Source organism: Saccopteryx bilineata, chromosome 7, assembly GCF_036850765.1.
Source record: "Saccopteryx bilineata isolate mSacBil1 chromosome 7, mSacBil1_pri_phased_curated, whole genome shotgun sequence".
Taxonomy (NCBI): Eukaryota; Metazoa; Chordata; class Mammalia; order Chiroptera; family Emballonuridae; genus Saccopteryx; species Saccopteryx bilineata.
This window is the reverse complement of record NC_089496.1, coordinates 39,206,959-39,747,963: the sequence shown is the minus strand read 5'-3', so window position 1 is coordinate 39,747,963 and position 541,005 is coordinate 39,206,959. Positions and strand designations below refer to the sequence as shown.

The following is a 541,005-nucleotide window of genomic DNA, read 5'->3' as shown; positions in this document are numbered from 1 at the left end:
TGCCACTGATTTGATTGTAATTGGTGAAAACTTTAGACTCTCATGCTTAGTTTTCTCTGTAAAAAAACTTGATGCTCTAGTTTCTGTTAGCCGTTTGAGGGAGTATAGCTCTCTAGTTTACCAAATAGCAAGTTAGAGTTTCTATTATATATAAATTAATAGTTTTAAAAAAATAGAATACTTTGAAAACCCATTCATCATTAAAATTATGTTAAGCACAATGTATTCTTCCTTTGGATGACACTTCAGAATCTTAGCTTGTTTTAAGATTGCAATTATTTACATAAATTATCATTTCAATACAAATACTGTAGAGATGTTTTAATTCAATCTCATTTGTTAGGCCATATAACATATTACTTATGTTGAGATGATTATACAGGGTACAAATTAAAACTCTAGAGTAAAACTACTAATTAATTATTACCTGAACATCTGGAAAAAAATACACTTTGAAATAGTAAGCTTCCCCATGAAGAAATAAATCCTAATGGGTTAGTTTTTAGTGCTTGAGAATGAAGGAATGTTCTTCCTTTTTTGTTAAACCCCTTCTTTTGTTTCTTTTTTTTAATTTTTAAATTTTACTTAGAAAATTAACTTTAACATGGTGACATTGATCAATAAGAGTACACAGGTTTCAGGTAAACATTTCTACAGCATTTGAACTATTGATTATGTTGTGTACTCATCACTCAAAGTCAAATCATTTTCTGTCACCTTGTATTTGTCCTTCTTTACACCATTCCCTCCACCCCATCCCCGTCCCCCTCCCTCACATCCCCTTCTTCAGAAATCAGTGATCATAACTCCATGTAGGAAATCTTTACAATTGCTATACTGAGTTTACAGCATTTCATTATTTTAACGAATGTGTAAAAAAAGTAATAATACACTCTATTAGTTATTTGCATTTCAGGGAAATTAACATTACATAATAAAACTCATATTCATAAAAAAATCAAAACAATTGAGGCTCACCTTGTTAAGTGCATGACCTGTTCATTTGCACCAAAATCATGTGTGGTTTCTCTTCTCAACAAATAACTAACTGTACTTTCATAAAATGTATTTTCTGATCACTCTGTAATATCTGATTACAACAATGGTTAATTTCCAGCCAAAGCACATTGTGTTCTTCATGCCATACTGCACTCAAAAAACAAGGTGGGAAAAGAAAATTCACTGAGTCATATAACACTCTTTTTAAAGATTTGTAGTGTTTACAGACCCATTGGTTAGTCCCATAAAATTTTTACTTAGCTGAATTAGTAATTATAACACCTAAAATAAATGTCTTTAATACACCAATGCCACATTTGCATAATAAACAATCACTGAGTAACACTGTATGCAAGGCAATTACCTCATTGCTGCTCTCTGAAAACAATCACCTCCTTTTGCTCTTCGTTCATATCTATATTATGTTCATTGACACATTCTGCCATGTATTACAAGTCCTAGTTACCCTATTATATGTTTATTTATTCCTTCACAAGTTCATTGAAAAAGTATTGAATTTATACAATGTGTCAGCCTTTATTTTATAAAAATAAAAAGATATGTTTCTTTCTTTTGAGGAACTCACATGCCTTATTTTTTTTCTCTATATAGCCTTGCTACTCAGTGTGTTCTCAAGACAAGCAAGATCAATAATACCTGGTACTTTGTAGAAATGCAGGATTAATTTTTTAGAATTGTGGCAAAATATACATAAAATTTAACATTTAAACCATAAAGTGCATACACACCGAACTTTGTATAACCGTCATGACTACAGAAGGTTTTCATCATCCCAAATGGAAACTCAGTAACTATTATAGAGGAACTTCCCCTTCTTTCCTCTCGCCAGTCCCTGGTAGCCACCATACTACTTTCTGTCTCTATAAATCTGCTTATTGTAGGTATCTGAGATAAGCGGAAGCATGTGATATTTGTCTTTTTTGTTCGGCTTCACTTAATGTTTTTAAGGTTCAACCACGAGGTGTGTATCAGAACTTCATTCCTTTTTAAGGCTAATACTATTTCAGTGTGGTGGTGGTGGTGGTGGTGGTGTGTGTGTGTGTGTGTGTATCACATTTTGTTTATCCAGTAGTCTGTTGATGGACATTTACATTGTTTCCACCTTTTGGCAATTGTGAATACCGCTGCTAGGAACATAGATGCACAAGTATCTGTTTGAGGCTTTGTTTTCAATTCTTTTGGATATATATCCAGAAGTGAAAATTATGGATCATGTTTAACTTTTTAGGAACTGGCACACTGTTTTTCACCGTGGCTTTATGTACCCTTTTACGTCCCTGCCCCCCGGCAAAGCACAAAGGTTCCAATTTCTCCACATCCTCACCAACGCTTGTATTTTCTGGTTTATTGATATTAGTAACCTAATAGGTGTGAAGTGTTTTTGATTTGCATTCTGTAGTGATTAATCACACTGAGCATCTCTTAATGTATTTATTGGCTATTTGTATGTCTTCTTTGCAGAAATGTCTGTTCAAATCAGTTACTCCTTTTTAAATTGCTCTTTTAAATAGTTGAATTCTTTATATATACTGGATATTAAACCCTTATCAGATATAGGATTTGCAAATATTTAACCCATTCTGTGGGTTGTTTTTCAGTCTCTTGAGAGTGTCCTTTGATGAACAAGTTCTTAATTTCAATAAAGTCCATTTCTTGTTGTTGTTGCTTGCTTAGGCTAAAAAATCATTGCCAAATTCAATGTCATAAAGTTTCCACATATTTTTCTTCTTAGGTCTAGGATATATTTTTTTAATGTAAGGTAAATAGTCTAACTTCCTTCTTTTATATGTGGATATCCAGTTTGTTGAAAGGACTGTCTTTTTAACATTGATCCCATTGAATGGTCTTGGCATCCTTGTTTAATATAATTTTGTCATATGTGCAAGGGTTTATTTCTGGGCTTTGTGTTCTATTTGATTGGACTATAGGTCTGTCTTTATGCTAGTAACACACTGTTTTGATGACTGTCACTTAGTAATATATTTAGAAACCAGGAAGTGTGAGTCTTCTAAATTTGTTCTTTTTTAAGATTGTTCTGGCCATTTGGGGTTCCTTTATTTTAATTTTTTAAAATTGATTTTTAGAGAGAGAGAGAGAGAAAGAGAGAAAGAAGGGAAGTAGGAAGCATCAACCCATAGTAGTTGCTTCCCAAATGTGCCTTGATCAAGTAAGCCTAGAGTTTCAAACCAGCGACCTCAGTGTTCCAGGTTGATGCTTTACCCACTGCGCCACCACAGATCAGGTGATGCTATAGGGATTTAAAAGTAAGTTTTCTTATTTGTGCAAGAAATTTCACTGGGATTTTAATAAGAATTGCATTGACCCTGTAGACTACTTTCAATAACATTGTTAACAATATTAAGTCTTCCAGTTCATGAATATAGTATATCTTCCCACTTATTTGTGTCATCTTTCATTGTTTTCAGCCACGTTTGTAGTTTTCAGTGTATCAGTCTTTCACATTCTTGGTTAAGTTTATCCCTAAGTATTTTACTATTTTTGATGCCATTATAAATAAAATTGTTTTCTTAATTCTTTTCCTGATCATTATTAGTGTGTAAAAAAGCGATATTTTTAAGACCCTACTTATAACTGAGATAATGTGATCCTTGTCTGTTACTGTCTGACTCATTTCACTTGGCATAATGTCCTCAAGTTTCATCCACGTTTCCACAAATGACCAGGTTTCCTTTTTTAAAATGGCTGAATAAGACTCTATTGTATAGATACAGTAATGTGCCAAATAATGACATTTCAAATAACAGTAGGTCATGTATACAGGGTGGTCCCATAAGGCTATAATGGACCTAAAAAATTTCTGTCACCTCGTGATGTTGTAACTGTCTTAATGTCATAGGGCAATGCATTATGCGTGTCTGTGATGCTACTGGTGTAAACAAACCAATTGTGCTGCCATTTGTATTAAAGTATAGCACATATAATCATGTACAGTGCATAATACTTGATAATGATAATAAATGACTATGTTACTGGTTTATATATTTACTATACTACAATTTTATTGTTGTTTCAGAGTATACTCTTCCTACTTATAAAAATAAAGTTTGCTGTGAAACAAGTAAGCCGTGTTACACCAGCAGCAGCCTCACACATCTCATGCTTACTGCACATTTCTTGATTGCATCATTTTCTTTTGTGCTTGATTTAATCTCATTTTTTTGGGTCAGCAATATGCAGAATAGGCTTGTAGCCTGGGAACAACAGGTTGTACCATATAGCTTATGCATGTGCCATTCTGCCTAGGCTGTACCCTCTAGGTTTGAGTAAGTACACTCTATCATGTTCATACAATGACAAAACCACCTAAAGATGCATTTTTCAGAGTGCTTCTCTGTTGTTAAGTGGTGCAATGCTGTACTGTCGGAAGCGGAACAACAGCTGCTGGTTGACACAGTCACAGCAAAGAAGAGGTGCAATAATACCTCCCGCTTTAACTTTTTGAATTAATTTGGTTTTTTATCCCCCTTTTTCTGGGTGTGTGTGCTATCCTGTATGGCACAGGGATAATAGCACCTTGCTTTCCCTGCAGATTCGTAGTAATTTCTCTGGAAATGAGACAGAGGGTGTGAGTTCCACAGAAAAGCCTACAAACCCCCTTGCCTGGGCCCATAGACATAGAGGCTGGCTATGATATCCCCCCAAAAGGGCTAAGTCTGTGGGAAAATTCCCTCCTATAAATCATATTAGGAAAAGTAGATTGTGACTTGTGAATAGGTAGGAAACAGTAACTATACACAAAAGCACCTTTCAGCTTTACCTCCCTAGCCTTTTGATATAATAGAATAGAAAAACTTTCCTTTCCTCTTGCATACCTGACCTGCAGGTAGTGGAACACTCTGCGAAAAATAAAGTTAGAACTTAACTAGTATATGAATATAGTAGACAAATAAAATTTGACTAGACAATAGGCCACTAGGTAAGGTAGAGTTATTAATGAATACTGGCCTTTTAGAAGCTTGCACAAAAACCACTGTTGCTGTTTTCAAGTTATTGTATAACTGTACTTAGAGTGACTTACCACCTGAGTTATAGCTTATAGAAATGTACCTACCGTTGCCTAGAAATATGTAACCATAGTGAAACAAAAATAATTATTAATCAATGCATTCTGTATACCATGTGATTGTAACTTAGTGTGTGTGTATAAAAATAAAGCTGTACTAGCCATTGGCAGAGATGCCCGGCAGTGAATGCTAAAGAATTTGGCTCTCTCACTTGTTTTGTGCCGATGCTGTCTTTTCCTGTGGGACCCCTGGATTCCCCCCGGGGCTGGACCCCAGCACTGTACACCACATTTTCTTTGTTCCTTCACCCATTGATGAACACTCAGATTGTTTCTGTGTCTTGACTTCTGTAGATAATGTTGCAATGAACATGGGGGTACAGATGTCTGTTTGAAATAGTGACTTCTTTTCCTTCATATACATATCCATAAATAGAATAGCTGGATAATATAGTAGTTCTATATTTAATATTTTAAGGAACCCCCTACTGTTTTTCATAGTAGCTGTACTGAATCATGCTTTTAAAAATCCGTTATACAAATGCAGAATTCTCGATCACACCTGGAACTACTGAATAGAATCTGCATTTTAACAAGATTCCCCAGGTGGTGTGTGTGCATATAAAATTTGAGAAACAATTATAACACCTGGCACTAAGTCTTGGCAAGTAGAAGGCACTAATTCCCTAGAGGAATTTTATTTTTCTTTAAGAATATAAAAATAAAAGTTCAAAACACAGTGTACTACTAGCAACGTTATTCTTATCTACTGTCCATATCATGGTTTAAAACTATGATCAAAGAGCCTTTTGGAATCAGAATCTCCTGGAGTGCATATTAAGAAAAGAGATTCCTAAACCATACCCCCATGTACTAACCAAGGAGACAATGTGCTGGAAAATCTATATTTGTAATAAGTTTAGATGATGCTTTTTTTCACTGCTTTATTCTTTGAATGTCTATTGTTCCAAGTATTTTTCTAAGCATTAAATGGTCTACAAGTCTCTGCTGTCATGAAGCTTATACTCTATTTTAGCGACAGTCACAATTTTAACAAAAATACATACTCAAATAAGAAAAGTGAGACAGTGGGAAGTTTCAGGCATAGAACTAAAGCAGGGCAATGTGATGAAGCATAATGTGGTAGTTATACTGTCCAGGCAGGGAAAACACCTTCCAGAAGGTGAGTTTATGGTGAAAGCTGAACTATATGAAGGAGGTTGACACGTAAAGGTTGAGGAGAGGATCCCAGGCAGAGGGAGTATGATGTATATGGTGGAGAGGAAAAGTGCATGAGACGAAGGGACACAGATGAGTGAACATGGGACACTGAGGAGGTCATCATTACATGGGAAGATATAGGTCGGCATGCTGGTTACACCCTTGTTCCTCTATATCATCCAGTGTTTTAGAAGGGATATATTTGGTTAGAAACATGTCAAATCTGAGATACTGGTGAGATAATCAGATAGTAATACCCATCAATAAGTGGGTAATGGGCAAATAGAACTCTGAATATCTTTCTTGGCTTAAGTAAAATCTGTCAGTCAGTCAGCCCTTCCTGATTAATAACTATGCAAATACAATAGAGGATGAGGATACAAAGAAACACAAAATTAGAAAGAAATATTCTATTTACAAGGGCTCTTGCTTTAAAAAGATTCTGGGTTCATGTGCCAAGATGGAAAGTCAGATGAGAAACTGTGGGAGGAAATGTTCTGAGTTGCACTTAATCCTGGAACATGGTTAATAAGAATCATATGAGGCAAAGTTAAGATAGACAGGTTGGATGGAAAGCATGGGGGGTTTTGATTAGAGGACGAAAGACAGAAATTTTATAGAAGCTCCAAGGAACAAACTAGTAGTCGGAGGTCATTGTTCAGTATGGACAAATTTTACAAAAACATTTTGTTTCTATCTTTTCTATAAAGCTATTTTTTTCCAAAATGAAGTGTTTTCTACACTTCACAAGTTCCAGTTATTTTCATATCTTCTTATATTTGACTTAAGCAATTTCTCAAATTCTATTTCCTTCTTTCTTCCACATGTCCAGCAAGATTGAAGAGTTGTGAATTATATATAAGAGCTCTAAACATATACATACCCAAAGTGATGGTTAGGCAATAGCACCAGTTGTTTGATTAAACATCAGTCTCCATGTTGTTGTGAAGGTAATTTTTAGATGTAATTAACATTTAAATCAGTAGATTTTGAGTAAGAACAATTATCCTTCATAACATGGGTAAGCCTCATCCAATTAGTTAAAGCTTTAAGAGAAAAGACTGAGGTCCTATGATGAGAAAAATATTCTGCCTCCAGACTGCTTTCAGATTCAAGACATCAACTTCTTGCCAAGATTTCCAGCCTTTTAGCCTGCCTTGAGGATTTTGGTCTGACCAGCCACCATACTAATGAGACCAAATTCCTTAAGAACAATCAAGCAATCAATAGATCTATCTATCTATCTATCTATCTATCTATCTATCTATCTATCTATCATCTATCTATCTATCCATCCATCCACCCATCTATCCTTTCTCTCTCTTATATCTGTACATAGTTATAGATATAAACAAACAGAATAGGATATCTATATATCCCTCTCTAGAGAACCTTGACTAATATACTTAAAAGGACAGGAAGTTATGTGATGAATAGTACATAGAGTGACTGACTACTCTAGCATCTGAAAAGAACATTACAACCTAAAATGGTTTCACCTCACAAATAAGGAAGGCCCTGAGGTTAGTCCCTGAAGGGTGGTTAGTATTTCAATAAAGTGGAGATGAGTGGAGGAGGAACAAGAACATAATTTCAGGAATGCAAATGTAAATTATCTGACAATAGAGAAATGAGGCCAGTCTGGTTAGAAAGGACAGTTCATGTAGAAATGGAGAAAGAGATAAAGTAGATTGTAAGACTTCAAGAAACACAAAAAAATCAAACATGACACCACTAAAAAATCACAGTACTTTACCAGTAACTGATCCTAAAGAAATGGAAATATGCAATTTGCCTTATAAAGAAGTCAAAATACCTTTTTTATTATTGTTGTTTTTAAGTTGAATTTATTGGGGTACAGGATCGGGTATGAAACTCAGTGAAATATCTGCTCACTGCATAGTGTGCCCTTTGCCCTAAGCAAAGTCTCTTTTATCTACATTGATGCAAAAGTTTTCAACAAAATACTAACAAACCAAATTCAACAGCATGTTAAAAGGATCATACACCATGATCAAGTGGGATCCATTCCTGGGATACAAAGATGGCTCAACATATGCAAATCAATAAATGTGAGACATCAGATTAATAGAATAAATAATGAAACATTATATTATCAGCTTAACAGATGCCAAAAAAAAGCATTTGACAAAATTTGCCATCTTTCATGATAAAAGTCTTCAACAAATTGGGTAGAGAAGGAATGTACTTCAACATAACAAAATCCATGTGATGATAAGCCCCTACCTAACATCATGCTTTATGGTCAAAGTTTAAAAGCTTTCCCTCGCAGGCGTCCCCAAACTACGGCCCGCTGGCCGCATGCAGCCCCCTGAGGCCATTTATCCGGCCCCCCACCGCACTTCCGGAAGGGCCACCTCTTTCATTGGTGGTCAGTGAGAGGAGCACTGTATGTGGCGGCCCTCCAACGGTCTGAGGGACAGTGAACTGGCCCTCTGTGTAAAAAGTTTGGGGACCCCTGCAAGGTATACAATGAGACAAAGGTGGAAATGTGAATTGGTTTAGACCTTCCTCAAAATACAGGCACAACTCATTTATTGCACTTCGCTTTATTGCATTTTTCAGGTATTGCATTTTCATCAACACAGAGCTAAGATCCTCTACCAGCAAAAAGATTATGACTTGCTGAAAGTTCAGATGATGTTTAGCAATTTTTAGCAATCATTTTTAATTAAGGTATTGTAATATTTTTTAGATGTAATCCTAGTGCACACTTATAGACTATAGTTTAAACATAACTTCTATATGCACGGGGAAGTAAAAATTATTTGTGTGACTCATTTTTTTGCAATGTTTGCTATATTGCAGTGGTCTGGAACTGAATCTACGCTATCTGTGAGGTATGCCTGAATTATCTATCACATAACATTACCATATGATCCTGCAATTCTACTTCTGGGTATATGTACAAAGGAATTGAAACTAATATATCAAAAAGTTATCTGCACTCCCATGTTTATTGCAGCATTGATCACAATAGCCATGATATAGAAACAATCTAATTGTCTATCAGTAAATGAGTGGATAAAGAAGATATGGTGTATGTATAAAATGGAATATTATTCAGTCATAAAAAGAAGAAAATCCTGCCATTTGTGATAATATGAATAGACCCTGAGGGTCTTATCCTAAATGAGATAAATCAGATGAAGACAAAGACAAAGGCTGTATAATCTCACTATTATGTAGACTCTAAAAACGCTATTTCTATGGAGAAACAGAGAGTTGAATAGTTGTTTCCAGGGAAGTGGGGAAATTTGGGAGATGTTGGTTAAAGAGTACAAATTTGCAGTTAGAAAATGAATAAGTTCTGGAGAGTTCATGTATAGCATTGTGATTATAGTTAACAATACTGTATTATACACTTCAAAGTTGCTAAGAGACTGAATCCTAAATATTCTTACTTAAAAATGAAATTCTAACTCTGTGATGTGATAGAGATGTTAACTAATGTTACATTGGTAATCATACTGCAATATATAAATGTATCAAACCAATATATGTACATCTTAAACTTACGAATGTTATATGTCAATTATTTCTCAATAAAAATGATTAAATAGTTAACAAAATAAGAAATCTGTTAAAAGAAGTAACTTTAGCTAGATATATTTAAGAAGATTATTTAAAATAATTACTACATGATTTAAAAGATATAGACAATAGAAATAAAGTGGTATTATTTTAAGCATCAAATTTTTGGATACTTACATCTATCATAATACCAAACAGACCTGTGGTGGCGCAGTGGATAAAGTGTTGACCTGGGACGCTGAGGTCGCTGGTTCGAAACCCTGCACTTGTCTGGTCAAGGCACATATGGGAGTTGATGCTTCCTGCTCCTCCTCCCTTTCTCTTTCTCTCTCTCTCCTCTCTAAAATGAATAAATAAATAAGTAAATAATACCAAACAATGTCACCATTATAAAATAAATTTAATTTTTAAAATTTAAATATTTCTGAGCCATGAGTTCTCTCAAAGAAAAGTCCCATTTGGAGTTCTTCACAACTTATGATAAAGAATGAAAAGCAGATTATCCATTTTGCCACCTCAAAATACTCCTGAGGATTGAAAGCTTAAGATCACATATAATTTTCAGACATAATAAAACATAGAAACTACGGAGTACAGAAAAAACTATTGTGGGGGAGTATTTTTTCTTTCATTTATCTCAGGTAAATGTTTAGTAAGACAAATGTGATGTGTAGTGACTTGTGGAAGTTGTTTGGGAAATTATGCTTTTTCACTCTCATGATAGACTTTACAATTTTCAGTAAAAATCTTAAAGTTATTCTTTTATACTGGAAGTCATTTTATGGTTCAATATTCACCAAAATATTAATTTTATCACTCAAACTTTGGCATTGTCAGAGTATATGTATGTGTGTATATGCAGATATGTATGTATTCAAAAATACCTCTACTATAATGGAAACATAACAGTAGAAAGTTTTTGTGAGAAAGTTTTTTTTAGTGACACCATGGTCTTGGCTTCTGCTTTATTGCCCACAATATCAACCAAATTCTCAGTAGGCTTGGTTACCACATTTCCCCTGAATTCTAACCCTTGTTCCTCTAAAATCCATGGGAATAGAGTGGTCAGTTTACTTTGGTAAACTGAACGCTTTAAAGTGACTCTTTAAAGAAATCCATTAAAAATCCTCCCACTCTGAAAGCGTTCTGCCAAGACTAACTCAAAGCCACAAAAGATTTAGAATTAGTTCCAAGTTGGAACCTGTAAGAACTGTGTGGGCCTTTAACTCAGCAAAAATTCCATCTTTAACAGAAACTCAGAATATTAAACATAAGAATACAAAGTGATTTTCCAAACTCAAGAGTATTTGGGATAAAACTGTGGAACTCTACAAGGAAATTTTCCAAATGGAAGCCCTTTTGACTGAAATGAGAGGATCCCAGCGATCTCTGGAGAAAAGACGAGGTCTCGGACAGAGCTGAAATCTGACCCTGCCATGGAGTCATTTGTGATTTGAGTCTAGCTACACAGTCTCTTCATGTTTACTCTGTTTCCTAATAAAGTAAGTGATTATAACGGTGATGAATAACTTGTCCATTAGTATCTCTTCAGATTGGGAAAAATTTATTACTTTACCCTTTAAGTTAACAATCGTAATAATAGCTCCCATACATGAGTAGTACTTGTGGCATGTGGTGTAGGTGGGTGGTTTCTTATATATTAACTCTATCTGAGCACTATTCTGCTATATACTGTGAAAAATACTATATGAAAGCTTCAATAAATATTACTGTTATGTGAAGAGGCAACTGAGGCTTAAAAGACTTAAATAACATCGTCAAATTGACGCAACTATTTAAGTGGCAAAGCCAAATTTGTCTACTCCTAAACCTATGCTCTTAGCCACTGTACTACTCTGCCATTCTGCTACTTACCATGAGCTCTGAAGTTTACAGGAGCATTCTAGGGTATTTTAATTCCTTGGTTTCAAAAGGCAAAAGAACCCTCACAACCTGCTTTGAGGCTTATTTTTTCCCCCACTGAGTCTCTGAGCAAATGCTCACGGTGGCAGACTGAGGTTGAACCTCATTTGTAAACTGGACAGTATCCTGCACCCTCTATCTCATATGCATATTGTAAAGATATAATGAAACGATGAAATGATGTGTGTGAAAGAGCTCTGGAAACATATAGCAATTTCCTTACAAATGGAAGGCATCAGTGGTGTGGGGTGCCTCCATGCCTATCTTTTAGTAACACTATTTCCTGAACCCTTATTCTTTGCTATGTATTGGGCTAAATGCATTATGTATAAGTGCCCCTTCCATTTTTACCATAATTCTGTAAAGGGACATTATAATACACTGTAAAGATGAGGAAACTGGGATTCAAAGTGTTTAACTTGCCCTAGCTAAGAGTCAATCAGTGACGGACCTCAAGTTTTTACCTATTATGTCTGGACCTGAAAAGGGGGGACTGATTAGTAATAATAATAATAAATCATCTATGTAGATATCTGTTGATCTAGTATATTTAAATGTATATATAACATATATATGAAATTAATATTATCAGCTCAACATTTAGAGAGAAGCTGCTACTAGGAGATACGTTAGGATGCAAGCTGACAACTGAATGCGTACATGGCTCAACAATCAGTCTTTAGAAGTAGGGAGAGTAGGACATTTGGTTATGTTTATTAAATTGTAATTCTTTTTTTTTTTTTTTACAGAGACAGAGAGAGAGTCAGAGATAGGGACAGACAGACAGGAATGGAGAGAGATGAGAAGCATCAATCATCAGTTTTTCGTTTTGACACCTTAGTTGTTCGTTGATTGCTTTCTCATATGTGCCTTGACCGCAGGCCTTCAGCAGACAGAGTAACCCCTTGCTCAAGCCAGCGACCTTGGGTCCAAGCTGGTGAGTTTTTGCTCAAACCAGATGAGCCTGCACTCAAGCTGGCGACCACAGGGTCTCAAACCTGGGACCTCCGCATCCCAGTCCGACGCTCTATCCACTGTGCCACCACCTGGTCAGGCTAAATTGTAATTCTTGAAACACCTGTGTCAGGAGGATGCAGACTGCTTAATAAAGATGCAGATTCTTGAGCCTCTTCTCAGATTACTGAGTAAGAACCTTTGGAGAGGAGGACCCAAAAATATGCATTTTTAACAAGCATTACAAGTAATTTTATTCAAATTAGAATTTGAGATCAATGGACACTGGTTATGTCCTTGGTTGATTTTATATACAGAATCTTTTGAAAGTTACTCTTTTAAATGGAGAAAAAAATTTCTCAGGGAAAATGATATTCTTATTTTATAACATTATGAAATATTATATTAATATGACTCTGATGTGTAAAACCTCCCAGTCAGGCAATGAACAGCCATAAATCTATTCTGTCCACCAACAGTCCATCAATTCCATTTTCATTTAAACATCAATTAAAAGAAAATGTATAAGTCTTCACAAGATTAATTTCCTCCAGGCAAGGAAACACCAGCCAGTCACATGTGGGAGCCACTTGATTGTTAATAATAGCTCCTTCTGTAAATAAATAACAAGATTAAATCACTAGATCTAAATGAACAATTAGACAAGTTGTTAGAAGCAATGCCTTTCCCCTTTGAATTTTATAAAGGTTTCTAAAATAATTTCTAATCCACAGAGGGAAAATTTCTTTTGATGACTCAAAGTATTTTATTTATATCAAAAACAGATTGTAGAGACTTCTGTAAACCACAAATTCATCTTTATAGACTGTATTACTGAAGTTTTCCTAAAAAATATGGAAGTGATTCATTCCAAAATAGTCCAATGTTCCTCTCTCCTAAAGTCTTGCTTAAAACAAGTATTTCAAGGAAACCTCTAAATATTGTAAAAAATATTAGATTAGTAATACATTTACTAAGAAAAGCTGTTTTGCCAAATAGTTAAAAAAAGTCAGATTAATAATATACTTACCAATAGAAGCTATTTTGATGAATAGATCTCAAAATTGCAAGTTTTTCCCCCAATTTTTTTATTGATTGATTTTTAGAGAGGGAGAGTTGTTCCACTTAGTTGTACATTCATTGGTGGCTTCTTGTATGTGCCCTGACCAGGGTTCAAACCCACAACCTTAGCATATTAGGATGATGCTCTAACCCAGGGGTCCCCAAACTTTTTACACAAGGGGCCAGTTCACTGTCCCTCAGACCATTGGAGGGCTGGACTATAAAAAAAACTATGAACAAATCCCTATGCACACTGCACATATCTTATTTTAAAGTAAAAAAACAAAACGGGAACAAATACAATATTTAAAATAAAGAACAAGTAAATTTAAATCAACAAACTGGCCAGTATTTCAATGGGAACGATGGGCCTGCTTTTGGCTAATGAGATGGTCAATGTCCGGTTTCATATTTGTCATTGCTAGGCGTAACAAGTGATGCAAGTGTGTGGCGCTGCCACATACAGTACTCCAGATGCCACATACAGATGCGGATGCATTCTGTGCTCCTCTCACTGACCGCCAATGAAAGAGGTGCCCCTTCCGGAAGTGCTGCGGGGGCCGGATAAATGGCCTCAGGGCGCTGCATGCGGCCCACGGGCCATAGTTTGGGGACCCCTGCTCTAACCAATTGAGCTACGTGGCCAGGGCCAAATTGCCAAAGTGTTAAAAGGTACCGAGGACTTGTTTTAATCAGGTATGTTAAGACATATAGATACAGAAATTACTGCCATGAAGGAAAAAGTTTATACTTTCAGGTCCCTAGAAACATGAAGTATTGCCTGACCTGTGGTGGCGCAGTGGATAAAGCGTCAACCTGGAAATGCTGAGGTCGCCGGTTCGAAACCCTGGGCTTACCTGGTCAAGGCACATATGGAAGTTGATGCTTCCAGCTCCTCCTCCTCTCTCTCTCTCTCTCTCTCTCTCTCTCTCTGTTTCTCCTTCTCCTCTCTAAAATGAATAAAAAAAAAAATAAAAAAAAAGAAACATGAAGTTTGCCACTCTATACAGGGCCACAAATGGAAGCTCAGGGTTGGTCAGGAGGTATAGAAGCAGGGAAAATTGTGTACAAAAGCCATAGGAAAGGTATAGCAATGCAGGATAAGCAAGCTTCGAATTGGCTAGTTGGAATAATCTCTGAATTGGGACAAAAGGGCTGTCTCTAGCTGTCTGGTACCGGATTTTGGACTGATTAGGGCATGGGGTGGTGGCTTGCTCAGCATGATATGGCCCAATGAAGTCGATGGAGGAAGCTATGAACTCTGGATTGGCTGGTTTTGAAGAAGTACTGCAAATGAACTGTTCGCTGTCTCTAGGAATTAGCTAACACTGGCAGGAACAATTCCTCCATAATCAGCAAGGCCCCAAGATATCAAAGCATCACAAAATACAGAAAATAAAAAACATGATCAATACAGGGGACGTTCTTGTGCTGTTACCATAAAACAGGACAAATTCTTGAACTCATACATTAGATATACTTGTAGCATATGTGGATGGGTGGTTTCTTATATACTAACTCTATTCTGAGATCATGTGTTATGTTCTACCTTTTCTAAAGGAGTGGTGTATATATTGGTGTATATATATTAAAAACAATAGTTTTAAATTCTTGGTAAACTAAGTATTATAATGACATTTTTAATTTAGAGCAAGGAAAAAGATTAAATGGTATAGCAACATTTGGTATCCAGGTCCATGTGTTCTGAAAGACTGTGTGTGGTTAAAGAGAAGGAATAATTGGTTTTCTTCCTTGAAACACCTAACACTTGAATTTCAAAAGTTAGGAATGGAGAAGACCTGAGAAAAGTTGTAAATGAACTGCTACATCTCAACAGTTGCCACTACAGGTGTGGAAGCAAAGCTTAGCTAGGATTCCATGTGTGTGTGTGTGTGTGTGTGTGTGAGTGATAGAGAGAGATACAGGAAGGGAAGAGAGATGAGAAGCATCTACTCGTAGTTGGGTCACTTTAGTTGCTCATTGATTACTTCTCATATGTGCCTTGACTGGGGGGGCTCCACATGAGCCAGTGAACCCTTGCTCATGCCCGCGATCTTGGGCTTCAAGCTAGCAACCTTTGGGCTCAAGCCAGTGATTGTAGAATCATTTTGGTGATTCCATGCTCAAGTTGATGATCCCTCACTCAAGCACTCAAGCTTGTGAGCCGGTGCTTACGGTGGATGAAACCATGCTCAAGCTGACGACCTTGGGGTTTCAAACCTGGGACCTTAGTATCCCAGGTTGATGCTTTATGTGCTGTGCCACCACCAGTCAGGTTCCATTGGTTTTTTGATGAAAGGAATATTTTCCCATACAGAGCTGATGCTCTCTAAGAACCTCTGAGAAAACTGAAGCTGGGTAAGGGGCCCACCTACGGAGTACAAGTGATCAGAATGTAGACAAAGGGACAGGAGGGAGGAGTCAGGGAATGCTTAGAAGGCAGGCTCTTTGATCACAGCATTATACCATTTTCCCAGTGCCTTCATCCGGTGAGAAAGGTGATTTTCCTTCCACTTCCTGGAACATCTGTGACAGCTTTTGTTTCTTAGAGGTACGTACCACAAAAACTTTGTAGGTGACTGAAAAGCCTCAACATGAAGGGCCGCAGTGTTATGGCATGAATTGTTTTAGCACTGGTACTTTGAACATGGTTACCTAGCTGGTTATTCTTCAAATTTTATGTATTAAACAACAACAACAACAACAAAACAAAATTGACCATGCCTGAGGATAGTGTACTAATTAGAACTCTTTAGGTTACAAGTGACAGAAATTCAATGGCGAATAGCTAAACAAAAAAACCCCAAAGTCCTGGGGCTTTGCTAGCTTCGGGCACAGCCTGCCTCCAGGACTAGAATTATGCCTCCCCAAGTCTCTCTCATTCCTGGAGCACTTAAAGCATACAGACTCCTGGACAGAATCTCTGGTAAAGAATATAACAGTAATTATAATATAATATAATATAATTTAATATAATTAATATAATATATAAATAATAAATATAATCCTAGTCTTGATCTTTGCTGCAATCTGAGTTTAGACTTTGAGTCATTTCACTGGTCAATTTATTTTTTCCTTTTGGTACCAGATGAACATATCCCTGTTAGTGGCTGGTACTTGTACCTTGATTGCAGAATGAAGATTTTGAACAGAGCTAGGGCTACCCTGCAATGATCAACACGAGCACAAAACAGACCTTTGTTTAAGCCTCTGAAATTCTGGGATGACTAATCCCTACCCCCCCACTCCCTCTCCTGTAACAGATGAGTGAGAATTAGAACCCAGGTCTGCCCATGCCTTGCGGTTTCTATGTCTAGTACTGATTGGAAAAAAAGACAGCTACATCTGTCCCAGGGGGGAGATTATTGTCTCCCATTGCTAGGGTCAAAACTGGGGGAGGGCGTGTTTTTGGTATACTCCACTAAAACTTAGAAATGAGATCTCAAATTTCTTCCAATCCAAAAATTCTATTATTCTTTGATATTCCGTAAGAAATGTCCATTGATGCTACTTGGGTAGTCTTGTTTGTGGGTGATACATCTGAGGCCCAACTGTGGCATTAATCTGTGGGACTGACTGGGAAATAAACCACACTATATAGCATTCCTTACATGGAAAAGTGTTTACCAAGTTCCAAATAATAGACAAACACAGTCAACTTTTGAAACACAAGTTCTCACTTTACCTTAGGGTTCAGATAAAATTTAGAACACTCAGGTGATGTTTTGTAACACAATATATACATTTCAAAAGGGTCATTGTGATTCACAATCTGCCCACAGGAGGGCCACAAAAATCAGTACTTCACCATATTTTCTTTTGATAAATTTGTTTACATATTTATTCCTAGTGCTTTTTTTTTCTCTCCACAAATCCAGATTATCTTCATAATTTATAACTTGAGTTAAAGGGGCCATTTTCCAAGTTCTCTATATAAAAATAAGTCTGTTCTAGTACTAAACCATTATTATTCAAATATTGATGTCTACGGTAGATTAGAATTCCTATTTCATTTTCAGATTTAAACTAGTTTTTACAAACTCATTATTTTGCAGTGTAAACACCTGAATCAAGAGAGATGAGGTAATTTTAATCAGGATCAAAGTTAGTTATCAACAATGAAAAATTTAAAAACAATCATTTTGGTTTTTTAAACTATAAACATGAGAATAATTATTCTTGGTAAAAAATAAATAATAGCTAACTTTGCTAACTATGTACTCTGGGCCAGAACACGGTTCTATTTAATCCTCCCAAAAGCAGCTGGGCAAGGTGCTCCTCAATGAGAATGTCATCCTCATCGACTCGGATAAGGAAATTGAGTTTGAGGGACGTTACTCTGTCATAACTACCATATGAATTTGTTGGGACTAACTGGTTTCTGGTCCCAAGTCCCTTGGAAGCCCACATCCACACTTTCCACTATACCACACTGCCTTTCTCCCATTTGGCTTTGAAATGACTTTCTACTCTGGTTATCAAATTTATTATCTCAAGTTTCTTTCTAAATTACATATTTTATTTCCAAAATAAATATTTATGCACATAAACTTCATCTTAACAGGAAGCAGAGAATTACAGATTGCATATTTGCCATGAAAGCTTCTGGTGATCTTCCTACGGGAAAAGGAAGTTGTGGTTTACACGGAGCACATGCGGGAACCCCTAACCAGCAGTTTGTGGACCGTTAGACCACAGGAGGAAGGGAAGGAATTGGAAGGAAGGTAGAGCAGATACATTTGCATTTTAAATAACCTCAAAAGCAAACATAATTAATGGGAATAATTTGGATTCATTAAATATTCTACAACATTTTCTTTGTGCATGCCTTTTCCAAGTATTAGAATAAGGAGGCATACAGCCTTCCAACACTAGATGTCGCTGTTGCTCATAAAATGGAACTACCCAGTCTCAGATGAACTCAAGTTTTTAAGAGTAGTCTATTAATGTCATCCCATTATCATTAATAAAAATTTATTTAAAAAAAAAAGAAAAAAAAAAAGAGTAGTCTGTTGAATGCTTTGTTTTCTTTCCTGAAGTTTACCCTTCAACTAAGAACTATGAGAGCTGTAAAGAAAAAACAAAAACAAAAACACGTGGGTCCTGACAAGGAACCTGTGTTTTCCTGCAAGGGACAAGACAAACCTATCTATGTGAATCGATACAGAATATTGCAAGGTTGTGCATTAACTTGTGATTCACTGCAAATATGAAGGGTAGCGGTAACAGGAGCTACAGGAACTATAAAATCTCAAGAGAAATCATTGTAAACTGGAATGGCTGTGGAAGTTTTCATTGCCTTGGGATTTGGGTGATGTTCTAATGGACGAATAAGAAATGGCCAAGGTAGGAAGACAGCAGGTTCATTCCATGGAGGAATGACATGAGCACAAGCATGGGTGTGTATGGCCGGGATGAAATGGAAGATTCCGTTACGGAAGGGTGGGGTTGGTTGTGGAGGAGACAGATTTTACTGGACTAGAAATAACACAGAGAATCTTAGAACTTAAACCTCCCTCCTGAATTCGCCTCTAAACTTTTGAACAGAAGAGTGCTGTGACACATTTCATGATAAGAAGATGAACTGGGTATTGGGGTCAGGTGCCAATGATGAATCACAACTTATCTGAGTGTTCTTCCCTGTGTAATTAATTGCTTTATCCTTCTGGTTTTGAGAAACTGGTCTGTTTGTCATCCGCCATGTTCCCCTCCTACCAAATTCTGATCTGGAAAGAACAGTGATTTCCACCCCTTCCCCAACGTAAAACTGGCACCTATTTGTCTTCATGTAGAGCAGGGGCTTCTGCTTCTGCTCTTGTCTCCAGACACTTGCCTTCCTCCAGCTGACAAATTTTAAAATATCTAAATTTGTGGTCAGAGAGGTTCGGTCAGTCAGCTCCCCTTCAAAAGAAATGCTTTCAGGGCCTGAGTGGATAGCTCGGTTAGTGTCCGAAACACCAACATTGCAGTTTTGATTCCCTGGGGAACATCCACGAACTAACCAATGAGTGCATAAATAAGTGGAACAACAGATCGATGTTTTCTCTCTCCCTTCCATTCTCTCTAGAAATCGATTCTTAAAAACGCTTTCATCTTTACTTGGAGAGTAAAGGCTCCTTTATTCATGTTGTGACACCAGGCTGATGAAGGTTTAAGGGGTTTTCCTTTTTGCCCAAACTCCACCTAGCAAACTTCTGCGAGAATGAAAAACAAAACAAAAAACAAACAAACAAAACCTGTTAGACGCTCAGTCCCTTCTTAGGTGCAACGAGGTGAGGGCAGAAAGGCTTGCAGGGGTGGAGAAGGTGACACTTCCAGAGCCGCAGTCAGAATCCCACCAGCCCCTCGTCTGGCGGCTGGATTTTGCTAGGGTGGAAGCACTTGGATCTCGGGAGGCCATCAGCCTGCGGGTGGCTCACAGGCTCCTCAGTTTCCTGGCCGGCCCACTCCCGCGTCCTGTCGTCAGGTAGGTGAGGTACAGAGGAGCAGCCAAGGGCCAAGAGGGTGGAGAAGCCAACGAACAGGACTACCAGGACGCTCCAGAGGGCCACACCAGGCTCCTCGTGGTGACCACCGGAGTCCAGGGTCTCACACACGCTTTTGACCTCAAGTTCTGGGTCTTCCTGACGCATGGGCATTTCCGGCAGCGTGGACGTTTCCTGGTGGCACCAGCGTTTCCGGGTGGCATGAACATTTCCGGCAGCATGGACGCTTCCGGTCGGCATGGACGGTTCCGGGCGGCCCGTGCGTTTCCGGCAGCGTGGACATTTCCGGGCAGCGTGGACATTTCCGGGCAGCGTGGACGTTTCTGGGCGGCCCGGTGTTCCCGGGTGGCATGAACATTTCCGGCAGCGTGGACGCTTCCGGTCAGCATGGACGGCTCCGGGCGGCCCGTGCGTTTCCGGCAGCGTGGACATTTCCGGGCAGCGTGGACATTTCCGGGCAGCGTGGACGTTTCTGGGCGGCCCGGTGTTCCCGGGTGGCATGAACATTTCCGGCAGCGTGGACGCTTCCGGTCGGCATGGACGGTTCCGGGCGGCCCGTGCGTTTCCGGCAGCGTGGACATTTCCGGGCAGCGTGGACATTTCCGGGCAGCGTGGACGTTTCTGGGCGGCCCGGTGTTTCCGGGTGGCATGAACATTTCCGGCAGCGTGGACGCTTCCGGTCAGCATGGACGGCTCCGGGCGGCCCGTGCGTTTCCGGGCAGCGTGGACATTTCCAGGCAGCACGGGCGTTTCCGGCAGCGTGGACGTTTCCGGGTGGCCCGGCGTTTCCGGAGGCGTCTCTCTCCGGGAGACCTGGACTTCTTTCTGCACAGCTGTGTGGAGGCCGGGAACAGCTGGGAGAGAGTTCCCGGTAAGGAGAACGTGTCCAGTATTGTCCATCCGCGGCTGGGGATCTGCGTAGGCGGAGGGCTGCCGTAAACTGTGCGGATTTTTCTCTGAGTGGGTGGATGGCGCTGCTCACCCTCGTGTCAGCGAGGCTCAAGCTGTTTCCGGACACTGGGTGGCGGAGAGCTGCAGTGACCCAGGACCAAGCTGGGCCCGCCATGTGGAGGGGCAGCACAGACACTCCCGCTCTACTCTCGCGTGGTTTCCTGTAGCTGACAATGACATGGTTCTGAGTGGAATGAACTTCAAAATCTAGAGGCTTGAAACAATGGCTTCTCATTGTTCTTAGGACGAGGGCTCTCGAGTGTCACCCTCGCCGAGTCCCACACCTCCAGAATTCCTGTGTGCTGTGCCATCTGCCCTTCTTTTACTGGCTGGAGTTCGCCATGCTGTGCCTTGCAACATCCCTGCTTATTTTGTTCTCTCTGGAACCCTCTGCCATCCCTATGCCCTCTTACCCTGACCCCAGGTGAACTTCTTCAGCTTCAGCTCAACTGTCACTTCCTCAGGGAAGCCTTCCCAGGTCTGCCCGTTTCTTTACAATATGCTTTCATAGAATCAGGTCCTTTTCTGTCATCACATTTATTCCTTCTCACTTATATCCCATGTTTGTGGAACTATTTGATTCAACTCAGCCTTTCTTACTAGCATATAAATTTCTTGGTAACAGGGTCTCTGATTTTCTCACCATTATTTCTAATCTTGTCACTGTGAGAGTGTAAAGCCAGTAGCCACGGCCACCGTCACAGCCGCCTGGCCAGAGCAGGTTCGCATTAGATTCGGACAGATGGTAATGAAACAACGGAGCCAAGAACTGGTGGGCCATTAGCTTTAATCCTAGCTTGCACCCAGCGAGCAAGTAAAAACACATACTGGGCTCCAAAACCCACTCATTCAGTGCTCACAAAGCTACTGACTTATCTGAGTTTCTTAGAATCAAAGGTTTCTAACCTCACCAGTCTCATTTACCTCTGTTCCCATCTCCTTCTGTCTGCACAAACTCTGCACTAACTGGCTTCTCCCTCAGCACTCCACCATCTTGGCTGCTTCTCCTGGCCTCCTCCATGTGACCTTTCTCTGCTCTCCTTTCTCTGCTCTCTCTAATGCTAATCTTGGAAACCGAGAGAGAGCAAGCTCCCAGTCTGCCCCACTTTATAGTGCAGAAATCAAAACCTTTAATCCAATATACAAACAAAGAAGTCTCTGATACAAAGTCACTTATCTGAGGCATAATGGGATTCCTCATGAGAGTGCACCACCCTATATCAAAAAGGGTGGGAAAGGCTTAGTCTTAAAACTAAGGCTTAAGCTATAAGAATCCTGCCTGCTTACAGCCTGTCCTCCCACATGCAATGTAAACTATAAGCAAGCAAACATATATATCATTATTTACAAATTTATTTGACCAACAGAGAGAAACAGTAAAAACCATTGCTTCTCTACTCCGTGTTTCTGATGATCCCACGGGCAGTGGTGGTGCGGTGGTGAAGAAGTTGAAAGTTCAGAGTTAAATTCCTCTTGATAAGAGGATTCCAATCCTTTTAGCTTAATTCCAAATTGCCTGAGAAAGTCAACTTTATATTTCATTAACATGCATGCAGTACTGAGCCACATTTAGTCCGGGCCCTGTAGGACATAGAAACATTGACATCTTACAATCTGTTAAAATTATACGGTAGGGGCTATTATTGTTGTACCCAGTTTGTGAGATAAAACTAAAAGTGTTCAAGCTGTTCTGAGGATATGTCCACAGACAATAAACACTTTCCTGAAATGACTGCAAAATCATTAGAGATTCTTGGTCAAGACTTTAGATTACTGCTTAGAGAAATTGAGGCATCTCTATGGGAGCCTTGGACAGTAGCTTCAAGTGGTCTTTTAATGGCAAGAATCAAATTTAAGCCTTTGGACACAATTTTTAGCTTAGTCTTAGTTGGAGACAGTTTATGAATATGTTGATTGTCATGTAGCCAAGATAACACAAGTATTTTGTGCATTGATGACAGGATTTTCCTGTGCCCAGCCTACTGTGTGGGTAAGTCATGTTGATGCCTTGTGAATGACAAATTCTGTTTTTGGCTTTAAGCTGGTAACCCCCTCCTAGTAAACAATGAGTCAGTCAGTGATCTAATGTAGCTAATAATGTGATTAGATAAAAAAAAACAGCATTGTTATGGGAGATAGCTAACAGCATTTTATATAATTTATGTTTAGCATTGTGTCAGATTGTATATTTTAAAAAATGATCATTGCCACATTTCTGGTTTCCCGTGTTCTTCTAAAACCTTGCCATACTTTCTCAAGGACTGAGGTCTTTTCTTCTTTTTTTTTGGAATTGGGTGGCATTTTGTGGTAGTTTTGTCAAAGAGAATGTGATAGAAGTGACACTGCATGATGTGCAAGGCTAGGTAGGTAAAAAAAAATGTGATATGGCTTTCACCTGGTTTACTCTTTCTCAGGATGCTCACCCTTGCACCCAAGTCACCATGTTGTGAATAAGCTAAAGCCACACGAACAGGCTGGGGCAGACTTATCAACCAAGAGCTAGCTGAGGTCTTACCCTACTATCATTATCAAGTCACATGTGAGTGAGACTTCAGTTTATATTAGCCCCACCCTTTGAGCTCTCCCAGATGATGTTGGGCAGAACAGAGATGAGGTGTCTCCACAAAGTTGTCTAAATTTCAGATTCATAAGCAAAATACCCGCCATTATAAGACATTAAGTTTTTGGGTAGGTTGTTACCCAGCAGTAGGTAATTGGAGAAGTGGTCCTAAACAGGGAGCAAACCATTTTATTTCAGCTTGCTTCTGTGCTTTTGTTGATTCTGTTTCTTGCACCAGAAATACTTCTTCTCCTTCCTATCCCATTCCTTTCACTTGTCTTAACTTTCCTGCTTATTCCTCTTGAATTAACTCAAATGTTAATTCTTTAGGAAGTCTTTCATAATTGTTAGTCATACGTTCCTCTTGCTGGCATAAATCTCAGTACCAGTCCTAGTCACTGGGGCTGTCTGGATCCATTTAAGTGTATAATGTCTACACCACTTGGTGCATTCACCTTGATATATTACTCATCTTTGTATACTTGGGAACTAACATGGTGCCTGGCTCTACCATCTACTTACTACCTGTGTGGATTTAGCCAAGTTAGTAAATGTATCCAAGACTCCTTTTTCTTATCTGTGAAGGGAGATAAAAGGTCTAACTCATACTATCTTGTGAGGATTAGAAGATAAAATTATCTAAGATGCTGGCACATATTTAATGCTATATGAATGTAGCTATTTCAGTTATCAGAGTAACCTCAAAATGGGAGGAAACACCCAGAATTTCAGATAGTATATCCAACAAATAATATTTTGAGATACATTAGTCAGTTTGTGACCCCACTTTTCTGCTCCTCCACTGGTCAGCTTGGTACCAGTTACCTTTCCCTGTAAGAGAAATTTCTTTGTACACTATCCACAGAGGCAGGGAAGGTGTAGCTTAGAATGGCTAGTCATGAAGGGGTGTTTTAACTCACAGCAGAAGGAAATTTTAAGAATTTTTAAATTCCCCAAAACCAAATGCTTGAGACAGATAAGGTGCTTTAAAGATCAAAAGCTTGGTTTTGGATCTCAGAATCCGGAGTCCTGAAGGTAAGAAGGCATGGAGATTTTGCCCAAATCATCAGAATATATGATGATATTAGCATTAATGAGAGAGAACCAGAGCCTGCCTGGAATTGTCTCACACTCACCTCCCGAGAAGATGGGAATTGGTGTATGATATCCCAGGTTTCCTGGGTGTAGCCAGGGGAGACTGGAGACCTGTTAGAAGCCTCATGATTATTATGGGCTGGAACAGCAGAGCAGCCGTGACATAGCTGTGAGCCCTCACTGAGTCCTTTGTACCCCAGGGGTGAGAGGAAGAACCCAGTGGGGTGTAAATTCCTGAGAGAGATCCAGCAGACTTGAGAGAACCTGGGGCAAGAAAGGAAGGCATGGACTCTGTGTGTGTGTGTGTGTGTGTGTGTGTGTGTGTGTGTACAGTGGCTTAAGGCTATTATCAGTACCTGCCAACCCATGTCAGTAAGCACCTGTTGAAGAAATTTATAGTTCAGTCGATACCAGACATTGTAAGAGTTATGTTTTGGGGGGTATGATTGGTGTCAATTCCCAGAGGTGGGGGAGTAATTTGAATACAACTTAGATGGAGACTCCTTTGTTCTTCCCTTACTCTCCCTTAAGAATGGAAGGGTTTTCAGCCTTCAAGTGAATGGGTAGCATGGCGATGCGATGTCAGAGTATTGCCGCAGCACCCCTCTGCAAGCCCAGTTAGTGGATTTAGGGCAATCTGGACCATTTCCTGTTGACGGCCCTCCAGCAGCATGGATCTCTTCATGTGGTTTCCCTGTTGACTCAGCCAGCCTCCCCCCAAGAAACCAATGTACAGTACAGGCTTTTGTGGATGCCAGCGGAAATATCCCTCTCCTGGAGATGTGCTGCTTCCTTAGGACTGACTTGTGGCTCTCAGCAACAGCGACCTTCTTATCACTGTAATTTGGAAAAGCACATGCTGTTCTCAACAGTCTTGGCAACAAACTTTATGAGAAAATTTTGTGGAAGTTGTCTTTTCCAGTTATAGCTAAACCACCAGGGTCAAATTCTATTTAGCACTCAAGATCCATGGATGAATATAGTTGCAAAGCCTGCAATGTCCAGAGATAAAGTTCTCTAAATTCCAAATCTTGTGCAATTCAGAAAAGAAGCATAATAGTGGAAGCAGTATAGGGGAGCAGTTCTAATGGGGCTACTTATGAGATTGTCTAGGGTCAATGGTTACAGCTCTAAGGCCCAGAAAGGTGTGTAACTTCTCCATTCTTCAGGTTTTTTTTCTGTAAAATAGCAGGAAGCACTTTCTTTGTGAGATTTGGGGATTAAATAACAAATGCATACAGAACACAGTGACCAGCATTTTATGAGCTCTCAATGAATGTTGTCTGCTATTACCATGTTTATTATTCTCGGCCTTGATGGTCCCAGAAGATACAGGCATTTTCTGGTATTCCATCTTCCTTGCAATTTGAGCACTGATTTTGTATATTTGTCTGGGAGCCATGTGCTGATAATCTTGATTGAAAAACTGCTTGCTAGATCGGTCCTCTCTATTTCTGAGCATACAAGGGATGGCACTTATCCGTCTCTTTGAAAGTAGGCATGGCTATGTGACTTGCTGGGGTTAATGAAATAAGAATAATGATGCTTGTCACCTCAACCAGTGACAGTCCATTGGTTCAAGTCCCAAGTGAGGCAATGGGGGTAGAAACCCCTGCCAAAACCGATAGACATGTAGCATGAATGAAAAATAAACTTTTCTGCTTTAAAACAGTGTCATGATTGGAATGATGGAAATGACGTTGTCTCTGCTATCACAGCTTTGCTTAGCTCATCCCTGCTGGCCTAAAAGAGCCAAGTCCCTAACACCTATTTCATCCTTTGATAACTATTTTGTATCGCATCCTTTGTCATTTCGCTTTCATTTTATTTTTCAGAAATTATTTGGCTACGGTCAGCTCTGTTTTGTGTAAATTTCCAGAAGTTATTAATTTGTAATTGTTTTGTGAATGTCATATTGCACTAATTTCAGCTTTTGCATTGTGAGTTTTCTTTTGTGGCTATTATTTCTAACAAGCTTAATTTGCTTGTGTCAAAAGTTGGAGATAGAAATTCCAGTAGAAAGATGTGACTTCTCTGTAATTGTCTAGTTAGTAATAGAGGTTTGCTGGAAAGGGGACAGTGCATAGAGCAAAGTCAAGGACTGGAGGACGGGTTCCAAACCTGCCTTTGCCACTGCCTGCTGTGTCACTTGGGATAAGTTTCCTGTGTCTGCGTTTCACTGCTCTCATCTAGAAAAAGGGATAATATTAGCATGTAACTCAGGTTTTATATTATCCTATGATAATTCTATGATTAATCATGGGGAAGTTAATAAATCACCTTTTTTAAAGCTGTTAGAATAGTGTCTGAAACTGTAAAAACTTAATATGATCAGGCTTAACTACGGTGAACTTTATTTTTTGTTTATTTGTACAAAGTATAATTATTACTTGCTCTGTTCTTGTGGATATAAATTCTGTCAACAAGATATGTTTTAATGAGTTTTTAATTTATAAAAGTTTTTCCATGAATAGAATATTTATATTAATTATTGCTACTAGTAATATTTATTATAAATTATTGAAACTTGAGCTAAACCATAATAAAACTGAATACTCCCCACAAATATTAGGATTACTGTATGTCCAGGACTGGCTTATTGTATTACAAGTATAATTTTCTGTATACTTTGGATCACTTGTAGTCTGCGTCCTTATGAAGCAAAAAGCAGCAGAGTCAAAATGTTAGGTCTGATAGTACTGGGGTTAAAAAGACAGGCTAGAAAGAGTAGAATAAAATTTTTTACTTTTTTCATAGATGTGTGCATCTTCCACACATTCATACATCATTAGTTGTCCAGCAGATGGTCCCTGAGTGTCTGCTCCATGCCAGTCACAGTCCTAGGCACTGTGGCTACAAACAGCAAACAAAAGACAAAGCCCTGGCCTCGTGGAGTTTGCGTTTTAAATGGGGTGGAGGGGAATAGACAACAGCAAGCCATTCGTATGTCAGTGGTAGTAAGTTCTCTGGAGAGAAAGGAAGCAGAGTTGAGAGGAGAGGCAGTGCCTGGTTATGAATTAGGAAAGGCAGGAGAGCAGTTCAAACGCTCCTATGGAGAATGTCCTCCAGGTGGGACAGCTGGAAGCCCTGTGGCGGGAGACTAAAGGAGACCAGAGACCAGTGCCTGTTAAGGCATTGTGGGGACTTTCCCTCTCACTCTATGTGAGATGGGAAGGTGACGGATGTTTTCAGGCAGGGGAATTGCACTATTTGAGTGGATGGACTATGCAGCTAGACTGCCTCAGTTGAGTTTTGGCTCCCTGATCTGTTAGCTGAGTGACTGTAGGCAAGTGGCAAGTTATTTTTTCTCTGTATCTGTGGGGTTTTTTTTAACCTGTAAAATGGGAATATAATGACACTTGCAACATGAGATCAGAATGAGGATCAGAATAATCAATATTTGTAAAGTGTTTTGAATGGTTTCTGGCACATGCTAAATGCTTTGGAAATCATTGCTACGTGAATATTTAGGGACTTCCCAATTCAGAGTGAGTCTGGAGGCCAAAATATTAAAACCTTTTGAGGAAAAGTTTTGCTTTCAGATTTCCCCAAGGATGTTGTGAAATCTCTTGGGAACAAACTTGCAGAATTACAGAGATGTTCTTACAGACTTTTATTTGGACCTAACAGCCTGCTTTTTGATGTTTTTTTTTCTTACTACTGCGTAAAATATGTAAATGCTAATAACCAACCAACCAACCAAACAAACAAAAAGGCTGGATCTGTTGAAATATGTAATTTGTGAAATTGCCTATAGTGAACGCCTTTGAAAATACCATCTGAAACATAGTAATATTCTCTTATTTTCCTTGGTTGATAGCATATGGCCTGAACTATTTGTTCTTAGCTCTTCTCTTTTTCTTTAGCAAAAATCACAGTACGTACAGTCAATAGGAAATTAAACTGTGTATGATTGTTTATGGACTGAATTATACTTCTCCCTAAATTGATATGTTGAATTCTTCAACTCTAATCACCTCAGAGTATGACTGTATTTGGAGATAGGGCTTTTAAAGAGGTAATTATGGTTAAATGAGGCCATTATAGTGAGCCTTAATTCAACCTGACTGTTGTCCTTTTAAGAAGAGGAGATTAGGACACACAGAAAGAAACAGCAGGGATGCATGTGCACAGAGGAAAGGCCATCTGCAAGCTGAGGAGACCTGCTGACATCTTGAACTTGGCCTTTTGGCCTCCAGAATAGTGAGAAAAGTAGCAGTCTGTGGTATTTTGTTATGGACATCCTAGCAAACTAATGCAGTGAAAATGAAGTAAGTACAGAATCATTGAATAAAAAGCATTTTCTGGGGCATGCTTGTCTTGTGGTGAAGAGAGGTCAAGGGGAACGTAAGTAAATCGCACAAGTACATTAGTCCCTCACGTCCCATTGACCAAAGCAGGTCACATGGCCCAGCCACAAATCAATGGGGCAGAGGAGTGAACTCCAGGAAAGCAGAGGAAGGGTGGGGAGAGAAAGACATAACAGTAGATTCAATCCACCATGACTTCCTGTCTTGGAAATACTGTGGATCCTTTCTGGGCGGTCCCATAATCTGACCATGTCAATGCAGACTAGAAAGAAATTATTTCTAAGTCAGAGAATTTTAGAAATAAAAGTACTTGTTAGTCTTTTAAGTGATAGATTTCTTTATTTAAAGTAATACTGTACAATTTTGAAGCCCGGGTGTAAAAACATTGAAGCGGGTGGGGCGTAGTATCCTATCTATGGACTGCTTCCTGTCCCCCTCCTTACTTCCCCTCACTGCAGTTTCCTGATCAACACCAAGAGGATTTTGCAGCACATAATCTGAAAATTCCCAGTGCAACATTTCTCAGTGCATGCTCCACAGATGTTCAGGGGTATTAGGTTAACAAAAAATGTAAAATGTTCTGTGGGGGCTGAACAAAGTAAAGCGGAACTGCAGGAATTCTCGGAACCTTTACATGCTAATGTTCCTGTGACTGTCCAAGAGGGCTATATAGGCATCAGCGTTCCCCAGACTTCTTGTGAAGCAGTTTAGTGCTTTGGCACACAGCTTAGGAATGGCTACATTAGACAGCTGCTCCTTTACTTAAAAGTTTTATCTGGGGCAGGAACTGAAGTTGGAGTAATTGGCTGAGTTTTTCTCATCTAGCGGTAGACATCACATTAAAATTCAGGTCTCCCCACTCTCTCTTCAGGAGTCTTTGGTTGTGTTGCTGACTTTGATCCTACGACCAGTACATACTTTAGCAGTGATGTAGTGGTTCATGGGGTATTTTAACCTTTGAGAACAATAGGCTTGGAGAATGCCTCTTGTAGGGTCCAATGGGAAAGAAATTGAGTGACCATGAGTAACTGGTTTCACAAAGTGAATGAAGGATTGTATGATCTGATCTGAGTCAACTGTTGGGATAAACTGCAACATCAGCAAATGCTCAGTGATTTTCTTTCCCACTGAATTCAAGGCTTTATTCATGAGGAAAATAATGGATATTAAAAACTGTAATTTTCCATCATACACAAACTCTGCTCTTTCCTTTCTCTTTTGTTCACAAATAAGTGACTGTTGTGAATGCGTATAATTTATGACTAGGTTTATTCTTTTTATGGCTCAGTAATATTGCATTATATATATGTATCATCTTCTTTATCCCTTCATGTATCAATGGACAGTAAAATCAGTGGAACAAAATAGAGAACCCAGAAATAAACCCACACTCTGTCTATGACAGAGGAGACAAGAATATATAATGGGGAAAAGGCGATCTCTTCAATAAGTGGTGTTGGGAAAACTGGACAGACACATGCAAAAGATTGAAACTGGATTACTTTCTTATACCGTACACAAGAATAAACTCAAAATGGGTTAAAAACTTGAATCTAAGACCTGAAACCATAAAACTAGAAGAAAACATAGTTGATAAACTGACATCATTCTTAGTAATGTGTTTTTGGATGTGTCTCCTCAGGCAAGGAAAACCAAAGAAAAAATAAACAAATGGGTCTATTTTAAATTACAGAGTGTTTGCACAGTGAAGAAGATTATCAACAAAGCAAAAAGACGGCCTACTGAAGAGGAAGCTATTTGCCAATGATACATCTAATAAGGGATTAATATCTAAAATATACAACTTATCACCAAAAAAAAAGTAACAGCCCATTAAAAATGGGCAGAGTACTTGAATAGACATATATCCAAAGAAGACATACAGATGACCAGTAGATGAGTGAAAAGATGCTCAATATTACTAATCATCAGAGAAATGCAAATTAAAACCACAATGAGATATCACCTCATACCTATCAGAGGGCTGTCATCATTAAATCAACTAAAGTGTTGGCAATGAAGTGGAGAAAAGGGAACCGTCATTCACTGTTGGTGGGATGGTACAGCCACTATGGAAAATAGTATTTGGGTTCCTCAAAAAAATTAAAAAGAGAACTATCATATAACCCAGAAATTCCTTTTCTGTGTATTTGACAGCTTCTTGTGTTTTCTTTTTAATCTGAAACATCAAAAGGTCCTGCTGTTCTAGATCTCTTTATGGAAGGAGCTGTACAAGCCTAGTATTACCTACTTGTATATAAAAGCAAATCTTCCAGAAGATGGCAATAAAGATTAAGCATGTGTGAGCAAGTAGAAGCAATGTGCAAGGCAGAGGTCAAATTTTACAGCCTCAGGCAGGACATTTTACCACACTCAACTGATTATTGAGGGGTTATTTAAAGGGAATATGTATGTAAATTATTCTATTTAATAATTATTACAAAGTTAACATGTAAGAAATTGCTTTAAATAAAATAATTGCATGTATTTGTTTTCTTCCTTAGAATAATCCTGGATGTGCCTCTTCTCTTGTTTTGATGACTGTGACAGGTTTTACAGAAGGCAAATTAATCAGCTTTTGTGAAAAACAAAACATATACCATTACTTGCTACTGAAATCAGAGTGAGGAAAGCTTTTGGGAACTGATAAGATTATAAACTCAGAACAAAAATAAATGTACACTGTGTAAAGTAAAAACAAAATATTTTGTTATAAGCAGATTTAATAACATTACTAACATATTAAAGTTCTTCAAAGGAATTATGGTAGGTACTGTTGGTTATTCTTCCCAACACCCCTTCCCACACCTACCTCCCTTGGGCACTTTTACTGTAGAAGATGCTAAAGCTAAATACTAATTTCTCAGCTTCTCTTGAAGCTAAGCATGTGACATTTCCAGTTATTGAAACCTAGGGGTAGGGGTGGCTAGAGAACACTAAAGTGATGATCATAACTAAGTAAGCCATCTTATAACCATGAGTTTACAAACACAGGAAAAAACCAAGAGACTAATAATAAAGATGTGACCCTGATAGTGTTGAGTTGCTGAGCCCATATGTGCTAATGCCCATCTTCAGCAATTTGACTCATGAGTTCAAGATGCTGTTACTCAGGAATTCCAGGTGGTGAGGCTAAAAGCATGGTTGAATATATTCTATGTCATAAAAGGTACACACATTATATTAAATTTCATCCTTAAAACATTATGAGCTGAGTATTATGTATGAATGAGGGGAGAGGTTAAGTCACTTGTTCTTCTGGGATCTTTTCCTCAGTAGAGTTGGAATTTGCTATCAAGTTGTCAGATTCCAGCACATAATGCTGATAAATACTCTGATGGAATTCAAACAGATTTATGTCTGTTTTGGAGTCCAAATGCAGCAGAATTGTGTTGGGTTTTTCCTCACTAAGTGACCCCATGACAGATTCTCAATCTTCAGGAAAATGCTGTAAGGCCAACGGCCGCCGCCATCATGGCCATTCACATGCAAGTTCACATTAGATTCAGGCAGACAGTAAAGAAACAGTGGAGCCAAAAAATGGTGGGTCATCGTTTATTCAAGTCTTGCACTGGCCGATGAGCAAACACACGGGGAAAACACTTTCTTCTTCATTCATTCAGAGCTCACAAAGCCCTGACACATTATCCGGTTCCACAACCAGGAGAATCTTCTCCGGTTCCTCCTGGAATCAAAGGCCCCACTAGTCTCAGCAGAGCTCGCAAAAGCCCCTCAGCTCTGGTTCCCCATCTGCACTCCTTCATTCTCTCTATTCTCCCTCTGCACAAACTGGCTTCTTCCTCAGCACCCTGCATTCTCTCTGCTCTCACTCTGCAAACATGGCTTCCTCCCTTCTCTTTTCAATACTTTCTGGCATGAAAACCCCTCCTCCAGCAAACATTAGCAAGACATTACCCAAGCAGGAAGGTAATTTGCAATTTTACAGATCACATACCTGGCACTGCCCAGCACCATTTCTTAACACTAAAAGTGAGCAAACTCAAAAAATATAAATTTTACAAACTCATTTGCCCAACAATGCAAACCAAGAGGAGTGATGATCTAGATTAGGAATTTATTTTATGAGCCAGAAAACAAACAAATAATTGGCATGAGTTTACTTAAACTGGCAGGTACATTTTGGAGAGAAGAATTGGTCAGAGCAGCTTAAGTAGGTTGAAACAGGGAACTCATCTTGGTTTATTTAGGTTGTTTGCTTAAGTCAGCTCCTCCTGTAGGTGCTTCTTATTGATACAGGTTTGAAAATCAGAAGAATGTGGGATTCAAACTCTGAAGAGATGGACCTTAGAGCAGGTAGCACTTTTAGTTCTTTCTGTTTGGTTGGTGCCTTTCATTTCTTCTCCAAGCAGAAAACCACCAAATAATGTTAAAGGCAACTGCTCCTTTCCTGGGAGATACAGTAAGGCTTTAAAAAATTTTTTTTTTATTATTATTTTTTTTCTGAAGCTAGAAACCGGGAGAGACAGACAGACTCCCCCATGCGCCCGACCGGGATCCACTGGCACGCCCACCAGGGGGCAACGCTCTGCCCACCAGGGGGCAATGCTCTGCCCCTCCGGGGCATGCTCTGTTGAGACCAGAGCCACTCTAGCGCCTGGGGCAGAGGCCAAGGAGCCATCCCCAGCGCCCTGGGGCCATTTTGCTCCAATGGAGCCTCGGCTGCAGGAGGGGAAGAGAGAGCCAGAGAGGAAGGAGAGGGGGAGGGGTGGAGAAGCAGATGGGCGCTTCTCCTGTGTGCCCTGGCCGGGAATCGAACCCGGGACTTCTGCACGCCAGGCCGACGCTCTACCACTGAGCCAACCGGCCAGGGCCAAGGTTTTTAAGTAGCACAGAAAAATCAAAGGTGTTTGTTTAACTCTTCTTGGAGACTTGACTGGGTTTCTGCTCTGGGTAAAAAGCAAAAAAACTTCATCTGTGCCTAGCAGCTGTTACCATGGTTTCACATACCCTATTCCAAGGAACTTTTTTTTCCCCCTATTCTTTTTAAAACTTTGATTTGGGATTAAGTGTTACAGTTTAAAGAGGTGAAGTTGTTGGGTGAGTCAGGCAGGGAGGTTATAGGTTGGGCTGTCAGGAGGCGGGAATATATTGATGCAGAGTTTTTGGTAGCAGCATCAACAGACAATACGGTGTCAAAGAAGAATGTTTCAAATTAACACCTGACCTAATTAGCCTTAAAAATGAAGCTAAGAATGAATGAACTAAACATTAAAATTTATGCATTGAGTTTAAATTTCTTATCCTTCTAAAGTATTCACGTGAATATGAGGCACAAATGAAGTATCAGCATTTGATTTGGTTTGGACAGTTTGCTGCCTTTATTTAAAATTCCGTTTTGTAGGATGAACATTATAATTCAATTATCTGCCATGCCCATTTAAGTTGTTATGTTTATTTGTAACCTAGCTAAAAGTACTTATGTTAAAGCAAAATATTTTCAATAAAACCTGTGTATTGTTATTACACAAAATAAATGGAAGACTTCTTTACATATCTTCACAGAGGGGATTGAAATGATTATAAATATTGTTTGCATTATTCCCAAATAGTAGTTTTTAAAAGTTGTTTCCTTTAAAAAATGAGCTAAAAACTTAATTGTTTAAATATTAAGTCAGAAATATATGACTTTCCTTATTTAATTCAAAAAAACTGGCTGAAATAAACACAATCTCTTTTTTAGGGGAGGGCATGACATATCTTTAAAAATTAAGCTTTTAAATTTTGAATTTGTATGAAAAATTTAAAATGTCTATGTATACAATTATACAGTATAGTAGCAATTACAGTGAAAACTCCTTGGGCAGATATAAATGCTCACTGGGTATATATTCCTTAATCATTTCTTTCTTGGAAATATTTGGGAGCTTATTGTACCAAAAGCATATTAAGTTATACCACTTACGTATTGTATAGTTGTGATGCAGTCAGTAGGAGCATTTTTCATTATATAAGAGATTCCATTGCAGATATCTGATATTTTGATGACTGAAATTTTGTAAGTTTACCTAGCAATGAAAGATTTTTATCAAGATAAAGAAGGGAACTGAGATTTTTTCACTCATATTTGATTCTTACAAGGTTATGCCCCTCTCAGTACTGTTGTATATTAGGTTAAACTTTAGTAATATTTTCTACTAGAAGGCTCTAAATTTATTTGTCAAATGTATTTTTACATTTTACAAAGTTACATATTGACCATCTTTTAATGAAAGCTGCTGGAATTTCCTGTTTTACCAGTCTTCTGTTCAGAGAACTGGTCACGATGTCTGCGTTTTGTACAGTTGTCCTGGAATCGGCCTTAGCATTAGTACTTTTATCTCTTGGGACATCTTTCATGGTTTCCTGAACAATCTGTACAACCACGCAAAGAATATTGTAGTTTTTCAAATAGATTGCTCCTAGCAGTTCCCTTGTTGACTGAATTCTTAATCACATTCTTTCCACATTGGCGATTTCATTGTAAATTGTTACGGTATGAAGGCTAGGTTTTAGGTTAAACCTGAAGAAAACAGGAAAAAGAAATATTTTCCCCCAGGACTTTGAGAAAAACACTTATTCTTTAGACTTTGATGTGCTACTGGCAGATCATCACACTGTTAAATTCTTACAAATGGCAGTAGATGAAATAAATTAATGAATTTGTGAGACTAGAATCCTACAGACTTTAAATATATCTGAATTTATTCAATTAGGTTTCAAGAGAAAATAAAAGGATCTTTCCACTTTTCTTCCATGTTATTATATAATAAAAGAGTTTCTTAAATATTAATTCTATCTGTTATTTGTATACTTTCCTAGTTATTAGTTACCCATTTCTAATGGTAACTAGGCTGCATTACCATAGTTCGGTATTTTTTTTTTTTCCTGTGTAGACAGCAGAAGATTTTCTATTATATTTGTTTAACAAATTAGTGACATATCTATGTTTGGACTCAATGTATTCTGGGAAATAAATAGGCTCTTTGTCACTTCTGCTTCTTCTTTGTTCCTAAAAGGAGATAGATTGTCCAGTTTAGTTGTTAAGAGCTGATGTGCCGGAATAATTAGTGAAATTTGAATATGGACTCTGGATTAGCATTAACAGCATCAATGTTAAATTTCTCAATATTGTCATTGTATTGCAGCGCTGTAGGAGAATGGCCTTTTCTCAGGAGATACACACTGAAATGCTAGAGAGGTAATGAGGTACAGTCTCTTTGGTTTACTCTCAAACGGAAATTTTTTTATATGTACATATAATATATAAAGAGAATAATAGATCAGGCAAATGTAGCAAAACGTTAATAATTGATAAATCTGGGCGAAGGGTATAAGAGTACTTTGTATATTTCTTGCAGCATTTTTGTAAGTTTGAAATTATTTTAGAACAAACATATAAAATGCACTTTCAAATTAAGACATGCAAAAATGAATGTAAGTTTCTGGCCACCAAAGAGCCATGCTCCATCTGTAATTCATGTATTTTATTTTTCCATTATAAAATAATGAGTAAGCATATCGATGACTTTAGGACATCTATAAGGCCAGGAGGGGTGAGAGACTTCCATTATGGTTGGGGAAGCTGCTGGTAATAGCTACAGGAAATGGGTTCCCTGAGTGCTTCCTTCCTGTCAGGACTGAAGACAAGCATCCCTGGAGGGTTGCTCTGCACTGGGGAAAGGTTTGTTTATTTCTAGTCTCTTCCTTCTAGTAAGAAATCAGTTATGTGAATGTGGTGATCAAATTTTTTCATACACAATTTTAAGGAATAAATAAGTGAAACACCTTACATGTGCTAGACTTTGCTGAGAATTCAAAAATCTTTATTTTTTCCTAATAAAATGTAAAAGCTTTGCATTTAAATTAGGGTCTTGCACCTAATGATATCAAACACTTTTAGTTATGCTGCTGGACTGAAGGGGTCTGTTTACCTGCGTGCTCAAAGCCCAGTAATACATGAACAGGAGCTTGCAGCAGAGAAAGTCAGGATTTGTTTTAGAAACTGGCCCATGCCCAGAGATAGGTGAGCTCAAAGACCTGGCTTCCCTAGGGCTTCCAGGGGATGGGTGATAGAGGGGGAAAATCATTAATCTTGGGAGTTAGGCTTGTGTCTCTACTGATGGGTTGATGCTATGGTAGGGGGTGGTTGACCAGGGTATCTGGTCCTGAGGTCAGCCATGGCATTGCTCTGTCTGGTTTCACTGCTTTTCTGGGCCTGGAGCTGAAACACAACTGAAGCCTAGATGTTCTCTCTAGTTTGACCAAAACTGTCTCAGTGGTCAGCAGATCCGATGCTTTGTTCCTAAGATTATCTGATGCTGTTCAGAACCTCATTGTCCTGAGGGCTTAATGCTTAAAGGAGTGGACATGGGACATGCAATGAAAAGGGGCCAGGTGAGGCAGGGTGCTGGATGAAGCCAGTTTGAATCAAAGGGAAAGAAAGGAGAAAAGGTCATATTAGAGAAATGAAGTTTCTATGAAGTTACAGTTATGCATTAATAGTTAGACTTCAAAGATAATATTAACTGTTTAACCATCACAGTTTTTCCTAGCCTATATTTTATGTAATGTCATACATTTCAATAAAAATAATCTCTTACACACATAAATGAATGTTTAATTTTTATGCCTTTGTAAGACTTTTATATTTATTTATTTATTTAAACATCAAGCTCTTGTTCTACTTTATTTATATGCATTCATTTATTGATTCTCATATGTGCCCTTACCGGGGATTGAACCTGCAACTTTGGTGGTGACACTGTAACCAACTGAGCTATCTAGCCAGGATCAAGACTTAAAAATTGTGAAAAAAATTCCCATAAGACTGTAGATCAGAAAATAGAACCATTGTGTTATTAGCTCCTATTATTTAAATCAATTAAAGTGAGAGTTAGTAATGATCATTAGACAAATTGAAAAATTAGGAACAGAGGACTGAAATAACTTCTTTAAAGCAAAATAATCTCTATTGAGTTTACACTGTAGTCTATGTGTTCAAGCAGTAGAATTCTTTATAAGGCTTATGGGTTCTCTTAACTATACTGAGTTTATAATTAGACATTATATAATCATCCTTGGTCATTCTGTCCATTTGTTAATACTAAATAAAATTTAAAGGACCAATATATATTTTTTTCAATTCAAAGCTCCAGAATCTAAGATGCTTTGCAATTGCCAATGGCAAAATATTTTGAAATCAAATTGTAGAATGTTAATAATATTGTAATATTTTGGTTCTTATATTTTAAAGGTTATGTTTTTAGCAATGTGGTTCTAAGTATTTTCTCATTTAGAATACTTAAGAAAGTCAACACTTGAATATTGTTTCATTTCTAAATAAAGTGCGATGCCTATTACCAGTACTCACACCTCACGTTGCTAGAGATCTTGAAAGCCCTACTTTGTATGCTAAGAGTTCGTTCCTCCGGCCTCTCTGGGTGCAGGTCTTCAGGGTTCAGTCTTGCCCGTATCTCTGTGGCTGTTTCATTACCCTTGGCCGCCCCAATCCTTTTTCTGAATGTTGAAATCAATAGTTCCTATGCTGTACCTTCCTATGTCCTTGTGAGTAGAAACTATTATATTGTATTTATATAAAACTCTGTTTCTTCTCACTTTCCCTACTTTAGATTTCTACTTTTTAAATGGGGTTGCCATCTTGACTCTGTAGCCAAAGCTTAATGCAATCTGGATATATTTGCTATTATTTTCCCATAATGGAATGTCATACAAAATTAGGAATTTCATAAATGAATTATATAATTAAAAAGGATTAAGAAAGAGAATGTTTCATGGTGCCTCAGGCCAGGTGCATCTTAATAAAGCATGAATGTTTTTAGCTTTTATCTGCTTCAACTTCTTCCTGGCTAAACCACCTTTCTAGCATACCCATATTTAATATAAATATTTTGAGCAATGTTATAGTCAAAGTGAATGTCCAGCTGGGACCCTACGCAGTGCACATTTAGCTCTTTTAATGCCAGGTCAGCTTCAGTATTGCAGCACCTCTGAAAACAGCTTGAGTGGGAGGGAAGTAAAGTAGAGGAAGAGAACAAAAGCTTGAAGAGGCAGTGAGGCGCGGTCACAAATAGCCTCACATGGTATGCTCTGTGGGGTAACACAATATAATGCTAAAAGGAGAAACCTCATCTCTGATGAAAGTCTAGTGACAGTCAGTATTGTTGGGTAGAGAGCAAATGAAATAATTGAACTAAACTTAAATATTAGTTGATCAAGGTCAGTGCTTCTTAAACTTTGAAATGTATACAGATCACCTGGGAATCTTATTAAAATGCGGATTCTGATTCAGCAGGTTAAGGGTGGAGCCTGAAATTCCTCATTTTTAACAAGCTCTAAACTGCTGCTGCTGTTGGAGCATAGACAACACTTCGACTAGTCAGGTTTTAGAATACCCTTATTATTATTATTTTTTTCATTAAAAATATGTTTCACATGAAGCTTTTATGTGAAAAAATTTTAAATAAGTTCAATCATACTATGATTTTAGTGTGTAGATTAAAAAAAAGATATGCAATGGAGAATCAATCATTTAAGCATGTATTTTCTAAGGTTAAGTTAAAATGGAGCCTGGCCTGTGGTGGCGCAAGTGGATAGATTGTTGACCTGGAACACTAAGTTGCTGGTTCGAACCTTGGGCTTGCCCGGTCAAGACACATACGACAAGCAGCCAGTGAACAACTGAAGTGAAGCAACTAAGAGTTGATACTAGTTGCTCCCCCCGCCTCCTTTCTCTGTAAAATCAATAAATAAAATCTTTAAAAAAATTAAAATGGCAAGAGCAAAACAAAGTCACTAGATCTGAAGTTCTAGAGAAGATGCCATTACATTTGTATCAAGAGAAACAGTCACAATATACATTCAATTAAGAACTAATTTTGACTTCTAGAGAAGAGGATCTGAATCATCTGTCCTTTCATGTTGACCTGTCAAGGTTCATAAAATTTCTTCAGCAGGTGCATCTATGTTCCCTTGTCACAGTAATGGCCTTCTATTAGCACAACAGTTCGTCTTGTAGAAACTTAAAGTTGGGCCCTAAAGAACTTGCACTTCTAGTCTTTCTTATAATATTGATATTCTTGAGTCCTATATTTTATTCAAATTCCATCTGTTACTACTAAATGATGATACTACATATTCATACATATATTTACATATGTCTACCTATATTTAATCATGATACTTTAAGATGATTTCCACGCACTCTCATTTGTTACTCGCCAGGGTAGCTATTTTCTCCCTTTTACTAAGAAGGAAACAAAGGCTTGGAGGTGTCAGGAAACTTGTCTGGGAAGTGGCAAGCTCAGGACGCAGAACTTGTTCTTTGGCTTATAAATCTCAGTTTCTTCCCACCAGGCTTTCTTTCTCCTTCTTCTTTTTCCCCATTATATAGAACATATATAAAGTTATTGTTATGCCAAGAGGATAATTTCTAAGGTAGCTTAAACAAAGACTGCAGAATGAGAACAGAGACGCCTTCTTGAACACTTTGGCCAACAAGGCAACTCTGGAGTTGAGTAGCCTGGCTGAAAGAGATATGCTGACTCTGATTAAATAAAAAGCTGTGACATTCAATAGATGATAGACAATGGGAAGAGACCCAGAGTTTATAAGTGTACAGACTGGAAATAAATTACTGGTGTCAAGTAATCAGGAGTTCCTGTAAAATTCAATCTCTCTTAGGAAACAAAAAGGCAAATTTTATTTTAAGGACATATTTAAAATAGTGTTGGCTGATCCCAGGTAAAATCCACTGTAGTGGATTTTTATATTTTGTTTCAAATTCAGATTTCTTTGTGTGTATGTGTGGTTTCAGTTTAATACATATGTATATTATGTAATGATAAATGTCATATTTTCCTTTAATTGGGTTTTTTCATTTCCTGCTTGCTGGACTGGTTAAGGAGACTTGGGCATTGTTCATCTTCATTTCCTTGTAAACACCTCTGCCACCTAGTGGACTATTTGAAATCAGTCAGGTTGGCACATTAGGTATGTGGTTAACTACCAGAATATTAAGTGTTCAAATGTCACACTTACTGAACTAGGAAGTAGAATTGGAGCTGACTGTAAAGCCTGGATTTAAGTGTTAACCTATGTTAAGAGAAATTGAGTATCCAGCCTGTACTTAGGTGAATGAATCTCCATGCTTGGAGAGAAGTGGCTTCTGTAAGGAACTGTTCTGGTTAGTTCTATTAAGATGAGCTGGGAAGGAGATCGTAGAAGAAGTGTAAGGAAAGAACCTTAGGACCAGGAGTAAGGTGCTTGAAGAAGAATCTCTGACCCTTGGGTGTTGCCAATAGGAGATGATAGAACTCTCTGGAAAGCCAAGAGTATTTGGGAAGACAGCTGGAAAACTTCTGCTTAAAAAGCCAGTCCTTGGGACATGTTTTTATCACAGGTGTAATGAAATAAAACTATATCATTACTATTTTCTACCTAGTAGATTATTATTAGTTGAAATTATCATCTGACTTATGTGTTCTATTTTATCTTTGTAACTACAACACAGGTTCTTCTAAAAGTCATTGCCTGTTCACAACCTTAATTATTATCAAAGTGCTGGGAATAGAATCCTTGCGAAATTGAATTTATTAGTGATAGGTTTAATTATGAGCATCTTATTGTCAGAAAAATTGAAGAAATTCAGAGGTGAATAAAAAAATAATTGTTTGCCTTAAAGGTAAATTGAATTTAGATGATTTTAATCTGGAAATAATTATTTAAAATGAATTAAGTCTTTATATCGTAGCCATAGTAATATTAGAAGAGGATTTCCTTTAAAGTTTCTTATAAAATTCTCTCGAGTTTAGGAGGCACGTTAGCAGGGGCGTTCCCTGCTAATACAACCTCTTCTCCTCATAGCATGTACACTCAGCTACTCTGGAGTAAGAGACTGAAGTTTCAGTTTGGAGTGTAAAATTTAAATTTAGGCCATTGGCTTCCTCAGTAATTTAAAGTTGCCTTTTCTAATACAATCTCAGAAAAGTTGGGGCTTACCAAAACTGTTAAAAGCTGAGCAAGAGAACTTTAGCATGAAGGTGATCCGAGCAAGAAAACAATTGCCCTTCACCTCTTGGGTTTCAGCTTCTGGCCCTTTGATCACTGGCTGACCTAACGTTCTCGGGGGGTCCCTGGAGTCTGACTTTGCTCTGGTTCCCTAGTTCTTAATTTACTCTTGGCCTTCGTTCAGGTTTCCTCCTTGATTCATGAGTTGGCTTTTCTGGTGATTTTGTCCTGGTTGGACCCAACTGACTACTCTGACATGAATTTGGAAGCAGAAATGTCAGTAGGGAAGTCGTCTACTTGCTTGGAAAAAGACAGTTGTCACTACTTATACACAGTTTTTCATTTTAATAATAAGTACTTTCTTATCACAAAGATAAACATATATATATATACACATTGGTAGAAATTTTAGGATATACATTTAATTTCTAAGCAAATAAACTATAACTTTATATCATATAGAGAAAACCACTGGAATAGAACTAAAAACCAGTTTTCCAGTGCATAAGCACAATTTTTAAACAAAAATAGGATCATATTATTTTTTCACTTAAGATCAAATGCTCATTTCCCCATGTCATTTAATTTTCCTACAACATCATTTTTCAATGGCTGCAGAATATAATCTACTGTGAATGTATCTCATTAATCAGTTGCTTACTTTGGACAAATGTAGATTTAAAAGTTTTTTAATTTTAGTAATATTGCAAGAACATCTTTGAATATATAGATTTGGGAGACCTGTGATATTTCCATAAGATATATTTCTAATATGTAATATTTTTGAGGCACACATTCAGAGGTGGACACATGGCATTAATAATATTTTCAAAATGTATCTTTTAATATTTAAGAGTAAACTTAGGAATTTTAAATCTCTGGGGAAAGACCACTGTGTTTTGACAACCTTTAGTTATAATCAGAATGAGCAGAAAATTATTATATGGTTTCTTTTTGCATTTACATGCAAGTTATGATTTTGATTTTTATTGTTTTATGCCTTCTTCTTTGGTTTGGTCTTTGTTTACTTTTGGATTTTTTTTTTATGGTCCAAAAAAATAAAGATTCTTGAGTCAGATCTTTTCCTTTGCCAAAATCTGGTACAAAATTGATGATATATTAAACAATAGAGCATGTGAAATGTCATGATGCCCTTATATGGAAAATGTTTCATTTGATCGTTTTCCTATAAAAAGTTTAAGTCTTCTCAAGCATATCTAGAGTTGAAACTAAAACAGCAACCTAAGCATGTAAAGTGGATGTACAGACTTGTTCAACCCTTCCATAAAGACATCAGATAAAACTCAGCTTGTAAAACAAGGTAACAGTTAAAGTGATTCCATAGCAAATGTAACGTGCCAGCTATCTGTGCCAACTCGTAAATATTTCCATCCACGTAAACTTTCCAAAGGATAGTTTCCAGTTGCAATTAAACTCTAAGCTGTTGCATATTTTGGGGCTTCAGTAATTTTGCCTTATACAATTAAATTTTTGAAAATGGTATCTTTAATTTATTATAATTATAATAAATTCTTATAGAAATGGACTTTCAAATATTAGATATCACTATACAGTATCTAGGTTCCAAACAAATCTGAATATTTCCACATTAACGAAGTGGTAGGTACTCTATATTCTTTATTTTTATTTACTTTGTATTTTTCTAAAGTGAGAAGCAGGGAGGCAGGCAGACAGACTACTGCATGTGCCCGAATCGGGATCTACCCGGCATGTCCACTAGGGGGCGATGCTCTGCCCATCTGGGGCATTGCTTCATTGCAACTGGAGCCATTACAGTCCTTGAGGCAGAGGCCATGGAGCCATCAGTGCCTGGGCCAGCTCTGCTCCAGTGGAGCCTTGGCTGCAGGAGGGGAGAGAGAGACAGAGAGAAGAGAGAGGGGGAAGGGTGGAGAAGCAGATGGGCACGTTTCCTGTGTGCCCTGGCCAGGAATTGAACCCGGGACTTTCACACGCTGGGCCAATGCTCTACTGCTGAGCCAACCGGCCAGGGCCAGTATTCTATTTTTCCATAGATAAATCTTTGGGAGAGCTTTACACATAGTTATAGTAAGAAACACTAATTTCATTAAAACTAAAAATCTGATGTTCTTAACTTCAAAACAGCAACATCTCAAATATTTGGTTCTAAAGAAATGCAAACATTTGAACTTCCTGGGTTTTCTGTGGCAACTAAGTTTTCAAGTTTTATGCCTCAAAACAAGTAGACATCTTGTGCAAATACCCTGCCTGTCTTCCTTTGTAGTTCTGTTTGATCTTTATTGTTACTTATGTAAAAATATTTATTGTGTGTTAAGAATGCTTATTTTTTAAGTGCCCACTATGGTCCAGGATTAGTCCTAGCTGCTTATAATAATTTCGTTCTCACAATAACTCTATGAGGGAATTAGTATTATTCTTGTATTACATCTAAGAAATGGAGGGCAGGATAGTTGAATGACATCACCAATGTCACAAGACTTCAAAGCAGCTGAGCTAAGATTCAGACTTAGTTCTACATAAAATAACTATTACAAATTAGATTCCTGAGAGTGGGCCATTTTCTGAAATAAATAAACTATAAAACAAAGTACAGATAAATATAATTTTATCTCATTTTTGTTTTCAAACATTTATTTTTTGTTCTTTAGAGCACCATAAATGAAAGATGGGAAAACCCTAAGTATATACCAAACCTGCTGCGGCTACTATTCTTATATTTTTTTTGGTGGTGATGAAATCTAAGTGTGGAAACAAGAATCAGAGCTATAAAGTTATTGAAAGGTTAAAAATCCTTTCTGGCCATGCCAGTAGTCATTTCAAATAAGTGTTTCATATTCCTTTAATAATGCTTTAATGACTATACCATTCTATCCTTGCTTAAAGTTTACTACCATTTGCTTTCCATTAGAAGATCATTTTAAATTAAGGACCCCTTTTAGAATGAAAAGCCCAGAGGCTCTTAAGAAGTTAATAGGGGAGAGAATATTCTTTTGTGATTCACCAGCCTGAACCTATTTCAAGGACATCATGAGGATTAAAATATAAATTATGCAACCTTTTACATTTCTTTCCTTTCTTCTTCCATAGCACAACTATTACCCAGCTTAGAGCAGGGGTAGTCAACCTTTTTATACCTACCGCCCACTTTTGTATCTCTGTTAGTAGTAACATTTTCTAACCGCCCACCGGTTCCACAGTAATGGTGATTTATAAAGTAGGGAAGTAACTTTACTTTATAAAATTTATAAAGCAGACTTACAGCAAGTTAAAGCATATAATAATAATTACCAAGTACTTTATGTCAGATTTTTGCTAAGTTTGGCAGAATAAATCTTTGTAAAACAACTTACTATAGTTAAATCTATCTTTTTATTTATACTTTGGTTGCTCCGCTGCCGCCCACCATGAAAGCTGGAACGTCCACTAGTGGGCGGTAGGGACCAGGTTGACTACCACTGGTTTAGAGGAGGTACTCCTTAAACTCTTTTAAGCCACTTAGGTCTCCTGTAGTGTGTCCAGTAATAGAGAGTCATTTACAGTACTTCTGTATGAAGCCAGAGCAAAAGCTGGTCAGGCCAGGAGGACTCCAGCCACCTGACAGCCATATTCAGAAGGAACCAGGAAAGCAATAAGTCTCCATAACAAAGCTCTGGTGAATTCCTGCTGCCTGGAACACAGCGTTATAAAGTGTTTTGTTAAGTATTAAATATCTATCTTCTCTCTTTTTTCTCCAAACAAATGGTGTTATTGCCTAAACAAGGCTCAAATGCCAAAAAGAGCTTTGCCAGTGGAAAATTCAGCTAGTGATGAGTAGAAGATTAATCATCAGGAAATGCGTAGCCTTGGGCTAATGCACAGGAAGGAATATAAGAAGACAGGCAGCGGTTCTGAGCTGCAGCGTCTTTGGGCTGCAGCATTTTGCTCTGTCTTAGCAAGGCTGTGGAGGAGAGAAAACCCGAGTTTGGAATACAAAGAGCTGAGCCTTGAAAGGAGAGAGGGAAAGTGAGCCAATGCTTTCTGAGGACTCGGGTAAACGACAGGCACTGGGTTACAGGTTTTACATTTTATCTCATTACATCCTCACAGCACTGGGATTCAGGGTAAGAGATTTGTCCTAGGTCCGAGCTAGAAAGCAGGAAAAGTGGAATGCAATGATACACGTTATTTAAACCTGCAGCTCATTTTCTCGCCACTTTTATTATTTAAACTAGATTATCATCATATTCCATTTATATGAGGAAGGATAAAATCCAGTCATTTTTCTCAAATTGTTATCTGAATATAACCTGTGTCAGAATCATTTGGAAATCTCCAGTCCCATTTCAGACCTCTGGACCCAGAATCTTGCAGAAGGGCCTTGGGTAAAGCAGTTGATAAGAAGTCCCATGACATGCTTTATCATGCAAATTAAATTTAGAGAGCTATTGCCACAGAAGAAGGTAGGAAACACTGGAAAAACATGAATTGAAAATGATACTTGCATTATTTCATCTTTTAAAGTTATTGAAAACCAAATGTAACATACAGGTTCCTGAGACTGAAACATACTTTAGCCCAGGGCTGAGAGAGCCATGTACGCCACATATTTTAAAATGTAATTCCGTGAGAGCCATACAATGACCCATGTACCTTACGCATTATCCAATAAAAATTTGGTGTTGTCCCAGAGGACAGCTGTGATTGGCTCCAGCCACCTGCAACTGTGAATATGAGCAGTAGGAAATGAATGGATTGTAATACATGAAAATGTTTTATACTTTTAACGTTACTATTATTTTTTTATTAAAGATTTGTCTGCGAGCCAGATGCAGCCATTGAAAGAACATCTGGCTCGCGAGCCATAGGTTCCTGACCCCTGCTTTAGCCAATCACTCTCATTCTAAAAAAAACTTGTAAGTTTATCTATATAAGTTAAAAAACAAGGAGTATTTTAACTTGGTGGTATTCCTTACTACCTGTTCTTAAATTATTCATCTGTACTTTTCCTGTATGTAACATAACATTTTTATCAGAGAAAGTCTATTTTAGGTTCAGTCAGTAAAGTATCTATAGGATTTATTTAATTATCTTATCAACTAATGCCCCATGAAATAAAAATATGGTTATGTTTTTGCTTGTTGAAGTTATGATGTTGTTTCTGGGAGGTCTATTCAAATAGGTGTACTTGAACTTTGACTGATGTGGGTGGGGAAAGGAAAATCTTAGGGAAAATCCTTGTTTATAAAGTTATGTTTATTCAGGCCCTTCATATCTGAATATCTTTTTGATTGGAATAATCATGTTATTGGAGAGTGATCACAAAAATCAGGAACTCTCCAACACTTCTTCCATGGAAATGGATATTGGGATTTATGTATTTATAGGAGAACAACTTAAAAAGTGTGGCTTTTAAAGCATTTTATCCATAGAGCCATCCATAGAGGAGGCTTCCAGCAATATCCAAATTTTTGTGTATAGTTGCATAAGCTCTCGTGTCTATTAAGTAGACCATAAAGCAAACCTCAATAAACATGAAAAGATAGAAACAATATAGTATATGTTCTTTGACAACAATAAAATTAAATGAGAAATTAATAGAAAATTATTTTGAAATCACAAATATATAAAAATCAAACAATACCCTCTTAAATAAATAATGTGTCAAAGGAGAAATCAAAGGGAAAATCAGGAAATACATTGAGATAAAAAATAAAATAAAAACAGCATAATGAAACTTAAGGAATGCAACTAAATCAGAGCTTTGAGGAAAAATTTTAACTGTGAATGCCTGAATTAAGAAAGAATGAAGACTGCAAATCAATAACCTATTCTTCCTCCTTAAAACACTAAAAAAAAAAATCACAACTAAAAAAAAATATTGCAAGCAGAAGGAAGAAAATAAAGATTAAGGCAGAAACAAGTGAAATAGGGAACAAAAAAGATAAACAAGATTGGCAAATGTTTAGGAATATAGATCTAGAAAAATAAATAGAATGCTCAAATTACTAAAATCAGTAGAAGCTAGACAAATTCCTAAAAAGACACAAACAAAAATGACTCAAGGAGAATTATCTGTAAAATGCAAAATATTGTTGGAAGAACTGTAAGAGGATAAAAATAAATAACAGCCCACGTTCATGGATCAAAAGACTTACATTGTTAAGATGGCAACACTCTCCAACTGATTACAAATTCACTGCAATGGGAACCCACTGACTTCCTTGTATAACTTGACAAGCTGATTCTAAAATTCATATGAAATTACAAGGAACCCAGAATAGCCAAAATAAACCTGAAAAAGAACAAAGTAGAAGGACTTATACTTCCTATTTCAAAATTTAACTAAAAGCATCAGCACAAAGATAAACATATATATCAATGGACTATAATTGAGAGTACTAAAATAAACCCATAATCTTTAGTCAACTCATTTTTGACAAGGATTCCAAAACCACTCAATAAAAAAAGAATAATTTTTTCATCAAATGGTGCTGGAAAAACTGGATAGCCACATGCAAAAGAATAAAATTGGACCCTTACCTCATATACTCACCAAAATTAACTCAAAATGGATCAAATACCTAAATATAAGAGCTACCACAACAAAACTTTTATAAGAAAATATAGGGTAAATCTTCATAACCATGGATTTGGCACTGAATTCTTAGATTTGACATAAAAAGCATGAGTTTAAAAATAGATAAATTGGATTTGATCAAAAGTAAAAACCTTTGTGCTTCAAAGAACAGCATTAAGAGAGTAAAAAAAAACACACAGAATAGCAAATATATATATTACTATTATATGCAAATCATATATCTGATGTATCTACAATATATTTTTTATGAACTCTTACAACTCAATAAACAAAAATAAATAACCCAATTAAAACAATGAGCAAAGGATCAAAATAGACATGTCTCAAAGAAAAATATATAGATGGCCAGTAAATACAGAAAAAGATGCTCAAAGTCACTAGTCACGAGAAAAATGTAAGTCAAAACCATAATGAGATACCACTTTATACCCCCAGGATGGCTAAAATCAAAGTCATATATTAACAAGTCTTAGCAAAGATATGGAGAAATTGGAACTCTCATACTCTAATGATGATAATGTAAAATAGTGAAACCATTTTGGTAAGCAGTCTCTGGCATTTTCTCAAATAATTAAATATAGAGTCACCAAATGACTCAGTAATTCCACTCCTAGGTATACATCCAAGAAGTGAAGACATATATCCACACAAAAACGTATGAGTGTTCATAGCAGCATTATTCACAATAGCTAAAAGGTAGAAACAACCCAAATGTTCCTCAGTGGACAAATGAATAAACAAAATCTAGTAATCCATACAACGGAATACTATCTTTTCTCTTTTTTTTTGCCCTTCTATTTCCAAGTGAGGGAGGGAGAGAGACAGACTCCCATATGCGCCCCAGCCAGGATCTACCAGCAACCCCCATCTGGGGTCGATGCTTTGCCCATCTGGGACCATGCTTGCAACTGAGCTATTTTTAGCACCTGAGTCAGAGGCTCCATGGAGCCAACCTCAGTGCCCAGAGCCAACATGCTCAAATCAATCAAGCCATGGCTGTGGGAGGAGAAGAGAGGAAGAGAGAGAGAAGGGGGGGGGGGGGAAGAGGGGTGGAGAAACAGATGGTCACTTCTCTTGTGCGCCCTGACTGGAAATTGAATTGAACCGGGGATATCCACATGCTGGGCTGATGCTCTACCACTGAGCCAAACAGCCAGGGCCAATAACTATTTTTTCAAACTAATATAAATAAGTTGCTGAAGGCCAAGTTCTTTAAAAAATGCTGGCTAAACTAACAAAATCAACCCAGTGTTAATTTCACATCTCAAACATACCTTACTTATTTTCCTACACTTCAGGGTCAAGACTGGTAGGAAAATATTCTATATAAAACTGAAAAGGTACAATTCATTTAAAAAGATTAACTCTCCATTTTGGATATATATCATATATATATATATATATATATATTTTTTTTTTTTTTTTTTCTGTCTGAAATGGGTATAATTTAGCCAGTTGTTTTTGGCATAAACTAAATGACAAAACTAAAATGGTTACCTAGGGATAAGGGCCAAACCTCGCTGAGCCAGTAATTTTGACAAATATTCTATAGAATTACTCAGCTTCCTCAGTTGAGAATAATTGGGAGTCAAGTCATGCTTACAAGAAGGTTCCCTCTTTGTTCTTCATACTGCCTCTCAACCAAATGCCAAGCATCCTTTGAAAATAAACAATAAGGCTGAATTGTGAGTTTGTGTGTGCTTTAGGATTTAGTATACAGCATGCAGTTAAAGAAATTTATAATCAAGTAAGTATGTTAAGTAGTGAGAGGTGGTATCCTGGCTTGTGATAGCACAGTGGATACAGCATAGACCTGGAATGCTGAGGTCACCGGTTGGAGGCCCTGGGCCTGCCCTGTCAAAAGCATATACGAAAGCAACTGCTATGAGCTGATGCTTCCCGCTTCTCCCCTGTCCCCCTTCTCTCTTTCTCAAAAAAGAAAAAAAGTGAGAGGGGTTATATTTGAGGGACCAAAATATATTGCATTGCTCAAAATTACTAATATTATTAAGGTAAGGGAATTTTAATTTCTTTTACATTCTAACTCTAGTATATATTTGTGTGTGTGTGTGTGTGTGTGTGTCTAGCAGGATTTGTGAATGACTCCCCTGTTTAAAACTACAGTCCCAAACTGCATATCACAGGTACTTGATAAAAATTCTAATAAGGGTTTCATGGTCACATACTTGTGAGAAATGCTAGGTTTGAAAGAATTAAACAGTTTGTTAAACTATGTTTTACTTGCAATATTTCTCAGGCCTTTTACAATTTATGTAAATTGTGAGTCCCTAAGTGTGTGATAGCGGGTGTGGTGGTGGTTTTGAAGTACATTTGATCATGAAACCTTTCCGACGAGGAGGTCTGTGGAAGTTAGTGTTCCATGGGGATCCCTTTGAGAAACACAGCTGTGTTCCACAAGAACACGTGTGTTCCATTCAAGACTTACTCTTTTTTCAGTGTGTTTTGGATAGTGATAAGACAAATTTTCTTTCTTAGGGGACACAGATTTCAACTTTCCCAACCACCTGTTCCTCCTCTTTCTCTGCTCATAGTGAATGAACTGTGTTCATAGTGAACAATGGGATTTACCAAACTGTGCTTTGGAACCTTCTGCCCAAAAGATGGAGTCTGAGAAGCAGCCCCTAAACTAAGGAGAATTCCACAAATTGGAGAGGTCTCTAACATAAGTCCAGAGCATTTATTGTACAATTTCAAAAATATAGCACTCTTTATCACATACTTACTACCCGTAGGCACTCAGAGTCAATTAATTCTTAGTTTTTGAAATTTGGGAATAAGTAAAAAATTTTCATCAAGGATTTGAGCAATTTGAAATCATTAACAAAAGCAAAGAGAAAATTTAAATATGTTCATACCTAACCATATAATACAGAAGTCTGACTAACTTGAAAAACAAGTCCCTTCTGTTTCCCCTTAGTGATATTTTAATAAGGTTTTAATTTAATTTTATTTGCTTTCTTGGGCTTGGAGCTTGACGGGGATATTGCGGTGTGTATGTGATGGGGGTGGCTGTATTAGTTTCCAGGTGTCCCTTGCAGATGAATGCCAGATACAGCCACACAGGGGATGGGGATGCAGTAATCAACCTGAGCCAATACAAATAATCTAGGTTTGAAAGGAAATACAGTGGCAGCATGTTCAAGGTGAAGTGGAATCAATCTGCTCAATAATATTATTGCATGCTCGTTGCGTAGTGGCCCGCTCAGTAGGATACCGTGGCTCGAGGGCGTAGACCAGAAAGCCCCACAGCCCATGTTTTCATGGTGCTCACAGCCTGTTGACGTTCACACAACACAGAGGCAATGGACAACTCTCTCAACACTTGCTTGTATCAGAGCTGCCCCTGTGTGTCACAGGCTAGTGTGTTCCTTTAACACTGCACGAAAGCATCCTCTCAATACCCAGAGAGAAGTTTCTCTCCCGCCAGTACCCCTGCCTTTCCTTGCCCCTTACCACTGCGAGATCACCTTACCCTGGTGTATTACTGTTCCAGACCTGTATTTCTCTCCACTGGGCTTCAGGACCCAGTGACTTGCTTACGAGTTGAAAAGCATTTTACCAGCCTGATTATCACACGTGTACAATTCTAAAAACGATTAGATTTGCATTAAACAAACCCCAAATGTTAGTTATGTATACAAAGCATTTAAAAATGCCATTTGGTAGAGGGATCTATATAATCTTAAGAAATTATAAACATTTCCCTGGCCAGCTGGCTCAGTGGAGCATTGGCCCAGCATGTGGATGTTCTGGGTTCGATTCCCGGTCAGGACACACAGAAGAAGCGACCATCTGCTACTCTACCCCTCTCCCACTCGCCTCTCTCTCTCTCTCTCTCTCTCTCTAAACCAGGGCACGAGAGAGTTAGGTAAAGATAAAGATTGCACTGAGGAACTGTGTACATTAGAGTAATTGCTCAATAACAAGCAAACTCTGCGAATAGAATCTTAAATCTAGTGAAAATTATAGATACCTTTATTTGATAATCTAGGAAATTTAACTACAATTCTCTACTTAATTATATCAGAAGATACTTACTTGGTCTCAAAAAGTACTTATGCTGTCAGTTCTATTACAGTGTTTAGTATCTTAGAATATGATTATTGATTGTATTCTAAGATGTTCTAGATTTCCCTGGAAAAGAACATAACTGTAGTATCGATTTTTTACAAACATAAATTAAGAAAAGAAAAAATACAGGAAAGGGTAATATTCATCATTAGATATCTATCTACAGAAATTTGTAATATATAAAAGTTGATATAAATCAATGTGGCTGTGAAATGGACCAACTAGTTTTCTTTTAAATGCCTTTCACTTTCCTTAGATTATATATGCATGTAGGCTGTTGCTTTAAGCAATGCCAATAAAGCTCAGAGTCTAAAAAGAACAGAGCTCAGTTGCTATTTGAAGAGTAAAAAATAAGCATTCCTATTAGAGATATAATATCCTGACTCTCATTCTTCAGAATTGGATTTTATCAGTTGATAACAATTACTGCAGTTATATCAAATATTCAATATTATTGAAAGTAATGCATGAAATGCAAAATAAAATTAGTCTCTTGCTTCCACTAACTCATTAAACCTCATATAAGTTTTTGTTTTTTGTCTTCATTTTAATTATTGATCAATGTTACAAAATGGATCAATATGTTAAGAGCTTCTGAATGTGGTCTATAAACCGTAAGATCAATAGTGATACCATTCAGATAAGGGAAAAGAAATTGAATTTATGGCTACATTGAAACTTATATTGCATGATTTCACTTCCTCTATTTTATTTTTGTAAGTTATTTTTCTCACCTCAAGGTTACATGTTTATTTAACAAAATAGAAAAAATATAAACAGCAATAAAAAAATTATCTCTAGCCTTACCACCACATAGACCCAACCGTTACTAAGATTCTGACATCTTTCCATTTCTTTTTTAATAAAGTTGTAGTGTGTGTGTGTCTGTATGTATAATTTAGGATCCTGATGTTTAACTATGTTGATTAGCGTTTTCCCTAACATTATAGGTTTCATACCCATTATATCTTTAATGGGTATATACCATCTACTTTTGGTAGTTTCTTTTTCTTTTTCCCTCCCTCCCTTTCTTCTTTTGCTATTACAATAGCTCTGCAATGATTATCTTCATGTATGAAAATTTTCCAATTTTTATATCAGTTGAAGAATTCAAAGTCAAAACATATTATTTTTAAAACTCTTGGTAAATAATTGTCAGTTTTATGTTGCAAGATGACTGGACCATACTAAATCCTTTTTTTTTTTTTTGTATTTTTCTGAAGCTAGAAACGGGGAGAGACAGTCAGACAGACTCCCGCATGCGCCCGACCGGGATCCACCCGGCACGCCCACCAGGGGGCGATGCTCTGTCCTGACCAGAGCCACTCTAGCGCCTGGGCCATCTTTGCTCCAATGGAGCCTCGGCTGTGGGAGGGGAAGAGAGAGACAGAGAGGAAGGAGAGGGGGAGGGATGGAGAAGCAGATGGGTGCTCCTCCTGTGTGCCCTGGCCGGGAATCGAACCCGGGTCCCCCACACGCCAGGCCGACGCTCTACCGCTGAGCCAACCGGCCAGGGCAGACCATACTAAATTCTTGCCAATATATATGAGAGTAACTGTTTTCTCATGTTATAAGTAGTAATGAAATTTACTTGATATTTTGTTGTTGATGCTAATTTAAAAGTTTAAAAAGATCTCACTTTAATCTTATATCTGATAATGGGTGATTTATCTTAAAACGACTTTAAAAACATTTAGAGTTGGCTGATCTACAGTATATATTTCTATTGCTAAAATACAATGGATTCTCAGTCTTCTATTTCTTTTCCCCTCAATGTCTAATCTCTTTTGCACTCACTGGCTTTCTCCTATTGGAAAGGTGAACATGGTCACTAAGTATGGGAATGGTTCAGTTTGGAAACAAAGGATCTGTTAAATTTGTGGCACAAAAAGTGTCCACAATTCTTTTGTAAAAGAGAAGATAATCAACAGAAACTTTTCTCTCACCCATAGTACTTTGTGTTTCCATTCACTAATTTTTAGTAGCTTCTGTCTTTTAGTATTCATTTTATTCAGAAGATAACTATTTTTAGTAGCTACACATAGTACACAATATTTGGAATTTTTGATTAACTGTAATCCAAACCACAACAAAAGAAAATATGCTCTTTTTTGGAATAAATATCTAATTTTTCTTCTTGACATAGGTTTTCTTATAGTTCCTAACTATCAGTAGAAAATATATTTTATTTATATGAAGCCTTTTGGCCATTATATAAATGGATTTTTCATTTGAAAATTTCATTTCAAGTCATATTTCTTTTAAGATTAGAAACAGCTATGGCCTAAAAAGAGTTTATTTGTAATTTCAGTTGAGCATAACAGAATATTATGCAGGGTGTGGCACAGTTCAATGAGTTGTTTTATATGAGCAAAAGTATTAAAACTTTACTTGATATTCAATTTGAACAATTAGATATATATTATAATTTTCAATATCAAAATGTTTCATCTATCATGTCCTTGTCTTTAATCTCTTTTGAGATAGTTACAGATGACACTAAAAGTCTTCTGTAACCTAATAAATATTCCCTGGGAATTGTAGTGTTTGGGGTTGTTATCAAGCAGGTGAGGTTGATGAAACATGATACTCTGGTAAGTTGCTCTGACTCATCACTCAAGGCTTATCAGCGCTGTGAGGAGGATTGAAGAGGCCAGTCAGCCGAAATGTCACTCCCCTCAGCCATTCTTCAAATTTTCTCTTACTTGGCCAGTTTTCTTCCATTAAAGTTACTGCTTTGGGTAGAACACAAATCAAAGATGCTCTGTTTTAAACAACCTGGCAAAACAAATTGATTTGGTTACGTGGGAATGGAGGAGAGGCCTGAGAAATCTCTCTTCTCTATTGTTGCCTAGTCAGATCATCTCTTGGGAGGACTCTCTTTTTAAAAACAATCATAGTGTTTCAAGTGGTAGATAAAGCATTTCCCATTCTACTATATTATTAAAAATATTTTTGAAGGTTTCTTCTTTTCTAAGATGTGGGAGAGGGGATAGAGGTTGCTTTTTATTTAGCATTGGTTTAGAATAAGCATAAATGACATAGAGCAGGGACTTGGGAAGTCTGGCTTTGCCATTTACTAGTTGTTCTACCCTTGGACAAAAATACTAATTCCCTCGGAGCTTTTATTTTCTTTTAAAATGAAAAAAGTAGCAATCCACCTGTTTGAAAGGATATTTGTGATGGTCTAATAATCTGTGCGTGAAAGCCCTCCATAGCTTGTTCTATTTTCTTTTAAGGGCAGATCTGTTAAATTTATATTGAAATAATTTTATGATAATTAGAAAAATTTTATTTCTTAAATGTATTTGTTCTGTGTTATCACTGATATTTTAAAACTTGCTTCTTTGAAGGAGTTTGTAAATATTGTTACCTTTTTCTGTACTTTATAGATTACTCTTTATAAAAGAAGTATATATTCATTGTGGAAAGTAGATAACAAAATATTTTATTAAAAACTACTCATAGCCCCACTATTCAGAAATAACAATAGCAAGATGGCATTTGGGTTGGGGTATACAAGACATACTGTCTGTGGTGCTTGTGTGTAAATGTGGCAGAGGGTTTCTTGACTTATTTAATTTGATTTTCAGATCACTTTTTTGGAGAGAGCAGAGAATGTCTACAAAATTTTAATCTAGACATTTCCAATCTGATGATTTTAGTCCTTGTATTTAGTACTACTAGTCTGTCCTTGTGGGAATGAGCCTTCGCTGTCTGTTTTATAAAGGAAATATTCAGTTTATCACTATAACTGCATCCAGCTATCCAGCTGGTTCATTGCCAACTCTTTACAACTAAACTGAGGCTGAATTAGGCTAATAGTTTTGTGCACCGAACAGTGAAACTTTCAGCTCCTTATGATTCATGTGTTACAGCTGCGGTCTGCACTCATTAATAACATCTGACTTTTCATTGAACCACAGAGCTCCCTTTCCTCTCAGCTAATCTTTTGATAAAATTTCAACAGTTCAGCTTTCTGGATGAAAATTTGAAAGTTAACAAAATTCATAGCTTGAATAATTTCCAACTAGTCAGATTAGATTAGATTGTGAGAATATTAACTATTTTTAATGTTTTTACTAAGATTCACATTTAGGAAATGGTATACACTTTCCCTGGCAAAATGATTATTTTTCATAGTTTTAGGGAAATTATTTATGTTTAAAACATTTTTATGCAAAATAAAAACATCTCAAATGTCTTATTGCAGAATTCTTGCTCTGAATAAGCTAAAGTTGAGTTTTATAATTTTAGTTGTATTTATAGGTATTATTTCATCTTGCATTTACCCAATTTGCTCTGTGTTGTATGAATACATTATGAGAGAGAATGACAGTTGGTTCAAACCAAGAAGTAAGGAATCTTAAATATATTAATATCTCTGAAATATTTTATTTTCAAATATTCTGAATTAAAATAAGCTTATTATGAAAACATTATGTATTGCATATTAACATTAGCAAACAAGAATTTTAAATTTCTCTGGCAAACACATATCAGAATAGACTAGAATTTTATAATAAAAAGAATTTTGATGAAATGTAGGTGAGGAAATGATTGAAACATTGTATTATCTTTAACAAATGATTTTGACTTCAGTGAGCTAAAAGTGTGTTTTCCTTGGTTTCTACGTATGATCATCTGTAGACAAATCAATCTGATCTTTTCAGTGGTCACAGATGACTGGAGAGAGTAGAACTTCTTCAGTCTGCACTTTGACTTCTTTGTTTATTTGCTAAAATCAGTGAACCTTTGTGATGGATCCCGTGGATTGTTTGCTTAAAAATGCATTCCAACTTCTTACTCCTGTGACTTCCAGCAGTTGAAAAATAAGGAAAACAAAACATTTTCCATATGTCCTTGTTGCAAAGGTTCCAGGTGTTATTTGGATTCCTCCAATCTGGTGTATTCATACGAGACTTGAATTTGGAACTCAGTTATTTGGGATAGAGACCATGGTTTCCTGTCCAGAGGATGGCAGAAGCAGCATGGGCCCAAGTTAATAGCTTCCTGACTCATCAGCTTTCCTAGTGCCAAGTGCAGCATCCCCCAGAACACAGCAGTGGTGGGACAGTTCTTGGGCTGGGAACTTTCTTAAACATTATACCTAGAACTCACTTCTCCAGATCATCCAACAATTTTTAAGCCACAGAACAGCAAGTAATATGTCCCTTTCTGTATAACAGGTTTCTATGGCCTGTAACAGAATCCTGAACAATTAAGAACCTTTCTAAATGTTAAGCTATTCAAGGACATTTTGATTGCCTATTTTCGGTGATGGAATGAATAGATGTTTTATAATGGTTTCATTTGTCATTTGACTCATGATTTAGGGAGACATTGCTAGCAAATAAGCCTGCTTTCTGAATAGGTTTTTTTTAGAGATAGAAATATTGAAGATATGAGGGGAAAATATGATTTTTTTTCCTTTTTTTTGTGATAGAGATAGACAGAGAGGGACAGATAGGGACAGAGAGACAAGAAGGGAGAGAGATGAGAATGATCAATTTTTCATTGCAGCTCTTAGACTCCTTAGTTGATCATTGATTGCTTTCTCATATGTGCCTTGGCCAGGGATCTCTAGCAGAGTGGGTGACACCTTGCTTAAGCCAGTGCCCTGAGGCTCAAGGCAGCAACCTTTGGGCTCAAGCCAGTGACCATGGGGACATGTTTATGATCCCAGGCTCAAGCCAGTGACCTCACGCTCAAGCTGGTGAGCCTGTGCTCAAGCCAGACGAGCCTGCACTCAAGCTGGTGACCTCGGGGTTTCCAATCTGGGTCCTCTGGGTCCCAGTCCTGTGCTCTATCCACTGTGCCACTTCCTGGTCAGGATGATTTTTTTCTTCTGTTTTTTTTTTTATAGAAAATAATAACTTTGCAGTGATGCAGTCAAGTTAAACATACATATATACATATTCATATAATCACATATTATCTATAATATTGGTGGAATTAATGCTGCAAATAACCCAAAAGTAATGCACTTGAACAAGATATGATAGTGAACTTCATCACTTCATCATTAACTTTATATATCTGTCTAGTATATAATTGATGATGTTCATATGCCAGTCTTTTTGTAAAGTCTTCTTTGCTTTTCCCACACTAGCTTCTGTAACCACTGTGCACACACATGAACACACCTTCCCTCTTTACCGGTTCTCTGTGTAAGTATATTGGCTCTTTGATCAAAATGGGACTGCTGTTTGTTTAGCCAGTCTTTCATTCTTGATCATGAGGCTAATGAGGGTAAGGATGTGTGTTTATTATTATCTCTGAATCCAGAGTATCTAGAATATTGTAGATGTTTTAAAGAGGTGTTCGTTGAACTGGACAGACAGGGAAGTAGGAGGAGACAGAATGTAAAGAGGGCAGCGTGGACTATAGAGACTAATGAGGAGGAGCCTGGAGACCCATTGCTGCAGGCATCTTCTGTTTTGCTGTTATTGACTGGATCTCTGGCATAGATGGACGATTTAAAAGACCTTCCCTCACATGGTTGGCAGTTGGAGCTGGTTTTCAGCTGGGTGAGAAATAATGGAAGACTTTGGTGACCTTTCAAGTCTCTGCCTTGGAAGTTATACAGCCTCATGTCCTCTGCACTTGACTGGTCAAAACAAGTCTCGTGGTCAGCCATGAGACTCAAGGGGAAAGTGAATAGATATCACCTCCTCAGGGCAGTAATAGTCACATTGTGAATGAGGGATGGGAAAAGTTGTTGTAGCCATCTTTGAAAACACTCTCTACTACATCTTTATTTTATTTGTCTCCTCTTAGATGTGAAATATTTTTCCTGGGTCTCAGTTTTCTCATCTTTATAATGGTAATACTAGACTTGATAACCACTAAATTCCCTTCTAACTATAGAATTATATGATACAGTAATTTTTTTGTTTGAAAGGTTCATATTGAAAATGGTACCAGATTTTGTCACATCTTTATTTCAGCTGGAATCTTATTAAACTTTTCCTGTAACTCTCCTGTGTGCTTCAAGTTACTTTGTAGACTAATGATACTCAAAACATTGTCCTTAGACCACCCTCATCAATATATTCAGGGTACTTTTCTTTTCTTTTCTTTTTTTTTTTTTTGCATTTTTCTGAAGCTGGAAACAGGGAGAGACAGTTAGACAGACTCCCGCATGCGCCCGACCGGGATCCACCCGGCACGCCCACCAGGGGGCGACGCTCTGCCCACCAGGAGGTGATGCTCTGCCCATCCTGGGCGTCGCCATGTTGCGACCAGAGCCACTCTAGCACCTGGGGCAGAGGCCAAGGAGTCATCCCCAGCGCCCGGGCCATCTTTGCTCCAATGGAGCCTTGGCTGCGGGAGGGGAAGAGAGAGACAGAGAGGAAAGCGCGGCGGAGGGGTGGAGAAGCAAATGGGTGCTTCTCCTATGTGCCCTGGCCGGGAATCGAACCCGGGTCCTCCGCACGCTAGGCCGACGTCTTTTCTTAGAAATATATATTAATGGACATTATCCCAGAACCACTGAATCAGAATCTGTGGAGCTAGAGTCCGGGGCCTCCAGCCCTGGCCAGGTAGCTCGGATGGTCAGAGCATCTGCCTGAAGTGCAAAGGTTGCCGGTTCGATCCTCATTCATGGCACATACAGGAACAGACTGATGCTCCTCTCTCTCTCTCTCAAATCTAGAAAATAAATATTTTTTTAAAAATAAAAGTTTTCTAGGAAATTTTGATGCATGCTAATGATTGAGGACCACTGATATAGAATGTATCAGAAGAGGTAAAAAGTTAGCAGTAATATAAAGCCAAGCAATGCTGCCTACTGGCCATACATTTAGTCAAATTAGAGATGATTAAATGTCCCCAATTCTCATCTTAGACAACCACAAACTGGAATTCCACCATTGCAGATTTAGTCTTCATCTTGAAATCTAGGAGTTGAATCTAAAAAGATAATAACCCTTTAAAGAGAGGAGAACATAAGCAGCCATTAAAACTAGGGCAGTGATAAGTAGACTGCATGGTCTTTTTGAGAACCACAAGCAAAACCTTAAGAAACTGAACACCCGACAGTAAAATTTTGTTTTGGAAAAAAAGAAGTCTTGTTTTGAAGAACAGGTTGATCCATATGACTTTGAGGCTCCCTGAAAAAGAAGCAAGATCTGTAGTGGGGATCTCTCTAATGGGGGCCTCTGGGAGCAAGGAAGATGTGCAGGGTGACCTTGATAGCCTGAGCGAGGAGGAAGGTTGTAAAACATTAAATGGATAAAGAGATGAACAGAACGGAAGTAGAGAGACACCAGAGATAAAAGCTGTTTCCTCCCCATTTGGCTCTGGGCCAGCCTTAATGCCTGTTAACCTGGAGATGGATTACAAAATTGCTCATGAACTATAGAAAAGATGAAGAGAGGAAGAGATGAGAGAGGAAAAATAAGGGAGTGTGAGACACAGAGTATGAAGGGGAACATTTGGAGCTGTTTATAACAGCTAACAGATAAGAAGACAGAAGCAGAATTATCTTTCAAAAAATAGGACCTCCTACCTCTAACTTTCTCTATCAATGGCCTAAAAATAATTTGGAGCCTGACCTGTGGTGACGCAGTGGATAAAGCGTCAACCTGGAATGCTGAGGTCGCCGGTTCAAAACCCTGGGCTTGCCTGGTCAAGGTACATATGGGAGTTGATGCTTCCTGCGACTCCCCCTGTTCTCTATCTCTCTGTCTCTCCCCTCTCTCTCTAATAAAAATGAATAAATAAAATCTAAAAAAGTAAATAAATTTTAAAAAAACCTTAAAAAAATAAAAATAATTTGGAGGCATGAAAATAAAAGATTCAAAACTGAAAAATCCCCACATTTCTTTTCATTTTTAATATCATGATTTTTTATTGTATCAAGTAAATTTATTCTTTTTAAAAAATTTTATTTATACAATTAATTTTATTGGGGTGACATTGATCAATTAGAGTACATAGATTCAGAGAAAACATCTCCAGGTCATTTTGACATTTGATTATGTTGTATACGCATCACCCAAAGTCAAATTGTCCTCTGTCACTTTCTATTTGGTTTTCTTTATGCCCCTTCCCTCCTCCCACTCCCTCCTACATTTCTTTATTTAGAGCAGGGGTAGGGAACCTTTTTGGCTGAGAGAGCCATAAATGCCACATATTCTAAAATGTAATTCCGTGAGAGCCATACAACGACCTGTGTATGTTATGCATTATCCAATAAAAATTTGGTGTTGTCCTGGAGGACAGCTGTGATTGGCTCCAGCCACCCACAATCATGAACATGAGTGGTAGGAAATGAATGGATTGTAATACATGAGAATGTTTTATATTTTAACATTACTATTATTTTTTATTAAAGATTTGTCTGTGAGCCAGATGCAGCCATCAGAAGAGCCACATCTGGCTCACGAGCCATAGGTTCCCGACCCCTGATTTAGAGAAATCACTTATCCCCCCAGCTGCAAGGGAGGCTGGGAAATGTTCCTTGGGAGCTGTGTGCCCACAAGGAAAAGAAAGGTGATTTAGTTAATACACAGCTGTCTCTACCACACAGATACTAATAACTGATGGTTAAAAATGATTTATCTCAAGTCTACTGTAGAGCAAAGATGAGTAATTTTAATAGAAAGAACAGTTATAACTGAAGTTTATGGAAGATTTTGAATTTATTTACCTGCAGTCATTTTGATAGAAAGTAAATACATTGGTTTTCCTAGAAGCTTGCTTAATTTCAGCTGTAACTGTATTTATTTTTCCATGTGGAATATTATCTGTTGTTGACATAGCAAATAATGTAGGTTCATGGCTTAGAATGTTTTGTTTTCCTTAGCTGCTTTATACTCTTAAGTGTAAATACCACAGCCATCCAGGTAATCTCAAAAAAGAATGTTGATGGAGCAAAAATCATTTTACAAAATAGAATTTGATTTAAAATTTCATATAACTGAAGTTTTAAAACATGATACTAGGAAACTGGGAAATGATAGTATTTTACTGCAGTGTAGATATGAAGCATATTACCGAATGTTGAGCGGAAGGAATGGTGTGATGAGACTCAGTTCAAGTGTTGCCTCCGACACTTTTCAGTTGTTTATCCTTTAGTAAAAGTTATTTAGCATTCTGGGACTCAGTTCCTACCTCTGAAATATGGAGGGGTTGAGAATAATGATTTACTAATCTCTAATGCCCTTTTAACTCTAGAGATTTAAAAGTTAGATTAGAAGGAAGGAAGGAAGGCTTTAAGTGTCTTGTATACTTAAAAGTGTAGCAGAAACCTCCCTTTTGTTAGGTAGGACTAACCCCAAAACATTTTGGATACATTTGTATCTGTAAAATTTCCTTTCTGGGAAAGGAGATAGAGTTACTGGAAACATAATGAGATAATTAATGACTAGTGACATCTCTAAAGCTCTTAGGGTAGTGCCTGATACAAAAAGAAAGCTCAGTAAGTTCATTTTAGCCATTAGAAAATCATTTCTGAACACTTTACAGGCTTTACATCCATTAAGTTTTTTAATAATCCGATTACCAAAAACAAAGCATTCCAGATCACTGACCATTTGGACTAAAACTCTAGGTATCAGTATAGGTAAACTACGTATACCAGGGCGTTAAGTTGCCAGGAGAGGAAGAGGAAATTTTAATAATTATCTATTTTTTTTCTCTCCCTATTTAAATTTTTTTCTTTCCTTCTTTTTCTCCTCTGTCCTCTAAATTCATGGTTGTAAATTGAACAGGGGTAGTCTGCTTTCAGACCCATTTTCCAATCTACTCTTGTATATTGACTTTCTAGTACCTTTCACAGTGCCTTTCTTGCATATAGATATACTTTGTAAATGTTGATGCTAAAATGTAGCATCAACAATGGCTTTTTTTCTTTTTTGTTTGTTTATTTTTTCTTTTATGTGTGTGACAGAGACAGAGAGAGGGATAGACAGACAGAAAGGGAGAGAGATGAGAAGCATCCATTCTTTGTTGTGCCACCTTAGTTCATTGATTGCTTTCTCATATGTGCCTTGACTGGAGGGCTACAGCAGACCAAGTGACCCCTTGCTCAAGCAAGTGACCTTAGGCTCAAGCTGGTGAGCCTTGCTCAAACCAGATGAGCCCATGCTCAAGCTGGCGACTTCAGGGTTTCTAACCTGGGTCCTCCGCATCCCAGTCTGACGCTCTATCCACTGCACCACCGCCTGGTCAGGCTTGCCTGATTTTTAAAATGATTTATAGGATTTGAGATTTGGAGAGTTTACAGATGTGGCAGATATTAAAGCTTCAGGATGTTTATAGTTATGCGTATGAGTATCATAAGCAATTTTGGGCATATGTGCTTGCTAATGCAGTATTTGGCTAATGTCTTTATATCAAACACTAAGTATAGAGATAAAGACATTTCCATCAAGTCTAGTAAAAGAGATGAATATGTAAACAATTGTAGGGTTTGATGGTACCTATAAGACATAGATATGTTTGTAAATGTCTTGCAAGTGATTAGGGCTGGGTTCTCATGAGAAAAATAAATATGTAAATTGCTAATTATTCAGCCTTTTAAAAACTTATTTAAAGAAAAGATTTTTTCAAAAGTTTTTTTTTGTTTGAGCCCTTATAAGTTCAAAAATACTTCTTTTAAATTTCAAATATTTTTTTTTATAAACTGTTCTAGAAGTTCTCAAAAACAATTCAGAAATCACAAGTGAGATGTAATGAATGTGAATTTTACAGTTTTTATTTTTTTCCTGAGTATTCTATGGTATAGGTGCTACTAAATAGTAAAAATGTCAACTAACACAAAAGGATAAGAAGCAGCAAAACTATAAATTGAAAAATCTGGCCTTTCATACTGGGAGAGATTTTTAAGTCATATAAGTAATCATATAATTAACTATTTTGCATATTCAAATATGTATGGATAAGATGTTCTTGTAGATTTGTAGAAATAATGAATTATGTTATTTAAAAACTTAATTATTTCTCTTGGCAGTGTGTCTGAAAATATTGACAAATTCTGCTTGCAACCATTAGCTTTTCACATCACAAACTACATTTTACACCATGAGTACAACGTGGACGGGCAGCTTATGGCCAAGTGTGCTCCTACATAGTATTTCCTACTAACCTTTTACAAATGGTATTTTGCATTACTTTCATTAACCAGAGCCATGATTTCAATAAAGTCCAATAAAAATCTAACTGTGCCTTTCAGTTTAAAGTTGCTGTAATTTTTTGGATGTTTAGTTTGTGGTTTCAAATTTACTCCCCGAGGATGTTATAAATCAAAGACCGGAAAGGGACTTTATGGAGTCATTTGATTTCACGATTGCCTTAGACCAGCACAAGCCAAACTTATCTAAAGCTGACGCTCACTTGAATCTCCTCTGAGGACACGTGGCCACAGCTTTGCCTGGGCAAAGTATTTTGTCACCCAGACCGTGGAGATGATGTCCTTCTTTCTTAGGAGTGTGAACACTTCTTGGCCCCTGGCTGAAAACTAAGCCCAATATCTTTTCAGTTTTTGACAGGTGCTCACCAGTCACTCTGTCAATTTGAGAGCATTTATATAACTTCGATCTGTTTGAAAGATTAAAAAAAATAACCGAGGATAAAACTAAAACCAAAGACTTCTTTACACTTTTTAAAAAAAAAAAAAAAAGAACCTTTTTCCTATTTCTCCTCTTGGTTGTCTTAATGTCTCTAAAAGATAAAATGCCAAAAGAAAGGACATTCCTGCTAAACCTGGTCAAGAAGAAAGGCTTCTTCCTTCCAGTTCATTTGGCAAAAATCTGTTGAGCACGCATTTCATTCTGAGCCAGTATTCTGGATGTTAAAAGGGCAGTGCTGAAGTGAGTGAGCCTCTGACCTCTGGGCGCTGACTGCCCTGTCAGGGCGGCGGCGAAGGCCGGCAGTGCGGAGGGTCAGGACTGCAGCAGGGTAGTGGGGCGTGCCGGAAGGGTAGCCATGATGGCTGTAGGCTACCAAAGCAGGGCTGCGCCTGTGGTGAAGTGATGCCGTATTCTGAATATTCTTCACATAGTGTAGAAATGGCTGAAAACAGGTGAGAACTGACACTTTAGTTCCATGTGCACTTAAACAAGCAAGCGAAGCCTTGGTTTGTGCTGTGACATTCTCCAAAAACAGCCTTTTGATCTAAAGAAATGCTTTTCAGTTTTTGCCCAAATGCTTATAAATGTTTGGGAGACAAGAAGAACACATCGACCTTATTCCAGTACAAATGCAAGTATAATCCCTAAGATAAATAAAAAAATTAAGAAAGTATGATCATATTTTCTTTTAATAATTTTAAACGTGCTTTTAATAATTTTAAGTCTGAGCTCATCTGCACATCAGATTGCATAACAAATTGAAATAGTGTGAATTTATACATAGTAGGACGGGCTCAGGATGATATTCCATTCCTTTGTATTGATTGACACTTAAGTTCAATGCAGCGGTAAGGAGTGCCTTTATCACTGTAAGACACTGCTGACTGAAGCTTAAAAATGTTCCAATAGTCTAAAAAACCAGTATTTAAAAATCATTAAAAAATTCTTTTAAAGGAATCATTTCCTAGTCTGTCACAACCGATGTGGCTCCTTGGCGTCTCTCCTTCAAGGGGCTGTCGGAATCATCCCGCAGGGCGCCCAGGAGTGCTGGCCTGGGATCCCGGGCAACTTTTCACGCATTGCACTAGGAAACCGGGAGAGACCCAAGGGGCTCCGGGGCCCTGATGAGCCAGCTGTCATCTTCAGTGAACAGTTCCTGGCGGCTGCATCTCCCGCAGCTCATCCGGGCTCTCTGGACAGAGCTGTCCACCTCTCCTCTGTCTGTCCCAAGTGAGCTGACTTGGGTCCTGGGACTCCTATAAAGTGACGCCATAAGTTTTCTGTATTTATTTTTAATAATTTTTTTTTGCTGTTATATTTATTTTATCTGGTTTTAATATAGCTACTCCAGTGTTCTTTTGCTTAGTATTTATTTAGTATACCTTTTCCAATCTTTTGAGTTTCAGTATTTTATTCCTTTATGACATGGGTTTCAGAAGCAAAAATTTTAAAATATAAAAGTTTTTAATTTAGTGTGATGAATTTTATTTTCTATGAAGAAATAGTTTACATTTATAATTATCACTGATGTCTTTTGATTGGTGGATCATTTTATTGTGGGCTGTCTGTGTGTTTCAGCTTCTCTGTTTCTCCCTAACTCCTTTCTTTCTAGTTTATTGTTTTTTCACCTTGACTTTTTTTTTTACCCATGCAGAAGTATTTTTAACTTTTTTTTTTTTTAATAAATTTTTATTAATGGTAATGGGATGACATTAATAAATCAGGGTACATATATTCAAAGAAAACATGTCTAGGTTATTTTGTCATTAAATTATGTTGCAAACCCCTCGCCCAAAGTCAGATTGTCCTCCGTCACCCTCTATCTAGTTCTCTGTGCCCCTCCCCCTCCCCCTAACTCTCTCCCTCCCTCCCTCCTGCATCCTCCCTCCCCCCACCCCTGGTAACCACCACACTCTTGTCCATGTCTCTTAGTCTCGTTTTTATGTTCCACCAATGTATGGAATCATGTAGTTCTTGTTTTTTTTCTGATTTACTTATTTCACTCCGTATAATGTTATCAAGATCCCACCATTTTGCTGTAAATGATCTGATGTCATCATTTCTTATGGCTGAGTAGTATTCCATAGTGTATATGTGCCACATCTTCTTTATCCAGTCTTCTATTGAAGGGCTTTTTGGTTGTTTCCATGTCTTGGCCACTGTAAACAGTGCTGCAATGAACATGGGGCTACATGTGTCTTCACGTATCAATGTTTCTGAGGTTTTGGGGTATATACCCAGTAGAGGGATTGCTGGGTCATAAGGTAGTTCTATTTGCAGTTTTTTGAGGAACCACCATACTTTCCTCCATAATGGTTGTACTACTTTACATTCCCACCAACAGTGAATGAGGGTTCCTTTTTCTCCACAGCCTCTCCAACATTTGCTATTACCCATCTTGTTGATAATAGCTAATCTAACAGGAGTGAGGTGGTATCTCATTGTAGTTTTGATTTGCATTTCTCTAATAACTAATGAAGCTGAGCATCTTTTCATATATCTGTTGGCCATTTGTATCTCTTCCTGGGAGAAGTGTCTGTTCATGTCCTCTTCCCATTTTTTAATTGGATTGTTTGTTTGTTTGTTGTTGAGTTTTATGAGTTCTTTGTAAATTTTGGATATTAGGCCCTTATCTGAGCTGTCGTTTGAAAATATCAGTTCCCATATAGTTGGCTGTCTGTTTATTTTGATATCAGTTTCTCTTGCTGAGCAAAAACTTTTAATTCTGATGTAGTCCCATTCATTTATCTTTGCCTTCACTTCTCTTGCCATTGGAGTCAAGTTCATAAAATGTTCTTTAAAACCCAGGTCCATGATTTTAGTACCTATGTCTTCTTCTATGTACTTTATTGTTTCAGTTCTTATATTTAGGTCTTTGATCCATTTTGAATTAATTTTAGTACACGGGGACAGGCTGTAGACGAGTTTCATTCTTTTGCATGTGGCTTTCCAGTTTTCCCAACACCATTTGTTGAAGAGGCTTTCTTTTCTCCATTGTGTGTTGTTGGCCCCTTTATCAAAGATTATTTGACCATATATATGTGGTTTTATTTCTGGGCTTTCTATTCTGTTCCATTGGTCTGAGTGTCTATTTTTTTGCCAATACCATGCTGTTTTGATTATCGTGGCCCTATAATATAGTTTAAAGTCAGGTATTGTAATGCCCCCAGCTTCATTCTTTTTCCTTAGGATTGTTTTGGCTATTCGGGGTTTTTTATAGTTCCATATAAATCTGATGATTTTTTGTTCCATTTCTTTAAAAAATCTCATAGGGATTTTGATGGGAATTGCATTAAATTTGTATATTGCTTTGGGTAATATGGCCATTTTGATTATATTTATTCTTCCTATCCAAGAACAAGGAATATTTTTCCATCTCATTGTATCTTTTTCGATTTCCCTTAACAATGCTTTGTAATTTTCATTATATAGGTCCTTTACGTTCTTTGTTATGTTTATTCCTAGGTATTTTATTTTTTTTTGTTGCAATCGTGAAGGGGATTATTTTTTTGAGTTCGTTTTCTAATATTTCATTGTTGGCATATAGAAAGGCTATGGACTTTTGTATGTTAATTTTGTATCCTGCGACCTTACTGTATTGGTTTATTGTTTCTAATAATCTTTTTGTGGAGTCCTTCGGGTTTTCGATGTATAGGATCATATCATCAGCAAAAAGTGATAGCTTTACTTCTTCTTTTCTGATATGGATGCCTTTTATTTCTTTGTCTTGTCTGATTGCTCTGGCCAGAACTTCTAGCACCATGTTGAATAAGAGTGGAGAGAGTGGACAACTCTGTCTTGTTCCTGATTTAAGGTAGAAAGTCCTCAGTTTTATGCCGTTTAATAGGATGTTGGCTGATGGTTTATCATATATGGCCTTTATCATGTTGAGATATTTTCCTTCTATACCCATTTTGTTGAGAGTCTTAAACATAAAATTGTGTTGTATTTTATCAAAAGCCTTTTCTGCATCTATTGATAAGATCATGTGGTTTTTGTTCTTTGTTTTGTTGATATGGTGTATTACGTTAACCGTTTTGCGTATGTTGAACCATCCTTGAGATTCTGGGATGAATCCCACTTGATCATGATGTATTATTTTTTTAATATGTGGTTGTATTCGGTTTGCCAGTATTTTGTTTAGTATTTTAGCATCTGTATTCATTAGAGATATTGGTCTGTAGTTTTCTTTCTTTGTGCCATCCTTGCCAGGTTTTGGTATGAGGGTTATGTTGGCCTCATAAAATGTGTTTGGAAGTATTGCTTCTTCTTCAATTTTTTGGAAGACTTTGAGTAGAATAGGAACCAAGTCTTCTTTGAATGTTTGATAGAATTCACTAGTGTAACCGTCTGGGCCTGGACTTTTATTTTTGGGGAGATTTTTAATAGTTTTTTCTATTTCCTCCCTGCTGATTGGTCTGTTTAGGCTTTCTGCTTCTTCATGACTCAGTCTAGGAAGGTTGTATTGTTCTAGGAATTTATCCATTTCTTCTAGATTGTTGTATTTGGTGGCATATAATTTTTCATAGTATTCTACAATAATTCTTTGTATATCTATGATGTCTGTGGTGATCTCTCCTCTTTCATTTTGGATTTTATTTATTTGAGTCCTGTGTCTTTTTTCCTTGGTGAGTCTTGCCAAGGGTTTGTCAATTTTGTTGATCTTTTCAAAGAACCAGCTCCTTGTTTTATTGATTTTTTCTATAGTTTTTCTGTTCTCTATTTCATTTATTTCTGCTCTGATTTTTATTATCTCCTTTCTTCGGCTGGTTTTGGGTTGTCTTTGTTCTTCTTTTTCTAGTTCCTTAAGGTGTGAAGTTAAGTGGTTTACTTCGGCTCTCTCTTGTTTGTTCATATAGGCCTGAAGTGATATGAACTTTCCTCTTATTACTGCTTTTGCTGCATCCCAGAGATTCTGATATGTCGTATTTTCATTTTCATTTGTCTGTATATATCTTTTGATCTCTGCGCTTATTTCTTCTTTGACCCATTCATTTTTTAGAAGTATGTTGTTTAGTTTCCACATTTTTGTGGGTTTTTCCCCCTCTTTTTTGCAGTTGAATTCTAGTTTCAAGGCTTTATGATCAGAAAATATGCTTGGTACAATTTCAATTTTTCTAAATTTGCTGATATTGTCTTTGTGGCCCAACATATGGTCAATTCTTGAGAATATTCCATGTACACTAGAGAAAAATGTATACTCTGTCGCTTTGGGATGAAGTGTCCTGTAGATGTCTATCATATCCAGGTGTTCTAGTATTTCGTTTAAGGCCACTATATCTTTATTGATTCTCTGTTTGGATGACCGATCTAGAGCCGTCAGCGGTGTATTGAGGTCTCCAAGTATGATTGTAGTTTTGTTAGTTTTTGTTTTAAGGTCAATAAGTAGCTGTCTTATATATTTTGGTGCTCCTTGGTTTGGTGCATATATATTAAGGATTGTTATGTCTTCTTGATTCAACTTCCCCTTAATCATTATGAAATGACCATTTTTGTCTCTGAGTACTTTTTCTGTCTTGTAGTCAGCATTATTAGATATGAGTATTGCTACGCCTGCTTTTTTTTGGGTGTTGTTTGCTTGGAGTATTGTTTTCCAGCCTTTCACTTTGAATTTGTTTTTATCCTTGTTGCTTAGATGTGTTTCTTGTAGGCAGCATATAGTTGGATTTTCTTTTTTTTAATCCATTCTGCTACTCTGTGTCTTTTTATTGGTAAGTTTAATCCATTTACATTTAGTGTAATTATTGACACTTGTGGGTTCCCTACTGCCATTTTATAAATTGCTTTCTGTTAGTTTTGTATCTAGTTTGATTCTTCTCTTTTGTTTTTCTATCATTTGTTTTTGTTTGTTTGTGTTCCATACTTCTTTCCTCTGTTGCTACCTTTTATAAGTCAAGTGTTTTTGTGGTGGTTTTTTTAAGGGTGGTTACCATAAGTAATGAAAAGGGTACCTACCATATTCATTGTAGTACCCTATCTTATAAGTATTTCTGCACTTCATCATCCTTTGCTACTGTTAATCTCCATCCTCTCCCCCCTTTTTTTCCTTTGTTGTCACAGTTTAAGTTTGGTTTTATTGTGTTCTTGGTGGAGCTGTTACTTGTGGTGTTGTTTTCTTTTGTTCTTTGAATCTGGTTAGAAAACCCCCCTTAGTATTTCCTGGAGTGGGGGCTTTCTGTTGATAAATTCTCTCATCTTTTCTGTATTTGTGAATGTTTTTATATCTCCTTCATACTTGAAGGATAGCTTTGATGGGTATAGTATTCTTGGCTGAAAGTTTCTCTCTTTCAGGGCTTTAAATATTGGGGTCCACTCTCTTCTAGCTTGTAGAGTTTCTGCTGAGAAATCTGATGATAATCTAATAGGCCTTCCTTTATATGTTGTACTCTTCTTTTCCCTGGCTGCCTTGAGAATTTTTTCTTTGTCATTGGTTTGTGTCATCTTTATTATGATGTGCCTTGGAGTGGGTTTGTTGGGGTTAAGAAAACTTGGTGTTCTGTTTGCTTCTTGAATTTGAGGCTTTAGTTCCTTCCACAGGCTTGGGAAGTTCTCGTCTATTATTTGTTTGAGTATATTCTCCATTCCATTTTCTTTCTCTTCTCCCTCTGATATACCTATTATTCTTATGTTATTCTTTCTGATGGAGTCAGACAATTCCTGTAGGGCTTTCTCATTTTTTATTATTTTTGAGTCTCTTTCTTCTTCTCTCTGTTGTGCCTCAAGTTGTTTGTCTTCTATTTCACTAATCCTATCTTCAATCTGGGCTGTTCTGTTAGCTAAGCTTGTTACCTCGTTTTTCAGCTCGTGAATTGAGTTTTTCATTTCTGTTTGATTTGTTTTTATAGTTTCAGTTTCCTTGGTAATATATTCTTTGTGTTCATTGAGTTGTTTTCTGATCTCCCTATATTGCCTTTCTGTGTTTTCTTGTATATCTCTGAGTATTTTTAAGATTTCTATTTTAAATTCTCTGTCATTTAGCTCCAAGGCTTCCAATATGTTAAGTCTTTTCTCCATAGATTTTTCCACATCTATTTGTGTTACCTCTCTTTCTTTTGTATCCATAATATTCGATTTCCTCTTTCTTATCGGCATCTGAGGGTGGTCTTATTGATAGCACTAATTAGAATTAATAAAGAGTAAAAAGAAAAAAAAAAAAAAAAGGGTAAAACACCCCACAAAAAAAAAAACAGTAATAATTTATTATTTCCCCCTTTTTTTCTCTCTTCTCTTTCCCTCCTCTCCCCTCCTCAGGGAAATATCATGCCTATAATGGAGGGCCTGATTTGGGGTGAAGAGTTCAAGGGGCAAAAAAAAAGGAGTAGGGACCTACTAAATGCAAAAACAAAAAAAAAGGAAGAAAATCTTAGACAAGCATAAGATGATTTGCTTGTAAGTGATGGTCAACTAAGAGATATAATGAGAGGGATAAGAGGGAATCAGAAAAAAGGACCAAAAAAGAATAATAAAGAAGAAAAAATAAAAATAATAAGTAAAAATCTGTTGTATTAAGTGGAGCGAAGACTAAATACAATGGAGACCTTGGGTTGGGAGGACCCAAAATGCCACAAAAATAAACAAACAAGAGAAAAAAAAAATGAAAACAAAAGCAAAAAAGAGAAATAAAGCCAAAAAAAAGCCTTGGGTCCCAAATTAACTAATTTGTTCGTGATTGAGGATTATATGGGAGGAAAGTAAAATGAGAAAAGAAAAAACGAATAGAAAGGAAAAAATAAGAAAAAGAGAAAAACGAAGGAAGAAATAAAATAGGAGGAGAAAAAAACAAAATAAAGCAAGACAAAAAAACAAACAAAAAAAAAACAAAAGAGGAGAGAGTGAGAGTTAAGTGTTTTGGAGTATAACCTTAAAGGAGGGTGAGGATGAAGAAGAAAAATAAAATGCAACACTCATGGGTAGTGTAGTTCAAGAAAGGGGAAGCATAAGATGGGCAGAGAATAGAAGGACCGAGGTGGAGGAAATAAAGGCAAAAAGATAGAAGAAACAAACAACAACAACAACAACAAAAAATTAGTGGATCAAGTTGTAAAGTCTGTGGGTTTTCTTGATTTTGAGAGGTTAACTTCTTCCTTTTTCTTTTCTCTCCCTCTTCCTAGTCGGTGACTCTGTACCCCAGGCTCTGCCCCTGTGTCACTCTTAGGTAGGGATTTGCAGTTGATGGGATTCTATGGCAATGTCATATAATTGGCTTTAGTCTTGCTGGAAGTAAAGGCTTGTTGGCGTTTGCAGGGTCCAACGATGAGAGAGTTTGCTTTCCTGGATTCTCTCTCCTAGTCCCCCCTTTCTGAATTAGCAGCCTGGTGATCCAGCTATAAGGCTGCAACTGCTTCTGCCTGGGGAGTAAGAGGCTCAAAGAGCTGGGAAATCCCCACTCTATCCCCACTCAGTGCAAGGCTTTGGGAAAGGCTCTGAGAGTCACGGCCTCCAGTGTAATCAGGCGGGGGTGGGAGTCAATTGTTGTCAAGGTGACTGTTCAGCGCCTATCATTTAGTTGGACCTCTCAACCCAGGCTTTCCACACTTTGTAGCCTGTTTTTGCAGGGAAGAAGAGGCACTAGTCTCTGCTTACGACTAGTGTAGTATAGACCTTATTATCTGCCAAGTCCTTCTTGTTAGCGTTTATCCCTGAATATGGAGGCTCTATCAATCAGAAGTTGCCCCCGCCCCTTTAGCGAGAGGCACTAAAAAATATCACGCCTCTTGTCTTGGATCGCTGAACTGAGAGAGATCTTATCAATTAGAACCGAGGGTGCGCAGATTTTATGGGTTAAGCTAATTTCAGTGATTGGGTCGCAGCTGTGCTTCCGAAGGTATTTTAGGCTGCCTGCGCGCGCCCCTCCCCCAACGCTTGATTGTTAGCTTGAATGGCTGGGTGAGGTGCCCCGCCCACGGAGAGAATCTCCCAAGCCTCTCCCGCTCGCCCTGCCGCTGGCGGCTGGACCGCACCAGGCGCAGGATAATGGAGCCCCCTGGGTGTGCGGGCCAGCAGGGCGCCCTGGGCGCGTGGAATGCCCAAGGCACGCGCGCGAATGGGGCGCTCCGGGCACCAGTGGCCGGCGACCCCCACTCGCAGTGTGCGGGCCGCTGGGAACGTCAGCAGTGCTCAACCGGACCGGGCGCGCGCGGCCGCTCACGGCGGCTCGCGGTTCCCAAGTATATGGGCTGACTCACCGCAGGCGCACTCCCTCGCGGCTTGAATGAGCGTCGCTGCTGCGGTAGCTTCCTCCACACCCTCGTCTCTCAGATTCAAGTGATAACAGTCCTTTTGCTTTCAGTTTGTGTGGAACTCCGGAATGCTCCGAGGATAAATTTTTCTGTTTCTAGTTGATAAATTTGTTGTGATTTAGGGGAGAGCTGTCGGACGCGCTTCTCACGGCGCCATTTCCGTGACGTCACTCTTATTTTTAACTTTTATTGGTTAAATTTAACAATTTTTGGAATTACAACTGCATTTTGAATTCATAATTGTTGCTTTCATTCGCAGGACAAGTGTGATCCAACATTTCCGGAAAATTCTTCGTCTTTATCTCCTTTAATGTCATCTCATCGCAGATTCTTCTATTCTTTCCTTTGGAGCTTTTAGACATGTGCCATTCTACCCTCATGCTAGTTACCATAGTTTCGTTCTTTTTTTTTTTTTTTTTTTGCTATTTCTGAAGCTGGAAACAGGGAGAGACAGTCAGACAGACTCCCGCATGCGCCCGACCGCGATCCACCCGGCACGCCCACCAGGGGCGACGCTCTGCCCACCAGGGGGCGATGCTCTGCCCATCCTGGGCGTCGCCATGTTGCAACCAGAGCCACTCCAGCGCCTGAGGCAGAGGCCACAGAGCCATCCCCAGCGCCCGGGCCATTTTTGCTCCAATGGAGCCTTGGCTGCGGGAGGGGAAGAGAGAGACAGAGAGGAAGGCGCGGCGGAGGGGTGGAGAAGCAAATGGGCGCTTCTCCTGTGTGCCCTGGCCGGGAATCGAACCCAGGTCCTCTGCACGCTAGGCCGACGCTCTACCGCTGAGCCAACCGGCCAGGGCCAGTTTCGTTCTTTTGACTACATTCTGTAATTTTATTGAATTCATCCTTCAGCTACCAATTCTCTCCTTAGTCATTGATTTCTTTCACTCACCTTGGCATTTAATTGAATTATTTACAATTTCTTCTCTACCTAGGATTTTTCAGACAACAGAGATGTTATAAATTCAACTGTGAATCCACCAGTGTGACTCTGTGGTGATGAACTGTCAGGAGAGATTTCACCCTCCCCGAGGGCCCCCACAAAATCCTCATCCTTGTCCTGGCTTGAGCCCGGCGAGCTTCCTTTCTGTGTTTTTGTGGATATCAAGTTTTATTTCTTCTTCACCGTTATATTACTGACAGGAAATCTGGTTAGATTTCCCGCTTGGAACAAGTGCTGAGCATTACTGCCTGTCTCCTGCATTCTGAGCAAGCTTGAGCGAAGGCTCAGGTGTCGGGGTTGGGACAGTAACTCCCAGAGGGAACAGATGCCTCTGCCACTCAGTTGTCTTCTGTGTTTCCTGTGCAGCCAAGAGGGGGCTCCACACAACCTTTTGTTTGTTTCTTAGCTTTTAACTCGGCAATACACGTAAACTCAAAACTAGACAGATATATTTATTCACCATTTTAGCTGATTTTGTATAGAGAGTTCAGAGGGTCTTATGCTGCTAGAAACAAAAGTTTAGTTTTACTCTTTTCCATCTGTCATTTCACTTCCTCTGCATTATTCCTGACTAATTTCTATGTTAGTGGGTGGCTCCATCACAGCCTGACATCACCATACCCTCTGGAAATGAGTCAGCCAGTGGGGGTTAAAAGGAGAATGATACTTCCATCTGCTTGTCACCTAGGTTTTAAAGTAAGTGCATCTCCTAACCTTAAAAAAAATCTGTTTCTGCATTTTGCAAGTAGCATGTTAGCTACGGCAGCATTTTATTTCTAACTTTTTCCTTAGTTTTGAAGCCTTCTCAGTATTTGTGCTGGGTGGGAGGTGATCAGATCTCCCTTGATATCATTACATAACTTTGTTTGTTCTTTCTTATTGTTGTTTTAACTTATCACTGTTTGAATAGCAAGAATTTGCTTTTGGGGCCCAAAGCAGACACTACAGAAATAGATGTTCACCAAGTTCTGAGTTCTGCCTCCGAAAGGAAATGGTCTGTTTCTTACTCTAGGTTAATACCCCCTTCCTTGCCGGTGTTGAATATTGTCAATTTGGGGATTGACTCAACCCTTCTGAGGTAAAAATTAGCAACTCATTGTTCTGGAATGTGTTGGTCACACCTAAGAAAGTTAATTATTGGGCCCTGGCTGGATAGCTCTGTTGGTTAGAGCATTGTCATAAAGCGCAGAGGATGCCGCTTCGATCCCTGGGGAGGGCACAGACAGGAACAGATTGAAGTTCCTGTCTGTCCTTCTCTTTCCTTCTTCTCTCTGAAATTAATAAAATAAATATTAAAAAAAGAAAGTTAATACTGGAAAACAATCAAAACAAAGTGCCTGTAAGTGTCCCCAAGTGTCACCTGGAGGACGAGAGGAAACCCTTGAGAGTCTCTAGTCCTGGGACTCAGCCCTGGCTCTCACCTGCAGGCCCCGAGAAACCCCACACACTATGTAGGGGTGGGAGGGCCCTCCGCTGACCACTGGCCTTGTGTTGGCCTGGGGGGCAGAGGCAGTACTCTGGGGCTTCAGTACCTACCTCTTCCAGAAAAATCGCACTTTTGCATCTTTATTTGCCTAATTTGTTTTGATTTGTGTCTTAATATCCTCTCTCCTGAAGGATTTCTTTAAATTTGGGAGAGCATTTTAGGGGAGACGAGAGAGCACTAGATCTGGTCACCGTGTGGGAGAGAATGTCTCCTGGAAAGAATTCCCATTGACATAGAGCCACAGATCAGACTCCCTTGGACCAGTCCAAGATTCTCCTGCTCTCCAGTCTCAGCTGCTTCTTGGACCTCTGTGTTTATGGCCGTGATTACTTTTCTATTTAGAAATGGTCAGAGGCCTGACCTGAGGTGGTGCAGTGGATAAAGCGTCGACCTGGCAATGCTGAGGTCGCCGGTTCGAAACCCTGGGCTTGCCTGGTCAAGGCACATATGAGAGTTGATGCTTCCAGCTCCCCCCTCCCCCTTCTCTCTCTCTGTCTCTCCCTCTCCTCTCTAACATGAATAAATAAAAAATTAAAATAAGTAAAAATGGTCGGAAGGAAGGGAAATAGAGAAAAAGAAAAGGTTTTCCTAAATTTTTTAACTATTCTTGTTTAATCTCCAAATGTATATTGATTATGAACAAAGAAGCCAATAAAGGCCTCTGTAGAAATAGTTGTTCTTAGCTGGAAATATTTTTCCATTTGCACCGACTCGACCCACCTGTACCAACAAAGCTGCCATCCTGGTTATCATTCGTGGGTAGATGGTGAATTCATGGAGGGCAAGAACCATGCTTTTCTTTTTTTCCTTTTTCCTACTCTTCTCTCTTCTCCTTTTCTTATTTATCTTAAAGCTTGAGGACTGAGTAATTAGCACGTGTTCAGTGAAGTTTGGACTTGAGCTCCAGCCCCAGCGCTGCCTTCTGTGCTTAACTGCCTTGGGATCATTTGCCCTTGAGAGGGAGCAGAACATGTGGCCCTAAAATATGCCACTTTGGCACGTGGTAGAGTTTGAGCTTCAGACAATAAAGACCCAGCAGAGAAGTTTTAACTCTTACTTAACTACCTAAAAGTATTTAGATAGGGGACCTGGCCCAGAAGGAGAACTATTACCAGAAATAACTTTTATTTAGATGACCTATCTGTGTGGCAGGACAAACATCTAATTATCAAACGTTTGCTCTTCTTATCATACTATAAATGACCTTCTTCGCCTCTGAAGCCCAAGGCGGTCCCTGTTCCTTAACTCAGGAGAGTTCATGAGCCTCAACTGCCCAGCTTGTCCTTAAGTCCTTTATCTATGGTGTCCCTGTACATATGGAATTAAATTGTTTTTCTCCTGTTAATCTGGTTTATGTCAATTTAACTGTTAGGCTAGCCAAAAGAACCTAAATAACAGTACCCAGGATAAGTATAATTTACCTATAGTCAACCCCTTAGGGAGAGTTAATTAGTAGATGAGTTCCTTTTCTAAAGAAGTGCCTTAGGGTTAGTTAATTAATAAACTCTTGTTATTGGTGAAATTGAAATGAATGATATTTAGGTTATGAGGCTGGTTGGAAAGGTGGAACAGGACCTGCTGCCGTAGCCTGAAGAAATGTGTAGCAGACACACACTAGCCCAGCAGGCTGTGTCAGTGGAGCAGGTTTGCATTCTGGTGGACCTGTAGGCCCCTTCCCCAGCAGATGGGGATCAGACTCAGGATCCAGCTTTGCAGAGGATCCTTTTTTGAGTTCCCATTGCAGAGGACATGTCATGCAAGGCACTACTGGCTGTTTTGTAGGTCAGAGCTCTTTAGCTTCAGAGAAGTCACACCTGCTTGCTCATAAATGCTTTTGCATTTGGGAGAAGGTAGACTGAGATTTCTTCTACTGAAAAGACCCCTTGCAAGCAGGGTGCATGGGTTGGGTGTATTTGCTTCCCCCTTCACCTTTAAGTGATAGAGTTTTCCAAATCCATCTCTCATGTTTGTTAAAGAGCCAGGTTGACTGGCTTGCAGCCCTTTAGTTTTACAGTTATCTACATCCTTGTCTGCTTCCCTAGATATCAGAAACTCTCTGAGCGAACCAGATTCCGGAGTATACCATGAATAGTCAGAATATTAGGGCTGTGGTACCACATATGATAAACTTTCAGAACATCCAGTAGAGTCTTTTGAACTCTGTAAGTGATGATGATACTTTCCTTCTAAGAAACAACGGAAAAACAAAAGATTTAGACTTCATTTTTGGGAGAAGGAAATCAGTTTTTACTTTACTGAATTAATTCTGGCAATTTTATCTGTATAGACATTTATATGGCTTATAATTCCTAATAGTGTTTTGAGGAGAAATTATAGAAATTATAAGTTATATATATCTCTGAGTTTCCTGGTGGTCTTTTTCATCTATGTTTGTTTACCTTCTTATGTTTGTATCTTGGAAAAATGCCTCTTGGATTTTTAAGCAGAATTGACTCTTCATAAAATAAAATCATATTTAAAAGTTTAAAAAACCCACCAAAAGAAACAGAGTGTATTACTATTTCTTCTTTTCCAGGTCACATCTGGGTCAGGTGTGTCTTGCTCTGCTCAGTCCTTTCCCTCGGCCTACAGCACTGTCTTCAGACTAAGGGGTAATTTTTATGTGTTCATAGTCACATACAAAATGGTGGCAGAGTTGTCTGGCATTTAATGAAACAAAAAGCCTGGTATTTGCAAATCAGATGCAATACATTGCTTCTTGGAAATTAGCTAGACGTGAATATATCACAGCCCGTGCAGCCAGCGCGCGTTTCATCTGCAAGTTGCCGTATTAATCATTTTTCTGCGGAGGCATGCTCTTCAGCTGTCACAGGGTCTTTTCCTGCAGTCTTGCTGTGCTTTGTAGCAAATATGTAAAAAAAGCCTTTGTTCTGAAAAAGCCACTCATTGAGTAGGAGTGTGAATTCAAATGTTAAGGTCACCATGACATCCCATAGTTATTCAGCTCAGTAAGATCCATGTGACATCACACTTTTGTTAACTATCTTAGGGGAAAAGGGAGAGAAAAAGGCCAACACTTGCTGACTCTAACTGCTGAATGAACCTTTGTTTCCTTTGTTTAAATTCCCTCTCTCTCTCTCTCTCTTTCTCTCTCTCCTTTCCTCCCCACTTCCAACCAAGGCAAAGGAGCATTTCCCAGCATATTAAATTTATGTTATATAAAAACAGGACTGATTAATCCATCTCTGAAGTATAAATTACTGACCATTTCACCACAGAGTGGCCTCTTTTATAGAAATTTTCCTCTATTTTAATGTGCTTTTTCTGGAAAACTGTTGAGACAGCTGTTAACTTTATTCTTAAAGACGAATCTTGTGGATTTCTTGTACTTTTTTTGTTGTGATAAAAATACATAACATAGAATTTATTATCTTAACCATTTCTAAGTATACAGCTCAGTAGTGTTAACTGTATTCCCTCAGTTCTCAATCCCCCGAACTTTTTCCTCTTGTAAAAGTGAAACTATGCCCATTAACTCTTGCTGTTCCTCTCCCCAGCTCCTGATAATCACCATTCTATCTCTGAATTTGACTGCTCTCGATACCTCATGTAAATGGAATCATACAGTATTTGTCTTTTGTGACTGGTTTATTTCACTTAGCACAATGTTCTAAAGGTTCATCCATGCTGTAACATGTGTCAGAATTTCCTTCCTTTTTAAGTTTGAATAATATTCCATGTGTGCATGTGTGTAACTGTGTCTGTCTATCTCACATTTTACTTATCTGTTCATCTGTCAGTGGACCCTTGGTTTGCTTTCATCTCTTAGCTATTATGACTACTGATGCTATGAAAACAGATGTATAAATACCTCTTTGAAATCTTACTTTCAATATTTTTGGATATATACCCAGAAATGGAATTGCTGGATTATATAGTAATTCTATTTTTAACTTCTGAGGAAATGACATATTTTCTTTTCTTTCTTTTTTTATTAATTGATTTTAGAGAGACAGAGGGAAGCATTTATTTGTTCTTCTACTTAGGGGAACAATATTCTGCATTTATAGGTTGCTTTCTGTATGTGCCCTGACTGGGTATTGAACCCAGAACCTTGGTGTTTTGGGATGACACTAATTGACATACCATTTTCTGTAGCAGCTGTACGTTCCCACCAACAGTTCATAAGGGTTCCAATTTCTACACAGCCTTGGCAACACTGGTTATTCCTGTTTTTATTTATTTGTTTGTTTGTTTATTTATTTATTTATATTTTAAAATAGTAGCCATCCCAATGGGTATAAGGTGATACTGGATTATAGTGTTTTTTTGCATTTTCCTAATGATTAGTGATGTTAAGCATTTCTCCGGGTTTCTTGACCATTTGTATATCATCTTTGCAGAAATGTCTATTTAAGTCCTTTGCCCATTTTTTTTAGTCAGTATTTTTATTGTTGTTATTGAATTGTAGGAGTTCTTTAAATGTTCTGGATATTAAGCCCTTATCAGATATATGACTTCAAAATATTTTCATTTATTTTAAAGTTTGCCTCTTCATTCTGTTGATTGTATCCTTTGATAAACAAGTTTTAACGTTTGATACTGTGTAGTTTATTTATTTTTACTTTTGTTGCCTGTGATTTTGGTGTCCTTATGTAGGACATCTTTGACAAATCCAATGTCCTGAATCTTTTTTTCCCATACTTTCTTCTGAGAGTTTTAAAGTTCTAGGTTTAAAGCCCTGGACGGCTGGCTCAGTGGTAGAGCGTCGGCCTGGCGTGCAGGAGTCCTGGGTTTGATTCCCGGCCAGGGCACACAGGAGAGGCGCCCATCTGCTTCTCCACCCCTCCCCCTCTCCTTCCTCTCTGTCTCTCTCTTCCCCTCCCGCAGCCAAGGCTCCATTGCAGCAAAGTTGGCCTGGGCGCTGAGGATGGCTCTATGGCCTCTGCCTCAGGCGCTAAATGGCTCTGGTTGCAACAGAGCGATGCCCCAGATGGGCAGAGCATTGCCCCTTGGTGGGCATGCCGGGTGGATCCCGGTCGTTGGCATGCAGGAGTCTGTCTGACTGCCTCCCCGTTTCCAGCTTCAGAAAAAAAAAAAGTTCTAGGTTTGGTCTTTGATCTACTTTGCATTGATTTTTGTATGTGGTGTAATGTAAAGGTGAATCTTCATTCTTTTGTATATGACTATCCATTAACACCATATTTTTAGAGACTATCTTTTGATTTTGGCATCTGTATTAGTCTGCTTATGCTGCAATAATAAAAATACCATGGAATGAGTGGCTTAAACAACAGATATTTATTTTCTCATGGTTCTGGAGGGTGGAAGTCTTGAGTTTTCCATTCTATGTATATTTCTTTGGTCAATATGTCTTGTATCTTTTTTTTAAAATTATTTTTATTTATTTATTCATTTTAGAGGAGAGAGAGAGAGAGAGAGAGACAGAAGGGGGGGAGGAACAGGAAGCTTCAACTCCCATATGTGCCTTGACAGTGCAAGCCCAGGGTTTTGAACCAGCAACCTTAGCATTCCAGGTCAACGCTGTATACACTGCGCCACCACAGGTCAGGCTGTCTTGTATCTTGTATTTCTGTTTTCTATCATAAATACAAGTTTTAGTACCTCATCTTTATATCTGAAAAAAGATTGAAATTTGCTTGGGAATTTTGCAATATCAGGTAAATAGATATTCTAAAAATTTTTAGTCCTGGATAAATTTCAAAGTGGGTTTTCTTAGTAACATTGCAATATATTTTTCAGACTTCTTAGAATGCCTATTACTAGATAAGAAGTCCTGCTTGGCTGTATCAGAATACAGTTATGAGTTAACTTATTCAAACTTTGTATGACTGTGTTCCAGCAAACACAGTTTTAAGAATTTCTTTAGATAGTACTTTTAATTCTTTTATTATTTAAATTCTAGTTTGCCTAAAACTTAAATCATTGTTTCCTCGAACTATGTAGAACAGAAATGTATGTACTCGAAATAGATACAAGCCAAGTCACCCAGTAGCTGGGTATGAAATGATATTAGGCCTTCTTTCTTCTAGCCCCTGAATCTGATACTGCATAAGCATCAAACTATCAAAATAGAAAAGGTGGAACAAATGTGGGAGTGAAGGAGAGAGGACAAAAGAGAGTCTCTGAAAGAAACTTTCAATTCTTACTAAGAAATAAGGTTTTAATTTATAGAGTACATATTCACATTTTCTTAGAAATTTCTTATAAAGAGAAAAATCTTTCTGTGTCTGTCTTAAACTGGTATTAGTAAACTAGAAAGAATATAGTATTGGATGGAATTAGAGAATGCTGGTTTCACTACAAAAACAAGTGATCTTAAAAAATATTTATCTTGTAATTGTAACTCTATTTGAAATTATTATATGTATACACAACTAAACCTATGTACTAAAGCAGACCCTGGTCATAAGATTGATTTTTCAAACCCCTCTGTCCTTATTAAAGCTCTGCCCTGAGAGATTTGAAGATCAGATCAGCATTGTCAGATGAGCACGGGGAACAGCAGAGGCATGGCCAGGTGCAAGCACCAGAGTTCAGTTCTTGCCCTGCCATTTGCAAGCTCTGTTGCCTTTGGCTAGTTACCTAGTTTCTCCAAGCCTTCTTTTTCTTAGTGGCTTATAGTCTTGTAACAAAGAGATTATTTTCTTAAATCATTTACCAAATGATAAGAATAAAAAATGAATAGCTATTATGGCTGCTGCAAAAAGAAAAGAAACTCTATATTTATGCTAAATGTACAGATATGTCACTGGGCAAGGAGAGTGGCAAGCCTTGTATCTGTAGTTTGTACAGATACAGGTCCTTTAAATATACATTTTATTGGTATTCAGACTTGTAAGTTAGGCATCTTTAAAAGTTGCTTTAATAATGTCAAGGCAAATGCAATTTGCCTAAGACTCCACTGTGTTGGCTAGTGTCTCTCCCTAGAGATGAAGTGGAGTACAGTTACGTGAGGCACAACAACATCTTGGTCAGTGACGCACCACATATATAAGAGTGGTCCCATAAGGTTGTAATAGTGCTGGGAAATTCCTTTTGCTGAGTGATGTCACAGCTGTCATAACGTCATAGCACAGTGCATTCATTACTCATGTGCTTGTGGTGATGCTGATGTAAACATGGCATAAACAACCTGCTGTGCTGCTAGTTGTGTAAAAATATAGCAATACAGCTTGTATAGTGCATATTATTGGATAGTGATCATAAATGACTCTTACTGGTTTGTGTACTTACTATACTATCCTTTTAATCGTTATGTTATAGTCTTCCTACTTAGGAAATAGAAAGTGTTCTGTAAACAGTATGCAGCACTGCACGGGCAGTGGCCTCATAGTCCATGTGTGTCTCGGCTCTTGGTTGTCTCATTTTCTCCTGGGCTCACTTCAATCTCACACGACTTTGTCTAAAATCACTCTGCCTTAGCTGCCGAGTCAGAACCCCAACTCAGATGTCTGACCATACAGCCATAAGCCATAATCATCAAGCTGTTCTGTCTTTATTTTCTTTTGTTTAGAGGAAAAGAACCATCTCAATTTGTTTTTGGATCTGTAGTGCCTGACATAGAGCTTGAACAAAATTGAAATCGATGAGAATAACCTACTCTGTTTTGCTTACTTTAAAGCAGCACTTGAAACTTTAATTATTTATTATTACTTAGAACTAAGGGGGAAGTAAAAGATCTAACAGGAAATCAACATAGTAGCTTCCTTCTGATAAAAGCAATAGGGTTTGGCACTGACCAGTTTATTTTATATTTTAGTAATATTTACGAAAGTATCAAACTACTGTATGGTAGGGTATGATAGAATGATTGTCCTTCAGCTATTTGGTTAGTTATCTCCTCTATTCATTTTCTATATTTTATGTCAATAAAAGTCAATAACTTTTTTTTTAGCTCAATCAGTAGAGGTTTTATGAAAATTGCTGAATAAAATAGTAGAAAAGCAATCATAAAATAAATTTAATTTAACTGGAGAAACATGTAATGGGAGAAAAAATTCAAATAACATAAAATAAATTCTGCTAGATCACTGATTGACACATTTAAACCCAGTACAGTTACACAGCATATCTTTTTTTTTTCAACTTTTTTTTTTTTTTTCTTTACAGAGACAGAGAGAGTCAGAGAGAGGGATAGACAGACTGGAATGGAGAGATGAGAAGCATCAATCATTAGTTTTTTGTTGCACATTGCAACACCTTAGTTGTTCATTGATTGCTTTCTCATATGTACCTTGACCACAGGCCTTCAGCAGACCCAGTAACCCCTTGCTTGAGCCAGTGACCTTGGGCTCAAGCTGGTGAGCTTTTGCTCAAACCAGATGAGCCCGCGCTCAAGCTGGTGACCTCGGGGTCTCGAACTGGGTCCTTCCGCATCCCAGTCTGACGCTCTATCCACTGTGCCACCGCCTGGTTAGGCTACACAGCATATCTTTAAAAGTTTCTTTTTAGGATGCTTCTCATCTCTCCATCCCCCACCCCCTTCCTGTCTTTTTCTCTCTCTCTCTCTCTCAAAAAAAGTATTTTTTAAACCATTATGTCATATTTTTAAGTCTATTATCATAAACAACAGCAACAAGCATTCATGAAATTCCAGGCAGATGAAGAGAGGTATAATTATAGAAGAAAATATTTCAGTTATCTGAAGTTGCTTTACTGGTAAACTCCATTCTTTAGAACCTGTCTGAAAACCATGAAGTTTGCAAAATATAGGTCTTATACTTGAAAAAGAGAATTCATGGAGTCAATGTTTTAAGCTTCCTGTGCTCATAGAGCCTCTATACACCCGTCCTTGGCCGAGGAATATTTCTTCTTAACACATCCAACAGAATTGTTTATTTGCTTATTCTAACTCACTACTTGTTAGAAGCAGCAAATTAAAATGGAAGTCTTAAACAGAATGGAGACAGAGGAGGGATCAAAGGGACCAGAGGAAAAGAGGACAGAGGGAAAGGGGGTGATAGGATGGGATAAAGCTGAAGGGAAGGGGGGAGGGCACTATGGGGAGGGGGGCAAGGGAGATGTTGAGGGGAATACGGGGGAGGGGGGATGCATTCGGGGCAACATTAAAATCTATGTAAACACATAAGTTAAAATCAATAAAAAAATAGTCAAAAAAATAAAAAGCAAGTCTTAATGTATTACATTGTTAGCAACAAATAGGATTTCATCATGGGAAAATATATTTTTTTAAAGTTTTTTAAATTTGAAAACATCATTTAATGTTAAAACAGCAGGGAAGTCGCAGTGTGGAGAGTGGTTTTTGGAGACAACCAGTCCTGCATAGAAAATAATCATCTATCAACTGTTGATTAGTTTGCCTATAACTCTAGGCAAACTATTTAAAATCTCATGTGTAAGGTTGACCAGGCGGTGGCGCAGTAGATAGAGCATCAGACTGGGATGCGGAGGACTCAGGTTCGAGACCCCAAGCTTACCAGCTTGAGCGCAGGCTCATCTGGCTTGAGAAGAAAAAAAAAAGCTCACCAGCTTGAACCCAAGATCACTGGCTCGAGCAAGGGGTCACTCGGTCTGCTGTAGCCATCCCCCCCCCTGCCCCCATCAAGGCACATATGAGAAAGCAATCAATAAACAACTAAGGTGTCACAATGAAAAACTGATGATTGATGCCTCTCATCTCTCTTCATTCCTGTCTGTCTGTCCCTGTCTATCCCTGTCTCTGACTCTCTCTCTGTCCCTGTAAAAAAAAAAAAAAAAATCTCATAAACTTATAAATGCAGAAGCTGGGACCAGAAGGGTGGTACAAACCTTGAACATCCCTAATGGGAGGTTATTTCATACATACAGAAAAGAATACAAAATAATAAAAATAAAATCTCATGTGTAAGATGAAAATAATACGAGCTAATGTGTGGAGTGATTTTAGGGATTAAATGAGCTAACTTTTCAAAATAACTGGTCAACTTTTGTTTCATTCTCAGGCCTAAAAGCACATCTCTGTCCATTTCTGGAGCTTTCACAACTCAGGGGTTCCTAAAGTAGTTCACATTCATGAGGATGACTCATACTGGATTGTTATAAAGATAGTAAAGTGGTAGCTAATATGTTCTATTTAAGAATTCATGCCAATATGTAATTCACGTTAGAAAAACACATCAAAATGATGGTTAAGTCATCCCTGGAATGGGCTACTTTCTCTTTGGCTCTTAACACCACCCTCTGGGGACTTGTACTCCCTGCTGACCTTCTAGGACCCAGATGACAAGGCAGCCCACATCTCAAATGTTGCCAAGCCACCAACACTAGGGAAACACTAGCTTTGACAAATCTTACACTGGCAATTAGAAACAGCTCAGAGTGACACATTGTCTCCACTCACAAATGCATCATGGTCATGTGGCCCCAGCCAGCCACAAGGGGCTAGGTTGTACAGTCTTGCCCTCTTACTAGAAGGTGGAGGACTGGAAATATTTGGGCACCAGCCGTATGACTGAACTGAAAAGTGATTGATGTGTAAACCAAGTTGTCAATATATTTATTGATAAGGAGAAAATTTAGGGTGAAACAGATTGGATACTAACATTGATTTATGAAAAAAATCAGTCTTCTTTAGAAAAATATTCAGATCCTTTGCCCATTTTTAAAATTGTTTTGAATTCTTGCTATTGAGTTGTATGAGTTAATTTTATATTTTGGATATTAAACCCTTACCAGATATGTGGTTTGCAAATATTTTCTCCCATTTTGTAGGTTGCCTTTTCATTTCATTGATGGCTTTCTTTGCTATGCAGAAGACTTTTTGTTTGATGTACTCCCACTTATTTATTTTAGCTTTTGTTGCCTTTGTTTTGGGTGTCATATCCAAAAACTATTATTGCTAAGACCAATGTCAAAGGGCGTAAGCCTTCCTCCTTTTATATTTTGATTGTTGGTTGTTTTGATTTGTTTTAACCAAGGTGTATTTTACTTAAAAGTTGGTTTCTAAAAAAAAAAAAAAAAAGTTGTTTCTGCATATATCTGATTTTATTATTCATGGTTGGCTTAACTAGTCTTATTTTAAGATTGGGAGATTTCTCTATTTAAGAAAAATGGAAATATTAAATAAATTTTAAAAATCTGCTTACTATGTTACGGGTACTGAAAACATTTAGTTGAAGAGGATTCTTTGATCTGATCTGGCACCTGTGGGCATGTATTAGTGAGGTGGATTAGTATGAGGCCATGAATTCAAAGGGGTGAGACCATACACATAAGCCTCATTCTCTCCCATGTCAGGGTGAATGCAGTAATGAGGACAGATGAGCGGTATGTCCGTATCACGTACCCAGATGATGATGGTATTGTTAGTCAGCAGATAGGATAATTTTAGAGCAGAAAGTGCCTTATTGTTATTACTCAGAATTAGGAACATTTTTACGTTCATTACTGTGATTAATAAAGGACAAAAGACAAGCTGGCTAAATACATTTTATTTTGAAAAACAAATCTTTTTTAATTTACTGTATTTAATGCTATGCTTATTGAAGAAATTAGAAAGAATGCTTCCTCTTTTATAACAACAGAGACAAAATCAGATCCAGAAAGGAACTCAGTACTAACAAGGTCAGTACTGGTTGATATGTTTCCAAAAATTCTCAGCACTAGTGTGCAAGAAAAAAGTTTTAACATTTCATTGAGCAAAAATATACAAACTGCTCTCTTGGGAGCTGATCGTCCTTGACTAGGGAGAAATTTAAGGGCAGAATGACCTGTACTTATCTTTCCTGATGACACAAGGTCTTGAAGTATGGGTGTTTGGCCGATAAAATATATTATGCTCACTTTGTTAGAGATGGTGCTGCCCACGTGGAAGCTCGTCACCCAGGTGATGGTATTGGTTGCCCTTCTTGCTTGGGATGGGCATGATTATATTAACGTGTGTTGGAGGCAGGCTGTGGGCAGGCAGGATCCTTGTATCCTGGGACTTGGTTTTGGGACTAAGCCTTTCTCACCCTTTTTGATGTGGGGTGGTGCACTCTCATGAGGAATCCTATTATGCCTCAGATAAGTGACTTTGTATCAGAGACTTCCTTGTTTGTATACTGGATTAAAGGTTTTGGTTTCTACACTATAAAGTGGAGCAGACTGGGAGCTTGCTCTCTCCATTCCCGAGATTAGCATTAGAGAGGAGAGAGCAGAGAGGAGAGCAGAGAAAGGCCACATGGAGGAGTCCAGGAGAAGCAGCCAAGATGGTGGAGTGCTGAGGGAGAAGCCAGTTTGTGCAAAGTATGTGCAGGGAGAAGGAGATGGGGAACAGAGGTGAATAAGGCTGGTGAGCTAGAAACCTTTGATTCTAGGACACTCGGATAAGTTAGTGGCTTTGTGAGCACTGAATGAGTGGGTTTTGGAGCACAGTGTGTGTTATTACTTGCCTGCCGGGTGCAAGCTAGGATTAAAGCTAATGGCCAACCAGTTCGTGGCTCCGTTGTTTCATTACCATCTGTTCGAATCCAATGTGAACCTTCATGGGCCAGGCGGCTGTGATGGTGGCCGTGACTACTGGCTTTACAATGGGATGTGACAGAATATGGCCAGTAGGAGTGCCTTTCTTGAGGCCCACCAGCTGAAGCACCTTGTTTAGGGCAAGCTCCTACCCCTGTGTTGGACATGCTGGGGGTAGGTGGTTAGGATATTTGACTCTTTCTAGTAAAATTGTTGTAATGGGGGTTATAAGGAAAGGTATTGTGTGATGAAAACTAAAGCAATGTCAGTATTAGTTTTTTTTTTTAAAGATTTTATTCATTTGAGAGAGAGAGAGAGAGATATGGGGGGGGGGAGGAACAGGAAGCATCAACTCCCATATGTGCCTTGACTAGGCAAGCCCGGGTCCCCGAACTGGTGACCCCAGTGTTCCAGGTCGATGCTTTAGTCACTGTGCCAACACAGGTCAGGCAGGACTAGTTTTTATGTTTCTAAAAACATTCTCAATTCAGTGTATAAGAGGAAAAGTTCAGTATATTGTTGATTGAAAATATATATATTGCTCCTTCAGGAATTTGATGGTCCTTGACGAGAGAAATTTTCTGGGTAAGAATTGTTTATTTTTACTCTAGGAGTTTCTTGTTTCCAACAGTTCTAGAGAGAACTTAAATGTGAGGCTGAGCAGATACTGAGATCAATTCATCATTGGCTGACATTTCCACCGTTAGCCATTCAAGTTCATTACCCTGCTGTGTCCTATGTAGTGTGAACAGCAGCCTCTCAGCTTTCCCAATGATTGCTTATTCATTTGGTTTTATAACAAATCATGTTCCTAGTAGTTCGCCTGTGAACAGGCTTTCTGATGAGGCTGCCTGAACAGAAGAAGCCTAAAATGTGAAACCAAATGACAAAAGCCTCAGGCGTGTTATCTCTCCAGCTCTCTTTGTTCCTAGGGCCTGAGTCCAGTGTGGCCTTGGGTCTGGAATTACCCTAGGAATGTAGTGGCATTAATCCTATTCTGAAACTGGTACCTCCCAAATCTATTTTAGGAATAGTCATCAACCAAAATTTATGTAACATATACTTTGTGCCACGCCCTGCCTAGGAATGTAGTACGGACATTTTTAAAAAGAAAAGAAGATATATATATATCGGATATATGTTTGTTGAGGGGGAAGGGCAGACATATAGGGAAGCAATTTAATGAAACAATGATAATAAAACAATTTATTTAGCTAGGTTCAGAATTCTGGGGGAAGCCATGGTTAATGGGATGTTGGGCAAGTTTCCACTGGAGAGGCGATGAAGATGAGCAGGTATTTACCAGCCTGCAAAGGTGAGAGGCGAATGATAACACAGAGCCCAGAGCACTCAGTGGGGAGAAAGCCAGGGAGAGGTCGGTGCACATGCAAGCATGATCTGTGGGTTGAGGGAAGGTAGTAATGAGGAACGGTACGAAAGGGAAGTTTCAGATCATGTCATAAAGGCTCTGAATTCCACAGTGAGAGTTTGGATTTTATTCTACTGTCAGCGACAATGAAACTACTACGGTTCTGAAGCAGAAAAATGGCGTGAACAGACCCCTTATTCAGAAACAACTCTCAGGGTTCCATGAAGAGTAGACTGAAGATGGGGGGCAGCCTCAGCAGGGAAGATGGGTGTTGATCAAATAAGTTTGTAAATATATATATGTTTGCTCGCTTATAGTTTGCATTGGGTGTGGGGACAGGCTGTAAGCAGGCAGGGTTCTTATAGCCTAAGGCTTAGTTTAAGACTAAACTTTCCCCACACCCTTGACTGTTGCATGATAGGGGGTGGTGCACTTTTATGAGGAATCCCATTATGCCTCAGATAAGTGGCTTTGTATCAGAGACTTCCCTGTTTGTATACTGGATTAAAGGTTTTGATTTCTACACTACAAAGTGGGGCAGAGGAGACCATGCGGGAGCAGGGCAGAGAAGGGCCACATGGAGGAGAGGAGAGGCAGCCAAGATGGCAAGTGCTGAGGGAGAAGCCAGTTTGTGCAGAGAGAAGGAGATGGGAACAGAGGTGAATAAGGCTGGGGAGGTAGAAATCTTTGACTCTAGGAAACTCAGATAAGTCAGTGGCTTTGGGAGCCCTGAATGGAAAGGGAAGTGTTTTCCCACTGTGTGTACTTGCCCGCCGTGTGCGAGCTAGGATTAAAGCTAATGGCCCACCAGTTCTTGGCTCCATTGTTTCATTACCGTCTGTCCGAATCAAATGCAAACCTACATGGGCCAGGCAGCTCTGATGGTGACCGTGGCTACTGGCTTTACAATGGGGTAGAGATCCATTGCAGTATTTCTGTGGGTGTTGATAGAAATTTGGTAATTGGCTACTTAGAATACTGAATGGCCAGGACCAGCTGACTAAGGAAGAAGATACAGCCTATGTTCATTCAGTGATTGTTCACAGAGCTCTCTTTGTGTGCCAGACATTGTTGTATCTATGGGGGTATGCAAGTAAAACGACAAAGTTCCCACTCTCATGACGTTACATTCTAGTCAGAGAGACAGAGATCCGTTGCTAATGTACATCATCACATCACATCACGAGGTGGTCAGTACACTGTGGAAAAAAATCAAGTGCTCGGCAGGGGCGATGCTGCACAACTTCTGAGCTAGAAGTCCCTTCTGGCCTACGGAACACTGCCCGAGGTGGCCGTATAAGTCCAGCAAATGGGAGGGTAGGAGGGTGGAAAGCAGGTTGCCTGATAAAATGCAGGACACTTGCTGCAATCTCAGTATCAGAAAACAATGAAGAAGTATACAAGAAGTACAGTTATGTTCCGTTTAAAGGAAAAAAAATGTTGGTTCTCTATCTGAAATTCCAATTTCAGTGGGCATTTTGTGTTATTTGCGAGAGCTGGTGACCCTAGCGTAGAATCACTTCCTGCACAGGACAAGGAAGGCTCTTCTGTCCTGAAAGATCGTCTCCGAGTCCAGGGCCTTGTTCCTGCTGAGGGGTTCTCTCTCCACTCTCCCTCCACTCAGGGTCAGTGTGATGCAAACTCACCGAGCAGCAGGTGCAGACATCTTTGCCTGGCTTTTCCTTCCGGTACATATTTGGTCTCATATAGTCATTTCTAAGAGAGGAACGACAGTTAAAGGGTAAAGTGTCATTTCCATTGGGGCATTTCTACTGTAAATAAGTACCATCAAAAGAATTGATATGAATTAATTTTGAAGTATAGAATTTTAGAATTTCTTTGAGTTCTTATTGGAGGTGGTCTTAGAGGTAAGAGTTGTTCACTTTCAGCATTCTGTGTATAACTGCAATACCCTCTCGGGCATGCACATGGAAGTCTGGGGTTCAGGCTTCAGAACTCGGGAGAATTCTTAGGGGAAAGGAGTTACTCTAAATTATTCAAGGCTCTTTATTCCCATGAGCTGAGAGGAGAAACAGACTGTGTGTAAGTCAAAATAAACGCACTTAGGGAGTGCCTTCCCTTTGTTAGTGTTCCTCCTGCTAAGTGTTCTCACATGTCATTCTTGGAAGACTTATAGGAGGTGGTTACAGTATGTCCAGGTTTTAGATGAAGCAATTGGAAGATGGTAAATGACAAAGCTCTGATTCAAATTAAGGCTGTTTTGACCATAAGTAAGGTGACCAATCGTCCTCCTTTAGGGAGGACAGTCCTTTTGTAAGTTCCATTCTCCCTCGAAAAGTGTCCTCCTACATGTCCTTCTTTTTGATATTGGAAAACTAATCTGTAAATGTCAGTATTACATCGATGTAGAGTCGATCCATTGTGTGTGATGTGATGTATTTGTATCTAAATGAGTACTTTTTCTTACAATTATTATTAAAAATTAATAGGCTGTAAGCATAATTACAATATTAAATATTACAAATGTTTTTATTATGCATTTATATTATAGTGTGTTGTTGCAATGAATAAAATGTTTCTTTTATTTATGATATTGTTTTCTTCAATTTATTTTTGTCCTCCTTTTTATTGTAAAAATGTTGGTCATAAGGCCAGTGATCTTTCAGTTACACCATGGTGGCAACCCACCTCCACAGCGCCCTCTTGGGAAGTCCCAGCATTCTCCTGAAGCTCTCGGGTGTGGGCCTACGATGTGGTTATTGGGCAGTAAATGCCCTGTGGTTGAATGACTTTTGATTGCAAAGTTTTGAAAAAAAGCAATAATGCCACATTACTTCAGTGTCAGAGATATGAAAATGATTCAGAATCATATGCTGTTGGGAAAACAAATTGGGTTGCAAATTTTTTTTTTTTTAAGAAGTTGATGTGCTCTCTGTCTGAGTAAAGTCACAGTGAGGGTAAACTTGACAAGACCATTGAGATCCATTTCCTTGGCTATTAGGCAGTTAAAGGGGAAGTGAAGCAAAATTGTGATGTAAAGGAACTTCATCTTTGATGTCCTTTCAGTGACCCTTTAAGGCAGTTTCTTTCTTCTTCCTTAGCCCTGAAGAACCTGGCTGGCAGGTTAGAGAGAATAGGAAAGATGGCTCTACTGTTGTGTAGCTTATGAGTGCTCAAAATGGAACCCCTCCTCATATAATAGAGGTTATATGAGAAAAAGAATAAAGAGTTGAATTTCTAAATGGTGGCATCCTAGTAGGTCCGTGAGGAAGGGGATGCTTTTGGCTGTGAAACCACTACACTCATGCCTCCTTGGCAGCACCTGGTAAGAGTGACTGTGAATTAGAATTAGGTCTATTAAGTGCTGGTTAGTATCATTCAATTGGTAAGTCAGAGGCAAGACCCCCGACTTAACAGTTGTAGAAATGTGGTAAAAATCAACAGCAAAATTTAAAATATGAGCTTTAATGCTATAAAGAGTTGTTAAGTATTAGGATCAACATTTGGTCTGTGGAAAAGAAAAACAAGACAGAATTTCATATCTAAAGTAGGAATTTGACTTTGTATCTTTTATCTTTATGAAATAAGCAACGGTAAAAAGACAAAAATGAATAAGATTTGCTGTAGGAATAATTAATAGGGTATTGTATTGTTAAATTTTTGATAGAAAATTGGAGGTATTGAAATGTGCTACCATACACTTATCATTTAAACTAGGAGGTGTGTGATATAGTAGAAACAGCCTACTGTTGGAGTCAGACAAACCTGGCTTTTGTTCTGGCCTTACATCAATTACTTAATCTCTTTGAACCTCAGCTTTCTCTTTGGTAAGATGAAAATAATATTACACAACTGAGTAGTGCAAAGGATAGTCTAAGAACTAAATGAAATGCTATTTACAAAATACCCAGTAAATTATATCTAGAACTTCAATGATATTCTTACACTTCTCTTTCCCTTTTTAAAAATAAATAATTTGTAAATAATTCTGCCTAAATATACTAAACTGACTAGTTATATAGTTCCTACATCAAAGTTATGCCTTCTAACAATGAGATAAAATAAAAAAGGATTGGAAATTAAGAACACTGTGCACATAGAGTTAAAAAGAAGACAGAATTCTGCTTCTAGTTGCAGAAGAGTTTCTACTTTAATTTGTTCCCACTATTTTTACATTGAGTAAGGAAATAGGTATATCAATAGACATATTTCTTAAGTAGTTGGGAGGAATAAATTCCATAGAGCTTAAGTCAGTAACCAATAGACTTTTTATATTCCCATACATGATCTCCCTACATAAATTTTAATTCCCCAAGGTCAGCAAATATCTATAAAACATGATATATATTTTAATATATTTTATGTTATATATTATATACTGTTATATATACACTACTATATATAACAGTATATATACCTATATGTCTATATAGTTAGCTGATATATAAAGCCAATAAACCTTACTCAGTATACTCTTACTGGCAAAGGGATTCATGAAGCATTAATAGCAATAATGATAACCTATTTCATGAATGAAGGAAACCCTTTAGGAACTGTAAACTTTGCCAAAGTTCTGACAATTACAATTCTGCAAATGCAAATAATCAGAGTAGGACAGAGGGGAGAAGTTGCATTTGATGTACATGATTGACAGTACATGGAAAATTATTACAATTAGCGAAATATGTACCAAGATATTAGGAACCACTAATCTGGAACTATCTTCATAGATAGATTCTGGCTTTTAAAAATCTTCTGTTTCAATGAAGGGATAGAGACAAACAGGCTCACCCTTAACTTTGCGGGTTCCACAACAAGAATGCAATTTGAACCCATGCACTGGTAGATACCTTGTGACCACAAGGCAGTAAGTATTAGAAAACGGCCAAGAAAACAGCATAAACGTTGGCCCTGCTGTAGTCTAGCCACTAAACCAATGCCAGTAGCCACTGCACATGCCAACCTTGGGAAGAGATGAGAAGGACTGGTTTTCAGCTTTCCGTCATCACGCTTGGGAACATGTAGGAGCCTGGCAGTGTCCAGAACATGCAGTATGGGGCGGCAGCCTTCCTTTCCTGAGAGTGCGAGCATTGAGAGTAAACTTGTCGGTAGAATAATGTACAGGCTGCTTAACTTTGGGGGTGCCAGGCATCACAGGAGCTGTCTGGGGACAGAGCTGCCTTGAGGTAGATGAGATTAAGGAAGCCATCTCCTGGAGAAAGCCATGAGTCCTCTGGGGGGCCAAGCTGGGGTGCAGCCCCTCCTGCTGAGAGATAGGGGAGCCCAGGCTCAGATGCAGTGTGCCTACAAAGAGCTCCCAGTCACTTTTGAGCTATCCTGATCTTGCACTATGAGATTTTCAGTTTCTTGCAGCTGAATGAAATCTGATTTATAGGCATTCAATAGTTATTCATTAAATGGTTGAATAAGAAGACATTATGACATAATATACAGGCATTAATAATGATGAATCAGACCTATAAGATGACATGTTTATTAGGATTTTGTTTATGTATGTGTGTGTATATATGTGTGTGTGTATATATTTATAGTTAGTACATGTCTAGATTATGTACTTATGTACATATGTCTTTACCCATTTTCACCCAGTACAGTACTTTACTGCTAGCAATCATTTGATTGAATACTCAGGTACTAATTCAGAGTCTTAATCTTTTTTTTTTTTAATAAATTTTTATTAATGGTAATGGGATGACATTAATAAAGCAGGGTACATATATTCAAAGAAAACATGTCTAGGTTATTTTGCCATTAAATTATGTTGCGTACCCCTCGCCCAAAGTCAGATTGTCCTCCGCCACCCTCTATTTAGTTCTCTGTGCCCCTCCCCCTCCCCCTAACTCTCTCCCTCCCTCCCTCCCATGTCCTCCCTCCCCCCACCCCTGGTAACCACCACACTCTTGTCCATGTCAGAGTCTTAATCTTAAGACTTAGTTTGGGTCCTCTTATCAACCACTGGGTTCACTGCAGATTTTTCCTTTCCAGCCTGCAGAAAACACCTTTCCCTTTAAGGCCCCAAATCTTTATTCCAAGGCCTCTTTGCAAAAATCTTGCTAGAAACTCTTATCTTATTTTTTATTTTCTTTACTAGTGTTCATTAAGTGTGTAAGGAAGTACTTACAAGTTTCCCAAATCCAGAGATTTCTGCTTGCCAGGGCCGTTTCCGGCAATGAATGGCTCCGGGTCCTTTTGCTGTCTCTCCAGTTGCCTCCTAGCAGTCCCTCCATGATCGCAACTCCCCGTTCTCAGATCTCAATTCTCAATGCCAAGCTGACATTGAATCGTGGTTTTATCATAGCTTTCATTACGGCTTTAAGGGCATCCCAGGAAGTACAGTGCAGACAAGAATTTAACACTGCCCTAGCAGTCACTGGTCTGTCAGACTCTTCAGTAGTGCCCCCTACTGGCTGTGCTTCTCCTGAGACCCTGCAGGTTGCTGGGGGATACCAGTCTCTTCCCTAAACGGGGGATTCCTTTTTAGATCTCTTCCTTCCTCTGTAGGCCACATCAGAGTGCTATAGTTTCTGCCTTTAGTCTAACCTGAAGGAAGTAAAATATCAGCACAAACAAACTAGAGCAAACAACCCCATAATTGTCCTCGGGCCATTAGACCTCAGATGAGGCTCTTGGATGGATTAAGGATTTAGCTGGAAACATCTGCATTGAGATACTTCATTGCTATGGAGTTTTGTCTATGATTCCTTCTTTGTTTGTTGAATGAAATATTTATTGAGTGTATTTTATGTGTCGCTCTACCAAGTATTTGGGATAGAGTGGTCAATAACAGATACATTCCTGTACTCACAGAACTTATATTCTTTTTTTTTTTCTTTTTTTTTTTTCTGAAGCTGGAAACGGGGAGAGACAGTCAGACAGACTCCTGCATGCACCCGACTGGGATCCACCCGGTACGCCCACCAGGGGCGACGCTCTGCCCACCAGGGGGTGATGCTCTGTCCCTCCAGGGTGTTGCTCTGCCGCGACCAGAGCCACTCTGGCGCCTGGGGCAGAGGCCAAGGAGCCATCCCCAGTGCCTGGGCCATCTTTGCTCCAATAGAGCCTTGGCTGCGGGAGGGGAAGAAAGAGACAGAGAGGAAGGGGGGGGGGTGGAGAAGCAAATGGGCACCTCTCCTATGTGCCCTGGCCGGGAATCAAACCCGGGTCCCCCGCACAGCAGGCCGATGCTCTACTGCTGAGCCAACTGGCCAGGGCCAGAACTTATATTCTTATAGTTAAAGGCCCATCAACACAGTAATTCCTTCTAGACAAGTCAGATGGAGAGTCAGCCCAAGAACTAGGACCACTTTTTACTCAAAAATGCAGGAACTACTTACCATATTCTTAAGAGCAATTTCCTAGCTCCCTTGCTCAGGTCCAGATATCCATCTCTAGGAATAGAAAATGATTCCTTATTATATTTGTAATGAAGAATGCTCGTGGGGTCGATCTCTGAATTATGTCAGTAATAAATAATTTTTAGTCTAAGTGAAGTATTTTTCCAGTCCAAGGTTCAAGGACAGAATACATCAGAACAACCTGGGAGCTTGCGCGCACGCTCGCACGCGCGCGCACACACACACACACACACACTACAACACACGGACTGCCCCCATGCCCCACATGACAGAGCCATACTGCTGAAGTTTTTAAATGGAGTATTAGGAATGGGGGTGGGGTAGAGGCAGGGAATCTGTTATATTTAAAAAGTGACTGGAAATCATAATTATCTACTAGATTTGGAAACCAATCTATCAGAAAGATTATTTGATAGAAAATTTGGAGAACTTGATTAGAAGGATGGTGACCGTGTTCTCTGTGGTAATCTGTAGGGCCCGGTGAATTAATGCCCCCTTGAGATCCTGTATCTCCATAACTGTATGCTGTCTCTACCCCCTACCCTGAACCGTAATTCAGATATAATTACACTTGCCTTCCCAGCTGTGGAGCCTTGCTTGTCTTCCCAGACCATATGCACATGGTAAGTGTCCTTCTTTCATCGAGGGCCCAGGAAAATCTTGCATATAATACAGCATGGGAATTCCAGAAGCTGTGATTTTTATGTAAATTGCTTATTCATCTATTTGCTAAAATGTAAGCTGTTACAGAGCTGTCCTTCAAGTCTCCAGTTGGTATTTCTTCCTCATCTTTGGGAAAAACCAACTCTGGACACAGGAAAAGTTTCCCCCGCTTGGTACTTTCTCTTTGCCAAGCAAATTCCAGGTCCTGGGGATTTGTCTGGATTCTAACAGGGCTCCCTCTGCCCAGGCTCCAGTCCCAAAAGAGGGAGAGAGGGCTTGATTCTCCAACAAGAGCCTGAAAAGCAAGCACCCACTGCCAAAATTGGAGCCTTATTTTTTTGCCTCGGAGACAACATATTAAGAAAGTGCGGTCCTGTTGTATACAAGTCTTGGATCAAACTCTTGGCCTAAAAATAACCCAGGCATGCCTGTGTCATGGAGCATCTGATTCTTTTCTGGGCCTGGCTTATTTCAAGAGTCACCTCATTAGCTGTGCTGTCTTAGTGATCCCAATGATGGCACCAGCTGTAGTTAAATTATTTTTTATGTTTCTAATTAAAAATGTTTTAATTAAATTGTATTTCAACATACAGAATATAATATAACAGATGGTTATTTTTCCATCACCCAGATACAGTTCTTTCAGTTTGTCCTTTGTTTCTTATGAAAAAACCACACGTACAGCTAGGGATCTCCCCATCTCCAGCGTTTCCATTTCCCAGGTCCCAGCAAGAACCACTGCCCCAGTTTATTGTCTTCACCATGTATGTGATGTATTCATAAACAATAACTAAATTTGTTTGGTGTCTTAAAGATTACATAAATAATGATACATAAGGTGAAGTTTAACTAGATCTCCATGAATTTTGATTAACATATTTTATTTTTTAATTTTTTTTTTATTTTTCATTTTTCTGAAGCTGGAAACAGGGAGAGACAGTCAGACAGACTCCCGCATGCGCCCGACCGGGATCCACCCGGCACGCCCACCAGGGGCGAGGCTCTGCCCACCAGGGGGCGATGCTCTGCCCATCCTGGGCGTAGCCATGTTGCGACCAGAGCCACTCTAGCGCCTGGGGCAGAGGCCACAGAGCCATCCCCAGCGCCCAGGCCATCTTTGCTCCAATGGAGCCTTGGCTGCGGGAGGGGAAGAGAGAGACAGAGAGGAAAGCGCGGCGGAGGGGTGGAGAAGCAAATGGGCGCTTCTCCTGTGTGCCCTGGCCGGGAATCGAACCCGGGTCCTCCGCATGCTAGGCCGACGCTCTACCGCTGAGCCAACCGGCCAGGGCTTGATTAACATATTTTAAAACATAATGTTTAATTAAAAAAAAATCTCTATTGAAAGTAGCAAAGTGGCTCAGTGGTAGAGCGTCGGCCTAGCGTGCGGAGGACCCGGGTTCGATTCCCGGCCAGGGCACACAGGAGAAGCGCCCATTTGCTTCTCCACCCCTCCGCCGCACCTTCCTCTCTGTCTCTCTCTTCCCCTCCCGCAGCCAAGGCTCCATTGGAGCAAAGATGGCCCGGGCGCTGGGGATGGCTCTGTGGCCTCTGCCTCAGGCGCTAGAGTGGCTCTGGTCGCAACATGGCGACACCCAGGATGGGCAGAGCATCGCCCCCTGGTGAGCAGAGCTTCGCCCTATGGTGGGCGTGCCGGGTGGATCCCGGTCGGGCGCATGCGGGAGTCTGTCTGACTGTCTCTCCCTGTTTCCAGCTTCAGAAAAATGCAAAAAAAAAAAAAAAAAAAAAAAAAGAAAGTAGCAAAGTGCTCTTGGTAGAGTAGTGTACATCCAGTTTAATAGGCCCAGACTATTAAGGGTGTCCACTTTCTGAAATAAATGAATCACACACAAGATCATATTTGTTTATTAAAAAAACAGCTGAATGCAAGGGGGAAAAATTCTGTCCTCAAAAGCCAGTGAAGAAATGCACTTTGCCTTGTTGTCAAAGAACGAAGGACATATTTTAGACTTGATGACAGCTGTGAACAGTTGGGAAAGTGCTTCATCAGAAAGTGCCTCATAAGTTAGCAAGAATGGGTTTGAGTTTGGGAACCAGATGCATATTTGGAAAAACCCATCATCATGAAGCAGTTACAGCTGTCTTGTGATTTTATTAGATTGCAAACCACAAAGCAGAATAGATTCACACATAAAGTCTTCACTTTGCCACTGGGAAAATTTTTGTTACCGTTAAACATATGAGCGTTCTGGTAATCTAAAATGGAGATAAAATAATGCTACGATACTTTGGAAATACATAAAGAATCAGAAATACTTGACCAATGATTTGACTTTATTGTTTCCTCTCCATTTTTTCCCTCATTTTAAAATCTATGTGTATTTTCATACTAAATGTAGAAGATATAGAAAATTATGAAGAGGAAATAAATTGCTCATAATTCTTTCATTCTGAAATTCCCATTATTTTTTTTCAATTGACATATTACAAATGTTCATGTAGATAATTATTCTGCAATTTCATTTCATTTTGTAGTTATAAATGATAAAATATATTATTATTATCAATAATTCAAGCAACATACACATGCATGCATTAAAAAGTTCGTTTTTGAGTACTACTATGCAAATTTCACTCCACCGTTTCAAACACTCTTTTGTATTCTTACAGATATAATCTATGGAAACACTTTTTAAACAGTAGCTTTAAAATTTTATTATATTCTGCTTTTTTATTTTTTCACTTAATAATTGTAAGAATTGTGCTCCCTGTAATTCACCCCCTTGTGTACTGCTTCTTGTGTCTTGCTTTGGCCAATGGGACATTAATTAGCAAGCTTGATACAAACAGAGGCTTGATAAGAACTTGCACAGTGGGGATTGTCCTTCTGGCTCACTATTTACAACTGGCTCCAATTTTCTAAGGAAGCTGATCTATACTTCTGGATGAAGAGACGCTTCATGGAAAGTAACTAAGGTGTCTCAGGTGATAGTCAACACCAAATGACAGATGTGTGAGTGAGGTATTTTTAGATGTGACCGTCCCATTCACCTACCAGCTGAATGCAGCACTGAGTGGCCCCAGCCGACACCAGAAGGAGCAGAAGAATGCCTCCAGTCAGTGCACAGCAGCCTGAGAAATAATAAGTAATTGCTGTGTATTTCAGTGGTTAGTTATGTAACAATTATAGCAGAAATAATGATATGTCAGTTTATTTTCCTTTTCTTTTCTTTTCTTTTTTTTACAGATACAAAGAGAATCAGAGAGAGGGATAGACAGGGACAGACAGACAGGAACAGAGAGATGAGATGCATCAATCATTAGTTTTTGTTGTGCATTGCGACACCTTAGTTGTTCATTGATTGCTTTCCCATATGTGCCTTGACCGCGGGCCTTCAGCAGACCAAGTAACCCCTTGCTTGAGCCAGCGACCTTGGGTCTAAGCTGGTGAGCTCTTGCTCAAACCAGATGAGCCCACGCTCAAGCTGGCAACCTTGGGGTCTTGAACCTGGGTCCTTGGAATCCCAGTCTGACACTCTGTGCACTGCGCCACTGCCTGGTTGAGCTCAGTTTGTTTTCATCTACCTCATTTAAAAAAATTTTTCACTTAGTGTGCAATTATATGAATATACAACCATTTGTTTAGTTTCTACCTAATACTTTGCACCAACAATATTGCAGTGGACATCATATTTAACACTAAGGCAAATATCTTTTATTTTATGTTTATTGGTTTTTCAGAGAGAGAGGTAGGGGGAGAGAGAGAGAGACGGGAACATCTGTTCCTGTGTGTCCCCTGACCGGGGATCGAACCAGCAACCTCTGAGCTTCGGGAAGATGCTCTAACCAACTGAACTATCTGGCCAAGGCAAGGCAAGCATCTTAATATACAAATTTTTGTGTATACCTTTGAATATGTCCTTAGAATAAACTTCTAGAAACCTTTGAATCAAAGACTAGTAATTTTTTCGGCTTTTGATACATTTTGGCAAATTGCTCTCCAGAAGACGTGAGAGCTCTGTATTTTTCAGAATGGGCACAGCAAAGATAAGAGGGCGCCTTTAATCACTGACAAGCAGCTTGGACTCGGGCCTGATTACCTTAGCTAATTATTCGGATTGAGGGAAAGGAACACGATTGTGGACAAAAAAGAAACTCTTTTCATGTCTGCTGGAAGGATGCCCCACCTAGAATCAAGCGTTATTACAGTTGAAATTTATGTTTGGTAATGGTTGTTTAAAAAGTTGAGAAAGAGGTGGTGAATTTGACCTTTTTTAAAACAATTTTTTTGATATCTAATTCAGTTGAAGGTGCCTATGCCTTCGGATCCAGAAATTTCACTTCAAACATAACCTAGAGAAACTCTCGTGTGAACACAGGTGTAAAAACATTTAGAACAGTATTATTTGTAATGGCAAAGCAATTCGTTTGTCGATAGGAAAATGATTCTGTGTTGGTACAATAGAATCATGCAGTGGAAATGTTATTACAGATCTTTCTATATCAAAACGGGTGAATCTCATAAACAATGATCATCAAAAGAAAAAGTTGCAAAAGTGTTTACATTATATGAAACCATTTATATTTAGTTTTGGAAATATAAGAGGACTAATATATGTTTAGGAATGTATACAGATGGAGTAAAAGTATAAAAATATACAGAAGTAAGCATCAAATTCAGAATAACAATTATGCTGTGAGGGCATGAGGGACATGTGATTAGGGATCAGTTCTCAGTGATTTCCAAAGTTTTGATAATGTGTTATTTGTTTTCATGAATATGATATTATACTTTATAACATATCATGGTAAATCTTGACTTTGGAAAAAGGCAAATCTTTATATGTCTCAGTGTCTTCAGCATATTTTATGTAAATAGTTGTTAAGAATAAAAATTCTAATTTCAAATGAAGAAAATTCATGACATGCACCTTGGGTTGCAGTTTAATCAGTGGATGCCCAGGAAGGTATCGACAGTTGTCCTGGGGAAGCTGTTCACGTTGCTGTCCAAGGTTAAATGAAATTGCAGTTTATCAGAGCAGCGTCGAGAAAATAAGGAAATCTGTTCATGGCTCTTGATTAATGCCAAGTGCAATCAACACAAGGTGGTTCATTAAGCAATACATGACCCTGTTTGGCTGGCTCAGTGGTAGAGCTTTGGCCTGGCATGTGGAAGTCCTGGGTTCGATTCCCTGTCAGGGAACACAGGAGAAATGACCATCTGTTTCTCCATCGCTCCTCCTCCCATCCTCACTCTCCCTCCCTCTCTCTCCCTCTTCCTCTCTTCTCCTCCCACAGCCATGGCACAATTGGTTTGAGCAAGTTGACCTCGGGTGCTGAGGATGGCTCTGTAGCCTCCACCTCAGACATTAAAGTGGCTCAGTTGCTGAGCAACAGAGCAGCAGCCCCAGATGAGCAGAGCATTGCCCCCTAGTGGGCATGCCAGGTGAATCCCAGTTGGGGCGCATGTGGGAGTCTATCTATTTTCCTCCCCTCCTCTTACTAAAATTAAAAACATACCCCAAACCAATACATCATGTGGCTAGCTTAACATGTCATTGTGCCTGCTGTCTGCTTTGACTGTGCACAGCCCTGAGTTTTAAAGTTGTACCCCTGACGTCACAAAGTTCTACAAAAAAACATCCCTCTTACTCCTTTTGCTGGACATTTTCCATTATATGTCCTTAATTTTTAGACATGTTAGGCATTCCATACAAATTTTTACATGTGTTTTGGGACAGAAATGTATCCTTTTGAAATTCTCTTTTCTCTAATCAAACTTATGTCTTAAAATATGATATGACTAATATGCTGTTTCTTAAGTTGGGAAGTGAGTACCTGGCTACATGTTGCATTATTTTACACACATTTCATACGTCTTAAATATTCTGCATACATGTATTTTGAAGACTGTGTGGGTGTGGTGGGTAATAGGGGAAGTGGTAGGTGTTTCTTCTGTGGTACAATAACTCTTCGTGCTGAAATAGTGACAATAAAGGTAATGGCTGGGGAACCCCCTGTCATATGGCCAGTCAGTTCTTTGCTGTCTAGTCCCTGCTGACTGGTAGAGGAATCCCCAGTATTTTGGAAATATTTAGAATATCAAAAAAGTTTTCCAGTGGATAAGGCCTTTTCTCACTTCCTTTAAAGTGTTTCCTAATATCTCTGTATCATGACAATGCATTTTTGGCTCAACTGGGAAAGTGATCTGTGGTTTATATATTTACCCATTGAAGGATCATTTCATACCTGCCTACGTAAGGAAGTGAGAGAAGTGGTATGGTGTAACAGGCACAGCATGTTCTGTGAAGGCACGCGGACTTCAAGTCAGACCCTAGCTTCTCCACCCACAAGCTCCAGCAGTTTGAACAAGGGTAAATCACTCAACGTTCCTGATTTGTTGTGGGAATCAAATGTGATACCCTTTATAAAGTGCCTGACACATTTGGGCTCAGTCATATCCTGTTTTTCTCTTAAGGATTCTACAGTTTCTGAATAATTTTAATGACATCCGCAATGATATAATTGAGTGATTACATTAAAATAACAGATCGAAAGTCATACATTGGAAGCAAACCAGAGGGTCTCAGCCTACTTGCTTTTTTCCTGGGTGAATGTTAAAATAGTATGCTGGAAGAGTCAATTATGCTTCTCTGATCCCATGTTAAGTGAGCTGTTTGTTATTAAGAACTTGACCCTCAAAGTGAAACTGAACGATACAGGGTTCTGCATATTAGAACAGATCAGAGTACATGTGTTGGTATTTATATCTTCTATTTGCAAATTGGTATTTATGATGAATATTTTCCTTCACTTGGAAAAATCATAGCATTTAAACCCATTTGAAGTTTAGATTTTAAATGGTCTTCAGAGGCCATTCTAAGCCTTTTGTTGCTCCTGTCCGTAGTTTTTCAGGACCTGCGATGGGGAGGGTGGTCTCGGGCCCACTCTCCAGAAGACTGGATGGGTTTATCCCCAACAACATACTCTCCCTGTCTGCCCTCTCTTACCTGTGAGTTCCGTGGAGACTTCATTTCTCCAGCCGTCATATTCACTGTCTGTCCTCTTCCTCATCTTGCTGTGGTTTTAACACCGTAGGAAAGAAAAGTTACTCTTGTCTGCGAGGGATTTAGACTCGCTTCCCTCATCTGAGCCCGTCAGCTTCTACATCACAGTTTGGTCACTGCTTTGATCCCCACAATAAAATTGTTTGATTTTAATTGCCTCTCATAGGAAGAACTAGATAGAAAGAGGCTTAATAGAAATTAAACAAGGTTAAGCTTCCTTTGTCTTAGCAAACTGCATTGGCAGGAGAGTTGAATTCACTGGCTTTTTACACGGGCAGGAAGCTTATGCCAACAGGACTGTTGCGGCACCAGAGCACTGAAGCAAACTGAGATGGGGCAGAAGGAGAAGCGCCGAGAAGCAAGACACCGAGCAGAGAGGCAAAGTCCCATTATTTGGATTTACTTTCCAGAAATTCTGGAGGGGTAGCTCAATCCTATTTGACTTGTAAACGAAGGAAAAATATATTTTCACATCTAGCACATACTTTTTCCATTTTTATCTCTTTTAGTTAGAATATCATTTGTGATCTATGTTTTCATTTTCCTTGTTATTCTTTACATGTTATTTGATTAGCTAATGCTATGCCTTCCATTATGGTAAAAATTCCAGAAAAGGAAAAATCATCAGATGGAAGGAAAACAAAATGGAAAGAAAAAAGGACAGACGTGGCCAATTGAACAAGGTAATGACTACAAGTTCCACATACTTGATGTCAAAAAATAGTTGGTTACACATAAATATAAATATTTATACATTTAAAAAGAAGATAACTGTTTTAAGCACATTAGAAGAAATATTTTAAAATATATTTTAAATAAATGTATCTTTTACACATTATAAACTTCAATGAATATTTTCTTATATCTTGAGGGAGTATTTATGAACTTGTGTCTCTACAGGTGTTCCTGTAAAGTAGCCGCTACACTGAATGGGCTAAGATGGAGATAGTTTTAGATCTGAAGTGTACTTTTCATAGGTCTCCTCCTTCTCCTTAGCTTTCTCTCCAGTATTAATAAATGTTTCCCAATTTGAAGGGACTGAAGTGAGACATGTAACTTGATTCCAAATGCGCCTGGTACAGTGAGGTATTCAGTACGTGTAAAGGTTGGTAGGTTGATCTTGCTCTTGAGGGTCCTTGATTGGGTAATATATAACAGTGTCATACAGGGATTCTTTTGCTACTACTTTTGCTTTTTAAAAATAAATTGCTTACTTTTTTAGTTAGTAAATGGGTAAAAGATGGGGTAGATTTCCATAGGCAATATAGCAAAATGTTTATACTAGGTTTTCCTAAATGATGTAAGCCTCTATGACAACACTAGATTAGTTCTCTGCCTAGCCAAAACTCACTGTCACAGTGACCCTCTGTTAATGCAAAAAGTGTGGAGTTCAGATGAGGGACCTTGGGGTAAATTAGATGTTGTTTCATATGGTTCAAGGAAAAAGGACAAACTCGTTGCCAATTAAGGAATGAGTTAGAGTTGAAAGTCCAGGAATTAGATTTATGTAATTTTATGTTTTGTGTTGTTTTTAATTGGAATTCCATTTATAAGTACGTAATCCTTTGTGGTTGAAGTTAAGCGTCTAGCAGAAAGAGAGAAATAGCCAAAATGTCTAACAGTAAGGGAATGAGTAAATAATTTATGATGCATACATACATGACATACATTAAAATTAATTAGTTTTAGACTAATATTAACTAAAAAGAAAATACTCATGATGAAAAAAAATGGAAAAAGGTAATGATGGTATATGGACTTGAATATCAATTTAAGAATACAGTGATATCTCGGTATCTCTTGATTTTCATCAATAATCCAACCAAAAACAATAGGCAAAATTTGAAACCAATGAAAACCGAGGCAATTATTTCCATATGAATCAATGTAAATCCAATTAATTTGTTCTAGATACTGCAAAATACATACCCAAAACACATTTTATAGAGAATAAATACAATGTTTAATACTAAAAACAATAATAAATTAATATAAAGTGAATATAAAAGACTAATGTAAGGAATAAATGAACATTGTATGACCAGGTGGTGGTGCAGTGGATAGAGCATCGGACTGGGATGTGGAGGACCCAGGTTTGAGACCCTGAGGTCACCAGCTTGAGTGTGGGCTCATCTGGTTTGAGCAAAGCTCACCAGGTTGAGCCCAAGGTCGCTGGCTCGAGCAAGGGGTCACTCGGTCTGCTGTAGCCCCCCGGTCAAGGCACATATGAGAAATCAATCAATGAACAACCAAAGAACCGCAATGAAGAATTGATGTTTCTCATCTCTCTCCCTTCCTGTCTGTCTGTCCCTATCTGTCCCTCTCTCTGACTCTCTCTGTCTGCCACACACACACACACACACACACACATACACACAAAGAAAGAATAAATGAACATTTAACATGGCACTTACCTTTCTGAAGGCTCTTCTTGGCATATGGAAGATGGTGAGGAGGGGAGAGAGATGTGCAGATATTATTGTTTGGAAGGGGAATCCCCCTCCATAAAAACCTTAGGTGTCAAGGCACTATCTGGGGTCATTTCCCTTTGTCTTTTGGCACTAGGACCAGCTTCAGAGTCAGTGGACCCATGTCACACAAGAAAGCTGTCCAAAGAGGTCTGTTTCTGCCGCCTCTTAAGATTTGCCTAAAATGGGGCAAGACATTTATCATTAAACAAGTTGCAGACACGGCCTGCAACAGCTTTGTGTGGGTGATTTTTCTCCACAATCCCCTGTACCTTACTCCACATGGAGGAGATGTCCTTAATCTCTGAAGAAGGCACATTCTCCCGTCTCTTCCTCCTCATCTGAAGCAACTTCATCTGCTGTCTGTTGCACTTCTAGGTGAAGGTCTGCAGCTCTTCAGTAGTGAGTTCTTCACTGTGGTCATCCACCAACTCTTCCACACCCTCACCAATCCTCAGCACTCATCTCCAAACCCACGGACTTCCCCACATCAACAATGGACTGCACCACATGTGTAGGGTCATCAGGGGAAGGCTCAGCCCTTCAAAATCTCCCTCATGCACACATCCTGGCCATCATTTCTTCCAGACAGAGTTCATCATCCTGGATGTCACTCCCTGCCCAGCCTTATCTATGAGGCTAATGCAGTTGAGAATGTTGAAATGTTTTTCCCAGAAAGCTCTTAAGGACAATTCTATATCTGATGTCACTTCAAAGCACCTTTGAAACATTGCTTTTGTGTATAGTTTCTTGAAATTTGAAATGACATTCTGGTATTAGGGGGCAAGAACTTCACTGTGATAAAACTGAACGCCTCCAACAACGTGTCTTCCAGACCTGGAGGATGTGCAGGAGCATTGTCCATTACCAGGAGGCACTTAAGTGGCGACTGATTATCCTGGCAGTATATTTTCACACTCGGGCCAAACACTTCATTCATTCACTCAATGAAAACTGGCCTCGTGGCCCATGCTTTCTTGTTTGCCCTCCACATCACACACAATTTACTTTCAATCACATTGTTTCTGCTAAACACTCTGGGAGTTTCTGAATGGTACACCAGTAAGGGCTTCACTTTACAGTCACCACTAGCAGTACCACACAACAAAAGAGTTAGCCTACCTTTCATAGGCTTATGTCCTGGTGGTGCCTTTTCCTCCTGTGTAATAAACATTCTCTTTGGCATTTTCTTCCAAAAGAGGCCATTTTCATCATAGTCGAAGACTTGTTGGGAAATGAGTCCTTTAGCCTCTATGTAACATTTGAATTCGGACACAAATTTTTCGGCCCCAGACTTGTCCGATTTCGCTCCTTTGCTGTGCCTGGTAACACTGTGTATGCCGGTGTGCCTCTTGAATTTTTCGCACCAGCCTCTGCTGACCTTAAAATCACTAAGTACACCTGTACTCATCCCAGGCATTTTCTTTTTTTTTCCTTTGGTATTTTTCCGATGTTAGAAGTGGGGAGGCAGTCAGACAGACTCCCACATACGCCTGACTGGGATCTACCCGGGGGCGATGCTCCATTTCTGCTGGAGCCATTCTAGAGCCTGAGGCAGAGGCCAAGGAGCCATCCTCAGCACCTGGGCCAACTTTGCTCCAGTGGAGCCTTGGCTGCAGGAGTGGAAGAGAGAGATGGAGAGGAAGGAGAGGAGGAAGGGTGGAGAAGCAGATGGGCATTTCTCCTATGTGCCCTGACCAAGAACTGAACCTGGGACTTCCACACACCAGACCGACACCCTACCGCTGAGCCAAATGGCCAGGGCCCAGGCATTTTCTTAATGAGACTGGCATACAACAGTCTGACCTTTTCACATATGATGGCTTCGGAAACAAAATTGTCATCCAGCTGTTTTTGATTGATCCAAATTACTAATAACTGTTCGACATCTTCAATTGTTTGCAATCTCTATTTCGTTAGTATATTCACATCTTTCGCTACACTAGCCTCCTTTATTGCTTCCTTTTTCACCACAATGGAACTTATTGTGGATGGTGACTTCCCGTACATTCGGCCAATTTTAGCAATTGTGAAGCCACTCTCGTATTATTCAATGATTTCCTTCTTCAACTCGATTGTGTTCCTAGCCTTCTTCTTTGAAGGGCTGTGACTCTGGAAACTTTCTCTGGTCCCGTGATGGAGCTAAAAGAAAAGGGTTAACTTATTAGCAAGGGAAATACTTAACAGGGACAATGAGATTTGAGTACATGTGATTTTATCTTACTTGCGTTATGTATATTTTGAAACTGAAAAACGCAAAATAAACATATTACCCCAAATACTGTATATGCAGTAATCACTTACATGTAATTGTAGTATTAGTATTAGCACTGTCAATTAATAAAAAAAAATAAAGGCCCTGGCCAGTTGGCTCAGTGGTAGAGCGTTGGCCTGGCATTTGGAATTCCTGGGTTCAATTCCCGGCCAGGGCACACAGGAGAAGCGCCTATCTGCTTCTCCACCCCTCCCCTTCTCCTTCTTCTCTATCTCTCTCTTCCCCTCCTGCAGCCAAGGCTCCATTGGAGCAAAGATGGCCCGGGCGCTGAGGACGGCTCCATGGCCTCTGCCTCAGGTGCTAGAATGGCTCCTGTGGAAATGGTGCAATGCCCCAGATGGGCAGAGCATTGCATCCTGGTGGGCATGCTGGGTGGATCCCCATTGGGCGCATGTGGGAGTCTGTCTGACTGTTTCCCCACTTCTAACTTTGTAAATATCCAAAAAAAAAAACCCCAACAAAAAACCCCCACAAAAACACTGGGAGGCAATGGGATTGTTTGGCTAGATTCACGTGGTGATGCTCACACAACAAGAAACACCACACTGAGCAGGAGAACACGCGGGTTGCCCTTTGTTTTTCAAAATTAGCAGTGAGATCACTTGGGCACTCGGACGAAATTCGAGACAATTTTTTGCAGAAAAATCGATGAAAACCAAAACTAACAACCGAAGTCAACGAAAACTGAGGCATTACTGTATAAAAATATGCATATATATAGAAAAACAAAGAATAAAACAAAGTAGTGGATAATAATTGTGATATTACTAGAGATTTTAATAGTTTATTTTCATTTTATAAATTTTCTAATATATATTATATATCTGTCATAGCTAATATATCTATCCTAATATATGTATCAAATATTTAATATATTTATGTTAGATATTTACATGTATTATTGAGGGGCTACTTTAAATTCATAGGCAGCTAACATCTACATACTACTGCCACTTATCACTGCTGCTTTTTATTACTAATAATAACTGTCATTTATACAGTTATTACTCTTCTTAGTCCCTTGCATATGTTCAATCACTTAACCCTGCCAACAACTGTTGGAAACAGTTGTCTCATAGGGCCCTGATAGGTCTTTACGCAGGTCACTTTCCAGGCGTGTGTTTGTAGTGACGGCCTTGGGAGATGAGGTGATACCTTGCACTGGAACGAAGAGTGGGCTTGCTTACAGACTGCTGTAAACAGCAGCTTCCCCAGCCCAGCGTTCCTCTCTGTAACACAGTACACTGAGTGTCGGCATTCATCTAGAAACTGCAACGCCAGCAGGACCTTGGGCTCAGGGAATTGACACAGCAGTGCTGATGCGATGGCTACCGCTTTTGTCGTGAGTAATCTTTTGTCTCTGAGCCAGGAGTCTTGTGTCTTCTGTCAGTATGCATGCAGTTTGGCAAGTTAATGTGTGAGCTTGCAAGTAAGGTAAAATCTGAGACTCTATATATAGTCTTGACAAAACCCCATTACTGTTCCCATTATATAGATGAGGAGAGAGACACGGAGAGGTGAAGTAACTGGCTTGAGTTCACAAAGCTGGTAAGCGGTAGGCTCAGATGTGAACCTGGGAAATGAGTTCCAGTATCTGGGCTCTTAAGTAAGTTAGTATTCAATAAGTAGCTGAAACTAGATACCTTGAGAGGTCAAGTGTCTACCAGCTGCCTCCTTGCAGTTCACAGTCCTGCAAAATAAGGCTGAAGGGTTCCTAAGAGTTGCCATATGATGGTGCTTCCTGCATCTGAAAATATGTAATATGGCAAATTGTCACGATGAGAGCCTAGGAAAGCGAGTCCTAGGTCCTATAAGATAAACTAGATGTAAACGCAGGTGAGTGGGTTAAAAGCAGGAACTAGTCTGTCTTCATATTTTGCATTATATTATTGTATATTTGCTATTGTGTAATATCTCTGTAAATGACTAGAAGAAACCTTTCTCAAAAAGATGTCCTGATGTTTGCACATCGTCATTTTCAGTTATCTTGTTTATTAAAAATGGAAGTGGGTCTCCTTACCAAAGCAGTTAGCAGGTTCCCTTTTTAGAGCCTGACTCTGAAAGAATCTCTGGTTGTGCTTGACCCCAGGGAGGCTGCTTGACCCAGTGCCCGAGGGCACCATTCATGTGCACACATCATGAATGGTCCCTTCTAGAGTCGTGTGATATATGGGTGTTCTTTAGCCTTTGACACAGTTCACAGAGAGGGGCATCACTGGTAACGGACTGATGACACAGTGCTGGTAACACCCAGTGTTTACTTGATGTCATCTTGTCTTTGAAATAAGAGGATTTTTTGGAAACTACATCTAAGTGAGCTCTATCTTAGATTTCTGTTCCCTAGTCTCTGATTTTCAGATTAAAAATTTCCATATAATATAAACTGTTTTATTAAAATAGTATAGGAAGATCTTGATTCACTGGGTTTGGGAGAGGGTTGAGATGCTACGTTTTTAACAAGTTCCCAGTAATGTTACTGCCACTGATCCATAGAACACACATTGAATAGCAAGGTCAGTGTGTCACAAACTTTTCCATGGTAAGAATCACCTGGACAGCTGATGTTTAAATATCCTTCCAGGAGCCACTGTTAGAGATTCTAATTAGGTGTCTTTGAGGGATGCTTAAGCATTTGTGTTTTTTTTTAACAAGCAACCTAAGTAACTTATTACCAGGAAAGTATGGATATGCTCTTCTAGATTAGTGGTTACCAAATATGGCTGTGTTTGTTAAAATAACACCCCCCCCCAGCGATGCCTATAACAAAAAATGAGACCCAGTCAGCTCTCTGTTGGGGGCATAAGAAAGTGTTACCTCCATGAGGGCAGGGACCAAAGTTGTTTTTCATTGCACTATATAAAGGACTTAGAACAGTGTCTGACAAAGTGGATACTCATACATTATTTTCCAATTGCCTTATTCTGGGGTCCCCACAATGGAGCCCTGGGTTAGTCAATGTCCAAACAATATTGCTGGGTATCAAGTTTTTCTTTCTCCTCTCCCTCCCTCTTCCCTCCCTTCCACCTTTCCTTCTTTCTTTCCCTCTTCCCTCTCTCCCTCCTTCCTTCCCTCCTTATAATATAGTTTGAACATTGAATCCACCTCTATGAAATCAGAACAACCTTTGATTGCGCTTGTTAACCCCCAAATCCCCTTCTTTGAACTAAGCTGGGTTAAGATGAGTTTCTGTCTCTTGAAATCACAAGGGCACTGACTAACCCAGGGCTCCGTTGTGGGGAGCCCAGAATAAGGCAATTGGAAAATAATGTATGAGTATCCACTTTGTCAGACACTGTGCTAAGTCCTTTATATGGTGCAATGAAAATCAACTTTGGTCCCTGCCCTCATGGAGGTAACACTTTCTTAGGCCCCCAACAGAGACCAGGCTGGGTGTTACTCCTGTGTGTGTGTGTGTGTGTGTGTGTGTGTGTTTATATGTTTGGGGGAGGGGATACTCTGACTATTGAAAGCTGTGATTAATTCTATACAAACCATTTGGATTAATGAAGATTAAATGGAACAGTGGGGGTGGGGTGGAGGTAAGCCATTTAAAGTTGGGAAGTGCTATTGTACAAACAAATATATGTCCACTATGGGCTTAAGTCTGTATTTTTAGCCTCACTGTTTGACTCAATAGAATGTGACTCACCCTAAACTAGCAGTAGCTCCTCACTCAGTGCTGTGATAAGCACTTGAATGATCTTCCTATTCTTTTTTTAAAAATTTATTTAGAAAATTAAATTTAATGGGGTGACATTGATCAATAACAGTACTAGGTTTCGGGTAAACATTTCTGTAGCATTTGAACCGCTGATTATTTTGTGTACTTATTACCCAAAGTCAAATCATTTTCTTTTTTTTTTTTTTTTTAATTTTTATTAATTTTAATGGGGTGACATCAATAAATCAGGGTACATATATTCAAAGAAAACATGTCCAGGTTATCTTGTCATTCAGTTCTGTTGCATACCCATCACCCAAAGTCAGATTGTCCTCCATCACCTTCTATCTAGTTTTCTTTGTGCTCTTCCCTTACCCCTCCCCCTCTCCCGCCTTCCCTCCCCCTCCACCCCCCGTAACCACCACTCTCTTCTCCATGTCTCTTAGTCTCGATTTTATGTCCCACCAATGTATGGAATCCTGCAGTTCTTGTTTTTTTCTGATTTACTTATTTCACTCCATATACTGTTATCAAGATCCCACCATTTTGTTGTAAGTGACCCGATGTCATCATTTCTTATGGCTGAATAATATACTATGGTGTATATGTGCCACATCTTCATTATCCAGTCTTCTATTTTTTTTTTACAGTGATTAAAGCCTTTAAGCAAACTCTTGGCCAATACAGCAAGAATCCATAAAAGAGTAGTGTCCTTAACATGTTCACCAAGTCCAAGTTGGCCCCAACACCATGCCAAATCCCTGAAAAATGCAATCCAACCCCAGTTCAGTCTGTTAGGAACTGTCACAAGGAGCAGGAGTCCAGGAAAAGTCCACCTCCAGGAAACATCCGCATGGCACTGGAATTGTCACAATTCTATACTTTGCAGCTCACGTCCAAGTCCCAATGACCGCTGCTTCTAGCTAGTAATGATTTAGGTAGACTGGAAAAGCCATTTGCAGCATGAGTGCAGATGGAGCTTCTGTTCTCCTCTGCCAGTCTCAGTGTGCCTTCTTCAGTATTCCTTGGTTAAAGAGTCCTCTTAGTTTAGTGTTTAGTCCAAAGTTGGTTTTTCCAGATGATAGTTCTTAAAATTATTTTGTAATCCACTTTGGTTCTGGGAGGTGGATGTTGGTACGTCTGCCTACTCCAGCGCCATCTTCATGTCCAAATCATTTTCTGTCACTGTATATTTGTTCCTCTTTACTCCCCTCCTTACCCCTCCCCCACAACCCCATCCTCTTGGTAACAATTTCACTTTTATCTATGTCCACGAGTCTTAGTTTTATATCCCACCTGTGGGTGAAATCACATAGTTTTTAGCTTTTTCTGATTTACTTATTTCACTCAGTATAATGTTCTCAAGGTCCATTCATGTTGTTGTAAATGGCAATAGGTCATCATTTCTTATGGCTGAGTACTATTCCATTGTACATAGTATTCATTCTTAAGATGAAGGCCACATTCCTTAATGTTTAAGAGCTCCTTTTCCTACCTCTCTGGTCTCATCCTCTTCCAGGCTTGCCCTCAGCATCTGTCCACACTCCAGCCACACCGGCCTTCTTGGCTTCCTGTGGGCCTTCCTAACACCAGGTTTCTTGCACCTTTCTGCTTCTATTGGCTAACTTCTACTTTCCCTTCAACCTTTGGAAAAATAGTCACATAAGAAAGCATCTCTGACCTCCGCAACCAGGTCAGTTTCTACTATTAGAAACTTGGTAACACTGGAGAGTGAGTCCCTCGTGCATAATTATCAAAGGTGTGATTTCACATTTATTTATATGATTCTTTTTATTAATATCTGTAATCTCTGTGGTGTCTTTCCTACATCATAATATTCCTTGTGCCTAGCATAATGCTTTGCATATAATAGACACTCAATAAATGTCTGTAACAATGGAACAAAGGAATGAATGAGGCCAGGACCACTGGGAAACTGGGTCCCAGGGTTGTTTGTGGTTAGCCCCTTACAGAATCACTTTCCTGGAGAGGGATCTTAATGTTATTCTCTTACCAAAAGTTCCATGCAGTCTATTAACTGGGTTTTCTGTGAGGCTGTTGATGAAAATTTTTTCCATCATATTACTCAGTTTTCTGTATACCAAGTAATGAAAACAAATATATTTTTCATCCTGTTTTGGAATCGCTTTGCTTTCCCAGTGGGAGTAATCTATGTATTTTCTTTCTTTTGTAAGTGAATAGTTAGGGATCCAGTCTAAATCCATTCTCTTCAGAATGGAACCACACACAGCAAAGCTCCTGGGAAAATTGAAAGCTGAGTGCTTCCCATCCATCCCTGATTTCTTTCTGCTGAAGAGAGCCACCTGGCTTAACATTATTGCACTTTTCATGAACAGTCTTTATCAGTGATGGCCCAATTTGGGGGAGTTGGGTGGAAAGTGTAAAGACTTGCGTTACCCACGTGAAACAACTGTACAGCCACCCCGACTTCAGTGCTCTCCACGGGGTCCTGGTTTGTCGGCTTCATAGCCCAGCTCCCCTCTCTGCCCATTGGACCCCCTCACCCCCCCACAGGAACTAATCCCAGGAGCCCTCCTTAGTAACTTCCTGAATACACATCTCTGCCTACACGTCTCCTTCTGAGAGAACTGACTTATGACCTTCTCTTTCTCCAAGAAGAGAATTAACTGATTAATTCTCTTTTACCTTTTCTAGAAACTCAGCAATCCAACTAAAGAAGCTCAGATGGCTTATATGATCTGCACATCGATAGATTTGGTCTAGGTTGTCTATTTGCATGCCGATATGTCCAGGTTTTCTCTCTTTATTCATATTAAATAATTACTATTATTGGTCATAATCTGACTTTAAGGTGTTCCAACTCCTTTGGTGAACAAGGAAGGATTTCAATGAGTAAACAAACCAGATGAACAGGAATATAACCTGGGAGACACAGTGAACACTCAGCACAGAGATTTAGGGTTACTTAGGGCATGGTGAAACTTCTTGCATTAAAGATAGATAGATATGCCCGGATACTGGGCATCTTGATTGTTTCCGCTACAGTGTTCTGTCAGTTTGTTTGAAGTAGAAGTTAGCTTGAGTTTGTTTGAAGTAGAAGTTAGCTTGGCAGAAAAAGGAGGTGTGAGTGCACTCATCTTTCCCTAAAAATTGACTGCCTAAGAGGCAAGCTGGGAGAAAAGAAAAGCTGGCCATGAAATGGAAAGGTAAGGAGAGAGGTGGTCATAGTTCAGTCAACCTTCCCCATTTTCCTTCTCCTGGGCAGTTGTCCTTAAATAACCTTTATCATGATGTCTCAGTTCTGCACTACTTTAAGCCCATTATCTCCTGAGAAGTGACGCAATGTACAATGTTAAATTGCTTTTATAAAGTGGGTATGACTCTGCTTCTCAGTTCCTCATTTTTTAAGCCCTTGCTGTAACCAGTTACCAGATGCAAAAATAGCGTGAGAATTAAATAACAAACAGTCACTAATACAGTCATTCAGTTCATGTACGTGAATCTCACAGGTTCGTTATTTTTAACAAGTAGAAAGCAAAGCTACTGACGTCATGTTTTGGCTTAGGTAAGTGAACTGTGTGCTCTGCCACCATTCCTGATGGACTGCTTCGTGTGTCCATGTCAGACATCTGCATTTTCTGATCAAGTTTCTTATTTGAAATTTCATTTCAAGAACATGTACTTTGTTGATAATGGTGGGAAAAATGCCAGGATCTCTTTTTTTTCTTGCAGTTAAGGTCTTCCTTGAGAATACTACATCCCTTGGAAAGGGAGCCTTTTATATAACTAAAGACCATTGAATCTGGTGCATTTCCCATCAACAGCCAATTATTTCTTGCAGACAAGAGTTTGCATATGATGTTCAATAGATCTCAGAGGCCATTATAACTTGAATACTTACCTTGGTAATATTTGAATGTCCTAGCAGAAAAAAGTGATGGAGTATTTCCAGAAGTTCATTAGACCGTCTGCTAACTTATTTATTACTCTATATTATTAATACAAACAAAACCTGTTTATAAAACAGTAGAAAATATAATTAAAATTTATTTTAACTGTCAGGCAGGTAAAGAATTTCTCTTTCAAAACAGAACTGATTCAGTAAGTTAGCAAAATGCTAAATCACAAAAAAATCTGTTTTTTACATCAGTGTATTCTGATAATTATCCTAAGGAATGTGGATTCTTTTAGAAACAAAGGTTTTTTATAAAAAAAACTTTGGGAGATTAAGATAGTTACTTAGCACAGTTAATATTGTGTTCAGAAACATATTTAGAGATTAATTTTTATGTAAGAGCATCAACCTAACCCCTTGGAAGATAACTGAGAGAAGTGACAATAAAAGTTGTGACCTCCTTAACCCAATTATATTTTTGAAAAACACAATCTCATCTTACAATTTATCTATAAAATCACTAAGTAGACTCACAAAGAGAGTATGGAAAGCAAAAGGAAAAAAAGGGCCTTAGAAGAACTTAGAGTAGCAGTTTTCAACAGGTGTGCCTCAAGAATGTTTAAAATACGCAATACGTAACTATTCTGTCAGGGGACTGTCCTCTTTTCCCATAGATTGTTAAATAAAAAAATGACAATAGCCAACACAATAGCCATCTGATGTGAATGAATCAAAATTATACCTTATTTTTTTTTGTCAGATTGGCAAAAATATATTTTTTAATGTACTGCAGAATTTTAGTAGTTTATGTGTGTCATGAGATGAAAAAGGTTGAAAATCTCTGACTTAGAAGAATGTCATATGAACGTGAAATAATTTCTATTTTAAAAAAGACTGCGATAGATTTTGAGATTTTGACACTACTAGGTCTCATTTCACAGGTTAGGAGCACAGTCCTTCATAAGACGGCCCTCATTTCAGACACCAGCTACAAGGGGACTTCAGACCATTCTCACATCTGACCAGCTAGCAACAAATTCAGGGGTTCCCATTACTCCTTCAGGTATAAGAGTTTGCTTGAATGACTCACAGAACTCAGGAAAGGAATATACATACTTATGATTATAATTTTATTATAGCAAAGGATAAAAATTATATCTAGTCAAAGTGAGAGATTTATAGAGGGAGGTCTGGGAGGGCTTCAAACACAAAAGCTTTGGTGTCCTCGCCCCATCAAGTCATGGTGTTAATCGGTGTATTGCGAACCAGGGAAGCTTGCCCCAGCTCTGGTGTCCAGAGTTTTTATTGGGGTTTCATTGAATAGGCAGGATTGATGGACTCATCGGCCACATGATTGAACTCAGTCTCCAGTCTCTCTCTCCTCTCAAAGGCTGAGCAGATGTTACTTGGCTGAAAGCCTTACCCCTTTAATCGCATGGATGGTCTTTCTTGCAAGGCCAGCTCCATCCTGAGTCATCTCTTTAGCATAAATTATCAAAGGGACTGCCATATGTCACCTCGTTAGCATAAGCTCAGGTGTGGTTCCAAAGGCCCAGCAAAAAAGGCAAGGACTCTCCTATCAACCCCCAGTAACCCGGGACAAAGGCCAGACAAATTCATTATTAGACCAAGAGAACCAAAATGTTACTGTAGAGGGGCCTTGTGAGGAAAAGAGGATGAAATGTGATATTGCGCTTGAATTTTTAGATTATTTGTGTTAATTACAATTGAGTAAATTATTCTGGGGCACAAATGCCTTTTGTACTTCATGAGTCCAACTACAAAGGTAAGAGACTGCTGAGCATTTATCACACGGACTGGTAGTGAAGAGCTCTTTTATTTTCATAAGTTTCAAGTATCCAACATCCATTTTCCTTTTGTAAGGAGGGACATGAGTTACCAGGACAGCACAAAATACTGAAGGTATTAGTTGACGTCATGTGATATAGAAGATGGCAGTGTTTTGGTAAAATATTAAAATAACTTTCATTTTGATTAAAAATTAACCTGATTGTGTAGGTCATTTGATTTTTTGAAAGGAAGTCAAGATTAAAATTTTGACTTACTGCTTATAGCAGGGGTCCCCAAACTACGCCTGAGGGCTACATGCGGCCCCCTGAGGCCATTTATCCGGCCCCCGCTGCACTTCTGGAAGGGGCACCTCTTTCATTGGTGGTCAGTGAGAGGAGCACTGTATGTGGCGGTGCTGCAAAGTGTGGTATTGCTCATATACAGTACTACTTCCGGTGATGCTGGACGCATGAGGCATGGCTCCAGAAGCGCGTCATATCACTTGTTACTGCTAGCAGTGACAAATATGGAACCGGACATTGACCATCTCATTAGCCAAAAGCAGGCCCATAGTTCCCATTGAAATACTAGTCAGTTTGTTGATTTAAATTTACTTGTTCTTTATTTTAAATATTGTATTTGTTCCCATTTTGTTTTTTTACTTTAAAATAAGATATGTGCAGTGTGCATAGGGATTTGTTCTTCATAGTTTTTTTTATAGTCCGGCCCTCCAGCGGTCTGAGGGACAGTGAGCTGGCCCCCTGTGTAAAAAGTTTGGGGACTCCTGGCTTATAGTCTATACCTAAAGTTTCCTTGTAATGTTAAATCTCAGTACATTTTAACTCAACATTTTGTACAAGGACTATGGTCCATTGAAAGTTAATCAAAAACTACTATATTCCAACTAATGATTAAAACTTGATATTTATTCAATGAGTTCTGTATTTAAATGTTTATAATTAAATATCTGTCTAATGCTATAATTTATTTTTCTCCAATAACCCATTCTGCAATAAATGCAATTTTCTACAACTTTTATTACTTATTTTTCCATTGTTTTGAGAGATGAGATAGGATAAAGTAGCATCAACTTGTTTTCCACCTAGTTGTTCCATTTAGTTGTGCACTTATTGCTTCTCGTATGGGCCCTGACCAGGGATCAAACTCGTGACCTTTGGTGCGTAGGGATGATGCTTCATTCATTGAGCCACCCAGCCAGGGTTGCAATAGATGAGATTTTAAGAGTTTGACTTAGCTGGATAAGAAGATAATACGTGATGTTCACTTGGTCCAAGTAAGAAATATGTGCTTAACATATTAGAAGTTTTCATTTTCTACCTAATGATTTCCAAAACATTAGACTGTGTTAATCTTAGTTCTTTTACCAAAAGATAATGATGAAAGCTATTCTCAATAATTTTTTAAAGTCTTAGCTCATTAGTTCTGAAAACAAGTTTTGAACTTCAGTCTTTTTACAACCAAGGCTTTGTATTTTCTTATTTTTTTTTCTTTTTTCTTTTTATTCAGTGAGAGGAGGGGAGGTAGAGAGACAGACTCCTGCATGTGCCCCAACCAGGATCTACCCAGCAGATCCACTAGGGGGCGATACTCTGCCCATTTGGAGCTTTGCTCCCTTTGCTCCTGTTGCTCAATGACTGAGCTCTTCTTAGTCCTGAAGTGGAGGCCATGGAGCTGTCCTCAGCACCTGGGGCCAACTTGCTCCAACTGAGCCATGGGGCTGCAGAAGGGGGCGAGGGGGAGAGAGAGAACCGAGAAGGGAGGGATGGAGAAGCAGGTGGGTGCTTCTGTGTGCCCTGACTGGGAATAGAACCTGGGATTTCCACACACCAGGCCAACAGTCTACCACTGAGCCAACTGGCCCAGGCTGGCTTTGTATTTTCTAAAGGTAAATAATCTTCTCAGGTTTTTCTAGTTTTCAGAAAGGTACTTCCATCTGGAGAACTCCCAAAATTATTTTCCCCCAAAGACATTCTCGAAGATGGCTTGCAGAAAGACATATTGATTAAAGAAAATTAAAGTAAAATATTAGATTTGATTCTTTCACTGGGAAAAGCACTTGAATTACTGGCTGTGTAAGAGTTTCTTCCACTTTTTTCTTTTTCCCTGTTCTCCCTCCTTCCTTTCCTTTCTTATTTTCAACCATATGGTGCTTGGTGAGAGAGACATTTTTAATTTTTTTTTTAATTTTTTTTTTTTTCTGAAGCTGGAAACGGGGAGAGACAGTCAGACAGACTCCCGCATACCCCCGACCGGGATCCACCCGGCACGCCCACCAGGGGCGAGGCTCTGACCACCAGGGGCGATGCTCTGCCCCTCCAGGGCGTCGCTCTGCCGTGACCAGAGCCACTCTAGCGCCTGGGGCAGTGGCCAAGGAGCCATCCCCAGCGCCCGGGCCATCTTTGCTCCAATGGAGCCTTGGCTGCGGGAGGGGAAGAGAGAGACAGAGAGGAAGGAGGGGGTGGGGGTGGAGAAGCAAATGGGCGCTTCTCCTATGTGCCCTGGCCAGGAATCGAACCCGGGTCCCCCGCACGCCAGGCCGACGCTCTACCGCTGAGCCAACTGGCCAGGGCCTTGAATTTATAGATAAGGGCTTTCTTCCTGCTAGTCATTTACAAACATTTAAAATACTGCTTATAGTCTACCTAAAGTTGCTTCCGTGTAATGTTAAATTTCAGCACTTTTTGAAAAAAATACTCTATCTTAGGATTCTAGAATAAGAAGTAATGAGGCTCTTTATTTTTATATGCTAACATACTTCCAGAAACTTAGCAAAACGCTTCACAATCCAGCTATGTAGTGGTCATATCCAGCAGATCCTGCTATTCATATCCTGAGCATGTAGCTCTAGGCCATTCAGAAAGTCTGTGGGTGTTGAGCCAAGCTCCTTGTGAAAGTATTTCTCACTCTGTTCTTTCTTGTCATCGAGCAGAAAGGAAGCAGTAGCTCGATGGGAGCCTGGAGAAGGGCCAGTCTGATAAGTGGGAAGGCCGCTGGAGGTCAGAGCCTTCCCTAATCACCACTGCAGAACAGGGGGTGGTCTTCTTTGGTATTGCCCGCACCAAGATGAACAGCTTTGTTCACATCCTGCCTCCAGAGGCCTGAAACCAGCTCCCCACCTTGTCTTTCTACCAATACATTCTCTCCTTTCCCTGTTAATACATTATCTCAATTAAGTATCTGGTTAGTGCATTCACACTGTTAAGACAATAATACTTGAGAGGAGCCAGATACGTTTTTACTCCCTCAGAAGGAGATTGTGCCTTAGAGATGATACTTTGGTTCAAAGGAACAATGTCTAACGAAAGAATTTTACGCAGCGGAAGAGAACATGATAATTTGTATAGATGACTTGGTTATAACCTAGCCAGCACAAGAAAATAATGAAAAGTGTTTAGAATTAAAAACGTAGATTGAGGCCCTGGCTGGTTGGCTCAGTGGTAGAGCGTCGGCCTGGCGTGCGGAAGTCCTGGGTTCGATTCCCGGCCAGGGCTCACAGGAGAAGCGCCCATCTGCTTCTCCACCCCTCTCCCTCTCCTTCCTCTCTGTCTCTCTCTTCCCCTCCCGCAGTCGAGGCTCCATTGGAGCAAAGATAGCCTGGGCGCTGGGGATGGCTCCTTGGCCTCTGCCCCAGGCGCTATAGTGGCTCTGGTCACAACAGAGCGACGCCCCGGAGGGGCAGAGCATCGCCCCCTGTGGGCGTGCCGGGTGGATCCCGGTCGGGTGCATGCGGGAGTCTGTCTGTCTCTCCCCGTTTCCAGCTTCAGAAAAATACAAAAAAAAAGGAAAACAAAACAAAACAAAAAAAACCCCCGTAGATTGAATATAATAGAAATTTTAAAAAATCAGTAACCTTCTTAGATACAATTTTTATCTAGTTAAAAGATATAGGTCAGAGTAATGGCGGAGTAGGAAGCGATACCGATAAATCTCCCCCAAAACTCAACAAGATCTTCAACCAGAAACAGAAAAACCTATACTTGGAGCTTCCAGATTCTTCGCAATACACCCAAAGGTATGATTGAGTGAAAAATTGGCTAAATATATAACCAAACCCCGAAGGAAATAGGGAGTAAGAAATGCTCCGCCTTCCTCACTAACCTAAACAGGGCGGCTTTTTCTGGTAACTGTGAATATAGAAACTGAGGCGGGCAAAGGGGGTGAATAGATCCAGGCCGCCGCTGCAAAAAACGGCCGAACCAGGCTGTGGCTCAGAGATCCAAGCCGAGGAAAATCTGATCCTGTGGCAACCCGGGCAATACAAGCTAACACTCGCGCCAAACCCAAACAAAGAAAGACAAGCGGAGCGGCCATTTTACCCGGTCTCCTGGTCGGTGCGCAGTTAGTGGAAGAGAGATTTCTTCCTAAGCCGCGGAAGTGGGTGCCCGTGTTGCCCCACGGAGAGGCAGGGTCAGAGGCCTTTCTGTGGGCTGAGGGCAGAGTCTCTGGGCAGCCCCAGCGCCCTGGGAAAGCCACGCACGGGAGGGAGTGAGAACTAATCCCAACGGTGGAGATTTTCCGTGCTGGAGGCTGTTTCACTCAGAGGGAACCGCGGCCGGCCTCATATCCTGGTTTGCGCGCGCAGATAAGGAGTGAGCGATTCCTCCGAGTGCCTCGGCAGTGCGCGCCCGTGTTATCGCACAGAGGGGCAGAGTCAGGGGCCTTTCTGTGGGCCAAAGCGGAATCTCGGGCCGCCCCAGCGCCTTGCAAAAGCCGCACACGGGGACGGAGCGAGACTCAATTCCAACGCTGCAACTTTTCCCTGCGGTTGGGGGTTTCACTCAGAGCGTGAGACTGCTGGCCGGATATCCTGGTTGCAGACAGTGAGTGAGAGTTTCCTCCAAGCGCCCCCCAGAAGTGGGCGCCCGCTTGTGTTACCGGACAGAGTGGCAGAGCCAGTGGTCTTTGAGTGGGCGGAAAGCCCGCCTGATTATGCTAGCAGCTCTGACTGACTGAGCCTTACCCAGAGCCCTGTGCTGAGTGGAAATAGAGTGGGGAGTTGCCAGCAATTTGAGCCTCTTACTATCCAGGCAGAGGCAGCAGCAACCCCATACCTGGACTATCAGGCTACTAATTGAGGAAGGAAAGACTAGGAGAAAGGCTCCAGGAACACGGACTCTCTCACTGTCGGAGCCTATAAATGCTAATGAGCCTCGACTCCCAACGAGAATAAAGCACAATACATGACATTGCCATAGAGACTTATCAACTGCAAACCTCTACCTGAGCGTGCCAAAGGGGCAGAACCCGGGGTACAGAGTCACCGACCAGGAAGAGGGAGAGAAAAGAAAAAGCAAGAAGATAACCTCTCAAAATCAAGAATAATCTGCAGACTTTATAACCTATCCCATTTTATTATATTTGTTCGTTTGTTTCTCTTATCTTCATTCTTGAGACTTTTTTTCCTCCTCCAATTTGGCCGATTAACTCTCTACCGGTCTTACTCTCTCCTCTCCCTGAACTACACTACCCATAAGTGTTACATCTCCCATTATCATTTCTCTTCTCTTCCTTTCTCTCTATGAGGGTTGCACTCCAAAACCCTTAACTCTCTCTCTCTCTCTCCTTTCTTTTTTCTTCTTTTAGTGGTTCCCTCTTTTTTTCTCTCTCTCTCTTTCTTTTCTCCCTCTATATTAGTTTCTTCCTTTCTCCTTTACATCTCCTCTCATTCAAACCTCAATAACAAACAAATTATCTTATCTGGGACTCAAACCTATGTTTGTGGCATTTTGGGGGGTTTTTACTTCACCTTTTTAACTCACTAGCAGTGCTCCCATCCCTGGCTCTCCATATTATCTAGTTCTTGTTCCACTAAATACAATAGTAAGTTTTTAATTTGTCCCCCCATTTTTCCATTTTCCTCTTATTCCTCTCATCATAACTCTTAGAAAACCAACACCTAAAAGCAAATCATTTTATTCTTGACCCAAATTTTTTTCTTATTTGCTTTTTGTGGGTCCATACGCTCTTTTTTTTTCTTTTTTTCCTTTTTTTTTTTTTTTCCTTTCTCTCTTTTTTGCCCCTTTATTACTTTTCCCCAATTCGGGCCCTCCATCACAGGCATTGTTTGTTATAACTCACAGTCCACCACAAGATTTTCTCAAGAAAGAGGGGAGAGGAGAGGAGAGGAAAAAAAGAGGGGGGGAATAATTTCCTTTTTTAAAAAATTTTTTATTTTATTTTATTTTTCTTTATTTCATTATTAATTTTTTTTTAAAAAAAACAACTCTTTTCGATTTGTTATTTTTTTATTTTTTTTAACTTTTTATTCTTTATTAAATCTCATTAATACTATCAACAAAACCACCCTCAGATGCCATTAAGGAAGAGAAAATCGAATATCATGGATACAAAAGAAAGAGAGGTAACACAGCTCGATGAGGAAAAATCTATGGAGAAAAAATTTAATATATTGGAAACCTTGGAGCTAAATGACAGAGAATTCAAGATAGAAATCCTAAAAATCCTCCGAGATATACAAGAAAACACAGAAAGGCAATATAGGGAGCTCAGAAAACAACTCCATGAACACAAAGAATATATGTCCAAGGAAATTGAAACTATAAAAACAAATCAAACAGAGATGAAAAACTCAATTCACAAGCTGAAAAACGAAGTAACAAGCTTAGCTAATAGAACAGGTCAGATAGAAGAGAGGATTAGTGAAATAGAAGACAAGCAACTTGAGGCACAACAGAGAGAAGAAGAAAGAGACTCAAAAATTAAAAAAAATGAGATAGCCCTACAAGAATTATCTGACTCCATCAAAAAGAATAACATAAGAATAATAGGTATATCAGAGGGAGAAGAGAGAGAAAATGGAATGGAGAACATACTTAAACAAATAATTGATGAGAACTTCCCAAGCCTGTGGAAAGAACTAAAGCCTCAAGTTCAAGAAGCAAACAGAACTCCAAGTTTTCTTAACCCCAACAAACCTACTCCAAGGCATATCATAATGAAATTGACACAAACCAACAGCAAAGAAAAAATTCTCAAGGCAGCCAGGGAAAAGAAGAATACAACATATAAAGGAAGGCCCATTAGATTATCATCAGATTTCTCAGCAGAAACTCTACAAGCTAGAAGAGAGTGGACCCCAATATTTAAAGTCCTGAAAGAGAGGAACTTTCAGCCACGAATACTATACCCATCAAAGCTATCCTTCAAATACGAAGGAGAAATAAAAACATTCACAGATACAGAAAAGATGAGGGAATTTATCATCAGAAAACCCCCACTCCAGGAATTACTAAAGGGGGTTCTCCAATCAGATACAAAGAACAAAAAAAAACAGAGCCACAAGTAAAAGCTCCAAGAAGAACACAATAAAACCAAATTTAAACTGTGACAACAACAAAAAGAAAGAGGGGGAGAAGACGGAGATTAACAGTAGCAAAGGACGATGGAGTGCAAAAGTACTCACAAAATAGTTCGCTACAATGAACAGGGTAGGGACCCTTTTCATTACTCAAAGGTAACCACCATTGAAAAAACCACCACAGAAGCACATGAGATAAAAAAGATAGCAACAGAGGAAAGATGTATGGAATACAACCAAATAAAAACAAAAGATAGAAAAACGAAAGAGAAGGATCAAACAAGACACAAAACTAACAGAAAGCAAGATATAAAATGGCAATAGGGAACTCACAAGTATTAATAATTACACTAAATGCAAATGGATTAAACTCACCAATAAAAAGGCACAGAGTAGCAGAATGGATTAAAAAAGAAAATCCAACTGTATGCTGCCTACAGGAAACTCATCTAAGTAACAAGGATAAAAACAAATTCAAAGTGAAAGGCTGGAAAACAATACTCCAAGCAAATAACATCCAAAAAAAAGCAGGTGTAGCAATACTCATATCGGATAATGCTGACTACAAGACAGGAAAAGTACTTAGAGACAAAAATGGCCATTTCATAATGGCTAAGGGGACACTGAATCAAGAAGACATAACAATTCTTAATATATATGCACCAAACCAAGGAGCACCAAAATATATAAGACAGCTACTTATTGATCTTAAAACAAAAACTGACAAAAATACAATCATACTTGGAGACCTCAATACACCGCTGACGGCTCTAGATCGGTCATCCAAACGGAGAATCAACAAAGACATAGTGGCCTTAAACAAAACACTAGAGCACCTGGATATGATAGACATCTACAGGACATTTCATCCCAAAGTGACTGAGTATACATTTTTCTCCAGTGTACATGGATCATTCTCAAGAATTGACCATATGTTGGGCCACAAAAACAATATCAGCAAATTCAGAAAAATTGAAGTTGTACCAAGCATATTTTCTGATCATAAAGCCTTGAAACTAGAATTCAACTGCAAAAAAGAGGAAAAAAATCCCACAAAAATGTGGAAACTAAACAACATACTTTTAAAAAATGAATGGGTCAAAGAAGAAATAAGTGCAGAGATCAAAAGATATATACAGACTAATGAAAATGACAATACGACATAGCAGAATCTATGGGATGCAGCAAAAGCAGTGATAAGAGGGAAGTTCATATCGCTTCAGGCATATATGAACAAACAAGAGAGAGCCCAAGTGAACCACTTAACTTCCCACCTTAAGGAACTAGAAAAAGAAGAACAAAGACAACCCAAAACCAGCCGAAGAAAGGAGATAATAAAAATCAGAGCAGAAATAAATGAATTAGAGAACAGAAAAACTATAGAAAAAATTAATAGAACAAGGAGCTGGTTCTTTGAAAAGATCAACAAAATTGACAAACCCTTGGCAAGACTTACCAAGGAAAAAAGAGAAAGAACTCATATAAACAAAATCCAAAATGAAAGAGGAGAAATCACCACGGACACCGTAGATATACAAAGAATTATTGTAGAATACTATGAAAAACTTTATGCCACTAAATTCAACAACCTAGAAGAAATGGATAAATTCCTAGAACAATACAACCTTCCTAGACTGAGTCAAGAAGAAGCAGAAAGCCTAAACAGACCTATCAGTAGAGAAGAAATAGAAAAAACCATTAAAAACCTCCCCAAAAATAAAAGTCCAGGCCCTGACGGCTATACCAGCGAATTTTATCAAACATTCAAAGAAGACTTGGTTCCTATTCTACTCAAAGTCTTCCAAAAAATTGAAGAAGAAGCAATACTTCCAAACACATTTTATGAGGCCAACATAACCCTCATACCAAAACCAGGCAAGGATGGCACAAAAAAAGAAAACTACAGACCAATATCTCTAATGAATACAGATGCTAAAATACTAAACAAAATACTAGCAAATCGAATACAACAACATATTAAAAAAATAATACATCATGATCAAGTAGGATTCATCCCAGAATCTCAAGGATGGTTCAACATACGTAAAACGGTTAATGTAATACACCATATCAACAAAACAAAGAACAAAAACCACATGATCTTATCAATAGACGCAGAAAAGGCTTTCGATAAAATACAACACAATTTTATGTTTAAGACTCTCAACAAAATGGGTATAGAAGGAAAATATCTCAACATGATAAAGGCCATATATGATAAACCATCAGCTAACATCATATTAAATGGCACTAAACTGAAGGCTTTCCCCCTTAAATCAGGAACAAGACAGGGTTGTCCACTCTCTCCACTCTTATTTAATGTGGTACTAGAGGTTCTAGCCAGAGCAATCAGACAAGACAAAGAAATAAAAGGCATCCATATCGGAAAAGAAGAAGTAAAGGTATCACTTTTTGCAGATGATATGATCCTATACATCGAAAACCCCAAAGAATCCACAAAAAGACTACTAGAAACAATAAGCCAATACAGTAAGGTCGCAGGATACAAAATTAACATACAGAAGTCAATAGCCTTTCTATATGCCAACAATGAAACAACTGAGAAGGACCTCAAAAGAATAATCCCCTTCACGATTGCAACAAAAAAAATAAAATACTTAGGAATAAACATAACAAAGAATGTAAAGGACTTATATAATGAAAACTATAAACCATTGTTAAGGGAAATCGAAAAAGATATAATGAGATGGAAGAATATACCTTGTTCTTGGCTAGGAAGAATAAATATAATCAAGATGGCTATATTACCCAAAGCAATATACAAATTTAATGCAATTCCCATCAAAATTCCAATGACATTTTTTAAAGAAATAGAGCAAAAAATCATCAGATTTATATGGAACTATAAAAAACCTCGAATAGCCAAAGCAATCCTAAAGAAAAAGAATGAAGCTGGGGGCATAACAATACCTGACTTCAAACTCTATTATAGGGCCACGACAATCAAAACAGCATGGTATTGGCAGAAAAATAGACACTCAGACCAATGGAACAGAATAGAAAGTCCAGAAATAAAACCACATATATATAGTCAAATAATTTTTGATAAAGGGGCCAACAACACACAATGGAGAAAGAAAGCCTCTTCAATAAGTGGTGCTGGGAAAACTGGAAAGCCACATGCAAAAGAATGAAACTGGACTACAGTCTCTCCCCCTGTACAAAAATTAACTCAAAATGGATCAAAGATCTAAACATAAGACCTGAAACAATTAAGTACATAGAAGAAGACATAGGTACTCAACTCATGGACCTGGGTTTTAAAGAGCATTTTATGAATTTGACTCCAATGGCAAGAGAAGTGAAGGCAAAAATTAATGAATGGGACTACATCAGACTAAGAAGTTTTTGCTCAGCAAGGGAAACTGATAACAAAATAAACAGAAAGCCAACTAAATGGGAAATGATATTTTCAAACAACAGCTCAGATAAGGGCCTAATATCCAAAATATACAAAGAACTCATAAAACTCAACAACAAACAAACAAACAATCCAATAAAAAAATGGGAAGAGGATATGAATAGACACTTCTCCCAGGAAGAAATACAAATGGCCAACAGATATATGAAAAGATGCTCATCTTCTTTAGCTATTAGAGAAATGCAAATCAAAACGGCAATGAGATACCACCTCACACCTGTTCGATTAGCTGTTATTAGCAAGTCAGGTAATAGCAAATGTTGGAGAGGCTGTGGAGAAAAAGGAACCCTCATACACTGTTGGTGGGAATGTAAAGTAGTACAACCATTATGGAAGAAAGTATGGTGGTTCCTGAAAAAACTGAAAATAGAACTACCTTATGACCCAGCAATCCCTCTACTGGGTATATATCCCCAAAACTCAGAAACATTGATACGTAAAGACACATGCAGCCCCATGTTTATTGCAGCATTGTTCACAGTGGCCAGGACATGGAAACAACCAAAAAGCCCATCAATAGATGACTGGATAAAGAAGATGTGGCACATACACACTATGGAATACTACTCAGCCATAAGAAATGATGACATCGGAACATTTACAGCAAAATGGTGGGATCTTGATAACATGATACGAAGCGAAATAAGTAAATCAGAAAAAAACAGGAACTGTATTATTCCATACGTAGGTGGGACATAATAGTGAAACTAAGAGACATTGATAAGAGTGTGGTGGTTACGGGGGGGAGGGGGGAATGGGAGAGGGATAGGGGGTGGGAGGGGCACAAAGAAAACAAGATAGAAGGTGACAGAGGACAATCTGACTTTGGGTGGTGGGTATGCAACATAATTGAACGACAAGATAACCTGGACTTGTTATCTTTGAATATATGTATCCTGATTTATTGATGTCACCCCATTAAAAAAATAAAATTATAAAAGAAAAAAAAAAAAAAAAACCAGAAAAAAAAAAAAAAAAAAAAAGATATAATGAAGGAGGGGGTGGGGTGTTTGTTATTGCAGCGATTTTCAACCTTTTTTTTCTCACAGCACGCATAAACTAATTACTAAAATTTTGCAGCATACCAAAAAATATATTTTGTGCCAACCTGACTAAAAATAGGTAAACTTTCATTCATTCACACCAGATGGCTACTGTTGTGTTGGCAGTTGTCATTTCTTTATTTCTTATTTGACAACCGAAGGGGAAAAAGGTCAGTGCCCCTGACTAAATAGTCAGGGATTGCATGTTTTAAAACTTCTTATGGCACAGCGGTTGAAAATCACTCCCTTATTGAATAGCAAAAAAGAAAGCTTTCTTATACAGGAGTAACCTTCCAAAACATTTCTGTGGCCTGTGAATAAAGCTACATCACTGTATTGAGAGGTATAAAGGAAGAGCTGAATTTGCAGATTTACTCAGGAAGATTGCATTTGTTTCTAAAAGAGGCCGGTTCTTACTAAATTAATTTTTGAAACTTTAATATAATTACTGATGGGACTTCTTTCTTGGGTAGGTGTAGGAATTGATGCAACATTCTGAATTTCATTCAGAAGAATGAAATTAGTTAAAAACAGTCTGAAGAAAAATATAAAATGGAGGTATTTGCTCTAAAATTCATAATTATTGTGATTAAAATATTGCAAGAGTAGATCGACAGAGTAATAAATAAGCATAGATAATCACCCTAGAAAAAATAGAATAGATGGATAAACCATCTTAGTAAGTATTTACACTTCATTTACATCAATCACAAGGGACTCATTCCTGAAGACTTCCTGTAATTCAACAACTCATTCAACATAAATTCTGACTAATGGCATTTACCAACTGGAACAGGAGCTGTAGTCACCATCCCAGTTCCCTGGGCCTCACTGTTGTAGTATAGTTCCCCCAGTCTTCCTTCCTTGTTACCTGGCTTCTGATGACAGGCCCACCTCCTGAGGTGGTTTGAAGAGCAGGAAAATTACCACCGTGGCTAGCAGCTTTCAGTGATAAACTGATGGAGTTGCTGCATAAACTGAGCTGTATAAACTGACTCAGGAATGTACTTCAATATACTGAAAGTGATATATGACAAGCCAACAGCTAACGTCATACTCAGTGCTGAAAAGATGAAAGCCTCCTCTAAAATCAGAACCAAGACAAGGATGCCCACTATTGCCACTTCTGTTCAGCACAGTCTTATTGGAAGTCCTAACCAGAGCAATTAGGCAAGAAAAAAATAAAAGGCTTCCAAATTGGAAAGAAGATGTAGAACTGTCACTGTTTGCAGATGACATGATATAATATGTAGAAAAAAACAACCCCCTAAAGACTCCATCAAAAAACTATTGGAATAAACAAATTTAATAAAGTTATAGGATGCAAAATTAATACATAGAAATCTCTTTTCTTTTTATATACTAATAATGAACTGTCAGAAAGAGAAATTAAGAAAACCATCCCATATACAATTGCATCAAAAGCATAAAATATCTAGGAATAAATTTCACCAAGGAGGTAAAAGACCTGTATATTGAGAACTACAAGACCTCAATGAGGAAGTTGAAGAATATACAAATAAGTAGAAAGATACTTATTGCTCATGGATTAAACCAATATAGTTAAAGTGCCCATTCTACCCAAGGCACTCCACAAAATTAGTGCAATTTCTGTCAAAATTCTAATGGCATTCTTCAAAGAAATAGAACAAATAACCCTAAGATTTGTATGGAGCCACAGAAATCTCAAAATAGCCAAAACAATCTGAGAAAGATGGACAAAGCTAGAAGCATCACACTCCCTGATTTTAAACTGTATTACAAAGTTATAGTGAGAAGTTTTGATAAAGGGCACTAAAACACAATATTAATATTATGGACTTTAGAGACAGAAATGGATAAGTTCAGTGGTTTAAAACTAGATTTTCTAGCTGTGTAACCTTGGGGAAACTAATTAATTGTTGATGTCTTCATTTAAAAAAATCTGTTTAAAGGAGATAACATTTCTACTCCTACGGTTGTTTTAAATGAGATTATCTAGATAAAGTACTTTGCAGAATGCCTGGAACATGGCAAGAGTTCAATGAAATCTAAATGTAAGTATTATTATCTTTATAGCTGGTTTATATCTTTTATGAATATTGAATCCTTACAACATTTTTGAAAGAAAATAAACACATCACAGAGAAATCAAAAGCTAACATGAATAATTTATGAGAGTCAAATTGTTAAGTGCTGGGCATTTATTCTAAGCACTTTATTTTTATTTATTTATTTATTTTGTATTTTTCTGAAGCTGGAAACGGGGAGAGACAGTCAGACAGACTCCCACATGAGCCAGACCGGGATCCACCCGGCACGCCCACCAGGGGCGACGCTCTGCCCACCAGGGGGCGATGCTCTGCCCCTCCGGGGCGTCGCTCTGCCACGACCAGAGCCACTCTAGCGCCTGGGGCAGAGGCCAAGGAGCCATCCCCAGCGCCCGGGCCATCTTTGCTCCAATGGAGCCTTGGCTGTGGGAGGGGAAGAGAGAGACAGAGAGGAAGGGGGGGGGGTGGAGAAGCAAATGGGCGCTTCTCCTATGTGCCCTGGCCGGGAATCAAACCCGGGTCCCCCGCACGCCAGGCCGACGCTCTACCGCTGAGCCAACTAGCCAGGGCCTATTCTAAGCACTTTATATGCATTCATTATTTTAATACAACAGTCTTATAAAATAAGCACTATTGTTATTTTCATTTTAACAGGATAAGGAAACTGAAGCACAGAGAGGTTAATAAACTTGCTTGTGATCACATATCTAGTATTATATTTATTTCTCAAGGGGTTTCAGTGATTATTAAAATGTATTTGGCAACAAGTAAATCAGAAAAAGCTAAGAACTGTATGATTTCACGCATAGGTTGGATATAAAACTGAGACATAAGGACAAAGATAGAAGTGAAGTGGTTACCAGGGGGAAGGGGGTCTGGGGGAGGGGGAAGGGGACTTGAGTGAATGGGGAGGAGGGGTTGGAAGAAAGGGTATGAAGAGGGACAAATATAAGGTGACAGAAAATGATTGGACTTTGGATGATGAGTATACAACAGTAATCAACAGTTCAAATGCTATAGAAATGTTCACCTAGAACCTATGTACTCTTGTTGATCAATGTCACCCTGTTAATTTTCTAAATAAATAAAAAAAAAGCAGTAAAAATATATTTGGTAGATTTCTTTATGTAATACTACCAAAAAACTTTAAGCTATTTAAAAAAAAATTTATTTTTTTTTCATTTTTCCGAAGCTGGAAACGGGGAGGCAGTCAGACAGACTCCTGCATGCGCCACCCGGCATGCCCACCAGGGGGCGATGCTCTGCCCCTCTGGGGTGTCACTCTTGTATCCAGAGCCATTCTAGCACCTGAGGCAGAGGTCACAGAGCCATCCTCAACGCCCAGGCAATCTTTGCTCCAATGGAGCCTTGGCTGCGGGAGGGGAAGAGAGAGACAGAGAGGAAGGAGAGGGGGAAGGGTGGAGAAGCAGATGGGCGCTTCTCCTGTGTGCCCTGGCCGGGAATCGAACCCAGGACTCCTGCACGCTAGGCCGACACTCTACCGCTGAGCCAACCAGCCAGGGCCTTAAGCTATTTTTATAATTGCTTTCTTAATATTATAATCTTTAAAAATGGAAATTGGTTAAATTATTTCTTCTCATCCTCACCAGACTTGGAAATAGTGTAAAAATTAAATTTATTTGAGTGACTTGAATCATTCTATTTTACCTAATTTCTCCTACTCAAAAAACTGAGAATATATGGTGTTTATGGAGAGGGAAGCTGGGTGTCTGGGAGCAGAAGTCGGGGAAGACTTACCGTATTTCCCCATGTGTAAGACGCACCCTTTTCCGAAAAATCTGGGGTCTAAAAACTGGGTGCGTCTTACACAGCGGTAGGTTTTTTTTACTTGCATTTCCCGCTTTTTCCGCACAGATGAGAAGTTGTATGAATTTTACGATGAATCAAACTTGAATTCAGTAGCTTTTATATAATACATTTTTTTTTCAAATTTCAGGCCCCAAAATTAAGGTGCGTCTTATACATGGGAGCATCTATGTGGATGGGGAAATATGGTAATAAAGAATTTCAATAACTTAATAAAAACTTTCCAATAATGGTCTAAAATAGGGAAAATTATTTATGCTATAACGAATACAGTGAAAGATTGACAACCTAAAAGTTAGAAAAAATGGGAGATCATGTAAGGAAAATGAATCTACTCATATAAAAAATTTAAGTTTAGGGAGGCACTCTATTATTTAGGCATAAATGATAGATAGCAAGAGGTTCTAAGTCGGGGGAGCTCAGCAGCATGTAGAGCCTTCTGCATGAAGTACCTGTTATTGCCCAGTCAGCAAGGCTGAGTGTCAACATAGGAGGTGGTGGGGATGGTGTTTCATCTGGGAAATCACCCTGATACAATGGGAGCCTGCTAGTATACAACGAGAGAAGCTTTCCCAGAGATCACAGAAGACAAAGGCTTAAACACTAAACTCAAGTCATCTTACCGTTTATTAAATCAGCGTCAGAGAGTGAGAAGAGCAAGAGAAAAAGAGATGGGGTAGGGTAACACACTTAGGAAAGGGCAGAGGGTTGGAAGGACCGGACCACGTGAGCTTTATGTTACACAGTGTTGTTCATATGTCTTCCTTTCTGCCTTATCAGCCATCCCCTCCTCAGTCTGATTACAAGGACCAGAGTTAGGAGTTCACAGAAAACTCAGCCAGGGGAAGGTGCCTGAGTCAATAAACGCCCGGGCTGTAGGAGGTCCCGGGCAGGGGTGTCTGAGCACAGCCGCAGGTTGTCCGTTAGCTTGTGGAGCAGCTGTCGATTTCATCTGCATGTCTCAAGGAGGGGCTGTGTGAGCCAGAGTGGGTGTCATCAGTGGTGGGGGAAATTAAAATCTCATAAATATTGAATATCTCATGAATATCTGATTACTCTTTGCTTCATAAATATTTAATAGAAAATGAATTTTTGGTGTTTCCTGTGCCTTACAAATATTTGGTACCTTCATTCTTTCCATCCTCACCTATGTTTATCACTTATGCTCTTTTTACTTGATCGATGTTTAAGGGACCTCACAGGTTACTAGCTTACTATCTATGTATAACACGTAGTTTGAGTTTCTCCTATGCCTCACATGCTACTTCTATACTTACCATCTATATTTAATATGCCCTGTGAGTTTCAGTTTCACTGACTCCATTTGCTTCTCTTCTTCTTGTCTTCTACAGGAGGACAAAATGTTCTCAAATAATAGACAGACCTTACAAAGGGGAGGGTTGAGGGGGACAGAGAGGCAGCAGGTGATATACAGAGGGAAGACTTCCAGACCCTGGCTGGTTGGCTCAGTGGTAGAGCGTCGGCCAGTGTGTAGAAGTCCCGGGTTTGAGTCCTGGCCAGTGCACACAGGAGAAGCACCCATCTGCTTCTCCATCCTTCCCTCTCTTCTTCCTCTCTATCTCTCTCTTCCCTTCCCACAGCCAAGGCTCCATTGCAGCAAAGTTGGCTGGGATGCTGTGGAAGGCTCTGTGGCCTCCCTCTCCGGTGCTAGAATGGCTCCGATTGCAGCGGGACAATGGCCCAGATGGGCAGAGCATCGCCCCCAGTGGGCATGTCAGGTGGATCCCGGTTGGGTGCATGTGGGAGTCTGTCTCTCTGCCTCCTTTTTTCTCACTTCAGAACAATACAAAAAAACCCAAAAAAAACAGAAAACAGAGGGAAGACTTCCATGTGTTGGTGGAGATTAGTTCCGCAGTATGGTAAGGCTCTACAGGAGCTGGGAAAGGGTGAACAAGGTACAGTGCTTCTCTTTCTTCTGGGTCTGTCCTATGTTCACTCTCAGCTCAGATACTCTGGATTTTGTATACTGGTTTTCATGGGTGATTTATAGAAGAAGTCTTCAAGAAGGCTTTTCACATAGCAGTAGACTTTTAACATTCTTTTATAAATTGTTTAATGCTGTTTATTCTTCTCCCATCACATCTTCACTAGAACTAATAAATTGCTTACTTTAAATTGGCAAGACTTAGTTAGAAAAATATACCAAACATCAGTGTCAGAGGATAGAGGAAAGGGGAATCCACAGGCTCTCTTAGGTGAATGGCTCCCAAATTATTCAAGGTAGAATTAGGACTTGAATGCAGAATTTGTGGGTAATAAATAAAACTGGCATTCATCAAGTATTCCAATCTGTAATTCCTACTGCAATTGGTTTTTGTTTGTAGTGCAAGTTATACATTTGATTTGATCATTGAGTGCTGTAAATTCCAGCTGAACTTTAATATAAAGCAGAAAAATCCCCACTGTCATTTACAGTATAAGACTTTCTTCTTTGTTTTTCATCCTGGATCATGGAAATCACCAAATTTTTAGTGCTGTGTTTTAAGATTCTGATCTAGGGTGGGGGGCAGGGGTGGTGCTAATCCCACATTTGGCAATTTCTGTTCAGCCAGGCAGTCACTCTGTACTGCGTCTGCCACACTGAGGCAGCTACATTCAAAAAGGAAACTCGCACTTCCTCATCCAGGTAACTTAATAATCGTCCGGAGACCGTTCTGAAAGCCAAAGCTGAGTGTGTCCAAAGGCGTAGGTGGCAAAATGCTGCCGTGAAAACAGGTGCCAGGTTTATCGCAGGGAGTTCTGGCAGCACCGGGGCCGCACTGTGCAGAGACCCCAGGCAGGGTGACTTCGGAGAGGTGCCAGGTTTATGGCAGGGAGTTCTGGCAGCACCGGGGCCGCACTGTGCAGAGACCCCAGGCAGGGTGACTTCGGAGAGGTGCTAGGTTTATGGCAGGGAGTTCTGGCAGCACCGGGGGCGCACTGTGCAGAGACCCCAGGCAGGGTGACTTCGGAGAGGTGCCAGGTTTATGGCAGGGAGTTCTGGCAGCACCGGGGGCGCACTGTGCAGAGACCCCAGGCAGGGTCACTTCGGAGAGCTGCCTTTCACCGGGTGCTTTCCGCTTCCAGTTTCTAATGAAAACCAGTTTTCTACATTTTAACTGGGCTTTTTATTCAAAGATGATGAGAAAATATTCAAAATGACTTTTACAGATTATTCCATAATTGTTTGATAACAAAACTGGTTGTGGAAAGCTAGGCAGGAGAGTGCTACATTAATGTTCATTCTGTGTTTACATAATCATGTGCATATTGAATAGCAGTTTTTCGTGGCTGGAAGGCTGAGTGTGTCTGTCTGGGTTGGCGGACTACAAAGAAATTGGAATTTCAACACAAGAAAGAAGTAGTATATACAGGATATTATGTGTAATTTAAATTTAGAGATGTCAAATTGGTTTATTTTTGTATCCTCATAAAGCTTAGCACAGTGTTTCACACAAGGTACTTTCGAGCACTTATTGAGTAAATAAATACATCATTTTATCTTATTCTTTTACCCATGGTTTTACAGAAGGTTTTCAGAGAAACAGAACGTTCTCTTTATCTTTGCGGTTCCATCAAAAAGAAAATAAATAAATAAATAAATAAATAAATAAATAAATAAATAAAATGAGCACAGCCTTCCATAATTGTTCCAAGAGTAAGGGTGGAGGAGGATTGTCTGTGAGCAGAACATTACTGGAATCTCCCCAGAACTAGAACAAGAAACTCCCTTTGTTATTGTACGAGGAGAAAAATGCCAATCACACTCCAGTATTATGCTTCCCTGCCTTCCCAGGACTTCCTCACACTGACTCTTCCTCCACCCACTGATCCCCAGCAGTGTCGCCCTCTTTTTGACATGGTTTCTTGTTAATAAAAATGGATTGGAAGCGTGCTTGAATCCAGGTGACTGGCCCGTGAAGAAGGAATTAGGTAACTGGGGAAAGTTGCATGGAGGAAGTAGAATTTAATTAGACACTGAGGGAGATAGGGACCCGTTTAGGTGATGGAAAAAGAGTATTGTGGGTCAAAGGATGAGTATCAGTCAAGCAAGATAGTGAGGTATCATAGCTTAGGGCTTGTGATTGCACCTGTCTGTGTAAAATGTGGTTGAATACACAGAATGAGATTATATTGGGGAGGTTCTTTAAAAGCAGCTAGGTTAATTCAACATTAAAAGAATAAATAAGTGAATGGGCCCTGGCCGGTTGTCTGAATGGATAAAGCATTGTCCTGGTGCACCGAAATCATGGTTTGATCCAATCAATGAGTGCACATCTAAATGGAACAACTAAGTGGAATAGCCAGGTGAATCCTCCCTCCCCCTGCCAGTCAATAGGAAAATGTAAAAAAAATAAAAAGGATGTAAAACATATCAACAAGCTAAAAAATGATTGTGTCAATAGATGCAGTAGAGACATTTGAAAACATTCAACATGAAATAACTCTCAGCAAATGAGGACCAGAAAGGAATTTTCTCAACTTGATAAAGGTTGAGAAAAGTCAATAGCTAATAACTTAATGGTGAAAGACTGAATGTCTTTGCTCAAAACTCGGAGACAATGTGAAGTGTCTGCTCTCATCTTTCCTATTCAGCATTGTACTGGAGGTCCTAGCCAATGCAGTAGGTTAAGATAAAGAGATAAAAGCTATACAGATTGGAAGGGAAGAAATAATATTATTTTTATTTATAAGTGACATGATTGTCTAAAAGAAAATACCCCAAAATCTATGAAAAAGCTACTGAAACTAAGTGAGTTTAGCAGTGTCACAAAATAAAAGGTTAATACACAAAAATGAATTGCATTTCTCTGTAGTAACAATGGAAAATTAAAAATTTCAATTGATAATGGTACCGTTAAAATTGCATTAAAATGTAAAATACCAGCCCTGGTCGGTTGGCTCAGTGGTAGAGCATCCACCTGGCGTGTGGATGTCCTGGCTTCGATTCTTGGTTGCGGCACACAGGGGATTTCCCTATCTGCTTCTCCACCCCTGACCCTCTTGCTTCTCTCTCCCCCCAACCCTCGTGGAGAATTCACACCACCTGATTTATACTCTAAAACTAGCATAAGAAGGCCAATGCAATTCTGGTGTAAGGATAGACAAATAGATCAATGAACTGGAAGAGAGTCTAGGAATAGAATCAGACACATATAGTCAATTGATTTTTTTTTTTTTTACAAAGATGCCAAGTTTATTTAATGAAAAAAGAATAATCTTTCTAAGAAATGCTGAAACAATTAGATTTTCAAAAAGTGAACTCAGACAATATTTCTTCAAAAAACTTAAAAATCAATCATATACCTAAAAGTAAAACCTAAATTTGTAAAACTTCCAGAAGGAAACACAGGGGAAAAAATCCATTGAGCTTTTAGTAGGCCAGGATTTCTTAGATGTGGCACCAAAAGCATGAACCACAAAAGAAAAAATGGACAAATTGGACTGCATAAAAATACAAAATTGTTTCTCTTGAACAAGATTCTATTTAAAAAATGATAAAACTAGCCAAGAGCTAGAGGGGTGGGGGAGGGAATACTTGAAGAACACTAGCCTATAAAGGGCTTATACACCAAGTACATAAAGAACTCCTTAACTCAATAACAAGGAGACAAGTGATCCATTTTTAGAAATAGACTAAAGAGTTGAACAGACATTTTACCAAAGAAACGATATGAATGGCCCTAGCCGGTTGGTTGAGAGGTAGAGCGTCAGCCTGGCATGTGGATGTCCCAAGTTCAATTCCTGGTCAAGGCACGCAGGAGAAGCGACCACCTGTTTCTCCACCTCCCCCCCCCCTTTCTCTCTTTTTCTCTCCCTTCCCCTTCCACAGCCATGGCTCAATTGATTTGGCCCTGGGCACTGAGGGTGGCTCTGTGGATCTTCTACCTCAGGCACTAAAAATAGCTCAGTTGCGAGCATGGCCCTAGATGGGCAGAGCTTCGGCCCCAGATGAGTTGCTGGGTGGATCTGGGTCGGGGTGCATGCAGGAGTCTGTCTCTCAATCACCCCTCCTCTCACTTGGAAAAGAAAGGAAAAGAAAGATATGAATGGCATTTTAGTGTTATCAGTTGTTACATAACAATTTACTAGATAGTGACTTAAAATAATGATAAGCATTTATCTCATAGGTTATGTAGGCCAGGATATCTGAAGCAGCTTAACTGAAGTTGCTTATGGTTTTTGTGGAAGTTGTAGTTAAGATTTGGCTGGCATTACAGTCTTCTAAAACCTTAACCAGGGCTTGAGGATCTGCCTTCCAAATGGCTCACTCACATTGCTTGCAAGTTGGTGCTGGCTACTCTCAAAAGATTCTTCATCATGTGATGGCTCTCTCCATTGAATTTTTTGAATGTCCTCATTACATGGCAGCCGGTTTGCCTCAAAGTGAGTGAGCCTGGAGAGATCAAGGAGGAAGACGCAATGGCTTTCCTAACTTAGCCTTAGAAGTCACACGCCATCATTCATTCCCACAGTATTCTGTTTGTTACACAGCCATATTAAATTTAGGAGCTAGCTACATAGAGGTGTGAATGCCAGTATCCAGGGGTCATTTGGAGGGCCATCTTGAATGCCGACACAACAGATAGCAAAGGAGCACTTGGTAAGTTTCACATCTTTAGTCAGTAGGGAAGTGCAATTTAAAGCCACAAAGACAGAGAGCATCCACAGTTACTAGAACGGCTCTTAGAAACCTGACGCTACACAAGTCAGGTAATAGCAAATGTTGGAGAGGCTGTGGAGAAAAAGGAACCCTCATCCACTGTTGGTGGGAATGTAAAGTAGTACAACCATTATGGAAGAAAGTATGGTGGTTCCTCAAAAAACTGAAAATAGAACTACCTTATGACCCAGCAATTCCTCTACTGGGTATATATCCCCAAAACTCAGAAACATTGATACGTAAAGACACATGCAGCCCCATGTTTATTGCAGCATTGTTCACAGTGGCCAGGACATGGAAACAACCAAAAAGCCCATCAATAGATGACTGGATAAAGAAGATGTGGCACATATACACTATGGAATACTACTCAGCCATAAGAAATGATGACATTGGAACATTTACAGCAAAATGGTGGGATCTTGATAACATGATACGAAGCGAAATAAGTAAATCAGAAAAAAACAGGAACTGTATTATTCCATACGTAGGTGGGACATAATAGTGAAACTAAGAGACATTGATAAGAGTGTGGTGGTTACGGGGGGGAGGGGGGAATGGGAGAGGGAAAGGGGGAGGGGGAGGGGCACAGAGAGAACAAGATAGAGGGTGACGGAGGACAATCTGACTTTGGGTGGTGGGTATGCAACATAATTGAACGACAAGATAACCTGGACTTGTTATCTTTGAATATATGTATCCTGATTTATTGATGTCACCCCATTAAAAAAATAAAATTATAAAAAAAAAAAGAAACCTGACGCTACAAAGTCTTAAGGATGCAGGGCAACCAGAACACTCATGTATTTCAGCGGGGAATGTAAATGGTACAGCTAGTCTGCACAACAATTTGATAACGTTAACTGTACACTTACCATTGGCTCTAACAGTTTTACTCCCAGGTATTTAAATGAGAAATGAAACTTATGTCTGTAAAAAGGGCTTTGTAAGAATGCATATAGCTGCCTGACCAGGTGGTGGCGCAGTGGATAGAGCACTGGACTAGGATACGGAGGACCCAGGTTTGAGACCCCGAGGTCACCAGCTAGAGTGCAGGTTCATCTGGTTTGAGCAAAAAGCTCACCAGCTTAGACCCAAGGTCGCTGGCTGGAGCAAGGGTTACTCGGTCTGCTGAAGGCCCGCGGTCAAGACACATATGAGAAAGCAATCAATGAACAACTAATGTGTCGCAATGCGCAACGAAAACTAATATTTGATGCTTCTCATCTCTCCGTTCCTGTCTGTCTCTGTAAAAAAAAAAAAAAAAAGAATGCATATAGCAGTTTTACTCATAATAACCAGAAACTGGAACTAGTCCAGATGCCCTTCAACGAGTCAGTGGATCATTAAATTGGGGTACATCCATATAATGGTCCCTTACAATTCAGCAACAAAAATTAATTACTTATACATGCCAACAGAGCTGAATCTCAGAAACATTATGCCAAGGGAAAGAAGCCATACATAAAAGGCTATCTATTATGTAATTCCATTTTTTGACAGTCTGGGCAAAGGAGACTAGGGACAGAAGTCAGATCAGTGGCTGCCAGGGGCTGAGGATAGGGAGAGAATTGATAAGGGGGCATCGGAAACTTTTGGGTAGAATGGAAATATTCTGTATCTTGATTGTGGTGGTAGTTATACAACTATATGTATGTGTGTCAAGATCCTTTTGAAAAGTAGTTTTCTATTAGACTAGAGTAAGCCTGACTTTAAGAAAGCAAACATAATTTATTAAATATTATGCTAGCTTCTGTACTTTAGTATTGCTATGAGAAGATCGGATTTGGGTGAGTTGTTAATTTTGAGGGAAATGACAAGTAAGAAAGCTGTTTAAATAGAAACAGATAACAGACTGACAGTTACCAGCGGGGAGGGGGTTGAGAGGTTAGTTGAAAAAGGTGAAGGAACTAAGCAGTACAAATCGGCAGTTACAGGACAGTCATAGAGATGTAGATGACAGCACAGGGAATATAGCCAGTAATATTGTAATAACTGTATAGGGCCAGGTGGGCACTTGAAGCATGGTGGGGGCACCACTCTGTCAAGCCCGTGATTGTCTGACCACTGTGGTGTACACCTGAAACTAATACAGAATAATACCAAATGGAAACTGCAATTGAAAAATAAAGCTATTTGGTGATGGTAAGAGAATCAGTAATTGTATTGCAGAGGGGGTGTTAGGTTTTCCAGAGAAAAAGAACCAACAGGGGTTGTGTATGTGTGTATTATAATTCAGAGGGTTTATTTTAAGGAATTGGTTCATGTAATTTAGAGACATGAGAAGTGCAATATATGAAGGAGGAGGCTAGGAACTCAGGAAAGAGCTGAGGTTTGAATTCACAGGCAGTCTGCTGGAGAATTTTCTCTTGCCTGAGGGAGGTCAGCCTACTGCTCTCTTCAGTGATAGAACAAACTGGTTCAATTCAAACTGATTCTGTTGAGGCTATTGTGGAGCGCAACCTGCTTTACTCAAAGTGCATTGATTTACGTGTTAATTATCACCCGAAAACACCCGCACAGAAATATTCAGAATAATGTTTGACCACATATCTAGGCATTGTGTCTTAGTCACGTTGACACATAGGAGGGGAAGTATTGACTGGAAAGGGACATAAAGAACCTTCTAAAGGAACAGAAATGTCCTATATGTTAATAGGGGTGGCAGTTACATAAGTGTGTACATTTATTGAAACTCAAGCTATAAACTCAAAATGTGTGCATTATATTGTGTGAAATTATACATAAGAAAAAAATCCTAATGAGGCTCTGGACAGCTGTGTCATGATTGATGACCTTAGAGAGAGAGAGAGAGAGAGAAAGTGTGTGTGTGTGTGTGTGTGTGTGTGTGTGTGTGTGTGTGTGTGTAAGGGCTGGTAGATAAGTGATGAAGATTTTTCTGCTGTGTTATTTTCTTGCCTATTTTTCTCTCCTTTATTCTCGAAACACCCACACCTGTTATAAGGACTCACTGACACCTTCACTCACCATCATTTTAAAGATGGCGTTATTCCTCCCCAATGCTTTGGAAGTGTGGAGGTTCCTTCACCTATTCTGCTCTTGTTTTCCAGTGATTACTGACTAATTAGGCAATTATCTAGCCATCACTAGAAGAGAGAGTTAAGATACGTGCTTGTGCTTACTAAATGACTGAGGAGCTAGGAAGAAACTTAAATTGCATATTTATCTTTTATTAATGAAGGCAATTTAAATGACACATATAGTTAACATTCTGGTCATCTGATTTTGACTCAAGGAAAGCTACATGTATATTTTTTATTCAGGCTCAATGTCATCAGAGGACAAGGTGATGAAATCTTGAAACTTAATAATGGTCTTTCACAATTCTTCTAAGGGCAAAGGGGAGTACCTCTTAAATGTTAATGTGGTCATTTTAAATGTTGAAAACTATCTTGTGTTTCTATTTTTTATTTAAATAACTGCTCTTAGTCAAACAGAAGGAAGCTAGGAAATTGCCAGTGAAAAGTAACCTGTATTTGCAAAATCATTCTATAGTTTAAAGTGAATATTTTTTATGCAGAGTTAATCTCATCAACCTTAAATGCAATAAAATATAAAATCCAGTTAAAGATCATACTATACAGAATTACTAAACATGTTTTCAGTATATGTGTTTTGCTTTTTTTCAGATTCTCTGATCAGGGGAGAGGGAGTTGTTAGATCTGAAATTGTAATCTGATATATAGTCTGATGTTATTTGATATTTGAAAGGAAAAATGGCATTTATTTATTCTGTTTCAAATTATACTCTAACCTGATAAATAAGAATAGACACTTAGTTCGATTTAGTATAGACACACCTGGTCCTAGCTGTTTCTCCCCTTTAGCTTTCCGGGGAGGTGGTGGAGCCCAGGCCATAGCCTTATGTGTTATTAGCACTAATCTGTGGTGAAGCCTCTTCTCTGTCATGAGCCAGGCAGCAGGCCTGTCTCCTAGATGTAGGGAATACATTTCAAAGCTCCCAGTGGTTCTCTTCAAGCCCCCCCCCCCAGGCTGAAGCTGAGGGAATATCCCTGAGGCAGTGCTCAGAGCGGTATGGTAGAGACCTGAGGCAGGGGTCTAAGTCTTTCCTCCCCATCTCTGCCCTCTGTATAAGTGGCCCGAGGGATCTGGAGTCCCAGGTTCTCAGCACCATTTCTTATGCTTTGGGTCTACCTTGCCCTTACATATACATATAAACATATTTCCTTTCACTTTTTCTATTCGTTGGCACCTTAAGATTTTTCTCCCTTTTTTCCCAGCCCAGAAGTCCTTCCAAAAGAAATACAAAATTTAGTGAACTAGAGAGAGATTTGGATGCATATCTGTAGAGCTACCTTTTTTTTTTTTTTCAAAAGGAGATAAAATTAGATCCAGGGCAAGAGAGAGAGAGGTGTTTTAGACCTGAGAGAAAAAGAAAAACAAATGTGATTCCTCAAAATGTGACACGGCAGAAGGATTTTCTCCCTCAGTGAGCAGGAAGTGGAACGGAAGGGATGCTGTGCTCAGCTGTCCTTGGTGTGGGTGGCCCACTTGTACTCCCTGAGGACAGCCAGCGGGCCCGGACAGTTTCCAGTGTCTTTGAGGGAGGAGGGGAGAAGTTGTATACTTGGGTGGAGGTGAGACTGTGAAGAGAAGGTTCTGTCCTCTAAGATGGAACTCACAGGCCATGGTAGGAATTTCCCTATTGTTTGGGGCAGTGCTGGGGATCCTCCAACTGCTCTCTCTCTCTCTCTCTCTCTCTCACACACACACACACACACACACACGAATCTACTTGCATTTAGCTTTTGCTAAGAACAGAGAGGGTGTAGTGACGGAAAAATGAGACAAGGCTGTGGATTAAAAGTGTTGATTGTAGGCGTTTACAAATGAGATGTTAGGCTTGTTACAAAAAGTAATTGAAGTTGACCTTATTTTTTTCAAACAACATGTAGAGAATGATTTTATTACTTTGATTTTTAACTTTAACGAACACAGACACATTTTGAGCACAATATTTTCTCAGGAACACGTCTGAGGGACTCACAGAAAAGAGAACGTCTTTGACTCACTCAGCACTCACTTACTTGAGTACCTGCACTGGGTGTTGAGTATCAGGAGTATCAGATACTCACCCAGGTTTCCTAGTAAGCCTAATCCATAACTGTGGTCTCCTGATGCTAGTTTTCACTGTTTATGGACATGGTTCTTAAACTTTGGCAGGCATCAGAATTACCAGGAGAGCTTGTTCAAACACAGATTGCTGGGCCCCATTCCCAGAGTTTCTGATTCAGAAGATTTGGGGTAGAGACCAAAAGTCTGCATTTCTAACAAGTTTTCCTGTGACTGCGGCGCCTCTGGTCTGGGGACTGCTCTTTGAGAACCATAGACTTATAGCTTATTTCGAATTTAATAGGGCAATATGTGGGGGAAAATGTTAATTAATGGCAGATTATCTCATGACTTTAGTGAAGTTAGTTAGAATGTATTTTGTAGTCATAACAGTGGAAAAACAACATTGAGAATGACAAAGTTCAATAGAGAGTTTCTCTTTCATCACTATAGTCTGAGAATTCTTTTAGACTTTAAGGCAATTCATTGGAAGAAGTCTAAACAGCACCAGGTTCTAAGTACAAAGTGATACACCAGTCCAAACAAGTGCTAAAGGATTGCCATGTTAAAAGCCAAGGCGTCATTTGTTTTTTGCAAACAGCCAACCACTGCTTTTAATTATGATAAAAAATATTCATATATAAAGAACTAGATAAAAGGAAGATTTTAACCTTTAAATAGGTTTGTTTTGATAATATTGAAAGCATGATAATTGACGTTTTTGTTTTTGGTATTTTTCTGAAGCTGGAAATGGGGAGGCAGTCAGACTCCCGCATGCATCCCACCGGGATCCACCCAGCACACCCACCAGGGGGCGATGCTCTGCCCATCTGGGGCCTCGCTCTGTTGCGACCAGAGCCATTCTAGTGCCTGAGGCAGAGGCCACAGAGCCATCCTCAGCACACAGGCCAACTTTGCTCCAATGGAGCCTCGGCTGCGGGAGGGGAAGAGAGAGACAGAGAGGAAGGAGATGGGGAGGGGTGGAGAAGCAGATGGGCGCCTCTTCTGTGTGCCCTGGTTGGTAATCGAACCCGGGACTTCTGCACGCCAGGCCAACGCTCTACCACTGAGCCAACCGGGATCATTGACATGGTTTAAAAATTCACAGCTTTAGTTTTGTCTGGCCAAATATTGTGATGAAGTTAGAATTTAGTCTAAAAGTCATGGATTGGCAAGAACAATATAGTGTGTGAGACCAGACTAGGAGTTTTATCCAATTTGGTTAGAAGTCTGTAGTGATATTTGGAGTTGGCATTAGAATTCTTTGACTTTTTTTTTTTTATCACTTTTATCTCGCCAGTCCCCAAATTCTCTCACATCTTCCTTACAGCAATAGCTCATATTCCCTTCCTTTATACTTTTGTCTAGATATTTATTTACTTCCTCGTGAAAATTTTCCAAACTCATTTGACTCCTCTTTGTCACAATTTGAAACATTCCCCTGTTGTTCCATAGACCAATCCAAACCTTCCCAATGGGAACACTTCTCTCTCCACTGGCTCCTTTTCTTTATAAGTATATGACTCTATCCCATTCAGCAAGCGATTTATTTAACCAATTTCCTCTTGTTAAATACTGAGGTTGTTAACCAGTGTTTATATTTGATATCATATTCTGCTCCTTTTTCTCAATGAATATAAGAGCTATGATTATGGCACATTCAAGTATGAGATATATCTGTCTATTAAAATTATTGTTCAAATTCTTGATATGGAAAATGTTTGAAATGTTTTTGAAGAAAAAAATCTTTTTTTTTTTTTTTTTTCTTCTGAAGCTGGAAACAGGGAGAGACAGTCAGACAGACTCCCGCATGCGCCCGACCGGGATCCACCCGGCACGCCCACCAGGGGCTACGCTCTGCCCACCAGGGGGCGATGCTCTGCCCATCCTGGGCGTCGCCATGTTGCGACCAGAGCCACTCTAGCGCCTGAGGCAGAGGCCACAGAGCCATGCCCAGCGCCCAGGCCATCTTTGCTCCAGTGGAGCCTTGGCTGCGGGAGGGGAAGAGAGAGACAGAGAGGAAAGCGCGGCGGAGGGGTGGAGAAGCAAATGGGCACTTCTCCTGTGTGCCCTGGTCGGGAATGGAACCCGGGTCCTCCGCACGCTAGGCCGAGGCTCTACCGCTGAGCCAACCGGCCAGGGCTGAAGAAAAAAATCTTTATATCATGCTATTTATAGCATTTTTTTCTTAGAGATCTATCATCTATTTCTCTCTCTCTCTCTCTCTCTCTCTCTCTCTCTCTCTCAGTGGTCAACTCTGAATGGCTGGATTAGACTAGTATGTATTTTAGGATGTTTTACAGTAAACATGAGTTATCAGCACAATGTAAGTGATAAAATACTTAATAAAATAAAAAGAAAATAGGACTCTATGTGAAAGTGATTGCTATTAGGGAATGGGATTTTGAAATATTTTTCTGCTTTTATATACTAATTTTTTTATACTAATAAAAAGTAAATAAATAATTAGTATTTAGGTTCAGCATTAAGTAACAGTTAATAATATTAAATATTATTTACATTTAGTATTGGAGGGTATAAAAGTGATATTTAATTAAAAATTATATTTAGTTTATATAAATATATGCCAAACCATATATAATTTCAGTAATATCACTTTCCTGTGCAAACACTTCAAGGCTTGCTTTTTCCTAGTAACCAAAATTTCAACTTTTTAGCCTAGAAATCAAGTCTATCTATAAACTTGCTGCATGTACCTTTTCCTTCAAACTGTTAAATCTCCTAAAGGAGAAGAAATCTGTTTACATGTCTTATTTAACTTTATGGTGTTCCCTTATCCGCTTTACTCTCTCCTCTAGATTAAGTAAAGAAAGATCACAACACAGGAATATTTCATAAATTGCAATAGTTTAAATAGGGCTCTCCCGACATGGGATTGAAATTTGTGGACGTGTTATTTTTGTATCAAGGTGTTGCTACAAGTCTCTGGCTGGTGGGAAAATCTTGATTTATCTTTTAGCTACTTTTTCATTTCTTTGTAATTAGGGTATTTATTCTGTTTCCATCATTGGGCAGCATCAAAGGGGAAACAGAACAGTTAGGATGGCCCCACACATTTGTCATTGGTCCTACAATTTTCTGGAAGTAGTAGTTTTGGAATTATGTAATGTTCTCTACTAATGACAGTATGTGACTGTTACTACATTTCCTCATATGACAGTGTGCTGTTGGCTGGCAGCTCTGAGGGTCACGTAGAACACAATGGTAAATAAAGGAGAACTCTTAGGTTTTTACATTTTTATTTTAAAACATAAAATTTTATAGTGATTAACACCTACTTTTAAACAGAATGATGCATTAATTAAATGCCTTGTCATAACTACTATAAGTCCTGTTAGAAAAATAGACATCTCAGAACTACAGTGTCAGCTCTTTAATAAATACATAAAACAGCAGTTAGTAGTCAATCAGAATTATATGAACAGCTTCATAGCATATTATATGAAACTGTCATATCCCCCAATTTTCTGTATCCTTTAGATTTAATTTCATGTATAATTCGAAGCCAGAAATAATATGAAACTTATTTAATGAGGATTTGTTTATTAGAGCTACTTTAGATTCAAATATTTAAATTTAAAAATACATTCTCTGTTAAAATCTTTACAAAGGCAAGACTTGTTAAATGAAACAAGGTTATATTATTGATAATTTAAAAACATTTAAAAAAATTTTTGTAGAGGTTGAAAAATGAAGTAACTGGTAAATGTGAAATGGTTTTCAAGTTATATTAAATATACACAAAATGAATTTCTTTATTAATATATGCAAATTTATATTTTTTTATAATTTAGAAAGAAAATACTTTATATTCAATATTCTTAATAAAATTTATGTACCATACTGGTCATTGTGCGGAATTTTTATCAAAATCACATTTATCTGTAGTACAGTGTAAAGTTAGTAAAAGTTCTTTATACAAATCACATTTTCCATCCTTGGTAACTTCAGTGGTTATTTTTGTTTTTTAATTGTTGGGTTAAATAATTTTAACTGAAGTAGGTTGTAGAGGTTAGAAACCTGATTAATCAAGTTAGCTTACAAAGATAAAGTTTATGCAGAAAAGTATTTCAGGTAGATAGAAGAGTAGTGTTGTTATTCTCGTGTATTTTATTAACAGCTGCCCAGAAAACTGAACAGTTGTCGTTTTGTATAATTAAAATAATTTAAATATGCCATTTTATGACAGTCATTATATGAGTTTGAAGGTATATTTATCAGAACCAAAGGAACAAAAGAACCACTCAAAAGAACAGAAATGTTAAAGAAGAATAAAAAAGCAGAAAGACTCAAAAAGAACATTTTTTCCTGACAGCACTGATTGGTTTTATATTTTTCTCCTGTCACCGATGCAATACATACAAGATGCTGCAAAATCTAATTACGAGTTACATGTAATATTCTTCCATTTAATTATGTTTAGCAGAGAGATGATAATATGAAAGTATTCTTTATAAAGGAATAGAAAGAAAAAACTTGTTGATAAGACTGGGAGAAAGCCACTCATCCTTGTCAGCTAAGCTAGGGTTTGCAGAAATTTTAGCCACCAGCATAAATAGGAGGCTGAAAGAGCTTTATAACTCAAAGATCTGCAGGATGTGAGCTCATAATCAGGCTCCCTGTTGAGTTGTACTGAAAACTGGCTCATATGTTATCATAAATGAATTCTCAAATATCTGTAAAAAGGAATGTCTCTATACTCACAAACATTGAGTTAAAATTAATTAGTGTAATATTTATTCAAGCACAAGTTTCAACACTGCATCTAACAGACAATGGCAAGATACATCACAATTTCAGAGACATTATATTATAAAAGTGGACCTCTCAGAATTGATGAAATATGAATGTGTATGTATAATCAGTTACCCATTGTTAATTTTCCATAGAGGACCCATAAAAGAAAAGGGAAATGACCTGAAAGGTAGTTTCATGTTTCTTTGAAATGTAATACATTTTTGGTGAGCATGCAGAAGTCTTGTCTCTGCCTCCCCTCCTCTCGCTGAATTAAAAAAAAAAAGTAATACAATTTAATTTGCATAGCATGATAAGGAGTTCTTAAGGTCAATGTTAATGAGGGCAATCATAAGCTAAATGTTAGGATCAAATAAAAAATACAATATACACTTGCTTGAACCCCTAAGTAGCTATATTTTACTTGAAACTTTTATTAAAATAGGTAGGTCTCAAATCCTTTAAAACTGAATTGCTAACAGTTGTGAAAATGTTAAATTCTTAGTTTTTAATAGATCTGTCTTTGTTCAGGTGTACAGATTCAAATAAGTTTTAAAAGGTCAGTAAAAGATGTTTGGAAATGAAGAACTTCATTGTACCTGTACATTTGGGTATGTTTCACAATTAGGCTTATTGAGTTTGAAGTTTTAGGGCAATCCCTTAGGGAAACTCAGTGGAAGAAGGGAAGAAACAGGCATAAGGAAAGGAAGGAAAAGCCATTGAGTCTAATTTGCTCTCCCAGGAACCTGGAGGAATATAATTCTATGGAGAACAGTTTTTTGTTTTTTTTTTTGTATTTTTCTGAAGCTGGAAACGGGGAGAGACAGTCAGACTCCCGCATGCGCCCAACCGGTCCACCCGGCACGCCCACCAGGGGCGACGCTCTGCCCACCAGGGGGCGATGCTCTGCCCACCAGGGGGCGATGCTCTGCCGCGACCAGAGCCACTCTAGCGCCTGGGGCAGAGGCCAAGGAGCCATCCCCAGTGCCCGGGCCATCTTTGCTCCAATGGAGCCTCAGCTGCGGGAGGGGAAGAGAGAGACAGAGAGGAAGGAGGGGGTGGGGGTGGGGGTGGAGAAGCAAATGGGCGCTTCTCCTATGTGCCCTGGCCGGGAATCGAACCCAGGTCCCCCGCACGCCAGGCCGACGCTCTACCGCTGAGCCAACCGGCCAGGGCCTGGAGAACAGTTTTCATAGTACATCATAAAAATCCTTCTGTCTCGTGGAGGCCTGTTGTCATCCATAAGAATATCTTCAATGGAGAGTAAGTATATATATTAAGAAATATTTGGAATTTATTTTTTAGTGAAGTGTTGCATCTGATGCATACACTAATATTAATTTTGATTTTTGAAAAAGCTTGCCTGTAGAAAAGAATTTATCTTGTTTAAGTATTTTAAAAAAATTTTATTAACCATAGCTACATTGAACGTTTAGGACATAATCAGATTTTTAGTGAATTTCTGAGTCTTGTAGAGAGTATCTGTAACTTCATAAATCTTAACAAATTTTGAAAAAGCTATCAAATGCTTATAAATCCATGCACGCTGCAGTGTATAGATGTCCCCAGAGAAATAAAATGCACAGTTATATTGTAGTGTATGTATGGCACATTGCTAAGTCATGACATACCTCAGGACACAGAAATGGTGTCGTACCAAAAGTGGTCAAGTTCTTAACTTTGTTAACCTTCTAAAATGTCATTACTTGTGTTCAATATCAGTGACTTTGAAAGGCTCCTGTGGTCATATTGAAAATAGGCTCTATATACAAATATTATTTCATCTAAGAATACCCTGTTTTCCCTTACCTTTTAATTAATTCTAACTAGTCACATATTAATTCTCTTCTCAAAACCTTTATACAGGAACATACCAATTATTCAAGTAAAATATAAGCTCTAAAATCTTTAAGAATTAGATCTTTAAATAAAAAAAGAAAGCACATCACAAGCGTAACTACAGTCATCAATCTAGCATTGAACTGGCGCTCAGGAAGTTTGTCTCTTCCTACGATTACAGCCTCGGGTGGTTATAAATTAGTGCAAACTAGTGAGAGAGTAAAAATATAAACCCTGGACATTTCAGGGTTTCACTTTATTTTGCTCTTTTGGATAATTCATTCTGCATGGAAATTAGTTTATGAACAATGTAATGTTCATTTATAAATTATTTCCATTTTAATAAATGGATTTTCCCTTTGTTTTCCTTTTAGGGGGCTGTCAGGAATTTATTTACTTTCCTTTTAGAAAGGATGCTATGTGTGATAGGTAGACTGCAAACTATGATTTCTACGTTAGCCTTGGTGATCAAGGGTATCTTACAAAGCGAGTCACAGCACTGAATTATGTCAACGTCCCCAGCCTCTCATTCAGGGGAGGAAATACAGTTCAGCTTAGAGTCATAATTGGTTGGCTGTAGGAAGGGCTGAGGGAGCTGCTGCGTCTGTTGGCTCCAGAACAACTTATTATGTTTTAAAATTACCTAAGGTAGAATAAGCGGGGGTGTTAGTCTTCGTGAAAGGCAAGTATCTAGCACTTTGATTAACCCAAGTGCTGCAAGGCAGCCCATCTGGGATGTTAATTATAAGAAGACATTTTGTCATAGGCAAAGTTTTGTACTGCACACAGGACTACTGGACTTCCAGCCAATACAGTCAGACTAAGTCTGCAGGGACATGGTAATTGTGAAATTTCCAGGGGGAAGAGAAAAGCTCGTGGCCTCTGTATCAGTCTCTTGGCTTGAGCAATGTACAACTCTAGGGGTTGCTGTTCACACAGGTCAAGGCGTGGATTGCCCTGTAGTTAGTTCTTAGAAGCTGACTAGCAGGAAAGATGGGAAGCCAGTTATGGTCAGTTCAATTTGAATGACTCTTTTCTGCTCCACTTTGAAATTTTCCATGCTCCAATACCTAAGACTTCAGTAAATCACACTTAAAGACACTTGCCAATTGGATATTTTAAAGACTCAAGAGGTAGCATGATTTTGTGCGCTGAATGTTAGCCTGCAATAAGAAAATAGAAGATCTCTTCGAATGCTGACGCTTAATCACTGGGATGGTTTTTGAGAAATCATTTCAACTTTGATTTCCTGACTATTTCAAGGATGAATTATCTTATTTCTAAGATGTTGTCTGTCTTCCTCCAACTACGTACTTTGAGAATTCTGGCCAGTGAGGTCGAGGCGATACAGGGAAAGAGTGTCCATAGACTTCATGGAAGGGCAAACGTAATACAGCTTCGTACAGTTTTAATTTGAAAAATGCCGATATCTACTTGGAGTAAATATCTGAGAAAGCTCAGTCAAAAATGTGGTGCTTTGCTTGAGGCAGAGTTTCTAACTATCTCATGAATTTTAACCTGATGATCTGACAAATGAAATGGTGAAACAGTCCGTCCAGTTTACCAGGTGAGAAGATGCCAAACTCCACATCCACAAACAACAAAGCTGTTCGGATCTTGATGTTACTTTACAGTGTCCCTTTTTAAACATTCAGCTTTTTAAAACCAGTATTCTAATAAAGTGACATTGTATTATTAAGTTTTTATGGCAGTAGTAACTTAGCACTTATTTAATCCAGTCATCTGTGACATATATAAAATTATCCTGTAAGAGAGAAAACCAAACTATAAAGGCAAAGAGGAGAGAATGTTGGAATTAGTATCCATCTTGAGAAAAGAAGAAAACAAACATACATGCATAAAACGACACAGTTTCAAAAGCAATATCCTCCACGATTAAGGTTTTATCTGTTCACCTCTTGAATGAGTGAAACACTAAACCATTTATTCATCTATCTGTTATTGTCTATTCACTGCCAAATGTTTGGCAACATTAACATAACTGCCTTATTATTATTATTTCATTTGCACGTTCCATGCAGGGATTACTGTACCCTTGCAGTGACACAATGTCAAGACTATCTCGAAAGCATTGTGTCTCTCTGGGAAGTGTAGGGATGGCAGGTACCTGTAAAGTGTAATCAGTGCTCTTCAGATGATCTACATTCTATGCTGATCTAAATAAGTTATATATTACAGTAAAGTGCTACAACGACACTAGTCTCAAACAGTAGTAAGACACGTTTTTCTTTGAAAAAGTCAGCAGCGATATGAGTCACATGATGACGAGGTTGCTTGTCAGTCTTCACTGGAGTGGAAAACCAGCAACTAACACGATCTACAACATTTGGCTCCTCCTGTGACTTCTAAAACTATCATTTTTAGGAGCAATTATTAAAAATCCAGTTTCCCATAAAGTACTTTTTATCTTTTTAGAAGTTGCACCTGAAAGTTTCGTGAGCATTTAATTTGCTGATATCCATTTTTATTTCTTCCGGTTTCTCACGTCGGTAGGTTACTGCTCTTGTGCAAACACTTTGCAGAATCAACTTGTCCTTAATGGGGAAGAAATACTATCATTACTTAATGACCTACATATTGGAAGTAGACAATCAATGATACGCTGATAGTAATTCCTTTTTAGAATTCACTGACCTTCTTTGAGGCTGACACCCTGTAATCTGCTGAGGACTTGATTTTATTACTATTCCATTGTAATATCACCTGTCTAATGATAAGGACTTTGAGCAACCCAATCAAGAATGTCACTATGAAGATGATGAAAAATATCCTCAAGTAGCTTGGGCTAGAGAAACATTCTGTAATGAAGCAAACAGATAAATGGATTAAAACTGGGATGAGTAAATTGAAGGACTCCAACAAGTACACAGTGTTTATCATCTTGATTAATAGACCAGAGATATTTGCAAATCTACATTTTGAAAATGGAGGCCTCCCATTACTGTTGATTCAAAGAGTAAGCTTTCAAATTTTATTACATATTTATAATAATAAATTTAACATAAAAATCTCCCTTGTAGAATAGCCATAATTAAGGTATTTAATAAGAGTATTTCTTTGTAGCTTGATACTTTAAGTAGTATTAACTGGAATATGTCCAAATCCCTTAACCAAATATAGCTGCATCCATGACAGAGGGAGGGACAGTTTTTGTGGTGTGTACCCTTGATCACAAGTGGGAAATAGGATTAAAAAAATTATTTTATAGCTCTATTCATTAGCTTATGTTTCTCTTGTTATGTTTGCTCAACATTTGCTGCAACCAGTAATGGGAAATAAAGTAAACATCTGCAGAAGCTAAAATCAGTACTATAACAGATGAATAAATATTTCCTTTACAATTGCAGTGTGACTTTTCATGATCATCACACATATCCTCAGCAGGAAATGAGTGTCCAATTCAGAACAATATACAAATCTTTTTCCTCAATTTGTATTTATTTATTTTTTACATGTCTGTTAACCAAATCAATTTTGCATCTAAATATTGCACTTGTATTTTTTTAAGAATAAATAATTACTCACTGGAAAAGGATACATTAAGAGGAGGAGCACGCTAGGTTTCTGTTTTAGCACCAGACTTTTGGCAAACTCTAGCTGGAAAGTCTACAGACTTTGTGGCTGCCAGAGGTATTATCCAAATCTAAGAGAAACAGAGTTGCACAATACGCAAGTATTCCACAGAACTTACCAGTTGTCCCAGACTCACAAAATTACCTCCTGGCCTTAACGAGTACTGTGTTTTTGCCTATTCTCCAGACTTGGGGGACTTTGCCTAAATGTCTGGAGCACTCCCTGAGAGGGCCTTTCAGGAGGGGACCAGCCAAGACTTAGCAAAGCCATCATCCATTCCTGAGTGATTTGTGTCTGAATTCCCAGGGATGGCCAAGTGTGCTCTTGCATAAGCCAAGAACTCAGTAAGAAGGGCGAGGACTCCTCTCCAAGTGGGAAGACAGAGCCCGTCTTCTGGTGAGTGATAAGATTCCTTGAAAGAAAGGTTAAGAGAGGCTGGAGGACCACTAATGGCAATAGAAGCATCAAACACAAAATGCAAGTTTTCCTTTGTTCCAGGTTTTTCACACACAGAAACCAAGGTCTCATCATCAAAGGTGATGCCCGTGGAGTCTTTCACGGCGATCTTCAAGTTTGTGACGTGTACGCCTTTCATCCTGACAGACTGTCACTTCCCTTGGCTGACTTAGAACTACTCAGGCAGCTAAGATCCTTAGAGGGGGCATGTGGCTTGATCCCACTTCACTGGCTTCTCGCCTAGTAGAGGCTTAGCCAGAAAGACCAAAGAACGCCCTTTAAGTGTGATTGAGTGGATAGATAATAGAGGTGGCTAACAAATGCCCTTTCCCTGTCCTTGCACAATAGTTGTGAAGAGGAGGGGATTCCCCAGCTACTGATACATTTTACAAATGTTTCTAATGGGCTAGGATAGAGGACAGTCTCCGGGTACATATCTGCCTTATAATGTCATTTTGCGTAGCCAAACTTTAAGCCCTGGCCATGACTACCTTCTAGGTTCGGTCAGGCGAGGGCTTTCTCTAGGAGTTTTAATGGAATACTTTCTGTCACCACACTTAGGTCACAGGACGTTTGTTTACTTAACATAATAAACGACATGTTGACAGTAAGGGCTCTATTTATTAGAAAAGGCACTTGGCTTTCTGGCGTGACTGCTGCAGCCCCAGCTGGCAGCACATGGGCCCCTTTCAGAGTCAGATCCATTATGGACGACACTCGTATGGATGCGAGGGAAGAAGGACACAACCTCGGCAGAAAGCTTATTTAATGTGCACTCTCTCTAGGAGCTGAAGTCACTCTTCCAGGTCGAAAGAGAGACTAGAAATAATAGTAGCAGTAGGAATGTTTTCAGGGACGGCACAATTTCCAGCTGTCTTGCAAATTCATGGGCGGTGTAATACCCTCCCCTGAGCCAAGTGGGGCGCTGGCTTTTGGGCTCTAATGAAATTGAGAACACAGCTTTCACCTCTTTTTGTCTCATTAGTTTGTCATCGTTTAACTTATAGAATTTTTTTTCATGTTCCCTGGCTCATTGAAGCTTATACAACTCTGAGACTGGTATTGTCACACCCATTCTACAGAGGAAGAAACAGGCTCAGAAATATTACAAAAGGCTGGCATTCCCTAGCTACTAGTGTCAGGGAGCGTGTCTTAAGCCACGGTCTCAGACTAAAAGTTCCTACGCTTTCCACTTGCCACCTTTATAATCCTTCACCCTAAATTTTATGTATATCAGAATAAAAAGTGCCTGAGAGGGTTGGCCCTTTTGAAAAAGCAGATCATTACTACTTAGAATTTTTTGGCTTCACCTGAAACGTGAAAATGTTGGTTTGACAGGAGGAAGGTTATAACTCGAAGCAAGTTTGAGTTATGAAGGGTAATTATGGATCCATAGATGTCTTTTCTTAGAGACCCAACATAGGAAACTCTTTGGCTCACTGAGGCCTCTCTAGAAGGTATGTTTGGTATATCCCATGGAGGCGCACAGCGTGGGAATTTAGCAGGGTAGTTGAGATGGGAGAGCTAATAATTCAGCCAAACCATAACAAACATACTCAGCTGGTTTTATAGAATACCTTCTCTGGAAGACTGAAACAGTTATTCCATTCTTCAGGGTGGTTGATTATGGGCCCTTTTGGGGAACATGATTCTCTACAGATACTTTCAGAGTTCTCTGCTTATTTAGTTTTGGTTTACCTGATGTTTGGTCCGCATAATGCTGTTCCATGAAAGCACACGAGGATTTACACCGATCAAGGATAGCTTGAGACAGATTGTGGGGGTGAAGGCATTGCACACAATTCCTGTTAGGGGAATCAGAAGTGAAAACATACAATCTTTTTTTTTTTTACTGTTTTGTTTTTGTTTTATATTTTTTAAAATTTATTCATTTTTATTAGAGAGATAGAGAACAGGGGGAGGAGCAGGAAGCATCAACTCCCATATGTGCCTTGACCAGGCAAGCCCAGGGTTTTGAACCGGTGACCTCAGCATTCCAGGTCGACGCTTTATCCACTGCGCCACCACAGGTCAGGCGAAAACATACAATCTTTAAAAAGATTGAAGCCTGTAGTATTTTCTACAAGAAATAAAACAGAATACTGCTTTAGTTCAGCAGCCTTGTGAAACTAGGAGGGAAAGCTATGACACTTATTTGTAATCTGGGCCGAATTTAATGCCATGGCAAAGTTACTTTCTAATCACTTAAAATCATTTAATGTATGAAATCAAAATAATGGTTTTTCTCCCTATGTTTTTTCTTCTAGGATTTTTATGGTTTTAAGTTTCCATTTAAGCCTTTAATACATTTTGTGTTTGTTCTTTTATATGGTAAGAAAAGATGGCCTAGTCTCATTTTTCCCCATGTATCTGTATAATTTTCCCCAATACCATTTACCAGACTGTTTACCTCATTGTATACTCTTGCCTCCTTTGTCATATATTAATTGATCATATAAGCTTGGGTTTATTTCTGGGCTCTGTATTCTGTTCCATTGTTCTGTGTCCGTTTTTATGTCAGTACCATGCTGTTTTGATTACTATAGCCTTGTAGTATAATTTGATATCAGTTAGCATACCTTGGACTATGTTCTTCTTTCTCAAGATTGCTGTGGCTATTTTGGGTGTTTTGTGGTTTTTATATATATTTTTGGATTATTCTAGTTATGTGAAAAACAAACTTTGGTATTTTCATAGGAATTGCATTGAATTTGTAGATTGCTTTGGGTGGTATGGATGTTTTAGTGATGTTAATTCTCCTACCCATGAGCAGGGTATATGCTTCTATTTATTTATATCTTCAGTTTTTTGGGGTTTTTTTTAGTGTCTTACCATTTTCTGAGTATAGGCCTTTTACTTCCTAGGCTTAATTCATTCTTGGGTATTTTATTTATTTATTTTTTGCAATTGTAAATAGGACTGTTTTCTTAGATTCCCTTTCTGATAGTGCATTATTGGTGTGTAAAGTGCAAATGATTTCTGACTCAGTGTGTTATGTGAAGTGAAATACAGTAAATCAGTCAGAGAAAGGCAAATACCATGTGGTTTCACTTATATGTGGAATCTAAGGAACAAAACAAATGAACAAACAAAATAGAAATAGACTCATAGATACAGTAAATAGACTGGTGATTGCCAGACAGTAGGGGGGTTGGGGGACTGGGTGAAAAGGTGAGGGATTAAGAAGTACAAATTGGTCACTACAGAATGGTCGTGGGGCTGTACAGTACAGCATAGGGAATACAGTCAGTAATATTGTAATAATTATGTATGGTGCCACGTGGTGGTAGACATGTCGGGGGAATGCTTAGTAGAGTCTAGTTTGTCTCACCATTATGCCATACACCTCAAACTAATATGAAATAATATTGAATATAAATTGTAACTGAAAAATAAAATGAAAAAAATCACTTTTCTATCCTGACAAGAAAATCTATAGGAAATGAACAGATATTCTTCACACATACACACACAACCAGCATAGATGTTTTAATATTAAGACACTATTAGAAAGTTTGGCAATGAATATACAGTTCAAATTTTTGTTGGGTTCATTAAAAAAATAACTCTATCATTATGTTTAAGAACTGTATTTCTAAGAGAGTTACATAATTTGCTAAGCATACTTTAAAATTTTTTACTTGAACTACCAATCCAAGAAAGTGAAGGTCATAAATATTTGAATAAAACAAATGGGAAGGCACAGGATTGTTTAAAGTAGTGGTCTTTGAGCAGGACTCAAACTGTTACTGGAAAATTAATTATTGGCACAAAACAATAATGCTACCTTCATTTAACATATCACCTTTCATTTATCCATTATTGATTTCTATAGTGCTTTATAACCACCACCATTTCTTATTGTTAATAAAAATAAAGCAATGATAATAGCTAACATTTTTTCTGTGATACTGTGTACTGAATACAAAGTTGTTGTTTTTTCCATGAATCATCATGAATCATCTGATTCAGTTCTTTCACAGAACTGTCACAAAGTATTATCATCCTCACTTCTGATATCAGGAATATTCACAGAGAATATTCTCAGAGAATTCACAGAGAATTTCAACAGCCTGCCCTAGATCAAATAGGTAATTAATAGTAAGCTGGGAAGCAGGCAGCCCCTAAAACCATCACATCAAAACCTCAGACTTGTATATGGTCATGTGCCAATTATGTATCAATAAAATACATCAGGGAATGCCTAGATGAATTGTGATACTTTCACAACTATCTAGTGGACAAGGATTGGAATCTAAGTCTTCCAATTCCCCAGTCCCCCATTCAGTCCCTTTTTAGCATGATGATAACAATTTATTTGGAGAAGATCCAGCACTTCTAAGATTGTGGAAGGCAGTATTTAAAAAAAGGACAAACAGCTACAGTGAAGGACAGTTTTGTGCATGTTTGGAGTAGAGAACACATACCAGTTTTCACCACAGGCTGTGTGGCACGTGGGGCAGTGTTCACAGAAGCGGCCGATGCTCCTAGGGTCGGTGCACTCACACTTGCCACATACACACGTGCCTCTTCCGCTACACACCTGGCCCTTAGGGCTGACGCAGTGCTGGGCCGATGCTGACGGGCACTGGCACCGGTCGCCTTCCCAGCCACTGAAGCACTGGCATCTGCCCGCTTCACACTCTCCGTGCCCTGCAACAGAGATACCCAGGACCTAAGTTGCTGAGGCCATGACTTTGTGAAGCATTTCCAAATGTGAGTCCCCCTCCTGTCTCCATGGAAACACAGATAGTCAAGTGACTGGAAAGAGCATCCTTCTTTGATTGCCTGATATAAACAATGCCAGAACATAGGAGTGTCAATTTTCAAAGCTGTTCTAGAGTAATCTCCTGATGTCTGCTGCTGACAGTTGTGAAGTCTGCCCTGCTGCAGTGGCCACCCATCTACTTGAAAGTCACTGTACCTTCAGTTTTAAATTTAAAACATAAATATAAAGAAGCTACAAAGCAATGTTAACCACCTGACTTGAAAACAGAGATATTTGATTAATAGCTTCCATAATTTATGGTCTTTGTCTCATGATTGCCAAGGGCCTGGGATCACTTTGAAGGTCCTTGAGGCAAACGCTTCTCGTGCTTCCGTTCTGCTAGTGCCGTGGTTCAAGACAAGATCTCCGGGAAAGTCAAACTAATCCTCTCACATCTTCAGGACGTTCTTTAGCAGATTGGCAAGGCCCGTCAAAAGTGTGCTGTGCACCATATTACAGGGTAATGAGAGAAAGCAAGGAGGTCCGTGTGTGTGTTGGGGTTGGGGGCGTTTATGCAGACAAGCCAAGGGAGACACTGGTTATATGTAGTGCATGGATTTTAGACTGTGGAAGGATCCAAAATTGAATACGCTGATGTGGGCCAGAAATCATCAAGGGGGGGTGTGTGGTACATTTTACAGGGTTATATAGTGTTTCTCAAGCTTAGTTAGCCACAGACGTTTCCTTTTCTTCCCTTCTTTCCTCTTTCCTTCCTTCCCTGTTTGCTTCCGTCCTCAGCGGAGCACGTCACAAGGTAACTTCCGTAGAGTCTACTGTTGGATGGCGCAATTTGCTAAGGATAACAAAGGAGGTCCAGGACAAACAAACACCGGCCAAACCCGCTCCCTGTAAGCAGGCAGCACTGCTAATCCTAGGCAGCCGACCTGTGAACATGGGTTTTTATTCTCGAAGGAGACCAGTGAAGAAAATACTTGTCAGCCTCCAGTTTGCACTTATAATTTACATGCAAGTAATTCAAAGCAGATTCTCAACGGCCTGTGTGTCAGTAGTATCACAGTCATAGAGAGGAGTACCAGGACATTGATTTTTTTGATATCTTACTATAAACAGAGATTCGGACTTCCAATGTATTTCAGACTTCCTTGAGATATTGACAGCTATGGGAACATGATCTCAGAATTCTTTCTCCTCCTGTCCCAAACCAGATTAGTTTGAAAAAATTAGCAGGTCATAACTGCTTTGTTTTAAAGCATCCATAATCCATTCTGTCCATAATACTAGGTTGAGCTGAATAAATGTTTAAAATATAAAATACTTTGTATGTATAAGAGAATAAAAAGGCAACTTGCCATCATATTTTTATGTGATATGTATAAGGTAAATTTCTAGCTTCCACAGAATAGAAATTTTTTATATAGTTTTTTACTTTCTATATGCTTATGACAATGAAATATTTGTCAATAATTTAATTGATATATATCAAAATTAAAACACTAAAAAGGTGTTTTAACAAGAAATGGATTTAGCATATTTTCATAGAAAAATTAATTCATTTAAAAACAATAATTTGTATTAATTTTTTAATTTTTATTTATGATTTCAATTTGTGTTTACATAGATTCAAGTGTCCCACTGAATATGTATTAATTTTTAAATGGTGCAGAATTTCTGGGATCTAACCTGTAGGTGGCAGTAAATTTAATTAGCCAAGAAGTACTTGACATGTTTTTGTTTTAAAATGTGGTCTGTGTGTGGCCTCTGGGAATAATCTACATTACTAATGAAACCAGTGTTTTCTTGAAGAATGCTGTCTTTTGACAATTTTGTGTCTGGTATTGTTCCAGAAATAAACTAGAGAAGTTTAAAGTACTATGAATTTCCAGTACTATCTAAAATAATTCATTAAGCATTTTCCAGTGAATGAAAAGTCTATTTTTGTAGCTCACTATCTTTTGAGCAAGCTGGAGGGAGTGACCACTTATGAGAATGAATCAGATCCTCCTAGAAGAATTCTGATTATAGAAAGCCTGTCAGACATCACAGTAATTTCCTTTTCTGGTATGTATCTTCACCAGGTCAAAGCACACTTGAGTAGCAATATCAGAATCATGTGATACAAATCTGTTGTCATGCCCTAATTTCATGGACTTTGAAACTTCAAATATTAAATTCAAAGTCAGGGTTGATGATTGTAAAGATGTGATTTAAAGATATTCTAACATATATGCTAGTTTAATAGTGACTAGTGAAAACTGCATTTATATAGTTATATAGTTATACTTACCAGCACACAGATTTCCGTAGTGATATGGACAAGAAAAGTCATCCTTTTCACAGTATTTTCCATAGACTTTTCCAAGCTTACTTTTGTGGCACAAACATTTCCCACAAATACAGACTCCGCGACCACTGCAAACAGCTTGATCCTTGTGTGACTTGCAACTCTCAGAAGGAAACTGATCTTCATCAAAATGACATTTATTTTCATCACACTGGAAACACTTGGAATCTAGAAAAGTTTCATCTACACACTTTCTTTTAGGTCCTCCGCTGTCATCACACTGACAGCTGCAGTTTCTATGTATATGAATTTTAGTGGTTTCATTGAAACCAATAGGTTTGATTATTGCATAGCTTTTTCCTCCTGTGACATCACATTTTTTCATTGTAACTGTTACATTGAAAAGAACCTAAATTTGGGACAGGGGGAAGAAAAGATATATGTCTTGATTATTTTTGTTACCAATATCATATCCGTTAATGAAATTTTGAATCAATATTCCATCTTATAGAAATTAGCATTTATAAATTATACATATGTATTCTCTCATACATAGATGTAACATCCCCTTTTAATTTTATTTATTTCCTAATTAATGGACTAGAGAGTTAAAGCATGCAATGACTGCTACTTGCTTATATTACATCATTAAATGGACAGGGGTTCAAGATTATTTGAAATGTCCTTTCTACATTGTTGAATTCTTAGCAAACTTGTAAGAGACCAGGTCATTTTCCAGATTTAATTCTTAAAATGGGTGGTTACTGAATATTTGATACAAGGGATGGATCAAATAAACTAAAGGACTTGTACTGCTTTAAACCCCTGAGGTGGGGTGTTCAAATGAACAATTTTAATTTTGTGTCTGTGTTTGAGGGGGTCCACTAAAGTTTAAAGTTAAATTTTAGCTTATGCATGGCGTTAATGGCGGAAAACACAAGGCTCTCTCTGACTCACTCAAAGAGAAGTCTCGGGGACTCTCACTCTCAGGTCTTCAGATCACAACACACGGTCATGCAGTCTCAGTGGGGATGGCGGTGCACACCGAGAATTGGGGCTGGTAGGAACCATTTCCCCATGAAACTACAGGATTTGTTTCTCCTGCCAGAGTTTCCCCTTTTCTCTATTCTTTATTTTTTCACATAGTTTAATGTGTCTATATTTGTTAACCCCCCATATGATCTTCAGGTACCTTGGCAAATAAGGTTATATTTTTTTTCATATAGACTGAAATCCATTGCAATTGAAAAATAATTTGTGCTAGACTTTTTCTTTGGGATGGAAATAGATAGATAGATAGGTGGATGGAGGATGGGTGCATGGGTGGATGGATGGATGGAGAGATAGAATAGACAGAAATAAAGATATAAGTGTAGATCTATGGATATATATCTATCCAAACAAAAGCCTATGACAAATATATTTGTATATATACATATAATACTATGAAAGGTCTTAATTTATGCTTATATATTATATATATGCATTAGAAATCAGAATCAGTCTCATAACATTAAAATCAATACAGTTGGTGTTACACTTGAAATATTTTTTGCCTCTAAGAATGTTAAGAATTAACTGATGAGTAGTAGAGCAAAGTGTAGGGCTTACATAATTATTCCTGAGGGTCAAACTGTTTATGTAACTTGTTGAAAGTGAGGAGAAGAAAAGGATGTAGACAAAGAAAAAAGAAAAATAAAAGAAGTACAGGAAAACATTCTGCCAAAACTGATCTTAGAGGATCTACTTTGTAGAAGACACCCTTTCTCAGAAAGTAAATTAGTGCTATCTTTTGTTAGCACCAAGTTTTCTCTATATTTAATAGAAATCAAGTATGTATTTTGTAAATTGGTATATAATGTTTTTTGAACAAAATGCAAGGAGTGATTATGGAAGAGCCTACAGAACTCAAAATTAGCAGTAATTAATTTCAAATATACAATTTGTTGAAGCAACTGTACTACCTGCAGATTCTAAATTTACCAAGAGAGAAAAGTTTATTTAAACTAAAGAGAAAGGAAGATGATCTTTTATTGACTCTTAGGGTCTTAAGATCTTTTATCTCTCTCAATAACTGTTGTTCCTTTTCTCTAAAATTATGACATGAAAATAATACCATACAGCCTTAGGGATGGAAGCAAAAGGGATTATACATTTTCTAGTGCCAGCTATCCATTTAAATTTGGAGCAACTGATGCTCAAGAGGAAAATGACTCACTGAAAAACACTTCATCCAAGGATTCCATTTAAAAACATGTTTCTGTGTGTTGACTCTCTATTGTGCTAGTCCCAGGAGAATCCCTATCTCCTCTGGACCTAGTTCCTGGTGCTGCTATAATCTGAGCCTCTCTTTCCCACATTTTCATTCTCTTTTTAGTTAAATGATGACACTTCCCTTTCATTGTTCTAAACAAATTTCCCTACCTCCTCCTAGATCATTATGAGTGAGCATACTGAGACAATCACAAAGTGCAAGACTTATGAATTCTTGGTCTTTATTAGCTGTTCCATAACTCCCATTCTCTTCTGGGGCTTGTGACCCTTCAGTTTTACATTTGCTCTGAGAATTCTCAGATTTGAAACCAAAAAGGTCTTACCAACCTCATAAGATTAGATGCTACTAATTTGAGGAGACAGGATTTTCTAATACATAATGGTTGTGACACCTAGGTCTAGAACAGTGCTGGTCAACCTGGTCCCTACCGCCCACTAGTAGGCGTTCCAGCTTTCATGGTGGGCGGTAGCTGAACAACCAAAGTATAAATAAAAAGATAGATTTAACTATAGTAAGTTGTTTTATAAAGATTTATTCTGCCAAATTTAGTGAAAATCTGACATAAAGTACTTGGTAAGTAATTATTATTCTATGCTTTAACTTGCTGTAACTCTGCTTTATAAATTTTATAAAGTTACTTCCCTACTTTATAAATCACCATTACTGTGGAACTGGTGGGCGGTTAGAAAATGTTACTACTAACAGAGATACCAAAGGGGGCGGTAGGTATAAAAAGGTTGACTACCCCTGGTATAGAGATACTATCATTGGATAAATATTTTTATTTTTTTCTATTTTATTTTTTAATTGAATTTATTGGAGTGACATAGTTATACAGGTTTCTGGGGCCTGATTCTGTAACACATCTCTGTATCGTGTACTGTGTGTTCAGCACCCCAAGCCAAGTCTCCGTCCATCACCATTTATCCCCCTATACCTTCCTCTGCCTTTCCCCTCCCCACCGCAGTCACCACACTGTTGTCTGTGCCCAGGAGTCTTTCTTTCTCTCTCTTTTTTGTCATTTTATGCTCAATCCCCCCACCCCTCTCTCCCAGCTCTCACCCTCGACAGCTGTCCGCCTGCTCTCTATGTATGATACTGTCTATTTTGCTTGTTAGTTCATTTTGTTCATTAGATTCCACATATGAGTGAAATCATATGGGACTTGTCTTCCTCTGACTGGCTTATTTCACTTAGCATATATATTATATTAAATACTTATTCACTTAGCATAATGCTGTGTACCCTTAAACGCTCATTCACTTAGTGTAATGCTAAGTGAAGAAATATTTAATACATATTTATTTAACTTGGGAGTTTGAGAGAACAGTCAGTGAAGTTAAAAGCAAGTAGGAACTTTGCAAAGAGACAATAGAAGTTACTTTGAAGTGTAAATAAGATCCATAGAGTCAGTAGTAAGTCCAGTTTTTCAGAATGGTTTCATTTTCTGCGAGAAAGCATGCCAAACCACTTAGTGTATTTGCAGTGGGAAAAACACGCATAGACGTACTTCATCGCTGCTTGTCACGTTTCTGCATCCTTCCGTGCCTGGCTTTGCGGTCCCATCTGGACAGATGGCAGTAATGTTTAAATAGATGCCTTTTACCTGGTTTTCCACTTGAACTTTCACTTCTGAAATAAGTTTCTGCAGAGACATCATTTTTTAATTTTGTACTATAGCAGTATCAAATGTAAGCAACTAAACAGAGTCAGTTTTATTAAATCATTCTAGATTTAACTAAAAGATTGTCTTTAAAAAAAGGGTGAATAAAAACAGCATTACCACATAATGACCCAATCATGTTTGAAATACCCAAGAAATACTGAAGGATTAGACTATCTGAATTTAATTGCCCTTAATTTATGTATTTCCATATGTTTCTTGCATTTTGATCACTTCAAAGATAAATCTCACTCAGCCTGTGTTCCAAAGATAATCATTTTAATCCAATAATATTTATATTCTGTGATAAAATTTAAATAAAACATTGAGAACACATATATCATCAAAGAGGGTAAATCTTGACAGCTTAAAATCTGAAACTTGTTTCTGACACATACAGCTGTTAAAAAAACATTTCAGTCTCAAATACTTCAGACTATCACAAAATGTCTTATTGATACAGACTCAAAATTTTGGGGAGGCCATTTCTATACCATAGGCCTAAGTTCTCCATGAATGGCCTAGGATTTTTGCCAAGTTTCTGGGCTTGCTCGTGTCAGTTAAATCTGTCCCACTTCTTAATACTGAATTAGAGCCCCTTACTGAACAGAAAGCCTTTTACTCATTTATGCAATCTTTGAAAAACCATCTATGTAACGCCTATCCTGTATCAAGCACACACTACATTTTTCCAGTACAATTTCTGAGTTCCCAAAATTCTAGCTACATTAAATATAGACGGTAGATCTGTGTGTATTTCATTTCATAAAACTAATAGTTTACCACATGCAAAATTTCTTAACAGATACTAGTGAACACAAGGAAGGGAAAAGATGACATATGTCATTAAGGAAAGAGTATAAAAAAAGTTATGTTTCAATAGCTTCTAAATCTTTGATTAATTTTTCTTCAGTTGTTTGATCAATAAAGAGATGTGTGCTACCTTTTAATTAATCATGGAATTATGGTAGTAAGTCTAAAACAAGATACTTCCTAAAATTTGTAAATTATACTTGGATTAGGTAAGACTGTGTCAGAAGGAAATTCTTAATATTCTGAGCGCTCTCAGTTTGTCCTTCTGAAATTCTGCTTCTCTTAAAACTTTGAGCTAATTATGCCAGTGTTTTCAAGCAGGGTGTGAAGACAAGTATCTAAAATGCTGACCAGTTTTAGCATTTAGAAATTAAGCTCCTGGCACAATCTTAAGCTTCCTTTAATATCTAAAAGGTACAGAGGCAGAATGGAAATTTTTATAATGTATAATTTTTAAAATTCAGTATAGTTTATTTTTTCCTTTCTTAATTTCAGCTAAATTGCTATTGTTATTAGTTATGATTTTTATATAATTTTAATTCTAATGGCATAATGATGTAAAAGATAAAAAATAAAACATAGTCACATTCACCATGTACTAAATTTGTATGTACTTCCATAAAAATCCGTAAAAAGAAAGTGTAAAAAAAATGAACAGCTAGAATGCAAATATTTCTATTCTTTTATGTGAATTGTGAATTGTTTCTGTTGGACTGCGACAACAAAATGAAATTTCAGAAGAACTTTAAAAATGTAGACATATATAAAACAATAACAGAATCCCAAATGAAGGAGATTAGTTAGCCAGAGTAAATTTTTTGTTGGATTTACTAGTATTTTTCCATTGTTTAAGGTTAATCAGACTAATTAGTTAAGGTATTACATACCTAGCCCAGGCAAATAAGGAACATAAAGCCAAATGCTACTGTTTCCGTTTCCATTGGTGCAGTCTGGCTCACGGGCAAGTTTGTCAATTTAAATTTTTTGTTTGAGGTAATAAAGGTGTTCGAACTATAAAAATTAGGGTGGTTTCTAATACTGTGATCTCCTTCCTTATTTTGATTCTTCCTGGGAACACACTATGGAAGGGAATGATTTCCTTTGATAAGAAGCTCCCCCCGTCCTAATGCTGTTTTGTAACAGGTAAAACAAAATATAATTAAAGATGCAGTTCCTTATTCCATTCAACTATTTTCAGACATTGAACACTATTTTGGGCAAAAAACCCCAAAATGATACAAAATAAACATACAAGATTTATTTTCCTTTAAAAGAAATCTCACAAGATTTTATTTTTTAAAAAAGGGAAGTTTAAACAAGTTCATTTTCTATTCTGGGTGTATTTTCTGTCTTTCCTTTTGTACCCGAGTTGAAGGCAGATGTTGCGAGGAGAAAATAAGAAGAGAAGCCTGAGATTTCTCATGATGCTTGGGCTATTACTTCTGCTCTTTAACTCTGCTGTGTCAGAAAGGGAATCAGAATTTGGGGACATAAGACTTTATTAGTGGTCCATAAACTCAAGGTAGAATAAAGCACCTCTTTGGAAATTATGTGAAATTTAAAAAACAAACAAACAAAACAACAACAAAAAACAGGTAGTATCAACTGGGGCATCGAGTTAAGGTAGACCTGGGTTCTGTCCCTTCTTCTGCTTGTTACTTGTTTGACCTTGGGTTAATTTGCTTAGCTTCTTTGGGTTTCTACAGGCACACAAAGTGAATACTAACCCCTCCCTACAGGTCAGTTGTGCAGATTAAAGGAAGTCATGTATGGAACATAACTGGTTCTTAGTGGAATTAAAGTAGCAGTCACTATACAACCACATCCTAGCAGAGAATTCTTTCCAGGAATGACCTAGGTTTAAAGAGCAGATGTGTCTTTAAGTCTTGGCATTTGGCGTCCACTCTTCACAGACTAGAAATGGAATGCAACTGTCAATAAAATAGTATATCTCTTAAGATGATTCTTTTAATCAAACTAGTTTTTGCCTGACCAGGCGGTGGCACAGTGGACAGAGCGTTAGACTGGGATACGGAAGACCCAAGTTCGAGACCCCGAGGTTGCCAGCTTGAGCACGGGCTCATCTGGCTTGAGCAAAAAGCTCACCAGCTTGGTCTCAAGGTCACTGGCTCGAGCAAGGGGTTACTCAGTCTGCTGAAGGCCCGCGGTCAAGGCTCATATGAGAATGCAATCAATGAACAATTAAGGTGTCATAACGAAAAACTGATGATTGATGCTTCTCATCTCTCTCTGTTCCTGTCTGTCCCTATCTATCCCTCTATCTGACTCTGACTCTCTCTCTCTCTGTCCCTGAAAAAAACAAACAAACAAAAAAACAACTAGTTTTATAAAACTGCTACAATAACTGATTGAACTGTCATGTGATTGATCCAGGAAACAGTAATAGAATTCTCTTAGCAATCTCTATATCCCAGATAGTTCATTCTACCTGACAGGCTGTTGCTTTAAACAACAATATGGGTTTCTTACTTTATCTTCCTGACATAGGAAATTGTGAAATTTCTCGGTGATAAAGTATACTCTATAGCAGGGGTCGGGAATCTTTATGGCTGAGAGAGCCATGAATGCCACATATTTTAAAATGTAATTTCGTGAGAGCCATACAACGACCCGTGTACGTTATGCATTATCCAATAAAAATTTGGTGTTGTCCCGGAGGACAGCTGTGATTGGCTCCAGCTACCCGCAACCATGAACATGAGCGATAGAAAATGAATGGATTGTAATACATGAGAATGTTTTATATTTTTAACATTATTATTTTTTTATTAAAGATTTGTTTGTGAGCCAGATGCAGCCATCAAGAAAGCCACATCTGGCTTGCGAGCCATAGGTTCCTGACCCCAGCGCTATAGCCACGATTTGATGCCTCACTGAGTATTTTATTTGGAAGGAAATGTAGCTTGCCTGAATTCCAGCCTGGGTTTGCTGTCAATGGGACACAGTGAGGCTCAGAAGGTCAGAGGGACTTTCTCCCAAGGTTCCATGGCTAGTTCGTGGCAGAGCCAGGGCTAAATTAGGTTCTTAATTGCAAATGGAGTGTTCTTTCCACCACTCCTTTCAAGATGATAGGGCACTAGTTTGTACCCTGCCACAGAAATTGGGGTGGAAAGTTCATTTTAAAATGATGTGGAGCCATTATGTACATACCTGATAGGCTTCTACTACCAAATTATTGAGGTTTGCAGCTTTTGATTCTATTTCACCAGCAATGGTGCCAGGCAGGAGGGGTAGAAGATCCTAGAAAACATACCAATATCATTTATTAACGACAATCATATGCAAGGGTTTAGCAAGCAACAAATAGTAAAAATTCTTGTAGTTACCAGTGGAATGTGACATCAAATGAATCAAGAGATATAGGAAAAAATAGAAATATAAGCAACCAACTACAGCAGCCGAACCATTCACACCTGAAATAGTAGTGTGTATGTGTATGTGCAAGATTGTGTGTGCGTGCACAAATTACATGCTGCCCTAAAAACCCGATCGAAGTACAGGCCAGCATTTCCCAAAGTATCTGCCATGGAACACAGTCACAAATGATTTTAAACACGAAAGGGTTATAAGGGTAGATAAGTCTGCCAAGTTCTACACGTGGTGTCTTCCATGCAGAGACTCAAAATATACACTTGCAAATTAAAGGTTCAGAGAAGCCTGCAATCCAGAAACAATTTAGCATTATTTAGTGTAGCATCTCCCAACATTTCTTTAATTACAGAACTCTTTTCTCATGTAACATATGTAAACATTTTGCAGAATGACTGTCCCATGGAATGAACTTTATTACATTTTGGCCCAAACTGGAAGAAAAAAATCATAGTCCCAAGTGGAAGCTTCATGGAGCAGGAGTTCTTGATGGATGTTTTTAATTACTGGTAATCATGGAGAAGACTAGGTATTCCTGGTGGCACAAAGGAGAGAAAAGGCCTGGTGAACAGTGTTCGAGCCAGAAGCTTGGCCAGAGGGGCAAGTGTGAGGGAAAGAGCAGTGGAGTGAGTCCAGAGAGTTAAGCAGGGCCAGGTGGTCTCTTCTGCCACATTAAACACTCGATCCTTTCTATCAGAGGGAACTCCAGGGACATTTTACTGCAGGGAGCACCTGGCACATTTGTCATTTCAGTAAATCCCCCTTAGCCAGGTGGATGATGGGTCTGGGAGATGTGTTAGGCAGTTACAGCTCAGACGGAGTGATGGGTAAAAATGTCCCTGGGTAGCAGAGCCTGTCGGGTGTTCAGAACCTGCTGATTCTTACTTTGCATATTATTCAATTAATAATCTGACTGGTTTTATGGCTTATCAGTCAGTGGATTTTTTCTTTCTTTCTTTTTTTAACAGAGCAGCGAGAAACTGCTAGAGTCAGAAACACTATCAATAAATAATAACTAGCAGAATAGGTGTTTGGGAAGCTCGTAGAGAGAACACCAGCTTTGGGGCGAATGGAAATGGGTTCAAGTATTTGTTGAAGACAAATGAAAATGGAGTTTCTCTGAAGTGTTAAAAAATCAGTAAAAAAGGGTGTCAGGAGTAAGGAAGAGCAAAGATGACAAAGGACAGACATGAGATCCAGGAACAGACAGTTGGGGTATCACAGCATCATGGACATGAAGATAAAAAGAGTTTCTCGGAAGGAAGACCCCCAGACTGCAGAAGGAGGGTCAGAGCAGGGTCACAGGAGAATAGCTCTCTGTTGGTGGAGGAGGAGGATGGCCCCATGGTGCTGCCAGAGCGACAGAGCTGCCAAGTGTCTGTTGTGCTGCGGGTCACCCCTCGTCTGAAGGATGCTGCACAAAACAAGGTTAACATTAGGTAGGAAGGCTGTGACTGGGTCAGCCACGTTCCTGGTTCCTCTCGTTCCTTTATTGGATGACCTTGACCAAATGCCAGTGCTCTTGACAAGCTGATGTTCCCCACCCTACTCTATTATAAGGATATGCCCCTGGACTAGGATATAAGCAGGGCTCTGGATGTCTAAGGTGCAGTTGGAGCGTGAACTACGTTTTTTCCAGAGAGAAGTCCTTTCTGTTATTGTCACTGTCAGTGCCACGCTGAGTAGCAGTGCCCACACGTGGTTCTAGGTCAGGCGTGGCCAACAGTTTTTGCCCCCGGGCCAGATTAGAAAGAAAACTTTTTTTCACAGGCCAGATGAAATAGTAAAATTAAAAAATGTTAAATATAAAAATCATTCGTTTAAGTAAACATTTTATTATGTAATTTGTTTATGAATAAATGTAAGTAATTTAGTACAACAAATTAACAAAAAAACTAATGTGACGTGTTGAGGTGCTTTGCATCACCTAGTATTTTTTTAATATCTGGCTCTATACTTATAGTAGCTATTCTTAACACAGCCTCCAAATGTAAATCATTCAGTGTTGATCTTGTTGTACTTTTATTTAGATTCATTAAAGAAAAAGTTTGTTCACAAATATATATAAGTTGAGCTAAAGATTACTGAAGATATCGCAGTTTATGTATAACGATTTAACAGTACCACTTATTTCCACTGCATCGTGCGGAGAATATTAAAAATTTTATCGCAGGCTGCATAAACTCATTACATGGGCTGGTATGTTGGCCATGCCTGTTCTAGGTGCTACAGATGATAGTTACATTTAAACACTAACATAAGACACTGTGTAGTATACTTTAGTTAATACAGCATTACTCAGTTTAGATTGTACAAAGGACAATAACTCTAGAATTCTTACTTGGGCTTCTAAGAAGTATTCTAGTTTCAATTGCCAAAGCAGACATTTTAATTTTTATATTTTGGAAATGAACATACCTTATACCAATGAAACGGTTTTCCTTGAACTGCAAAGATGACATTAATGTTGTTGTCTATTAACTTTTCTGAGAGTTGGCCTAGCGTGGGATGTTCCTGTTAATGGATAATGAAATAAAGGAGTGAAATTTAGAAGCTTGGTCACACACATAACCACATTTTTTATGTGGAGAAAACCACATGACTGACATAAAAATGTGTTTTGTTGGGAAAGGTCATGGTGTTACTAGAGAAATTTACATTTTTAAAAAAAATAAGGCCAACCTCAATATATTAAGGATATTTTATAGACAAAAGCTCCATTAAAAACATATAGCTTAGAAAAATGAAAAGGACTGAATTCAACAGTACAAAGAGGGTTTGCACCTTTTTAGGTTAATATTGGGGTCAAAGTGATATAATAACAAAGATAATTTGATACTCAGAGCTACATTAGTGACAGTCACATTCTGAGGAGAAAATCAGTAAAAAGAGTTGAAATGCAAATATGTGCATATACATACACATGTATACACACACATGCATATATATATCTACCGGATGAAGACTGTCCGTTTCTATCACAACAAGTTTTGACACATAAGCACATGTTTATTTGGCGCATGTGTTCTGTCCGTTTCTATCACAACAAGTTTTGACACGTAAGCACATGTTTATTTGGCGCATGTGTGCCTCTCTATTTTTATCACTTAATGTATACATACTGACATAGAAAATTAACTAAAACAAAGTTGATTCACGTTAGTCTTATGTGTGAAGTGATAGTGTACCCATGGCTACTGATAAAGTTCATTTACGCCACTGTAATTTTTATGAATTTCAACAAGGAAGAAATGCTACAGAAGCATGTCTGTCGCATCCACCATATTCCCCGGACTTAGCACCCTCCGACTATCACTTGTTTTTGTCCTTACAAATGTTTTGAAGGGCAAAAAATTCAAAAATGAAGAAGATATCAAACAAGCACTGGTTCAATTTTTCGCATCAAAAGATAAAACATTTTTCAAAAGTGGGATATACAAATTGCCCTCATGCTGGCAAGAAAGCATTAATAATAGTGGCAATTATATTATTTAATAAAGTTTATTGACGGTAAGAAAAATTTGTATTTTGTTTTATTCCAAAAACGGACAGAACTTTCTGGTAGACCGTGTGTGTGTGTGTGTGTGTGTGTGTGTGTGTACATATATATATATGTAAAGTACATATATACACATATATACACATATATACACATATATACACACACACACACACATATATATATATATATATATATATATATATATATATATATATATATATAAAGTACAAACTCTGGTTAATAACAAAACCCTGTACTCAGATCCCAAGTTGTCACTTTATGATAAAAATCTCTCTCAGGTCCATCCATCTAACATGTGAGTTGTGTCTGCTCCCCATGACTGCTGGACGGTGGGAAAATAACCACAGCAGGTAACTTATTTAGTGCAGTTCCTTGCATAGAGTAGGCACTCAAAACTACTATCAGTTATCATGGTTTTTACTTCCCACAGCTTATTGAAGGTGCACATTTCAGATCTTTCAACTTATTCTATTTAACCTTTTGGCCATATATATTATAAATCTGTTTTACTTTAATAAACAAAACTTACGTAGAGCCAACTGTGACATTCTTTGTGGGAGTGAGAAAGCTTGGGCGAGTAGAAGGGGAATAGAATTTGGTAAGTATAGGAAATCTGACAACTTGGAAATTGCTCTATCTAAAGTTATAGAGGTAGAGATTGTACTTGGTATTTTTTCTTGCTATAAATGCTCTTCTAGAAATAAAACTAACAATTTCAAATAATGACTTCATATTAGACACTTCTCAGAGAGGTGACGTCACTTGACCTGCAATGGTCTCCTGATCATTGATGCCTAGCCATATTAGTTAAGGATTGTGTGACTGAGCCTAATTAATATCATGTGATTCAAGTTCAGATTACTCTGCAGTTTTCACTCCTCCTCCCACCCTCCAGTTTCTTAAGGGAAACTTTTATTAAACCATCTTGGTTGATGTTTCTGTATTTTGGCAAATATGTGGACTTAATAAAAGAGCTAATTTTACGAGTTTTGCTTATAGTCCAAGTTCTGTGACCCACGTATTTAATTTACATACACAGACATGGGATAGCCTTGAGCCTAAAAACACCAAAATGAACTGTTGCTATGAGCTGAATATTTGTGTCTCCCTCCCCAAATTCATATGTTGAAATCCTAACGCCCAAGGTGATGGTTTTAAGGGTGGGCCTTCGGGAGATGATAAGGTCATGAAGGTGCGGTTCTCGTGGATCAGTTCCCTTATAAAAGAGGGCCAGTGGGAAAAGCTCCCTTGCTCCTCCCAGCATGTGAGGTTACAGCTAGAAGGTGTCATCTGTGAAACAGGAAGTGGGCTCTCCTCGGGCCCTGAATCTGCCAGTGCCTTGTTCTCAGGCTGCCCAACCTCCAGAACCCTAAGGAATCCATTTCATTTGTTTCTAAGCGACCCAGGTTGCGGTGTGTTCGTTATAGCAGCCCAAATGGACTTAGATAAGAACCATATCAATATGCTTTTATTTTCATATAATCTATAATTGCTGTGCTAGAAGTAACTCAAATTTTCATGAACTGCGTTTAAATGTGATATGAAACCAATTGATGAAGAGGTTTAAAAAGTATTACCACATGAATTTCCATAAGAAAAATTTTACCCAGAGCAATTCTTAAAATATAATTTTAAAGTATTAGAAAAATAATCCCCCCAGTATAAAGTCTACCAGAAAAATTCTTATTCCTTGTTCCTAATAATATGTATGCCTTTAAAATAGATTTGTGACAGTTTGTATGATGCTGGTAAATTAAAGAGAACAAGTAAAAGAAGGATAGATCTAGCTGTGTTGAGAGTATGTTTTAATGGCAACAAGTATTTTTGCTTTGACAAAAAGTAATCACAATTTGCCAATCATTTCCCCTTCTCAATTTTTAAAGCCATTCATATTTTAAGGAAAATCTAATCCATATGTTTTTAAGCAGCTTCTACTTAACTCTCATAAAAATCAATATTTAAAGAACAGTCCAAGAAGTGAACAGCTTTTAGAGCCTTCCTAATCTCTTTTCCCTTTCGAAACTGAAGTCACATTGACCAAAAGTACACCAAATTTCAATCTAGAAAGTCCTAGTTCGGTCAGAAGCTCATTTTCAAAAGGTCAATTGGATTTTTAAGCTTAAAAGAACACATTTTTATTAACCCTAGAAAGAAATCTGTTTTTTAAAAAAATTCCAACTACCTTGATGCAGATTTGTTAACATTACAAATGTTTAACAGATGTTTGGATAAACCACTGTTGACAGGAGAGCTGTCATGAATGGCCATTGCTGCAACCCCTTCCCCTTTCCTCTGTGAAGCACATTATCTTTTAAGTATGTTATCTTTTGTGTCTTGTACTGCACTAGCAGGAACACTCCCTCTGGGCCAGCTGTTCTGGTGACGTCACTGCTCCTCATCTCTAACTCCCCCGTTGCCTAACCCATTGCGTCCTGTTTCTCTAAACTGAAAATAATTAACAGAGATAACGGGCATTTCAGGCAGAAGGGAAGCAATGTGCCGAGACAGCTGCCATGTAATTAAGGGCAAAAGGACTCCTTTCACATTGTTCTTCCTTACCAACACCTTTGCTGTGGCTTGTGGGAAATAACTTTAAAATGTCAGAAGGGAAGAAGAGGTAAGAAAGATTTCGCTGAAAGCAATTTTGGTTAAAGAGATAACTCCGTAGAGATGCCTGGGAGAATTTTAATACTGTGCGTATGTAGTAGCAAAACAAAGTGTTTAAGATTTTTGAGATTCTCTTCATAAAAGAGATTCATAAAAACAAAGATGCTGTGGCCCTGGTGGGGTGGCTCAGTGGGTCAAGCATCGACACACAGTGCCAGAGGTCACGTGTTTGACCCCTGTTCAGGGTAGGTGATAGAAGCAATCAATGAGTGCACAACTACATGGAATAACTAAATAAAATGAGTTGCTTCTCTCTCTCTCTCTCTCTCTCTTCCTTACTTACCCCTCTTTTCTCTCTTTCTTTTTCAAATCAGTGGAAAGCCTGACCTGTGGTGGCACAGTGGGTAAAGCATTGATCTGGAACGCTGAGGTCGCTGGTTCAAAACCCTGTACTTGCCCAGTCAAGGCACATATGGGAGTTGATGCTTCCTGCTCCTCCCCCGTCTCTCTCTCTCTCTTTTCTGTCTCTCCTCTCTCAAAAGTGAATAAATAAAAATAAAAAAACCCTCAAATCAATAGAAAAAAGTTTTTAATTGTGTAAAATGATACATAATTTTGAAGTAGTGAATATCATGATATGCCAAAAACAACAACAAACAACCGATCTCTTATTTAAAATACCTGATTATCTGGGTTTTTCTTTTTACAGTTCACTTTTCAGAGTAAAGAAACAAATAACATAAAAGCAGTATTGTAACAGATTTATTTAGAGGTGAAGACTTCATGTGCTTTCAGTTTGTTTTCTATGGACAGGACTACTACTAGATCAAGGTTTGTCATCGGTGACATCTGGGCGCCAGGTACTGTCTTGTGGGCGGCGGCCTGTCCTTTATAGTGGGGGACAGTTCGCAACATCCCTGGTCTCTGTTTACTAGACCAGTACCTCCTACCTCCCCCAGTTGTAACAACCAGAATGTCTCTGGACATTGACATGTCCTTTGGGGGCAACACTGCTCCAGTTGAGAACTATCCCAAGAGCAGTGTCTCTGGAAACAGATAACTTGGGGCCTAAACTCCTGGCTCTGCAATTCCTAGCTATGTAATACCGGCCAGCTGTTTTAACCTCTCTGTGACCTGGTTTCTATAAGTACCGATTAAAATACCAATGTCTTACTTCAAAGATATAGAACACATATTCCAAAAATTTATATGGAACCAAAAGAGAACTGAATAGCCTCAGCAATCTTGAAAAGGAGGAATAAAGTGGGGAGTATCACACTTCCAGATATCAAGTTATACTATAAGGCCATTATACTCAAAACAGCCTGGTACTGGCATAGGAACAGGCATATAGATCAATGGAACAGAACTGAGAACCCAGAAATAAACCCACACTTTTATGGACAGCTGATATTTGACAAAGGAGGTAAGAGCATACACTGGATTAAAGACAGCCTCTTCAACAAATGGTGTTGGGAAAACTGGACAGCTACCTGCAAAAAAATGAAACTAGACCACCAACTCACACAATTTACAAAAATAAACTCAAATGGATAAAAGACTTAAATGTAAGCTGTAAAACCATACGCATCTTAGAAGAAAACATAGGCAGTAAGCTCTCTGATATCTCTCGCAGCAATATATTTACCAAATTATCTCCACGGGCAAGTGAAATAAAAGACAGGATAAACAAATGGGACTATATCAAACTAAAAAGCTTCTGTACAGCTAAAGACAATAAGAACAGAATAAAAAGACAAACTACACAATGGGAGAACATATTCGACAATACGTCTGATAAGGGCTTAATAACCAAAATTTATAAAGAACTTGTAAAACTCAATACCAGGAAGACAAACAATCCAATCCAAAAATGGGCAAAAGAAATGAATAGACACTTTTCCAAAAAGGACATACAGATAGCCAATAGGCATATGAAAAAATGCTCAACATCACTAATCATTAGAGAAATGCAAATTAAAACCACATTGAGATATCACCTCACACCAGTCAGAATGGTGCTCATCAACAAAACAACACAGAGTAAGTACTGGTGAGGATGTGGAGAAAAGGGAACCCTCCTGCACTGCTGGTGGGAATGCAGACTGGTGCAGCCACTGTGGAAAACAGTATGGAGATTCCTCAAGAAATTAAAAATCAAACTGCCTTTTAACCCAGCTATACCACTTTCAAGAATATACCCCATAGCACTGTTTGAAAAGAAGAAATGCACCCCCATGTTTGTGGCAGCATTGTTCACAATAGCGAAGATCTGGAAACAGCCCAGTCATCCGTCAGTGGATGAGTGGATTAAAAAGCTTTGGTACATATATACTATGGAATACTACTCAGCCATAAGAAATGATGACATTGGATCATTTACAACAATATGGATGGACCTTGATAACATTATACTGAGCGAAATAAGTAAATCAGAAAAAACTAAGAACTGTATGATTCTATACATAGGTGGGGCATAAAAATGAGACTCAGAGACATGGACAAGAGTGTGGGGGTTACGGGGTGTGGGGGGAGGAGTGGGAGGGGGTTGGGGGAGAGGAGGGGCACAAAGAAAATCAGTTAAAATGTGACAGAAGACAATTGGACTTTGAGTGATGGGAATGCAGCATAATCAAATGTCAAAATAACCTAGAGATGTTTTCTCTGAACATATGTACCCTGATTTATCAATGTCACCCCATTAAAATTAATTTTAAAAAATAATAAAATTAAAAATAAATAAATAAAAAATGATACACTGAAAGGTAGTTTATTATTTCATGCATTTAATACTTAAATAAGAAGAATAAAAGATACACAAAACTAGATTGTTATTAAAAAGTTTTAAAATATTAATGAAAAAATATTAAATACTACCTGACAATAAATAATAAAACTGTTATTTAAGGTATTTTAAAAAAATAGGTATAAGTACCAGTATCGACAGCTCAGAGTCATGCTGGGGATTAAATGTGTTAATATGTGTAAAGGCTTTTACTTATCACTCTGTAATTACTAAGATTAGATTAGTGGTGAGTAGAAGCTCATGTCCTGATGTCACACTGCTTGGCATTTACCGTAAGCAATACTATGTAGGCTGTGTGACCACACACAAATTCCTAATTCTTTCGGTGTTTCTATTTTGTTGCTTATAAAATGGGAGTAATGACAGTCTCTACACCTCACTGGGTTGTTGGGTGGTATTATGTAAATGTAAGGGACAAACATTACAGGACTGCCTAACAAAGGACCGCTTCCAATAAAAGACTTTTAATGAAGTACATTTGGATGCCATCACTAGATGGCTCGATGCTGGGCTCTTGGCGATGCTTTGTTTGACCTGCCTGATTTATTTACGCGTTTGTGGCTCCTGCCCAACACAGCTCCAATTGTAATCGTGATATCCTAGTTACTGAAGTGGGAGCCATTGACTAGGAGTTTTGGTAAACTTTTCAATCCGTGAGAGGAGTAATAAACAGTTTTGTGCTTAAATATAAACTGCAACATAATTTGATTGGAACGTTCTATTTCATAAATATTTTCACCCAGTTTTGTTTTCATTGTGTCACTTTGGCAAACCATTATTTTTTCTCATTATCAGAGCCATTATAAGAGCAGTGCCAGTCTGAGCCTGGCCCTGGCCATTCTGTGTGCAACCTTGGTTTTCAACTTTATAGAAGAAAATAAACTAAATATTGTTTGCGGAGATCATTTCCTGGCTGTTCTACTGCTAGCATGAGAAGCATTCCAATTAGTTTTAGTCTGAAGTTGTTGAAGTCATTATTGTTCTCAGGGCATTTACAATTTAAAACAGAAAGTTCAGAGAGCAATAAGCTGATACCAAGCATTCTGTTAGCTTTAAAAGTTGTAACAGTATTTAAAAAAGAACCCAGCTGCACAAGGACTTAAACCTTTTTAGATGCATTCTGCCTGGGTGACCATTCCCGTTCCTGTCCGGATTGTGCATATTCACGAAACCCACAAGCGCTAACACTGCAAATGGATCTTATCTCCTCAATTTTAACAGTTCTATTTTTATTCAGTGTGAAGCAGAGACAAATAAAGTAAGACTCATGAAATAAGATGAAAATTTTTATTATATGCTTTAGCTTGGCCATATTAATGCAGTATTACTGTTAATATTATTCTGAGACTAAACAAATAGTAATATATCTCTTTTTTCTCTTAAAATGATTGTTTTGGTTTAGATGGCTTCTCCACTTGACTTTAAATAACTAACATGCTGCTAAGCCTCAGTCTGTGACAAACAGGTAGCAGATTGGGGGTTTCTCTAGATAATTTTTTTATATTAGCTATAGGACTTGGTATTATGCAAAATTAGGAATACTGTATAAATTTAGGCTTAGGAAGTACATAATTTTCGAGTGTTTAAAACATTTAGGAAGAATATTCAGAGTTGAATATGCTTAAAGTATGTATTTTTTAAAATGACTTCTGACATAACTCCTTTCAGTGACATCAACATCACTTGCATCCACTAGTTTTCTGAAGAGCAGCCAGAACTGAGTTAGTATGGAAGGTGAGGCAGGCGGGGCCAGCCAGAGATCTGAGGATCAGGTCCCTTGAGCAAGGTATTTACTGTTCCTCTCCACTTTGTTACTGTGGATGGGTATGATGATGCCTGCCGTGCTGAGCTGACGGGGAGACCCACTGAGCTAAAGCTTGTGAAGGGTCTGGCAGGTGACCTGAGTCCGGGTCCCTGGCACTAAAGGGGGCAGCGCACAGCATCAGGTAGAAGCACCTCGGTGGATCCTGGCACTAGACAGCTTAGGTGTGGATCTTCACTGATAAGTGTCGTAGCTCTGTGACCTTGCATAAATTCACCTGATGTCGCTCAGTGTCCGTGTCCTCGACAAGAACGGGCTGTGGTGAAGTCTGAATGAGATCATAGGAGCAATCTGACCAGCACGGTGCCCAGAACAAAGTAAGTGCTCAGTGAATTAGGATTTTATTAGTAAAATCAAAATGTGTCTGAAACCAAGAAACTCAGAAGCAGAAAAGGAGAGATGTTTAACGCCTTCTGAAGTTGGAGGGGCTACTTGTTAGTCACAGAGCAAAATAACTGCTGTCTCTTTACTGAAGGATTAAAGTGGCATCCTTCATGGCATGCTGTCTGATACCAGCAGATACAGCAAACGTCAGAAATAGCCCAAGCAGAAAAGACTAGGACACAAAGGCAACGGTATGAAAGTGTTGACTCTCAGGTAGCAGAGTTATGGGTTAAGTTAGGTATCTCCTCAAGCTCCCTTGCCAGCTGTGGGCCCAGGAAAATTCAGTCTAGTGCCAAGTACTAGTTGAGGTACCTGGTAGAAAGAAAGCTTCCTAAATGGCTTACTGTAAGTCAAGAGCATGTTAAACAAATTGCATGAGAAGTCAGAGTCAGAACAGAGAGATTTTTTTTTTACCCATAAGAAAACCAAACTCTTGAGTAATGCCTAATATGTACACCTTCTGCAGTTCAGCGTTAGTGCCCTAAAATGGTGATGGATTCAGCAGTAGTCTATCCCAATGAGACTGCCGGACAGGGCAAGGACTACAGCAGGAGGCGATCGGAGCAGTTACACGAGAGGAGGGAGGAAGAATCACTGACCATGGTATGATGAGGCACAAAAAAAGGAAGGCTGAGTAGAGAAAGAAACATCAATCAGAAATGGCTAAATGCTACCAGAGAAGTATGGTAGGATCTTCTTGCCTATTTACATCTCTCCATCCAGGAATGAGGGGTCACAGCAACATTTAAAAATCCCACTAATAAGGATTCACTGCATGACCTGTGTGCCTCTTCCAGACACATGTTCCTTGGCCCCCTTTTATTGTTACTGGAGACCTTGATGTTATTTTTGGCTTTTGCCTAGGGTAGGGTGAATGCTGGTGAGGGCTCCAAGTGAGATTGGGAGTTACTCTGGAGGAGGTGGGTGGGTGAAATTCCAGACCCCTAGTGTTAATCACCATCCCTATACCATTAACAATATTTATACTAACATGTACCACTTTTTTAAAAATACCATACTTTAAACTGCCAATATTACTAGATAAATTCTAAAACTATATATTACCACTCAAATTTTTCAGTTTAGCACTTGGAGAAAAAGCCATAGAAAATGTAATTTCTTAAATAATATAACATCATTTTTCATACACAGTACTGTAATGTGTAAACATAAACTGTTTGTAATTAAATCTTATTTGGTAATTTATGTAAGCCAAATTATCTGCTTTATTTCTTTTGTAAGGAAGACTGCAACCAAACAGAGCAAAAATTATAACAGGAATTTCACTGTTCTCTTTCTTCTATTTTTTCCCTTGAGACACTGTGGCAAAGTGGTTAAGATGTTAATGTAAGACTGAACTGGACTGAACCTCAACTTTGTTACTTATTAATGTTTTACCAGTAGCTCTCTGTCCTTAGCCTAATTCTTCTACTTTTAGTTTTTCTGTTTATATACTTGCAAAAAGGATAATTGTGACTGCTCTAAAGAGTTGTTGTGAAATAAATTTGATTCTGCATGCAGTATTTGCTACAGTGGTTTCGGTTAGCAAATACTCGAAACAAAGTATTGGATATCATTCTGGGGTACACACTGAAATAGCTACCTGTACAACCAGCAGAACTCAGGTCCAGGTAATTTAGACATATAAAAGATATTTTGTCAGTTATTTCCTTTTATAAGTAAAAGAACTAGAGTCTTGAACCAAGAAGCTCATATAGCATTCAGCAGGCCTAGTATTAGCTGCTGCAGATAAAGCCAGGAAGCAAAGTGTTTGATGTTTATCTAATTTACACCTTTAATTCCCCTGTGATGGCTGAACAGGAGTGGGTGGAGGCCGTTTGAAAATGAGCTTAGAGTCAGGGTTAGCGTAGCTTTGGGCATAGAAGATTTCAGAGCAATAGGAAAATTTGTGTATACAGATGCCTAGTCAAAAAAATAAAAGACTAAATACTCCAGTGTAGATGCAAGAAAAAGGGTCCTCGCACTTCCTGTCTGTCTGACTGTGGCAGCCAAGATTGAATGGAGGAATACAGTAAAAAATAAAATAAAATAAAATAAAATAAGGGACAATCAATGCTAAGAAAATAAATTCAAAACAAAATAAAATAACAAAAACAAAATGGTTCAACTTTTCTTTTAGGGCAGCGTCCCTAGAAATTTAGGGAATGAGCATCCCTTAAAACACAGACGTGGAATGAGATAAAAGTATTTTTCTAAGGTATTAACAAACACACTTAAGGCCCTTTGTTTACTCAGTACACATCAGTGACGTGTGGAATGTTCGTTCTTTTAAGTAGTGGAAGAATGTTGAAGAAGGCAAATGAAGTTCATGATAGATTGTACAAATTCCTGATCCATAAGAGCCCCAATACTTTGTAAAATTCCACCCGAATCAGAGTTTATTTTCATAAGGTTATATGGCATGGCATATGTCTAAAATTATGAGAGTATTTCTTTGCCTTAAGGAATCCTTCCTACATGAGCAGCAGCACCCTCTAAAATACAGTTATGGAGAGATGACAGCAGTGACTTGGCAAAACTTCAAAAGAATAATGCAATGCAATTTGAGAATAATGTGATTATTATTTTTGTCCTTAAAAAAAGCTTCTCTTTGTCCCACAATAGAATGAGACCTCTTGTCTCCTCCTCCACTTCGCAGTAAGTAAATTCAAACTCTATCTCAGATTGAAAGAGGGTAAGTAGAAGGCAGGAAAGATAAGAGAAGACTAAATCGAAGTGGATGGGTCTACGGAAGTGAATTGTGGCTGAGTAGACACAGCTGGAATAACTCCAAATCCTAATTTTTCAGTTCAAACTCCAGTTAAGTTTTAAAATCTTTAAAATTCGAGCCTGCCTTTAAGAGACTAAACCAACTTGTTTTATACGGTAACACAGTCTAGTTCCAGATAAACTAAGTTTAAACAATTGAAATTTTACTCATGGGAATCACACACAATTCAGCATAATTTATATGCTTTTGATATTGCAGTTCCCAAACTGGGCCTGGGGCGCCTTGGAGCACCTCAGTACCCTCAACCAGAGTGCCTCGAAATGTCTCAGGTTTGCAAGGGAAACGCGGATACCTGTGTCTCTCAGGTACCTGCAGGTAGTTCACCATTTTAAGATAACATCTGGCCTAACCAGGGGCGCAGTGGATAGAGCAGGGGTCCCAAACTATGGCCCAGGGCCGCATGCGGCCCTCTGAGGCCATTTATCCGGGCCCCCCCCCACACTTCCGGAAGGGGCACCTCTTTCATTGGTGGTCAGTGAGAGGAGCACAGGATGCATCCACACCCTGCTCCTGGAGCACTGTATGTGGAGGCGCCGCAAAGCGTACAGTACTACTTCTGGTGACGCTGGACGCAGGAGTCATGGCTCCGGAAGCGCATCATATCACTTGTTATGTGACAAATATGGAACCGGACATTGACCATCTCATTAGCCAAAAGCAGGCCCATAGTTCCCATTGAAATACTGGTCAGTTTGTTGATTTAAATTTACTTGTTCTTTATTTTAAATATTGTATTTGTTCCCGTTTTGTTTTTTTACTTTAAAATAAGATATGTGCAGTGTGCATAGGGATTTGTTCATAGTTTTTTTATAGTCCGGCCCTCCAACAGTCTGAGGGACAGTGAACTGGCCCCCTGTGTAAAAAGTTTGGGGCCCCCTGGGATAGAGTATCGGACTGGGACCCAGAGGACCCAGGTTCGAGCCCCGAGGTCACCGGCTTGATTGTGGGCTCATCCAGCTTGAGCAGGGGCTTATCAGTTTGAGTGCAGGGTTGCTGGTTTGAGCCCAAGGTCGCTGGCTTGAGCAAGGGGTCAAGCTTGCTCTGCTGTCCCTTCCCCATACTCCCATCGAGGCACATATAAGAAAGCAATCAATGAACAACTAAGGAGACTAAGGAGCTGCAAGGAAGAATTAATGCTTCTCATCTCTCTCCCTTCCTGCCTGTCTGAACCTATCTGTCTTTCTCTCAGTCTCTTTGTCTCTTTCTCTCTGTCTCTGTAACACATACACACACACAAATAACATCTGGCTCTGCTTTTTGGGCAGAATGAAAATCCATGTGATACAGGAAATGAGAGTGGCGACATCCAATCTGATTCCAAGGCTTGGACATTCTTGTTGGTGACTTATTTACTAAAAATGACACAAACTTTTTAACTGGCTGCTAAGTGTTTAGGATATAAAGAATTAAGTTTTTTGGACCTGACTACTTAATAAACAGAATTGTCAGGGTTTTTTTGTTTGTTTTGGTTTGGTTTGGTTTTTGTTTTGGCCTAGGGGCACTAAGGAAAAAATTACTGAGACACTAGGGTAGAAAGACCTGAGAAAGTTTGGGAGTTTCTGATCTAACATTTGCATGAATGTATAGCTAATGTGCCAATGTCAGAAATAAGTGATCCCTGTGCAGTTGATTTTCAACATGTAGACTAGATAATGCTGGGAAACATATAGTACTAGGAGGGTATGTGTAAATACATGATTCAGAGCTGGAACACCCTGAGGAAGCAATCCAGGTATTTGCTGATTTAAAAAAAAGCCCCTAAATATAGATAAGCTTCACAGGGAAGGGGAGTGGTACAGAATATTGAAAGCTGACATGCCGTTACTATTTTTCCCCTTGTCTCTACTTAGATTATCTGTCATATGGGGTGGCATCTTTCAGGCTAAATACACTTTTCTTACCAATCTAATGTATTTTTAGATACCAACCCTACAAAAGTACTTTATTTATATAAAGTAAAAGTGTATATATACCTGAAAAAATAGATATATATATTTTTTATTTTAAGGTCCTCAGTTGCATTAAAGTAAGCTCTTCTATCATTTTTGGTTTCAAAATGTATATATAGCACATCAGAAAGTCAGCTGCTAGATGTTGTCAAAGTATTTTAGCTTTATATTTCATTGATTGGCATTTATTGATTTCATTGTCCCAGAACTGCTCTCGCATGGCTTATCCTGATTATGTAGGATGCTCTCTGAGGTAATTTCTTAGTACAAGAATAGTCAAATTGCCCACCTTAACTTATACTTCAACCAAGAGTCACGGCCACTGAGAGGCTACGGCTACATTACCATGCTTGTTGATCTGGTGTAGACGTTGTTTTGCAGGTGGCAGTTGCCATCATGTGGCACCACTATGCCCGCCAATTTGCTGTCAAGTGCAAGATGAGATGTCTGATCTGTCATCACCAGCAGCAATCTTTTAGCTTCTTTTCGCCATCCAATGTGACTCTAAAAATAAACATGTAATTAGACCCTGTACAATAACATAGATCTGTACTGTGGACTTCATCTCAAGCAAACGTAAAGTTCAAGTGCACAAACACTAAGTCAGGGAAGAATGATGTGGATATATACAATGCTGTTTCATAATCAGAGTTACTTTTATTTGTATGTTCTCTATTTTACCACAGCCATTTGACCACACCAGCTCTTGTCTGGAGATTTCTAGTGTTCCCCAGCGGGAGAACAAGTCAGGTTTAAGAAGTGCAGACCACCCAATGTCATGTGAATAGGACAGCAGGCTCCTTCTGGTTCTTCCTCTGCTGGTGGTGAGTGAAAAGAACAGCCCTTTTGCAAAGGATTTTCCAAGTGCAGACGTTTTCTTTCCCTTTTATCTTTTCCTATTTATAACCCACACCAAATTTAGCCCCTCTGTCCTGAGCCCATACCAAAATGAGTAACACTGGTAATGAGGAAGAGATAGAAGGTATGCTTCTATGCTTGTTTTCATCCCATAAATCATAAAAGAAATACAAATCCTAAATTCTTGGGTAACTGGGCACTTGAGCAGACACTCAATGGTGTGAAACGTCTTACCTCACAGACAGCTGCCTGGAGCATGGCGTCAAAGCCTCCTTCAGGCGTGTCTATGTTTCCCGAGATCTTCTGTCTGTGAACCGCTCTTTCAAACTCGGTGATGTTCTCCGTCAGAGACAGCACGTGGATGTACCCATGCGGAGGCATACACTCTAAATTGTAGTCACTGCACGGGGAAAGAAGAAAGGCAAATTCTGTTTTGCTACGCTTCATTCAAAGGTTCAGAATATTGTACTCTTCACAGTCCAGTTGTGTGGTTGGTCTAAGAAAGTAATAGTGTTTTTCTTTGTCTTGCCAAGGAAATTTTATTAGAAAAAATATAAAGTCAGAGAAAAGTTCGATATCGGTGAATATTTCTTCAATTAGGTAATAAGAATATAACAATTTGGTGTTCAAAAAATAAAGAAATTTTAATATGTTTCTTATATAAAATACCTAAGGAGTTTTTTTATGCTAACAATTAGTGTTAATTTTTAAGAGGAGAGAAGAATTTGTAGTGATTCCTTATCCTATTTGATCGTGGAACAGCTGAAAAACACTTTTTTGGGAAAGTGGATTTTTTTAGGAATTTAGTTACAATATACTATTGTTAGATTATTTAAAAATATTGTGCTATTTTAAAAATGATTGTTCGTGTACAATTATTGATGAACATTCAAAGTTCATTAAAATTGTTTTGCGAATTCCGTGATGCTCCGAAGAGTGAGAGTCATCCCCCCCGGTGCCCCCACGCGGGAGACGTCTCAGGGAAGTCCCCAGGGGACGACAGATCTGGCTTTGGTACATTAGAGTGTGCGCTATAAAGTGATGTGGGCAACTTACGGAAGTAGGAAAGAAGAGGTTAAAATGAAATGTTTTATTACAGAAGAACTAAACATTTATATTTCTCTTGAAAATTCAACAGGCTAATTAGAATAATGTATGAGAAAATTGTATTTTTTAAAGTCAGCTTTTGTTTCATAGTGGGGCATATGCTATTTAGAGCTGGACTTCCAAAATGATAAGAAAAGGGGCTCTTTTAGCAGGCAAATTCTCATCTTTTGATCTATGCTCTTTGTGCTAGCTGTGTTTTCTTTGAAGTCACATCATAAGCAACAAAATTATAAACAGTCACAGTACAGTAATGGGGAGATAGATGCAGCACTGGCAACAGAACTACTATAAATTCCACAAACCTTAATTCAACACACATAAAGCAATCAAAAAGGAGAAATACAGAACTGGAGGTTTGTTCAAAATTATTCCTTTTATTTGTGGGTTTCTCTGTTTGTTTCTGGTGACATAAAATGAATGATAGTTGAAAAATATATAAAATAAAAAGCTCAAGCTACAGATAATCTCAGATGTTTTCAGATAGGAACATGCTTCCCCTCCAAATATTTTTATTTCTCATTTAATAAAACAAATGTATAAAATTTAGTAATTCCTTTATATAAAAAAATGAGATTTTTATAAGAAAAAGAATTTCATATAGCATTGAGATCCACCCCAAAGACCAGATACCTGCACTGATTATGAATCCTCTCTGGATGGATGCTAATATATGGTGAAACTGTTTTATCAACGTAGGAGCCGAATCCAAGACGGAAGTCACGGGAGAAAAACGCCATCTTCTTAGATAAATCGTTCCCAACGGAATTTAACTTTTCAATATTATTGTGCATTGATGCTGAGACATCAACCAGATAATAAAGATCCACAGGGTACTTCTTCAGAGGATGAATTTTCAGCATAAAATTAGCTTCTGCTCCTAGTCCAAAGAAAGACCACTGTCATGTGGTTATTTTAAGCATCTCCAAATGAGCTGTCAATAAATCAGTCACCTCTTAGACATAGAACAATTATCACAGATTTCTGCATAATGAATGAAATCAGAAATCTTCTGGAATAATTTTAAGGCAATTTGAAAACCATCCAAATTTATGAATTTCCAACCTCTCCAGTGCATTTCTCACAATTCTGAAGGGCAGATAGAGAGCTACACCAAAGGGGCCAGTGCAATATCAATGTACTAGGGAATGTTTTGTTACCATGTGAACCTGTATTTTTAGTACTGTATCTAGAAAAGCACAGCACAGGACAGCGAGCAGTGTTCTATCTCAAGAGAGAGCAGGTGGCCCTGTTTGAAGGTGGCTTTCAGGTTTGAAGAAAACCAGGAAGGTATCTTAAGAAAAAATAGCCTCTTATTGGATGCAGGTATAAATTCATTCCTTTGGGTTAAGGCAGTGGTCGGCAAACTCATTAGTCAACAGAGCCAAATATCAATAGTACAATGATTGAAATATCTTTTGAGAGCCAAACGTTTTAAACTTAAACTACATAGATAGGTACATTCCTTATCGAGGTAGCGCCTGCATGTGGTATTTTGTGGAAGAGCCACGCTCAAGGGGCCAAAGAGCTGCGTGTGGCTCGGGAGCTGCAGTTTGCCAACCACTGGTAAGGCATCTTTCACATATGAGATATGAAAACTCTGTTACTGAGAAGTATATTAAGCTACTCAAAGTAATTAATTCCTCATCAAGAATTCCTTGATAAGATTCTTCTCAGCAGTTCGCTGTGAGAAAGAATGAGAAAGTGGTCTAAAGGACAGTCCTCAGCAGTAACACACCGAGGACCTGGGCAATGCAGGGGACAGCGTTTGCCAACCCGAGCTGGGTTCTCAATAAGCGCATGTGGAGGAGGGTCACAGAGGCAAGGGACCAGATGAAAAGAAAGGGCCATCACAGAGAGAATCGCGGAGCCTCCCAAGGACAACCCTGTAGCTCTGTATTGAATTTGGTGACAAGGTATCACTTGAAATACTTTGTGAATTTTCCTTTTTTAAATAATATAGCAAATGCTCTGTAAGTCATTCAGTCCTGGTCCATGGAGAATATTCTGAGTGGAAAAACAGATTGTAATAAACACCAATTTATATACATTATTGGTAACCTGATCTACCTATTAAAAGAATCCTCTAATCTATCAAATTAATATTTTCATTCTTAAAGTGCTTAAAAGTAGCAATACTTTCTCTTAAATTATTTCACGAACCAGATGCTTTCTAGCCAGAGTAAGAAATGTGTTCAAAATAATGTTTTTTTTTTTCCCCTGATACATAAAGAAAGGGGCTATTAACTCATGCCTAATTTGCCATTATGTAAAGGAAATCCCTTTATTGTAACACTCCTAATTTTTTGGTGCAAGAGTTTAGGAGGAGGAAATGAGTGTGTCGCCCCTCCCGGCCAACTCTCACTCCTTCCGGCGAGGAGCTGGGCTGCCTTTGGAAGGGCTCTGCTTGTTGGGTAGGGAAAAGCCTGGCCGTGTGGAAGTACCCTGCAGTTTGGGGAGCGAAGTTCAGTGCAGGAGAGTGATAGAATCTGGCAGCAGGGCTGGACAGGTGAAAAGGGAAATGGAGTGTGACTGGGGCCGTGTGGTTCATGAGGAAGAACTGGAACTTTAATGTGTGTATTAAAACTTTTTTTTCTGTTACAGATTGTATAGTTGTTTTTAATCGTTGACTTGGACATATGGCTGAAGGCCTTAGGCACTGGCCACATGGTATTTTTTTCTCAGTGGATCATTGCAGTTTATGGTGGCTATAAAGCTGAATGGCTGTCTGTTTTATAGAGTAATTGCAAAATAAACCAGTTAAGTCTATTGTGCAGGTTGTTATGTTGTTGGTTATCTCGGCCAACAGGCAAAGTCTGTGAAGCGTCAGCAAAACAATCCTTGGAGGCCTGAGCTATTCAGGGAGCTCTAAATAAATGCTAGCCACACAAGTGCCCTCAGCACACACCAGTTGCTTATAGCCAGGCAAGCAAATCCTGCTCTCTCTGGATGTTAATGATTAATATCATTACTAGATTCTAAGCAACATTAGGGTAAGGATTGTTGATTCATTCCTGGAGCCTCTGTGTTTGTGGTACATGCATAGCCACTCATAAATGTTCTTTGTGTGCGTGCGTGTGTGTGTGTGTTTGTGTGTGTGACAAAGACAGAGAGAGGGACAGACGAGGACAGACAGGAATGGAGAGAGATGAGAAGCATCAATTCTTCGTTGCAGTACCTTAGCTGTTATTTCTCATATGTGCTTTGACTGGGGAGCTACAGCAGACTGAGTGACCCCTTGCTCAAGCCAGTGACCTTGGCTTAAGCTGGTGAGCCTTGCTCAAACCAGATGAGCCTGCACTCAAGCTGGCAACCTTGGGGTTTTGAACCTGGGTCCTCCTCGTCCCAGTCCAACGCTATGCCACTGCCTGGTCAGACCATAAGTGTTCTTTAACTAGACAATCTTTGAAGCACATTTTTATATAGCCTGTCAAAAGAACCATATTTATCACACTAAGAAGCTAATATCTATGATTTCTTTCCCACAGTTTAGGAAGAACTTATAGTGTCTGTCTTTAAGAGGAAAAGACTATCATCTAGCCCCAAAATGTTTATGTCTATTATTATCTCCGGGAGAGCTTCGTCCTCATATCTTTTGAGATTCTAAAGGCTCAGATCCTTGCTTCCTTCAGTTACCTTCAAAGGGAAGAAGGGAGTCAGTTTCATAGAATAAGAAAGAGGACCTGGAGGAAAGTTGAGACCTACTTAGAGCTATTGCTGGTGTTGGTTTGAATAGACCAAAGAATTAATTAAAAGTTGTTAGAATGATTTTAAATCACTCAAATAAATAATGGTGTAAGCATCTCTGAAGTACTGGCTGCAACCAACAGGATGAGCTGTTGAGAAAAGATAATTTTGAAATGTTCCACATAAGATGAAATTGAAACATGTGACAGAACGTATAAAAGTGTGGCAGGAAGAAAGAGCAGCCAATTCCTGTTCATTATTCCTGGGCAGGGGAAGGAGAAGGCCCAAGACTCAGACGAGCTTGAAAGCGGAAGGCACACGCTCCAACACAATTCTGAATGTTTGCAGTGGGTAAAATGGGGTGTATGTGCAGGGGTGGGGGAAATGCATGATTTCTATATTTTTGTGGCTTTTGAAAAAAGAAATTGAATTTAGAAAGAATACCTTAAAAATCATAGTTTAAGAAGTGAAAAGTAAAAACTGTCATTTAAAAAGCTTATTTAAAATATTTATTATATATTACATTTTCAATATATTATACATTTTATATAGTCATACTAACATTTTTAAAAAATGTAGTCAGTATATGATGTAATAGAAATATATGTAGTTTGGTTTTGCAATATGGAGGTTGTGTGTCAATAATGCTTATTTGTCCACATATTTGATTGCTTCCTTAAGAAAAAATGTAATAACAGGATAAGACCACCCAGAATGAAACAATAAAGGCTTGAAGGTAATCGCATACTGATTCAAACTAAACACATTTAACTGTAGGATGCATACCTGTGTACCTGAACTTATCAGGCCATATGAGGTTGTACACTGGGATGCTCTAGCCCCGGAGGAAAACGAATAGTCCCTAGTGGCCTTCTGTATGTGCCACACTGTGGGATACGGCGGGACGGAAGAGCAAGTACAGGAGAAATATAGCAGGAAAAGTGTGTACTACTCTCAGGGGCCATCACAAAGCTGCTCAGGTTAATTAGGATAAGGACAAATTGTAGTTTTGTGTCTAAAAGTTTATCACAAAGGCTCTCAGGACTTAGCTTAATTCACATCTCTTACTAATTAATTATTCAACTAGTAAATCCAACCAATACTTATGAAATGCTTACTGTATGCCAGCACTCTGCCAGGTTTTAGAGAACAGAGCGGAATAAAATATGTTCTCTTCCTTCCAGAGCTGGCAGGAGAGCAGGAACCCAATTATACTACAACGTGATCAAGTCTGGAAATCTATAACTATAATAAGGTGTGGTCAGATTTACAGAGAGTGTCCGAGGCCACACAGCTAGCTTGCTATACGCACAATAAAGATGAGAATTTTGACTTCTTGATTCTGAGCCCACTCTTATTTTCTCTACAACAGTACTGTCTGCCACAAAATATCAAATACAAGTACATAAAACTAAGTGTAATTTCAAATGAAGAATCATCATAGATTTATTTGGAAATCACCAAACCTGGACGCAGCTGGACCGACACTTCTCCTGGTGTCACCTGGGTGTTGATTTCCTGTTCATTGGGTACTACACGCACAGATGGATATTCTATTGAGTCCATCGCGCACCCTTTGCTTAGTAAATTGGAAACAGTATCACAACGTTCACTCCTTGATCCACCTGAAATGAAATCCTGTTTAAAAGAAGGAAAATCACTGACATTTTTAGTGCATATCATCCCAACGATAACAAAAACAAAACCACACAACAAATATTGCAAATAAGCCATCTTCTAATATTGTACAAATAATGCAACTATTCAAAATAGCTGCACGTTTCCAATAAGACTACTGGCAAATTTGTCTTAAGTAAAGCTTTAATTTCTAAATCTTATTTAAAAATAAGAAAATGAACATTAAAGAGGAGATTTTAACCCAGTACTTTAAATATTGTTAACTGATCACTGTAAAATTATACTAACTTAATGCTTTCAAAATATTTTACTTTGGGAAGACCGCTCCAAAAGAAAATTTATCCAAAATAGACCATTCAGCGGTTCCAAATTAAGCCTCAGTTCTCAAAGAACTTAACTGGTGTGTGTATTATATGCTATTATGTTTGGAATATGAGAGCAAGTCCTTAGAAGTTACTTGCCTAATTAGGTACAGAAAATTCATAAGAGAATGAATTGGAAATCTACCTTTCTCAGACTATGAAATCTGCCAACTTCTTATACATACAACAGAAATTCAATAAATCAAGGATGATCGATGCTCATAGGAGGCAGGGGGACAGGATGGCGGCTCAAATGCTGCTGATTTTGCCACGGAATCTAGAGCTTTCATTACCATTCAGCAGTGGTTAGTTGCTGTTTATCCAGTGGCCTTCCAATGAACTTGGAATTAATGGAGCAACCTTAAAATGTAGTTTATCTCAACTGAAAATAAAACAAAACCTTGATATTTCTATTCATGGAATGATTCAGGTTTTTCCTTAACAGGATATGTACTGGAAAATATAGAAACTTGCTTTATTACAGATAGTGGCCTATTTGTGGTGTGTGCTTATCCATTAGCTAGGTGTTTGCTTAGGGATCTTCCTGGCAGTGGCTGTTTTGGTCTGGCGTTCAGTCGTTCCTCCTTTAGTGCAGCTGATTCATAGAACTGGACTTCCAATCAACTAATCATCTGATTAAAGAGTATTGATAAGAATATTGACTGTATGCTTGCTCAGAGACAGAAGTTTGTTAGGTACTAAGGATACAGAATGGAACAAGTTAAGAGTTCCAGTCATCAAAGAGTCAACAGACCATCGGTGAGTTCAGCCATTAAGCAAGTTAGCCATTAAGCGGGTAAATATAATTATCATGAGCATTAAAGTTAGGGGAAGCACAGATTGTCATAAGGTTATGGAAAAAGGAGATTATCAAGTTTAATATTAGTAGAATATGAGGTCACTAATTATGAACAGGACATCTCTGGCAGTGGAGAATAATTAGATGGGAGGGTGGTAGGCAATATAAGAACATTCATACAAGGATTTTAATTTAATTTCCATCTCAATTTAGAGCAAGGGTTGGGAAACTAGGAACAGTGGGACAAATACAACCCATGGCCTGTTTTTGTATGTCTTGAGTGCTAAAAAGTGCTTTTCACATTTGTAAAATGCTGTAAAATAATAATAATAATAATAATAATAATAATAAAGAACATGCAACAGACAGTACATGGTCCACAAAGCAAACATTTTTACTACGTGGCCCATTATAGTACTGACCCGTAGAGTGCGGAGCACACTTGTAACATGAATATAACTAAAAGACAGTAGGGAATATATCCTTTTCAATCAAGATTTTCAGGTGTCATTTGGTAAAAGACTTCATGGAAACAGAAAAATTCAACTTGCTTTGCTGTTGCCCATATACCTGGATTTTAGCCTGAAGTTTAAAGTGCTCAAAGCCTTAATTTTGTGTATCCAAATTTATCCTATCTGTTGATAAACTTTTGAGGTACTGGATGTGAGATCTGGCTTATAAACATCTTGGAGTTCCTCAGAGAAATATGGTGTATACTTCTGTCACACGTGTCGCTTTCCTTCAGAGAGCCTGGGGCTAGATGAGGGTGGGGGGTGCCACCTGTTCCGAGCCTGGGGAATATGTGCTCAGTCATGCCTCACATGACAGAGCACAGACCAAGGGCCACATGTGTTCTACAGATGTAAAAACCCCAAGCCTTCAAATCAGAGCAGGAATAAAGTACGAGTAACTCTGATATTTCTTTTCAGCCAGGGATTTTGCTGTTTGTATATATAGAACAGAAAAGAAGGAGTGTGGCTAATTCACTGTTAACTATACATCAAGCCATGCCATTTGACCTTTAAATGTCAAGTCAGTTTGCTGAAACAGGCCACACAGTCTCAATTATTCTGCGATGTCTAAATCTGCATGGCTGTTTTTACTCCACTATAAAAACAATGTTGTACACCTGAAAATAATATATTATATGCCAACTATAATTTTAAAAAATTTAAAAATAATGTAAAAAGGAGAGGAGGTGTTTGTATTTTTAAATAGGGGTTCAGATGACATTTGAACAAGACTGTGAAGGCTCAGAGAGTGAACTACAGGGATTTCGGGAGGAAAAATACACAAAGAGGGAACGTTCTGTGTAAATGCCCCAGGCAGGCAGAACAAGTATGTCTGGCTTGGGCAGGGAACAACAAGGAGGCCAGTGCAGAGGCCAGAAATAATAATAATAGGAATAAAGTAGCTAACCTCTGTTGAAAAAAACAAAAACCAAAACTAAGTTATATCGACATTGCCAATTTGCCAATTAGGTTGGAAACGGGAAGAAAAGACCGTGGCAGCAAGCTAAAGAATGGAACGCTGCCCCGTGCACGGTGGCCTACTTTCTACTTTGTATAAAAGAAAAGAATTTGAAGCCACACCCATTTAATTTTTGGTGTTTTGTGGCATTTTAATTTTTTCTAATTCTTAGGATTTACTTTTTTTTTTTTTTTTACAAGAAAAACTCAAGCGAACTCATACTTCAACTGTCTGTATCTAAAAGCTGCTTAGTGATGGCGTTTTGTTGAGTTGTACACTTGAAATCTGTATTGCTTTGTTAACCAATGTCCTTCCAGTAAACTAAAGAAAAATACTGAGTTTTTAAATTTGGCATCAAATTCTATAGTATAAATTTAATTATTTTGAGGTTATTTATTGAATTGATATTATAGTCATGGCAATTTTACGTCCTGTAACAATTTCATTTTATTCTGTTTAACACATAAGTATCATTGGTCTTTCTAAAATACATTACTTTATATTTTCAAAATAATAAAAAATAAAACCTATTTGGAATGAAAAGCCTATGTCGAAGTTACCTTGGTTGGCTTTTTGTTACTTATTACTTTTCACTCATTTAATAGAATAATCTGGGGAGATAAATAAGAAAAGTGTTTTCTCCTTAGTTCTGAGTCCTTCTGACTTTCTTTCTTTCTTTCTTTTATTTATTCATTTTAGGAGAGGGAGAGACAGAGACAGAGAGAGAGAAGGGGGGGAGGAGCTGGAAGCATCAACTCCCATATGTGCCTTGACCAGACAAGCCCAGGGTTTCGAACCGGCGACCTCAGCATTTCCAGGTCGACGCTTTATCCACTGCGCCACCACAGGTCAGGCCTGACTTTCAAATTTGGCAGTCTACACAGAAGTGAAAGGATTCTATCATCTTTTGACAGTGAATGCCCTTTACTGTGAATCGTATTTTAATATAACTATGCTCCAAGGCTGCCCTCTAAACTTCCGGCCGTGCAATCACAGCCTGTATCTGATGTATCATGCAGGAGAGGAAGAGGAACTGGCCAAGTCTTTCACCGATGGTGGAACAGGAGGCATTAAGCTAGGTAATATGGAGAAGATTTTATTTTAAGTATTTTTCAATTACATTTATACAGCATGGAGAGAAAGGTAAAATATATAGAATGGCAGATTAACATGCTACACAGGAATGTAGGCAAACTGAGTATATATCCTGTGTAAATTTTCTAGGGATCATTTACTTTGTTGTTGTGTTAAAACAAAGGGGGATGTGGGGGAGAGGAAGAGAGAGCGAGCAGGAGAACACTGGGAGAGAGAACACACAGAGCTTTTCATACTGTTATTCATAGTGCAGTTGCCATTCTTATCTTAATACTGGTTATTTTATCTACTATATGGCCCTAGGTTTAATTTTATTCAAAAGTCAAAATAGTCACTTAGCTAAAGTGCTTACAACTGACTGGTTGTTGATTTAGCTTCAGAACATGAATACTAGAGAAAAAAAGATCCCAATGACAAATTTTTTAAAATTAGTGAGTGTTCGATTTCAATTGGCATTCAGTATTGTATTCGTTTCAGGTGTACAGCACAGTGGTTAGACATTTATATAACTTATGAAGTATTCACCTCAATAAGCCTGGTACCATACAGAGTTAATACAATATTACTGACTGTATTCCCTAGGCTGCACTTGACGTCCTGTGACAGTTTGGTAACTGGCCATTTGTACTTCTTAATCCCTTCACCTTTTTCACCCAACCCTCCCAAACTACTTCCATCTGGGAACTGTCAGTTCCTTTCCGTATCACTGTGTTTATTTACATTTTGTTTGTTTATTCCACATGTAAGTGAAATCATATGGTATTTGTCCTTCACTGGGTGACTCATTTCACCCAGGGCAGCAACCTCCAGGTCCACCCATGCTGTCCCAAGTGGTAGGATTTCATTCCTTTTTAGGGCTGAGTAATGTTCCATTGCATATATACGTACCACTTCTTTATCCATTTGTCTTTTGACTGGCCCATTTAGTCCACTTGCATTTAAATCAGCGGTTCTCAACCTGTGGGTCGTGACCCCGGCGGGGGTCGAACGAACAAAACACAGGGTCGCCTAGGTGTTTTGGTCGTTCGACCCCCATCGGGGTTGCGACCCACAGGTTGAGAACCGCTGATTTAAAGTAATTATTGATAGGTATGCACTTATTGCCATTTTACTGTTTGCTGATTCTTTTTGTAGTTCTCTGTTCTTCTCTTATTCTCTTGCTCTTTTCTCCTGTATGTTGATGACTTTCTGTAGTGTTGTATTTAGATTCCTTTCTCTTTATTTTTTGTGTATCTCTTGTAGACTTTCGGTTTGTGGTTTCCATGTGCTTCATGTATACCAAACTATGTTTATAGCAGTCTATTTTAAGTTAATGGTGGCTTAAGTTCAAACACATTCTAAAATCACTACCATTTTTACTCACCCCCTCCAGTTTATGTTTTTTTCATTATATTTTACTTCTTTTGTGTGTTTGTGTGTATCCCTTAATTTACTGTTGTAATTACACATGATCATCCCGCTTTTCCCTTTTAACCTTTGGACTGGCTTTGGTGTTGGTTGAGCCGCTCCATTTATTATGCTTGCCTTTGTCAGTGAGACATTTTTTTCTTTGTGATATTTTCTTATTTACATTTTTTACTTTTTTCTTCTTTTGCAAAAAGTCCCTTTAACATTTCTTGTAATACTAGTTTGGTGATGGGGAACTCCTTCAGCTTTTCTCTGACTTTTTACCAGCTTTGAAAATGATATAAACCAGGCTTAATTTGTTACTGTTTATCTCTTCTAATCATGAAACGAGAATGTTCCTGCACCCTTGCTGACTGAAGAATAAAAGACATTCCGTTGCGTGCATGCCCAAGTGGTGGGCGATCTTTTACAATGAACCACTGCATTCTTTCTCTTGATGTCAGGTCAGCCTGTAGGAAGTGGACAGCTCCTTCAGTTAATGATGTGGCTAATGGCTGAGTCCTAACAGTCGTTAATTCCCCAACGGTTGTGTTCTTAACACAGACAATTCTCTGATTTTTCTAAGCCTGAATGAATTGCTACAGAGGCTTACCGAAGTTCTTATAGTAACAACTCCTCTATTTCTGAAGCAATGTCTGTTTGCCAAATGCTTCCCACATACTGTTTCACTTAGCTTTCACAACAGCGTGGCATAGGTGCTGTGCGGATTGCCATTCTAGAGCTAGAGAAAACTTGGGTTCAGAGTGGCTCAGTTAACATGGCTGCATTTATACCATTAGAAACTGATGGAACTGAGATTGGAATCCCGGCCCACCTCATTTCAGAGCCTGCCTTTTCAGCCTATCCATTAGACCACCCTTCGCTATATAGAATGTTCTGGGACATGAACGGCCAGGTCATTTCTGAGTATGTTCTGAGATCCCCTTATGAAGATTTGACCCATAGCAAACATGGGTTTGTCATCTGTTTTCCAGCAGCCACCCACCTTCCTCCTTGGCTTACCTCCTTTCATTTGACCAACTATTCCTCTAAATATTCAAAAATCTCTCCTCCCCTGGCAGGACTGACATTGCAACTCCCATAACTGGGACTCCAGATTCTTCATGTCAGCAGAGGTGTGAGATAGGGAAGGGTCCCTCTGGAACCAGACATTCTGTATGGCTGCCATGAGGCATTTAGCTGAGAACTGGCTTTCTGAACCATCTTTTGAAAGTTTTTCTAAACTGCACTCACTAGGCCCTGGCCTGGCAGCTCAGTTGGTTAGAGCATCGTCCTGACATGCTGAGGTTGCGGGTTCAATACCCGCACATATAAGAATTAACCTATGAGTGTATGAATGAGTGGGACAACAAATTGATGTGTTTCTTTTCTCTCTCTCTGTCTCTCTCCTTTCCTCTCTTTCTAAAAATCAAGTAAAAAATTACACTTCACTCACTCAAGTTCTTAGAAACTGATGTCAAGTTGGCACAAACTTCATGACTCTAAGGATCTTCCTAAGTGATGTAGTAAAAATCTAAAATGGAGCATTGGGTCAGGATCAGGAAATATCAAGCCATGACACATTCCTGACAAAGAAAAACCTGGCAGTAGACTCTCAACTCAGAGTTCTAGAGATGAGGAAAAGGAGGCTCAGGGAATGGAGTGGATTCTCTCTGGTCATTTGGCTCATAGGAAGTGGAAGCAATGAGATTGGTCCCAGGAACTTTGGAACTGTCCTCTCTACAACACTGCCTGAACCTACGGCTTCAGCACTGCTTAGTTTTGAGTGACATCGGATCTCTCACCAGTAAAACCCAGTCTATATTCAGGAAGCCTGAGGCTGTCAGTAGGAGGGGCACTTACTTTTAGACATGGCTACTGTTCTGTGACCCCCTCCCATGCCTCTTTTTTGACTTGCTTCATAGAAGAAAGTAATGTCCACTATCCTCTGCTACTTTTTCTCCTGGGGGGTGTGTAAGAGCAAGCAGTAATAGGAGAGGTTGGAAAGAGAAAGGTAGGTGCAGTGTTTGAGCTCAATCAGAAGAGTAGAACTAGAGATTTCTCTTCATCTCAAGCAAAAGGCCATTCAAGATATATTTGTTCTAATTCTTAGGGGCTACATAATTAAATGCAAAATTACCTAGGCAGTCTCATAAAAGAGACCCCAAATTAGCAGATGGCTTCTTCATTTCAATCTATTGTGTAAGGTAGTTCTGATTGAAGATTACCAACAACACTCACAAAACAACTTTAGGGCCAAGAAAGAAGGAATGCGTTATAATTATTTTACTAAGAAGTTATTGAGATATGTTTCTTGTTAGGATACAAAACACTAATTTTGAACAATAAACATTTCTGAAGTATTTTCCATTCCACAGAATTTAAATGTACACAGTATCGCATCATCAGGGTCATATGTCAAAAGAAAAGCACCCCACTTTCCATAAATAACTGAAGAATTGATGTACAATATTATGAGAAAGTAAATCGCTTATCTCTAAGTACTTCAAATAAAAAACAAATGAAACAGACCAATAAATTAGCTTGCTTTACTTTAATAAGCAAGTAAAAAACAATGATCCAATTTGATCTATAGCCTAATAATACCCCAAGCTGCAGCAAGAATTTCACACAAAGCCTTCTGACCTAGCAAAAGTCACTATCTGTGTTTGCCAATGTTCTCTATAGAGCAGATGGAAAACATAAAATGGTTTGCACTTCATTTCAGAATTACCATAATTTTCCTAATAAAAAGGTTATACTTTATATTCAGCCACATATGCTGTCTCCAAGCATGAAACCCAGTAAGATTTTCCTGATGCTCAAGCAGTATCTTTGGCCTGATGCACCTTTAGGGCACAACCATCAGGGCAGTGAAATTAAGCTAGAGACAAGGGGAACGGTGAGAAAAATAGAGAAGAGCGAGAAAAGAAAAAAGGAAGAGAAACAACAGGCACACCTCTTGAGCACACCATCCACATTCTGGATCCAGCGCGAGGCACCGGGCGCAGGACGCTCCGTTCGAAGATGCACATCTATTGTTTTCTGTAATGGAAGGCACAACGAGTGGTTAGTTTTCTCTCCTATTGGGAAGGACATATAATTCCAGACCAAAATGTATTTTGAAAGCTGAAATAAGCTGAGCCATAGTTTTAAGTACAGTATATAACATCAAAAAACATACAACTTCTATGGGAAGAGTGAACCTGCTCTCCACTATGAATAGATACTGTATTTCCTGGAGAGTTGTTATTCAGTTGATTATTTGGGGAAAACAAGAGTGGTAAAAATGTGACGTTTAGCTAGGTTTGGGGGTGTGTCCTGAATTCTGCCGCAGTAGGAGAGCACCCTCCAAAGTTTTTAATGTGCTGCAGTTTCACCAGATTTCATATTGTCTGAACCAATGAAGTGTTTTGGATCTAGAATTTTTCCTGTAAAAATAATCAAATACAGACCTCAGTCACAACATGTAAATTCATGCTGAGTCATGGTGAATGAACTTTCTGAGAAATAATCTTGATGGACAGATATTATAATTAACTTGTGTTATTATTGATTATTTTGACTTGAAGGATATCAGAAGCAGATATATGATTCAGTATTTATACGGTAAAGTGGTTAAAATGAATGGGTTGTTTGAATTAATTTAATTTCTCTGATTGGATCACTGGAAGATCATGACCAATTCACTTTTCCATAGATATTTACACTTGGCTGTGACATTTTAATAACATAGTTGTACCTGGAAACTATTTACCTTTATCCCTCTAGCCAATGGCTACTTATACCATTAAAAAGTCTCACCATTATAGACTTAAAAAGTTAAAATATAATAATGCATCATAAATTATTTTATTATGGGGTTTTAGGGCAATAATCAAAATACTTTCTATATTCTTCTTACATGCTTCCTACATTCCATCCTTCACTATTTACTGTAAAATGTCCCAAGGACACTGGCCACCACAGCACCTGTCCAGCTCACCCACAAGTACACGGTAAATAACATAACCATGCGGGCTGGAAGTAGCTCAGAGTCAACGTGAGAAGGGACTGTATAAGCAAACAATAAAATACAGTGTGCCGGGCACAAGAGAGACATCGCCAAGGCACCATGGACATAGTGAGGAGCTTCTCCCTCTGCTTCAGAGGGACGGGCAGGGGTGGCGAAAGGGCATGTGGAAGGATGGCTCCCCAGAAGCAGTGCAACTAGTCTGTCTCCTTGCCACCCCACTTCGTTTCTGCTAATCTGTTTTCATCTCTTTAAAAAAATGTAACAGTTACGGAAGGAGACCATGTGTGTGTGCACAGTCACACACGGGAGCGGTAGTTTGAAAGAGGATAGAACCCACAAAATCTGCAGCTGTCCCCAAACAGCTCTTCTTTCTCTTCTTTTTCAACTTGCCCCAAACAATGTAGCATGCAGGGAGAAAACAGTCCTGACCTGGAGGTGGTATGGATGGCGGTTGGCAGTGGGAAGAAAGAGAGGGACTGCAGTGGGGGAATCAGCAGAGAGGTGCTCACTGGGGCAGCAGCTGGTACTCTGACCCCGAACTCTCCAGACACCCATGTGTTAAGCTGAAAGCGTCCTTCCCTAACATCCCTGCTGTTCTCTTACCTCCCCTCTGTGTTCCCTGGCACTCCTTATCCTTGGCTTGATGTCAGCTTTTAAAATGTTTTATCTGGCCCTGGCCGGTTGGCTCAGCGGTAGGGCGTCGGCCTGGCGTGCGGGGGACCCGGGTTCGATTCCCGGCTAGGGCACATAGGAGAAGCGCCCATTTGCTTCTCCACCCCCCCTCCTTCCTCTCTGTTTCTCTCTTCCCTTCCTGCAGCCAAGGCTCCATTGGAGCAAAGATGGCCCAGGCGTTGGGGATGGCTCCTTGGCCTCTGCCCCAGGCGCTAGAGTGGCTCTGGTCGCGGCAGAACGACCCCCCGGAGGGGCAGAGCATCGCCCCCTGGTGGGCAGAGCGTCGCCCCTGGTGGGCGTGCCAGGTGGATCCCGGTCAGGCGCATGCGGGAGTCTGTCTGACTGTCTCTCCCCGTTTCCAGCTTCAGAAAAATACAAAAAAAAAAAATGTTTTATCTAAAACTTCTTCACTAATATGGCCTAGGATTTTTTTTCACTGGCCTAGAATTCCAAGGACAGAAAATAACTGTGTTAGGCTCTCTTTACTACCACTGTGACCACCTAACTATGAAGACTCCATAGCCTAAAATTCTTCCATTTGGCTTAGCCTGCAAAATTGTAAAATCTGCTTATTCCTAACATATTCAGAAGAGGGAGTGACCTTTCTTCTTGTTTCCAGGAAGAAAACGAATTTAGGTCTAGAAATCAAGCACATTTGCATACCTAACTTGACCTTTACCAACTCTTAAACTCAACTGGTACACGGAATTAAGTTTATTACAGATCGGACCTGACCAAGCCTTTTACTGAGTAGGTAGGACTTCTGCTCTGGCAGCTACGCGTGCAGCCTCTTGGGAGGGAGGCAGCAGATTCTGTGACTCTGGTCTTTGTGTTTGTAATGGTTTTCTGACTCTGTCCTGAGTTAACCCAGATTCAAGTTCAAGCCAGGCCCCTACTTCCAAAGCACATGAGGTAAATAATTAATGTACAAAGCAAGTCTGTGTTTTTTTCTTTTGTATTCTGCTTTCTTTAAAAAGTTCTAGGCCAATGTCTGTTCTCAAACTTCAGACACCTAAGGATGAAGACCAACAGGGGTAGAGATTTTGGTTCTGTTTATACTTCCCAGGTTCCAAAACTGACATTTCTCAGTCTTCCTAACTACTGGATAGTGATCCCATAAATGGACATGGAGGGGGTGGGCCTTACTAAGGTTCTGCAGAAGTGGAGGAAGGCCATAAATTGAACTCCTTGGGAATAGTGTCACATGGTATTGCTGGAGAATGTCATGGTTAGCTTTACAGAAGACAAGACAGATACACTGTGGTATGCAGAATTTTAAGGATTTTCGCTTTAATTTTAAAACATGCAAGTAAATAAATACCTAACAGAAAAACATCACAGCAAATATAGCAATTCTTTACACTAAATGGCCATGCTATTGTGGGGGCTATTGGTCACTATATTGGGAATCTGAGTGTGTGTGTGTCTGTGTCTGACTCTCACACACTTCTGTGCAAACAGAAATCTTTACCCTGACACACACAATGTATGGCTTCTATTGACAGACAGGAGCAGCGTGTCATTAGCCTCTGGGTCTACTCAGTTCATTCCTGCCCCTGACTCGGCAGCACAGGAAGGCTGCTTATCCGGTGGTCTCATTGCTGACGCCTCATTAGAGGCGGGGCCTGAGCAGCCCTTCCCTCTGAGGCTGTGCTAGCTTCTTGTCCAGTGGTGTGGCATTAAGCACCTTGTTGTTTAGGGTGTAGCACCATGTTTTCATCAAGGATCTTTTTTTTTCTTTTTTTTTTTTTTAATGAATTATACTGGCAATTCTTAAGCCAGTGGAAGCAGAATAATAATATTTCAACCACATATCCTCAGAGCTCTCTTTTGGACTTTTATTTTTTTAATGGTAAATGCTTCACTAATCACATGTCATTAAATGTGTTGCCATGACAAAACTCAGTAGGGGATTTGACATCATATTGTCAGTAAGTGTGTCAATTCCGAATAATTCTATTCTTCTCTGAGCATGAACTAGGAGTTTGACTTTTTCTCATTTTGTTACAACCGGAACTAACAGACGAGATGAGGTAGCACCACTACATGGATACTGGGAAAAAGTCCCCGATTTTCAGAGCACTGCTCCAGAGGTGGCTCTGTGTCCTTAGGCAAGTGACCTAAGTTCTCTGAGGCTTCATTTCCCCCCACAGTGACACTGGGATAACTAGGCCTATGTCAGAATATTGATATGAGATAAACTGAGCAAGTATAAGCATGCCGAGAATAGTGCTTATGGTATGGTAGACACTCAGCAAAGGGACTACTGTAGTGTTAGTATAATTAATATTATATAGGTTTCATGCAGATGGATATGGATATTATATGTGTACCATATACATACATGTATTTAATTCTAGGTTTAAAAAAAGGAAGGCATTATGTGTCTATATTTGTTGTAAACGTAATTGGCTGTCTTTAAAATGAAAGTCACTTGGGTCGAACAGGCAAAGGTTTAAAAGTATAGCTGATTTATAAAAATACCTATTAAGGTAGAAGTTACTGTATTTTAGTTATTAAAAATGATTGTTAAAAGTCAATTTAGTTAAGTATACACACAGCAATCCAATCTATCACAAATACAATTTTGGCATGACTATAATTGGATTTCTGAAAATGTCTCAGGACACGATCATTTCATTCACATTTTGCAAAGTGAACATTGACTTAATCTGAATAATTGTTGAATTATTTTCCAGAAGTAAATATATATTTTTTATAAATAAATTTTTATTAATTTTAATGGGGTAACATCAATAAATCAGGGTACATATATTCAAAGAAAACATGTCCAGGTTATCTTGTCATTCAATTATGTTGCATACCCATCACCCAAAGTCAGATTGTCCTCCGTCACCTTCTATCTAGTTTTCTTTGTACCCCTCCCCCTCCCCCTCCCCCTCCCCCCCCCCATAACCACCACACTCTTGTCCATGTCTCTTAGTCTCGTTTTTATGTCCCACCAATGTATGGAATCGTGCAGTTCTTGTTTTTTTCTGATTTACTTATTTCACAGAAGTAAATATTTATGATGCATGTGAAATGACCTTTACAACTGTCATGAAGTATAATAAATGTATGAACAGGCTCGAGTGCACAAAAGTCAGGAAACTACACGTTCATGACACTCTCTCAGGTGTTCTTCGTTTTAGATGATGGCTTTATTCATATTATTTTGAGGATGTTTAGTTTATAGAAGAGAAAGGAGGAATAAAATGGACCAAAAACAAACAAACAAAAAAACTAAAGACAATAGAAGATACAATGTTTAGATTGGGATCTTTCCGTAAGTGATCAGATCAGTGAAAGTTTTAGGAAACATTTTTAATGTTTTTCTGCTCTAAAGGCTATGCCATGAAATTTCAACAAAATATAAAGGATGTCTGTCCATAGTTATCTGGAATGTGGAACAACTAAAACTGATAAACACTGTAGTCCTTTATATTAGGAATCAATCATTCCAGATCTCCTGTTAGTCCTAGACAGAATAATTTATGAAAAATGCAGAACTGTATTTTTCCCCCAGGCAGTATCCTCTTCCTAATTGGATTTACTTTACAAATTAAATTATACTTGCATAATTAAAAGCCATTTCCTTAAAAACAACAACAAAGTAAACACTTATAATGAGCACATATTCTACTTTGATAACATTCAAAATCAGGCAAGTTGAGCCCACAGAATCAAGTTTGGAGGATCACTCTTGGATTTCCTTGGTCTAGATGTATATTATGCTCATGTAAATTTTGCAAATCTTACAGAGACCTTCAAAATATATTACCTGATTATGAAAAGCTCTCTTTTACACAGAAATTTAATATAGGCTATCATTTCATTAAAACAAAACAAAGAAATAGATTGGTATTCTTTTTTTTTTTTCTTTATGTTTTACTGATTGATCTAAGAGAGGGGATGGAAAGAGGAAAGAAAGGGAGAGGGAGAGGAAGGGGGAGGTGAGAGAGAAAAAGAAAGAGAGAGAGAGAGGGGGGGAGAGAGAGGTGGCAGGGGTGGGGAGAGAAGGAAAAGGGAAGAGGAGGCTAGATTGGTATTCTGTTCATCCGCTATTACCTAGTTATACCAAGTTTTGATGGAGGAGCTGTTTCCTAAAAGCTCCTACCAAAATATAGGGAGGGGAGGAGTCATTGGGGCGACTTCTTAGAAAACCAGGCACAGGAAACAAAGCGAAAGTCGATTACATTTTAGTGAGGATGAAATAAAGGAGCATGGGGGAAAAGATGAGGAGCTTTCTGGAAAAGGTGGATCTGAGGAGGAAGCTCGGAAGGGCTCGAGAGGTCCGAGGGGAAGGTAGCGCGGAGGCAGCATCTGGGAACGGAAGCCGCAGGGGAACAGTACTGCTGGGACACCGTTTTCTCCCTCGTTCTTCCCCCTTGACCTTCATAGAAACAGAGTACAAAACTGCATGTATTTCTTAGCATTTCCCATTTGCTCTTCTCCTTAGTATTCAGAATATATGAGACATAATTTTACTGTTGAAATAAAGCAGCAGATATAATGAAAAGAATTAAAATAATTTGTAGCAAAACTGCAGCTTACTAAAATACTTTTTTGCAACAAACCCATATTTCAACTGTGCTCATATACAATTCATTTTTTTTCCCTATTCATATCTAAATAAAATTTCCGTATCTCCCACCCCCACCCCCACCGCACCCCCTGCATAAGGTTAAGTAATCCCTTTCTGGGCAGAACTTCCTTATAATGCCAGTATTAAGAAATACTTTATCTCTGCTTCCATTAACCAGGATTATTAGGCTTTTACTACATGTAATCTTTATGTTTCAGAGACAAGTTTTGACCTCCCTTGTTACATAGGAAAAAATTCATGTGAGTTCACTAGGGTTGTCTGCTTAGCATAAAGGTTTTATGAGAAAAGGTTTTATGGGAAAAGCCACTTTCAACATCGGGCAGGTTAAGAAATGTCAGGGCAACACTACACATTCCATCAGTCTGCCCTTCCCTGTTTGGGGCAATCCCAACATGAGTCAGAACTTCAAGTGGGTTGGATGGCATAAATAAAAAAAACTCTAATCATGCTGGGGTTTACAAGAAGCACCATTGAGAAGCCGCCAATGACACTCACTGGTGTTGAAATAGGCTGTACAAGAAAAGAGCTCTCACGGGGTCATGTCATGGCCTCTCTCTCATTGCTGTTCATTTACACACACTGTTACCAACCTTGCTGTGAAATGGTTCTGACTGCAGCATACATTGGATGACTGTGTGTCACTTCTGCTCTTCATGAGAACACCTTTTTAAGTTGGAAAGGAGCATGCTTGATTACACCGGGCAGCAGGTGAATCCTGGAATTCCTTGGAAAAGCTGAGGTCTAAGATCACCCTAAAAGCACAGTAGTGTGGTGGTGTTGAACCAGAAATAAAAGCAGTGAGCAAGGCAATCCGTGCTGAGGTGACAGGAAATGTGAAGTGAGGAAGAGAACGCCAGAGTTCGGGACATGAAGGACTCTCTCCACACTGAGGAGGATGTGACAGGTTTTGATGGATTCGTACAATGCTGAAATCTGGTTAAAATTTGTTTTTAGATCATACGCTAGCTATACCTTGAGGTATATTCACCGATGTGAAAAAAGGATGAGAGAGCATTAAGACTGTCCTCTGCATTTGAAAATGACTTACAAGTTTCATATTATTTCCTAGATAATGAAGTTTCACTGGGTGGGCCAAGCAGGTACTCAACATGCAACAGTCATTCCTGAAGAGGATCCTATTTAGCTTCGCAGTGGCCCCTTTGCCCGAGTACATCTGTCTGTCTTCTGTCACTCACCTGGCGGGAATTCGTGAGAAAGTGGGAGAGGCTTGGGAAGAAAGAAGGGGGTCAGAACATGGCCCCCCGCAGCATAGCTGCAGACGTGGAACTGTAGAACTGCTGGAAGGATCCAAATCTCAAGATTCAAGGAGGGCTCCCAAGGCCCCTCTGAGGCAAATGCTGGTTAAAGCTGCATTTGTCTGACTTGGAAAAGCAGGATTAGTCATGTGCTTTGTGTCTTGTTTTAACTGGAACTTTTCCATACATTCCAACCGTCCTGTTTATGAGGCACACTCCCTTTTTATAAAAGCCAAATATTCACCGGTTTCCCACTCTGTTGCTCTAAATACTGTTTTTAAGCTAACATGCTAGATGGAGTTCCAGGGCTCTTCCTATTTTCCTCTCCAACTCTTGGCAGGTATGGATTTCCTTTCTCTCCCTAAATAAAAAAGTCACACAGCAATTCAGGTCAAAACCACAAACGCCATAGTTAAAGAAGTAAAAGAAATGCCTCAGAATGGTAAAAATGCATTTTTACGTTATATTTTTAAAGCTGAAGTCACATCTCAGGTGTGCACTTGTTTAGGGCAGCAGAGAAACACCCTGTATTGTAAAGACTTTTGTTCTAAGTAACAGAAATAAATGAAGGCCAAAGTGAATTTTAGTTCACTTAGCATTTGATTTTCCTGTAATTACATTTGAAAACCAAAACGGTGTTTATATTTTACCCTGCCACTTGAAAAATCAAATCTATACATATACACGGTAGGTTAAAATGAAAGAGAATAACAAGTATTTATTAGGTGATTACTCTGTGTTGGGTCCTGTACTAGCACTTTATATGTATTATCTCATTGGGACTTTATGAAAAGCCTGTGAGGAAAGCATCACTGTGGCCACTTAAGAGATGGGGTACTAAGGCTTAGGCAAAGTGTCATCCCAAAGTCACACAGTAAGTACCGAGTCCAAGTTTGGACTCCGTTCTGACTACAGAGCCTTTTTTTCCCCTTAAACACGATATGCAATAGGCAGTACCATAAAGAAACACAATTATACCAAAGTATGATTTAAAATCCTTTCTAATTGTACTGTTATTAGTCTCTAAGTGATGACTCAATAATAATTCCCATGTAGGTCACAATAATTCTTTCACACAAGTAGTAAGTCATTATTTTTCCTGTCATCAGCCCCACTTTAGAGATGAAGATATTAGATTATTTTCTATCCTCAGTGCCAAAGACCTCCCTGAATGCTTCAGTGCCCTTTTCGAAATTCATTTTGTTTCTATGCACAAGGAAACTCTGGGTTTTAACCCCAAACCCCAGCCTGAACATCTCACCAAGGGTCTGAATTAGATGGTTGGCACTTTCTCAGCATGGGGGAGCACTTTTCCATTAACAACTGTGTTTCCCCAGCCTCTTGCCAGGGGAGGGCTCTGGGCTGCATGCTAATGAGGCAGAAGCACTTGAAACGATGTTTGTAGTTGCTGTTTCCATTTGTGAATTTCCAGTTCCCTGGAAGCCAGATCTGGAATGGGGCAGCAGGCAACGTGTTCTATTTTCTGCCTATCTCCTGACCCTGGCTCCTGATTTAACTTTGCTGAGCTTTTGTTTCCTTGCTGACAAGGTAGGGAAGATGCTCTTCCTGTTTTATGTCCTCTATTCATCCACCCTGTTGTAAAAACACTTGAAAAAGGAGAGTATGAGTTAAATGACAGGATGGGTGGAGAGCATGTGCTCTATAGCATGTACAATTCTGTTAATTTGTGGGGATGTTTGAAGCTGTACTGTATTATATAATATGAAGGGGTTATTTTAAAAGGCCATACAAAACCCTTTCCGTTAGGTGTATCAGTTGCCCGGTAATGCAGAATCATACACTGTTTTATGTTCTCATACCGTCAGCAGAGAGGCACGAGCAAACTCTCTGGGGGATGGAACTGTTCTGTATGCTGACTGTCCCAGTAGTTTCACAAGCCCACACATCTGTCAAAACCCACCGATGAACACTAGATAGATGCAGTTTATTGATATAAATTATATCAAATTTGACTTAAATTAGCATTTTTAAATTTTACTTTGGGGCTTGGACAAAGGAAATTCTGAATTACAATGAAAAGATTTTCACCTAAATATTTTATAGGGTTGAAATTTAATATTCTAGAATTCTTTAATTGCTTTAAATAATTCCAGGTAATAATTGCCCAGTTTAATTTCATTGGCTGGAATTTTACTACATACTTCTTTATACATATGTACTACTCACAAAAATTAAGGGATATTTTATCGCTTCATATTAATTTAAAAATATCCCCTAATTTTTGTGAGCTGTGTATCAGTCACTAATGCTTTATTTTACCTCATAGTCTTTGGTGTGTACTTCCTAATAGAAGCACACTCTCTTACAAAACCAGCATAGAGGTGCTTAATTCAGGATATTTATTATTGATACTATATCGTGAACTAATCCATGCTTTAATCTCCTTGTTCTCACTGGCTGCTTGTAGAGTTCTCTCCCACTCCCTACCTCCCAAAAATATCTACCGCTATTCTTTCAAAGTTCAAAGGTCTTATTTAATAAGCTCCTCCCTGTCTTTGTTATCATCACCCAATACGTTTCTAAACTTTACAACGTATTCCTAACCCTGCTGATGGTGCCTCTGCCTCACTAGAGTCCATATAACATCCAAATCACCCCACATTATATTACCTTCACCTTGGACAGAGAGAGTCACTGGGAATTCCTGGGACCAAGGACTGGCACAGAATTCTCATGAGCTAAAGGGGCCGCTGGATCATGAAACCATAAAAGAGTTCTTAGGCCCAAAGACCAAAGAGAAGCAGATTAAGTGACAAATTCAGGAAGAGCCACGAGATGGGACAGAAGGGAGGCTCCTGAGCCAACAATTCTAAACGTAGCTGAAAATAAACAGAAGTAGATCATACACAAATGGGGGGCTTCAACAGCTTCAATCTTAGCTCCTGACGCTGCCTTTATGGGGTACTGTTAAGGGCATATTAAGGATTGGGTCTCTTCCAAATCCGGTTCATACCTCACCTAGCCCCTGGGCCTTGCCTTTATTAATCTTTTGTTGACTTTTCACATTGTTTCTCACATTCACTATTCTAATTCTTTCTCCTCAAATCCATAAACATTTTTACCAAGTCCTCATACTTAAGAAATGACCCTAACCTTACCTTTGTATTACCTAGAATATCTAAATAACTTTACTTTAAGAAAAAAACCCTATAAACCTTAAAATTGTCTTTGTTCAGAGGACGAAGAGTTTTCTTTCTTGCCACAGTCGTTCCCTCTGTCTAGTGAATGCTCACTGAAAGGCAAACAGTGATTTCCTAATTTTATTTAGCAACTAGCATTTAGCAGCATTATAAGACTGCATCTTATAAGAGTGAGTAGGCACTCTATCACTTTGTCCATTCTCACAACTAATTATTGTCTTATATCTTCGACTGTTTTTACATCTCTCTAAACTACATGTTGATGGCTTCATGAATTAACGTGACGTTAAGTCTCCCCTTCTGACACATGATCCCCAGTTTGTATCTGTAGTTCCAAACTCTTAAATTTGTGTCTTAAATTTTCAGCAATCTGCAGGAAATTCCACTTAGAGTCCTGCTAGAACTTCAAAATCTGTAAGTATCAAGTAATAATCATCTTCCTATCCAGCAGTAGCTCTTCCTGACTTGAATGACATTTCTGTTAATTATGTTATTTTGCTGGTTATTCTGCTTTAAATCTCCGTGGTAAACCTTGACTCTTCCCTCTACCAAAATCCCAACAACCTATCAGTCATCAAGATTTTTTTTGCCTTTACCTAGGTATCTTTAGCATTCATCTCTTCCTTAGTGAACTTCAACCCTAGTGTAGAAGCATTATCATTTGCTTTATGGTAACAACTTTTTTGCAGTTTTTTACCTTGGTCATCTACCACTAAGATTCATTATACACATTAGTGCCAGCTTCACTTCCTGACACACTGCCCTTAATGTATCACATTACTACCAAACAATCAAATAAAAGCCTTTGATGATTTATTTCCTGCCACTTGAATAGTAAAGTTCAAACAAACCTACCTCTATCTAACTCTGTGCTCTTTCACTTCTCCCTTGATGTCCTATATCCTGACCAATATGTCTGCCTCCTTTCTCTGCTTGCTTCCAGTCCTCCAGGAGGCAATTTAGACACTATCTCACTTACACACCTCTGCCATCAGTTCCTTCCTGCTCCCATTGGGATCCTGTATTCTGCACTGAATTATAGTTACTTGTATGTATGTTATTTAGTTATTTGTGTTATGTTAGTCTTGTGTTTTGCATGTGTATATATAATTTACATATTACACATGGAAATATATTTAGCAGGAAGCAAATTGCCCCAGGAAGGAGAAGATCTTAGGTAGTTTGGAAAGTCTTCTGTAAACCTTTTGACTTCCAAAATGTTGGTTTGTGCCCCCTTTAAGTATAATCCTCAGAGAGTGTATACTTCCTTCTTTAATTATCCACCAGGCAAACTCGGTCACTGCCTTCAAAACTTTGCTCAAACATCCCCTTTCTTAATTATATCAATCCATCTAATCCATTTAAAATGGCAACCCCTGCCCATCCCCCGAATCCCACTCTACTATTCCCATAGCACTCATCACTTACAATAAAGTAATCATGTTTACTTTTTATTTTATTTCTTCTGCCTCCAAAATATACGACTTGTTGAAGACAAGGTATTTTGTCCTTTGTGTCCTAAAGCATTTTACATACCTTGAAAAGTACTTTGCACATAGATATTGGTGAAAAATATTTAAGTGATTAGCAATTATTGGATTGCAGTTTAAGTTGTAAGATTTGTTAGTGTTAGATTATAATATATGTTTAAGTGCGAATCTCTTTCTTTCAAGTGATGTATCATTGAGGTAGATGCTGTCCTGTTCATATCTCCCTCTGGGTTTAGAGACTTGGTTCAGATAGCACATTCTAATGGAAGCAGGCAGATCAAAGACAAACTAAATAGAATGTCTAGCAAGATACAAGTTGCTATATGTCTAGCACTTTCTGTAGAGAAAAAAACCAACCCAGATGGGGAGTGAGGAGTACCTACTCCTTACTAGGTGTTGGGGATATTGATATCCCTTCTCTACTCATTCGATAAATACTATATTTCTGTTCTTTCCATCTTTACCCACTCATTTAATGGTTTCTGCTAGTAGCTGAAAACAATGCAGATTATCATGTGTACTGTTGGGTACAGTATACACAACCAGAGTTTTGCTTTATGTTGATGCATTTTATGACAGTCTTTAGGAATATGATGTGCTTAAAAAGGTCAACCGTATATGTAGTCAACTCTAAGTAGTTGGACCCTCCAGTTAGTCAAGCTTTGCATTTGTAATTCTCTGCTAAAGCATAGAAAATAGTAAAACTAAGTATTAATATTTAGAAGAGATTTCAAGGTTCTGTCTTGCTATTAAGACACAGTTGATCCATATTCTGTCTGAATCAGAAGAAGTCTAAAGCCCCACGGCACTAATGACCCCGACCACCCACATCAGCCTCGCATCACTCTCTGGTGCTCTATACTCCCGGTTCCCAAGCTCAGTCTCTCACCCACATGAGATAATACTTCGCCTCTGTTCATACAGCAACCACTTCAAGCCAAAATGTACTGAGAAGGTGCTCAAGAAATAACTTTTGATTTACTGATTGAATGATAATGGTAAGGCTTTTCTCAAATCTCAAAGGCTTAATGATATACTTCCCATAACAGGAAATTTTAAAAGAAAAGAGTCAAAATATCAATGCTCATGGACTTAATTAACTGGAATACCACCTTTAACATGCACTCAGGGTAACCAGGGTTTTATAATAACCCTTTTTCACATTCTCATGGGCTGCTCTGTTAGATTATAACAAGAATTCTTGATTATAAGGAAGAGAACGGACAAAGATTTGGTCCAAAGAGGAAGGGACATTATCCTCTGGGAATAGAAAGCAGAACATTCCACTTCTTAAGGAATTTGGAAGTTTGTAATGATTTGGGTAGCACTCACTCATCCATAAATTATTTGGTAGTTATTTAATACCTGCCATAACCGTGGCACGATGCAAGGTGTTAAAAATAGGGTACCTATCTTGTGAAGCTTATAGAATAACATCAGAAAGTGACATAGGACAGATTTTTAACAAAAGTGCAATAAAAAGGAACAGGCGGGGTGCTATATGGCAGCACATGACAGGAGGCTGTCACCTCAAGGGGACACAGGGAGGGTCAGTGAAGACGTGAGGAATTTGCCAGGTCGTTTTATTACCTGACTGCCTCCCTGGTCTGTCTGGCTCCCGAAGGCATCCTGTCTGTTAGAAATCACACGGCACTGTTAGGCTGCTCTGCAGAGTCAGCCCACTGAGCTGGGTCAGGAAAATCTGGCAGAACAGCAGCGCCCCACTCAGAGAAATGACTCAGCTCCCAGCATCCAACATCCCAGGTCTAATCTTTGATACCGAACCTGTTTTCTACTCAGCTTCCCTTTGTACCTCAGATCTCTTTTGTCTTCCAACACTTAATACCCTTTGCAAGTTCAGCCTTTATACTTCTGCTAGAAGACTCCCAAGCTGCCTTTAAAAAAAATCATATACAACCAAGTACAATTACGTTTGAATGGGTGAGAAGGAGCTACTCCCTCACCATGACCGAGGCTGCAGTGCCTCCCTCCCCTGTCAAACCTGTGGTACAGGTCTGTTGAGTCGCAGATAGGTCAGTTTATCTTCCCCTTCTGGCCTGGAAGGCTCTCCTCTGTCCCCAAATGACACACAGACTCCAAACTCTGTTCCTAGGCTTCTGAGCTTCACATACAGCATAACCTGTGGCCTTACCTCCTGAACATCCCTGAAACACCCGGATTTCTACCACATTCACCTTTGCACACCAACAATTTAGAAAGGAGGTGAATGAAAGGACTTTCTCCAGATGTGCCATGGGTACACACGTTATTGGCAATGTCCTCTCACATACTGGAATTCCCTGCTGGGATTCCATTGGTCGTGTGGTATCTCCTATGACCTTTGAATGGAGAGGGTCCCTGTATGTCTGGCAGCATCCGGCCACCTGCCTTGTTTAACCAACTCATTTGGACCATGCTGGACTCTTTACTGGACAGCATCCTCAAAGCCCTAGAAAAGTGAGTTTGTGCTCTTATGGGTAAAGCTCTTGGAAACACAAATCCCTTCATGTATAGGAGTGCCAGTATGCTGGCGAAGTTGGCTTCCGAGTTCGTGTGATCCCATATTTCTTGGGATTTCCTGAGTGTTTAGTTCTCTGCTCCTCGATAACAAATCACCCCTATGTGCTCGTTGATAACAAATCACCCCTATGGGTGCTCTACCGAAGTTGAAGGGCCAATTCTGGCGGAGTACCCCGGAGCTTGAATTCTTTAACATAGAGCTAGAAGCATCTAACTTGGTCAAAGGCAAGAAAAACCTGGTTCCACACATGGGATTACTTGTTTTAAAAAATAAGCCCAAAGGAATGGTTAAAGACCCAGTGTGGGAGGGACACACCCAGTGTGGGAGGGACACAACCCAGGCCATAGGGGACAGTATTCTAGCAGTCTGTCCTACAGGGAAGAGGCATGTAACGTCCAGTGACAGTTCTGAGCAAACATTTCTGTGCTGCCAAGTAATTTAGTCAGAAGTAGCACTAGTCTTTTGTAAACTTCGAAACCAAACGCATCCTGGGAGGCATAATTTGTCCCCAAAGCCCTGATATCTGAATTTTCATAATGCCCATAAGTCAATTTCTACTCCAACAAGTCTATCACCAGATAATCTAGCCTGCAACCCTGTTCTCAGAGAGCGCTGACCTCTGGCATCGAGGCTGTGCTGACCTCCAACAAGCCAAAGGTCAGCCCTGGACATGCGTATCAACACCACCTGCGCCCGATAGGGAGCGCTGGGCTTTACTCTCCAGCTGCTCCGTGTTGCCCTCAGGAGGGCACAGGCACATGCTCAGGGACTCCCTCCCTTTCCCCCACCTCATTTTAGTTCCATCAGATGTCCCCTGGCATCACGTGGCCTGGGATTCCTTAAGAGGCAACAAATACGCCATGTCCTCTGAATTAAGGACTAGTGCTGATAACATTTGGTCCTCTTATTTCCATTACCAACCTCAGCGGCCAAGCACCGTGATCACATACACTGGCCTTCACCTCAGAGCTCTGATTCTTCTATGTGATGGCGTTTGAAACACTCATTCAAAGGGACTTTTTTAACCAAAATTCAGGATGTCTGAAACTGACTCCCTTGAATGTCTTTTTCAGTGTTACTGTCTTCCAGATACATTGTCTTGAGCCTCATTTATCATTTCCAGAGAGCTTTCTTTTGCAAATTGCGTCCCACTTGTCTTCGATTCACCATAAAATCCAAACCAAATGCACAAAAAGATAATAGAGCATTACCTTGGGAGGTATGCCTGTCAAAGACAGAAACCGCGAGACCGCTTTTTCTGCCAATAAGACAGTTCTGCTACAATGAGTTCTTTGTTTCCCGCTAGAATAGCTGGTTCTACAGCAATTCCAGCACACCCCACAACGGCCCTGCATTCTTTGCTCTCCTACAGTTAATGAACGCTTCTACCCCGGCGTAACCAGTAGCCAGCCTGGCCGCCTGGCCCCACTCAGGCAGGCAATTAGGAAGGACATTCCGTAGTTCAAGACTCCTTAAGCTACCACCCGTCAACCTAATTTTACAGAACTTTGAGTGTTTCTTTTCATTATTTTCTTCCTTTGACGTCTTAATATTCTAAGGGTCCTGGGAAGCATAGTGCTGGTACCTCATTCTGTAAGGATGAAGCCTTCCACTAAGTACCTTTCCCTTCCTGGGCTCCCTGATAGTTCTAGGGGATTATACCACGTGTATGGCCCTCAATGAAATCAGAAGAAGATTCTTGCCCTTGGAACAGTGCAGTTCAATTCCAAGGACAGGAACCTGGTACCTCATGTCCACGCAGAACAGCAGGACCTCAACCCCGGCTGCATTTTCCCATCAGCATAACTGGAAGTATCAGCTCTTTTTGTTCTAAAAGGAACTTGAGTCCAAAACCATGCAAATCATGCAAACATCTCTGGCAAAAGCCACTGCACACCTTACGTACTTAAGACGTATTTGGGACATTTCTTCAGAGCTGACGTATTTCTAGTCTTCCCCTCTGGTGTGCATTGCTAGCCTTCCCTCCACTTCCAAACTCGGTTGCTTCCATCGCCACTTGGGTTCCTTACTCTGCACTCCCTGGGGACTGGTTTCTGGGGGAAGCACTTCTCTAAACCAATCAAGCTGCAGCAATCCTGATTGGGAATGGCAACAGACACCATCTTTGACAAATGTTAGAGAATTTGTTGATTAAAACAAAGCAAAAGAAAAAGCAAAAATACCTGGAAAGAGAGAGAACACATCTCCAAACCACTAGGGTACTGACGGTTGGCTTATTGATGAGGTCAGCATGAAAGGTCACTCTGAAAGGCCACTCTGCGACCTTATATGCTGTCTTAAAATATGAACTGTTAATACCTTGAATAATGGCACTCAAAACAAAACATCTTTTTAAAACAATCTTAAAAATATATATCTAGTAAGCCCACCATCTCTTAACATTTCAATTTTAATTTAATGATCTTACTCTTATTTCCTCAACTTCAGCAGGGAGACTTTTAAAAGAATTCAGGAAAGATCATTTTAATACATGTTTAATAGTAGTATTTTCCCAGCAAAAATTGATCCCGTTAGTTTTGTTGATAGGTAGGACTGGTTTAATTAAATTATAAAATCCCAATGGAAACCATTTTGACTTTAATTACATTCGTCTTTGATGTGCAAGTTATACTAATTTGCTGTGAAACAGAAAACAGGTCACATCAGGAGTGTTTTTTAAAATTAAAATGTAGCCCTTTTAGTCCCCGAAGGCTGCACGACAGTGTTTTATCTACATATTCACTTACTTAAAGATATTCGAGCCCTGGCCGGTTGGCTCAGCGGTAGAGCGTCGGCCTAGCGTGCGGAGGACCCGGGTTCGATTCCCGGCCAGGGCACACAGGAGAAGCACCCATTTGCTTCTCCACCCCTCCGCCGCGCCTTCCTCTCTGTCTCTCTCTTCCCCTCCTGCAGCCAAGGCTCCATTGGAGCAAAGATGGCCCGGGCGCTGGGGATGGCTCTGTGGCCTCTGCCCCAGGCGCTAGAGTGGCTCTGGTCGCAACATGGCGACACCCAGGAGGGTCGCAACATGGCGACGCCCAGGATGGGCAGAGCGTCGCCCCCTGGTGGGCGTGCCGGGTGGATCCCGGTCGGGCGCATGCGGGAGTCTGTCTGACTGTCTCTCCCTGTTTCCAGCTTCAGAAAAATGCAAAAAAAAAAATAAAAATAAAAAAAAAATAAAGATATTCGATATATGCCAGCTGAATAATTTAACCAAGCCTGGCTAATTCATGTTAATAAAATGTTCTTTTTGTGTGTGACATGTTTTAAGTCAATAGGAGGATATAAAAATGTCTAAATTTAAAATATTCATGTATTCGACTCTGTAACACCATTTGCGGGGAAGTAAAAGTAAGTATAATCTGTATTCGTCTTAGAGCTTACCAAAAGGCCTTTCGGTGCTAACGTATAAAAGCACCTTGACATGAGGTAGTTCTCCTTCCGCAATGATCTCTGGTGATTTCAGTGTTTATCACCACCGCCCCTCAATAATATTTAAATTAATAGGTAAGTCTGCTCCTAACTTTTTCAGGGCCCAAACTAGAATACGAATGGTGGTGGGCATAACAAGACTTAATATTTACAACCTGGGCTAAGAACCCATTAATAAGTTCTATTTTCCTAACTAGATAAACATACATTTATAAAGCCCTTGAAGGCTTGGTGTGAATTTAGAATTTCACACGGTTTGGATTTCTGGTTGAGAGCTTGGCAGTGTGTAAAGGGGTTGCCCCTCATACCTTTGATCTGCCCCTTTTCTCACTTCTAGCTTTATTCTGTATTGGAAGTTGCCTCTCACTTAACTCGCATAGACACTCCAGCCTGCATGGCCAAGCTTCCCCTCTCCTAGGGTTTGGCATATGGATGGCACAGTCATCCCACAGGAGGCCTTAAAAGCTGTTTGGGCAGAGGATTCTAGAGATGATCTAGGAGAGGACTGAAGACTCTGGATAGGCATGCCTGATGCTCCTGGCCTGTGGGAGGGCCCGCGCAGGGCAGGAACTCCTCTACCCCTGGAAGACAGTCTGTATTAATGATCGAGAGCACAGAGTCAAACCCGCGTAGGTCTGTCTGAATTCTGGTTCCATCACTCACTAGCTCAGACATCTTGAGGAAGTCATTCAGTGTCTCTTTAATTGGTTTACTTACCTATAAAATGGGAATAATCAGAGTATATTCCTCAGAAGATGGTGGGCATTAAAGGATTTATTTTCATACCATAAGTCCAGGAGAGTGTCTAGCGTATCGCAAATAGTTAACAATTATTAACTATTGTTATTCTGTTAACTCCAGAACCCAGAACAGTGCCTGACACTGTGGCAGGCAGTTAGACATACTTGAGCGGAGCAAGGACAATGGGCCGGGTGCAGAAGGTCACCAGGGCGCAAATCCCTGGATACCTGGCAAGAGGCAAAACCGGGAAAACAAGGACCTCTGCCCCAGTGTAGCCTTTCCTCTCACGGCATGTTGCTAGTCATGCGGGTTGGGGGGAGAGCAAGGGGGCGGGAGGATAGCTCCTAAGCATGAAGCCCCCAGGGCAATGAGGTTCTTACCTGCATCAGATATATCTAGGCCTCAGTTGTGTTTCAGCCCCAGGCCCCGAAGAGCAGCTAAACCAGACTAGCCAGGACCTCAGGACCAGCTACATGGACTGATGACCCCCTGCCTTGGCAATTGACCAACCCACCAATCCATGGAGACCATGACCGTGAAAAAACATACCTGGAAAGCTGATGAATGTTCTACTGTGATCCCGCTTGAGACCTCCCCTAAAATTCCAGCCTTTAGTTTGTCTTTTTATTATCTTTTTCCAGTGTTTGGTTCAAAATGACTACAAATTCCAGCTTGTATGGAAATCAACTTTAAAATACGTATTGAGGCCCTGGCCGGTTGGCTCAGCGGTAGAGCGTTGGCCTAGCGTGCGGAGGACCCGGGTTCGATTCCCAGCCAGGGCACACAGGAGAAGCGCCCATTTGCTTCTCCACCCCTCCGCCGCGCTTTCCTCTCTGTCTCTCTCTTCCCCTCCCGCAGCCAAGGCTCCATTGGAGCAAAGATGGCCCGGGCGCTGGGGATGGCTCTGTGGCCTCTGCCTCAGGCGCTAGAGTGGCTCTGGTCGCAATATGGCGACGCCCAGGATGGGCAGAGCATCGCCCCCTGGTGGGCAGAGCGTCGCCCCTGGTGGGCGTGCCGGGTGGATCCCGGTCGGGCGCATGCGGGAGTCTGTCTGACTGTCTCTCCCTGTTTCCAGCTTCAGAAAAATGGAAAAAAATAAAAATAAAAATAAAATAAAATACGTATTGAAATAAAAGATCAGGATTACTTCTTATATTTAATTGTCAATGAAAATAATTATCACAGAAATTTTGAAAGCAAACAAATTTGTAAAAAGTGATTAAATATCAATAGGTCTCTATTTTGATCTTTGCTGAAGATTTGCCTTTAAGATCAAGAGCTTGCTTTCTGGGGTGGACAGAGAAGGCAGAACCAAGTGTCTTACAGGGTTAAACCTTTTATAGTAGAACCAACTTTTAAAGGAAACTATATTTCTTTCTTCTTATTCTTCTTCTTTTTTGTATTTTTCTGAAGCTGGAAACGGGGAGAGACAGTCAGACAGACTCCCGCATGCGCCCGACCGGGATCCACCCGGCACACCCACCAGGAGCCACGCTCTGCCCACCAGGGGGCGATGCTCTGCCCCTCCGGGGGGTCGCTCTGCCGTGACCAGAAACTATATTTCTTAAAGTGCAAATTCTATCAAGGATTAGAGAAACACGGAGATCAAGGATGTGGCCACAGTGTACCCGGAACTACTGGAAGACTGACCACTTACGCACATGTATGAAAGCAAGCTTGAGGGAGAGTTTGTTTTGGAATGTTAGGATAATTTTGCCTTAGACATAGAGTGGAGATGTTAAATAGGCAGTTTGCTCTATGCTCTGAAGATCAGAGGAGAGGTCAGGACTGGAGCTGCCATCACAGAAATGGTACTCAAGACCCCAAACGGAATCAGTTCACCTGAGGACTTAGTATATAGCCAGAGGGAAAGTCTGAGGACCGAGTCCTGAGCCACTCCTACAATTAGAGGTTGGAACATGAAGAACTGACATCAGAGATGGAGAAAGAGCTTAAACCAAGGGAATGTGGGTCCAGGAACCAATGGAAGAAGTGTTCAATAGAAGGCAATGGTCAACAGTGTCCACTTGCTGACAGATAGTAGGTAATACAGGGTGAAGACTGTGAGTTGGCCATGGGATTTGGCAATAGGAAGGTCACTGTGCTTGTAACAGTAGTGTGCTTGCAGAGGTGGTAAACAAAACCTGACTTTAATGGGTTAAAAAAGCAGGCAAGGAGAATTGGAGACAGCAAGTATGGACAACTCTTTGAAGAATTTGGGCTATAAAGAAGAGTGAGAAATAGAAGAGGGAAATTACAGCATGGATGGATATGCGTACATTACAAGTGATCCAGAAGAGAGGAGAAAAACTCGTGAATCAGGAGACAGGTAACAGTCCTCCAACCAACTCAAACAAGATATATTTGCTGTGACTCCATGAGGATAAAGTAATTAACATTTGTCTAAGGAAGTAGATTTATCCATGTTATTTTTTCCCTTCTTCTTATACATGCATACCAAAAAGCTGTTACATAGGCATACTTTTAAGAAAAATATTTTTAATGGAGCCATAATAGAACCACTGAAAAGCAAGTGGTTGAAATCATCTTTGCTTGCCTCCTTCACTCCACATTCTTCCCATCAGAGATAAAGAACATTCTCGTGGCCCTAAATTTCAGCTAAAAACATTCATGCTCTGGGGTTAATGAGTGTGTTAACTCCTCCAGTAGTATTTAGACTTTTAGTATAAAATTACTTTCTTCTAAATAATCTAGTTGGGAAAAAGAGATGAACTGGGTGAGGATAGAGATGCAAAAAGTTGGCCGAATTGATTGTGCATGAAGCTGGGTGATGGGTATATGGTGATTCCTTATTTTATACCCTTTTCTTTTCTCTTTCTTTCTTTCGACAGAGACAGGGAGAGTCAGGGAGAGGGACAGATACAGAAAGACAGGAAGGGAGAGAGATGAGAAGTATCAGTACTTTGTTGTGACACCTTAGTTGTTCATTGATTGCTTTCTCATATGTGCCTTGCCTGGGGGGCTGTAGCAGACCGAGTGACCCCTTGCTCAAGCCAGCGACCTTGGGCTCAAGCTGGCTACCTCAGGGTTTCAAACCTGAGTCCTCTGTGTCCCAGTCTGACGCTCTATCCACTCTGCCACTGCTTGGTCAGGCCTTATACCCTTTTCTCAGCTTCTGCATGTGTTTCAAAATTTGCATAAGGTAAAGTTAAAAGTTAGAAGAAACATAGTGTCAAGACCATGCTTAATCCAAAAAAATCCATTTAATGATGAGATTTCAGATAATTTGGTAACAGGTGAAAATATGGTGGCATGGGAAATTTTCTGGCATTTTCAGATCTTACTTTGCTTTTATATACAGCAGAAATTTATTTTTTAATCAGAAAGTGTCTCAGTTGCTTTAAGATAGAATTAATTTGGATGCTTATTGTGCAAATAATTTGGAAGACTGATTTTTTTTTAAATGACAGCTTGGTTCTCTTAAATATCCTCTCACTTTAGGAAAGCATAAAAATGCTGAGAACACTTACGTTATGAAATATGTCCTGAGAGAAAGTAATATACAGTTTAAAAACAATGGTAACCTGGTTGGTTTTTATTTAAAGGAATAAGTAGTTGATTATACACAGAGGTGAAGTTCCATTGCAATGGTAGTTACCTTTTTTTTTTTTAAATTTCTGAACTTTGTCACTCCTATATTGCTGTATAAAAATTTAGTTAAAAAAGACTTTTAACCCATTAAAACTAGCACATGTAGAAATAAGAGTGTTCATACATTAAGTCTTCAAATATTAACCACTAGGTATTCTTTAGTGTTTTCCAGTTACTCAGTAACCATTTGTTAGTGTTATTATTGTTACTCTAATTGTCGGTAATTCCCACCAGGGAAAGTTGAATGACAAACTCCAATAAATTTTCTAGATCAGAAGAATATTTAAGTTTTATTAATAACATCCCTCTGGCTCATGATATAGTCATGAACAAAAGTCCACTATGTATTTGGGACCTACAAATTCTATTTCAAAAACTAAACCCAAAGTTACAATGTTATGCAGTTTATGATTTCTTTTGTATGGCTTTAATGCCATCAGTATCTCCTTGGTATAAACTACTGAGCAAGGGAACAAGATTTCCTTTGTAACTGATACCTAAAATTCTATTCTGCTTTAAGCGTCTAATTTGCACTGGGAAGACATATGATTTGAAACTTGTAGCTATATCACGAAAGTACAACAGTTTATGCTGATCTCTAATTTTCTGAGTTGTGCTGGCTGTAATTTAAATTTTTTTCATGTTTTTAACTGCAATGCAAACCAGTATACATGAGGAACCATTGTATATTGACAGAGGCTGGGAAAAGGATGCCTTGTTCTGATTTTGGATAAGCATTCCCTTCACCACTGCAGGTGCAAGGGAGTCCATTCATAATATTTGCTTAAAATCAGCTATAGTTACTGGCTGGAAATGCAACACTATTACATGAGAACTTGGCTAATCTTTACAAGCACAAGGAATATTTAAAAATTATTACTATTAGCAAATTTTAGAGGCAAGTAGGACTTTTTCCTTTGCCTATGTCTTGGGGACATTATATATGCTGTTGACACAATTTTGGTCATTTTACTATTGTGTGTGTGTGTGTGTGTGTTTACTAAATCTAGAAAAATAGTCACTTATTAACACAGGATAGAATTTTGCTAAGTGGAAAATCTGCTGTAACAAATGCATATTCCACTTAAGAGATAATTGACAATGAATGTTACTCTTTCCTTTGCCTTGTTTCACTTATTTTGATGTCAACACATAAGCCAAAAATAACCACAAGATAAAAAAGAAATTTACTCTAAATGCTCTCATTTCACATAACTGGGTAAATCTCTTTTTGAAACAAATAGTAGACAACTATATATGCAACAAATAAGTGAAGCTAGATGGATGTTTCCATTATAAACTCTTATTTATAAGGTTATGACTTGGCCATTTTAATTAGCTCAGGCAGAAACTTGGCACACCAGTCAAAGCATCAGAGAAAATTTTAGTCTATGAAACAATTATAACTCTCCTTCCACAGGAGAGGTCAGAGAAAGGCTCTAATAGAATTTAAGGGCTGGATGGTAAAACACAGAGTAAATTAAAAAATAAACTGCAACAATAATTACATTGTCAAAAATAAGTGTTTGGCTTATGTAATAAAAGTCCTCCTAAAGTGATGGTTACTACTATTACTGTCTGTCTTACTGTTTACTGGCAATCCTGTAGCTTCGCCTTACATTTGCATATCATTCAAAAGTGCCACTTTTGGCACTTTAATTCATTCTGGCCGAGCACCGTGATAGAAGAAACTTCACGTTGCCATCCTTTTCTTTCATGGCCTCACACAGAAGACTCAGCCCCGTTACACCAGTTTATCCTCAGGCTTGAATCGAATGCAAGCTCGTGGTTAGACCCTCATGCTAGAAAGATGGGAGCATCTTTAAGGGTGCCTTCAAGGAGGATGCCTTCGAGGATGGGGCAGAACCCCTAACGTAGCTTCTGTCAACACGACCGCTCGCCCTTGCAATCGTCCGTTCTGTTACCGCTTCCCCAACACCCACGAGCAACACACAGTATCTCCACTTATAATTAGTTATTGCTGTCACTCCGGGGTGGAAATGCTTGACACCTGGCCTCCCTCAGGCCACATGTGATGGGGGACGCTGTCAACCGTTCTTCTGAAGTTCTATGTGTAGATGGAGGGAGGCTGTCACCGGGCCACTTACCTGGCGGGGAAGCTCTTTGTGACAACACAAGACCTTTGAGAAAGATAAGAAAACAAACAAAAACACTCACCACTTTGGCCCAGTCCAAGAACGATCGAAAACACCCAGGCTGCCCGGAGGAACGGGGCAGGACCTGGCCGGCAGTTTTGCAGGCAGACAAATGCGGCAATGAAAAAAGCCAGGGCGGAGCAGCACATAATGCAAAGCAGCCCGCACCGCGCCCGCCGCCTGGCTGCTCTCCGGCTGCGCGCTCGCGCCTCCCGGGCGCACCTCGGAGCCTGCGGACCAAGTGTCGCTAGGACGTCTCCAGCAGGCCCGGCAGGCGGACCCCGCGGCTCGGAGTAAGCGGTGCAGGTACGCTGTCCCGGGCACCGCTCGGCATCTCAGGGCCCTCGCGGCCCTCCCAACTCGGCACGGCGGGTCCCAAAATCTCAGCGAGAAGCACCTCCTCCGACAGCCAGTGGCCCGGGGTGGCGACGCGAGCGGGATTCCGCAGCCCGCTCTGGGACAAAGAAAAGAGCTTTTGTTTCTCTCCAGCCGACGGGAATTCTGCAGCATAAATCAGCTTACAAAAGAGCCAAACACAATCAAACCCCAACAAAGCCTTAAGCCGGGGGAAAAACCAGCCTAATGTACTTTCACTGGGTGATGCCGCATCTGTGGGAGGGGACGCCGGTGAGGCCGGAGGGGAAAAGGCGATGGCGCATCAATCAGCGCGAGCTTCTTCCACAGGTGGGCAGGGAAGCCAGCTCCACTTAGTTGCAGCTTTGCAGCCTCTTTAGCTGAACAGCGGGCAAAGTCGAAGCGGCGTCTTGGCTGGCAAGAGAGGAAGCTCGAGCTGCCAGCAGCCAGGGAGGCGGCTCCGCGAGCGCCCTAGAAGCCCCCGCCGGCGCCGGCGGACCCGGAGCGAAGCATCGCAGCTCCCCGCTGGGCCAGGAGTGGAGCGCACCGCCGCGAGCGCGGGAGGTTCCGCGGGGGTGCAGAAGCCCGGCCTCGCGGGGCGGGAGCTTCGTGCCCTCGTTCTTTTGGCCCCAGTGTGCAGCTCCGGCGTCCGGCCGTCCAGAGCCCCGACCGCTAGCGCGCTCTGGGGTGCACCCCGCGAGGATGCGAGGGAGGCGAGTTGGTGGGGGGGGGGGAGGAGGTGTGGTCCTATCCCGGCCCCAGGGTACGGGTTGGGGGGGGGGGTAGGACTCCCGTTGTGCGGATAGTTGGGCGCCTTTAGGGCCTTAGTTGCTAGGAAACCGCCCCACGCTACGGAGTGCCTCGCTGGGGCCGCGGGCTGCCGAGGAGGCAGCTCGCAGCAACAGCAAAAGCTCTGAGAAGCGTGGGCGGGACATTGGTGAGGCATGAAGTCACCGCGGCCCACACTCGCTCTTTGTTTTGCTCACTCCAGCTCTTTTTCTCCCCCTTCGCTCTGATCGTTGTCATTCCCATAGTTCACAAGAACTCCTGATGCGTAGCCGCGCGCCGGGAGTCGCACGCTCGGTTGCCTGTCCCTCTCCTCCCGGAATTCCTGCACTCCAGTGCTCGCCCAGCGGGTGTAGAGACTCGCTCAGCACGAATGGCAGCTGTGCGCAAACCCCAGCTTCTCACCCAGGCTCTGCGCACTTCTTTGTTTGGAGTACTCACGGCTCCGCAGCTGCCGCACGCCTCGTGGAGCCCCGGAGCCTCTCCCCACCTCCAACACCCTCTTTTCCGCTGATGCGCACTGCCCGCTTTGCTTGCAGAGTTAGGAGCTCACCCTTTGCCCCACCCCAAGACTGGCCTGGCCGGCGTCTCCCCAACACTTGGAAAGTTGGGCCGATCTGCAGGGGCTGTACGCGGAGCTAGCTGGTGGCCGAAATTTCTCGCGGCTCTTCCACTCGGAGCATCAACCCTGGGCGAACAGCCCTGCTCTTTCCAGGGTCTGGTGGTGGCTCCGGGCTTTTGCTAGTTATAATGGGTCTTTTGACCTTAAGCGTCACCTTCCCAATAAACGGAACAAAGAAGTTACAAAGGGCGGCGGAGCAGGAGAGAGAAGCTAGGAAAGGAGGTGGGAGGGCATTTCTGCCTGCTTGTAGAACAGAAATTCAGGTGCACACTAGGAGCGGGTGTTTTGCTGGGTAACCGTCAGGGAAGCCGCGCGCCTCCTTAGATCCTGTCACTACCAGGCTAGGCCGAGGGAGAAAACGCAGTCCCCTGGTTTGAAAACAAGGCACTGTTTCCAATCTGAGACATAGGGTGATGCTTCTCTTTTTCCTCTAGGGGCAGGAGTGGTTCGCCCTGGTAAAGTGGGACCTCTCATTTCCCACTAGCAGCCTGCCCGACCGTGTGCAGGGATCAGACCTCTCGCAGGCATCAGACCAGTCCAGCCAGGTCAAGGTGAAATATGCGGGAGTTTCCCTCCTTGCTTGCTTGATAGTTTCCATCTCCGTATTTGGAGGGGGGGGGGGGTAAGGGGAGAAAACAAGTAGGAGGCTTTCTCTCTCTTTTTTTCTTTCTGTTTTCTAATTGTTGACTGAGTGAATGGAAAGTACCTGATTAATAAACCACAGCATTGAAAACTCCCCCTTTGCAGGTGTGGACTGCACACGGAGCCCACAGAATTAGCTAAGCAAACCAGGAAACCAGTTGGAAAATTACAAGGGCCCTGGATCCACAAAGCAGGTTTTTTTGAGAGACCCGAATGAATGATGCAAACCCGAAGGGCTGGTTCCTGTAAACACAGTTCCACTGTAGGCACTGAACTTTGAAGACGTAGAATGAAATCCTGCTCAGCTTTATTCCATCTGTTCTTTCCGCCGTTCCAAGTTAGAACAGCTATACTTTTGCTGTTAATGGTCTTAAAGGAAAGGCCTGAAAAATGGCTGGGTGAAGATGAGGATATGAAATTTGAACCACCAAATGAACATATTGAGACTAGTTAGTACTTCACACTGGGGTAGGAGGAACGCAGGCAGCCTTGAGATCGTACAGCGCTCTAATGAAGGGAAAGGGTCAATCGTAATGCCTGTGCGGGAGTGTGTGTGTAAGTGCACTCTGTCTTGTAAAGAGAAACTTCCACATTTTGTTTTATGAAGCCCAAGCACATATATGTCAGGATGCCAGTTCTCTATGGAATTGTTGAAGAATAAGCAGATGTCATTTATATCATTTCCCAGGAGCAAAGAGGTTATAATTCTGATTTTCGAAATAAAATAAGACAGCCCTGGCAAGGTACTCAGTGGATAAAGTGTCCGCTCACTAGAGGTTGTGGGTTTGACCCTTCCTGGTCAGGGCACGTAGGAGAAGCAACCACTGAGTGCACAACTGAATGGAAAAACTAAGTGAAATAATAAGTTGATGCCTCTCTCTATTTCAAATCAACAGAAAAATTAAAATAAAATAAGATAGAATATCCCAGCTGTGAGACTGTGATCCTTGTGAGTTATTTACAAGCAAGTTACCTATACATTTTGGGTTATAAAAATAAAACCTTGAACCCTGAACATCATCTGTAGGTTTGGTGTTTTCTTTTTCTTACAGTAAATAAGTAGTGTAGGAACAAAAACTTTCCCTGTTTCCAATAAATGTCATTGGTCACCAGAGCTCATTCTTTTTCCTGTAAGAAAATGTGTAGCATATTGTGAAGAAATGTGGTATTATCTTCCTCATATTACCTGAAGAATCCTAACAGAGAAAAAAATGTTCCAGATTAATTCCTGTCTTTATCACGTTCTTCTGTCTTGCTTTGAAATTTCTGACAGCTAATTTTTCATCATTTGTGGTAATGAGAGCAAATGAAATTCACAGATAGTGTGAAAGTAACATTTTAGCTATTCACTCCAGCCTTCCTATCATCAGATTCTTTTCCTTGCTAGTGAGTCATATGATTAGATGAATTAAGTTTCTTTCCTGCTTCTTTAACCTTGATTTCTCACTAACTCAGTTGATGGTAAGAAATGAATAAACTATATACAGATGGATTGTGGGAATGAAGAGAGATATCTGAGAGCCTGCTCCTTTTAGTGTGTATTCAGCCTTTTAACTAGATTTTGTCCAGATTATTGACCTTATAGTGACAGTTAAAATCATATTCACATTTTAATATTATAGATGCTTCTCAATAAAAATGGAGTTATGTCCTGATAAAACCATCGTAACTTGAAAATACTATGTTAAAAATGCATTTCACACACCTAGCCTACTGAACATCATAGCTTACTTAGCCTAGCCTGTTTTAACCATGCTCAGAACACTACATTAGCCTACAGCTGGGCAACACAATGAATACACTGTAGTGTATCAGTTGTTTACTGTTGTGATCCTGTGACTGATTCCGAGCTATGGCTGGCTGCCACTGCCAAGGGTATCATACTGTGCAAATCACTCACTAGCTGAGAGAAGATCCAGGCTCAAAATTCAAAGTACAGTTTCTACTGAATTCATATTGCTTTTGATCATTGTAAAGTCAGAAAATTGTAAGTTGTACCCTCATAAGTTGGGACCATGTATATCAGAAGTTGGTATCAGAGATACAGTATTTGATATTTTTTATTTTATTTATTTATTATTATTTTCTTTAGTGTGAGAGAGAGGTGGGGGAACAGAAAGGGACAGACAGACAGGAAGGGAGAGAGATGAGAAGCATCAATTCTTCGTTGTGGCACCTTAGTTGTTCATTGATTGCTTTCTCATATGTGCCTTGACCAGGGGACTCCAGCTGATTCAGTAACCCTTTGCTCAAGCCAATGACCTTGGGCTCAAGCCAGCGACCTTTGAGCTCAAAGCAGTGACCATGGAGTCATGTCTATGATCCCACACTTAAGCCAGCAACCCCACACTCAAGCTGGTGAGGTCATGCTCAAGCTGGATGAACCCACACTCAAGCTGGCTACCTCGGGGTTTTGAACCTGGTCCTCTGCATACCAGTTCAAAGCTCTATCCACTGTGCCACTGCCTGGTCAGACTTTTATAGGTTTTAATTAGAGAATCACAAGTTGTCTATGAGTTTGCTTCATCAACAGCTCTTAAGAGATGACACAGCCCAGCCAGTGGGAATTATTATTGTGACTATGACTTCAGGCTTCTTCCAATGATAAAAGAACATAAGCCACTAGAAGTTACTTTGGGTCTTTCTGTGCTGAGATTTAAGAACCCCTACCATATTGGATTAATAGATACTCCCCAAAGGCCTCATGTGTGATTATGGACAAACTCTAGTATCAGGTGCAAAATCACAGAAAAATGAACTGCTTGAGCCAATGTGTCTTCCCAAGTTAATTCTGTGGATGATTAACTCTGTGAGATGTAAATGATTTAGGCTAGAGGACTTCTTTAATTAAGTTTGGAAAATGCTGGGTTAAAGTTGAGTTAAATCCTTGACTGGAGAATTTTCCAGAAACTTAGGTCGGCCAGCATACATTGGATTCTCCAAAGGAAGAACCCTTTATTCAGGAAACATTTGACAAGAGTGATTTTCCATAAATCACACTGCTGAGACTTAATTCTACTTTGCAAATTGGACACTAAGAACCAGGTGGGTGAGGAGACTGACCTCATTTCAAGAGAATTACTGAGCAGGCATGATTCGGAGCTCTGATTCTTCTCTACTACCTCGTATCAACGATGACTTTTGGTTTCAAGTAACAGTCAGATTCTGGCTGCCATGGGTAAGAAAGGAAATTACTGAAGGAATTGGGAGCTTACAGAATCAGCAAGAGGCTGAGAGACCAGAATTGAATGGGCCAGAAATCAAGGGAGGAGGCACGAGCAGTAGCAGCAAGCGACCAAGTAACAAGAATGCTTTCAAATCCCTTCATTTTTGGACCCCTTGTTAAAGAGTCAGAATCCCGGTTGGGAATATCTAATATTCAGAACTTTAGTCATATTATCAGTCTCATGGCTTTCGGGGGGGGGGAGCTCTTGCCTTTGGCTTTCTCAGTGGAAAATCTAGTACTGTTTCCCAACAAGATGGCATAAAGTTGTTGTAGGTTGATAAAGAGAGCCCAGAAAAGTGGCAAACATTTATTACTCACATATCCTGAGTTCTGTATGTTACAGCCTTTCATTACAGTTGAATTTGGGGTAATGGTGCCACGCTAATTTAGCTCCCCTGCCCACGAACCCATGCTTGGGTTGACAGTATTAGTTCCCTTCACGGATACTTTTGAAGGAAGCATTTTGGCGGTGCATAGTTCCATCCTAGCTTTGTGTTGTCCTCCCATTGCATACAGTAAACTAATGCTTATTTAGCTTTTAACTCATTCTCGGAATGATGATAAGTTGTAGTGTTTGAATTACTTTTTTAGCTTTGGGAAACTGACCTGATGGGACGTGAGGTATGAATCCCCGAGCTCCCTTCCTCCTTGTATGGAGTCATTTTGGGCTGTGTGGTCTACACTAGTGCTTCTAAAACTATTATTAGAACAGCAGTAGTGTAGGCTTTTTTTCTTTTCAATTCATCATGGATTGGTACTTTAAAAAATGAATTATTAAGAAATGAGTCATAAAAATATCAAGTTGTCATAAAATTTCCTAAATACTGACTCTTACTTTTTATACATTCTTTATACTGAACCAGTCTCAAACAATCGAGGACTGGTACTGTTACCACCACATGTCGGGTACTATTGAGCACCGTGGCCCCAAGTTCCTGTAGGAGTGAGTGCAGGTGCCCACAGTGATGACTGTATTCACATAGCTCTCTCATTGGCTGCCTTTCCCTCCCTCATTCCCCCCACTGCTTCCTTCTGTGTTCTTGCCTCAGGTCCTCTTCTGGAGGAACCTAAAATAAGAAAAGTAATTAACTAGCCTAGAAACTACTCTCTGGTGTCCGCCATGTGTGAATTTGAATTTCATTCTTGTCTAGCTAACAGGCAATCCACGGAATATAAAGCACTAGGGCTTTGGAGTCTGAAAAGTACAAAGTTTGAGTCTGCTACTTACTAGTTCTACAGCTACAGGCAAGTTATATAACTTCCCTGTGCCTCAGTTTATTTTACTTATGCAATGATGAAATTAAAATAGCTACCAAAATTGCAAATGAAACACCAAGATACCATTAGACTTCTATTAGAATGGCCAAAATCCTAAACACTAACACCACCAAATGCTGATGAGGATGTGGAACAATAGGAACTCTCAGTCCTTGCTGGTGGGAATAAATGCTGGTGGTTTCTAATAAAATTTAACTCTCTAACCATAAATGAGCAATTGCTGTCCTTGGTGTTTAGACAAAGGAGTTGAAACTCTCTATCTCCACAAAAGCCTGCACCTGGATGTTTACAGCACCTTTATTCACAATTGTCAATACTTGGAAGTAACCAAGATCTCCTTTCATAGGTGAATAGATAAATAAACTGTGGTACATCTAGACAATACATGTTATTCATTACCAAAAAGAAATAACTTATCAAGCCAAGAAAAGATATAAAGGAAACTTAAATGCATATTGCTAAGGAAAATAACTCAGTGTGAAAGGCCACATACAATATGATGTCAATTACATGACATTCTGGAAAAGGCAAAAGCCCAGAGACAGTAAAAAGCTGGTTGCTAGGGGAAGAGAGGAGGGAAGGATAAATGAATAGAGCACAGGGAATTTTTAGTTAGGACAGTGAAACTATTCTACAGTGGTGGATACATGTCATTGTACATTTGTCAAAACCCATAGAATGTACAACATCGAGTGAACTCTAATGTAAACTGTGGCCTTTGAGTGATAATGATGTGTCATTGTAGGTTCATGCATTGTTCCAAGTGGACTGCTTGATGGAATTTGACAGTGGGGGAGGCTATGAGGATGGAGGAGTAGGAAGCATCTGGGAACCCTCTGTACTTTTCTTTCAATTTTGCTGTGAACCTAAAACTACTCTATAAAATAAAGTCTATAAAACACACACACACACACACACACACAAATACCAATAAGATGATTGTGAGAATCAAAGTAGAGGTTATAAATGAAACATTTTAAAATTCAGTATGTATTATCCCAAGGGTTTTTGCAATGCTAATTTAGATTATTTAAATTTTGTAATATAAACAACATTGAAAATGCATAAATGCTTATTTCAAGACTTCCATATTATCATAAAAATAACATCAAATATCTTTGCTTTGCTTTATACATAACTTTCCTTTTCTGGTAACTATATAATTCTTTACCCACATTAATAGATGTAGTGAGCATGTCTTTATATAGAAGCCTGTAATCCTAGCATTCTTTATGACAGTCTAGTTTTATGTCTCCTTAATCAAACAAATTTGTTCCACGATCTTTTCAGTCTGAAGTCATCCTTGTATAGTTTAACATGAAACTATATGAAAGCCTTACTAATTTGTACATGACAGGGATGACATACTTAATACCACTTTTTATTTACAATTTAACATGTTTAAGCTTATATGTAGTCAGGAGGGTAAGTAAATATATAATAAATTTAAGTACTATTGCTTTATTACCCAGTACTCTAAATGTATAGCAGTGTTCAGGGTCCACAGCTGGTTCTCCCAAATAAAGGTATCAGCAGACATTATAGGGCAACATTTCACTTGACATAGTTCATCTGTTGAGCCGTGGTGGTATGTGGACTGATTTGCACATCAGTACACAGCTAAAGGTCTTCCTGAGCTTCAATAACTCAAAGTGAGCCCACGGCTAACATTCCCCCTTTCAGCATTTTCTCATGATCACATTGCCTCTGGAGAATGAAGTCACTACAAAATTTAAATTATTCTAATCAAATTCACATGGTATTTTTATACTTGGAATGCTTCCATTCTCAGCCCCCTTCTCCAATTTCAAAATTACTTCATGTATCACCTTGAAGAATGTGACCTCTTAACATAGTGAGGAAATTCTTTGTAAATTAGGCATAGGATATTCAATTTAAACATTCGTTCAATAAATATGTATATATTTACTGAACACTTAGTGTGTGTAAAATGATAGGTCCTATGGAAAATACAAGCATCAGCAAAACCCAATCTTTTCTCAAAAATATTATTTGGAAATAATATGTAATAATGAAAAAAGATGACTGAGTTGGTTAGTAGAATAACTCAGAAATATATCTTAATATCAATAATATAACAAAAAAACTTTGAAATCAGTGGAGAGGTGATTTTTAAAAATGATGTTGAGACAATTGTTAACTATTTGGGAAAAAACAACATTAATTAAGAAACTTACTTTATGCCAAAATACATTCATGATGGAGTAAACGGCTCAGTGTTAAACTACTAAACTATATGTATCATTTTTTTTCTAATATCAGTAATAAAAGTTTTTTCTAAATGTAAGAATAATTTATCTAATTTCAAAGAACAAACCAACAATTCTGATAATGATTTCTTTAAAACTTAGGTGTTTATAAATATTTCAGAAACAGGTAAATACATACCAATGGAATATGTTCCTAAAACTAAATCAGAAAACAGTCTCGAGTTGGCAAATCGGCAAAGAGCATCAGCATAGGATTCAAGAATAGGGAATACAAATGTTTAATACCTGCGGAAAGGTCAGCTACAGCAGTTATTAAAAATATTAACTTAAAACTGAGATGACAGATTTACCCATTAAATGCTCAAAGACTTTTCAGAATGACAATACTTAATCCTAACATTAGGGGATTGAAATGAGAACTCAGTTATGGTAAAATAGTAAATTGGCTCAGACTGTCTTGCAATCAGTTGATACATGTAATAAAACACTTAAAGTATTTGAAACTCTAATCTCATGTCTGTGAAATTTGTCCTCTATGTTCCAGAACTATAAGACAATTGTTTACCAAGATGAACATTTCAGTTTGATATGCAATCACAGCAAACATGCAATTCATATTTTTTGGTTATTTGAAACCTTACCAAGCTCAAGTAGTAGAGAATATTATCAAGGTTTTCAGTGTGCCCCAGGTGTTGTTCCCCCTTAGGGATGTGTGCTGCTGAACCCCTTTCATTAGTTCACAGATTGCATTAACCCCGCCTCAGTGAAGTTTCTCCAGTCTTTTTCTATTTAAGTGCTACTGCCGCCTTAGTTCAGACTTCTCCTTTTCTTGAATGACTACATTGCTATGAATTTTTCTTTCTTTTTTTTTTTTTTTTTTTTTTTTTTTTTTTTTTTTTTTTACAAGGACAGAGAGTCAGAGAGAGGGATAGATAGGGACAGACAGACAGGAATGGAGAGAGATGAGAAGCGTCAATCATCAGTTTTTCATTGCGACACCTTAGTTGTTCATTGATTGCTTCCTCATTCGTGCCTTGACTATAGGCCTTCAGCAGACCAAGTAATTCCTTGCTCGAGCCAGCAACCTTGGGTCCAAGCTGGCGACCTGGGTCGGGGTCTTGAACCTGGGTCCTCCACACCCCAGTCCGATGCTCTATCCACTGTGCCACCGCATGGTCAGGTGAATTTTTCTTCTAAAACACAAATCTAAACTTACCCTTCAAAAAAAAAGAAAAAAAAACCCAAAACCCTTCAAAGCTGGTGGGATAAACAAAAGATGCCTGGTATACTCCTATGATGGGAGGTGGTTTTGATGATAGTTTTTGACTATTTTAATAATACAGATATTTGCCTAAATCTTTATTCAAATTCTTGAATAAGATTCTTAGGAAAATTCTTTCTAAGGTGAAGTTGCTGGATCTAAGGTTTGATACATTCTCAAAGCTTCTGATACTTCCTGCTGAATATCTGCTTTCCCAAAGGACCCAGAAAACTAAGAATTACAGGACTTGATGAGAAGCTTTGCCCTGTTAAGATTTCAACCCTGGGGAATGATTATGTCCTTGGAAATGACATCTTAAGGCAGGCTCCCAGCAGGAAATGGAAAGCAGAGTTAAGCTGGATAATTAAAGCCTACAGGGTAGGTTTTATGGAAGGGCACAAGTGATGGTGTAGTCCCCTGGGGCTTATAACAGTGGGGAGATGTTAGCACCCTTGGCTTGAAGGGTCAAGAAGAGGCAGTATTTCATGGAACATGCAACCATGGATATGGGATGGGGGCTGTATACAGAGGGCCTCCAGATAAAAAGAAGGGAGACAATCAATGAACCAGCAAGAGAAAAGAAGGGCAAATAAAAGTCCTAACATCAATTTCTTCCTGTCCTCCAAACTCCTGCCAATGCCCCAGATGGGCCATTGGAATCCAGTGGGAGCTGGAGATCAAGTCACCCGTTAGTGCAATCTACACTGGCCATCTGCTTGGACACAAAGAAGGTAGAGAAGGGACCTGGGTGGGTGAATGAAAAGTATCTAACACATTTAGCTTTAAAAAAGATCAGATGGCCAAGGGAAAGGAGATTGGCTTTATTAAGGTAGTCATAATCTATCTTGGCAAGAGTAGCAAAAGAAACATAACAATTGCTTCTTAGTCTAAAGTTCACACCTTTTTCTATTAAGTGTTTGTATCACTTGTAGATAAGGTCCCTTTTCTCTCAAATATACCTCTAATTGTTTGCTTGAATTTCCTGGGTCTTCTTGATTGGCTGTTAAACACAAGTTTCAGAATGAAATATGAACACATAGTATTTTGTTTGGCCTCCATGCTGTCTGCCTATAGAGTGATTTAAAAATTGTTGATTTTTTTCCTCCCAAATGTCATAAAATCCTATCTTCAGCTTCTCTTGAATGATCACAGTACTGGGCACAACTGGGCCTACATTTTTGCAACACAATGAGCTGGAGCTGCTTATCTACTGCCACCTAAGAAGGAGTGTAGGCTTCTTAGTTTGCCATACTCCTCACCACTCCCTGTCGCACACTTGAGAGTCAGTGACCATTTTTTCACTGTGAGCGTGTTATTGCTTTCCATATACCTAGGTTGAGTTCATTCATATATGTTATGTGCCTGAGTCCTGTAGAGATTTAACTCTGTGGTCCCTGCACTAGTGGCTCATGGACACAGGGCAGTTCCCAACCTCCAGTTCTTTGTTTCCTTGGATCAACTGAACATTCAATATCAAAGCAGCAGGGACTATGTTATGGCCAATGGAATGTGGCATAAGTATAATTACACAATCTTTTCACAATTCCCTTTACCAAATAGTAATTACCCGTCACCTGCTCCATGTCCTGTCCTGACCTATCATTGTGCTTTTTCTCTCTGTGTTTTATTTGTCCTGCAGGAAGTGGTTTAGAATTATAATAGCTTCTCTCCCATTAAAAGAACTTATTTTTACCTGGAAATGCTGAGGTCGCTGGTTCGAAACCCTGGGCTTGCCTGGTCAAGGCACATATGGGAGTTGATGCTTCCAGCTCCTCCCCTCCCTTGTCTCTCTCTGTCTCTCCTCTCTCACTCTCTCTGTCTCTCCCTCTCCTCTCTAAAATGAATAAAAAAAAAAAAGAAATTTTTATAAAACTAGACCCTCACCCATTGCTTTTGGTCCTGAGACTATATAATAATACGACTGTCTAATGAGGAAACTGAAGACAGTATTAGATACGTAAGCAAAGATGTACTTCAAACTGGGCAACATTGGATTTTATTATTTACATGAAGTGTTCAGTACAACATTAGGGCTAGCACATTTAAGACACTATTTATAAATATTCTTTAGACTAGTATTATAAGGATAAAAGATAAGAACTTGAGAACTTGAAAGTTCATCTTAAATATTTACCCAATAGCACACAATACATCCCTAGAGAATGGAGAGAAATAACAACTGGAGGCATAATTGCCATATGACCTTCCTTTAGAAAGACATCAGAGCTTAAAAAAATCATCCTGGAAACCTTAGTTTGTCTTTTTTTCCCCTCTCTTTCTGTTTTATGCCCTGAGACAGAAGAGTCAAGGGAATATTAGACTTATGTTTTGAGAAAGGTGAAAAACCATTTCTGCTAACCAGGAACCAGATTCTTCAGACTAAGCAGGGTTCATAGAGAGAAAGTTCCCAGTAGGACATATTAGATGAAGTCAGCGATTAAAGTTTTTGAAGTGGACTACAAGAAGTTCCCTCAAGGCTTGGTCATCCTGAGACGTACGGGACCCTAGAGCAGCTAAGCCAACAGGGTCAGGATGAGGGCTGGTTCCAGAGTGGGGGTGTGAGGGCCAAGGCCGAGGGGAGTGCAAAGTTCAAGGACTGAAATGAAGAGTTTTAGTAAGATGAATAAGGCCTCAGGATCTAAAGTTAAGCATGGTGACTGTAGTTAATATTGTATTGTATCATTGAAATTTGCTAAGAAATTGGAACTTAAATGTTCTAAAAGAAAGTAATATTTAATATGTTGGTTGGGTTCATTAACTAGAGGCGGGACTTCTTTCACAATTCATACCTATATGAAATCATCACTGTGTTCACTTTCAATATCTTATATAAGTATAAATATATAATATAGTATAAATATGTACCTTAGCAAAAATGAAACTTAAAAAATAGTTTTAACCACACGCAATATTTATCTTAGGCCTTTATCTTTATACTGAGCTAAGTCATTAGTGAACTAATTATTTTGTTACTTATTTAGTTACTAGTTCACAAAACATATTTAGATCTCTGATGTGTACTGTCTTTCTCCTTGGTGCTATGATATAATATTATAATAAGATGTAGTCTCTCTGTCCTAGGATTTTACAGTATATTGAGGAAGAGAATCATTTAAAAAACAACTGTAGTATAGAATTACATGAGCAGTAACAGCAATATGTTTGGAACATGTGAGATAGATAGTGAAATGACAAGTTTACTGCAGCTGGGGATTAGAAGGGGCTACATGAAATACTCCTGTGCATTTGAAGAATGAATAAGGTACAGATACCAGGATATTGAAGAGAAGCGAACAGAATGTGCAAGGGCCCAGAGGTATGAACTTTCAGAGTGGGTTCCAGTTTGACTGTGTAAGGAAGTAGCCAGTGATGAAATTAGAGAGGTGTGTAGATATAGACCATGGTGGATCCTGGTGGCCAAGGACTTAGACTTTTTCCTGTAGATGAGGAGTCATTGAGAAGGAGTCATTAAGCAGGTAAATGATTTGGTTAGACTGAATCTTGGATACGTCACTCTGATGTTAGTGTGGAGAATGAATTTGAGAGGATGAGATGGGAGCAAGCTTAGGTGACAGGTGAGAATGAGCGGAGTCAAGGGAGTGGTATTTGGTGATGGAGAGGGTGTAATAGATTCAAGAAATATTTAGGAGGTAAAAAGAGATGTTTAGGCTATATTTAGTCATTAGTTAAAGAATGTAAGAGGAAAACTAATATATACTGGGGAAGATAATTCAGAATTGGCCTGCAGGAATTTCAGATGGAGCTATCATCCAGAAGGAAGTTGAAAATACAGGTTTGAAGCTAAAAAGAGAAGTAAAACTATTATTATAGCCTTGAAAGTAAAGATAGGCAAGATGGGCATTCTATGAGGGAATGTGTAGAGGGATTACAAACTATGGCCAAGAAGGAGAATCTAGAAAACAGCCCAATTGAAGGCTGAGACAGGATGGTCAGCGAGGCAAGAGAACGATGACAGTAGAGACTCAGCGATAGAAACCAAGAAAGCAGAAACAGTTCTAAAAGGCAGGCATGATTAGAAGGTCAAGTGCTACAGGAAAGTCAGTTCCCAGAAAGGCTTCCACTTCCCTGCCAGATTGGAACCCGGAGGTCACTGTGATTGTTAGGGAGAGCATCCTCCATGGAGGGCATGCTAGAAGCCCGACTGGGGCACGTGAGCAAGCTGGAGACATCTTTTGAGATGCTGAGATGAGGAGAGGATGAAAGAGGTCAGAGCGTTCCCTGAGAGAATGGGACTTCTGCACTTCTCCAAGAATATTTATGCATACTTCCATATTTCATAGTTTTATAAGATCAGTATGGAAATTTTTGTTTGGTATCACAACATAAGCTGTATCAGTAAGACAGCTTACTTACTGGCAGCTTACCTGGGACTAGGAATTGCTATTTCAGATTTTGGTCTAAGAGGAAATATATGACTTGAATTAAATTTTAAGAATTAAGGCTTTTATAATATTATAAAAATGAAAAATTGAATACTAGAGAGGTAAAATGACTTCAATAACGTTCAACTAATTAGTGACAGCCAATGTCGCTTAGACTTGACAGATTCGATTTTCATTCATTAAGTACATCTATCTGAGCACTATACGAAGCACTTTCCATTTAATTTATCCTTTCATCTTCAAAACTAATTATGATATCAGTACTATTACTGTTAACAGTTTGGAAAAGATGAAACTAAGTCACAAGAGATCCAATTACATGTTGGGGATTGCATTGTAAAGGGAGGGGTTAGGATTTCATACTAGGCTCTCTGAGTCGAGAGCTGATGGTCTTAACCCTGACCGTTGTCCGGCAGATACAGGCACACACACTGTACAGTCAGCACTTGAAACTATTAGAGACATTCATGTTTCTCTTTCATAGATAGAAAGCAGGTTTATGACATTAAAGATTCTTTCTGGTTTTGGCTTTAATGGGAGCGGGTTAAAAACAGAAAAGCTACAAGTCAATAGTTGCTTAATTTATTAAATTGGTGTTTTCCTTTGACAAATACATTTTGAAAAGAAAAATGTAGTTCCTTTTAAACCACAAATGTAATGTAATAATAACATGCTCAAAAAAGTTTATTGTCATGATGAAATAACACATTTTTGCCAAGGTAATTATTATAATAATAGGCTATTTCACATTTTTTTCCTTCTCCACCCAAGTAATTTTTTAAAGATGAGCAGACGTTCATCTGCGGAGTGTCTTTGGCAGATGACGATGCCCGCCTCACTGGCGTTTGCTGTGGGGCGGGGGCGGGGCAAGTCCTGTTGAGGAGCAGATGAAGGTCAGCAGGGTCACGTCCTAGTGACAACTCTAGTCCACATCTTGAACTATGTAAATCACCTAAATCATTTGATTTAGCTTGACACCCCAGTGGTCAGTGGTAAAGTTCTAGAAATATTGACTGTTGTTTTTCTATCCACCTTAAGCGGTCCATGGAAAGTCCATCACAGAGCTGATCTCGTGGGTGGAGAGGTGCACGGCAGACTGAGCCCTTACCCAGGAACTGGCTGTTCAGCATTTACTAAATGGTGCTGCTTACAGGCTTTAACAAGAATTAACTGAGCCTCGGGGTTTGCTTCCATCCCAAATAAGTGCAAAGAGTGAAGTAAGAGTCTGGCATCAGATTCTTTCCTTGCCAGACGTGGGAGACTAAGTGGAGGCAAGCATCAGGGAGGTGGCCGCCAGCAGAACCCCCTGCCGGGCCGGTCCAGTTTCACCCTCTGGATGTTCCCAACTTGGGAGTCAGAATCTCCAGGTACGTTAGAGTCACTGAGGTGCTTTTAAAAACTACGGGCAGCCCTGGCCGGTTGGCTCAGTGGTAAAGTGTTGGCCTGGCGTGCAGGAGTCCCAGGTTCGATTCCCAGCCAGGGCACACAGGAGAGACGCCCATCTGCTTCTCCACCCCTCCCCCTCTCCTTTCTCTCTGTCTCTCTCTTCCCCTCCCGCAGGCAAGGCTCCATTGGAGCAGGGTTGTCCTGGGCGCTGACGATGGCTCTGTGGCCTCTGCCTCAGGCGCTGGAATGGCTCTGGTTGCAACAGAGTGACGCCCCAGATGAATGGAGCATCACCCCCTGGTGGGCGTGCCGGGTGGATCCCGGTCAGGCGCATGTGGGAGTCTGTCTGACTGCCTCCCCGTTTCCAACTTCAGAAAAATACAAAAATAAAAATAAAAAAATAAAAACTATGGGCATCCAGTATTTTTTTGAACCAGAATCTAGAGTTGGGGAATTAAGCTGGTTTAGATAGTATTTAAAAATACCAAAATGTTACAGTAAAAATAAAAATTTTGGAACAAATTAAAATTTGACAAATTATTCTAATTTTTACCTAGGGTTGAACACCACAGGCTCATCTGTATAAGTTGAAAATCCTCACAGATAATTCTGATACTCTTAATTCCCCGCCACACACACACATGGACACGCCCCAAACACACCATTTCCTCACATCCTGGTTGATAACTCTAGACCTATCAGATGGCGAAGGGAGTCATAGGTAAGAACAGAGCACCTCACTGCTGGACAGATTTAGGTCCAAGTTTCTCAACCTCTGCACTATTTAACTTTCATTATTCTTTGTTGTTGGGGGAGGGGCTGTGCTGTGTATTATAGAGTGTTTACCCAGCATTCCTTGCATTTTCTCCCCAGTTGTGACAATTATTAAATGTTTCCAGAAATTGCCAAAGATCCCCTGGGGGGCAAAACCATTCCTGATTGAACGCCACAGATCTAGGTAATAAACTAAAGCAAGACCTAGCGAAGGGGATGGGGTAGATCTGGCTGGAGAGAATCAGATATCCTCAAATGCAAACTGGATTGCATGAAGGTTTATCTGAGGCTTTCTGTTTCATCCAAAGAAGCTACAGAAATATTTGCAATTTGTTTTAGTTATCTAATACTCTGAAAAAACAACAACACACAAAACACCACACTTTAAATTTAGTAGCTTAGAACTATGACATTAATTTTATTCACAAATCTGGAATTCAGCCTAACAAGGTGAGAGGACTTATTTTTGCTTTACTGGGTTGCCCAAATGGCAGAAGCTAGAATTGTCCAAAAGCTCACTCAGATGTCTGGTAGTTGATGGCTGGCTGTTGATGGGTTTTATCGGGAGGTATAGCTGGAAGGCCTGCACGTGGCCCTTCCTTGTGGCTGCCTAGCTCTCTCAGAGCATGGTGGCAGGACTCCAAGGGCAAGTCTCCCAAGAGAACCAGGCGGAAGTCGTATTGTATTTTACTCATTGGTCTCGGAAGTCATAGAATATCACTTCCACTGTAGTCAGAGTCTGCCCAGATTTAAGAAGAGGAAATAGAACTCCCTCCTTTTGGTAGAGTTGTCAATGTCAGTTAAAGGAAACGCATAAAGAACGCTATGGTTTGATACAATCATCTTTGGAAAATATGATCTGCCCAAAGTAGAAAAGGCAGGTCATTTAGGGTTGCTGACCTGGAGTCTTATGACAGTGCTATCTAAAGATTCTTCTAAGGATGATCTATATCAATAAGCTGGGGAAGACTTGTTTCAAATGCCAATTTCTGGACTTATCTCAAAGGTTTCCACTTGGCATCTCAGCTTTAAGCATCCGTATCTGGGTTTTCCAAAAGTCCTCAAAATAATTCTTGTGCCGGTTAAAACTGTTCTTGGTTTATACAGATGCTTTAATCATTGACACATTTCTATTACATAATTATGCATTTTCTTCCATGAAAAAAATGTGATACAGAGGGAGCTTTGAGGAACATAGCTATTCGTAAGAGCTTCTGCAAACATGTCTTTGTCTTTGTAACACACACATGTTACTTGTCAAAAGACACTTTGAAAGAAGTGTAGCTGATTGGGGGTTTTGTGGACATTTGATTTATTTTAGTTTCCATGCATGTCAAAATGAAAAAAGAAAGAGATAACATTATAGTACAAGTCGAGACATATGGGATTTTTTTTTTTTTTAGTCTAGTGTTATGGTCAAATTTTATACGCTTTATGTTCCATTTGAAACCTATAGGCACTAAATGAAAAATGAACATTTATAATAATGCAGTTGACGGTGTGGCATAAGGACAGATCCACTTTAGAAACTTAAAATGATAATGTATATGGTAATGTGAATTCCATCTTCAAGGAGCATCATGAAAAATGTGGGAAATGAAATGCTAGTATAAGACATCTCATATTGAATTTTGCTGAGCAAGCAGCTTCAATGACCTAAAATATTCTTGAGAAAACAACATGTAAAAAACCCTTCTGTGCAATCAAAACAGAATGCAAAAGTTCCAACTTGACTTTCAGTCCGCTACTATTAACTTGCGTGAAAATCTGATAGCAGGGTTCCCCGCTTCACATCAGAGGGAAAACATCATGTCAGAACGGGTCAGAAGTGGAAAGCTACAGTCTGGCGCCCTGAGAACCAGGACCACCTGAAGCCACAGCAACAAACAAATGAATTATTTCAAAGCAGAGTAGTTTTCAGTTTGAATTCAGAGTAGGGGACCCCCTTTTTTTTCTCACTGTTTTTAGATGTACCACTATCTTACAGAAATACAGCAACTCTTTTTCACAATGGTGAGCCTAAGTTTGTTTGTTTGTTTGTTTTGTATTTTTCTGAAGCTGGAAACGGGGAGAGACAGTCAGACAGACTCCCGCATGCGCCCAACCGGGATCAACCCGGCACGCCCACCAGGGGTGCCGCTCTGCCCACCAGGGGGCAACGCTCTGCCCCTCCGGGGCGTCGCTCTGCCCCGACCAGAGCCACTCCAGCGCCTGGAGCAGAGGCCAAGGAGCCATCCCCAGCGCCTGGGCCATCTTTGCTCCAGTGGAGCCTTGGCTGCGGGAGGGGATGAGAGAGACAGAGAGGAAGGAGGGGGTGGGGGTGGAGAAGCAAATGGGCGCTTCTCCTATGTGCCCTGGCCGGGAATCGAACCCGGGTCCCCCGTACGCCAGGCCGACGCTCTACCGCTGAGCCAACCGGCCAGGGCCTGAGCCTGAGTTTTTGAAAAAGTTTATATCTAAATATATTCTGTCTAAGAGATTAGAGAAATATTTTACCATTTTAGAAAAATATCCTTTTAAGTGGTTAGAATTTAATAAGCTTTGATGCTTTTGGACACTTGAAACCACATCAACACAATAAATTGAAAACAAAGACTTTTTAATTAAAAAAATCAGCTTTGATGCTTTTAAAAGACAAACTACCATTGTTCATAAAATTATTTTTTTTTATAGATGGCTTCATTTGCAGAAGATGCTAGATAATAAGTGTTTCAATATTCCTGTATAACTAGGTCATTCTAGTAAGATATTTTCATAAAATTATTGTTTTTGCTGAATTAAAGCTTACGTAGGACAAAATCTGATTTATATATTTAAATCTAATATGGAAAACTGTGTCAGCATTTGAAAGCTGTATTTATATCAGCAAATGCTTACAGTCTAGGAGGGAATGGCAGAACCAAAGAGACAGCTGATCGACCAAGTCCTATTGAGTCTGTAACTACAGAATTCATCTCAGATGTGTCCACCTCCCTCCGCCTCTGCTGTCACCACCCTAGTCCATGTGATCATCGCCATCCGGTTTCCCATCTGCATTTCTGTACTAGACACTTCTGTCTCCATCTTCTCTTGGCTGACCCCAATTCCTTCTCAACACAGCCCTAAAATCAAATTACTAATCTGGTATGGTGGTTTTCCAATTTATTTTGAGTAAAACCTAAGGTCCTTAACCTGCGTGATTGGGTTTCTTCATTTTTTTTTTTTTTTTGTATTTTTCTGAAGCTGGAAACAGGGAGAGACAGTCAGACAGACTCCCGCATGCGCCCGACCGGGATCCACCCAGCACGCCCACCAGGGGCAACGCTCTGCCCACCAGGGGGCGATGCTCTGCCCCTCCGGGGCGTCGCTCTGCCGAGACCAGAGCCACTCTAGCGCCTGGGGCAGAGGCCAAGGAGCCATCCCCAGCGCCCGGGCCATCTTTGCTCTAATGGAGCCTTGACTGCGGGAGGGGAAGAGAGAGATAGAGAGGAAGGAGGGGGGGTGTGGAGAAGCAAATGGGCGCTTCTCCTATGTGTCCTGGCTGGGAATCGAACCCGGGTCCCCCGCACGCCAGGCCGACGCTCTACCGCTGAGCCAACTGGCCGGGGCCGGGTTTGTTCTTCTTAACCCCATCTTTTGAGACTCCCTTTTGCTTACTCTGCTCGAGTCCCCTTGGCCCTCCCCTGGTATTTTGGCCTCTGCACAGAAAGTTTTCTCTGCCTCTTTATATTCTTAGCAGAGCTGGCTCCTTATTCTTTTAGGTCTGTTAGAATATTGCCTCGTCCAAGAGGCGTTTCTTGATTATCCTACCTAATGTAGGTCTGTTTCACCTCTACGTTATCATCTATCACAGTACATGTGTTGTTTCTTTGTAATTCTCACCATAATGTAATTTATTTACTTATTTTTGTTTCTCTTACAAGCCCATAAGGGCAAAGCCCAGTATGTTTTTTTGAACACTGACAGTGGTGAATGCAGTGTAGGTGCAGAAAAAATATATTTTGATTTAGTGAATTATAAAGAGTTATCTTTAATGAAATCAATGGCTAAATAAATGAAATCTATAATGGCAAGTGGTCATGCTAAGAAAACATGTCTACATGTTTTAGAATAATTTTGGTGATTCATAGATGTTCTATCTATATGGACTTTGAAATAAGTGTGTAGATCTCATATCTAACTTTTCACTATAATATCATAGATTGCAATGATTGCATTCTCCAAGCATGACTTTGTCAGACTCCAAGTAGGGGGTTAGAGATAATGTGCTTGATCCAATCATGTGTTTCTTTGGAGGAGAAGGAAGGGAGTGAGAATAGAATATGTAGCAGGGAGTTATTAATTCCGGTATCCCATTTACCTTCAAGCATAATCAAGAGATTACACCTGTAATTAATGTTATTTGTGAAAGTTGAAGAGTTTAGCATATACATTACATAGAGCAATGGTTTCATGTACATGAATATGACCGAATTTACCTTGTAAATGAGAAACATTTCTCTTTGTTTAGAATTCTAGACTCACTCTGTGGCATCCAATTAATGATAATTCTAATCCAGGATATGGCAAAAAGAGAAGTCAGTTTTCCACATCACTGGCAACTGGTGCAGACTTCTTGAACCAGAGACCATAACTTAAATATTTTTTAATTTCCTAAGTAAATCAGAAAAAACCAGGAACTACAATATTCCATATGTAGGTGGGACATAAAAGTGAAACTAAGAGACAATGATAAGAGTGTGGTGGTTAGGGGGGGGAGGGGGGGAGGGGGGAAAGGGAGAGGGAAAGGGGGAGGGGCACAAAGAAAACTAGATAGAAGGTGACAGAGGACAATCTGACTTTGGGTGATGGGTATGCAACATAATTGAACGACAAGATAACCTGGACTTGTTATCTTTGAATATATGTATCCTGATTTATTGATGTCGCCTCATTAAAAAAATAAAATTATTTAAAAAATATTTTTTAATTTCCAAGGAGAGCAGAGGATTGGGGAGTGGCACATAATATGAACACACTCTTTCTTGAATGAATAGAACATTTTCAGACCACTTAGAGGACCTAGTTTAAATTGCTTTTGTATCGATGGATAGATTGATATAATTGGATATAATTATATAGGCTGCCAGTGTAAGTAAACTAAAGTAAAAATGACACAATGAAATAACTCTCTTTACCTATACTTATATAGTAACGTGATGCTGCAGGCAACACTTTTATTTTATAATAAATAAAAGGCATGCACAGTAGGTCTTATGTAAAATAAAACAAAAAAGAAACCTTTAGGTGGCGGCCAAGAGCTATGATTATGAATTCCTTAGTCTGCTTTTATGAGAATTTATGATCTTGTTTGAAAGTAGTCATGTTAAACGGGCTGTTTAAACCAGAGTAATTTGGTACAAAGCAAATGCAAGAAATAGAATTAGGCCTAGAAAGAAATGGATTTGAACGCTAATATCATCAAACTATCACCAAATCTTAATTTTGATTAAATAACAGGTAACCTGATTCTGAATATGAGTTAAGATAATAGTTTGGAATTGAGTCATGGGATTGGAATTAATTATCCTTGGCAACTAAATAATTGTTTTAATCTTGAAAGAAATTATCTTTAAACAAAATGGTAGCAGTTTAAGAACTCAGAGTGTAATAAAGATGTCAGAACTGTCCAGATGCTCATTGTGCAACTGGAAACTCCACTCAAAGTTGACACAAGGCCCCAGCAATAAAAGGTCAGTGATCTAACTCATTCTTGCAACATCCGCTAGAAGCTACGGCTTCTTGGAGTTCTAACTTGTTTTTCTTCTCTTTTTTCATTGCTCCCTAAAATGAAAGTTTATGATCATAGTCCTTCAGATACCTCTTTCAGTTCTAAAAAAAGGGAAAGACAAAATTTTTCTTACAAAGCCTCATGGTTTGTGATAGCATGTTGCTAGGTTTCCCTCCCTGCTTGTACTTTTGAATATGTATGTTTACTAGAAGAAGAAGAAACATTTTTAAACAGCACTATTAGATAGTGCTTTATAGTAACTTTCATTTAAAAGTTTTCTTTCCCATTAATGATTAATTCTGTTAGCATTTAGGCATATGAAGTGCCCTTTTGACAACATCTTGGCAACAGATTAAATTTCTATATTTGCTTCCAATTAATCAGGACTTCTGTGTGAAGTTCCTCTAGTTCAATTCTTGTCTACTTAACTAGCTCACATTCAACTTGATCTGTGTACTCACCCAGGATCTCGGAGGAGAGAAAAGTAAAAGACAGACTTGGAACACGTGGAGTTCACAAGCTTTCTAGATGCAACAAGGGAACAGAAACAAAATATTATAGCAAAACCCACACATTATTGTTGAATAATAAAAAAGAAGACCGGGAAAAGTGTGGGTTGATACTAATAAAGAAAAGTTCCAGAGAGAAGATAAAATAGACTGGTGGTTTCCCAATACATTGTTGGGAAAGTAAGCATCTTAATTCCTAAGAAATTCTACTTACTTAATGTTATTACTCCTAAACTGTACTGAAGTAATACACTGTAGTTGAAACTTGTAGCATTGAACAGTTCCTTATCTAAGTTTTCTCAACCACGTTAATAATCAGTGGAGGTGTGACGTCCTCTCTCAGAAACCCGCTTAGTATGCTGCAGGCTTACCAAGCAAGCTGCACAAGGAGATCTAGCCAGAAATAATTTCAGTTTCCTAACAGTTTGTAATACAAAGTTGTCTAGGAGTAAAGTTGGGCTAAAAATCGAGAAAGTTGTACCTGTGGGATTTAAGCAATAGGAATGTAATGTTTTCTATGTTACCACGAATGTCTGAAAAATTATATCCCTGTGGCTAGGCATGAGGAGAGCTGGCTCTCACCCTGACTCTGCTGATATATACGATGGTAAAATTGTGGTCCGGATAGTGGAGACATTATGGGTTCAGCTGTATGCTACCGCAAATGAGTATCACAATATAAAGCAAGTCACACATTTTTTTCTTGTTTTCCTAGAAGATGTGGAAAATTCATCCATAGTAAAAATTTTGATAGAATAGTGATTTAGTTTCCAAGTCATGAACTTTTTTTTAGAACCTGGAGTCTTTAAGCAAGATAAAAACTGTTAAATACATAAGCAGTTTCCTGAGGAAAACAGAACGGCATGTGAAAATGAGTGACCAGGTCTTTGAGTGCTATAAAACCAGTAGAAGTTATGGGGCATCAATATTTTCTTATGGATTTAGAAGACTGGAAATTTATTCGTAGATGAACATGAATTTTAGGTGCCTGATAAATGTTACCTACAATCAAGTTTAATTTCAAGTATGCCCAAACATCAATAACGAATCTGCCACTATGCTAGTGGATTTAGTTATATATAGCCTTCTCATATAACTTATATAATAAGATGGTCATTCATAAATCAGATATTAAGATATATATCTCATAGTTCAAAGTAATGCATTTAAACCTGAATGGACCATTTAGCCTTACATGCAATCAACTGTTGCATGCTTTTGGAAATTAGGAGAAAGTCTATAAAAGAAAGATGAACATCCAGTTCCCAAAATTTAAAAAAAGAAAAGTAAAGTAAAAGCAGCTGAATGTATCCCACTTGATGATATGGGACCAGAAAAAGATCGGATTCAAGAAATTTTTATTATTTTATCTACCATATAGAATAAATAATACAGAATGATGGAAGTGCCCCATCCCAACACCATGCAAAAATAAGTAGGGTAAATACCTTTGTGCACTGTTTCATTATAGCTGTTGCTTCAAAAACTACAATTAATTTTGGGCCATATCATTTGTAAGGCCAAAGGCCACCACCATTGTGGCCATGGGCATGCAGGTTCCCATTGGATTTGGGCAGAGGGTAAAGAAACAGTGGAGCCAAAACATGGTGAGTTATTCCTTTATTCAAGTCTCGCACCGGCTGACGAGCAAACACACAGGGCTCTCAAAGCCACTGACACATTTTCCAGTTCCACAACCGGAGAATCTTCTCCGGTTTCTCCCAGAATCAAAGGCCCCACCAGTCTCAGTGAAGCTCACAAAAGGCCCTCACCTCTGGTTTCCCATCTGCACACATCCTCTCTCTCTCTGCACAAACTGGCTTCTTCCTCAGCACTCTCCATTCTCTCTGCTCTCTCAGTCTGCAAACATGGCCTCCCTCTCTTCTCCTTCTCCTTTCAAAACTTTTCTGGCACAAACATCTCTCCTCCAGCAAATATTAGCAAGACAATGGCCCTTCCCAAGCAGGAAGGTAATTTGCAATTTCACAGATCACATATACCTGGCGCTGCCCAGACCCCAGTGCAAACTATAAGCAAGCAAACATAAAAATCATATTTTACAAACTTATTTGCCCAACATCATTGTTTTGCTGCTTGTCAGTTGACCACATAATGTACAGAAGTTATTTTATCTTGATTGGCAACAACTCAGCATGCTGCACTTGCCAATTTCTGAGCCCTGTTCTTCACTGCTCGATTAGAGGGAATAAGGCCGATCCAGGCAACTAGAGAAGATGACAAGTCTCATTGATTCTATTCACTGTGAGCCTACAGGGGGGACAGAGAGACTGATTTTTAAAAAGGCAGTCTACGGTTTAAGATGCTATTTCCTGAGGCTCATTTTTTCCTTCACTTTTACTGTACTAAACAAATACTTTAAATTGCTTCGTTCATCTTCTCTTGCACAAAGTTAGAGAGACTGGGATTCAAACAATCAGGAAATAATAATACATAAACAGAGAAAAGAATGCATTCAGAAACAGTATGTAAGAATTAAAAATAAAAAGATAAAGCAAAACGCGGAGACTCCCAGGAGGATAAGGGATGCAAAGAGGAGGACAAGGTGGCGCGATTGGAACGAAACTAAAGGCGGGAAGGACACTGAAAACGGAAGGTAACGCAAGGAAAGCTCAAGACTGACCGAGGAAGAGGGCAATAAACAAGGGGGAAGCCAGATAAAAAGGGAAGAAAATAGACCAGAACAGAATGAATGGGAAAAGGAGGTCAAGGCTTAAGGGCTAACAACCACCTAGGCTGGAGAACACCAGACAGAGAAGTGGGATGGAAATGGGGGTGTCTAGATTATAAAGTGATGGTGGGAGAGGGGAGGGGGTGAGGCAGTCAGGAGGGAGGGAGGCGACAGAGAAAGAGCCAGGGGAACCTGCCTTTGTCTGCTGCAAGCGGAGTGTATGTCACTTGAGCGCAGCTTGCAAATGGGTGTGAATTATTTTACTGGTATCATTCAAAGTCCTGCTGTTCACAGTGCTAAGAATTTGCCATTGTCACGTGAGCCTTAGCTAAGCCTCCCGGCTTCCTTTCATAGTCAACCAAAGCAGCTGAAATTCCATCCGTTTGCAGTTTGCAAGGTCTATTCAAGGGGCATGAACTGGCAATAGGTAGGCTAGATATTAAAAAAAGAAAGAAAAAGAATCTGGTTTTATTAAAAAATCTCATGCTCATTTGCTTACAGTCTCATTGCTTTAGTGTTTAGGTTGATTTTTCAAACCAATTTGCCTAAAGTTAGGCAGCTTTATGAAAATCCCAATAATTCTTGAAATATGGAAATACAAATCGGCACCATGAAAACCAAATTGTGAAAATAAAAAAAAACCTTCAAGTCACCATTAAAATGGCCCTTTTGCCTTGGTAGTGAGTTTTAAAAACTGCCTTTGGGGAAAGAACGGTCTGTTTAAAGTTGTTATTTAGGACATCAAGAATGATTTGTTACTTCCCAGGTCAAAAGAAATCAGAAGTCATTTCTTAGCTTTGAGCTGAAACTTGAAACCTAGACATATTTTCTGCTTTTCTGTCTTGTTTTTTTTTTCTTTAACAGCCTCCGAGCAAATTATTTATTGAGTGAAGCTGTATATCTTCAAATTCAACTCTGTTTAGGTATTCATTTTTGTTTTTCTATGGGAACAAACAAGTTGCCATGGCAACTGAGTAGGACAAAATGTAGATAGTACAGAGGGCTTTAGAGAAAGAATCAAGCTCATAACACAAAGTTAACTTAATACAAGTACCAGCTGGGCTCTCTAACATCTAACATGTGATGGTATCAAAAAGAATAACGTTTTCTTATGGACAAAATGGAGCCAACACACTAAACTTCAGGGGAGGCCACTACCTAGTGGCCTTGCAAACTCAGAGACCTACACCACATAGGATGGTCTGAAGTTAAAACTTTCTTGCTAAAAGCCATTGGGTAGCCATACTTTCCCCTAACAACGGTCAAGTCAGTCTTCACCTTTGCTGTGTCTATTCCTTTTACTTTTCTTTTTTTTTTTTTTTTGTATTTTTCTGAAGCTGGAAACGGGGAGAGACAGTCAGACAGACTCCTGCATGCGCCCGACCGGGATCCACCCGGCACACCCACCAGGGGCGACACTCTGCCCACCAGGGGGCGATGCTCTGCCCACCAGGGGGCGATGCTCTGCCCCTCCGGGGGTCGCTCTGCCGCGACCAGAGCCACTCTAGCGCCTGGGGCAGAGGCCAAGGAGCCATCCCCAGCGCCCGGGCCATCTTTGCTCCAATGGAGCCTCGCTGCGGGAGGGGAAGAGAGAGACAGAGAGGAAGGAGAGGGGGAGGGTGGAGAGGCAGATGGGCGCCTCTCCTGTGTGCCCTGGCTGGGAATTGAACCCGGGACCTCTGCATGCCAGGCCGACGCTCTACCACTGAGCCAACCGGCCAGGGCTATTCCTTTTACTTTTTATCCAATCCCAGAGATTTCCTCACTTTGCCCTCTCCTGTCTCCTTAATCCACCACCAGTGGATTTCACTTGCCCCAAACATCTTCCCCTTTGATTCTGATGTATAAAATAAATGATGAAACTGTCATTTTCTGGAGCCTTTTCTCAATCCATTGAGATTTTGCTATACTCGGCGATTGTCAGTTTGGCTCAAATGAACTCACTAAAAATTCTTACAAGTCTGGACGTTTTTTAGTTTCTTACATTGACAATCCTGTGGCTTATCAAGTTCTGGAACAATAAAACAAAAGAAAACTATACTGTTTTCTCATTAGAAAAAAATGCAAAGGTTTAGTTTTCATTAAAAAAAGAAACCACCAAACACATTAATTGTGGTGATTGTTTGCATGGAATAGAAAAAGATGCCTCCAAGATTTCTTTATGGGATGAGTGTTCTTTGCACACTGAAGTTGTCTTTCTTATCCCACAGCTCACCTACTGTGAGGTGTGCTGAGCCTCAGGTCAAGGAAAGAGAAGGAAGTAGGAAAAGGGAGGCTGGGATCCATGGTCCGAGGTGGGGGAATGGCCAGCATTTCCAGTCACAGTATCTGAGGGAGGGAGGTCTAGCCTTCTGGACCTTGAGTGATTTATTATCAGGGGTTGGAACCTGGCGGGGGGTGGGGGGGGTGGGGGGGTAGTGTATGGCAACAGGAATTCCTGGCAATGCTACAGTTTTAGCCCCAGGCAAGGGAAGGAGGAGCTCACTCAGCTGTAAACTCAGCTCCAGCCAGTGTCTAGGGACTGGGGCAGGGGTCCCCAAATAACGGCCGCGGGCTGCATGTGGCCCCCCGAGGCCATTTATCCGGCCCTACTGCACTTCCAGAAGGGGCACCTCTTTCATTGGTGGTCAGTGAGAGGAGCATAGTTCCCATTGAAATACTGGTCAGTTTGTTGATTTAAATTTACTTGTTCTTTATTTTAAATATTGTTTTTGTTCCTGTTTTGTTTTTTTACTTTAAAATAAGATATGTGCAGTGTGCATAGGGATTTGTTCATAGTTTTTTTTATAGTCTGGCCCTCCAATGGTCTGAGGGACAGTGAACTGGCCCCCTGTGTAAAAAGTTTGGGGACCCCTGGACTGGGGTGTGAGGAGTCAGGGGAGGCGGACCCTGTTGAAACAGTGGTGGCTGGTTTAGCTTAGGACACCAGTTGCAGTCAGTGCAGTGGAGGATGTCTCTGGGCCAAGCCTCCAATGAGGACCGGGCAGCAGGACTGTTGGGTGGGAGAGTGGCTGCCACTTGCCAGGTGCACAAATGTATGGGCCACTCAGGCACTCGGGATTCTGGGCCAGGAACATGTGGTTAATTCCAGATGCCACTGAATGGCTGCGGATATTGCCTGGTTGCAGTAAGATAAGACTCACTGGAAGGGGGTGAGGCAGAGACTGAAACAACAGGGTTTTAGGCAATTGGCTGATCCTGATGCAAGTAGTGATTAAAAACAAAAACCGGCCTGATCAGGCGGTGGCACAGTGAATAGAGCGTTGGACTGGGATGCAGAGGACCCAGGTTCAAGAGCCCGAGTTCGCCATCTTGAGCAAGGGCTCATCTGGTTTGAGCAAAAGCTCACCAGCTTGAACCCACGGTCACTGGCTTGAGCAAGGGATTACTCGGTCTGCTGAAGGCCCACGGTCAAGGCACATATGAGAAAGCAATCAATGAACAACTAAGGTGTCGCAATGAAAAACTAATGATTGATGCTTCTCATCTCTCTCTGTTCCTGTCTGTCTGTCCCTGTCTATCTCTCTCGCTCTGTCTCTGTAAGTAAGTAAGTAAATAAATAAATAAATAAAATTAAAACAAAAACAAAAACCGGACTTGATATGCCAAAGAGCCACCTGCAATACAAATTCTACATCTATCCCTTAATGTTAGTAGAATTATAAATAGGAAGAAGCATATACAAATTACTGCCAAAATAAGGACACTCACACAGGCCCCGTGTTTACCTTTACATTTTTAGTAGTAGGCCATGCTAACAGTTGTTGCCTATTACCTTCAAGGAAGAAAAGCACATGATGTGACACCAACTCATTTCACAAAAGGAACAAAATAAACTCCAGTAAAAGACTTAACATTATTAAGTAGGGTGTCCAGGTGCCATCTCCCTACCTTGCATTTGCTGTGGCTGTTTGACGGAAGCCCGGCTGCAGAAAACCAGTTGGGCTGGGCTGTGGTTCCTGCCGTCGGATCTCCACAGCCTGGTGACTCTGCCACTTTCCGCAACAGCGTGGTCACGCTGTGCCTGTCGCGTTGCACTGCGGGGAGGTGGCTCATCTCATTTTAGGCGATCAGATAGGCCTCTACAGAAAGTAGCATTTTTGCACCTGTTCGAAGCACATAAAACAAATTTGGAGGTGAAAACTCAGTGTCTCCCATAACTTGCACATAAATTCCCCTGTGCGATAGTTATAGAAATGCTCTCACTAATACAAATCAAAAGATATAAAAAGAAGCAGATAATTGTAATTTTAAAAGGAAGTGGTCACATCCAAAAGAGGAAGATGTGGGGTTACAAGAAATACTGGAATTTCAAAAAACGCTACTGACGAAGCTGAGAAAGAAGGAAAACGAGCTGATAGGATTTAAAATTTTTTTTTAAGGTGTAAACTCGAATGCAGTGTGTGACGTCCCTGTGCTGAGTTATAAGTTGAGACCAATGCTAAAGCAACATGTTAGGGCTTCCCATGTGGCCCTCTTCACAGTAGTCAGATGACCTTGTTCCCCATTTCTGTGTACGCAGTTCTTCAGTGGTGGTTGGGCATCTAGGTGCCAGAGTGTAGTTTAGTTATTTCATACGTAGTACACAGGCAGTGCAGAAATCTGTCCAACAAAATACTGTTGAATCATTTCACTTGATTAACCTGGGAGAAAACAAGTCTGTGGTCTCTAATGTGAGCAGCGCCCCACGGGTACTGACCTGGGTGCTTGGAGCGCAGCGTGGCAGATAAAGGAGTCAGTATGACAATGTGGGGAAGTAGCATATGCGGCGTGCTGTCAAAGATAAAGACAGACACTAGTCAAAGTGGCGAGGAGAGAGCTGAATCAGGAATCACTATTGCAATTGGAAAAGAGTCCAGTTTGAGCTGAACTCTGACTGGGTGTTTTCAAAAGAAGATAAGAGAGCAGGGAAGGGATCAAGGGAGGGATCAATACATTTTCTCAGGAAAGTGGAAAAACTATCTCTTACAAAAAGCAGAGAGTGGGGATTTGGTCCATATGAAATCCATCTGGGTTTGCTAACTGGCGCTTTTCTTTTCTTTTTCGTTGCGACACCTTAGTTGTTCATTGATTGCTTTCTCATATGTGCCTTGACCGCGGGCCTTCAGCAGACCAAGTAACCCCTTGCTCGAGCCAGCGACCTTGTGCCCAAGCTGGTGAACTTTGCTCAAACCAGATGAGCCCACCCTCAAGCTGGCGACCTTGGGGGTCTCGAACCTGGGTCCTCCACATCCCAGTCCGACGCTCTATCCATTGCGCCACTGCCTGGTCAGGCTAACTGGCGCTTTTCAAAGTTGGGCTCCTCTCCTCCCAAACATACTGGGAGGCTGGGGCTTGTCTTCAGGTGCTGGCTGGAATATGCAGTGGGTACCTTCTGGCAGCCTTGTGTTTGCTCAGGCGGGTACTGTAAGGGGTTTAGGGTCATCCTAGGGATGCAGCCTTGAGCGCTTAGAAACTGCATTAGCGTTTACTGAAGTCTTTGTAGGCCAAGGTTGAAGCCTAGTCAGGAAGAGGACTCAGAGGAACCTGCCTAGACTTTGGCCAAAGAGGAATCTTTGTCAGTGATAAGGAGAGATGTACCCGAGAGGTCCCTCAGGACTTCCTATCTGAAACATTGTGAGGGAGGTAGGAAAATTCTCCCAACGGACATGATGGGGAAATTAATGGAGTCACATATAATCAGGGTATGTGGCTTGTGGGTGGCAGGGAACGGGATTGAGAAATAAGACCACACCAGGCTATCGAGTTTGGATTTTCTCTCTCAGTCTAGTGCTGCCAAAGTAGGGGACTCGTCTACTGATGGCATTTTGATTGAGGATGCAGCTTTAAGTCATAATTGAGTCACACAAGGGAAAAATAATTTTCTTTTCAATTCTCTTTTAATATCTCTAATTTAAGAAGAAACTTTTAGCTTGATACAGACCTGTGTCTTCAATGGTATTTGCTGGTCAGTTAGCCTTTTAAACAAACAGGGGGCTGATTTCTGCTAAAATTAAATGATGTTGCTTCATTTTCATGAATTTTTAAAAATATATGTATTTTATAGTAACTGATAGTGATAATGGATAATATGAAGATTTCCTTTTAAACATATTTAAGTTTGAAAAATTCTGAGTCGATTTAAAGACTACCGTGAAGGACAGCAGGAGAAGGAAGAGTCGAGCTGACTCCCTTGCTTTGGGGCTGCTCACTGAGGGAGTGGAGGCCCGTTGACTGTGACAGCAGGGACAGGAGAGTGGCCTGAGCACAGGGAGGGAAAATCAAAGCTGAGAGTCAGAAATGCCTTGCCTATTATTACTAGATGTCTAATAAAGTTTATTTAGATTACTGTCTTCCAGGGTCCATTACTCTAAGGTCATATCTAACATACCTTTACATTCTTACTATCTAGCCAAAATAAAAACAAAAACCCCAAAACAAACAAACAAAAAACAAGCCATAAAAACAACCCTATATGAAAAACGTGACTTCTCACTGCTTTTCTTCACCTACAACATGCTCCGGGTTGTTCGTTGTTGCTTTCTCTTCCAGGCATTACTTCTAGGTTATATCTTTGGTTCCTAGTGTACTTTCATCCTGACCTTAAATTTCAGGATTTTCTTTGGTCTTTATTTTACTGCTTTCACTCTAGGCATTTTTTGGAATACTATATCCAGCCAAGCTTTGAACCCTTGAGTCTAAGATCGGCACAGGTGCCCATGCGGTAGAACAATGTCTTGTGTGTGTATCCTTTCTCTCACATGATGTGTCCTCACGTCCTCTCTCTTCATGAGGGCTTAGTGATGGAACCCTGAAATATATATACGGCTTTTTTGTGTATTGTATGTTAAGGTATCCAAGGTCAGAAATGACAAAGCTTTCTTCACCATTGGATATCAGCCAGCCATTTTTCTTTTTGGAGTAGTTTAAAGGGAAATTCCTCATTTTGAGCTAGACCTCAGGCTTCTTTCTTCCTTTTGAAATATTATCTTTTTCTTTGGCATTTCTCTTTGAGGCAGCCATCTGAAGCTGCTCTCTGTCTGCTGAGATGCTGTGCTCTAGCATATAAAAAAGTATGTGCTGTGTCCTGGGCACCATCTCCTTGAAGATGGCTTTTCCCTGCTGGATGTCTGTAGTTGGGTCAGCCTACCTTATAGTTTCCAAGGACTTCTTCAAATTGAGTCTTAGAATAGCTAAATCTTTGAGTGAAAGATTAACCCAGTCATATTTTGAAGTCATCACAGATTATTTTTAACCAAAGGAAGTTCGCTAGGGTTTTTTCATTTTCAACATTTTGGAAATTTTGTTACATTTGGGGGTATAGTAATAGGTGTACTTTTTAAAATAAGTGACGTTTTAAATTTTTATATAAAACTTACCAGTATAATTAAACCGAAGAGTAGATGCTCCTTTGTGCTGACTACCTATTATTTTTCAATGATAGGCTTACTTTTACTGAAACTCTCCCACATAGGTACCCAAGAATTAAAGGCCTTTAACTGGATTAGCCTAATAAAAACACAAGTACATGACTTCCTATAATTTATTTAAAGAAGTATTTTATTTTAATTTTAACACTTCCAGTTTTTTAAGAGATGAGTCATTTCCTCTGTCTAGGGGATGGTTCTGAGTGACAAAAGCCTGGACAAAGTATTAAGGTCACAGACAATTGTTAGAGTACAGGATCCAATTTCAGTTTTGAATTTTATCTTGACTTTAAAATTAGGTGATGGTGTTATTAAGATAAACTAATGCAGTTATGATTGATTTAGTAAGTATAAATTTAACTTTTCCCCATTACTATCTCCAGTAGAAACAGTTGATATCCCAAATCTTGGGCTTCTGAAATTCTCTTCCATGGGTCTGTAATGAGCCTCAATATAATGTTTGGTCAATTTGCAAACACAGGAACAAGAATTTAGGTTGAAGAGTGATGTCAATAGCTAAAACAAAATGGGTGCTGAAGAAAATTTATACATCTATTTCAATCTTTAATTCAACATTTAATATGAAATTCACCTACCCTACTTAGTAGCAGTTGTGACATTGAGGAAGTCACTCAGTCTCTTTCAGCCTCAGGACTCTTATCAGAACAAAGAGGGTTTATGATACCTTAATACCTACCTGCTTTACTTATTTGCTGTGAAGATGGAACTAAAAAGCTTTTGAATGTGGTAATATTTGAAAAATCCCTCAGATACCATATAGTCACCTAGCATATAGTTTGTTAAATTTTTCCAAATTCCCCATATCTTCCCCCTTTTCTTCCTTGGAAGAGAAAGAAAATGTTTTTCTTCTTAACGTTATTCATTTTTTGAATGAAGATGATTTGTTAAAATCTATGAAGACGAGTGATAGGTAATGAGAGTAATGACAGATAATGGCAAATACTAAATAGATCATGATCTGTGTAAAACTTCAGACCCCATTAGACAAGATTGTCCTCTGCATTCACATGTATTACACACATGATGAGACAGAGCAATTTTTTTTTTTTTTGGTTAGTAGATGGAGAACACAATTTATTTGGAAAGCCCTTGCTAAGTTTTTAGAGGAGGTACATTTTTGCAGTTATGGTGTTGGACTCACTGGCGTTCAGGAATCATGATATAGAGATAAGGTTGTTTATATACGAGGGCAAAGGGGGACAGAATTAAGGCATGTGTAGGTTAAAAATAGGAACAATACATATGCAACAGGAGATGGAAGATAGCTAGCTGTTCAATGGATAATGTTGCTTTTTTCATGACCATTGAAAGTACTAGACTCATGGCATGCTTGTTGTAAGTGGGCTTTTGTGGATCCCAGAAAAGGGGCAAGTCTAGATCCATGTGGGCCGGGCCACAGTCTGCATGGATTTAAGGGTGGAAGCAACAACAACGTAAAAAAGTAAACTCTAAGAAACTTGCAAGTATACAGTACAGTGGTACCTTGAGATATGAATTTAATTTGTTCTGTAACCGAGCTCGTAAGTCAGTCAATTTGTATATCAAACTGCCGATACTGGACCCGTGCGCCAACGTGCCAACTAGTGGCAGCTTCCTGAATCACGACTCGTATCTCGGAATTTTGCTCGGATCTCGTATAAAAATACGGACCAAGTCGCAGCTCGTATCTGAAAAAATTTGTAGGTTGGTCTGTTCGTATCTCAAGGTACCATTGTACTAATAATCCTCACAGGGAGGATTTGGAGCATCGAACTCAAACTGATCGTTTCAATGCACCCCATTGGGTTTCTGTGTATGTGTTTCTTGGGTAACATTTGCTTTATTCACGGCTACATGTCATTTCAGTCAGCAATATATAGAGTGTTAAGGTTTACATTATTACTGCATGTAGAACTGCATGTATAACTCACTAGAATTATTTTGAAATAGAAATGGTAAGTTCTTTATTGATTGATTTTAGGGAGAGAGGAAAGGAGGGAGAGAGAGAGACAGGAGCATCAATCTGCTCCTGTATTTGCCCTGATCCAGGATCCAACAGGCAACTTCTATGCTTCAGGACGATGCTCTAACCAACTGAGCGATATGGCCAGGGCAGAACTGTTCATTTCTTAATGTTTTTGTAGTCAATATATTTTTTTATATATAAAGCATAGCCCTTTAATAGAGTTCTAACTCTCAGTTATGCTATAAGTCAAATTATATTCTATCATGACAACAGCAGAGCTAGTAATGGGGAGTCTAGCCTTATCTTTAGTTACTAACATTTTAACAATATTTCTTTTTTTTGCTGTTTTCATGGAACATCTATTTTATACACTGACAAAAGATTTTTTCCAGACAAAAATTTTTCAAAAATATAAATACATATTGAAAAAAATGTTATATTCAAAAGTATCTACCTATAAAGACAAATATACCCAAATGACCAGCAAGGCTGTCAAATATAAAACTAATATGATAGTTGAATGAGAGAAAGCTGTTGTAGAGGGTGACTTTTGAAGGCAAACAAAGCAATGGTTGACTTTTCCTGCCATGGCTGATGGTAACTGATTTGTATACATACATACCATTAAACACATTTGACTAATTTTTAATGGAATGTGCATTCTCATGCAATATTTAACTACATCAGAAGAATCTGAGAAGTGTTCGATTCCTACCATGAATCTTCACAGATCCGCATGGCAAAGGCTTAAGTTTGATACTTAAGGGTAATATAAAAAATGGCATGTGGTATCTTTTCACTGCCACTGACCTACCTCAGACAAGGAATTTGTGGGTTTCTGTGAATCTCCTAGTGATTTCTAATCTTTCCTCCAATTTATTCTTTATTACTCTGTAAATGATGTTTGTAAAATTGCACACTTCATTGCTATTAGGATTAAAACAATAGCCCCTACAAGGCTTATTATTCATAAGTCTCCTTTGTTTGTCCACACGGGCATATTTATGGTTAATCACACATGTGCCGTGCGTGCTGTCTCATCCTTGGTCTTTTATGAACCTTTCTTGCCCATCTCCCCATCCCTTACCCCTTCACTCTTTTGTAATTCCAGAAAATCTCCCTAAGTCCTCAAGAGAACTAACAAATAATGGTTTCCTTTTATTAAGGGTATAGAAAGATTGGAGATGTCTTCATTGAGGAAGTGACATCTGAGTTGAGTCTTGAAAGACTGAAGGTCAGGCTGCTGAAAAACAGAAGGGAGTTTCAGGCAGGAAAAGTTATCTTTGTTAATCTGAAGAGGAGGCTTGAAGGGACGAGGGAAGTCAAAGAAACAAACAACAGTTTGACAGAGTGTAGAATGTAAGGACCAGGCATCGTGGAAGATTGTTGACAATTAGGAACATTAGATTGTGATGAGTGTAGAGAGGTTTTAATACCCAACTAAGAAGTTTCAACTTATCATATAGGCCGTAGACCGTCATTGCTAGAAAATTTAAATTTGCATCATTGGCAACATGGGCAGACATATTTTTAGAAAGATCATTCTAGAAGAAGTAGAGGGGTAAAAAGAGAGGCTGAGAATGGTACTGGGAGACAGTTTTTTGAGCACAAACGAATGAACTGGAATATTTGGAGAGAATGGGATAGAAGTAAAACAGTGTTAAAGTAAAATAACCCTTGAGCAGTGCAAAACATAATTATATGGAAAATATAGGCAATAAATGCTTTCAGGATTTTAAGAAATATTTTTGTCTTTAAAGTGTGAGGGGAATTTATTGAAGGGGATATTAGATGATGGCAGCATATTGGTTGAGGTTGTGGCTGGAAACAAAATTCATCTCACATGATTCAAAAAGAGGAGACCTTGATGTGGTGGTTCTTAACCCTGGCTGTGCATTGGAAACACTGGGGAGCTCTAAAAATTACCAGTGTCTGTTTCTGCCCCCAGGTTCTGCTTTAGTTGCTCTGGTCATGGCCTGGCCATTGGCATTTTTAAATGCTTCTCAGCTGATCCTAACATGTGTTCTGAGTTGAGAACCATTTCTTTAATGAAAAATTGCCTTTAGACATGTGGGCAGTGTTAAGAAATAAATAATGGTTAGACAGTATTGGGGGAGATATTACCACCCTTAGAGCCAATGAACAAAGGAGACAGTGTCTACCCACTGAGAGCTGGAACCATGGAAAAGTGTTGAAGAAGCCATTTTACCAGAGCTGTAGTATTGGGGGCATGAGCTGCTTCCAGACACTCAGTGCTGAAGCAGGGTTTTTATCAGAGTTTTTCTGAGAAAGAATCATCTCTCTCTTTCTCTCTCTCTCATATATATATACATATTCACATATATATATATATATGTATTTTTTCTTTCACTTTTGCTCTATGTAATGTGTTCACACATCAAACATATGGAAAGCAAAAGAGAGAGAGAAAGAGATTTATTTTAAAGAACTGGCTCATGTGATTGTGGAGGTAAGCCCAAATTCTGCAGGGTGAGTCTGCAGGCTAGAGACCCAGGAGGAAGCTATGTTGCAGTTCAAGTCTCAAAGGGTCACCTGGCATAATTTTCTCTAATTTGGGGGAAGTCAGCCATTTGTTCTGTTCAGGCCTTCAACTGATGGTATGAAGCCCACCCACATTATGAAGGGCAATCTGCTTTACTCAAAGTCTACTATTTTAAAGTTAATCTCACCCTGGGTGGATAGCTTGGTTAGTTAGACCATTTTTCCAAAGTGCAGGGGTTGCTGGTCCAATCCTCAGTCAGGGCACACATGAGAAGTGACCATCTGCTTCTCTCCCCCTCCTCTCCCCTTTCTCTTTCTCTTTTCCCCTCCCGCAGCCAGTGGCTTGGTTGGTTGGAGCATCAGCCCCAGGTGCTGAGGATAGCTCCATTGATTTGGGCATTGGCCCTAGATGGGGATTGCTAGGTGGATTCCAGTCAGGATGCATGCAGGAGTCTGTCTCTCTATCTCCCCTCCTCTCACTTAAAAAAAGGAAAAAGTTGATCTCATCTAAAAATCCTTCTCACAGAAACATTCACAATAACATTTGATTACAAATCTGGGCTTTATGGCTCAGCCAAATTGACACATAAAATTAACCATTACATTGGGGAATTGGAAAAGAGGTAGTCTTACTTCTTTCTCTTCCCTTTCTCCTTTCTTTGGCCAGATAGACACCCAGAATATAACAGAATAGAGAAGGATTAATAATGGACCTGAAGGGGCAGATTGGGGATGTTCTGCTCCTTCCACTAACTCATAGACTTGACCATTATTTTGGAAATGCCTTCCTCTTGTTTGTTAGAATTCCAGTTTGGTTAGATGAATCAATATATGACATTCTTGAATTCTTTTATACCATGCTAATGATTTAGTGGCTTTCAGAAATGATTTTCTAATGACCTTTGAAGATATGGTTTCTCTTTAGACTAGAATAATGTAAGGAGGCTTATGTCACAAATGTGGTTTTAATTAACCAATGAAAGCGGTACTGAAATTTATTGTCAGTTCAAAAGGAGACACATCCTCTTAAATTTTGTATTAGGTGAAATCAGAATTTGTTTTCAGATTTTTAGCAAAGTTTTATTGTGTATTACGTATCTTGAATATTCAGAATAAAAGAGATGTGGGCATAAGATATAAAGGGGTAAAAAGACAATATTGGATATACAATGTAGATGGTGATTGCAATACTTCAAATGAGAAATAACTAGTGTTTAAGTAAGTGGTCACAGAAATGGAAAAGAGACTTTGAGCCCTGTGATATTTTGTCTAGCAGCTGTACCTGTCTCCTTTTTCTCTCTTTTTTTATTGATTGATTTTAGAGAGAGAGAGAGAGAGAGAAATCTTGTATGTACCCTGACTGGGGATGGAACGCACAACCTTGGCATAGGAGATGATGTAACCGAATGAGTTACCATGCCAGAGCACACTCCTTTTTCTTGCTTGTGTAGTATAATGTACTCCATAAATAAGTGTAGAAAGAGCGTGCTGATATTGATGTATATGTAGTTATTGAAGTGGAGCTATTTGAGGGGCAAAGGAAAATCGTGTTTGAAACTTTAGAGAGTGTTGTGGGTTGATGTTTATAGACTGGGCAGTTATTATACACCAATGGTGGGTGAAGTCATGACAGAGGAGAGGCTTTTTAGAAGAATGGACAGGAGGAGAGTAAACATATCTGGAACTCTGAGTGCCACTAAAATTTGGGAGGCATATTGAGAACTAAGTGAGGGTACTCAGAGAATAGCTAGAAGAGAGAAGAGTCAGGAAAGCCAGACAAGGATAGGATTTCAAAGATCAGGTAGAGTCAAGTGATCCCGAAGACAATGCTAACCTTAGTGAGAACAGTTTCAACAGTTGTAGCAGAAGCTGCACTGCAGCAGCCTGAAGAAAGGATATGAAGTGAGGACTAGAGCTAGAGAGGGCAGGCAGTTCCTTTAAGAAATGTGGCTGTGAAAGTGAGGAAAGGGAATGAAGCAGCAGCTAGAGAAGGTGACCAGAATATCCTCCTCCTCCTACCCATCCTCCCCCCCTCTCTCTTCCTTGCTTTCTTTGTTCTTTCTTTTATTTCTCCTCCTCCTCCTCCTCTTCCTCCTCTTCTTCTTCTCTCTCCTTCTCTTCCCCCTCCCCTTCCTCCCTTTCCCTCTCCCTCCTCCTCCTCCTCCTCCTTCTCCTTCTCCTCCTCCTCCTCCTCCTCCCCCTCTTCTTCCTCTTCCTCTTCCTCCTCTTCTTCTTCCTCCTCCTCCTTCCTCCTCCTCCTCCTCCTCCTCCTCCTCCTCCTCCTCCTCCTCCTCCTCCTCCTCTTCTTCTTCTTCTTCTTCTTCTTCTTCTTCTTCTTCTTCTTCTTCTTCTTCTTCTTCTCCTCCTCCTCCTCCTTGATATAAGAGCTAGTATAGTGGTTTATAATCACAGTTTAGAATTCTAGAGTTGAATGAATTCTAGAGGTTGACTATATCTCTGATATGACTTTGGAATTACACTAAGGAAGTTAAATGAAGGTAAAAATCATTGGGACAGAGGTCAGTTGAATAGTGAAGGTATAGGGTAGGATGTTGGATAAGTAAGGAAGAAGAAATGAGGCCAATCACAATGTCCTCATTAAATGTTGGGGAATTGTCTGAAGATTAGTAGATGAGAACAACAGGTTCAGGTAAATATATGTAAAACCAGACAGTGTGAGCTTAAAAGAAGAAAAGGGTTCTTGAATGCAAATAAATGTAATAAACAGGAAGTTGTCATAGGGAGCCAGGACGATGCCAGCTCTGTCTCCAAGGCTGAGATGTTCATGTTGACTCATGAGGGAATGTGCAGACTCTACTGGGGAAGTCAACATGAGAAGAATTGAGCTCCTATCAAAGGTATACTTCTGTTGAAAAAGGGATGCAGGGCATGCTCTGGGAGAGGTTAAGGATTTAAGGGTGTAGAAGATTTGGATTTGCTTGTTTGGTTTTCAGAATGGAAGATTTCAAAAGACCCGTGGAAGGGTCTGGAATGAGAGCAGATGTGGAGGCACCCAGAGGGAAAGGAGCCGAGGGAAGACGGTACACTAGGGCTAACGAGTTCCATCTATGGTGACGAAGGTGCATAGGGAGGTAGGAAGTTTGGGTTAGTCATAAATGACACAGATGAGATTCCATGAAATTAATAGAATTTTTATTTTAAATAGTTTTGGTAGTGGCATTGACCCAAGTTTCTGGCTACCCGATTTTATAGGTATCCTGCATGCCAGGTAGCGAGGCTGACTGTTAATGCCTCCTGTTCCTCTGTACCCTCTAGCCTGTGCCAGATGGGTCCAGGCCCCAGGAAGAAGGAATAGCTGTTACAGTTAGTGGCAGTCAGTATAGTAAGGGTGTCTGAATGTGGTGACTCCATTTTGCCCACTTATTTCTCAGTGGTACCTATGGGAATTTGAAAGATGCTATGAGAAGCCTGGGATTGATCAGCGGGATTATTGAGGAATGCTTGTTTCCATCTCTTTCCCCACAGGAGTTCGCTGAAATTCCCCTATAGCCTCGTAACATGGAGTTAGCCCCTTTCAGTTCTAAGAGGGAAGAAGTAGGGATTTTCCAGGGGAAAGGAGATTCCCCATCTCAGTCTCACCATTGTGCATAATCATAAACAAATGAACAAAATTCCTCAGGTCAGAATATGCATTTTCATACTCTATACCCTATAACTTCAAGAACTACATATTGGTATTAATATCTTATTGCAGTTTTGTGCATTGATTTATTCTTCCCTAACAGATTATGGTTCTTTAAAGAGTTATGTGGACATATTTATATTTTTAAATAAATAATTCAGATGATATTTACTTTTTGCTTTGTGCTTTTTGCTCTTCCCCAATATCTAAGTTGGGACTGTGAGAACAAATACTTTGGATACTATAGGCAATAATCTAGGCAAGGAAAATAATTTCTGTAAATAGAAATTCAAGGAACCCAGAGGGAAAGAGTGATTCTTTGTGCTTGAGTTAGAGAGCCACTAGGCAGAATAATGCATAAGAAAGAATGCTGAAAATGAAAGTTACTAAAAATCTTCAATAACAATTCTTCAACATGTCTACTAGAGTATATTTTGGAACCACTGGAAAAAAGACTCAAAATTATACAAATGTATGGACCAAGCAGTAGGAAATGGTCCTAGCATCAGATTTCATCTTCAATTTAGAAATTATTTTTTGAAAATTATATTCACTGCAAGTACAGGAAGCTATTGATGACCCTTAAAAAGGCTTATCTGGGCATGTGAGGATTCTGGGAAGAAGGCAGGAGGCACCAGAAACCCAGCTTTCCACCCGGACCTCAGTTACATTGGCAGAATTCTTCTGGTGTAACTACTTTGGAATGCTGCAGTATACTGAAGGCTTGCTACTTCCAGGCCAAGGCTGGGCATTGAATTATAACTAATTTTAGTCCATTTCATCACTTCTTAGCAACCAATTCCCATTCCCTAATGTCAGGCCACAGTGCACATGTTCCTAAAGCAGCTTCCACACAGCTTACAGGAGCCAGAGTGGCAATAAGGACACTGTCCTCCAGATATCAGGGTCTGTGTTCTGATTGCAGGTTGCTGCTTCTGATCATAAAGGTGCAGACATACAAAAAACATGAGAACTGAATTAGAACATTTCATTACAAAAAAAACACAAAAGAAGATAGTAATGCAGGAAATGAGAGAAAAAACAGGTATAAGGCATATAAAAAAAAAAAAAAAGCAAAGGACGAAGTAAGTCCCTCCTTATCAGTAATTACTTTAAGTGTAAATGGATTAAATGTCCTAAGCAAAAGACAGAGATTGGCAGAATGAATTAAAAAACTAAAAACACGATACAGTTATATGCTATCTACAAGAGACTTATTTAGATCCAAAGACACAAATAAGTTAGAGCAAAAGGCTAGAAAAGGATATTCCGTGCATATCGTGACAAAAAAAGAGCTGGGGTAGCTATACAAATATCAGACAAAATAGACTTCATATCAAAAAGTTTATAAGAGATAAGGAAGGGATAAAAGATTCAATACAGCAAGATATAAAACAATTACAAACATTTATATACCTGATAACAGATCATCAAAATATATGAAGCAAAAATTGACTGGCAAACAGTTCTAAATAGTAGTTGTAGACTTCAGTACTCCACTCTCAGTAATGGATAGAACAATCAGATATATGTTAAGTAAGAAAACAGAATACTTAACACCAAAACCAATTAAATCTAACAGACATATAAAGAACACACTACTCAACAACGACAGAATATATAAATATATTCTTTTCAAATACACATAGGATATTTTCCAGGAAAGGTCATAAATTAAGTCTCAATAGATTTAAAAAGCTAGATATCATACAAAATATCTTTTCTAACCGCAATGGGATACAGCTAGAAATTATTAACACAGAAAACTGAAAAATTCATATATTTGTTGAAATTAAACCACAGACACTTCAACAACCAAGGGATCAAAGAAAAAAGATTACAAGGGAAATGAGAAAATACTTAAGAGTTGAATAAAAGTGAAAACACAACATACCGAAACGGAACACTTGGGACACTGTGAAAACAATGCTAACGGGGAAACTATTGCTATAAACATTTCAGATCAACAACCTATGTTTACAACTTAAGGAACTAGAAAAAAAAAAAGAACAAACTAAACCCAAAGCTAGAGGAAGGAAGGGAATAATAAAGATTACAGTAGAGAAGTAGAACCTCTACCTAACACCATGTAGAGAAATTAACTCAAAACTTATCAAAGAACTAAATGTAAGACCCCAAACTATAGAACTCTTAGAAGAAAATGTAGAGCAAATGATGTATGATGTTCAGTCTGACAATGATTTTTGAAAATGACACCAAGGATGCAACCAAAAACTATACAAATAAGATTTAATGAAAAGTAAAAATACATATTTGCTCATTAAAAAAATAAATAAATATAAAAGAAGATAGTAGGTAAAGTGCTTTGCAAACCAAGAAAGAAGAGAGGTTCCCAGAAGAAGGGAGTGGCTCATACTGTGAAATGCCAAATGCCAGCAAAATAGCAACTGAAAATTGCTTATCGGTTTTTGCAATTAGGAAGTTGCTATGGCTTTGCTAAAACCACTGGAGTGGTAGGGACAGAAATGGGGTTGAAAGTGAGTGGGTAACAAATGTGGCCTACTCTTTTGATAAGCTATTCTGTGAAGGAACTTGAAAGATTGGTGTAATATTGTGATTTATAATAACAAATGTATGTTTGGTCTTCACCCCTTCCTGGCTAAGAGCTCTAAAACCCTTGAAATCTCCCAAGACTGAGTTTTGAGAACATTAAGGTATCTTTGTTATGTTAGTGATGTAACTCTGGAAAGCTCTTAAGAATGGGTGGGGCTGGTTGCCCGGAGAGCCAACCAGGTGATTACAAAGGTGGAACTTATGGAGGAGAGGGGCTGGTGGTTGGATCAGTTGCCAATGGCCAATGATTTAATCCATTGTTCCTCTGTAAGGAAACTTCCATAAAAACCCAAAAGGATGGGGTTCATAGAACTTCCAGGTTGGTGAACAAGTGGAGATTTGGGGAGAGGGGTATGCGCAGAGGGGACATGGAAACTCCCTGCCCTTTCCCCTGAACCTTGTCCTATGAATCTCTTCCACCTGGCTATCCTGAGTTATATCTTTTATAATAAACTGGTAATCTAGTAAATAAAAATAAATAAATAAATACCATTAACAGAGTAAAAAGGCAACCCACAGAATTGGAGAAAATACTTTCCAATCATATGTCTGATAAAAGGTTAATATGCAGAAGATACAGAGAACTTCTAAAACTCAACAGCAACAAAAAACATACAACCTGATCAAAAGTGGGCCAAGGACACAAACAGACTTTTCTCCAAAGAAAATGAGTAAGTAGACTGGCCAGTGCACATGTGAAAAGATGTTCAATATCACCAATTATTATGGCTATTATTTAAAAAAAACAAAAATAATAAGTGTTGCCCATTATATGAAGAAATTGGAACTCTTGTGCACTGTTGGTGGGAATGTAAAATGGTGTCACCATTGTGGAAAACAATACGGTAGTTCTTTAAAAAATAAAACATAGAATTACTATATGATTTGCCAATACCAATCTGGGTATATATCCAAAAGAATTGAAAGCAGAGTCCGGAAGAGGTATCTGTACACCCATGTTTATAGCAGTATTATTCATAATTGCTAAAACATCTAAGCAGCCCAAGAGTCCATTGACGGATGAACAGATAGCAAAATGTGGTATGTGTATACATACAATGGAATTTTATTCAACTTCAAAAAAGAAGGGAATTCTGTCATGTGCTCCACGTGGATGTATCTTGAGGGCGTTATGCTCAGTGAAATAAGCCAATCACAAGAAGACAAATACTGTATGATTCCACTTACATGAGTTACTTGAATTAGTCAAAATCATAGAGAAACTAGAAAGATGGTAGAGGGTTAGGGTATGGGAGGATGTGACATTATTGTTTAATGGGTAAAGAGCTTCAGCTTCATAATATGCAAATAGTTGTGGAGGTGGATGGTGGTGATGGTTACACAAAAAACCAATATACTTAATAATTCTGAACTGAGTACAAAATAATGGTGAGTTCTCAGATAGCCATATAGTGTTTTGGACTCATTGAAAAAATCCTAGATGAAGCCATAGAATTGAACTACTCATGTGGAGAGAGGAGAGTGAAAGATCAGAATGGACCCAAGTTTTCACAAGCCATTTGAGGAATAGAAGAGGACTCACCTCAGTAGTATTTTTTCTTTTCTGTAAATCGGGCTTCTCTCTTTTGCTTTCTCTGTCAATTTTATCCCATCTACTTTCTATTTACAGGAATCCCTCAAAATTTTTGGTTTATTGCTGGCACCCTTTCTTTTGTGGTTTTAATCTCGTAACTTTTTTCTTTTCTGTTACTTCAATGTGGTTTTGGGAGAAAGGGAATTTAGTGACTAAGATCCTTCCAATGCAGTGTCCCTGAGCGGATTCCTCACTGCCCTTGAACCAGTTCTCCCACTTCAAACTGGAACTTTATCTTTGCTTCTTCTTCTGAGCTATCCTGCCCTCCATGAAATGCTACACTGTTTTCCCAAATACTTCCTAACTGTAATAAGTTCCATATTAACTTGAACTTTCTTCAAGAAATGAAATTCACAACCACTCTTCTTCCAGGATGTTATTGCTTTCTCATCTGAGCTGGCATAACACTCATTTTTTCTTATTTGGCATTTATCATTCCTCTTTTTTTTTTTCCATATAAGTTTTTTTTTTTTAATTTTCTATTTACTGACCTTACAGAGAAAGGAGGGAGGGTGATGAGAAGTATAGTAGTTGCTCCACTCTAGCTGTTCATCAGTTGCTTCTTGTATGTGCCTTGACTGATAAGCCCAGGGTTTTGAACTGGCGACCTCAGTATTCCAGGTTGGCACTCTATCCACTGTGCCACCACAGGCCAGGCTGGCATTTATCATCCTCATATTGCCTCTTAAATTTGGCTATTGTTCAGGTCTATATGCCTCTCTTTTCCCCCAAATGTCTGTCTTTTGGAAGCAAATTTCTTTTAAAATTAAATTTTTTATTGTTATAAATGGTATGCCTTATTCATATAGGTGCTTAATACATACTTTAACAATCAACTTTCCTTGTTAAATTATATAATTTTTGTGTTATTTATCGTAAGTATTTGGTTTCATTGATATTAAGTGGTTCACTTGTAGAGAATGTGTTGAACGTTTCCACAGCAAAAAAGAAAGGCTGTATTTCCAGTTTTGCGAATTTGGCCTTCTAGGAAACTTTTTCTTTTTCTTTTCTTTTTTAAATCCCAGCCAGTTCTATACTCTGTTCTGATTGGTTAAAACAATATCACCCATAGATAGTTATAACTAAATTTGGGGAATGCTGATACCTTATAAATATGAAATGTTAAAAATTCTATGGATCATTATAATTAGTGAATAAAAAGATCTCTCTACTACTGACAAAGCCTTAATTATGTCCTTGCTAAGGCTCATAACATCCTTGGAATTCTGAGAATATTTTGAATGTACAAAGAATATAGTAAAATGAATAATAAGAAATATGTGTAGACTTCAAGCATCTGCCTCTATAACTTATTTTTAATACAGCCCCATTAGCTTTTACAAACTGTAGGATGAATCTCATTTGTCCTCAGCACTTGGACTTTTTACTACTTTCTTTCTTCTCTTGTCTGTCTTATCTTTGAGTCCTTATCACCGCTAGATTTCTAGAAAATAGAGGGTACAAAATAAACCACAACAAGTAATAGCTAAAGAAAAATCAATTAGAAAAAAAATAAGGAAGCAAAGAAAATTTTAAAACAAACAAACACACACACACAAAAATGCCCAAATCCAAGCCAAATACTCACACATGCAATAATAGGAACACTGAAAGAAGATTTAAAAATCAAAGTATATTCCTGAAACCTTGCATGTCCAGGTGAGAGTGTCATTTCTTCAGTTTCTTTAGAAAGAGATATATAACTTTAATGACTAGGGAAGAAAAAAAATACTTGGGTTATATTAGACTCTTGATTTCTTCTAAGTTACAATTGAAAATGAGCTCTAGAAAGTTTCTAACATCTTAAGGGACTGTCATTTTTTATTAAATTATAGTTGACATACATTTAAGAAACTGTGATTTTTATCTGTTGCTTGTTTCCTTATCAGCAGATACAAGTGTTATTATTGGTTGTATTCCAATCTTTTATGGTTGCCTGTGTTTTTGTTTGTTTGTTTGTTTGTTTTCTTGTGTGAGAGTCAAAGAGAGGGACAGATAGGGACAGACAGACAGGAAGGGAGAGAGATGAGAAACATCAATTCTTCGTTGCGGTTCCTTAGTTGTTCATTGATTGATTTCTCATATGTGCCTTGACATGGGAAATACAGCAGACCGAGTGACCCCTTGCTTGAGCCAGTGACCTTGGGCTCAAGCTAGTGAGCCTTGCTCAAACTAGATGAACTCGCGCTCAAGCTGACCTCGGGGTCTCAAACCTGGGTCCTCCACATCCCAGTCTAACACTCTATCCACTGTGCCACCACCTGGTCAGGCTAGCTTTTGTTGTTGTTTTTTTTTTATTTATTTTTATTTTTATTTTTGTATTTTTCTGAAGCTGGAAACGGAGGCAGTCAGACTCCTGCATGCGCCCGACCAGGATCCACCCGGCATGCCCACCAGGGGGCGATGCTCTGCCCATCTTGGGCCGTTGCTCTGCAGCAATCAGAGCCATTCTAGCTCCTGAGGCAGAGGCCACAGAGCCATCCTCAGCCCCCGGGGCAAACTTTGCTCTAGTGGAGCCTTGGCTACTGGAGGGGAAGAAAGAGACAGAGAGGAAGGGAGGGGAGGGGGGGAGAAGCAGATGGGCGCTTCTCCTGTGTGTCCTGGCTGAGAATCGAACCTGGAACTCCTGCATGCCAGGCCGACGCTCTACCACTGAGCCAACCGGCCAGGGCCTGTTTTTTTTAAATTTTTTAATTTTATATTAATTTGTTTGTTCCTATGGATAAAACTTAAAGGTAGGCAAAGTGAATATTAAGTAAACATTCTTGGTTTTTGCACTTGAGAAGACAAAGACCCTTATATGTTACTATTCCAAGATATATATTTCGTATATTACAATAAACATGTTAATCACTGTCTGCCTCCCCACAGCTCTATTTTATATGACTCTATTTTAGGACAGATACAGCTAACTGAAAGCATAGGTTGACCAGATGCTTATGATAATCCAGGCACAAAATCTGAGTAAACATTAAATAGAGAAATAATCATACATTTTCTTTAGAAATTTTAAGACAAGGTATTGAGGAACGTGAAACATTCAAAATTCAGCCCTAGAACTTCTGTGAGTAACACAGAGTTGTGTTTGTAGCCATGTTGGGCTGTGGTAAAGATGGGTAGGCAGAGGGAGATGATAAAAAACATTACAGGTTGAATAATATTCATAGAGTAAAATAGAGAAAAGCAGTCTAGGCAGTTCTCAAAGGACTGAGTAATTTTGGTTTCCAATCTTGCAGTCAGTCCCAAGTCAGGAGAAGACCAACTACACTTCATTTTCTGTCTTAGCATTCTGGAATATTTATATTTTCTAATAAACTTCTCTTTTATTTTATAAATTTGAGTTAGTTTTGTTTCTTGGGAATAAAGAAGTCTTGTTAGGAGCAATGGTTTAGATTATCCAGTACCAGTCACAGCATTACTTGCTAGGTGACAAAGACAGCCAATATCACATACTAAAATGAAGCAATGTAATATATATATATATATATATATATATATATATATATATATATATATATATATAAACAATCTAAACCTATCCTCTGATAATTACTGAAGTCAGAAATTTTGTAAATTTTATATTAGAGAAATAGGCACTGTTTTGTTAAAAAGGAAAATAATATTTAACTGAAGCCAAAGATAAAATAAAGCCTAGCTATTATGACAGTTCATAAATGATGTCATACATTTCATTGCTCTTTGACTGTTTTTCTCTTTTACCCAGAGAGAAGAATTGGATTAATTATGGGGCTTTGAGAGCCATTCATGCTTCAGTGATATGTTCTTTAAAATTATGTCTTAGAAAATTGTATGAACTGAGACATTTAAAATGCATTGGGGATTTTCTAGAATCCAGAAAAACAAAAATTTCCTCTCTCAAAACAAATGTAATTAGACCAAGTAAAAAATTTTAGCACTAAATTTTAGGAAATAGGCCTTTGTCACCAATAAGCAAATCATGCACAAAACTAGCAACTTCCAAGTACACAAATGGTGAGTTTGTTTAGTAATTCGATTTCCTGTCCTTTTCTTGGAATAAATTGGATTCGGCCTCTGGGTTTTCCCTAAGATTCCTCCATCGTGTGTTTAAACATCTTTCGATAAAAAGTTGTTGGTTATTCTTAAAAGAATATGTTTATTTATGAGTAAGATTGAGGACATGCATATTAATAAGTACAAGGCAGGACATGTGGTTCCTTCCTAATCTTAAAAGAGAAAGATCGTATCTGTGACTTGGCCTCAACTTTACCATCTGAATCCTTTTAAAGACTTTTACTTTGTTATAAGAATAAAACTGGTTTGGATTTTGAGTCTTAGGGCGAGTACCTTCTTTGCTTGCTGATTATTTGTGTTGGAAGTGATGGGAAGTCTTTGGTGAGCCATGTTCCTCTTTATTGCTCTGGCTTCTTGATCAATAAGATGATAACCTCATTACCCATTCTTCTTACCTTCTCTTTTAAGATATCAACCAAATATTGATTATTTAAGATCTATTTTTTACTTCCTAAAAACTTTAAGTGGCTTATAGTCAAAGCAAAAAAGAATTAAGGTAAAAATATGCAAAAACACATAATATGGAATAAAAGAAACAATCAGTAAAGTAAAAGGATGATTATATATTTTTTATTGATTTGTAGAGAGAGAGAGCAACACCAATTTGTTGTTCCACTTATTCATGCCATCATTAGCTGATTCTTGTATGTGCCCTGACAGAGGATCAAACCCACAACCTGGGCATGTCCGGACGATGCTCTAACCAATTGAGATACCTGGCCAGGGCCATGATTATATTTTTTACATGTCCTTAATAATTATATAAAAAAATCCTTTTTGGTAGTTAAAACAAACATTGTGCTATAATGAATTATATATAATTCTTATTATTATTAGGAAATAATACACATCTACTCTCCGTATCTATATGATGCTATTTTTGTAATTAAACTGATTTAATAATTTGGTCTTTGATAAAAAGTTTAGGACTAAAAATCAAACCTTTATCCTATAAAGAAAAGTTTACAGGACACTTGCTTATTATAATTTGCAAATATTGAACACCTCAGAAACAACGTCACTTTAAAATGGGACTGGATGAAAGACAACAGGGTGGTGACAGTCAGAGGGAGAGGGGTGGGGAGGAGGTGGAGGTGGACAGCGTGGGGGAGGGGAGAAATGGAGACGGAAAGAGACTTTGCTTTGGGCGATACAGTGTGCAGATGATGTTTTATTGAGATGTACACTTGGAACCTGTCTAGTTTTGAGGACCAATGTCACCCTAGTAAACTCAGTTAAGAATAAATAAATAAATAATTTTTAAAAAAACAACAAAAAAATAAGTTCCATGAAAAAAGTATATTATGTTCGTGGGAGACAGTGTTTCAAGATGGCCACAACAACACCTTCCGTCCTACATACTGTTTTGCACTGTGACTCTGCCCCCTCATTCATAAAGAGATGGATTTACTTCCTCATTCTTTGAGTTTGACCTTCTGATTTGTTATGACAAATAGAATGCAACTTCCAAGCCTAGTATTCAAGGGGACTTGCAGATTTTGTTTCACTCATTTGGAAGCCAGCCGCCCTGTAATGAAGTTAAGGCTACTCTGTTGGAAAAGGTATGTGGAAAGAGGCCCCTGAGGATAAAAGGCCACATAGAAGAGAAAGGAGGAATCTTTCCTCCTTCAGTGCTGACAGCCAGCACCAACTACTAAAGATGTGAATGAAGCCATCTTGGATGGTCCAGCCCTAGCTCAAGTCCCAGCTGAATGTGGCCACATGAGTGATTCCAGTCAACACTAAGTGGAGCAGAAAAGCAACCCATAGAATTGAAAGAAATAAAGGATCTTTGTTTTTTAACTAATTTTTGGAATGGTTTATTATGCAGCACTAGATAACTTATTTAGAATTTTTCAAATATATGTATTTTTAAATCTGTGGCTTTTTTTGTTCATTCTCTTGACAGTGCCTTTTGCAGAGCAGAAAGTTTTCATTTTAATGAAGTCCTGCTTATCAGTTCTTTCATGGGTCATGCCTTTAGTGTATCTAAAAAGTAATCATCTCAACCTAAAGATCATCTAGATTTTCTCTTATGTTATCTTCAAGGAGTTCTATAGTTTTGTGTTTTACATTTAGGTCTGCAGTCCATTTTGAGTTAATTTTTTAAAAGGGGTTGAGGTCTGTGTGTGTATATGTGTGTATGTGTGTGTGTATTATAGATACACACACTATATATATAATATATATTTTATTATATATATTTTAAATAGATATTATATATAATATATATATTTATTATATATATTTTATATAATAATATAATATATATATATATATTTTTTTGCATGTGGATATCCAGTTAGTTGTTCCTACATCAGTAGTTGAAAAAGACTACCTTTGTCCATTGTATTCTGAAAGAGGCAAGTTTTGAATTAAAAGACAGTACAACAAACAAAACAGGTAAACTTTGTGGGGCGATGGTATGGATGTGTGTGTGTGTGTGTAAATATATAAAGTTTGTATTCTAGCTTGTCAATATGTAAATGCTTTATTATTATAAATGTGTGCAATCAATGGAAAGCCAATTTGTGAAGATAATATATAAAGAAGGGCAGATAGAAACATATTAACCACCTGGCTTTATTTGCAAGGTATCTAGTGGAAATATCATGGTGATAACTCCTGGGTTTCTTCAACTGAACAAAGACTGTATCTTGTTATTTACATGAGTTAAGGGAGAGAAGTCCTACAAGGAAGTTTCCTTGGAATGCCTCAATAATTTATTCCATATTTTGTTAAGCAATAAAGAGATTTCTAGATTTCCCCAACATGGCAGGATTTTCAATTTTGTTCCCATCCCAGAAAAAGCAGTTAAGAAACCCATGGGGCTCCCCATGCAGGGAATGTGAGCTGAGATCCCCAACAGAAATGGGGACATCCAGTGGTAAGTCACCCACTTCCAAAGGAGTGTCCCTTCCCACCTGGGGAATACCTGGGTGTTATTCTCCTAATTCTAAACCAGTGAGGTGTTTGTGGATATAAATGAAGTGTTCTGGAATTTGTGCTCGTGACTAACTGCTGCAGGTTGTCAAGTTCTGTTTATGGCTTCAGATGACAACTTTCCTGATGGTAGAGTTGACTCTAGCATCTATTCTCTGTTTCCACCTTGTGGTTCTGAGAAATCAACTGTCCAGCTCTGGCCTATGTCCTAGTTTCCAATTCTTCAAAGACTGAATTAAAAACAAAAGATAAAAAAAAGGGATGGAGGCCCTGGCCAGTTGGCTCAGTGGTAGAGCGTCCCCCTCTCCTTCCTCTCTGTCTCTCTCTTCCCCTCCCGCAGCCAAGGCTCCATTGGAGCAAAGTTTGCCCAGGGGCTGAGGATGGCTCTGTGGCCTCTGCCTCAGGCGCTAGAATGGCTCTGGTCGCAACAGAGCGATGCCCCAGATGGGCAGAGCATCGCCCCCTGGTGGGCATGCCGGGTGGATCCCGATCGGGCGCATGCAGGAGTCTGTCTGACTGCCTCCCCGTTTCTGGCTTCGGAAAAATACAAAAAAAAAAAAAAAAAAAAAGGATGAAGAGAGAAAGAGAGGGGAAGAAGAAGGAATGAAGGAAGGAAGAAAGGGAGGAAGGGAGAGAGGGAAGAGGGAAGGAAGGAAGGGATGGAGGGAGGGAGGGAGGGAGGGAGGGAGGAGGGAAGGGAGGGAGGAATGAAGGAAGTTGAGATCAGTTGAGTAAAGGGATGGATGAGCAATTGGGGTTCAGATGTAGTTTTAAATTTTGTCTGCCAGGCTGCTTCTGACTTGTCAATTTATTATGGTTTCTTTGCCAAATCTCCTAAATACAAATTGAAAACAGCATGTTTCTTTAATATATATTATTGCTGAGTTGTTTTGTGGCTTCATCATGAAACTCTGGTTTCAAAAACAATATGAAAGTGAGGGTTTTCAGTAGGATTGTGAGGTTTCATCTAAAACCAGAACCAGGAATCTGTATGATTAACGCACCACAGATGAAAACTGAAACTACTATGACCTAGGCAAAAAAAAAGTGTATAAATACCGCACGCTAACCGATTGCTTCTGCATAGCGAAAGAAACCACTAGCAAAACAAAAAAGTGACTAAGAGAATGGAGAAGATATTTGTAAACAACAGTTCTGATGAGGGGTTATTATCCAAATATATTTAGAAGTTATACAACTCAACACCAAACAAACAATCCAATTAAAAAATAGGCAGAGGGCCCGGTTTGGCTGGCTCAGTGGTATAGTATCGGCCTGGCATGTGGAAGTCCTAGGTTCAATTCCTGGCCAGGGCACATGGGAAAAGCACCCATCTACTTCTCCACCCTTCCTCCTCTCCTTCCTCTCTGTCTTGCTCTTTCCCTCCTGCAGCCAAAGCTCCATTGGAGCAAAGTTGTCCCGGGCACTGAGGATAGCTCCATGGTCTCTGCCTCAGGTGCTAGAATGGCTCTCACAGCAATGGAGCAGTGCCCCAAATGGGCAGAGCATCGCCCCCTGGTGCACATGCCGGGTGGATCCCGGTCTGGTGCATGCGGGAGTCTGTCTGACTGCGTCCCCTGCTTCTCACTTTAGAAAAATACAGGGGGAAAAAAGGCTGAGGACCTGAACAGATGCTTTTCCCAAGAACACATAAAAATGGCCAGCAGATGTATGAAAAGATGCTCAACTTTACTAGCTATTAGGGATATGCAAAATAAAACCACGAGATACCACCTCACAGCCATGAGAATGGATGTTATCAAGACAAGTATTAAGTGTTGGAGAGCTTGAAGAGAAAAAGGAACCCACATTCATTGCTGGCGGGAATGTAAACTGCTACAGCCACTATGGAAAATAGTATGGAGGTTCCTCCAAAAATTAAGACTAGAGTTACTGTATCTGTATGACCCAGCAACCCCTCTTCGGGGTATCTATCTGAAAAGTTTGGAAACACTTATTCGCAAAGATTTTTGGGCTTTATGTTCATTGCAGCACTATTAAAGGTGGCCAAGACATGGAAATAATCAAGTATCCTTCAATAGATGATTGGATAAAGAAAATGTGGTACATATATACAATGGAATACTACTCAGCCATAAGAAAAGATGAAATACTGTCATTTGCAACAACATGGATGGACCTTGATAATATCATGCTAAGCAAAATAAGTCAATCTTTAAAAAGCTAACAACCACACTGTTTCATTCATATCTGGGATATAACACTTAAACTCATAGACACTGACAACAGTGTGATGGCTACCAGAGGGTAGGGAGGTTGAAGGGAAGGTAGTAAAGTCTAAAAGGGGGCAGATATATGGTGATAGAAGGTGATTAGACTTTGGGTGGTGGGCACACAATGCAATAGACAGATCATGTATCATGGAAATGTACACTGGAAACATATATAATCTTATTAATTAATGTCACTTCAGTAAATTTAATAAAAAGGGAAAATTATAAGTGCATTTTATAATTTGTCAGAAGTTTAAGGCACATATAGCAAGTATATTTTTGAGCCCAAATTAGCTGTATTTATTATTGTTTCAGGTTTCACAATGAAATATTCTCTCACAATTCTGGTATACAGTCCTTGAAACTGATAAGCACTGAATCTTTTGTATTCATTTAGCAGATAAAGAGACACATTTCTAAGTATTCACATAAACAATTATTCTCATGAAAAATTCCCTGTGCTTAACTAGATTATCATTTTTTAAAATGGCTTTTTTCCTTTGAACTAAAATGTTGGGAAGAAAATACCATTGATATAACTCTTGCTATAAAGAACTCATTGTTGCATATTTATAGGTTTAAAATTCCTACCATTATGACTTCATGTTTTATGCACATTAATTTAACCACCAAATAATCAGTATAGCATAGTAAGTTTTTGATTAAAAAAACAAAAACAATAAAACTTGATTTTGGGGGTACAATACTTTGGGTTTTTCCATAAGACTTGATTTTTTTTTCATTTTTCCGAAGCTGGAAACGGGGAGGCAGTCAGACAGACTCCCGCATGCACCCAACCGGGATCCACCCGGCACGCCCACCAGGGGACGATGTTCTGCCCCTCTGGGGCTTCGCTCTGGTGCATCCAGAGCCATTCTAGCGCCTGAGGCAGAGGCCACAGCCATCCCCAGCGCCCGGGCCATCCTTGCTCCAATGGAGCCTCGCTGCAGGAGGGGAAGAGAGAGACAGAGAGGAAGGAGAGGGGGAGGGGTGGAGAAGCAGATGGGCACCTCTCCTGTGTGCCCTGGCCGGGAATCGAACCTGGGACTCCTGCACGCCAGGCCAACACTCTACCGCTGAGCCAACCGGCCAGGGCAAGACTTGATATTTTTATAAAAACTTTTAAACATAGTTTAAAGCTTACAAAAATTTCCAGCAATAGCACAAGATTTACAAGTTGTTTGTTTATATTTTGCCCTGTTTTTTTTATTATTCTTTCTCCTGTCTTTATGAATATATATGTATATATATTCTGTATATACATGTGTGAATGCATATGTGTGTATGTATATATGTAAAAAGTTAAGAATTGATGTCAAGTATATGTAGGGTTATTATATGAAAAAAATTAAACTTATTTTCTTTTGTGTTTGGTGATGAGATTATCAGAATATTGTGTATAAATTTGAGACAGGCTTTGGTTCAATAGAAGGAGGACTTTTCCATCATCTCAGCTCCCATGGGTATGATCACTATTTCGTTAACTGCAACTAATTATGACAAATAAATGCCTCCTTTACCAGATTCTAAGGCAGAATTAATTTTTATTAAGGATGTGTTAGAGAAGAATTAGCTATTTTTTAAGTTCCCATAGTGATAGAAGCGAAAACCATTTCAATTTGCAAAAGAGTTTCTTAGCTTTTGACATAAGAGTTTTAATTTGTGGAGAGGAAGGGCAGCTATCTTATATTATTACACTGTATTCTCAATTTATATGAAAGAGGCAAATACAGTGGAAATACGTGAGTGTCAGTAGTAGCAGTACTTTCCGAAACACCTGCAGGTCATAGACTATGAGTTAGCATACATTCTTATATCTTTTACACCTCTGAAGAGAAAGATATTTAAAACCACTCATTTGAAGATTTGTAAGTTTCTAAAATTTCACTTTAAAAAAATCAAAACTTAGCAGAGAGCTAAAAAAAAGTGAGTAAGCTATTTATAAATAATTGTTGAAATAAAAATATATTAATCATGTTAGTAAGTTTTAGTGTTAAATGCATTTTGTTGTATTTTAAATGTTTATACTTGATAATCCATGTTTGAATTTCTGTGCTAACACTCTATTAATTATAACATTTGATTACCTTATTCTTCAAACATGCCAGATAAAGTTTACTTAACTTCTCTTTTTTTAATCTGCCAAAAAAAAAAAAAAAAAAAAGATCAAACAGAGTAACATCTGCTTTGCATTATGGTGTGGCTGGTTCTGTCCCCAATACACACAGACTCAGGAGCTCATATGTGCATTGGTATGTTTTACCTGTTTGCAATTTATACACATATATATGAGTAAAGCTATGTATGGAAATGCTTGTATAATATGTGTGTGTATCTGTATGTAATACAGAGAGTAACAGAGGTGCTGAGAGACAAAGAGAAAATTGTATTAGCAGGATCTTCTAAAAGAATTAGACTTGGCAGTTGCTACGTACTTAGTGCTAAGCAATATACCAACTGCTTTAAATGCTTTATCTTTCTAAGTGCTCACAACTCTTTGAAATCCTTCTGTTGCCTTCATTTTAAAGATCTTACAGCAAGTGAATTTGCAATTGATTAATGTGATTCCAACTATTCTTTTTTTTTTTCTTCATTTTTTCATTTTTCTGAAGCTGGAAACAGGGAGAGACAGTCAGACAGACTCCCGCATGCGCCAGACCGGGATCCACCCGGCACGCCCACCAGGGGCGACGCTCTGCCCACCAGGGGGCGATGCTCTGCCCATCCTGGGCGTCGCCATGTTGCGACCAGAGCCACTCTAGCGCCTGGGGCAGAGGCCACAGAGCCATCCCGAGCGCCCGGGCCATCTCTGCTCCAATGGAGCCCTGGCTGCAGGAGGGGAAGAGACAGACAGAGAGGGAAAGCGCGGCGGAGGGCTGGAGAAGCAAATGGGTGCTTCTCCTGTGTGCCCTGGCCGGGAATCGAACCCGGGTCCTCTGCACGCTAGGCTGACGCTCTACCGCTGAGCCAACCGGCCAGGGCGTGATTCCAACTATTCTTAAGGATTGTTATCACATGGTCGATAATGACCGACAAAAATACTATATTCTCCCTTTCCATAAACAAATTCATGTCTCCATTGCATGATGTGCCCCTGTACTTACTTATTCGTAGGTCTATTAGGTTTTCAACCAGGGGAATTTTGCCTCTGTGGGATATTTGGCATTGATTGAAGATCTGTAATATATAGGACAGCTCTCCAGCCCTGAGAATTATCTGGCCCAAGATATTAATAATGACAAGCTTGAGAAATCCTGATCTGGACAGATGTATATTTGAAGAGAATTGTAAATAGTTATGTGTGTATACTTACATAATTTTTTCTCCTTTGGGGCCTTTTCTAGGTTGTTAGAAAACAATGGCTCTTAGAATGTTTTAGAATTCTCTAGAAGGTTGTTTTGACTTACAAAACACATAACTTTATTTCAACTTCAGAGAACAGTATTTCTAAATTGCTCTTTATATTCAGCTGCGTTATTGTACAAAATGTCTTAACTTGGTGTTGTTGACTATATTTAAAAACAAAACAACAACAACAAAAAACCCATAAGCTTGGTCGAGAAACCTGTGATGAAGTCATCTTTTTCTTAGTTCATATGGTATAATTTGATCTATATTGCGTTGGAATGAAACAAAAATAGCCAGCAATAAATGAACAAGTCTTCTGTGTACATTTACTGCTTTGAAACTGCTCAAGGCCATCTCTTTTTCCTTAATTGGCTACAGCAGACCATATTTCACACGTTCAAAAGGACCAGCAAGTCATCAAACTACAGTGCTCTGTGGCCTACTGAAATTCCTAGTAATGTGAATCTTCTGAAATTAGGTTTACAGTTTTGGGAGGAAGAAATATTGTGAATGAAAAAAGGAACTAAGAATTATGGGAAATATGTTTACGAGTATAGGATGACACTTATGAAATTGCTAAAAATTTGACATTTTTCACCTATAAAAATGGCAACTGCAACTATATAGTTTGACCTATATGGGTTTAGGTTCTTGAACATAAGATGCACTAATAAAGAGCAGAGGGTCTGCAGTTACCTGTGTTAAGTGTTCAGATCCTGGCTCTCCATCTACCTGCTTGTGAACCTGAGACCATTGTGTCACCTGTCTAGTTCTCAGCTACCCAAAGCCTTCAGTTCCCATATTTACTGAATATGTGTATTTTGTTTAGTTGTCTTCACAAGAGCAAGGAGCTTACCTATCTTTTCATAAGTCCATTTCCATTCCTTAGACCAGGGGTCCCCAAACTTTTTACACAGGGAGCCAGTTCACTGTCCCTCAGACTGTTGGAGGGCCGGACTATAAAAAAAAACTATGGCCTGACCAGTTGGTGGCGCAGTGGATAGAGCATAGGACTGGGATGCGGAAGAACCCAGGTTCGAGACCCCACGGTCGCCAGCTTGAACGCGGGCTCATCTGGTTTGAGCAAAGCTTACCAGCTTGGACTCAAAGTCGCTGGCTCAAGCAAGGGGTTACTCGGTCTGCTAAAGACCCCCGGTCAAGGCACATATGAGAAAGCAATCAATGAATAACTAAGGTGTCGCAACGAAAAACTGATGATTGATGCTTCTCATCTCTCTCCGTTCCTGTCTGTCTGTCCCTATCTATCCCTCTGTCTGACTCTCTCTCTGTCCCTGTAAAAAAAACAACAAACAAACAAAAAAACTATGAACAAATCCCTATGCACACTGCACATATCTTATTTTAAAGTAAAAAAACAAAACGGGAACAAATACAATATTTAAAATAAAGAACAAGTAAATTTAAATCAACAAACTGACCAGTATTTCAATGGGAACTATGCTCCTCTCACTGACCACCAATGAAAGAGGTGCCCCTTCCAGAAGTGCAGCGGGGGCCGGATAAATGGCCTCAGGGGGCCGCAGTTTGGGGACCCCTGCCTTAGACAGTGCTAGACCGAGTGGCCATAGTCAATGTGTTATAAACATTTGTTGAAAGAATAAATCCATGAAGAACAAACAGTATTTACTTCATGGAATTGTGAGGCTTCAATGAGATCATGTATGTTTAAGTCCCTAGTATATAAAGTAAGTGTTAAATGTTAACTGTGATTGTTATTAATTAAAAAAAATCATTTCAGATAAGTTTTAGAGGTTATTTTTTTTTCTGCTTTCATGTATGTTTATCCTCACTTTGAAATTATGATTTTGGTTCAATGCCATTACTATAAACTTTTATCTGATCCTGAGGAACATGTGTGTCAGATAATCTTACCCCACTTTGAGAAATGTGACCCTAAATTGTTTGTGCATATAGTACTCTGTAAATAGTATAATGAGTGAATAAATGAATGAATAAATAAATTCACTTCATCTTTTCTCTACTCCTGCCTTTCTCTTCTGGACTGTGAGAGAATACATTCTCTTCAGAAATATCTATAATTAGGCAGGTTTCCATTGCAAATAGACAAAATTCTAAGAACCCATCTAGTATCTTAATGAGTTTTTTGTTTTTGTTTTTTTTGACAGAGACGGAGGGAGTCAGAGAGAGGGACAGATAGGAACAGACAGACAAGAAGGGAGAGAAATGAGAAGCATCAAGTCTTCATTGCAGCTCCTTACTTGTTCAGTGATTGCTTTCTCATATGTGCCTTGACGAGGGGGAGGCTACAGCAGAGCGAGTAACTCCTTGCTCAAGCTAGTGACCTTGGATTTAGCCAGCAACCTTGGGCTTCAAGCCAGTGACCTTTGGGCTCAAATGAGAGACCATAGGGTCATGTCTATGATCCCACACTCAAGCCAGGGACCCCTCGCTCAAGCTGGTGAGCCCATGCTCAAGCCAGAGGAGCCCACACTCAAGCTGGTGATCTTGGGGCTTTGAACCTGGGACCTCCACGTCCCAGTCCGACACTCTATCCACTGTGCCACCACCTGGTCAGTCTCTTAGTGAGGTTTTAGTGACCATCTCTCTTACCAAGATTGCTGTAGTTCCTTGGCCATATGACCAGATCTCTTTTCTTTTTTGTTTGTAGTTGTTTTTTTAATTTATTTTTAATAACTTAAAAAATTTTTTTTCAATTATCATTTACATACAATGTTATATTAGTTTCAGATGTATATCATATTGATTAGATCTTCCAGACCAAAAAATTCAACAAGGCAACAGTGACGTTAAAATAACACACTAAATCAGATGAATTTAATTGAAATTTACAGAACATTTCATCTCAAAGCAGCAGAATATACATTCTTCTCAAGTGTACATTGAGCACTCTCAAAGACATACCACATGTTAGGACACAAAGTAAGTCATAATAAATTCAAGAATACTGAAATCATATCAAGCATCTTTTCTGACCACAATGGTATGAAACTGAAAATCAGTTACAATAAACAACTGAAAAACATTCAAACTCATGGATAACAAATAAATAGCATGTTATTAAACAATGAATGGGTTAATAATGAGATCGCGGAAGAAGTCAGATGTTACCTGGAAGCAAATGAAAGTGAACACACAAAAACCCAAATCTATGGGACAGTACAAAAGTAGTCCTGAGTGGAAAGTTCACAGCATTACAGGCATACCTCAAGAAGTAAGAAAAATCTCAAACAATCTAACCCTACACCCAAGAGAACTAGAAAAAAGCACAACAAACAAAGCCCAGAGTAAGTAGAAGGAAGGAAATCATTTAAACAAACAGCCCAAATGAAAATGGGCAAAGGACCTGAATAGACACTTCTCCAAGGAGGACACACAGATGACCAACAGACATGTGAAAAAATGCTGAATGTTAGAGAAATGCAAATTAAGACCATAATGGGATATCACTTTGTGCCTGTCAGAATGGCTACCATCAATAAGTATTGTAGAACAACAGTGCTGGCGAGGATGTGGAGAAAAGGGAACCCTCCTGCACTGCTGGTGGAACGCAGACTGGGGCAGCCACTGTGGAAAACAGTACTGAGTTTTTAAAACTTAAATATGGAACCGCTTTATGACCCGCATTCTCACTTCTGGGAATATATCCGGAGAAACCCAAACCACTAAGTTGAAAGACCATACACACACCTCCATGTTCATTGCAGCATTATTTATAATAGCCGAGATCTGGACACAGTCCAAGTGCCCATCAATAAATGAGTGGATTAAAAAAAAGCTGTGGTGCATTTACACAATGGAATTCCACTTGTCCGAGAAAAAAAGGAAATCTTACCTTTGGTGACAGCATGGATGGACCTGGAGATCATTACACTAAATGAAGTAAGGCAGTCAGAGAAAGGCAAACACCATGTGATCTCACTTATATGTGGAATTAATGAACACATTAAGTCACAAATAAAATAGAAACAGAGGCAGGGACACAGGGAACAGACTGACACCTGTCAGAGGGTAGGGTTGGGGCTGAATAAAAGAAGGTGAAGGTGTTAAGCAAAACAAATATGTGTAATAAATAGACCCAACAGTGTGGTGTTAGCCGGCGGGTGGGGGGGGGGAGGTGGAGGTGGGCCAAGGGGGCAGGAATGTGAACAGAAGAAGACTGCTTGGGGTCATGGGCTCACCACGCAGTGTGCAGGTGATGTTTCGTTGTCCTATTTTGTGAACCAGGGTCACCTCAGTAACTTGAGTTAGAATAAAGAAGTATTTTCTAGCCATTGATAAAACAAAGCAGTTTCAATGAATCAACTCAAAATTGTATGCTTCCCTTTACTATATAGCCTTATTTTGATTCGTTGAGGTGGTTTTTGTACAGAATTTCATACCCTGCAACCACCTCTGGACCTGATTCACAGCATCTAAAAAAAGTGGGTGGGGCTCAGAGATGTCTAGCTTTGCAAAAATTTGTAGAATTTCTATAAAATTACACTTGCCCGAGTTCTGCCCAGTGTGCATTCTGACTCGGTAGGCATACCATACCCTTTATATATAGACGTGTACTTCTGTGTATACCCATATGGTACATACAGAGGCTACTCTGTCTTAGAACAGGACTTCTGAGACAAACTTAATACAGATCACTGGTTAAACCATGTGGATAGCCCAGCCTGTTCTCAGTGAACCCAGCGCGGCAACTCTAGGACAGAGCAACTAACTGCACTTTAAGTCAATATGGTTGACTGGTGTTTCACATTCTCTTACCACGTTTTGAGAACTGTGACCCTAAATTTTTTCACCTGTAGCACTCTGCAAATTGCTTAGGGAATGAATGAACACATGAATTAAGTGAGGCTTAAGTAAGATCATGCATGTACTGTGCTAAGCACACAGTAAATGCTTGGTGTTAACTGTGATTGTGATCGATTTGAAAGCAGCTATCGGTCCAGATGTTTTTATTCTTTTTCCCTTTCCACACTGATCATTACTGTTCTCATGAGTTTTCATCCTTAGAATCTAGTGAGTCAAACACATAACTATGTAAATTATTATTTGACTCATTATGATAATTCAGTCAGTAAAACACTTCAGGCGCTATGGTAATGAATAAAAGAGGAGCTGAACCTAGTTTGAGGATCAAGAGTGGTTTTCTGGAGAAAGAGAAGCACTCTTTTTGAACTAGAACTTAAAGGATGAAGTAGGAATAAGCCAGGGAAGAAGGAAAGGAAAGGGGTCCAAAGTAGCCAGAACAGCCTGAGCAAAATTCATTGGTTAGGAGAATGCTCAGAGGTAGACAGAGAGGGTGGAAGCCATGGGGAGACTTGCATTGGTCTACGTAAGGGATGGTGGACCTAGATTAGGGTGGTGGCAGTCATAGGGAGAAAATGTGCAGGGATTCATAAGCTATATTAGAAATAGAAGCAATGGCTTTCAGTGACGTATTGGCTGAGGGCCGTGGATGAGGAAATGGTGGTGGTGGGTAATTTCTAGGTTTCTGGCATAAGCAGATGAGTAGTAGTTCTCCAACTTAACAACATACAAACCTCTGGGAGCTTCGAAAAAAGAACCCATGCCTGGACCCTACTTCTAAAGATTCTAATTAACAGGGTTCAGACCTCAGTTGTTTTCTAAAACTCCTAGGTGATTCTATAAGGTAGCACTCAGAGTTGAAAATTACTGGGGTAGGCGGATGTATCACTCACTGTGATATGGAAGAAGATCAGGGGTCTTGGGGAAATATAGTAAATCCCATTTTGGTCATGCTGAGTTGGAGGTATCTTGTGATATCAAGCAAGGAATTGGATACCTGGTCTGAGCTCAGAAGTGTGGTCTTGGATGATGATGTGACTTTGGGGTAGTATTTGAAGCCATGGGAATTCCCTTGGCTTTGACTAGAAATAGGGTCATCTTAAATATAATAAACCACTGGCTCTTGTTTCTTTGTGAATAATGCAGTCTACCACACCATGAATCTCATCTAATCATTTCTGGTAGTTCCCAGGGATATCATATGTAAATTCATAACTGTTGTCATATTTTCCTCTACTCTGTTATTTGAGGTTTTTCCCCTCACAAGATGCTTGATAGTATTTCTCCATTGGTACGACTGGTGGAGCCCAGAGTGTCAAGGAGCTGGTTGTCTCTTGGTGCTGGGTAGATCGAAAGCAGAGAGAGCTACCTTTCACTAATGGGAGTTACACCCTTCATTAATTGAATCACGCAGCATCATATGGGGATCCTAAAGGCCCTCTCCTCTGTGTCAAAACTTGAACAAAGCAGCCCACAATATCACCGGGTCCACAGTAACTCCTTCAGCCTTGTCCTCTGCCCTTTACTCAGCAAGGTTCAGCTGGGCACCCAAAGTGCCCTGCTAAGGAGGGAGGAGCTGTAATGATGGAGAGAACTTGCTATTACCTCCATCCCAGCCCCCCAGACCTAGATCAGCCGGATCCACACACTGACTCTCTCTCAGAGGGAAAAATGACTGCGAAGCCCCTAACCATCACAAGTGCTCCAAGCCTGACCGCATCGTGGCTGCATGGGGGGGGGGGGTTAGAGAGTGTGACAGTTTCTCTCTTGACTTGATAATGTGGGGGAAGGAGATTTGAAGTTTGATTAAATTAAATCAGAGGTGACTTTGCTTTATATCCAAATTAACATTCTTTCTGGGAGATGTTTACACCAAATGCAGAGAGCAAGTCATTTGACGTGCCGGAGAAATATTGCCAAACAGCAATGAAAATTACAAAGTTCAAAACGCCTTGCATTTATATGTCAAGTGCATTAGATTCTCAGCTCAGAAAATTACAAACAGCTTTTAAATTCACATGAATGCCCAGTGGGAAAACATAAATCTATAGAGAACACAGAATGAATATTTACCGTTTGTGACTGTCCCACACGTTCCCGGAAGTCTGGTGTCCCTGGTTCCTGCACACGAAATTCCAACAGGTCCCCTAACCTTGCAGACACACAGAAATCATACTAGAGGAAGTATAACCCCTGGCATCCCCTCCCCCTCTGGAGAACTGTTGAGACGGTCAGGAGAAGGGGTTAGAAATTTCCCCACGTGATTCTTTTATACAGGAAAGAGCAAAACTTGAAGGAAGCTGAGATGGTGGACAATAAAGGCTCTTACCGCAAGGTTAAGTCATGACATACATCCCATGCTGGGAAGTTCCCAAACTCTGATGTTCAGTCATAGTATGTTGACTTAAATATAAAAAAAGGATCTTAGGACTCCACTATGCAAGCACCTCTATAGAAGATGAGGAAATTGAGATCCATGGCATGTAGAACAGCTACTAAGCATGTGTAATGTAGCTTTTTAAAAAAAATTTTTATTTCTATTTTTTGTATTTTTCCAAAGTGAGAAGCAGGAGAGAGGCAGACAGACTCCCGCATGTGCCCAACTGGGATCCACCCGGCATGCCCATCAGGGGGCAATGCTCGGGCATTGCTCTGCTGTAATCATAGCCATTCTAGCACCTGAGATGGAGGCCATGGAGCCATCCTCAGCACCTGGCCCAACTTTGCTTCAATAGAGCCTTAGCTGTGGGAGGGGAAGAGACAGAGAGAAAGGAGAGGGGGAAGGGTAGAGAAGCAGATGGGCGCTTCTCCTGTGTGCCTTGGCCAGGAATTGAACCCAGGACTTCCACACGCTGGGTTGACGCTCTACTGCTGAGCCAACTGGCCAGAGACACGTGATGTAGCTCCTGGGTTGGGCTAATTTCATACTCCATTTTTTCTCTGCTACATTTTCCCTGGACAAAATCTCAAACCTGATTAGTGAGCCAAGACTTACTATTTCTGTAGCCTTCTTACCTGTAGATGTGTAGGGCCTGTTATGATGCTTACCTTTCCCTTGTGCAGTGGCCTCATCACTCTATTCTGGTCCAGGCCCTCTGCATCAGGCACTGGCAAGCTGTGTCCCTCGGGCCAAATCCTGCCTGCTGCCTGGTTTTCTAAGTGAGGTTTCATGGAAACATATTCCTGATGGCTGCTTTCATGCTATAAGGGCGGGATTGAGTGCTTCCAATTTAGGCCCACAAAGCCTAAAATATTTGCTATTAGCCCTTTACAGAAAAACTTTGCTGACCTCTGCTCTACATTAAAAAACAAACACCTTCCCTTGTGTTATCAATCTGTATCATTTCCTTATTTGCCCCTGCTAGTGCATTAATAACTAGTAATTGCTTAGCATATTATTCTTTCTAGAACATCTGTATTTTTAAAAAGTGCCTCCTAGAAAATGACCCTAAAGATGGAAAATTGTCATAAAATGAATGCAGAGAAAGAATGAGTTCAGGACAAACAGACCTGTTCTTGTTCATTAAATGTCTGCTCACAACTGCTATCCACTGGGAGGATGTGCCTGCCTAGCCCTTCAGTTTCAGAATTAGAATTAAAAAGAGTATCTAGCTTGACCTGTGGTGGCGCAGTGAGTAAAGCATTGACCTGGAATGTTGAGGTCGCAGGTTTGAAACCCCAGGTTTGCCCGAGCAGGGCACATAGGAGAAGCAACTACTATGAGTTGATGCTTCCCGTTCCTCCCTCCTTCTCTCTCTCTCTCCCTCCTCTCTCTAAAGAAAATAAAATCAATTAATAAAAAGAATATCTGCCTGACCAGGCGGTGGCGCAGTGGATAGAGTGTCAGAGTGGGATGCGGAGGACCCAAGTTCGAGACCCCAAGGTCGCCAGCTTGAGCGCGGGCTCATCTGGTTTGAGCAAAAAAAGCTCACCAGCTTGGACCCAAGGTCGCTGGCTTGAGCAAGGGTTTACTCAGTCTGCTGTAGCCCCATGGTCAAGGCACACATGAGTAAGCAATCAATGAACAACTTAGGTGTCACAACGAAAAACTAATGATTGATGCTTCTTATCTCTCTCCGTTGCTGTCTGTCTGTCCCTATCTGTCCCTCTCTCTCTCTCTCTGTAAAAAATAATAATAATAATAAATTTAAAAATTAAAAGAATAAAGATTTTTAAAATTATTTCCACTTTATTTTTAATTAATTAGACTTTGGTAGCAATGTCAGATACTAATGGGAACTATTTGTTTTGTAATAGTAGAAATATCCGGTTTAAAAACAGAGACTCTGACAAATAAACAGAAGAAAGTAGGAAGGTTGTCCTTTGCTGATTCAGATGACATTTTTTTACATCATTCTCAAGATGTTATTCTATATATTACTATATACAGTAGAATATATATTTTTAAAAAATATCTTCAGAAAAGAAAAACTTTTATTTAGTTCATAGGCAGATGAACTAGTTCTCAATTTATTACCTCTCAGCCCCCAATTCACCCCTTTTTCCTGTTCCGTGAGAAGGAAGGCGGGCCTTGCTGACCACCGTGAGTCATACAGGGTGTCAGAGGGACGTGGAGGGGGGTTTCTACTTCCTGGTTCAGGTGTGTCCCTTTAGATAAGCTCCTGCAGACTGGATGGCTTTTCCCAGCAGTGTCCTGGCCTCAAACAGCAAGTGACACCCCCCCAGCTTCTCCAACACCACCACCCCCACCTCCTGGGTGGTTTCTAGCTGCAAGTTCAGTCTCCTAAGGCAGCTCAATTCTGTGGATTCACCAGCTTGTGTTCCAGTGAATCAACAGGAATCCCTTCTCACACCCCTGTCACCTCCAGGTGGTTTTCCATGGGTCCAGATGAGGCCCAAACTGGCTTTCTAGCAAGTCAGTACCAACCAACCTAACCCGGTACTTCCCAGGAAATTTCATCGGTATCACAGTGTAGGCAGTTTGTAGACGGCCTGACAACTGGGGACCCTCTCTGGCCTCGAGCAACTCGGTGATCTTTTCCAGCATCCAGTGGGCTTCAGCTATACCCTCTCCAGTGAGATCTGAGTCCCAGCTCTGGGGAATCCCGACTCTAAGTGTGTTGCTTCCTGAGTACTTTCCCCCAGTGGCCCTTGGCTGTCCCTTCGAATCCCCTCACCCTTAGCCAACTCGCTATTACTACTCCAATCCTCTTTTGCTATTTCTTAAAAAACTAAATTTTTCCTGTTTAATTTATGGTGCAGTGTCTGTCTTCTGACTGGAATGTAATTAATACAGCTGAGAAGTAAGCACAAACATTTTATCTGGTAGGCAAACCCAGTTTTGTGCGAGTACAAAGAGTCCAGGGATTAAACAGACTTTGGGTAAGTCTTACAATGAAGTTACTAAATCATTTTCTACTTCTGAACAATAACCCCTTGGTGTATGAGACCACCTCGGGGAATTACTGTTAACAATAACAACGGGCAGGGAAACCACGCCTAGTTCTTCCAGCCTCCTAGAGAAAGTGAGTAAGGGCATGAAAGGGAAGCTTTCTACTCTTGGTCTTTTGTATTGAAATCTTGTTTGAGTTCTGTTACTATCTTGGTTCCTTCACATCAGGGATCCTCAAACTTTTTACACAGGGGGCCAGTTCACTGTCCCTCAGACCATTGGAGGGCCAGACTATAAAAAAAAAAAACTATGAACAAATCCTTATGCACACTGCACATATCTTATTTTAAAGTAAAAAAAACAAAATGGGAACAAATACAATATTTAAAATAAAGAACAAGTAAATTTAAATCAGCAAACTGACCAGTATTTCAATGAAAACTATGGGCTTGCTTTTGGCTAATGAGATGGTCAATATGCTCCTCTCAATGACCACCAATGAAAGAAGTGCCCCTTCTGGAAGTGCGGCGGGGGCAGATAAATGGCCTCAGGGGGCCGCATGCAGCCCGCGGACCGTAGTTTGGGGACCCCTGCTTCACATATTAGCTAGATTTATTCTTTTCACCCCTTGGTAATCCTATGATTTCCTCCCTCCTCTCCTGGTTTATCTTTCTATGTTAGAAAGCAAAGACAATCCTGCAGTTAGGAGAGAATGTTTCCCCAAGCTCCATCTCCATGCTAACCCCCCCACACCCCAGAAGCAAAATGAGTCCAGAGGAACTTTGTTACATGGATTCAGGGTTCCTCAATTCCCTTTTTCTCCTTAACGGTTTTGAGCTGCTTTCTTCCAATGTCACTTTATCCCCGATAGACTCTCCAATTAAGTATCTCTTCAAAAACCTAATATTTAGGGACCACTTTCCCACTTTGCTTCTGTATATCTGTCAAAGTGTCAGGAGCTACTTATAAATGTAGTATCTGTTCTAGGTTAGCAGCTAATTTATCTGATTTTAAATTTCTTTGAATATGGTTAGTATACAAAGTGTCAAAATGTAGATTCCTGGATCCTATATATTTTGGTGTTAGGGAATCAGAATCCTGAGAGAGCTGGGATCCAAAAACTTGAATTTCTAATTATTTTGCTTCCATACTAAACAGGTGACCCAGGTAATAACAATGGATAGTATCATCCTCCAAGAGGTATTTGCATTTTAATATGGTAACTTCAAGTCCTAGAAGCCATTTCTCATTGGTTCTAGCATGGACTAGCACTAGGTGTGAACTTAGACATTTAAACCTTTATTAGGGACCTTGAAACTCTTGCTTGGCTTACTACAGACACCTTTATCCTTGGAGGCTAAAGTCCTTAGACTCAAAGTGCTGTGAAATTGAGCTTCACACTGGGTTGCTGAAAGCAACATGTGGGATGTTCACGTCCATTCCTGGCCAACAGAGATTTGCATAGACCAGTGGAATACTGAGGGAGGCTGCTGGGATGGCGGAGATCCAAGAGGCGTGAGGCCTAGGTGTTGATGGGTTCTCTATGAAAACTGACTACATCCAGGACAGAGATAGATCGTGGAGGCGAGTAGAACATTGGGAGATGGGACAATTGTACTTATTCATGCCTGGGTGGGGAAGTCGGTATGGGGTATGAGATGGACAGATAATTAGTGTTCCCCTAGCTCTCCACACCCCCCCCACCCCAAGGAATGTCACAATATTTGAGCATACTTTATCAAAAGGAAATTATTTGAAAACTTGTGTAAGTTCTGTAAAACTATTGTTTTATGGAATCCTGTGGTTGCCAAATACACCACCGCCTTGGTATTGTCCAGAGTACTGATGAAAAAATATGGGTTATTGGATCCTATTCCAAATTTTTTTTTTTCATTTTTCTGAAGCTGGAAACAGGGAGAGACAGTCAGACAGACTCCCGCATGCGCCCAACCGGGATCCACCCGGCATGCCCACCAGGGGTAATGCTCTGCCCAGCAGGGGGCGACGCTCTGCCCATCCTGGGCGTCACCATGTTGTGACCAGAACCACTCTAGCGCCTGGGGCAGAGGCCACAGAGCCATCCCCAGTGCCCGGGCCATCTTTGCTCCAATGGAGCCTTGGCTGCGGGAGGGGAAGAGAGAGACAGAGAGGAAAGCGCGGCAGAGGGGTGGAGAAGCAAATGGGTGCTTCTCCTGTGTGCCCTGGCCGGGAATCGAACCCGGGTCCTCTGCACACTAGGCCGACGCTCTACCGCTGAGCCAACCGGCCAGGGCTATTCCAAATTGATTGAATGCGAATCATTGAAGGTGAAGCCTTAGAATCTCTGTCTGACTGTCTGTCCCTTTTATCTATCACCATTTCTTAAACTTTTTATTTTGAAATTGTTATAGATTTACAGGAAGTTGCAAAAAATGGTAAGGAAGGTCCCATGTACCCTTCAGCCAGCTTCTTCCAATGGTGACATCTTGCATAACCATAGTACAATATCAAATTTTAGAATATTTATTTTTGTAAGTTCTCTGATTATCTGGAAACCTAGAAATTGATTGAATAATAAATAATTATTCAAGGAAGTGGGTTAACTCAGCTATTTGTAATCCTGGAATATTTAGCAATGTAAAATCATATTTTATTCACCCATAGATTAGACAGTTCATTCTTTGCTCTGATTAGAGTAATAATTCAGATGGAGTTGTTGGAAATCTTTTTAGTAATCTTCCTCCCCCCTTTTTGAGGCTTTGTAACCCCTCAGTGAAGTAGCCTGGAATGAATACTTTTTCATCAAATTTCTTTGCGTCCTCCTGCCAACATTTTGCAGACAAAAATGAAGTGAGCAATATTGGAAAAGTATGTCTTTTTTGACCAGCAATATACAGATAGCTACCGAATTCTTTACGGCTTTTCCATGAATTTAATTCTCTTTTCAGAAAATACCTGTCATCCCACCTTACATTTTATTTCCTCTGTTATAATCACCTTGTTATTGATTTTAATTTGTTGTGTTTACATACGTACAAGTGTACCCCCGAATATGTCTCCCTCCCTTCCCCATGTTCTTTGATCCCCCCTCTGCCCCCTCCCCCACCGCCTTTCTCCCGTCCCCCTATGATTTACTATCCTGCCCTCTATCTCTGTGTTATGTGTATATACTTTCACTAATGTCTTTCCTTTTTTTTTTTTTTTTAGATTTTATTTATTCATTATAGAGAGGGGAGAGAGAGAGAGAGAGAGAGAAGGGGGAGGAGCAGAAAGCATCAACTCCCATATGTGCCTTGACCAGGCAAGCCCAGGGTTTTGAACCGGCAACCTCAGCGTTTCCAGGTTGACACTTTATCCACTGCGCCACCACAGGTCAGGCAATTTAATCCTTTTTTTTTTTTTTTAATGTGCCTTGACTGCAGGCCATCAGCAGACCGAGTAACCCCTTGCTTGAGCCAGCGATGTTGGGCTCAAGCTGGTGAGCTTTTTGCTCAAACCAGATGAGCCCTCGCTCAAGCTGGCAACCTCAGGGTCTCGAACCTGGGTCTTCTGGATCCCAGTCCGACGCTCTATCCACTGCGCCACTGCCTGGTCGTCTTTCCTTTCTTTGATCCCCTCCTCTCATCCCCTTTCCCTCTGCCCGCTTTCCCTCTGGACCCTTTGACTCCTTCTCTGCCTCTCTTTCATTCCTCAGTTCACATTGTTCTTTGGATTCCTTATATGAGTGAGGTCATATGATATTTTTCTTTCTCTGTCTGGCTTATTTCACTTAGCATAATAGACTCCAGGTCCATCCATGTTGTTGCAAAGGGTAAGATATCCTTCTTTTTCACAGCTGTGTAGTATTCCATTGTGTATATGTACCACAGCTTTTTAATCCACTCATCTACTGATGGACACTTGGGCTGTTCTAGATCTTGGCTATTGTGAACAATGCTGCAGTAAACATGGGGATGCATTTCTTCTTTTGAATCAGTGATTTGTTATTCTTAGGATATATTCCTAGAAGTGGGATAGCTGGGTCAAAAGGCAGTTTGATTTTTAATTTTTTGAGGAATCTTCAAAGTTTCCCACAGTGGCTGCACCAGTCTGCATTCCCACTAGCAGTGCAGGAGGGTTCCCTTTTCTCCACATCCTCACCAGCACTTATTCTGTGTTGTTTTGTTAATGAGAGCCATTCTGACAGGTGTGAAGTGGTATCTCATTGTGGTTTTAATTTGCATTTCTCTAATGATTAGTGATGTTGAGCATTTTTTCATATGCCCATTGGCCATCTATATGTTCTCTTTGGAGAAGTGTCTATTCAGTTCTTTTGCCCAATTTTTGATTGGATTGTTTACTGTCCTGGTGTTGAGTTTTACAAGTTCTTTATAGATTTTGGTTCTTAACCTCTTATTGGACATGTTGACGAATATGTTCTCCCATTGTGTGGGTTGTCTTTTTATTTTGTTTATGTTGTCTTTTGCTGTGCAAAATTTAGTTTGATATAGTCCCATTTGTTCATCCTGTCTTTTATTTCACATGCCCATGGAGATAAATCAGCAAATATATTGCTGCGAGATGTCATAGAGCTTACTGCCTATGTTTTCTTCCAATATGATCATGGTTTCATGACTTACATTCAAGTCTTTTATCCATTTTGAGTTTATTTTTGTGAATGGTATAAGTTGGTGGTCTAGTTTCATTTTCTTGCATGTATAGATATTTGTCCAATTTTCCCAGCACCATTTGTTAAAGAGACTGTCTTACCTCCATTGTATGCTCTTCCCTCCTTTGTCAAATATCAGTTGTCCATAAAGGTGTGGGTTTATTTCTGGGTTTTCTGTTCTGTTCCATTGATCTGTATGCCTGTTCTTATGCCAGTACCAAGCTGTTTTGAGTACAATGGCCTTGTAGTATAACTTGATATCAGGAAATGTGATACCTCCTACTTTATTCTTCCTTTTCAAGATTGCTGAGACTATTCGTGTTCTTTTTTTGTTCCATATAAATTTTTGGAATATTTTTTTCTATATCTTTGAAGTATGACATTGGTATTTTAATAGGAATTGCATTGAATTTATATGTTGCTTTGGGTAGTCTAGACATTTTAATGATGTTTATTCTTCCTATCTATGAACACGGTATATGCTTCCACTTGTTTGTGTCTTCCTTGATTTCTTTTATCAATGTTTTATAATTTTCCAAGTACAGGTCTTTAACCTCTTTGGTTAAATTTATTCCTAGGTACTTTATTTTTTTGTTGTTGCAATAATGAAGGGGATTGTTTCCTTAATTTCTCTTTCTGTCAGTTCATTGTTGGTGTATATAAATGCCACCGATTTCTGAATATTGATTTTATATCCTGCCACCTTGCTGAATTCATTTATCAGTTCCAGTAGTTTTTGACTGAAACTTTAGGATTTTCTATGTACAGTATCATATCATCTGCAAATAATGAAAGGTTTATATTTTCTTTTCCAATTTGGATGCCTTTTATTTCTTCTTCTTGTCTGACTGCTGTAGCTAGGGCTTTCAGAACTATGTTGAATAAGAGTGGTGAAAGGGGGCACCCCTGCCTTGTTTCTGTTCTTAAGGTGATTGCTTTTAATTTTTGCCCATTGAGTACGATGTTGGCTGTGGGTTTGTCATAGATGGCCTTTATCATGTTGAGGTATGTTCCCTGTATTCTCACTTTGCTGAGAGTTTTGATCATGAATGGGTGCTGGATTTTATCAAATGCTTTTTCTGCATCTATTGCAAATATCATGTGGTTTTTCTCCTTCCTTTTGTTTATGTGATGAATCACGTTGATTGATGTGCAGATATTGTACCAGCCTTGCCTCCCCAGAATAAATCTCACTTGATCATAATGTTTGATTTTTTTCATGTATTGCTGGATCCGATTTGTTAATATTTTGTTGAGAATTTTAGCATCTAAGATTATCAGGGATATTGGCCTATAGTTTTCTTTCTTTATAGTGTCTTTGCCTGGTTTTGGAATGAGGATTATGTTTGCCTCATAAAAGGAGTTCGGAAGTTTTCCCTCCTCTTGAATTTTTTGAAATAGCTTGAGAAGGATAAGAGTTAGTTCTTCTTTGAATATTTGGTAGAATTCACCTGTGAAGCCATCAGGCCCAGACTTTTGTTTGTTGGGTGTAATCGATCTGTATATGTTTTCTGATTCTTCCAGATTGATTTTTGAATGATTATATTTTTCAAGGAATTTATTCATTTCATCTAGGTTGTCCCATTTTAGGGCATACAGTTCTTCATAGTATTTTCTTACAATCCTTTGAATTTCTGCTGTGTCAGTTGTTACTTCTTTCTACACTCTCATTTCTAATTTTGTTTATTTGAGCCCTCTCTCTTTTTTTCTTGGTGAGTCTGGTTAAAGGTTTATCAATATTGTTTACCTTTTTAAAGAACCAGCTCTTGGTTTCATTGATCTTCTGTATTTTTTTTCCTCTATGTCATTTATTTCCACTCTGATCTTTATCATTTCCTTCCTTCTACTTTCTCTGGATTTTACTTGTTGTTCTTTTTCTAGTTCTTTTAGGTGCTGGGTTAAGTTGTTAATTTGAGCTTTTTCTTGCTTCTTAAGGTATACCTGTAATGCTATGAACTTCCCTCTAAGGACTGCTTTTGCTGTGTCCTATAAGTTTTGAGTTATTGTATGTTCATTTTTATATGTTTCAAGGAAGTTTTTGATTTCTTTCTTGATCTCATTGTTAACCAATTCATTATTTAATATCATGCTATTTAGTCTCCAAGTGTATGAATGTTTTTCAGGTTTTCTATTGTAGGTGTTTTCTAGTTGCATGCCATTGTGATCAGAGAAGGTGCTTGATATGATTTCAGTCTTCTTAAATGTATTAAGACTTGTTTTGTGTCCTAACATGTGGTCTATCCTAGAGAATGTACCTTGAGCACTTGAATAGAATGTACATTCTGCTGCTTTGGGGTGAAAGGTTCTGAAGATATCTGTTAAATCCAGTTTATCTAGTGTGTCATTTAAGGCTGCTGTTTCTTTGTTAATTTTCTGTCTGGAGGTTCTATCGATTGATGTTAGTAGGGTATTAAAATCCCCTACTATTATAGTATTGCTATTGATCTTGCCCTTTTTGTCCATCAAAATCTGTTTTAGATATTTAGATGCTCCTATATTAGGCACATATATATTTATAATAGTTATATCTTCCTATTGTAATGCTCCTTTTATTATTATGTAGTGACCCTGTTTATCTCTTACTATAGCCTTTGTTTTAAAGTTTATTTTGGCAGATATTAATATTGCTACCCTAGCATTTTTTCCTTTCCATTTGTGTGAAATATTTTTTTCTATCCCTTTACTCTCAGTCTACGTGTATCTTTTGTTCTGAGGTGGGTCTCTTGTAGACAGTATATGTACGGGTCCTATTTTCTTTTCCATGCAGCTACCTTATGTCTTTTGATTGGAGCATTTAATCCATTTACATTTAAGGTTATTATTGATATATAGTTGTTTATTGCCATTTTATTCTTTAAATCTATAATCCTCTTTTTCTCAATTTCTTTTTTCCTTTGCTCTTTTTTTAGCAAGCCCCTTAACATTTCCTGCACTACTGGTTTGGTTGTAATGAATTCCTTGAGGGTTTTTTTTTTTTTTTTGTCAGGGAAGCTTTTTATTTCTCCATCAATTTTAAATGATAATCTTGCTGCATGAAGAAGTCTTATATGTAGGCACTTGTTTTGCATTACTTTGAATATTTCTGGCCATTCCCTCTGGCCTCACGTGTTTCTGTTGAAAAGTTGGATGTCATCCTTATGGGGTTTCCTCTATAGGTAATTGACTTCTCTTGCTGCTTTTAGTATTTTTTCTTTATCTCTTAACTTTGGTATTTTAATTATTATGTATCTTGATGTTGGCCTCATTAGGTTTCTCTTTATGGGGACTCTTTGTGATTCTTGAACTTGTGTGACTTTTTCCTTCAACAATTTAGGAAAGTTTTCAGGTATGATTTTTTCAAACAGGTTCTCTATCCTTTGTTCTTTCTCTTCTCTTTCAGGAACCCCTATGATGCGAATGTTATTTCTCTTTATATTGTCACAGACTTCTCTTATAGTTTCTCAGATGTTTTGAGCCTCTTATTTTTGCTGCTCTGTTTCTGTTTTATTTATCTTGTCCTCTAATTTGCTGATTCGATTCTCTGCTTCATCCAGCTTGCTGTTGATTCCTTCTAGTGTAGTCTTCATTTCTGATATTGTAATTGCTATTTCTGATTGATTCTTTTTTATGATTTCAATGTCCTTTTTGACACTTGCTATTTCTTTATTTAGGTGCTCGTTATGTCCCTCCATTGTAACTCTAAGATTCTTAAGCATCCTAACAATCATTATTTTAAATTCTGCATCTGGTAATTTGGTTACTTCCATCTCATTCAGTTCTTTTTCTGGGGATTTCTCTTGTTGATTCATATGGATTACATTTCTCTGCCCTCCTATTTTTTCTGTGTGCAGTTTGCAAGCTTATTGGGGTTATGGGTCTGAGGTTGGTATATGGAATGTGGCTTTTCCTCCAGATCTTTATCCCTCAGCCTCTGCTGGTTACTCAGATTTTAATTCTCCTTAACTAGTAGAGCTGCTTAAAAGTCTTAATTTCCCTGCTGTTCATTTGCTGAGCCCAGCAGGGAGCTTCTGTGTTTAGGGGGAAGGATAGTGGGCATATCTTTGGCCCAGTTGAAATTCTGTCTAGGAATGTGGTGGATGTGACCTCTGAGAACCGGAAGGCGTGGTCTTCCCAGTTACGTTCAGGGGGGCAGGGCGTGTTCTCCATATCAGAAGGGGGAAGTGTATGTAACTCAGGTCTCACTGCCCCTCCCCTTTACTTCCTCCTTTCCAAATGGCCTTTCATGCTGATTGGAGCTGGAGAGCTTTTTGGAGATTGGTCAACTGGCTCCACACTAGGCTTGTGCTGGATGGAGGGAGTGACCCCCTCCCCCTGGCTATAGCCGCCTCGACACTGGAGAATGACTCAGCTCAGGTATTCTTCTCCCCATCACCATTTGTGTTCCCGTGCCTCGACCTCCCCACTCTCCTCATGCAAGACCAGTCCTCTCAGCCCTCATCATTCTAGAACCCCAGGCAAGTGGCTGTGAGAGATATTTTCTGCACTGGCCCTTTAAGGCTGCAACTTCTTCACCAGCCATTTCCCACAGACAGAAATCCCGCTCTTCTCCCCACTCAATGCTGTCAGGCTGTCCCCTCCAGTCTCTGGGTTTCTAGGCTGGGGCTCCAGTCCTGGGACTCAGGACCCCCACCTCTCAGGGTGTCTCTCCCCACAATGAGAAACCCTCTGGACCCTCAACTTCCCCTTGCTCCTTGGAGTGGGGGAACCCCCACCTCATCCCTGCACTTCCTACCAGGCTTGGTGTGGTTTCTTCTGTGCTCCTTGACTTTCATGTTCTGTTCTTTTAGTCCAAAGTTGGTTTTTCATGATGATTATTCTTAAATTAATTTGTAATCCAGTTTGGTCCCAGGAGGTGGCATTCTGTGCATCTACCTACTCTGCTGCCATCTTGGAATCTCCACAATCACGTCTTAATAGTGGAACTAAATTAAAATGATTTTCCCTTTTAGCAAGTCACTTAGCTATTAACTTATTCATTAAATAACTGATATATTTGAAAAAAAGAAAGAAAGAACACCCACTAGAGTATAGATAGTATTCAGTAGATTTCTTATCTTTTCTTTACTGTGGTAAGAGCCCAGCCCTGGCCTTGCCTTAGCCTGTTTTGTTCTGTACTTGCCCACCTCCCCTTTCAGTGAGTAGAGAGCTCTTCCAGGACAAGAACTATGCTTTGATTTCTGTCCCCTATGACTGACATAGTGCCTCATAGTTTAATAGGTGCTCCTTTATGTTTGTTAAATGAAAGACTAATCCGATTCATGAGAACAGGGAAGAGTGAAGTAGTTCAAACCAACGGAGCAGAGGGACTGGGTTGGGGAGAAGTGATAGTTGAAACCACTGACAGAGGTAGCAGAGTCAGGTGAGAACCCCTTCCTCCGTCCTTTTTCTCTTTCTCTTTCTCTTTATTCTAGGTGATAACTTCGGTGTGTCCATGTCTGATACAAGTGTTTTGGGTTGTTGTTTTTTTAATTTATACTATAATATAAGGTAAAAGATGGTAGAGTTGAGTGGAGTATTTCCCAAAATGTGTTTTATTAATATAAATTTAACAGACAAGTACTATAAGAAATGACGGTCAGCAGAGGTGGACTTATCGGCAGGCACACTGGGCGTGTGCCTTGGGCCCCGACTTCTGAGGGGCCCTGCAAAACCCAAGCTTTACACTTATTTTTTTTTAATTTAAGGGGCCTAATATTTTCTTCTGTGCCCAGGGTCTCAACCAACCTTAATTTGACTCTGATGCTGAGCTAAACAAAAGTTTTGTTATTGCTTTTAATTGTAAGACTTCACAAAACCTTTAATGTGTGTACTGTTTACAGTGGTGGCTTATTTAAGGTGGCAGATTACTTAAGTATATTTGACTAAGGAACTGTTTCTACAGAACTATCTCTTGTGGTCCATAGCTAATGCTTTAAAAAATGCTAACTGAGTAACATATTTTACCCTGAACGGAGACCTAAGTCATATATGCCTATATCTTCTACTGGCTCATGGCATAACACTCAATACCTAACTGAGCTTTACTCTACCTCCAGACTGTAAATGAAAATAATAAAACCTGACCTTCACCAACCTCTGGTGGGATATTATAAAATTCAATAAAATAAGCTCAGCAAAGCATAAAAAGCAGATATTATTCTTGCTCCCCATTGGATCTTCAATAGTAACATGTCTCAGAGTAACATCTAGTGCTACCTTTTAAATCACTTAAAAACATAAAAACCAGAAGTTCAACAACTAGAGACAGAAAAACGATCCCAGGAGCATCTGAAATACACATACACTGAACAAAGGTCAGTGAGCTAAGAGAACCCGATGGAGAGACGTGATATTTTTTAGGGCCTCTTGCTCTGCATGCAGTAGCTGGGGAAACTTCCTGCCAGCTGATACAGGGTGAAAAACACATTCCTATAGAACAGACCTCAGAGAACACTGCAGAAGTTGGGCAGGCTAGGTTGTAGGCTTCTTAACAAGGGAGAAGCCTGCAGAGAGCGATCCCACGGAATGCTAGGCAAATTTAAATATATCTGGGGAACCTTAGAAAGGAGCCTTAACAGAAGTCAACTCACCCTCCCCCACTTGCTTAAGCTGGTGGCTCTGGTCGGCAGAGCTTTCATACCCAGAGCTGTGCTTTAAAAGGACCTTGAGGAGGACTTAGCAGCTTTTAAAACCTCCTGTTCTGAAGGCAATGACTAGGGCATCTTCCTGCCAGCCAATACAGGTTACAAAGTGCAAAAAGCCTGGGGAGAGTGGTCCCACAGAGTTTTGCAGCATACTAGACATGCCTGGAGGCTCATAGAAAGACACTTTGAGAGCAATTAGCTCCCAGCCCTGCCTGATTATGCTGGCGGCTCTGGCTGGCAAAACCTTACCTCGAGCCCTGTGTTGAGTGGGGATAGAGTGCGGGTGTGCCAGCTCTTAGGGCCTCTTACTCTCCAGGCAGTAGCAGGGGCAACTTCACAGCTGGGTCACCAGGCTGCTGATTCAAGAAGGAGAGACTTGGAGAGAGGCTCCAGGAAAACGGACTCTCCCATTGTTGGAACTTGCAAATGCTAACAAGCCCTGACTATCAACAAGACTGAGGCTTAGTATATGTCATTGCCATAGCGACACATCAACTGCAAATCTCTACCTAAGTATGCCACAGGGGAAGAGCCTGGGGTACAGTGCCACTGACCAGAAAGAGAGAGAAAAAGGAAGATAACCTCTCAAAATCAAGAATAATCCAGTTGTTATAACTTTTTCCACTTTTTCTTTCTTTCATTTTTTATCTTTATTTTTTTTCTCTACCACCTTGGTCCTTTTATCCTCTTTTCATCTTATTCTTTTCTCTTCATCTTGAACTTCATTACCCATAGGTGTTACATTTCCCATTCTTTTTTTTACTTTTTTCTTTCTCTCTATGAGGGTTACATTCCAAAAATCTTAACTCTCTCCTTTTTAAAAATTTTTCTTTTTTCTTCCTCTCTCTTGGTTTCTTCTTTTCTCTTTCTCTTTTCCTCTCATTTGATCCTCACCCACAAACAAATTATTTTATTTTGGATTCAAACTTTTTCTTTGTGGCATTTTATGTGCTTTTTACTTTGCTTTTTAGCTCATTAGCATTCCCCCCAACCTCGGCTCTCCATTCTGTGTAGTTTTTGTTCCACTTAATACAATAGTATTTTTTTTCTTTTTCTTGTTTTCAATGGAATGGAGAACATATTTAAACAAACACTATATCTCTCATTCGACCATCACTTACAAACAAATTATTTTATTCTTGATTCAAATTTTTTCCTTGTAGCATTTTGTGGGTCCCTGCCTCATTTTTTGCCCCTTTGTCACTTTTCCCCAACTCAGGCCCTTTTTTCTAGTTAGTTTTTGTTCCATTTAGCACAATATAATTCTCTATTTTCCTCAAAAAAAGAAATAATAATTTAAAAAATTTATTTTTTATTCTTTACCAGTTCTTATTAGTGTTATTAATAAAACCACCCTCAGATGCCATTAAGGAAAAGGAAATTGAATATCATGGATACATAAGACAGAGATGTAGCACAGATAGATGAGGAAAAATCTATAGAAAAAATGTTTAATAGATTGGAAACCTTAGAGGTAAATGACAGAGAATTTAAAATAAAAATTCTAAAAATACTCAGAGCTATACAAGAAAGCACAGAAAGGCAATTTAGGGAGCTCAAAAAACAACTCAATGAACAGAAAGAATATATTGCCAAGGAAATTAAAACTATGAAAATGAATCAAACAGAGATGAAAAACTGAATTCATGAACTGAAAAACGAGGTAACAAGCTTAGCTAATAGAACAGGCCAGGTAGAAGAGAGAATTAGTGACATAGAAGACAGGCAACTAGAGGCACAACAGAGAGAATAGGAGAGAGATCCAACAGGAATTGTCTGATTCTATCAAAAAGAACAACACAGAATAATAGGTATATCAGAAGGAGAAGAGAGAGAAAATGGAATGGAGAACATATTTAAACAAATAATAGACAAGAACTTCCCAAGCCTATGGAAAGAACTAAAGCCTTGGATTCAAGAAGCAAACAGAACACCGAGTTATCTTAACCCCAACAAACCTACTCTAAGGTACATCATAATAAAATTAGCACAAACTAATGACAAAAAAAAATTCTCAAAGCAGCCAGAGAAAAGAATACAACATATAAAGGAAGGCCTATTAGATTATCATTAGATTTCTCAGCAGAAACTCTACAAGCTAGAAGAGAGTAGACCCCAATATTTAAAGTTCTGAAAGAGAGGAATTTCCAGCCAAGCTATACCCATCAAAGCTATCCTTCAAATATGAAGGAGAAATAAAAACATTCACAGATACAGAAAAGATGAAGGAATTTATCAACAGAAAATCCCCACTTCAGGAAATACTAAAGGGGGTTTTCTGACCAGATACAAAGAACAAAACAAAACAAAACCACAAGTAAAAGCTCCAACAAGAACACAATAAAATCAAATTAAACTGTGACAACAAAAAAAAAAGAGGGGGAGAGGATGAAGATTAACAGTAGCAAAAAAAGATGGAGTGCAGAAGCACTCATGAGATAGTGTACTACAATGAACATGGTAGGTACCCTTCTCATTACTTAATGGTAACCACCCTTGAAAAAACCACCACAGAAGCACATGACTTGAAAAAATAAGTAACAGAGGAAAGAAATATGGATTACAACCAACTAAAAAAAAATGATAGAAAAACAAAAGAGAAGAATGAAACAAGAGACAAAACTAACAGAAAGCAATATATAAAATGGCAATAGGGAACCCTCAAGCAATATATAAAATGGCAATAGGGAACCCTCAATAATTACACTTAATGTAAATGGATTGAACTCACCAATAAAAGGACACAGAGTAGCAGAATGGATTAAAAAAGAAAATCCAACTGTATGCTGCTTACAAGAAACACATCTAAGCAACTAGGATAAAAACAAATTCAAGGTGGAAGGTTGGAAAACAACACTCCAAGCAAATAACATCCAAAAAAAAAGCAGGTGTAGCAATACTCATATCTGACAATTCTGACTACAAGACAGCAAAGGTAATCAGAGACAAATGATCATTTCATAATGATTAAGTGGACACTGAATCAAGAAGACATAACACTTCTTAATATATATGCACCAAACCAAGGAGCACCAAAATATATAAGACAGCTACTGAGTGACCTAAAACCAAAAACTCACAAAAATACAATTATACTTGGAGACGTCAATACACCGCTGATGGCTCTAGACCATTCATCCAAACAGAAAATCAATAAAAAAAATATTGGCCTTAAACGAAACACTAGAACAATTGGATATGATAGACATCTATAGGACATTTCATCCTAAAGTGCCAGATTATACATTTATTTTTAGTGTACATGGAACATTCTCAAGAATTGACCATATGTTGGGCCACAAAAATAACATTAGCAAATTCAGAAAAAATGAAATTATACCAAGCATATTTTCTGATCATAAAGCCTTGAAACTAGAATTCAACTGCAAAAAAGAGGTAAAAAACCCCACAAAAATGTGGAAACTAAACAACATACAGGTATTGATTGACTTATGACCTGTGCAACTTACGCCCATTCGACTTTATGACCACAATCACTAGCCACGACTGCTCCACTCTGCCTCTGACAGCGCAAGCGTTACCCAGCTGGGCATATGACAGTGCAGACCAGCTTCTGGCAGCACTACCATCTCCGCGTGTACCATTTCAACTGTTATCCAAGACTTGGTACAACAATTTGTGTTTTGTGTCTTGGATATTTTTCATCAAACCCCTCCCAAGATGTCTACCAAGAGGAAATTGTCTTTGTCTTTGACTTAAAGATTTTTATAACATCATTTCACAGTACTGTACTTATAGCCTAGTCAACTTACGACCAAATCGTGATACGACTGGTCTGTCGGAACCAATCATGGTCGTAAGTCGAGCACTAGCTGTACTTTTAAAAAATGAGTGGGTCAAAGAAGAAATTAGCGTAGAGATCAAGAGATACATGCAGACAAATGAAAATAACAATACAACATATCAGAATCTCTGGGAGGCAGCAAAAGCAGTAATAAGAGGGAAGTGCATATCACTACAGGCCTATATGAACAAACAAGAGTGAACCCAAGTAAACCACTTAACAAACTTCACATCTTAAGGAACTAGAAAAAGAATAACAAAGACAACCCAAAACCAGCAGAAAAAAGGAAATAATAAAAATCAGAGCAGAAATAAATGAAATAGAGAACAGAAAAACTATAGAAAAAATTAATAAAACAAGGATCTGGTTCTTTGAAAAGATCAACAAAATTAACCCTTGGCAAGACTCACCAAGGAAAAAAGAGAAAGGACTTATATAAACAAAATCCAAAAATGAAAGAGGAGAAATCACTACAGATATCATATATACAAAGAATTATTGTAGAATACTATGAAAAACTATATGCCACAAAATTCAACAATCTAGAAGAAATGGATAAATTCCTAAAACAATACAATCTTCCTATACTGAGTCATGAAGAAGCAGAAAGCCTAAACTGACCCATAAGCAAGGAGGAAATAGAAAAAACTATTAAAAACCTCCCCAAAAATAAAAGTCCAGGGCCAGACGGCTATACTAGTGAATTCTATCAAACATTCAAAGAAGACTTGGTTCCTATTCTACTCAAAGTCTTCCAAAAAATTGAAAAAGAAGCAATACTTCCAAACACATTTTATGAGGCCAATATAACCCTCATACCAAAACCTGGCAAGGATGGCACAAAAAAAGAAAACTACAGACCAATATCTCTAATGAACACAGATGCTACAATACTAAAGAAAATACTAGCAAATTGAATACAACAACATATTAAAAAAGTAATACATCATGATCAAGAGAATTCATTCCAGAATCACAAGGATGGTTCAACATATGTAAAACGGTTAACGTAATACACCATATTAACAAAACAAAGAACAAAAACTATTGATCTTATCAATAGATGCAGAAAAGACATTCAATAAAATACAACACAATTTTATGTTTAATACACTCAACAAAATGGGTATAGAAGGAATATATCTCAACATAATAAAGGCCATTCATGATAAACCATCAGCTAACATCATATTAAATGGCATAAAACTGAGGATTTTTCCCCTTAAGTCAGGAACAAGACAGGGTTGTCCACTCTCTCCACTCTTATTTAACATGGTGCTGGACGTTCTAGCCAGAGCAATCAGACAAGAAAAAGAAATAAAAGGCATTCATATTGGAAAAGAAGAAGTAAATATTTCACTTTTTGCATATGATATGATCCTATACATCGAAAACCCCAAGGATTCCACAAAAAGATTACTAGGAACAATAAACCCATACATTAAGGTTGCAGGATACAAAATTAATATACAAAAGTCCATTGTCTTCCTATATGCCAACAATGAAACATCAGAAAACGAACTCAAACAAATAATCCCCTTCGTGGTTGCAACAACAACAAAAAAATACCTAGGAATAAACGTAACAAAGAATGTAAAGGACCTATATATAATGAAAAAACTACAAAGCATTGTTAAGGGAAATCAAAAAAGATACAATGAGATGGAAAAATATTCCTTGTTTTTGGATAGGAAGAATAAATATGATCAAAGTGGCCATATTACCCAAAGCAATATACAAATTTAATGCAATCCCATCAAAATTCCAATGGCATTTTTTAAGAAATGGAACAAAAAATCATCACATTTATATGGAACTCTAAAAAACTCCAAATAGCCAAAGCAATCCTAAGGAAAAAGTACTAAGCTGGGGGCATTACAATACCTGACTTCAAATTATATTATAGAGCTACAACAATCAAAACAGCCATGGTATTGGCAGAAAAACAGACATTCAGACCAATGGAACAGAATAGAAAGCCCAGAAATAAAACCAAATTATATATGGTCAAATAATTTTTGATAAAGGGGCCAACAACACACAATGGAGAAAAGAAAGCCTCTTCAATAAATGGTGCTGGGAAAACTGGAAAGCCACATGCAAAAGAATGAAACTGGACTACAGTTTGTCCTCTTGTACTAAAATTAATTCAAAATGGATCAAAAACCTAAATATAAGACCTGAAACAATAAAGTACATAGAAGAAAACATAGGTACTAAACTCATGGACCTTGTTTATAAAGAGCACTTTATGAATTTGACTCCAAAGGCAAGGGAAGTGAAGGTGAAGGCACAGATAAATGAATGGGACCACATCAGACTAAGAAGCTTTTGCTCAGCAAGAGAAACTGACAACAAAACAGACAGCCAACTAAATGGGAGATGATATTTTCAAACAACAGCTCAGATAAAGGCCTAATATCCAAAATATCCAAAGAGCTCATAAAACTCAACAACAAACAAACAAACAATCCAATAAAAAAATGGGAAGAGGACATGAACAGACACTTCTCCCAGGAAGAAATACAAATGGCCAACAGATATATGAAAAGATGCTCATCTTCACTAGCTATTAGAGAAATGCAAATCAAAACTACAATGAGATACCACCTCATACCTGTTAGATTAGCTATTATCAACAAGACAGGTAATAACAAGTGTTGGAGAGGCTGTAGAGAAAAAGGAACCCTCATCCACTGTTGGTGGGAATGTAAAGTAGTCCAACCATTATGGAAGAAAGTATGATGGTTCCTCAAAAAACTAAAAATAGAACTACCATATGACCCAGCAATCCCTCTAATGGGTATATACCCTGAAAACTCAAAAACGTGGCTACGTAAAGACACATGCAGCCCCATGTTCATTGCAGCATTGTTCACAGTGGCAAAGACATGGAAACAACCAAACCAAAAAGCCCTTCAATAGATGACTGTATAAAGAAGATATGGTATATATTATACACTATGGAATACTACTCAGCCATTAGAAATGATGACATCGGATCATTTACAACAACGTGCATGGACCTTGATAACATTATACTGAGTGAAATAAGTAAATCAGAAAAAACTAAGAACTGTATGATTCCATACATAGGTGGGACATAAAAATGAGACTAAGAGACATGGACAAGAGTGTGGTGGTTATGGGGGGGGAGGGAGGAGAGCAAAGGAGTGGGGGGAGAGGAGGGGCACAAAGAAAACCAGATAGAAGGTGACGGAAGACAATTTGACTTTGGGTGATGGGTATGCAATATAATTAAATGTCAAAATAACCTGGAAATGTTTTCTCCGAACATATGTACCCTGATTTATTAATGTCACCCCATTAAAATTAATAAAAAAAAGAAAATAAACTTTATCTCCATTAGCAAAAATATAAATAAATGACTATACTATTAAAAAAACCCATAAAAACCAAACAGATTCCAAAATCTGCTAAAACCACTACAGTGTATTTAAGGTGAACTTTAGAGAATAGGAGACAGAAATACACAACTGTGTGTAACTCTGAGAGGGAAGGACAGAAAGGAGAGGTGACCACCGCTGAGCGTCACTGTCTTTGTCTGTTCTTCCGGCCTCTGGGTGTGCTTGCAGCTTTCATTTCTTTCAGAGATTGCCGGAGCACTGCGGAGAGAGATCACCTTGAGTAGCTCCAGCTGCTGAAAGGGCGCACTCCTCCCCAGAGCCCCTTCAGATCCTGCAGCGTCACTTTTTCTAAAGACTGCTTTTTTGTCATAAGCCTGTCCATTCACTAACGAACTGACTGAAGTGTCGGTTGACTTGAATAGGAGTCAACCAATACGAAATCTCAGGTTTGAAGAACTGAAAGCTGATTTTAAAGCGTGAGTTTATAGGTGAAAGTGTATTTGGAGGTGGTGAAATACATTTCTATATCCTAGCCTCCCCCCCCCCCCCCCCCCCGCCAACCCCCAGGAAGATTTTGGAGGAAGTCTATGAACTTGCTTCAGTCCCACTCTGAGGGCTTTGTCCTCTGTCAGGAATGAGTCAGTTGCAGCTCTGCAGGGTGTTGGGGCCTTTATCTCTTCATCTGTAAAAATGAACTTCTCTCTTGGCAGGGTTGTTGTGAGAACTAAATGAGATCACTGAGAGCACTTAGCAGGCATTCAATAAATGGTAGAGTTGGGTTTTCCTTTCGATCCATGGGGTTCATCAGATAAAACGCTTGAGGCCAAACCCTGGGGGCCTCTGAAATCTAACTGCTCTTTGACAATACAAAGGTGGGATCCCATTTCTTTCCAAGGCTTATCCTGGAATTTATGTAGTAATTCTGTCTGGATTAGTACATTTCTTTTTTATAAAGAGTTCAGATTATTATTTTATATTGTTATTATTCAATTATGAGTTTTATTTAGTCTGCTCTGTGTAATAGAATCATACTGTGTATGCGTTCTTTTTATTAATACATACGGTATTATATGGTAATTATTTGTTGTGGTTATTGCCTCATTAAAGTACCACTAAACTGTGTTCTTGGAATAGACAAGGTCACATGCTTTAGGAGAGATGGAAGATCATTTACAGAGAGGAAGAGTCTGAGGAGGCTGGAGTTTGAGTCTTGTCTTTGCCCTGAGGGCCAGGTCTGTCCAGGGAATGTACTTATATGGTGGGAAATATATGCTAGAGAGAGATAATTGGGAAGAAGGAAGGAATCACTAGGTGATGCTCAAATCAATGTGTTTTAGCCCCCGGCCACCCCAGTTCTCAGGTGTCTGGCTGTCCAAACCACTGAATCAACAGTATACTCTTTATACTCTTTCATGAAGAAGGCATAGCCCTGTTACAAACAGGGATGTGTTGGCATTTAATTTAAAACAGACTATTTTTAATACTGTAGTCTGAAAGCAAGCACTTTGATTATTAAAAATGCCTGGCTTGTTTGAGGATGATTATTCTCCAAACTCCCAAAGCAGACATTCAGCTTGAAGTGGATCAGGCAATCTCTATGATGCAGCTGTGAACGAGGAGCAAAAGGATGCAGTGCAAGGAAACTTCCTGGCAGAGGGGAAGAGGAGAGCTCTTCTGGCCATAGAGAGGTGGATGGAGCCTGGGAAAGAGACAAAGAGAAGAACCAAAGATCAGCGCCTAGTGTTCAGATTTTCCCCTCGAGGGTGAATCCCAGTGAAGGCATTAACAACATCCAAGTAAGTCTGGAAATTTCAAAGGTCATTGAGGTTGATGTCCTGCTTTCTCCACCTGGAAAACAGTTTTCACAAAGAAGTGCTGTGCATCTAACACGCCAGAGCATTTAACAATACTTGAAAGAGATCTCAAAAAGGTTGAGCCCGAGTGAAGTCTCACTTGATATGGTGTAGAGCAGGGGTCCCCAAACTTTTTACACAGGGGGCCAGTTCACTGTCCCTCAGACCATTGGAGGGCTGGACTATAAAAAAAACTATGAACAAATCCCTATGCACACTGCACATATCTTATTTTAAAGTAAAAAAACCAAAACGGGAACAAATATAACATTTAAAATAAAGAACAAGTAAATTTAAATCAACAAACTGACCAGTATTTCAGTGGGAACTACGCTCCTTTCACTGACCACCAATGAAAGAGGTTCCCCTTCCGGAAGTGCGGTGGGGGCTGGATAAATGGCCTCAGGGGGCCGCATGTGGCCCGCGGGCTGTAGTTTGGGGACCCCTGGTGTAGAGAAAACAAATAAAAAAATCTTAGGCTCCAAGGCCATTTATAAGTGCTATATGTCGTGTTGATCAGCAAGAGGATTACTATAGTCAAGTAGACTGTCGAGTCTGAGATCCTTGTGACTGGAGACTACAGCAGAGTCCATGGACATCAAACAATGATGACATGATATACTCTAAAGACCAAGAAGGACAACCTCAACTTCTAAGGATACTCAGTGTCCATGTGGTTACACCACTGAAGAAGTAGCCGTGACAGAGACTAGCTGAGAGACCAAGCAAGATGTAATGTCACCTAGAGACCCGGCTGTTCCATCTAAGGATGTCATCTGCGTTCTGTGTTCAGATGAAGGAAAATAGAAAGAATTAAAACTGTGAGAAAATCTTGAAATACAAGATAAAAATGTATATTTTGATTTTCGTGGAAAGAGGACACCTAGAATAGACGAACAAGATAATTGCATGACAAAATTGAATTTTAAAAATGTTAATGTATACTTGTTAGAGTCATATCTCTTCTATAGGCCAGAGAACTGTGAAGTTGGGTCAGCCCTTTTAGGATAGAATTTATTTGTCTTGGAACAAGAATCCTGAAATATGAAAAATTAACTCGAAGCTATGAAGATATTCTCTAACTCAGGGGTCGGGAACCTATGGCTCACGAGCCAGATGTGGCCTTTTGATGGCTGCATCTGGCTCGCAAAGCTTTAATAAAAAAAACAATAACGTTAAAAATATAAAACATTCTCATGTATTACAATCAATTCATTTCACTACCGCTCATGTTCATGGTTGGCTGGAGCCAATCTCAGCTGTCCTATGGGACAACACCAAATTTTTATTGGATAATACGTAATGTACAAGGGTAGTTGTATGGCTCTCACAGAATTACATTTTAAAATCTGTGGCGTTCATGGCTCTCTCAGCCAAAATGATTCCCAACCCTTGCTCTAACCTGTTTATTTCATTTTCTCCTTGGAATTTTAAAATTATCCATTGTGTGCCAGAATACCCGAGGCCTGAGGTCTAAAAGAGAACGAGCATCCTTTTACAGGCTGCACCCGAGCTTCAGGAAATCAGAGTGAGAAAATGCCAGTGACAACTATGGTCAGTGAAAACCCCTTAGGAACTTCTCCACATGTGGAATCTCCTAGAGCTCACATCTGCTCAATCTTAAAAGGATTTGCATGTTGCTTATTAACGGAGGCCATTCCTTAATAATCTTCATGCCCAGGAGATTGGATTGAACAATAGGAAATAGGACTTGGGGTCTAGTTAGATGTAGAAAATCTCGACTATAGTAGGCTGTAGGCTGTTAGGCAAAGTGACTTCCAGAAAGCTGTGCCAAGACAAAGAAGAGTTACCTAGTATTAGGGATGCCAAGCCCTCAGTAGATCCAAATCCATTTAGCTGAGGGGTTTGGGTAGTAAGCATTGACTTAAGCTCAATGCTGTGCAAAATGCTGAGGGCAGCGGTAAACCCCAACTTGCTCCTTGCTCACCTGTAGCGATGGATTGAGTGTGGATGGGCCTGAGAGAAAGAAGACCAGATTCGAGGCATGGAAAAGTGGGGAAATCTGTAAACATGGTGAATGGCTTCTCCTTGTTTTATCCCAGCAGGGCATGTCTGGAGGCATAAATTCATTCGCCTCCTGCTTGAAAGAAGACGTCCTTACCAAGCTTCAGGACCAATGTCTTCCACTGCCCAGATACACCCATGTAACTCGTCCCCTCACATACCCTAGTTCTTGACTTGTTCCTTCCTGCCCTGTATCCATTCCCAGCTGGGCTTCTGCCTGTTTGCTGTGCCTGAAACCCTATGCCGATTGTCTTCCAGTGGCGGGATTCTATATATTTTGTTCTTATTGGAGTTCTCCCCAGCAACTTCAGCCCACCCTCAGTGCTGTTTGTTTTTGGTATTGTCAACAGCTCTGGTGCCCTGTCCTGTTACCTAATGGTTCAAACTCACAGTGTTTATGACGCTCAAACGAGATTATACATGAGAGGACTAGAAAACAGAATATAAATTTCTTAATTGCTCTGTGATATTTACAAATTAAATACTAGATTTTTGTTTGTTTGTTATTAATCCAGTAACAGTAAACTCATAAATAACTGAGTATTCAAGTGGTAAACATATTAAGGTCACTAAATAAGTCAATGACTGAATAGCGATTAGTTCAAACTCTTAACTTTTCAGAGTTTGAAGGCAGCTCTTTGTTTCCCACAGAAGGACACTTTTCTTGAAAAATTAATGTCTATTGGCTACTCCTAACCTTCTTTTCTAATTGTGAAAGAAAACCAAACAGTAAGTCACAGAACTCACTGATTCTGTCTGTGCCAGCTCGCCGGGACCACACAGAAGCAGAAGCTGGATGATTTGGCAGAGCGGTCCGAGCTGAGGAGAGCTTCAGCCAGGGCCAAGCGGAAGGGGAGCTGATGTGCTGTCCCTAGAACAGGACAGAGGAGTGGTTACAGGCAGTGCTGGGGAACGGCCGGCACCCTGGGTGGGAGCCGCTGGGTGGGGAGCTGACCCTACGAGGAGAGAGAGACCTGCTGGTGTCAGGATAAAATGAAAGCTGGCACTGTAAGGAGTTATTGAGACCACAAAGATTGCTTGTGGATGGGGGTAGGATGCTTATGATCTATTGTTGGTTGCTTTAAATACTTGATGCTGCTATATTCTGGGATTAAGGCCATATGAAACAATACTGTCAGCATATTGTGTTGGGATCAAGTCCCAACTTAAAAACAAGCCAAAATATTTAAAAAAAAAAGAATTTTATACCATGAAACCTTCTAGAAAAATACATCTTTATATCATGGTTGACTTAGAAGAAAATTTTCATATGTTAGGTAAGACATTTTATAAAGGCTAGCATTATTGTTATGGTCATTAAAAGTAAATTTGATGTAATGTGAAACAAATTTAACCCTATATATTCTGCGAAATAAGAATAGTGATCTTAGTTCACTTTTATTTAACACTTAGTATGACCCAGGGACTATGTTTAGGGTTCTATATTTATTCTCTCTTCAAAGTTCAAAACAAAATCTGGGGAAAGTACTCTTTTTACTGACTTAACCGAGGAGGAACTTGACGCCCTGAGGAGCTGAGAGAGTTTGTTCACAGGCACATAGTGGATTGCAGAGCTGGGGTTCAGATCTTTGTGTGACTCTACCGTCAACCATCGAAGCGAGGATTCTCAGTTGCTAATCTAGTCCTCTTTCAAAATAAGCTGTTTCCTGAGTGCAGTTTAGAACTATAATGATAAACTGTTACATGCTCACTGAAATGACTAAAATTTTATAAGATGGACAATCCCAGAAGTGATTAGGATATGGTGCAAGTGAACTCTCATACACTGCTAATATAGTATGAGAGGGTTCAGCTGGTTTGGAGAATGGCTTGCCAGCTTCATGTATAATTAGCCTACACTTATGCAACCCTGTGATTCCATTCCTAGGTACTTACCAAGAAAAATCAAAATGCGCCTGTACACATATGTTCACATAAGTTTTATTTATAATATTCAAAAATTGGAAATGATTTAAATGTCCATCAACTGAGGATGGATAAACTATTTGTGGTAAATACATACAGTAGAATATTACCCAGCGGTTAAAAAATATATGAACTACTGATACTTAGAAAAGCATGGATGAGTCTCAAATGTATTATGGTGAACAAAAGATGACAGAGAAAAGAGTTCAGATACTATATGACTTCATTTATGTGACTTTCTAATAGGCAAAATTAATCTACAGTGATTGATATAAAGTAGATCAGTGGTTGACTAGTACTGAGAAAAGATTAACTTGATAGGGACACGTACAAAATAGATGATATAAATGTTCTTTCTCTTCCTTGCAGCAATGGTTACACCAGTTTATATATTGTCAAAAGTCATTGAACTGTACTCTTAAAATGAGGGCACTATCTTTTATATAAATTATTCCTAAGTAAAGCTGATTTAAAAATATGTTCTTTCCTATAGTTAAGTTCCTACGCCTAAAGATTTCCAGCCTTTATCATTTTGAACTTCCTGCCCGTTCACCATGTATATGGAAGTATGTATGTATGTTTGGTAGTGTGTAATCATTTATTTATGAGATTATGTATTTACCTGCTTATAGACTACATCACTTCACAAAATTCAGTTACATATATTTTTCTGTTTAATCTTTTCTTATGTTTGTCTACTTAGTCTTCATTTGCTGACTGAATCACAATCATGACACTTTATTAATCTGATTGTGTAAAAAACTATGTACCCTGCTAGAGTTTTTAAAATACAATGCATAATGCCAAATACTCAGCTTTAAGTAAAATAAAAATTTAAATCAACCATTTATATTTATTGAATTTCTAGATACCAAACAAATGAACAAACAATCAAAAACACTCAACCCAGCACCTTACATATATGAAGCAATGGGAAAGGAATCCTTAATGGTGACCTTGAAGTATTAACTCCTGAATTACCTTCTTTTCATCTTAGATAGATTAAATTGTAGCTTTGCAAGTTTTAGTTCCAATTGAAAGTCAGCTTGCGATCATAGGAATTATTTAAATGTTGAAGTCAGGTGGCCTGGCTTGAATTTTAATTTCCGTTTCACCCCTTACCTGCTGGGTGACTATGGGCAACTGCCTAAGTCTTTTTGTCATCAATTTACTTACCTGAAAATAGAGATACTTTCACTGGATTGTAACAAATAGGAAATGTACATGGCATATAATGGATGCTAATGTCTAATATTCATGATTGTGGTTATTTATTGTATTAAATGCAGTATGGTAAGAAGAATGCTAGTTTTAAAGTTAGAATCCTAGGTTTAAATTTCTATACTTCACCTACCAGGTTGGAGCCCGAGGTAAACTCCTGGTCCTCTTTGATTTTTTATTGGTCATTCTGTAAAATGTTTATAATAGTCATATTGGTTTATTGTGAGGTTTAAATAAGACTTTAGAAATTGAAATATATATACTATACTATAGTAGGTTAGTTGATTTAAATAGACTATTTATTGAAACTCTCACATAAAGTATATGATAACTCTATGAAATAGAATATTAATAATACCATTCAGCAATTATACCTAAATATCGGTATTTATATAAACTCAGCTTAAGAAAAAAGAAACACTATATCAGCTAATTAACTTACCACAATGAAGAATCTTGGAAAGGTGTGAAAAGCTTCACATATTATTCTTACATAAGTTAAAAATTACCTGACTATTTTTAGGTACAAAAAGAAAAAAACTTATACTAGTTAAAACAAAACCTTAATGAATTGCTTATGAGCATCAGATATAATTCAATAAATCTCACTTTGAGCTTCCATTTCTTTGTTCACCTCTCAGTTTGTTCGTTACTTTTCTCCTAATTTTGTTTAGTTGTCTGTGTTTTATTTTACTTTATTGAAATCTCTAAGAGGATTTTCTGATTTTTTTGTCAGTTCATAGATCTCCATTTATTTAGGCTCAATCGGGAATTTTATTTCCTTTGCTGGTGTAATGTTTCCTTGATTAGTCATAATTCTTGTGGTCTTACATTGTTGTCTGGACATTTGAGGAAGCAGGCACCTCTTTCGTTTTTATAGACTGGCTTAGACAGGGAAAACCCTTTACGAGTCAGAGATTCCATCCAGAGACTCTTGGTGGGCTAAGTGGTGCTGCTGGAGTCTTCGGGCAGGCTGTTCTGAACCTGGGTCAGCAGGTGAGCAGGCCTGGTGGTTGGGTCCATAGGGCCTGGCCTAGGCTCTGGGTCCTCAGGGACAGGCCAGGGGCCTGGTTGCACTGGGGTCTTATTGGTTCTCGAGTCTTTGATGATGGGCCTGGGACCTGTGGACTCTGGGTCCTCAGGAGTCACCTAGAGGTGGGCTGGGGTCTTTGTCTCTAGGGTCTACCCCAGTCCTAGGGTAAGTCTAGGACCAGGGGCCATGGGAATTGGCCTATAGCCTGAGGCCCCAGGGGTCAGCCTGGAGGTGGGGTAAGGGAGCCCGTGTAGCACTTGGATGGGTCGGAAACCTGGGGCTAAAGGAACTGGTCTGGACTGTCATCATGGAGACTGAGTTTGCAGGAGCCTGCCTGGGGCTGCAGGAGGCACCTGGCATTGGCAATGGTGGGTGTGGTGGTTCCTGATCAAGTCAGGTGCTCATTTACCCTCCCTCCCCCCCAGGAAGTGTGTCTCTCTCTGCACTGGCTGCCCAGGCTTGGAAGAGGATGAGGGGGTAATATGAAAATCTTCCCTACTCTCTCCAATGCATCTTATGTCTGTGCCCCACCCAGGTGCTGGAATCACCCACCTGGAATCCTTAGCTCTTGTGGAGGTAACTTCATGCTTGGATAGTTGTTCAAACTGATGTTTTGGGGAGGAGACAAGCACTGGAATTTCCTATACCGCTACCTTGTAGACATTACTCTTCATAAGCCTCCTAAAATACTCCATCCTAAGATGGAGTATCTTATTGCTGGAGTAATAAGACCTCAGAAGAAAGAGTTAGAAATACATTATTAAAATCAGGAGTCGTAGGGAGAAGGGGGGAGTTCTTTAACGGCCATCCAGAAGAAACTTGAACTTTGTCAAGGAACCCCTTTCTTTGGGCTGTTTGTAAATAATAAATCCACTTTCAAAAGATGAAGATTTGATTTCCTCTTCCGGCCAAGATGGCGTAATAGGGACTGGATGACCCACTCACCTCCGTTAGCTCATTCCCTCAGCGGCTCCTGCACCTGCCCTCTCCCTCCCCCTCCTCCCCTGTTCCAGGGTGCTCCCTTTTTCCATATTTAATGACAGCTTTTCCTTAAAGCATAACAAGAGCAGTCTTAGAAACCCTGACACTGAAGCATTTTCCATGCTAGCTCTCTCATTCTGCCTGTCAACCTCACTGGAATGGAGGAGGTAAGAAGAGGTCAAAGATGGGGCAAGCTCCAGTTTCTTCAGCATTGTAAACTGACATAACCTTTGTGAAGAGGAAGTAGAAATAATGAACAGTAATAAGGTGGTGTTTTTGACCCTTCCTTCAAGGTTTTTCCCCTTGCTGTTGCATTTATGATTCTTCCTTCAGACCCTGTTGACCGTGATAAATGCTGAGGTCATCCAGCCGCTACCCTCCTGTGCACACGTGTACAGCCGCACGCGCCTCGACCAGGTCCTCGGGAATACTGGGCTCTCTTTCCATTTCTGGCCTTTGCATGTGTTAGTTCTTCCTTATAAAATATTCTTTGCCTCACTATTAACTTACCTATTTTCTATCCTTCCTCCAGATATCAGCTCAGGCGTTCCTTCCTCCAGAAAACCTTACAGCGGACGTTGGGCATAGGTGTTACTTCTATGCATTTCCCAAACACTCTTCTTCGCTTCCCTTTCCTATAGCCTTACAATTGTGGGTTGAAAGGGCCTGTGCTTTTCTGAGTCTCCTAATGAATTTTAAGCTCCTTCAGGCCAGAGTTTACTCATTCCTTCTGGCATATGCAGTGCTTAGCGTAGTGCCTAGCGGGGTCGTCAAACTTTTTATAAATACCGCCCACTTTTTCAGTGCTGGTCAACCTGGTCCCTACTGCCCACTAGTGGGCGGTCCAGCTTTCATGGTGGGCCCATCACAGCGCTGTTTGGTTGCGTGGTAGGGACCAGGTTGACCAGCACTGCAAAAGTGGGCGGTTTTTATAAAAAGTTTGAAGACCCTGTAGGTGACATAGCTAATGAGTGACAGATCTGGGATTCAAATCCGGCTCTATCTGCCTAGGTGGCACTTGTTCTGTGCTGTACTGAGAAACATTACCTTTCCCTCCCCAAGGCACTCACTTAAACACATGCCTATTAAAAAGTACTCATGACAGCATTGCCTGGTGCAGACTGAGAATCTTTGTTAGGGCTAATCCAGAGCTAAGGTAAATTATTCTAAATCTCTTCTTTGATGTGTGACAAGAGTTGGAAGCACATTTTGATGTTTTTACTACTGGGTGCTTTGGCTGAGGAACAGGCCTTGATGTGCTTCCCAAGTGATGGAACAATAGTAATACCTACGGCCCAGACATGTGGTGTGAATATGTCACAGGTGAATTGCGCACATGCGTCCTTCCCTAATCAAGGGATGTTATATGCCACAGAATATAGCCAAAACATAGTGACTTGTTCATTTATGTTAGCAGGAATGAACTGTTTTCCGGATGTCTTTAATAATTAAAGGAATTACATTCTAAACCCTTTCACGGAAGGGTATGTTAACTGAATTTCATTATGTGTTGTAGTTTATAATGTGTTTGTGCTACAAGAAGTGTCTTTCAGTCTCAACTGCAATGTGCATTATTCAAGAGTTTTAAGTGTTGTTGTTTTTTGTCTTAATCATTTTAATGTTCTGCCTCCAGATTGTGGGAGCAGTATGGACGGCTGTAGCTGAAAGGAGAAAAGAGAATGTGACAATGATTCCTAAAGCTCACAGGGTATATCTTATACCCTCATTAGTGAGAAGATTCATTTGTGACCCAGATGGCACAGGCTGAACACATAATTTGTTTCTTGTAACTATGTTTGATATCTAAAGACCTTAATTGGCAAGTAGCTACCTACAGCAGAGATAGTCAATTGAGAGAAAAGTTTTAAAGTAGGACTCTTATCTATATCCATGAGTCTCAGTTTTGTGTCCCATCTATGGGTGGAATCATACAGTTCTTAGTGTTTTCTGATTTACTTATTTCACTCAGTATAATGTTATCAAGGTCCATCCATGTTGTCACCCCATTAAAATTAATTGTCTAAATAAAATAAAATAAAAAGAGTTTTAAAGTAGGAGATTTAGCCTCAAAATAAATATTTCTGAGAGCTCCTGAAAAATGAGGTGGTCTGGGACCAGATGCCGATACTGCATAATATCTGGGAGTGGTAGAGCACTGGCTGTCCCCTTCGGGCACAAGCACCTTTAATCCCTTACACCGGCACATTTCTCCCATTCATATTATCTCCTTGGCCCTTTGGCCATTGGTAACTTGATATCTGGACTAAATTATGTTTGCATAAGTAATGATAACTTTTCAACCAATCAAGTGGATCTAAACAAAACTGTTATTCAAGATTAATAGCTATTGGGTTTTTAAATTTTCTTTAAGTGTTGGGGAGTATTTTTTTAAAAATAATATGAGGCCCTGGCCGGTTGGCTCAGTGGTAGAGCATCGGCCTGGCGTGCGGGGGACCCAGGTTCGATTCCCGGCCAGGGCACACAGGAGAAGTGCCCATCTGCTTCTCCACCCCCCCCCTCCTTCCTCTCTGTCTCTCTCTTCCTCTCCCACAGCCGAGGCTCCATTGGAGCAGGGATGGCCCAGGCACTGGGGATGGCTCCTTGGCCGCTGCCCCAGGCGCTAGAGTGGCCCTGGTCGCGACAGAGCGACGCCCTGGAGGGGCAGAAGATCGCCCCCTGGTGGGCAGAGCGTTGCCCCCTGGTGGGTGTGCCGGGTGGATCCCAGTCGGGCGCATGCGGGAGTCTGTCTGTCTATCCCCGTTTCCAGCTTAAGAAAAATACAAAAAATAATAATAATAATAATAATATGATAACGTCACAATAAGTGAACTTTTGGCAAATATTATTTTGTATATACCTTAATTTAGCTTGGTAAGAATTTATTGAACATCTCTGAAGCCCGGGTAGTAAAGCCATCTTCTTTCAAGTAATTGACAGACATTCCCTGCTTGTATCAGTCAGCTGTCAACAAACCAGTATTAGGACTGTGGGTTGGGGGTAGGGTAGGTTGCAACATGTGAAATAAAACAGAGTTGTAAGTATTCAACTTTTGAAAAGCTATGTACTTAGAAATGTGTTAGTTCATAAAGAAGGATGATAGCGTTATCATCAAAATAGAAGGAAACATGAATCCTTAAATTATATTCTTTAGTTTTGAAAAGAAAAACCTAAGTGTTTTATGAGTCAGCATTTTTCTTCCTGGAATAAAAAGAGAGTCCTTGAAAAGTAAGGTTTGCTTGTTCTTTCACTGAGCATAGTGTAGAAAGTAGGTCATTGTTTTCCTTGGCAAATTAATTAAATATGTTAGCCCTTGACCTTAAAAAAAAAAAATCACATTGTTACTGCTGGAATGGCCATGGTGTTCATCATCAATTTATTCCCTAGCTGGGAAAGAGCTGTTAACATGTTCTTTGTTCTAGTTTATTGCCTTCAGAATGCTTCAGTGTTTCTTCTATTCTTCTACTTTCAAGGCAGAAAGCAGAGATTTGCCAAATCCTGGCACCAACTCTCCTGGCTATAGCCCTTATGTGGTATTTTGACTTTGGAATTTCTCATTAGTTTGATCTAATTTTCTGCAATCATAGCAACATAATGAAATGAATCCAGAATGAATAGACCAAGTCATAAATCAGTTATCAAATGAAGCCTACCAGTTTACTTCTTTACTTCAAAACTTCTTAATTGCCTGTAAAAACCCTGTGGTCCTTACAACCAGTATGTCTTCTCTGTAAGTTGGTACCAGTCTCATAGGTAAGTAGAAGTGATATTCTTACTGGTATTTTCCTACAACCATGCTGACTTTCTTGACGCCTCTAACAAATTCCGTACCCATAAATCAGTATTTTAGCTCCAGAAGTTCCTCTGAATGCAACTCTATTACCTTCTATCTATTCAATGAATTCTTGACCTTCTCACTTCTGCCTTCACCATTCTACCAGAGACCTGCTTTGGCTGAGGTACGCTTTGCCAAATTCAACACATCCTCTTCAGTCTTTTACTTGATCTTTCTGCCTATTTGACCCTCTCCTTGAAACTTCTGTTACCTTGTGTGACACTATAATCTCTTGCTTTTTCTTTACCTTCTTACTTAGAATCTTTCACAGATTTCTCTTTCTCTGCCTATCTCATAAAGTAAAACACATTTTAATTTGGACCTTTCACATGCTCTCCTCTTCCTCCAGGGGTCTACTATCTACTTAGAGCTAAAAAAACCTCTCCTATGCCCCTAATTCCCAAAGCTGTATCTTCAGTCGAGATCTTTCTTGCCCCACACTTTTATGCCCAACGCCTAAATACATATTTTTTTAAAATGTAAACTATAGTACGTACTTTAAAGTCAATCCATATGTTTGCACCCATGACTGACCTTTCTCTTTTATTTTTTTAAAATTTTATTTATTCATTTTTAGAGAGGAGAGAGAGAAAGAGAGAGAAGAGAGACAGAGAGAGAGAAGGAGGGAGGAGTTGGAAGCATCAATTCCCATATGTGCCTTGACCAGGCAAGCCCAGGGTTTTGAACCGGTGACCTCAGCATTTCCAGGTCGACGCTTTATCCACTGCGCCACCACAGGTCAGGCTGACCTTTCTCTTTTCATGGGGAGATCTTTATATATGCAAAAACCCAAGCGAAAGCCTGGGACTAATCCTGATCGGCTTTTTCTTAATCTTGAGTCCATTCATTTACTCCAGGGACGTAGAGAAGAGCTACAGAGAGCACTGACTTTCTGTTCCCACGGCCTGCTGTCCATCCCCCCTGCTGCCACAGGACCAGGCTCCCCAGGTCTTTCACCCTGGCAACCTAACGAGTCCCAGGGTCTGACCTTGGGCTTTTCCCACCTCCACTGAAGAGATGGTCAATGATTTCTTAAATTGTAAATCTGTTCTCATTATAAAAAAATACCTTTCATAGGCTCATTACCTATAACAGAATCTCCTTTTTAAAATGATGATATCAGTAAGTTATCAACCAAGTGATTCACTTTCATAGATTTCTATTTAAATTTTTGGAAGTTTTATCATTATTATTTTAGATCATCCACTCTTTTGTTAATTCATCCAACAAGCATTTATTGAGAACCGGAGTGTACTGGGTACAGAGAAGGAGAGAGAAGTGGGAATAGAGAGAGAAGCTGGGATATTTATTTCCCTATGTTAAGTCTTGCTGTCCATGATGATAGCTTTCAACCTTAACACACTATGGATCTTTTGAAGAGAAACTAAATTTGGCTTTTAATACAGTAATCCATAAAATGGATGGTGAAATTCGAGAAAGGTAAAACAGAGCTTTCACAATTCTGCCTTTACTTTTAAATGTACATACAATATCGAAGTCAGTATCACTTCAAAAGAGTATACTCACATGATGCAGAACTAAAGCCAGAATTCCTTTTCTGTCTAAAAATTCTGTTATGTGTTCCTTATATTAACTATGAAGATTTCTTTGGATTTTAGTATTTCATATATATCACATACATACATGAACAAAATGGTATTTATCCATTTTGGTGGTGATTTATATGTCTGTACATCATTAAACTGAGAATTTGAAAAGTGATTATTGTGTCTTCCATAAAAAGTTTTTTGTTTGTTTTTTTTGTGTGTGTGTTTTTTTTTTGTGACAGAGACAGAGAGAGGGACAGATAAGGAAGGAAGAGAGATGAGAAGCATCAGTTCTTTGTTGTGGCACCTTAGTTGTTCATGGATTGCTTTCTCATATGTGCCTTGACCGTGGGGCTACAGCAGACCGAGTGACCCCTTGCTCAAGCCAGCGACCTTGGGCTCAAGCTGGTGAGCCCTGCTCAAATCAGATGAGCCTGCACTCAAGCTGGTGACCTTGGCATTTCGAACCCAGTTCCTTTGCATCCCAGTCCAATGCTTTATCTACTGAGCCACCACCTGGTCAAACTATAAAAAGTTTTGAGTTGATTGTTTTTTAAAAAGTTTTCTGATTAAAGATTACTCATGGCTGCCAAACTCAAGCCATTTATTGCTTGAAATGTTCACATTTTTATGCAATAAGTATGGAAAACACTTGACTCTTTTTGGAATGCTTTGTATTTTTAGAAGAAGAAATGGGAAATGCATATTTATTGACTGTCCATTACATACTAGGAGTTCCCAAATGCTTTTCCTTTAATTTGCCCAATAAACCTTGAGGCAAAAGGTATCACCTTTATTTTTGCTAGTGCAGAAAGTGCATTTCAAGGGAAGCGAAGTGAAAGTTGGTGAGTCTGATTTAGAACTCAGCGCTCTGATGTCCACCTATACCCTTTCTCTGTGCAGTGTTGTTGCCTCAGACATAAATGTTCAAGGCCAGTGATGAATAATATAAGCCAAGAAAATGAACTAAAAGATGCCACTTTGAAAATGATAACACTTCAGGCCTGATCTTCTTATTTTTTGTCTCCATGGCCCACCCTAGCTACACTGCTCACAAAAATTAGGGGATATTTTATCACTTCATATGATTTTGCAATACCCCCTGATTTTTGTGAGCGGTGTATTTGTAACTGTGATCCCCTTTTCACTCTCCGTAGCTCATTCCTGGTTCTTTCCCAGGCCTGTGAAGCGTGTTAGGGTTGTTTTGTGTGGGGTCTTTGGGTCTACTCACTAGAAATTACAATTGTAAAAATTATTTTGGCCTTCAAGACAACTAAGGTGCTTTTCTTCTTGTCTAAAAAGGAGTCTGGAGGGAATGGTCCCTTTTCGGCCTTATTTGACCCTGACACACAATTCTTCTATTTTTCTGTCCTTTTAAACTATTATGTTTTGTGGTTACTAAGGCTTTCAGAAGTATCGCCTTATTGTGTGCTTGTGTAGTACACGGTACTCCCCCCATCTTTGTGTATCATGGAAAGGTACTTGTTGTCCAAACATAAAATTGCTGTAAGGAAACTCTCGAGCAGGATATATTCAGGCCTGGAACCATTGTGAAATTTGATTTTTTTTTATACAATTGGGGTTTTTATAATTTTATTTCAAAGCATTAAATTGCATTGCATTTGGCATTTAGACAATGGAATACTATTTAAAATTTTAAAGCGTGCACCTGTTACCCTAATTTCCATTATTTTTCTCCAAACCATGTGTAATGTAGGATTTCCAAATACTCAGAGAACAACTAAATACACTTCACTAACACTTATTCGCAAACTTTCTGTAACGCCACACATCTTGTGGGAGTAAACTAGCTAGGAACTTTTCTTAGGTAAGCCAAAGTAAGACAATTGCAGCTTGTGCTTTTCATTGAGTTTTCTAGTGAAAGATACCTAGTATCAAAACAAATTGCAATCTGAACCAGTGGAGTAATGAACAGGAGGAATTAGGTCTATATATTCATATGCTGATTTTTGTGTTTCTATTAGCTTTAATTAAAAAGGTTAAAGTAGGCCCTGGCCGGTTGGCTCAGCGGTAGAGCGTCGGCCTGGTGTGCGGAGGACCCGGGTTCGATTCCCGGCCAGGGCACATAGGAGAAGCGCCCATTTACTTCTCCACCCACCCCCCTCCTTCCTCTCTGTCTCTCTCTTCCCCTCCCACAGCCAAGGCTCCATTGGAGCAAAGATGGCCCGGGCGCTGGGGATGGCTCCTTGGCCTCTGCCCCAGGCGCTAGAGTGGCTCTGGTCGTGGCAGAGCGATGCCCCGGAGGGGCAGAGCATCGCCCCCTGGTGGGCAGAGTGTCGCCTCTGGTGGGCGTGCCGGGTGGATCCCGGTCGGGCGCATGCGGGAGGGAGTCTGTCTGACTGTCTCTCCCCGTTTCCAGCTTCAGAAAAATACAAAAAAAAAAAAAAGCTTAAAGTAGCCTGACCTGTGGTGGCGCAGTGGGTAAAATGTCAACCTGGAATGCTGAGGTTGCCAGTTCAAAACCCTGGGCTTGTCTGGTCAAGGCACATATGGGAGTTGATGCTTCCTGCTCCTCCCCCCTTCTCTCTTTCTCTTTCTCTTCCTCTTCCCTCTCTAAAAACGAATAAAGGTTTAAAGTAGCAATACTTCAAGTTTAATAAACAAATACATTAAATTCTTCTACTATAAACAGCTTCATTATTTTTGACAATTTCATAGATTTGTCTTGAATACTTACCAGTTTTAGTTTGCAGAACAGAGAATCAAAAGAGGAAACTCATTTTTCTATAGATCGTAATAGGATAGTGAATGACCTCACTGCTTATCCTGTCTTTCTTTCTGTTAGTCATCAATAACTTCCTGGATGTAAAGATTTGTGTAGTGACGCTGAGTGTCTTTCTCTCTTACTCATCTGCTTCCCCCCCCATAACCCTAACCCCCAAAACAAACAATCTCAATCTGTTAATGGGCAGTTAACAAGGTATAGTTTTAAGGGAACTGAATCAAGCACAGCAGAGAAAAGGTTTTCCTATCATCTGTGTCATCAGGCAGATATGAAAGCCATACCCTTTTTGCCTAAATTCTCACATTTGGTTGCAGAACCAAGTTTAAAATCCAGATCTCAGGCTAATATTTATGCCACACCACACTGTTCTGAGCTCAACCAGTAATTTGACTAGAGTTTGTGCTCTGCATATAAACATAGTGCCTCAATATTTCACAGATTTTTTAAAGGGATATTTATTCATTCCAAAATATTTACTGAACACTTACTATGTGCTAGAGATACAGCTATGAATTAGATAGTCAAATTATTTGTCTTCATAGGCTTAAATTCTAACAAGGGAAATAGACAATAAATAACTGAAAAATCTATAATGTAATAAGAGATTTTCAAAGCGTTATAGAGAAATAGAGTATTTTAAATAGTAACTTTGGGAATGAATTGGTTAGCTGTATTTTGTTTTCAAGTGAAGGTGGAATTGAGGCATTCTGGGGGAGATATAATCAGAAAGTGTACTTTTATCCATCTTGGCCTTTGGACTTAATCCAGTATATTTAACACAGTTATGAACACACAGACACATACAGTATGTTGGTGAACTTGTCATGATGATGGTTTGACCATAACAATGGCTGATGAATTGTTAAAATGCTATTATATCTACAGATTTATCTCTTTTCATTGTATCACCATTCTCTTACTCCACTTAATTTCAAAGACATTGTTATCTAATAATGTTAACATTTAATCATTCGTGTAAAATATGGCAGGCCAAGAGATATAGAAAAAGTACAACAGAATGACTTTGCAAAACAGAAAACACTGGGTTCTCAGTACAACTGTGAAGAAGCTTTCCCATTCCCAAGAATTCCGGCATATTGGGGAGAGGTGAGCTCCCTCCTATGGTCCCATATCCTGTTTCATCAGGAAAAAGTAATGATGGTACTCGGAGCTTCTGAAAGGCCCCAAGGCAAGTGCCAAATGGTGTTTCTTCCCCCCTCTACCTTTTTCAAATACTGTACCTGGGAGTTTCCCTCTACAATGGAAAAAAAGAATATAAAATTAATAATTGCTAGTAGCAAGCCCTTACTATGTCCCAGGTACTAGGAATAGTAATCACCAATAACTTCCTGGCACAGTACATATACAAAGTACTTTACACGAGTTTTTTTTTTTTAACAAAAACAAAAATCCCATGAGTTAAACATCATTATATTCATGTTGTGGGCAGGTGTCCTAAAAAGGTTAAACATCTTGCTCAAGGTCATACATGTAATCAGGGGAGTCAGACGGGGACCCTAGCAACTGGACTTAGGTCCTCAACTCTTAAACACCGCCATCTGTGTAAGTCTTTTACTCTGAAAAGTAAACGTGTGGATCAGGTTCTAAGTGAAAAGTAACAAAATAAATAAATTGATAATAAAATAAACTGCCTGGCAAGAGGCGTGGAATGTCTGAGGGAGGTCATTGGTCATGGTCAGGGGAAAGCAGTCCAGTGTGGTGAAAGATCGTGGTTTTTCTGAGTATCTGTCCACTCTTTCTGAGGGTGATCCCCGTGAACTCAACAGAGAAGTTGTAGCACATAATAGCACAGGTTGATGTAAACTGAAACCTTGGAGAAAATTAGATAATTTTTTTTGTTGCAGGAGTTTTTGAAACAAAGTACTCTCAGTAAAGCATCTGTAGGTTATGTTTGGAAAGACCAGGGAAATGCCTTATAAATATCAACCATAATCAAAAGGGTACTTGTGGTTGGTGGATACACGGGCTTTATAGCCCGACTTTCTGGTCCCTGCTTCTTCCGTCCCCTGCGGCTGCCAAGAATGAAATTATGCACATTTGCAAACATTTCTCTGATTATGCATTCATTAACTCATCCACTATGTATTGAACGTCAACTCTGGGTCAAGCATAGAGCCACAAATCTGAAATATGTAGAAATTAAAGTGCAGATTCCTGATTTAAAAGACCTTATGGGATGTTCCTTCTTCCTAGAATCATTTAACACACTTTATGCAAGTAAATTGTATGCAATATATGTGTGCTTCGGGCTGACAGCCAAAAACAAGGGAAAATATCTACCTGAGCTTAGGCACTAGGCAGTCTAAAGAGGAGACAAAAAATAACCAAGTAAGCAAATACATATAAATTATGAGTACTGCTGTGATGGGATTAAGTAGAAGGCTGTGAAAGAGAATAACAGAATGTCCTTTTATGGAGGGGAAATGAAGAAAACCTCTCCGAAGGGGTGACGTCTAAGCTGAGATGAAAAAATGAGGTGAGACAGTCATTTGCACAGCCAGTCAGAAATAGGTCCAGACAAAGGAAATGAAAGACCGAACATGGGAAGTAGGAGAAATAGGAGGAGGGGGATTTAGTGACTCAATATAGACTTGAAAAAAACCTTATTTGCAGAGACAAAACAACAGGATTTAGAGACATAGTCCTATGATTTCTGTTTTACTTTTCTGTTTCCAAACAATGAGATGAGCATTAAGTGAACTGAATATCCAGGAGGCAAGGGGGGAAAATTCTACTCAAATTGTACCAGGTCTTCAAGACACTAAAGGACAAATTGTATTTCTGGAATACTCTCCAAAGAATGACGTGTCAAGGTAAAATCTTAGGATCCACAGTCTCTGCCTGCAAGAATGCGTTCTTTTCCAACAGTAAATTGAGACACTGGGCATGGTCGATTTGTTATAAAAGAGCATTTTGAAACTTCAGTTAAAATGCTTTATTGAAAATGTTTGTCACGACATACCCTACTTAATGTTTCAGAAAAGTCATTGCTGAGGTCAAGATCTGTGGAAAAAAAATGACCTAATTTTTGTTTCAGTTCAAAAATTGCAGAAATAAATTTTCACTACTGATTACTTCCTTATTTTAACGAGGTACTTTTTAGTATTGTCACCCTAAGGTGCTGACACCTCATTACTTGGCCAATTTATATGGTTTTCAGATCTCTTTGAGTTGTAGAAGGAAGACATTGTGAAGCCCTAATTCACTCAGTTTCATTATTTATATGACTGATTGAAAATTAAGTCATTAGGGACCATTAACAATGTGATTGAAACTCTGTGGTCAGCTTCTAGGTTGTCAAAATAATTCATCGTACACACACACACATGTGTGCACACATGCCCACAACACACACACACACACACACACACATGCATATGGGTGGGCCTTCCCCCTCCCACACACAAGCTTTGTTTTCATTGAGGGTGGGCATAGGAAGGACGAGAGAGTAACAGGCTCAACCTCCCTGCTTTCTGCTTGTACTAGGTGAGCCTTGTCTGAATATTCTTCAAAGTATTCTTCAGAGAACATTGGAATGTGCCCAGATTGCTCCACAGGACTGCCCGGCGCGTCCCTGCTGAGGAAATGGCTCTCTGAAGGAGCTGAACGAGGAGCACTATCTGGGAGTCTCTAGTTTTCATCTCTCTGGACTTTGACTCAACCTCAATCCAGTCCCTTCTCTGACACTTCATTTTCTGTCACCTCACTTCTGAAGGCAAGGTCCGTGAACCGGCAGCTTTCCAACAGGAGCTTGTCTGCAATGCAGAATGGCCGGCCCCGCCCACACACCTGCTGCATCAGAATCTGCATTTGAACCGCAGATGTTACAAGTACTTTCAAGTTCTAAGCTCTCCTCTACGTTCAGACACGCACAGGTTTTCCCTACCTTGCGAAACTATGATCAGACCGAACGCCCTTTCCTTTGCTCTGATTCTGTTTCTCCTTTCCTTTCACGGCCACACTGCATGCTGCTTCATACATTCCAGCTCCTCTCGCTTTCCGCCCCATGACACCCCGGAATCTGGCTTCATGTCCCGAGTGCACACGAGAAGTCGTCGCCCCTCAGCACCCTTTCGCCTTATCTCACCTCACCGGCCCCGCACCTCCTCCACCCAGCTCCCTTCTCAGGCCACAGGCTCACCCCTCCCCGGGGTGCAGCACGCCCTGGTCAGGCCAGAGAGTTGACCACGTGGTCAGAGTGCTTGGTGCCCACACAGGACGGGCTTGTGACCGAGTGAATGAGGAACAGCCAGACCTGTTTGGGACTTCTGGGGAAGGAAACTTTTTGCTTTTATTTCGGTGGGGTTTCAGGATGACAGGACGTAAGTTCTGGAGTTTCTCTTGCAATCCATTGGTCTTTGGACCCAGAAGTGGCCCCTGCCCCGGGCCCCCTGCTCTTGTGCTTCTTCCCATTGGTCAAGGACTCTCCACGGCCACAGGGGCCCCGCGGAGCCCATGACAGCCCCTTTCCCAGGCACCCAGGACTCTGGGATTCTCTGTCCAGTTGACCCACACCTTCCTCGAGGTTTGTGCATTTCTAGAGCTGTCTCCTGAAGTGCGTCCTGCTGGTGGGGGTTGTGCACTTACCGACCTGGGGGGGGGGTGACTACGGGAAGCTGGGGTGGACAAAGCTTGCCCTGTGGGCTGTGTGTTCTGTGAGATTTAATCCCCCATCTGAACTCTGGAATGTCACCCGTGAGGCCACATTGCCACAACTTTCCCTCCGTTTTCGTTTCTTTGGGCACTCGCCTTCCTCTGGCACTACTGACTTCCTTCTAACTTAGAACACCCAGTGCTCAAGTACTTGTCTCCTGTGCACAGTGTGGATTTGAGAGTCAGCCTGGACTCCTCCCTGGCCCTCCTGTCTCCTCCCCCTCCGGACCTTTCGATTAAAACTTGTTTTTAACTGGTAACATCTTTGCCTCCTCACTGCAAATGTCATGGATTAGTTGCTACAGTAGATTTCAAACTAGTCTCATTTCTCTGAAATGCATCTTTTACGTAATTAAGAGTGAGCTTCTAACAGGAAACCGATTCTGTAATATATTTTCCTACTTATTAATCATCAGTGCTTCCTCTTCACCTATTGAATACACAAACAATCTTTATGACAGCTCACAAGTCCCTTTGTACTGTGCCTCTCGCTTATGTGTCCAGCCTACAATACTTCATTAATTTACCAAATATTTGTTGTCTATTCTGTGGCAGCAGAATTCTAGGCAGTGAGGACACTGTGGTCACCAAGAGAGGGTATCTGCTTTTAAGAAACTAATAAGGACGAATGGTCTGTAAACAAATAAACAGATAAGCCAATAAGGGAAATAAAAAACTAGTAATAAAATCTGTTCCCAGAAGGAAAATAGGTTGATTTGCTGGGCAGTAACAGGGTGGCTAATTGAGCTGACTGGTTTGAAACACTTTTCGGGGGCTGTGCCATTTGAGCTGAGACTTGGATGACAAGGATGCGTACCTGCAGTCCAGCTGAGCAAACCGTCCGAGCAGAGCTCACAGCAGGCAGAGGCCCTGAAGGAAGAACTACAGCCCACTCTTTCATCACACTGGTCCTTCCACTCAACCTCGAACTTGCAATGCCTCAAGCATGCCGGGCAGGACAAGCCCCTGTGGCTTTGTGCACACAGGTCTGTCTCCTTGGGATGCCTTGTTCTTCCTTCTCTCCATCCAATTACTACTCACCTTTTCAGTTCAGTCTGCCTGTTCCTCCCTCCTGAAGGCTCCTTCGACGGCCAGCCCCTTCCCAAGCAGCTGGACGTGCTCCCTCCCATTTCCTCTCCTGCATTTCCACTACGATAACCCTGTTATCATCTTGAAATTCTCTTAAAGGCAGAGAACATGTTGAGCCTTGCATATATTATAAGCTTAGTGAATATTTAAATGAGTGAAGGAAATGTTCTTTTGAAAAATCTCTCATTTGGTCAAATCCCCATGCCACTGTGTTCTAATTCTTTTTTTAAAACCCTGTAACTTTCTTAATTTCTTTTTAGTGGACTTTTCTTTCTGTTTTTTTTTTCCTCCCCATCTAGTCTTTAGGATTCTTGAGGGCCAAAGACTTAACAGCTCTGTAGTTCAGAGACCCCTTGAATTTTCAGGATTTCAACAACCATTTCTGTGTTGACTCAAAGAACTCTTTTTTTCAATAAGATGTTAATGTTTTTAAAAAATTTTTTATTCATATTAATTCAAATGACTTTCAGTTTCTTGTTTTCTTCTTTATCCTTAAGAGCTTAAACATTATTGAGAGACATAGTAAGCAAAAAAAAAAAAAAAAAAAAAAAAAAAAAAATCCAAGTCACTATATGTTTTTAAGCAATCCCTGGTATCTACATGTGTGATAATTGTCAAATAGCTCTGAGTTAGACATGCTAAGTGCTTTATTAATATAGTCATTTAACCCTTACAATGGTCTTATAAGGTCGGTATTTTTATTACTACCATTTTACAGATGGGACAAATAAGGGTTAGAGAGATTGGAATATGCAATCAGCTATCAGTCAGTGTGGGAGCCTGGGTCCCAACTCGTGTCTGTGTGACTCGACATTCAACCAGTAGGCCAGAGGACACGTGGGATGTGGCTCACACATTAGACACTGTGTGGTAAGTTTGTGCCTCCTCAGTTTATCATCTTTTCAAGTAAAGCTAGGAATAAAATAGGCCTGAAATCTCTGCAGCCATTTAGTCATTGAGATCTGTATTCAGCCTTTTACTACTTTGTTTTGACTCATAAATAAGCAACTATATATATATATAGTATATTTATATTTTGTATTTCTTGCATACATCAAAGCATTTTTACTATGGGAAAGGCAAAAATAAGACTCAGAAAGTGGCTCGGAAAAATTTTTGCTATATAATTTAGGAATGAAAATTTGGGATTCACTAAGACTGCTAAGAGAGGCTCGTTTTGTAAAACAAACAATAATCCGGCTTCAGGTATACTACATGGCTTCTTTCCGACAATGTTTTTAATATGAAATATGCTTTTACTAGAGCTATACTAAAATGTAACAGGGGTCAGATTCCTTGGCTAATTCAATACTTAGTGAACATTGACATCAACTTCACATTTCTGTCCCCTGCAGTCAGGACATAGGCTTATTTCGGGGCATCCCAACAGCCATCCTGTGTGGAGAAATCCAGGGAACGCCTGATCACTAGAGTAATTCAGTCACATGGGAGAAACCCTCCTGCAGACAAAGGGCACTTTCCCTTCTCAGGGAAGGATAGGCAGCTTGTTGTGACTTCAGCAGCAGGTCAGTCCATTGATCCTCCAAAACTTTCTGAAGATTTCTAAAGAAATAGCTTGAATCAATCGTTTGTCCTATTTTAATCTGGGAAGTAAAAACAGTTGACGATGACTTGTTGTGACTGTAAATGTCAGGGCATATCTGCACCATAATGGATTTGACCAGGGTAATAAAGTTCTGTGTTGTTTCAGGCTTTAGAGAGGAGGTTGCTGAGTAATTGTGTCTTTTTAGTGTAAAGAATGATGCAAGCTATGCTCATTTCCAGTTTTAGGACTGACGTTCTTCAGCAGAATAGAGTTACACAGGATATTAGGAAATATTTGGGGAAACCGGATAAAATATCTGGAGCTGGGACCAGCCGGGGTAGAATCTTGACTCTATGACTTAATAGGCGTGGGACTTTGAATAAGAAATTCACCCTTTCAGTTTCTTCATCTATACAATGATGTCAGGAATACTTGTCATAGGATATTGGGAAGATCAGAATAGAAGAGCCCCATGGAGAAGAAGAGGGCTTCGTATAGTATTTGGCCCTTAGCGCTACCCAATCCATGGTACTCCTCTGCAATTGTACTTCCAAGTAAAATTTAGGTAATCTGGGTTTGCCTCAGGTGACATTGGACAGCAGCGAAGACGGCGACCTTGCTACTCCTCATACAGTAGACACTCATCACACGTTAACCACGTGGTGCACCAGGGAGGAGTGGACTGGACCTGGCTCATGCATCCCCACCACCGAGATATGTCGGCCCCTCCTGTCTTCTGACTCACACTTCGCTTCCTAGTCAACAAGGCCTTCACGGTCACCACCAGTGTCTGACAACAACACTCGTCTCTGCCTCCCCTGGGAGAAGATGAGGCCTTGACTGATGGGCACCCTCGCAGCTCACCCCCAGCTCCGGGGTCCACCCTGACTGCTCCCAGGGGGGCTCAGGCTTGTACGGTGGCTGCCCAAAGGGCGGGGCGACACACTTCGGAGGCAGGGGAGTTAGGGCCTTGGGGGGCGACTCTTAATGGCTCTTGGCTCACCGTTCTTTTCGAGATGGCTGGTCTGAGAGGCAGTGGTTCCATGTGGTCAGTTCAGTAACATGTCATTTAGTATTTACTTCACTTTTGTCCTGTAATCATTTTGCTCTCTCCTTCCCTCTTGCTTCCTTGATATTGTACATCCCAACAAAATGTTAGTAAGTTAGCTTTGCCTCAGGCCCTGGTATCTAGGAATCTAGAGACCAGAGGCAAGAAACACCATTTTTTCTGTAATAAGGTGGCAATGTAGCTTAATAAACACGAAGATTTGGCAACAATTTTAAAACAACGTGGTAATGGCTATTCTGTTGCCATGGCAACATGGAAACTGTATTCCTCAAAAAGGAAGGAAGGAAATGTCAGGTAGGTTTTCCTTTTTGAAGGATGAATACAGTTTTTGAAGCATAAATAAAGATGGGCAAGAAAGAGCCGACTGAGTGAGGGCGAAGGTGTCTGAACTTGCGTGCAGAGAAGAAGGGGCCCCCACGACAAGAGCAGAGGGCGTGCGGAGGGATTGGTTCCAGTGAGCTGAAGTGTGTGCTGGTCCAGGCTGTGAGGGGTCCTGGGTGCCATGCTGAGGAGACACTTTGGCCTTCTACTGTAAGTAGGAGAGAGCTTTCAAAGGTTTTCAGCAAGAAGGTGATATGATCAGAATGTAAAATACTGAAATAAAGAATTAAGGAAGACCTGACCGGTTGGCTCAGTGGATAGAGCATCGACCCTGTGTAGACATCCCAGTTTCTATCACTGATCAGAACACAGAGGAGAAGCAACCAACTTCTTCTCTTCCCCTCTCACTCCTTCTCTCCTTCTTCCCTACCCACAGCCAGTGGCTTTATTGGTTTGAACATTGGCCTGGGTGCTGAAGATAGTTTGGTTGGTCTGAGCATTGGCCCTAGATGGGGGTTGCCCAGTGGATCCTAGTGGGGCATGTGCAGGAGAGTGTTTCACTATCCCCCTTCCTCTCACTTAAAAAAAAAAAAAAGGAAAGAAATATTCCTCTATGATCCAAAACAGGTATCATAAAATACTGCTAGGTTCCAAAAACATAGCTGATTGTGCCCTGTAAGTACTCTTTTATTTGTGCTTAATAAAATGATTGAAAAAAATTTTTTTAAAGAATACTGTATAACATATTGAAGACAAGTAGCCTACTTAGGTGGCCATAATAAACTAATCTAAGAAAGAGGAGGGACTGGAAAGTGAAGGATAAACCTCAGAGATGTTTTGGCGACAGTATGAGGAAGATGGGGAAAACTTTGCACGTGACGTGAACAAGAGGAGCGATGATGCTTGAACGGTAGCCGCACAGCTGAGTGACGGTGATCTCATTACCAAGGTGGAGGGCAGACGGGAGGCACAGGTTTGGAGAAGCTAATTTTATAATAATGTGGTCACATTTCCCAATGACCAATTAGGTAAAAATTCCTAGAAATAGTTGGAAATAGAAATTCAGACCTAAAGAATCTTGTTAATCTACAGATAAAGTTGACTGCTGACATCATTGCTATTTGATTTTAAGGCTTTTAGAATAATCAAATTTGGCCCTGGCCAGTTGGCTCAGTGGTAGAGCATTGGTGCTGCGTGTAGATGTCCTGAGTTCAATTCCAAGTCAGGCAGGGCACACAGGAGGAACAACCATCTGCTTCTCCACCTTTCTCCTTTGTCTCTCTCTCTCTCTCTCTCTCTCTTTCTCTCTCTCTCTCTTCCCTTCCTGCACTCATGGTTTGAGTGAGTTGGCCACAGGCGCTAAGGATGGCTCCATGGCCTTGCTTCAGGTACTGAAATAGTTTGGTTGCCTAGCAATGGAGCAGCAGCCCCGGATGGGCAGAGCATTGCCCTGTAGGGGGCTTGCTGGGTGGATCCCAATGCGGGGCGAGTACCATGCAGGAGCCCGTCTTGACTGCCTTCCCACCTCTCAATAAGAAAAACAAAAATCAAATTTGTAAGTATTAAGTTAGCATCCAAGCCTCCATTCACCCCCACCCTCCTAAGCACAATAGAAAGCTCTAACAAGCTTGAATAGGATGATGAATTACATGATTGAGACGTAAATTCACTAGGTTATGAAGTTCACTCTCACTTGAGTTTCTGTGTCCTTCTAGAACACAGAAGCCAGATACAGACCTCAGAAAAAGAACACATTATTATGTGTTTGAGAATTTAAGGGTACTTCATGAATATTCAAAATTGGGATGATTAAGAGTTATTTATAATGTAAAAGACATTTATATTCAGATGGCAAATGAAGGCAAAATAGACCAGGAGGAGTGCAGAATGAAATATTTATTAGGGAGAGGAAGAAATCTCATATACATCTATATTTAAGTACTGTGTGTCAATTTTATAAATATATAACAATTAACATGTATTGAGACCTTGTCGTAACATGCCAGACACTGTTATAGGAACATTACATGTGTTAACTCTCTTAGCCTTTGCAAACCACTAATGTTAAATAAAGTATTATTGTCATCACTTCTGGGGGGAGGGCCCAGGAGGGTCGCAGTGCCCGTGGGTCTGTGCGAGGCGGTGCGGCTCCAGCTCTCTGCCTTTAACCACTGCTGTTTCGCCTCCCTAGGTCTACGAGAACGGCAACAATATTGTTTACGTTTGCTGAGCAAGTTACAGTTATTGCTGCATCACTTCACATCGGCACAAAACAGACTTGTAACTTAGAAAACACAAATATTATCAAGGGAACTGAGGCTGAGGGGTTTGTGACACAGTTTTTTCACAGTTCTTCTATGACATGAGCTGACCTTGCGTGCAAACACCACCAAGGCTGGAGAGTGCTTGCTTCTGAGTAGAGAAAACAGAAAGTTCGAAGCTGAGTGAACCCGCAGAATGTAAAGAAAGAATACAATCTAGGAAAGGTGAGTTTGGCTTCCTAGATAGACATTAGCTCCAGCAGTTTGCTTGGGTCTGTTCTTTGGGAGACAGAGCCCCAGGTACCAGACTTGTCCATTGGATACAATGTACTCCCGCAGCTTACCAGAGATATGCCTGTGTTCTGTGGGGTTGAACTGGAGCAGAAAATGCCACAACTCATTTTACCCAAAGCCGGCTGAGGCTTAGTAAGCAATCTCTTTGCTTCTCGCTGTCCTGTGTAATCTGTCCTCAGTCACGTTCAGAGAATGGGCCCATTTTCTCCTTGATGCTCCAAGGAAGTTTCCTGATCTCTTTGTTATGAACACAAAAGAAAATGACCACCCTTCTTCATAAAATGGGCTTAACTAACATTATATCCTTATTGTTTTTACGGTTTAGTTGTTGGGAACAGTTGTGGAAGAAGATGGTGGTTCACTAATTTGTTAAACAAATATTTATCACCAGTAAAACGTAGCATTTAAGAGAGTGGACTCTGGAGCCAGTGTGAGTTAAAACCCCGACTCTGCCCTTTCCTGGCTGCGAGATTGATCAATGCCATGGTTGGCTTATCTGTAATCTAATAATAGCACCCAGATCACGGGTTGCTATGAAGATGAAGTGCCTGGTATGTGGGTGCTGTATTAGTGCTATTATATTACTAAGTGTCCGACACGGTTGTCGGGACTGGGAGTCAAGTCATAATCAAGGTAGACAAAGCCCTGACTTCACATGGTCTGGATAGAGTTGTAATAGTCAGGAACACAGACAGCAGAAGAGCAACAAGTTCAGTATACGTTATGATTTCAAGTTGTGATCTAAATCGCATAAAGGCTGTTCACATTCCTATACAACAATATAATACTTTGTATTAGATAACACCGGACAGTTTTCAAGCACCTTTCACATCTCTTATGATTGTTGCAATTATTCATTGGCCCAGAACTTACTGGCACCTATTATTTTGAATCCCTCCCTGAATTTTGGAAGGTAAGGACCGTTCTCTACCGTGGTGAATGGTGGAGGAAAAATCCAAACCTACTTCTCCCTTTGAAGTCAATGTCCTGTAACTGCACTCTGCTCCCTCGCTACACTAAGATGTGGTGGGCTGGAAGTTATACCCACTCCCAGCACAGAAAAGTGTGGCTCAGGTTAGCGGTCTTGAAGCAAGGTCATAAAACTTAGTAAGTGGAAGAGCTGTCAAGAGAATCCTGGTGTTTAGATTTTTATGTCAGTGTTTTAACTATTGTAGCAGAATTCTATGAGCACTTAAAGAACGGTTAGAAATACCATCCAGTCCCTCAAACCACTCTCACACTTTACTGTTATTATTCGTGTATGCCTCAGGCTTAAACCATGTATACTTTCAAAAATCCTAATCAATTGCATGGAGGTCAGTTTTTTGGAACTAGGAATATAGCCTCAAAAATAAAAAATGTTTGAAATGGTGATTGGGTTATTAGATCAACGCACAGTCTCCTTAACATTTAGGAGTACACTGTTCATGGAAGTCACTAGACACTAATAATTTGTTAGGTACTCTGGATTTAGATAAGGAAAGTTTCCTTTCTAGGAAAGATAGAGGGTGATTATAGAGAAGTGGGTCATCCAGTGGGTCATTTGTTAGTCAGGAAATGCCTGCCTTTTCACTCCCCTGGAAAATGACACGGTCAAATTAGCATTGATTTTTCTGACTTTTGAGTGACAATAATCATATTCATAGTTTTCAACTGTTAAAAGAACCCAGCATGATAGTCGATTCTGACAGGGACCTGTCAGTTCCTTCATGCCACCCCCATGGACCCCAAAGAGATTATGTGTGCACAAAACATATTTGAAAATCACTTTCAAATCTAGTATTTCTCTGACATCTTCACATTCTCAGTAATGTTGGAAAAATTGGTCAGGACAGAGACCAATAGGCAAGTCAATATCAACAGCATAAATATAAAAAGAAATTGTGTGGTGACACCACAAACTATCCTCCTATGACCGTTATGTTGCCCAGAAACATTCTTTTATATTACCTTGTGGTTTACCTTGTGGAACATACAGGCAAATGTATCCAAATGAGCTGCAGAATTCTTCCCTAGTTCAGAACTTTTACTTTCATCTACCCACCAGTGAACATGAAAGGGACTTTTCTCTGTCTAATTTCTTCTTTGGAATCCTAAAGCATTTCCCTAAAGTGTTCTTTGATCCTCAAATGCTTTTTTGAAAATTATTTTTTTCTTTTTCACTAAATAGTTCCTTTTAACTACTTAATACAAAACATTTATTTAAAAAGATGGAATATTATGGTTTCTCGAGTGTTTTAACATTGATGATTTCAGAGAGAAGATTATATTAAATGTCATATGGTAAAGTAGAAAAATGCACTGAATTAAAAGCCCAGAGACCCCGGGTCCAACCTGGTTCATCCACTAAGGACATTCAAATAAATCCTCTGAGTCTTTAGTGCGTTGCAGTGCCTGATGCACTGGTGTGTTATATAATATAAAAAAATAATGTATGACAGTGCAAAGGAAGATACTCTTAAACCTGAGAAATTCTGAGTAGCCTTTTACTATAAGAAGCTCTCTTTAGATTGAACCTTAGCACCTTTCTAATGACTTTCATGATACCTAGGAATGACTTAGACATCATTAAAATCTTGTTCATTCGGGCCTTTCCTAGATCATGAGGAAACTGTTAGTCTTCTGCAGAAATGAATGGAATAGGAGCAAATCTCTTCTATAGATTTTAATATCTATTTTATAGGTATAAGTCATAGAAGCAAATAGTGTTTTTATAATAGCACCAACATTCACTAATTAGGTCTGTCTCCAAGAAGTTAATGCTTTAAAGTGTGAAGGGAAGCTCAGAGTAATTTAATTACATAGAGTAATTACTGTGAGTAATATCGGTCTCATTTTAGTCTCAAATATCTTTGATATTTTGTCTTTCTTAGATATTGAAATTCTCATAGTCATGTTCATTTTAAAATGCTTTATTGGTCATGCATAGGCCTTAAACATAGATTTGAATCTGAAAAATGTAAAATTTCTGGTGCCTTGTCCATCGTTAAGAAATTAATTACACATGCAATTTCATATGCAAATTATACCCTTTAAGTATGAAGAAACATATCTGTAAAACAGCATTTAAAGTTTCAGCAGAGGAACCTTAATAACTTAAAAGAGTTACTATGTCCAAATTGAGATAAATTATCTTCTTTATAGTGGCAGCTCCAATTCTTCGGATGACTACCTCAAGCTACCAGCTTGGAATTTAGGGTGACACATTGCCTTAATCATTCATGCGTGGGGTTACTTAATTTCATTTCCCAGAAATTCAGTGAAATCTGCAGGACTGTATTTATTAAATGTCTTACCCATGACTTTAAACTCTTATTTTGGAAATTCATAAATTTCTTTCGAAATGTAAAGGGGTGGGGGAAGTCACTGCAACAGTGTTGCAGTTGATTGTTTTTTATTGAAATGGCCATCTGGATATGTGTCTAGTCTCTCCCCAAGTATCATGTTCGGAGACTGTCCGTGAAATATGAATGGGAAGGATGGGCAACTGTGCCTCCTTTATGAGGGAAGTTATCACTAATAATCTCATAAACAAGTACATTTTAGCAAAATTCTCATCAAGTCCTAAGTCGATCACGCATCTGCCTTATCCGCCACCATGCTAGTGGCTGGGAAAATAATGATGAAGGAACATGAACACAGGCTCTGGCCTCATGGAACTTCCCTGAACAACAGACATGAATGTTCACAGAAATTATCGTGGAATTAAAAACTTTATATGGATGCTCACAAGAGGGCTCTTCCATGGCTGGGCAAGACTAGAGGGGATAGGGGGAAGAGGTTATTCTCGATAGAAGGAGTGTGCAAACACTCTTTGGTGGAAGAAAACTTGGGAAATTTCAGGAACTATAGGAAGCTTCCTCCAGAGAGGAGCAAATTATTGCGAGTGTTATAATGTGAGAATGAAACCAGAAAAATGACCATCAAGTTGCCATGAAAACCAATTGTATGACTCAGGTGTTGGTGTGAAGGAAAGAGGTTGATTCACGTGCCCACCATCTGAGAAGATGGGGGACTCCTGTCCTCAAAAACCCAACCCCCTATTCAGGTGCAGGCAAAGGGGCAGGGGATAAGCAGAACTGGAACAACGGACCCAAAAGGAAGGGGCGGGGAGCTCCTGCTGAGGGGACCCAGCGCCTGTTCAGGTGAGTGGATGGCAGCCAGTCCCTCTCCCTGGGCTGGCACATCGCAAAGCTGGAATTTGTCTCTGGTTGTTACAGGAACTGAAGCTAGCAGGTAACTTATAAACTAGGGTTTTTATTTTATGTAACAGGTGTCCACAGATTCCCACAGTCAGGTTATCTTCTTGGCCTTGAACCAAAAGTGGGAATTGCAAGCCTCAGCGTGGTGGGAGTAGGAGAAGCATTGTTCTTCTTGCTCGGGGTTAACCCTTGATATGCGGTTGTTCTTCTTGCTCAAGTGTTAACCCTTGATATGCAGTTGTTCTTCTTGCTCAGGTGTTAACCCTTGATGTGTGGTTGTTCTTCTTGCTCGGGTGTTAACCCTTGATGTGTGGTTGTTCTTGCTCAGGTGTTAACCCTTGATGTGTGGTTGTCCTTCTTGCTCGGGTGTTAACCCTTGATGTGTGGTTGTTCTTGCTCGGGTGTTAACCCTTGATGTGTAGTTCTTCTTGCTCGGGTGTTAACCCTTGATGTGTGGTTGTTCTTCTTGCTCGGGTGTTAACCCTTGACGTGTGGTTGTCCTTGCTCGGGTGTTAACCCTTGATGTGTGGTTGTTCTTGCTTGGGTGTTAACCCTTGATGTGTAGTTCTTCTTGCTCGGGTGTTAACCCTTGATGTGTGGTTGTTCTTCTTGCTCGGGTGTTAACCCTTGATGTGTAGTTCTTCTTGCTCAGGTGTTAACCCTTGATGTGTGGTTCTTCTTGCTGGGCGTTAACTCTTGATTTGTAGTTGTTCTTCTTGCTCGGGTGTTAACTCTTGTGTAGTTGTTCTTCTTGCTCAGGTGTTAACCCTTGATGTGTGTCAGCTGGAGGGGGAATAGGCCTTTATACTGTAATAAGCAGTTGGCCAGAGGTGGAAATACAGAGTTGACTGTATATTCTATTGATTTATTACAGAATATATAACTTTGATCACTAAACTGGTAATATTGAATCATGGTTATAAAACCAACAAACTGGATTTTACATTTTACAGAAATACTTTTATAAGCTATTTTGTTAGTACATTCTTAGCTCTATTTCATGGCTGGTCAGGATAGTATCAGTAAATCAATAAGATAACATATTCTTGGTTACAAGAATGGATGGATAGGAAGGGGTCAAGAGATCATGGAGGATGGGTGAGTGTGGCCATGTGTTCAGTTTGGGCTGAAGAATTATGAGCAAAAAGAATGTGTGTTGACTGTAGGCACGCTATAATTATCTACGGGAAATTTACCCAGCACTCCATCTACTAGGACAATGGGCAATATTCAGAATAGAGGCCTCTCTGAAGGTCTAGATCCCTGAGTGGTTAAGATGAGCAGAGCCCTCCTGCTGTCCCTCAGCAAACAGGCAGGGTGAACAAGAAAGAAACCTTTTGCAATGAGCATGAGGATTTGGAGGTATCACCTGACTGAGTTGGGTGTGCAAATCCGCTGAGAGATCAAGAAAGATGAAGATGGAAAAGGACTCCGTTGGCCATAAGGAGAGCTTGATGGAAGCAGAAGCCAGAGAGAAAGGGGTGAGCACTGGAAAGGGGACGAGGAAACTGACAGCAAGTGTAGAGAGATCTGTCAGAGGCTTGTCAGTGATGGGAACAAGAACGATCACAGTTGCTGGAGGGTGACATGAAAGTTTGTTGTCTTTATAAAATCCGAAGGACGTGAGGGATGTGTGAGGATTTCAAGGAAGGATTCCAATGAAAGAAAAGGGCAGAGTAGAAGAGAAGACAAGAGATGACTGATCTTGAGTGTATCTGGAAAAGGCAGAAGGGATATGCCATGAGGAATACTAACAGAGTTAGGCAAATTTTGACTAAAAGGTAATACTTGGTTCCCTGAAAAGAGAATCATTGATTGGAGCCAAATAAGTAAATTAATTAAAAACAGAAAAAAAAAATAAGGATGTATCCTGCAAACGAGTAAACCAGAAACAATAATGCAGCCCTTTCTCATATTTTATTGACCTCATTCTACATTGTCGTTCCCACAGCTGGCTATCTGCAAGGAGGGAAGTGTTTTTACTTCATTCCCCTTCAGAAGGAGAGTTCTGTACATTTAGAACCAGCCGTGGACAAAACTCTAAGTCATCATTTTTTAATTTGGGCCACAATCATTCGGCTTTTTCATGTTGCAAGCAATACCATGATGAGCGTGTTGAGAGGACAGAGAACAAAGTGAGGGGCACAGGAAGTCACCGTGACATTTGTACAATCAGAAAGAACTCACACATAGCTTAGGGTATAACTCTTAGTAGAATGCAGACTTCACGGAGGCATGGGTTGGAGACCGTGTCTTCCCTGCAGTGTGCCCAGCTCTGGGAATAGTCCCTGGCACGTAGGAAGCCCTCAGTAAGTGTCTGTTGAACGGTTCCCTTTGTCTTGCCCTTATAAGTGGGTGCTTCATGCTTCTGAACTCTGTGATTCGGCCATTCCTGGGGCTGGCCTTTCTCTTACTCTGCTTCTCTGTCTGTTTCTACTGCACCCCAATCACCTACACTGCACCCTGCTGTTCTCTCCTCCCACGGTCTCTGCATATTACTCACACTTTTGACTAGTTGTGGTTTTCTATTTTCCGTCTTGTCAAGGTGCTTATCTTGGTTTTGCAATACTCCAGAGCCTGTAACTCTGTTGGAAGCTTTTCATGTGTATGACACAATAGAAATGATTTGATTGGTTTGTGAGTTAGTTACTACCCAATATTAAAAAACAAACAAACAAACAAAATAACACCCTGATAACACACAGCTCTCATGCTAGAATACCTAATAGGACCCCTGTTTGGCTCTGTAGCTTTCATATTTGCCCACAGAAACAAAACAATTTGTGTTTGCCCCATCCTGCAACATATGCAGACACATGCTTATATGCACACACAATGAAATAAACACTTCATGAAACAACACTGACCCTTTTTAGTCAAATGCACTGAGATCCACTCTAATGCATTTTATTCTACTCATTCTATTTTATCCATTGTGTTCTGTTCCATTTTCATATATTCTAGTTTACCTAAGAAATGTTGATTCATGAATTGATTCATGACCCACAAAATGATCTAACATGCAGTTTGAAAAATCCTGGCCTAGCCTGCATTTGGCCAACTTTAGTTTAAACATTGATTTTCAATCCAGTCATGTGTGATTAATCACCTGTGGTCAGTCAGGGCAGTAGAGAACCTGTTCCAAGGCATGAAAAATTACATCTGCTGCTAGATTCTTTCATGTGACGGGAAGACATTCCTTTCTCACGTGGGTGTGAGAGACACTTCGCATAGTCTTTCTGACACGGGCAAATTCCCACTCCTCGATTTGATGCTGCCTTTATCCTTCCCCTACTCTGCCCATTGCATAAACTAACTCCTACTAAAATGTTGGTTGGTGAATCCTTGCAGCGGGAACCCTTTTCAAGTGGATTTAGCTTCATTGCTCTTGAGAGCACATCACTTTTAGAACTGAGTCATGGATCTCTCATAAGGAAATAACGGGTGACAGCGCAGAGGCAGGTGATGTGTGGAGGACCCAGGGCCTTTCTTTCTGCCTCTTCAGTTCTCTATGTTCTCCTCACACTGGTTCTGTGTGCAGCTGAAAATGTTTTCTCTCAACTCCAGTAGGCAGTTTGCATAGGGCCTCACTCTACCCAATTTCCGGAGGTGGAAACCCAGCGTGGTGGCTAGAATAATGGCCCCTCAAAGATGTCCTCATCCTAATCCCTGGAATCTGTGAATGTGTTACCTGGCATGGCAGGAAGGACTTAACAGCTACAATTAAAGGTCTGTACTTTAAAACGGGCAGGTAGTGTCCTGGGTTACCAGGTGGGCCCGCTGTAATCAGTGAGTCTTTTGCGTAGCAGCTCTTTCAGTTTTTAGGAGGGACGGAGGTGGAAAAAGAGAGCTAGGAACAGAGAGAGAGAGAGAGAAAGAGAGAGGGTTGACATGAGGACAGGATCAGAAGGATGTGACTTGAGAGGACTCAACCTCACCTACTGCTGCTGGAGGAAGGGGGTTCAAGCTAAGGAACGAAGGAATGTAGGCGGTCTCGCGAAAACTGCATGGAGGATTCTCTGCTGCCGGCTAGTGCGAAGGGAGCATGCAAACATCTGCGATCATGCAGAGTCGCCATGCATTTCCTGTGTTATCCTGGGAGCCCCGGATGAAAGAAAACAGCGGTGAAGTTCTAAGCTCCAGCTTGGTGGGGGTCAGTTTCAGGATGGCTTATCTTCCGGTTGAGTCAAGAGCCAGAAAAATGTAACGAAGGAAAATATGAAATTGTCAGAGAACCACTTGGCTCACTTTTTTAATCTAGGGAAATAAGAGCAATCTGACTTAAATGGACTTTGGCCCAAACATTTTACTAGGGTTTGAGCTATTCACTGAAATTAACTGATAAATGGCAGAAGTTATTAACTATTTTTGGAAAGTTACAGTGTAATCATGACTCAGGGACAAAGTGAACCAGAAATCCATGTCATAGACAGACAACCTAAGGGTCTAAGAGTCAAGAGAGACTAAAACAGGACGGAGAAAAAGTCCAGGGGGAACTTTTTTTATAAATTTGAAAATGTGGCCTTTTTCTTTCCAAGATAGGCTCATACTGGGAAAAATCTGAGCATGTGGGGAATGTGGCTGTTTCCTAGTACGCTTTCTGTTGTATTTTACTATGGGGACTGAACATGAGTGACATTTAACATAGGTCATTGAAGGATACCAGAAAAATCCCCTTTTGATTATTAAGTAACACCCTGGGCATATTTAAACCACTTTTTCTGTGCTTGATTTCCCCTTTCAGGCACAAATAGTCACTTGCCCTGATCCCTACTAGATACAGACGGGGCTAAAGTCTAAATTTTTAACCAGATGTGGCATGAAGAGAAAACATTTCCTCTGCTTTAATAAGTGGCTGAGAGCTTCCGTGTGGTCAGATAATTTTTAAGTTAGAATGTTAAGCAAGGCTTCCTCATTTTACTGGTCATTCCAATTTAGGTCAGGAAATATGCACCATTGCCAGGCGTTGTGGAGCTTTTGAATAAAGATTAAATAAGATCTGGTCCCTGCTCTGATGCAGTATAAATATAGTAGCATAGGCAGAGGTAATGCCTGTTACAGTGAGGTAAGAGCTGCATTAGTTGTATCAGCGTTTTTAGCTTCAAGCAATAGTAAATGACTTTAGCTAATATCAGTTGAAGAACAATATACCAAATTCCGGTTCCACAATTGCTGGGAAGGCTGGTGAAGCTCCTGGATAAATGACTTGTTTCTGCTAAGCCCCAGAAACCGCCATTTGTACGATCGTCACTTAACGTCTGGGACTGGGCTTTCCATGGCCGCGACAGCCACGTCCAGAGCAGGACGTGTTTTTGTGCCATGATCACGGATTCTCTTTTGTCTCTGCTTCTCTGTGTCGCCAGTTCCCACTTCCCGATCCCAGAGAGCTGTGTCTGATGAGCCGTTCTGAGCGCTGTGCTCCTCCCTGACCTACCGGCCGGCCCGGCAGCGAGCCCCTGGCATTTCGGCCTCCGTGCAGGTCGTCACCATCAGCGCGCAGACATGTGAAGCAAAGTTTCAACTCACAACTCAGTACGTCGCCGTCTCTTTTACCTTACACGGCCTTTTGGGTGACTCCCTTTTCAAATCTCAGTCTCTAATTTTGTCCCTCTCCTTACCCGCTTTCTCTGCTGGACAGCGCCTGACGTAAGGTAGGAGAGCAGACGTAACAGTATGGTGTGCGGGCAAGAGGGGGTCTGCAGCCAGGTGAGGACATCTGGGTCCCGGCTGGGCACCTGCTGTGGAGGAGTAGAGGAGTGTGGTTTGATTCTGGCGTGTGACCAACGGGCCCTTTGGGAACAGTGTCCAGCATGCTGTCCATGGCAGGATGGTTTTTACCGTTCCTCTGGAGTCATGAAGGCAGAGTGTGGCCTCTCTGTCCTGAGCCCTGACATTTGCAGGGCCGCTGGGCCTCTTGGCATCTTCACATTCCTGCACCGATGGATGAGGACATTGTTAGTCCCTGATTAGCTGTCCCAGCTGGGCAAAGTGTGCAGCGGTGCACTGTCCGCGTGGCTGAACACGAGGCCCTCTCGCGTGTGTTTCATTCTTCAGACCCTCCCCTGGTTCCTCCCGGAGCCCCCTTAGAGCCCCACGTGACCTCCGCTTTCTTCTCCCCGCATACCGGGGTGGGGGGGCTGGCTTTCCATACCTTTTCCTGTCTCTCAGGAAATTACCTACGCCCATACATCGGTTATTATTTAGATACAGTAAATCTCATGGCTGCAAATAATCATGATTTCAGGGGAGAAATGAACAATGTGTTCTCCCAAACAACTGCATAAATCAGTGTAAGGAGCAAGGAAAGGCTAACAACTCAAACAAGACTTTCTTAAGGAAGCAACCCTGAGCTATAGGTTGAGGATGAATCCCGTGCCCGATGTTAGATGGCTTAGGTCACACTCCCAGGCTCAGGCTGAGGGGCTGGCAGTCTTTCTGACAGGCTAGAGAAGGACTGGGAGGACTTGCTAGAAACAGCCACTTACACCAGCCCGTCTTCGAGCCTGAGGGTCCACAGAAATCTCCTGGCATGTCAGTAGTATCTGGAAGGTTCACTTCCTTCCAAGTGACTGGCAGCTAGAAGACGCAGCTGGGTGTGTGAGAACCGGGAGCACCCCTAGACGCAGAGGTGTGAGGACTGTATGTGGAGAGAACTCCCTTCCGTGGGAGGGATTAGGGATGAAGAGCTGCTGAGCGGACAAAGGGCAGAGTTTGGTCATCAGAGCCAGATTAGATTTAAGGGAAAGGAAACCAGGAACGCTAGAGCTGATGATCAAACGATCATCGATGGAGGCCCAGGCCCACTGTCCAGGGTGCAGCCATGGGCCCGAGGGCCAGTTGTAGGGAAGCTGTTAGAATGCCAAGAACAGTGCCCGCGGCAGGGCAGGTTAGACAGTAAGTACCCATCATGAGAACCTACATCTCAGGTACGTTCAGGGGTTCAGTGGATCGATTTAATACCTAACCTTCGTGTAATCAAAGTTTAGAGGCCACACCAGACTACTCCACAGGAGGATTCTGATAGCGGTATTTAGAGAGTTTTTAAAGTGCAAATGTTTTCCAAAAGAAATAAAAGATGGTGTTAGATATTAAAATCTACCTTAGAGTTAATATCTCAGTTATCTCATTTACGGATTATTTATGAGAAACATCTTTATGTAAATTACTGAATTAGTAAGGTGGGAATAAAATAAGATCTTGCCTTCAACTAGGAAGGTAACACTGCCTGTGTGTACACATGTAAACACACTACAGTGAAAGAAGGTGTAAAATCTGTCATGAGGAGACCACATGAAATATTATGGAATTTATTAGGAGGGCGAGAATAATTCACGTTAGGGTAAACCGCTGATGGCTTCTTAGGGAAGAGTGTCTTTTCCAGGGGTCCCCAAACTTTTTACACAGGGGGCCAGTTCACTGTCCCTCAGACCGTTGGAGGGCCGGACTATAAAAAAAACTATGAACAAATCCCTATGCACACTGCACATATCTTATTTTAAAGTAAAAAAACAAAACGGGAACAAATACAATATTTAAAATAAAAAGCAAGTAAATTTAAATCAAGAAACTGACCAGTATTTCAATGGGAACTATGGGCCTGCTTTTGGCTAATGATATGGTCAATGTGCTCCTTTCATTGACCACCAATGAGAGAGGTGCCCCTTCCGGAAGTGCAGCGGGGGCCAGATAAAATAGCCTCAGGGAGGCGCATGTGGCTCGCGGGCCGTAGTTTGGGGACCCCTGGTCTTTTCACTAAGCTTGGAAAGAAAGGAAAATTCTGAACATTTAAAGGTGGACAAAAAAATATTTCAGGGAGAAGAAACAGCATGGAGAACAAAATCTGTAGGGGCTGTGGAAACAGAGAACCATTTGTTTTGAAAGGCGTATCAATGACACAGGGAGTGGTAAGTTCTAGCGGGATACTGAGGGACCCAGGGCAAAGGAAAATAGTTTGGACTGTGGGACGGCCCAAGGGGAAACGTTAATAGCTCTGGGTGGGTCAGGTTGGGCAACTGAAAGTCCCGAGGTGGGTTCCTTAGGGAGCTGGCATGCAGAGAGGAAGAGAAGGTACACACGAGGGAAAAGACATTTCTCTCTTGTCATTATTCTACTATCTTCTTACTTTAGCTGAATGCTCCCATTACATTTCTGGGCTCAACCCATGCCAAGACTTGTCTGTATCCATTTTCCAGGCTGTGTAACAGGAAATAAAAGGCTAGAGACAGATTCTGTAGGAAGAAACGCTTCCCTTAGTTTTTGTTTGTTTGCTTTGAACACTCTGCGTTCCTGATGTTGCAAAGAAGTGAAACACGTATCACGCCTTTCATTTTCCCAAGGTTAAAATTTGTCTTTTTTCTTCTTCTCCAAATCTCTTGTTCTTGAATTTTGAGCAAGCAGAAATAATGATGGCTTGGTTATACAGAAGGAAAACCCAGCATGAGGAGATGGAAAGGAAAATAGAAGGGAATAGCGACAAGGGCTCTGTCTTGCTCACATTTTCAAAAGCACATTTAAGAAAAGAAGCCAGGGCATTTTGGAAGGTGAAGGCTGAAACGTCTCCATGGTGTTGTAGCAGCTCTGAGCGAAAGTGCTGATGCGGGAGTGTTCAGTCCTCACCTGGAAGTCCGCATCCACCTGCTCCACAGGCTGCAAGGTTTCCTCGGCTCTGAATCACACAGAGAGAATGTGGTGGGGCCGGTTCCACGGTCACATGGAGATGTGTTGGCATGAAGATATTTTAGTTCCTGCCAACTCCGAGGGCACCTTCGTACTTCTTGGCAAACATCAAACCACTTCTGTTTCCTTTTATAGAAAGTGGTCCGTATTTATAAATTGTTCTTAGATCTACCTGCCTAATATATATTTATATATTTACTTACCGCTTTGCTTTCCCATCCAGTTACTCTTGCAAGGGTGAAACTACCATCCACCCTTCTCTCCTGGTTTCAGGTGAGGAGTGTGAATTGTGGGTGTTGTAGTTCTTCTGCCTTTTCAGGTTTCTGGCTGGGCAGCCTGGGGCTGCACTGGCGGGACTTCTAGTCCCAGATGGCTTGGTGAGCTGCAGTTCAGATGTCACACACAGAGCAGGACACGTTTGAAGACAGCCCTTGCTTTTCTTTGAGTGACTTCCACTCACTCACATCATGTTCCTGAACTGAAGAGGGTTGGGTTCGTTTCCACAACTGTAAGTGTTGTTTTTAAAAATCAATATTATTTTTGCTCCTGATATATGGTACACAAAGGAAACTGTGTTATTTCCAGAACAACTGAAGAAACTAAATGCTTCTTCCTTCCCAAGCCCTGCTTGGAAAGGAAAAAGGGAGGGTAATTGATCTTCTGTGAATCTGTGGGACATGGTTTAGGACAAACTTTGACACATGGAATAGAATAATACCTTGAGACATGAAATAAAAGAAAATAATTTATATAAATAGGAGGAAGACAGGTAATATTCAAAATCAAATGTGAACAAAACCACTTTGATTTGCTTCGAATATGTAGGTGATTGAAATCTTCTGAAAATCTTAAGTGTTTCAAAAGCAGTCAGATGTGTTGAAAAGACAGTGAGCACTGAAGTCAGATGCAGTTGGATTCAGTGGCCCCACTGCCTCAAATATGTGACTTTTGACAAGATACTTCACCTTGTCAAGCCTCAGTTTCCTCCTTTACAAAGTTGGTGTAAAACCTACTTCATTGGGTTACAAGAGTGAAATTAACATAGTGCATTATACTGAATAGATGGTTAGACAAAAATTGATGGAACATAAATTAGCTTCTTCCTAATTAAGTTTCAATGGCGCTTAAAAGCAGATTAAAGGGGCCAAAATAGTGTGTGATTCCACTATGTGAGATAACTTGAGTACGCCAGTTCATAGAAACACAAAAGGTAGAATGGTGATGGCCAGTGAGTGGGGGAAGGGAGAAAATAGGAAATGTTTAATGGGGATAGAGTTTCCTTTTGCAATTTGAAAGCACTCTGGAGATTAGTTGCATAACATTGTAAATATATTTAACATTATTGAGTTGTACACTTATAAATGGTTACGATGGTAGATTTTATGTTATGTATTTTTCACTACAATCTTTAATTTTTATTTATTTATTTATTTTTCACAGAGACAGAGAATGAGTCAGAGAGAGAGATAGACAGGGACAGACAGACAGGAATGGAGAGACATGAGAAGCATCAATCATTAGTTTTTCATTGCGCGTTGCAACACCTTAGTTGTTCATTGATTGCTCTCTCATATATGCCTTGACCGTGGGCCTTCAGCAGACCGAGTAACCCCTTGCTGGAGCCAGCGACCTTGGGTTCAAGCTGGTGGGCTTTTCCTCAAACCAGATGAGCCTGCACTCAAGCTGGCGACCTCGGGGGTCTCAAACCCGGGTCCTCTGCATCCCAGTCCGATGCTCTATCCACTGCGCCACCGCCTGGTCAGGCTTCACTACAATCTTTAAAAAGACAAAGAAAATGCAGTGAAAATTCTGGTGCCTCTCATTTCTTAAGGTGTCCCCAACTTCTTAAAAATGTACAAGTCCATTTTTGGTGGTTCTAATTGCAGGATTGATACTGAATCACCTATGTTCATGCCTAGTTTTTACATAACAATAATTAGTAGTGATTATGATGTATTTCTGATGTGTTCTTAAAGTTGCCTGGACCTTTGTGGTGATTCTTTTCATACCTTCTTTAACTTAATTTTGTGATTATCTCTAGTTTGTAGTAGTGATTTTAAATATGATTTCATGGGTACCGTAGAGATACAGGAATTATGGAGTCATAGTTAGGTTATAAAACTTACTTGGAAAATATAGGTACAACCAAATGTATTATTTATTGCAGTTCTTTCACATTCCCTGTAACTTATTATTAACAGATTATTTTTGTGCCTGTGTCTTCAAGATGATAAAGACTATTAAGACAGTATCTGTTAAACACAGTCTTGTCTTACAATGTCTTATCTAATTTGGAAGACAGAAGACAATTTATGCTTTTATTTATTTTAAACATGAAAGCATGTCATTACTAACTTGTTGGAAAGTCTTTTCTTGGAAAACCGCTCATATGCCTAGCTGTCTATGAAAACTAAGTATCCTCTATGGTATTTGGTGACACCAACCAGTATTTGTGATGAGTGTGCAAAGCTTTGCATGGGATATGTTTAAGTGAAAACTCTCTGAATGTCTTGGGAATGCCAGCAAGTCCAGGGTAGCATTAGAATGAAAACAAGAAGAAAAGCTGCAGAGGGCCACGATAAATATAGTGCATTATCTAAAAAAGGCAACGCTGGTTTTGCTGTTGAATGCCCTCTATGGTCTACTCTCTCTCTAGGAAGTGTCATTCATTCATTTAACAATCACGTTTAGCAATTTTACAGTGTTCTTCCACTGGACTTGGAGTTAACCTGGTCCACGGGAGGAGATATGTACTCATAAAAAAAACCTAAAGGGAGGAAGTGCTGATCCATCAATCACTCATGCCATTCTGTTGGTTAATTCCCACTCCTTAGAAGATATGATGCTCTTATCATGGGGTTAAAAGGCAGCCTCCACAAATCTTTGCTTGAACTGTAATCATTGGAGACCAGAAAAATAATAAATTCAAAAAACTTGTATATGAGTCACTCAAAAGCAGAGTGGAGTGATTTTCCAAAACATGGAAGAAATGTGTACCCGGCATGCCAGAGGAAGGAGAGGTCATGTTGTATAAATATCAAGAGGGTGCCCTGGGAGGTGGTAAAGCCTTGGCCAGTCCTGGAAGGATGCACAGAGTGGAAGTCAGCAGAAAAAGGTGTAGAGACTCTCTCACAGAGAGCAATGCTTCCCAAAAGTTTACAGATGAGATGATTTTAGGCAATATCAATAACAAGCAGTAACTTTGAGTTGCACAGGGAGAAACTTATTTTTTTAAATTACTTTTATTTTTCAAGGACATAGTTTTGTTGATATGGCTTTAAAATTTTTCTAACATGTCTTTAATCCTTTTTAAAAATTATTATTATTAAGTGAGAGATGGGGAGGCAGACAGACAGACTCCTGCATGCGCTACAACCGGGATCCACCTGGCAAGCCCCCTATGGAGTGATGCTCTGGCCATATGGGGCCATTGCTCCGTTGCTCAGCAAGTGAGCCATTTTAGCACTTGAGACGAGGCCATGGTGCCATCTTCAATACCTGGGGCCAACTTTCTCAAATGAGCCATGGCTGCAGGAAGAGAGAGAGAGAGAGAGAGAGAGAGAGAGAGAGAGAGAGAGAGAGAGAGAGAGAGGAGGGGTAGAGAAGCAGATGGATGCTTCTCCTACATTCCTTGACTGGTGATCAAACTCAGGACTTCCACACGCTGGGCTGACACTCTACTGCTGAGCCAACCGGTCAGGGCTCTTCCTTCTGGCCCTCTTTAGAAGAACTGCTGGAGAAAGACTCTGCTGGTATTTAGGGATTGGGAGGGAAGGGAGAGCAGATTGAAGATTTCCTCCCATGATTTTACTTTTTCTTGATTACTATAGCCACCACCTTGCTCAGAGATGAGACTTCTTTATAGGGCCCATCCTCAGAATAAAGAAAAACATCTTCATTTCTAGCCAAAAGGATAGCCACCAGGAATAATTTCCAGGAGTGGGAGAGGGAAATTATTGTGTCTTCTATTTCCATTGGGAAAAGCACTGTACTTAGATGTTTTCCTAAAAAATACAATACATAGTAGTTAGACATTTAAAGAGAGACATGACAAAGACTTGTGTGCTCAGCTTCCAACTTATCAAGTAAACTATTACAAATTTTTCAATTTAATTTTTATTTTTAATTGATTTTATTGGGGCAACATCAACTAATAAAATGACATACGTTTCAGGTGCACCATTCCATAGGACCGTGATGGCGAAATACTGCCCACTTTTGCAATGCTGGTCAACCTGGTCCAGCTTTCATGGTGGGCCAATCACAGCGCCATTTGGTTGCTCCGCTACTGCCCACCATGAAAGCTAGAATGCCCACTAGTGGGCGGGAGGGACCAGGTTGACCAGCACTGCAAAAGTGGGCAGTTTTTCTAAAAAGGTTTGCCATCAAGGCCATAACACCTCACCTGAAGGGCATCTCTGATCCTGTTCTCCTTCCATGTCAGTCAGTGGTTACTGCTACCCTGTCTTTGTACGTTTTCTCTTCATTGTGTGTTTTTATTCTTTTCTCTCTTTTTATTTTAGTCTTTGCACTGCTGTGTGGGTATATTCATAAATGGTATATAATATGGCTTTGAATGTTTAAAAATTTTATATAAACATTCGAGTATACATTATTTACCCGCAACTTGCTTTTTTCTGTCAACATTTATTCTTGAAATTAATCCATCTTGATTCTTGTAGTACAACTTATTCATATTCATATCTAGATTGTATTTTGCTATCATCCCGAGCACTGTAATAAATATTCTTCCACATGCCACTTGTGTATAAATGGAGGGATTACACTAGTCAATATTTCTAAGAATAGATTTGCTGAGCCATGGGTAGATGCATCTTTAACTTTATGTGATACTGATAAATTGCTTTTCAAAATATTTATACAAGGCTATATTCCCAGCCAAGATAAATGAGAGTTTCTGTTTCTTCCCAATCTCAACACTTATTTATGTTCTAATTAAATTATCTTTATAAATGTAAGTGAAAACCAGATTCTTTTGGCCTCTGGTAGATTCAGATATGTTTGGAACACTGCAATTTTTAAAATATAGTGCAAAGTTCAATCTCATGTCAACTTTCTTGTTTCTCAACCTATGGTGTGAGAGATTGACTGACTTTTCTATTTAACAAACATTTATTTTATAATTATATTAACAATAATAATATTGGGAACAACTGCTAACATCAGTTGAATGCTTACCATGTGCCAAGAACTATCCTAAGCACTTTTAATGGCATTATCTTAATTAATTTTGGAGGAAATATAATGATATCAGACCAATTTTAGAGATGAAAAGAACTGATTCACAGAAATATTATGTCAATAGTAAGTAGGGGTGGTGGATTTTGTATCTATTCAGTCTACTCCAATTAAAACAGGTGAGAAAGAATAGGTGGGAACAGACTGGGAAGAGAGATATCAAAGTATCATAGTCCTTAACTTCAGAAAGTTTAGAATTTAGTTATTGAAATAACATCAAAAGAGCCTAATTTAAATAAAGGGAAGGGTCACGTAAGTGCTATATTTGTACAGGGGAGAATTTAATTTCCCTTTGAAAATGATTCAGATAGGTAGGTGACCAGACTTCACCGAGCCTTGGAGATGAGAGAAAGGAAGTGAGCTGGAATGCCAGGTTTAGGGTTTCCGCCTGCGAGTTGAGCGTGGCCGCTTCCACTTTCTTTTGAATGCTTCCAGTAATAAATGTCCGAAGCCTACGGAGTGTCTGGTGCCTTTCCCTTACTTTCTGATTCCGGTAAACTGACCCATGTCATTGCACATGAAGATACCACATTTTCCCCCCCACATGGTTATGGATATGCCAGAGTTTATTTATTGGTCATGTATGGCTGATTTTTAAATTCAATTTCCTATCTTTAGCTGCTTGTTAACACAGCTGACGTTAAGTTGGAAAGTTTGGTTAAGATTCTAAGACAACAGATTTCAGGTTCCGAAAAGATGTATCTGACTATAAATTCTAACTGGGGATATTTGCACAATTCCTGATATCCTCAGCCACTTCTAGGTTATAAGGAAAAACATCACGAGAAAAAACACAGGGAGGATTTGGGGAGGCTGATTTTTGGACAGCTGACCCAGTGTGAGCGGTTCGGAAAGAGGGCCGGTGCTGTTTTGAGTGCAGGCTAGAGGAGCCGGCTTGGGGTGCCCGTGGCGTGTTTTCTGTTAGAAACCCGGAGCCAGGAGAGGCAGAGCTGACAGAATTAGATGCATTGCTCGACCCAGAGGCCGTTTGAAGCTTCTGAGGGTACCCCAAGGCCCACTCACGTACACGTGCATGCACACATGCGTGCGCACACACCTCCTGCACACAGTATCAGCAATAAACATTGCAGAGGCAAAGCCAGTTACCATCAGAGCGGTAGGTTACAAATGTTCTGTTTTATCTCTCCGTTTCCTTCCTCCTGCTCCAACTTTAGAGGCTTCGGTAACAGGAGCTCGCAAGTTGGGTGATGGAGGAGGTGGAAGAAAAGGGGAGGGGTGGATGTGCAAGCCAGGGGGCCGGGGAGTCTGTCTTCCACTAGATGAGCATGCTGATGGGATGTGGGATGGGGCATTCTAATTCATGAATCAAAACTGCATTTTGCAATTTAAAGTAACCACAGGATTTTTTTTTCAATGTAAGAGTGACCAGAAGGTGCACCGGACTCACTGGGGAATTTTTGTCAGTGGTATTGAAAAAAAACTCCCCCTAGGAAGTACATCTTTAAAAGGAAAGTGGTGGCCAAAAATATAATCGCATTTTGTGCTGTCTCACAAATTGTGTTTAAAATGGTTACATACCTACCTTTGCCTAGGTATAAGAGAAACACTCGTTCTTAAACAAGGACAAACTACTAACCTAAGGATGTCCAGGGCGGCATAGATTTCATCAACTTGCAGTAGGAATAATTGAAACCCGAAGTATACTCTAGAGCTGCGTGTTCAATGCGGTAATCACGAGCTACATATGTCTTTTAAAATTTAAATTACCTAATAAAACATTCAGTTCCTCCATTGCATCATCCATATTGCAAGGGCTCAGTAGCCACATGCAGCTACTGATCATGTGATTTGACAAAGCAGCTACAGAACTTTCCCCAAACCACAGCACTTTTTGGCCTTAGCACAGACCATTTAATTCGCACAAAACATGGTGAAAAACTATCATTATTATTCCCGCTTAATAAATGTAAAAGTCCAAGTACAGAGAGGTTTAGAAACTTGATCAAGTTCTTTGATTTCAGGTGTCATGTTCTTTCTTCTAAACCACATTGGTTGTCCCTCAAGGCAAATATAATATATAAACCTGACTTGGCTCTACTTTCAAAATATACCGAGGGATATTCTGAAATCTAGAAATCCCTAAGGCCGTGATGGCGAACCTTTTTATAAAAACCGCCCACTTTTGCAGTGCTGGTCAACCTGGTCCCTCCAGCCCACTTGTGGGAGTTCCAGCTTTCATTGTGGATGGTAGCAGAGCAACCAAATGGCACCGGGGATTGGCCCACCATGAAAGCTGGACCGCCTACTAGTGGGTGGGAGGGACCAGGTTGACCAGTACTGCAAAAGTGGGCAGTTCATATAAAAAGGTTCGCCATCATGGCCCTAAGGGAAGGAGGCCTTTGCTCATCTCTCTATCATTATTGGATTGGTGGGAAACACAAAATCTTATCTAGTTTTAACACCTCCTATTTTACAACCCATAAAATTTATTCACAAGACAAAGATTCAACTATAAGACTTTTAGTGAATGTGGGAGATTTTGTAGCCATAATGAAGGACTAAATAACAGCATTTATCTATATTATCCCTTCATTTTGGTATATGGTTCTCTAACAGAGTAATTACTGATTTGATTATGTATAGATTGTTTTGAGACTGGATTTATTTTCCATTGTCTTTCACAAATGAAGATAAATGAAATTCATAATCAAACTATTGCTTCACACTAAATTCCTAGTAGTGCAAGGAGATACTGTTGTATTGGAGAGAAAAAATACAGCAACAATTGGAAAAAAAATAAAGATAATTAGCAGTTAGTGAGTTATGAACACCTCCCTCCCCCTTCCTTTGTAAGAGGCCAGAGAGGTTCAACTGGTGCACAGACTAAGGCTGTTACCTCCAAGCTGTGTGTCCCTATAGGCTGAAGCTCAAAAATGGAATCCAGGGAAGCTTTGAGTACAGGAGCTCAAGGGATGACTTGTAGCCCTTACGGAGCGTAGGAATGGGGGACGAGGAATGACTGGGGCTCTGTCCCCTTCTCTCCGTTCTCATCAGCACTTTCCTAGTACAGGCCACTGCCACCTCTCCTTGTCTCTAGCTCTACCCCACCTTTTCTTTCTATTTTCTAGAATGTAAATTATAGATAAGGTCACATTATTCCCTTAATTTAAACTCCTCTGTGTCTTCTGGCTTATAGGTCAAAGTTCAGGCACCTCAGGATGCCTCATGAGGCCATGCAGGATGGGTCCCTGCTAACCTCTGCACCTTTTCCTCTCGCCACTTCCCCAGACCTCCCGCCTCTGTCCCTTCCCACTGTGCTGGCCCAGCCTTCCTCAACTACTTCCTGTTTCCTGAACGAGCCATGTTCACTCTGTGTTCACGTCCTGTGTATCATATTCCTTTTACTTGAAACATTGTTTTCCCTTCTTCTCCCCGCAGACCCCAGTGTGGAACTGGCATTTGAACCCAGACAACTCACCCTCCTGAACCCATGTCACAAATTCTACATGATACCGTGGGGCAGACAGGGGCCTCTCCTGACCTTTTCTATTCCACGGTCCCGTCTGCTGCTCCCATCCCTCCCTTCTGTTATAGCAGGTGGTGCCCACCTTCCCCTGGCTCAGACAAGCACACTTCAAGGGCATCTTTATATCTGATTTATCAATTCAGATGACATAGTGCCACTTCTCTCCCTTCACAATATATATTTTTAATAAAGAAACATAAAAATAAGAATCCATCCTAACAAATAATATACCCAGTCATCTTTGAAGACTTTAAAAGAGAGATGAACGCCTGACCAGGCGGTGACGCAGTGGATAGAGCGTCGGACTGGGATGCAGAGGACCCGGGTTTGAGGCCACGAGGTCTCCAGCTTGAGCGTGGGCTCATCTGGTTTGAGCAAAAGCCCACCAGCTTGAACCCAAGGTCGCTGGCTCCAGCAAGGGGTTACTCGGTCTGCTGAAGGCCCGCGGTCAAGGCACATATGAGAAAGCAATCAATGAACAACTAAGGTGTTGCAACACACAATGAAAAACTAATGATTGATGCTTCTCATCTCTCTCTGTTCCTGTCTGTCTGTCCCTGTCTATCCCTCTCTCTGACTCACTCTCTGTCTCTGTAAAAAATAAATAAATAAAAGACAGATGAACAATTTAGGTTGATGCTTTCCTGGATGCAGAATGATATTACAAATATTAAAAAATGGATATAGCACAGCCACTGACCTATAAGAATGGATGCTGGCCAGTATATGCTACTTGAGCGTCCTCACTAAAGATCCACTCTGCCTTGAAAACATTGGGGAGACCCATGTTTCTAGGAGAACATAGTGAAAGATGTCTTTTCATTATGCATTGGTGGGAATTTCTCCTAGCTCAAGGAAAAAGAATACTTGGTACGGATAGTTGAGTGCATTGCTTTGGCTACCTTCTATATAATTGCTTGCTCTCTCATGTCTTGAGTTGAGTTTGACCCATGTCCTAAAGTTGAAGTTCCCTATAATTAACCTATGCACTTTTGCCTGTTGCAATTTGACAATTTACTTTCCCTTCCAGATTTGTTATGATTAGTAAATTAATTGAGAATGTTGATATCAGAGGTCTTTCAATAACTTCTTTTCTTCTTGGATACCATGATGTTTTTTCTTCAGTTTTTATTACTATTATTGTGAAATATAACTTAGTGTTTGTTGACGAGAGAGTTGTTTTTATGTTTATCTGTAGCTCTCCATTTCGAGTAATCTTTCAGATGAGTGTCTGTGTGTGAATGCATGTGTCTGTGTGTGCATGCGAAATGGTATCATCAACTTGCTTTTCCTTCATTCTCTACCTTGTTAATAATTGTAGAGGATGTGGTTAAATCAAAACTGCCTTATAAAACTCTTTTTGAAAAACCTTCTTCCTTTTTGAACAAGTGTACAATTTACAACTTTCTTACTGATTCATTTTAAAAAACATCGAGTGTAATTTCTAAATTTATTTTAAACATTGTCTACAAAATAAGTAAGAATCATTTATTAAAGTTTATTATTAAAAGAAGGTAGTAGGATAGGAAGTAGATTCTGCAGAATTTTTTTTAATGACATTTTATGGACTCTTTTTTTTTTTTTTTTGCATTTTTCTGAAGCTGGAAACAGGGAGAGACAGTCAGACAGACTCCCGCATGCGCCCGACTGGGATCCACCCGGCACGCCCACCATGGGGCAATGCTCTGCCCACCAGGGGGCGATACTCTGCCCATCCGGGGCGTCGCTCTGTCGTGACCAGAGCCACTCTAGCGCCTGGGGCAGAGGCCAAGGAGTCATCCCCAGCGCCCGGGCCATCTTTGCTCCAATGGAGCCTTGGCTGCGGGAGGGGAAGAGAGAGACAGAGAGGAAGGCGCGGCGGAGGGGTGGAGAAGCAAATGGGCGCTTCTCCTGTGTGCCCTGGCCGGGAATTGAACCCGATTTTATGGACTCTTGACTTGCCTCTGTGAGTTCCTCTTCATGCATTTTGTTGTTTAATTCTCATTTTAATCAGTGCTTTGTTGTGACTATGTGCTTCCTATTTGGAGTGATTGCCTATTTGGAGGATAAGCGTATCCCTCATTCAAATCTTTATTTCGGAGCATGTTTGAACTGATTGCATCCTGATGACCATGTGATGATCTCCCTGGTATTATTAGAAGGTGTGGTGGGACAGCAAGGCTTGGCTTCAGGCCAAGAAGAAATCAGAATGTCCGTCATGCCTGGCAGGGCAAGCCGTGGTTTTCATGTGTCTACTTCCCTGGTGTCCCCTGCATTGAGCCGCTGTCCCAACACCCTACACACTCCCCGGGCCTTTCACCGTGTCATCCCCTCTGCCTCAGATATCTTCAGCTGGGATGCTGCCAACTTTCTCCATGTGTCTGAACTGAAGAAGGTCAAACCTCCGAACCCTTTATCTGTGGACCGCATTCCCACCTTTGTAGCTAACGATTTTTCCTTCTACTCCCAGTTTCCTTGCGCGAGCCTTGTCTAAGCCACGTAATTTGTCTGTGTCTCAATTTCTTATCTGCAAAAGGAGCTAATAACATTGGCTACTTTCTCATAAGATAGTCCTGAGGATTAATAAGCTGGCATTCGAACACACAAGTGTCTAAGATGATAGGCCCTCCATAAATTCAAATGACTATTATTACATCCTCCCTCTGACCGCCAGCAGAACAATAACTCACAAAGGATCTAGTGTCTATAGAGGGCTTGGCAGTTTAAAAAATATTTTTATAATACTTCACAATTTAGAAAAGCCTCTCTCTCTTAGTCTCAGCATCATATTTTATGGACAGAGAACTCACTAAGAGTCCTCTGTAGCTCTCTCTTTCTCATGAACTCTTCGATGTTTTGCCAATGCAGATATATATCCTAGTCCTATTTTGTCTCCCATTTGAAGGATTTGTTCTATATCAAGGCTTTTTGGGGTGTATGGGGTTTATCCTTCTGATTGAATTAATTGGATAATCTATATGTACTTTGACTTATCAACTGGTGATCCTTTACAATTCTTGCTTCATTAGAGGCAACTGGAAAGATTAAAAACGGGGCTGAAGTCAGGATGGAGAGCTCTAGAATAGAGGCTAGGACCAGGGGCAGACTTTAGGAACTCATCAAGACATGATTGCATAATCAAAGGGTAGAGCTAGGCCAAAATATTTGCTTGTCTGGATAAGCCTTAAGTGTTTACGTTGGCTGATTGGTCGCCTTTCATTCCCTCCCGCCTGCTAAGGAGACCAACATTCAGTGAACTTGAGTCCTCGGCAGTCCTGCTTTGTTCATTGTTTATATCCTGAGCTGGTATGGTAACTTGGGCTCTTGATCCCTCTTGATGGCCCATCCAATGCCTAATTCTGGTTCAGAAAAGTCCCTGGGACTTTACCCACACACTATTTAAATTAGTGCCAGGCTCCTCCCAGCACTCTTGAAAGAGGATCAGACATTGCTTTGATCAATATCCTTCTGGCAGTGGTTTGCTTCCTCTGTGCCCCCAGGTATCCTGTGCTCTCAGGGACATCAAATATATGGAGTCTTCTAGAGGTCTCTTTACTAACACCCAAACTTCAGACCTTCCTGTTGTTCCCTTCTCTACCTGGAGAGTCAGCATGGCAACCGGAGGGCAGTCTGCCCTGATGACCTGGCTATATCAGGGTTTCACCACTAGAGAGCGGTGTTTTCTTACGATCCTTGAAAATTTTAATGTTGAAATGGTTTTTATTAAATAAATATGTCTTTAAGTGAAATCACCTCTCCATTCTAGTGGACAAAATAAGTCTGTGTGTTGCAAGGTGTAAAAGTGAAAAGAAACAATAAATGGTAGCTTTGGAGACATTTCTCTTAAAAGCCATGATGTTAACGCTGCAATATTTGATTCCGATTTCTCTGCACTTTTCTGTTCCATCTGAAAAATTGAGTGTGAAAAATCATGACTTTGAACTTTGCAGCTCACAGGTGGCTTTTAAAAACTTTATACAATATATCCAAAGTCTGTCTGAAATGTTTGTACACCATATAATTACATTCGGGTTTCTTAGTTTTCGTCTGGAGGCTCTTGTAAAATAAGCCGTGCTCGCAAGTTTACTCACTCCTCAGTTTGTTGGTAGTGAGCACACAGGACATGTGCAGCTTCTACTACCAGGAAGAAGAATTTGGTATGTATCATGTTAAATTTAAAGATGGCCGAGAAAGAAGAACAAGTCATCACTAATATTACACAAAATTATCTTAGCTATGTATCTTAGCTATGCTTATTAAATATGAAAAATGCAGGGCCCCATAATTCTTTATTCAGAAAGTTAAAACCTTAGGGGCGTTAGTTTGGCATAGGGGCTAGGCAGGGGCAGAGCCGGGGGAAAGCAGAGCTGAAAGAGGGCAGCCCCCCCCCCCCATAGGCCTGGGAGGAGGAAGAAAGAGAATCTCAGGTTTGCACCCTTGTTGAGTTTAAGAAAATCTTAAACCGTCTTTAATTTTTGTTAAAATCCCAAATCACTTACCCCTTTTCAAACAGCACAAGTTTACTTTGAAGCCAATATTGAGATTGGCCTCTGTCTTGTAAGAAAAATAAACAACTGGCAATCAGGGAACCTATGATCCGGTGTTGTCCTGATCACCAATGGTGTGTTTTCAGAAGAGTCGTTGCCCCATGGTTCATATCTATAAAAGGAGACAACAGAAGTTGATCCACTGGTCTTGCAGATGGGAGGTCCTGGCCGGAGACCGAGAAGGGAAGGGGGTGGGGAGCGACTCACTCTCTGTCTTCAGCTCCTGCGTCTCTGTCCACGCAGCGGAAAGCTCTGAACTTCAGCGTCTTGTGGCCGTTCCCGGAGCCACGCTGCGGAATCCTGCCGTGGACCCTGCACCAGCGCCTCCGCAGGTAGCCCAGCGCCTGCCAGGGCGGCTTCTCCTGGCCGTTCCAGCACTTGTCAGCAGAGTCCGCTGGTAGCCGTGCGTCTCGCTGAGTGGTACCTCCTCCGTAGATCCAGTTCTGGTTCTGTAGAGTCCAGCTGTGTTTCCCCACTAGAGTGTGCAACGTACCTCGTTCTGGCTGTCTGAGCACCTGCTGCATATACCTCTCCCATGGCCCAGGTCTGACATACAGTGTGTTCGTAAAGTCATGGTGCACTTTTGACCGGTCACAGGAAAGCAACAAAACACGATAGAAATGTGAAATCTGCACCAAATAAAAGGAGAACTCTCCCAGTTTCATACCTATTCAGTGCAGTTCGATGCGGGCTCACGTACAGATTTTTTAGGGCTCCTTAGGTAGCTATCCCGTATAGCCTCTACAGACTCGTCACTGACTGATGGCCTACCAGAACGGGGTTTCTCCACCAAACTGCCGGTTTCCTTCAACTGCTTATCCCACCGAGTAATGTTATTCCTATGTGGTGGCGCTTCGTTATAAACGCGCAGATATTCACGTTGCACTTTGGTCACGGATTCGAATTTAGTGAGCCACAGAACACATTGAACTTTCCTCTGTACCGTCCACTGTATCTCGACTGGCATGGCCGTGGGCTGCTCCACGGTATACACGGTGTTACATCATCATCTGCGCATGAACACATGCTGCCACATCATCCTACAGAAACTGGGAGAGTTTTCCTTTTATTTGGTGCAGATTTCACATTTCTGTCATCTTTTGTTGCTTTCCTGTGACTGGTCAAAAGTGCACCATGACTTTATGGACACACTGTAGAGGCCCCGTGCTGGGTGTTTCAGGACCTCTCAAGGCACCCCAGAAATGCATGGCAGGTGGGCCCCTGGGCTCCCCTACCTCTTCTTCCTCCCTCCTGTGTCCTGGCCCTGGGGTAGTAGTCCTTCCTGCAGGTATCCACATCTAGATTCAGTCACATTGGCATTCATTCTCTCAGCCTTCCACCTCCCTCTGGTAGAAAAGCCTCGTAGGGCTTCTGTTTTTTGTACTGGACCTTGAGTGCTCCAGTACCAGCCGTGTTGCCTGAGTCACTTGCAGAAACCGGTAAGATGTCCACTAGGGAAGAGCGTTCAGATTAGTGAAGCTGGTGCTACAGATGAGCAGGCCATTCATGCAATACTGGTTCTTTGTCTTCTGAGCTTTTAATACTCTCCCTTATTTTAGACTTTGTGCACATAAGTGCCAGTGTGTTCTTCAAGGAAAGACTGTATTTTCATCAAACAGAAAGCAAACATTATTGGGACTAATACATTTCTTTGTGAGTGTGAAATTGAATTTGGTAACAGCAGAAGTAAGGATATGCCTACTGGTCATTCTGTCATTAACAGTTCCCGGTCAGGCTCTCAAGAAAAGGTGGTTATTATCAGGGAAAGAGGTTGGGATGAAAACCCTTTTGTTCTTCTTGTTCTGACATAAAACTGACAGATTCTGGCTTTGTTGCTGTTTGAAACCATGAACTTCACCAGGACTTTTATGCTTTAGAATGATCTGTGCAGGCCACGGGAGTGAGAAAAGGCATCGCCAATTTCTTTTTGAACAAAAGCATCAACGAAGAGGAATGTTTGCTTGTCAGGCCTCAACTCTTATATTCATTTGTCAGCTCTGCAAAGTTTGTGCTAAGAAGAAAAACTTATTTAATGTTAAAGATCCAGTCGTGATTTGTTAGTTAACTTTTGGCTTTAAATATACAAATGCTAATAATAATTAAAATATTAGGATAAAAATGTTTTGAATAAAGGAAGCTAAGAGGAAAACTTTAAAATTAAACATTTAGTTTGGCATCGTTGTAATTATCTTCACTATTCAGCAGACAAAAATGATATGGTATATATTTGAGCAAACATATAAAATGGCTCTGATTTATTTTTTAGCACCATAAGGATAAATTGGATAATTGTCTTTCTATCTTTAGAATACCACGTATTTACGGTTAGTTCATATCCTAGATGACCTTCTTTTAATATTAAGTCACTTTGGGATATAAAAGACTGGCGTCAATCACACTAAGAGTTTATTTATTAAAGCCACTTGGGGTTTATTTAGATTATCACTTCATGAGACTGTCTCTGTGAGCTTAGAAAACAAATAAATGCTTGAAATTAATAACCAAACTAGGTCAGGAGTGAGCTATTCAAATATTCATGAAATGAGGCCTTACGATGGATGTAGACTCAAGAATCTAGACATTTGTTAGCTTTCAAATGTATGAATCTGAAGATAATTTAAGAAAGTAAAACTATTTGTGGCCCTGGCCGGTTGGCTCAGCGGTAGAGCATCGGCCTGGCGTGCAGAAGTCCCGGGTTTGATTCCCGGCCAGGGCACACAGGAGAAGCACCCATTTGCTTCTCTACCCCCAGCCCCTCCTTCCTCTCTGTCTCTCTCTTCCCCTCCCGCAGCCGAGGCTCCATTGGAGCAAAGATGGCCCGGGCGCTGGGGATGGCTCCTTGGCCTCTGCCCCAGGCGCTGGAATGGCTCTGGTCGCGGCAGAACGACGCCCCGGAGGGGCAGAGCATCGCCCCCTGGTGGGCAGAGCGTTGCCCCTGGTGGGCGTGCCGGGTGGATCCCGGTCGGGCGCATGCGGGAGTCTGTCTGGCTGTCTCTCCCCGTTTCCAGCTTTGGAAAAATACCAAAACAAACAAACAAACAAAAAAACTATTTGTGATTGTGTGGTCTACTCATTTATAATGAGCCACTGTTATAACCCTCTAATATAGCATTGATTGCAATATAATTTACAAGGTAGGATAGAAATCAGAGTCTCATATACTTTGCTGGATCTCTGTTTCTTTCCTTCATCTTTTCATATATTTGCAGGCAGCCTTTCTCACTTTGGTCTAGAACTGCTAGATGATGGGATTTAAATATGTCACATCTTGGTTAGTCTTTCCAGAGCTTTTGCACTGTGGTTGGCATCTCTCCAGAGAAAGCCAGCTGTTCATATAAACTACCTATATGGCAGATTTGCAAACTACCTAGAAAACCTTCACAGACTTCTATCAGTTTGTTGCACATTAATTTTGGTCTGTGAATCCAGTTAGTTCTTCATAAATTTTTAAGGGGAAATAAAAATCATTCAACATTCACTCTATAATTATTTATTGAGCACCTGCTATGTACTAAAGAACTGATCTAGGTTCTAGGGATACGAGAGTGAGCAAAGTAGACCAAGAAATAAATCTTGACCTTTATGGAGATTGCATTCTAGTGTGGGAAAATGGGACATAACAAAATTAATTAGCCATATGTATAAAGCATATTTAGCTGTTGTAAGTTGTATGGAGAAAAATAAAACAGAGAAATGCAACAAGGGATGTGTGTTGTGTTAATTAATTTTCAATAGGAGGCCAGAAAACACTCATTAATGAGGTGATATTTTAGTAAATATCTGAGATGCTGAGAAAGTCACATAAATATCTAGGGAAAAGGAAAACAGCATGTGCAGAAGCCCTGAGGCAGGATTTCTCTGTGCTCTGTGGGTTCAAGGTACAGCAAGTAACCAGTGTGGCTGGAGTCATAGCAGGAAAGAGAGAGACCCGTTACCAGGTCCCTTTGGGCTCATAAGGATCAGAGATGCTTTCAGATTACAAAGTGGGTTATGGAGAGGAAACATGAGTTAAGTCAGGAAGTAAAAGCAACCTGAGCAACAAACAGGCAAGGCTTTAACGAATAGGAACCCCAGTGTGGATTTAACGGGAGCTCTGGCCACGTCGTGGAAATTCTTGTAGTTGTCCTTCAGAAGGGCGACTCAAGGCCTTCTACATTAGTGCCTTCAGGGACATTGCCCACAGATGACTCTGTATGTATAGTCCCTGACGGTGTGGACGTCAGGGGAAGATGCTTGGGCTTTGGCTTCTGACTCGTACTTCCAGCTGTGTGATAATTGAGTCAATTCATTCACTTCTGTGTATCTCAGTTTCCTTACTGCAAAATGGACACGATAATATACCCCATCCCCAGTGCCGTTGTGCTCGCGAGAAGAGATAACAGATGTCAAGTACACAGAACCCTGTCTGGCACAGATTTTGCCGGGTAACTGTTTTCTGTTACGAGTTACTGCAAATCCAAGTAAACCTACATTCCATAATATCGTTCCTACTTCTGCTAGATTTCTCTTGTTTTCAGTATCTTGGTTTTCCATCATTTTATTTAAGTCACAATGACTTAAAAAATATAAAAGGATTTTTTTCACTTTGTTTCTCTACTTCCCTTTGTAACTAAGCAAACTTAAGTTTTTATTTTATTTTTTTACTTTTCTTCATAGATTAAAATCTTTTTAAAGAATGTTTTTACTTCCTTTCACAGGTTTTGTAAGTGCCATCTCATTTTAACCTTGGGCATCCAACTCAATCCTAAGAGACTTTCTTATTTCTTGTCTCTCTTATATGATTACATGTCATTTTCACTCAGTTTATGGGGTTTTTTTTCTTTTTTCTTTTTTCTTTTTTTTTTTTATCTTTCTTCTTCTTTCTTCTGAAGCTGGAAACGGGGAGAGACAGTCAGACAGACTCCCGCATGCGCCCGACCGGGATCCACCCGGCACGCCCACCAGGGGCGATGCTCTGCTCACCAGGGGGCGATGCTCTGCCACAACCAGAGCTACTCTAGCGCCTGGGGTAGAGGCCAAGGAGCCATCCCCAGCGCCCGGGCCATCTTTGCTCCAATGGAGCCTTGGCTGCGGGAGGGGAAGAGAGAGACAGAGAGGAAGGAGGGGGTGGGGTGGAGAAACAAATGGGCGCTTCTCCTATGTGCCCTGACCGGGAATCGAACCCGGGTTCCCCGCATGCCAGGCCGACGCTCTACCGCTAAGCCAGCTGGCCAGGGCCTATTGATAGAATTTTAAAGAGCAAGTTGTCTCTTGTTAGTTGTTATCCTTGCAAATTATAGGCCTCTGTACAAATAACAATTTCTTGGTGATTCAGGTTCGATTTTTCTACCTTTTAGAGAGAACTGATACTGTTAATCCTTTGTAGTCTCACCAGGAGGTTGGAGAGAAATGTGATATATGTGTAGAAATCTGAAATAGGGAACAAAAGAGAATACTGAAAAATGTATCAATCCAAAAGAAAAAGAAAAAAAGAAGAGAGAAATAAAAGGATGTGAGTAAAACACAACATGATGTGGTAGAAAATAGAAATCATGAGTTTTTAAGTAAATGTAAAAAGATAGAACTTGACTATTTAAAGATAGATTAACAACCTGTGAATTAAAAAAAATCCAGATATTTGCTATGTCTAGTGGCATACTTAATAACCAGCCAAAAGGGTTGAAATAAAGAGAAAAGGATGCTGGATAAATATTGTATTTTTTACATTTAAGACATCATTCATTTTAAGACACACCCTCATTTGATGAAATATAAGAAAGGAAACATCTAAACTCTGACATCAATTGCATAATGCATCTTAATTTCAGAGATATTAAACTGGGTAAAATGTGTGGAGTATAAGAAAACTCCTGTTGCCAAGTTACATTAGAACCAAGGCTTAGGCTAAAAGCAGATTTTTATTGTACATTATCTGAATGTCCAAAGTGTCTTCATCTAGATCTTATAATTCTAAGAGAAAGAAAGGACATAAGGAGACAGTGATCCCAACAAAGCATACTGAGGGAGATAGCATTTGTCCCTCGACCCTAGAGCATAGCTGGTGTTGGAGGTGACCCCTAGGCTATCCCAGGACGGGTCACGGGGCCCGTAGGAAGAGGTTTTTCCTTTATCGCTGCGAAATCCCATGTCTCGTGCAACGTCCCAGGGCTCTTCGCCTCAGGAAGGGTTGCCTAGCAAGGATGGGCCTCTGGAGCTGCCAGGTATTGTATTCTGTCGAGTAGCATGTTTGTCTAAAACAAAACAAAACTAAACGGACGTATTTCCATCTCCTTGTAATTATGATTTGGGGACTCTCTGTCATCAGACTCTCCTGGGAATTTTGATAAAAATAATGATATCTGGGTGGCACATCCTGGACATCTGCATTTTTTTTTTTAAAGTTCTGTAGTTGATTTTGATGCAGAAGATTAGTTAAGAACCATTATTTTACACTAAACTCCTTAGGGCAACCAGTTAGAAGGCCGGCAGCGAGACCATCACAAAATTCTGGAAAAGCAGTCCAGGAGGTCCCGACGTGGCACCAGGTTGTGTTGTGGGCACAAGTCTGAGCCTCCTGTACGTTTCTCCAGCTGAACACAGGAACCCACCAGCGCCCACCGAGCAGTGCGAGTTTCAGCAGAAGGACACACCGCTCCAACTTGAATATTGCACTGGCTTTAAATGGGAAGAGTGATGGAGAGGAAGAGAAAGGATGGGCTCCTTCTGGAAAGTTCCTTTGGGCCACTAAGTGAGGCGGTTCAATTTTTCAGACTGATTTAAGAAAATAAAAAGGACAGTGATAGCTGGTTTTATTTATTCCATTCTGGATGGTTTCCTTTGTATTTAATTTACTGTATTTATTAGAAGTTAACACCTGAAGTAGAATGGCAAAATGTAATTTCAACATTAAAATTAGTCATTTCTGTACGATTCAGATATGGTTCTTCATAATGGTTCTAAATATTTCAAAAATTTGTTCAAATAGAAGGAATTTACATTGAATATTTTCCATCCTCAATGTGGTACCGTGTATTTCTACCCTACTGTGTGTAATTATAGTAACCGATTAGCTTGGCTTTCCCTGGACTGAGAGATTTTACAGTTTCAATATGTAAAACTCAATACCTCTTACTAATCAGAGTAATTTTTTTTTTTGCACTAAGTAAACACTATGAATATTTCTGAAGATTGTATGGGAAAAGTAGATGGTTGGATTGACAAGATCTACCGCTTTGTGTTCCACTGAGAATTTTCTGCTTCGTTAACCTTACTCACCATCTCCCTCTGAGATGGCAATCACTCGCGGTCCGAACCTCCAGGAAAAGTTTTGTCTCTCTCAGTTTTCTTCTTCAGACTTCTTTTGCACTCCATTAATACTTGTTACTGCCTCCCAATAAGTGACATTTTAAAGACTTAATTATCTCTCAGAAAGGAAATGAACTTCCAGTTCCCAGTTTCCAGAACAGTGAAGCTTTACTACAAAGAAAATTTCCTTCTTTAGCTACATTCTATCCGTATATACATACATAACTGCACCTTTCTTCCTATCTGAATAGCTACATCTATATGTGGACACATGTTAGTATTTTTCAAGTTTGTGCTTTCATAAACAGTTCATACTATGCATACAATTCTGTTTACAGAATTGACCAAAAAGAAAAGAAAAACCACTGTGATTCCGTGAAACACTAAAAATTAGATGTGGTAAATTGTTTAGAATTTATGGGAAACTTCTGCTTTACACATCGGATGATGTGGCACTGTGTGTGTTCCTTTCTTTAATCTTATCGGTTCCCTGGAATGTTTCCCTTGTGCTCTTTCTCACAATTATTAGCGCATGAACGCTCTGTTCTCAACAGCGACTTAACATTCATGTTTACCCTCTGTCAAGAAGGTAAATTTGCCAGATGATATATAAATGACTCATTCACACCAGTGTTCTCAGTTCAGACCAAGGAAGACTGTGGCTGTGCATACAAAATATTTGTCAGCATGTTTTCATCTCTTGGCAAAGAATATTGGGAATCTTATAATTAATTCTATCCCTGTAGCAGTGGGGCAAATGTCGGCTGAATCAAGTTAGGTTTTATTTGCGAAAGAAATGACAGAACCCAATAATACGGTAATTTTTCAATTATCCTCTTTAGAGAGTTGAAAAGAACATTATCAAGTAGAACAATCAATGAAGCTAAAATGGCAATTCAAATTCCACAGTGATTTTTTCTGCTTTTTCTTTTACAATATTCCGTAAGTATCATTGTCAGTAGCCACTCATTACTCTTGCTTAAACAGACAGAGTTGGCACAGATGTGGAAAAGAAAATAGAAACCTGCTGTTTTAAGCAGTTATTTGGTGTAAGTTGGGGACTTATGGTATTTAATTTAATCTTTACAACATTTTTTTTAAAAGACAGCTTTCTTGAGATGTAATTCACATTCTATTACAACTATTTAAAGTCGATATTTATTTTATGCTCTATTGATGAGAAAAGTGATGCTCAAACCAGTGAATTTGTTTGTAAGCTTTGCTTTGAGCCCATATCTGTCTAATTTCAAAGCCTGCATTCTTGCTACAGCGCCTCGAGGCCTCTGCTGTCAGGAGCCCAGCACCCTTTCTGTCAGGATTAATGCAAACAGCTGCTAAAATGTCTTGAAAAGAGTGTCTTGTTTGGTAGGAGGTATGATTCGAGGGGAACGTGAGGCCGGGGACCTCTTTATTTCACCCTCAGTAAGTTAAATATTTTATTATTTGTGCTTCAAGGTCCTAAAATCTAAGGGATTATTCCATGTCACATGAAATAGCATCAGACTTTTAAAAGATTGTATATTTTACTCTTACAGAATTTGTGGAATGGGTAAAACCAGTTATTCTTTTTTTTTTTTTTTTTTTTTTGTATTTTTGTATTTTTCTGAAGCTGGAAACGGGGAGAGACAGTCAGACAGACTCCCGCATGCGCCCGACCAGGATCCACCCGGCACGCCCACCAGGGGCGATGCTCTGCCCACCAGGGGGCGATGCTCTGCCCCTCCGGGGCGTCACTCTGTTGCGACCAGAGCGCCTGGGGCAGAGGCCAAGGAGCCATCCCCAGCGCCCGGGCCATCTTTGCTCCAATGGAGCCTTGGCTGTGGGAGGGGAAGAGAGAGACAGAGAGGAAGGAGGGGGTGGGGGTGGAGAAGCAAATGGGCGCTTCTCCTATGTGCCCTGGCTGGGAATCGAACCCAGGTCCCCCGCATGCCAGGCGGACGCTCTACTGCTGAGCCAACCGGCCAGGGCTAAAACCAGTTATTCTTGTACCCACCTTCTTACGGAGCTCAGATAAGGAATTGACAGTTTGATTTCTGAACCCGCTTCCTAGGACAATCCATTTAACCTCTCTGCAGCTCGCTTTTATCCTCTGTAAAATGAACATTCTTCTTTTTTATAATGGTACTTTTCTCTTTTCTTCATGATCACTTCTATTGGCAGTCATTTCTCATGGGTCTGAAGGCTAAGGGTTTCCAACCTGGTGAACCACGACTGGCTACATAATGTGCAATGCTCAGTGCAAAATGAAAACATGGGACTTGTTCAAAATGTATAAAATATTTCAAGATGGCAACAAAGGGCATTACACCAAGCATAAGGCCTTTCTGAAAATGGGACCCTGTGTGACTGCACAGGTCACATCTCCATGTGTTGGGCACTTCTGTGTACTTGGTGAAGATCTCCTGGGATCAAGAATGATCCCTGATGCTCTCTGGCAACAAGGCCAGGGCATAATCCCAAATCTTACTTCCTTCGGAAAGGAAGGTCTGACCCGTGGGGAGGAAACGTGATGTTGGGTTCAAACGTTTGTTCTCTAGAGCAGTGGTCCCCAACCCCCAGGCCGCGGACCGGTACTGGTCCGTGGGCCATTTGGTACCGGTCCGCAGAGAAAGAATAAATAACTTACATTATTTCTGTTTTATTTATATTTAAGTCTGAACGATGTTTTGTTTTTAAAAAGTAGCAGATTCCCTCTGTTACATTCGTCTAAGACTCACTCTTGACGCTTGTCTCAGTCACGTGATACATTTATCCGTCCCACCCTAAAGGCCGGTTCAGGAAAAAATTTTCTGACATTAAACCGGTCTGTGGCCCAAAAAAGGTTGGGGACCACTGCTCTAGAATCTGGTATCTTTAACTTGAAACATTGGCTGTGCTGCTTAACACCTATATAATCTTGGGCAGATAAATCCCTTAAACCTAGCTGGAAAATACTGTGAACCTACCGATGGCTAAAAATAGCAATTTTCACTATATAACGATGACCATAAATATAATGACAATTTTCACAAAAGAACACATTTAAAAGGAGTAATTCTTTCAAATGGTATTGCTTCTTTGGTTACTATTTTATAAACTCACCTTACCCCTCCCAGCAAAATGACAGATCTTTTGCTAAATTGTACAGTTAGTAAATGTTCTCAGTTACTTCAGGCCTCGTTTAAACAGCAAACGAAAAGAAGAGCAAAACTTGATTCATCGTTTTTCAAGGAAATAAAATAATGAATCACGTAGAATCAGGAAAAGTGTATTGTTAAAGGCAAATTGACAAGAATGTGTCCCCAACTAAGTGGGTAGTAGACTATCTTTTCCCACTTACTTAATCCAACAAAGACTGACTCATGCTTCTTCAGACAAAGTTTTAAAGACTCCTGTTTAGGAAAGCACTCGCCACTGAGCATGAAGTTGAACTGGAAGAAAACACAGGGAAATGATAGCTGGGGCTGGCTATTTGCACCTGTGTAAACAAGCCTGCCTTCCACAGGTCAGCATCACGGGCCTTCCAGCCAAGGGCTTTTCTCTTATACTGCCTCTCCCCGTATCCATAGAAAGAAAGAAAGAAAAAATGAAGTCCCGTGAGGAATGTATGTGTGTGTTTGTGTGTATGTGCGCATAAAATTACTGGGAGGAGAGGGTTTGTTGGGGGATACTGGGAGCAGCCAGAGAATAGGGGGGAATCCATTTATCCAGGGAGATAAATTAACATGGTGGTTTTCGGAATGCAGTTCTGAAACGTGCCTCCCGGAACCATGGCATTCACTTGGTTTCTTCGCTCCAAATGCAAATTCTTGGGTGCAAGATCAGAAACACTGGAGCCGGTCCAGCAGTGTTTGATCAAGCCTCCAGGTGATTTGATTACAGCTGAGATTTAGAACCACTGGCTTAAAGGACAATGAAGATCTGCTTGGGTGACGGAAGAACAGGGCTACCCTGTAAAGAATTTTAGCTAATCCCCCACTTGGACCTTTGTTTCTGAGATGTTAGGATTCTCTATTCCTGGATCTTATGTAGGTAAGAACTTCTAACTGCACTTGATTGGGTTATAACTATTTTATTTTTACACTAAGAGTTGTTCCCCTCAAAGGAATCTTGGGTATAAATTGTTTCTTTCTGCTCTTCTCTTCACAAGAGGTTAGAGTTGAGGTATATCCATCTAAATTGGCTTTCAACTTAAAATGTACTTTATCTTTTTGGAAGATACATTTTCATCTAAAAAAAATTTATTTTATTTTGATTTGCTTAGTTTTGTTGAAAGATATGAACTTAGTTTTCCTATCGCAAAGTTTTGACTACCTGTGGCCACTAACTTTTGGATTTGGACATTATACTTGGTAAACTTAACCACAGCATTTTGAAGACGTGCCAGGAAACTTGAGGTTTCAGTGAAAATTGCATGTTGCATCATTCAGCTTTGTGCCCATCCTTCCAGCTAGCAAAGGAAAAAGAACTGCTATTGCACCATTTGATGTTTTAAAGTATGGCACCTTATGAAATATTTTTTGCATTTGTTTATTCATCATATTTGGAAAATACGCCTTTCCCCCTCCTTTTCTTTCCTTACTTTACTTGTTCTTTATATCAGAAAAAGCTTTTTATTATTACTTTTTTAAATGAGATAAACCTCTTTGAAATAAAATGTCAAGAATTGGAAAGAAGATTATGACAAAAAAGAAGAGTCAGCTGTGCCCTGGCGGGTTGGCTTAGTGGTAGGGCATCAGCCCGGCATGTGGATGTCCCGGGTTCGATTCCAGTCTGGGCACACAGGAGAGGTGCCCACCTGCCTCTCGCCCCTCCTCCCTTTCTCTTTCTCTCTCTCTCTCTCTCTCTCTCTCTTCCCCTGCCACAGCCATGGTTTCATTTGAGCAAGTTGGCCCAGGCTGCTGAGGATGGCTCCATGGCCTCAGGTGCTAAAAATAGCTTGGTTACCAAGCAACGGAGCAGTGGCCCCAAATGGGCAGAATATTGCCCTATAGGGGGCTTGCCGGGTGGATCCCAGTTGGGCACATGTGGGATTCTATCTGTCTGCTTTCCTGCCTCTCACTTAATAAAAGAAGGAGGGGGGAGGAGGAGGGGGAAACAAGAGGGGGAGAAGGAGGAGGGGGGAGGAGGAGAGGGAGGAGGAAGAGGAGGAGGAGGAGGAGGAAGAAGAATAAGAAGAAGAGGAAGAAGGAGAAGAAGAAAGAATCATTTGCAAGATGTGCGGTTAACACAGGAGTTAAGTGTGACTGGGAATTTGAACTAGAACCTGGGATAATCTCAGAATATACTTTTGGGAACCTCGAGTCTGAGAAAGGGTTTACAGCAGTGGTCCCCAACCTTTTTTGGGCCACGGACCTGTTTAATGTCAGAAAATACTATTTTCACGGACCGGCCTTTAGGATGGGACGGATAAATGTATCATGTGACCAGGACAAGCGTCAAAGAGTGAGTCTTAGATGGATGTAACAGAGGGAATCTGGTCATTTTTTAAAAATAAAACATCGTTCAGACTTAAATATAAATAAAACGGAAATAATGTAAATTATTTATTTTTTCTTAGCGGACCGGTTCAGGTCCACAGCCTGGGGGTTGGGGACCACTGGTTTACAGTATCCTGAGTTATCGCTCTATGAGGTAGCTGTAATGTGTATGAGTAATTATTTCTGAGTCAATCATTCATCAGCTATTTGACCTTGTAGTTTACTTATGTCTCATTGCTGCTATTCATTTTTGTACTCTGTTCAATCTGATTTAAAATAACTTTTTAGCAGGATACAAAAGTAATATACAGAAATTTGTTGCATTTCTGTACACTAATAATGAATAACCAGAAGAAGACATTAAGAAAACAATCCTATTTACAATTGCATCAAACAGAATAAAAAACCTAGGCTAAGTCTCATCCATGGGATACCTACATTTAGTACATTTTGATGCTTTTAGCTATAATTCATCTGTGTTCATAGTTACATAATTACATTGAATTAAAGCACAATTTATTTAGCCATTCATATGACAAAGAATATTTTGGTTGATTTGGCTTTTTTGTTAATATAATATAATGAACATTTATGTATGTGTCTTCTGATGAACGTATGCAAGGTTTTACTAGAACAAATAACTAGGATTGGAATTGCTGAGTACTAAGCATCTTCCTAGAAAAGTCGGATTGATTTCTACGTGATTATGCTTATTCATACTTCCTCTATGGGTGTATAGGATTTGTCCTTTGCTCAGCAACTTCGCCAATAATTGGTGCTGCCAGATTTTAATGTTTTTGCACATTTGACTTTGGTAATTGTATCTCATGTGGCTTCATTTAGCCTTTCCCTTATTACCAATAATTAGAGCATATTTTAAAATATGGGGCTCACTTGTGTTTATTTTTTGTGAGGAATGATTGTTCAGGTCCTCCCCTCCCCCAAGTTTTTTATGTTTTTATTTTGCCTTGTGATTTGTAGAAATCTTTGATATATTTTGGAATTCTGTCTTTTTTTCTTTTTTTAGTCATATGTAATGGATATATCTTCTCCTAGTTTTTGCCTGGTGAGGGTGAGTTTGGTTCTGGGGTTATTTTGTGTCCTTTAGTCTACTTCTGTTCGACTTTGTGTTGTCTTACTCAGCATTGATTTATAATAAATGCTGGTACCTGCTGGTGTACATTACTCTTGTGATCTTCTTCTGGATTATCTTGAATATTATTAGCCCCTTTTCTTTTTGGTGTGATTTATTTTCTTTTCAAAATTTTAAATTAAATTTATTGGGGTAACATTGGTTTAATAAGATCATATAGACTTCACGTATACATTTCTATGATACATGATCTGTATATTGCATTGTGTACCCACTGCCCCAAATCAAATCATTTTCTGTCACCATATATTTGGACCTCTTTACACTTCACTGCCCTCCCACCACCCTCTGGTAACCACCATATTGTTGACTGTACCAATGGGATTCAGTTTTATATCCCACATATGAGTGAAATCATACTGTTCTTTGCTTTGTATGAACGGCTTCTTTTGCTTAGTACAATAGGCTCAAGGTTAATATATATATTTTAAAATAGCTTAAGAACTATGAACACACATATTATATATATGTGTGTGATATATATATATGTCATTTGTTATTTATACATAACATGTTGTAATTTTTCTTGGAATTGAATTGAAGGTATAGAAGGATTTGTGAGAAAGAATTCTAGCTTTGTGACTTTTAGTTTCCCAATCACCTAATAGGGAATGTCTATTTATTGAAATTTCACTTACTATTCTTTTTATAACCTTTGGGATTTTATTATTACTTTATTGTATGATTACAAATGCACTTCTAGGTTTTCTTATTTGTATTAATCCAGGATCTGAATAATTTTCAATGGAGTGCTATACATATTTCATCCAGCATCCTACCAGAAGAGGGCCTATGAAGAGTATTTTTATATGCACTTTTCTATTTAAATATGTGTGATTACCTTGAGCTTGGTTTTCTGACACCCTGTCTGTGCACACAAACATGTTAGTGTATTTTTCACTTTGTAGGTGGAAAAATGATAACCAGTGAAAGAGCCCATTTTTGGTCAGGAGGAATTTCACGAAGTAGGTCCGAAGGAAATTTGATTGACATGGAAACCCGAAAATCCTCAAAAAATTGCAATATCACAGGTATGGATCTGTAGTATTTTTTTTTCTCCATCACCAGCAAATTTGTGGATCTACCTCTGAAAAATGCTAAGAGATTAAAAGAATATAAAATTCAAATGGTATCATAGAAATATTTACACTATCATTAAAAAGGTGAGCAAAATAGCGGAGCCAACAGACCGTAATACATACCAGGAGGAGGCAACACTCACTGAAGGAGCGGTACATGCAGTGAATAGTTAATGAATTTGGGGGGTGAAGACGTCTCTGGATGTTGGAGTGGGCTACGAAATCTTTATGGAGCATTGAAGAAATTGATCCTTAGAGAAAAAGTGGTTTCAGGAATTAGATGGAACTCGTTTGATGAAATTATGGAAATAGGAGAAATACAACTTTTCAAAATGCATTTCCAATTTTTTTTTTTTTCATTTTTCTGAAGCTGGAAACGGGGAGAGACAGTCAGACAGACTCCCACATGCGCCCGACCGGGATCCACCCGGCACGCCCACTAGGGGCGATGCTCTGCCCACCAGGGGGCGACGCTCTGCCCACCAGGGGGAGATAATTTGCCCATCCTGGGCATCGCCATGTTGCGACCAGAGCCACTCTAGCGCCTGAGGCAGAGGCCACAGAGCCATCCCCAGCGCCCGGGCCATCTTTGCTCCAATGGAGCCTTGGCTGCGGGAGGGGAAGAGAGAGACAGAGAGGAAAGCGCGGCGGAGGGGTGGAGAAGCAAATTGGCGCTTCTCCTGTGTGCCCTGGCCGGGAATCGAACCTGGGTCCTCCGCACGTTAGGCCGACGCTCTACCGCTGAGCCAACCGGCCAGGGCCGCATTTCCAATTTTTAATATATGCCACTTAAAACTTGTTTCAATTAAGATAATAGTTGTAGGTATAGCAAACACAGAAAAGTCTGACAGTTTGCTTGAATTCATTTTTCTCTGTTGGCTGCCTTTTTGGCTTTTGGTTTTCTGTAAAGCAGGACCAGCTTCACAAAGTGCCCCCAATCACTGCCAGTATTTATTGAGAAATGACCAAGCAGGAGGAGCTCTCAGCATAAAAAAGACACCTGTACGTGTGAGATATGTAGAAGTTCCTTACAGCCGATGTGCGACTATTTTAATGTGTTGCTGATTCTTAAAATACTTTTCAGAGTAATAACATGTCTCCATTTCAGAGTGGTAAACCCGTTCTTTGTCATTTTAAACTTGAAAAAGCTCAATGAACTCCTGCGAGTAGTAATTCTGATGTTTACTGTATATGAAAAAAATTTAATGTTATTAACATTTACTAATACAAAGTTATCAGGAAATAATCTGAAAAGTGCATAATTGTCTATCTGGCCTATTATTTAAATTTTATTTATTTATTTATTCTTTTCCAAGTGAGAGGAGGGGAGATAGACAGACTCCTCCATGCATCCCGACCAAGATCCACCCGGCAACCCGCTGTCTGGTGCGGATGCTCTGACCATCTGGGACCATGCTCATAAACGGAGCTGTTTTTGGCACCCGAGGCAGAGGCTCCACAGAGCCATCCTCAATGACTGGGCTAATGCAGTCAAACCAATCGAGCTATGGCCACAGGAGGGAAAGAGGAGGGAAGAGGTGAGGGTTGGAAAAGCAGATGGTCACTTCTCCTGTGTGCCCTGACTGGAAATTGAACCCGGGACAACCACATGCTGGGCTGATGCTCTATTACTGAGCCAACTGGCCAGGGCCAAAAAATTATTTTAGTTATTAACAGATGTATTTGATATTTTTCACATATTGAATATTATCAGAAAAAATTAAATGAATAACCTTGATATAGTGAGACCAGCTATTCAGTGTTTATAAAAAATCTGGATAATTGAATGAATTACTCTGTTCAGAGGTTTTCTTTTGTAAAAATTAAACACAAAACTATAAGGCACAAGTATATATAGTTTGCGTCTTTTTGAAGGAAATGTGTTAAATTAATTATCTAAGTTGTTAAATATTTATTTACCTATAAATCATTAATATGATTAGATGACATATGGTAAAATAAACTGATAGAATGAATTCCTTTCCTCACAGCAGGAAAATTTGACCAAATTTAACTTTAATATATACTAGAGATCAAAAAGCAAAATAAAAAATCTTAAATTTTTAAGCTGTAATTAAAATAATAATCTTGGCTGTATTTCACAATGACACTCACCTTTGTTTTGCTTTGTTTTTGTTTAAATAACAAGAGTGTCCAGACCCAGGGCTGCTTCTCAATTTGCCAGATGTTTTCCCACGTCATGGCAATAATGTCTCCAAAGCTACAAATCCATTCTGGAATGAACTGTCTGCTTCGAACCCATTTTTGGATGACATAACTCAGCTAAGAAATAACCAGAAGAAAGCTAATATTTCCATCTTGAAGGAGGATCCTTTTCTTTTTTTTAGAGAAATAGAAACTGGAAATTCTCTCGATTCCTCTGGTGATGAACTTGATGTGCATCAGTTGCTTAGGCAGTCTTCCTCAAGGAAGTCAGCGAGATCTAAAAGTGTTTCAGAACTTTTGGACATTATAGACGACACAGCGCATGCCCATCAGAATACACGTGACTCTAGCCAGATCCTAGAACAAGATCTAGAATGGCTTCAAAATGATCGAGAGGCTTATAAAATGGCTTGGTTAAGTCAACGGCAGCTTGCCCGCTCCTGCCTGGATTTGAATACACTTCAACAGAGTCTTGGGTGGGCGCAAACACAATTTGCTGAGACTGTGATAGTCTGTAAATTAAACCACCAAGGAGGATCAGTACAGTTGCCTGAATCGGATATTACTGTTCATGTGCCCCAAGGTCACGTGGCTGTGGGGGAATTCCAGGAGGTATCTCTAAGGGTTTTTCTTGATCCTCCACAAATGCTTAATCATGATCTTTCATGCACTGTGAGCCCGCTGTTGGAAATCATGTTAGGCAACCTGAACACAATGGAAGCCATTTTGCTGGAGATGAAAATCGGTGCTGAAGTGAGAAAGGATCCTTTCAGCCAGGTCATGACGGAAGTGGTGTGTTTACACAGCCTGAGTAAAGAAGGCCCTTTCAAAGTGTTAAGCAACTGCTACATTTATAAAGACACCATCCAGGTCAAGCTAATAGAGCTGAGTCAGGTGATGTACCTAGTGCTCGCTGCACAGGCGAAAGCCACTCCGTCACCGGCTGCCACCATTTGGGATTATATCCACAAAACCACCTCGATTGGCATTTATGGCCCCAAATATATTCATCCCAGTTTCACGGCTGTTTTCACAGTTTGTGGACACAGTTATATGCCAAGGAAGCTTACAATCTCTGATATTAAGAAGGGTGGAAAGAGCAAATCTCCTGTTGTGTTTCAGCTCTGGGGGAAGCATTCGTTCTTACTTGACAAGCCACAAGATTTAAGTATTTCTGTGTTTTCATGTGATCCAGATTTTGAAGTTAAGGTACAAGGAGAAAGAAAAGAAATTAAACAAAAGCAGTTGCAAGCAAGTCAAGTGGTTCATCAACAATTTTTATTTTCTTTAGTTGACTCCAGAGAAATGCACTTGTTTGTTTTCCGAGTTCAGCTGGAGCCTCCTGATGGTGGACCAGTTGCACAGTTCTTCATCACTACACCTGATCAAGCCCCAAACCTAAAAAGACAGTCAGTTCTGCCAAGTGATTTGCAGAAGGAGAAGATAATGAAGTCTACTCCTTTATTACCCATGGTGCATGTTAAATATCCCACATTTCAAGACAAAAAATTGAACTTTACCAATTATGGAGTAACTCTGAAGGCAGTGATAAGACAAAACAAGATCGACTATTTACTTGAATATTTCAAAGGGGACACAATCGCTCTTCTTGGAGAAGGTAAGGTAAAAGCCATTGGGCAGTCCAAAGTGAAAGAATGGTATGTGGGTGTCCTGAGAGGGAAGATTGGACTTGTACGTTGCAAAAATGTCAAGGTGATTGCAAAGGAACAAGTAATGTCTGTGTCAGAGAGAATCTTCACAACCAGGCACCTTCTTGAACAAATTGCTCTGCCCTTTAAAAAACTGACTTATATCTACTCAGTTGTATTGACCTTGGTGTCAGAAAAAGTTTATGATTGGAAAGTTCTAGCTGATGTCCTGGGTTACTCACATCTGGCTCCAGAAGATTTTGGTCAAATACAAGCAGACAAAGAATCAGAAAAGGTTTCTTACATTTTAAAGAAGTTGAAGGAAGATTGCCATGCCGACAGGACTACCAGACGGTTTCTCTATGAACTTGTTGTGGTGAGTATTGCCTGATCACAGTAATTTATTTACCATAGAACATTTTATTAACCAAACCTATGAAAAAAGAAGCGAAAAATTTCTCAGCGGTCTCAGATAAATTGAAGTCACTCGACAGCAAACACACAGCTTTTCCTGCAAGACCATATAATTAGTTTCTTAGACTCAGTTGTGATTTTCCCAGAAACTAGGCCTTTGAGGATCATCTTTTAAAGGAAGATTCAAGTTTCTGTTTGTGCTACAGCATAACAGTTAAGAGATTATCTTCCTCTCTCAAATATTTGGATAGCTCTTAAAATATCAGAGAAATTCCAATAATATGAATAAGAGCAAACTAAAATAACTAACTTGGCCTTTGCTATAGGTTCTACTCTTTAGTGGGTTTTTTTTTTAATAACATATAATCAATGTCCTTTACTTTAGTAATTTAACATTCCCTTCTGTACACAATTTATTATAACCCCAAAACAATGTCGCTTATTCTTTCTTAAGCCTCATGTTTTAATAGAACTCACAGGATCATTTTTTTAAAAGATAACATTACCCCAGTGCAAGGCTCAGTGGAAAGAGCTAAAGAAGATGAAGAACTGTTTTGCCTTTAAAGTAGAAATTTAGTATTTCATAAAAGTAAAATAAAAATCAAGAGCATATTTCCCAAATTTCTAAAATGTGAATGTATGAATAATAACAATAATAATAATGGAGGCTAACATTCCCCTAAGGTTCTTTATGTGTTTGGCACAGGGCTGACCATCTACCCCACTATCTAGTTTACCCATGTTAATAGCTATGTGGGTAAGTGTAGCTCGTCTTCATCTTACGCATAGAGGAGACTGAGTCTTGGGAGGTTGGGTTCCTCAGTTGGTTAGTATCAGAGATGAGATTTGAAATCTTTTTGGTTCCAGAGCCGTGCTTAAAACCACGATGCTTCTGAATGAAGGTGTATGTGTGTACAAATGTTTCAGTCCGTGTGTTGTTGTGGGTGTAGTCAATACCACTATCACTGTGCAAGGTTGGCGTCCTATAGGACAGTGGTCCTCAACCTTTTTTGGGCCACGGACCGGTTTAATGTCAGAAAATATTTTCACGGACCGGCCTTTTGGGTGGGACGGATAAATGTATTATGTGACTGAGACAAGTGTCAAGAGTGAGTCTTAGACGGATGTAACAGAGGGAATCTGGTCATTTTTAAAAAATAAAACATCATTTAGACTTAAATATAAATAAAACAGAAATAATGTAAGTTATTTATTCTTCCTCTGTGGACCGGTACCAAATGGCCCATGGACCGGTACCGGTCTGTGGTCCGGGGGTTGGGGATCACTGCTATAGGAGGTGAGTGGTTCGTGTAGGTGAGGCAGGTTTACATAGAGGAGCAAAGTGTTAACTAAGGTGCGAAACGAGAGAAATTTGGGGGGAGGAATGTATTCAGTGACATGAACAATAATTTATATAATAAAGAAAGAAGTATATGTAAAACATTTCTTCTTCCATTGCTTTAATGATTCTGCAGTGATACTGTGAGGGGTTGAGTTTTTAAAGCCCCCCCCCCCCCACAGTTGTTAAGTGGACAGTTTTATGATGGTGTGCTGCATTGTTGTTTAATCTGGGCTGTTGACAGTCAGTGGTGGATCTACGTTGTCAAAACTGCGCATGTATTTTGCAGTCGTTCATGACCTCACATAGCTCGTGTTCAGCATGGACTCATGAAGGTTTGACTTAAAAATTGCTTTGTTGACCTTAGTGACTAAAAATAATATTGGCTTAATGGTCTGAAAGTTGCATCCTGATCAGACCTGCACATGTGTTAGTGTGTGATCACCGAGAAGCTTTGGTGACTGACTAGACAGTGCTGGCGGAGAGCTTATTAAGGGAGTATTAATAGTTCTCAAAAACTCACCGTGTGCCCCCTGGAGGCTTCAGGATTTCTGAATGGAAGGGCTGAGGTCGCTTAGCTGACCAGAGGCTCATGGAGCATGGGGTGTGGAGGCCACCGCTTGATACTTTATTTGCATAGTAAGCGTACATTTTTCTTGGATCGTGTCCTAATTTGGGGTAGCTGGGATGGAGCTGATAAACACTGTGGGTTCTAAACCCCTTAGTCATCTGCAGACAGTGAGACCGACTGTCCTTCTACGCTGGCAACTTCACACTCCACAAAGTACTTCAACATCTGATTTAACTTCCATAATGATTATAGGGAACTAGATGGGGTGTTATTAACACTGTATGCATTTGAAAAATCATTAAACAGAGATATGTTGTGATATGTGAAGCTAAACTTTAAACTCGGGTTTTGTAATTCTAACTGCAGATTTTTTTCCCCTTAAAACAAGGCACTGGGATAGGCATTGCTAATCCCCCTCCACTGTTTACTAACAGAACCTCAGGGGCCTGCTGGCTCAGTACTACCTCTTCCTGAGGTCAGAACTCCTCACTAGAAATTTATGGATCAATATATAGTCTGTGTACAAAGCCCATGGGTAGCCCTTCGGATGGTTCCATGGGAATGGACTTGAACAGTTGCCATACATACTTGGTCATTCGTTTTTACTTATTGTTTCATAATGACAGATAAAGCTCTTAAGTGCCATTACGTGGTGAAGTGCTACCAAGCATTATTTGCTTATTTGGATAGAGAAGAGCTATTGATAGATTTAATCTCACATTTTAAAGATATATTCCAGGCAAGAGAGAAAACTCGTGGACTTGTTTGAAACATGTGGTGATGGACAAAGCTCAGACGCCTAATCGAGGAGGAAAGAGTGGAATGCTTTTCCCCTTTGCATTGTAGAAGGCTGTGTTCTCCCCTTAGTATGTGTGGTTTCTATTAGGCTCATTATACTGGTGGTGAAGGCAGAGAGTTAATTTTTTTAAAGTCATGATTATCAAGAGCTTTGTTCAAAGTTGAAGGAGTGTCTCATTTTTATGCAATGGCATGATTCTGGGAAGTTCTAAATCACATTTTGATGAAAAATAGAATAATGTTTACCAGCACAGAATGATGTTTACCAGCAAAAACGGAATAATGTTTTAACAATGTCCTCTGGTAGGAAAAGGAATTATTTTCCGAAGAGCAAATTAACATCCCTGGGTTGATAAATGGTAGACTGCTAGAGCCTCAGGGTGTCTTGAGAAGTGTCTAGTTCAACGCCTTCTTTTTGTAATTAAAGATAATAAGAAACATATTAGTTAAGTGGTTTACCCAACACCCTATAATTAGTCACTGAGGTAGGCCTAAATCTTCCCTCATTTTGGTCCAGTTGTGTGCACTGTACTTTGCTGGTTGGATTTGCTTAAAAGTAAATCAACTCTGTAAATTTTTGGAAACTCAAATACAGGCGTAGTGAAAACGAGGATGCCCGTTTCTAGAATATGTAATAAAAATGGAATTTCTAGGAAGAAGCCCCAATTAGTTGCTTTCAGTCATGACGTGGAATTCTTGCCGCAGGCGCTGCTGCAGATGGACTGCCAGGGGCTCGTGGCGCACATCGTCCAGGAGTCCGCCCTTCTGACTTCGGCGGTCAAGCTGGGGAAGGGCTGGCGGGAACTCGCGCCGAAGCTGGCGCGGCTCACGAAGCGCCAGATGGAGGCCTATGAAGTTCCTCACCGAGGAAAAGCGGGACGGGTTGCTGTCGAGGTAATACTTCTCTGTTTGTCTCATTCAGTAGCAAAAAATTGCAGACCAAGTAAACCAAATGGAATCAAGCCTGAACCACTTAACATAGATTCCTGGGGAGTGCAGATCCACTAACTGAAGTCACTACCCCGATAATCACGTATATTATCAGAAACGTACACATATCACTCTTTAATGGCCTTTAAAATATGTATCTAGAACCTTTCGAATATATGGATGTTTCTCCTGTTGGCTTGCATATTAATATGGCCTTTGATAAAAAATGAATTAACCAAATTGCATAGCTAAAGAGTTGGTAGATGGCCTGACCTGTGGTGGCGCAGTGGATAAAACACCGACCTGGAACGCTGAAGTTGCCAGTTTGAAACCTTGCACTTGTCTGGTCAAGGCACATATATGGGAGTTGATGCTTCCTGACCCTCCTCCAGGAGGGTCTCTCTGTCTCTCTCTGTCTCTGTCTCCTCTCTAAAACGAATAAAATAAATAAATAAATAAAATGCTTAAAAAAAAAAAAGAGTTGGTAGGCAGGGCTAGAAGAACACGATGCAGAGAACACATAACTTTGAAGGGTGGAGACGGGACCCAGTCAGGGCAAGGGAAAATTATATAATAAGTATTTGTTAGCCTTAGGCATAGACTTAGTCATTTGTAGCAAATAATATTTGATGACAATAAGCATTAAGTAACAGGATGGTAATGAGAAACAGATTTCTAAGGGCTTCATTGTCTCTGAAAATTTTGCATACAATAAGAACTATTGTATGCAGATAAAAACAGAATGACAGCACATAGAACATATTAAATATTTACCTTGCAAATATTAAATTAAGTACAATTTAATTTGTATTAATATTAAAACAAATGTATACTGTTGGACATAAGTTAGATATATAGTTTCTCTATTTACCATAAAAAATGGCCATTTTTGTGATTTAAATAAAAGTATTCCAGTGATGAGCATATATAAAATGCCCTCTACTTTTCTCTTATATGAGTGTAAACATTTTTGAGATATTTCGGTTAAGGAAAGATTTTTCTCTCTGATTGGGTAATGACTTTGTAGAAGGCAGAAGCTATGTTCTCTGCTTCAATTTTGGTCACAGAATTGGAAATTAATTCAGCAGGAGAAAATTTTCTTACATTGAAGCAACTATTACAGCTGGATGTGCAGGACAAAACCTTTCCATGCAGGGACAAACAAGATCAAGTCAAGTCAGTCAAATCCCAGTAAACGCAGCGGAAGTCTCAGCAGGCTGGCTTCCGGGTATCTAGAGCCTCACTCTCCAGTAAGATTCCTTTAAACAAGGCTTTATAGCCAAGAGCAGCCAGAGGCTGAGGCCATATTTCCTCCTCATAGACTGCATTTAACTATGTTCCCTCGGAAGTGCATCACAACCTACAAATCGCTTTTTACGGAATGAGCTAAAAGATTAAAAATTTATGAGAAAGAAAAAAATAACAATATTATTGAGGGACTTGCTGGTTTGGTGATTCAGTTAACTGACTAAAAAGTTGTCTGAGATACCATCACCCATCTATTCACACAGACAAATCTAGAACACTGATAATACCACATGCTACTGAGGATGTGGAGCAAGAGGAATCTTCATTCACTGCTGAGGGGAATACAGAATGGTACAGTCACTTTGGAAGGGACTTTGACTGTTTCTTACAAATGACTTATTGGTATTTACCTAAAGAATTGAGAACTTAGTTCTCCACAAGACCCTGCACAGGAATGTTTCTAGCAACTTTATTTATAATTACCAAAATTTGGAAGCCACCAAAATGCCTTCAGTAGGTGAATGGATAAATGAACTTAGGTGCACCCAGACAATGGAATGTTATTCAGTGCTAAGAAGAAACAAGTTATCAGTCCATGAAAAGACATTGAGGAACCTGCAATACATATTATGAAGCAAAATAAGCCAAGCTGAAAAGGCTATGGACTTCCTGTGCGATTCCGAATGTATACATATATGATAACATTCTGGAAAAGGCAGACCTACGGAAACAGCATAAAGATCGGTGGTTGCCAGGGAGGGATTGAGAAGGAAGGACAAACAGGAAGAGCACAGAGGGTTTTAGAGCAGTGACGCTATAATGATGGATAAATGTCACTATGTATTTGTCCAAACCCATGGAATGTACGCCACGTAGAGTAAACCCTAGTGTAAACTGTAACTTTGGGTGATTATGCTGTGTTCATGTAGACTCCTCAGTTATAACAAATATATCATCCTGGTGAAGGGTGTTGATCATAGGAGGCTATGCATATGAGGGTTGAGCGTGCCACATCTGCAATTAAACGTAATCAGAAACATGTTAGCTAAGGGGGTAGATGGGAGATCTCTATATCTTCCTCTCAGTTTTTCTGTGAATGTAAAATGTCTCTAAAATTTTTTTTAGTTGTCTAGTTGAGATGAGAGCAGGACTTTTTTTCTTTATAAGTCTCTGTTTTTAAAAAGTTTTGTGAGAGTTATTTATCAAAGTGTTACTTATTCTCTCAGCCTTATTAAGTATCTGATTTCTCTCTAATTACGGTTGTTTATGGTTTGTCTTTCCCAAATCTTGATGGAGGCCAGACAGCCTACTTTTCCATTATTTACTTTCTGCACAGCCCACACCACAAATGCCCAAGTCTGTGCAGGAGCTAACAAATACTCAGAAGCAGAAAGGAAAGTCCCTAGGTGTCTTCTAGGGCTGATGTTTACCTTACTGTGATTAATATTAAGAGTCATCATTCTGATCCACATTATTAAATTTCTAAATATAATCCATTATATTGGCCTAAAGCCATCCCAGATAATCTGTGGGAATCTTTACCTGTTAGGCAACTTAAACTGAATAGTAAATGTAGGCTAATTTCCATCCCTCTGAATAAAAAATATATAGCTGTATAATTTTTTCTCTTGGGAAGGAGACGATTCCTGAATATGATCAATTTACAAGTCAAATGATTGATTTTTTTTTTGTATTTTTTTCTGAAGTGAGAAGTGGGGAGGCAGACAGACAGACTCCTGCATCCACCCGGCAAGCACACCTGGGAACAATGCTCTGCCCATCTGGGGTGTTGCTCCATTGTAAGCTGAGACATTCTAGCACCTGAGGCGGAGGCCATGGAGCCATTCTCAGTGCCTGGGCCAACTTTGCTTCAGTGGAGCCTTACCTGCGGGAGGGGAAGAGAGAGACAGAGAAAGGAGATGGGGAAGGGTAGAGAAGCAGATGGGCACTTCTCCTGTGTGCCCTGGCTGGGAATCGAACCCAGGACTTCCACATGCCAGGCTGACACTCTACCACTGAGCCAACCAGTCAGGGCTCAAATGGTTGATTTCAAAACATAGAATGTTAGTTGTGGGTAGAGGGTGCAGAGGAAGGGAACTGGATAATGGCAGGGAAGGTAACGAGGTCTCCCAGTTCCAGTGCTGCTTGGACTTCATGTATCTCCTACCTCGGAAGGCTCACCTTCCAGAAACTTCCTTCTTTGACTACCAGTGCCTGCAATTGGGCTTTTCTGGTCCACTTTCCTTTCTATTCAACTCCACTCTTTCCCTTTGTTCTGTTTGTATTGTCTCAAACATTTACCTGGCACTTACTCTGTGCCGGCCATTGTTCCAGTAATGCTTCAAAATTAACTCAGTCCTTTCAACAAAAACTTGTGGGCCAGGCAGTAATATTACTGAAAACGTAGGGAGGCTAACTGACGTGCTTGCACATACATAGCTAGAAAGTCACGGCACAGGTTGGGTCCCTGTGCTTTGCGCTTTGTCCACCCATTCCAAACCCAGTGTGCCAGGTGAGAGGCAGAGCTGGTGGCTGTGGTTAGGATGGGGCTTTAAGCATCTCAGTTTACTCTTTCCTCCTTTTTCCAAGTTACACTACTACGAAAATTTGCCGCAACATCTTCATCAGGTATCAAACTAGTTAAGGACTGGGGATTATTAATAATATATATCTGTCAGATTTTTGTTGAATATTTTGGCCAGTTCTTATTCTTTTATAAGATGAAGAAAAAAAAAAAAGCCTCTCTCTGGAGACTCCTGCGAACGTCACTTTTTAAAATAACCATCTCCTTAAATTAAATTGAAGAAACGTTGCACAATTTTTCTAATGACACTGCAATTCCTACGTAAAAACAAAACTATAAAACTTGAAATATGACTATGTTTTGCAGAGTATCTTTTTAGAAAAAAAAACACATGCTCTATACCAAGATGTTTAATTGTTGCCAAGGTTGCCACGTGAAAGTTAGTAAAAATTGAAGTTTTACTGAAGATATTTAGATGTTTAAACAAAATAGGAATCAATAAAATATTTTTTAAAATAGCCCATTTAAATAAAAACAGTTGGATTTTACAAGGGGTGATGCTGGGATTTCAAGGCTAAGATAGTCATAGGCCCTTTGAGGATTGTATATAGATGACAAGAATTCCCCTGGCCACCCTTGCCCGTCGACTGCCTGCCTAATGATAGAGATAGGCTTTTTCCATCTTATCCTGTATGGACACTCATTCACTAAGGACACTATTGGCTCACTTTCCCCTGTAAGAAGCCTTTTTACCAATGTTCACCTCAACCACAGGCACCAATCAGTAAACCTGTTGAGGCTGGTTTCTTATCTGACCTGCCAGAACGGGCCACCCTTCCTATAGAAGCCCAACAAAGTCAATATTTTTAATTGCAATATATTTTTTCATTCTCAGAAACCACTGACCTATAGGGAGTTAGAACTGGCAAGGAATGTTTATGTCATTTTGTAGTCAACACTGAAAACAGTGAGGCTTTAAGTCTGTTTTATCTTCTAGCAACACCTGCCCTTCCTCATTTTTGACCACCTGCTGTAGTGTTCAGAGCACTTTATTCAAAGTCTAGACAAAAACATGGGTGAGTAGGTCATCTTCAACAGCTAATTTTATTAATTGTTTACTACGTAGATGAGAATTCTGTATGGAGTTCTTCCCCCTTGGTTAGTATTTTTTCCTCTGTACTTGCTCTCGGTGTTCATCCATACTTAACACACTTTCCGGGACTTCAGTTCTCAGTGCTGGAGTGTTAGGAGCTCCAAAAAAATCTACAAACAGAATGACAAATCTAATTTTTTTCTCTCTAAAAATTTTACTTGGTCTAGGTCTAGGAATTAGGTTTAACTGTTAATACAATAAATTGTTTTATTTTAAAGAAGTATATGCTTAGATGCTAAAGAAAAGTGAAAATAACTTAACAATAGATTGATAATTGTTGTGCACTTTATTGAGTGTGAACTGTCAGCTAATCATGTGATCATTTTCTTTATACAATATCTCATTTATTTCAACAACCTTTACAAGGAAGTCTTTATATCATCTGCTTTTTACAGGAATACAAACTAAGAGCGAATGAATTCATAGAAGTTATTCAGAGTAACATGGTTATTAAATGACAGAATTAGGATTCGGATTCGGGTATTTCATGCGCAGTCCTTTCCACTGTGCCCTACGATGAGAAGTCTTTTCAGAATGAACTAAATGGGTCAAGATCAAGGTTGGGAGCAACCATCAGGAGACAGAGCCTAGTCCTGAAGGATGGGAAGCATTTGGATCATTGGACAGGACCAGGAGGGGATTTCAGTGCTCTCGGATGCCAGAGAGCACGAAAGAGAATATGTGCACTAGAGCAGCGGTCCCCAACCTCCGGGCTGCAGACCGGTACCAGTCCGTGGGCCATTTGGTACCAGTCTGCAGAGAAAGAATAAATAACTTACATTTATTTCCATTTTATTTATATTTAAGTCTGAATGATGTTTTATTTTTTAAAAATGACCAGATTCCCTCTGTTACATCTAAGACTCACTCTTGACGCTTATCTTGGTCACGTGATAGGTTTATCCGTCCCACCCTAAAGGCCGGTCCGTGAAAATATTTTCTGACATTAAACCTGTCCGTGGCGCAAAAAAGGTTGGGGACCACTGCACTAGAGGGTAGAGATTGTCTTAAGAATCACTGGGACATGTGGTAAGATACACATTTTTTGAGGTTGAGGGAGGGAGGAGCCTCTAATCCAGGTGTCCCCAAACTACGGCCTGCGGGCCACATGCGGCCCCCTGAGGCCATTTATCCAGCCCCCTGCTGCTCTTCTGGAAGGGGCACCTCTTTCATTGGTGGTCAGTGAGAGGAGCACTGTATGTGGTGGCCCTCCAATGGTCTGTGGGACAGTGAACTGGCCCCCTGTGTAAAAAGTTTGGGGACCCTTGCTCTAATCATTGCCAGAGCATAGAGGTTAATATTTCTTGTCTGAATTCAAGTTTCAGCTCTACCATCTATTAGTTCTAGGACCTTGGGGAATTTACTTGACTATTCTCAGAATCAATTTTTTTTTTTTTTGATTTAGGCAAATAACACTTTTTTTCTCATCAGACACCTGGAGGATTAAAAGACATAATATATGAGAGATATTTGGGACAATGCTTGGCACACTGTAACGACTGCATATATATTATTTGTTATTTTGACCAGGAGGTAGAGGCGAGGTTGGCAGCTGTGTGACATAGAGTAATCTGGGGAGAGAATAGGTACTGGATGGTCATTTTTAGTGAACCGGCTGAGAGTAACAATAGAAAGAATGTAGGCTAGGGGAAAGTCAGCAGTAATGTCAAGACTCCTCTTCTGAGAAACGGGTGGGATGGTCATACATGGAAAAATGAGAAAAAGTCTTGGCTGATCAGCTTCTTCTTGCTGCCTTAGCAACATTTCATTTTCCTTGGAAAATACCTCTTGCAAAAGGTAAGAGGAATGTCCTTAGGCTTATACGGCTTTCTGGCTCACGGGGCGACTCCTGGGTTCTGCTTTCAGGGCCGAGTATTGTCTGCTTCTGTCCTGGACCTCCTTCTGTTCTAGCCTTGGCACTTATATCTACAGCCTGCTGTTCTTTTGCAGTAGGAAATACATTCACAATTTCTTTAAAAAGGGAAAAACCATGATATGGAAATATATCTACCAATGGTAAAGTGTATGCAATAATTGCTGAAGTCTTTGTGGTTTGCACTAGAGATTTGGCATAGTGACATAAAATTTAGATTAGCATTGTCTAGTTTTCGCACTACTCTAAGATCTGTTGCTACAGTCTTTAATTCCAAAAAGACTCCATTGTTTGAAATGCTGGATAAAGAAAAAGACATCACAGAAAAATTAATGAGGTTAGTTGTTATATTCTTACTATCTTTGATTTAATTTTATATTCTATGCCTTGTTGCCACTCTGAAAATTAAATAGAAATGATAATCACAGGTTAAATATCATAAAGATATTTTAAAATGGATTTTGAAACATTTGCTTTAGATTTCCTTTTCGAGGTTTATTATTAAGGATAACAAACAACAAGGAATTTTAGGAAGTCAAGGGCCACCTAAGCCTAAGACATAAATCAGCATGTACTGCTGAAACCACTTACTATTAAGATGGAGCCATGGGAATACCTTAGTGAAACACCTGGATGTATAGGTAGGTGATATGAGTTCTTTTCCTAGATGTTTGACCCTGGTTTAGTTATTTAACTTTATTTCAAGGACAACTCCAGGTAGCATGAATCAAGCATCTAGTGTGTGCCAGGATCCTTCATACCTGTTTAGTTTGTGTACTTGGCAATGCTTTCACAACACTGGGTACACTTCCCCTTCACTCTCTATTTTACATAAGGGGAAAATAAGGGTGCAGAGAAGCTTTGTGACTTACCCAAGATCTTGTAGTGAGTAAATCAAGAGTCTAGAGTCAAACCCACAATGTGGTTCTCTAAATCCAGAGCAGTACCACTACCGAGGGTGGAGCAAAGCTAGGTTTATAGTTTGAGTGCAAATGGTTTGACCAAGCAGTTTTTCTCCTAATGTTAGACTGTTTTTGAGCAGATATGCTAATGAGGATTGGGTCTTCAATATTCTTCTGGCCCATTCCTAACCCCTGACATTCCAAATGGTTGGTTGTTACTAGAACAAACAAAGCTTGGCTGCCTTAGAGTCATTTCCAAGAGAACGTCAAGTTTTAACCAAGTATTATCTCCCTTATGTGGAAACAGGGACACCTAATATGTTCTCTTGTAAAGATAATGGTGATTTCTTCTTCAACAACATTTATTTACATACCTGTTACAGGTGATGAAAGACCCACTTGGAAATTGTAAATGATAGATATATGTAATAATCATTAATAAAGCAAAATTGCCTTAATAGTTCTGCAACTAATTGTACTTAAAATGAAACTCTGCTTCTATAGTTTTATGAGGAAACTAGGTGGATTATTAATCCATTAATGTGGAAAAATGTAATTATCCAAAGCTAGTTGAAACCAATTGCATTCTTTATGCTATTCATATTTTACAAGCTAAAAAAAGACAGCTTCTATGCTCCAATCGTATTGGCTTTGAGAATAAGCACTCTAAATTTGGAAAACATTGCTTTCTAAATTTCTATCCCCATTTCATTTCATTTGTCATTTCACTTATTACCTTTTCATTGCTCCTTTACCTTTGTCTTTGTCTAGCACCTGAAGATAAGCAGAAGAAAGACACATTTCTTCCACACAAATGCTGGGACTTTGGAAAACTGCTCAACTCTGATAGATTGAATGCTTACCGATGCTGCTGCCCTTTCTAGAAAGAGATCAAAGCACATAGACAAATAATTAACAACTCGGCATTTTGATCGGCCTCATGCTTCCTTTCAGAGATGAACCAGTAGCACCATGAAGTTACCATTAAAGTAACCTAAGGGTAGAGGATTGAAAGTGATGCCTAAGTGTCCAATATTTGTGATGGAGATGAGAAGGCCGAGAGAATTTATTCTGTGGTTAAAATAATTCAACCAAAACAGACCCTCGGCAGCATGCTTTCCTTTTGATTTGTCAGAGCATTAGTGCAGAATTTCTGCATAGTTCCTCTTAAATCATAACATTGAGCAAAAGCAGAAGAACTATTTTAAAACCACTGAAGAGATATAAGATAACATAAACCTGGAAGAGATCTTGGCAGTGTGCAGCTCATTCCTAGCTTTTGGAGGACTTAACTTAGATTATCCTGGAAAGGATATTGTTTATTCTACTCATGTTATTCATTCAAACATTTCCAGAGCAAACGATTTCATTTAGTTCACCACACAGTTCAGAACATAACTACAACACAGTCAAGGTACATAACTACAACATTGACTATTGTTCTCAGCTCCTTTTTCAATTTTCCTTCATACTTGCCCCTTAATTACATACCTTGACTCCATAATAATTTTAATAGTTACCTGTGATTTATGTTTTCTACCTAAAGGACTTGAACCCTTTTTTTTCATTGTTTGATATATGCTACCTCTTTAATTCTCAAGAATCCCAACTTCTCCATCTAGCAAAATTAGGATTCAAGTTGAAAGTTGTTTTGCAGCAAAACAAATTTTCAAATCTCCATTGCAGAATATTACTTTTTATCTATTGTTCCTTTTAAAAAGAACTTTTATTTTCCACTGCTTTTCTTTCTAGCTTTGTCTATGTTCCTTTAACCTTCAGATTCCAAATGTGACCTGTTCTGTGACTTTCAGTTCCTTGATGCCTGTTCATTGATGCAGTCTGCCCTCCACCACTCTCTTTAAACTGCCTTCTGCAAGGTTTCCAAAGGCCTACTAATTACCAAAATCTGGGAGTTTTGTTTTTTTTTTAGTTTTCCTTCATGTTTCCACATTACTTGATGTTAGAGGTAGCAGAGGAGGTAACTGGAAAGGGATGTCCTCAGTGAGTGGTTTGTTGGTAGATGTTTAATAACCAGTTCTTCAGTTGTAGCTTTTGCCACTTTCCATGGTGTAAATACTCCCAACATGGATGATTTCAGTCTCCCAATGTATTATCACTAAACATGGAATTGAAAGGCTATATGAACAATCAGCTCTCTGGGGAGTTGGTGTGAGCTGGCTCCATCTTCTTTGGAATGCTTTAGACCTTGGCTTTTGTAACATAGAGCACCCTGTCTCTGACTCCAGTTTCTCTCCATTTTTTTTCTTATTGCTTTCATTTCTTACTGCAGCCCCTAACTGTAGACTTAACTGATGGTTAAATTTGTCATCCCTTTATTATCTTCCTTGGCATCTTCCTCTGGTCTCATGCTTTTCATTATTACTTTATCATCAGATGCAAAACCCGTGACTGCTCTCTGGAGGTCATCTCCCGATTTTCATTTCTTATCAGATAACCCTTCCTCTATCTCACATTTGGTAGGCCTAAACTAGACTTTTTATCTCGCCCTCTTCCCCAAAATACCCCCTTTCTTATTATGCCAGACAATCCATGAGGTGCCTTGGTCACAGACTTGGAAGTTAGTTCAAGTTCAGATCATTCAAAATTCAGATAATTTGATTAATTTATTCATATTGACCCATTCAGGAGGCAATGAAATGCAGATAGGAAGCCAGGTTTAGGTCCTGTGACACCAAAACCCAGCCTTCTTCCTCTTTCACCATAGTGCTCTTCAGTTCATGGAGCTACCATTTTTATCTCAAACTGAATTAAAATATGCAAGTAACTTTTGCTTCTTTCTTAGCTGTGATTAGTTACCAAGCCCTGCATTGGGCCATTGTGCAGTACCTGTCTCCCTTCTATGTTATAAAGTTCTAAAAGCAAAAGTCATACGATAGTAATAATCTTATCCCTTTATGAAACAGAATTTCTTATAGTGGTAGGTACTCAATAATTCTTTGTGTAATGAGTGAAATAATTATTTAATGAACAACAATGTATATATTTTTTTGTATTTTTCTGAAGCTGGAAACGGGGAGAGACAGTCAGACAGACTCCCGCATGTGCCCGACTGGGATCCACCCGGCACGCCCACCAGGGGCGACGCTCTGCCCACCAGGGGGCGATGCTCTGCCCATCCGGGGCATCGCTCTGCCACGACCAGAGCCACTCTAGCGCCTGGGGCAGAGGCCAAGGAGCCATCCCCAGCGCCCGGGCCATCTTTGCTCCAATGGAGCCTTGGCTGCGGGAGGGGAAGAGAGAGACAGGGAAGAAGGAGGGGGGGCGTGGAGAAGCAAATGGGCGCTTCTCCTATGTGCCCTGGCCGGGAATCGAACCTGGGTCCCCCGCACGCCAAGCCGACGCTCTACCGCTGAGCCAACCGGCCAGGGCCCAACAATATATTTTTAGTATTTCCATTGTATTTATACTACAATAGTGTTACTCTGTCATCTGTGTTGAAAGCCACAAATGACATTATATATATATATAATATATATATTATATATATATATTATATATATAAAGTCAAATTTTACACGGAAGGAATATTTAGTTTTAGTTTGCTGCGAAGAGGGGAAAAATGGGATGCAAAATAAGCTCGTCTTTTAGTACAGATCACCAAGTTCACTATTGTCCTAGTGCTGTCAGCCTGTTGCTATTGTATTTGTTTCTAGGCAGCTCATGGTTTAGACTCCAGGCAATCTCCTGTGGGTTTAGAGCAATATCCCTCCTTTCATTTCAGAGTAATTGAGGGGACTCCTGGCAAGTCTTCTTACACTTTCAGAAGTCTTCATTAGAGTCCAGGATTCAATGATCTGTCCAAATTTCTCCGAATGGTAAGAGCTGGCCACACTGTTCTGTTATGAGTCCAAATTCCCAAATGTGGAGGGTCCTCATGCCCTCGCATCAGTGAGTGGACAGATGTATCACTGGACGTGTGAATCTGAAGTTTCCAACTCCTGCATCACCTTGGGGCATTTCCTGCTCCTGCAGCACTGAGGAGCTGCCTCATGGTTAAGGACGCCTCAGACTTCTCTATACATAGCAATCCACGTGCTGCAGCAAGATTCACGACACAGAGCTTTTCTACCTAAGACGTCAGTGGGGCTGTTTTGGCTGCCTCTGACTATGAAGGTGCTTTGTCTCGGTAGAGTAGCGAACAAACCAAAAATTGCCTGTTTGTGATTCTTAAGAGACGTCTGTTTTCTGTGATACTACGCCTTCATCTTGGTCCTGAAATGCTCTCGTTGCTGTTTATCATAAAATACCCTTAAATATATCTTTTATCAGACTCAGTCACTAAGGGACTTAGTTTAAAATCTTAGATGCTTTTACCTGCAAATACCATTATTTTAAACAATGCATGACAGATTTAAAAAAATGTACCAGTAAGGTGAACATGAGGGAAAAGTAAATTAAATAAGCCAGTCAGAGAAAGACAAGTACCGTATGATTTCACTCATATGTGGAATCTAATAAACAAAATAAACTAACAAACAAATAAAACAGATGCATAGATACAGAGAACAGACTGACAGCTGGCAGAGGGGAGGGGGTTTGGAGGGCTGGATGAAAAAGATGAAGCGATTAAGCAAAGAAACAAAAACTTGTAGACACAGACAACAGTGTGAGGACCGCAGGAGGGCAAAGGAGGGGGGAGGGGAAAGGGAATAGAGGGGGTTAAATCGTGAAGGAAGGAGATGACTCAGGGTGGTTAACACACATGCTATATACAGATGCTGTATTACAGTATTTCATACCTGAAACCTGGATAGTTTTATTAACCAATATCACCCTAATAAGTTCAGTAAAAAAATTAAGTGAATGCCACATAAAATACGGGTCTCAAAGCTTTTACAGAGGGTTACCAACTACAGAATAATCTACTTTTTTAGTGCTTTTTGGCATCTGAGCAGTAACAGGCAACACTGAGTCTGGCAAAAAGGCTCTGTTAATATGCCTCAACTCATCTTCCACTGCTGAGCTGTTAGTGGTGACCTGCGCTTTTAGAAGGTTTGATTTTAGTGAGTACTCAGAAAAACAGAAAAATAGGAGAGAGAACACCTCATTCACATTCAATCAGAGTGGTAGGTTGGTGAAGGTAAAACTTACATAAAAAAATTGGGATGATTTCTGTTGGTGCATCATGACCCCTTGATATGGTACAGTTTTGATAATTGTCTTCCCTTTTCTACCTTGCAAAATGAAACTGTCAGTAGAGGTCAAGATATGGGTGTTCATGGCACCCAAGGAATGCCAGTTTGGAGAAATAACATCAAGTTACCTTTGGAGGGATGCCTAACCTTTTTTGTAGATGGAATTAAAACATAATGATATTCCTTATTTAGGTCTTTCATTCTTTTAACTTAAATTGTAGCATATACGGGATATCAAAGGAGGGCAAAAAATTATGTCCCAAGTTCCTAAATCATCTGCTATTACTGTTAATAGAGGACTTATTTTAAGAAGGCAACTCTGCATAATGTTTAGCTCATTCTGTCAGTTCTTGAATTTTGCAAATAATAAAATTGCAAATAAATTAGTTTAGTGAGCCCAAATAAGTAGCAAGTAATAAAGTTTACATTCCAAATATTCCAATTATAACTGTGTGGTTCATTTTGTTCTTTTCCTAGGAAAAATTTATTTCAAGCTGTGTGTGTGTGTGTGTGTGTGTTATACAATTTGTCTTATTCGGTCAGCCTTTGTCTCTATTCTGTCTCAGCCTGGTTGCCCTGGTTACCATTACATACACTCGTGTATGGGAAAATGCTCTTTGACGTACATTTATTTCCATGGAAACAATGACGTCATTGGTATGGATGGACTCTTAGAGAAAGCATAATGAAGTGTGGAATATTGATCTTTCTTTTGGTCATGAAATGTGTCACTAAGTTACTTTTGAAATTAGAGCTATATTTTTGCTTTGACTTGATCATGAAGCTTCGTTTTTTCTTGTTAATACACTCCTTGAATAAAATGACTTGAAGTGTTAAACATTCTGTACATTTCTTTCCTGTGATATGTGATGACACAAAGCTCAACAGAGATACATAAAGCAATAAAAGTTACTACTTTAACCCTTAAAAATCTCTCAGAGAGTGAACCATTTATCTCAATAACATGTGTTGTCATCAAAAAAATTGTGCAAAGAATTTTATATACACATCAAGGCAAGAGGCAAAGTATAGGTGGTGGATTAAGAGGAAAATAAGGCCATGTTTACAGTCATTTTTAAAGTCTCTTGGTTTAGAAACACAGGAATATAACAGGGAACTGATCATTATTAAAATGTTTTCTATGATATTAAATAAGTCCATATATTATTAGTCTTTTCTTTTAAGTTTTAAGAGGCCTCTAGCCTGACCTGTGGTGGCGCAGTGGATAAAGCTTCGACCTGGAACGCTGAGGTCGCTGGTTCAAAACCCTGGGCTTGCCTGGTCAAGGCACATATGGGAGTTTATGCTTTCTGCTCCTCCCCCTTCTCTCTCTCACTCTCTCTTACTCTCTCTCTCTCTCTCCTCTCTAAAATGAATAAATAAATAAAGTTTTTTAAAAAAAATAAGAGGTCTCTAAACCTTTTTAAGTGTCTATTTTACTCTGGTTGACTGCTATACTACCCAGTCTAATTTTTTTTCTTTATAGATGATGTGGAAACCTGCATATGATTTTCTCTATACTTGGGGTGCTCACTACGGAAGCAGCTACCGAGATGTGTTACAAGACCTCCAGTCAGCACTGGACAGAATGAAAAAGCCTGTGACCAAACAATGGCGAGACCTCACCGGAGCTTTACTACTAGTCAATTCTTTAGAGGTTTTGAGAGCCACTGCGTTCTCCACATCTGAGGAAGTATAGGATGAAGGGGATGCTTTTTTTGGAGGAGGGGGAATAGTAGAGGGAAACCTATGTATTGTATAAAAGAAAAATGCTCAGGAAAATATTACTTCTTTTCTTCATGTTTGAAAAAATCTTTTTTGTAGGAGAACACAGCAAAACACAAAATCCAAGAATGGGTTTTATACTCAGACATGTACTTTTGTATATGCTTCATATGGAAACACGAGGCTGCTTTGTTGTTAAGGAGAAAAATATCCCCTCTCCCTTTGAAAGTCACTTTTAATTTCTTTGGGTTAAAACAAATGACTATTAGCATAATTATATCACAAAGATACCCAGACACACTAGAAGCTGTCATGTGAGCTATGGAGTCTTACCAGGGGGCAGATGGGGAGAGAGGCAGAAAGAAGCACAAACTTCGGTCTCGGGCAGGGGCTGCAGGCGCCCTACACCTGACCTCCCCTTTCTCTGTCGAGTTTGCCAGCATTATTCCATGTGAAGAAACTAAGAAATGGAGATGATGTTCAGGGTCATAATAGCTAGTGTGAAGTAAGTTTTCTTTCTGCAAAACCCGGTTCTATTTATATATTTTTAAATCCAGAGTGCATAGAATAGAAAAGATATGAAAATACATATTAAAATCTTTAAACAAATTGTAGCTATTTCATTTTAATTGATGCTCACTGCTCGTGTCCACCATTCCTTGAAAGACTGCCAAATGGAATATGTGAATTATGAAAATCTGTTGTCTGCGAACATGGACTGGGGTTTTCATTTCTTTTTTTTAAAATTTATTTATTCATTTTAGAGAAGAGAGATAGATAGAGAAAGGGAGAGGAGCAGGAAGCATCAACTCTCATATGTGCCTTGACTGGGCAAGCCCAGGGTTTTGAACCAGCGACCTCAGCATTCCAGGTCGACTCCTGATCCACTGGGCCAGCACAGGTCAGGCAGACTGGGGTTTTCACCACCGTCCTCTGGCATCTTGGGGCCTAGCTAATCCCAGACTTTTCTTCAGAATCGTATTATAGAATAGTTCATTAACTCTCATGGATTTTTAATAACAAAGGCTATTTTTAAAAGAACAACTTGATTTAGTACTGTTGAATGCTGTAGTCTTCACCACCCAAAACACTGCTGTCTGTGTGTGAGCATGCTCGTGCAAGCAGGTACGTGTGTGTGCGTGTGTGTGTGTGTGTACCAGAGCGTTCGGGCCAGTATGAAGGCTAACTGCTGGCAGAGAGGCCACAAAGAGATGGTCTGTGCTTGCTCATGTGTTCAGTCCTCTGGCCGCCTGCCAGTATTTATAGGTTTGGGACAGTCATTCATTTATTGTCTTTCAATCGATAGACGGGAGGAATGTGCCTGCTCTGTGGCAGGCACGTAGATGCTTGAGGTTAATAATGGGAAAATGAAACCAGCATGATTTCTCACTTCTGTATTGCTAAGTGATGGATACAGGCAATAATAAAAAATTATACAGTTAAACATAAAATGGCACCTGTAATAACAGCCGCAGTGGAGAGGCTGGCAGGCCACGGGGTAGAGATGTGGGGCTGTGGTGCGAGTCAGGGGAGCAAGTAGGTTTTCCCTGCAAAAGAAACGACGAGCCTGAAGGGGGGTCAGGCGTTGCCCCCAGTCTGGGGGTGGTAGAAGACAGCTCCCCGAAGCGCCGACGCCCTCGGGCCGAGGGACGCTCAGGCACCCCAGGGAAGGGGGTGGAGAGCCTGGGAGGGTGGAGGAGAGAAGGAAGGGGAGGCACACCTTCAAAGGCAATGGGGCCAAGCTAAATAAGGATTTCGTTCAGGGATCCTGAATAAAACATGTCCATTTGGCTGAAAAGTAAAAGCAGAATCTTTTTAGAGCTTTTAATACACCCACCCTGGAGTATTTGGTATGCTGGCAAAGGTAACTCGAATTAGGGTTTAAGAACAATCTTTACGGCTTTTAATATTTATATCTGATGTTAAGATGACAAAGCCTTCACAAGGAGTTATATACACACATTCAAGGACGGAATTTATTTTAGTTGAACGTAAATTCTGGGAAGGGGGGGGGGGAATGACACTTAAGTTCAGGACACGATCATTTTAGTGTTAACTTTGCTTTCTTTAGAACATTCTTGGAATCTTATTAACATGTCAGCAAACTAGAGAATTTCGGGAAGGGATAGAAAGGAATTAATCACTGGGTTTCTCCAGGCTCCAAGATCTGAGAAGACAGAGATTTTGTTAGCTGATTAGGCAAGCAAGATTAAATATATCAGTACAGGTTTACACCGAATCATGTGTTGTGATTGTGACTGGAAAGTTTAAGAAGAGTTGTAAAAAAATGAAAAACATAATCTTTGTAATTTAAGGATGAAGCAATGGTTTAAACATTAGTACACACGAAGATATTTTATAATCTTGTAATAAATCCTTGCAGATGAATTTTAAACCCATGTCCAAACAGTCGTTCTTATAAATATATTCTAATACTTGATAAATCATTTACAGCTTTCTGAATTTTGTAGTTTTCTTTCCATAATGGATTATCATAATCAGAAAAGATTAACTCAGTATTCATGAATTGCCTTTAATATTTTGGCAGCAAATCAAGGGAATTAATAAGGCACTTAAATTCCATCTTTGACATCATTAAAAGCATCAAAAACAATTCATCTGAAACTTCTTTAAGCATTTTGGAAGTGAAAAAGCGTAGACAGTTCTTTCATTTCCTCAGGGTTTTCCTCTAATGGTGCATCAGGATGAGATTTTTAGTTCAGTGCGCAGCTCGCAATGTAACATATTTTCTGTGTAAGCCACAATCTTCTACTTCCCACTGTGAAAGCCAATAAGGAGGTGCATGCAATAGGGAGCCGTGAACTGTTCATATCAATAATGGATTCAGCACATGCTATGTCCTGTAATACAGAAAATACCATATGAAATTTTGAACTTGGGGATGACTAGTTTTCTGAAAGCAGAATGTGCCACATGATTGGATGGTGTTGGTCTAAGAAATGTCACTGCAAGTAAACAGCGTTGCATATGTGATATGAAAACACGATTGGAGAAAAGACACTCAAAATCGTACAATACTATCATTGGAAATTTCAAAACTTAATTTTCATACCATCCTAATGTAAAATGTATTTTCTGCAAATTTGTAATGCCTAAGGAGTAGTTGAAGCAATTCAAAGGAGAAAAGGAGAAGAATGAAAAATTATGTTGCTGGAGGCTTTTCTAATTAAAATAGATCTTTTTTCTATTCATGGAAATTCTAACCTGCTCTTCTAGCTGAAGTATCTTCCCATGTGCTGCTACATAACTTAGTGAGTGAAATTCCAAAGATGATACGTTGCCGTTATATTAGTGGAGTTAATCCAAAGACTCCTTCAGAATAATTACATGGCGAGCTTGTTGGAGCTCAGACTGCTGGGCCCCACTCCCAGAATTTCTGATTCAGCAGGTCTAGAGTGGTCCGAGAATTTGCATTCGGGTGATGCAAATGCCTCTGGTCCAGGGACCCCAATTTGAGAACCACTGCATTAATTTCCTTTATTTCTATAAAAATAGAATCTTTGTTAAACCAGAAAAACCTTTATTTTATTATTTTTTTTTTTCATTTTTCTGAAGCTGGAAACAGGGAGAGACAGTCAGACAGACTCCCGCATACGCCCGGCCGGGATCCACCCGGCACGCCCACCAGGGGGCGATGCTCTGCCCATCCTGGGCGTCACCATGTTGCGACCAGAGCCACTCTAGTGCCTGGGGCAGAGGCCACAGAGCCTTCCCCAGTGCCCGGGCCTCTTTGCTCCAATGGAGCCTTGGCTGCGGGAGGGGAAGAGAGAGACAGGGAGGAAAGCGCGGCGGAGGGGTGGAGAAGCAAATGGGCGCTTCTCCTATGTGCCCTGGCCGGGAATCGAACCTGGGTCCTCTGCACACTAGGCCGACGCTCTACAGCTGAGCCAACCGGCCAGGGCCCAGAAAAACTTTTAGATAAAATAATTTTTGTCATTCCATTCGAGAAAGTATTTAATTTAAAAAATACATTATGTAATGACTTTATTATATAAAGTGAAATTTTTAAAAAATGAATTACTAACAACCTGAAAAAATAGTAATTTTGACTATAAAAGTAATTAAGACCTGCCTCATTTGAAATGTAAAACTATTTGAATAAAAATAGATGAAGATTTTGAGATATTTAATGTGTTGAGATAATTTTGCAAAGATATAAAATGAGGCTCTTGTTTCTGTAAAATATCTTTAGAGAAAACTTGGTTTTACTTGTCATGTCTTAAACTTCTTGTTGAATTAATTTTTCCCCATTGAAAAGTATGTTTATAACTCAAGTGATCCGTTTATCTATATGCCTTACTTTCATTGTAGAATTACAAAGTGATTACAGGTACTTGTTAAAAAGATAACCAAGTGTTCTCTTTGTAAGAAGTAGTTCTACATTTAAAGGGATGGTAATTGAGGAGAACTGATGATCCAAACAACCTCACTTTGACTTTGATGAATTTTGTCTCATTTTCTACTGTAGTTCTCTCTTTAGTTATTCTTCTTTAGATGACTAGGAGGATCTATGACTTCTTTCTTTATCTTAGAAATATTTGAGACTGCCCTTTTGTGCCCGGAAGCAGATTTTAAATGTTCCTAAAATTTAAGTCCACACTTGTAACCTTGGAATGTACTGAGACATTTAATGTAGTCATGTAAATGTATTAGTAGTTGAAAAGCAATACTTAGTTATGAAGAAGTTGCTGGTTTTATTTAAACTGATTCTACCAACTTCCATTTTGTAAGAATATTTGGGATTGGCAAATTCAGTGTAATGTTGATCTTGCACGTGTTAGGTTTAATGGTAATACAGTTAGCTACACTCCTTGGCATAACAGAAAAATCCATTCTATGAAACTTTACTCCCAGGAAATGTGTACTCAGTGCTCACTCAGCTAGTCGCCTCACATGGTGAACAGTAAGAGAAGTGAGGGGGAAGATGGGAAAGAATTTGATTATGGTCTAATGAAAGAATTCAGGCACGATGGAAACATCATCTTCCTTTCTTTATGCTGGTCTTCTTAAAAACGGAATTTATATTTTATTCTTTCCTCTTATTTAGTCAATAGTTAAATATAAATTAAAGGCTGCTTGGTTTTCTCCAGGTTTGATTTCATGCGATTTAAGATTGCTCTTTGAAACTACTAAGGAACTTCAAGTTGAGCAAACTCAGCAACCTTCTGTTGAGACCATCATTTAACAAACGGTCTTCGGGAGCTGGCATTAGAAAACCTATTTTTAAAAAAGATTTTATTTATTGATTCTTAGAGAGGGAAGAGAGAAAGAAAAATGTGGTGGGATGGGAGTGAGCAGGAAGCATCAACTGGTAGTAGCTGCTTCTCCTATGTGCCTGACCAGCAAGCCAGGGATTTTGAACCCGCGACCTCAGCGTCACTTTATCCATCCGCCAGCACAGGTCAGACAAAAAGGGTATTTCAAACTGGCTTCAGCACACAGAATGTCTTGTCTCTTACAGCTGATAACTCTACGGGTAGTTTCTGGCATTCCAGGATTCAGGACTGGAAGGTGTGGTCAAATTGCTTGCTTGTGTTTTTCCCCCTTCTCTGCCTCGGATTGTGGAAGCTGCATCCTTGGGCTCCGCAGGCACACGCAGCTCCCGGGGCCAGGAGGCTGCAGCAGCTCCCGCCTCACATTCATTCTCCTCGGCCGGTTTCAGGCTGTCCTGGCTTTGCGATGGGTCAACCTGGCTAAGCTCAACTCTGTTTCCCAGCATTCGCTTCACTAAATACTTCTGGTAAGGGTTGGCCTCAAGAGAAACCTGCGACGACCTGGATGGTCCCAGCGGAGCAGTAGCCGTTGTGACTCAGGGAGGTGGATGCAGGCCAGATCCCATGCAGCCCGGGAGTCAGCTTGGGTGAGTGGGGGTGGGGTGGGCACCTCCTGGCCTGCGGCTCCAGTTTCCCTCCGTCCTCCAGCGGCCCCTTCTCCAAACCCGGCCGGTGTGGGCGGGAGGCTGCAGGGAGAGGCCCGTTTCTGCGCGTTATCCACAGCAGCAGGCCGCAGGCTTGGAGTCAGGGAGGGACCGACATGGGTACTGGTGACAAATACTGGCTCTAGTTGTCCCTGCTCTCCCCCAGTCAATGTACACCTTTTCTTTCACTCAGCCTGACCTATGCCTTCCGGCTCCGCACCAGAAACAAAAGGAAAAGCCAGGTAAGCCCGACCAGCTCTCACAAATGTGTCTGTAATAAAGCCTTATTGGACGTCACTGCTGGTGGTCCACCTTTTCCGAATGAGCCCTGATTGATATGTAGGGAAGGAGAATACTTCCCGATGACGCCACAGAAAGAGTCTCTCCGATTGGACCAATTTAGGTTCTGTGCTCATCCCTCAGCCAATCACTGAGGGCTATAAATCAGTGGCCCCTTGATTGGTCAGACCTGGGTCACATGCTCTTTCCTTGCCACCCCAGCCAGACCACCCGGTTTGAGAAACACTTAATTTTCAGGTGAAGTCAGGCTCTGTTCCTGGAAATGGGAAGAGAAGGAATGTCCGGCACGCCAACAACAATTTTCCACTAAAAATGTGAGTCAGGCCCTGGTTGGTTGCTCAGTGAATAGAGCCTCAGCCTGGCATGCAGTTGTCCTGGGTTCGATTCTGGTCAGGGTACACAAGAAGCAACCATCTGCTTCTCTTCCCCTCCCTCCCTTCTACTCTCTCTCCATCTCTTCCTTCCACTCTCTCTCCATCTCTCCCTCCCTCTCTTTCCATCTCTCCCTCCCTTTCTTTCCATCTCTCCCTCCCTCTCTCTCCATCTCTCCCTCCCTCTCTCATCTCTCTCTCTCACTCTCTCTCCATCTCTCCTTCCCTCTCTCTCCATCTCTCCCTTCCCACTCTCTCCATCTCTCCCTTCCCACTCTCTCCATCTCTCCCTTCCCACTCTCTCCATCTCTCCCTCCCTCTCCCATAGCCAGTGGCTCGGTTGATTCGAGAGCATCAGCCCCCTATAGGGGTTGCCGGGTGGATCCCAGTCTATCTCCCCTCCTCTCACTTTAAAAAAAAACAGAAAGAAAGATATGTGAATGAGATTATTAACCTTAGCACTATTTTCTGTATCCAAAAACCTTTATCCTTCAAATATACTTCAAGAAGCTAGTCATGAGTCCTTATGAGACTGGGCAATGGGCCTGCTTTTACAAATGTCTGGGCTAAATCAAATGCTAAGTATAAATGGACCTTCACCAGCCATATCTACCCTCTGCAGGCCATTGATAAATTGGCCTGCCGTGACAGAGCCATTTTAAACCCCGTTAAGACTATGGCTCACCTGTCCCAGAAAGCCCAGGGGCCAATCTCCTTACTTGCTCACTCTTGGGCAGGACCCATAACCTGGTCAATGCGCCTCACCTGCTGCCGGGAAGAATCTGGGAGGGCAGGATAGAGGAGGCGGCTCCGGGACGCCGGATTGAGGAAACTGGTCGGGATTGTGTGGCGTGATGTGCCAGTGAAAGTCAGCGTGGAAAATTCCTTTGAACGTTCTCTGAATGAAATGACAAAAGCCAGCCCAAGGTCAATGGTTTTTCTGTCTCTTCACCCATCTGATGTTTCGTTGGAGACCTTTAGCTCCCCTTTTGAATCAGTAATAGCTTCTAAATACTGGCCATGAGCAAAGGGGAACAATATGAGCTAAGTGAATTAGTTGATTCTAAGACAGTGAAAAATAGGGCAAAATGAAAGGGACATACCGACATAGATAGAGTCTGTGTTTGCTTTATATATAAAATAGCTTTATGAAGATACAATTCACATATACTACAATTCACCAGGTCTATTTTTAAGAACCCATACGCATTTTCTTTTTAAAAACACAGTTTCTGTTAACCACGTGTTCAGTTACATTCCCAGTTTACTCCCTGTTGGAGAAATGCTCTTCAGAAGGAAATAACACCTTGTTACATTTTTCAGGGTTGCGCAAAATGTGGGTTATGGCAAAATAAAAGATGAGCGATGAAAGGTGTTCATGAGAAGCTGACGAGAGCTTCTCATGTACCTTGATGTTACATTCCTAACGCTATTTCAAGAGATTTTTCACTGATAGTTTAGGGGAAAAAAAGTCTGAAGTCCTCCTTTCACACTCTTAGAGAACCTTTGTATTGTTTTTTTCCATCTTGATTTCTGAGAGGATTACTGTGTGCTTAGGGGTAAGAGGCCAAGTTCCAAGTGAGAGCTGCAAACCAACCGCAAGAGATTAAGCCACCTGTTCTGGGTTCTGCCCTGAGCAAGGTTCTAAATCAGTCATCCTGAATGAGAGCCCTATATTAACCACTTAGTATATTCTGCATTTATCTACCAGGAAAATATGATTAATTTGTTAGGGCGGGCATAACAAAGCCCCACAGGTTGGGTGGCTTCACCAGCAGAAATTTATTTTCTTGTAAGTGCAAGATCAAAGTTTTGTTGCGGTTGGTTTCTCCTGAGGGCCAGAGGGAAGGATCTGTCCCAAGCTGTTCTCCAGCTTGTAGATCTTTATCTTCTCCCCATGGAGAGAAGACAAAGATGGTTTTACTTCATGCGCGAGTCTGTATTCCAACCTCTTTTAGAGACGCCTGTCACTGGTTTAAGGCCTCTTGAAAGATGCTATCTCCAAATTCAGTCACATTCCTAGCTCCTGGGGGAGGGGAGTGTTAGGATTAATACATACAAATGGGATATGTATGGGCATAATTCAGCCCATAACAAAAATGTTTTGATCATTGTTTTATTTTGTTTTTACTTAACAAAATCAACGGTGGCTGTGTTCAAATGCCTTTTGAAAAATTCCTCAATGAGCCTTCTTAAGTTTTACTTCCTTCTCTCTCACGGGCAAATCATAGATGCCTGAAGAGTTGATCGGTGTTTCAAGCTCACAAAATGAGCAGAATTGTGGAGAGATGGCAGGCCTAGACAGATGAAACTCCTTCCTTCACTGCTCTGCCCTTTTCACCTCAGGCGAGATCTGTCATTCAACTTTGCTTATCAGAACCAATGGCAACTATTGGCATAGTAGGTAATGCGTACTTGTTGATAATTTCCCTTTTTGTTGATGTTGTCACTATGGGATCTTTCCTGCAGATAAAAAAAAAAATGCTCTTTCGACAGGTGGGAAATTATGGTGACAGTCCCAGAACGGACTGGGTGTCATGGGTGAGGACTGTGACATAACTCCGGACCCTTTTATTAAGTTGTTTATATTTTTGTGTACACTGAGATGCCTGCAATCATCATCTGTTATTGAGAAAACCAAAATAAGGTTTAGAAAGGCTTAGATCACCCAGAAAACACACAGAGCAAGTCTGGGAAACTTGTCCTGTAGAGTGTGGTGTGTGGGAAGAAAGAGCCCACGCTGGCCTCGGAGGGGGCCGAGCAGATCTTCCAGGGCAGGGATGTGCGGGCACAGGCAGAAAGCTAAGCAGCCTAAGACGTCTTCCCCAATTAGCATTTTTTAAGAGTTCCGTCAGTGCAATTAGGGTGAGCAGCCTCTCCCACTTTGCCCGGACGGAGGGGTTTCTTGAGTCTTGGAAATTTCGTTGCTGAAACCAGGAAAGTCCCAGGCAAACTGGGACAGTTGGCCACTCCGGGTACAAACCCACTGTTAAAAATAAAAGCAGCAACTGGGAAGAATAACACTTTAAATTATTACCAGGCTTTTTGTGCCATAGGTCAAATAATCACGATAGTTAAAACTGGGGGATGTTTTTATAGGTGAAGGGAGCCGTGAATAGTACCAAGAATGTGTCACTGACTTGGAGACAGACTGTTTTGAGAAAAGGGCAACATTTGGAGTAAATACAAGGTGCTAAAGTTGATAGGGAGGGATACTAAGGACGAACCTTGCTAATTAAAATTTTGGCTGAGGACCAGACCTGATAAAGCTCACAGAACTCTGTGGTGTGGCTAATCTTTGCAAGGATATCTGTAAGTTTGTTACTTGAGGACCAGTTTTTCTGATTATAAAACAAGTAATAGTTAATGCAGTTATATATATATATAATATATATTTTCATATAATATATATAGAAATAACTGCATATATAGTTGTCAAATCAATATCCAACTTCGTTGGCCAGTTTATGGAAAAAGTACTTGTCAGATATTATTTTAATTTACAAAGGCCAGCGTTAGGCATATTCATCTGCACATTAAATGTAAAGCATGGAGGAGGTGTGAAAAGCTTTTCAGTGTCCAACTGCGATCTTTATTAAGCATCTTTATAAATTCTTATCAGGATTCCCTAGAACAGGACAGTGACTTGACTATTAATTAGCATTTAAACAACACTAAATTATGCCAAGTCAAGCACCATATGTGTGAGAAATGATCCAAATAATTTTAAGTGGAAATTCATTGCTTTAATTATGACAGTTCGGTCTATATTAGTCTCTTCTCCCCCCTTTCTCTTTTCTTCTTTTCCTCTTTATCTTCATTTTCTTTTTTCTCATTGGCAAAAAGAATAGCAATAGACATATTATTCTTAGAATTATATACAAAGTAACTACTTCTGAGAAAACAGTGCTCATTGTCTATCATGTCTAAAGCACTATAAACAGCATGAGACATAAACAAAGAACATCTTTCTATCCTTTCTTGTCCATCTAGTGGAGGAGCTAGGCAGGTAAACAAATAATTACAGAGAAGGCAGAAAAAAAATAATTGGCCAGCAGTTCAGTTCAGTTTACATGTAGACAGGACTTGAATGAATGCTCACTATGTCAAAGGATTTACAGAACACCTTAAGCATGAAAGAGAGCGAGAGCTCTTGTCATCATTACTGCAGTTCATTGCTATTGCTCTCACTGTGGTTTTGTGGCAAAACAACAGATATGCTTGTAGTTAACCCGTGAGCTCTTATTATTTTCTATGTACACTTAACTGGATTCAAGGCTCGTTTGTCAGTTAATTTCAACTGTGCACATAGTAAAAATAGCAGACCTGAAGACTTTTCTTCTCTCTGGACTACTGACTTCTTAAATTCCATTTTTTTTCTTTTTTTTTTCTTTTTCTGAAGCTGGAAACAGGGAGAGACAGTCAGACAGACTCCCGCATGCGCCCTACCGGGATCCACCCGGCACGCCCACCAGGGGCGACGCTCTGCCCACCAAGGGGCGATGCTCTGCCCATCCTGGGCGTCGCCATGTTGCGACCAGAGCCACTCTAGCGCCTGAGGCAGAGGCCACAGAGCCATCCCCAGCGCCCGGGCCATCTTTGCTCCAATGGAGCCTTGGCTGTGGGAGGGGAAGAGAGAGACAGAGAGGAAGGCGCTTTGGAGGGGTGGAGAAGCAAATGGGCGCTTCTCCTGTGTGCCTTGGCCGGGAATCGAACCAGGGTCCTCCGCACGCCAGGCCGACGCTTTACCGCTGAGCCAACCGGCCAGGGCAAATTCCATTTTTTGATGTACTGTGGCTGTACAGTAAGCATCACCGACCAGCTCTCCTGCCTTCTCAGCCTTATGTGTATATTGATAGCTTCTGTATTGTTTAGGAACAAATAATAATAGTAATAGTAATTTAAAAAAAGCCTTCAAATGTAAAGTTTCTAAAAAATCTTACACAAGGTTCCTTATTTAATATTACAGTGACAACTACATTAATGCTCTCCTTGATTCCTTGGGGGCAAAGGGCACTTGGAACACACATTTAAAGCTCTAAGTAAATTCAAGAATCTATCAGTCAGTCCTGACTCAACAGAATTAACTCAAGTTTACGGGCAAGGCTCTTACATTAATAAAGGAGATTGTATTTCCCAAACGTTCCAGTGTTTAAAAAAGTCTTAGAAAAACTACAACCCTGACTAAAGAAAGCTCAAGTAGAGATAATTCTGTGTGACTAAGGACTTCATACAGGAAAAGACCTTGAGAGAGGCCCAGTTATAATTAAGTGTGACTTTGACAGTTGTTCCTCTCTTTAGGAACAAAAAGTAAACATTTTAATGGTTGAAATATAAAAAAAATAAATACTTTCTGGACATTGGACAAGGTAATTGGAAAGAATCCCTGGAGAACAGAGGTTGATATATTGTCCTAAAACACTCTAACAAATATAATTGTAGACTATCAAAGCCATCTGTAAAAGGATTATCTAAAATTATGTATTATATAGGGTTATGGAGGTTGGCCCATTCTAACCAGGAAACAGACCCCAGCAATTTTTAAACAAAAATGTCTACTGCAATAGAGTTTTGATGTTTTTACTTGTCCATTTTGATAAACAATTTTATTTTCCATACATAAAAAAGATATAGTATATATATATATATATTTTTTCTTTTTTCTCCCCCACACCGGTAGCCAAACCTGGGCTGCCTGAGTGAAAACCTGAAATCCTAACCACCAGACCATGTGGGACCAAAACATATTTTTAATTGTGAAGTGCTTTATGAAGAAAGAATCTAACACAATACTGACTTTGATGTTTCTGTTATTTTGTTGTGTCTTCCTTTAGCAGTAATGATGGATTGAATTCCTGTCTTGGCTTCATTTTTGTTTTTCCTGGATCAACACCATGATTTCCAAGTTGGTTGGATTAACTGACTAGTGAAGCAATTTGACTGACTGTCAGTCACATTCATATATATATATATATATATATTATATATATATATAATATATATATAATGTGTGTATATATATATATATAAATTTTTATTTATTTATTTATTATTTTGTATTTTTCCAAAGTTAGAAGAAGGGAGGCAGTCAGACAGACTCCTACATGAGCCCGACCTGGATCCACTCAGCATGCCCACCAGGGGGTGATGCTTTGCCCATCTGGGCATTGCTCCTTTGGGGCCGGAGCCATTCTAGCACCTGAGGTGGAGGCCATAGAGCCGTCCTCAGCACCCGGGCCAACTTTGCTCCAATGGAGCCTTGGCTGCAGGAAAGGCAGGGGGGGGGGAGGAGAGAAGGGAAGGATGGAGAAGAAGATGAGTGCTTCTCCTGTGTGCCCTGACCGGGAATCAAACCTAGGACTTCCACATGCCAGGCGGATGCTCTACTGCTGAGCCAACCAGCCAGGGCACATTCATATTGAATATAGTTATCAGAACCAGTTGACCCAGAAAATAAAGACTAACTCATTGAAGTTCAATGAGTAGATCAGAAAATCTTACAGTTGAAAGAACCCTATCCTGTGATCATCCAGATTATATCTCCACAGCCTAAATGCTGAAAACTCACCACTCACCAAAGCAGGTCATTTTGCTTTTAATAATTTCTCCATTTATGGAGGTCTGCCTATACTTGAGCTCGGATCTACCTTTTGAGCCTCATTAATTCATTCATTCCTTTATCATTTAATAATACTGATTGAGTGCCTAATCTGTGACATAAATGCTGGGGACAAAATGATAACAAGGACCTATTTATTCCCTGCTCTCATGGATCTGCAGTCCGTGGGAGGAAACTATTTCACCAACACCGTTCCTTCAGACATTGGAGATGACTGCCATGTCCTCAACTTTAACAACTTTTCTTAGGCTACCCCCCCCCCAAGTTCCTTCATTTCAAACAAAGAATTTCCAGATTCTTCCCAGTGTTTGTCACTTTCCCTGCAGTTTGTCCATACTCCTCTTCAAATGTTTACCCAGGGAACCCCGTGGTCTTGGTGAGGTCTGTCCAGAGCGCATGGATCCATTGAGCCATTTATTTATTATAGAACACTTTTTTTAGCACCTGTCAGCTAAATGTGAAAATGACCATAATTCCTGTTTTCAAGAAGTTCATGTTCTAAAGGAAGTTCCAGAATGATTAAACGGGGCCACTGCGTCTCCAACTGTGGGCGGCACAATCCCATTAGTTCAGCCTGGGCTCTGCAGGTAAGGAAATGTGTCCCCATAGGCTCATGACTTCACCCTCCTCATGTTAAATTAAGGAGTTGTGGCCCAAGGACGCAGGCCCAAATACAGCAAAATTCACTGAGCTAAGCCAATAGTCTGCAACTGGAGACCTGACGAATAACAAATTATAAAGTAATTGGTTTTTAATATGTAAAATAGAATCATTGTGACATAAACCTCTTTAGGGTTGTAGTAAGTTATAACAAACCAATAGATTTATAATCGGCATTCATTTGGAAAAAAGTATATACAAATATTTATGATAGAGCTAAGTAGCCTAACATGTTGCCACCATTTTGAATTAATGACATTTTGTTTGTTTGTTTTTTGTTTTATTTTTGTTTTTTTTATTCATTTTAGAGAGGAGAGGGAGAGACAGAGAGAGAGAGGAGGGACAGAGAGAGAGAAGGGGGGGAGGAGCTGGAAGCATCAACTCCCATATGTGCCTTGACCAGGCAAGCCCAGGGTTTCGAACCGGCGACCTCAGCATTTCCAGATCGATGCTTTATCCACTGCGCCACCACAGGTCAGGCCTGACATTTTGTTTTTGTTTCCTCCTCTTCCCCCCAAGTAGTGACAGCTCCTGAGATTGTGACAGTCTTATTAGTGAAATCTAGGCTATAAGTGTCTCTTCTTTGTTCTATATAGTTTCTGTAAATGAAAGGAGGTTTCTTTCCTCTTTGTTAAGACTTTTTATTCTGAGTATAGTTCAGGCTAGTGCTACGAGGAGTGTTTATGAATGAAGTGGCTTCATTCATTCATTCATTCATTAATACACCTATTCCTATATTTATATATTAAATGTTCAAATAAAGTCAATATCTGGTCTATATTTGGAGCTCAGTTAACTTTAGTCGAATGAGTGATTGAATGGATGAGGACCTAATTAACCAACCTCTTGTCTCAGTAGATTAAGATTCATTCATCTGTTTAGTGGGCAGGAGCAAGACCAGAGTTTCTTGCAGCCTTAGGAAGCTATAAGTCTGTGACAGAGAAATGATGCCAACAGTGTCAGGGATTATCACAAAAGGTGGCAGTTCAATGGGGGACAGGGTGGCTGTATTTCTCACATGATTCTGTGCTTTTCAAGTGACTAGCAAGTGCCATGGTATTATGCCCCTAATAAAACCCAGGCCTTTAGGAACTTTAGTGTTCCTTTGGGCCTGTCTTAGGATCATTCTGGAGACAGTTTATTATTGCTGTGTAACACTAGGTACCAGTAGGGTTGGTCTGTCCCTATGCCTTATGTGTTATTAAATATTGTAGATATCACCCCTGCCACCATGAATTCAGCTCAGACACTGGAAATGGTCCTTCCCATGAGGGGTTTACAATGATCTCCAGTCTTCCCAACATGATGGAGAAGAAGGCACAGGTGCTCAGGTTGGCGAGCTGTGTTGCCAAGTTGAGAAAATAGGCAGGTATTATTTCCAGGGCAGTAAATACATAGGCAGCCAAGGTTTTACACAATGAAGGCTCTTATGGACATCTATTGCTGAATGTTGTTCTTATATTCATCTTAGGCACTGTAAATGCAGAGACTGAAAAGTAAAAATCTAGACACAAAAAAGTGACGATTCTCAAAGAGGAAAGAATAGCACGGAAGACAGAAACCAGATGAAGAGGAATTCAGGCAGGATGAAAGCAGAAACTTAGTTTAGTTGCTGATTATCACTAGCACCTTAAGAAGAGGAAACCGGAAACTGCAAAGTAATTTCAGAAACCAGATTTAAGCAGTGGTAAGATACATGTTAATGCCAAATTTAACTGTATGCTACTTAGAGTGTGGTAGGATGCATTTTCTGATCTGCCCAAAGCTAATTCAAGAAGCTTCTTGGAATGTGCTGTGTATCAAAGGTTAAATAACAAATTGGGGTGGTTTTATCAGTGGAAATCACAGCAAAGAAGTTGATTAGACATATTCTCTACAGTGACACATAGAAGATCTGATGACTTCTCATGGAAAAGTTCTGATTACCTTTTAAACAGTGTGCCCTGCAAGCAGACCTTGTAGAACTTGTTTTTTCTCAGTGCTCAGGATCTTAAGCTGCCGGTCCCTATCAATCTTTTTTTTTTTTTATTTGACCAGCTAAGGGAAAAGAGGTCAGTGCCTCAAAATCATATCTTATGCTCATACTTGTCATATGCCTTAACACCTAAGGTTATAATTTATATACCTAAAGACAACACTTTCTAACTAAAAGCTGAAACAAAACATAATGTTGAGTGAAGAAAGTGAGGTGAAAAAGGATTCCTACAGTATGAAACATTTCAAATGCATTTTTCCCCTAAAATAACAAAATTTTTAATGCTGAAAATGATCTTCACAAGGTTCATAAACAGTTAAAATTCCTACCTAATTCTGAAGCAAGTGCCCAGAATAATATCGTTATAAATAATTGAGCAAAGACTTACTGTTTGTAGTATTTCTTAATTGTTTATTTATCAAGAAAAACTAGTCCTTAGCTCAGATGTTCATGTTTCACAGTTTGGGAACACAGGTCAGTGACAAACTGCCATGGAATTCCACCCAAAGAAATTCTTTACATTCCAAGATCACTTTGCACTCTGAAAGATTCCAGCCTTCCTCCTCTTTTCAAACCCGTTCATGGAGTCATAATTTCTGTTGAGTTCTGCGAATGCCTTCTTTCGAGGTTCAGCCACAGCAAACTTATAGAAAGCTGCAGTCCCCGGGGATGGAGTGATGGTTCCAACAGGGTGAAATGGCCGACGCCTGGTCAGGAGGCCACTCCTTGCAGTTCTGCAGAGCAAAGACATGGCAGTTATATTCTCCTCAACCCTGATGTCCTTCCTGATGGAGAAGTGGACCCTTTGTATAATTTATGTACTTTAGGTACATAAATTATGTGTATGACCACATTTATATGTAGTAAAAGTATAAAAGACATGCGTACGGGAAATGTGAGACAAGAAGAACAATCACATTTAGAGGGGAAGAGGCAGATGAGCAGTGGGTCATTGGCTGTTTTTATTACATGTTTGTTTTTTCTAACTGGAGCTTTGAACTGCTTGCAGCAAAATATTAACATGCATTTAACCTAGTTACTTTTACGTAACTACTTGTATGAACAATATAGTCTTTTTTGTTTGAAATACTTGCTAACCAAACCTAAATGAAAAATGAAAACAAACCAAAAAGCCCAAACTCCTGTTTTTTCTGCTAGGAAAAATCTCAGCAGAATTTTGCTTGAAAATTTCTCATCAAGCAGCATCTCAGATTACTCAGGACTCTTAGCTAACTTCGCTTAGTAGTTAAGAAATATGCTCTCATCCACCATTAAGTGGTTAAGGATGCTGCCTTTAAAAATAATTGGTTATTATATATTACTGTTTTATAAAGGTCACTCATATGCTATGAACTGAGTATGCAAGGGACTGAGGACTTTTGTGATTACTACAGTTTTCCTCTCAAACATTAAAAATGAAGACAAGTTATGTGTCTGGACTCCTTCCCAAACAGGGAAGTATGCTGTAATGAAGGAACGCTGACCTTAGGACCAGGAAACTGGGGTCTAGTTGAGTTCTGCCGTTTAATAGTAGTAGAGCCACAGGCGAGCCAGGTACCCTTTCTGGTCTTCAGTTCTCCATCAGTAAACTGAAGATTTGCAGTTCTTTCTCACTCTGGGTCCTCCCACTAGGTGGCAAAGCAGCAGAATGCTAAGAAAGTAGGTTCTAAGGTGAGACGGGGGGGGGGGGGGGGGGGGACTGTCCTCCCTTCCTGATGGGATGCTTGTGGGGACCAAATCCAAACATAGCAGGTAAAACAACATTGGATTTGCGACTTTATATAACTTTATTTGCAGTGCCCGGCAAATATATGTCCAGAACCATGGTAGGTTTGTGAAAGTTTACGATGCTAAATGTTTGTGGTTATGGTTCATTGCGTGTAATGTATTTTCACACTATTTCTTGCATCTCTTTTTTTTTTTTTAATTAATTTATTTATTTTTTAGAGAGGAGAGGGAGAGACAGAGAGAGAGAAGGGGGGGAGGAGCTGGAAGCATCAACTCCCATATGTGCCTTGACCAGGCAAGCCCAGGGTTTCGAACCGGCGACCTCAGCATTTCCAGGTCGACGCTTTATCCACTGCGCCACCACAGGTCATATTTCTTGCATCTCAGGATTGAAATGATATACATGCTCTGGTTCTGAGCCTCGAGGACTTAGCAATGTAGTTGAGATATAAAAAGTAAAGTAGATGAGATTATTTCTGACCCATAGAAGACTCTGTGAGGTGAAGAACTGGGTGGTGAGGTTCACACCCATTCGAGAGGAGATCAGGGACAAGACATACGGGGTTGGAGCTTGAGCTGGGACAAAAAACGATCCCCTGAATAACACGGGATCCTAGCTAAGTCTCAGGGTCCGTTGGTATCTTAGTCTCTTCTCAGCCATTGTCAGTACTAGTTAATAAAATGGAGTAAGAAAGTCCCGGGTGCTTTCGTCACTAACAAGAAGGGCTCAGGATTCTGGGAAGAATCTGGCTTCATTATTTACAACTTGAGGCATAGATTGATAACTTCTTTCTGGAAGAAGTTATGTGCTAAGATTTACTCTCTTCCACTTAAAAGAATTAATTCCATTCCATTCTAAAGCTCAAATACTCTTTCCAAACAAGCTATTTACTTTTTAATCCTCTCTGCCAGGAATCCTTCTGCATGTTCATTACGGATGTCCTGCTCAAGGAGACCATGCATTTGGTTTTATGCTCCTTAGGTTGAACCCAGAGAATAGTTCAGCCCTCACAGAAAGAGGAAGTAAGCCTTGAGCTGAGGCTCCCTGCCCACCACTGCTTTCTAGAATGGCCAATGCCTTTCCCCTTAGAAGAAAGGCGGCCGCCCTTCTAGCTCTTAGTTCCTTGCAGGAATCAGACTGGAAGTTTTCTCTCTGGTTGACTAGAATGTGGACCTACGTTGGCCTCTACCTTCTACAGCCTGATGAGTTTATATTAGCAAATTATTTATTTTCTCTGAGACTATTTCCTTACTTGTGAAATAGGAAGAGAAAAAAAAATAGATCTACCTTACTGGATTCTTGTGAGAACAAACAAGATAATGCATGTAAAATACTTAGGATAAGTAATTAATCAAAGTTATCTATCTGTGTAGCACCTACAATTTAAAATATCTATAATAGTTCTCATCAGCTTTCCCTTTCATCTCTTTCAATAAAGTAAACCACAGCATTTCAAAAGAGTGCTATTTAACGTTTTTCTTCTCTAGGAAATGTAAAGAAGAAATTCAAACCTCAAATCATTGAAATAAAAACTCATGACTTTAGTTAAGAGAGAGAAGACAGCTCTGAGCAGAACAGAGACACACACTATTACACCCCCCCAGCTATTTGAAGAAGTATGCTGTTTGTTTCTCTGGTCTGCTCCGTCCGTTTATTAACATTTTGTTTCCATACGGATTACAGCTTTCCTTTATTCAATACCCTTGAACATGTCTTTGCAACATCTTAAGTTTTTGTTTTCCTTTGTTTTATAGTTATTTGAATTCCTCGTGTAATTTGGCATAAAGGTTTTTGAATGAAGAGGGTTGTCCTTGAACTGAGTCAGGTGATCTCAGAGAGCTGAGTGACTGTTCTTTTTTTTGTCCCATACTAATGATTTTATTCACTTTAACCGTTTAGACCACAAAACTAATCAAGTCTTTGAAACTCTTCCATCCCCTTTTGGGCTGCCTCTCACAGGGCAGAGCAGGAGAGGAGTATTGTGTATGTGACCGGACGGAAGCTGCCCAGAGCGGTGACTGACTGGATTGTCCCCGTGCTGCTCTCTGCATTCTTAGGGTGGCGTTGGTCTCAGAAGAGCAGCGGCTGAGCAGCAGCCATGACCCCCAGCATCTGACAGCCTTCCATCAGTGAGTTTTCTGGAACTAAGTTATTTTCTTCTGTTATCCTTACTTGGCTTAAAACAACACCGAATGTCCAGACCACTTCCTGAAATGACCCACATGGAACCATATATGGCTCAGGAGAGTGAGAAATGACTGTGTACTCTCTGATGTTATCAGCTCAAGGTCTGGATAATGGCTTCCGCAAGGGAGTTTTAATTTTACCAATGCCTTCTCTTCTACGTACTTTACCTTAAGGATAGAAGTAAAGTAAAGCTTATCAAGCATTAACTATAAGCCAGGCATTTCTACGAGGTACCTTAATGTGCATTGTGCCTACCTATGGGTTGTAGGTGCTATTACCATCTGTGATTTTACCAATGAGGACATTGAAACACAGATAAGTTAAGTAACTAGCTCAGGCTCACACAGCTTGTAAGGGTAAGTGGTTGGCCCTAGAATCAAACTTGAGTCTTTCGACTCTTAACTCCAGCAGAACCACGCTTGGGGAGTGGTCTCAAACAAGGCTGTGATTTGTTAACGGATGCTGTTGCTCCAAGATGCCATCTGGATCATGTGAACAAGATAGTTTCGAAAAGGAAACTCCCAACCCAGATTCAGGGTCCATTTAGAATAGCCTTGCCATGGCGACAGTTACATCGATGCTTTCTCCTGTGCAATGAGGCTCCCAACTCTATGTCAACATCACATACCTATAGGGACTGTTAGTAAAGGAATTAGATATCAGGCTATTGATTGAGGACCTACTATAGGGAGATTATTTACTTTCTGAATTTATTGTAAATTGCATAGGCATGTACTAAATAGATTTGCTGTTTTAAAGCCCAATTTTTTTAAAAAAGATTCTTTTAGGAAAAGAAATAACAAGTTGCTACAAAGAATATGAATTTCACTCTTTTTCAATGCCTATATTACATCACACACACACACACACACACACACACACACACACACTATGTCTGTGAAGTCATGGTGCACTTTTGACTGGTCACAGGAAAGCAACAAAAGACGACAGATATGTGAAATCTGCACCAAATAAAAGGAAAACCCTCCCAGTTTCTGTGGGATGATGTGGTAATATGTACGCATGTGCAGATGATGACGTAACAACCGTGTATATAGCAGAGCCGCCCACAGCCATGCCAGTCAAGACGTGGACGGTACAGAGGAAAGTTCAGTGTGTTATGTGGCTCACTAAATTCGAATCCATGACCAAAGTGCAACGTGAATATTGGCGCGTTTATAACGAAGCGCCACCACAGAGGAATAACATTACTCGGTGGGATAAGCAGTTGAAGGAAACCGGCAGTTTGGTGGAGAAACCCCGTTCTGGTAGGCCATCAGTTGGTGACGAGTCTCCTTAGGATAGCTACCTAAGGAGCCCTAAAAAATCTGTGCGTGAGCCCACATTGAACTGCACTGAATAGGTATGAAACTGGGAGGGTTTTCCTTTTATTTGGTGCAGATTTCACATTTCTATCGTCTTTTGTTGCTTTCCTGTGACCTGTCAAAAGTGCACCATGACTTTACGGACACACTGTATACACACACACACATACGTGTGTGTGTGTGTGTATGAAAGACAAAATGCTATTGGGGGGGATGCTGAAAAATGAACTATAAGAAGAATCTTTAATCAGAAATGTATAATGTGTAAGCAAGTCATATGGAAAAGAAAAGTATTAATTAGGAATATTAAGAGGAGACTTACTTTTCATTCCTACTTAGTAAGAGGCAGTAAAATAAAAGTTTTTTTTTCTAGTGATAGCTCAGAAGGAACTGAGTAGTGATAGCATTCAGCCCATAAGGGAATATCTAGTTACTGCCAAGAAAGAAGGTTACCCCTCCTTGAGAATATTTTTTTCATTCCTTATGACACAATACAAAACACCCTGCAGATTTATTTTTTTTACAGAAATGTGCATTAGTGAAAATGTCTTTTCCTAACTTTTTTGTGGGCACTGTCAGGTCATGGAATGTGCTCTGGGCTACTACTTCCTTCAGTTAAGTTGTCATTTATTCTTTCAACTGCTGGACTCCAGTATCTACCAGGTCACTTGGGCAGTCCGTTGTTCCTGACTGTCTTGCCTGGACAGCCTTTAGGTATTTATATCACAAAACATCTATGCTAAGATTTTAGGATTATAACTGCTATCTTATATGGAAACCTGTGTCAATGACTTTCTTTAAATACAAACATCAAGAATTGATATAACTGAGGATAAAAACCAATGAAGGACATAGAAATATTTATTTTTGCTTTGAAAAAGTATTGTCAAGAGTCAATACAATTAAGAAAGAAATATACAGCCCACTGGCCAGTTGGCTTAGTGGTAGAGCATCAGCCCAGCATGTGGATGTCCCAGGTTCAATTTCCAGTCAGAGCACACAGGAGAAGCAACATCTGCTTCTCCACTCCTCCTTCTGTCTCTCTCTCTCTCCTCTCTCTCTCCTCTCTCTCTCTGTCTCCCTCTCCCTCTCCCCCCCCCCTCAGCCATGGCTTGATTGGTTCAAGAGCATCAGCCCCAGGCACTGAGGAGAGGATGACTCCATGAAGCCTCCGCCTCTAAAAAACAGCTTGGTTGAGAGCATGGCCCCAGACGAGGGTTGCTGGGTAGTTCCTGGTCCAGTCACATGCAGGAGTCTGTCGCTCTATCTTCCGTCCTCTCACTTGGGAAAAAAAGAAAGACAAAAATATATGGTCATTGTTTATTTGGAATCTTGTTTATTGAACAACTTTATCCTTATATATCAGGACTTCCACAAAGATTATTATCGAGATTTATACAATTATTCCATGTGTCTTTAATCTGTTTAGATAATAGAGTCTATTCTGCATTGCCCTCTCCTTCATGTTATTAAACATTTTATGAAAGTCTTGCAAAGTATCTTATAAAATTTTCTACCAGTGCATACTAATGCACATAATATATGCATTAAATATAATTTAACTATTTCTGAATGGCGTAGGTTGCTCTATATTGCAACCTTTTATAAAAGTTTAAAATTTATCTGGCCTTTCCCTTTGGTGTTTTCCAGCTTTTTTTTGTTTCCAATCTTGCTCATCACCAGGCCTTCTCTATCCGCTCCTTTCTTTTTTTGAACTAGCTATTTCTAATCTGTTATAAACAGAGACCAGATAGCAGTTCTTGTCTAAAGTTGGAGTTAACAGGTTCTAAATTAGGTTTCTCTTTGGTCTTCGCAACATCAATTTTAGCTTATTTTAATTTCGTCTCAGCTTAGTCAATGTTCTGGATAATTGACATTTCCAGGTAAGTGACCTGGGTGGGTGGGGGGCGGGTGAGGAGGTGGAGGCGTGGTTTCCACTCAGCCCGGGCCAACACAGTGGTGTTGAGAGTATGGAGCGTTTGAGAACCGCAAATAGTTTAGCGAGGCTGCAGCCTCCACTGTAAGACAAGGAGAAGGAATGTGGGTTGTGGTAATAAGGGACAAAGACTAGAGCAATAAGCAGAAGCAAAATAACAAAAGCTCTTACACTTCATGTCAAGGAGTTTTAACTTCAACAATGAGGCATGGGATGCCACTGATGTGTTTTAGAGAAGACAGCATCATGGTCTGCTTTGCATTTTAGAAATATCACGTTCGTGTCACCCTGACAATGTGGCTTAGAAATGACTGAAGAAATCATATTTATATCACGCATTACTGGCAGCATGTGATTCAATAACTAGAACAGTGGGAGGAGGGTTGTGTTTCACTCTTCTTTGTAATATGATTTCTCATATTCATATTTAAAACATAAAAATAAGCTATAAAAACTTCAGCTAAAACTCAGACGTGACAATAGTAGATAGACTCCCTCCCAGAAGGAACACAGAAAGAACCACTGATATTCTGTATGGCCTCTTCTGATAGTTCCAGAATCCGCTTCGGTATGTGGTTTTTTTTTGGCATTGGGCACATAGCAGTGAAACCTGAACTTAGTTCTTTAGTGCCTTTCTTTATGTAAAGCATTCCCGTTGAGGTAGAATGCAAAAGATGATGTATATAGACAGTGGAGTTAAAATTTTATAAAATACCAATCACCAGTTATTAAAATTTATTATTATTATCAACATACAACATATTAGCCATTATCTTAAGTTTTAGTGATAAATGAGGTGTTAAAAAACGGTCAGTGACTTGCTAAAGAAATATGCAGCAAAGAGAAATCTACAAATAGTCTTTACTGAAAGTGAAGGTGAGTTTTTTTTCTTTTGTGCTGCCCAAAGACAGTGACTCCCGGGTATACCAGATTGCCCACTCTAAGAAACTGACACTGGAACAGTGGGAAATATTTTGCTTGCCATGTTGTCATGAATATGCTAATAATAATAATGCCATGATCACAGTAACAAGGTGGTTATGAAGATGGTGGCGAAAGGATGATGACTAGTTAGTTTTTCTGACTGGTAGTTGTGTCCTTTTGTTTTCAGGTATAGAAAGACCCTTAAAAAATATAACATTCTGGAGGAACTAAATATCAATATATGAGGTCGATTCTAATTTGCTTATTATCTAAGGAACTAGATCAGGCATGGCCAACATATGGTAATGAGTTTATGCGGCCCATGATTACATTTTTAATATTCTCCGCATGACGCACTGTGGAAATGAAATAAGTGGTACTTTTAAATCATTATACATAAACTATGATATCTTCAGTAATCTTCAGCTCAACTTATATTTGTGAACAGACTTTTTCTTTAATGAATCTAAATAAAAGTACAAGATCAAGATTGAATGATATACATTTGGAGGCTGTGTTAAGAATAGCTACTACAAGTATAGAGCCAGATATAAAAAAATAATAGGCAATGCAAAGCGCCTCAACACGTCACATTAGTTTTTTTGTTAATTTGTTGTACTAAATTACTTATGTTTATTCATAAATAAATTACATAGTAAAATTTTGTTGACTTAAATGAATCGTTTTTGTATTTAACTTTTTTTTTTTTTTTGTATTTTTCTGAAGCTGGAAACAGGGAGAGACAGCCAGACAGACTCCCGCATGCGCCCGACTGGGATCTACCCGGCATGCCCACCAGGGGGTGATGCTCTGCCCCTCCGGGGCGTTGCTCTGCCCATCCTGGGCGTCGCCATGTTGCGACCAGAGCCACTCTAGCGCCTGGGGCAGAGGCCAAGGAGCCATCCCCAGCGCCCGGGCCATCTTTGCTCCAATGGAGCCTTGGCTGCGGGAGGGGAAGAGAGAGACAGAGAGGAAGGAGGGGGGGGTGGAGAAGCAAATGGGCGCTTCTCCTATGTGCCCTGGCTGGGAATCGAACCCGGGTCCCCCGCATGCCAGGCCAATGCTCTAACGCTGAGCCAACCGGCCAGGGCCTAACATTTTTTAATTTTAATATTTCGTCCAGCCCGTGAATAAAGTTTTCTTTCTAATCTGGCCTGGGGCCAAAAACTGTTGGTCACGCCTGAACTAGATAAAATCATTAAATTCCACCTTTTAATTTACTGATTAGGAAACTGAATCTCAAAAGAGTAAAAGGCCACTTAGTTGGACACAGAGTTTCAAAGCATCCTGCCTCATACACTTCAGAATTCAGTACATGTTTTTGTGTACTGAATGCTCCTTAAAATAAGTGGCCCTTTTGGGGTTCAGTCCCTACATCATCAGGAATAGTGAGAGGGAATAAGACAGAAGTAGTGTAACACCACTGAAACATTCCTGGGTTAAGTGTAGCCTTGGCTCTTGGCAGCTGTATGGACGTCTGGAGGTCGGCATACATCACTTCTCTTCAGAAAGGCAGGGAACAGTAGACTTGTGCTAATCAACTCCCCGGAGAGATGAACAGGCTTGGTTAAAACACCCAGGGCCTACCGGTCTGTTCCTCATATCTTCTTGCTTATGCATTTCTTTAGATGATTTCAGAATTTTACTGGGTATCATTAAACCCAGTCAAATGTCATGTAAGTTTGATCACCCACTGTCTTGTGGCAATGTCCTAGGCCTAGATTTTGTGAGATTGGTGTCAGTGATCTAACACGGAAATACCTATTCTTTTCCCTTTGGATGTATTTTTAATTATCTGTGTATTTTCAATCCAGAAGGACAGCTTTCCTTTTGATTTATTATTAAATTATTCTACTACAACAGAATTAGCTTGCTTTATTTAAGTAAGCTTATAGTAAGTAGTCTCTTTGCTTAACCCAGAAAAATTCTAAGAAAATATCCACACGATTAAAAAGTATGACTTACGATCTAAAAATTGTATAAATGGTTAGTTAGGCGTTTCTGGGATTTTGCTGAAAATGATTTATAGAGAGAATGTGTGACCATCTGTGATACGCCTTTGAGAACAGTCTTAATAAAATATTTCCTTATCCAAGATATATTGTGCTCCATATTGTGAGTTGTAAAATACAAATACGTTTATTATAAGTATAAAAGCTTAATAGATTTTCTTAGGAACAGAGTCTCATGAAATGCATGAATGGTGTGTATTGAATCACCTGCCTGGATGATACTAGGAGAGCTGACTCAGCTTTATTCTAAACCATCCGCATCTTTGACCTTGGAACAGATCAATGGAATCTATTCAGCTTATCTTTGGGAAATGGAGTTCATTCAACTGCTAAATCAAGTCAATATCAATGAATCTCTCACAATGTTCCTGGCTCCGGGGTACAATAAATGGTTAATTTTCTTGTCCCCCAGCAGCCCACCATCTAGCTAGGAGACAGATTTGTATACATTGAACAAAAATAGAAATCTGGGCTAGGCTCTTTAGTGCTTTGCATGTGTAATAGTCATGGCTCAAATTTGTGAGGCTGTAAGGAAGTTGCAAGAGGGGAAATCTTTCCAGAGGAGGTGAAATCTAAGTTGTATATTTAAGAAAAGTGCCTTTTTTCTTCATTCTTTACAAAATGCTCAATAATCCTAGATAATCACTTATCCTTTCTTTCTGATTGACAGCTATTTCCAATATCCTTATATGTGAACTACAGTTATTGCCAAACAATTGAACCAAATTGAATTTTAAAAATGTAATCTTATATTTCTTTGTGAAGACTAGAGTTAGGAGGAAGTATGTATTCTCATTTCTCAAATGAGAAATTTGAGGCAAAAAAAGATAATTCAATGAAAAGCCAGAGAAAATAAGTACTCTCTCTCTACAAAGGTAAAATATTTTAATTATCAAAACAAACAACAATAACAACAACAAAAAGTCAGGCATTTTAAAGTACCTAAAGGATTGTATGTTTATATAAGAAAGGGATATTAGGCCCTGGCCGGTTGGCTCAGTGGTGGAGCGTCGGCCTGGCGTGCGGGGGTCCCGGGTTCGATTCCCGGCCGGGGCACACGGGAGAGGCGCCCATCTGCTTCTCCACCCTTCCCCCTCTCCTTCCTCTCTGTCTCTCTCTTCCCCTTCCGCAGCCGGGGCTCCATTGGAGCGGGGATGGCCCGGGCGCTGGGGATGGCTCCTCGGACTCTGCCCCGGGCGCTGGAGTGGCTCTGGTTGCGACAGAGCGACGCCCCGAGGGGCAGAGCGTCGCCCCCTGCTGGGCGTGCCGGGTGGATCCCGGTCGGGCGCATGCGAGAGAGTGTCTGGCTGTCTCTCCCTGTTTCCAGCTTCAGAAAAATAAATAAATAAATAAATAAATAAATAAATAAATAAATAAATAAATAAAAGGGATATTAGAGTGATTCTATTTAGCTTCAGGTGTCCAACTAGAACCAAAGATTGTTTTTTTTCAGATGTTACAGTAGGACCAATGGTATGAGCTTCATAAAGGCAAACTTGTAGCAACAAGAGTGGCTCAAAATGTAAAGAAAATGCCTTTGGGAAATAATGAGCTATCAGTTTTGATATGGAAGGAAGCTCACTACTCCTTCAAATAAAGTTAGGCTCAGGGGTTACAGGCAAGTGTAAACATTTCCCCAAGAAGCAATTTTGGATTGACTCAAATAGTCAAGGCAGGAGAGTTCCGCTCCATTGAATAAGACCCAAATGACTGGCTCAAACGTTAAAATTAAAATGAGCAGATGAGAAAATTAAAAAAAAGAGCAAGGACTACTATTTCTTTTGAGAATGTTATATATCCACAAGATATACATATAAAGAAAACTGACAAAACTTTTTTTTTCCTTTTCCGTTCTGAATTAAGAACCATCTGTACAGCAAAATGTCTGAACAAATGCAGAATGTTCTATCACATAATAGATGAAATGAGATGTATAAGGAGCTGGATGTATATTCAGATTTCTTTGAAAAGTACTTATAAAATGCATTTGAAATGTGCATTTATAATATCAGGAGTTGATGTGGGTTAGCCTCTTCAGTGCTTTAATTATCATTTTGCTTGATAACACAAGCCAGTTGTTCAATCTAGAGACTTACAGAAGAGCTGAACTCTAATGCCAGCCAGATTGTTCTAAGCATCATTTTTCAGGCCATTAAAAATGCAATGCTGAGTTGGATTTTTCTATTAATAGTGATTGATTTGATATTAAGTGATTTCTAAGTTTCCTCTTGTCAACCAAAGGGAAAAGAGGATTTGTGTCATTTGGAACATTATCTCCTGCTATGTCTGGTGACCCTCGGGATCAGCCTCCTTGTATAAATATTTCCACATGGGGCTCTCACAGCGTTTGTTTGGCTATCACCCCCTTTTTGTTTTTTCTGAGGTTCAGCAATGATAGAGTTGGTGGTAGAAGTAGAAGGGGCTTCATGAGTTTGGATACTTTTCAGTTCCAGATATTTGGTTTGGAAGAATACCTATAGGTCCCTGTTACCTTTGCTGACATGACTCTCTTCTCCCTCTCATATCCCCAATTTAGGACCTTAAATCATTTTTATTTGCTGAGGGCTGCCACCACAATTGCCCTAACTGTCCACTCTCTCTATTTGCAGTACTTCTTGTTAGAGAAGTATGCCTTCATCTTGACATGACTCAGGCAGTAGTCATTTTCATATTTTTGTCTCTCCTACTGAGGATTATAATTGACTCTACAATGGAGTTGTTTCCTGTTGCTTGTTTGGTGTGGCTTCTTACACATAGCTGTCTCCTAATGAATATGTGGATTGTCAAGAGACACGTGGTGAGTTTGGTAGGAATTTGATAAGCATGTTGCTTTTGCCAGCTGACCTTATTTCATTTCTTTTCTTTTCTTTTCATGGATTACTATACAAGTCAGTCAGAGAATTGTCTTATTCTTGTTAGATAATTCAGTCAAACTGTATTATAGAAAACTAAGCTATGGTAATACACAACAGAAAAGAATGAGTTCTAAGCATGTTGGTACCTGGAAGGGCAGATGAGGTAGACTTAGAGGGTACTAAGATACCTCATACCTTGGTATGGGAGGTGAATACATACATTTATGTAAATTAAGTAAAAATTGAGTGGTTTGTGCACTGAATTATATTTATTTTATTCCTTTTTTTATTGAAAAAAGGAAGAATATAATGAAGACCGTAGGCAGTAATAAGCAAATAACCAGATGTTAAATAAGGTTGATTGGAGTGGATGGATTTATATGGTAACTGAGAGGACGGAAAAGTTGAGAATGTTGTTTCACCCTAAGTTCTTGGGGTCCTAAATGCCAAGGTGAGGAAACCAAATTCATTTCTTCTATCTGGGGTAACATTTGGGGATTCCATTCTTGAACTCAATCTTGAACCTCATTGGGGTGAACTGACGCCCAGGGGAATTGTTTGGGGACCCTCTGGAGAGCGTATTGTTATTCCTACAGGAGGATGGCATCCAATAGGACATGACTCCTGAGTGGGGGGGGGGAGGGCAGAATCAATTAGCTCCATCTCAACCTAGGCAAGACTGGGTCCAGAGTATCCACTAAGGATTCCATGGTTTGAAAATAAACCACGACTGAAGAATTAAATGCCTGGAGGGGAAAATTGGAAGCAGTGAGAAGAGAAGCTTCCTGGCTGAGTCCCTTGGTACGTGGCAGAGGAATCCAGGGCTCTCTGGGGGTGATGGTCGTTCTGCATGAGATGTCTTCCTCCCCTCTTCTCTAAGAGCCTAGCATGGTGCCAGCGCAGAAGGCCTTTAATGAAGTTTTTTGAAAGAATAGAATGGATAATCTACTTCAAAACAATAAAAATTTTTGTAAAATAATTATTTGCTGTTTTGTCTTTTATTGGAAAAGCCATGAAAATTTTTGATCACTCTAACATATTAAATGCTGTATTTCCTTGCTAAAATATGTTTTCACTGCCAGATGAAGACAATTTAACCACTGAAGGTTTTATTGGTGGGGGGTTGTATGGGTGCAAGAAATACTGTACTAAATGTACTCATCATCGTAAACTGCGTCCCAATTTCAGAAACATTTAAAACTGAAAAGTAATGCATTTTAGAAATGATGGAATGAATGCACATGAAGTCCCCTTCTCCCACCCTTCCCCGATGGCCACAGCACACGCTCATGACACACCCCCTCTTCTCTCCCTCACATCTTCAAAGGCTCCCAGGATCAGCTGTTGATGTCTTTATTACTGCAGACTCCATGGGAATATCCAGCGAATTCAAATCTGCGGGGGAAGAAAGGTGGCCACACCCTTGCTCTGCACAATTTACAGGAAATTGGATGTTGTTCCAGACCTACCACCTTTAAAAAGTAAATAAATAAAACTACAATTGGGAAAGAAAGGAAAACTTGGAAGTCCCCTCCTCTAAGATTTATTCTTGGCAAGAAGAATTCCGTGATTATTGTTGTTTGCTTGAAAGTTGACTTTTCCTGCACATGGACTTCCAGTAAAACGTCCCGAACATAAACAGGCTTTCCTTCACCTTACTTGTCCTGAGGTGGCTTTCCCACTGTGAATTGACCCTTCTCTGTTCACTCTAGGGGCTCATCTGCTGCTCCTTCCTTCAGCTTCTTCTGGGCCTTCCCTGTTGGTTCTGAGATTCAATAGTTCTACTTAATGGTAATAACATAATATTTTATAATTATTGATATATGTAATTACCATATAGAAAATGAAACTGCTTTGCAATTTCCAAAGTACCTTCATACACTATTTTATTTAATGTGTCTATTATTAAGTATATTTTAAAGATGAATATATGAATATTTACTGAATAAGCACATATTGAATCAGCAACTTATCCAAGATCACACAGCTATTAAATGCCAGCTAAGGATCTAGAACTGAGTAAAACCCTCCTACTCTTTTCTTTGTGTGTAGTTATTTCTTTATTTGTGATTAATTTTTTAATTAATTGATTTTAGAAAACGAGATGGGAGAGGAAAAGAAACATCAGTTTGTTGTATATGTTCATTGTTTGAACCTTGTATGTGCCCTGACCAGGGATCGAACCTGCAACCTTGGTGTATGGGGATGATACACACTAACTGAGCTCAGCTGAGCTACCTGGCCAGGTTGTCTTTGTGATTAATTTTTAAAGAGACTGTTTATTTATATAAAATAACTGCATCTGACTGCCCTCTTTAATATCTCACGACATATCATAAATTTTAGCAAATAATTCTATTGTCTCTCTGTCTCTCCCTCTCTTTCTGTCTCCACTTGAATCACGCCATTCCCCCCCCCTTTTTTTTTACAGAGACAGAGAGAGAGTCAGAGAGAAGGATAGACAGGGACAGACAGACAGGAACGGAGAGATAAGAAGCATCAATCATCAGTTTTTCATTGCGACACCTTAGTTGTTCATTGATTGCTTTCTCATATGTGCCCTGACCGCGGGCCTTCAGCAGACCGAGTAACCCCTTGCTCGAGCCAGCGACCTTGGGTTCAAGCTGGTGGGCTTTTGCTTAAACCAGATGATCCCGCGCTCAAGCTGGCGACCTCGGGTCTCGATCCTAGGTCCTCCCTCGGCATCTCAGTCCGACGCTCTATCCACTGCGCCACCTCCTGGTCAGGGCATGCCACTCCCGTTTTCTTCTTTCCAGAAGCCCTGGACTGTTTGGAGAACTATGAAAGGAAAGATGCAGCCATGATGTGTCCTTTCCCCTCTGGCTGTTTAATTTCTCTCACTCGCATTTGGGCGGTTGGATGCTGTTCCCTTTCACTTTTTCTCATATGCTTTGTTTAAAATGCAGCCATAATTGACTTCCCATAGGAGCCTCCTAGACAAACAACCCATATCTAGACCATGCTTGAGTGCCGAGACCAAGAACCCGCTCCTTTGCTCCTGAATTCTCTCCGCCAGTGGCCCAGCCCTGTTCTTCCAGTGTTTCCTATCGTGGGAAATGGTATCTAGTGATGCCAGTCATGGGGACATGCACCGAGATGGCACTGGTACCTCTCTGTTCCTCTCTTCATGTGCAATTTAGTCACTTTTCCCTCGAACTCATCTTTTGAATGAAACCACTTTTTTCTACATGACAGGACCCTGATTCATCTGCGAAGATGTCTGCAGTGGTTATCTAACCCATCTCCTTAGTTCTACTCGCTCCTCACCCCCCCCCCCGCGCTCACGACATTGACTGTGTACCCCCATTAAAACTACTGCGAAGTTTCTCTCTGCTTTTGCGATATAGATCATGCATCAATCTGGCCCTGCCTGTGGATTGTCCCCTTGAGACCTCTCAGAAATAAATTGTACCCCCTTGTCTATCTTGCTCCTCATAGTCCAGCTTTAACCCAAATGCTATTACCTTTGCCTGGAGAATTCTCTTTCCCTCTGTCACCTTCAATTCTCAGATCAAATGCTGCCTTTCCACACAAATGCTCTCTGACGTCCATGCTTGTCCATGCACCTCTCCATTGCAGTATGCACTTACCCTCTGGGGTGCTCACCACTGTAGGTGGTTTTCTTTTATTTGGCCGATTGTCTGATCAGGTGCTGGGATGGTGGATCTGTAATGGTCACCACCTTGAAAACACTCGAGACGGTTTTTCTTTTAATCCCAACCACATACCTTCTTGCAAATATTGACTGGTGAGATTTATTAGCTCCTGATCACTGATCTAGGAATGCTTTTAACAAATGTACCTGACCTGTCTGGGCCGTTTCTTGTAAATCTCTCTGTAAGTTATAGATTTATGAACTGCAGCTGTGCTGATGAGTGCCAGTTAATTACATAGCTAGACTGTGAGATGATGAGATGTGTAAACCAGCAGACCACAGGCCGTAACACTCGGAGGCTTCACTTTGCTAATTCAAGCCAGGCTGAGCACCGTTCACTCCAGAACCGAAGCACATCCTAGTACAAAAGAGAGGAGTCCGCTCTCTCTCTCTTCCCCTCCCGCAGGCTCCATTGGAGCAAAGATGGCCCGGGCGCTGGGGATGGCTCCTTGGCCTCTGCCCCAGGCGCTAGAGTGGCTCTGGTCGCGGCAGAGCGATGCCCCGGAGGGGCAGAGCATCGCCCCCTGGTGGGCAGAGCATCGCCCCTGGTGGGCGTGCCAGGTGGATCCCAGTCGGGCGCATGCAGGAGTCTGTCTGACTGTCTCTCCTCATTTCCAGCTTCAGAAAAATACAAAAAAAAAAAAAAAAAAAGAGGAGTTGTGCCTGATGCATTAGATCAGCCTGATATTGTTGTGGCATATTTTGTTGATATTTCTTTCCTGTAGCCTTTGCTAGTCATTCTGGGCAAGATTTATATTTCGTGTGAGTCTTACTGACAACTCTGGCTTGTGTGAGGACAGAAGCAGAACACCTATATTTTCTCTTCATTGTCTATGAGCTCCATGAAAGCGGAAAGATATCTTTTATCTGACAGCCCTATTCCTATTTTCTGGCCCAGTATTGAGTACATAGTATGTGCATAGTAAATACTGTATGGCAGAGATAATTCGAGCTCATCAGATCTGATTTTCCTTTCCTTCCTGCATACGTGGGAAAACTCTCCAGCTTCCCGGACCAATGGGTGGGGAGCACGTGGTTAATTTGGGCCAGTGGACTTAGAGAGGAAGAGAGTGCATAACATCAGGGGAGATGCAGGGAAGATTAGATGTAAATTGCCCACACTATTTTTTTCCTTCTCTAGCGAAAGCTGAACTCCTGTGTTGAAAGGTTGTATGGAAAGGTGGCAGTGCTTCTGGGTTCCCGACTACTGTGTAGAGCAGGGGTCCCCAAACTACGGCCCGCGGGCCGCATGCGGCCCCCTGAGGCCATTTATCCGGCCCCCACCACACTTCCGGAAGGGGCACCTCTTTCATTGGTGGTCAGTGAGAGGAGCATAGTTCCCATTGAAATACTGGTCAGTTTGTTGATTTAAATTTACTTGTTCTTTATTTTAAATATTGTATTTGTTCCTGTTTTGTTTTTTTACTTTAAAATAAGATATGTGCAGTGTGCATAGGGATTTGTTCATAGTTTTTTTTATAGTCCGGCCCTCCAATGGTCTGAGGGACAGTGAACTGGTCCCCTGTGTAAAAAGTTTGGGGACCCCTGGTGTAGAGAACAGCCATCCTCCTACCTGGGTTGGATACATACCACAAGCCAGGAATGCCATCTGATTTTGTGGAGCGCCGGACATTTTGTATGTGACATAGCTTATGCTGTCTCATACCTGAACAAGCAGTAGGCAGGGAGACAGTGTAGAAGCACTCTGGAGCACACCTGCCTCTTCCCTTGATTCTTCACTGGAAACTCAACCGTGTCTTTTATTGTGGTTCTCAAAAGATTTGGTATGCACAAGATTCATCTCAATCCATTGGTAAAAATAACAATCTTAAGGTCTCTATCCAAGAATTCATTAGGTTTATGTAAGGCCCAGGGATTTGCATTTTAAATAGCACCTCAGGCATTCTCATGGGCATGGTTATCAAACCACACTTTGTAAACACTGCTATATATGGTATTTGTAAAAGATTTATAATATGGTTCCTTTTCTTTTATATCAGTGGTTCTCATTCCTGGTTATAGGCCTGACCTGTGGTGTCTCAGAGGATAAAGTGTCAACCTGGAACACTGAAGTTGCCAGTTCAAAACCTTGGGCTTGCTTGGTCCAGGCACATATAGGGGTTGATTGATGCTTACTGCTCCTCCCCCCTTCTCTCTCTCTCTCTCCTTCTCTCTCTCTCCATCTCCTCCTTCTCCTCCTCCTCCTCCTCCTCCTCTCTAAAAAAAAAAGAAAATCCTGGTTATATATCAGAATCACATGGATAGCTTTGAAAACAATATCAAATACACAGGTTCTACCACAGAACAATTGTATTTGATTATCTGAAAGGAGGTGATACGAACGAATTTATGTTCTATAACCTATGGGTAATTATTGCTTAGAAAGTCTTGTACTTACTGTGGTCATTACAGAAATTGATAAACAGTTCCTATACCTTAACTGAGAACCAGGGAGCAGAGTGCACTAAGATGAGGCCAAACAGGTACAGTTCCTTAAATCTCTGACTATGGAGAGTAGGGCTCCTTGGTGAGATACTGGCACATGGATCTCGGTTCCTCTACTTCTAACTAGAACCCAGGCCTGGCTGCTGCTGTGATGAGCAGCCAGGTGGGGAATGAAGAGTGTGAGCCTCAGGCTCTCAGAGTGCCAACAGATAGAGCTTCAAATCCGGGGTGTGGGGGAGAGATGAGAGGGAGAGAACCCATGATGGATATCTGAGATCTGTGATTCCTCTACTAGCTTACAGTGATCTTGTTTTGGTGAGAGGGTGAGAGTGAGAATGAGGAAAGAAGCCAGGGCAAGTCCACCTGTGTGCACCTGGTCACTTCGGCTTTTCATGGGGGGGGCAGTAGGAGGGACATAGGTTGAGTTTTCTCTCCCTGAAGATTGGAAGCCTGTAGACACTAGGGAACAGAAAGACTTATGGTCACAGGGCTGGACAACCGGGTGGTGGCAACACTGCCCACCCACAGCAAGCAACAGAGGCACCGCCGGAGGGACTGCTGCCATTCACTGTCCCCAGCAGCTAGGTGTTAGCTGCCATGAGCAGGATCCAGGAAATTACAAGGGTTTGACAGGAAGAGAAAGAGCAGATTGACACTCAGACCAGACTCCTGCTGTGACACGCCTGCTAGACACTTGAGTATAAAAGTATCGCATGATGTTTAAGGACAATCCAAAGCAATCTATGGAACTTCAACACCATCTTCAAGTTTAAAAGTTGAGCGTGTCAATGGAAAGATGTGTACTGTTGATTCCTGAAATGGTAGCAGAGAAGGAAAAGGGAAAGGAAATATCACAGAATAAAGCATGCAGGGTTAGAAAGCATAGGGGCAGGGTTAGATGACATTAAGGAGACAGTCAGAAAACAGAATTCCAGAAGAAGAAAAAATGGCGGAGATTGTGTTAAAACATTGATTAATTATATAATAGAGAAAAACTTCTCCGAGTTGAAGGGAGCCCAGGTGAAAGAGCTTTCAATTTTTTAAAAAAATATTTTTCTGAAGTTGGAAATGGGGAGGCAGTCAGACAGACTCCCGCATGCGCCCGACAGGGATCCACCCAGCATGCCCACCAGGGGGCGATGCTCTGCCCATCTGGGGGCATTGCTCTGTTGCAACCAGAGCCATTTAAGTGCCTGAGGCAGAGGCCAAGGAGCCATCCCCAGCGCCCGGGCCAACTTTGCTCCAATGGAGCCTTGGCTGCGGGAGGGGAAGAGAGAGACAGAGAGGAAGGAGAGGGGTAGGGGTGGAGAAGCAGATGGGCGCTTCTCCTGTGTGCCCTGGCTGGGAATAGAACCCAGGACTCCTGCACACCAGGCTGACGCTCTACCACTGAGCCAACCAGCCAGGGCCTGAAAGGGCTTTCTAAGTTCTAGTCAGTATTTATAAGAAAAAAACCCTCAGACCTAAGCTGGGTAAAATTCCCAAATTTTGGACATGAGACAGGATTTAGAAAGAATAAATGAATTACAAAGGCAGACATATTAGACTGGAATTGGGCTTTTCATCTCCCAGACTAGACCACAGGACAGGAATGTCAATAGCTGAACAGCATCCCAGTCAAATAACATCCGTTAGATCTCAACCCCTGGTGCACCGGAGAATTGGTTGGGTAGCTCCAGAAAATGCTGACACCAGGCTGCATCTTAGATGGATTAAATCAGACTCTCTGGGGGGGAGCAAAGGATTGCTATTTTTTATATAGCTGGGTGTTTCTAATAAATGGCTAACATTGCATCCTGATCCATAGAATCCTGAGAAAAAGGTATGCAACCTTAAAACCCTATGCCCAGCCCTGGCCGGTTGGCTCAGTGGTAGAGCGCTGGCCTGGCGTGCAGAAGTCCCGGGTTCGATTCCCGGCCAGGGCACACAGGAGAAACGCCCATCTGCCTCTCCACCCCTCCCCCTCTCCTTCCTCTCTGTCTCTCTCTTCCTCTCCTGCAGCAAGGCTCCATTGGAGCAAAGATGGCCCGGGCGCTGGGGATGGCTCCTTGGCCTCTGCCCCAGACGCTAGAGTGGCTCTGGTCGCAACAGAACGATGCCCCCTGGTGGGCAGAGCGTCGCCCCCTGGTGGGCGTGCCGGGTGGATCCCGGTTGGGTGCATGCGGGAGTCTGTCTGACTGTCTCTCCCCGTTTCCAGCTTCAGAAAAATACAAAAACAAAACAAACAAACAAAAAAACCCCTATGTCCAGCCAGTGCTATTTCCCATCCATGTGCTAAGGTGAAGGAATGATTATTCACAGATAAACATTTTTATAAAATATATCACTATTTACTTAATCTCAGGACATGGCAAAGCTGTCTATCCAAAGAGCAGATAAGTGAAAATAGTCCAAAAGGAGAAAAACAAGGAGTATAGGAACAGTGGTTATAACGCCAGGATCCATACACTATCTGGTAACATGTGAATGGACAATGATGGAGGTGGTGATGGGAGGCCGAGGAGACTTTAATAAAGGTTCTTGAAACAGAAGAGATCAATTGTGTGGGGAGATTCTAATAATAGCTTGAAATTGAAAGTGTCAAGTCACTTCAGTAAAATTGGAAAGTTGTGTTAGACTCATGATGAGAAAAGAGAAGTAAAAGGATCCCAAAGATTTCCCCTAAGGGTCAAAGGAAAGAGTGTGTGGAGGGAGTAGGGGGAGAGGAGGAAGTGAAAACAGTGGGGAGACTTACAGTATTCTGAAGGTTCTTCATCATATCGGTGGGACTTCTCAGGAGAATAGAGAATGTTGGTGGAGGAAATAGTTGATGTATTGTTTCCATGTATGTTGACAAGGAATTTTTTATAGGCATTGACAATGAAAAGATTATCAATAAATGACATAGAAAAATAATAGATCAATCCTAACATAAGAAATAAAGAATACTTTGTCCAAAGAAGAAAAACATATGTAAAAGGGCATTTGTAATCTTTAATGTGCTGTCCTGCCTCCTACTGTAGACGACATATGTTAAGGTAGTCTCTCTCCTAAGACCCATCTATTGATGCATTCCTAGAAACTTTTCTGTCCCTCCTACATTATTTTTATTTCATTGTCTATTGAAGCATTCACATCAGCACCCAAACATGCTGTTATTTTTTTGCATGTTTAAAAATAATATATTTCACTTTCCCCATCAGCTGTACTAGCCCTGTTTATATATTGTATTTGAAATTCCTTCTCTTCTAAATCCTTTATAACTGAACCCATTATTTTGCACCCCACGATAGCACCAGGATTTGGGGTCAGACCTCCATGTTGCTAAGTTAAGCATTCAGTTCTTAGTCCACATCTTAATCATTCAGCAACACTTAGCAGAGGTAATCACCCCTTCACTTGATAATCTTTCTTCACTTGCCTTCTAGGACAACATATTATCTAAGTTTTCCCCCTATCATATTGGCCATTTCTTAAGAGTATCATTTGCTGATTCCTTGTCTTTTCCCCAAAAAGTTTGTCCTGAAGTGCTCTCAGGTTCAGGTCTTCCACCTTCTCCACTTATGCCCATGCTCTTGATCATCTCATTCTATCTAATCATGATTGAACTCCAAATTTTGATGTCAAGCCAAATTTGGAACTGATATCCAAACGCCCAATTAACATCTCTATTTGGATGTGTAATACACATCACAAATCAATATCTACAAAACTAAACTGGTGATATTCCTGTCTCTACATGCAACTTTCTCCATGTTTTTTTTGTTTGTTTGTTTTTTGTATTTTTCTGAAGCTGGAAATGGGGAGGCAGTCAGACAGACTCCCGCATGCGCCCAACCAGGATCCACCCAGCATGCCCACCAGGGGGCGATGCTCTGCCCATCCGGGGTGTCGCTCTGTCGCGACCAGAGCCACTCTAGCGCCTGGGGCAGAGGCCAAGGAGTCATCCCCAGTGCCCGGGCCATCTTTTGCTCCAATGGAGCCTCAGCTGCGGGAGGGGAAGGGAGAGACAAAGAGGAAGGAGAGGGGGAGGGGGGGAGAAGCAGATGGGCGCCTCTCCTGTGTGCCCTGGCCGGGAATCGAACCTGGAACTTCCGCACGCCAGGCCGACGCTCTACCACTGAGCCAACCGGCCAGGGCCTCCATCTTTTTTTAATGTCAACTCAGTTGCTCTACCAAATAACCCATTTGACCTTATCTTTCTTCACTCTTTCCCTTCTCAATGGCACTAGCTTCTTATAATTTCTTTTTTCTTTTTTGTACTTTAAATTTTTTATTTATTCATTTTAGAGATGAGAGGGAGAGAGAGAGAGAGAGAGAGAGAGAGAGAGAGAGAGAGAGAGAGAGAGAGAAGAGACAGAGAGAAGGGAGGAGGAGCTGGAAGCATCAACTCCCACATGTGCCTTGACCAGGCAAGCTCAGGGTTTCGAACTGGTGACCTCAGCATTTCCAGGTCGACGCTTTATCCACTGTGCCACCACAGGTCAGGCCATAATTTCTTCAGTTTGTTATTTATGTTTTCTTAGGATCTTTGGCCTGGTCATTTCCTCCTTCAGGACCACTCTTCCCTCAAATATCTACAAAGGGAATCTCTGTCACCAGTTTTGAGTCTTTGCTCAAATACCTCCTATATGTTGCATACCCTATTTAAGAATTACTATTGCCCTTAATCCAAACATTCCCAATTTGGTTTTAAGAGAATACAGAAAGAGACTATGAAAATATAAATTTTATTATTTTTTTCAGACATTTAAGACAGTAGTGTTTGCTTATTATACTTGGAGCTTACATTGCTGAAATTTAACTGGAAATAAAAGGACATATTCCATTCCAGTTTATTCGGTATATTAGTTTGTACTGCTGTGTAACAAATTGCCAGAAATTTAGTGGTTTAAAGCAACATCCATTCATAATCTCAGTTTTTAAGCATGGGAAGTCTGAGCACAGAGTTGCTGAGTTCTTGGCTACAGTCTCAGAAAATTGCAACCAATGTATCATTTCAGTGTGCCTTCTCACCTAGAGCTTGGAGTCCTATTCCAAGGTCATTCATATTATCGGCAGATTTTGTTTCCATGCATATATATGTTGAGATCCTCTCTTCCTTGCTAGTTATTGACAAAGAACTCTTCTCAGCAACCAGAGAATGCCCTTGGGTCCCTGCCTTGTGGTTCAGCCTCTCTCCACATGACAATTGGCTTCTTCAATGCCAGTATGCGATTTTTTTCTCACCTTTGGAATCTCTTCCTTCAGAAAGGGCAGGTTCTCTTTTAAAGGCTTATCTGATTATGTCAGGTCCACACAGGACAGTCTCTTGTGTGATGACCTCAATATAACTATTATGGGATCTTACATGGTCTGAAAAACCCCTTCACCTTTATCACAGAGCATGATCCATTGGTTCTATAACTCGAGGGTCACAGGAGTGAATTCCATCATGTTCACAGGGCCTTCCACACTCAAGGGAATGGAGGCTGTACAGCGAGTGAACACCAGAGGGTGGCAGTGTTCAGTGCCATCTCAGAACTCTGCCTACCGCAACCAGACTCAGGTGAAGTATCACTTTCCTATTGTTTTTATAACAAGTGACAATGGTATCATATGGAGAGATCAAATTGAAGATACGTGATGTAATTATATTGTACTTTTTTCACCTTTTATCATTCACAGTTGAAAATATATTTTTTCTTTTTTTATACCATGTATAAAAAAACCAGTGTTTTTAATGTTTAATTCATATACAATTTATGGATGTGGGAAAGAAAATCCTATCAGAGATTATTATGTATGATTATAGTTCTCTTATTTTATTGAAGATATTTAAGAGCAGCAAAATGATTGCTATTTATTTTTCAGTCATAAAAAGGGACTTTGCATGCATTAGTTAAAAAGTTTAAAATTTTATATTTAGGCCTGACCTGTGGTGGTGCAGTGGGTAAAGTGTCGACCTGGAAATGTTGAGGTCGCCGGTTCGAAACCCTGGGCTTGCCTGGTCAAGGCACATATGGGAGTTGATGCTTCCAGCTCCTCCCCCCTTCTCTCTCTCTGTCTCTTCTCTCTCTCTCTCTCTCTCTCTCTCTCTCTCTCTCTCTCTCCCCTCCTCTCTAAAATGAATAAATAAAAAATTAAAAAACAAAAAAACAAAAAAAAATTTTTATATATAGACTTCTAGTAGAACAGACATTTTTCTAGTAGATGAATAGTGTATATATATATAAAAAGTTTTAGCATTCTCAATTGCAACATTTTTGTTATTTCTGTTTAGTTTAGAGTATATTACTTAGTAAATTTTAGGTACTTCTTGCCTGACCAGTGGTGGTGCAGTGGATGGAGCATCTGCCTGGGATGCTGAGAACTCAAGTTCAAAACCCCAAGGTTGCTGACTTGAGCATGGGTTCCTCCGGCTTGAGTGTGGGCTTAACAGCTTGAGTACAGGGTTAGCTTGAGTGTGGGATCATAGACATGACCCCATGGTTTCTGGCTTGAGCCCAAAGGTCGCTGGCTTGAGCCCAAGGTCACTGGCTTGAGCAAGAGATCACTAGCTTAGCTTAAACCCCCTGGTCAAGGTACATATGACAAAGCAATCGATGAACAACTAATGTGCCGCAACTATGAGTTGATGTTTCTCATCTCTTTCTTTCTGTTTCTCTGTTTGTTCCTCTCTCTCCCCCCACCCCACCCCTTGCACAACAAAAAAATTTTAAAGTACTTCTTTCAACAATAATATTTCTCTGGAATTAGCATTTATAATACAGTACTGCCAGGAAAAATGTGTAATATTATGTCAAATCATCCCCAGAAATACTCTAGAACTCATCATCTGTTAATATTATACCTGAAAAATATATCAATTTATTGTTCTTTCAGAAAGTCATCTGTAGTACCATTAATAAAGAAGAAATCAGGTCATAGTCTTCATTTATTTTGAATGTATTATTTCTAAAGAGAATTTTTTTCTATTTATTTATTTATTTATTTATTTATATTTTTCTGAAGTTGGAAACAGGGAGGCAGTCAGACAGACTCCCACTTGCGCCCAACCAGGACCCACCCAGCATGCCCACCAGAGGGCGATGCTCTGCCCATCTGGGGCATTGCTCTGCTGCAACCAGAGCCATTCTAGCGCCTGAGGCAGAGGCCATAAAGCCATCCTCAGTGCCCGGGTCAACTTTGCTCCAATGGAGCCTTGGCTGCGGGAGGGGAAGAGAGAGACAGAGAGGAAGGAGAGGGGGAGGGGTGGATAAGCAGATGGGTGCCTCTCCTGTGTGCCCTGGCCGGGAATCAAACCCAGGACTCCTGCACGCCAGGCTGACGCTCTACCACTGAGCGTACCGGCCAGGGATTTTTTTTCTTTTTAAAGAACTAGACTTATCTGGAGAGATTTCATGGTCATTGTTTTACATGTCATGCAGTCCTCTGTCTTAATTTATGTCCCCGGAAAAAGCATAGCAGGAGTAAAGGCTTGCATGAATGTAGCTTGTTTTACTAAAAGATTCCAAGGAGCTGGAGGGGATGAGTGGGAAAAGGGAAACAGGGAAGAAGGCAAAGGCATTCCAAGAGCATGTTATTGAGCTGATCACAACTGTGAATAACTGAATATCCATCACTCTGTGGACGTGTATCTAATGCACCTCAGTGTCTGCCTAACGGGTAAAGGACTATGTGTCTACTAGCTCCCACCCACCATCAGTCAGGTACTACCTCGTCGGGTATAAACTTCCTTGTCTTTTCTGAGCTGTATGTCTGTCAGAATGGCTGAGCACATTCTCGCACGCGTGCCACGTGGTGTGGGGGTGGCACGGGGGGCGGGAAATGAGTGACTGTGGGCAGCTGAGGTGAGATGTCCTGGCGTCACGCTTGCTTGCAGGTGATCATTTAGAAATGGCTGGAGTAAAACGCTGGTAGAACCTTTGGGAGTACGCCCAGTTTTGCAACTTCTTTACTATAAAATATGTCCCTTGGTCTGAGGCAACGCCACGTGGGAACCCATCCTAATGAATCAAGTGTTGTGTAAGCTTCTCATGTTGCTGATGGCATTAGAAGCAGGGAAGGAAAAGCTATCACCAGAACAGATGTCATCGCCATTAAGGATGAATTACTGCTTTTTCTGGGGCTACCATATTTTGATAACACTTTATTCTTGCTGTCAACATAGGAAGTTGTGGCAGACCCCGGGATTCCCTTGGTTATTTTAATACACAGTAACTAAGCAACCTAAATAACTTCCAAGTCTCATCGATGCCATAACTGGTCTCTGGTCAGGATGGCATGTCCATGTTCTTCAATGCTGAGTGCACTCATTACAGAGCAACTCGGCAGCTGCAGAACTTGTAGAATAAAATCCCGCAAGGTTGGTTGGTGTTTATTTGTTTATTTTTGTGACTAAATTGCCATGACCTCACCGGAGGCATTAAGTGAAGGAAATGGTAATTATTTCGTTAACTGTAGCTGCTGAAGTTGAGTCACCTTCAGTTTCTATATATAGCAGAGAAAAACATATCCCTCTACTAGATATAGGTTTACGGAAAAGTCACTCAACGTGTATTCAGAAATTTAGTAAGAGTTCACTATATGCCAAGCGATACAAGCTTATCGTGGGGACAGCATATGAGCAGAGAGCTAGGGCCCTGCTCTCTGGGATCTGATCTGGTAATGGAGGTGGCAGCTTCATGTATATGACTTAGGTCAGGGGTCCCCAAACTTTTTACACAGGGGACCAGTTCACTGACCCTCAGACCGTTGGAGGGCTGAACTATAAAAAAACTATGAACAAATCCCTATGCACACTGCTCATATCTTATTTTAAAGTAAAAAACCAAAATGGGAACAAATACAATATTTAAAATAAAGAACAAGTAAATTTAAATCAACAAACTGACCAGTATTTCAATGGGAACTATGCTCCTCTCACTGACCACCAGTGAAAGAGGTGCTCCTTGTGGAAGTGCGGTGGGGGCCAGATAAATGGCCTCAGGGGGCCGCATGCAGCCCACGGGCTGTAATTTGGGGACCCCTGACTTAGGTGATGGTCTGTAGTATCGAGGGTTCTGCTCCTGGAAGTGGAGGTGCTGTGTGTTATAATCTAGGGGTATATAGAATAGCATTGGCCCTAATGAATAAGTCACTGGGCTGATGGCCTTCCAAACTTTGATCATTGCCACCTAAAACGACATATGCCTCTCACAGACTCCGCAGAAGAAATGTTTGTCATTTCATGTTAGTGGTGAAGCCGTTTACAGAAATAGAAAAGGGGAGCTCAGAAAGCTCTCAGATGTTGGACCGCCCGCTTTGCTCATCAAATTCCTTATTTCTTTTTTTTAAAATTATTACTTCTTTGTCTTTTTGCTGTACTTTGGGGGAAGATTTTTTTTTTCAATTATATCTTCCAGCTATCCACCTTCTTTTGAATTTTGCATTTATATTATGATATTTTTAAATTCCTAAGTATTCTTATTTGCCCATTTTATTTAAGCAACCTGAAGCAATGTAAGCAGTATCTTCTCATATCTCTGTACAATTGATTATATCAGTGCCTCCTTGGCTCTCACGGTGTCTGTTTCTTCCAGTTTGTTCTTGTCCTGCTTTTGATTGCTCGCGTCACTGCAGCCGTGCACGGCTTCACGGCAGGGATGTGTACTGAGCAGTGTGTCCTTAGGCAATTTCATCAGTGTGGGAGCATCACAGAGTGCACTCACACAAACCTAGGTGGGGGGTAGTCGGCTAACCACTTAGGCTGTATGGTACGGCCTGTTGCTCCTCGGCTGCAAGCCTCTATAGCATGTTACTGTACTGAATACTGTGGGCTATTGTAACACCACTGCAAGCACAGTCCTTTCATACCACCGCAGTGCAGTGGGTTTGTTTACACCAGCATCACCAGAGAACGTGTGTGAATGCATTGCGTTGCCATGACAGGGCTCCCAAAAAGGTGTCTGAGGCCCTGGCGCTGGGCCTTGCAGCCTCTGGGCTCCAGGCTCCTCCTGGAGTGTGTCCTGGTGCAGTAGGGCCAGATGGGGAAGGAATGAAGGGAGGAGGAAGTGGAGGAGGAGGGAGGGAAGGAAGGCTGGAGGGGTGAGTCTTAAGTGGAAGTCAGGTAAAAGGCACTGAGGGCCTGGCAGCCACACTACAGGTCCCTGCCAGCAGCGCTGTGACATTACACCAGTTACGTCATCACTAGATGACAGGAAATTTTCAGCTCCGTGTTAATCTTATAGGACCACCATCGTATGTGCGGTCCCTTGTTTATCTTGATACGTGGCTGTATATTCCACATTATAGACATCTCTTCTTTCAAAGATCAGGTAAGGCTTAGTCTGTTTGAAGTTGACCTGTAGGTTTATGTGAGTGGGGTGTTTCTGAGGATTCTCTTAAAGCAGGGGTTGGGACCTCTGGCTCGCGAGCCAGATGTGGCTCTTTTGATGGCTGCATCTGGTTCGCAGACAAATCTTTAATAAAAGAAATAATGTTAACAATATAAAACATTCTCATGTATCACAATCCATTCATTTCCTACCGCTCATGTTCATGGTTGCGGGTGGCTGGAGCCAATCACAGCTGTCCTCCGGGACAACACCAAATTTTTATTGGATAATGCATAACGTACACAGGTCATTGTATGGCTCTCACAGAATTACATTTTAAAATATGTGGCATTCATGGCTCTCTCAGCCAAAAAGGTTCCCAACCCCTGCTATAAGGTCAACATCTTGAAACTATGACATTGTTCAGGGTTCTGACTTCCGGAATTCTAGCAGCCAATTGAAGGAGAAGGGCTGGGGTGTTCTGCATTTAGTGTTTGGAATGTCAATGGTCATTTTATCCTCGTTTCAGAAATGTACCTCTGAAATTCTTGGGTGCCCCAGACAGGGAAACATTTTCACCTGCTTAAAGACTAAATATATGTCTGCTGGGAGGGGGGTGTCGATTCCCCGGAGGTATGGTGTGGCAGAGGGACCCAACTTCTCAAAATAGCGTTTACTCTAGCCGCACCTCCCACTCAGTGCTGCTGGCCCCGGGCTTCCTGAAACACAGATTGTCTTGGTTCTTTCTCTTCCCCACCGCCAGTTGCTAAGGCAGTGATTCTTGGGGATTAAGAAAAAGAATTCCCGCCAGAGGACACAGGTCTTGCTGGGCGAAGGCAGAGTGAAGAGCTGGATTTCATACCCCCCCTGGCCCTCTGCCCAGCCTCCGTCACACACAGTGGTCATGGTCACCCCAGGCCCATCTGCCCTCTACCTCATCCTTGTGACTTTTTACTTTTAAAAAACTTTTTTTTTTTTTTTGCAAAAGCTTAAATGAGTGTTTTTCTTTTTCTGGAGGAAGCTAAATTCCATATATTTATTTGATCTTTTAATCACGACCTGGAAAAGATATTTAGCAGTTTTTAAAGTCAGATAAGTATCATATTCTGGAATCATTATCTCACCAGATCAATTCAGAGATTTGTATTCTACCGTTGAGGCTAAATGGAATTATCTGGTCAGAACTCTTAAGAGAGATCATGTGGCGTCTGAGATCAGAATATTGCTGCATAAGCAACCCTGAAAAACATGCTATTTGCAAAGCAAATTCAAATCCACATACTTGGCATGAATCAGATAATATTAAAGCTTGGCTGTCAGCTAGGATGAGATTGGTATTTAAAACTAATTAAGAAGTTGTACAAATTGCCCATAAATATATTACCCAGCATATTTTGCATGGCTCAGTAATTGCAGAAAATTATTCATTTCACTTAGTGACCTCCCGTTCAGGGGTGAAAACAGAGATTTCTTTATTCTCCGTGATGGAAGCCAGGAGCTATTTACTCTGTAGCTAAGAGTTCTCACACTCTAGCTTCTCTAATGGGTTGGAAATGAGTAAAATCACAAGGGATTCTGCAAACTTTTCTTTGCTTTTTGCCACAGAGATGTGGGCAGGAATGTATAACATGTGTTATCTTTTTCAGAATCTAAGAACATGTTTTAGACATTAGAACTATATAAGACCACCCCCTTTTTATGTTACAGAATGATTTGGTGTTTGGTAACTACTCCCTCTGCCCCAAACCAATAAGTGACATTACCTGTGCTCATCTCTACAGTGGCCAGCTCCCTCACACAAACAATATAAACAAGGCTGATGTCCTGCTCTGGGGGGGCCATTGCATCACAGTGGTCGCCAGGTCCCTCTGGGTTGCATGAACTCTGTGGGCGCCCTGTTCTGAGCACGCAGAAATATCTTCACCCAAATACAATTTTCTAAATTCCGATTTAGATTGCATCGTTTTTCTTTAAGTCCTTTTGCAGTTCCTTGTCCCGCAACCACTACAGTGTGGCTTCTAAAACTCTCAGAATTTGCCTTCTGTATACCTTTATCCTCTAAACTTCCAGCGAGATGAATGACTTGCTGTTTCTTTAATAATATACAATTTCCTGCTTTCTTACATTTGCCCTTACCAATCTCTCTGTCTGGAAATTCTTCCTTCTTCTTCCCCATCTGTATCTGTTAAATTTTATCTACCCATTAAGTTCAAGCTCAAGAGTCACTTTTGCACTCACACTATACAAAATTTAAAAATGTATGGCATTAAAATGTTTTTGTTTTTGTTTTTTGACAAAATCAATGATTTGGAATGAATCACGAGGTACACACCCAGTAAAGATTCATTGTCTGGGGACGGTGTGTGTGTGTGTGTGTGTGTGTGTGTGTGTGAGTGTGTGAACAAGCCAGATGATTCCCTTCGTCTGATTTGCAAGTCTAACCTGAAGCTAAGCTGCATTCTGGTGAATAACAACAAATATAAGTGATGAAGCAAGAGTTCAGAAAAGTTCAATAGAGGAGAAAGAATTGGAATCAGGGGAGATTAGAAACCAGAGGAGAAGAGAAGAGAACTATCGTACTGGGCTATAGAATGGAATAAGTAGTTCCTTATACCTTCCAGCCCTGGGGAAGAACACCAGGCCCACCCTGGAAGCACAGAGAAAGTGGACTGTGGCTGTGTCCTCTGGGTTGTTTAATGGAAGGGCAAGCTAATATTCCCTAACATGCTTTACTATTATTATACAATAACGGTTAACCTTGACATGTAAAGAAAAGATAAATTAATGTTTGGCACACACTGTTCACAAGGTAGGGAAATATGTAGCATGCTTTAGATTTATCCAAACATTCTATTTCAATAAAAATAATTTCAAAACTGTAGCATGTGAAGTGTCAAATTGCATACTTATAATTAAATGTTTACACATATACTAGACAAATATCTTCTAACCCACAAACATAGAACAAAGTTATGCAATTTGCCAAGCTTATGGAGCTAGGAGTGATAATAACATTAGAGAAAATAATGATGACATAATAATAGCTAACATATTTGAGTATGACTGGGTACCAGTCATTATTTTAAGGTACTTTACATAGTCATCATATTTTTGTTTGGAATTAATAATTGTAAGTAATCTGTGAGGTAGGTAATGCTAACATTTCTATTTTACAGGTGAGGAATTAGAAGCACAAAGAACCTAAGTAATTGGCCAAGGACACAGAGACACTAAGTGGCAGAATTATGGCAAAAACCCAGCCAGTCTGCTCCAGGATCATGACCTCAGAAACTATGTTTTATTATCTCTCTCAATAGTAGAGTTAAGATTTCAGAGTTTATTCATAGCTCCCCTATCTGTAAATCGCAGAGATCAGAGAACACACATATCATAGGAAAGTAATAATAAATAAATGTCAATCCGTGTGATAATGCAGTTTGGCAAGCAAAAAAAAACAAAACAAAACAAAAAAACTGCCTGAAGCTTTGTTGAAAAAAATGACAAGACCATATATGGGCATGTAGAAAATAGTATAGTACATGGTGGATTAGTGGAATCTATCATAAATATGGGAAAGAAAAAGGGGTCAAAGGAGTGTCATGAATTGCTATTTCTGTAGTAGAATGGATGGAAGCTGGAAACTGGTTAGACTATAGTGAATTCAATGAGTAGGTTGTAGTTTTTTAACTGACCAGAGCTTACCCAAGTGAAAACTGGGAGTGCCATGGTGTCAGGGTGATGGTTATGGAGGATGTATTTTCCTACACCGTGTGTAATTGAATTTACAGAATGGAAGTGTAACCTGTGCAGACTTGTCATGCTTTAGACAATAAAATGTTGATTTCTAGGCACTTTTGAAAAGTGGCAATGTGGAATTCACTTTCTAATCTTCCATCCTACCAGGAGATTTGAAGTCATATCGTCAAGTTGAGCTGAGCATTTGTCGCCTGTGCGTGACAGACCAGTGCTGTATGTAGTGCTTGCTTGTCACTAAATCAGAGGTATCTCACTTTACGGATGAGTCAAGTGCAATTCAGAGCTTTCATTTGCCCGTGCTGATAACTTGATTTGCTAATGATTCAGATATTATTATTTATCCTATGTATATAGGTAGGTAGGTATAGGTAGGTATCTATCATCTATATATCTTTATAGATATCTGCATATATACCAGCCACTGTTCCATAGAAATTCGGGAGTATTAGATGGGCACATGTTACCAGGCTCTTTGCTAGGGCCCAGTGCTCCTACTTGGTAATGATTCTCCAATGCTATTAACTATGCCATCAAGGTACCACCCTCTCTCTGAGTCATTCTTTCTTTTCCATGAGAAATGGCATGTGTTTGCAGTTAATTAGGGTGGCTGTTCTTACCCTACAAGGTTGAGTTCTCCCGGGTGTGCTTTCATTTGGAACTCTTTCTGTCCCTTTTGGTCTGTGCCCACATTGTTTCAAGTAATGTGATTCTTCGTAAACTTCGTGGGTTTCCTATGAATCTCAGTGGGGTTTTAAATTCGTAAGACAATAAACATACCTAATTCTTTGAGAGAGGTCTCTCTCTCTCTACCCTTAGCTGAAAATAAAGGTATTGAAGGATAGTACTCTTCAGATTTTTGTAAGTCCTACTGAGTAGTAGTCAGGGTCCGTGAGGAACCCTAAGTATATATTTCTAAGGCCTCAACAAAGAGTCTCACATTAAATAACAACTTTATCCTGAGGCCGGATTTTAATGGTATTGTTCTTGCTTTGACCTTTTTTCTGAGGCCACTTCTTACTTTGAGCATCTTTTGCTGTCTGGAGAGGCACAGTTTTATTTATGAAGTCAGCAATTCTTGGATGCTTAATATTTTCTCTAAGTCTTCTGGAAAATTGGATGGTCCCTTCCTCCTGCTTTAAAACTTATTTAAACTCCTCTCCTATTCTGTCATAGGCATCTAAAAGAAGTCCTTTTAGCTTTCTGACTGAAAACTTCTTAGCCAAATTATCAGTTAATTAAGGAACCTTTCTATTGAGGATGGAAAGGGGCCCCATGCTGAACCCGACAAGCTCAGGGGAGGCCTGCGCGGTGGCCTCGCTGACTCAGAGACCTAACGTAACCACAGGGGAAGGTCTGAAATGAAAATTTTCTGACTAAAAGCAGTTCGTGGCGGGTAGTCATGTCCTAGGGAGATACTTTTCTCTAGCGAAGGTTAATGCTTACCTGAATCTAGCCTGTCTGTTGTTCTTCATCTACAATAGCGCACCTCATCTCATGCAGGTCATCTTTTCCTGCCCCGCCCTCAGGGCCGGTGTCCCACCAGAGCAGGAACCCCCAGCTCCCCTCATTCTTATTGTTATCATGTTAATAAACTACAGACTCGCTTATTCCTGCCCATCTAAAAGAAGTTGCAGTACTTTTTATCCAATTCCGAGATTTTCCCACCTTGCTTTTCCCCCACCTCCCTAAAATATCATCTATCCAATCAATTTCCTGTGATCCTCGTAAGTCTCTGTATAAAGGAAGTGGTGAAACCGCCATTTTCTGGAGCACTTAGTCTGTTGAGACTTTTGCTTCCTGGCAATTGTCAACAGTTTGGCTCAGATAAACGCATAAAAAATTCTTACAGGTTTTGGAAGTTGTTTTATGTTGATGCTGTCTTCCGTGGCATTGTGGGTGACACTCACTAATTATTCTGCCAGCCTAACTTTAGTCTTCTTTATTTCAGCCTCTGACATAACTTATTTATTGTATTTCCAGCTTTCACTAACAATCTCTGCTATGTCTGGTGCCAAAATCAATGGTACACATTTTAGGTTTTGGCTGCATAGCACCCTGCTTCTCCGCCCAACATAGAGAGTTAGCGAAGAAACAGAAGTATGAAAGGTACAAAAGAAATTACAATGAAAAACATTTGTAGACTTCACTGTATAAAATATTTAAAGCCTTATTTTATCAACTCCTTTCACTATAAGTACAGCTAAGGACAAATAATAAACTGAAATTACTTGAACCCTATATGATGAGAATTAGATTTAAATAAAAAATGGAAAATGATCTTAACAAATTTAACAGTATGTATCAGAGATTACAAAAATATATCTATAATTCTGCCCCAGTAACTTCATGTGAAATGTATATTGAACAGTCAGAGATTTATTAAATGTATTACTATGGGGATAGGAATCCCAACATTATGCAGACTACAAAATGATTAAAAGAAAAATAAGAAATCTAGATGTTTAATAATAGATTGTTGAATAAATCAGTGTATATGTAATTAAAATAATCAAGAGGCATTAAAATTGTGTTTTCTGAGAATGTTTGAGCATATGTAGCAAAGCTCAAAAATGTATAATAAGACATCAGGTTCAAAAAATTTGGCATAATGTAAATATATATGCAGTGAAAAGAAGTGTATATACCCAGAGTAGCTATTTTTTCTACTTTTTTTTACATATTTTTTGTAAGAAATATGTAATACTTTTACAATGAAAAAGGTCAACAAATATTATGTACTATTTCTAGCATTCAGCAAGTCCTCACTTAATGTATTCAGTTAATTCAGTGATTTCAATCTTTTTCTTCTCAGGGCACACATAAACTAATTACTAAAATTTTGTGGCACACCAAAAAATATATTTTTGCCAGTCTGACCAAAAAAAAAAAGGTATAATTTTGATTCATTCATACCAGATGGCTATTGTTGTGTTGGCTGTTGTCACCTTTTTATTTGACGACCTAAGGGAAAAGAGGTCAGTGCCCCTGACTAAATAGTTAGGTATTGCATGTTTTAAAAATTCTTGTGGTAAGTACACCAGTGTGCCGTGGCACACCAATAGAAAATTGCTGAATTACTATTTTAAAAAAGAATAGAAGTTGTAACTCTGACTCCCCTAAAACTGGACCCAAATTGAAGGTGAAGTATCTGATGACCTAATCTAATATGAGGACATTCTGATAGACAAGTTTGGGGCGGGCCAAGAGCTGCCCATACTGGGTTACAGGAAAGTCAAAAAAGAAAAAATCCTGTCCCTGCTTTAGAAAACAGTTTATGCTTGATCAAGTGGTGGCCCAGTGGATAGAGCATCAGACTGGGACACAGAGTACTCAGGTTCAAAACCCTGAGGTTGCCAGCTTGAGCACAGGCTCATCTGGTTTGAGCAAAGCTCACCAGCTTGGACACAAGGTCGCTGGCTCGAGCAAGGGGTTACTCGGTCTGCTGTAACCCCATGGTCAAGGCACATATGAGAAAGCAATCAATGAACAACTAAAGTGCCACAACGAAAAACTGATGATTGATGCTTCTCATCTCTCTGTGTTCCTTTCTGTCTGTCCCTATCTATCCCTCTCTCTGTCTCTGTAAAAGAAAAGGATAATTTTTTAGTTACTCTTGAAACATCAGATTTGTGAAAGAGCCTTTGTAGTTAGTAGGAAGTCTAGGGTTTTGAAATAACAAATAGAAAATATAACAGAATTATAAGAAAAAAGGATTTCTATTTACATATTTCCCTGGAACATTGGAACAAAATAATAATGAATGATTATGAAGTACTCTGAGAATGTAGCTGCATTGTACAACATCAGCCTTGGTGTTAACCTTTAGTAGAGGTCACGACAGATCAATTTATTCTTGGTCATGTTGGCAACACTGCCAGCTGCCAGGTATCATGAGTGCTGGAAGCCATAAGCAGCTGCCCAGGACCTGCCTGTGATTACTTCCTGGAAGTCTTTTCACTGGTGGAATGGAGCTGGCCCTGACTATACGTTATAACACAAGTAATTATTCATCAAAACTTGTCTTGCTGCAAGGAACTCATTCCTCTCTCCACGGATATCCCCCACCCGACTGGATGCATGAATGTGGGCTAGAGATAGCAGCTGCCCAATGCAGCAGGCAGCCACGGGATGACTTCCCACGCAAGTGCTTTTGCTACCCCTAGTTTCAGCGCACTTTCTTCATACAAACCAGTCCTTAAAGAAGTCCTGATAGCCAAATACTGTCTTCTTCTCTCTTTTTTGCCTTAGTCCTTTGAGACAGAAAGCACATTTCTTGTGAATAAACCCTGTTTGGGCCTAATTGAATATTCTTCCTTTCTCTCTGTTTTTATTCATTTACAGTTTCTTGTTTACTTGTCTCTTCTCCTTTTCCCACAGCTGGGGTGGGAGAGTGTGAATGTTAGTTCTACATCGCTCTCTACACTTCCTTATCACAGTGTATGCTCAAAACAGCACATTCACTACACCTACTTGTGTAGATACACACTGGGCAGTATGGTGCATAAACATATAATCTTTATTCTCTTACCACATCAGTCTGAGGAAATTCGGGCATTAAAAGAGAAGCGTTGGACTCCAATCCCTGTTTTCACTAATGCGATTTCTTTTTTTTAAGTGAGAGGTGGGGAGATAGTGAGACAGACTCCCTTAGGTCCCCTCATTAGGATCCACCTGGCAACCTCTGTCTGGGGGCCAATGCTCAATCAACCGAGCTATTTTTAGCCCCTGAAGAGAAGAGGGAGAGGGAAGGGGAGAGAAGCAGAGAGTCACTTCTCTTGTGTGCCCTGGCCAGGGATCAAACCTGGGACATTCACAAACCAGGCTGACACTCTATCCACTGAGCCAAACAGCCAGGGACACCCATGAGATTTTAATATCTCTAGTCTCCTCACCCTGTTTTAACAGTCTTCTAATGTGAAGGTCTAGTGAATGAAATCCTGATTCAAACACTCCATCTACCTCATCGAAGTAAAATCCTGTTAAAAACAGTCTTCTATCATCTTTTGCAGACACAGCTTTGTCTTGTTGATTCAGAGAGCTGATCATCTTGGCTTAAATTCCCCCACATAATTACTCCACAGTGCCTGGATTCCCTCATGCTGATAAGACCACAGCATATCCCAGAGTTCTTTAGATGCTTAGCCTGATTAAGCTCAACTCGAACCCTCAGAAAGGAATATGATGGACAGATGTGGTCTTTGCCCTCAAGGAATTTATAACTTAACCATGCATGCTGGCTGTGGTTATAAATACAGCATCTCATGTTATTCTTTCATTTCTTAGAGGTTTTAACACTAGACACTTTATTTAATACACTTTTATTAAGGCATTTGGTGTCTGTGATGAGTGTATAGTATACTATTGTAATTGTTCTTTTCCCCCAGCTTAATTGAGATATAATTGACACATAACATTGTGTAAGTTTAAGGTATATAATGTGATGAGTTGATTAACATATATATTAAGAAATGATTATCACAGTAAGGTTAATCAACATATCCTTCACCTCACATTTTATCCATTTTGTTTTTGTTGTTATTGTGAGATCATTTACATATCATATAATTCTATTGTCAGGGTTTTTTTTTCCGGTTTTTTTTTTTCTGAAGTTGGAAACGGGGAGGCAGTCAGACAGACTCCCGCATATGCTCAACCGGGATCCACCTGGCACGCCCACCAGGGGGCGATGCTCTGCCCATCTGGGGTGTTGCTCTGCCGCAACCAGAGCCATTCTAGCGCCTGAGGCAGAGGCCATGGAGCCATCCTCAGTGCCTGGGCCAACTTTGCTCCAGTGGAGCCTTGGCTGCTGGAGGGGAAGAGAGAGACAGAGAGGAAGGAGAGGGGAAGGGGTGGAGAAGCAGATGGACGCTTCTCCTGTGTGCCCTGGCCGGGAATCGAACCCGGGACTCCTGCACGCCAGGCCGACGCTCTACCACTGAGCCAACCAGCCAGGGCCTATTGTCAAGTTTTTGGTGAATTGATGAGTACTAAGGTGAACCCATGGGATGAATACTTTTCACTGCACAATTATAATTCCTTAACATGCTGGGGGGAAAAGACACTTCCAAAAAACCCACTTTAGGAAATAATGTGTTAAAGAGAAAGACTATAACAAAAAAAATAACTTTTCTGAAAAAGACTCTTCGTGGTAAAATGAGATCAAGGTTCCTAAAAAGTTAGGAATTTGAAAAAGTTTCTATGTTACATTTTAGTAAAGCATGATTTAAATATTAGCTGACTGTGCTTTTCGTCTGTAATTCATCTTGTGTTTTAAAAGTTTACTTAGTATGTTTCGGTCCTATCTTCACCAAGAAGGCAAAACTTTATTTACGTTAATGGAAAATGTTTAAAGAAGAAAAACATACACCTAGGAAAATAGACATATCTGATGTGTCAGCTACATTAATTACAGCAAGTGAACACGTGGGCCGTCGGCATCCAGATAAAGACACAGAACGTAGCCAACGGCGCAGAAACCCGGAAACCGTTTCCCTGCCCAGCGACTGCCCACACCACCCAGGGTAACCTACCCTGACTTCTATTTCCATACATTGGTTGGTTGGTCGGTTGGCTTTTCATTTTTTTCTTTGTATCATAGTTTCTTGCAATATTGACATCTGTCAAACTGTACATATTTAAAGAATATTTTTGATGAGTTTTGACATATGTGACAATCAAGATAATGAATATATCTACCATCTCTAAAATTTTCCTTCTGACTTTCATCATTCTCCATCCCCAAGCAATCACTGGTCTGCTTTCTGTCACTATAGATTAGTTTGCATTTGCCAGAATTTTACGTAAATGGAATATTACGTGTGTGTCTTTTTTTTTTTTTTGAGGGTATCTGGCTTATTTCACTCAACATAACTATTCTGAGATCCTTTCCTTTTGTTTTGTGCATTTGTTATTTGTTCCTTTTTTATTGTTGGGTTGTATTCCATTGGATGGCTGTTCACAGTTTGTTTATCCATTTGCCTACTGATGGACATTTAGATTGTTTTTAGTTTGGAGGCATTACCACTAACACTTTTATAAACAGGTTTTTGTAGAGATATAAAATTTCATTCTTCTCATAAATACTCAGGAGTGATATGGCTGGGTCTTATGGTCAATGTATGTTTAACTTTATAGGAAATTGCCAAAATGTTTTTTAAAGTAAATATAACAATTTATATTTCTACCAGTAATATATATAAAGACTTCTAGTTGTTCCGTGTTCTCACCAACACTTAATATGATCAATTTATTATATATTTTTGCTGTTCTGGAGAGTGTGTAGTGATATTGTACTGAGGATTTTAATTTGTGTTTTCTTAATAGCATCTTTCCTATGTTCTTATTTGCCATCCATACATCTTTGATGTATTGTCTGTTTAAATATTTTGCCTTTTATAACTGGGTAGTTCATTTTCTTAGTATTGTATTTTGAAAATTCTCTATTTTGGATATAAGCTCTTAGTTGGAAATCAGTTTTGCAAATATTTTCTCCCAATCAATGGATGGCCTTTTCATTTCTTAACAGAAATTTTAATTTTAATGTAGTATCATTTAGGGTCTATGATAAAATTTTGATTAATTTTTGTGTATGGTAAGGCAGGCTCAAGTTGTTTTGTTTGTTTATTTTTGGTATGAAGCTATTCAATTTTATTATTAGAATTTATTGAAAAGACTTCTCCCACTGAAATGCTTGGCTTCTGGGTCAAAAGTCAAATGATCATATAGATATGGGTCTATTTCTGGACTTTCTATTTTATTCCATTGATCTATTTGTCAGTCTTTACACTGCAACATTGTCTTAGTTACTGTACTTAACAATAATTCTTGAAATCAGGTAGCTACCTTTTTCAACAATGTTGTTTTGACTGAGGTCCTTTGCATTTTCATATAAATTTTAGCATCAGTTTTTCAGTTTCTAAAACGAATGTGCCTTCTGGGATTTTAAATGGGATTATACTGACTATAGACCAATTTGGAGAGAATACACATTTTAAAATTTGGGGTCTTTTGAACAATATACTCAGTAGTTTTCCTTATTTCAATCCTTAATTTATTGCAGCAAATTTTTGTAGTTTTCATTGGTTAGGTTTTATATATCTTTTATTAGAATATTTGTAATAATTTTATGTTTTTAATGTCATTGTAAATGGTATTTTAAAATTTCAAGTTTTGATTATTCATTGGTGGTATAATGTAAGTTAGTTTTGCCTGCTTGACAAACCATATTATTTTCTGAAGCACTAGAGAACTCATTGCCAGTATCTAGATTGTCATTTGTAATGTTATAATATTTTAAAAATATATTATATATGTAGAAAGGAAAAATACAAAACAATCTCACTGTCTTTGAGGCAATCTGTGAATTGTTGCTGGATTTACTCATTCATATTTTTACTCAGTGAAGTCAATGGTGAAGGAAAAAGTTTAAATGTTTTTAGATGTTCTATAGAAAAATTAAGCCCCTGGCCAGTGGTACAGTGGATAGAGTGTTGGCTCAGTGTATAGGTGTCCTGGTCAGGGCACACAGGAGAAGTGACCATCTGCTTCTCTCCCCCTCCCCTTCTGCAGCCAGGGGCTCAATTGGTTCGAGTTGGCCCTGGGTGCTGAGAAATAGCTTGATTGGTCTGAGTCTGTCAGGCTCAGATGCTGAAAAATAGCTCTGTACTCTAGCATTGGCCCCAGATGGGGTTGCAGGGTGGATCCTAGGTTGGGGCACATGCAGGAGTCTGCCTCACTATCTCCCCTCCTCTCACAAAAAAAAGGAAGGAAGCAAGGAAGGAAGGAAGGAAAAGAGGGAAGGAAGAAGGGAGGGAAGGAGGAAGAAAAAGAGGAAAGGAAAGAAACTTTCTTTTCTATGAAAAGAAAGCTCTAAGAAAGGGCTAAAGTTAGGATTGTATTATGTGAAATACAGACAAACTTAAATTTCTTTGATCAGACCAAATCTCTTTAAAGAAATAAAAATTATATTTTAAATAGTGGTTCTTTGGGAAAATACAGGTTTTTTCTTCAAATCTGACCCTCTCCCCCACCCTGCCCCTTACTTATTTTTGTAATGTGCCAAATTAGATTAAAGCTGCAGCAAAATAAACATCCAGATAAGAAATGAAATATTTAGGTAACTGTCAAGTTCTCCAAAACCTCCAGGTGTTTGGTGAAGAAAGGGTCGCATGACTGAATTTTTCACTTTCCATCTGCATGTTTTTTGCCACAGACACATTCTTATGGCTCTTTATATGACATGTTCATTTCTTGTCATTCTTTAGAGTGAAGTCTATTTTAAAATGACAGGAATGAAACAAATTACATATCTTCTGTCTATCAGTCAAGCCATAGTTAAAGCAATGTTTGAAAGAAAATATCTGAAGAGATGTATTATAAGTATATACCTAGTATGTTTTTGTCCTTTTATAGCTATGCAAGATACGAACATTAGCTTAGACTTGTATTGACAACTACAGATTATAAGTCAACTATTCAATATTTTTAGTATGTATTCCATGGGTGACTTCTCATAGACAGTATGCTTGGGCTTGAAAAGCAACACAACTCTGAATTCTAGCTTGAAGTTCATAAAATCAGATGCCCTCAAGGACCAGGATAAGAAATATTAATGCGTTAATAAAGACAGAAGGAACTCCTTGGGACGGTCTTGGAATAAACAAAATTTCTCAACTCCCTACCATAAAAGATTTTTGAAAAAGACAACGAGAACCTAAGAAAACATTTCTGGGAACTGCATTTCTTCAAAAACTATTCAGTTTTAAACCTTTAACGTTAGTCTAATTTCCCTCTTATAGAAAAGGAGGTTGAGGTCCAGTTTAAAATACTATCTAGCAGCCTCCATAAACCTAGAATGTAATTTTTCTGATACCAAATCCATAATCTCACTCCCCCCACGACCTTGCTTTACACTGTTTGTAGTACATTTATCATTTATATGTCCTCAGCATATCCTTTAGATTCTTTCACAAAATTTATGCACTACCTTCCTGTATTATAGACATGAGTTTGGATAGTCTAGCTTTACAACAATTACCATGTTTTTGTTTTTTTTATTTTATTTTTTTAAATTTTTCTGAAGTTGGAAACAGCGAGGCAGTCAGATAGACTCCCACATGCACCCAACTGCGATCCACCCGGCATGCCCACCAGGGGGCGATGCTCTGCCCATCTGGGGCGTCGCTCTGTTGCAACCAGAGCCATTCTAGCACCTGAGGCAGAGGCCATGGAGCCATCCCCAGCGCCCGGATGGCAAAAGCCATCCTTTGCTCCAATGGAGCCTTGACTGCGGGAGGGGAAGAGAGAGACAGAGAGGAAGGAGAGGGGGAGGGGTGGAGAAGCAGATGGGCGCTTCTCCTGTGTGCCCTGGCCGGGAATCAAACCCGGGACTCCTGCACACCAGGCCGATGCTCTACCACTGAGCCAACTGGCCACGGCCACCACGTTATTTTTTGTATAATACAAGTATTGCAAGCATGGCCCTTGGAATCTGAATCACTTCAAGACCCAACTTCATCGTTTAAATGTTGTGTGACTGTGGGAAAAAATGAGGTACTTAACTCCTATGAACCTCAGGGTGCTCCATTATAATATAGAAAGCCTAAGAGCACTTCTTCACAGGGTTGTTGTGAGAAACAAATGAGATGATGTCCATGAAGTACCTAGTTCGATGCTCAGAAGAATATTGAATACTCAACAAAGATTGCTTGTTGTAGTGACATTATACGACCTTTCAATGTAGAATTGTGTTTTAGGAATTAATTATCTATATATTTATTCCTCAACTTACCTAATTTTCTCTACAATTTTATATTTGGAAAATAGATATATTCATCCCTTTGTTCAACAGTGATTTATTCAACATTTCATATTATAGGCATTTTTCTGGACACTGGGTTTATAGTGTAGGAAGATGCACAAGGTTCATACCATTATGATGTGTGTAGTTTAGTAGAATAGATACAATAAATTTCATTGAAGTAGCAAGAGATGAATGGAGGAAGAAGGAGGGGAACAGAGGTAGATTTAACAGCAGGCGCACCAGGCACGTGCCCTGGGCCCTGACTTCTGAAGGGCCCCACAAAACCCCAACTTTACACTTTTTTTCCAATGACACCAAGCTTGATTTAATATGTGCAATTTTAACATTAATAGCACATTAAAATTTTTTATTTATTTAAAAATGTGGTTAATATGTATTTTTATTTTCCCTGTCTCTCTCTTTTTTTAAGGGACCCAATATTTTCTTCTGTGCCCAGGGCCTCAACTGACCTTAATCTGCCTCTGGAGGGGAAGAAAAAAAAGGGAGGGGGGAAAAGGGAGGGGGGAAAGGAAGGAAGGAAGGAAGGAAGGAAGGAGAAGGGGAAGGGGAAGGGAGGAAGGGAGGAAGGGAGGGAGGGAGGGAGGAAGGAAGGAAGGAAGGAAGGAAGGAAGGAAGGAAGGAAGGGGAAGGGAGGGAGGGAGGAAGGAAGGGAGGAAGGGAGGGAGGGAGAGAGGAAGGAAGGAAGGAAGGAAGGAAGGAAGGAAGGAAGGAAGGAAGGAAGGAAGGAAGGAAGGAAGGAAACAAGAGAGGGAGGAGGGAGGAAGGATAGATTTGGGAAGTTTATGGTAGGTCAATGGTTTAAGATCATAAAGTCTCCAGTAGGAACAAGTTAGAATATTCAATGAATGAAAAGAAGGTGAGTGAGGCTGGAGCTAAGGAAGATGGAATGAAAGGTCAAAGGTGAGGTCAAAGAAGGAATCAAGAGTTGGATTATATATAACTACAGGCCATGATAAAACATTTCTGCATTATTCAAAATGGGAAAAGCAAGGTATTAGAGAGATTTGAATAGAAAAATATCTTAATCTGACATTTTTTAAAATGCTTATCCTGAAGCTGAGGAAGATCATAGAGAGACAGGCAAGGGACAAACAAGTAGACCATCATTAACTGCAATAATTGAGGCAAAGATGATGGCAACAAAGACCGGCAGCAGATATAGAGAGACATGATAGAATTCAGGATGAAGGCAGAGCCGATGCAGTTTGCAGATGGGCTGGAAGAATGCAAGCAGAAGCTAGAAATTGGATCCATCTACTGAATGGCAGCGACACATTGATTTGAGGGAGACTGGAGAGCCAGAAGGGAAAACGAGTTCTGCGGCGGCCATCTTTGCTTGACGTGCTTGTTAAGCTCCTGAGGAAAAAGATGGGCTAGACAGAGGTGTGTGTGTGTGGGGGGGAACAAAGCTGAGATTTCTTTGAAAAGCATCACCTTACAGGACTAGATGAGACCATCTCAGGAGTGAACACAGAATAACTAAGGCTGGGAGTGTTGGGACCTGACACACTCCAACAATGTGAGGTTCCGAAGAAGAGACACTTAAGGAAGAAATTCTGGGTTTTCCTCATGATGGCAAAATGAAACAACATGGTGTGCTGCTTAATTTCTTGCCCTCCAGCACTACTTGACCCGTTATTTCAGACAAATTAGAACCTTGAACTGCATACTTTGATTTTGTTGAGTCATTATGTACTGCTGGCTCTGTAATTGTGAAATGGGATTCAGTGAAATCAATTTTAAGTCATTATGTTCTCCAGGGTACAGGAATTTACTGGTGAAAGTGGATAGGATGATGGTCATATTCTGGCCAGCTATTTTATTCCCAGAAGCTTTGAGTAGAAATCAAGGTAATTATGCTACAATTATGGAAAACAATACAATCAAAATCTACTTAGAGGGATAATTTCAGGAAAGGACCTTCCATGACATTTTTTCAGTGAAATGTAGATTTCCCATGAGAAGGCGAGTGTCTTCAGTAGCAGAGTGAAAACAAATATTAATATTAATAGCTGGCACCGGTGGAAACATTCTCTCTTTAGGGAAATACCCAGATAAGTTACATGAGAAGAGGATTAGGAGGAAGCCCAGGAAACAGAGATGGTTAAAAACGCACAAACACAGCGGAAACGAGCCAACGCCTGAGCAGCACTGTGAAGTTGCCCAAGAAATTTGGAAGCGGTAACGTTGCCAAAGGATTATTTTGTTAAAATGTTATTACTGTAGCAATTTAAACTCCTTTTGCTTTGAAACCCCAAGCCTTGGTGAAAGGGCGCTACATACACAACGCCTTCTCTAAGTGCTTTTGTGTGTTGTGTCTGGATGTATTTATGATTTTTTATAAAAGGTGCCCAACAAGGCGTAGTGCTGAGGTGAACTCCGGGACAGCGATAACAAGTCCAAAGCTTGGCGTGGAGAATAAGAAATGGGAACCAGAAATCAGCAGAAGGCATAACCCGTCTCCTTCGCCCCTTGTGTTTGGAAACCAGAAACCTATCGGTGATTTAATTAGCTATAAATTGTGAATTGGAGGTTTAAAACAATCCTGAATAATCCCAAAGAGCAAAATATGTTTTAACCGTTGCTGTTATTGTTGTTGTGTGTGTTTATTGCGCTGGCTTACCCCAGTTTTGAGGACCTGGCTACAGGCAGGTCTGTTTCCTTTTTGATCAGCCAATTAAGTCCACACCCCCAATGGCTTTCCAGCCACTTTCCTTACCTGGCTGTCACCCTCCAGGTTACCGTGCATTGTTCCTAATCACCCCACGGCCAGGTACCACACAACTGGGGACAGTCCCTACGCCCCTGGGCCTGTATTACTCAAATCAACCAATCCACAGGGAGCCCTGGAAATCTGGCAAGCCCACCATTGTCACACATAAGCTGCCCCTGAAGCCCAGCTTGCTCTTATCCTTTCTTGTCCTTTATGCATGGCCTTCTTTCTCTTTCTGGAGCTGTTAAGTGACAGATTCTCTCTTTCATCTATCCAGCTGTCAGCATGTTGTGTCCCACCATCAAAAGACTCTTTACATTTTATAAAACACAATAAAAGCGTCAGCGTGATATCTGGAAATTACTTCAAAAATTTCAAAGTATGTTACTGATTCCGGACCATACGGAAGGCGTTAAGATGGCGACTCGGAATCACACAGCTTTCAACGGGCTGCATAGGAACTGCGCCGAGGGGTTTGTTCGAAATGCAGACCAACAACGCGTCCTCGACGAACTGAATCCCCGTCTCCGGAGGCTAGAAGGTGGGGAACTGTGTTTTCAAGTTTTTCAGGTGATTTCAATACACAGGCTGACGTCGGAACGGCTCACATGGGAGATTCACGGAAGATATGGTCTCACCTTCAAAGATCGTAATTCTGGGTTCAAATCCTAGCCCTCCTCTTTCCTACCATGTTACATAAAGCAAGTTAATGAACCTCTTTTGAGACTCAGCGTTCTTGTCTGTAAGATGAGAATAATAACTTGCTGGATTAGTGTGGTGATTAAATGAAAAATTGTCTAAAAACTATCCAGTAAAATCACCAGAGCTTGAAGTACAATAGCTATTACTATGGTTATTTTGAGAGAACAAACACCAGAAAAAAATTACAGTGTGACAAGGGTTAGGAAGAGCAGACATTTACAAAGTTTGAGAATAGGAGTGAGCAGCTGTAAAAATCCATCAGTACTTCAAGATCTATATGGCTCAGACTTGTATATTCAACAGATTTGCCCTACAGAAATGGTAGATATTAATTCAGTAATTAATCCTCAGAGTTGAGTTCATGAAGACAGGGTGGGCAACATTGTTTTCAAGTGTCAATACAAGAATAAACTGTTTTGCATACTCAAAACTGTAAACCTTGGCCCTGGCCGGTTGGCTCAGTGGTAAGAGCGTCGGCCTGGCGTGCAGAAGTCCCGGGTTCGATTCCCAGCCAGGGCACACAGGAGAAGCGCCCATCTGCTTCTCCACCCCTCCCCCTCTCCTTCCTCTCTGTCTCTCTCTTCTCCTCCAGCAGCCAAGGCTCCATTGGAGCAAAGATGGCCCGGGCGCTGGGGATGGCTCCTTGGCCTCTGCCCCAGGCGCTAGAGTGACTCTGGTCGCAGCAGAGCGACGCCCCGGAGGGGCAGAGCATCGCCCCCTGGTGGGCAGAGCGTCGCCCCCTGGTGGGTGTGCCGGGTGGATCCTGGTTGGGCACATGCAGGAGTCTGTCTGACTGTCTATCCCCGTCTCCAGCTTCAGAAAAATACAAACAAACAAACAAACAAAAAACTGTAAACCTACTTTTGCCCCACCCTGTACGCTGCCTTTGTGATGTAAATCTTTATTTATGGGTGGGTAAGTGTTCATTGAAGAGCTGCCTACAAGGCTTGCCAGCTGCTTCCTTGGCCCTGGCTGGTCTCCTGTTTGCTGGCGTACATTTTACGCCCGTGCAGGAGGCTCTGGTGTTTACCTGATGGTTGTGATGCCTCCACGGCAGCCCTTGTCTCTTGTGTGCTCTCACATGTTTCTCACTGAAGTCTCTCTCCTCATCATTGAAAAAGCACACCACACAATTAAGGAGTGCCAAGTTTCAAAGATGAAGTGATTACAAGGAAAGTTTTAGCTGGAGTTTCTACCCTTGGAAGCCATTGGAGGAATGGGAACGCACATGTTTCCCAGTGCAATCATCCAGTCAGCCTTCAGGGTCTGAAGGGATTGGGTCCAGCATCCCCACGGACACTCAAATCAGCAGGTGCATCGTCCCCTGTGTGAAATGACGTAGAGCAATGCCAACAAGCAGCCCTCTGCGTCGGGATTCCCAAACAGGGATTCAAAAATACTGTTTCGGATCCGTGGTTGGTTGCATTCACTTATGTAAAACCCAGGGTATAAAGGGCCAACTTGTCCTAGTAGAGCCCAAGCTCTATGTCGACCAGGTGTCCCGGATTCGACTTCCCAGTGCAGGGACACTCCTGCTTAGCAGCAGGGCTGGCAGCCTCTTCCAGACTGCTCTTGAGGCGGCTATGAGGATTCTACTGATCAGTGCCGACACTAAATGCCACCAGAGGAAAAGCATAACTGACACAAGTTAGTTGCAGGAATCACACAGGCAGTTTATTACTCACAAATCCTTTTGGCGTGCCTGGGTACAGTTTAAGGGGGCCCCGTTGGCGTGCTCCTTTTGGCTGTCCTTGGTCAGAGCTGCGTGAGACAGTCCACATCAACGTTGGAGTCTGGGCGACTACTGCAGCAGGGGGGTCCCTCAGCTTTAGTACCTTTTCTGGCCAACGCCTTCTAACAGGTCTCAATCTACAGGATTATCACCTGAACCTACCTTTTTGAGAGATCCCCGCAGAGAGCCCTTTTTATGTTAATCTACTGCAATGTTACATTAAGCCACTTTTAAGGTGTTCCTAGGGAAGCTTCTTGTTTATGTTAACCTACAGAATTATGACATCAAGCCACTTCCTATCTATATATAACTTCACACACACACTAACTGAGCCCTGCACGAAAGACAGTCTGTTTATCACATCTGTACACTCTATATTAATTCCTAGCCAGATGACATAACTTTATTTAATTTCCTTAATTGCTTTTTAATATCATATCCTAATTATTTTATATATCCTCCATATTTTTCTATACTTCTACATATTTAATTACTATAACCTTATATTCCTGCCACGCGACTATATTTATTGAAAGAACTCCAGGTATAAGTTGACCCTTGTTAAAGGTCAACTGCAAGTACATACTGGAGATTGTCTAGTGTCTGTCTGAGCCCATTTGCATGACACTGCTTTCTATAGTCTCTCATTTGACTATAACTAGTCCAAAAGGAAGGATCATTGTTTCTATTAGATATTTTAAGTGGTGACTCCTGATTTATCTTGATACTAAGCACAATTTCTTCTTAGCATTGAAACTGTATTAAAGCTATCATGCTTTCCTTGAAATTACCTGCATTGCTCTAAACACAGCAACTGCTGTTTGCCCTTCCCTATTGCAAAAAGGAAGAGAGAGATGCAAGCTTAACATCACTTAAGGTCTCTAATGAGACTATTACTTTCACTTTCTTCACTACTTCATGACTGGAGGTTCATGAGCAACTTGTTACTTTCCCTGCGTTCATTTATTCATTTATAGAATTAGAAACATCAATACTGCCCTGGCCGGTTGGCTCAGCGGTAGAGCGTCGGCCTAGCGTGCGGAGGACCCGGGTTCGATTCCCGGCCAGGGCACACAGGAGAAGCGCCCATTTGCTTCTCCACCCCTCCGCTGCGCCTTCCTCTCTGTCTCTCTCTTCCCCTCCCGCAGCCAAGGCTCCATTGGAGCAAAGATGGCCCGGGCGCTGGGGATGGCTCTGTGGCCTCTGCCCCAGGCGCTAGAGTGGCTCTGGTCGCAACATGGCGACGCCCAGGATGGGCAGAGCATCGCCCCCTGGTGGGCAGAGCGTCGCCCCATGGTGGGTGTGCCGGGTGGATCCCTGTCGGGCGCATCCCTGTCGGGCGCATGCGGGAGTCTGTCTGACTGTCTCTCCCTGTTTCCAGCTTCAGAAATATAAAAAAAAAAAAAAAAAAAAAAAACATCAATACTTGCCACATAGGGTTGTTTTGAAGATTACATTAAAAAAATTGATGTACATAAAAACTGATTAGTAAGCCTTCAAGCATGATGAATATCTGTTACTATTTTATTTGACATTTATAAAGCTAGTATCAGGCTTGAAGTGTTTGGCTAGAGGACCCTTCCTTACATCTTTTATCCCTTCCATTCAGATACAAACTAACCCGGTGTTCTCATCTTCTGCCCCTTTCCCTACACCACTGGGGTCGTTCTAGGTCACCACCATTCCCTCACGCTTTAGGGACAGAAATTAGCCGAGGAAAAGTGGAGATCATGGAGATCGCATGCTCCAAGTCCTGCTTCCTCTCGGGAAGCACAATGAAGGGACGGTTCTTCCTTCTCCTGGCGGTTGGCGGTACTGTGCAGTTAACGGGCTATTTCCTGTCCCTGCACATGGGTTCCTCCCGTGCCCAGTGGGGGTAGTCCGATCTTGAAATAGGAGATCTGCATTCTAATTTCAGCCACACCATGGATGAAGCAATTTTAGCCATGTTATTTAAATTCCCTGGTTCTCAGTTTCAGCAGATTTCCAGTAAAGATGCTTATCCTGGCCTCTCATTTTCTAGGAGCAAACTTTTTCACAGACCGAGATGGCTGTAAAATGATGAGAGATGGATGCAGTGTCACCTTGTAAACCCCAGTCCTGCAGTTTAAGGCTCAGGACTAGGCTCAAACATCAGAACATAATGTAGGGTTAGAGGAGGCAATTATTTGTTTTCCTCACATTGTCACTTTCCTGTGATCCTTTTACAATACTAGTGAAAATAGAAATTAAGTATCCAGAAGTTATAAATGTTTTATTTTTCTACACTCCCCCCCCCCCTGCCCCAACCAAAGAGAAAATCTCATCTTCTAAAGATGCTGTCAGCTCCAAAAACATTCTTTAGGACACAGGTACACTGCTCAAAGCTAACTGGCATGCTGACATACCTACATTTCCCTTCTGGTAAGTCATCACTGTGCTTGCCTTTAATACCAAGTGGATAAAAACTTAAAAGGGGGAAATAGAATAGAGTTATTACATCACACTCAGTTAAAATGGCGTATTTATTTCTACTCAGTGAGACAACTGAAAATAGTAACTTTAAATATCCATACATAGGTGGGACATAAAAATGAGACTCAAGGCCCTGGCCGGTTGGCTCAGTAGTAGAGCATCGGCCTGGCGTGCAGGAGTCCCGGGTTCAATTCCTGGCCAGGGCACACAGGAGAAGTGCCCATCTGCTTCTCCACCCCTCCCCCTCTCCTTCTTCTCTGTCTCTCTCTTCCCCTCCCGCAGCCAAGGCTCCATTGGAGCAAAGTTGGCCCGGGTGCTGAGGATGGCTCTGTGGCCTCTGCCTCAGGCGCTAGAGTGGCTCTGATTGCGGCAGAGCAACGCCCCAAGATGGGCAGAGCATCGCCCCCTGGTGGGCATGCCGGGTGGATCCCGGTTGGGCATATGCAGGAGTCTGTCTGACTGCCTCCCCGTTTCCAGCTTCAGAAAGAAAATACAAAAAAAAAAATGAGACTCAGAGACATGGACAAGAGTGTGGGGGTTATGGGGTGGGGGGAGGAGAGAGAGGGGGTTGGGGTGGGGAGGGGCACAAAGAAAACCAGTTAGAAGGTGACAGAAGACACTTGGACTTTGGGTGATGGGAATGCAGCATAATCAGATGTCAAAATAACCAAGGGATGTTTTCTCTGAACATATGTACCCTGATTTGTCAATGTCACCCCATTAAAATTAATAATAAAATTAATAAATAAATTAAAAAAAAGGCACATAGGCCAGTAAGCTGCCAGTAGCTGTGTGGACTCCAAGCATGGATCTGGACACATGAACACCCACCAGAACACAGCTAAGAACATGGACTATGCTGAAGGACAAAGACAAAGACTGGACTGGACTATGCTAGATACGGATTGAGTCATGGCACAGAATTTCTGGACACTATTCTTTTTCCTGGGCCTGATGAAGACTATGCTGGACTTTTCCATGATGGAACAAACATAAATGAGACATTGGGAACCTGTGGGCAGCTTTCTAATTCAACTTCATTAAACCTTACCAAGTCACCATCACCCACATGTGAGTTTGTTGGAATGTCTTCCCTGAAACTTTGTAAAGAACATCTTTGCATCCTGTTACTGAATTATTTGCAGCATTGTTCACAATGGCCAAGACATGGAAACAACCAAAAATCCTTTCAATAGAGGATTGGATAAAGAAGATGTGGTACATATACACTATGGAATACTGCTCAGCCATAAGAAATGATGACATCGGATCATTTACAACAACCTGGATGGACCTTGAGAACATTATACTGAGTGAAATAAGTAAATTAGAAGAAATTAAGAACTATATGATTCTATACATAGGTGGGACATAAAAATGAGACTCAGGGACATGGACAAGAGTGTGGTGGTTATGGGGGTGGAGAGGGGAAGGGAGAGGGTGGGGGGGAAAGGAGGGGCACAAAGAAAACCAGATAGAAGGTGACGGAAGACTATATGACTTTGGGTGAGGGGTATGCAACATAATCAAATGTCAACATAACCTGGAGATGTTTTCTCTGAACCTATGTGCCCTGATTGATTAATGTCACCCCATTAAAATTAATAAAAAAAACCCCAGAAAACAAAAAATATATATCCAGTAAAATACAGACACTTATATAGAGCCCTCCATAAATTAAAACATGGTCCTGTCCTGTCAGTTAACATTCAAAATAATTTCCACTAATTATTATTTTGTGTCCTCAGCATCTGGACTAATGTTCTTAAAGAAGAAATAGCTTTTAAGAAATTAATTAGGGCCTGACCTGTGGTGGCGCAGTGGATAAAGCGTCGACCTGGAAATGCTGAGGTTGCCGGTTCAAAACCCTGGGCTTGCCTGGTCAAAGCACATATGGGAGTTGACGCTTCCAGCTCCTCCCCCCTTCTCTCTCTCTCTGTCTCCCTTCTCTCTCTCTCTTACCCGCTTCTCTCTGTCTCTCCCTCTCCTCTCTTAAAAAAAAAACAAAAAACAAACAAACAAACAAACAAAAAAGAAATTAATTAGGTTCCTATCTTTCATGCTATTCTGACTAAAAATCATAAGGAGAAAAGAAAGCCGGCAAACAGCCCATTTTTGTGACTCAAACATTGTTGACTATAAACTCAGGAGATCTCAGTTTATAGAGATACAAAACAATTCATTAACGCAGTATAGGTTTCTATTTTGTGGGCATTAATTCCCATTCAATGTGCAAATGTCACACACAGACACGATAGATGAATATAATTCTGAAAGAAATCACTCAAAAGCAGTAAGATCAACAAATATATGAGATCAAATATGCGAAAAGGAAAGTGCATTCATCAAGATGAAGAATGAAGACTGGTTTATCAGGAAGATATCACCGTCTCCTGTTTCGCCGTGAAGGATTTCTAAAGTGGAGATAAATCAACCAGGCATTTAAATGATGTACCAGTAACAGTAAGTGAGCACTTAGGGTGAAGTATGGCACTTTTGTATAATCACTTATTTCGGATTCTTTCCCATCCTTTTTGAGATGACAGTGAAGAAATAAAGTATTGCAAACTCACAAGGACAAAGACAAAAAAAAGACATAACATTATGTGAAATGGAAAACTTAAAAAAAAAAAAAAGGCTGAAACCTGCAACTTTTTAGTAGAAGCAAGAATATTCGTTCTGCATAACTGCATTGGGTCTGTTGAATTAAAAGCTTCAGATATCTCAAAAGTTAGGGGTAAAGGATAGATTTGAGAATAGAGGGATTAAAAGATATGATGAACATATAATTTGTTGAACATATTAGGACACTCTTGTGAGTAAAAGGGTACATTATTAACTATTAACTATGAGAAGTAGCATACATTAGGATTGTCCTGGGCAATAACACATCAAATCTATGTTGAAATACATGTTTAAATAGTTTTTTTTTTAAGTACTTGAGTTCTCCTTTTTACAGTTGAATTATATACTCTTTTCCAAATTAACTTGTGTTTTTACATACAGTGTTTTGATATGTGTTGTATGTCTTCTATTTTATAACTTGTCTTCTCATTCTTAGGGTGTTTTTTAAGAAATATAAATTCTCAATTTCAATATTGTCAAATGTGTTCATTTTCCTCTTTCATAGTTACACTTTTTTGCCCTTTAAAGAAATATTCCTCTTCATAAGATCATGAGGATATGTGCTTACAGTATATCCTTCTCTAAAGCTATTAAGCTTAACTTTCAAATATAAATTTTAATCTACTTGGAATTCATTTATTTTGTGCAAGGTGTGAGCTAGGAGCCAAACTGTGTGTGTGTGTGTGTGTGTGTGTGTGTGTGTGTGTGTGTAATATTTATTGATAAACCAACATCATTTTTTAAAAAGCTTGTGTTTTTTATATTATTCTCATAAGTCAATTTTCCATATATAAGCAGTGGCTTTGTTTCTAGCCTTTTAAAATTAAACTTATTTAAAATTAATTTTCTTCCTAAGTCTTTGTCTACATGCAATAATAACATGATGAATTTATTTTTAAATAAATTTAAAGTATTATGTACTAAAGCATACTATTGTTCATATACAATTATTCTTCTTTAAGACAGTCATGGACACAATTGACCCTTTGCATTTCATTATACTTTTTATGATATAATTAGTTTGTCAATTTCTTAAAGATTCCTATTGGAATTTTGATAAAATTGAGTCTATAATCAACAACAAAAATACTCTGCCATTTTTACAATAATTTGTTTTCTAATCTATCAATTTATGGATTATCCATGTATGTAGATTTTCTATAATTTTTCTTCAAGTTTTATAATTTTTCTCAAATGTGATCTTATTAAGAATTTTTAAACTAACACAAATGTTATATTTTCAAATTTTATTTTCTAAGTTTTTATTAGTGGTATTTGTATATTAATTGATTTTTTGTTATTTTTTCATTTTTGAATCCAACATTGTTACCCACAGATAATAACAGTTGTATTTCATTTCCAATTCTCCTGTTTTTCATTGCTTATTTTTCTGTGTTCTTGGCCTAGTACCTCCAGCACAATGTTACACAGAAGATGGTGAATGTTCTTTGCCTTGATCCCCATTTTATAGGTCAGGCCTTCAATGTTTCAACAAGTATGAGGGTTACTATAAATCCTATTGTAAATATTCTTTATCAGATTAAAAAATTTTCCTTTAGTTTCTAAGAGTTGTTAACTTGAAGGTTAACTATCAAAACCCTCTGCCTGTTTTCATGGCAAAATATATTCAGTTATTTTCTAATATTGCTCTAATGATTTTTAATGTTAAAGTAATGCTTAGCTGGGGTAAAGCAAAACTTTTTCATGACATATTATTCTTTCTACAGTATCACTGAATTTTTGGCTTAAGGGTTTTACAATTGTTCAAAAGTGAAATTAGACTCTCTCTAATGTTCTTTCTTTATTTCAACTTTTTTTTTATTCCCCTTTTTAATGTCAAGGTGCTGTTAGCCACATAAAATGAATTGGAATGTGTTATTTATTTTTTTCTTCTCTGGAAATGTTTAGGTAGGATTAGAATTATATCTTCTGTGAAAGTTTGTTAGAACTTGTCAGTGGAGCCATATGGTCTTAGTGTTTTCCTTGTCAGAAAATATTAAACTACTGATTCTTTTTTTTCCTTTTTTTTTAAAAAAGTGGGGTGAGGGGAGATAGAAAGACAGACTCCTGCATGAGATCAACCCGGCAACCCCCATCTGGGGCTGATGCTCAGATCAACAAGATATTCTCAGCACCTAAGGCCGATGCTGGCTGGGGGAGGGAAGAAGGGAGAGAAGGAGGAGAGAGAGGAGAATAGAAGCAAACGGTGGCTCCTCACGTGTGCCCTGTCCGGAGATTGGGGATCGAACCCGGCACGTCTGTCTGCACACCTGGCCTATGCCCTACCCACTGAGCAAAACTGCCAGGGTGATTATTTTTCTTTAAACCTAGTAAGGATATTCATATTTACTATTTGTTATTTTTTCTAGAAGTTTGAAAAAAATGTATATATATTTTACTAATTACTTCTTTTTGCTAAATAGCTATATAATTGTCTTTATTTTGGTGATTGCATATTTATTTCTAGAACATCTGCTTGATAGTTCTTTCAATGTCATGTTTTATAATATTTTGTCCCCTGAAGATATTTGCAAGTCAACTATGTTCACTACACTTAACGATATAAATGTTATCATTTATATTATGAAATGTGCTAAATGTAATTTTAAAACATATGCTTATAACTCCAATATATGATATTATATGGATCTGGGTGGGTTTTTCTGTTTGTTTGTTTTGGGGGTTTTTTTTGCTGGTGCATAAGAAATCTATGGGATATTGACAGATAATGGAATTCCTAGGCCTTAGGTCAGGGGTCCCCAAACTATGGCCCGCGGGCCACATGCGGCCCCCTGAGGCCATTTATCCGGCCCCCGCCGCACTTCTGGAAGGGGCACCTCTTTCATTGGTGGTCAGTGAGAGGAGCATAGTTCCCATTGAAATACTGGTCAGTTGGTTGATTTAAATTTACTTGTTCTTTATTTTAAATATTGTATTTGTTCCCGTTTTGTTTTCTTTTTTACTTTAAAATAAGATCTGTGCAGTGTGCATAGGGATTTGTTCATAGTTTTTTTTATAGTCTGGCCCTCCAATGGTCTGAGGGACAGTGAACTGGCCCCCTGTGTAAAAAGTTTGGGGAACCCTGCCTTAGGTTTTACCAGGGTTCCACTTAACCAGGTGAATTAGGAAGTCTAGACTATGCTCTGGTAAACATTTTTGGAACCTTGGTCAGTTGACAAAATAAACTGTGTTTCTTATTCATGCAGTATTCTGATGATTTAAATGAATTTTCAGGGCAGGTCCTTTCTCAGTTACCTGAGTGCTTGCTGAAGGCTAATACTTATGCAAACAAACTACAAGTTTCTATTCAAAATAGAAAGGCAACATTTTATAACGTCAAGAATGATTATGATAATTTGCATGCCCCCCCAATGATAGCTTGCTTGAACAGGAATCATTGTTGGTCCATAACTTGACAAGAGCGCTCTAAGTGGTTCATTGAATGGAACTTCATTCCTTTGGGGGTCATTGTCAGTCTTACTCTCCTCTGCTTGTAAAATGCCTTGTAGCAGCTCTGCCCCCTCTGGTTTCCGTAACTTTTCTTGAGTGCTTAAAAAAGTCTCTTAACCATTTCTTCTAGATTGTTGTATTTGGTGGCATATAATTTTTCATAGTATTCTACAATAATTCTTTGTATTTCTATGATGTCTGTGGTGATCTCTCCTCTTTCATTTTGGATTTTATTTATTTGAGTCCTGTGTCTTTTTTCCTTGGTGAGTCTTGCCAAGGGTTTGTCAATTTTGTTGATCTTTTCAAAGAACCAGCTCCTTGTTTTATTGATTTTTTCTATAGTTTTTCTGTTCTCTATTTCATTTATTTCTGCTCTGATTTTTATTATCTCCTTTCTTCGGCTGGTTTTGGGTTGCCTTTGTTCTTCTTTTTCTAGTTCCTTAAGGTGTGAAGTTAGGTGGTTTACTTCGGCTCTCTCTTGTTTGTTCATATAGGCCTGAAGTGATATGAACTTTCCTCTTATTACTGCTTTTGCTGCATCCCAGAGATTCTGATATGTCGTATTTTCATTTTCATTTGTCTGTATATATCTTTTGATTTCTGCACTTATTTCTTCTTTGACCCATTCATTTTTTAGAAGTATGTTGTTTAGTTTCCACATTTTTGTGGGTTTTCCCCCCTCTTTTTTGCAGTTGAATTCTAGTTTCAAGGCTTTATGATCAGAAAATATGCTTGGTACAATTTCAATTTTTCTAAATTTGCTGATATTGTCTTTGTGGCCCAACATATGGTCAATTCTTGAGAATGTTCCATGTACACTAGAGAAAAATGTATACTCTGTCGCTTTGGGATGAAGTGTCCTGTAGATGTCTATCATATCCAGGTGTTCTAGTATTTCGTTTAAGGCCACTATATCTTTATTGATTCTCTGTTTGGATGACCGATCTAGAGCCGTCAGCGGTGTATTGAGGTCTCCAAGTATGATTGTATTTTTGTTAGTTTTTGTTTTAAGGTCAATAAGTAGCTGTCTTATATATTTTGGTGCTCCTTGGTTTGGTGCATATATATTAAGGATTGTTATGTCTTCTTGATTCAACTTCCCCTTAATCATTATGAAATGACCATTTTTGTCTCTGAGTACTTTTTCTGTCTTGTAGTCAGCATTATTAGATATGAGTATTGCTACACCTGCTTTTTTTTGGGTGTTGTTTGCTTGGAGTATTGTTTTCCAGCCTTTCACTTTGAATTTGTATTTATCCTTGTTGCTTAGATGTGTTTCTTGTAGGCAGCATATAGTTGGATTTTCTTTTTTAATCCATTCTGCTACTCTGTGTCTTTTTATTGGTAAGTTTAATCCATTTACATTTAGTGTAATTATTGATACTTGTGGGTTCCCTACTGCCATTTTATAAATTGCTTTCTGTTAGTTTTGTATCTAGTTTGATTCTTCTCTTTTGTTTTTCTATCATTTGTTTTTGTTTGTTTGTACAATACAACCTTCCTAGACTGAGTCATGAAGAAGCAGAAAGCCTAAACAGACCAATCAGCAGGGAGGAAATAGAAAAAACTATTAAAAATCTCCCCAAAAATAAAAGTCCAGGCCCAGACGGTTATACTACTGAATTCTATCAAACATTCAAAGAAGACTTGGTTCCTATTCTACTCAAAGTCTTCCAAAAAATTGAAGAAGAAGCAATACTTCCAAACACATTTTATGAGGCCAACATAACCTTCATACCAAAACCTGGCAAGGATGGCACAAAGAAAGAAAACTACAGACCAATATCTCTAATGAATACAGATGCTAAAATACTAAACAAAATACTGGCAAACCGAATACAACAACATATTAAAAAAATAATACATCATGATCAAGTGGGATTCATCCCAGAATCTCAAGGATGGTTCAACATACGCAAAACGGTTAATGTAATACACCATATCAACAAAACAAAGAACAAAAACCACATGATCTTATCAATAGATGCAGAAAAGGCTTTTGATAAAATACAACACAATTTTATGTTTAAGACTCTCAACAAAATGGGTATAGAAGGAAAATATCTCAACATGATAAAGGCCATATATGATAAACCATCAGCCAACATCCTATTAAACGGCATAAAACTGAGGACTTTCTACCTTAAATCAGGAACAAGACAGGGTTGTCCACTCTCTCCACTCTTATTCAACGTGGTGCTAGAAGTTCTGGCCAGAGCAATCAGACAAGACAAAGAAATAAAAGGCATCCATATCGGAAAAGAAGAAGTAAAGCTATCACTTTTTGCTGATGATATGATCCTATACATCGAAAACCCGAAGGACTCCACAAAAAGATTATTAGAAACAATAAACCAATACAGTAAGGTCGCAGGATACAAAATTAACATACAAAAGTCCATAGCCTTTCTATATGCCAACAATGAAATATTAGAAAACGAACTCAAAAAAATAATCCCCTTCACGATTGCAACAAAAAAAATAAAATACCTAGGAATAAACATAACAAAGAACGTAAAGGACCTATATAATGAAAATTACAAAGCATTGTTAAGGGAAATCGAAAAAGATACAATGAGATGGAAAAATATTCCTTGTTCCTGGATAGGAAGAATAAATATAATCAAAATGGCCATATTACCCAAAGCAATATACAAATTTAATGCAATTCCCATCAAAATCCCTATGAGATTTTTTAAAGAAATGGAACAAAAAATCATCAGATTTATATGGAACTATAAAAAACCCCGAATAGCCAAAACAATCCTAAGGAAAAAGAATGAAGCTGGGGGCATTACAATACCTGACTTTAAACTATATTATAGGGCCACGATAATCAAAACAGCATGGTATTGGCAAAAAAATAGACACTCAGACCAATGGAACAGAATAGAAAGCCCAGAAATAAAACCACATATATATGGTCAAATAATCTTTGATAAAGGGGCCAACAACACACAATGGAGAAAAGAAAGCCTCTTCAACAAATGGTGTTGGGAAAACTGGAAAGCCACATGCAAAAGAATGAAACTCGACTACAGCCTGTCCCCGTGTACTAAAATTAATTCAAAATGGATCAAAGACCTAAATATAAGACCTGAAACAATAAAGTACATAGAAGAAGACATAGGTACTAAAATCATGGACCTGGGTTTTAAAGAACATTTTATGAACTTGACTCCAATGGCAAGAGAAGTGAAGGCAAAGATAAATGAATGGGACTACATCAGAATTAAAAGTTTTTGCTCAGCAAGAGAAACTGATATCAAAATAAACAGACAGCCAACTATATGGGAACTGATATTTTCAAACGACAGCTCAGATAAGGGCCTAATATCCAAAATTTACAAAGAACTCATAAAACTCAACAACAAACAAACAAACAATCCAATAAAAAAATGGGAAGAGGACATGAACAGACACTTCTCCCAGGAAGAGATACAAATGGCCAACAGATATATGAAAAGATGCTCAGCTTCATTAGTTATTAGAGAAATGCAAATCAAAACTACAATGAGATACCACCTCACTCCTGTTAGATTAGCTATTATCAACAAGACGGGTAATAGCAAATGTTGGAGAGGCTGTGGAGAAAAAGGAACCCTCATTCACTGTTGGTGGGACTGTAAAGTAGTACAACCATTATGGAGGAAAGTATGGTGGTTCCTCAAAAAACTGCAAATAGAACTACCTTATGACCCAGCAATCCCTCTACTGGGTATATACCCCAAAACCTCAGAAACATTGATACGTGAAGACACATGTAGCCCCATGTTCATTGCAGCACTGTTCACAGTGGCCAAGACATGGAAACAACCAAAAAGCCCTTCAATAGAAGACTGGTTAAAGAAGATGTGGCACATATACACTATGGAATACTACTCAGCCATAAGAAATGATGACATCAGATCATTTACAGCAAAATGGTGGGATCTTGATAACATTATAAGGAGTGAAATAAGCAAATCAGAAAAAAACAAGAAATACATGATTCCATACATTGGTGGAACATAAAAATGAGACTAAGAGACATGGACAAGAGTGTGGTGGTTACCAAGGGTGGTGGGGGAGGGAGGACATGGGAGGGAGGGAGGGAGGGAGAGTGTTAGGGGGAGGGGGAGGGGCACAGAGAACTAGATGGAGGGTGACGGAGGACAATCTGACTTTGGGCGAGGGGTTTGCAACATAATTTGATGACAAAATAACCTAGACATGTTTTCTTTGAATATATGTACCCTGATTTATTAATGTCATCCCATTACCATTAATAAAAATTTATTTAAAAAAAAAAAAAAAAAAAGTCTCTTAATAACTTGCTTATTCAGCTTGTTTGCAATGTTCTTTTCTTTACAGGGAATCTCCCTAAAACCTCTGCATTCGATTCCGTTACCTGTTATTTCTGTTTGATGCTTCCGGATCCTCCAGAGTGATGTCCCACGGTTGGGGTTTACTTGTCTGAGACTGCACTCCTGGGAGTGGCTGGGACCTCTCTTCAGCCCTGTCCCCTCCAACTCCCATGGAAGTCTAAGCTCTCCAAGATGTTTATTACCGAGCATTTCTTAAAGTTATTCTCATCCTTAATGTAAATTCAACAGTTCAGGGTGATATTAGTCTTTTAAAATTTGGGGCCACAAAGAAAATGTGTTGACCAGACACTCATTTTCTACCCAACTGTAATGATCTCTGTCATGATTACTTTTCCCCTCACATTTCTTTAGGAATCACACGGCTTTACCTTAGTTTGAGGTAAGACATTTTTTTGATTCTTAAACAGATCTATAACTCCATAGTTATAAAGAGTAAAATAAATCACACTTTCCTAAATTTTCTCACTTTATGAGCAGTGGGAAATATATTTTTGTAAAAGTCTTTAAATAACTTTAAACTTGGCATGTAATTAATGTTCATTAGGGATGCAGAGTTAAGGTACATCTAAATGAGAGCTGTTGACTGCCTTTAAAACTATTGGATTTAAGGGCACTGCTGCTCATACCTCAGCACTCAATACTGTATTCCGTAAGGCTCCCTCCTTCGAAGCGACTCTGCTCTGAGTGTCGCAGAAGATATTGTTTGGCTGGTGTTCTGCTTCCCTTTGCTGGTATTGCTGGTTCCAGAGGAAATATTCACTTCAGATTTGGGGAGTGACTCAGCCCAGGGCTTAGGGTGGCTGTCACTCAAAGTGTTTCTGCCTGTGCCTCCTAGATTACACTCTCTTCCTGCTACTCTGGTCCTCTCCTCTCTCCCTGTCCCCTGGAGCCCTGGGTGAGTGGTTGTGGTACATATATATAATGGAATACTATGGGACCATGAAAAAGAAGGAAATCTTACCTTTTGCAACAACATGGATGGACCTGGAAACTATTATGTTAAGTGAAGTAAGCCAGGTAGAAAAAGAAAAATATCATATGACCTCACTCATTTGAGGAATCCCATGAACAATGTGAACTGAGGAATGGAATTGAGACAGAGGAGGGATCAAAGGGACCAGAGGAAAAGAGAACAGAGGGAAAGGGGATGATAGGATGGGATAAAGCTGAAGAGAAGGGGGGGAGGGCGCTATGGGGAGGGGGACAAGGGAGATGTTGAGGGGAATACGGGGGAGGGGGATGCATTTGGGGCAACACTAGAATCTATGTAAACACAATAAATTAAAATCAATTTAAACAAAGAAAAAAAACTAATTGAATTTAGAGTGATCTGTTTGATTACAAGTTCTTAGCCTGCCTCCGGCAAAAAAAAAAAAAAAAAAAAAAGGCTGTCCAAGAAAACTACGTGAAAGGTGTCATATACCTTTACCATTGCTTCTTTTCCCACCAATACTCCCAATGTGACGCTCAGTATACATTTTTGCATTTAAAAATTTTGGAACTCTTCAATTATTTCCAGTGGCACTTATATTTGGAAAAATAGTAAGTTAATTTGTATGAAATGAGATAGAGCATTTATGACATTTCGAAAGCGCACGACATATCGTATTCTAAAAACTGTATGTGTTTAAATGATAAAAGTTTTTATGTGTATGTATTATAATATTTTAATACACATACCTAAATGAATACATAAATATATATACATTTGTATGTTAATTTAATATTATATCCCTATAAATATTCAGTTTCTAAAACATGACTAATATTATTAACCTTAATATTGCCCACACAAAAGCACTATAATTAAGAAATGTTAATGTGAAGTAAAACTTCCGGTGTAACCTTCCTCATAGAACATGGAGCACAGCCTTAAACACAGACCTTCTGAAGCAGGTACTGTCTGAGGATGATTGTAGGCACTTCTTACACCACTCACCCTCACTCCTCCACTTCCAACCTCAAAAATGAGGGGAAAAATGCCAGATTTTAAATGTCTTTACACATATATGTATCTCTACTATTTAACCAATGAAAAATGCTAAAAAAGTGGCTTGATCTCTACCACTTGAAACTAATTGGAAGTAAAATGGAATAGTGTAAGAAGACAGTAAATACATCATTCACAGGAACAGATAGCAAAGAGCAGAGAAAGGGAAATGCATATTTTACAGATTTGGGATAAATCCTGACCCCTCGTAGTCTCTCCTCTTATGTCAATCTCTCTCGACTGCCTCTTGGTTCTGTTTCTCTGGAGATCCCTGACTCACACAGCTGTTAGCAGGAGCTGATGTCTGACAGCGGTTCACAGCTCTGGGCTGTGACACATGACTGTTTCTCTGACTTCTTTCGTTGTCACCAGGGTGAGCCATAGGGAGGATGGACAGCTGTACCCTAGTCTCCCATTTTCAATTTGGGTTCAGAAACAGCTAATCTGTTCTCCTCTGTCAGATACATGATAAATATATGACAAGTGTATGTCATCTTCCAGAGTGTTGGAAAGAAGTTATAGGGAGATATGTTGACAATTCTCTCTCCTAATAATTTATGCTTTCCAAATCTTTCATATATTATCTTAAGTAGATAGAAAGGCAGCTTGTGTGGTATAAGAGAATACAAAATACCCCACAATATTTTTTAATTTATGATATTTGAGTCTCTAGTCTTTATAATTTACTGTTTGTTCTTAAACACATTACTTGGATACTCGGTTTACTTACTTTAGAGGAAAAATCCGGCATAACTTCATGCTGTTGTTATGAGAACCAAATGAGAAAACAACTTTCTGTGAAATGGCTTGTAAGTTCATAGCTGCTGTACTTTCATTGTTCGTTGTTTGCTTCTCATGGGCGCCTTGACTGGGCAAGCCCAGGGTTTTGAACCTGCGACCTCAGCATTCCAGGTCCACACTCTAACCACTGCGCCACCACAGGCCAGGCAGGGCTTGTAAATTCTATCATGTGACCGAGACAAGTGTCAAGAGTGAGTCTTAGACTAATGTAACAGAGGGAATCTGGTCTTTTTTTTTTTATTTTATTCATTTTAGAGAGGAGAGGGAGAGACAGAGAGAGAGAGAGAAAGAGAGAGGAGAGACAGAGAGAGAGAAGGGGGGGAGGAGCTGGAAGCATCAACTCCCATATGTGCCTTGACCAGGCAAGCCCAGGGTTTTGAACCGGCAACCTCAGCATTTCCAGGTTGACGCTTTATCCACTGCGCCACCACAGGTCAGGCTAAAATTATTACCTCTTATTTTTTGTTTTTTTTATTGATTTTTTAATTGATTTTTAGAGAGAGGGGAGAGAGAGAGAAGGGGGAGGAGCAGGAAGCATCAACTCCCATATGTGCCTTGACCAGGCAAGCCCAGGGTTTCGAACCGGCAACCTCAGTGTTCCAGGTCGACGCTTTATCCCACTGCGCCACCACAGGTCAGGCAGGGCTTGTAAATTCTAAAATGCTGCACACACTGAACTAAACTGGCTGCACAGTTTTTATTTTAGTGTGTGTTTTTTTGATTAGAAGTTTTTTCCCCATTGATTTGACAGAGGAACAGAAAGAGAGAATCATCAACTTGTTTCACTTAGTTGTGCACTTATCGATTGCTTCTCCTATGTGCCCTGACCGGGGAATAAACCTGAGGCTTTGGTGCTTCAGAATGACTCTTGAACCACTGAGCCATGTGGCCAGCGCCTATTCTAGTATTTAGTGGTTAATTCAGAAGTGAAAGTTTCTTTTTTTTATATATATATATATATTTCTGAAGCTGGAAACAGGGAGAGACAGTCAGACAGACTCCCGCATGCGCCCGACCGGGATCCACCCGGCACGCCCACCATGGGGCGACGCTCTGCCCACCAGGGGGCGATGCTCTGCCCATCCTGGGTGTCGCCATGTTGCGACCAGAGCCACTCTAGCGCCTGGGGCGGAGGCCACAGAGCCATCCCCAGCGCCCGGGCCATCTTTGCTCCAATGGAGCCTTGGCTGTGGGAGGGGAAGAGAGAGACAGAGAGGAAGGAGGGGGGGGTGGAGAAGCAAATGGGCGCTTCTCCTATGTGCCCTGGCCGGGAATCGAACCCGGGTCCTCCGCACGCTAGGCCGACGCTCTACCGCTGAGCCAACCGGCCAGGGCCGAAAGTTTCTTGAAATCAATAAATTCACACATTATTTCTCATGATCCATTACCTCAAGTATTTGGTCGGAACTGTATCAAAATGTCAGAATAAGAATAATAGCCCGAGCACTGTGTTATTTCGGCCTGCCAGAACTGCCCAGTAGGAAAACCGGAGAGAACGCACCGGAGACAATCTAAGCAGCACCATTAAAAATGATCAATGGCTTCGGAAATCTCCTGCCCTGTAAAATGCTCTTTTGAATATGAGCCACGGTTTCTCAGCAAAGGAGGAAGAAACAAGACCTGGTGTTTAGTGTTTTATACATGTCAGACAGGCTGCAAATGCACAGTGCACTGCCTTGTGTCATCTCTACAGTAACCTCCTGAAGTGATACAGTATCCCCATTTGGGGCTGAGCACACAATACCGTGGATAGAAGATGTGTTGTAGAATTGTGCACCTGACACCTGTATAATTTTATTAACCCATCTCACCCCAATAAATGCAATTAAAAAAAAAAAAAAAAGAAGCCCAATGATAGTAGAGGAGTCCTTAGGTTACATGTCAGGCAGCCAGGATTTAAACTCTAGTGTGTGCCTTAATCATAACTCCAAAAAGGGCGGGGTGGGGGAGGTATCAAAAATTTTACTAGGCACCTTGATATTATTTAATATATTCCTTTGTTTGCAAAATAGTCTCCTTATTAGTGTCCTTAGTTATGCTGGATTTTGCCAAATAAACATCCTTGCTACATTTTGATTTTTATTGATTTTAATTTATTATGTTTACATAGATTCAAGTGTCCCACCAAATACAACCCCCCCACCTCCTGTTCTCCTCAACATTCCCTTTGCCTCTCCCCCCCACGCCCTACCCCCTTCCCTCCAGGATTTGCTGTTCTGCTCTCTATAACACTGTGTTATGTATATATAATTTTACCAATCTCTTTCCCTTCTCTGATCCCATCTCCTCTCCTCCCCTTTCCCTCTGTCCACTTTCCCTGCAGTCCCTTTGATCCCCCCTCTGCCTCTATTCTGTTCCTCAGTTCACATTGAAAAAGCAATGAACTCCTGATATAAGGAATGGAAATTTTAGTACAGTTGGTAAGATAACCTCATGATGATTCTGTAGCCTCGCCTCTGTGATTCCAAAAATAGAGCTCCCTGAAGCAACACAGCCTTAGGCTGACACAGCAGAGAGTAAAAGCCATTCCAGCCCAAGGCTTCCAGCTGGGTTTTCATTTGTTAGAGTCGCTTACAGATCGCCATGTTTCCTTTACAAGAGCCACCATCGTCCCCTTCCGTACAGACGTTGCCTTTGATTTAAAATGCCTGTGGACTAAGGCTCAGGCCAAGGCCAAGGAAGGTGTTTGGGAAAGCGCTTCCCTCCCTGGAAAAACAAAAATCTCTCCTGGAGAGAAAGAGCCAGAGAAAGAGTCGTTTTCAACACCTGCAGCTCAGTGGGATGATCTTTGCTGACTGCATTTTCTGTCTGAAAGAGTTTGATATAATGCGGGCAATGGCTTTGTTTAGCTGTTTCCTCCAAAAGTGCTTGTCTTCGAGTTGAGGTTCTCAAGAAATAATTGAACAGGCAGGTGAATGCACCAGACTTCAGCGGTGTCAGTCTGATTTGCTGAGGAAATAAACTGAAGTTTTTTGCTGTTGACACAGCACAGCTCAAGAGGCTGGTCAGGGGAGCAGGGTCTGTTCCTCCCTTTCTCCCTTTTGTGCTTTCTTCTTGAACCTGGGTGCAAAGTGCTGATTAGAAATAGCAAAAGATATTAATATTTCATACCCTGATACCTCATTGGTGTTTTACAGCTAAAAAGAGTAATAGCATATGCTGGGTTTCAAGCAAGTAAATATCTGTCCAGTGGAATGGAGATTTGGTTTGAGTTCTACTCACCGAGTGGAGAGTGTTTTCTTTAACATCTGTGAAGGATACTTGCAGTCTCAATTTGTTACACGCAAACCAGATTAACGACTTCCACAAAGTTCCTAACCTCAGCAATCCCCATCTTTGGTCAACGACATGAGATGGGGTAATGGGACTTCTATACACGAGTCTATTTTTAAATGTTCAAATGCTTCAAAGATGATCTGTCTCTGGGGACTGGGGACATGATACAGACTGTGCAGCCCTTGGTGCCACTCTGATTACATAGTCTAACCAAATGGGATTTCAAAAGTAACTTTCCAAAGTATCATTATAAGGACATTTATGTCTGACCAGATGGACCAAGATGTCAGATTCTCATGGCCTTTGCATTAAGTCAAACAAAAGTAGATCCTTCTCTGGGCCTTTGATGTGTTCGACTCCCACTAAAACATTGACTTTTGGACTGGAAAGTGATTGAAATAAACTTATGTCTCATTTACAGTGTTGCGCAAAACAGATGGGCAAAATGGAAAATCTCAATTGAAAGTATTCTGTGGTTTATTAAATATTGTAAATGCATCGTATTAGTAACAATAGCAAGGAAAATAATACTCTGCCTATGATTAAGCAGTTTACCTATTAATCTATTTATACTCCACCAAATACCTTCTGATTGCCCATTTTATGCCAGACTTTGTGCTAGGTTCCAGGCAAGCACAAGAGAGAAATGCCCTTCTTGTTATTAAGGAACTTGTAATCTAAGGGTATTTACCCTGACAACTGGAAGAACTGTTACACAATAGGGTCACAGACATTTCTTCTTAATCCCAATCAAAATCTATACTTAAATGATACCACATATCTGATACAATCAGGCATACCCATTGAGATGACCTCTTGGTGATCTCATGACAAAACAGCCTCATCTAAGCTATGATTAAGCAAAAACTATCAAATGTATAATCACGTAGGAAAATTTTAGCACAGGCATAGAAGAAATGTCAAATTATAGAATAAACGAAGTTGGAAACTTCAGCTGGAGAAGAAAGCAAGGGAAAAGTCATGATAAACCCAGGTGGGCAGCCGGGCTGGATCGGGTTGACTTGTGTTTCATGATTAAATTAAGATAATGTCCTGAAATCTCTGGAATTTATAGAATAGTTTGGGTTTTGAAGGAGAAAACATTTGGTGAATATGGAATAGGAAGACTTATGTTCAAAGCCTGTATCTACCCTCTACTAAAAAAATTATAATCAGAACAAAACTAGTAAGTAAATCCTAGCACTCACTAAAAATTATTGCTAGTATACGTATATTAAGAGTATCCACCTTACCCCCTAACAATCTAGGTTAGGGACAGCATTTAAACACAGTTCTTTTAGCTGTGTTTATGGAAGACACTCAGAACCAGTCTGATATTCTTTTCTCTGAGTCTTGGCAGTGTTAACCTGACATCACCTGAGTGAGGTAAGGTTTCACGGAAGTGACATTTAAATTTCAATCTGCAGGCAGTTTGTTAGCCTAGAAATGGGAGTGGCAGGAGTATTTTTCAGGCATTTCAAATAACTATCATTTTTTTTTTTTTTGTAGTTCTCAACACGAAAGGATATTATAAGTATTAGAGGCTTTGGAGAGTTATTTCAATTCTAGTTTCCCTTAAGTGGAGTGCAGAGTTTCTTAATACATATTTCTCTACTGACATTTTGCTCACGTGATTTGTAAAAGAAAGGAAAGAGTTAAAATTCCTAACTATGTAGTAGTGATTAAATGTTAGTTGTGATACCTTCTCAAATAATTGCTCTATAAAAATTTTATTTTAGGAAATAGATGTCCTAATGACAATTCTCAGGATTCTTTACACGACTGAGGTTGGTAATAGTTTTTATATCCAGGGGACTTTTTAAACTTTATAATTTATATAGTATGTGACCACTCCAAATTAATTTTGTTGAGAGCAGTTTTAGAGACATATTTTTTTACTTAAAAATATTGCATTTAAAGATAGGATGCTAGAACCGGAAAGAACTTCAAGAAACCACTTAATTTATTTTTTATGTACTCCTTCCTGTTTTCTCTTTCAAAATTACAGGAAATCCCTGAATTTGTTTCTAGCTATTGAATTGATACCATTTTAATGAACACTGAAAATTAATTTAATGGGGTGAAAATTTTACTCCGCCTCTCCTTTTGGTTACTGCCTGCGACCTTGTGAAGCGAATGATCATCGTAATCAGAGCCTCACACAGAATCCTCATCCACCACACTCTGCAAGCATTTTTGTCCAGTTCAACTTAACGCACTCAACATCACAGGAAGAAATCCCTCAAGTATTAAGAAAATTTCCCTTCAGCATATTTATATATTTTTTCCAAGCCATCTTTGTATCTTTCTAACCTGCTGGATGAAATTGTCTTTCTAAGTTTTTTGTTTTTTTTTTTAAATAAACGAAAGAGCTATTTCTTCTAATCCTCCCGACTCACAGGAAAAAGAGCAGCTTCCTCTCTGCTCTCTATGGCAACGGTTAGATACTCGCTCTCACCATTTCTTAATATCCCCTTGTGTGGAACTGACACTATTTGCTTCTCTGAACCTCTTCCTTTATTTTATACTTTGAAATTCAGGGATCTTTCATATATACATACCATATTTGTATATATTTTTAAAATTTATTTTAGAGAGGAAGGGAGAGGAGAGATAGACAGAGAGATAACTTTGGTGTTTCACTTATTCATGCCATCATTGGTTGATTTTTGTATGTGCCCTGACAGGGGATCGAACCCATAACCTCACCATGTATGGAAGACCCTCTCAGCAACTGAGCTACCAGGCCAGACCTTTTCTATATTCTTTATTGTTTCTATCTTAATGTTTCCATTTACTGTTCTTCTGCTCTATGATTTTAACAGCCAAGTGATAATTATTATGTCTATGCCTTACAAATAACCGAATCTCCTTGGACTTGGTGTTTTGTTTGTTTCTGAACATTCCTAAAACTGTTTTCAAAGCCGCACATGGCAGAGACTGGCTGTCCGTTCAGCAGCCATTTCTTTTTCTTCATGGGCACTCAGGTAGCTGTTTCTTTCCAGACTCTCTTACCATGATGTGCAGCCATGTGGCTGAGTTGTAGCCAATCAAAGCGAGGGAAAGTGATGCATGCCATGTCTGGGCCTGGATCATAAAAGCCTCCTACGTATTATTCTGCATGCTTTTATCCATCCACTTATCCATCCACTTAATTAATGCTGGTGAATGCATTAAAAGTAGAAACCAAGAAGGTGGAACTATAAACTAGAAGGTGCCTGGAAGTCTGAATCTCACTGGAAGGAGAAATACATACTAATCTGGGATTTGGATTTTAGGTGAGTGAGCAAGAAACTTCTAGTGTGCTTAAGCTATTGTACACTTTGAGTTTACTGATTACATCAGCTGGCTTTGGCTTAGCTAATACATATACTAATTGTTCACATGGTTGAATCTATATTATTCAAAAGTAGGTAAGAATGGACTGATATTTAGGGACCATTCCTTTTAATCGACCCCTGCTTTATTGAGATTTGAAACCTAATTTTGGATATTGGTGATGAATTCCTTGGGCAGACAAGGCAGACCCAGAAATCCTAGAGCGAAGAATAGTGTGGACAATGAATGGAGAATTACATTGGTATGTGTTTAAAGAATCCCAAATTGTATCATGGAGGAAACTTACAATGGATTAGGTAGCTCTGTTAATTTGTGGCCAGATCAGCAAGAATCTTTTTTATTAGGCAAAGAAAAAAAAAAAAGAAATAAAGCCATCGGAATCCAGGAAAAAAGCTCAGTGTGTCCCCCAAGTACTTTCTGCCTGCCTTTATAACCACATTGCTCATGTTACATCATCATTTTATGTGTCTGTTAAAAGAGACTTTCAGAGGCTTAACTCTAATGTGTCAGTGGTTCTGAATTGACCACAGAATGAATTCAAAATCTTCATTTAACTTTTAGCAGTTCCTGTTTTACACTGCTGTACAGCTATTGCTTCCTGAGATAGAACGCACGGGTAGTCAAATGACTGAAAATGTGCATGTCTTAACATGGTCTATTCTACTTCACTTAATACCTTGACTGAGAATACAATTCTTAGTTGGGAATCAATTTCCCTGAGAATTTTGAAGGCATTTCTCCAATGTGTTCTATATAGCTTCCAGCAGTTCTAGTGACAAATCTGATGTCATTCCCATTCCCAAATCTGAGCTCTTGTTACTTCTCTTGGGAAACCTCTAGAATTTTCTTTTTGTCCCCGTATGTTCTGAAATTTCAGAGATTTGCTTTTGTATAGGTCCTAGTAACCATTGTGCTGAGTAGTTGATGATCCCTCTCAATGTCAAAATTCATATACTTCAGCTTGGAAAAGATTCTAAACATTTTCTATTACTTTTCTCCCCTCCATTTTCTCTCATATTTCTTCCTAGAAATCTAAATGTTCAGTGTTGTAAGTCTTGGAATAATAGACTAGTCTTTTTTCTTCCTTTCTTCCTGCTTTCTGAGAGATTTTTTGTTTTGTTTTGTTTTTTTTACTTTGCCTTTAATCCTTCTATAGAACTTTCCCTTTTTACTCTCATAATTTTATATCCCAAGATTTTTTTTTCTGTGCATGGCATTTTAAAAAATTACCTCAAGTTCTCATTTTTGAATACAATAAACAATCTCTTTGAAGAGCTAAAGTGCCTGTTTTTTAAAAAAGTCTTTGCTTTTGTGCTGAGATCCTTTGTTCCTTGGCTTACTTTAGTCTTTATCCTTTATGTGAGAGCCTTTCTTCAAATGCTTGTTTATATACGACTTTCAATTCAGACTTAGGATATAGTTGTTAAAAATTGATTTGAAGGTCGGTATGCAGGTCTCATCCACTGGTGGGATTTACTGGCATGGTGTTTGACTTGTCTTCATGTCCACATTTCTCAGTAGCTATTCTTCTCCTATTCTTGTTCCTTTCTTCAGTGATTATTCATTCTTCCTCCTGCCTGGGATTTATCGTTCTATCTATTGTATATGCATTCTTAGAGCCAACTGGGAAAAGACAGATGGCTTTCAGTGGTAATTCATGAACACTCTTATTTTCCCTGAGGTGCCACTGCCCCGGCAATGTCCAGCGTCCCTGAGTCCACCACATTAAAGGAAGGACATTGACCTGACTGCAAATATTTGCGAAAGTGATCTCAGGAATCTAATGGCTTCTTCCATGATTAACCAATCCTCCTGATTTCCACCCCACCTACTACCCCCAGTTGCAGAAGTCCCCAGCGATGTCTTACTGCAGTTCTGTGACAAAACACCTGGTTCTGTTGCTTTCCTTACTGACAGTGTAGTTTTCAGCTTTGATGTACTAAGCTCTGTACCATGGTTGCTAGGTTGGATGATGGTCCTGAAAGATATCCAAGACCTAACCCATGGAACCGCAGGTGTGGCAGATGTGATTAAGTTAAATGTCTTGATGTGGGTAGACCATCCTAGATTATACTGGTTGTCCTTAACTATAATCACGTGTTTGTATAAGTAGGGAGATTGAAGGAGATTTGACCACCAGAAGAAGGAGAAGGAATTGATAAGGGAAACAGAGAGAGATTTGAAGATACTTTGCTGTTAGCTTAGAACATGGGGGAGGGGGAGGGTAAGGGTGGGAGTCATTAGCCAAGGAATACAAGGAATGCAGCTCTAGATCCTGGAAAAAAACACAAAAAAGATTCTAGATAGAGCCTCCCAAGGGAGCATGTCACTACTAGCAACTTAGTTTAGACTAGTGAAATCATCTTGGATTTCTTACCTTCAAAACTGTAATAGAAGGAGTGTATGTTGCATTAAGTCACCAAGTTCATCGTAATTATTTAAATCAGTCATAGGAACCTAATACACCAGCCATCCACCTGCTTCCCAGTTTCTAAAACTGTACTGTAGTCACTTCCTTCTCCCATTGTCTTTATCCTTGTGCACTCATCTTATATCCTTTCAATCTCGTGGTTTTTTCATGGGAGTTTGCGTTAGAGAAATGCTTAACACCACTATAGTCTTTTATGATTTTTATCTCAATTTTTATTATTTTCTTTAGAGGTATCTGCATAATGACTTGCATATGTAATTCATTGAAAATAATTAGTGGATAATAAGTATTTATTAATACTTACTTTTTTTTTGCATTTTGTGGGGTGTGTTTTTTTTGCATTTTGTGGGTTTTTTATTTTGTGATGTACTTTGGCTGTTTATGTACCAAGTTTGTTCACATTCAATATTTGCAATGGGGAAGGTAGACATGATTAAATAGAAAAACTATAAGAAGAAAGAAATACTACTATTTTCAATAGCATTCATTATTATTTCCAAGTTATATATTTAGGCAAGAAATGTTAAATAACTGCTATAAATATTGGGAAAAAAAATCTATATTTGCTAATGCTCTGACTACATACCAAGAATACTTAAGGTTGCACTTTAGTGAAAAACAATAAATAAAAAAAAATACTACAAGTACAAACAAAAAGATCTCTGCAAAAGTACCAGTAAATCGATGGCCACTTTTGAATGATCAGTTATACTGAATAGAAAATAAAATAAGTATGCCCAGTAAATTTGATGGAATAAAAGAGGATATTCAAAGTAATATGAAAAAAATAAGTCAATCAAAAAGAATAAACTGATCAGAATAAAAAATTGGAACCTTAGTAGAGATGTTATTTTTGCATAGGCATAGCTGAAGAAGTGATTAGCGAACTGGTATATGAAGAGATTATGTCAAAATAACACAAAGACAACACCAAAAATCTGAAAAAGTTTAAGTGACAGAAGATTGAATAAAAATTATGTATATAATAGTATTCTAGTCAAGACAATAAGGAGAAAAATTGAAGCAGCATTAGAATAAAAAATACTGAATTTTTGTAGAATTTATGAAAGACAAAGCTTTTATATTTATATTTAGAAAATCCAAAGAATCCCTAAACATGAAGAGAATTCAGAGAAGAACAAGTAAGGGAAATGTGACTGTAAATTAAAATCAGATACTAATAGCCTGACCAGGTGGTGGTGCAGTGGATTGAGCATTGACCTGGGATGCTGAGGACTCTGATTCGAAACCCCAAGGTCACAGGTTTGAGTATGGGATTACAGACATGACCCCATGGTCACTGGCTTGAAGCCCAAGGTCACTGGCTTGAGCCCAAGGTCACTGGCTTGAGCAAGCATCACTGGTACAGCTGGTGCCCTGCAGTCAAGGCATGTATGAGATGCAATCAATGAACAACTAAGATGCTGCAACTACGAGTTGATGCTTCTCAACTCTCTTTCTTCCTGTCTGTCCCTGTCCTTCTGTCTGTCTGTCTGTCTCTAAAAAGAAATAAAATAAAAATAAAAATGAGATACTGTTATACCAACCAAATTATTTAAAAAAGTAAATATACCAAGTAAGACTGAGGAGCAATGAGAACTCTCATAAACTGCTTCTGGACTCGAAGTTGACATGCCTGGCCTGCTCTGGAATGCACGAGCAATTATCAGAAAAGTAAAGGAAAAGTAAAAAAGATGAATATTTTATCAGACCTAATATTATTTTATTTGCTGTGTCAATGTGAAGTATGTTTAATTTTATTCAAGTCAACCCCTTATATAATTACAATTCAATCTAATCTTATAAAATGAGTAATCAATCTTCAATTTGATTAATAAATTCATAGTCATGAATCAACTTTCAAGGTCATGAAGAACAGAGGCAAAATTTCTAAAATAGTTGAATGTACCCGGAGATAGCTTTACTTATCTGGCAAAGAAAAAGCCACTTCAGAACAAAGGTTACAATTACATTCTTTGGCATCTGTGGCATCATTGTTACATTCATTCATCAATTCAAATTTAAGCTCGATTTTAGTGTAAGTGCCATAAGAGCACAGGATTTATTTACCTTGTTCTGGATCCTATGCCCAGTGTGTGACAGAGAGATTGCCTCCTCACTGATGCTCAATCAGGAATGAATGTATCCACAGATTCATTCAAGGCTTAACTTTTGTAGTTCTTCTGTTATTTAATATCCATTCTAAATTTCTCCCACAAGTATTTGTTGAGTAATTACCATGTTCAATGGGGCTAATAATAAATATTAGAATTACTAATAAAAACAAATGCTACTTAAAGCATTATTGTCAAGCATTGTTCTAAAAGCTTTGTGTATATTTGATCATTTAATCCTCACTGCCCATCTCACTCCCATTTTACAGATGCTAACACTGAGGCAATTGATTTATTGAAGGTTCCATAGCTACTGAGTTGCAGATCCAGTATTTGATTCATGGTGGTCTAGCTCTAGAACCAAGCTTCTCCTCCAGTCATGTGCTTCATCTCTGAGAATACAGAAATGTCAAAAAAATTCTAGACGAATCATTTGTAACTGACACACTTTGATTTTGTCTTCTTTGCTAAAATTTGTCTTATTTCTACATTGGCAGCACCAGAGCTGTGCAGCCCATGGAAGTGGTTGTTTTGGACAGGATGTAGAAAATATATACAACAATATGTCATGCACACCTGATAAGTAACAATAACCAACATGAGAAATGTCACTGGTTGCCATGAATTTAGGCAGAAAGGGGCAAAGGCCAGAGCAGAAGACCAGCGGCAGGTGTGAGGATAGATTGAGAGGACATGGCTGGACTGAAGTCGGAAGGAGCAGACAGATGTGTGTGCCCACATACACAAAGACAGGCCAGCATAACAAGAGAGAAAGAATCCAGCCAGGAAAATTGCTACGACTTAAGTATTGGTTCTGGGTCATAGCAAGAACCAGAGCCACAGGAGAATGCCAGCAGGTGCTACAGCTTCAGCAGCAGCAAAGGGACTGGTGCTGAAGCAAAGGTTGTCTGAGGCCCAGCCTCCCATACATTCAGCCCTACGTAGACTTTGGCTTCCGCCCGCAAGGAGGATGGGAGCAGGCGTAATTGTCAACAACACGTGGGTGGGGTGCAGAGTTGAAGAAACGATAGCAAAACCTGTTTTACTATGGACTTAATTTTTGTTCATTTTTACTTTTTAAATATTGACCGATGTGTGTTCACTGATAGCAAAAAGAGAAATGTCTACAATTCCACCAAAGATATTACTATTAAAAAGGGGTGTGAAATCTTTTGTGTTTAAAAAGATTCTATGAAATTTCTCAAACACACAAAGTTGAAAGATTATTGTAATGCTCTCTTGTGTACTCATCACTCAGCTTTAACACTTCACCAGTCTGGTTTCTTCTGTTGCTTCCCACATCTCTCTCTTGCTCTCTCTCTGTCTCTCTCTCTCACACACACACACAGAAAAGACTGTTCTACCATGCAAAAACATCATAAATGTCCTTCTCTTAATACAAAAATCATCAATTTCCATGTTAATAAAAAGAAATTGAAATCATTTTTCTGGCTTTATAACATTGCATTCCTTTCATATATCATAGATGATAACTTTGCATAGATTTTTCCTAATTCTTAAAATAAATAAATAATGCTGTCCTGATACATGCACAATACAAACACACAATATAAAACCTTTATTTTCTTGCCATATATATATACACACACACATATATATATGGTGTATATAACGTTTTTGCATACTATTCCAATTATTTCCTTCAAATAAATTGTTATACATGAAATTTCTAAGTCAAAGAGCAAGTCTATTCTAAAATATTTTAATATTTATTATCAAATAACATTTCAAAAATTGCCTACTGTTTTACACTCTTACTAGCAGTGTATAGCTACACACATTTTTACATGTGTCTCAATAATACTGATTAATTTAAATTGTAATTGTTTTCAAGTTGATTATTTTTACTGGTCTCCTACTGCTTGGATGTATAATTTTTTGAATGTTATTAATACTATACATTTTTATGTTTCTGAGCCAAGTGACAATGTGCCAAGGCAAATGAGGAATGTGACTAAAAGGCTAATTCCACAAACTATACATTTCTTTTTGTGTCATATATTAAACAACCTTATATGTATATTTTCCTACCGCACTTAAAGGAAAAATGTGCATCCCAGAAATAATGTGTGTAATAGTTTAATTATCTGAGAAAATATGGCTTGCTTTAAAGAAGATTACTAGTCAATTAGATTAACTACATTTAGCATTCAATTCCACAGCCATTGAGGGTTATATTCATTAAATATAAATTTGTACCTGAATTCATTTTTTTGCTCTGGTATTGTTGTCACTTCATGATGGGCTATTTTCCATTTTGCAAGATTTATTATTTGACTCACTAGGTTATATAATGGTTTGATAGCTTACAAAACCTTAAAAAGCAGCCACTGGAGCCCTGAGTAAATTGTATCAATATATAACCTCATTTTAAAAAACAACACAGTGTGATAGTAAAACAAAGTATGAAACATATTGTCTGGTCTAATGTCTGTGTCTGTATTTTTCAGAACCTAATAATCTATGACTGTCAATGTATTATGCTTCGCAAAGTTTTGCTGTCAATGTCAGTTGGTCAAGGGGGATTCAGCAAGCTCAAATGTTTTTCTGAATAACAAAAAGGCCGAAAACAGAATCTAGCAATGAAAATAATCAGAGAAGGAGTGATGAAAAGAGGGAAGCCAGGCAAATTGTTTTATATTTTGCATAGCTGAAGAGCCAGATGGTTTAACTGGCTTTTATTTACAGAACCACCCACTGCAGGATTTTAACTAAGTCCCAAGTCAAATACAGTCCTGCCAAATTGAGTCGAACAGCGTCTAGACCAAAGCCCATTACCTTATCCAGGCTCTGCCAGGTTCCTTATCCTTGTGGTGCTGCTAGATCTGTCTGCCATCCACATTTTCTTCTGGAAATGTGCCTTCTTTATACTGGTTTAGAAACAATTTTACTTATACTTCTTCACCTCTTCCAGGTAGAGATGCGTTAAAGGCATAGATATGGTACCTGCTTGGGAAATGTTCAAGAGTCTACTTTTGACGCTTCTCCCCTACTAATCTAATATCAACTGGCAGTAATATTTAAAATCAGCCTCATTCAATTGTCTCTTTATTCCATTTTGAAGTATCCTATAATGACCATCTCAATCAACAAAGAGAACCAGGAAAACTGACCCAACAAAGTCAAATAAACACTAGTGATATATTTCACTGTTCATTATTAGGGAATATTTGCTCTAATACTTCTAAAATTTTATCAGATTTCCTAGGATTGCACTTGTTAATTAAATAGGTTTCAAGTGTACAATTCTACAATATATCATCTGTATATGGTACTGTGTGTTTATCACCCGTAGTGTAGTCCCTTTCTGTTACTATTTATTCCCCTTTACCTTTTCTACATGCCCCATCTCCTTTCCTCAGTATCTGCTGTTTATGATTTTTTTTTACTTAATCCCTTCACCTTTTTCACCCAGCCCCCTAACCTACCCTCATCAGCTGTTAGTCTGTTTTCTGTATCTCTGACTCTGTCTCTGTTTGTTTGTTGATTTTGTTCATTGGATTCTACATATAAGTGCTCTATAATTGTTTTTAATCATCAGTCTTATAGAATAGTCACCTATATTAAAGAATAGAATTTTGTAAAGGGGATTGCTCATAAAATATTTACTTCTTGATTTCTTTAAAAAAATTTCACTTAGTACTCCAAAATAATTCAGTTGTCTCCTTTTAGTTTCAAAATTTGTGCAACTTTTCCCCCCCACATTGTGCATCCTCTTTATCCCTATATTAAATATGTTTCAATTCTGGCAAAGAATTGGTAGGTAAATGGCCAAATTCTTCAGAAAAAGGCTGTACTTTTGCTATTTCCTGACTAACGAAAAACATGTTGGACCACAAATCTAGCCAGAAAAAACAAATGTCTGTTGAAAAGCATCCAGTCCAATTTTGTAGGTCTAAAGTCTGGAGAGAGATACTGAGTCTCAGGTTAATACCCAACACATAGAGTAAATGTCAGAATGAAAGAATGTCCGCTAGGGTTTGATCATCATCAGTTAAACCCAAAGAGATGTGGTAAAATAGATGCAGAATTTTATTTCAATTGGCTAACATTGGATATTTTTATAAGGATGAGTCACTTTTCTAAAGAATTTTGCAATAAACTAATTTTATGTCAGGCGTCAGAAAGGAATTGACTTTGGCATCTGCTCTCTTTTTGGGATTCTATCCCTTATCTCCTTTAAGGAATCTGGCTTGACTTTGCCCAACTGGCTTTCTCTACTTCAGTCTAGCTGCTTGGGTCCCTGGCTCAGCTCTCATACCAACTTACCCCAGTTGGGAGCATCAAACAACACTGCCTTTCTCTAGCCCTGGCCTCCCCATCTGGGTGCCTTCTAATGTAGCCACCTTATCCCCTGGAATACAACTACCATAGCATTGTAAATGTCAGGCTTGGAACAATTCTGCTGACTCAGTTTGGAATTGGATTGAATGAAACAGGGTTTCCATTCCCAAAGTACTCTTTATGTTCTACTACACGTAGGGATGAGAACAATGCACAAACATAGGGGCTTAGACTAACCACGTCGTATCCTTTTACTTGCAGGAAGGAGAACCCCTTCAGCCTGAGATACTGCCGTGCCTAAGTGATACAAAGAACAGCTTTCGGCTTTTGAGTATAAGCCCTGTTACTGCATCACAGGGTCCTGTTGAGCAGAAAGTAAGTGTGACAGTGGCACCACCACAGCTGTCAAAACCAAATGTCTCTAGAAATTTCCCAGGGGACAAAATCATTCATGGTTGAGAATCACTGTACTAAAGAATCCATACTTTTAGTTTGGTTGGATACAATCAATTAGTCTCCAAAGATTGGTACCAGTTTATATTTTCACTAGAATATATCATTCAATCCTCATTAACACCATGTAATAAAATCTTTTTGCTAATCCATTTGGTGCCAAACAGTATCTTGCTTTAACTTGCATTTTTATAATTACTGGCAAGGCTGAGTTTATTGACCATTTATATTTTCTCTCTAAAGTGTATCTTTTTATACATTAATGAACTCTACTAGGTAATATTATTTTGTTGAGGAATTTTGTATCTATGTTCATGAGATAAATGGTCTATTGTTTTTTTTTCTTGTAATCTTATTTATCTGGTTTTGATATTGGAATCGTTCTCTTTCATAAAATGAGTTAGAAAGTATTTTCTCTGGTTCTATTTTCTGGAAGAGATTGTATAGATTTTGGTATTCTCTCACCTTAGTGTTTGATAAAATTCACCAGTGAAATGATATGAACCTTTGCTTTTTTTTTTTTAAGTTAATAATTATTGATTCAATCATTAATAGATATAAGCCTATTAAGATTGTTTATTCTCCCTGTGTGAGTTTTGGTAGTTTGCATCTTTCAAGGAATTGGTCCATTTCATCTAAATTATCTAATTTTTGGATATAGATTTGTTGATATCATTCCTTTAGTGTTATTTTCATTTCTGTTGGCTCAGAATAGTGGCTAACTCTTTAATCCCTGATATTGTTAAATTGTGTCTTCTCTGGGTTTTTTTTTATGGTTATTCTAGTTAGAGGTTTCACACTTTTATTGGTATTTTCCAAAAAAAAAACAAAAACAACACCAAGAACAGTTTTTAAATTCATTGCTATTCTGCATTGTTTTCTTGTTTCTAATTTCATTGATTTTATTTCTCTAATTTTTAATATTTATTTTCTCCTGCTTACTTTATTTTTATTCTCTTCTTGTCTAGTTTCATAAGGTAGATTTAAAAAAATTTTAATTGTTACTTTTTATAATATGTACATTTAATGTTATAAGTTTCATTCTCAGCATATTTGTTGCATCCCCCAATTTTTGATAAGTTGCTTTTATTCCTATTCAATTCAAAATATTTTAAAATTTTTCCCTGAGCCACATTTTCTGAGCCATGTTACTTAGAAGTGTGTTCTTTAAATTCAAATAATTTGGGTTTTTTTCCAGCAATCTTTCTTTTACTAATTTTTACTCTGTTATCATCTGACAATGTACTTTCTATGATTTCTATTCTTTTCATTTTGTTAAGGTTTGTTGTATGGCTCAGTATGTGGTCTATTTTATTGAATACTCCATGTTGACTTAAAACTCATGTATATTCTTCTGTTTAATTGTGTATCCTGTGTATATATCAATTACATAAAGTTGGTTGATAGTGCTGTTCAGATCTTCTCTATCCTTCCTTTCCTGCCTCCAGCATGGACAACTGCAGTCATCTTTTTAAGGGGCGTGTCATCATTGGCTCTGGTTCCTATCACATTGAATTTCCAATCTGCAGCCCAATTGTCTTTTTTTTTTTTTTTTTTTTTTTGGTGTTTCTCTGAAGCTGGAAACGGGGAGAGACAGTCAGACAGACTCCCACATGCGCCCGACCGGGATCCACCTGGCACGCCCACCAGGGGGCGATGCTCTGCCCATCTGGGGTGTCGCTCTGTCGCGACCAGAGCCACTCTAGCGCCTGGGGCAGAGGCCAAGGAGCCATCCCCAGCGCCCGGGCTATCTTTGCTCCAATGGAGCCTCGGCTGCGGGAGGGGAAGAGAGAGACAGAGAGGAAGGAGAGGGGGAAGGGTGGAGAAGCAGATGGGCGCTTCTCCTGTGTGCCCTAGCCGGGAATCGAACCCGGGACTTCTGCACGCCAGGCCGACGCTGTACCACTGAGCCAACCGGCCAGGGCTACATATGTCTTTATTTCAACCTGTTGTTTAATGTTTTCCATTGCTTTCAGTATAATAATGAATGTCCTTATTATCATTTTCGATGTTTCTCCCTTGCAAAATCCTTCCCTGGCCTTCCTGACTAGACAAACGCCCTGCAGCCTGTATTGTTAGTTAACTCACAGTCCCATCCTGTGGGTCCACCTGCAGCTGCTTTGGACAGCTTCCCTGCACAAAATCTCTTCCAGTCTCAAATGCCCGCATCCTCTGCTTCTCTGCCTGAGAGCTTGTTTGGATGCCGCCAGCAACCCTGAAGTCTGCCCCCTCCTCCCCAGGCAAACGCCAACCGGCAAGTAACAATACTTCACGGACCACTAACCCAGCTCCCCCATGTATTAGCGGGATATTTCTGACAAGCGTTCCAGAGTCCTTGAATCCTTGAGAAGTTCTCTAACAGGACTGAGCTTCAGCTGTCCACAGAAGTAGCCCACTCACAAAAGTATTTTTTATTTTATTTTATTTTTTTGTATCTTTCTGAAGTTGGAAACGGGGAGAGATAGTCAGACAGACTCCTGCATGCGCCCGACCGGGATCCACCCGGCACGCCCACCAGGGGCGACGCTCTGTCCACCAGGGGGCAATGCTCTGCCCCTCCGGGGCATCGCTCTACTGCGACCAGAGCCACTCCAGCGCCTGGAGCAGAGGCCAAGGAGCCATCCCCAGCACCTGGGCCATCTTTGCTCCAATGGAGCCTCGGCTGCGGGAGGGGAAGAGAGAGACAGAGAGGAAGGAGGGAGGGTGGAGAAGCAAATGGGCGCTTCTCCTATGTGCCCTGGCCGGGAATCGAACTCGGGTCCCCCGCACGCCAGGCCGACGCTCTACCGCTGAGCCAACAGGCCAGGGCCCACAAAAGTATTCTTGACTACATTTTTCCTTCCCTAGATCACTCTCTCCTACCTTACTTGGATTTCTGAGATCCTCAAATAAACTACCGGCACTTGAGTTCTTTCTTCAGGTTCGGTGTTTGGAGGAACCCACAGCATGGCACCTGTTAGCTTACCCTCCCCACAACCTTGCACCGCTGCTGTACAGGATATTTGGAGCTGTAGTCATCTGGACACACAGAAAGAGGCTGGGATGGTGTTCACCAACTGGTCACTGTTTAGAGGGTGGGCTTTCTACTTTCAGTATTGCTTTCCTTTTACAGGTATCCTCACTTTAATAAAAATCAATTGCACAAAAATTTCAAGAGCTATAAAACTAATAAAATGATGCCTTTGCTGTCAATAAGAATTTCTATAGAAATAACGTTATTTTATATGACACCCTTGTTCACTGTATTATTTATATACTGACTGAAGGAAATGGCTTTGTTTCTTTGAGCAGTGAGGATGTTTAATTACCAGAAGCCTAAAGAGGGTCCCCTTAGTATCCTTTTAGGAGGTTTTCTTGGTATAGAAATGGAAAAATACAAGTGCCTAAGGAAGTATTATTTTGTCATACTTGATTTTTTCCTGAAATAGATTTAACATGTCATTTGGTCTCTATTATAAAGTCAAAAGCAGAAAGCAACTAATTATCTTTGTGTTTGTATTTTAGAGTTTAACCATTAGCATTTTACAACCGCTTTTTGCTGCTATAAACAAACATCTTAAAGAGGAAGGAATACAGCTATCTTTAGACAAAGTAGTATTGAAGTGTGGCCCCCAAGCTAACATGAGATTAATGGCTTTTCCTCCTTTTTTTTTTTAACTGAAAGTAAAGTAAAAATAGAAAGTGAAAAGGATGTAATCCACTCAATATGACCTCCACATAGAAACTCGGATACCATTTCACCTAAATTATCGACATGAAACTGTTATCTTTGTCATTGATAAAGCCATCACACATAAATCCCTTCTTTTAAAAAAAAAATAGAATGTTTCAAGAGAATAGGGGCCCTGGCCGGTTAGCTCAGTGGTAGAGCATCAGCCTGGTGTGCAGGAGTCCCGGGTTTGATTCCAGGCCAGGGCACACAGGAGAAGTGCCCATCTGCTTCTCCACCCCTCCCTCTCTCCTTCCTCTCTGTCTCTCTCTTTACCTCCCACAGCTGAGGCTCCATTGGAGCAAAGATGGCCCGGGCACTGAGGATGGCTCTATGGCCTCTGCCTCAGGTGCTAGAATGGCCCTGGTTGCAACAGAGCAACGCTCCAGATGGGCAGAGCATCGCCCCCTGGTGGGCATGCCGGGTGGATCCCAGTCGGGTGCATGCGGGAGTCTGTCTGACTGCCTCCCCGTTTCCAACTTCAGAAAAAAAAAAAAAAAAGAGAGAGAGAGAATAGGGTGCAGGTGAGCTTCAGAGAATAGGTATTTACGGATCACAGATTTTTAAAGTGGCTTTCTAATCAATAAAAAATACAAGCCTTTTGTAGTTAAAATGTGTTTTACTGCAGCCATTGAAAGACTTTTTTATTCATTTGGACCCTAAAGGACTAATTCATAATAAATCACTAAGAGTATTATATTATGGAAATGCAAGGTTCTTGAAAGAATCTCTAGAGTCAGAAGATATGGGGATAGTAATAAATCAAGTGCATTTTTCTTCTGCTCAAGTTTTAAAGATTAAAAATATTACTAAAATTTTATGTTGGGAGAGGTTGAAACAATGCGGACACTCGTGAATTACTGAGGACCTTATACACAGTGGGAAAACCGTAGTGTTCCTTCTCCACTACTTGGAAGTATTTTTCACAAGCACTTTATCCTTAGAAGGAGAAATGGAAAAATGCCCGAAGACCCCAACACAACAATGTTCCCATCATCTGGCTTATTACAACCAGCATTTTATTTTAAAGGACATAACCCAAATAGTCAACCATAGAAGAGTTAAATAAATAGTGGTACATTTATGTAATAAAAGGCTAGCACTTAGGTATAATAAACATTGTCAGAAAAAATATTTATCTGCTGTCAAGTGAAAAAAGTACGTTTCCAAATATGTAAAATATAATGCCATGTTTCACTAGGATAAATGTATTTGAATATGCAGATAAAATCTGAATGATACATACAAAATTGTGAATCGTGGCCAATTTAGTCTGATAGGACAGCAATATTCTTTTCTCCCCCTCTGTATTTTTAATTATCTGTATTTTCTAATTTTTCTGCAATGACAATCTATTACTTCTGTCATAATGGGAAAACAAAAGTTAGAAAAATAAAACATAACTCAATTATTTGTACTTGTGAGACATTGGACACCTTAATTTCCTCTTTTTTAGGTTATAGGGAAAATTAACTATACAACATGTGTGAAAACTTGACAGAGACTGAGCATTTGGTACATGTTGTATAATTGGACTTTTAGGGAATGTGACTACTGGCCCTGCCTCTGCTGCAATTGAGGAGTGTGACCTTGGGCAAATTTTTTTTTTTTTCATTTTTCTGAAGCTGGAAACAGGGAGAGACAGCCAGACAGACTCCCGCATGCGCCCGACCGGGATCCACCCGGCACGCCCACCATGGGGCGACACTCTGCCCACCAGGGGGCGATGCTCTGCCCATCCTGGGCATCGCCATATTGCGACCAGAGCCACTCTAGCACCTGAGGCAGAGGCCACAGAGCCATCCCCAGCGCCCGGGCCATCTTTGCTCCAATGGAGCCTTGGCTGCGGGAGGGGAAGAGAGAGATAGAGAGGAAAGTGCAGCGGAGGGGTGGAGAAGCAAATGGGCGCTTCTCCTGTGTGCCCTGACCGGGAATCGAACCCGGGTCCTCCGCACGCTAGGCCGACGCTCTACCGCTGAGCCAACCGGCCAGGGCAAATTTTTAACTTCTTTGTATTTTATTGAATTCATAGATAATATTAAGGAGTTACTGACTTGAAGACTTTTCTTCCAGTCATTATACTTTATGGAGACTCTTGTATAACAAACTGAATGTAGCAAAATTGTTTTCAGTATATTTAAATACATATGTTTTAATTTAAAGATATGCATACACATTGAGAGGAAGTGAATATAAAGGAAGTGGGCTTTCATATATCTGTAAAAATGTTCAACACCACAGTCACCAACACATCCCTGTATCAGGTGCCTGAGTGTTATTTCAGGTGTGAAATATGGAAAGTTGAGAGCAGGAAGGGAAAGGAAGGAAGGTTGTCAGGCACTCTAGAAAAGAGAGAGGGCAGTAGACTCAACTATTGCATCCTCTTAAAACATGGCTTCTGGCCACTTCCATGGGTCCATTGCAATAACATGAAAGAGAGATTTTAAAATTTAATGTTAAGGAAACTCAGAAAGTAAAAGTAATGTCCAGTACTCTACAGTAAGCCCCCAATTAAGAAACCAGGGTAGCCACCCCAATTATTCTTCCCAAAAGATAAGCCACGCAGGTTGATAATTTAGAAGTATTGGATATGCTTGCTGTTTGTTCCTGGTTCCTGAGCTGATTTTGAAAGGAAAGAATGGGACGTGTAATGAAACTTTGGCATCAGGCATCTCTAGCTCCTTGTCGGGAGCTAGATAAGAAGGATGAGCTACATCCGTCTTCAGCATAAAACCATTTCAGTGGGAGTAGAGAGCCAGTGAAGGAGAATGGGTGTAACAAGAATATTCATTCTAGAAGTTTCGATGGAATTAGGTCATAGTTAACTCTGTTTGTGCCCAAGTGAACACGACAGGGAAGTGATGGTAAAATGAATAAAACATTCCTAAATTTGCGGAAGGGGAACTTGGTTTCTAGGTCTACATTTCCCACTAGCACTCTAACTTTACGTGAGTAATATAGTACCTCCATGAACCTCAGTTTCTTTCTCTAGATACTTTGTACAACATATTACTTCTGATGGCTTAACACTGCAGACATTCAGTGTCTTACAGCTCTGGTCTCAAGTCTGAGATCAGTTTCACTGGGTCAAAGTGAAGTGAGTGGAGCCACGCCCCTTCTGGGGTCTGTAGGAGAAAACCCATTCCTCATCTCTTTCAGTTACTGGTGCCTGCCAGCATTCCTGAGCTTGTGGCTATATCCATCGTCACATTGACCCCATGTGCGTGTATGTGAAATCTTACTGTGTCCCTTTTGTAAGGATACATATGATGGCATTTAGGTTTCACCCAAATAATTTGATATAATCTCACTATCCCAGGAATTAGGATGTGGCTATCTCTTAGCAGGCTGTTTCTCAGGGTCTACTACACGCTACTTGGTCAACAGAGAGTTTATAACTCAGTAACTCTGTAGCGATAAGCATTTTGATTTTTAAAAATATTTCATAATGTCCTAGTGACAGAATGAGAAATCAAAGAGAACTCAGCTTTGTTCTACTTCTCTTTTTACCCCAACCATCTGTTTCTGATGAGAGATATGGAGGTGGGGGCCTTTGTTTGTAAAAATGTATTTCTTTCCTTTAGTATTAACAAAGAATATTTTAAAGGGGCATTTAAAAAACCATTCTTGCAGAGGAAACAGTGTACACAGCTATTCAAGAATCTAAGTCAAAAAAGTATTTTTAAAAGTTTTTAAAAATAAAAATAATGAGATGTCTTTTTGCCACCAGATCTTAACCTCATGAGAGTGCAAAAATTATGTTTTGACTACCACATAAAGCCTTTTAATAACTGAAAAATAAAACACAATGAAATAAAATATGAAATTTAGGCCTTTGTTTTAATTTCAAAAATGTAACTCTGGAAAAATCAACAAAATACAGGGGTCAGCAAAAGCAGGTTAATTATAATAATGAATAATACAATAATTAACAAATAAGTAATATGAGAATAAATTCTGTTCCATGTACTCACAACTGTAAACCTACTTTTGCTCATCCCATTATCTTTTTTTTAAAAATAATTTTATTTTTTTAATGGGGTGACATCAATAAATCAGGATACATATATTCAAAGATAACAAGTCCAGGTTATCGTCGTTCAATTATGTTGCATACCCATCACCCAAAGTCAGATTGTCCTCTGTCACCTTCTATCTAGTTTTCTTTGTGCCCCTCCCCCTCCCCCTTTCCCTCCCCCTTTCCACCCTCCCCCCCGTAACCACCACACTCTTATCAATGTCTCTTAGTTTCACTTTTACCATTATCATTTTTTAAATGGTATGTTTATAGGTTCCTTTGTTTTTATAGTATCTAAGGAAGAATGGAAAATTTGGTTGCATAGTCCAATTTGAAGATCAATCTCTCTTCAAGGTCTAATGGTGCAATCTAGAACTCTTAGAAGCGATGTCCTGAGACTCTTCCAGACAAGATGACTGATTGATGAGGTTGCATTCAATGGAGTTTCAACAGAGCATTCAAACCTATAATGCAAGTGAAGTAGGAACCATTAATCATCCAACTGGGCTCTGAACTCAGGGCAAAGGAAGTGAGGTCTAAGACTTATCAGCACTCAGTCTTAGGCTTTAGAATGTTTTAATGTGATTGCCATCGCATATAAAACATTTTAATTAAGTAGCATATCACAACCACTACCATCACCCCAAATTTGGAATAATAAGCTGTTATTCTAGTGGTAATTCTGGGGTGTTGTCAATGGAGAAAGGCATTTAACATTCTATGTGATATTCTTTTTAAAGCCTTAAATAAATAAACATTCATTTATTCACTCATTTTAATATTTATAGAATTTATAGCTCTGCAGTTTGTAAAACACTGGGATAATAAGACTTTATCTTTGTTTTTAGAAATCCCCAGGTAATCAATGTAGACAAATAAAACAATGACAACCATAAAATTATGAGGGTCATGAACAGTTATGAACAGAGAGACAGGGCTGAGGTAAAGTAACATATATGTATGTGGCAAGAATATTACAAATAAAGTGGAAATTTGTGGTCTAAGTGGTCTCTTCTGTATTTAGTGGATGGTGTTGATTTGATTATCAGCCTATGGAGGCTGATGGGAACCAAGGATGAACATAGGCATTGTGTGTCTGATGAGGCAATAAACATCACCAGCAATAGTTGGGCGGTTTGGCCAACACACTGACAAGGTAACCTTTTGAGTTTCTACAGCATGGTGCATTGGACACAATACACTATGTGTTTATATGAATGGTGTGGGAAAGGAAACAGCCTAATGAACTGCAGTTGGAAGGAATACACATCTGAATTCAAAAGACAGGAAAGGACAAGGAGCTGAGGATGCTGGCTTGTTCCTCACAGCTCTCCGGGGTGCAATAATTGAGAATGAGAATACAAATAATATTCTAAATAGGAAAAGAAGGCTGGTGCTGAAACTCATGCTTAGAATGTGTACCACCATGGCTTCTTCTGTTATATAGAGACAGGGATTCTCCACATCTGGCTGGCTAAGTGTTTGGGACCATCTCTCACAGCCTCACGAGAAAGGCAAGAATGAACTGAAATCTGTCTGCCATCTTTCCATATCCAGCGGCTGCGGTTTCTTCCACGTGTAGTTCCTCTTTTGCCAGTTCTCCTTATCTCTTTTTTCTCTTCTTTTCCTTTCATCATGTGTGCATTCTTTTAAGTTTAGATTTTTACTTTCTCAATGATGTTTCTAAAGGTTATGTTGGTATTTAAACAATAATTATATTTAGCATCTTAAAGTAGATTTGGTAGAACTACAAAGTGCCAAATAAGCCAGAGAGAAATGGTCCAAACAGCCCTAAAAGACCTTCCTGCTGTAGAACGGCGTGAATCAGAAATCGGGATACCTAGAGATTGACCTCCATCCCTAGGGAAGGACCAAAGTGTTTTTCTCCAAATTTCACAAGGAAGTCTGCTGATGAGAATTAGCCGGGATTAGCCAGCATTGCTTTCCAGGGGACCTATGATCTCATTTTATTAGCTGTTGAGATTGGCTGCAAAATGGCCCAAGATCATTTGATGGTTTAATGCTTGACCTCGTGATCCCGAAATACTTTGGTTGCCTAACGATGTGTAACTATTCCACATACATCCTGACTTTGTCTGGCATTCTGGATTCAAGTGTCATCTTACTCAACAGGAAATAAAAATCTCGAAATTCTGGAATTTGTATAGTCAACTGAGATAATCGGAATTGTTGAAAGAATTGAAATAATATGCAGAAGAAACATGCACTCCATCCAGAGCCATATTTTTCAATGAATTATCTATCCTTCAGTGCAACAAATTCTCACTTTTTGGATATAATGATTCTTTATGTCTTTAGTGTGGCAATGGGTGTGTGAGGCTCAGGATTTCTTAGATTCTCTGACCATATGATAACTGGAAAACAGACTGCAGGCTGGACCTTAGCTTGGGAACACGTAGTTTTCTTCAGCCTTTTTTCTTCAGCATCTTGCCTTTTTTTGCTGCAGCTGGTAAGGGTTTAGCTGAGAAATCACATCTCGTGTTTGAGAATGAAGAGTCAAGAGCCAGACGTGGGTTGGGTTCAAATCTCTCTCTCTGCTGTTACCATTCCAGGTGTCCTGGGGAATTGCTTAAACTCTCTGTTTCTCATTTGCTTTATCTTTAAAATACAGGAGATCAAAATAATATATACAAATAGTATACAACAATCATAGACTTGTTTTGATCATTGGAATTTTATCTGCAAAGCACTTGGAATACTCATAGACCATAACAAAGGCCTACCTACCTCGTGTCAGTCATTAACACTTTTGTTGTATTAAATGTTTTTTCTTTCACCTGACCAGGGGGTGGCGCAGTGTATAGAGCGTCGTACTGGGATGCGGAAGACCCAGGTTCAAGACCCCAAGGTCGCCAGCTTGAGTGTGGGCTCATCTAGTTTGAGCAAAAGCTCACCAGCTTAGACCCAAGGTCGCTGGCTCAAGCAAGGGGTTACTCAGTCTGCTGAAGGCCCACGGTCAAGGCACATATGAGAAAGCAATCAATGAACAACTAAGGTGTCGCAATAAAAAACTGATGATTGATGCTTCTCATCTCTCTCCGTTCCTGCCTGTCTGTCCCTATTTATCCCTCTCTCTGTCTCTGTAAAAAAAAAAAAAAGTTTTTTCTTTCTATGACTTGCATTTTAGTGGTCAGGATGCCTTTGACTGGTGATTTTTTTTCTTACTCAGAGTGCAACCAGTTAAAATAAATAAGTCCAAGTACACAAGGTACTCTTATCAAGATTTGCACAGAGCTTCCTGTGGCTTCTGCCGCTGCTCAAGGTCACAGTGATGCTTGCCAGGGTCCTTACGGCAGTTCTTTGTGGCATGTCAGTGTTACAGTCTCCTTTTCACAGATGTGCAGACTGTACCCTGAGAGGTAACTGGACATAGTTGTAAATGCCCAGTAAATTACAAGAACTCTGCTCATAGCTAACATTTTCAACCCCTGTGAGGCAAGGCTTTAGAGTAATGCATTAAGAACCTAATTTGGTATAGAATACTGTGAAAGAAAAGAGCTTATTCATTTGGGTGGTGTGCTTATGCAAAACGTTTGTAATTTATTTTTGGTACTGTCATTATGATGTCATTTGTACAATAATTTAAAAAAATACCACACACTGCTAATTCCTAATACCTGTAATGACACTATAGGAGGTCAGCTCATTCTACTGTGTGTGTGTGTGTGTGTGTGTGTTTAATTCTTTTTATTTGAGTATTATATAGCTGGGAGTTGCCACAAGAAAATGCCATATACTGGCAGGCTTAAGCAACAAAAAATTATTTCTAGAATAATGGAAGCTGGGATTCTAAGATCAATGCATGTTTGAGTACTTTGGTATCTCTTATAACACAACTAATCCCACCATGTACTCATCTGAACCTAATCACCTCCTAAAGACCCCATCAAATACCATCATATTGGGGGGTTAGAGCTTCAACATGTGAATTTGAGGGGGAACACAATTCAATCTATAGCAGGTTTTTTGTTTGTTTTAGTGGTGAAAAACAGTGAGATTTTGTGGCAGTCTTCATAAAGCAAAAATATTGTGGAACGTGGGATTTTAGAGTATCCTCTTTTCTTAAGCCTGAAAATACATCTATGCCTGAGCATCTATTTTATGGAGAGAGGTTTAATAAAAACTGAGCTATTTGAATGTGAGAAGTCTCAAAATGTTCTTACTGAAGAGCAGACTCATAGACCCATTTCTCGTCAGACATATTTGTAGCAAAAGTTGCAGGTACAGAAATAATAATGTAAATCATGAGTTTTTTTTTAACTCCCTCTGTCTTTCTCAAAGCTAGTGTCATATTGGATTCTGGCAGGGGTCGTCAAACTTTTTATAAAAACCGCCCACTTTTGCAGTGCTGGTCAACCTGGTCCCTACCGTGCAACCAAACTGCACCGCGATTGGCCCATCATGAAAGCTGGACTGCCCACTAGTGGGCGGTAGGGACCAGGTCTTCCAGCACTGCAAAAGTGGGCGGTTTTTATAAAAAGTTTGACGACCCCTGAATGTGCTCCACAGTGTGAATATGTTCCCTGGAGAGCAGGGGATAGTAACTCCCCAGCATAGGAAACCAGAGAGAAGGGAACCTAGAGAAGGGGACATAGCATCTCTAAGTCTGGGAGAGGAGGGAGAAAGGACAGCTTAGGTGCATGACCCTGGGATGTCCCATTAGATTCTCGCGGAAGGCCAGGAGTAGGACGGACAGAATGAGATCATCTAGGGCAGAACGGTGCCTCAGAGATAATAGGGCTCCTCTGGGTATGGTTAGTTTGTTAATGTCTCACATATAAAAATAACATGATGCCTCCAATTTTCTGGTTCCAAAGAACCATCATAATATGCAAACTCTGTGACTAATGAGGATTTGTTTTTTTGGTTTTTTTTTTCCAGATAAGCAAAAAGAGATGTGGAAGATAATTAATAAGGTGACAGTCAGGCCTGACCTGTGGTGGCGCAGTGGATCAAGTGTCGACCTGGAAACACTGAGGTCGCCAGTTTGAAACCCTGGGCTTGCCTGGTCAAGGCACATATGGGAGTTAATGCTTCCTGCTCCTCCTTTCTGTCTGTCTGTCTCTCTAAAATGAATAAATAAAAAATATTAAAAAAAAAAGTGACAATCAGGTGAGGAGAGGCCTTAAAACTGAAAAGTATACAGTTTGGTTTCCTTAGAAAGGAACTCTGGGTTTATGTTCATTTTAAATGGTGAAGCACCATCAGTGATATTTTATAATAACAATTATGAAAGTCCCTCTATAAATCTTAATTGCTTCCAATGAAAGGGAAGGCCTAAATAATTACAGCGCAGTTTAATAATTTACAGTGAACATTTCATATGCAAGTGAAATGGGCTCAACCTGGGAAAGTACTGAACGTGAAATATTTCGTATCCAATTTCATTGCGAAGTTGCTTCGTAGTTAGAGTTTTACCAGAAGTTATGTTGCAGCTTTAGCAAACGGAGCGTGAATTAGCAAACACCAGCTGGAAGAATTTCCGTAACTTCCTAAACTCTTAATGACTAATCATTCATAAAAATTATTTTTAGTGGCATTTTATTACATCGTCAAGTAGTTAATTTTTCAAGATGGTTATAATCTAACTAACATGTGGAACTTTCCAGTTGAAATCAAAGCAAAAAAAAAAAAATCCTTTGAGTTAATAACTGTATTGCCCAATGTCACAGATTTCAGCTAACTGGGAGTTTCTGTACAGATGTTTCTCAACCATGGGACTTATTGACATTTCGGGATAGATCACTCTTTGTCGTATAGTACTTTCCTGTATGGTGATTAGCAGCACCTTCAGTCTCTACCCACTACATGACAACAGCACCCTCTTTTCAGTTGTGACAACCACAGATGTCTCCAGACACTGCCAGATGTCTCCAGCCTGGGTGGGAGGTAGAGTTGGGCCCTAGTTGAGAATTACTATGGTCAGGGAATAAATGTACCCAGTTCTTAGATAGTGAATGGCTTAGCTTTGGTGGTTGGCCCAAGAATAGACTTAGGTTTTATATTTCTGCATCCAACTTCTCTTTAAATAATATCTCAGCTGACTCATCCTGCACCTAGCCTAATAGAGAGCAATGTGTTCCATTTCTCAGGATTACTCATTTTGATAATTTAATGCTTTCATGATTCTATAATCCTGACTGTCGCTGTTGCTTGCTGCAATTGCATTTTACAGATATTATACATTTTAAATGACATTTTTTTGCAAAGCATCACAGAGGATAACGGAGGCTGCATGATGACAACAAACACACAAACCTATTTTAAAATGGTGTTTTTATTCATGTTTCCAAGGTCTGCATCAATTACTAGGAATGTTTTTAGAAGTCACAAAAAAATTTAAGATATGCCAGAGAACGACCCTGCTTCCATCTTCTGGGCAGATTGGGTTAGAATCATTGTGAGTCTCTTCTTTGGCCTGCCCCCTGTCATTGTCTGGTTTATTTTCTCAGGGTTGCATTTATAAGAACAAAACACACAGGCCTTTCAAATGTTACTGCGCTTCATTATGGTAAAAAGAGAATCTAGGGTCTGATGATGGATCTCTCTTTCTCAGGTATACACGCACACACACACACACTCACACACATTTCCAGTGGCACTGAAAAGCAAAGATATATACATTTTGAAAGAAAAAAAAAATCCGAAAACCTTTCAAAAGTTTGTAATAAGAAAGGGGACAGAAGTATAGAATTCCCTCTCCGTCGACACCAACGAGATGTGAGCATACACAGAATGGCCACATTGAGGGGTAAAGCACTCCCGAGAGTAACCCACTCGGACAGCATTCCTCTCTCCTCCCCCATTTTTGTGAGTTTTCTCTGTCAGTCTTAAACTTTTTATTGCAGGGTTGTTGTTGGTTTTTTAATTCAACTCTACATTTAACATAAATGGGGAATGTGAGAATGGTATAGATTTGCTTGAAGACAATTATTTTTAAAATATAGGGTCTGTCAATAGTGAAAGAATGTGCCCAATCGATAACATTTTCCTGGGGCCGGGAGGGGAAGATAGACATGATGTGCATGCCGGTTACGTTCCACACGCTTTGTACAGTTCCTTAGTGTGTGCATTTGATTGTACAGATGATGTCCTGTTTCGGCCTCATATCAGTGTTGTTGTATTCGCTTAGAGAGCCCTTCATAGAGCGTCTGTTATATGTCATACGTTCTGAAGTGCTAGGGGTGGGGTGATAAGTAAAGTAAATACCCTAGGTTCAGCCTCCAATCCAGTGGAGGCAAATTGTTACAGATCATTGCAATGAGTGTGACCAGGGAGTCAGTGGGCGAACGTCACTCTGATCCTCCATGAGGCCATCACCCGGGGCCAGGTAGGGAGTACAGTTTCACACAGATGGCGTTAGGAATCCTTTGGAGCAGGCGTCCCCAAACTATGGCCCGCGGGCCGCAATGCGGCCCCCTGAGGCCATTTATCCAGCCCCCACTGCACTTCTGGAAGGGGCACCTCTTTCATTGGTGGTCAGTGAGAGGACCACTGTATTTGGCAGCCCTCCAATGGTCTGAGGGACAGTGAACTGGCCCCCTGTGTAAAAAGTTTGGAGACCCCTGCGTGACTCACTTCTCCTGCTTCCCTTGAAACAAACTTTCTAAAAAAAAAAATCTGTTTAATTTCTTCCTCTGTGTCTTCTCAATTACGGTTAAATCTATTCCAATCAAGCTAATCAAGCTTGAGCCCCTAATAATGTATCAATACTGCTTACCTCACTGCCACCACTGACGTTTGTTACATTTCTAAATTTGAAGAAAAACAGTCATTAATTTATCTGACCTCTCAGCTGTCTCATTGACTACTTGGCAGTCTAGAATTTGGAAAGAGGAACAAGTGGAACTATCTCTAGGGATGCTAATGTATCTGTATTATTTGATTATTATATAAATATATATTATTTTTATAAAAATTTTTAAAACTTTAAAAACCAAATATGTTTTTTAGAAAGGCTTAGAATATTATTTTAGCATATGGCTGCATTCAGGAACACAAGAAACATCCTCATTATTAGTCTCTAAACCTCAACTCTCTATCTTTGTTTTTTTTAATTCACTTTTGCACTGTTCTTACTTTACTGTAAGGGCTACTAATTACTCCAAGAGTATTATCTGTTCTTAGCAACTCAGCTTCTCTGGACTAAGTTCAAAGGAGTTCTGGAAGTGAGTCTTATTTATTTGAGATTGGGTAATAACCAAGCATGTATTTATCACTCTAATCAGAAAGGTATGTCTCTCTGATTGACCAGGACAGGTCACATGCTCTCCCTTGGCATTATGGGTGCCAGCAGCTCCACTTGAGCCCTGTGAATTAGGAGAGATGGAGGTATAGCTTTCAGAAAGGGATCTGGAGGCTGGCACCAGAAGAAGGGCAGAATGTTTTATCTACTGTCAAACTTTTTTATTTTCCTTCAACTTCTTCAAAGACTTATGTATGTGTATTTTTCTGAACTTTGTAAGCTCACCTTAAATCATTTTTAAAGGCATTCATCTACCTTCATGCCAACTGTTTTCTAAATGTTAAGCTTCAAGGCTGTACCCAGCCTTTAAGAAACATCTCTATTTTTTTTTTTCTTATATGATTGTCAGGTGTCTTATGTCAATAAATTGACAGCGTAATGTCTGACTCCAAGGGCACCATTGGTCAATGGGAAGAAGCAGAGCAATCTGTTCACCAGTATTACTTTCCGAATCAAAATGCAAGATGCTAATTTGATGGATCTTAAAGAAAAGCATAATTGTGGAGTTTTTTTTATAACAATTTTTACTTTCAAGTCAAATATGGCAAGATATCAGTCAATATGAATGAGAATTATCTGGGTAATTCCTCTTAATTGGTGGGAGGTATATTGACTATATAAATCAGCAGCCTGTCTCATCCCAATAAACGCCACATCTGTGTGCCGTGATTGAAATTGGAATGAGTGCAAAGCAATGACTGTGATGAGAAAGAAACTGCTAGAAGCTATTAACATTTATTATTACCATCTCTACACTTTGGCCAACGGACATTTTTGGAAAAACAGAAATTAGTGAATACAGGGGCAGGCTGCCACGACTCGATGAAACACCATTTTTCTCTCCGCACTGGTCCTATGTCAATGTGAAGTGAATCGTGCAGCAGCAGCATCTGTTATCTCGTGGAGCCAGCCAGGGTAAGCTCATGTGCAGCTTTCACGTAATCTCTGCAGTAAGTCAGGTGGATCAGAAGGTTACTGAAAATGACAACCAAAGCACCGATAGTTCACCACTCATCTATACTGAGCACCTCTTGAAGGACTGGGAGATCCAGTTGGGAGACAGGGAAACACTGTCATGACCACAAGGAGCCAAAAGTCAGGGGTTACCGGAGAAATAAAATCAGGACCAAAGACGGCCAAACTCAGGGGAATCTTCAGTCTTGCTTTAAGAGTTGTAGAAGACATTCCCAGACAAACTGTGGATGTATGTGCTACTCTGCCCTTTCAACCTCACCAAGATTTGAAGTGACTATATGTGTGAACCAAGGTGCTGGTGACTCCCCACATCCCATACAAGTAATGTGTTTCCCCATGTATAAGATGCACCTTAGTTTTGGGGCCCAAAATTTGAAAAAAGATGTATTGCATAATGTTACTGAACTCAAGTTTTATTCATCATGAAATTCATATAACTCGGCCCTGGCCGGTTGGCTCAGTGGTAGAGCGTCAGCCTGGCGTGCAGGAGTCTCGGGTTCGATTCCCGGCCAGGGCACACAGTAGAAGCGCCCATTGGCTCTCCACCCCTCCCCCTCTCTTTCCTTTCGGTCTCTCTCTTCCCCTCCCGCAGCCAAGGCTCCATTGGAGCAAAGTTGGTCCGGAGGCTGAGGATGGCTCCATGGCCTCTGCCTCAGGCACTAGAATGGCTCTGATTGTGACAGAGCAACACCCCAAATGGGCAGAGCATCGCCCCTTGGTGAGCATGCTGGGTGGATCCCAGTCGGGCGCATGCAGGAGTCTGACTGACTGCCTCCCCATTTCCAGATTCAGAAAAATAAAGAAAAAAAATTTATATAACTCTTCATCACTGTCAAAACTCCCATCCATTAGCTTGTCCTCATCTGTGTCTGATGATGAATCACTGTTTTCATATATTGCCTCGTCCTCAGTTCCATCTATGGCATTTGAAATGCCACAACCTCTGTATAAGACGCACACAGATTTTAGACCTCAATTTTTTCGAAAAAGCATGCGTCTTATAGATGAGGGAATACAATAAGTAAGTAATACTCTGAGATGCCACAGAAGGTGAAGGGGAGAAAGGATACTTAGGCAGGTCCAAGTTGAGCTGGAAGTCAGAGGGGTTCTTCTGTGCCCAGACACACACACACCATACACTGTCCGCATGTACCAAAAGGCTACATACATCAAGTGTCTTTCCTCCTTCTCCAAATACACATTCGTATTTGTTGTTTCCACAGTGATTTTCTCACACCCAGTATGCCCTTGCCCTTCTGAACCACACTTCTTCTCAGAATTCTCTTTCTCTGCAGAAAAAATCTCTGCAGATAAACAAAATATAATTTGATCCAGTTTCTCCAAGCCTCCAGTTCTTTCAAGGTAATTTAATTTTTAATACATTAAGTGTTTTCATTAAAATGTCTACTGTTTGCCAGGTACCATGTTAAACACTGGGAAAAGGAAAATGAAAAGACATAGTCCCTTATTTCTTTTTAATTAATTTTAATGGGGTGACATTAATAAATCAGGGTACATATGTTCAAAGAAAACATCTCCAGGTTATCTTGTCATTCAATTATGCTGCATTCCCATCACCCAAAGTCAAATTGTCCCCTGTCACCTTCTACTGGGTTTTCTTTGTGCCTCTCCCCCCCCACTCCCCTCCCCATAACCACTACACTCTTGTCCATGTCTCTTAGTCTCGTTTTTATGTCCCACCAATGTATGGAATCGTGTAGTTCTTGTTTTTTTCTGATTTACTTATTTCACTCCGTATAATGTTATCAAGGTCCATCCATGTTGTTGTAAATGGTCCAATGTCATCATGGAATACTACTCAGCCATAGTCCCTTATTTTAAGGGAGTGTGGCAAGGCGAGTGAGTGAGAAACTAGGACATTCCTTGTGTGGGCGTGTGGAGATGAGAATAGGTTTTTTTCTAAGCTTTACAAGCCAAAGAAGGAGGGGCATGAGGAGCACATGTTCACGGGTCTTGTGAGAGGCATGCTTGGCCCAGAGCTTGAGGCCACACCGCTGCTGTTCCACAGGAGGAAGACCACTCCTGTATGGCCTGCCGCTCATTAAGGGCAAGCTGAGCTGAGAAGTGGTTTTATCCTTGGTCCAAGCACACGCTGTCTGAGTTGAGGATCGAGCCGATGTTTAAAATATTTAAGAGGTTGATGGGAAAGGCCCAAATACAATCCCAAAGCGTCTTGAAAACTTGCAGTCTTCCCAATTGAGAAAAGAAAAACTCACGTCCCGCCAGATGCTGGGTTTGGGCACAGCATTCCGTAGGTGACTGAGCCCAGACAACCCTGCTTCTCTTTCCCCAGGTCACTCTGTCTGGGAGAGGGAATGACCGACCGGATGAGCGCTCTTACAGAGAAATGCCCTTTCTAGTCTTTTCCTGCAGAAAACAGTGTCTGGTCGCCCTCGCTAACAGTCTGCGCAGCCTGCTTTTGCCTTTCTGTTGTTCGGAGTCTCTTCCCTTATTTCTTCGCATGCCTCATTACTTTTTTATTGGAATCAGACAATAGATGTAACAACTCTGGGTCCTTGTCTTGTGTTGTGATTGGCTGGATTATTTTAGGGAATCTATACCCCTCCCCACCCCAGCGTTAAGCCTTTGATGCTTTTCTCAGGAAGGCACAGCTTGGGGTGTGCCCGCGGTTACCCCAGGGTGATGGTGGTTTGGGTGGGGCTGTTTTTCTCTTTCTCAGACTGCTCCCAGCTAGTGAACTTCACTAACTGCTAGATGGCAGTTCTATTGTTTCATAATGCACTGGGGCACAAATTGCTCTACAAAATAACCCAATCAAATTTTGGCTCCTTTGAAAGAGTAACTTTTGGAGATCAGCCTTTGGGTGTTTTGACCACAGGGGGACTCCTCCCTCTGTCTTGTTCCATTGTCCTCTCCTGCATGCTAGCCTACAATTCAGGCTGTGTCTCAAATCTCCTCCCAAGTGTCTTTCCCACCCTCCTCTGTTCTTGAGAGTGCCCCTAAACTTGAATGTATCCCAAATATGTTGCAAATGAAGTCAGTTTCCTTGTGAAGAGGTGGGGTTGTATTATTTTATGGTCTGCCTCCTCCCACACCCCAGGCAGAATCTCTGCACTTTCTCTCTGAGTAGCATTCCCACACCTGAGGCTGAGTGAGCCCTTGTGGAGGGCAGGGCGGCAGCCTGGAGTCCTCTTGGTTTACCCCTCCTGTCACTGAACCATGGCCTCCCAAGCCGGGCATGGCTGGCCAGGGTCCAAGGTAGAACTTCTGCTCCGTGAGTCAGAACCAGGTACATGAAGGAAGACCCCACCTCCCAACTACACTCGCCCCAGTATTAGCTTCAGCAACAGCTAGCTGGGGACAATACTGACATCCGGATCCCCCCAGGAAGAAAGTGAGCGAGGAAGAGAGGGAGCCCGGGTTCTTTGCTGCAGGGAGAAGGGGGATCTGGAAGAATGGGAGGAAGAGAGTGCTCTTGCTTCACATACCACAGACTCTTGCTTTTTTTTTTTTTTTTTTTGTAGTTTTCTGAAGCTGGAAATGGGGAGAGACAGTCAGACAGACTCCCACATGCGCCCGACCAGGATCCACCCGGCACGCCCACCAGGGGGCAATGCTCTGCCTCGACCAGAGCTACTCTAGCGCCTGGGGCAGAGGCCAAGGAGCCATCCCCAGCGCCCGGGCCATCTTTGCTCCAATGGAGCCTTGGCTGCGGGAGGGGAAGAGAGAGACAGAGAGGAAGGAGGGGGGGGGGAGCAAATGGGCACCTCTCCTATGTGCCCTGGCCAGGAATCGAACCCGGGTCCCCTGCACACCAGGCCGACGCTCTACCACTGAACCAACCGGCCAGGGCGACTCTTGCTTTCTTAAGCATTTTCACAGATTTAATTTTTTTTTTAATTATTTGAGTTACACTTTATGTTCATTATTATTTCGTATTAGATTTTCTTGAGTGGATGTTTTGTCATTCGCTGTTTTCCCTTTGGACCATTTCCCAGGGTTTTCCATTGCTTTTGATTTCCCTGGAGCTCTGCATACCGCCATGCCAGAGCGGTGGTGGACACGGTGGGTGCCTCAGTTCTTACTCTCAAACCACTTATCGGCCTAGTCTAATATCCTTGAGCAGTAGCATTTCTGACATTTCCTCACCTTCATTTTTCCATTGCAGTCTGCATTCAACACGTTTTTGTCTTCATTGCAGACGTACAGCACGGCAGACCCTTTCATACAGGTTACTGGGTGATCCCTCAGTAATTCAGGGGCTCACCTGGTGCCACAGAGAGTTATTACAGTATAGTTAACCATATCCCCTACGCCAGTGATGGGCAATCTTTTGAGCTTGGCGTGTCAAAAGTCGCCAAAGAACTGAGCATAAGTCGGGTGGTGTGTCACTTTGAGAAAAACAGCCTAACCGGAAGTCCCAGAACTAGACGCTCTGTGCCGGAGTTCTGTTGTTTTGGCCTACAGACCTCCGGCACAGAGTGTCTACATTACAGCAAATGTTTTATCCTCGGCTACTGCACCTGGCCATGCAGGAGCCGAGGATGAAACATCCTTCTCAGCATACAGACCCATACTTCTCTGGTATGTGGCCGCGTGTCATTGAAAATAGCTATGCGTGTCAGTGCTGACACGCGTGTCATAGGTTCACCATCATAGCCCTAGGCTGATATCTTTTTTAAATCAACTTTTTAAATTAATCATTTATATACCACAGAATAAACCTATGTTTGAGTGTGCTTTTAACTATTTAACAAATTCACACACGTGTGCAACCTTGAGTTAATGAAGAGAACCAGCATCTTCATCACTGAGGGTTTCTTATCCCCCTTCACAGACAAATTCACCCACTCAACCTCTGGCCCCAGGAAGCCACTGACGTTCTTTCCTGGGTGCAGATTAAACCCGCTTAAGGGGTCCCTGGAAGACCTTTCTTGTTTCTCTCCCTGCCGTGATAGACAACCTGATTATACTCAAGTGTCGCATAGTGATGTCAAGACTGGACTGCACACACAGCCACGGTCCCCTAAGATTACAGTAGAACTGGACAGTTTCTATTGCCTGGTGATGTCATAGACATCATCATGCCATAGTGCAACACATTAACTTACATGTGTGTAAGAATACTGGTGTAAATAAATGCACTGTGCTGCCAGCTACATAAATGTATAGCACATAGAATTAGGCACAGTACATAATACTTGATAATAATAATAGACTATGTTACTGGTTTATGGATTTCCTGTACTATACTTTTATTACTATTTCAGAGTGTACCTCCTTATTAAAGAAATAGTTGGCTGTAACACAGCGTGCCTTGTTATCTCGGATATCTCGTGTTTACCTCCTCCTTGATCACATCATCTTCTCTTGTGCTTGACTAAATCTTGTGTTGTTTTGCACCGTAACATGCTGTACAGGCTTGTAGCCTAGGAGCAATAAGCTATAAACTATATCCTAGGTGGGTAGTAGACGATACCATCTGGATTGCGTAAGGGCACAGTGATGAAATTGCCTGCTGATGCATTTCTCAGACGTATCCCTGTCATTAAGCAGCACGTGACTGAGTAACACATCAGACTATCAGCACCTTGAGTGTTCAGGCAGCTGACCCAAGGGCAGGGAGCCTTGATGGCATTGATTGCAGAGTTACAGAGACCACTTAGAGGTGCCTGATTCCTGCCCACCCAGGTGTTCTCCAGATGCCTCTAGCCCTCAATGCTCCCCACATGCAAATACACCCTTCTGACGCTTTCCATTGTGTCTTAATTTGGCCAGAGCCTGTGTCTGTTGCTCCGAATGGAAGTACCCTAACTCTCCTAACAGTTTACCTTAAAGAAGAAATTATTTAGAACAGAAGTTTCAATAGATATGACAAGTTGTTAAATTCCCTCGATTTGGGCATTCAAAGATACCGGCATCAATTAATTTTTAGAAAAATTGTATTGCTATTTTGTAGAGTAAAAAAAGAATTAAGTAAAAATTCAGTTTATATATTTAATGCTCAATAAAGTGTCTGACACACAATCGATGCATGCTTCTTAGATGTTTGTCAACTCTATGAATAAACCAAAAATATCCCTGTTACAAGGGACATCAGTGAACCAAGAAGGGGCAATGGAAACACAAGCAGAGAATTCTAGGGAATAACATAGTTTGTGAAGAAAAGGAAGAATTACCAAGTGAAGCCATAACAACACAACGCATCTGGACATTGTTTTTAGCACCTGATTTCTCTGTTTGACCTGAGGGTAGCGGAGGCAGGAATCTAATACTTTTCTATCATCCCATTTTCTGCTTACAAAGAGTTTGGTGGTATTTCAAAATTATCACCATTGTCACTGTCCTCTGTACCTTGTAGCTGCAATCAAAGTTAACTTAGAAATCATTACTTTCCTAGGATTGGTTTTAACAAATGACAAATGTGTGGGGTTTTTTTTTTTTTCATTTAATTATTGTGTCCTGCGCAGACTGTTGGCTCCAGACCTGTGTGGTTATTCACCTTCAAACATCCATTCAGCTGCGCTGACTCTGCATTCAACTGTGCTGAGAAATAAGCTGTTTTGACACGTAGCCGCCTAAGGCGTCTTTCCTCTGAAATAATTGTGTTATGTAAGTTAGCTCCACGCAGTTTTGTCTGCTCATTGTTTTCAAAGCAGATGGTGAATTCTCACCTCCGCTGGATGGAAGGGCCCTCAAAATATTTAGCAGTATTTACCAATTGGATTTTAACTGCTTGTGCTCTGCGGCCTGTGAGGAGGACATATAGCTTGCAATCACAGGTACCCAAATCTGGGTAGTGAACGATAGCAATTTCAAAACTTAAGAACTCATGATTCTGCTCCTTAGGAGACAATCTTCTAAATCAAAGCCAGACTATTTATCCTAACCAGATGTAAGAAAAGCTCATTTAATTGAAATCTTTCAACCAGGAGATTCTCAGGACTCCCGTACCCTGCAATTACTTCTGACACTTTCGCAAACTGTAGCAATATGATTTCACTCTGGTTGTATTCACCAAGGCTATCCCCACATTGGCTATTTTATTACTATATTCTATTGAAAATGAGGTCAGTGTCGGAGCGATAGAGGCTGTGCACCGAGGTCTTTTCACTGATAAGAATTGTAATTGTGTCCGTGTCCTGACAATACTATTTCACAACTAGGAGACAGTGGTGACAGCCTGGCTGCCCAGTGCAATCTAGAAGGTGTGAATATCTCTATAATAAACGTACACCTGAACACCATAGATGTTTGCACAATCTATTCTTAGTTAGCAAAGTAAAAAAAGACACTGTAACCCCATTCTCAACTGTTGCAGGCACTAATGGGTATATTATCAATCCAATCAGTCTCCAGGAAAGTCGTCTATGACAGTGGTCCCCAACCCTCGGGCTGTGGACCAGTACCGGTCCGTGGGCCATTTGGTACTGGTCCGCAGAGAAAGAATAAATAACTTACATTATTTCCGTTTTATTTATATTTAAGTCTGAATGATGTTTTATCTTTAAAAAATGACCAGATTCCCTCTGTTACATCCGTCTAAGACTCACTCTTGATGCTTGTCTCGCTCACGTGATACATTTATCTGTCCTACCCTAAAGGCCAGTCCGTGAAAATATTTTCTGATATTAAACTGGTCCATGGCCCAAAAAAGATTGGGGGCCACTGGTCTATGAGATTTCTACTCCAGGTCTTATTTTGATATTTTAATACTGATCTTGAAGTTATGCAGGACCATGAGTGTCCACATTGGTCTGCAGCCCAATTTGTGATTTTTTTTTTTTAATGATGAGGATATAAATCAATCCTAAATGAGAGTATGTTTGTGTATTGAATCAGTTAAGTCTATATTTTGTCTTTGGAATCTTTCTAACAAATTTATATACTTAAAGATTGTCTCCTAAGGGCAATAGAGATTGGAAATAGAGGAATATCCTGAGAAGTCCAGTGATGATACCACTTCCACTAGGTCTTCCATTCAAAGTTTTGTCAATAGACTGTTAGAGGACTATTATTTGAAAAAGTAAGATTTAGTATTGAAAAAAAATATCCCAAGAGAAAGCAAAGATTAACGAAGAAAATAGGATTCATTTCACAAAGGGAAAATTTTCAGTTCTCATCTCAGTCAGTTGATGGTAATTATTTGACACAATTAACCATTCCCCTTTCTAACATAAATTCTTCACTTGGTCTCTGAGTCACCTTTATGCCTCTTTCCTCTCACATTGATGGTACTTCTTAGTCTCTACTTGCTTCTCCTTCCCTTCCCAACTCTCATAAATGTTTCAAAATTTGGTTCTTAGGTAGCTCTTCCCTCCCTGTACTTCCTTTGTGAGCTCCGTTAGCTAGTCGGTTTTGAAGAGCATCTATGTGATGATAACATTCAACTTTTTATTATAAACTCCAAACCGCTTTCCTGACTTTCGTGCGTTTATATTCAGTTACTAACTGAAAATTTCTTCTGAATGTTTAATAAGTCTCTGATGTTATATATATGCCACAGTGAACTCTTGATTTCCACACTCATCCCGAATCTGCTCATTGACCAGTCTCCCTAACCCTAATAAATATCACACTGTTATTTAGTGACTTGTTGAATCAAAATCTTGAAATTACTCTTGACCCTTCCTTTAATTTTTTTTTTGTTGTTGTATTTTTCTGAAGCTGGAAACGGGGAGAGACAGTCAGACAGACTCCCACGTGCACCCGACCGGGATCCACCCGGCACGCCCACCAGGGGGCGACACTCTGCCCACCAGGGGCGATGCTCTGCCCCTCCGGGGCGTTGCTCTGTTGCGACCAGAGCCACTCTAGCGCCTGGGGCAGAGGCCAAGGAGCCATCCCCAGTGCCCAAGCCATCTTTGCTCCAATGGAGCCTCAGCTGCGGGAGGGGAAGAGAGAGACAGAGAGGAAGGAGAGGGGGAGGGGTGGAGAAGCAGATGGGCGCTTCTCCTATGTGCCCTGGCCGGGAATCGAACCTGGGACTTCTGCATGCCAGGCTGACGCTCTACCACTGAGCCAACTGGCCAGGGCTCCTTTAATTTTAGAGCTTGTAAATTCTGTTCTAGTAATCAGTTAATCCTTTGTTTTTCCATGGCATCAGTGTAGTGTTGTGGTTTTTTGTTTGTTTGTTTTGGTATATTTTTCTGAAGTGAGATGTGGGGAGGCAGAGAGATAGACTCCCACATGTGTCCAACCGGGATCCACCTGGCCTGCTCAACAGGGGGCAACGTTCTGCCCATCTGGGCCGTTGCAACTGGAGCCATTCTAACGCCTGAGGCAGAGGCCATTGAGCTATCCTCAGTTCCCTGGGCCAACTTTGCCTTAAGGGAGCCTTGGCTGCGGGAGGGGAAGAGAGAGACAGAGAGGAAGGAGAGGGGGAGGGGTGGAGAAGCAGATGGGTGCTTCTCCTGTGTGCCCTGGCCAGGAATTGAACCCAGGACTTCCACACACTGGGCCAACGCTCTACTGCTGAGCTAACCGGCCAGGGCCTGTATTGTTTTGAACTGAATAACCACTCATCCCCTTCAGTGCTGACACTAAGCCACTACCATGTCCTACAACAATGGTTTATTGACTGTTTACACTGCTTCCATTCTTGCACACTTTGTCTCCACACAGACCCAGAGGAAATTTTAAATAACGTAAACTGGATCATGCTGTTTTATTACTCAATCCCTAAAAGGCTTCCAATCTCTCTTAGAACAAAATTCAAATCCTTGTTATGGCTTTTAATATACATATAATCTAGCCATTACCTACAACTAGCCTTATTTCTTCCCTCTATTCTTCTTGCTCATTCTATTCCAGCCATGCTGACCTCCTTGGGCTTTCTTGAACTGAGCAGCTTTGCTTGTTCCGTTTCCTGTGTCTAGAATGCATTGCTCCAGATGTAATCATGGGTCTCTTCTCGCTGCATTTAGGTCTCTACCCAAGTATCACCTCCTCAGAAGAATCTTCCTTGAAATAATACCTACCACCTCATCACTTTTTCTACTCACACTCCCTTCTAGTTCTTCTTAACAGTGGTCATTTCCTGGCTACATACTTTATATATGTGTATATATTTATATATGTAGGTATATTATTTATATGTATCGTACTGGACTTCCACACCAGAATTTAACCTCCTTGTAGCAAGGACATTATCAGTTTTGTTCATTTCCATCCCCAATAGCAAGAATTATACCTAACCTATAAGAGATAATGAATAAGTAATTGTTAGAGGAATTGAATAAAAATGCAGTCAGAATTCTAAAGTTATTGCCTTTCAGATAGAGCTTTTAAGTGACCGTGCAGGACACTTTGGATGCTCAGGAAAGTGCTCTCTGGCCTTTCCCAGTGTCCTCATATTGCTATCAGCTGTTATTTTTTTGAATTAAACAACATCTCACCCAACCAGAGGAGCACTGCCCAGTGAAACTTCTAGTGATGATGGAAATGCTCCGTATCTTCACTACCCAGTACAGTAGCCACTAGCCACTATTTTAGCATTCAAAATGTGGCTAGTAGAACTGAAGATTTGGCACTGGCCAGTGGGTCAGTGGATAGAACATTGGCCTAGCCCATAGATGTCCTGGGTTTGATTCCTGGTCAGGGCACACAAAAGAAGTGATCATTTGGTTCTCTCCCTTCCCTCTCTCCCTCTTCTGCTACTGAAGCCAGTGGTTTGATTGGTTCAAGCATGGCCCCAGTCACTGAAGATAGCTCCATTGAAGCCCATCAGCATCAGGCACTAAAAATAGCTCAGTACTCGAGCATCAGGCCCAGATGGGGTTGCCCTGGTGGATCCCAGTTGGGGCTCATGCAGGAGTCTGCTTCGCTATCTCTCCTCACACCTAAAAAGAGAGAGAGAACTGAAGAATTTAATTTTTAATACAGTGGTGCCTTGAGATACGAGTTTAATTCATTCTATAACTGAGCTCATAAGTCAGTCAACTTGTATATCAAACAGATTGTGCTGCCAATACTGGACCTGTGTGCCAATGCGCCAACTAGTGGCAGCTTTCCGAATCACGACCCGTATCTTGGAATTTCGCTCGGGTCTCAAACAAAAATATAGACTAAGTCACAGCTCATATCATAAAAAAATTTTGTATGTTGGTCTGCTTGTATCTCAAGGTACCACTGTATTTTTTATTTTAAAATTTAAATAACCACATTTGACTATCAAATTGAACAACACAGGCCCAAATCATAGGAGGGAAGGGATTGCCTGCCTTCTACAATCTCAGGTTGGTTTTCTTCTAGTAAATATTAAATGAACCTAAACTTCCTGGTTCCATTGTGCTTTTTTATTTTTCTCTTTGCAGTGATGTGTGCTTAGCTCACCTAGCAATACAGAAAGAGAAAATACAAAAACATCTCTTTTTAAATGTGCTCAGAGCAGGAAGCCAATTTCCCAGCACCAGAAAGATGCTGCTGGCAGGAGGCTCCCTTGCGAATGGGGATTAAGTAAGAAAGCACAGGACACAATCGCTTTCAGCAGAGCCAGTCTGCCGCAGCGCCAGGGCTGTTTGTAGATTCCACTTAATTACACATCACTTTCTTTTTCCATAGCCAGCGCGAATATGAATCTCCCGGTATGCATGCATTTACTGAGCAACCAAAAAACAGAATACACAAAAAGGAATATTTAACACTTTTACATGGTTTCTGAAATATGACACAATATACAACCTTATACCTTATACAATCGTTATACTAAAGGAGCTAATAAATATATCACCTATAGCTCTATTCTATCTTCTGATAAGAGAGTAATTCAGGCCCTGGCCGGTTGGCTCAGCAGTAGAGCATCGGCCTGGTGTGCGGGGGGACCCGGGTTCGATTCCCGGCCAGGGCACATAGGAGAAGCACCCATTTGCTTCTCCACCCCCCCCTCCTTCCTCTCTGTCTCTCTCTTCTCCTCCCGCAGCCAAGGCTCCATTGGAGCAAAGATGGCCCCGGCGCTGGGGATGGCTCCTTGGCCTCTGCCCCAGGCGCTAGAGTGGCTCTGGTCGCGGCAGAGCGACGCCCCGGAGGGGCAGAGCATCGCCCCCTGGTGGGCAGAGCTTCGTCCCTGGTGGGCGTGCCGGGTGGATCCCGGTTGGGCACATGCAGGAGTCTGTCTGACTGTCTCTCCCCGTTTGCAGCTTCAGAAAAATACAAAAAAAAAAAAAAAAAAAAAGAGAGTAATTCAAAACTATTTTTAGCACATACGGTGGAAAAGGAGAAACCTGTATCTATGTAACTTATTTTCACATAGTGAAAAGAAACGACACATGCATGCAAGTCCTCTTCTCCATCAAACCTGCTACATCCTACTATCTACCTCCCGAGAAAAATGTCAGAGGATGTGGTGGAATAAATGTCAAGCATCCTAATTTTTTCCCTTTTAATCAAGCTGCTCTGCCCTAAGTAAGCCAGAGCTTTTCAAACTCTGCACTACTGATGCTTTGGGCAGAACAATTGTTGGAGGCTGTCCAGTGCATTGTAGGATATCTAGCCATGTCCCTAGGTTCTACCTAATAATTGCCCATAACAGCTAGCCTCTCACTTAGTTGTAAAAACTAAAAATGGCTCTGAGTACTGCCAAGTGTCCCTCAAGGGGTCAAAATTACCCGAGGTTGCGAGCCAATAAAGGTGACAGTCGGGGTTTCACAGCCTACTCTCTCGTCTTGTATTTACCTGGATCTTGACCTTATAAGCTTCACTTGTCCTCAACCTCTTAGACCTGAGAATATCTTTTCCTTTCATTGTTTGACCTTGGCACTCTCTTAGACTCAATTTAGACTTGCCTGCTGATGTCTCTGCCCTAGACTGAACAGCTCTGTCTCAATATTTAACCAATCCTTGGATTGCACGACTCGTCATCAGGGTGGGCTTTCCTGATTTGTGGCTGGACTAGAGCTGCCTGAGATATCCAAGGCAGATGACGCAACCCTCTGGGAAGTAAATGATCTAATTTCTGGTGAGTTATACTTGCAGTTTGGTTATTATCTTGCTGCTTCTGTATTACCTTATATCAGTAAAATAAATTCCCTGGGCCTCAATTTACTTGTTTTCAAAATGCAAGTGCAGTTGACCTTTGAACAACATAGGTTTAAACTTCATGGGTCCCCTTTCCAAAGCAGATTTTTCTTCAATAAAAACACGTGGTACTGTAAATGTATTTTCTCTTCTTTATGATTTCCTTAGTACCATTTTCTTTTCTCTAGCTCACTTTATTGTAAGAATGTGAACATAAAACTTACAATATACACAATATGTTTATGTTACTGGTAAGGTTTCCAGTCAACAGTAAGCTATTAATAGTAAAGTTTTGGGGGTGTAAAAGTTACACATGGGTTTTTCAACTGAGCTGTGGGTGATGGTCATGCCCCTAACCCCTACATAATCCCAGGATCAACTGTATTGATTTCTACCCTAATTGCCCCAAAGATTTGTGAAGTTTTAATGAGATAAGCAATATTAAAGTGCTTTGGAAAGATTAAAGAAAAAGAACCCTTTTTTATAAACATGTAATTATAATACTAGCAGTGTTCCTCATTGCATGGAAACCTACAGCAAGTTGTAGGCAGGTAAAGGCCGGAAGCTCCCTAACACACTGCCCCCGTGCGCAGTGTCTGTGTGCGTATTCATGCGTAGGCACATGCAGAATCAGGATGTCTTTAGCTATTTGGGGAATGCAGGAACCAGAAGGTCAAGCACTCCTAGAACACATTTGCAATTTTATAAAGAGGAGAAGACGATTTCTCTTTAAAGACCTCCTTCCCTGTGAATGATGTTTGAGAAGTAATGCCTAGCACCCCTGCCCATATGGAATTAGACGAGGCTTCTCAAGTCAAGGGACTGAACCGATGCCATGCCCAAAGCAGGGACAATGAACTGACACAAGCCATGAGTGAGCTTGCCAAGAGGCTTAGCCTTTCATTCAAGGTGAGAACCCCACCTTATTCTACCCAATTTGGAAATGAGAAAAAATATTTGCATAGTATTCAGATATGTCATCGTTATGAATGGGAACATTGAAGATGTAGCCCAGGAAGAGGAAATAGGTCAAAAGATATTGCGCAGAGTTAAAAATAGCCACCACAGAAAACGCCTTTGTATTCGGAGTCCTGCCTTTTCACATTCGCTTTAATTGGCCATTTGGCTCACTGTGTAGAGCAGACAGCTTTTCACACCTCTGGGAAGCAGGGGTTAGGGCGCTCTGCTGGCTGCTCCCAAGCCACACAGATGGGAGACTAAGGCAATTATTTCTACAATTAAAGATCAAATTGTTTTTTCTCTCATGTCAATGAAGAGTCTTATTTCCAATGTGAAAGAATTGCCCCCTCTCTGCTGCTCAGTGTCTACAGAGGGACAGTTCTCTGTTGAATTCCCCCCTCCCCCAGGCACATTCTTGATTGGTGTCAGATGATGCCACATGTCTAACCTTCCATTACGCTCTCTGGCTGAGCAGACACAGCTGGATACTCAGCTAACTCTGAAGTTTAAATTGGTTATTCCTAATCTTTTCTATAAATTCCAGCAATAGCTGATTTGGGCAGAATTTCAATGTTATCTTTATGCCTCAGCTTAAAAAGAGAAAGAAAAATATTAACCAGTCTCTAATGATTTACCTAAGGAGAGTGTATGAACTATAACACTCAAGTCTCTTTCTTTCAAAAGAATGTTCCCATCTATTTTTTTTTTTGTCCCTCTCTCATAGTCCACAATTAATTGTTACGATGGAGCTACAAAATTTGCCAGTAGCTTAGGAAACTGTGTATCTGTGTATTTATTACTAGATAAATGCATAATGTAAACATACTGTTTTGAGTAATAATTTTAAATGGAGTATTTGACTCAAGGAATAAAGGATTTTATTTTACTTATAACAAAGTCACAAATCAGCATTTGCTTAAGTAATCTGCAGGAAACACAGTTTTGGGGAAATGATCTAACTATGATAAGTAATGACTAGAGCTTATTAGGAACTAGGAGTTTGGGGGCTTTATATAAAGCACTTCAAAGAACATTTTGGCATTTTTCCAAAAGGATTGGACTGTTTTAAGAAGGGCTATGGTTTGTCAGTTGTTTTAAATCACTAAGCTCTACCTCCGGTCTCCATCTCTGCTTCCCTGGAGATAACATTAGTCTATAGTTCCATATCTATGAAAACCCATCTTATAGTGTCTCCATCCCTGCACTGCTTAAGATCCTTGCCTGGTTACCTGAATATTGGTGGATCCTATGCAACGAGGTAATGTGACCTAGTCACAAGCGATTACTAAATGATTTTGGAAAGCAATAATATTATGTTGAGTTGAGGATTATCTAAGCAGAACTATTGTAAAAATTGGGAGTTATATAACAAAATTTTTTTAAAAAAGGCCATCTTCTGGCTTGTTAATTTCTTTTTTAAAAATAGAAAATATCATAAGGATTTTATTAAAAATAAAACTTATCTTTTAAAATGATAATGTATGAGTATAATATTTTATTCTTCATGGTCAAAGCAGATATTTTGTAAACAAAAACTCTCATCAGTTACCAGACATTTTGAAAATAGATGACATTTTTGGTTATATCCACTTTTCTCACTCATTTCATGTATTTTCTGGTAATAAATACTTAAATTTACCTGATTGGTAAAGGGGCAGTAAAAGGTAAAGGGGCCAAATATATGGTGATGGAAGATAATTTAACTTCGGGTGTTGAACACACAATGTAAGATACAGGTCCTGTATCATAGAAATATACACTTAACACCTATATAATCTGATTAATCAAAGTCACTCCAGTAAATTTGATCTAAAAAATGGAGCTGCTTCTTTCATCTCTCCCAGTGTTGGCTCAGGAAATACATATCACTGAAATACACCATGATGAAGTGAACTAGTAGTAGACGCTAGAACATTTATGAAGTCCCCAAATCAGATGTTAACAATGAGTAGTGAGAGATAGAAATTTAAGTAGGTATGTTTATTAGATGAAGATTATCACTAGAAAAAAAAATCCCATAATTTATGAGAAAGCATCCCTTTTATTTGTTTGCTTTTGTTGAGTCTTATGACAGTCTCAATTTTAGCCACTTTGAGATTCAAGTATAAAGCAACACTATAATAATGTTAGAAAACAATAATCCTTGCTCTGGTGTCTAATAAAAAAGTAACAACGCAAAAATTGCATAGAAATTCAAAAAACAGTAAGAAATTTTAGAGATCTTCCAGAATGAAAGTAGAAACTTCTAAAATTACATTTTAGCCATCATTGGCAGTGTAACTGTAAATATATGAAATCTCACAAAAGTGTTTCGATCCTAGCGTTGCCTGTAATGAGCATTGCCGTCTGTGCAGCACAATCAGTTCTTCCATGGTTCTCTGATGAATGAAAGTAATACAGGTTGCCATTGAAAGACTATCGCAGGGAAGAATATGATCTACTGAATAGGAAGCTAAAGAGTAATGAAGTATATTACATTCAGGAACCCAAGCGTGATTCTTTGGATATTAAAAATTCTTGGCCCTGTAACTTTTCTTAAGAAAAAAACTGTGTAAGATTGGTTGAAATACCCATTATAAAAAATAGTTCCCATCATTAAATTCGTAAAAACTGTAGGAATGGCTCTTTTTTTTTTTTCATAATCACTTCATCTTTTTACGCCCACTACTCCCATAATCAGGCCGTTTGAAAGTAAGAAAACTGAAAGTTATCTCAATTGCCACCCTTGACCCTTTTAGAAATCTGTTTTATTCTAATCTAGCAATGCCACTCACTCGCTGCTCTGCACGCACAGACCATCAATTAGAGCTGTTCGCGATGTGCAGAATGTATTATGTCAGCCAGATAGAACTTAATTCTAGAAACGAACCGTAGACCAGAGATAAATGGCAATTTTTACTTTTCCTTAAACGTCAATCCACACTTTCAGTTATAGATTTTTTTTTATCGCTACTAATAGTTTCCACTTTCTACCTCAGTACTAATAAAAGCCCAAGACCTGCCCTGTGGCATGAAGTCTTCTCTCTTGACTACCTGGTCATTTCTTTTTTTTCTGGAAATGTCAAGGGCACATTTTAATATTTTAACCCTTCTTTAAAAGTTTAAAATATATCGTTCATATTTATTTATTCAGTTCGTGTTTACTGGGGTTTTTTTTTAAATCTAGAAGCTATTGTAGTGAATCAAACAAACAAGGTCCTTGCTTTCACTGTTGATCGTCTAGTAGAGGAGGCAAATAATGTTGAGAAAAGTAATGAATTGCAGGCGATGGTAACAGGGGAGTTCAGGACGATGGCTGGCCAATCAGGAGGATCCCAGGTGGTCTTCAGCGTCGGGAGAGATCTCCCAGAAGAAATGAAGGTTTAAGGAAAAGAAAGAGCTGAGAAGAGTCAGGTAAAAGAGTATGGAGACTGTCGCAGGCCGAAGAAGAAGAAGTAATATGTGCCAGCACCCAAAGGTGAGCTTTTCTTCCCCACTAAGGTCTATGTGTCTTTTGTACAACTAAACTGAGGTCTGCGGGCAAGAGTACCAAGCCAACTTCATGTTTATTTGTGTCTCCCAAACACTTTTTAAAAATACCTTACATTGCCTGACCAGGCAGTGGCACAGTGGATGGAGCGTCGGACTGGGATGCAGAGGACGCAGGTTCGAGACCCTGAGGTCACCAGCTTGAGTGTGGGCTCATCTAGTTTGAGCAATGCTCATCAGCTTGGACCCAAGGTCACTGGCTTGGGCAAGGGGTTACTGGGTCTGCTGAAGGCCCGTGGTCAAGGCACATATGAGAAAGCAGTCAATGAACAACTAAGGTGTCGTAACGAAAAACTGATGATTGATGCTTCTCATCTCTCTTCGTTCCTGTCTGTCCCTATCTATCCCTCTCTCTGACTCTCTGTCTCTGTGTAAAAAAAATAAAATAAAATAAATATATATATATACACACACCTTACATTTAGTAAACCTAGAAGTTGATTACTACTTGATGCTGAATTAGAACTGTATGATTATTTATTTAAAGAGTCCGTTTGCAGATTGCGTTAGTGTTGGTCAGATGGAAAAGGGGATGATAGAAAAGAGGTTTATGAGAAGGAAAAACATTAATTGCGTGTGAAAAGGATGTAAGGATATTTGAAGGGCTTAAGCTTTGGGCCCTTTCAAATTCTTTTTTTTTTTTTTTTTTTTGGAGAGAGAGACAGGAAGGGAGAAAGATAAGAAGCATCAACTCATAGCTGCTTTACTTTAGTCTTTAGTTGTTCATTGACTGCTTTTCATACGTGCTTTGATAGGGTGTGTGTGTGTGTGTGTCGGGGGGTGTTCAAGCCAAACCAGTGACCCCTTGCTCAAGCCAGCAACCTTGGGAATCAAACCAGAGACCTTTGGGCTCAAGCCAGTGACCCATCCCTCCCTGCACTCAAGTTAGATGAGCTGAGTCTCAAGCCAGAGACCTCAGGTTTTGAACTAGGGACCTCAGCATCCCAGGTCCACACTCTGTCCACTGTGCTACCACCACACAGGCTCAAATTCTTATTTCTGAAATTGCAGACTGTCTGTGCTCAAGCTCTGTGGGGTAAAAGAATGGAGGGTAAATGACAGAAGAGGCTGGCATGGACTGGTAATCAGGTGCCTACTAGTAAAGGCTAAAGAAAATTGTATGTGTGTGTTTATTTAAACATTTAAAATAATATTTTAATTATTGCCAATAAGTAGATATTATTGCACGTGTGCAAAGCTAATTTTCAAAGACATAATAACAACAAAAAAACTCATCTTTTAAAATAGATTAAATTTATGGGGGTAACACTGGCCGATAAGATTATGTAGGTTTCAAGTGTACAATTCTATAATACATTATCTGAGTATTGCATTGTGTGTCCACCACCCAAAGTCAAGTCTCCTTCCATCACCATATATTTGACCCCTTACCCACTACCTCTCCCCACCCCCTTTCCCTTTGGTAAGCACCATACTGTTGTCTGTATCTATGAGTTTTGTGAACAAAGTCATCTTGATTTTTTCAGTTATGGTGGAAATACAATAGATATTTCTAAGAGTCCAAGGAATGCTAAAGAGTCAATACCATAAAGAATATAAAAAACAAGTGAATGGAAAACAAAAATACGTTACTGAACAGAGATAGTAGGACACATATGCTTACAAATAGAGATTTATCCTTAGCTATATATAGGAGGGTATTTAAGGTAATGAAACAGCTTCCAAAAATTGTTACTGGCTTCTCAGCACAGAGCCTACAATAAAAGCCTTTTGTACATAAAGCTGCTCATAAGAAACCAACCTGTCGGCAATGCTTAGCAACAAGTCTCCTCAAATACCTTCTGCTGACAATGCCATCTGGCTCAAAATGTGTTGCCGGAGAGACCTGTTACTCAGGGCTCTTTGGCTTGCTTTTCTTTTGATCCTTTTATTCAAATTGAGAGTTCAGAGAAAAGAAATTCATTGATACACACTGTATATCAGAAATAATTCTTTATTAAATTATATTATTTTTTCAATTACTGTCTCTTCACTGTGCCGCACCAGGCAAGTTACTTACATTCTCTAGGCTTTAAACTACTCTCTCTCTCTCTCTTTTAATACTGGTTGATTTTAGT

General features: G+C 39.9%; 2 protein-coding genes and 2 non-coding genes across 11 annotated transcripts; 1 reads left to right on the top strand and 3 right to left on the bottom strand.

Moving 5' to 3' along the window:
* Positions 1-98,017: 98,017 nt before the first annotated feature.
* On the bottom strand, positions 98,018-98,093 carry TRNAS-GCU (transfer RNA serine (anticodon GCU)). Its single transcript has one exon. It is a non-coding gene; the product is annotated as a tRNA-Ser (tRNA).
* A 52,585-nt stretch (positions 98,094-150,678) lies between these two features.
* ITGB8 (integrin subunit beta 8) lies at positions 150,679-230,238 on the bottom strand. 2 transcript variants are annotated; one of them, XM_066239791.1, is made up of 14 exons: positions 229,196-230,238; positions 204,471-204,556; positions 196,228-196,399; positions 191,708-191,954; positions 190,205-190,370; positions 189,458-189,616; positions 175,649-175,744; positions 173,012-173,101; positions 168,875-169,009; positions 165,093-165,498; positions 162,507-162,732; positions 159,778-159,884; positions 156,685-156,848; positions 150,679-156,584 (listed from the first exon to the last, which is right to left on the bottom strand). In XM_066239791.1, exons 1-14 carry the CDS (start codon positions 229,320-229,322, stop codon positions 156,462-156,464), a joined length of 2,304 nt encoding a protein of 767 aa, XP_066095888.1. In that variant the 5' UTR covers positions 229,323-230,238; the 3' UTR covers positions 150,679-156,461. The 2 variants fall into 2 exon arrangements, with proteins under 2 accessions (XP_066095888.1, XP_066095889.1); XM_066239792.1 differs by having other exon boundaries at positions 196,228-196,386; positions 229,196-229,229.
* Positions 213,555-448,345, top strand: MACC1 (MET transcriptional regulator MACC1). Of its 7 annotated transcripts, none has more exons than XM_066239788.1 (5): positions 213,555-213,608; positions 385,298-385,420; positions 387,618-389,659; positions 393,111-393,299; positions 407,678-411,221. In XM_066239788.1, the coding sequence occupies exons 2-5, from the start codon at positions 385,306-385,308 to the stop codon at positions 407,888-407,890; spliced, it is 2,559 nt and encodes an 852-aa protein (XP_066095885.1). In that variant the 5' UTR covers positions 213,555-213,608; positions 385,298-385,305; the 3' UTR covers positions 407,891-411,221. The 7 variants fall into 7 exon arrangements, with proteins under 7 accessions (XP_066095885.1, XP_066095882.1, XP_066095881.1 ...); XM_066239785.1 differs by lacking the exons at positions 213,555-213,608; positions 407,678-411,221 and adding exons at positions 234,447-234,876; positions 448,292-448,345; XM_066239784.1 differs by lacking the exon at positions 213,555-213,608 and adding an exon at positions 234,448-234,876.
* TRNAV-AAC (transfer RNA valine (anticodon AAC)) lies at positions 386,154-386,229 on the bottom strand. The gene has a single exon. It is a non-coding gene; the product is annotated as a tRNA-Val (tRNA).
* Positions 448,346-541,005: the final 92,660 nt, after the last annotated feature.

Bases quoted from the DNA above. Each gene is read 5' to 3' on its own strand.
- ITGB8 (XM_066239791.1), bottom strand. From the start codon at position 229,322: ATGTGCTGCTCCGCCCTGGCTTTTTTCATTGCCGCATTTGTCTGCCTG. The intron at 190,371-191,707 runs GTATCTGGTCTT...TTCCCCGTGCAG, and splicing joins AGGATTCATAATCAGTGCAG to TGACTACAATTTAGAGTGTA. The intron at 156,849-159,777 runs GTAAACCAAAAC...GCTTCATTACAG, and splicing joins TTATGCGGACCAAACATCAG to AATGTTTCTCTAGCCCAAGC.
- MACC1 (XM_066239784.1), top strand. From the start codon at position 234,669: ATGATTCGGAGCTCTGATTCTTCTCTACTACCTCGTATCAACGATGAC. The intron at 385,421-387,617 runs GTATGGATCTGT...TTAAATAACAAG, and splicing joins AAAAAATTGCAATATCACAG to AGTGTCCAGACCCAGGGCTG. The intron at 389,660-393,110 runs GTGAGTATTGCC...TTCTTGCCGCAG, and splicing joins TTCTCTATGAACTTGTTGTG to GCGCTGCTGCAGATGGACTG.